Source organism: Mustelus asterias, chromosome 9 (genome assembly GCF_964213995.1).
Source record: "Mustelus asterias chromosome 9, sMusAst1.hap1.1, whole genome shotgun sequence".
NCBI lineage: Eukaryota > Metazoa > Chordata > Chondrichthyes > Carcharhiniformes > Triakidae > Mustelus > Mustelus asterias.
Window position 1 is genome coordinate 42,591,932 of NC_135809.1, and position 567,106 is coordinate 43,159,037.

At 44.1% G+C, this 567,106-nt stretch overlaps 5 protein-coding genes and 1 pseudogene across 13 annotated transcripts in view; 3 read left to right on the forward strand and 3 right to left on the reverse strand.

The window, feature by feature from the left end:
• LOC144499222 (serine/threonine-protein kinase WNK1-like) overlaps window positions 1–7,351 on the reverse strand; it is an 81,937-nt gene extending 74,586 nt beyond the window's left edge. The window contains exons 1-2 of the mRNA XM_078221341.1: window positions 6,797–7,351; window positions 5,703–6,119 (exon numbers count right to left, since the gene is read on the reverse strand). Coding sequence (XP_078077467.1) covers window positions 5,703–6,119; window positions 6,797–7,351 — 972 coding nt within the window. The remainder of the gene's footprint in view (window positions 1–5,702; window positions 6,120–6,796) is intronic.
• Window positions 7,352–95,011: 87,660 nt separating this feature from the next.
• Window positions 95,012–234,566, forward strand: LOC144498647 (protein FAM118A-like). 6 transcript variants are annotated; one of them, XM_078220091.1, is made up of 11 exons: window positions 95,031–95,494; window positions 100,124–100,229; window positions 101,793–101,849; window positions 113,055–113,104; window positions 115,322–115,574; window positions 123,148–123,369; window positions 130,694–130,822; window positions 145,793–146,078; window positions 153,686–153,721; window positions 157,604–157,684; window positions 178,103–178,724. In XM_078220091.1, exons 3-11 carry the CDS (start codon window positions 101,835–101,837, stop codon window positions 178,123–178,125), a joined length of 1,095 nt encoding a protein of 364 aa, XP_078076217.1. In that variant the 5' UTR covers window positions 95,031–95,494; window positions 100,124–100,229; window positions 101,793–101,834; the 3' UTR covers window positions 178,126–178,724. The 6 variants fall into 6 exon arrangements, with proteins under 6 accessions (XP_078076216.1, XP_078076214.1, XP_078076218.1 ...); XM_078220090.1 differs by lacking the exon at window positions 100,124–100,229 and having other exon boundaries at window positions 95,012–95,494; XM_078220086.1 differs by lacking the exons at window positions 100,124–100,229; window positions 178,103–178,724 and adding an exon at window positions 234,503–234,566.
• Window positions 184,820–323,876, reverse strand: LOC144498648 (structural maintenance of chromosomes protein 1B-like). Its single transcript, XM_078220093.1, has 25 exons — window positions 323,768–323,876; window positions 317,155–317,343; window positions 315,441–315,553; window positions 313,786–313,989; window positions 309,100–309,338; window positions 299,146–299,404; window positions 286,980–287,120; window positions 283,164–283,246; window positions 281,370–281,577; window positions 279,179–279,364; window positions 277,676–277,855; window positions 276,337–276,483; window positions 276,011–276,148; window positions 272,215–272,331; window positions 266,063–266,169; window positions 264,558–264,699; window positions 253,024–253,169; window positions 239,689–239,836; window positions 215,815–215,913; window positions 214,137–214,293; window positions 211,605–211,759; window positions 202,669–202,820; window positions 200,653–200,722; window positions 189,779–189,889; window positions 184,820–186,166 (listed from the first exon to the last, which is right to left on the reverse strand). Exons 1-25 carry the CDS (start codon window positions 323,874–323,876, stop codon window positions 186,065–186,067), a joined length of 3,702 nt encoding a protein of 1,233 aa, XP_078076219.1. The 3' UTR covers window positions 184,820–186,064.
• On the reverse strand, window positions 279,849–280,058 carry LOC144499328 (U2 spliceosomal RNA; annotated as a pseudogene).
• A 235-nt stretch (window positions 323,877–324,111) lies between the features above and the next one.
• On the forward strand, window positions 324,112–353,728 carry LOC144498646 (RIB43A-like with coiled-coils protein 2). The gene is made up of 7 exons (XM_078220085.1): window positions 324,112–324,411; window positions 325,438–325,519; window positions 329,481–329,825; window positions 331,711–331,829; window positions 333,188–333,415; window positions 351,928–352,094; window positions 352,711–353,728. Exons 1-7 carry the CDS (start codon window positions 324,295–324,297, stop codon window positions 352,790–352,792), a joined length of 1,140 nt encoding a protein of 379 aa, XP_078076211.1. The 5' UTR covers window positions 324,112–324,294; the 3' UTR covers window positions 352,793–353,728.
• Window positions 353,729–378,041: 24,313 nt separating this feature from the next.
• LOC144498644 (fibulin-1-like) overlaps window positions 378,042–567,106 on the forward strand; it is a 309,419-nt gene continuing 120,354 nt past the window's right edge. For 3 of the 4 annotated variants that reach the window (XR_013498738.1, XM_078220077.1, XM_078220076.1), the window contains exons 1-16: window positions 378,042–378,238; window positions 390,109–390,217; window positions 404,889–405,018; window positions 409,837–410,035; window positions 417,438–417,503; window positions 441,961–442,062; window positions 447,452–447,589; window positions 450,899–451,036; window positions 459,615–459,758; window positions 472,933–473,061; window positions 481,638–481,763; window positions 483,025–483,144; window positions 500,274–500,405; window positions 511,018–511,141; window positions 553,086–553,228; window positions 555,863–555,994. Coding sequence is in view for 3 of the 4 variants with exons in the window: in XM_078220077.1 (XP_078076203.1) it covers window positions 378,178–378,238; window positions 390,109–390,217; window positions 404,889–405,018; window positions 409,837–410,035; window positions 417,438–417,503; window positions 441,961–442,062; window positions 447,452–447,589; window positions 450,899–451,036; window positions 459,615–459,758; window positions 472,933–473,061; window positions 481,638–481,763; window positions 483,025–483,144; window positions 500,274–500,405; window positions 511,018–511,141; window positions 553,086–553,228; window positions 555,863–555,994 (1,993 nt within the window). In the remaining variant the exon portion in view is untranslated. Of the gene's footprint in view, window positions 378,239–390,108; window positions 390,218–404,888; window positions 405,019–409,836; window positions 410,036–417,437; window positions 417,504–441,960; window positions 442,063–447,451; window positions 447,590–450,898; window positions 451,037–459,614; window positions 459,759–472,932; window positions 473,062–481,637; window positions 481,764–483,024; window positions 483,145–500,273; window positions 500,406–511,017; window positions 511,142–542,365; window positions 544,096–553,085; window positions 553,229–555,862; window positions 555,995–567,106 lie in introns of those variants that run through there. The other variant, XM_078220078.1, reaches the window with a different exon arrangement.

Genomic DNA, 567,106 nt, shown 5'->3' on the forward strand with positions numbered 1-567,106 from the left:
AAATGTAATTACTGGGTTCTTGAGGCCAGATGCTCTGGCCTCCTGGTATACTCCCTCCCCCCCAGAGAGAGGTTCCAGCAAGGGGCCAATTTGCAATGGTCCTTATAAGCGGGACCAGGCACTGTCGGCACCGAGGGGATGTAAGGAGCTAAGTAATGTTTCCATCTGTGGCCATTGGCCCCTCTGCCACTGCCAGAGGGAAAGTCCTTCACGGGACCTGGGAGGTGGGCTCGGGCTGGAGCAAAACATTTGTCCTTGGGGCTGTCCCCCAGGATGGGGGTCCCCATGTCTGGACTTCTTCCTGCCTCAGAAACATGGAAATCACTCTTCAGCTGGTGATTTCAGGTAATATTTTGGTTAAAATCTTTATTATTGCTGGTGTTCTCTGAAATATTTGAAGTGGCCTGGTCACTTAAAACCCATGCTCCTGAATATCTGGAATCCTTCAAAATCAGATCTGCACTCCATTCTACAGTCCAGATTGTCCTTGGTGGTTTTCAGAAGCCACAGGTGTTACTAGAGTTCTTTGTTGTACTTTGATTGATAGGAGATGTCAGTTTCAATAAGCAGATACTTTTTGCTTTCTCTTGAAAGCTCCAGGTGTCCTGAAACCTTTTTGAAATACTCTATTGATAGGACATTTAAATATCACTCGGCGGATCCCCTCTCTAGTTTGAATGAGCCCCAGTTGCTCTGGAAGCTCTTAGAATTGGTTTGATTGACCGCTCCAGAGCAGATTAAAGAGGTGGTAAGCAGAGGTACATTTAGAACATAGAACATAGAACATAGAACATTACAGCGCAGAACAGGCCCTTCGGCCCACGATGTTGCACCGACCAGTTAAAAAAAAACTGTGACCCTCCAACCTAAACCAATTTCTTTTCGTCCATGAAACTGACAGTCCATGAGCTACTAAAAGCTTTTCTGATTGACAGCTCCAGGGCAGATCAAACAGTTCATTGTTGATACAATTAGTTCATGCTCCATTAAGCTTGAAGTGCATCCTCTTAGTTTTTTAGAAACAGGCTTTCTGTTTGATCTGAAGTGCCCACTCATGTGAGCAGCTGCTGGTTCTAACTGCAGTTTTTAAAACAGGCTTTCGCTTCGTTCTGAAGACCTTCCTAGAAAGACCAGGTCCACAGTCTCGCTGTTTCTTTTCATAGTGTGCTCTTTTCAACCTCTTATGCCGGGACAGCATGCTGGTACTGAAGGTTGTTTGCAGCCATAGAAGAAGCTGGCACAACTCAGCGATATCCTCCAAGGGGTCCTCAATGAGTATCTCCCAGCAGCCATTGTTTATTTCTCTGTACAGACATTATGACCATCATGGGCATTCGGAGGCTTTCGAAGTCCTCAGGTGGTCAGGTACATGGCTTGACAGTGCCCTTGCTCTACCCCTTGCCACCCTGGCACTGACAGTGTGTCACTGCCCAGGGTGCCAGGGACAATGCCAAGTTGTTACTGTCAAGGGGGAGTTGTAGGGGATGGGGCCTTTGCTGCCCCCATATTGGAGTGTCTCTCTTGTGGAGGGGGCCGGGGGTGAGGCCCCTGACTGGCGGGGGTGGGGAGGTAGGGGTGAGGGCTTTGAATGGTTGGGGAGGGTAAGAGTGAGGCCTCTGACTGGGGGAAGGGGGAGTGTGGTTGGGTTACCCTCCTGTCTGCATAGCCTGTGTAGGGGCGAAGGAGGGGTCGCGGTGACCTGAACATTTAGTGGTGGGTGGGGAGATTGCCCTCTGTGGTAAAGGGTTGGTTTGCAGAGGGCTGCAATATTCATGCGGAGGGGGACCCGTCACTGTACTCTGAGGTTGAGGCACCCTTTAAAAAGGGCACCCTGATCTCTGTGAAGCTGGGCTTGCTGGCGTGTTTCACGTTGGGGATATGTTTACAAACAAAGAGTGGTTGACTCCCACCTGGTTAGTGCTGTCCGTGTCAGTGGAAAATGCAACATTTTTCCCATTGGCGGCAGCACTTTGATTGTTTTTTGGGAGAATTGTGGCCTTCATTAAGACCAACCAAACAGTATCCCACATCTTACAACACTGAGGACATGAAAGGTGCTAAATTAATCCTTTCTCTCTCCCTTCCTTCTCCCTCAAAACCGGCCTCTGACCACAGTATCATTCATCTCCACTAAATCAGTGATTCTGGATGTCAGTTAATGCTTGTGTGGACTGAGTGACAAAAGAACAAGTTAACAGATGGATCTATGAAAAGTCTGTTACAATCCATGGATCTAGATATTGCTTCAGGGCAAGCACTTTAAAGAGTAAAATTGCCATATAATTACATGTGCGTGGGAATAGTACAGCATTTAGATTATAATACCTACAGGCAAAAAAAGGATGTACCAGGAAAGTGGGTCATGTATATTCTAAGAAAGATGCCATACCACTGTTTCCATGGCGATTCAACATTATAAAGCTTAACTTTAGTAAAAATAGATAGTGTAAGCTGTTCAGACACTTGGTTATCATAGTTATCATGGTGCTACAATGTGTTCTGGAGAACAAGCTAAAACACAAACAATTTTATAAAAATTATTGAGCAGAACCTAGGCAGAAAATCTCCAAGGTTTTTGGAGTTTATTTCCATTTGAGCATGGAATTACTTAGAATGCATCATTTGACAATAACAGGGGCCTGAGAAATGGTTTACCCCTTATTCTCAAAATATTTTATGAATAATGAATCTGTTAAACCTTTCCTCCATTGTGGTTAGTTACTAAAACAATCCACTCCTTGGCTGTCTCTTTGTTCTTGATATACCATTGAGGCATCAGCAAATCACCTACAGCTCCGATGTTGTGATTCTGTTCTCCAAACATCTATTTCTTCCTTATTGTAAAAGTTTTTTTCTGACAGTTAAGTTTGAGGCAGGAAAAAGCTTTAAAGAATCTGCACATCATACTGATGTACATTCCAAGCTATACAATAATATTGTTTTGTGACAAAATACAATTTTTATGATGTATTTTGAAAACCACAAATTAAAAATGTGATTGCCATCGTCTGGTGAGTGAGTAATGGTATGCCTTCAGGAACATTTATTTTTTGACCTTATTTCACTGACTATTCTATTAGACTGAAACAGGCCCCAACAGGTAAATCGAGCAATCCCATCCTTCAATAGATAATCTTCCATTGCATAAAAAGCCTCAGACTGGTTATATGCCCATTGCACCACAATGTAAATTTTGGGGCGAACCTGCTTCCACTTGGCTGGCTTGACCCGCTTTAATTTTCAACTAATGGCCTTTTAAATTAGTATGAGGCATGTAATAACTCCATGGAGGTGAAAGTCCCGTCACCAAGTTTTATTTACACCATACATCTGTACACAGCCAGCTCTCCAGTTGCTCCCTGCTGAAATGCAGGCTGGGAGTCTGACACACCTGCTTTAAATAGGGAGCATGAGGCTCCCTGATTTAACCATCAATTAGGACTCAGTCAGTTCATACTCTAGCAAGCCAATCTCATTAACCTGGCTGAAGTCATCACACTCCTCCCCTCTCTCCTCTTCTCCCCCCCTCTCCTTCCCCCCCTCCCCCTCCTTTCCCCCCCTCCTTTCCTCCTTCCCCCCCCCCTCCTTCCCCCCCCCCTCCTTCCCTCCTTCCCCCCCCCCCTCCTTCCCTCCTTCCCCCCCGCCGGCCAAAGTCCGAGGAAACCCCTCGGTTTGCTTCCCTCAGGGGTCTTTTCCTCCGCTTGAGCGCCTGGTCAGGATCCTCCAACTCGGCCTCTGATGTCGGCGATGTGTAACAGTTTGGCGCCCGTCTCTTCCACCACGAACGCCAGAGGTCTGGTTCCTCATCCACTTCAGGTGGTAGGGGAAATCGCTGCAGCTTTGTCCCGTGTCCATTTCGGACACTGAGGTCCCCATCAAGGGTGCAGGAGAGGCGGTACTGGCTTGTCGAGGGGAACTCTGCTCGTCCCTAGGGCTGCAGGGTAGACTCGGCTCCAGAACAGGTGGAGAACTTGAGGCCTGGACCTGGTCCAGGTGTTTCCTTACCACTGCCTCGCCTACACGTACTCGGTAGGATACCAGTCTGGTCCTGGACTCAACTGTTCCGTTTACCCATTTGCATAATTTCTGACCCAAACTCTCTCCCCCGCTTCAAAGTGCCTCGCTTGGCGAGTGTTGTCATGGCCCCTGCATTGGGCTTCCTGGCGTCTTTCCATCTTTCCTCCCAGGTTTGGCAACAACAGGCTCAGTCTGGTGCGGGGCCGTCTGCCCATCAGTAACTCTGCTGGTGCAGTTCCCGTGGTGACGTGTGGAGTGGTCCGATAATCAAATAACCACCTTGAGAGTTTTGTCTCTAATGAGGCCGCTGGCTGTTTTTACAACCCGACCTTTAACGTCTGGACTGCTCCTTCCACTAGCCCATTTGATGCTGGGTGATAAGGTGCCATCTTGATGTGCCGGATCCCATTTGATTTCATAAATTTTGTGAACTCTAGGCTGGTGAACGCTGAACCATTATCAGAAACTAATACCTCTGGGATCCCGTGTGTTGCGAACGAGGTGTGCAGTTTCTCAACGGTTGCCGTCGTGTTTGCTGAGTTTAGTTTATAGACGTCTAACCACTTGGAATGGGCATCTATTATCACCAGAAACATGGAGCCCATAAACGGGCCTGCAAAATCGACATGGAGTCGTGACTATGATCTGCCTGGCCATTCCCACGGGTGCAGCGGGGCTGCTGGTGGTGCCTTCTGCCCCTGTTGGCACTTCAGGCACAGTCCTACCAGATTCGCTATGTCTGCGTCCAGACCAGGCCACCAGACGTAGCTCCTGGCCAGCATCTTCATTTTTGATACTCCAGGGTGCCCATGGTGTAGTTCAGCCAGTATGTCCCGACGGCCCTGCCTTGGGACGATGATCCGTGCTCCCCACAGCAGTATCCCGTCTTCCACCATGATCTGCTCCAGTATGGGTGGAATGGTGGATGGACTGGTCTTTCTAGCTGCTCTGTTAGCACCAGGTGCTTTACCTTCACCAATACAGGGTCTTTCTGCGTATATTGTGTGCATCCACCGGGAGGGTATCCATAAAGTTTAACGTTATCACGGTCTCCTCCATTCTGGGTACCAATGGTGGGGTGTCCAGTAACGGTAGCCGGCTTAAGGCATCGGCATTTGCCACTCTAGTCTCTGGTCGGTGCTCCAATCGATACTGATATGCCGCCAGCAATAATGCCCAATGCTGGATCTGGGCTGACGCTATCGGCGGCACTGCTTTGTCTTCCTTCCATAGGCCCAGCAAAGGTTTACGATCTGTTACGATCGTAAATTTTCACCCATATAAATACTGGTGAAATTTTTTGACTGCGAAGATTACCGCCAGTCCTTCCTCTTCAATCTGGGCATATCTTCACTCTGCCATTGCCAGGGTCCTGGAGGCATACGCTATTGGCCGCTCTTGTCCGTTCTGCCACCCGTGTGCCAGGACTGCGCCCACTCCATATGGGGATGCGTCACAGGTGAATACCAATTCCTTCTTGGGGTCATAATGTACCAATACATTTTTGGATGAGAGTTGCTGTTTAATTATCTTGAAGGCTCATTCCCAAGTTTGTCCCTTTTTTTAGCAACTGATGGAGGGGATCCAGAATGGAGGCCCTATTCTGTATGAATATCCCGTAGTATGTTACCAGTCCTAAAAACGACCGTAGCTCCTGGATGGTTATGGTCTTTTATTGCTCACACCCGATCCTCCGGAGAATGTTGTCCCGACATATCCACCTTGTACCTGAGGTAGGTTACTTGTGGTGCTAAAAAGACGCATTTCTCCCTTTTCAGACGCACTCCCGCTGCTGCAAATCTCCTGAGAACTTCCTCCAGGTTCTGCAGATGTTCCGCCCTTGTTTTACTCGTAATGAGATAAATGGACCTGTAGGATGCTCTCCATGGTCCTTTGGAATGTGCACAAGCTGATGAAACACCGAAGGGCAATCTTTTATACTGGAAGAGGCCTTTCAGCGTATTTATTGTGGCGAATGTTTGCGAATCCTCGTCCAGCCATAGTTGCAGGTATGCGTGGCTCATGTCCAGTTTTGTGAATAGGAGTCCTCCTGCCAACTTTGTGTACAGGTCCTCAATCCTAAGAATTGGGTATTTGTCTAGCTGAGAGTAATGATTTATCATCTGTTTGAAATCACTGCAAAGACGCACCGAGCCATCTGGCTTTAAGATAGGAACCACGGGTGCTGCCCATTCAGTGAACTGGACCGGTTTTAGTATTCCTTTGAACATAGAACATAGAAAAAATACAGCACAAACAGGCCCTTCGGCCCACAAGTTGCGCCGGTCATATCCCTACCTACCTAGGCTTATATATAGGCTTACCTATAGCCCTCAATCCTATTAAGTCCCATGTACTCATCCAGAAGTCTCTTAAAAGACCCTATCGAGTTTGCCTCCACCACCACTGACGGCAGCCGATTCCACTCACGCACCATCCTCCGAGTGAAAAACTTACCCCTGACATCTCCTCTGTACCTACTCCCCAGCACCTTAAACCTGTGTCCTCTCGTAGCAGCCATTTCAGCCCTGGGAAAAAGCCTCCGAGAATCCACCCGATCTATACCTCTCAACATCTTGTACACCTCTATCAGGTCACCTCTCATCCTTCGTCTCTCCAAGGAGAAAAGACCGAGCTCCCTCAACTTATCCTCATAAGGCATGCCAACCAATCCAGGCAACATCCTTGTAAATCTTCTCTGCACCCTTTCAATCATTTCCACATCCCTCCTGTAATGAGGTGACCAGAACTGAGCACAGTACTCCAAGTGGGGTCTGACGAGGGTCTTATAAAGCTGCAGTCTTTTGTGCTGCAATCTTTTGATTTCTGCATCGACCTTTTCCCTTAACGCAAATGGTACCGGTCGGGCTTTGCAAAACTTTGGGACAGCCTCCGGGTCGACATGCAATTTTGCCTTGGCTCCTTTGATTGTCCTTCGGCGTTCCTGAAAAACCTTCAGATATTTGCTCAGGACCTCCCTTAGGTGACCATTTTCCAGCTGGAAGATATTTGTCCAATCTAGCTGGATCTCTTTTCGCCAATTTCGCCCTAATAGGCTCGGTCCCGAACCTTCCACTACCATTAATGGGAGCCTAACTAATTGTTTCCCATAAGCAACTGGCACATGGGTTGTACCCATCATTTTCAGTGGTTCCCCCGTATAGGTCCTCAGCCTTGCCGAAATTTTTGTCAGGGCTAAGGGTTGGGGTCCAGTGCGTATCTTGTTAAACACTGTCTCCCCTATGACCGATACGGCTGCGCCTGGGTCGACCTCCATTGAAATTGGATATCCATTCAGTCTCATTGACAATTTGATGGCTTCTGATTTTGTCATCGCTACGCACAATAGCTGTTCCTCGTCAGAGGTTGGGGGAACTTCCCGGTTGTGCATTCTCCTGTCCCTCGGCCTACGTGTTCTTTTCGGCCATGTTGGTTTAGGAGACTTGCTTTTCTTCTGTGCATCCTAACACTGGCAACCATAGCAATGTCATGTCAGGCGGGGCTGTGCGGGAACTGCTATCACTCTGGGCTTAACCTGACCTTGTCTAGGTGAGGTTCTATAGGTGGACTTGGGCTCCCTCATATCCAAATCCTTCCGGAGGGTCGCTATGTACTGGCCTGCCCGTAGTGGTAGTCCCTGGTGTTAGCCTCTACCTCCATCGGGATATCTTGGAGCTCATGCACTCCGCTTGCCTCTTTTTCTAATGACAAGGCCAGCTGTAATGCCTGTTTAGCTGGACCTCCGCCAACAGGCATTTCTGTATAGTCATATCATTAATTCTGCACACCAACAGGTCTCGGAGCATCTCATTTAGTGTCCCCCCCCGCCCGAATTTGCAAGCCTCCGCCAGACATCTTAGCCTTGTTAGGAAACCGGTGATTGACTCCCCTGCTTCTCTAAACATGGAGTGAAAACAGTAGCTCCACAGGATCAGGGGTGGCTTAGGGTCATAATATTCTTGAATTAAGTTTAACAACTCTTGGAAGGACATTGTGTCCGGTGCCTCCGGGAAAGTTAAACTGCGCATAATCGCAAAAGTTGCTGGTCAGCAGGATAACCCTTTGCTTCTTATCTGAGGTTATGTCATTTGTTCTGAAGAAATACTTCACCCTTTCCACATATTGGGCCCAGTCTTCCACTGCGGGGTCAAAAGAGTCCAATTTCCCAAACAGCGGCATGTTTTTTCAACAATGGCTTACCCTCAATATGTGCAGTGGTTCAGCAAGTTCCTTCAGGTCACTCCTTTTTCCTCATCGCCACTGTAATAACACTACGGAGGCGAAAGTCCCATCACCAAGTTACTTTATTTACACCATACACAGCCAGCTCTCCAGTTGCTCCCTGGTGAAATGCAGGGCGGGAGTCTGACACACCTGCTTTAAATAGGGAGCATGAGGCTCCCTGATTTAACCATCAATTAGGACTCATCAAGCAGTTCATACTCTGGCAAGTCAACCTCATTAGCCTGGCTGAAGTCATCACAAGGCGGGACTTCCATCTGTCTCCAGGGGGAAGTCCCACTTCATAGAGCTGCTAGCTAATCAGAGGCCAGCACTCTGCGCCACACTAGGTTTGGTAGTCACTGTTAGTATTGCAGGAGGTCCAGAGGAAGAGGAACCATGGATACTCCCAAAACCAGGTAAGTCCAAGATTTTAGCAGGCCCTGAGGTGGGGATGCATCCTGGATAAGAGAATCGAGGGAGGGTAGCTGTGGAGAGGCAAAACTGGTGGAGGCCACAAAGGGAGAGGAAGCAGGGATGGTATAGCCTACCTTTTCAGTGACCAACAGTCCGTAGAGTTATACCTACTGAAATACACATTAGGTGAAGGTCTCTCCTGCGTTAAAAACATAAGAACATAAGAACTAGGAGCAGGAGTAGGCCATTTGGCCCCTCGAGCCTGCTCCACCATTCAGTAAGATCATGGCTGATCTTTTTGTGGACTCAGCTCCACTTACCCTCCTGCTCACCATAACCCTTAATTGCTTTACTGTTCAAAAATCTACCTATCTTTGCCTTAAAAACATTCAACAAGGTAGTCTCAACTGCTTCACTGGGCAGGGAATTTCACAGATTCACAACCCTCTGGGTGAAGAAGTTCCTCGTCAACTCAGTCCTAAATCTGCTCCCCCTTATTTTGAGGCTATGCCCCCTAGTTCTAGTTTCAGCCACCAGTGGAAACAACCTCCCTGCTTCTATCTTATCTATTCCCTTCATAATCTTATATGTATCTATAAGACCTCTCCCCCCACCCCCCCATTCTTCTGAATTCCAATAGGTATAGCCCCAGTCTACTCCATCTCTCCTCATAAGCCAACCCTCTCAACTCCGGAATCAACCCAGTGAATCTTCTCTGCACTGTCTCCTGTGCCAGTATTTCCTTTCTCAAGTTACGAAACCAAAGCTGTACACAATACCCCAGGTGTGGCCTCACCAGCAACTTATACAGCTGCAGCATAACTTCCTGTTTTTAAACTCCATCCCTCTAGCAATGAAGAACAAAATTCCATTTGCCTTCTTAATTACCTGCTGCACTTGCAAACCAAGTTTTTGTGATTCATGCACAAGGACACCCAAGTCCCGCTGCACAGCAAGCTGCATTTTTTTTTACCATTTAAATAAAGTTTAAAGTTTATTTATTAGTCACAAGTAAGGCTTACGTTAACACTGTAATGAAGTTACTGTGAAATAATAATCCATTTTGCTGTTATTCCTACCAAAATAGATGACCTCACATTTACCAACATTGTACTCCATTTGCCAGACCCTTGCCCACTCACTTAAACTATCTATATCCCTCTGTAGACTTTGTGTCCTCTGCACACTTTTCTCTACCACTCATCTTAGTGTCATCTGCGAACTTTGACACACTACACTTAGTCCCCAACTCCAAATCATCTCTGTAAATTGTGAACAATTGTGGTCCCAACACTGATCCCTGAGGCACACCACTAGTCACTGATCGGCAATCAGAGAAACACCCCATTACCCCCACTCTTTGCTTTCTGTTAGTTAACCAATCCTCTATCCATGCTAATACCTTACCCATAATGTCATGCACCTTTATCTTATGCAGCAGCCTTTTGTGCAGCACCTTGTCGAATGCCTTTTGGAAATCCAGATACACCACATCCACCATCCCTGTTGTCCACTGTGCTCATAATGTCCTCAAAGAATTCCACTAAATTAGTTAAACATGACCTGCCTTTCATGAACCCATGCCATGTCTTCCCAATGGGACAATTTCTATCCAGATGTCTTGCTATTTCTTCCTTGATGATAGATTCAAGCATTTTCCCCACTACAGAAATTAAGCTAACCGGCCTATAGTTACCTGCCTTTTGTCTACCTCCTTTTTTAAACAGTGGCATCACATTTTGCTGTTTTCTGGTTTGCTGGAATCACCCCAGAGTTCAGTGAATTTTGGTAAATTGCCACGAGTGCATTTGCTATTTCTCCCGCCATCTCTTTTAGTACCCTGAGATGTATTCCATCAGGGCCAGGAGACTTGTCTACCTTTAGCTCCATTAGCTTATCTAACACTGCTTCTTTAGTGATAATGATCGTTTCTAGGTCCTCACCTGCCATATCCTTCTTGTCACCAATCTTTGGTATGTTATTTGTGTCTTCCACTGTGAAGACCGACACAAAATATTTGTTCAATGTCTCGGCCGTTTCCTCATTTCCTGTTATTAAATCCCCCTTCTCATCCTCTAAAGGACCAATGTTTACCTTAGCCACTCGTTTTTTTTGTTTTATATATATTTGTAGAAACTTTTGCTATCTGTTTTTATATTCTGAGCTAATTTACTCTCATAATCTATCTTACTTTTCTTTATAGCTTTTTTTGTGTCTTACTGTTGACTTTGAAAGATTTCTCAATCCTCTAGTTTCCCACTAATCTTTGCCACTTTGTTAAATCAGTGGCAGCCGGATGAGCTCCTTAATTGGTCTTTAATTGCCCATTTAAGGGCCTCAAATGGGTCATGGCCATGTGGCTCCCCATTGCCAGTAAAACTGTGAAGGGGTGGGCAGGCTGGCAGCAAGCACACTGCTGATGACACAGCACCCTAATTCTGGACCACTCGCCTGTTTTCCTGCTTGCTAGTGGGCTGTAAAATTCAACTGCATGCTTTATAAACTTACTTAAAAAAATAAACCCTGCTGCTGAAAATGCCACAAGTAAACATTCCAGCAATATTTTCACTTTAGGAGGGTCCTCAAGTCAAACCGCATTATGACACAAAGTTCCTTTGGTAATTTCATAGAGGCATATTTAAATATCAAGATACTGTACTGTTTTGGGAAAAATTGTAACTATTATCCTGCAGACTATAACTTTACGAAAAGATACACCCAACATAGAAACTTTGCTGAATATGGCCCTAATTAGCAGTCACTAGCCTTAGAGGACACATAAGCAAGTTGTTAGATATAGCTTTGCTGAGACAGTTAAATTCTAAGTGAGTTGTACAACCTGGTTTCTTCCAGGAAATTTGGTACCATTATTTTTCTAAGTATTTGATCCACGATGTATGGTTTAGCTGGTGCATTATGCCTTGAACCAGCACTTGGTCAAGATAAATAGTTATTAATATATGTTGAGTCAAAAGCTATTGTCAAATTTCAATATTTAGCTGGTTGGAACATATGTAAAAGAGAGGGAAACACAGGTTCAATGCACAAATTGGAAATAGGATTTTCGCAGAAATGTGTTTTGTCCAAAAGGCTGGAGAATAAGATTGGCTTGCTGTTCAATTCAGTTCCTGCAATTGTTCAAACTTTAAATAGTGACTTATTGCCTTTTATTTGTGCATCATGGAACTCTGATTTATACATTAAGAATACCCGATTGGCTGAAATGGACTGTCCAGCCACTTAGCAGTTGACCTCTTTCAAGATGGCAGCAGCCAGGGCACTGGCATCAACAGGGTGATATTTTAACTTTGTGACTGCCCCATTCATGTTGGCTTGACCAGGTTAAAATCTTCCCTGTTTGTGATAAACTATGATAGAATCCCAGTAACCAATGTTATCTCTATACATTGCATTTTATGTATGTACTATACACTTGATGATTTTGCTTAGGCCATATAGGATTTCTTTCATCATACTTCATTTCCTCTTACTTTTGCCATCTAACCATCTCCTACTTTCCAGTTAAGCACTTAAAGCTAATTCCATTCCTTTCTTGTTTGTTTTCTGTTCAATTGTTCTTTCTTCTTAAATACAGTTCATATCTAAAGGAAGGAAATGGTTGCTGCTTAGTTTCTGGCTATGATTTTCTGGGCCCCCTTGCTGTGGGTGCAAATGCCTTTATGGCCGCTTGCATGCTCTATAAGGCCTCGCCCCATCAGAATGACAATGCAAACATGCTTTTTGTTGACAAAGTGTAAGAAGATCTGGAATGAAGAAACTGGCTGTATTTCTGGGGAGAAACATGCTGGTTTTCAGTCAGAGCCTGATACTTCATCATTTTTTGGGGGTGATCTTACCAAAAAAATTATAAGTGCCAAACAGGCATGAAAATTGGAGAGAAGCACTCCCATTTTTTGGTTGAGCTCCCAGGCACATTTTATGGCACTTAGCAAAAATGAGGCAAAGTGTGATTCTTGCCAGTAGTGGGAGTGGGCGGAGCCTATTCATACCAGGAAACCGACTGCTGAGCTGAGGGGTGCCATTGTGTAAGTACCCCGATCTCCCAGTGCACTGTGTACAGTGTGTACACCTGATCACCCCCTCCCCCCCGCAAAGATGGCGGAGAACAGCGGCGGGGAGGGTGCTCTGCAGATGGTGGGATGATCAGGTTGGGGGGGATCTCTGCAGATAGGAGCTGATCGATAAAGGTGGGTATGCAAGGGCTGGTGATTGGCAGGGAGGTACTCTACAGACCGAGGGTTATAGGCACAGGGTGTGATCGCCAGGGGGTGTAGGGGGGACGGGCACATTTAAAATGAATAAATGAAATAATCACTTCCATTTCCAATGAGGATAGCAGATACTTTATCCAGAGACACCAAAGTGGCAAGAAAGTGCTTTGGTTCTCTCCATTTTCCATCAAATGGAGGGATTTAAAATTCTACCTAAAAATTCAGAAGATGCAAGCATCTTCGGGCAAAGCATAGGGTTTTCTAATTTGCATATGGCCATGAAATATATGAATTGTGAGTGCATAATTCTGAAAGTTTTTAGCATTGACATCCTCCACCATGAAAGAAGAGAAAAATATAAACATTATCATCTCACAAGTTTACCTGTTATCAGTTAGCTTCCCTGAAGTTGTGGAGCACATGGGGGGATTCAGTGATATGGGGATTTGTTGGAAGTTTGGGCTCAAAAGATCAATTCACCTTCTGTCATCTTTTGCAAACTTCTCCCTCACCATCCAAATTGCTCTTTGTCCAGGGAATGCATTCATTCTGTCTGTTATCCTCTCCGATGACTTGACTGAGAAAATATCTGTGCGAAAGTTGGTGTAACACAATTTGTGATTTTATAATTAAATGTCCCCTGTTGTTGTACAATTATTGCATCCATTAGACCTTTCTGCAGTAAAATAGACAAATTCAAATTTCGTAGTAAAATAACTGTTGTAAAATTTTGGATAATGTTGAATAGGTTTCTGTCAGGACATTTGTACAGATCTATCCAAATAAACGTTGATTTTTTAATGAAATGCATATGTGATATTGTTTTAAAATAACAGCTGTTTTGTAATTAGCTGAAAAAATATAATAGAACTAGTCCCAGAATCAAAGGGAACTTAACAATTACTTGCTTATACTTATTTTGGCACCAGGATTTATACAAACTTATAATAATGAGTCATGGGCCAACTGTCAGACAAAATCATTCTGCGTGTTGCAGGCACTCCAGGAGTGCTGACCATCCAGATGCAATGAAGCTGATGAGTTTGCACCTCGTAAGCATTTTATAAATCAGATTAAGCTGCTTAGGTAATGAATAGCTACATTACAGCCTGGAAAATATCCAACCTTGTAGAATCGGACTAATTGATCTGTAGCCTAGATTCAGTTCAAATTGTGGTGTTTCTGATTGCAATTAAAAAGGTCATATGCACCATTTTTTCCCCAATGTGCATGGTAAATTGTATCCTTTTGTGTTTTTATTCCTTAAACAACATGAGGAAGTTTACAATGCAGCATGTACATCTCCGGTCCCAACTGCCTCCCAGCACTGTCTCTATGACCATTAGTAATTCCACTTGGAGAGTACAGCTTTGGTTTAATTTTTCTAATTTCACTGAATGAGGTAAAATGTTTTGTCTCATTATATTTACATTTGTTGTACAATACCCATAAATTACTATTGATCTACAGTATGAAATTTCCTTTTACTTGCCACAAGTGAAAAATAATCAAAGTTCAAAACACAGAAATACATTTTTAGTGAGGTCTTGAATAAACTACTGTGACAAAATTGACTCTTAAAGTTTTGAGGGTCAATTAGGATTGTTTGTGTTTACAAGAGAGATGCCTTTAAATGATTTGCTTTAAATCTTCAAGATTATTGGAATTAATAAAAGCAACCGGGGAAAATTGTTACATATGTGATTCAAACACCAGAGGGCACAAGTTAAAAATTAAACAGTTAGGAGAAAAAAGGAAAGTTAGGCAGACCGTTTTCATCCAAAGGGATTAAAGTTACTTAGGAAGGCCATTCAATCAAGAAATATAAATGTATTGAAAACATAAATGGATGTTTCTGGAAAAAGTGGGGTCATAACTATGTAAATGCAGAAGACATAAAGTTTGAATTGATGTATGAAAAATGACATTTTACCCTTTTAAAGACTCCTATGTTCTTATATCTCTACAAAAAAATTATTCATTGCTCTCAAGGGCTGTTTCACAAAATGTTCCAGAATCTCCCTTAAACCTTATCCTAAACAGGATGTAACACTACTAAAATATGCTGTGCAGAGGTCTACTCAGCATTTGGACAAATATTCTAGATTGTTCTTTGTTTTTATTCTCTGAACCAGAATGAATAAAGCACTTACTGGACTTAGTGTCTCTCTCCAATGTCTAGTGACTAAATAGAACTGAAGTTCAGCCCACAAGCTGAATATTTGTAACTGCCAGAGACAGTGCCTGTGGAATACCAAAAATATTTTTGTATTCTAGATGAAACTCTTGCCCTCCTCACTCACACACTTACTCACTCACTCATCTTATCATAGACATAGCAGATGGGCAGTTCTGTCACCAATCTGGTGCAAACATCAAATGTCAATTGTAATTGTACAGTGGGAGGAAGGTGTACTTCTAAGTGCAGGAATTTTATTCATATCCCTGTGCTAGGGTACCAGATCAAAAACCTTGGAGCATATTATGAAGCCAGATTAGACCCCAACAATTTTCTATTTTGGCATTAGTGTGAGGATAAGATGTTTCAATCCAGGTGCAAATTTACTAACAAACTGGGATGCTTTTAACAAAGTAAACATTGTATACCTATAACAAATTGAACAATACTTAAACATGACAAGATACAAGTCTTAACTGCTAACCTACAGTTATGAGTTCCAATTCAAGCAATATAAAAAGTAAAGTAAAGTTTATTTATTAGTCACAAGTAAGGCTTACAATGAAATTACTGTGAAATTCTCCTAGTCGCCACAATCTGGCACCTGTTCGGGTCAACACACCTATCCAGCATGTCTTTCAGAATGTGGGAGGAAATCCACGTAGACATGGGGTGAATGTGCAAACTCCACACAGTCAGTAACCCAAGCCGGGAATCGAACCCGGGTCCCTGGCGCTGTGCTACCATGCCACCCTAGATTCCTCTTGTAGACTTAAACCCCCTTCTTTAAAATTAGTTAGCAAAACACAGGCATACTTGCTGTGACTTAGGTTACAAGCCCTGGAGCTCTCAGGGAGGCCTTTTCAGAGAGAGCGAGAGAACCACTACTTTCTTCTGACAGTCCAGGCAGCAACTGCTTGTATTTAAAATGAAACTGAAACTCTTTATTTCCTGCAAGCTTAGCTTCTCTCATTAATCATATGACCCTGTCTCTGTCAATCAAACTAATCAAGACTTTACTCTGAAACCCCTGGAGGAACCCAAGTAATCATAAATGTATTAGCTCTGCTTAAACAAACACTTTGGCCGGAACTCTACCACCTCGCCCGCCACGGAATCGGACCAGGTGAGGGTCCGACAACGGAAATCTCTGTTGACCTCAGGCGGGAATTTCCGGACTTGCCGAGCGGGTCTGTAAAATCCCACCCTTCATGTCTACAATGAGTACTTATCTTGTGCCCCCAGCTACTAATTTAAAGGATTTTCTAGACAGATTGTCACCCTGCAAAACAGATCTGAATTCTAAACATACCCCTTACAAGAATCATGATATAAATACATTTCTTAAAGGCACAGTGTCATCACACTTGCCTTATTGCTTCTTTTCTAATTCTGCTTCATTCCTGTCCACCTTTAAACATCAAGCAGTTGATACTCAGGGAACTTTTGTTAAATTTCCTCTCATGCCGACTCTTTATTTTAATTGATTTTTCTGCTTGTTTTTGATATTGAGGCTGATTCAGTTCATGTTCTTTAATATGTTGAACACCAGTTGTGGTTGTAGGCATAAAGTGATTTTGTTATATTTGATTTGATCAAGTATCTATTTGGCATTCCAATTTAATTGCCAATATTGTGATGACCCATGTACTTTTGGGGGAAGAATCTATGTTTTATGTTATGGCTATGGTTTCTTTAAGAGCTAGCTGTCTCTGAAAGAAGAGTTCTTATTTAAAAAAACAGCTTTCTTCCAGTAATTGATCATGTGACCAAGCTGCCTGGTAGATTAAAAGAGAGGAAACACCAAAAATTAATTATAGGGGTGAGTAGGTCCCTGGATGTGGGTCTGTGTTCAAGCAGTTTGGGTTGAGTTTAGATCAAGCTGCGAGAGGAAGCATGTCCTTCAAGCAGAGTTTGTTGAAATTTTGTGTGTTGGTTAAGAATTTCAACCTCTTGTGAACTAAAAGACTTCTTACAGTGAGTTGAACTTCTAGGGATAGCCAAGCTGAGAAGAGGGATAGAGAGAAGGAGAGAAAGTGAGTTCCGATGCAAGACAAAGAGTATTAGAACCAGGAGAGTTCTGACACAAAGTAGTTACACTTACAACATTTGTAATGCCTTGGTTGAATGAGGAGTCTGCAATCATGGAACGGTTGGAAGAAATTTGAATGGACAACCTTGCCAGAAATAAATTGAATACTCAAGAAATCTCAGCACTTATACAAATCTTTGAAACAGTGCTCAGAGCAAGTGGTCAATCTTCCAATTTCTGATAAGTATCCAACTTGAGTATGTTGGGGTGCAAATCAAATGCATGTAGAAGGAAAGTTGAGCTGAAAAATTAAGTTTAACGTATAAGTACCTGTGTTCATTGCACTTTTAATATTTTTTTAAAAGTCATTTACAGGATGTGGGCATGGCTGGCTAGGCTAGCATTTATTGCCCATCTTTAGTTGCCTGTCAGAAGGTGGTGGTGGGCTGCCTTCTTGAACCGCTGCAGTCCCTGAGATGTAAGTACACCCACAGTGCTGTTAGGGAGGAAATTCCAGGATTTTGACCCAGCAACAGTAAAGGAACAGTGATACATTTCCAAGGCAGGATGGTGAGTGACTTAGAGGAGTACCTCAAGGTGGTGGCATTCCCAGTTATCTGTTCCTCTGTTCCTTCTAAATGATAGTGTTTGTGGATTTGGAACCTTTGGAACCTTGCTGAGCTCCTGCAATGCACCTTGTAGATGGTACACTCGGTTGCCACTGTTTGTTGTTGGTGGTGAAGGGAGTGAATGTTTGTGGAAGGGGTGACAATCAAGCAGACCACTTCGTCCTGGATCATGTCAAACTTCTTGAGTGTTGTTGGAGCTACACTCATTCAGGCAAGTGGAGAATATTCCATCATATCCATAACTTGTGCCTGATAGATGGTGGATAGGCTTTGGGGAGTCAGGAGGTGAGTTACAGTCTGCAGGATTTCTCACCTATGGCCTGTTCTGGTAGCCACAGTATTTATATGGTTAGTGCAATTCAGTTTCTGGTCAATGGTAACCCCAGGATGTTGATTGTGAGGGATTCAGCAATGGTAATGCCATTGAATGACAAAGGACGATGGTTAGATCCTCTCCTGTTGGAGATGATCATTGCCTGGCACTTGTGCAGTGCAAATGTTACTTGCCACTTGTCAGCCCAAACCTTCTGCAATTAGACAAGGACTGCTTCAGTATGTGAGGAGTCACAAATGGCACTGAACATTGTGCAAGCATCAGCGAACATTCCCACTTCTGACTTTATGATGGAAGGAAAAACATTTATGAAGCTGCGGAAGGTGCTTGGTCCTCGGAACTACCTTGAGGGACTCTTGCAATGACGTCCTGAAGCTGAGATGACTGACCTCCAACCACCACAACCATCTTCCTTTGTGCCAGGTATGAATCCAACCGATGGAGGGTTTTCCCCTGATTCTCATTGACTCCAGTTATTCTAGGGATCCTTGATGTCATATTCAGTCAAATGCTGCCTTGATATCAAAGGCAGTCACTCTCATTTCACCATTGGTGTTCAGCACTTTTGTCCTTTTTCAACCAAGGCCATAATTAGGTCAGGAGCTCAGTGACCCTGGTCGAATACCAATTGAGTGTCTGTGAGCAGGTTATTGCTGGGTAAGTGCTGCTTGATAGTGCTGCTTGATGACCCCTTCCATCGCTTTATTGATAATTGAGAGTAATCTGATGGGGCAGTGATTAGCTGTTCTGTTTCTTACATACAGGACACACCTGGGCAATTTTCCACATTGCCGGATAGATGCCATTATTGTAGCTGTACTGGAACAGCTTGGCTCGGGATGCGGCAGGTTCTGGAGCACAGGTCTTCAGTATTATTGCTAGAATGTGCTGGGTTCCTCCATCATTGAGGATGGGGACATTTCTGGAGCCTCCTCCTCCAGTGAGTTGTCCACCACCATTCACAGTTTTAACATAACTGACTACTTAAGATAGAGTGTAGTTATAAATATTCGTGTTCTTTGACTTTTTGCAGTAAATTTCAAGTGATTTAAGTCATGAACTTTGTGACTTCATTCTTTTAGTAAATACCTGGGCTGTCAGATTCTAACAAAATAAACACTACTGGTCTATACCAAGATCATAACATTGTACAAAAATAACTTTTGGTATTCAAAAGAATTACCAGCTCCACAACCAATATTGTTGACTCTAATTCAAAGATATGGGGTTGACTTGGATAAACTCTGAAAATCTTTGGGAGATCTTGATGTATCTTGCCTGTTGCCATTGATTAAAATGCAGGTAGCATGCCAACTTTGTGATGTCTGTCGTTAGAATGATTGCTGTGTGCAGCCAAATTAATCATCATGTTCATTGATTGCATGCATCAGCAGGGGGTCCGAAGCGACAATTCTGGCATTTACCCATCAAGGTGGAAAATTGCCCATAAAAATCAGGCCAAATCCAATCCGATCAATTACTGCCCCATTGGTTGACTGTCAGACCTCAACAAGGTGATGGAAAGAGTAATCAACAGTGCCCTCAAGTTACATTTATTCCCCAATAATTTGCTCACCAATGTTCAGTTTGGGTTCTGCCAAGAAATTGGCTCCAGACCTTATTATAACCTTGGTTCAAACAAGCACAAAAAAAGCTGAATTTCAGAGGTGAGGTGAGAGTTAATGCCCTTCGCATCAAGGTAGCATTTGACTTTGTGTGGCATCAAGGAACCCTAGTAAAATTGAAGTCAGTGGATGGAAACTCTCCTCTGATTGGAGTCATACCTAGCACAAAGGAAGGTTCTCTTGATTTTTGGAGGTCAGTCATACCAGCCTCTATCCATCGCTGCAGAATTTCCTGAGGATAGTATCCTAGGCCCAACCATCTTCAGCTGCTTCATCAAAGACCTCCCTCCCTCCATCATTAGGTCAGAGGTGGGGATGTTCATCAAAATCCTGGAACTCTTTCCCTTGCAGCACTATGTGAATAGCAGTTAAGAAAGAAAAACCTCCTGAAATAAATCCTCAAGTTGAAAAGGATAAAGCCTTTTGCCTTGTTTTCAGTCTTATCTTTAGTTGTTTCCTTTTTTCAGGGGATGTTGAGAACAGCTTTCTCTGGCATCTACTAACAACTTATAAGTCCCATTTCTGAACTGTGAGGCAGTATGCAAGAATTGGAAAACTTAATTTTTATCCTGACAATTTTCTGCACTGAGCATGTTTCCCCCACTGTTCTGATGCCTGAAACCAAGAACTTGGCATGTTGGCAGTCACCACATGAGTAGCTTCAACAAGATTTATTCTCTTTGGAATGTTCATTGGGCTGAGTTGATACATTTAACAAGAACATTTTATTATAGGCGGGGAGGTGCTGGAGAGATGATGGAAATTTAATAGCCTGTAAAAGAGATGACGTTGATGTTCATGTGTTTTTTTTATGTGATCTTAAAATATGTGTGTGAAAAGGTAAAACACACTTTAAGTCTCAAATAAAGGCAAACTTTTGGTGACCCGACCCTCAAAGTTTTAAATTAAAAACAATGTTGGACTCACCTTTTTCGATCATTTAAGCTCCTGCTATCTGCCTTTTTGGCTGCATGAGACTTAATAGTTCACAAGCACTTCAATGGAACCAAAAAACATTTCACAAAAGTGAACACATCAGAGTCTGCTGGGAAAAACAATGAATAACATTGAATATTTCCTGCAAATAATTTGTAACTGGAAGTTGTCTATCTGCACCAGTGGTATTTGTTTCCTGTTAATTAATTGTTCTTGATTACAAATTCCTGGAGAGTGGAATATTTTCTCAGATCTTCCTGTCGCCTGATAGTCATATCCTGGAGGTACATTGGAAGACATGCTGTGGGACCCCTTGGAAGTTCCAATGCAAGGACTCCACAGGAATTGCCCTGGAAGTTTCAACTTCTGATGACAATTCCCCTGCATTAAGAGTTAGAGTCGGAGACTTTGGAGGTTCTGATTCACTTACCAGAATAGATATACAGGAAATGTTAGACAGGAAAACACCATATCCAATTCCTGCGTAACTATACAACTGACCTGCCTGACTCCCCATTGTCCTCCGTCACCCGTGACTCATCCACTGTCTTCCAACTCCTCCCCCCTCCCCCGATCTGATCTCACCATCTTATCACCCTGCACTCCTACCCATTTGACACCCTATCTATCTTGCCACCTTCCTCCCTGTCACCATAGCAACCTGCCAACTGCCATCCTACCCACCCTGCCACCCTACTCACCTGGCAGTTTTGCAGCCTTCCACCCTACCCACTTATCTCACTCACACCCATTTGCTAAGAAAGTGAAAAATTATTTAGACGTCCCAAAGCTTTTCAGTTAGTGAATGAAGACTTTCCAAAATATGGCTGCTATCTCTGTAAAAAGGCAGCATGGCTTGGCTTCTGCTGATAATCCTGCCCTGTGAAGGAATACTTGAAGAACAGGTATGCTCTGCATTTCTGAAGGGTTCAATTCCAAAGCCGGGGTGAGAAATACAGAGCTCTGGCGCTATGTTAAAAGAAAGGAATGGAGTGGCAATCCAATAGTGATTGCCACTCAGAAGATTTGGCCCATGGTTTTTAATGTATGCCTCCACTGAGATTTAACCATCAATGCATTGATGTTGAGACAAACACAGTCAAACTGCTGGAGTTGATACAATGCCCACTGAACCCTGACCATATTTTGCATCCTTTGCTTGCAATCTTTTTTGACTGCTGATTTTGATTAATTGTGTAAGAGATTTTTACATTTGGTTTGATATAGCAAAAAGACACACATAGTGCTGGGGGCACCTTCATGTTCTGCAATTTACCTAATTTGCTGTTCCAACAGGGTGTAAACTTTTTGAGGATTATTTTCATGTAAATTATTTCATTACTAACTGATAGTCAAGTTATTGAGAAAAAAAACAAGAAGTTGGTACATTTTATTGTTTTGAGACACATCTTGTAACGTTAAAGACAATTTTTTAAAGGTTAATCTGCTCCAATATTCTTGTTCATACATACTTAATAAAGCTCACTCATTGTTTATATCTTTCACTGACACAATGCTGTTTTCTAACAGTTTGGAAAGATAATAGGTATATATCCAATGATTCTTTGTTGTCCCGTGGCAACACTATCAAAATATTTCAGGCACAAAATCAAGTTCCAGCAGTCCAGACTTGTCAATTCAAGTTGACTTAAGTGTTGAGCATAAGTAAAAGAATTGCAAAGAATTCCCAGTTATAACATTTGTTTTCAGATTCCATTGACTGACTGAGGTTCATCAGAAATTCAGCCCTATTGTATTCCGTTCTATGCTATATGCTGCAGATCAGGATTTACTGAAACCCAGATGGATGGATTTGACCAGTATAGCCATAAGCCTTCTCTGATCTGACCATAACTGACTAGCTTCTGACTATCCACTCTGTCCATGCCCCTTATAATCTTGTAGACTTCTATCTGGTCTCCCTTCAACCTCTGTCGCTCCAGTGAGAACAAACCAAGTTTCTCCAACCTCTCCTCATAGCTAATGCCCTCTATTCCAGGCAATATCCTGGTAAATCTTTTCTGTACCCTCTCCACAGCCTCCACATCCTTCTGGCAGACATATTTAAAATGTCAGTATTCACGGGGGAGGTGCCGGATGATTGGAGGGTGGCTCATGTTGTTCCGTTGTTTAAAAAAGGTTCCAAAAGAAATCCAGGAAATTATAGGCCAGTAAGTTTGACGTCGGTGGTGGGCGAGTTATTGGAAGGTGTGATAAGGGATAGGATCTACAAATATTTGGATAGACAGGGACTTATTAGGGAGAGTCAACATGGCTTTGTGCGTGGTAGGTCATGTTTGACCAATCTATTAGAGTTTTTCGAGGAGGTTACCAGGAAAGTGGATGAAGGGAAGGCAGTGGATGTTGTCTACCTGGATTTCAGCAAGGCCTTTGACAAGGTCCCTCATGGGAGGTTAGTTAGGAAGGTTCAGTCGCTAGGTATACATGGGGAGGTAGTAAATTGGATTAGACACTGGCTCAATGGAAGAAGCCAGAGAGTGGTTGTGGAGGATTGCTTCTCTGAGTGGAGGCCTGTGACTAGTGGTGTGCCGCAGGGATCGGTGTCAGGTCCATTGTTGTTTGTCATCTATATCAATGATCTGGATGATAATGTGGTAAATTGGATCAGCAAGTTTGCTGATGATACAAAGATTGGAGGTGTAGTGGACAGTGAGGAAGGTTTTTCAAAGCTTGCAGAGGGATTTGGACCAACTCGAAAAATGGGCTGAAAAATGGCAAATGGAATTTAACGCAGACAAGTGTGCGATATTGCACTTTGGAAGGACAAACCAAAGAAGAACGTACAGGGTAAATGGTAGGACTCTGAAGAGTGCAGTTGAACAGAGGGATCTGGGAATACAGGTACAGAATTCCCTAAAAGTGACGTCACAGGTGGATAGGGTCGTAAAGAGTGCCTTTGGTACATTGGCCTTTATAAATCGGAGTATCGAGTATAAAAGTTGGAGTGTTATGGTAAGGTTATATAAGGCATTGGTGAGGCCGAATTTGGAGTATTGTGTACAGTTTTGGTCACCTAGTTACAGGAAGGATGTAAATAAGATTGAAAGAGTGCAGAGAAGGTTCACAAGGATGTTGCCGGGACTTGAGAAGCTGAGTTACAGAGAGAGATTGAATAGGTTGGGACTTTATTCCCTGGAGCGTAGAAGATTGAGGGGAGATTTGATAGAGGTGTATAAGATTTTGATGGGTATAGATAGAGTGAATGCAAGCAGGCTTTTTCCGCTGAGGCTAGGGGAGAAAAAAACCAGAGGGCATGGGTTAAGGGTGAAAGGAGAAAAGTTTAAAGGGAATATTAGGGGGGGCTTCTTCACGCAGAGAGTGGTGGGAGTGTGGAATGAGCTGCCGGATAAAGTGGTCAATGCAGGGTCACTTTTAACATTTAAGAAAAACTTGGACGGGTTCATGGATGAGAGGGGTGTGGAGGGATATGGTCCAAGTGCAGGTCAGTGGGACTCGGCAAAAAATGATTCGGCACAGACAAGAAGGGCCAAAAGGCCTGTTTCTGAGCTGTAATTTTCTATGGTTCTATGGTTCTATGGTAGTGTGGCGACCAGAATTGAACACTGTATTCCAAAGTGCGGCCTAACTAAGGTTCTATAAAGCTGCAACATGACTTGCCAATTTTTAAACTCAATACCCTGGCTGATGAAGGCAAGCATGCCGTATGCCTTCTTGACTACCACCTCCACCTGCATTGCCACTTTCAGTGACCTGTGTACCTGTACACCCAGATACCTTTGCCTATCAATACTCTTAAGGGTTCTGCCATTTACTGTATATTTCCTATCTGTATTAGACCTTCCAAAATGCATTACCTCACATTTGTCCGGATTAAACTCCATCTGCCATCTCTCCACCCAAGTCTCCAACTGATCTATATCCTGCTGTATCCTCTGATGGTCCTCATCTCTATCCGCAAATCCACCAACCTTTGTGTCGTCCGCAAACTTACTAATCAATCCAGTTACATTTTCCTCCAAATCATTTATATATATATATTACAAACACCAAAGGTCCCAGCACTGATCCCTGAGGAACACCACTTGTCACAGCCCTCCATTCAGAAACGCACCCTTCCACTGCTACCCTCTGTCTTCTTTGACCGAGCCAGTTTTGTAACCACCTTGGCAGCTCACCTCTGATCCCATGTGACTCCACCTTCTGCACCAGTCTGCCATGAGGGACCTTGTCAAAGGCCTTACTGAAGTCCATGTGGGCAACATCCACTGCCCTACCCTCATCAATCATCTTTGTCACTTCCTTGAAAAACTTGATCAAGTTCGTGAGACACTGGTCAATACTTAATCTTTAAATAGTATTAATATCTATCTTGTTTCAATAAACATGATTTCAATGTTATGTCCTATAACTGGGATAGATTGTGGATAAACTCTTCACACCTGTACTTCAAGATGAAATTAGTTGATATTTGGAGGTGCTTAATCAAGGACACCAAGCACAGATTTATGAAGACAAGTTGTGTCCGACTAATTTAATAGAGGCAGATTATGGCAGTTTGCCGCTAGACAGGAGTGTAATGTCAGATGGCAACAGCGCCACCAGGGACCAGAGGAATAGTTTGCCACATTCAATTAAGTCATGGGGAAGGGGCTTTTGGTTGATCCTCAAAATAGGAGTGGGAGGGTAATCCAGGGCAATGGAGACCTAAACCTTCCTTGTGGGACTGGTGGATCACTCCTGCTTCTTTGGGTTCCACAAGTAAAGTCAGAATATACTAAAAGGAACGGAAACGAATGGCCAATAAAAAAGGAGAAACATGGAGAGAAAGGAAGATTGAAGCTAAAGTGAACATTGGTCCCTTAGAGGATGAGACTGAAGAATTAATAGTAGGAAAGACCAACAGGCAAAGGCTTTGAACGAGTATATTGCATTTGTCTTTGTGATAGAAGACACGAAAATCATCCCAAGAGTAGGAGAAAATCCAGGGACAAAAAGAACGAGGGGGGGCGGGGTGGAGCAGTGGCAGAGCTGAAAACAATCAACATTAGAGAGAAAAGTACTTGGAAAAATAATGGGACAAAAGACTGACAAGTGCCCTGGACTTGATGGCCTGAATCCTTGAGTGTTAAAAGAAGTGGCTGTAGAGATGGAGGGATAGTGGTTGTATTGGTTGTAATCTTCCAAAATACCCTAGATTCTGGAAAGGTTCCGGTGGATTGGAAAACCGGAAATGTAACACTCTATTCAAGAATGGAGGGAGACAGAAAGCAGGAAACTAAAGGCCAATTAGTGTAACATTTGACATTCGGAAAATGCTGGAATCCATTGTTAAGAAAGTAACAACAGCAATTTTAGAAAATTAGAATGCAATCAAATGGAGTCAACATGATTTTATGAAAGGGAAATTGTGTAGACAAATTTATTAGAGCTGTTCGAGAGTGTAACAAATAGTGCATGAAGGGGAAAAGGTTGGGACTGTGTTTGGATTTCCAAAAATAATTCTATATGGTCACTTTTAAAAGGTTACTGTAGAAGGTTAAGAGCCTGTGGTGATGAGGGCAATATATTAGCATGGATAGAGAATTGGCCAACTGACAAAAGCTGCAAGGCAGGACAAGTGGGTAATTTTCAGTTAAATTTTATGGGAAAAGTACGGGGATGATGAGAGCCTATTTTATTTTAAAAGTTATACTGACATTTTTTTAAGATATAATGTTGCTGGAAGAGACTGAATTCTTATCTGACATATGATAGGTCATTAAAGATGACATCAGTATGATGGACAGGACTCGACCTGGATCAACTGCTTGGAAGGCAGATATGTGCATCACTATATCACCATCACGCCATACCTGTCAATTTGTGGTATATCAAAGCACACTTTATTCTGTAACTAATTTTCTGCCACGTGAGTGGACTTTATTCTTTATCTGTCAAACTCTGGTGGGTGAGTGTTGTTTTCTATTGCTGTATCTTTCAATGTCTGTATGCCACAGGGATCAGTGCTGGGCTCTCAACTATTTACAATCTATGTGCCTTAGATAAGAAACAGAGTGTATTGCAATCAGATTGGTTAGTGATACAAAGTATGTGGGAAAACAAATTGTGAGGAGAATACAGAGACTACAAAGGTGGAGAGATAGTTAAGTGAGTGGGCAAAAAAAATGGCAGATGGCACATGTGGAAAATATGAGGTTATTCACTTTGAAAGAAAGACGCAGCCTTCTGTGGCACTGAATCTCTGACATTTGCAGGTATGAGAACCAACATTGGAGTACTCTCAGCTGGTACCTAAGAGGCTCACGTGTCTGTGGTGCTGCTCCCGGAACAGCAACAGGCACAACCTCTCCCTTCTGACAAGGCGCTGGTCCTGGCCAGGTGCTGCAGTGTGTTAGTGTCTCTGCTGCTACTCTATGTCAATAAGTAGGATAGCCAACTAGACAGGCTCCATGGTTCTCTAAGCCATGCACTGTAAAGAAGAGAAAACCTTAGTGAGCTGCAAGGGTTCGTGAGAGTTCCGACTCTCACCCCCAATTCCTCTGGGACCACCAGCACATTCAGTAGCTGCTTCAACATTATCCTTCACACCCTCCTCTCTGACACTCTAGCCACATCTCTACATTGGCTCCTGTCAAATTGTGGTGAACCACTGTAGTTGTCTGTTTATGTGATAGTTTATGTGATATGCCTGGACACGCCCCTGCTGCCTCAATCCGGGGCTCCGCCCTTCTCGGGGTATAAAGGTGGCTGCTCAGTTTTGCCTCTTTTTTTTGCCCCTTTTGCCTCAGTTCGGATTAGTTATCAGTTCAGGAGTGCTCCAGTTCTTTGTTAATAAAAGCCTGTTATTTCGCAACAACGAGTCTTTGCGTAATCAATGGTGCATCACAACTCCCGCAGGATGCAGCGTATGGACCCATCAGGGTCTCAGTGGCACCAAGTCACCCCAGAGAAACCTGGCATCACATTAGAGGGCAGTCAAGTGGATGCATGTGGCCAGTGTTTGCATCCTGACGGGGGACCTTGCCAATGCACCCCCTCATGACCTCAATTATGGTACATGATGATAGATATCATCACCAAGCCTTGCATAGGGAGGCACATTAATGTTATCTGAATGATGTTACAGCCTTTCTAGAAATGTCAGTTCAATGCCTGGGACATACGCCTACAAAGGATTGAAAGGTGGCCTCCACTAAGTGGCTGTGCTGTTTGGCTGCACACCATAACCAGTAGTAAGGGGAGGCCGGTGTGGCTGTTCAGCCAAGTGTCTGCCTCTTGTGGCAGATGAGGCACAGCTATATCATGTGAGGCCAACAATTAGCATGTCCAGCGTATTCCTAGTGGACAACCTGTTGCTCCCAGGTCACGGGAGGTGCGGAGTTGAGCAGTCTTTCATGACCCATTTTGATCCCCCATTACACGCAATTGGTTTTGGACTGCCGGGCAGCTTCACCCCTTTGTCTTCACACTGCTGCCTGAGTATGGGTTACAATCACACTGCAGTCACTCTCCCCCTTCAGGCTGCATGAGGGGAGATGCAGCCCCTTCCTGAATCCCCACTTTGCCCTTACAACCCAGCCTCTCATGAGACTCCATCCAGTCGCCCACAGTCCTGAGCCTTGTTTTCAAGCTGTTCTACCCTCATGCCAGCTCCCACTAAGGAAGGGCATTCCTTCAGCTGAGATATGGACAGGAACCCAGGATGGAGGACATGAGAAGCACAGCCTGCATGCCAGTCTTCACAATCCCTTTAAAGCAAGGAGCGCCCTGACATGTGGGGAAGGTGAGGCCTGCAATTGATGCCTCCAGACCCCTCTCCCCGATATGACGATTCTGGGACCCCCACCCCAAACCCTGGGTTGAACTTATGTGTCCCCTGAGTCCTCTCCGGTGCCCTCTGTGGGTGGTGAACACCTTGGAGGGTGCTGTCTGCCTCAGCGCTCACTTCCAAAATCCCCCTTGGAGGTGAAGATGCCAGGTACACGTTTATGTAGAGCTGTTGTAAATTGCAGGTGGCGCCCGCTGAATATATGGTGAGTCATCATAGAATCATCATAGAAACCCTACAGTACAGAAAGAGGCCATTCGGCCCATCGAGTCTGCACCGACCACAATCCCACCCAGGCCCTACCCCCATATCCCTATATATTTACCCACTAATCCCTCTACCCTACACATCTCAGGACACTAAGGGCAATTTTTAGCATGACCAATCAACCTAACCCGCACACCTTTGGACTGTGGGAGGAAACCGGAGCACCCGGAGGAAACCCACGCAGATACGAGGAGAATGTGCAAACTCCACACAGACAGTGACCCAAGCCGGGAATCGAACCCAGGTCCCTGGAGCTGTGAAGCAGCAATGCTAACCATTGTGCTACCGTGCCGCCCATACCGTGTCCTGGAGAGAGTGCGCGCTAATGTATTAAAATGAGCTTCCTGGGGTCCCATGTTTCACACTACACTGCCAGCAAGGGGGCTGGAAGATCGGAACTCGGAAATTTGCGGGTGCAAGTCGCGTTTTCCATATTTTGAGGACGCGCCACCATTCCCGCGGACAGAGTGCGGGCTGAAAATCACCCCATAGTTTTCCCCATTCAGATCCATTCTTAAATTAACAGTCATACCCTCACAATATCATGGGATTGAGAGCAAATAGAGAAAGACTATTTCCTCTGGTTGGGGAGTTTGTGAAAAGGGGTCTGTGGTGAACCATTGTTGGTTCCCACTAGGTAGTGCTGAGCCATGGTCTGGCCAGTACTATGAGTCTATATATGTTACTGTTGGGGTTAGGGTTGGGCTGTTCTACCTGTTAATATAGTTGTTATGGTACACCCCAGTCGGCTCCGCCTCCTGGGAGAGGTATAAAGGTCACTGCTCTGCCTGGTGACCCTTTAGTCTGGGATCGTGTACTGTATATGGTAGCTCTGTTATTGTTGTCAATAAAAGCCTTTATTTCCCGAGTACATCACGCCTCTCGTGTGTTATATCGCGCATCAATTTTATTGACAACAAATAAATTCTTTTTTTTAAAAAAAACGACAAAGAAAACATGGAGCAAATGCTTAAACCCGAACGGCTTACGTTGGACCCACGTGGGGTGGGCGCATTGAACACTTTCGACCACTGGCTGAAGTGTTTCCAGGATTACCTCGACGCCTCCACAGCAGTCAACAACGACGCCGACAGACTTCGGGTCCTCCACGCGAGGGTAAGCGACGCTGTATACCTAGTGATCGGTGCGGCCACCGACTACAAAGGGGCCCTCGAGCTTCTCAAGAAGCGATACAACAAACCGCTGAATGAGATGCATGCTCGATACCTTCTCGCCACTCGACGGCGGCAGCCCGGCGAAACAACGGAACAGTACGCGTGCGAGCTTCAGCAGCTAGCCAGAGCCTGCAACTGCAAGGCAGTGTCGGCAGACCAGTACATGAACGACCTCACTCGAGATGCGTTCGTGGCGGGAATCGGCTCGTCGTACATCCGCCTTCGGCTGTTGGAGCAAGGTAACCTCGACCTCACTAAATCCATAGAGTTAGCTGACGCTCTAGAAACAGCCTCCAAAAGTCTGGCGATGTACCCCGACGACCACGTGGAGACAGTGTGGCAGGGACAGTCACAGACCCCACTTCATTCAGCGGGACCGAAAAACTGCGCGATTGCGTTCCCAGCCTCGGACCTGACGACGGCAGCAGCTCCAGGCGGCCTGCGGTGTTACTTCTGTGGGGGGGTGAAACACCCTCGGCAGCGATGTCCAGCTAAAGCAGTGTTGTGCTCCGCCTGCGGCAAGAAAGGGCACTATTCCAAGGTATGCCGGTCCAAACTTTCATCCAAGACCAGCAGTGCGGCGTGTGACTCCCCGGAGCCGGCCTCCTTGTCTTCTGCATCTTCAAGGTCTTCTGCCACGTGCGATTCCAGGACGTCGCCATTCCGAACGACGGAGTCGCAAGACACGTGCGACCTGCAAGGGCCGCAGGTTTTGGCGCCATCGGCCATGTGCGACCTATGGGGGCAGCCATGTTGGTCGGCACCGTCCGCGAATGACCAGCAGGGGTCCTCATCAACCATCTCAGCTGCCTGCAGTTGCGCCCATGAACCAACGGTGGCGTCGATCATCCTGGACCAGGCCAAGCCTCACAGACTCGACAAGTCCATGATGGACATACAGGTAAACAAACGCCCGATTTTTTGTCTGTTTGACAGCGGGAGCATGGAGAGCTTCATTCATCCAGACACCGTGAAGCGGTGTGGTCTCCAGATTCGGGCTGTCAAGCAGACAATTTCGATGGCGTCAAGGTCCCGGTCTGTCACCGTGCTAGCGAGTTGCGTGGTCAATCTGACGGTGCGGGGCACAGTCTACGAGAACTTCAAGCTCCTTGTGTTACCGCATCTTTGCGCGCCAATACTCCTAGGACTAGATTTTATGGTCCACTTGAAGAGTGTAACCCTGCAGTACGGTGGGCCACTCCCTCCGCTTTCAGTGGGAGACCCGCAGCCTCTAAATTGCCCAACGCGCTCCACATGTAGCCTCTCAACGCTTAGGATTACCACACCCTCTCTATTCCAGAATCTCGTGCCAGGCTGCAAGCCCATCGCAACAAAGAGCAGGCGTTACAGCGCTGAAGATCGGATCTTCATTTGATCTGAAGTTCAGCGGCTCCTCAAGGAAGGGATCATCCAACCTAGTGCTAGTCCCTGGAGAGCGCAAGTCGTGGTGGTTAAGAATGGGAACAAACCCCGGATGGTCATAGACTATAGTCAGACCATCAACAGATACACGCAGCTGGATGCGTATCCCCTCCCGCGCATATCTGACATGGTCAATCAGATTGCGCAGTACCGGGTGTTCTCCACCATCGACTTAAAATCTGCTTACCACCAACTCCCCATTCGCCCAGAGGACCGACAATACACGACCTTTGAGGTGGATGGTTGCCTGTACCATTTTTTAAGGGTTCCTTTTGGTGTCACGAATGGGGTCTCGGTCTTCCAGCGTGCTATGGACCGAATGGTGGACCAGAACGGGCTGCGGGCTACCTTCCCGTACCTGGATAACGTCACCATCTGCGGCCATGACCAGCAGGACCACGATGCCAACCTTTTTAGATTCTTACGCACTGCATCTCGCCTGAATCTGACCTACAACAGGGAGAAGTGTGTATTTCGCACGCGCCGCCTAGCTATCCTCGGATACGTGGTGGAAAACGGGGTCCTCGGCCCTGATCCAGACCGTATGCGTCCTCTCCTCGAACTTCCCCTGCCCACTAGCGTCAAAGCACTGAGAAGATGCTTAGGCTTCTTCTCATACTACGCACAGTGGGTTCCCAATTACGCGGACAAAGCCCGTCCGCTCATCAAGTCTACCTCTTTTCCCCTAGCAACAGAGGCTCGCTTAGCCTTTGCAAGAATAAAAGCCGACATCGCGAAAGCCACGATGCACGCTATCGACGAGTCCATCCCCTTCCAGGTGGAGAGTGATGCATCTGATTTCGCCCTGGCCGCCACACTTAACCAGGCGGGCAGGCCCGTCGCCTTTTTCTCTCGCACCCTCCAAGGCCCTGAAATTCGACATTCGGCGGTGGAAAAGGAGGCCCAGGCCATTGTGGAGGCCGTTCAGCATTGGCACCATTACTTGGCGGGCAAACGGTTCACTCTGCTCACGGACCAGCGGTCCGTGGCGTTCATGTTCAACAACACGTTACGGGGTAAGATCAAGAATGATAAGATCTTGAGGTGGAGAATCGAACTCTCCACCTACAATTATGATATCATGTATCGTCCAGGGAAGTTCAACGAGCCCTCGGATGCCCTGTCGCGTGGAACATGCGCTAGTATGCAGGAGAATCGATTGCAGGCTCTCCACAATGACCTCTGCCATCCGGGGGTCACTCGGCTCTACCACTTCATAAAAGCCCGGAATCTACCCTACTCGGTGGAGGATGTCAGGTCCATAACCAGAAGCTGCCGGGTATGCGCGGAATGCAAACCGCACTTTTACCGACCTGACAGGGCACAACGCGTTAAGGCCACTCGTCCCTTCGAAAGACTGAGTGTGGACTTTAAGGGCTCCCTTCCCTCGACAGATCGGAACGTGTACTTCCTCAATGTGGTTGATGAGTACTCACGATTCCCTTTTGTCATTCCCTGTTCTGATATGACCGCTGCCACGGTTATCAAGGCATTTTGTGATCTTTTCACCCTGTTCAGTTACCCCTGTTACATCCACAGCCATAGGGGCTCGTCGTTCATGAGCGATGACTTGAGGCAATACCTGCTCTCATACGGGATTGCCTCTAGTAGAACCACGAGCTACAACCCAAGGGGTAACGGACAGGTCGAACGAGAGAATGCTACAGTCTGGAAGGCTGTCTTACTGGCGTTGAAGTCTAAAGGTCTTCCAGTCTCCCGTTGACAAGAGGTACTCCCTGATGCGCTCCACTCCATACGCTCACTCCTGTGTACGGCAACCAACGCTACTCCTCATGAGAGAATGTTTTCATTCCCTAGGAAGTCTTCCTCTGGGACCTCATTACCGTCTTGGTTGACGTACTCAGGGAGGGAGCGAGATTTAGTTGCAGCCTGTGTGAGTTTCAGAATCTAAAAATACTTTCTTACTGCCGTAATGCAAACTACATTTGCTATTAATTTTCCCAGGAACTTAAAACAAAAACACTGTGGAAAGACTCTGACACTGCTATTAACTTCTGGGAAATAATGGTACTAACATAAATGTTTAATTTTTTAATGCAGTGATGTAGTGGTTTGCTTTTGTGCAACAGGAGCACTGAGTTGCTTATTGATCAACTTACTGGATGGGGCATCAAGATGAGTATTTGCCTACATATGAAATGCACATTCAGTTACCATTTGTTCCAGATTATAATCTGCAGTAAAGAAGTACTTTCCTGGACATTTCAATAACTCAGAGTACACTTCAGTGCTTGGATGCCAAATTTGTTGCCCAAATCTTTGTTCAAATGTTGACTTAAAAAAAAATTCTGATGACATTTCAGGCGTCTGAAATTGAACACTGTCATTTGTTTATTTAAAACATGTATACTTTATAATAGTTATTTTTTGCTCAGAACATGTCATTGTGCATTATGTTCACAGAATGCTATTTTCATACATTATAATCAAAATCTACAGGGGACAGTTTACATTGTACAGCTTGGCAGTGAGTGAACCTTGCATAATGATCTGCAACTGATCCTAGAGACTGTTTTCCTCTTTGGTTCCATATTTCCCAACCCCTCGGTTTTGGTGCAAACCAGTTTTCTATTACTAACCCCACAGCAAACTTGAGATTCGATGAACTCAAAAGGTTAGTTTACTTACACACACTCAAAACATGAGAAGAGAATTCACAATGTCTCCCTCACCTTCAGATAGTAAAGAGAGGGATAGAGAAGAGATTGATTTGCAGTAAAGAGACCACAGAAGAAAGAAACATTGACTATCTTCCGAAAGACATGGAGCCTACCAGCCCACTGACCAGCAGAGAGATTCCAAACAAATTGGAACCATATCTACCCACCTTAATGCAGAATCATGAGGCAACTGACAGGGTGGCTCATGGCACTTAAAATGATCTGTAATAACCCATCAGACTACAGCACTGTAGCCCTACCTCTTACTAAAGGCATCTGGGGCCAGAAAGACTGGCTCAAATGCAGGAACAGATTGCCCGCCTGTTGCCTTGCCAACCCATAGCACTTAGCAAGGGTCATTGGAAAACCCCAGTGATACTAGCTCTCGAGCTTGACACTAACCAGAACCCCTGAAAGAGGCCAACGTTCCATTCAAACACCCCAATCCTCTGACAAACTGCCTAACAGTTTGAACAGCTGAACCCACAGGTTACCAAGGTGGACAGACAGAAACTCACCTGGACCAGAGCTGCTCAGCCTGATGATCAAAGGGCCTGGCACACACAGAATGGGATATCTGGCATTCCCCTGCAGATCACCTAAAGCAGCTGGACCATTACTTGCCCCCTTGTTTGCTAACTACCCTGTAAACCTCCTGCCAAGACCCTTTAGAGGACATTTAATAAGGACAGACAGAGTTCTGAAGCCAATGGCTTTGCTAATGTCTGATCCCGAATAGAGGAACATTCAGAACTCCATCCCCAACAAGACTTCCCATAAACCCAGATTTGAAACTTCCCAGGACATTCCATATCCCAAGACAGGACAATGTCCTCGCTGGTGCAACAGCCCAGATTTAAACCTCAAAGCAAATGCAGCAGGTAACTGCCATTGCCTTTGTTAGTTGTATCTGAGATATATATCTTTACTTCATGTTCTGCCTTCATAAAACTGCATTAAAAATGAAATAGAATTTTTTTCTGTAAGGCCTTGAGAACTGTGAGGACTAAATCCTCACACCGCATATTTTTATAAAATATAGATAAACAATCTTATCGCTTTTTCTAAAATTTTCAAAACTGAACAAAGACCTTTAAAATGGCGGAAACCGTGTCTGTCTGTGGCCCCTGAACAAAAGAAGTCACTTTGCAGTTTTAGGTGTCATGGTCTAGACGTGAAAGATAAAATATATATATTATATATTTTAAAAATTCATTTGTGAGACATGGGCTGGCCAGCATTTATCGGCCACTGGGATGGGAGCCTGGTCCAGCAAAGGAAAACCTTTGCAAGTTTTAATCTCCCATATTGGTGCTAATGGCCAAAGCATTGGCAGTCCTAACACAACGGTTTCAACAAAGAGGGCAGCAGCTAGTTAACCTGAGACCAATGTCACCAAAATCAAAAGGAATCCCAACACGATTCCAGTCATATTGTCCAGCATTGAGGAGGTATGTCACATGACCTCCCCCAAACTGCATTGTGATATTGGGACTGAATTCCACTAGTTATTGTCTGGCATTAACTCAATAGTGGAGATGCAACAAAAGTAGGCGCAACATCAAGCAGAGATTTGGCAGTCACTCAGCAGACTAGAACGAACGATGGAGGGATCTGTCCACGTTCTGTCTGATGTCATGGCTCTGACATGCCAGAGCCTCAAGGTCACCATGGGAAGGCTGGTGATCACCACAAATACCTTGGTCCAGCAGGTTTTGCTGGATTTGCACTCGACTCCATGGCTACTATTGCATTGGCAGCTGCTCACAGAAGCTCATCATCTGACTTGGATTGAGCAGGTGGCTGGTCTCCAAGTACTGGGGATCTGGGCTGTGTCTGCCTCTGACTGTCAGTGAGGTGTTCTCTAATTGGTGAGCCCGAGTCTAATCAAGAGCTCTGCCCCACCGTGTGTCTCTGCAGTGGTGGAGAGTGCGGGTGAGCACTCTGATGGCTTTTCCCTAGCTTTCTCTCTGATGTGGTCTGGGGGTTTGGACTAATGGTGGGCACTCTTGTGGGTCTTGATCTGCTAAAATAGAGAATAGAGTTTCAGCTGATGAGCATGAGGAATATAAGACTGCATATCACTCACTGTGTCATGGTGTAATAGAGGTAATACTGGGTTGCAGGTATAATCCAATCTTCCCTTCCTCACAGGAGCGATTCAGGTCCTCCCTTGCGCTTTTGGCTGCAGCCTCCTCAATACTTGTGAGGGTAATTATGTCAGCCATGCCTCCCCTGGTCTGCACTCTATCCCTTTTGTTCTGGGTAAGCTTACCCTAGCTGAAGAGAAAAGAGTGGCATGTGCTGAGAAGGGTTGGAGCAGAGATTGGAAAACATGCATGCATCCTTTGCCTGGTGAGCCCTCTCCAGAAGAGGCTGGGTATGGAGTGTGAGCAGAATGATAGATAAGATAGTGATTATGTGAAAATTTGCATGTGACAATCAGTATTGATGTCCCCCCCCCCATTACTTGTTGTGTTAAGAGACTGGCACTTTGAGTACATGATTCTATCTGGAGAGGTGAAGCTAATGTTCTTTGTGAAGCTGTCCCTGGGATACAGGACATCCCTGTGTGCCCACACTCCTCTGATCAAGGCCTTGAGGACACTGTGAGTGAAGCAGGGTGCTGCCTTCTTCTGGCTAGCAGCCTACTTCTTCTGGTCACAGACCATCAAATAGAGACAGGTGGTCTGGTGAGAGTGTGAAATGTATATATTTGGCTTGCATTTAAATAAGGCACCTGGACCTTTGAACCCACCAGCTAGTGGCAGGCATGTGAAAGAATTAGCTACAAGACCGCCAGGTAATTCAGTGAGCTACTTGCCGGTGTATAATTAAGGACCTTCCAAGCACAGAGTCAGCCATGAGTTCCCACAATTGTGGGCGGCACGGTGGCACAGTGGTTAGCACTGCTGCCTCACAGCTCCAGAGGCCTGGGTCACCGTCTGTGTGGAGTTTGCACATTCTCCCCATGTCTGTGTGGGTTTCCTCTGGGTGCTCCAGTTTCCTCCCACAGTCCAAAGATGTGCAGGTTAGGTGCATTGGCCATGCTCAATTGTCCCTTAGTGTCCTGGGATGCATAGGTTAGAGGGATTAGTGGGGTAAGTATGTGCGACTACAGGGATAGGTCTGGGTGGGATTGTTGTTGGTGCAGACTCGATGGGCCGAATGGCTTCCTTCTGCACTGTAAAGTTTCTATGATTCCAAGCTGTGGGATATGCGCCATAACATCCACCCGCTACCATACTTAGCCTAAAAAAAGGAAAATTTGACCCAATATTTCTTTCCTTTGTGGTCTCTGTAACTCTGTCATTTCTCTGTCCCTCACTTTATTATCCGAAGGTAAGGGGCCGGAGGGAGGTGCAAATGCTGTTTTCACATTTTGCATTTGTGCATTTGAGTTCATCGTATCTCAAATTTGCTATGGAGTTAATAATAGAAAATTAGATTGCAGTAAAACCAAGGGGTTGGGCAATATTGGGCAAGAGGAAAGCAAATCAAAACATCTTTCTGTTTATGGATGGGTGATGAGAAGAATGTTGTTTAAATTAACCCCACCCCTCCTGTCTGTAACAATAGAGATATGGCAGAGATCACAGCAAAATCCATACATGTCTAAGGTTTCAATAATCCTAAGGTGGAAGGTCAGGAAATCATGGTTTCACAGATAGGTACTTGTCCAAAGTGAGAAAGATGAAAAGTTGTTATGTACAGGTTAGGATAATGCTGCTTTAATGCATGCTGGGAGATCTCATTCCCAACAGCAGCCCAGGTAAAGTTAGAGGGACAGCCAGTAAGCAGAATAATAAAAAACTGTTTGTAGTAATGATTGTTTTCACACATAGAATGTTTTAGCAGGCATAGTCATCAAAATTTGATGTTTTGCTTATTTTAATTCCAGCAAAAAGCTTATTTTAATAGATTCTAGAGAACGTTCACTGAGAAAGATGAGGGGGCTCATCTTACAAAATACTGGAAGAATGGGTTACATTGAGGATTCTTGAGTGTGTATGGTTTTACCACACATCCACAGAAAGTACATTATGCCAGAGATTTGTGAAACTGTGTGTTCTTTCAGATATTAGCATCGTCTCAGCATGCGAACAGACTTTCATTTCACTTCCAGCCAAGAGGCTGCAACTTAAAACTCAGAGGCACCAGACAGCTAAGAACACAAACATATTGTAACTCATGAATAACTTCGAAATCACTTAAAAATGTAGCAAGCAGTGGGATGAAGGTGGACAGAAAAGTGGAAAAGAGGTGTAAATCAGTAGTTTCTTATATTGACCTGTTCGGGGACTTGTTTTGCATAAATTGTGATTGTTAGTACTGCTTGAGTTGTTAATGTTTGCATCATAAAAGACTGCACTATATGCCTATCCACAAAGTGACCATTACTTCACGTCAGAGTTGGGCCTGTTGTTTAAGGACCTTGTTCATGCTTTTGTGTGACAAGTCATTGGTGAAGACTGTATTGCAGCTGTATGCGTTGGAAGCTGAGATTTCAAGGGGGAGTTATGTAGTCGTTTTCCTCCTACGGAAAGTCATCACTGATTTTGGACCCTTGCAGATCAGCGCTGCCTGGGGGGTGGGGGGGGGAGGCTGGCAGTGTGGGGCATGCACACCGCATGCGCCGATCTCGGCGCTGACAGATTGGCACATGTGCAATGGTCCGCTCAGCGCTATGCTGCCGGCCTCTCCAGTGGGAATAGGCGCCGCCCACAGCTTTTTCACATGATTCACGCTAGTGCACTCTGCAGTGCACAGAGTGTGGGAGATTCATTTTGAAAAGGTCAGCAGGATTTACTCGAATGTTTGCGCAAATTTGCATAAAAATGGATAGGGTGCAAATCAAGCAGGTTGCATTCTCTCACATAGTGTCTCCAACACAGAAGACACAGAATTTCTTTGGGAGAATCGCCCCCCCCCAATATGTCTCAACAATTGGCTAATTGAATTGAAGAGCATGTTCCTTTGATTGTTTGTAATAGGCAGTTAAAGACCATATTGAACCAGCCCATGATTGCAGGAATCGTAACCAAACGTCTACTGTTAGGTGTGATTCTGTGATTGGGCAGCATTTACTGAACAACCCTGAGTGCACCAATAGTAATGTAGGAAGCAGTGGGATGAAGGTAGACAGAAAAGTGGAAAATAAGTTTAAATCAGTAGTTTCTTATAGTGACCTGTTCAGGGATTTGTTTTGCATAAATTGTGATTGTTAGTACTGCTTGAGTTGTTAATGTTTGCATTTAACAACTAGTTTAAGGTAATCAGCTGAGCTCATATCATGGCTCATTTGCGATGGTTAAAAGCAGCATACATTTATTTTCGGGACCCCTTCTCTGCAAACAGATGTTCAAGCCTTGCATCTTTTTTGAATTACCCAGGAGTTTGAGGAGTACCCTGCGGCTTCCTCCATGACAACACCTCAGCCAATCAGAGTTGATTTGCCAACCAATCAGCACTCTTTACTCCTGTAGTATAAACTTTTGTTATCCTTTAGGATCCTTGTGTTTGTCCTGATGAGTTTAAGACAAAATCTTTGGCAACATTTTTCTTTTTTCAGCAGTATTGGAGTATAAGTTGATGTCGTTATTGTGCTGTTTTGTCAATGCATTATTTATATTTGACACTATTATGACAAATACAACATACATCTTTCACAAACAAAAATGGTTTGCTGAATACTGGGATATTTCTATAAAGGGTAGGAGCTGTGAAGTGTGTTATTTATGTTCAATAAGAATTGTTCCAATGTGACCATTTGTAGCATGATTGATAATTGTATTAGGGAGTATCACCTTGGGTCAGTGGTAGCACAGCTCTGGGACTAATGCCCGCACTGACTGGGCACCAGCAATCTAAATTGCTATTAAATTGCTATGCTTTGTGCCTATTTTATTCTCAAAATACTGGCCGAAAACCTGACATTTTCTGCAATGTCATCTTCAATGACTGAGAAATTTCTCAGCACTGCACTGCACTTCTCTGCACTCACTGTGCCTGGCACAGATCGCACTGATCCCGGAGACAAGCACGTGGGCCTAAAAATCGGCTTCAAGATTGGTGCCAAACAGTTTGCGATCCTCCCGGCCTCTTTCTAATGGCGTGAACCAGATCATGTTGCATAATCCATTTGATTCCCAGCACATGGGATACTCCAGCCTTTGGACACGGCGCAAGAACGGTGAGAATCACTAGACCTGGCACAATGGCCATGCTGAGGACATAGAGGCCATTGAAGCCTCCGAGTGGTCAGGGCATGGCCTAGTGATGCCCCTCAGGCAATGCCCACTGGAAACCCTGGTAGTGCCTACTGGACACCCTGGTAGTGACCACCAGTGTCATTTGGGCATTCTGGCAGTGCTGGTTGGATGCCACTAGTGTGCCAGGGGCAGTGCCAAGGGGGTGGGACCTAAATGGGGCCATGATGGGGGGGGGGGGTGCTATGCGCAGGTTGTCATGCAGGGGTGGACCATGTCGGGGTATGATGGGGGGGCATGCTGGGGTTATTTGGTGTCGGGCATTGGGAGGGCCCAGATGCTCCACTGCCGGCGACCCTTGTTGGGGAAGTGGTGAGGGAACATGCCGCCAAGGGGGGGTTGAGGTTCCAATATCTGTGGGGGGAGGGAGGGAGGGGATCTCCCAGAGCACTCTGAAGCCAGGCTTCAGAAAATGCAAACCATTTTACAAAAACCTAAAATAGAGATGCCAGAAAATAAGTTGATGATTTCTGAGAATCTGTTTTATTTTGTGTTTGACTCTGAATAACTCTCCTATTCTGGCTGTAACTATTTTATATGAATCTGTTACCTGAATAGAAAAAAATATTTTGCTTTCTTTGACCATTTCAGAAAATTTCCAAGGTTTCCAAATACAATGAGGAGTAGTATTGGAATGGAGATGAGTTTTACTCAATTAAAAACCCACCCTTGGATTCCCATCTTTAGAATTCTACTGTAATGTACCACTCTGACAGTGAATTATTTATTTTTGTTCTGTATGTTGATTAATTCACAACATGGTCACTAAATTTTACTCCTCACACCTGTTCCTGCAAACCACTTTATTTTTGAGTTTTAGTTTTTAATAAATTCATATGTAATATCATTTACTTTAAGTTTTAAATAAAGCCTCCTTGCACAGTCAAAGGGCAATACAAACTATAAATTACTGTTGCCAATAATAGCTGGGAATGCTTCATACATTCACAGGGCATTCCTCTGTCAGCTACTTTTATGGAGGCATTACCCCATTTTAAATAACTCATGTGTCTGTTAAAATAGCAGGCAGAGGAATGTCATATCAATGTATTAAGCATTAAAAAAATCAATTCACAAATTAACTTGATGTATCTAAAGTTAGATTGCTGGAACTGAGTCTTGTAAAGTTGTATTTATGTCTGAACAACTCAACTAATCGATTTACATATTTAAGCTGTCTACATTTCTATGTTAAATGACTTCTGACTGGAGTGGAAAAATTACAATAGACTTCAAGGTGTTGGTAAATTGACCGAAAAATGTCAAAATCAAATTTTCAGCCTGTTGGTGGTAGGTGGGGTTGGTGGGGGAGGGAAAGACATTTTACAAGTCCAATAGAATTTTTTTTTGCCTTTTCCCTCTGACCTGCGCTTGTACCTACAATATTTATATGGCTGGTCCAATTCGGTTACTGATCAATGGTAACCATCTCCCCCCATGCAATGTATTTAATATTTTATAATACAGTTATAGTAATCCTAACTGGAAGTCCAATAAATATATCCCTGCTGGAAATTGTGCTTCTGTGCACTTGAGGATATTCCCCTTCAGTTAAAGTGACTTAATATTCGGCTTAAGAAATGATAAGGTTTGTTCCATTACTGTGGGTTAATGCCTACCTTTTTGAAGCTGATGAGAACTTAGACTATTTCTCTAATTTATATATATACAATTTTGCCCCACAATTTAGCATTGTAACTCCTGTTATTGCACATATAACCATCCTGAATTATTAATGAAAGACACAGATCAATGATACCACAATCATTAACTGTGAATAGATGCCATCTCACATTACAAGTGGTAGTTGAACTGTGTTCAGTTGTTCACGATGTGGGTGATAACTGAGTGACCTCTGCAGTTCCATAGTGCTTTTGTTTGACTACTGCTGATGTCCCAAAGAGTGAACCCTCCCAGGCTGGCTGTGAGCCAAAACGTAAATCGGCCAATAGATGTATTTTTTATGAGTTTTGGTAAGGTCCAGCAGATTTACATCTAGCTTGAAGCCATCTGTGTAACACACATGCTTTGGACTCAAGTAGTACTTCCAAAAAAGCAGCAGGGATCTGTGGAAGATGTAATCATAATGCACACTGTCAGTGCAAACTCACCTGAAGAATAATGACAATCATTAAAATGCTACAATTTTTGATGTATTTTTCATATTCAGATTCAACTAATGCCCATAAACCACTCAAGTTCTTTCATTGATGTCATACGAACTCATGGGTTGGATTACAGCATTCTAATGCCTTCCAAGTGTTTATTATTCTATGTATAACCACCTAAGCCCCATGGTTAGTTCCCAGTCTCATAATTAATTGCTTTGGATACCCATTATTCTCTGTTTAATGTTGCTCTGCTTCCTATTCTGAGAGAAAAATAGTGCCAAGTATATTCCAAACACACTCCAGAATCTTCCCTGTGATGGTAAATAACAAGAGCCAAGTTACCTAAATTTGATGGTTAGTTGAAAGCATTGTGTATTAAAGGGCTTAAACTGGCTGAGAAAAGTGAGCAGCAAGAGGGTAAATACCTGAGATTACAATGCATTGTGCAGAGGTACCAGTCGAACTTCAGGAACATTAGTAAATTGAGATGCAAAGATCCACATAATTAAAAATACAATTAACAAAAAATTCACTGGTGGAAACCATAAAATGCATTTTATTGGATTAAGAATGAATTATAAATGTATTCTGGAGCCTCGTCCATTGAAGCTGTTTGGAACAAGCCCTGGTTCTGCATTCCCTTGCATTATACAAATTATGATTGACTGCAATTTAATTTAATTTGGTCATATTCTGTTGCCTTTCAAATATCTTTAAGAGGAGAGTGTGTTGCTGGAACTAATAAGATTCTATACCCCACTTATCAAATAGCATAGTCAACAGCTATTGTAGATATAAGCAGAAGTGCATTTATGATTCAGCGATTGTCCTATCATTAATAGAATTGATACAAAGCCATTTGGCTGAAGAGATTACACTTTGATTGAATGTATATGAATTTTCAGATGGATTGAAGTGCTGAAGATAAAGGACAATGTCCTAAATTACCCTTTTTTTGTATTTGCTGCATTGTACGTCCATATCTGATTTTTGGATTGGGGAGGTGGGAGGATGGGGAGAAGAGATGGCAGCAGGAGGACAGCACAACTCCAACAATGCTGCCCTGTCTCCAGGTCTGAGGAGCAAATGACTTTTGGGTGAATGTCCCCAAATACTTTGTGTACAAGTGTTCAGCCTCTGTTTACTCTCTCCTCACAGCAGCATGCTTGAGACCAGAAACAGGCAATGAGACAGAATAGCCACCCCTAATTGGACCCTAACAAGATTGCCTGGATTCTGCAGTGAGCAACAAAGGAATGGCCCTTGCTGCACACTCTGCTTGCAGCTACCCATAGACAGACTTATGGGGAGATGTTGGCATAGTGGTCATCTCACTGGACAATAATCCAGAAGCCCAGGCTGATTCTCCGGGAAATAGGATCAAATTGAATTTAAATGAATAAATCTCTAGTCTCAGTAATGGTTGACATGACAACCATCATCAATTGTTGGAAGAACCCATCTGGTTAATTAATGCCCTTTAGGGAAGGAAACCTGCTGTAGTCGATCTGGCCGACATGTTACTTCACACCCACAGCAATGTGGTTGACTCTTAAATGCTCCTTGGGTGTCTTAGCAACCACTTAGTTCAAGGGATGGATAACAAAATGCTGGCCATGTCTGCAATGCCCACATTTTAGGAAAGAATAAAAACAATACCCTGTTTGTAGGTTTTTGAGTGGCAACTTAATCATTAAGGGTGGAATTCTCCAACCCTTTCCGCTGGTGGGATCTTCCAGCCCTGCCGAAGTCAACCTTGCTGCGAGTTCCCCAGCAGATGCGCGGGTCATTGGGGGTGGAATTCTCCAGCCATTCCCGCTAGTGGGATCTTCCAGCCCGGCTGAAGTCGACCCCGCTGCGAGTTCCCCAACAGATGCGCGGGAGTGGAATGCTCCAGCCCTTCCCGTCGGTGGTATTCTCCAGGCCTGGTGAAGTCAGCGCCGCTGTGAATTCCCCACAGCGGCACAATAAGAACAAAGAACAAAGAACAGTACAGCACAGGAAACAGGCCCTTTGGCCCTCCAAGCCTGTGCCGCTCCTTGGTCCAACTAGACCAATCGTTTGTATCCCTCCATTCCTAGGCTGCTCATGTGACTATCCAGGTAAGTCTTAAATGATGTCAGCGTGTCTGCCTCCACCACCCTACTTGGCAGCGCATTCCAGGCCCCACCACCCTCTGTGTAAAAAACATCCCTCTAATAACTGAGTTATACTTCGCCCCTCTCACCTTGAGCCCGTGACCCCTCGTGATCGTCACTTCTGATCTGGGAAAAATCTTCCCACCGTTCATCCTATCTATCCCCTTCATAATCTTGTACACCTCTATCAGATCTCCCCTCATTCTCTGTCTTTCCAGAGAGAACAATCGCAGTTTACCCAATCTCTCCTCATAGCTAAGACCCTCCATACCAGGCAACATCCTGGTAAACCTTCTCTGCACTCTCTCTAACACCTCCACGTCCTTCTGGTAGTGCAGCGACCAGAACTGGATGCAGTACTCCAAATGTGGCCTAACCAGCGTTCTATACAGCTGCATCATCAGACTCCAGTTTTTATACTCTATACCCCGTCCTATAAAGGCAAGCATACCATATGTCTTCTTCACCACCTTCTCCACCTGTGTTGCCACCTCAAGGATTTGTGGACTTGCACACCTAGGTCCCTCTGAGTTTCTATACTCTTGATGACTCTGCCATTTATTGTATAACTCCTCCCTACATTATTTCTTCCAAAATGCATCACTTCGCATTTATCCGGATTAAATTCCATCTGCCACCTCTCCGCCCAATTTTCCAGCCTATCTATATCCTGCTGTATTGCCCGACAATGCTCATTGCTATCCGCAAGTCCAGCCATCTTCGTGTCATCTGCAAACTTGCTGATAACACCAGTTACACCTTCTTCCAAATCATTTATATATATCACAAATAGCAGAGGTCCCAGTACAGAGTCCTGTGGAACACCACTGGTCACAGACCTCCAGCCGGAAAAAGACCCTTCGACCGCTACCCTCTGTCTCCTATGGCCAAGCCAGTTCTCCACCCATCTAGCTACTTCTCCTTGTATCCCATGAGCCTTAACCTTCTTAACCAACCTGCCATGTGGGACTTTGTCAAATGCCTTACTGAAATCCATATAGACGACATCCACGGCCCTTCCTTCGTCAATAGTTTTTGTCACTTCCTCAAAAAACTCCACCAAATTTGTAAGGCACGACCTCCCTCTTACAAAACCATGCTGTCTGTCACTAATGAGATTGTTCCGTTCTAAATGCACATACATCCTGTCTCTCAGAATCCTCTCCAACAACTTCCCTACCACAGTCATCAAGCTCACCGGCCTATAATTTCCCGGGTTATCCCTGCTACCCTTCTTAAACAGCGGGACTGCATTCGCTATCCTCCAATCCTCAGGGACCTCACCTGTGTCCAAAGAAGCGACAAAGATTTCCGTCAGAGGCCCAGCAATTTCATCTCTCGTCTCCCTGAGCAGTTTAGGATAGATGCCATCAGGCCCTGGGGCTTTGTCAGTTTTAATATTCCCTAAAAAACCTAACACTTCCTCCAATGATGAACATAAATCACCATCAACTTCAGCAAGATCGGAAGATCCCACCAGCAGCCACCTCTGCCATGGGAAAACCCACTGCGGGGGCAGGGGTAGTTGGAGAATTCCACCCCGGGTGTCCTATCCAATATGATGCCCACTACAGGGGATCTGTGATGAGTGTGAGTTGGGCGAGCAACAGTCAGTGTATCAGTCAATCAGATTGAATCCTCACTGAGACACACAGGCCAAGATTTTTAATCTGGGGCTGGGAGTCTGGTTGACAGTTCAGTTCTAGTCAGGACCTTGCATGTTCCACACAGACAGCTGGATTTTTGAAGGCCAAACTTTTAATGGCTTAGAGTGGGCTCACTGTCCAACCAGGGTCAGTGGGCAGGCTCCTGATGCTGGAGAGCCAACAGGGGACCACCTAATGCTCAGCTGAGGTGGGAGTTGCCAATGTGAACATAGAGAGATAGAGAGGGAGAAGTGAAAGAAAGTTTATTTTTATTTTGTTTAAAAGACACAATTACTTTGCCATGTTCCTGGAGGGGCAGCTACTTCAGAGGACAGCAGGAGACTTCAGCTGTGGCCTGGCAGCCATTATGGATTTGAGGTAGCAGGAAGACCCTTCATTGTGCCCGTTCCCAACTCCCACCCTTAGCCCACCACATTGATCTGGGTTGCCCGAATCGCCGACTGGAAATGTGACTTGGTTTACAGGGGCTTAATAGACCCCATAATTAAAAATAATTAGCCTCAATTGGTTACCTTCTGCTTCCTGGTGGGCAGCCAATATGACCCCAAGCTATCTTCATTGAAAATAGCTTGTGGTCATCGCTCCTCAGCCTTTTGCAACCAACATCAGGTCAAGCCCAAGATCAGGTGCAATGTGTTTTCTTCTCAGCTGGGATCTGAATGTCTCTCCTGTGGGCATCATGAATTGATTCAGTTTAAATTTGAATTGGTTTTCGGAGCAAGCAAGGAAATGGATTCGGGTCTGCTCATTGGCTTTGTAACTTTAGGAATGGAGTAAAACATTTTTAAAAAGTAAATGGCTTGAGGTCAGGACTGTGGTAGACAATTGTCACAGAAATCAGCAGCAACAAATTGTGCACTCACCTGCCTCCAGTCTCAGCCCTGACCCATTTAAAAATTCCAGCTATAGAATCTAAAACAAGAAATATAAATGCAAATATTTAATTAATTGTAATATGATACATTTTTAAAAATCCCCAACATAATTACATTTTGAAGGAATGAAGCTTCGCACCTATAATATTTAATTTAGAGGACCAATGAAATAGGTGTTTAAAAATTGACTTACACTTGAATGTCCCAGCCCTAATTTTTTTTCTGGCATGTTTAATGGGTAATTAGTGAGTAAGTACAGCAGCTTTGCATGCTCTGATGGGTTTCAATATTGAATCTGTTTGCAAATTATTTTTATAGCTTATATTGTGAAGGAGCAGGGCAAACTGAGCAGCAATTTTTTGGTTTTTAATTGCATTTGTATTCCAGAAGTTGCTGCCCAATTTACTCCATAATAGTGATAAGCGCGATTAACATCACCATTCATCCAGGCCTATGTGCCACTGTAATGTTTTTGTGCAGTAGTCTGTTCCTCACTGACTCCAACAAGTTAAAATTTACAAAGCAGCCATGAAACAATAATCCTTTTAGAAAGTCTCTCTGAAATCACAGATGCTACATTGATCATAGAACAAAGAACAAAGAACAATACAGCACAGGAACAGGCTCTTCAGCCCTCCAAGCCCATGCCGCTCCCTGGTCCAAACTAGACCATTCTTTTGTATCCCTCCATTCCCACTCCGTTCATGTGGCTATCTAGATAAGTCTTAAACGTTCCCAGTGTGTCCGCCTCCACCACCTTGCCTGGCAGCGCATTCCAGGCCCCCACCACCCTCTGTGTAAAATATGTCCTTCTGATTTCTGTGTTAAACCTCCCCCCCTTCACCTTGAACCTATGACCCCTCGTGAACGTCACCACCGACCTGGGGAAAAGCTTCCCACTGTTCACCCTATCTATGCCTTTCATAATTTTATACACCTCTATTAAGTCTCCCCTCATCCTCCGTCTTTCCAGGGAGAACAACCCCAGTTTACCCAATCTCTCCTCATAACTAAGCCCCTCCATACCAGGCAACATCCTGGTAAACCTCTGTGGTGAACCATCGTTGGTTCACCACTGGGGTTTGTTACCATGTTACTGTTGGGCTAGGGTGTTATTACTGTGGGGGTTGTACTATGTTGTTGGGTTAGGGTGTTTACCTGTTATAAGTGTTACCATGGCACATTCCAGTGGGGTCCCGCCTCCGGTGGCAGGGTATAAGACCCCCTGCTCCGGCAGGACCCCTTCAGTCTGAACTGGTGTATTTGTGTTAGTAGTTTCATTGTTACTGTATTAAAGCCTTCAATACTAAAGCCTTGATTCCATGTGCTCATTGACGCGCATCAATTTAATACAGTAAACAGAGAGTATGGAACAGATTCTAAAACCGGATCGTCTGACACTGGACCCACGTGCGGTCGGTGCAGCTAACACATTCGACCATTGGTGGAAGTGCTTTGAGGACTACCTGGCAGCCTCGGTAGCTATCACTACGGACAGTGATAGACTCCAGGTCCTCCACGCGAGGGTAAGCGACACGATTTACCTAGCCATTCGTGCAGCTCCCACTTACCAGGGTGCCGTCGAGCTCCTAAAGAATAGGTACATTACGCCACCCAACGAGATACATGCTCGTTACCTCCTCGCTACACGACGTCGGCAGTCGGGCGAAACCATAGAGGATTATGCCAATGAGCTCCTGCAGCTTGCCAGGGGTTGCGACTGTAAGGACGTCTCCGCCGAGCAGTACATGTACGACCTCGCCCGAGACGCGTTCGTAGCAGGGGTAGGGTCCTCGTACATCAGGCTTAAATTACTAGAAAAGGGGAAACTCAACTTGACCCAGGCAATGGGGATGGCCGCGAGGTTGGAGGCGGCGTCGAAGAGCTTGGCGCTGTACCCCGAGGACCACGTGCAGTCAACGTGGTTGGAGCAAGCTCTGCTCCCTCCTCGCCCCGCGAACCCGCGCTCCCAGATCGATTCGACGACGGCGGCAGCTCCAGGTGGCCAGCGATGCTATTTTTGCGGTGGGGCCAAGCATCCACGGCAACAGTGTCCGGCAAGAACGGCAATCTGCAGCCAGTGCGGTAAAAAAGGCCACTACGGCAAAGTCTGTAGGTCCAGACCTAAAAACGGCAGTGCAGTTTGTAACCCTCCAGAACGGAGACCATCTCTTTCGGCGTTGCAGTACCCACGAGGTCCGACCACGTGCGATCTCAGGACGGCGCCATCGTGGCAAACAGAGGAGGAGGAAGACCACCAGGAGTCGCTGCGCTTGGCGCCCTCGCCCACGTGCGATTCATGGGGGCGGCCATCATGGTCCACGACGACTAGGAGCGACCAGCAGGGGTCCTCAGCATCCACATCGGCAGCATGCAGTGACGCCCAGGGGCCAACGGTGGCGTCGATCTCTCTGGATCAGACCAGGCATTACAGACTGGAACATTCTATGATGGAGGTAAAGGTTAGTGGCAGAACTGTGAATTGTCTGTTTGACAGTGGGAGCACCGAAAGTTTCATACACCCTGAAACTGCTAAAAGGTGTGGACTCCGAGTTCTCCCTGCCAAACAGACAATTTCCATGGCATCACAGTCCCGGTCTGTACCGATCCAAGGACGATGTATGGTAACTCTTGAGGTACAGGGCACAGTTTACGAGCAATTCAGGCTCCTTGTGCTACCTCACCTTTGCGCGCCAATTATCCTCGGACTAAACTTTATGGTCCACATGAAGAGTGTGATCCTACAGTACGATGGGCCACTCCCTTCACTGGCAGTAGGGAACCAGCCGCAGCCTCCAAATTGCCCAAAGCGCCCCGCGTGCAATCTATCCATCCTGAAGATCACGACACCATCCCTTTTTAAAAATCTGGTACCTGGCTGCAAGCCCATCGCTACTAAAAGTAGGCGTTACAGCGCTGAGGACCGGATCTTTATTAGATCTGAGGTTCAGCGGCTCCTCAAGGAAGGGATCATACAGGCCAGTGCTAGTCCGTGGAGAGCGCAGGTCGTGGTAGTCAAAAGCGGGAACAAACCTCGGATGGTCATCGACTATAGTCAGACCATTAATAGATACACGCAGCTGGATGCGTATCCTCTCCCGCGCATTTCTGATATGGTCAATCAGATTGCGCAGTACCGAGTGTTTTCTACCATAGACCTTAAGTCCGCCTACCATCAACTCCCCATCCGCCCAGAGGACCGACAATATACGGCCTTTGAGGCGGATGGTCGTCTATACCAATTCCTCAGGGTTCCATTTGGTGTCACCAATGGGGTCTCGGTCTTCCAGCGTGCTATGGACCGAATGGTGGACCAGAATGGGTTGCGGGCTACCTTCCCGTACCTGGATAACGTCACCATCTGCGGCCATGACCAGCAGGACCACGACACGAATCTCCAACACTTTCTGCGCACTGCATCTCGCCTGAATCTGACCTATAACAGGGAGAAGTGCGTATTCCGTACGCGTAAGTTAGCCATCCTCGGATACGTGGTGGAAAACGGGGTCATTGGCCCTGATCCAGACCGTATGCGCCCACTCACTGAACTTCCCTTGCCCGCTAGCACGAAAGCACTGAGGAGATGCCTCGGGTTCTTTTCGTATTATGCACAGTGGGTCCCCAACTACGCGGACAAAGCTCGTCCGCTCATTAAGTCCACGACCTTCCCACTTACGCCGGAGGCCCAATTGGCCTTCAAGGTTTTGAAAAGCGACATCTCGAAAGCCACGATGCACGCGGTGGATGAATCCATCCCTTTCCAGGTGGAGAGTGATGCATCTGACTTCGCCCTAGCCGCCACACTAAACCAGGCAGGCAGGCCCGTCGCGTTTTTTTCCCGCACCCTTCAAGGCCCAGAGATTCGGCACTCAGCGGTGGAAAAGGAGGCTCAGGCCATTGTGGAGGCAGTCAGACACTGGCGCCATTACCTGGCAGGTAAGCGGTTCACCCTGATCACGGATCAACGATCCGTGGCGTTTATGTTCAATAACACGCAGAGGGGCAAGATCAAGAACGATAAGATCTTGCGGTGGAGAATTGAGCTCTCCACCTATAATTACGATATTATGTATCGTCCAGGGAAGCTCAATGAGCCCTCGGATGCCCTCTCGCGCGGAACATGCGCCATCATGCAGGAGGACCGCTTGAAGGCTCTCCACAATGATCTGTGTCATCCTGGAGTCACCAGACTCTACCACTTCATCAAAGCCCGCAACCTGCCCTACTCGGTGGAGGAGGTCAGGTCAGTAACTAGAAGCTGTCGGATTTGCGCAGAATGCAAACCACACTTTTATCGACCAGACCGGGCACATTTGGTCAAGGCCACTCGCCCTTTTGAGAGGCTGAGTGTGGATTTTAAGGGCCCCCTTCCCTCAACGGACCGGAATGTCTATTTTCTCAATATAATAGACGAATATTCCCGGTTTCCGTTTGTTTTCCCCTGTGCGGACACGTCAACTGCCACCGTCATCAAGGTTTTCAGTGAACTTTTTACCCTGTTCGGGTACCCCTGCTATATTCATAGCGACAGGGGCTCGTCGTTCATGAGCAACGACTTGAGGCAATTCCTGCTCTCATTCGGGATTGCCTCTAGTAGAACCACGAGCTACAACCCTAGGGGTAACGGACAGGTGGAAAGGGAGAATGCTACAGTCTGGAAGGCTGTCCTACTGGCACTGAAATCCAGGGGCCTTCCAGTCTCCCGTTGGCAGGAGGTCCTTCCAAATGCGCTCCATTCTATCCGCTCCCTCCTGTGTACGGCAACCAATGCTACTCCCCACGAGAGGATGTTCTCATTCCCTCGGAAGTCGTCCTCGGGGACCTCATTGCCAGCCTGGTTGACGTACCCAGGACCCGTCCTTCTGCGGCGCCATGTGAGGGCTCGCAAGTCCGACCCCTTGGTCGAACCGGTCCAACTCCTCCACGCCAACCCTCAGTATGCCTATGTGGCATATCCTGACGGGCGAGAGGACACTGTCTCCATTAGAGACCTGGCGCCCGCAGGGGACGTAGCAACCCCTGTCGCTCCTATTCCCCCAGTCACAAATCCACTACTCCTCATTACTTCCCCAGACGTGGCGCGGTCAGCACCGGGACCAGTGCATAACACTTTTACTCCCATGTACAGCTTGCCTGAGACTCGGAGATCGGCGCCACCATCATCACCACCACCACCACTACCACCAAACGTTCCAGGATCCCCTGCACCATCGCCTCACCAGGGCCGGCCGGCCCGGGAGTCCTTGAAGGGACAGCCACACGTTACTTGGAGGGAACCACTACAAGCACCTGCTCCGGTTTCGCAACCGGTGTTGAGGAGATCGCAGCGTCGGTGCGGTCCTCCAGACCGTCTGGACTTGTGAATCCTGTGATTTTTTTTTTTGTTATTGTCTGTTTTCGTCCACCCTGCCACCTTTTGTCTTAAAGGAGGGGTGAATGTGGTGAACCATCGTTGGTTCACCACTGGGGTTTGTTACCATGTTACTGTTGGGCTAGGGTGTTATTACTGTGGGGGTTGTACTATGTTGTTGGGTTAGGGTGTTTACCTGTTATAAGTGTTACCATGGCACATTCCAGTGGGGTCCCGCCTCCGGTGGCAGGGTATAAGACCCCCTGCTCCGGCAGGACCCCTTCAGTCTGAACTGGTGTATTTGTGTTAGTAGTTTCATTGTTACTGTATTAAAGCCTTCAATACTAAAGCCTTGATTCCATGTGCTCATTGACGCGCATCAACCTCCTCTGCACTCTCTCTAAAGCCTCCACGTCCTTCTGGGAGTGTGGCGACCAGAACTGGACGCAGTATTCCAAATGCGGCCGAGCCAACGTTCTATACATCTGCAACATCAGACCCCAACTTTTATACTCTATGCCCCGTCCTATAAAGGCAAGCATGCCATATGCCTTCTTCACCACCTTCTCCACCTGTGACGTCACCTTCAAGGATCTGTGGACTTGCACACCCAGGTCCTTCTGCGTATCTACACCCTTTATGGTTCTGCCATTTATCGTATAGCTCCTCCCTACATTATTTCTACCAAAATGCATCACTTCGCATTTATCAGGATTGAACTCCATCTGCCATTTCTTTGCCCAAATTTCCAGCCTATCTATATCCTTCTGTAGCTTCTGACAATGCTCCTCACTATAGAACATAGAACATAGAACAGTACAGCACAGAACAGGCCCTTCGGCCCACGATGTTGTGCCGAGCTTTATCTGAAACCAAGATCAAGCTATCCCACTCCCTATCATCCTGGTGTGCTCCATGTGCCTATCCAATAACCGCTTAAATGTTTCTAAAGTGTCTGACTCCACTATCACTGCAGGCAGTCCATTCCACACCCCAACCACTCTCTGCGTAAAGAACCTACCTCTGATATCCGTCCTGTATCTCCCACCACGAACCCTATAGTTATGCCCCCTTGTAATAGCTCCATCCACCCGAGGAAATAGTCTTTGAACGTTCACTCTATCTATCCCCTTCTATCTATCCACTATCTGCAAGTCCTGCCAATTTTGTGTCGTCCGCAAACTTACTGATCACCCCAGTTACACCTTCTTCCAGATCGTTTATATAAATCACAAACAGCAGAGGTCCCAATACAGAGCCCTGCGGAACACCACTAGTCACAGGCCTCCAGCCGGAAAAAGACCCTTCCACTACCACCCTCTGCCTTCTGTGACCAAGCCAGTTCTCCACCCATCTAGCCACCTCCCCCTTTATCCCATGAGATCCAACCTTTTTCACCAGCCTACCATGAGGGACTTTGTCAAACGCTTTACTAAAGTCCATATAGACGACATCCACGGCCCTTCCCTCGTCAACCATTCTGGTCACTTCTTCAAAAAACTTCACCAGGTTACTGAGGCATGACCTCCCTCTCACAAAACCATGCTGACTATCGTTAATGAGTTTATTCCTTTCTAAATGCGCATATATCCTATCTCTAAGAATCTTCTCCAACAACTTCCCCACCACGGACGTCAAGCTCACCAGCCTATAATTACCCGGGTTATCCTTCCTACCCTTCTTAAATAATGGGACCACATTAGCTATCCTCCAATCCTCTGGGACCTCACCTGCGTCCAGTGACGAGACAAAGATTTGCGTCAGAGGTCCAGCGATTTCATCTCTCGTCTCCCTGAGCAGCCTTGGATAGATTCCATCAGGCCCTGGGGATTTGTCAGTCTTTATATTCTCTAACAAACCTAACACTTCCTCCCTTGTAATGGAGATTTTCTCCATCGGTTCAACACTCCCCTCCGAGACACTCCCAGTCAACACATCCCTCTCCTTTGTGAATACCGACGCAAAGTATTCATTTAGGATCTCCCCTACTTCTTTGGGCTCCAAGCATAATTCCCCACTTTTGTCCCTGAGAGATCCGATTTTTTCCCTGACAACCCTTTTGTTCCTAACGTATGAATAAAATGCCTTGGGATTCTCCTTAATCCTGTCTGCCAAGGACATTTCGTGACCCCTTTTTGCCCTTCTAATTCCCCGTTTGAGTTCTTTCCTACTTTCTTTGTACTCCTCCAGAGCTCCCTCCGTTTTTAGCTGCCTGGACCTAACATACGCCTCTCTTTTCTTTTTGACCAGTCCCTCAATTTCCCTGGTTATCCACGGTTCTCGAATCCTACCCTTCCTATCCTTTTTTACAGGCACATGCCTGTCCTGCAGCCCTAACAACTGCTCCTTAAAAGACTTCCACATGCCAGATGTAGGACATGGAGGACATGTGATTCTGCTATCGCCATTGATTTTTTTTTGTATGTCAACTAATGCTTACTATGATGGATACGGCATTGGCCTGTTCTAAGTTCCTTACTTTGCTCCTGACCATCCTCATGTTGTCAGTTGATGTTGGGATTTAAATGTATTTGTGGCTTTGGCCCTGATGAGCTAAAATCAAAACATTCAATGAAACTGGATTGTACAAAGTCTTAGCTTGTTTCATATCATTGGGACTGAAGGGACATTGTCAGCTTAGCAAACATTTGCGGAATTATGTTTAGAAATGCACACTTTTCTTTGTTTTTGATGTAGTGAGTGCCATCTGGTGGTCATTGTTGGGAGTTGCTTTGGCTTTTTTTAACACTGAGTTATTCTCTCCACTGAGACATCAGTACTGCTAGTTAGATTAGGTCTGAAATATATCTCAGAATTACTTACTGGCAACAGCCTCCCACCATCAAAAAGAAGTCTCATTCTTTCATAATTTAGGCTGGTTACAAACTGCATATTTCAGCTTTGGGAACCAGTGACCACCATGTACAGAGCCTCTGTTAAATCCCATGTTCACCTCTGACTTCTTTGGCACACAATTATCTAGTCTGTCACCCATTTTGTACATCCGCATGTTGCTTGATTTGTCTGGGAAAATGACAGAAAGGGTGAATAATGTCATCTGTGGAAGTGGAAGGCTGTACATCTCTTTCTCCTCATTCTTTTTAAAAAATGTATTCCTGTCCTATAAACTTCACTGGCAAGACCATAACTTATTGCCCATCCCTTGTTGCCCTTGAGAAAATGGTGAGGGGCTGCCTTCCTGAGCTGTTGCACTCCATGTGGTGAAGGTACACTCACAAAATTGTTCAAGGATTTCTAGGATTTTGTCCCAGTGAAGGAATGGCAAAATATTTCCAAGTCAGGATGGTGTGTGACTTGGAGAAGAACATTCAGGTGGTCATGTTCCCGTGTATCTGCTGTCTGGATCCCTGGAGAGTTGCTGCAGTACATCTTGCCACTGCGCACTAGTGGGGGAGGGAGTGAATGTTTAAGGTAATGGATAGGGTGCAATCAAGGAGGCTGCATTGTTTCACATAGTGTTGAGCTTCTTGAGTGTTGTTGGATTTGCATTCATCCAGGTAAGTGGCATTCCATCACACTCCTGACTTAATCCTGTTAATGGTGGACAGGCTTTGTGGGTCATTCATTGCAGAATTCCCAGCTTCTCACTTGCACAGTATTTGACTCGTCTAATTAAGATCTGGTAATCCCTAGGATGTTGATAAAAGCAAATTACTACGGATGCTGGAATCTGAAACCAAAAGAGAAAATGCTGGAAAATCTCAGCAGGTCTGGCAAGCATCTGCAAGGAGAGAAAAGCTGACGTTTCGAGTCCAGATGACCCCTGACAAAGCTCTTTTCTCTCCTTACAGAAACTGCCAGACCTGCTGAGATTTTCCAGCATTTTCTCTTTTGGTCCCAGGATGTTGATGGTGGATTCAGCTATGGTAATACTCTTAAATGTCAAGAGAGATAGTTATGTTCTCTCTTGTAGGACAGCATCATTGCCTGACAGTTGTGAGTTACATGCCAACTAGTAGTCCAAGCCTAAGGCTGTCCAGGTTGCTTCAGTATCTGAGGAGTTGTAAATGCCATTGAGCACTGTACAGTCATCATTGAACATTAAGATAAAAGCAAAATACTGCAGATGCTGGATGTGGGTATAACCCCATTCCCCCACCCTCATAGTATAAATCTCTGCTGATTCTCTTTGCTCTCAGCTCTGATGAAGGGTCATTTATACTCGAAATGTTAGCTCTATTCTCTCCCCACAGATGCTGTCAGACCTGCTGAGATTTTCCAGCATTTTCTGTTTTTGCTTCAGATTCCGGCATCCGCAGTCTTTTACATTTATGTTAGTGGATTGAGCTTTGTCTTTCCAAATGCTCAGTCATCCAACATTTCCATCATTTTCCATGATTGAACATCCCCATTTCTGAGCTTATGTTGGAAGGAAGACCACTGGTGTAGCAGTTGAAGATGGTTTGAGACAAGGAGATGACCCTTAGAAGCCATAGTGATGTTCTGGGACCAAGATGATTGGCTTTTAACAACCATAACAATTTTCCTTTGGGCTAGGTATGACTCCAATCAGTGGAGAGCAGTCTATCTGATTCCCATTTACTTCAATTTTTCTAGGGTCCCTGTATGCACACATAATCAAATGCTGCCTTTAAGTCAAGGCAGCCACCTTTGTCTCTCCTCTTGAGGTCAGCTCTTTTGTTCATGTTTGGACCAGGTCTGTAATGGGGTTTGGGGTTGAATTGTCCTTTTAGAAGGCTCCTTGCTGATTTTGCGAGTGGACTAATAGAGCAGTATTCAGCCTGATTGGATTTGTACTGTATCTTTGTGCACAGAAGGTACTTGGGCAATTTTCCATGTTGTCAGCCAGATGCCAGTGTCTCTGTACTATTTGATTTGGGTTCAGAATTACAGAATTGTAAGGAGCAGAAGGAGGCTATTCGGCCCATTGTGCCAGCACTGGTTCTCCAAATGAGCATTACGATTTGGTGTCATTTTGCTGCCTCTTCCTTGAACCTTTGCACATTGTTTCTATTCAAATAATTATCCAATGCCCTTTTGAATGCCTTGATTGAATCTGCCTCCACCACACTTCCAGGCAGTGCATTCCAGACTCGAACCACTTACTGTGTGAGGAAGCTTTTTTCTCACATTATATTTGCTTCTTTTGCAAATCACTTTAAATCCATGCCCTCCCATTCATGATTCTTTTACAAACAGGAAGTTTCTCCCTATCGACTCTATCCAACGTCCTCATGATTTTGTTGTCTATCAGGAAAAAAAATTGCAAATTCTTATCATGTTGTACAAATACTTTGTCTACTCCTCTGGGAAGACCAGGGAAGTCTTCAGATTTGATTCTTGGCCTAAACTGTGTTAACCTAGCTCAGCCAGGGAGAAATAAGCACCGCCATAACTAGTGCTTAGATCACACAATGGAAAGTAACCCGATGTTTCAATTCTTGGACTATCCAATAACTCCTCCTCAAAGGGCCAATGTATGAACATTATGTGAGGACAGGTTTGGCCTTGGTAGCGAGGTCTTTATGGAAAATTCGTTCAGAACAGTCAGTGCCCACATTCTTACATTATCACAGTATTGAAGGCCATTCATGCCTATTGTAGCGGGCTCTCTCTTTTTAACTCCACTCGTGGGCTTATTTTAGGTTTGGTTCTCCGTCACCCAAACCCCACCAATGCCCGAGTGATTCTCTCTCTTGCCGATGGAACAACGACCACCTTGTGCCTACTTCACTAGAGTAGCGCCCCCAAGAGAGAGAAAAGGAAACTGTTGCCTATCCACTACCTGGCAGCCTTTCCTGAGTGGGTGGGTTCGAATCGCCCAGAGTACCCTCGGTTCTTGACTCCGGAATTATGGTAAGGGATATTAAAATGTGACCTGACCAGAGATAGCTGATGAGAAAATGAAAGCAAGATGGGCTCCAATCGAGTTCAAATCATATATCTTTTATTAAACACCAAAATTAAACCTCATCAACACCAGGAAACAAACATATAGGTATCTTATACTCTATAACTATGAGAACAAAAACTAAACGGGCACAACGTAAAGTCTAACTTTAAACTGTGTTAGCAATATCTTATACTATGAAAAGGTTCATGCACCCACCATTCCCATAAAAGCCTCCACTGCTATGTTACCCTCGGGAACTTCACGAATTACTAGGAAATACTTAGTTGAGCCAGCCCAGAAGTTGACCCTCTGGGCTGGCTGTGTGCTGGAAAACTGCTGTCTGCAACACAGTTCAGGAGGGTGAGAGAGTTGCCATGCGGGTCTGAAGAGAAAAGAGAGAAAGAATGGCTGTGAAGCCACACTTTTTAAAGTTCAGATTTCAAAAGTCCCGTGAGCTCCGCTCCCACCGGCAATTGCAAGAACAATGGTCCCAGATCGCTATCAGCTGCAGTGATAGCACAGCCTATTGAAATCACAAATGGCTGAGACTGCCTTGTCCAGTATGAATGGCCCATCGATGTTCCTAATCACTTTACCAGGGCTTACAGATTGCTTTCCCATCATGGAGATGGGTTTCCCCTTACTGCTGGATAGCCTCTTTATCATATCTATTGTATCTTATCCAGGTACGTTGTGGCTGGTATTGATCTTCCAATCTCGATGCAGGTCTGGTCTGGTGACGTCATCTGCTCCCTTTGTGATTCAGTTAATCTAATCAGCAGCCCCTCTGGACCCTGACTGTTTGTGAATTTGACTGGAGGCAGGCAGGGCTGAGCCTGCTGGGAGAAAACAGTCAGTTTCTGCAGCCAAACGTGGCCACTTCTACCATCTAAATGGCCAATGTGCGTTTTACAGTCCTTATATGCGTTGGTGTTGCCCGAAAAACTTACACTATGAATTGTAGGCAAAGTTGGCTCATAGCTCTCACGATCAAGGTTCATGTCAGAAGAATTACTCTTGCACAAGGCATTGAAAGGTACCTAGCATTGTGGAAATGTGCCCAGAAAGGAGCCAAACACTTTCAGAAATGAAATGGAGAAATCTTTAGGAAAAGAAGCAAATAAAATCAAGAACAAGAATGTACTTAAATTCTAAATGTGAAAAACGCCATTTCTGCAGTGCAGACTGTGAGCCAATATTTCGAATTTGGACATAGTAGCTGACTTTACTTCAAAGTCTCCAGTTACTTGCCGACTTTCACTATCCCATAGCACCACATGGAACTATAATTGACATGATAAGATTATTAATTTGAATGTCATTTCAGCCGAAATGAAAACAATATGATTAGAATGCAACAGATTCCCTTTTCCTTATTTTTTTTTAATGTTTCCTTATATATTGCATTCTCAATAAATGAAAACAGTATTCACTGAAATAAAAGCAGTAAATACTGGAAATAGTGCAAAATTTACTATCTTAAAGAAAACCATGATGTGGCGATGCCGACATTGGACTGGGGTGGGCACAGCAAGAAGTCTCACAACACCAGGAGCAGCGCTCCAAAAGCTCATGGTTCTAAATAAACCTGTTGGACTTTAACCTGGTGTTGTGAAACTTCTTGAAGAAAACCAACATGTTCAAGTCTCAGATGAGAATCTCATGAAATGTTGGCCGGCATTTTCCAGCCTTTAACGCTGGTGGGGTTCTCCGATCCTGCCAGCAACACACTCCCATCCGTGGGTTTCTTGCTGACATGGAGTGACATCAATGGGAATTCCCATTGACAGCAGCGGGACCAGAGAATTTTGCCACTAGCAAACAATGTGCCAACTCTCGCCGGCGGGAAACACACAGCTGGGAGGCCGGAGAATCTTGCCCGTTGTATTCAATTCAAATAAATGCTGACTAAATGGAAAGGATGTTTTGATGCGCTATCAATAAGGCGAAAGACTACCGGTGTGCCAATACAAGTGTAGGCTTTTATTCACAACAGAATCAGGAGCAGATCCCAACAAGTAACCGACCTGGACTGAACAAGGGGGAGGAGACAGCCACCTTTATACTAGGTGCCGAGGGGAGGAACCAAACTGGAAGGGGGTGTGTCCAGGTATGACAAACACACACAACGGTGGTCCATATAGGACAAAGGCACAACTGAGGTCCACCACATTCACCCCTTCCTTTAAAAAACAACACGGGGTGAAGCAGAAACAATATTACAAGTCCAGACGAACCGGTGGCTTGATCCGCCGTCGCGATCGTCGTAGTGCAGGTCGCAGAGTCGTCCGAGCAGGGAGCGATGTCGGCCCAGGCTCCATACAGTCAGCGTCGAGAGAAGGCGCCAGAAGGTGTGAAGTGGACCAATCCGTCGTCCCGTCCAGTCGTCGGGTACTGCGTGGCGACGGCTCCGGCGACTCAAGCGAGCTGTACACAGGGGCAAGAGGAGCGAGCAGTGGCCCTGGTGGCGTATGGGGAACAGTGGGAACCGGAGCTAGGGGGTGAGGGTCCGCAACAGGCTCTGGGCGCACTACATTGGAGACAGGGACTGAGGGAGGAAGAGGCGCAGCAATCTCCGAGTGGACAACACCAGGGACCGTGGAGCGGAAAGACGTGGTGACCTCAGGGGCACCCGCGGGTGCCAAGTCACGGACAGAAACCGTGTCCTCCCGCCCATCAGGGTACGCTACATAAGCGTATTGAGGATTAGCGTGGAGCAATTGGACCTCCTCGACCAAGGGATCTGCCTTATGGGTCCGGACATGTTTCCGAAGCAGGACGGGCCCCGGGGACATCAGCCAATCCGGGAGCGAAGTACCCAAGGAGGACTTCCTGGGAAACGGAAACATCCACTCGTGAGGGGTCGTATTGGTCGCTGTGCACAAGAGTGACCTAATTGAATGTAATGCGTCCGGAAGGACGTCTTGCCAACGGCTGACTGGAAGGCCCCTAGACCGTCAGCGTCACCAAACAGCACCCGAGGACCTCCACTGAGTGGGAATTCGAGGCCATGGAGATGGTCTGGCTCCAGGGTCACACGGGAAGGGCATATTGATGCACTGTACGAGGGTGTATAAAACTTTCTGTGCTCCCACAGTCGAACAGGCAGTTTTCTGCATGACCATTTACCTTGATCTCCATTATTGACTTGGAGAGTTGATGAGGCTGCGACTGGTCCAGGCAAATCGATGCCACCGTCGAATCAAAGAAGAATCCGTCTTCGTCGCCGTCTGATGATGTCACGGATAAAGCTTCCTGCTCAGCGCGTCTTGATGCCAGTCTCAAAGATGGCGATTCCCGCGCTTCCGGTGACCGCATCAAAGATGGCAATTCGCGCGCAGCCGCCGCCTGCATTAAAGATGGCTGCGCCCGCGGAACACACGTGGCGCCACGAGGCTTCGGAAGCGGCTTTGCCCGGCAGACTTTAGCGAAGTGGCCTAGCTTACCGCATCCGGAGCAAATCGCGTCCTTCGCCGGGCAGCGACGCCGAGGGTGCTTGGGTAGGCCGCAAAAGTAACATTTGGGCCCCGCCGGAACAGCCGTCGCGGTGGAGCCATCGGTAGAACGGGATGCAAGGTAAGACTCGAGATTGTGAGAGGCCGCTTCTAACGTTTCAGCCATCGTGACTGTTCTTCGGAGATCTAGGTCATCTTGTTCCAGCAGGCGCTGCCGGATGTATGTAGACTCAATGCCCGCAACGTAGGCATCACGGATCAGGTCCTCCATGTTCTGAGCTGCTGTAACAGCCTTACAGTCACAAGCTCGAGCTAGGACCCGCAGGGCGCGCAGAAGTTGGGCGCACGATTCTCCTGGCTGCTGCTTGCGGGTAGTTAGGAGATGTCTGGCGTAAACCACGTTAGGGCTCTTTCGGAACTGCCCTTTTAGGCGTTCAATAGTGTCCGTGTATGTAGCAGCGTCCCGGAAGATTCCATAGACAGCTTCGCTTACCCGGGAGCGGAGCACGTGGAGTTTAGCGTCGTCGGTGTCGATGGCCGTAGCGGTGTCGATGAATGCTTCGAAGCAGTCCAGCCAATGATCGAATTTATCAGAGGCTCCAACCTCTTGAGGGTCTAATGCTAACTTGTCGGGTTTTAGAAACTGCTCCATGCTGGTCAACTGTTGTGAATAAAATTGATGCGCTATCAATAAGGCGAAAGGCTAGCAGTGTGCCAATACAAGTGTAGGCTTTTATTCACAACAGAATCAGGAGCAGATCCCAACAAGTAACCGACCTGGACTGAACAAGGGGGAGGAGACAGCCACCTTTCTACTAGGTGCCGAGGGGAGGACCCAAACTGGAAGTGGGTGTGTCCAGGTATGACAAACACACACAACGGTGGTCCATATAGGACAAAGGCACAACTGAGGTCCCCCACATGTTTCTCTCTCTCTGTGGCATGTTTCGTGGCAGCGGAAGGTGGCATGCCGCTCTTTGGCAACAGGATCTTATGGGGTTTCCCGTTGAGCACACCCCTGGCCACTGGGAACTCCACAGAAGGAGTGCGACGCCTAGACCATAAGATTCCACTAGCGTAAACTGCAGCAAGATTTCAGTGCAAGGGCAGGATCCGGTGCACCACTCGCTGGTGGAGGGATCTTATCGTCTGCCGTTGTAAAAGGGGTTTTCCGTTGAACACACCTCACCACTGGGAAACCCATGGTGGGAGTGTGTTGTTGGGACCATAAGATCCTGCTGATGTAAACTGTGTCAGGATTTCAGAGTAAGGGCAGGATCGGGTGCGCCGCTCACTGGCAACGTGATCTTATGGTCCTGCCGTTGTCAACAGGGTTTCCTGTTGAATGCACCCTTCGTCGCCGGGAAACCGGAGAATGCTGTCCGCGGGACTATAAGATCCCACTGGCATAAATGGCAGCAAGATTTTGGCGTAAAACTCTTCATAATCTTTTATTTTTGTGTTGTTACATGTTATTTTGTTACTGATACCAAAAAAGACATTTATCTAAGTCTGCTTCTGTAATGGGCAAGATTCATCAGCTTGCTTCCGGTGAAGTGCTACATCAGGAATGTAACAATCAGCTAATCTGAAAGAACTGAAGAATGCTACAGACAAATAAAAACTCAATGCTGAAAATCAAAAGTGCAAACATAAAATGCTGGAAACGCACAATCATTGGGAGGATTCTTTGGCCTCCCCGCGCTGTGTTTCTCACTGTGGGAGATAGTACGCTATTCATCTGTAGCAGGACCAGAATATCCCGCCAGTGTGAATAGCCAGAGAATTCTGGCCTTTAGGTTCGCTTTAGAATGTGGAAATCATTTAATGTGGTGAAATTGGAAGAACAAGGAGAGCCAACACAGACTAAGCTTTGAGCTTTGACAAAGGGTCATCTGGACTCGAAACGTCAGCTCTTTTCTCTCCTTACAGATGCCGCCAGACCTGCTGAGACTTTCCAGCATTTTCTCTTTTGGAGTCAATACAAACTATTGGATACAGTTCTAAAGGGCATGCACGGACAGAGAGGCCTGGGGATATACATACACAAATCATTAGGGATACAGGGTAGGTTGAGAAAGTGTTTAAAATTAAAATGTGATCCTGGGATTTTAAATCGGCACAGAGTTCAAAAACAAGTAATTTAGAATAAATTTTTATAAAACATTTGTTTGGTCTCAACCGGAGCATTGTGTTCAATTCCAAGCACCCGTAAGAAGAATCAGAAGGCTTTAGACAGGTTCAGACAGGATTTACGAGAATGGTTCCTGAGGCATGGGACGTCAGTTACAAGGATAAGTTGGAGAAGGTGGTATTATTCTCCACAGAGAAAAGAAAATTGAGAGAAGATTTAACAGAAGTGTTCAAAATCATAAGGGGCTCAGAGTCTCTTTGATGGATAGGCGAAGAAAAAAGGGACTCCAGATAAAGGTGCATAGCAAAAGAACCACAGAGAAGATGAGAAAATGGGTGAAATCTTACCAAGAAATTACCGTGTTGGTTCTGGCGCAAGAAATAGTGGGAGCGATTCTCCCAAAAGTGCTGAATTGGCGGGAAAACTGTTCTAAATCCCGACTGTTTTGTTAGTTCAGCTTTTCACCTAAATTGCCGCACTCTGTGCATTGCAGAGGTCCCAGTCGTGAAAACCCAGGGGGGTGGGGCATATTCGCGTCGGAGTCTGAAAGTTCTGGAACTCTGCACATGCGCAATGGTCCCGATCTGTCAGAATCCCCATTTGTTGGCCAGCTCAATTGCTGGCCAGCCCAGGACCCCTGCAGTGCTGCCCCTCCAGCCCCCCCACGGCCCGATCACGGCCTGCACAATTCCCGGGCCAGCCCTAACCCCACCCCTGCCCCGGAGTGCCCCGATGTACAGCCCAACCCTCCCCAAGCAGTGGCGATCCTCCACCCCTGGCAGACCTCCACCCCCGGCAGACCACCACTACCAGCCTGCCCCAATCATTGCCCTCCCTCCAGCACAGACCGATCGCCATGCAGAGTGGCAGTGGGACGCCCCACCCCCACTGATCATCCCGCCCACAATAGGCCCCACCCCCTTGCCACGTTGCCCCTTGGGCAGTGCGAGGGGGCACAGGCTGGCACTGCCAGGATGCCCATGCCCAGGGGGCACCACCACCCCCGCTGCCCGACCCCCCTGGGGGGGCTCTGATTGCCCCCCTTCATTCCAGCGGGGTTTCCCGCTAGTTCCTTGAACATGGGGAGCTAGTCTGAACCCTGCCGGAATGAAATCCTCCTAGCGGGGTGGGAGATTCAATCGAGACCTGAAAGGTCCCGATAACGAACTAATAAACATATTTCAAATAAATTCAAAAAAGATTTAAATTACTTACCTGCCTTCCCACCGGTTTCTAGCATGGTCTGACTGGCGACTGTTCGCCAGCTCTGGGAGATGCGCATGCATTCCCGGCGCATGTGCAAATCCTGTCAGAAAAGTTGCAGGTCACGATGGGAGAATCGCGACCAGTGTTGCCCGCCAACAGCGCTGGCATGTTTTTGGACCAAATCTTATGTCTTATTAGCAATACTTCTTATGTCCACGAGTTTAAACCTGCTCCAGCGGCATATTCCCTCTGATTCGCCCACCCCCCAATGATATAACTGCTGCAAGCACTGGGGAGTTCTATATAAATGGCCCCCTAGTGCTCCCCAATACTTGTTCCACAATGACTGCAGGAAATGGCAGGCAAAAAGGTAGCAATGCGCTTTTCAAAGGAGGCCCTCAAGGATGCTGGATGAAATGGAGCAGAGACAGGACACACTCTACTCCCGCTCGAGAAGATGGCCTTCCAGCAGGGTCACCACCCCTGCCTGGGATGCAGCGGCAACCCTAGTCAGTGCAAGCGCACTCCAGAAGAGGGCAGCAGTGTTGGGAGAAGATGAATGATCTTCGCTCAGCTAGGGTAGGTGAACAACCCCCAACGTCGCACTGGGCCCACTCACACACTCCTCACACCCACAACCATTTCTCTCATTCAGCCACCTTGACTCCTGAATGGCATCGTGTGGCACCATGGAGCACACAGGGCTACGTGGGTACAATCAGTCAAATCTTGCACCTGGGGCAAGCCTGGAAAGGTGTCGAAGCCCATGGCCCTTGCATCTTGGCTCTTCTGGTCCCGGTCCAAATTGATATACATGTGAGCCTTCGCAATAAGGACATCTTTAACTTCCCAGATGCATTTGTGTGTGGCCGACTGGAAGATGCCACACAGATCACCCGTGCTGCCCTGGAATGAACCACGTGCAAAGGAACTCTGCATCTGTGAGTTTAAGGGCCACAGGCAGTGGGTGTCCTCCCATTTGATGTCATGTCAGCTCTTGCAGGGTCTGGCAGATGTGGTCCACCTCCCCTCAGGACAGACACAGCTTTTTATGGCATTGCATCTTGGTCATCGTACATCTGCAAGTACGATGACCGATATTGGAATACCCTCAGCCGCTACCTGCACATCTGCGGTGCTGCTCCCGGAACAACAACAGGCCCAACCTCTCCCTCCTCTGGAGGGCACTGGTCCTGGCCAGGTGCCGCAGCACGCCGGTGTCTCTGCCGTTACTCTATGGCAATAAGCAGGATAGTCAATTCGACAGGCTCCAGGATCCTCCAAACCATGCATTGTAAAGAAGAGAAGACCACAGTGAGCTATAAATGTTTGCGAGAGAGTCCCAACCCTCCTCCCTCAATTCGTCTGGACTACCACCTAATGGCAGCACACTCAGTAGGTGCCTCAATGCCGTCCTTTACACCGTCCACTCTGACACTATAGCCACATCTCCACATTGGCCTCTGTCAACTCCAACAGGATGCAGCATCTGGACCCATCAGGGTCTCAGTGGCATCAAATGCCCGCATTCCCCCAACAGCCAAGCCCCCCAGAGAAACCTGGCATCATGTTAGAGGTCAGTTGAGTAGATGCTTGTTACCAGTGTTTGCATCCTGATGTGGTCCTCACCGATGTACCCCATTATGACCTTGATTGGGTTGCATGATGATAGACATTACCATCACACCTTGCATAGGGGGGCACATCAATGTTATCTGTGCGATGTTGCAACCTTACTGGGAATGTCGGCTCAATGCCTGGGGCATTGGTTTATGGAGGGTTAACAGTTGACCTCCACTAAATGGCAGTGTTTTTTAGCTGCATACCATTTATTGGCATAACCACTAGTAAGGAGAGGCTGGGGTGGCTGTTCAACCAAGTGTCTGCCTCTTGTGGCAGACGAGGCACAGCTGAATTGTGCAAGGCCAGCAATTAGCATGTCCAGCTCATTCTTAGAGGGCGCCCTGTTACACCAGGTCACAAAAGATGCAGAGTTGAGCATCCTTCCATGACCCATTGAGATCTACCATTGCACGCAAGCAGCCATGACAATTGTATTTGGACTGCCGGGCAGCCTCTCCTCTTTGTCCTCACACTGCTGCCTGAGTGGGCTCCAATAACACGGCACTCATCCTCCCTTGAGTGCGAGGCCCTTCAGGCCGCATGAGGGGAGATGCAGCCCATTCCAGATTCCCCTGACAGCCTGGCCTCTTATGGGACACCACCCAGGTAACTCATGGTTTCCACCCCCCCCCCCCCCCCCCCCCCCACCCAGTGCTGAGCCTCTTGTTTTCAAGCCCTCCTACCTTCTGGCCCTCACTAACGAAGGGCACTCCCTCAGATGTGATGTAGACAGGAACCCAGGAAGGAGGAAATGGGAAGCATTGGTTTCATACCAACCTTCACAACCCCTTTAAAACAAAGGGCCCCCCGAAATGAAGGGAAGATGAGAAATGCAAGTGACCCCTGTGGACCCCTCCCCCGACATGGCAATTGCAGGATCCCAGTCCCCTGCCTTGAGTTGCACTTATCTGTCTCCCCCACATCCTCTGTAGTGCCTCCTGACCAGTTAGCACCTTGATGGGTACTGGCTGCATGAGTGTTTATCTCTGAACTCCCCCTCAGAGGTGGAGGTGCCAGGTTCATACTTAAGTGATATCACACTGGTGCTCGCTGAATACCCAGTGAGGGGGAAGCCCTGGAGAGAGTACTCGGTAATGACATGCTAATGTATTAAAGTGAGCTTTCTGCAATGCCGCGGCTACTCCAGCGGCGAGGGACTGGGAAGATCGGAACTTGGAACTGCGCTTTCCAGATTTTGAGCATGTGCCACCATTCCCGCAGGCTCAAAATCAGCCTCAATATATTTTATGCAATGAATGGTTAGGATCCGGAAGGCAGTGCCTGAGAGAGTGGTGCATGTTTATGCAATTGTGGTTTTCAAAAAGGAATTGAATAAGAACCTGAGATTTTTTTTATATTTAAGGGGTACAGGGAAAGGGCAATGGAGTGGGACTAAACACTGAATTACTCTTACAGGGAGATGGCATGGACTTGATGAGACAAATGGCCCTCTTAGTAATGAGAAAAAATGAGAAATTAATAATAGAATATACACATATATAATTGCTTAATGAAACCTGGCTAGAGAAAAAATATCATTATTCTTAGATGATGCCAGCTAGTTTGAACAAAAAAGCCATTTGTAAAAGACAACAAGAGGTTTGAGACTATGTTTGACTTTTCAATTAAATTTGTTTAATTAAGATGCTTGCTGAAGGTCACTGGCATGTGAGAAAATGTGTGCCTCAATGAACAGCAGCCTAGCTCACAGACCTGATAAGGAATACAAACAGCTGCATTGAATGGCCATTGTGGATGCTTGTTAGCAGGCATCATGTACAGATCCAAGCATAAATAACTGATAGTGAAATTAATTACGTTGTTTGTGGTGTCTGTATGCCACCAGAGGTGGAATGTTTACGGGAATGTAGGAGTAGCCTCGGAAAGGACAGCTTGAAAGGTGATAAAGAAAAGAGGTAAGAATGACTGAGTCAGGCCTTATGATACATGCAGAAATCCAAAAGAGAAATAGCAGGTGGTTGACGTCAAAGGTGAGACATGTAACTCAAAGTTTGGACAAAGAACTTGATGTCCCTTTGGGTATTTTGAAACAAAATAAATCTTTAGAACACCCAAGGGCCTTTTCAATCATCCACCCAAGCATTCACTCCTAAAACGGGTTATAAAGGTTATAAATTCATTGCAGTAAGGTGGAAATTGATTCTGTCAACTCCTCTTGAGGGATTCCAGAAGTCACAAAGACTTGAGTATTGAGAAATTAACAAAGAGTTGTTTGTACATGTTTGTAATAGATAAATGATTTGGAGGAAAAGGTTTGACACAAAGGTTGGTGGATTTGCGGATAGCGATGAGGGCCATCAGAGGATACAGCAGGATATAGATCGGTTGGAGACTTGGACGGAGAGATGGCAGGTAGAATTTAATCCGAACAAATGTAAGATAATGCATTTTGGAAGGTCTAATACAGATAGGAAATATACAGTAAATGGCAGAACCCTTAAGAATATTGATAAGCAGAGGGATCTGGGTGTACAGGTACACAGGTTACTGAAAGTGGCAATGCAGGTGGAGAAGGTAGTCAGTCAAGAAGGCATACGGCATGCTTGCCTTCATCGGTCAGGGCATGGAGTTTAAAAATTGACAAGTCATGCTGCAGCTTTATAGAACCTTAGTTAGGCCGCACTTGGAATATAGTGTTCAATTCTGGTCGCCACACTACCAGAAGGATGTGGAGGCTTTGGAGGGGGTACAGAAAAGATTTACCAGGATGTTGCCTGGTATGGAGGGCATTAGCTATGAGGAGAGTTTGGAGAAACTTTGTTTGTTCTCACTGGAATGACGGAGGTTGAGGGGCAATCTGATTGAAGTCTACAAGATTATGAGGGGCATGGACAGAGTGGATAGTCAGAAGCTTTTTCCCAGGGTGAAAGAGTCAATTACTAGGGGGCACAGGTTTAAGGTGTGAGGGGCAAGGTTTAAAGGAGATGTACGAAGCAGATTTTTTACACAGAGGGTGGTGGGTGCCTGGAACACGTTGCTGGGGGAGGTAGTGGAAGCAGATATGGTAGTGACTTTTAAGGGGCGTCTTGACAAATACATGAATAGGTTGGGAATGGAGGGATATGGTCCCCAGAATGATAGGGGGTTTTAGTCGGGCAGCATGGTCGGTGCAGGCTTGGAGGGCCAAAGGGCCTGTTCCTGTGCTGTAATTTTCTTTGTTCTTTGTTCTATGTCAGATGTCCCGCCCAATCTGGGCTGGGACTCTCCATGTGACAGTCATATATTTTTATTGTATAACCAGTAATGTTAAACTCTTAACTTTTAAACTCTCATTAAAATTCAACATTCCATTATGTTGGTTGCACTCAAATCCTGACTGGATAATTGATTGGTTGAATGTTTGGATAGTGATAACTCTCAAATAACTTTCTAAGTTTAATTCAGTATCATTTGTGAAGAAGAAGATATTGGCTGGGATTCTCCCAAAACAAAACTAATTGCCCAACAGGCAGGAAAACAAGAGTATTTCCCACCCGTTTTTTGGGCGTACTTACCTGAATGAATCTCTGACACTCTGAGCAATGCAGAGTGTCATCATGTGATTCACTCTGAAAAGTGGTGGGTGGGGCCTATTCCTGCCTGAGCGGCCAGCAGCATAGTACTGAGTGGGCCACTGCGCATGCGCTGATCTGTCTGTGCGGAAATTGGTGTGCAAGCACTGGCCCCCCCTACCATCACTGGCCTCCCCCATCACTGGTCTCTGGATCGCTGGCCTTCCCCGGAACCTCCATGATTGCTGGCCTTTCCGACGCCCCCCCCCCCCCACACAAATTGCTGGCCTACCAGACCTCCCCGCTCCAGAGCACCTCCCCTTGCCCCTGACCATAACCGGTCTGTAACCGGTATCCTTTATTGTTACTGAGGCAGTATGAATGACATCATGTTTGTTTTTAATCTGGACTAATGCAGGGTCCTGGGGTTTTAATGGTCCTTTGGGGATTGCTGACTGGAGCTTGATTGAGGATGATTGACAGGTCAGGTATTATCCCTGGGGACAGCTTTTTTTTTAATAGAGCATTCCACCATTGGCGATGGCCTAGTGGTATTATCGCTAGACTATTAATCCAGAAACTCAGCTAATGTTCTGGGAACCTGAGTTTGAATCCCACAATGGCAGTTGGTGGAATTTGAATTCAATAAAAAGAATATCTGGAATTAAGAATCTAATGATGACCATGAAACCATTGTTGATTGTCATAAAAACCCATCTGGTTCACTAATGTCCTCTAGGGAAGGGAATCTGCCATCCTTACTTGGTCTGGCCTACATGTGACTCCAGAGCCACAGCAATGTGGATGACTCTCAACTGCCCTCCAAGGGCAACTAGGGATGGGCAATAAATGCTGTAAGAAGTTTATCAACACCAGGTTGTAAACTTCTTACTGTGTTTACCCCAGTCCAACGCCGGCATCTCCACACAATAAATGCTGGCCAGCCAGTGACACCCATGTCCCACAAATGAATGAAAAAAAGGTAACTTAGACTCACTAAAAGAGGTTCCAAGTTTTTGGTTTTGTTTCTCAGTTGCTGCTAGAAATTGGTGGAAGAAGGCAGTGTCTGCCTCTCTCTCCTGAGGTGTTCTGAAAGTTCCAGGACTGAGGAGTCTCAGGGAATTGATCCAACATTCAAAGGAACAATTCACAGCACGTGTTAAAAAGCTGCAAATCCAGCATCATGTGAGCATACTTGTTTCTGTGCCAAGTCTGAAGAAGGGTGTATGTTTATGGGATGATGTTTAACTTGAAACAGCAGAGAAAGTTAACTGTTAGGAGTTATACTGTGTCATGTTTAAGTTTTGTAATTGGTAAAAGTTATGCTAATTATTTTTGTTATATTAGCTGTGTTCTTAAATAAGCTTTGTTTGATAAAAACTTCCTAGTGGGTCATTTGAATCACACCTGGACTGAAACACCTTATGCTCACCCATGCGACAATCAAATGTAAAACCAAGGGTCTAGACTAACTTCATAAAACACCTTGGAGTTTCTGGCCTGGGTCTTAACAGGAGAGAGAGAATGAGAAGCCCTGTGACATGTGGTAAATTTACTTTAATTTTTATAGATGAAATATCTATAAGGACTGTTGTCCAAAAGGGGTGTTTATGAGCCTAACCCAGTAAAGATCTTTTGGGGAAATGTTCATCAGACTAATTTTAACTGTGTAAATGTAATCTTGTGTTTAGGTTTGCTTTTAGAGTCATAGAGGTTTACAGCATGGAAACAGGCCCTTCAGCCCAACTTGTCCATGCTGCCCTTTCTTTTTTAAAACCCCTAAGCTAATCCCAATTGCCCGCATTTGGCCCATATCCCTCTATACCCATCGTACCCATGTAACTATCTAAATGCTTTTTAAAAGACAAAATTGTACCCGCCTCTACTACTACCTCTGGCAGCTTGTTCCAGACACTCACCACCCACTGTGTGAAAAAATTGCCCCTCTGGACACTTTTGTATCTCTCCCCTCTCACCTTAAACCTATGCCCTCTAGTTTTAGACTCCCCTACTTTTGGGAAAATATATTGGCTATCTAGCTGATCTGTGCCCCTCATTATTTTATAGACCTCTATAAGATCACCACTCAGCCTCCTATGCTCCAGAGAAAAAAGTCCCAGTCTATCCAGCCTCTCCTTATAACTCAATCCATCAAGTCTCGGTAGCATCCTAGTAAATCTGAACTCTTTCTAGTTTAATAATATCCTTTCTATAATAGGGTGACCAGAATTGCACACAGTATTCCAAGTGTGGCCTTACCAATGTCTTGTACAACTTCAACAAGACATTGCAACTCCTGTATTCAATGTTCTGACCGATGAAACCAAGCATGCCGAATGCCTTCTTCACCACTCTGTCCACCTGTGACTCCAACCCAGATATTTCTTCTGTTAATAAATATTTTCTATAAATCCATAATAACTTACTGTGTCATTCTAGTTTTTCTTAATATATGCATGTAGTATTCTTGAGTTAATGTGGGTTGATATACATATACAGAGGAATGGGTTACTGAGCTATGACTTATTCTGAAGCTGGTTGTTGCTATGGTGCTTTACTGGTAGGTTGAGCCTGGCAGGTGATCCCCAGGCCCAGTTTTAGCTGGAGCCACCTGCCATCGAGAAAACTAATGTTGGAAAATATGTCTCCCTCTTTTCAGGCATGTGTAAACAGGTGTGTGTAAAAGTCTCATATTTTTGTCTCAGCCCCCAACCACTGATGACACTTCTCCCTGCCCTTGAAGAACAGTTGGTGTGTGCATGAATTTCTTGACTAGAGAATCACCCTGAGCTTTCTCATTGCTTAAAAATAGTTTGCATACCATAAACTTTCTTTTTATTTATGTTCTGTAGGGAGAAAATATTGCAACAAGCCAGATGGTTTCACTCGACTTCAACCGCTACGCCACAATAAAGAGTGTCACAGAAAGCATGCTGGACGTTGCCTTACTGATGTCTAATGTGTCACAGCTGGTTGGAGTTATCAATCAAGGGCCACAATTTAAGTACTACATTCTTCTTATTGTCCTGATTAGTCTCTCTCTCATACTTCAGGGTGCTATCTTTGTCCTGCTTATTTTTGCTGGTGAGTAAATCTATTTCTTTTATTTATTTCCATATATTTATTGCTGATTATCTCTTTGAAGAACTGGTTGAGATTACCAAGCCTGACTATGTGAGGATCCTGCAATATTATCAGCAGAGTTAGAGTTATCAACTTAATGGCAGTTCAGTAGTTATGTAATGTAGAATCATAGTCTTAGAATTTGTTTTAGGCCTGTTTTGGGGTGTCAGAGGTAACTGTCCATTCTGTGCCACAGATTAAAATTGCATCCTCACTTTTCACCATTTACTGGAATTAATTCTAAACCTTTAAAAGGATCAGTGAGAAGTCTCACAACACCAGGTTAAAGTCCAACAGGTTTATTTGGAATCACGAGCTTTCGGAGCACTGCTTCTTCATCAGGTATCTTTAAAAGGATAGAATAAAAAGTACATCATATCCAACAATTCTTTATTAATAAAGGATTATTAGCCCTCAGTCATCTCAAAGAACAAAGAACAATACAGCACAGGAACAGGCCCTTCAGCCCTCCAAGCCTGCGCCGCTCATGTGCCCACTAGACCATTCTTTTGCATCCCTCTATTCCCAGTCTGTTCATGTGGTTATCTAGATAAGTCTTAAACGATCCCAGCGTGTCCGCCTCAATCACCTTGCTTGGCACTGCATTCCAGGCCCCCACCACCCTCTACACAGTAAGTTATTATGGATTTATAGAAAATATTTATTAACTGTGTAAAATATGTCCCCCTGACATCTGTGTTGAACCTTGCCCCCTCACCTTGAACCCGTGACCCCTTGTGTTCGTCACCTCCGACCTGGGAAAAAGCTTCCCACTGTTCACTCTATCTATGCCCTTCATAATTTTATACACCTCTATTAGGTCGCCCCTCATCCTCCGTCTTTCCAGGGAGAACAACCCCAGTTTACCCAATCTCTCCTCATAGCTAAGACCCTCCATACCAGGCAACATCCTGGTAAATCTTCTCTGTACTCTCTCCAAAGCCTCCACGTCCTTCTGGTAGTGTGGCGACCAGAACTGGACACAGTATTCCAAATGTGGCCTAACCATCGTTCTATACAGCTGCAACATCATATGCCAACTTTTATATTCTATGCCCCGTCCAATAAAGGCAAGCATGCCATATGCCTTCTTCACCACCCTCTCCACCTGTGCTGCCACCTTTAAGGATCTGTGGACTTGTACACCCAGGTCCCTCTGTGTGTCTATACTCCTGATGGTTCTGCCATTTATTGTATAGCTCCCCTTTACATTAGATCTACCGAAATGCATCACTTTGCATTTATCTGGATTAAATTCCATCTGCCATTTCTCCACCCAATGTTCCAGCCTATCTATATGTGCTGTATTCTCTGACAATGTTCATCACTATCCGCAACTCCAGCAATCTTAGTGTCGTCCGCAAACTTACTGATCACACCAGTTACATCTTCCTCCAAATCATTTATATATATCACAAACAGCAGAGGTCCCAGTACAGAGCCCTGCGGAACACCACTAGTCACAGACCTTCAACCGGAAAAAGACCCCTCCACTGTTACCCTCTGTCTTCTATGGCTAAGCCAGTTCTTCGCCCATCTAGCTAGCTCACCTTTTATCCCGTGAGATTTAACCTTTTGCACCAGCCTGCCATGAGGGACCTTGTCAAACGCTTTACTAAAATCCATATAGACGACATCCACGGCCCTTCCCTCGTCAATTGTTTTTGTCACCTCCTCAAAAAACTCAATTTCTATTTCATAAGAGGAGTGTTAACAAGTTTTTATCTATATGCTGCCATGCACAGTGAACCTTCTTTGTGTTGGTGGGTGAATTTTCCGAAAAATTTTCTAATTGTCATAACAGCAAGAAAACAGGAGTTTTCCATGCTGGTTTCTCAGGTGTACTCGACTTCGCAATTGTTCAACACTTAATGCAATGGAAACGCCTCCATGTGAATCACACCATCATGGAGGCTGCAGACACGTGATTCACCCATTAATGGCAGTGCACCATCAAGCAGGGGAAGTTCCATTTTATTACTAACAATGCACTGACAGTCAATCACGGCAGGAAAATGGCACCTCAGTGCCACGATTTATGGAGGGAGAACTGGGACTGTTACTGGATGCTGTGGAGGAGAGGGGGGCTATCTTCTTCCCCCAGACAGTCGGCGGCCCTGGGGTCAGGCCGGCCTGGGAAGTGGTGGCAGCGGCTGTCAGTGGCCCATTGCTACCCAATTGCCTCCATCCCCGACACCCCACACCCTTCCAGCTAGTAAGCTTTCAACTCCCCCCTTTTGTCCCCACAGAAGGAGATGGCCCATAACTGGTGAGAGTAGGAGAAGACCAGAGGTGGGTCCCCATGCTGTTTCTCCTCACTCCGTTCGGGGAGCATGCCATGGGCGGGGGGGGGGGCTGTGGGGCGGGGGGGGGGGGGGGGGGGGGGGGAGTCTGAGGACAGAGCTGTGACTGTGAAGAAAACAGCTTGTTTCACTCCTCGTCTCCAATGTAGTAATCTCGCCGAGGCCAGTCTTCTGTCACCAACACCCATTATTTATATAGTGAATAAAGCACCGCTTCTGTGGCTACCGTACGCAGGTCAACAGCCAGGAGTTCCTTGGCTGCAGCCCGAACAGAGACAGTTGATTTTATAATTCTGCTGCTCCTTTCTCATTGGGCAAGCCTCCACTTACTCAATAAGTGAGCTTGTACTCCACAAGGCCCTCGAGGAGATCTATTGGTGACCCCCTATGGCTGTCATAATAGGATCCAACATGCCAGGTTCATGCAGGCCATGGCCAGCACCAAGGCCCGCCTGGTGCAGTTCCTGCTGGGAGGCGAATGAATGGTGGGAGGCCGCTGAATGGGCCATCCAGCCCGCTAATGATATGTGAATGAGGGGTTTTACATAATTATTGGGTTGCAGCCTACTTTGGACAGGAACCTATTCGGGGCAGGTGGGGTAGGGCGGGTGAAACTGGAAAGCTTTGCTGCCCGGCAGGAATCCCGCTTTAGGTCTGACGCCCAATTCATCGGGTGATCGGGATTCCCGCCAGCAGCTAACAGGGCCGGTGAATCTTTCCCAGTGTCAGGTTCAGACTGAAAACCAGTGTGTATCTCTCCAGATGCACAGCCAATTTTTCACTCCAGATTTTCTGGCACTCAGTGCACAGAGAACTGGGGGCGTGGTTTGTGCCATCACTGTGGCAGGGCTTGATAAAGTTGGTAAGGCCAGCTCCACAGAGATCGGGTGCCATCCTTAAAGAGGATATTCCAATCTGTGCTGATAAATGTCTCCCTACCCTCACTACCCCCCCCCTCCCCCCACCGCCCCATGCTTCCGGGACATGGATGACCCCCCCACAAGCTTTGGAGCAATCTTCCTACACCACACAAGCATTGGGACACCCACTCACACCCATGCAGGCATCGGGGCACCATCTCCCCACCCACAGGAATCAGGGCTTGCCCCCTCACAAGCATCGGCACCCCCATCCACAGGCATTGGAGTGCTGATCACGTGGCACTGCCAGGTTGGCACTGCCAGGTTGCTGCCTGGGCATGTCCCTCACCACCTGGGGGCGAAACTTACCTGTGCACTCCTGGCATGGTTATCATGACTGGTTTTCTGCATGAGATGATACAATGAGGTGGAAGTAGTGGCGATAAGCCCACTGATGATATTAAAATATGATAATACATGCTAATCAGGCTCATGCCCTTCCTGGGCGTGAACCTGATTGCATCATCGGAAGGGGGCTGGGAAGATCACATTCCGAAATCTCGCTGGCACAAATCCCGTTTTTGGCTGATTTAGTGGCCATTACAGGACTTGTGCATGCAGCTAGCAAGGCTGCTAAGTTGTGGCCATAATATGTTGAAGACAAGTGAATCATTTCACACAGTTTCAATGATAGAGCCACATATAGTTACTATAACATATACTGTTACTGAACCGATATATTGCAATAACGGTTTGTGTAATGACTTCAATGTGGACATTGAGGTTAGCCTCTTGGAATATGAACTCCCTGATTGAGCTCATTATTGCCTGCCCAATCGGGAGTCTTTTCTGTATTTGTAACTGGGAGTGTCAGGTCTCCTGGCATTCTGGATGCTGACACTGAACCTGTAGTATTCTATGAACTATAATAGAGCTTGTAAATGAAAGAGAATTTGGTGAAGGGACACCGGCCTCTAAAGGCTTACTTCAGTTTAGTAAATGAGAAATGGTGTTTTATATTATGATTCTCACTCAATTACATAGATATATGTAATATGTGCTGTATTATGTAATAGAGTGTTATGACAGGAGCTAGTTTTTTTTGCCAAATATTTGTTTAATGTCTTATTTTTTCTAATCATTGTACAGCAAAAACCAATGTGAATGAAGTTAACAACCAGGGAAAGTTGAACAGGTGCAACAAAATTACCATTTTTCTTGTCGGGGCTTGTCTTCTTATAAACGTCTTTATCACCTCATTTGACACGCAGAAGAAAAGCTATTAATGACCTCCGGAACCATACAGATGAAACTGAGGTGCCAAATTTTAAGATCTCCAAGATGACTGCAGCATCCCGACCGAAGTATTCCAGATTTTTTGTCTCAGTTTCTAATTCACTTTTCAATAATAATTTTGTATTTTAATTCCATATGTCAAATTTGGTACTGCCTTATTGAACTGGAGTCTATTGCTGCTATAAGTCATTGCCTTGTTAAGCAAATACTCATGATCTTAGGCTTCCTAGCTTATCAGCACATCATTGATATTCATGAATGCCAAAGTGTCCCTTGTATTAAACAGAGGGATACATGCGGCTCATCGTTTGAAATTAACAGTTGTTTTGTTCACACTCATCTTTTAACACCAGGATATATGTTATTTTTCCGTTAGGCATGCTTGCTATTAACAACTTTTGCTTATATTGGACATGATTCTCCCAGCCCACGACACTGCTCTAGCATCAGTGAAGTCAGCACAGAGCTGATTTAAATGTTAAAATCTGCATTTAAATGTCATTGGCAGGCCCGGGACTGAGGTTTCCAGGCCTGCTAGAGTCTCTCTCTCCTCTCACCAACCCCCCCCACCCACCCATGCCAGGAGTGGTTCACTCCAGTGGGGTTTACAACAGCTCCTTACTAACGAGAAACTGGCGGCCAACCCTCCTGGAGGGAACAGAGGCCATGGAGACCCCCCAGGAGGTCGGCGGTAAGGGGGTTGCTCCCTGGGCATAGTGAGCCTGGCATTGGGGTTGGGCCGGATAGGTCCGGGAGGCCAGCCGGAGGGGCAGCGACATGGGGTCGTGGAGCTGGCCAGCGATCGGGAGGTTAGCAGTGGGTGGCTACTGTGCCAATCTCTGCTATGACAGATCGGTGCATGCGCAGTGGCCTGCTCAGCACTATGCTGCTGGCCTCTCCAGTGGAAATAGACCCCGCCCACAGATTTTCAATGTGAATCTCACGAGGTAACTCTGTGGTGCTCAGAGTGTGGAAGATTCATTTTGAAAATCATGCTAAAAAACAGTGGGAGTTACTCCAGTTTTTACATGAATTCAGCACTTAGAATTTTTTGGCAGAATTGCCAAATTGTTTTTGAGCTCTAAATTAATTGGGCAAAACAGAAATGCACACCAGAGTTTGCAGAGCAATATAGATACGGGCGCATTGTTAAAGGGCAACAGATATTCCACTCACCCAGATGTGTTTAGAATTAATCTGGATGATTAAACTAATATGCTAATATTTATCCTCAGGTTTCGCTCCTGAGTTTGGTGCATATCTCAGTGTATTTATTTGTAGCTAAAATACTGCCTTTTGCCTATTTGTTTTAGACATGTCAATACATCCACTAGAATAATGGACAATGGGAATTTTATATGAAGATATTATAATCTGATTTTAACTTGGATGGCAGTCCTGCAGGTGGAGGATAAGGTGGACAACAAACTGTTCTGACCTTGTCAGTGCCCAGGGGATTGTAACTCTCAGGCCTCATCTGCCTAAAACCACTGGAAAAAAGCAGCTGTCTCGTGGATGGAAACCAAATGTTGCATGGCTGAGAATTAAAGAAATAGTCCCCGACATTCATGAGTTACCACTGAGGGATTTATTAGGTGGGGCATTAAGGCTGAGATTTGTTTTATGGAGCCAGGAGGAATATTTTTGCCCCTTTTATCCACAAGTAAAGGAAAAAAGTTACCCTCTTTCCTTTAACATAGGCCTCTGTATAAAATAGCTGATCAGCAATGATGATATCATTGAAGGGACACACGGTTTTGAGCAGATGTCGTTCTAAGCACTTTGATGTGAATAGCCCATGGTTGTGTTAGTTACTCACCTACCCAGTTTCACCAGGAAAATAGGGGCTGCGATTTTCTGGCTGCGTTGCGCCTGGAGCACAGCAAGGCTGAAGCATCGTGGATGAGTGGTTGAGTACGTTCTGCGCCGGTGTCAGACCTTAAGTATCTTCCCACCTACCGCTCCCAGACTTAAGTATTTAAATATTCTGAATCCGTTTGAGGCTGGATCTTCCCTGTTCCTGGGATTTTCCAACCCTCAGGCACAGCAAGAGCCCAGCAAGAATTACTACTGGTCTCCACAAATAGAGACCAGGTGTGATGGCCACACCAGGGGGGCTTGGAGGCCATTGAGGATCAGGGACATGGCTGGGCATTGCTCATTTGGCAGTGCCAACTGGCATGTGGGAATTGCCAGGGTGCCTGGGCATGAGAGGGTGGAGCCTGAGGGGGTTAGGGCATGAAGAAGGGGTCATTAAGGGAACTACGAAGAGGAGGGTCATGAAGGGGGACCCAGTGGGAGGGTCCCCGTGTCCTGTTGTTGACTATCTTTGTTGGGGAGGGGGGGTGGTGGGTAAACATTCCTTCAATTAACTAGATAAATTAACTAGAGTCTTCATACTGAATATCTAAGCATGTGAAAAACTGATCTCTAGTCTAAAAATAGTTTTCAGCTGATTTGGAGGAGGGTAAATATTCTCTGGCTCGTCTATATTCTATTTTGCTTTGCTTTAATGGCTGCTTAGCGAAGAATTACAATGGTACCTTCATTTATAGTGATTCGCTGAAACTGTGAGATAATGATAAGTATTAAGCAGAGAAAGTAGATGACTGAGCGAATATCGGTTATTTCACAACAATAACGCTCATTGCAGTATCCATAATTCATTTTCACTCATTCATTAAAATATGTTGAGATACATGGTGACTGCGACAGCTACCCAACTGAAAGATTAAAATGCAAAGCGCTATCTGAACACCAACCACAGGAAACAACCATACACTGCTCTCATTGACTACCAACTTATACCTTATTTGTATTTAGGCTGACTGCAAAGGATGAACTTCTGTAACATTGAAGTTGTTAATATTTATGAAGCTGAGTGGAGAATGTGGTCCAGACAATTAACACACACGTCTCTCGTGATTACCATCACCCTGTCACCCACCCACAAACACATGCACACACTGCCCCTTCACCCTGCCTCAGACACGCACACCAGATTTGGATGGAATGGATGGTCAGACGTCAAATGCCTCAACTTGTTGTATATGAGTGATATGGCACCTCTCACAATCAAAAGATAATATTTCCAAAGAGATAACATCATTGCCCCCTGCATAAAAATTGAAAAAGCCTTATTTGCAAAACACTCAGAAAAAAAGACTACCAGTATATAGATAAAACCAGATTTCTGACACAAAATAGGGAAAACCCTAAACAGAAAATTTTCGCACGCCTAATCACAAAAAAATAATTTCTCCCCCTCACTCTTGTCAAAGCTTGAAAATTGGAAATGTCGAAATTAGATCTTTATAACGGCAGGTGCAAAAAGGCTGTTTCCTTATTGATCTATATTCACCAATCAGGTAGCTGCCTTTTTCCATTCTCTGGACCAGGACTGCAGCAGTAATGTTCTCTTAGCCTCAATTCTTATGTTACAAAGAGCTGAAAGCTTATTTCAAGGCAGTTAGTTTCGGCTCCAATGAAACGTGACACACTTGAAATTTGCTTTGTGCACTGACAAAAGGTAGAAAATGCTCAAAATCTTGATTTGGCCTGCAGGCTACCCAATGAACACTTCTATCCTATATCACAAACCCGTCCACTCAGATTTCACTGACATTTACTCCACTTTGGGAAACTGAAATCTGGATGTCATTCAACATTTGAATTTGAGGCCTTGGTGATTTTGAGCCATACAAACAAGAAAAAATCTCTGGCTCCCAAGAATGGATACTTTGGGCTGAATTTTCAGTTTGGGAGTGTGAAACGCGAGCCAGTTCTGTTTCCTGGTCTCAGACCTGCCACGGGGAATAGTCACTTGTTCGAATTTTGACTGGGTGTCCTCCCCCAGATTGGCATGGAGACAGGTCCTTCGTTCAGTAAATAGGAGGGCCAATCATAGGCCAGTTGCTTCTCAGCCATTTTTCAAAAAAAATTAAACACGGAGAAAGGGGAGGCGATGGCCTAGTGGTATTATCGCTAGACTATTAATCCAGAAACTCAGCTAATGGGGCGGAATGGTGGCACAGTGGTTAGCGCTGCTGCCTCACAGCGCCAGAGACCCGGGTTCGATTCCCAGCTTGGGTCACTGTCTGTATGGAGTTTGCACATTCTCCCCGTGTCTGCGTGGATTTCCTCTGGGTGCTCTGGTTTCCTCCCACAGTCCAAAGATATGCGAGGTAGGTTGATTGGCCATGCTAAATTGCTCCTTAGTGTCAGGGGGACTGGTTAGGGTAAATGCATGGGGCTATGGGGATAGGGCCTGAGTGGATTGTGGTCAGTGCAGACTCGATGTGTCAAATGGCCTCCTTCTGCACTGTAGGAATTCTATGATTCTATTTCCAAATCAGTCAACTGTGGGTAGAGGGTGCGAGGGTAGCCTTTGGCTATACCCCCAAGCAGACAGGGAGAGCCTCTAGGCTGCCTGGAATGTTGGCACCTAGGTCTGCCGCTGGGTGCCTTCTTGCTGAGTGCCTGCTTGCAAGCAGTTAAACCGCACTCTATTGCATCAGGAAACTGGAGGCCAATTGGAAAATTCCACTTGGCCTCCAAAATCTCTCAAAGAGCTTGATTGCCTGCCCACCTCATGGGGGCCGGTGGCCTTGATGGGCCCTGACCCTGCAATGTCCAAAATAATCAACAGAAATAGACCCACAGTCCAAAGATGTGTAGGCTAGGTGGATTGCCCATGATAAATTGACCCTTAGTGTCAAGGGATTTGCAGGATAAATATGTGGGGTTATGGGAATAGAGTCTGGCTGGGATTGAGGTTGGTGTAGTCTCGATGGGTCGAATGGCCTCTTTCTGCACTGTAGGGATTCTATGATTCTATGAAATAGATTGGGAAACTGGCATCCAGGCCGGCCTTGTAATTTTCAGGCTTTGTCTGCCTCCATTCCTGACCTTAGCGGGGTCCAAACATCATGCCCTTTGAGTCGCAGTTCAGGCAGATTTTGTGGGTAGAGTAGAAGAAGGTTTATCCTTCACCTGACTTATGTTGTGTCCTGGAAGTTAAGTGTTAGATTCCTCAGTATCAGCATTCTTCATAAAAATCCATCCAGATGGTAAATCTTTTTTATAAAGTTAAACAGATACAAAACAAGGAGTAGTTTCATAAACAATGGGAAAACTATTATTTCTTGACAAGACAATTGGAGCATCAGTAAAGGATAAATTGGTTTTTGAAATTGGTATCAGTTGTTATAGCGGTGGAAAATTGATACATGCAAGTGACTGAATTGTTTTGGTGAAACAGGGGTATTTGTTTATTGAGAATCTCACATAATGTAACCTTCACATCTGACCTGCGGTGTTGATTGTACAATTACGTGATGCCATCACAGTGTTAAAAGACCATTTCGTCAAGAAGGAAAAATCTTGTAATATTTTATAACAGTTAAATTGTACAAAATGGTATTCCAGACAGTACATGATTTCTAAATTCATCATTTAGTATTAATATATTGTTTATATAACTGGAAGAGTATTCTAACAGTTTTTATATTCTCATTGCGGTGCAGATATATTTTATCCTAGTATTTTTACCTGGAGCTATTAAACAGGTTGTTTAAGTATACCTCTTTAACAGCATTTTGTTCTCGATATTTGGAGAATTTTAATGTAACATTTTACTAATAAAATGATTTGAGATTAATTGTTGTCGTGCATTTCTCCTTGGATGCTCACAAATCAGTCAAGATTTATGGTAACATACACCGGTGTCATCCCCTCATATACCTGGATGGACTTCAGAATGGGACTGAATACAGTATTGGCCAGTAATGTTCTCAGATCTGCTCCCACTCTGCCCACATAACTTTGCTGGAAATTGTCCCATAATTTCAAGAATCAATCCAGTATCTACCATTGTCCAGTGGTTGGGGATGGGGGTGGGGGGGGGCCTGGGTAAGATGTTCTTTTGGAGAGTTGGTGCAAACTTAATGGGCCGAATGGCCTCCTTCTGCACTGTAGGGATGATTTCTGTGATTCTAATATCATAGCAAATTGGTTACCGGCTTTTGCCCTTTTATTTTCTCTGCAGCCCACAATATTATGCATAAATATCATCCTACCTTAAACACAGCTGGTTACAGAAGCATTTTTCTCAACAAAACCTGTGCCCTAAACCTCTCTGTTTCACCATCTGTCTTTTCATTTTTCAAGTCCTCTGAATACCCAACCTTTTAACTAAGTTTTTACTCATGCTTCTTAATATTTACCTTCCTGGTTGAAGATATTTTCCCATAAACTGCTTGGGAAGCACTTTGGGGCATTGATGCTAAAGGTCCTATATAAAGGTAAGCTGATGTTGTTAAACATGTGCATAGTATCAGCTGACTGTGAAAAATTGTCTGTAGGTTTTGGGTGAACTATGGCTTCTTTGCCAACCATTCAGGAGTAAATTGCATGCTCACTGGAAAATGAACCCTCAAACCTTTGCACAGAAATTGAATATAAACCAACACTGAAGGTACTGTGCTCAGAACCAAAATGTAAATAGTTCCTCCAGAGTCAGACTCGTGCAGCACTGAGCGGCCACTGAGCTTGGTGAAAATGAAGGGATATTTAATTCAGCAGATTCAAAATTTTGATTCCTATTCTATCCCATGGCCTGAGAGATCCACAGCACAGATTGCACTATATTTGCTGTGTTTTCCTCTGACCTTACCAGTTCCTCTCACTCCCAACCTTATCTATTTTTGTAACAGAGATAAAAGATACAAACAGAATGGGAACAAAGAATTTCATTCTTCCAGTGAATTAAATTAGTTGCTGTCACTCAGAGCAACCAGTAACAAAGTATTGATGTCACTCTGTTATCACATCCCAAATTAAATATTGATAAGCATAGAAGCATATTGTTTCACACAGCTAAATCTCAACCTCCACCCGCCCGACTCCGGCAATCCAAATTTTCTCTGACCTTCAGACATCAGATTATATTGAAAAGTGTTTTTTTTTTCAGTTGGATGGGGCTCAACGATATTGGACACAATTTTACCACCTCGCCATGCCCGGTGAACAGCGCAGTGAGCCGGGAAACTAGCGTGTGATGCCAAAAATCTGATTCGCGCCCGGGGCCAAATGGTTTCTGATATTCTCGGCCGTTCCAAGTGGCACAACTGCTTCGCGCCCAGAAAGGGCACAAAGTACATTGGTATGAGATTGACTGGATTTAAATATCATACACGAGTGCAGCACGAATGCTTTCTTCCTCCGAGATGCTTCCCACTTCTCCAGTGAGATGACATGCTGGCATGAATCAGTACTGATCTATAAAAGTGTGGCTCAGGCACAGTGGTAGTGAAGGAGAGCGAGGAGTGAGTACCACCAAGCACTAACCTCTGGGGTGCAGTGGGGCGGGGTCTCAGCTGCTGCCATGATGCAGGATGGGGTGCATAGGTCTGGGGGTCCTCAGGTCAGGGTTGCCCCTGGCTTGGGGCTCGTGCTGCGCGCATTCCCCCAGCTGCTGAACAACCCCAAGAGGTTTCATATGCAGTCGAGTCCCAACCCCACTAATCTCGCTCTGGTTGCTCTGACATCCGTCTGCTGGATATTCCATCCCAGGTCCCACTAACAGTAACGAGAAGCAGGTTTGGCAGCTGTCACCCAATCAAGGGAGCTTGGAGGTGTTGACACGGTCCTCACACTGCATGAACTCTGCAGTGCTTCCTACGTTGGTCACCTGTCGCATGAAAGACACCTCCAAGCTCTGTATGAACTACAAACTGTTCCTGGAAGCCAGTGCACCAGACCTTCAGTGGGTGCACGGGGATCCATCCTTCAATGGTTTTCAATGAAGACCCCCTTCACAGCCACCCTTATGTTCCCCGTGCCCACCGTGGTGAGGATGTGACAACAGTCGGCGGCCCATTGAGGCGGCGCATGGCACCAGGGATTGTGTTGGGTTGCCAGTGTCCAGACTCAGTGGAACATGGGTTGTTGGGAGGGAGTGACGGGCCTGGGATGGATAACCCTATGGACTGTCCCTATCTCTCTCTTCCTCCTCCACTCCACGAAGCCCCCCCCCCCCCCCCCGCCCCACCACCACCACCCCAAGAGCAAAAATTGATTTTTCATTGGAGTCAGCAGAGCTGGCAGCTATACTCATGTCTGCTGTGACAGATGGGGGAGAGGGCACCCGCAGCAAGGACAACCTGAACTAGAGACTGCAGCAACAGGGGAGATGGAGACCCAGGTCTTCAGGAGCTGTCAGACACCATGTGCCGCTGCAGACTGTGTTTCAGCAGGGAGACAGTGTGGCACCTCGAGGGGCAGGAGGACACCCGTCCCCTTTCACAGTGAAGGTCATGGTGACCCTCAACTTCTGCAGTATCTCCCAGTCTTCTGCACACAAATGCATCCATGAGGTGACAGATGCCCTGTACTCCTGGACAGCCAACTACATCCACTTTGATGTGGGCTAGGCCCAACAGGAGACCTGGGCTGTAGGCTTTGCCACCATCACTAGGATGCCCCATGTGCAGGGGGCTATCAACGGAATGCCTGTCATCCTGGGGTGTGTATGATCAACTGGTGCCTTTTATTTTTCTAAAGGGGTTCCACTCCCTGAATGCCCAGATAGTGTGTGACCAGCAGCTTAACATCATGCAGGTATGCGCACAACACCCGAGGTGCATGCACAATAGCTACATCTTGTGAAGCACGGACATCCCTGGGGTCTCGTAGGGGACAAGGGCTACCTGCTGCAGTCATGGTTGATGAAACCAGTGTGGAGTCCATACCAAGACGGAGACCCATTCTGAGGCCCACGATCCCACCCGGTCTGTCGATGAGCGGTGCATCGGGCTCCTGAAGATGTGGTTCCAGTGCCTGGACTGCTTTGACAGTGCTCTACAGTACAGCCCCCTGAGGTTCTCCCACATCATGGTGGTCCTCCACAACCTAGCGCAGCACCAGGTGGGAGATGTCCTGGAGGAGGGGGACCAGGTGGACACCCCTGAGGAGGAGGAGGAGGAGGCCCAGGAGGATGCAGAGGATGAGGCTGATGAGGAGCTGGAGGATGGAGGAGGGCGGCAGCAAAAGTCCGGCAGGGCCTCACAATTTAGGGCAGAGGTGAAAATGGAACAAACAGGGCAGATGCCGAAACGGAGGCGGGTGGATGCTGAGGCGGGCAGGTTAGAAGACCGACCTCAGTTCCTTGGGAAATTGACCCAGTTCTGTGCAAATGTGTTAGGCACACTCACTGCCCCACTCCATCACCCCCCCCCCCCACCCCCACCCATCAACCATTTCCATTCTCCCTCCATACGCCCATACTCCCTCCATATCCTCCCATGCCCCCTCCATGGCACTTCCTCCCATAACCACCATGCTACCTCCCTACACATCCATGTGCCACCCCCCCCCCTTCCATCCCTCTCATGCCCATTCACCCAGCATCTACTATGGACAGAACCCATGAGCCCTATAACAATGCTGAGAAGTGTTTGCGAAGCTGATGCTGATTAAGTTGTGAAAATAAACACTCCACTTGAAAAAAAACCTATTAAGTGATCATAACTAAAAATCAAGAAACAGCCATTTATAAACCTCTTCAAAAACATAATTGTCTTAGGAGATTATAATATTGCCAATCAAAACTAAGCTCACCATCCCCTTTACAGCTATATCACCAACATCTGCTGAACTGAATCCATTAGTGGGGTATGGTTTTTAGCCATTGCTAATGAGATTTCATTTCACAACTATGTCAACAAAACCTCCAGAGTAGTAGACATGAAAACATTTTTCTCCTTCTGCATCAAGACTTAGCTGAGGAGATAGCAGCAGCATTCCAGGTGCACCTCAAGTTTGAAAACAATCAAACAGTAGCATCACAGGAAAGCCCTGAGTTGATTAGCTGGTGAGTATTGTTGATGTGTTTCCCTTTCTCCAAAGTTAGAGACTGGAAAGGTTACAGGAAGGATGTGGAGGCTTTGGAGAGGGTGCAGAGGAGGTTTACCAGGATGTTGCCTGGTATGGAGGGGAGATCCTATGAGGAGAGGCTGAGGGATTTGGGATTGTTTTCGCTGGAAAGGCGGCGGCTAAGAGGGGATCTTATTGAAACATATAAGATGATTAGAGGTTTAGATAGGGTGGATAGTGATAGCCTTTTTCCTCTGATGGAGAAATCCAGCACGAGGGGGCATGGCTTTAAATTGAGGGGGGGTAGTTATAGAACCGATGTCAGGGGTAGGTTCTTTACCCAGAGGGTGGTGAGGGATTGGAATGCCCTGCCAGCATCAGTAGTAAATGCGCCTAGTTTGGGGGCGTTTAAGAGATCCGTAGATAGGTTCATGGACGAAAAGAAATTGGTTTAGGTTGGAGGGTCACAGTTTTTTTTTTTTTTTTTTTAACTGGTCGGTGCAACATCGTGGGCCGAAGGGCCTGTTCTGCGCTGTAATGTTCTATGTTCTATGTTCTATGAGTCTAAGCAGCAGGCGGATTATAAACATTTAAGATTTTAACTATTCAATTCGCTTCCCTATATTTAAATGACATAATCAGAAGGAAAATAGCTCCCTCCTTTTCTTAATTAGTAACATTAATTATTAGTAGTAGTAAGATTTATTTCTAATTGATGGAGAAAACAGAACTGCTCTGACTTCTAGAATGGACATCCTGTGTTACGTGAGAACTCCAGGACAATTTCTGTGTGTCCTGGATCACCATATATGCTGGAAGTTTCATCAGTTGCAAGTTTTGGAGCTTGTGCAGCAGTTGGTATCCCTGTGGTGTAACCATGAAGCTGAGAGCTTTGTGGATAGCAAGTGTATAGACGTGGTCACTCTGTAGCTTAAGAATATGGAGGGAGAGAGAAACATAGAAATATAGCAACTTGAAGCAGGAGTAGGCCATTTGGCTCTTCGAGCCTGCTCTGCCATTCATTTTGATCATGGCTGATCATCAAAATCAAAATACTGATCCCACCTACCCCCATATCCCTTGGTCCCTTTAGTCCCAAGAGCTATATCTAATTTCTTCTTGAAATCAGACAATGTTTTGGCCTCAACTACTTTCTGTGGTAGTGAATTCCACAGATTCACCACTTTCTGGGTGAGGGATTGAGTGACCACCAGACAGTTAAGAAGAAACAGGTGGGTGGTGCAGGAGTCCCCTGAGTGCAGCTTACTCTCCAACCAGTATTTAGTTCTGAATACTGGTGAAAGTGATGATTCACCTGAGGAGTGCAGCCAGAACCAGGTCCGAGGCACCATGGTTGTACAGGAGGGCACAAATAGACTAGATGAACAAAAGTGATAGGTTTTTCAATAGGTGTGTGGACAGATGGGCATTTCTGTAGTCACAGACATTAATCCAGGTTGCCTCCCTGAGGCCAGGGGCAAGGATGTAACTGAATGACTGCAGAGCACCAAGTGGAGAGGTCAAATGAGCAGGCATCATGGTTCACATTGATATGAATGACGTAGGCAGAAAGATGGATGTGATCCTCAGTCTGAATTAGGGGGCTAGGTAAGAAATTAGCAAGTAAGACCTCAAAAAAGTAAGTTTTGAATTACTCCCATACACAAGCGAGTATAGAAATAGGAGGATAAAGCAGACAAATGCCTGGGTAAAAGATGATGCAAGGGGGAGGGTTTTGGATTCCTGGGACATTTGGACCAAATCTGGGGGAGATGAGAACAGTTGGGTTGGGTTGCATTTAAACGGAGCCAGGACCAATTTCCTTGCAGGGTGATTTGACAGTGCTATTGACGAGGGTTTAGAACTAACTTGGCAAGGCTGGGGTGGGGGCGGGGTGGGGGGGAGGAATGAGGAGGTAATATCAGAGAGTAATGCTAAGAGTAGGGAATAGCAAATTATTCAGAGTAAGTTCAGAGTAAGGGAGAAAGAAATTAAGTCTAAATTCGTGTTACTGTGCATTTATGTGAATGTGCCAAGTGTGGTAAAAAACCGGTGCATTGCAGGCTCAGATCGCCATGTGATTGTGGCTATAACAGAGACCTGGCTCAAACAAGGTCAGGACTGGGTACTAAATATTTCTGGATACAAGGTGTTCAGGAAAGGTAGGAAAGGAAAGAAGGGGGAAGGACTGGCACTATTAAGGAGAACAGTACATTGCTGAAGAGAGATCATGGACAGGATTTATTTAGCGAGAGCTATGGAACAAAGAAGGGACTGTTATTTTGCTTGATGTAGTCTATGGACCACTAGCTATTGGGAAAGATAGATTTGGGGGAGCAAATTTGCAAGGAAATTACAAAGAGGTGCAAGAATTATAGAGTGGTTATAATGGGGCTTTAATTATCTGAATATAGACTAGAGTGGTACCGTAGTGGTGTGAAGGGCAGAGAGGGGCAAGAGTTCCTCGAGTGTGTTCAGGAAAATTTTCTAAGCAGTGTGTTCCGGTCCAATGAGAAAGGAGTCACTGCTAATTCATGCGAATAAGGTGGGCCAAGTGTAGTGGACTGGGAAAATCAGGTAGGTAGTGGATCTCAAGAAAAGGAATTTGTAGAATGTCTAAGAGATGTTTTTTTGGAGCAGCTTGTGACAGAGCCTACGAGGGAACAGGCAATTCTGGATTTGTGATGTGTAATGAGGCAGACTTGATTAGGGAACTTAAGGTGAAGGAACCCTTGGGGAGCAGTGACCACAATATGATAGAATTTACCCTGTAGTTTGAGAGAGAGAAGCTAGAATCAGATGTAATGGTATTACAATTAAATAAAGGTAACTACAAAGACATGAGGGAGGAGCTGGCCAGAGTTGATTGGAAAGGGAGCCTAGCAGGAAAGACAGTGGAACAGCAATGGCAGGAGTTTTTGGGGGTTATTCGGGAGGCACAACAGAAATTCATCCCAAGGAGGAGGAAACATGCTAAGGGGAGGACGAGGCACCCATGGCTAACGAGGGAAGTCAAGGACAGCATAAAAGCAAAAGAAAAAGGATACAAAGTGGCAAGGATTAGTGGGAAGCCAGAGAATTAGGAAGCAAGCAGAGGACAACTAAAAAAGCAATAAGGTGGGAGAAGATGCAATATGAGTGTAAACTAGCTAGTAATATAAAAGAAGAAAGGAAGAGTTTTTTCAATATATAAAAGGTACGAGAGAGGCAAAAATAACTATTGGATCACTGGAAAATGAGGCTGGAGAAGTAATAATAGGAAACAAAGCAATGGCAGAGGAACTGAATAGTTACTTTGCATCAATCTTAATGGTGGAAGACACCAGTGGGATGCCAGAGCTCCAGGAGAGTCAGGGGGCACAGGTGAGTGTAATGGCCATCACTCAGGAGAAGGTTCTGGGGAAACTGAAAGGTCTGAAGATGGATAAATCACCTGGACCGGATGGACTACACCCCAGGGTTCTAAAAGAGATAGATGAAGAAATTGTGGAGGCATTGGTGGTGATTTTTCAGGAATCACTCGAGACAGGGAAGGTCCCAGAGGACTGGAAAGTAGCTAATATAACACCCCCGTTTAAGAAGGGAGGGAGGCAGCAGATGGGAAATTAGAGGCTGGTTAGCCTGACTTCAGTCATTGGCAAGATTTTAGAGTCCATTATTAAAGATGAGATCGCTGGGTACTTGGAAGTGCATGATAAAATAGGACTGAGTCAGCATGGCTTCGTCAAGGGGAGGTCATGGCTGACAAATCTATTAAAGTTCTTTGAGGAGGTAATGAGGAAGTTAGATAAAAGAGAACCAGTGGATGTGATTTATTTAGATTTCCAGAAGGCCTTTGACAAGGCGCCGCGTAGGAGACTGTTAAATAAGTTAAGAGCCCAAGGTGTTAAGGATAAAATCCTGGTATGATAAGAGGATTGGCTTACTGGTAGAACCGTAAGAAGTCTCACAACACCAGGTTAAAGTCCAACAGGTTTATTTGGTAGCAAATACCATAAGCTTTCGGAGCACTGCTCCTTCGTCAGATGGAGTGGATATCTGCTCTCAAACAGTGCACAGACACAGAAATCAAGTTACAGAATACTAATTAGAATGCGAATCTCTAAAGCCAGCCAGGTCTTAAAGGTACAGACAATGTGGGTGGAGGGAGCATTCAACACAGGTTAAAGAGATGTGTATTGTCTCCAGACAGAACAGCTAGTGAGATTCTACAAGCCCAGGAGGCAAGCTGTGGGGGTTACTGATAATGTGACATAAATCCAACATCCCGGTTAAGGCCGTCCTCATGTGTGCGAAACTTGGCTATCAGTTTCTGCTCAGCGACTCTGCGCTGTCGTGTGTCGTGAAGGCCGCCTTGGAGAACACTTACCTGAAGATCCAAGGCTGAATGCCCGTGACTGCTGAAGTGCTCCCCCACAGGAAGAGAAAGGTCTTGCCTGGTGATTGTCGAGCGGTGTTCATTCTTCCTCAATTCTTCCGGTGTTCACCCCAGTCCAACGCCGGCATCTCCACATCATTACTGGTAGAAGGCAGAGAGTGGGGATAAAGGGGTATTTTTCAGGATGGCAGCCGGTGACTAGTGCTGTGCCTCAGGGGTTGGTGCTGGGACCACAACTTTTCACAATTTACGTTAACGATTTGGAAGAAGGAACTGAAGGCACTGTTGCTAAGTTTGCAGATGACACAAAGATATGTAGAGGGACAGGTAGTATTGAGGAAGCAGAGTTGCTGCAGAAGGACTTGGACAGGTTAGGAGAGTGGGAAAAGAAGTGGCAGATGGAATACAATATGGAAAAGTGTGAGGTTATGCACTTTGGAAGGAGGAATGGAGGCATAGACTATTTTCTAAATGGGGAAATGCTTAGGAAATTGTAAACACAAAGGGACTTGGGAGTCCTTGTTCAAGATTCTCTTAAGGTTGACGTGCAGGTTCAGTCAGCAGTTAGGAAGGCAAATGCAATGTTAGCATTCATGTCGAGAGGGCTAGAATACAAGAACAGGGATGTATTTCTGAGGCTGTATAAGGCTCTGGTCAGACCCCATTTGGAATATTGTGAACAGTTTTGGGCCCCGTATCTAAGGAAGGATGTGCTGGCCATGGAAAGGGTCCAGAGGAGGTTCACAAGAATGATCCCTGGAATGAAGAGCTTGTCGTATGAGGAACGGTTGAGGACTTTGGATCTGTGCTCGGAGTTTAGAAGGATGAGGGGGGATCTTATTGAAACTTATAGGATACTGCGAGGCCTGGATAGAGTGGATGTGGAGAGGATGTTTCCACTAGTAGGAAAAACTAGAACCAGACGGCACAACCTCAGACTAAAGGGATGATCCTTTAAAACAGAGATGAGGAGGAATTTCTTCAGTCAGAGAGTGGTGAATTTGTGGAACTCTTTGCCGCAGAAGGCTGTGCAGGCCAGGTCATTGAGTGTCTTTCAGACAGAGATAGATAGGTTCCTGATTAACAAGGGGGTCAGGAGTCATGGGGAAAAGGCAGGAGAATGGGGATGATAAAAATATCAGCCATGATTGAATGGTGGAACAGACCCGATGGGCCAAGTGGCCTAATTCTGCTTCTATGTCTTATGGTCTTATGGTTAGTAGGGGACAGTGACCATTGTATCATAAGGTTTAGATTAGCAATGGAAAAGGACAAGGAATATTCAGAGTGAGAATCATCAACAGCTGGAAAGACAACTGGTTAAGAATGGATATGACCCAGATAAATTGAAATCAAAAGTTGGCAGGCAAAGCTATGCAATAAAGGTTTTACTGAGTCATACCTGGCAGACACTGGGAACACATTTTATGAAACTGCAGTTTTAGCATTGGATGAAGTCTAAGCTGACAAAGAAAAATAAATGTCTTACTGCCACCACCACTGCTGTTGGAGATACCTTGCCTCCCGTGTTTAAGTTGGGAAAGCAGAGCAACAAGTTGGTGGGATTTAATATCTCGTTTGTGATGGAACAAGAATTAACCAAAAAGTGTTTGTGAATGTTCAACTGACTTCATCTCTAATTGCTTATGGCGTTGACTGCTACCTGTCTGATACAGCTGTTTACAGAATTGCACAGATAATCAAACTAAAAGGAAAATACTCTGGATGCTGGAGATCTGAAATAAAAATAGGAAGTACTATAAATACTCAGCAGCATCAGTGGAGAGAGAATCAAAGTTAATGTTTCAAGTACAGTATGATTGTTCTTCAGATCTGGTCAAATTGTCCACTGCCACGCGATGGGCGTGAGGGGTTTTCAGATCACTTCATTTCTGATCAGGTCAGTAATTTATTTTTAAGGTTTACTGCAAATGTTCTCGCATTATTTCTATAAATGACTGTGACTGGAATTTAAATAGCAGCTGAACCTACAGCCTGTTCGTTGCTTGGTTTTGTTCACACCAGGGAGTTTCCGTTCCCAACGTGTGGGTGGCAGTCTACTGCTTGTTTAAATAATTTAAATGTTACGGAGGACCATTTCACGTGTAGACTTTTCCTTAGTGTTAAAAGTTGATATTTCTCCAGTACAGGGATGATCTGCACCGCGTTGTAACATTGCTTATTTATTTTACAGCCAATCTTCTTAGCAGCTGAAGCTTCACCGAGGACGGCAGATCTCCCTATGCCAGCCCTGGTGTCCTAGTAAATGCTTATTCAACGTCACAAGAACAGGTTTATCGGATCATTTTCACTGTTTTGATTGCGAGAACTTGTTGTGTGCAAATAGGTTGCTGCATTAGAAGTGACTGCACTTCAAATGTACTTCATTGGATATGAAGTGGTGTGAGGCATCCTGTGCTCTTGAGGCATTTGTTATTCAGAAAAGTTTGCATAGGGGCAATTTGAAGGTAGAAGAAACTTTGTGCAGGGAATTGATTGAAACAGAAGCAGTTTTAGTCTCAGAAATAGGAATAAGAGACATTGGAACACATTTAGTTCACTGATGGAGGGGGAGGTAAACATTAGCAGAACGACTTGGGCTGAATGGCAAGTTTTAATATCGTAATTTTACACATCCTTCCCTTCATTGAAGAGTGATGTGAATGCTCAAGTCATCAGATTTGGTTGCCAGGCACACTTAGATAAGGCCCTTTGAGTTTTAATATTTTACTGGTAGAATTTTGTAATCACTTCACCCAAAAATATTTTCTCACGATCGAGCCATACATGTGAATATGTAGATAAAGGCAGTGATGCCCATTTCATATTCGTGGTTAAAATAACCTGCGAATTTAACCAAAAAAAAATCTGCCCCTTGGGATACGCAGAGGAAAACAATCACGGTCGGAGGAGCATCCTTCCGCCGAAATCTTATCTGGAGGAGCAGCGGGCGGAACCTTTGTGTTGGTTCCATTTAGCATGGGGTATTGTGGAGGAGGGTTTTTAGGCGGACAGGCTGTGGGCGAGCATCCTGGGTCCGGGGTGGCTATCCAACTGACAAGAATCGGGGAAGATTTGAAAGCTGTGCCGCGCGCGAGGCCCGTCCCTCTCCTGTTCACGAGCTCGCCCTCGGGCGGGAGAAGCAACCGCTGGAGCTCGAGCGCGCCAGGAGGGCGGAGACGGGTCAACAGCTGGTGGTTCCCCCACCCCCCCTCCAAACACAAGGCGCCGAGCCGGCCCTGGACACTCCTCACACTGGCTTTAGAACAAAGACACGAACACACATTTATTTAATTTCCATCTGTAACCATTGTTTCCGTTGGCTTAGTACTTTATGTTGGGAGAAATCGGGAGAAGGGAAGGTTTGCAACTGCTTTCTCAACATCCTCACTCAGCTTCCGCCCTCCTCAATCCTTCCGTCTTGAGTTTACACTAATAATTCCTTCGGAGAGGGAGGAAACAAATGCAGGTAATTATATTTTTGACATGCGAAAAATTATAAGCTCTTGAAAATCGGAGATCGCTGATCGTTCGCTGATTAATAATTCACTTCTGAAATGTTCCTTCCTAATTGTAAACGATTTTGGCCCCAGTAACTTCAAAATGCGATTTTAAAAATGTTTTGAGCTGAATGGTATTTTCTTTCTTTTAAACTTTCAAGTTGAGTTCAATATTGAAAAACTTACCCCCTCCAGATTATTTCATCTTTTTTGCTTTTCTTTAGGTGAACATAAACAGTCTTCAAGAGTGCATGTTGCTCTTGGCAGCTGATGTTCCCATGAATTAGTGTCTTCTGACTGTATTCCTGTTCAGTACCTTTGGTGAATGAAATGCTCTTCAGTGTTGTAAGGGGGATTAATTTATGTATCTATACTTTCATGGACTGCTTTAAAATATATGCTGTGATGTACAAATATACTTCCAGTAAAGCCCATAAATAGATTTTAAAGTGAGTCACTATAGAAAAACTTACTCCAGATTACTTCTAATTGCCGGAAGAAGATGGTGTGCATTTTTTTTGGCAACTGAGAAACTTGCTTGGCCAGTTCAGAGAATAGTTAACAGTTAACCACATTGCTGGGCGTCTGGAGTTGAATGTAGACCAGATTGGTTCAGCGTAGAAGATTTCCTTCCCCGAAGCAGTGTTGCTCAGTAGGATTTTGATTCTTGTGAACCATGGGAACTAGGAGGAGGAGTAAGCCATTTGGCCCTTAGAATCAGCTCTATCATTCAATATGATTATAGCTAATCCTCTATCTCAATGTCATATCCCCGCTTTCTCCCCATACCCCTTGATGCCATTAAAATATAAATAAAGTGTCTCTTGAATACTTTCAGTAACTTGGCCTTCTGTGGTAGAGAATTCCACAGGTTCACTACCCTTTGAGTGAAGAAATCTTTCCTCATCTCAGTCCTAAATGGTCTACTCTGTATCTTGTGACTTTGCCCCCTGGTTCTGATTTTCCAACCAGGGAAAACATCCTGCATCTAGTCTGTCTGGACTGGTTAGAATTTCATACATTTCAATCAGATCTAGAATCATAGGATCCCTACAGTGCAGAAGGAAGCCATTGAGAACACATCAACTCTCTGACAGAGTATCTGCCCCAAACCCCACTGTATCCCTGTAACCCCATGCATTTACCATGGCTAATAAATTTAACCTACACATCTTGGGAAACCAAAGAGCAATTTACCATGGCCAATCCACCTAACCTGCACATCTTTGGACTGTGGGAGGAAACCCAAGCACCTGGAGTAAACACATGCAGACACTGGGAGAATGTGCAAACTCCACTCAGATAGTCACCCAAGGCTAGAATTGAACCCGGGTCACTGGTGCTGTGAGGCAGTAGTGCTAACCACTGTGCCACCCATATCATCCTTCTAAACTCTAGTGAATAGAGGCCAAGTCGGACCAATCTCAAGACACCAACCCTGGTATCAGCCTAGTAAACTTCTGTTGCACTCCCCCTATGGCAACTGAAACCCGTGACCATTGGGTCACCATGTTTGTCAAATGGTACAAAATGTATGCAACATTAATAAAGCAGAAATAGGTTTGGAGCTTTAAACAATCATCAATCAAAACTGACACTCGCTGCCAGAATCAGATGAACAGATTCAAAAAAATTTGTAAAGCTAACATACATGCAAACATAGAATTAGGAGCAGGAGTACGCTATTCGCCGCCTCGAATCTGTACCTTTCAACAAGGTGAGAGCTTATCTGATTGTAGCCTCAACTCCATGTACTGCCTACCCCAGATAATCCTTGACTCTCATATTAATCAAGAATTTATCTACCTCTGCCTTAAAAATATTCAATGACCCAGCCTCCACTGCTTTCTTTGGGAAGAACATTCCAAAGACATATAACCCTTGCAAGAACAGGATTCTTCAGAAATCCAGCTATTCTGCAAAACAAGCCTGCTGTATACACTCCCAAAGGATGGTGACAATATTATTAACGGACAGCGTATAACAGTTTCTAAAAAGAAATAGAGAGTAAACTGCCTCTATGGAATCAAAATTGATGTATCAGGAGACTAAAGAAGGGAGAAAAAAGCAACCAATCTCTACCCATTGGATTCTGCACTCTGACTCCTGCCTTGCTTACGTTTGTTACCTGCTATTGCTGTATCTGGACATTTAATAGATCTTCAGCTGATGGACCAACCTTTTTTTTTTTACATCATTAGTGGCTTATTCCTTTCAATCACTCATTTCAACAAATCTATTAAGATGAAGGCTGAACACATTTGCATGTTGCTGCACCATCCCAGCTTATCAAAATTGTATATTTGAATCCTCAATGGCCACCAGACACCTCAGCCATTTTATGAAAGCCTTTAACTACTAGCTAAACCAGTTCTTCAGTTAGCATTCCCTGTGCTACAAGACTCCCTAAGAAAATTTCAAGCAATCAGACTGTTGCCCTTCCGAAGACCGACCCTGCTTTCACAGAGCTGTCCTACAGATCTGAATGTCTCGGCAGTTAGAGGCAGCCAGAGGGAACAGGAACAGAGGAGTTAACAAATGGCAGATTACTTTTATTGTTTTTTTTGAACAAGAGTCCTTTAGCTTCTAGGTTATTTGAAACCCAACTGCTGAAACTCTACTCTGATAAACATAGAACAAAGAACAACAAAAAATACAGCACCAGAACAGGCTCTTTGGCCCTCCAAGCATAAGCCGATCATGATGCCACAACCAAAAAAAACCTTCTGCCCTTACTTGGTCCATATCCCTCTATGTCCTCTCTATTCATGTACCCATCCAGATGCCTCTTAAAATGTTGCTAATGTGCCTGCTTCCACCACATCCTCTGGCAGCATATTCCAGGCGCCACCACTCTCCACATGAAAAACTTCCCCCGCACAGCTCCCTTAAACTTTTCCCCCCTCTCACCTCGAACCTGTGTCCCCTTGGAAAAAGCCTCTGACTATCCACCCTGTCTATGCGCCTCATTTTTTTAGACCTCTATCAGGTTTAGCCTCAGCTTCCATCTTTCCAGTGAAAACAATCCTAGTTTATTCAACTTCTCCTCATAGCCAACACCCTCGAGACCAGGCAACATCCTGGTGAACCTTCTTTGCACTCTCTCCAAAGCTTCCACGTTCTTCTGATAATGTGGTGACCAGGACTGCACACAATACTCCAAATGCGGCCTACCCAATGTTTTATATAGCTTGTGTCTGACCAATATGTGATTCTTATTTAACAACATGGCTGATTCTTCCTTACTCAATTAGAGACAGATGACAAATAGCGGTCCAGCACATGACGCAAACTCACCACTGCAATTTTGGCATAGATCTATATTTTGTGGCTCTAAAAATGAACACTTCACCACACATTTGTGACCAATTCACTACATGTGGCAGGGGTTTTGGACAAGTCTGCCCTAAAGGGACATTAGTGGACAAGATGGTCTCTTATGACATTTGGTAGTCACATGGTCACAATTACACATACAGCTGGATTTTTATTCCAGATTAATTAACTGACTTGAAATTCTGCAGCTGCCATAGGGTGGGATGTGGGGAGGGGTTGGAGGTGAGGTGAATTTGGACTTGTTTCTGGATCGTGAATCCAAACTTTTGGATTACAGTTGGAATTGCGTAACTACCCTGCTAGTGTTCTTGTGTGATTATTTATGATCTGAGATTCGTATTAACCTTCCTCTAATGGTAACAATCCTATAATATTGCACTGTCTTTCCAGATACAATTCAAGTTTGTAAGCATATATAAATTTAGATACAATGATAACCGTTTCAGTGAGTATTGCATAGTAATCATATGCACAATATTTTTGATGGAATTTACAACCTAACCCCACCTTCATATTTCTATGTATAATAGTTTAAGACCGCTCAAAATTTTAGCACACATTGAAACAACAAACACTCAAATGATCTGGTAATAAATTGTCAAGCAAAGTTCGAAGGGTTTTTTAAAATTGCCATCTGAGCCCCAAAGTGTTGTGGGAGCTTTATAATAGTGGTTTGGTGGGAGCAGGGTGGGAAAATCTCAATTGTGCTGATTGAATTGATGTGGAATTTCACACTCAGCTTCCTTTTTTGTAAGATTCTGTTCCTTAGCGATGAGTGTCTGAGACAATGCCTAGTCATAGGACTGATATTTTGAACTTTTGGTGTTTGGTTTTAAACTTAAAAGTGTCATTGTGGGAGCGGCTTCAATGCCACTGCATGCAGCTGGAACTGAAATTGAAAAGAAGTGTTTTTTGTGCAAAATTAATTTTGTTGATGTTTTAACTGTTGTTCATTTTGGTATTAGCACAATGATAGTGAGGAAGGGGGATATAAATCAAACTTTTAACACACAACCCCATGCTCAAATCATGACATCATGGAATACCTACAGTGCAGAAGGAGGCCATTTGGCCCATCAAGTCTGCACCAACTCTCTAACAGAGCATTCCACCCATGCCCTATCCCCTTAACCGCTATGTACTTACCTCGCTAATCCCCCCCCCACCTCGCTAAACCCCCCCCCAACCTATACATCTCTGGACACTAAAGGACAATTTTTAGCGTAGCCAGTCCAAATAACCTGCATGTCTTTGGACTTCAGGACCTGGGAACTCTGGAACGAGACATTGAATCAATGATGGGAGTTTGGGCCAGCCTGATGACTATCCCAATGGCCAGCTTTGCCAGTACAGAGTACAGGAAATGAGGTACATGATAGAAATTGCCCTATAATCTTTCACTGGTGTGGTGAGTGGGTAATGACAGTGGAGCATAGTTTCCAAGTGACAACAGATGACAATGTCAGCATACAAAGGAAGGTGAGTGATATTGGGATAACTTGACAAGTCTCTTACTGTTTGAGGAAGAACTTTTAGCCTAGGGAGTATTTTTCATTCCTTTCTTTCCTTTATGAAGAGTTGATCAGATCCTACAAATAATGCTGCAGAGAGAGCCTAAAATCTCATTCCTCATGTTGTGTACTTCATAGTACAGGAGCATCTTGTACACTTGTAAATCTCAGATTTACCAAATTGCACTGGGGTCTGTAGATACAAAATATGCATTATTTTGCAGGCACTGAGTGTAACAGATGTGAATTGCTGGACGTGGGAATATGCTGAAGAATGTCAGTGACGCTGATAAGGGACTGTCAGCTGAACTGTTTTGGCTATGGTATATTAAGCTTTATGATGTGTACCTGTCCATTGCAGTATACTTTTCTTCATTGTTTTTCTTTTCTGTGGTGTCAAACAGCAGAGGCACCTCGTTCGCCCCCACCCCTATTTTTGCATCCACCAGATCATGCTCTGGGTTGTTTCCATTATTTGTTTTCAAGATGTTAGCGTGACTGCATTTATTGTCCATTCCCCTGAGGACTGCAGCAGACCTTGTGATGATGGTGCTGACAATGATGGTAGTGTGAAATAGTGAAGTTTAGGATTTTGCCTCAGTGATGATGAAGTAACAGCAAAACTATGTTCAAGTCATAATGATGTATGATTTGAAAGTGATAAAGTTGTATTTTCTCCTGATGGCACCATTTCTTGTGGCAGCCAGCAGGTGAGGACCATGAGGCATGGAAGCTATCCTATTAAGGAGGGGGAGGCTCATCCAATCCCTGGCCCAGGCTGAAATGCTGCTGGTGAGTTTAACATTAGCTCACACTGCATTAGTTTCTACCTGAATAAAGGACTCATTTCTGCCACTGCTGACTTACTTTTTCTACTCCTGCCCCATTCTCTGAATACCTGAATACTCAAACTAACCAAGAAGTTCACTGGAAGACCACAGCAGTATTGGCAGTAGGAACATTTGGGAACCTGGCCAATGAAGCATAACTGGATGGAGATTCTGTGATGTGTGGATTCATTAAATACCCTGTGAAAGGATAAAATACTAGTTCAAGAGTAGGTAAGAACACGTATTCATTAGAGAAGTTATATCAACATGCGGGACTTGGAGGGGTGAAATATGGAATGGAGCATTTGAGAACTAAACCATTATGGTTTCTAATTGAATGACCTAGATTCAGAAACTCAACAAATGGCTTAAAGAAACATACTTTTAATTTTAGGAAATTCTTCTTCACACAAAAAGTGATCAACATGGGTAATAAGTTACCTGATGGCGTAGGGAAATCCAATACTCAAATAATTTGACAAGCATTTGAGCCCTACGTTTGCATGATGTTGGTGTCTGTTTGGTTAGATGATTTGAGCTGAGATGAATGACCTTCTGCATCCATAGTTATTCTTCTGAATTTTACACAGGGTGGGTGAAGTGAATCGAGTCAAACGAAGAGCCACTGACAAATGTACAAGGACAAAGTGAGTTTTGTGTTAATTATGTCAAGAATGGTCTCTTTCTAACAAGTGAATAGCATGTGAAAGTGGGCTTACAAAATTTTTGACCAACCATTTTCTCCAGAATTTCAGGATTTCTCTACGTAGGTTCATCCCTGGATTAATAGCAATGTAGAGATGTGAGCATCAGCAGGTACATTGTGGAGTATTACGTGTTTCCAGCTGACTCAGTGCATCAAATTAGCTGACAAAGTTAAATTTGGGAGGGTGGGGTGGTGGTGGGGGGGCGCTATAGGAGGGTGGCTGGGGAAGTGTAGTGGTGACTACTTGGGGCAAAATGTAAACCTGAATTATTGCGAGAGGGTGGGAGGCAGAAGTTCTCCCACTTCTGGTTGGAACCATACAAAGGAAGATGGTTGTGGTTATTGGAGGTCAATCATCTTTGTTCCAGGGCATCACTGCTGGAGTTCCTCAGGGTAATGTCCTAGATCAAACCATCTTCAGCTACTTCCTCAGTGACCTTCCTTCCATCATAGGATCAGAAGTGGGTATGTTTGCACAATGTTGACCATTCATGACTCCTCAGATTCTGAAATAGTCCATGTCCAAATGCAGAAAGACCTCGACAAATCTGAGCTTGAGCTGATAAGTGGCAAGGACCATTAGCGCCACACAAATGCCAATGACCGTCTTCAAAAAAGAGAGAATCTAACCATTGTCCCTTGACATTCGATGACATTACCATCCCTGACTCCCTACTATCAACATCCTGGGGGGTTACCGATGACCAAAAACTGAACCGGACTAGCCATATAAATACTGTGGCTACAAGAGACTAGAAATCCTATGGTGACTAATTCACCTCCTGACTCCCCAAAGCCCATCCACCACCCATAGGGCACACGTCACGTGTGTTCAAATATTCTCCATTTTCCGGATGAGTGCAGCTCCAACAACACTCAGGAAGCTTGACGTCATTCAGGACAAAACAACCGTTTGATTGGCACCTCTTCCACAAATGTTCTCTTTTTCTCTACCACCGACGCACAATGACAGCAGTGTGTACCGTCTACGTGATGCACTGCAGGAATTCAGCAAGCCTTTTTAGAAAACACCTTCCAAACCAATGAGTGCTACCATCTACAATAGGATTTCTTAAACTTTTTGAGCCGCAAATCTCTCATGTCCACCCAAGAGAATCAAACTCTAGACATTCTCATAATGTCGATGCTGTTTTTTCTTTGCTACGAAATAGGTGTGAACACAGAAATCAAATGTAAACAAGTGATTTCAAACCATATCTATGCTGTATATTAGGAATTAGGAAAAGGCACAGAGTCACAAATAAATCCAAGAGCTACGTGGCTCCTTCAAATAAACTCTGGCCAAGTTACCCCCCCACAGCCCCTTAACATTAACCCCTGGAAGTAGTACCCAGTCACATCTCTCCCTCATGTACATCCCCGCTCTCTTGCACACACCCCCATTCCCAGCTCGTCCAATTAGAGGTTGGCTTGATTGGACAAGCAGCTCTGCAGCACTTTGCAGATTTTACAAATGAGTCTGTCCTGCCATGGAGCTCTGTTGGCTGCTACAATATAGTTTGGGAACACCTGATCTAGATGGACAAGGGCAGCAGATACATGGGAACACCACCTGGAAGTTCCCTTCCAACACATCCACCATCCAGACTTGGAAATATATTGCTGGCATTCCTTCACTGTTGCTGGGTCAAACTTCTCTCTACAGCACTGTGGGTATAGCTACACCACATGGACTGCAGCAGTTCATGAAGGCAGCTCACTACTGCCTTCTCAAGGGCAATTCGAGATGGGCAATAAGTGCAGTCTAGCCAGAGAAACCCTCATCCCAAGAATGAAGGGAAAAAACCCCAATGAAACAAAGACTATGATGTGCTTATGCCCTCATCGATATTATTTGTGCGGAAATAATGAATGTCTGTAATTGTGGGGAAAAAAAGGAAATGCAAGCTAAAGGTAAAGAAACTGGAGGAATGACTACCTAAAAAATGAAATGATTTCAGTAGGAATAACATGAAAGTAGAGCAAAATTGAATTTATTCAGTAGAATTACAAGAAATCAACTTTTGCTCTACCATGTTAAGTGCTCTGACATTCCACTGCCTGTGGTGAATGCTATAGAAATGTAGGGTTTTGTTGCGAGAAATTTACTATTTCTGTACATGTGCAGGAAGTTTTGGAATACTATAAAGAAAGTAGCACAAAGATGGCAGCTTGTCTGAGTTCAGTAAGACACACACTTAACTCTTGTGAATTTGGTAAGTGAGGGGATTTGGTGCAGACTGGGATGAGGTTGCTGTTCTTGTCTTGTACTAAAGATGTTTGATCCAGAAGAAGAAGCTAGTGACACATGGGTAAGAGAAAGGCCAGGCAATAGTGCAGGGTACTGATTTGGGTAATGCAACCAAAGTGTGACTGGGCCAGATGAGGTGGGTGAGGTCCTTAACGAGTACTTTACATCAGTATTTACAAAGGAGAAGGATGTAGTGGATGGTGAGTATGGAAAGGAGGATGTTAACATTCTAGGACATGTTGAGATAAAAAGGGAGGAGGTATTGGAGGTTTTGAAAAACATTTAAGGTGAACAAGACCCCAAGGCCGGGTAGGGTCAATCCCAGAATCTCAGAGGCGAGGGAAGAAATTGCTGCGGCCTTGGCCAAAATCTTTGTATCTTTAGTCAAGAGCGAGGTATCAGAGGATTGGAGAGTAGCTAGCATTGTTCCTCTGCTTAAGAAGAAATAAGGGCGGCATGGTGGCACAGTGGTTAGCACTGCTGCCTCACAGTGCCAGGGACCCAGGTTCGATTCCCAGCTGAGGTCACTGTGTGGCATTTGCACATTCTCCACGTGTCTGTGTGGGTTTCCTCCGGGTGCTCCGCTTTCCTCCCACAGTCCAAAGATGTGCTGGTTAGGTGGATTGGCCATGCTAAATTGCCCCTTAGTATCAGGGGGATTAGCTAGAATAAGTGCATGGGTTATGGGGTTAGGGCCTGGGTGGGATTGTGGTCGGTTCACACTTGATGGGCCGAATGGCCTCCTTCTGCATAGTAGGATTCTATGAAGAGACAATCTGGGAAATTGCAGGCCTGTGAGCCTTATATCAATGGTGGGGAAATTATCGGAGAAGATTCTTAGGGACAGGATGTACTCACATCTGGAAGAAAATAGGCTTATTAGCGATAGGCAGCATGGTTTTATTTGATTGCGTTCTTTGAGGAAATGACAAGAAAAATTGACCAGGGCAGGGCAGTGGATGTTATATACATGGACTTTAGTAAAGCCTTCGATAAGGTTCCTCATGGCAGGCTGATACAGAAGGTGAAGTCACATGGAATCCGAAGTCAGCTGGTAAAATGGATACAAAACTGGCTTGAGCATGGAAAGCAGAGAGTAGCAGTGGAAGGGTGCTTTTCTAACTGGAGGTCTGTGACAAGTGTTGTTCCACAAGGATCAGTGCTGCGATCTCTGTTGTTGGTCATATGTATCAATGATTTGGAGGAAAATGTAGGTGGTCTGATTAGTAAATTTGTAGAAAGTACAAAAATTGGGGAGTATCGGATAGTGAGGAGGATTGTCAGAGGATACAGCAGGATATAAATCAACTGATCAGCTGGGCCGAAAGATGGCAGATGCATTTAACCCGGACAAATGCAATTTGGAAGGTCTATTGCAGAAGGAAAGTATACTGTAAATGGTAGATCCCTTAGAAATATTAGCATACAGAGGGATCTAGATGTGCAGATCCACAGTTCCCTGAAGGTGGCAACTCAGGTGGACAAGGTAATCAAGAAGGCGTGTGGCATGCTGGCCTTCATCGGTCGGAGCGTTGAGTATAGGAATTGGAAAATCATGTTGCAGTTGTATAAGACTTTGGTTATGCCGCATTTGGAGTATTGTGTATGATTCTGTTCACCACACTACCAGAAGGATGTTGATGCATTGGAAAGGGTGCAGAAGAAATTTAACAGGATGTTACCTGGTTTGGAGGATATGAACTATGAAGAAAGGTTGAACAAACTTGGATTGTTTTCATTGGAGCATCGGAGGATGAGGGGGACCTGATAGAGGTTTAGAAGATTATGATAGGCCTGGATAGAATGGGTAGTCAGTCTTTTTTCCAGGGTCGAAGGGTCAATTACTCGGGGACATAGGTTGAAAGTGAGAGGGGTAAAGTCAAAGAGATGTGAGGGGTAAGTCTTTCACACAGAGGGTGGTGAATGCCTGCAACGTGCTGCCAGAGGAAGTGGTGGAAGCAGATTCTATAGCAATGTTCAAGAGGCATCTGGATAGATACATGAATAGGCAGGGAATAGAGGGATATGGTCCACGTGGAGGCAAGAAAATAATAGGTTAGAGAGGCAACTGTGTTGGCACAGACTTAGTGGGCCGAAGGGCCTGTTCCTGTGCTGTACTGTTCTTTCTTCTTGTTCTTTGGACGAGGCAGAGTGTAAAACAAAGAATGCATCAGCAAATATGTCCAAAGCAGGGAAAAATGGTAAGAAGAAAAGAATTCTAAGCTCTTTAATTGAATGCGTGCAGTATTCGTAGCAAAATGGATGAATTGATAGCATAAATGAGGGTGATCTGTTAGCCATTACAGAGACATGGTTGCAAAGTGACCATAGCTGGTACCTGGATATTCAAAGTTACCTGAGATTTTGTAGAACAGGACGAAAGGAAAAGAAGGTGGGTAGCTCTGCCAATAAAGGATGGGATCAGTTGAGTTGTGAGAAATTATTTTAGTTCAGTGGATCAGTTTGGAGATAAGAATTAGCAAAGGAAATAAATCACTGATGGAATTTGTAGTGTAAGGTCCTGGCACAAATAAGGTTAATGTGGGGCTGAGCACAGTACCCCCACACAGGGTCAGTCTGGTGTTGGACAGAGCCGTGTGCGCAAGCAAGCATGGAGCCAGCTCCGAGTTTGAAGCCTTTCCTGTATATATGTACATTGTTCTTGTAGTTAAACATAGTTAGTCTACTTCAGACAAAGGAGACTTACCAAACGGTATCCAATGATCAGTTCATAGGGCATATTTGGAACAGCTTCTTGAACAATACATTGGATTCAACCAAGCAGCAAGCAATTTTGCCCTGGTAATATGTAATGAGAATTAATTAATGATCTCCTATTAAAGGATCCCTCTCAGTAAGAGGTTTAGAAATGTGGGCATGAAACAAATGTCTTAAACTTATTGAGTTGACTGCAGTGCACTGGGAAAGTAGATTAAAAGGCAAAATGGTAGCGAAGTAGTGACAGACACTTAAGGAGATTTTTCCTAACTCTCAACAAATATATATTCCATTGAAGAAAGACGGTATCAGAAGGATGCACCATCCATGGTTAACTAAGGAAGCTAAGGATGGAATTGAATTGAAAGTAAAGACATATAATGCTGAGAAGATTATTTGTAGAAAGATGTTTGGAAACATTTTTGAAACCAGCCAAGGATGATCTAAAAAAAAGAGAAAATGTAATATGAGAGAAAACTAAAAAGAAATATTTTAAAAAGTCAGTAAAATCTTCAAGTATATAAAAGGGAAGAGAGCAGCTAAAGTGACTGTTGGTGTCTTAGAGGGTGAGATTGAAGTATGAATAATGGGAAATCAATAAATGCCAGAGACTGAACAAGTATTTTGTATGTCCCCACAGTAGAAGACATAAAATATATTCCAAGAATAGTAAAAAATCAAGAAGCAAAAAGGAGGGAGAAACTCAAAATTATCTCAATCACTGGAGAATAAATACTAGGAAACGAATGGAATGGAGCTAACAAATCCCATGAACCTGAGAGCCTGCCTCCTAGGGTCTTAAAAGTGATAGTGGATGCATTGGTCACAATCTTCCAGAATTCCATGGATTCTGGAAAGGCCCCTGTAGAATGAGGAACTGCAAGCATTCTATTCAAGAAAGGAGGGAGACAAAGCAGGAAATTACAGGTTAGTTAGTCTGTCATTGACAAAATGCTCGAATCCTTTATTAAGGAGTTGGTAGCTGTGCATTTAGTAAATCATATTATAATCAGAGTCAATATTTTTTGAAAGGGAAATCGTGTTTGACAAACTTATTAGCGTTCCTGTAACATGCAGGGTGATCAGGGACATTAATAGATGTGTTTTATTTGGATTTCCAAAAGATATTCCTTAAGGTGCCTTATTAAAGGTACTCCACAAGATAAAAGCTTTGGTGCTGGGGATAATATCTGAGCATGGCTAGAGGGTTAACTAACTAAAAGGAAACAACATGTCAGGATAAATGGATCATTTTCAGGTTGACAATTATAAACTAGTGGAGTGTCATGTGGATTAGTGCCTGGGCCTCTTTACAATCTATTAATGACTTGGATGAAGGGACCAAACTATATTTTGCCAAATTTGTTGTTGATACAAAGATAGATAGGAAGGCAAGTTTTGAGGAGGATATAAAGCACCTGCAAAGGATTATTGATAAGCTGAGTGAGTGGGCAAAAAATTGGCAGATGGAGTATAATGTGGGAAAATGTGAGTATGTCCACTTGGGCAGGAAGAGTAGAAAAACAGAATATTTAAATGGAGACTGCAGAATGTGGCAGTTACAGAGGAATATCTGCATCCTTGTGCATGAATCACAAAAAGTTAGCATATAGGTATAACGAATCATTCTGAAGACAAAGGGAATGTTAACATTTGTTCCAATGAGGTGGAGTATAAAAGTAGGGAAGTCTTGCTATAACTATAGGTGTGGTCTCACCAATGCCCTGTGGAGTTTGCTTTGGTCTACTTGTTTAAGGAGGTCGGCTGCATAGGTGCTATTCAGAGAAGGTTCACCAGACTGATTCCCGGGATGAAGGGATTGTCTGAGTGAGGAGGTTGGGTTAATACTCATTGGAGTTTAAAATAATGAGATCTTGTTGAAAAATATTAAATTCTGAGGGGGCTTAGCAGGGTAAATGCTGAGAGAATTCCTTTTGTCGGGGAATCCAGAACTGGGGGGTACAGTTTAAAATTAAGGGGTCTTCCATTTTAAGACACTGATGAGCAGGAATTTCTTCTCCCAGACTGTCTTTGGAATTATCTTTCCCAGAAAATAGTGGAGCTTGGGTCATTGAATGTATTCAAACAGAGCTGGACAAATATTTGATTGATATGGGAGTTTAGGGTTTTGGGGAACAGGCAGGAAAGTAGAGTTAAGGCTAGAATCAGATCAGGCATGGTTTTATTGAATGGCGAAGCTGGCTCGAAGGCCAAATGGTTTACTCCTTTTTTATATCTTAATATTGCAATATTATCTTTTTATATTTAACATAGCAAATTCGTCTTTCTGTACTGAACTGTCTTGCTGGATGAATAGACTAAGGAGTACGAAGTAGGACAATGTACCCAACATTAAGCTCTAAATTGTAATGGCAAAAACGCTGTACTTGTAGAAGAACAGAACTGGCTGCAATTTCTACCCTGCAATGTGTATTTGCTTTATTCTATTGAATTATTTAGAAACAACAAACAATTTGGGGCGATCTTACCGAAAAAATTCTAAGTGCCGAATGACTGTGAAAACGGGAGAGAATCATGTCCACTTTTTGGGCAAGCACCCAGTCGCCTTCACACAGCACTTAAAAAAAAAGAGCCAGAATGTGATTCTCATCAGTAGGAGGTGGGGCAGGAACCTCAGCTTGCTGGTGAATCCAGTTGCTTAGCTTTAGGGGCACCTTTGTGCTGGTGCCCCGATCTCCCAGTATACTGTGTACACAGTACATTGGAAGATATCCTGTCATAACAACACCCCCCCCCCCCCCCCCCCCCAAAGACATCGCTCTCCCCCCTCCTGTTGCTGTCCTGGACATCACCTCCTTGATTGCTGCCCCAGACATTCTCCGCCCCGAATGGCATGCTGGCGGGATCAACAAACCCCCCCCCCAAAAAGGTGTCCTGGTCTATCCCCACTACCTCAGCCCTTCCTACAGAGCTCCACCCCCCCCATGTCAAGGCCCTGCCCCCTTTAGGCCCACCCTCTTGTCACTGCCTAGTGCCATGCTAACAGTGCCCAAGGGGCACTGCCCCGGCCCTGCCCCAACCACCCAGGAGGCTTCAATGGCCTCCGATCCAATTGGCGAGGCCAACACATTAGGTCCTCATTGGTGGGGACCATACATGATCCTTGCCAGTGAGGACCTCAGTCAGTGAGCAGGTAAGGACCAGTATTATCTGGAACTCCTGATTATATTTAAATTAGGCCCTTTTATGGGCGTGAAGCAGATTTCATTGGCCAAATTGGCTGGTAACATCGGGAGAGACGAGCAACTGGGTGTAAACCTGATTTTTTGCCCCTCGCCCGAACTTACTGGCCCGCCACGCCGATCAACGGGCAGGGCAAGCAGGTAAGATTGCCCCCTTTGTGAATCCTTTGTATATGTACTTTTATATTTTTGTTGGCCTGTGTCCATGTGTTCCCAGTTTCTAACTTCTCCCAATTCTCATGAATGGTCATCTATCTCAAATGCTATCTTTCTGTCTCTTGCCACAGAGGCTGTTTGATTTGTTGAATATCGTAAGAAGTCTCACAACACCAGGTTAAAGTCCAACAGGTTTATTTGGTAGCACAAGCCACATGCTTTCAGAGCGCTGCTTCTTCATCCACAAACAGGGCATATAAAGACACAAACTCAATTTACAAAATAATGGTTGGAATGCGAGTCTTTACAGATAATCAAGTCTTAAAGGTACAGACAATGTGAGTGGAGAGAGGGTTAAGCACAAGTTAAAGAGATGTGTATTGTCTCCAGCCAGGACAGTTAGTGAGATTTTGCAAGCCCAGGCAAGTCGTGGGGGTTACAGATAGTGTGACATGAACCCAAGATCTCGTTGAGGCCGTCAGGAGGTGCGTCAATGCCAGATTCATCAGTCGAACTCACAAGACAGCCCCGAACGTAACCCAAGCACAGCACAACGCCATCCGCGCGCTCAAGACCAACCGCAACATTGTCCTCAAACCAGCAGAAAAAGGAGGGTCATACTGAACAGAACGGATGACTGCAAAGAAATGTACCGACAACTGAACAATGAGAAACACGACAGACAGTTACCCCCAGATCCGACCAAAGAACACACCCGTCAACTCAACAGACTGATCAAGACCTTTGATCCAGACCTTCAGAGCACCCTCCGTGCTCTCGTCCCACGTACCCACTACATTGGAGATCTCTACTGCATCCCGAAGATAGACAAGGTCAACACACCCGGCCGTCCCATCGTATCAGGCAATGGGACCCTATGTGAGAACTTCTCCGGCTACGTCAAGGGCATCCTGAAACCCATTTTACAAAGAACCCCCAGCTTTTGTCGCGACACTATAGACTTTCTACAGAAACTCAGCACACATGGAGCAGTTGAACCAGGAGCAGTCCTCGTCACAATGGATGTCTCGGCACTCTACACCAGCATCCCCCACAACGATGGCATTGCTGCAACTGCCATAGTACTCAATGCCGACAACTGTCAATCTCCAGGTGCAATTTTACACCTCATCCGCGTCATCCTGGACCACAATCTTCACCTTCAATAACCAGTTCTTCATCCAGACACAAAGAACAGCCATGGAGACCAAATTCGCACCTCAATATGCCAACACCTTCATGCACAGGTTCGAACAAGACCTCTTCACCGCACAGGACCTTCAACCGATGGTATACACTAGATACATCGATGGCATTTTCTTCCTTTAGACTCATGGTGAACAATCACTGAAACAACTATATGATGACAACATCAAGTTCCATCCCACCATCAGACTCACCATGGACTACCCTCCGGAATCGATTGCATTCTTGGACACACGCATCTCCATCAAGGATGGTCACCTCAGCACTTCACTGTACCGCAGGCCCACGGATAACCTCATGATGCTCTACTTCTCCAGCTTCCACCCTAAACACGTTAAAGAAGCCATCCCTACGTGTACACAGGATCTGCTCAGATGAGGAGGATCGCAGCAGACCCCTCCAGATGCTGAAAAATGCCCTCATAAGAACAGGATATGGCACTTGACTCATCGATCGACAGTTCCGATGCGCCACAGCGAAAAACCGCACCGACCTTCTCAGAAGACAAACACGGGACATGGCGGACAGAGTACCCTTCGTCGTCCAGTACTTCCCCAGAGCGGAGAAGTTGCGACATCTTCTCCGGAGCCTTCAATATGTCATTGATGAAGACTAACATCTTGCCAAGGCCGTCCCCATACCCCCACTTCTTGCCTTCAAACAACCGCACAACCTCAAACAGACCATTGTACGCAGCAAACTACCCAGCCTTCAGGAGAACAGTGACCACGACACCACACAACCCTGCCACAGCAACCTCTGCAAGACGTGCCGGATCATTGACACGGATGCCATCATCTCACGTGAGAACACCATCCACCAGGTACACGGTACATACTGTTGCAACTCGGCGGCCAACGTTGTCTACCTGGTACGCTGCAGGAAAGGATGTCCCGAGGCATGGTACATTGGGGAGACCATTCAGACGCTACGACAACGGATGAATGAACACCGCTCGACAGTCACCAGGCAGGAGTGTTCTCTTCCTGCTGGGGAACACTTCAGCCTCTGATCTTCGGGTCAGCATTCTCCAAGGCGGCCTTCACGATACATGACAACGCAGAATCGCTGAGCAGAAACTGATAGCCAAGTTCCGCACTCATGAGGACGGCCTCAACCGGGATCTCGGGTTCATGTCACACCATCTGTAACCCCCACGATTTGCCTGGGCTTGCGAACTCTCAATAACTGTCCTGGCTGGAGACAATACGCATCTCTTTAACTTGTGCTTAACCCTCTCTCCACTCACGTTGTCTGTACCTTTAAGACTTGATTACTTGTAAAGACTCGCATTCCAACCATTATTTTGTAAATTGAGTTTGTGTCTTTATATGCCCTGTTTGTGAACAGAACTCCCACTCACCTGATGAAGGAGCAGCGCTCTGAAAGCTTGTGGTTTGTGCTACCAAATAAACCTGTTGGACTTTAACCTGGTGTTGTGAGACTTCTTACTCTGCTTACCCCAGTCCAACGCCAGCATCTCCACATCATTGTTGAATATCTCCAGCATTTATATTTGATTTCCAACATCCACAGTATTTGGCTTTTGTAAGACTGAAAGTGGGCTAACCTGGCCTTGATTTGTGAACAAAAACATGTTTTTGTTTTTCAGGTACACATGGATTCAGATAGTCCTTCTCGAAACCTTGAGCAGAAGTCCAGGTAAATACCTGATAGTGGAAATAAGTATGATCTATGGTGCAAGGGCTGATATGACTGATCCAAAAGAGGATTTAAAAAATCTGATATGCTTAGATGAATGCATGGCATTACTAAAGTTTAAAGGACAAAGGGAAAAACAAGGAAGTAATATTTGGACAATACCAAATTTAGACTTTACATTTAGAGTTGCATTGATTTTAGGCGCAGAAAGTAATTGGGTAAATTAAGAAAACTCAAATCTTCATTTCAACGCATTAAGGGTGCAGGAGGATAACAGTACTCAGAATGAGCACACATTGGGCCCGATTTTACCATTTTGAGTAAGTGCCGAATCTGGACATAATGCAGATCTGAGCCTGGAATCCTCTTTCCAGCGTGCCCATATGCTTTTTGCCGGCTCCAGTTCAATCCGCGCAGTGGGCGGGGCTTAGCGCTGCCGGAATGATCGGAGCTCTGAACTGCGCATGCGCAGTTTGAAAAAGTCTGAAAAAGCGCGCCCGAGTCAGATCGCAGATCTGAGGAGTAGAAATGATGCCTTGACTTAAAATCATACTTGCGAGTAAATTTCTCACTCAGAATGACAATTATTTGTTAGTTTAAAAATATAACCTGTTCCTGTGCAAGCCACTCAGAAGCAATAAACACAGCTGCATGTATGTAACTACATTTGCAATTTGCATCATTCTTGCTGATCAGAAGTAACTTTTAATATTTCCATGATGCCACAAATCTGTGTTGTTAAACACAGTTACTGAGTGGGTGCCGAAAGATTTCCATGGACTAGTCTGTCAGTCAGTGCTCCCACTGATCCATCCTGTACCAATATCTCTGTCCAGCTGCCTGGAAATCGTCGAGTGTCATCTGGAACAACTGAATTTGGTCAATAAATTATCTTTTTTGCCTTTGATGCTGAGATGAAAATCTCACCATTCACCGGACTCTGAAATGTCTTGCTGCACTTTACACTGGAGGCTGTCAGCTCTCTTCCAACTTGTCCTTGTTGGCCACTCCTTTACACTGGAGGCTGTCAGCTCTCTTCCAACTTGTCCTCGTTGGCCACTCTCCCCCCCCCCCCCCGGAAAAAAAACCAGAGATCTATCTGAGTTCGGCCCCTCCTCTGGGGGACGCCAGCGGAACGGTCACTTTAGCCGAGGCTCCAAGTCTGTGGCCAGGAAGGTGCTGCAGGCTCTCGAAGGACTGATGATGGTCGAGAAGGATGGTGGAGGGAGACCAGCGATCGAGGCAGGTTGAGGGTGTGGTCTGCCGAGGGGGGTCTGATCCTGGGGTGGGAGGGTGGGTCAGCAGGGGGTGGGGTGCTCTGCCTCCCGTTGGGGGGATCTGCCTCCAGGGGAGGGGTGTTGGTCTGCTGGGGTGGTTAGCGGGGGGGGGTCTGCCAGGGTGAGGGGGGTGGAGGGATTGCCACTGCTGGGGGACGTGGGCTGGATATCGGGGCACTCTGAGAAGGATGGTGGCCGCAGACTGACTTCACAAGGGCAGAGAGAGCTTTGGAGGTTCCCCTGCAGAATAGAAATCCGCTTCGGATTTTTATTTGGCAGGTCGCTAAAAGCGCGGATCCGGATCGGGCCGCGCGTTGGTAAAGTGGGATTTGGTGGTAGAGTTGGGCGCGCGGTTCATTACATCGATTTAAATGTATGCTAATGCATTTAAATCGTCGGGCCGCCCGATTTGCTCGGATCTGGGTGCAGATTGCGTTAAAGGCCCGACGCCCGAATTTACCGTGATTTTGCGCCCGAAAACGGGCGCAAATTATTGGTAAAATCGGGCCCACTGTGTTTGCAGTTTGGGAAGAACGTGCAAAAAAGACATGTCAAATTAATTAATATTTAAATTCTTCAACAAGAAAAATGAATCCTTTTCCAAAAATAAACAGGATTATTCATTTTTTTTAAAAAAAGCTATTGATTTGAAAATGTATTGTCTACACTGTGATTTCCAGCAAGTCTAGAACAAATTTGGAGGCTTAATGATAGATAAACTGGGAGATTAATGCACTGAGGTTTCCATTTATTATTCATGCTAACAAAAAACTGACACAGTGAGATTGCGGTTATTTTAAGCAGATCAAATTTTTAAAAGGCTCGAATAGCTTCTTGCAGAGGGTGACAGAATATTTATTTCTGTATATTGAGCTTCAGAGAATGACGACCACAAAGAAAGTTGTTTTTAGTCTAACTTTCTTTTTTCCCAATGCTCTAGGAAATTTCTAAAAAGTCTGACCCGAAAAGAACCTTGTGAGTTGCTGTTGGTGATTGGAACAGGAGTGAGTGCTGCTGTTGCTCCAAATATACCTGCACTATGTTCATGGCGAAGTTGTATCGAAGCGGTAATCAATGCAGCTGAAGATCTGGAAGTGCTTCATCCTTCTGACATTATGGAGTTCCGTCATAAAGTAACGGAAGATCGTGACCTTCTTGTGCTTGCCCATGATCTAATCCGGAAAATGTCACCGGTAAAATTAAATATTGTTTTGAGTGGAAAATAAAATGTTCACTTGTTTCAGAGAAATGTCTGTAAGCTTAGATGCACAACTGATATTTACATATTTGATGTTTGAACAGAAGAATAAACCAAAGAGTTGCAATTTGCAGGTGTTTCAAACATTTCAAAAAAGCAGGTAAGCTTTTTGGGATTTCAGTAACTTTTGATTTTGTTTAAGAACTGCTAATCCAAAATTACTAGATGCACTTGAATTTCACTTTGTCCTCCCTTTTCTGTGAATTGTGTGTTGATCACGGGCAAATGGGGAACAAAATAGTTCAGCTAGTTTTGTTATCTGGTATCATGGTTATGCATTTTGGGGTAGCACAACTTCATGTTGTGTGCCTTTGCCCTAAACTCAGAACCATACCTCCTTAGCCACTCCTTTGATCATACAGCCTCTTTTTTGATGCTCAGTGCTGCTCACTATTGTAGAAATATCCTGGAATGCAAAAATTAACCTCGCACCAACACACACACACACACATCCCACTACAGACCCTATTCCTAAACTACCCTTTCCTGCCCCCCTCGCCTTCACCTCCTGCAACAAATGTGAGGTGCTCATAGATTACTTTGTCACTAAGATTCAGACCACCCATTCAGTAGTCTTTGCAACTTGCTTCCTTTCCCCAGCCTACCAAGCTAGACTTCCTTTAAGGCCCTATACTGTCCAAGCCCAGGACTGACATTCTTGCAAAGGCAGAATGCCAACTCTCCAATACTTCCTCCCATTTAACCTCACAACCAACCATCAAACTAATGCTGGGGACTGCCACTGATTTTGCCTCCTCTGTAGATCTCCTCTCCACAAATCTAGTCTCATATGATAAAAGCAAATTACAAATCTATACAAATCAAAGACAAATCTAGTCTCATAGTTCCCCAACCTTGAAGAGCCCCCCCCACCTCCTTCCTTAATCCACAAATAGTCTTTTTCCCCTTCTACTCAACTGATTGCTTTCTATCCCAATTTTATCTTATTTTGCCCCATATATGATTTCTTCCCACTTGCATCTGTGACTCTTCTGATGTCCTCTAGTTAGGAGTTTTCTGGCTCTAACCATCTCATCTTCACCCCAGACATCCAATCAGATACTGAAGCAGTCCATGTTCAAATGCAACAAGATCTGGACAATATCCAGGCTTGGGCTGACGAGTGGCAAGTAACATTCACGCCACACAAATGCCAGGCAATGACATCACCAATAAGAGACACTCTAAACACCGCCCCTTGACATTCAATGGTGTTACCGTCACTGAATCCCCCACTGTCAACATTCTTGGGGTTACCATTGACTAGAAACTCCACTGGACTCACATAAACACGGTGGCTACAAGAGCAGGTCAGATGCTAGCAATACTGCGGCGAGTAACCTAGCTCCTGACTCCCCAAAGCCGATCCACCATCTAGAAGGCACAAGTCAGGAGTGTGATGGAATATTCCCACTTGCCTCGCTGGGTGCAGCTCCAACAATACTCAAGAAGCTTGACACCATCCAGGACAAAGCAGCCCACTTGATTGGCACCACATCTACATGTATTCAATCCCTCCACCACCGACGCCCAATAGCAGCAGTGTGTACTATCTACGAGAAGCACTGCAGCAATTCACCAAAGATCCTTAGCACCTTCCAAACTCACGATCACTTCCATCAAGGAGGACAAGGGCAGCAGATACATGGGAACACCACCAAGTTCCCCTCCAAGCCACTAACTGTCCTTGCTTGGAAATATATCACCATTCCTTTGCAATCGCTGGGTCAAAATCCTGGAATTCTCTCCCTAACGGCATTGTGGATCAACCCACAGAACATGGACTAGAGCGATTCAAGAAGGCAGCTCAACACCACCTTCTCAAGGGCATCTAGGGATGGTCAATAAATGCTGGCCAGCCAGTGACACTCATGTCCCATGAATGAATAAAAAAACCTCTCCATTCCCTACCACAACGATCTGTGGACTCTTTCTCCGCCTCTTCCTTGAACTTAGGTCAAACCTGTTTCCATTCACAACTACCCTCCTTCGCTTGGCTAAGTTCGTTTTCTTATTGAATAACTTGCACTTTAACTATACCCAGTTCTTCCAAATGAAAGATGTTGCAATGGGTACCCACATGAGTCCTAATGTGCCTGCTTTTGGGAATGTGTGGAATATACCTTGTTCTGGTCCTATTCAGCACCTTTCCTTTTTTTGCCTGTACTTTTATCAGTGTCATTTCCTGCTCTCACCCTGAACTGGCAAACTTGCTGCCAATTTTCACCTTTCTCTCACCCTTAAATGGTCAATGTCTGATTCTTCCCCTCCTGGACGTTACCTGCCTCCATTTCTGGGCATTGGCTATCAACCAATATTTATTATAAAGCCTATTGACTCCCACAGCTATCTCAAATACGTTTCCCCATATTATGGTTCCCGTGAGGACTCTGTTCCATTCTCTCTGTTTCTCCATCTCTAACACATTTGTTCAGAAGGTGCAACTTTCCATGCCAATGCCTCTGATGTGTCTTCCTTTTCATCAACCGATGATTGCCATCGGAATTCTCCTACCTTGCCCATGGCTTGGATTCTCCAGTCTCGCTGCTGTGAATGGAGATTTGGCTGAGTGCGAAATTCTCTGGCCTCACTGGCAGCGGTGGCGGGTGTCCTTTGTACCCTGCTAGCCTCTAAACTCAAAGATCTTTCTCCACCATTTTTGTCACCTCCAGCTTGATTGCATCACCAAATACATCTTCCTTCCCCCTTTCAGCATTTCAAATGGATCCTGGTCCAGCCCTCATCACCCTAACACCCCTCTTCCCTTCCTAGTACTCGATACATGCAAGCATGGGAAAGGTACCATCTGTCCTTTTATCTCTTTCTCCTTGCTATCCACAGCTCCAGACATTCCTTCCAGGTGAAACACAATTATGTGCATTTCATTCAATTAGATATACTGTATTTCCTGCTCGCAATGCAGCTTGCTGTATAATGGGGAGACCAAACACAGATTGTGTTGCTGCTTTGTGGAATATCTCCTTTCAGTCCACGGCATGATCCCAAACTTCTAGTTGTCTGGCATTCTTAACTTTCCACTTTGAAGCTGACCTCTGTTCTTTGTCTCTTGCAGTGTTCCAGTGAAGCTCAACATAAGCTTGAGAAACAGCACCTCAACTTTCAGTTTGGCATTCTACAGCCTTTGGGACAGAGTTCAACAATTTTAGACTGTATTCTGCATCCCCATTTTGTTTCTCTTTGCAGGTTTCGGACTTGCTTTCGTTTTCACCTTGCTTTTGCTTTCAGACAGGAGTTGTTCATCATTCTATCATTTAAAAAGGTAAAGGTAAAGCTGCCATAGTTCCAGATGACCATAGGTTAAATCACCACAAGTCAGCCTGAGAGTCACCACACCTTGGGCAAGGTTGAGAAAGCATGAATGAACTCAGCTGGTACGGGAATTAAACCCATGCTGTTGGCATTGCTCTGCATCACAAACCAGCTGCCTAGCTAACTAAGCTAAACCAACCCCCAGGAAACAACAACAAAGGACTCATTTGAAATTACACCACCTCTGGAGACATCTTTTGTTTCTTTACTTGTCCTATTCTGATTTCCTTTGGTCCTGCACTAGCAGCTCACTTGTCATTTACTATCTCCTGTCTTTCGCCCTATCACAGATCTTCCCTTTTTGGTTTCTTTCCACCTTTCCCTCTTTCACTTGCTTAAGACCAATTACATTTTTGATTTTTCTCAGTTTTGATGGAAGATCACCAAATCAAAGCTTAAGCTGTTTCTCCAAAGATGCTACGTGATCTGGATGTACTTCCAGCATTTTTTGTTTTTATTTGCATCTTTGCCTAGTTTCTCCCCTATCCCTCCTCTGGGCTTATCCAGTGCACGACTCCTCCTGCCTGCTCCCTTTGACCCTCTTCCCACCATATTTCTGCCGAGTTCCCTTCCTGCCCCATGTTTGCTGACATTGTTGTTCATCATAGTTACTGTCTGTTTTGCTTCAATTTAATTTTATAGCTCTGTCCTTAAAAATTCACCTTGATACTTGATCACTGTTCTGGCATGCTCTCTTGGCTTCCCATACCCCCCAATCCTAAGGTGCACTGCTCTCTTGGCCCCCCCAGCTCTCCCACTCTGGTATGCGCTTTTGGCCTTTCTTGCCCTGCTCTGGTGTGCACTCTTGACCCTCCCCCCTACCCTCTCCTCTGCTCTGCTACACATAGTTGGCCCCAACTCTGCTGCTCTCTCTTGTCTCTTTACACCTTTGCCATGTGTTCTATATCTCCCATTGCAAGAGGAAAACATTTTTTCAAAGAAGCGTAGTAAAAAATGGTGGGAAGTAACAAAAATGCATTCTGATATAATATCTTGCATGAGTTACCAGTCAACTTCCCATGACATTGTGCTTAAATCAATTAGAAAATTATGCTATCAGGACACAATGGATTTTTGATCTATCATTATTCTTTATAGCAAACTGTTAAAACTTCTGGATATCATGTTGAATGATATTCTGAGCAATTAGATAAAATACAAGAGTCAAATGAAAACAAGTGATTGGCAGTTACTGTTTACCACTGAATAAGTGTGGCATGCACATGGGTGCTAAAAACTATTTATTGTTGATAAATGAATATTGCTGCACAGTGTGGATCAGTGGTGGTGACCCAAGCAGCATGCAGTAGTTAATCAAAAGTTACCTGTATCATCACTTTATATGGCACTGAAACCAATGGTGAGTATCTGGTTTTTAAAACAATGCAGTTAAGTAAAACAAGTTATCACAAAGTTTGGAAACACTTCATATCCCATGTTAATGTTTTGAAAACTAGTTCAGAACAGCTTTCATTAATGGAAAAGAAATGAAAAGTAAGTAGAGTCCTTGATCATGTTATTGCCTCTCAAATCTGTTCCTGTCTTTCCCAGAACTTCGTGTTTGAATCCCTCCCATCAGATTTCTCCTTCTACCATAGTACTGAAACAGGCCTCACCAAAGTCACAAATGACATCTTATGTAGCTAACATAGGTAAACTTTCCATCCTGGTTCTTCTCCACCTGCCTCTGACATAGTTGACGACACCAGCCTCCTCCAATGTCTCTTTAGTCTCATCCAGCTGGGTAGGACTTCTTTCACCTAGTTTCACTCTTAGCTATCTAATTGTAGTGAGAGAATCACTTCGAATGACTTTTCCTGCTTCTGTATTGTTACCTCTAATGTCCCTTGAGGATCTATCCTTGCCCTCAATGATGTGAATGTGAGAGGTATGATCAGTACGTTCGCGCCTGTGTTCTTGCCTCTTGTGATCCTACTGACCCTGGATTGCTGGCATGGACACGAGGCTGATTATAATAAAATTTGAATATGATTAGTGAGCCTGAGAATGCCAAGATCGAGGCCTGAAGGGGAAGGGTAGGGGGGGTGGGGTAGTGGTGGAGCTGTGCACACTACAACCGGGGATCAGTCGGGGGTGGGGTGGGTGGAAACGTGGGCGGCAATCGACTGGAGGTGGTGGGGAAAGGGGGAGGCGATCGTCAAGAGGAGTTGCGGTTATTGGGGCAGCGATCAGATGGTGGAGGGGGCTGACAGTGGAGGCCAGCAATCGGTGGGGTGGAGGTGTAATCCAGCGATCAGGGAGGAAGTGAATGTCTGGGGTGGGGGGTGCAGAGTGAGATCCCCCAGTGTGTACTGTCTGCACTTGCACAGCACACTGAGAGATCGATGCATGTACAGTGGCGCCTTCTGGTTTTGAGCATCAGGCTTTCCACTGAGAATAGACTCTGTCCACTCCCTCTACTGGTGTCAATCACACTTCGCCTCTCTTTTTCCACTAACTGCCATAAGATTCCGCCTGAGAGCTCACTGAAAAAATGGGTGCATTTCTCTTCCTTTTTCACACTCATTTGGCACTTAGAATTCCTTTGGTAAGATCCCTTCCTCTCCCATGACTCCGTGTCATCAATCAGAGAAACATTAGTTTTCACGGATATTCTGGTACTACCCAGCTTTACCTCATCACTGAAACTCTTCTGTTACCCAGGCCCCAGACTCTGGAATGCCTTCCTTTTAAGCACTCCTTAAAGCTCACCTCTGACCAATCTTGTGGCCATCTGACCTCATTCTCCTTATGTGGCTCGGTGTCATAACTTTGTTTATAATGCCCCTATGAAGAGTCGTGGGATGTTAATCAAGGCTTTGGAGAGGGTACAGAAAAGATTTACCAGGATGTTGCCTGGTATGGAGGGCATTAGCTATGAGGAGAGGTTGGAGAAACTTGGTTTGTTCTCACTGGAGCGACGGAGGTTGAGGGGAGACCTGATAGAAGTCTACAAGATTATGAGAGGCATGGACAGAGTGGATAGTCAGAAGCTTTTTCCCAGGGTGGAAGAGTCAATTGCTAGGGGGCATAGGTTTAAGGTGCGAGGGGCAAGTTTTAAAAGAGATGTAAGGGGCAGATTTTTTACACAGAGAGTGGTGGGTGCCTGGAACTCGTTGCTGGGGGAGGTAGTGGAAGCGGATACGGTAGTGACTTTTAAGGGGCATCTTGACAAGTACATGAATGAGATGGGAATAGAGGGATATGGTTCCTGGAAGCGTAGGGGGTTTTAGTTAAGACGGGCAGCATGGTCGGTGCAGGTTTGGAGGGCCGAAGGGCCTGTTCCTGTGCTGTAATTTTCTTTGTTCTTTGTTCTTTGTTTCATTACATAAAAGGTGCTATGTAAATATAAGCTGTTATAAAGGTTATTTTTGTTATTGAGCCGTTAAGGCAAAATTAAGTGTTCTAAATCTTATCTCACCTTTGGGATTGCATGAGGTGTTGGGGATGAAGGTGATTGGTTTACAAATATTTTTTAAAAATTAAAGAAAGTATTTTGATTTGTGCAAGCTGCAAGAAAAAATATAAGGATAAGTAAAGATCGCTATGAGGACTGCTGCTAATGGAATGCATGATAAATCAAAGACAGCAAGTAAGGATTTTAGAGTCAGTTCATGTTTGATAAGTTTCTTTTGAAGAGTTGGCTGAAGTAGAGAACACATTAAAAGTAATATATATGGATTTTGAGAAATTGTGAGAAATGGTACCACAAGGAAACATTTTAGTAAAATTCAAGCACTTAGTGGAAAAGGAAATGTAATAGGATGGAAAGTTGTTCACTGACAGAAAATACAATAGGGATTCAGATTGACAAAGGGTTGGAAGTGCTGCATCCCTTATCAGTGCTGGATTTGGTTTTGTTCTTTATATATGTGTAGACCATTTGAACTTGGGTATAGGGAATGCAATATTGAAATTTGGTGATGATGCTAAACAAAACAAGATGTTTAGCAATCAAACAAAATACATGTTTACGTTAATGTTAACTGACTTTCTGTATTTATTGGCTTTTCAGTTGCACAATAATTTGTTTCTGTATGTTATGTAAAATTAGATGGCCAAGTGTCTGTGAATTTTGCCTCAGACAAAATAAGCAACTACTTGTCATTTGTGAGCATTGATGTGATGTATTTTGACTCAGTCTCCTGCAGTGTTAATTTTTTCTATTTCCTTTATAGCGCACTGGAGATACAAAGCCAAATTTCTTCCAGGATTGTCTGATGGAAGTGTTTGATAATCTTAACTGTCACATTCAGAATCCCATGCTTTTGGATGCTATTCTCCAACTTATGGATCGGGGAACAATGGTTCTCACCACAAACTATGATAACCTCCTTGAGATCTTTGGTCAACAGCAAGGCAAACCGATGGAATCTGTAGATTTGAAATCCAAGGACAAGGTTTGTAAAATTAAATTGATGGGATTCTCTTTACTCGCCACAAAAATATCTCTTTAAATGTATCTAGCAGTGGGAGCTATAGGAAGTGACCTAAAATATGTTGCAAGATTCTGAAAGATTTTTTTCAAAACATAATGATATAACAGTGTGAAAAGTTTTGGAAAGAGAATCTCAGCATACATAACCATGATGTCTTCGGTACTCTGACTGTAATGTGGAAGATGGATGCTTCGTAGGCATGCACAATAAATTAACTACAAGGGATCCTTTGGTTTACTATGTGGCTGGTGAGATAGAAAAATAAAGAACTTGGGTGTGAGGGAGAGGAATGGATGTGGGGATTGTAATGTGAGGTTAATCTGCATCTGTTGATTGAAAAGCACGCAGCACATCAACTTTGTGCTGTCTGCTCATCAGGTTTTAGTGTGCAGCTAATGTGAACTGTGCTGTTCATTGGCTACATGCATTAGCTGGGGAGCCAAAATCATACTTACGGGAACCACTTACAGCTCATCTGCACCTCTTAAAAGGAAAATGCATTGCAGCTGCAGTGAGTGCTGAGAATTGCATAGGACATGAATTTATCCTGGTCAAAGCTGAGGAATGGCAGACGTGGGAGAGCAAGTTTTTGGACTTTGTATTGGTAGTCTTGTTGAAGAAGGTGGCAAGGAGGCGATATGCCCTGCATGATGAATGGGTGAGGAGATATTTTAATGTTGTTTTGTGCCGGAGCTCCTGTAGGGTTGCTTCATTTTGGAGTGGCTTCTCCTGCTTCTTGACCTCTGTTTCTCCAGCTTGTGGCTTACCTCTGCACTCAAAGCTGCTCTTCTTGCCTTTCACCATCATTTCGTGAGCCATTGCTCACAACAAGGATTTGGGAGAGGGAAGAGTCATTGGGCGGGTAGGGGAGCAGGAGAGGCAGCAAGCCAGAGGTAAGTAGAAAGTCATGATATTTCTTTCATATTTAAAACATATAATGTTTTGATTTTTTTCTCCTGATGAGAAAAGACCCACAAAACCTAACTACAGCTTTTACATTGGTTAAACTGGGAAAATCTGATATGCTTAACATTGATTCATTAAAAGTAGTTGTACTTTTCAGAAATGCCACTGTGACAAGTGAGAACTTACTGTAACAGGAGTCAACCCCAGGTCTTGGATGCAATTCAGTGACCCAAGAGCAATGAATGCATCCATCTTCAAATGCCATGTCTGACCAACTATACCACTAGCCTCAGACATAATTCACCACATCCCCAACACTCACCTACCAACAATCTCTATCAATCAGGTTTCACACCTAACATTCATAGCTTCGCTTTATGCTCTCACACAGAGAACGGCTACAAGCCTCACATCCACATCTTGTAGCTTGAGGACACTGACAGCTGTTCAACCATAATAGCTGCATCACTCAAATAGATTGCATGACAGTCACTGATATGCTCCCTTCTCTCTTGCAAGACAAGATGATGCATATCCAGAGGCAGCATGAGTTAACCAGGGGACAATCATGCCTCCATGTCCTAATTTCCATGTAGGAGATCATATTGGCTATTATTGGAATAGCCATTGCTGAAGTTGTGCCCCCAGTGGGGCTGGATTCATTTATTCTCGTACCTAATTATTTTCACAACCTCAACAATGGCCCATCAACGCCTCTACTTTCTCAGGAGGCTAAGGAAATTCGCCACGTCCACTACGCCTCTCCAATTTTTACAGATGCTCCCTAGAAAGCATCCTTTCCGTATGTAACACAGCTTGGTATGGCTCCTGCTCTGACCAAGACCACAAGAAACTACAAAGGGTTGTGAACATAGCCCAGTCCATCATGCAAATCAGCCTCCCACCCACTGCCTCGGGAAGCAGCCAGCATAATCAAGAACCCCACACACCCCCGACATACTCTCTCTTTGACCACCTTCTGCTGGGAAAAAGATGCAAAAGTCTGAGAACATGTACCAACCAACTCAAGAACAGCTTCTTTCCTGCTGCCATCAGACTTTTGAATTGACTTATCATTTTTAAGCTGATCTTTCTCTTCACCCTATCTGTAACTGCAACACTATATTCTGCACCCCCTCATTTCCTTCTCCCCTATGTACTCTATGAATGGTATGTTTTGTCTGTATAGCTCACAAGAAACAATACTTTTCACTATCCCAATACATGTGACAATAATAAATCAAATCAATTTAGATTCACAGCTGATCGATGTGTATTTGGTAGTGAGGACAGCTGCCTCATGATGGCAAGTTTGTGCAGTGTGCTGCAAGCCATCTATTTTCACATCCACCCTGTTGAGTAATGCAGGACTCCTTCCAAGCAATCCAGACTGTGAAATTGTTGTTTCAGCATCTCAATGGTCTGCTCCATCACATTATGTAAGGCAGGATGGTCTTCATTGTATGCGTGCTGTCCACATCTGTTTGCACAGCAGAGTTATAATTCATTTTGCCAGCAGATAGCCCTTGTCACCAAGTGGCACCCATTGGTTGCCATGGTGGTTCATCGGCATGTGGCACAATGGACTAACACAAAATGAAGTCATGACTGCAGTCTGGATACCAGCTATTGACTTGCATGAGTTGCTACTGATGGTCACACCAACTGGACATTGAGGGAGTGGAATCTCTTTCAGTTCTGATGTACAGTAGAGTGCATGCATAATGTGCATGGTATCAAGAACACCCTGCACATTGGCGAAGCCTGCGATCTTAGCATTGGCTTGTGCTTGTTCTGCCTGCTGGTCTGTGGTGAGAGACAATGAAATGTGATTCACTCTTTTTCAAAAGAGCATCTCCGTGACCTTCATTATGCAGCAGCAAAATATCTCCAGTTCCAGACTAGAAGGATCCAGACACAATAATTCATTGCCACAGTCAAATTTGCAGCCAACAGTTCTTGTTCTGTTCTGAGATTGAGGCTGTGTCTGCAGCAGGTGGCAGATTTCAGTTTGAGCAGATTATTTTCCATACTGTTCCTCGCTGAGGTTCTGGGTGGATAGTTGCCCCCTGAACATTTGGCAGCTATCGCTTCCTTCTGCTCCTCACATTCTTTATTCCTACTGTGGCTTGTGCTGTTCTGTGTAGTCTTTGCTTACACTGTATTCCAAGGGGAGTGGCAGCACTTGATGTGCAGAAACCTTGAAGTCAGGAAAAAGTCCTTCAGTGGCACAGTGCTATTGTTGCTTGACTAGTATCCCAGAGACCCAGGGTAATACTCTGGGCACCTGGGTTCGAACCCTATCACAGCAGATGGGGGAACTAAACTCAATAAAATATTGTGAATTAATCGTCTAACAATGAACATGAAATTGTCATAAAAATGCATCTGGTTTACTAAATGTCCTTTTAGGGAAGGCAACCTGCTGGTCTTATCTGGTCTAACCTACATGTGACTCCAGACTTTCAGCAATGTTGTTAACTCTTAAAATGCCTTTTTGAATGGCCTAGCAAGCTATTCAGTTATACTCAGCCACTACAACTGGAACAAAAAGGAATGAAATCAGATGGACCACCCAGCACTGACCTAGACACCAAACTGAGCCCTGTCCTCCTTACTAACATCTGGAGGCTTGTGCCAAAATTGGGAGAGTTGTCTCACAGACTAGTCAAGTAACAGCCTGACATAGTCATACTCACGGAATCATACCATACAGATAATGTCCCAGACACCACCATCACCATTTCTGAGCATGTCCTGTGTCACCAACAGTGCAGATCAGTAAAGGGGCGGCACAGTGCTATACAGTTGGGAGGGAGTTGCCCTGGGAGTCCTGAAGGTCGACTTTGGATTCCATGAAGTCTTATGGCGTCAGGTCAGAGATGAACAAAGAAATCTCCTGCTGATTACCATGTACCATCTCCCCTCAGCTGATGAGTCAGTACTCCTCCATGTTAAACACCACTTGGAGAAAGCAGTGGGGGTGGCAAGGGTGCAGAGTGTACTGTGGGTGGGTGACTTCAATGTTCATCACCAAGAGTGGCTCGGTAGTACCACCACAGAATGAGATGGCTGGGACCTGAAGGACATAGCTGCTAGAGTGGGACTGCGGTCGGTGTTGAGGGAACCAACAAGAGAGAAAAGCATACTTGACTTCATCCTCACCAACCTGTCTGCCGCAGATGCTTCTGCCCATGACGATATCGGTAGGAGTGACCACCTCACAGTCCTTATGAAGACAAGTCCTGTCTTCACAATGAAGATACCCTCATCGTGTTGCGTGGCCCTTACCATTGTACTAAATAGGATATACTTCAACATGTCTATTAGCTCAAGACTCGGCATCCATGCAAAGTGGCAGAGTGGTTAGCACTGCTGTCTCACAGCGTCAAGGACCTGGGTTCGATTCCCGGCTAGGGTCAGTGTCTGTGTGGAGTCTGCATGTTCTCCCCAGGTCTGCGTGGGTTTCCTCCGGGTGCTCCGGTTTCCCCTCTCAGTCTGAAAGTCGTGTTGGTTAGGTGCATTGGCCATGCTAAATCCTCCCTCCGTGTACCCGAACAGATGCCAGAGTGTGGCAACTAGGGGATTTTCAAAGTAACTTCATTGCAGTGTTGGTGTAAGCCAACTTGTGACATTAATAAATAAACTTGAGGCAGCTATCATCAACAGCAGAATTGTACTCAACTACAATCTGTAACCTAATGGCCCGGCATATCCCCCATTCTACTATTCCCACCAAGCCTGAGGATCAACCCTCGTTCAACATAGAGTGGAGAAGGGCATGCCAGGAATAACATCAGGCATACCTAAAAATTAGGTTCCAACCTGGTGACACTACTAAGCCAGAACTATTGTGTGTCAAACAGAATAAGCAGCAAGTAATAGAAAGCTAAGCAATCCCACAAGCAATGGATCAGATCTAGGCTCTGCAGTCCTGCCAGATCCAGCCTTGAATGATGGTGGATAATTAAACAACTCACTGGAGGACGAGGCTCCACAAATATCACCATCCTCAATGATGGAGGAGTCCAGCACACCAGTGCAAATGATAAGGCTGAAACATTCGCAACAATCTCCTGCCAAAAATACCAAGTAGATGATCCATCTTGGCCTCCATCAGAGGTACCCCGCCAATTCGATTCACTTCATGTGATATCAAGAAACGGCTGAAAGCATTAGATACTGCAAAGTCTATGGGCCCTGATAATATTCCAGCAACAGGACTGAAGACTTGTGCTTCAGAACTTGCCACGCTCCTAGCAAAGCTATTCCAGTACATCAACAACACAGGCAACTACCTGGCAATGTGGAAAATATATAAGAAAAGGGACAAATCCAATCTGACCAATTACTGCCCCATCAGTCTATTCTCGGTCGTCAGTAAAGTGATGGAAGTGGTCATCAACAGCGTTATCAAGTGGCACTTGCACAGCAATAACTTGCTCACGGACGCCCAGTTTGGGTTCCACCAGGGTTACTCCTGACCTTATTACAGTCTTGGTTCAAATATGGACTAAAGAGCTGAATGCTAGGGGTGAGGTGAGAGTATGGTATCAAGGAGTTCTAGTAAAACTGGAGTTAGTGGGAATCAAGTGGCAAAAGCTCTGCTGGTTGAAGTCATATCTGGCACAAAGGAAGATGATTGTGCTGATTGGAGGTTAGTCATCTCAGCTGCAGGAGTTCCTCAGGGTAGTATCCTAGGACCAACCATCTTCAGGTGCTTCATCAGTGAGCTTCCTTCCATCATAAGGTCAGAAATAGGGATTTTTGCTGAATACTGCATAATGCTCTGTATCATTCGGGACAACTCATACTGAAGCAGTCCATGTCCAAATGAGCCAAGATCTGGTCAATATTCAGGCTTGGGCTGACAAGTGGCAAGTAACATTGGCATCATACAAGTGCCAGGTAATGACCATCTCCAACAAGAGAGGATCTAACCATCACCTCTTGACATTGAATGGTATTACCATTACTGAATTCCCCCACAATCAACATCCTGCCAGTTACCATTGACCAGAAACTGAACTGGACTAGCCATATAAATATTGTGGCTACTAGAGTGGGTCAGAGGCTAGAAATCCTGTGGTGAATAACTCACCTCCTGACTCTCCAAAGTCTGTCCAACATCCACAAGGCACAAGTCAGGAGTGTAATGGAATATTTTGACAAAAGGTCGTCTGGACTCGAAACGTCAGTTCTTTTCTCTCCTTACAGATGCTGCCAGACCTGCTGAGATTTTCCAGCGTTTTCTCTTATGGAATATTTTATACTTGCTGGATGAGTGCAGCTCCTACATCACTCGAAGCATCACCATTCAGGACAAAGCTGCCCACTTGATGCTACCCCTTCCACAAACGTTCAATCACTCCACCATTGACGGACAGTGGCAACTGTGTGTACCATCCACAAGATGCACTTCAGGAACTCACCGAGGTTCCTTAGGCAGCATCTTTCAAAGCTACAACCACTACCATCTAGAAGGACAACAGCAGCAGATCTGGGAACACCACAAATGGAGGTATTCCTCCAAGGCACTCATCATGCTGACTTGGAAATATATCGCCATTCCTTCACTGTAGCTCGGTCAAAATCCTGGAACTCCTTCCTTAACAGCACTGTGGGTGTATCTACACATCAGGGACTGCAGCAGTTAAGAAGGCAGCTTGCCACCACCTTTTCAAGTGCAACAAGGGGTGGGCAGTAAATGCTGGTCCAGCCAGTGATGCGCACATTCCATAAATGAGTTTTAAAAATGGATTTAACAAAACGTTCTTAGCACCTGCCATATCACACTTTTTACTTTTACAACTTGAAGACTGTGGAAACAAAACATTTATAAAATTGTAGCAACAACCAAAAGCAATCATTCTTCCTTAAGTGATGCCTAAGGAAGAAACCAATAACTAACCTAAGTAGTCGATCCAGTATTGATGTGGAGTCCTTCTGCTGCTCAAGGTGTGTTCAGCTATGTGACTTTGAAAATACATTAGCTGGATCACTAAGCTTCAAAATGGCCCGTTTTGGGGTCACATCAATACCGCAAACTATTTGCATTCTTGATCTACTTGCTCTGCATACATCTGGTGGACATTAGCTGCACACGTTCTAATGTCTTTCCTAAACTGGCGCCTGTCATGCTTTGAGGCAGAAAAGTACGTTTCTAGCAGGCACCACTTTGGTCCTTCATACTTAGTGCTCAAACAGTGAGCATAACAAATCCCAGGTTTGCACCCTTGTGTTATACAGCATTTTATATCCTTGAGATTTTCTCAATTGCTTTACAACATTAAAATTGTCAGTTATGAAGGAAAATGTAGTCATAACTGTGCATAATTTTCTCATTGATTTAATTTGCAGATTCTTTGTGCTTTTGTAGGTGGTTCAATGGGCCAGAGGTCTACAAAAATACAGTGTCCTTCATATACATGGATTATTCACAGATCCCTGTGGTCTGGTGCTGGACCCATCAGGATACAAGGATGTCATGCATGATCAAGATTTAATGGTAGGCATTGATTTAACTTTTAAATTGACACTTTACTGAAAATGTTTTCAAAGAATTATAAATGAATAATGAAATAACATTTATAAACAAGTGTTAATATTGTCAAAATAAAAGCAAGCAATAGTCAGGCTTGCCTCCAGAAATGGGTACGTCATACTTGGCAACAATCTCAGTTTTATTACTTTGATAAATATGGATGGGAAGGGGATATATGTAATATGCCTTATTTGCAATTAGCTTAATAACTATTCAATTAACGATCCTTTTCAACATATTTTCTGTTGATAGTTTTCTTAATACCAATGCAACAGAAGCTAATTTAATTTTTAAAAATCCTTTGCCATATTTGGATTAGCAGAGTCCAGAACTAATAACCAACCTAATAACAGCAGTTTACTTTTAGGAATATATAGAATTCTCAATCCTCCACCTGTCAACCTGGATGATGGATAATTTCATTTCTTAGATCGCTTTTATTGGCTAAATTGATGCTTCAGGAATGATACACACAATTAAAAATGAGGACAAAATACATAATTTTTAATAGATTATTGCAATATCCCAACAGGTTAGACTGTTCTTCCTTGGTATCTAGTTTAGATTTAGCATTTTTTTAAAAATTTGCATGAGATGAATGTGACAGACAAAGCCAGCATTTTATTGTTCTGTCACTAATTGTCCTCGAGAAGGTGGTGGTGAGCCGTCGTCTTGAACTGCTGGGTTCATGTGGTATAGGTACACACGCAATACTATTTGGAAGGAATTTGAGGATTTTGATCCAGCATCTGAAGGAAATCGAAGCAGTTCCATGTCAGGGTGGTATGTGATTTGCTGGGGAACTCCCACTTGCCTGCTGACCTTCTTTGACATGGTAGAGGTCACAAGTTTTGACAGTGCTTTTGTGAGTTGCTATGTTGTATCGTATAGATGCCCACGCTATTGTTGCCACTGCTGACTGTTTTGTTAGCATCACTGTGGGTCACAAATGAGCTTGTCCATGGTTAGGATTTACATACATGACTGAAGGCAAGGTTGTAAACTCGAGCAAGTTTGTCAAGCATGACTTTCTCTTCATAAAACCATGCTGACAATGGTGGATTGAGCTTAAACAAAACCAGAAAATGCTGGAAAATCTCAGCAGGTCTCATCGCATCTGTGAGGAGGGAATAGAGCCAACATTGAGTCAAGATGACCCTTTGTCAGAGCCAAGAACAAAGAGAATCAACAGATATTTATACTAATGAGGGTTCGGGATGGTTGGGGGAGGGGTGGATGGCGGGTGGTGGAATGGGACAAAGGGAATGTAAGTGAGGATATAGAAGGTTGAAAAGGTGCTGAAAGTGCCCATTAAGTGATCAGAATGTGTAAATGGCAGACCAAAGGTAAAGGCGGTTAAGGGACTGCCTAAATATTATGATAGTTTCCCTGAAAGGGGAGGGGGCAGGAAGGAGAGCTCCATTCCAGTTCTCATTCTTGCCCCCGCCCCTTTTTTTCAGGGCAACTGCCATAATCCCCAGGGAACCCCTTAACCATCTGTATCTCTGTTCTGCCATTCATGCATTCTAACCATTTAATGGACACTTTTAGCACCTTCGCAGCCTTCTATATCCTCATTTGCATTCCCTTAGGCCCATTCCATCCCCCTCCTCCCCGCCCCCCCCCCCCCCCCCCCAACCCTCATAGTATAAATCTCTGCTGATTCTCTTTTTTTCTAAGCTCTGACGAAGGGTCATCTAGATTCAAAACATTGGCTCTATTCTCTCCTCACAGATGCTATCAGACCTGCTGAGATTTGCCAGTGTTTTCTGTTTTTGCTTCAGATTCCGGCATCAACAAAGTTTAAAGTTTATTTATTAGTCACAAGTAAGGCTTACATTAACACTGCAATGAAGTTACTGTGAAATTCCCCTAGTCGCCACTCTCCAGCGCCTGTTCGGGTCAATGCACTTAACCAGCACGTCTTTCGGACTGTGGGAGGAAATCGGAGCACCCAAAGGAAACCCATGCAGACACGGGGAGAATGTGCAAGCTCCACACAGTGACCTAAGCTGGGAATTGAACCCGGGTCCCTGGCACTGTAAGGCAGCAGTGCTAGCCACTGTGCCGCCAGTATTTTGCTTTTATGCTAGTGGATTGAGCTTTGTCTTTCCAAATGTTCAGTCTTCTTAATGATTGATTCCAATAACTTCCCCACCATAGAGGTCAAGCTAACTGGCTTTTGATTTGATTTGATTTATTATTGTCACATATATTAGTATACAGTGAAAAGTATTGTTTCTTGCACGCTATACAGACAAAGCACCCCATTCATACAGAAGGAAACAAGAGATTGCAGAATGTAGTATTACAGTCATAGCTAGGGTGTAGAGAAAGTTCAACTTAATGCGAGGTAGGTCTATTCAAAAGTCTGACGGCAGCAGGGAAGAAGCTGTTAATGAGTTGGTTGGTATGTGACCTCAGACTTTTGTATCTTTTTCCTGATGGAAGAAGGTGGAAGAGAGAATGTCTGGGGTGCGTGGCGTCCTTAATTATGCTGGCTGCTTTTCTGAGGCAGTGGGAACTGTAAACAGAGTCAATGGATGAGAGGCTGGTTTACGTGATGGATTGGGCTACATTCACGACCTTTTGTAGTTTCTTGCGGTCTTGGGCAGAGCAGGAGCTATACAATGCTGTGATACAACCAGAAAGAATGCTCTCTATGGTGCATCTGTAAAAGTTGGTGAGAGTTGTCGCTGACATGCCAAATTTCCTTAATCTTCTGAGAAAGTAGAAGCATTGGTGGGCTTTCTTAACTATAGTATCGGCATGGGGGGGGGACCAGGACAGGTTGTTGATGATCTGGACACCTAAAAACTTGAAGCTTTTGATCGTTTCTATTTCGTCCCCATTGATGTAGACAGGGGCATGTTTCCACTACCCTTCCTGAAGTCGATGACAATCTCCTTCATTTTGTTGACATTGAGGGAGAGATTATTGTCGTCACACCAGTTCACCAGATTCTCTATCTCATTCCTGTACTCTGTCTCATCATTGTTTGAGATCCAACCCACTATGGTGATGTCATCAGCAAACTTGAAAATCGAATTGGAGGGCAATTTGGCCACGCAGTCATAGGTGTATAAGGAGTATAGTAGGGGGCTGAGAACACAGTCTTGTGGAGCACCAGTGTTGAGGATGATCGTGGAGGGAGATGTTGTTGCCTATCCTTACTGATTGTGGTCTGTGAGTTAGGAAGTTCAAGATCCAGTCACAGAGGGAGGAGCTGAGGCCTAGGCCCCGGAGTATGGAGATGGGTTTCGTAGGAATAATGGTGTTGAAGTCTGAGCTGTAGTCAATAAAAGGAGCCTGACATAGGTGTCTTTGTTATCTAGGTTTGCAGGGTTGAGTGCAGGGCCAAGGAGATGGCATCTGCTGTGGACCTGTTGCGGCGGAAGGCAAACTGTAGCGGATCCAGGCAGTCCAAGAGGCTGGAATTGATTCATGCCATGACTAAACTTTCAAAGCATTTCGTAATGATGAATGTCAGAGCCACTATAGTTTCTCTCTCCACTTAGTACTTCAGTGCATTTGCAGCCACCATAAGCCAGATGTACCAGGCTCTATCATTGTTGAGGATGGGGATGTTTGTAGAACCGCCTCCTCGGTTTGTAGTTTAATTGTCCCTCAGCATTAAGGACTAGATTTGTCAAGACTGCAAAACTTTGCATTAATCCGTTGTTATGGAATCAGAGCAGTATTTATTAGCTATGCTGCCTAGACTCAATACAACTTTATCTTAACTGATTCTTGGTCCAAAAGAATAGCCTCTATTTTAAATGCCATTTCAAATACTTGAAAATATATCTCACTAAATGGGTGTTCTTGCAACTTGCTGTAACTCATCAAACTGCTTTCAGTTGTAGCAAGTACCATATTGCTTATACGTACCTGAGAGAAGATGAACTTGTAATACTTGCAGATTATCTTTATCTGGCTTGTTTGAGAACAGAGAAATAGTTCATTTTTCACATTAATGACCATTCATCAGAAAAATCTGCCAAAAAGTCTTAACGTTGTCTCATACATTCTCTACAGATGTTTTCTGACCTTTTGGATACTTCCAGCTTTTTCTGTTTGTATATCAAGTTCCAGTATCTGTAATATTTTGGGTTTTGTATCGACTGGGGGCAGTTACAATGTTAGTAGCTGTATAGCTACTTTGGGAACAAATTAATGATGTTTTTCACCTTGGAGATCTTGTGTGATCACTGAGTTGATTTAAACTATTCCATTCATTGATTTATTTAGCTCTGTAACCTGATCAGTGTTTGAAAACAGACTTTCATCCTAGCCACCTAGGTGAGAATCTGGCAGGGCAAATTGCACACCCTTTATAAAACTGATCTGATTTTCAAAAAAAGCAAACACCTGGGAGAAGAAACATACATTCATACATGGGGACTCGTTCTCTGCAAACATAAGGTGTATGTTCAAGTGTTTTCTTTTTTTAATTAGCCAGGAGCTTGGGGCTTCTCCATTGCTTTCTCTTTGGCAGCACCTCAGCCAATCATATTCAACTTGCCAACCATTCAGTACCCTTTTTTCTCTGCCATATAAATTGTTGTGATTGTTTGAAATTTGGAGTTCTTAACGTTGTCCTAATGAGTTGCCTGATTCAACAACATGTCTCGCTTTTCAGCAATATTCTATTTGTTTCTATTAAAACTGCCACTTGCCGTGTAGAGAAACTAGTCGGTGTGTAGAGAAACTAGTCGGCGTGCAGAGAAATTAGTCAGCAATGTGTTGGCACCTTGCATTGTTTAACATGTAGATAGGGCAGCCTTTGCACCTCATTCTTCATTTTATACCGATGATTCCGTTTCATTCCTGAACATTTGGGCTCAATACTTGGATTTCTCAAGGCAGACAGTGCACAAACTTAATGCTGTATTCTCATTTTCCATGATTGAAGCTTTGAGAGCTCAACAGAGGCACAACAACATGTATAGTTCAAATGTGTCTCATGCAGCCTGTTCCCTCTTAAAGGGAAACATTGTTCATTATACGGAAGCTGGTGTTGACTGTTTTGTTATCATCGTTGTGGGTCGCAGATGAGCTTGTCCATGGTTCGGATTTACACATATTACTGGAGGCAACGTTGTTGGTAAACTATCTCTTATTGAACATAATACCAACTATGTACAGAACTAGGTTTTTTGATTTGATATATTATTGCCACATGTATTCGTATACAGTGAAAAGTATTGTTTCTTGTGCACTTTTCAGTCAAAGCATTCCCTACATGGAGAAGGAAAGGAGAGGGTGCAGAATGTAGTGTTGCAGTCATTGCTAGGGTGTAGAGAAAGATCAACTTAATATGAGGTAGGTCCATTCAAAAGTCTGATGGCAGCTTTATGTGGAACTATCACATAGCATATTGTCATATGATCTTAGATCACTGATAATATAAACTATCAATTTACATATTTACCATTAACATTTCATACTGCATCTCACTCCCCTCCCCAAACCTACCCAAGTCTCTGACTCCATTAAAGACATTATATACATTATCCTATATCTTCCCCTGAAGTCTTTGTGTTGATCTTTGGCTCACAGATCAATTTCACTAATCTCCCTGACTTTGTTCTAAGCCCTCGCAGAGGCTGCATAGGATTCATGTTCCATGTTCTCTGTTGAACTCTATAGATTAGTCTGTGAATCAGTAGTGAATATTGGTTCTCAATTCAGGTTGTTTCCTGATCAGATGGGTGGTTAGTCCATTTCATTAATAGTGCTCTTTTTGTCGATATAAGTGGACATCTATTTCAGCTCACTATTCCGTTTCCATTTTCAGTCTCTCAGATAAGATTACAAGTTTAGTGAGTTTTTTGTCCCCCAGTACTTGGCCTTCTCAATTCTGGTCATGAATCCAAATTGATTCGCCTCGTGGCATTCTGGTGAATCATGCACTATATGGCATTGATTATAGTTCATGTCTTCATTTGCATGATATTTATCCTTCTTCTCCCTCATTTTCTTTATATCTGCTGCTTTGAGAAAAGCAGAAACTTGCGTCATAGCCACCTTCTCATCAGGATTCTGATAGAACAAAGCTGTTCTGAAGTGGCATGGAATGGTAGCTCAACAGTGATATTGTTGGTTTTCTTCAGTGAAGCATTTATCACTCTTGCTCCTCTTTTGACCTCTCCATTTGACTGTGGGTACCCGGATGAACTAGTCATGTGAACAAGTCCATCGTCCTTTGTGAACTTCTTAAAACATAAATATACAAACTGTGGACCATTGTCTGAAATAACTAGATCTGGATGACGTGTGGCAAAAATTTATTTTAGTAATTTAATGACTGCTTTTGGAGTCAGACCATGAAGACATTTGACCTCAATCCATCTGGAGTAATAGTCAACAACAATAAGGAACTATTTTCCCCTGAGCTTGAAAAGATCCATTCCTAAGCATTTCCATGGTCTGGGAAGAAATGAGGATACCATCAGTGCTTTGCTTTGTTCCTTGTGATAGATTTTACAGGTGATGCAGCTCAAAATCATTTTTTCTAATGATTTGAGATCCCATTCCATCAAACAGAACTTTGTACTCCTGCACAATACTTTGTAATGCCTAGGTGTCCATGGTGTATTCTCTGAAGGATCTGAGTCTGAGGACTCTTGGTATGACCAACCACTTATCATAAATCAGTAAGTCATTCATGATGCTGTGATTACTTTGTTGGTCGAAGTATTGTTTTAGGATGAGATTATTTGGAACACATTCTGGCCATCCATTTTTGCAGAATTCCCTCTGTTAGCCTATTTTTTATTTGATTTTTATGCTTTTCGGATTTCATTCGTTCTCACTGTTGCTGGTAGGGATTTTGATAGGAACTTTGTGGTCAATGAGAATGTGACTTGACAACCTCAATTAAATTTATCTTCTTATGTTCAGGCATTTCAACAGGAATGCATGACAATGCATGTAGTTGTGGCAATGAATCTCCTGATTCCCAACCAAAATCTCTGGACTCTTGGTGGAATCTTTGCTATTTCCTTGACATTTAATTAGGTAGCCAATGGTTTGTGGACTGTCTCAATGATGAACTATGGGCCTAAGAGCTTCCCACAGGCACATGTGGCACCTAATGCCTCTTTTGCAGTTATACAGTATCTTTATTCTGTTTCAGTCAATGACTGAGATGCATAATGTGCTGAGCTGCTTCTTCCATCTTTCTGGATTTGAAAGAGGACTGCTCCTAGTCCAATCGCTAATGCATGTGCAGCAATTATTGTGGGCAATTCAAGGTCATAATGTGCCCATGTATTTGGTGAAATTAATATATCTTTGTCGCCTCAAATAAATATCTGATTTAACTTTCTTACTTAAACCTGCCTTGTTAACTGCACTGAATTCAATAGGGTATAATCTCTCGACTGCAGAAAATCTGATAAAGTCCCTTCTAAGACTCCTACAATAATACAATCCTGATTAGTTTGTCTTTCAGGGCTTTGTACTGTAACTCTCAGTTAGTTGATACAAGTCAAGCTCTCCCTGTCTTTGGGTACCGCTATTGAACTCTGCCCTTTCTAAAATGGTATTCCTTCTAAGCCTAAAATAGGTGACAACCTCTTTGTATGTTGCTGGGTTTTTTTCGTCTATGCCCTGCCTGACCATTACTTCACCTTTATTGCTGCCTCTGGCATAGAGCAAGGTACTGACCTGTTCCTTGCTAGTGTTCTCTGCTAGCAAGGTACTGACCTGTTCCTTGCTAGTGTTCTCTGCTAGTCCCGAAGCTGCTCTGTATTTTGCAAACCTGCAATGTCAGTTCTGCCACTTTGAGGCTTGACCTGGGCTTCCACATGGTCAAAGCATTCTAGCATAGGGAAGATTCTCTCCATATTTTTCTTCACTGTGGCCTTTCTTTGGATTGTGTTGGTGATTTTCCTGTGCTGTCCTTTACCCACATTTGTTTGTCTTGCTGTTGCTTCCAGTTGCTGGGCTCTTTATTTTGTGCTTTTTCCATTGTATTTTCTGCTGTCATCCTTTGATATCATTATTGTGGGTCTTGGATAAAGTTGTCCGTGATTTAAGGTTTGCAGGTATTGCTGGAGGGAGGGCTGTTAATTTTATCTTTTATTGAACATTATAATGGCTATGTATAATATAAGACTTAGCACAGGGCTATACCATAGAACTATCTCTCAGCATATTCTGTTGTGTGATCTATTATCACAGAAGAGGAATTTTGTGCCACAGTGGAAGACACAAATGACATGCCAAAAATTGATGACAGGGAAGACTATGGCAAGTGAGGACCTAGAAACTATCATTATCATGAAAGAGTTAGTGTTAGGCAAGTAAATGGGGCTAAATGTAGACAAGTCTCCTGGTCCTGATGGAATGCATCCCATGGTACTAAAAGAGATGGCGGGAGAAATAGCAAATGCACTAGTGGTAATTTACCAAAATTTGCTGGTCTCTGGAGTGGTCCCAGCAGATTGGAAAACAGCAAATGTGACGCCACTGTTTAAAAAAGGAGGTAGACAAAAGGTGGGTAACTTTAGGCTTGTTAGCTTAACTTCTGTAGTAGAGAAAATGCTTGAATCTATCATCAAGGAAGAAATAGCGAGACATCTGGATATAAATTGTCCCATTGGTAAGACGCAACATGGGTTCATGAAGGGAAGGTCATGTTTGACTAACTTGGTGGAATTCTTTGAGAACATTACATGTGCAGTGGACAATGTGGATGTGGTGTATCTGGGTTTACAGAAGGCATTTGACAAGGTGCCACACCAAAGACTGCTGCATAAGGTAAAGGTGCACGGTGTTACAGGTAATGTATTAGTTTGGATAGAGGATTGGTTAACTAACAGAAAGCAAAGAGTGGGGGTAAACGGGTGTTTTTCTGGTTGGCGATCAGTGACTAGTGGTGTGCCTCAGGGATCAGTGTTGGGACTGCAATTGTTTACGATTTACGTAGATGATTTGGAGTTGGAGACCAAGTGTAGTGTGTCAAAATTCGCAGATGACACTAAGATGAGTGGCAGAGCAAAGTGTGCAGAGGACGCTGAAAGTCTGCAAAGAGATATAGATAGTCTGAGTGAGTGGGTGAGGGTCTGGCAAATGGAGTACAATGTTGGTAAATGTGAGGTCATCCACTTTGGTAGTAATAACAGCAAAATGGACTATTATTTAAATGGTAAAAAATTGCAGCATGCTGCTGTGCAGAGGGACCTGGATGTCCTTGTGCAGGAATCTCAAGGAGTTGGTTTGCAGGTGTAGCAGGTAATTAAGAAGGCAAATGGAATTTTGTCCTTCACTGCTAGAGTGATAGAGTTTAAAAACAGTGAGGTTATGTTGCAGCTGTATAAGGTGCTGGTGAGGCCACACCTGGAGTACTGTGTACAGTTTTGGTTTCCTTACTTGAGAAAGGATATACTGGCACTGGAGGGGGTGCAGAGGAGATTCACTAGGTTGATTCTAGAGTTGAGAGGGTTGGCTTATGAGGAGAGACTGAGTAGACTGGGACTATACTCATTGGAATTCAGAAGAATGAGGGGAGATCTTATGGAAACATATAAGATTATGAAGAGAATAGATAAGATAGAAGCAGAGAAGTTGTTTCCATTGGCAGGTGAAACTAGAACTAGGGGGCATGGCCTCAAAATAAGAGGGAGCAGATTTAGGACTGAGTTAAGGAGGAACTTCTTCACACAAAGGTCTGTGAACCTGTGGAATTCCCTGCCCAGTGAAGCAGTTGAGACTACCTGATTGAATGTTTTTAAGGCAAGGATAGATAAATTTTTGAACAGTAAAGGAATTAAAGGTTATGGTGAGTGGGCGGGTAAGTGGAGCTGAGTCCACAAAAAGATCAGCCATGATTTTTGTGAATGGTGGAGCAGGCTCGAGGGGCCAGATGGCCTATTCCTGCTCCTAGTTCTTATGCTCTTCTTATGTTCTTATCACTGATGATGCAGATGTTTAGCATTAACCCTTTATACTAGAACGGCCTGTATTTAAAGTGGTTGTAAGATGGAGGACACCAAATGGAGGCCTGATGATGGAACCTGAGATTTTCTAACATGGCACTGGAGGCTTTAGTTTTGAAAGTTGACAGGAGGAGAGAAGCCATGTTTCCAGGAGACCCTCAAGGAATGCTCCAAGCAGTGAATAGGTCCAGTTGCCTAGTGAGGTCAATTTCTGGAATTTGGCCTGAGGACCTAGCAGCAGTTCAGTGACCTCACTTCAATGGTCCAGATCTGTGAACTTTCCACTCTCATGCAGGATAAGGAGGCCTATGACCACAGGAATCAGAACCGGAGCAGAGTGTTTGCATCACTTCAGCCTGCTGGAGGAGACTGCTCTAAATTATGGAAAAGCTTTGGCACAGACTGTTAGATCACATCAACAATGACTATTTCGAAATAATGGATTGCTTCTGAATAAAGGCCCTTCTCAAACCCCACATTGCTCATACCTTGCGATCTGGCATGAAGTGCAAGCTACCGATGGTGTGACCATCTTGTTTTCCCTCAAACCCTTACTTCACCTCAACCCTCTCCTTCTGACTTATGATTTCAAACACATGAAAGCTGCTATCAGGCCAGCCACTGCAGCATTATGAGGAAGAGCGAGGGATGTACCAGACTTCTGATGAAAGCAGTCGCAACCACTAGTTCATTTAATGCATATTTCGGATGGTAGTATAGAATTGAGATCAACACATGGTAATTCACTGGGCAAAAGTGAGCTGCAGCCAGGCATGGGAAGGTAGGGCTGTATATTTGACACCTTCCTAAAGGTGAGGTCGCAGAATGTTACTGGCGATTTCAGTGAGGACTTTTGATGGAGCAGCCTACAAGGGAACCGTGATGCATTTTGGTAGAAATAATGTAGGGAGGAGCTATACGATAAATGGCAGAACCATAAAGGGTGTAGATACGCAGAGGGACCTGGGTGTGCAAGTCCACAGATCCTTGAAGGTGACATCACAGGTGGAGAAGGTGGTGAAGAAGGCATATGGCATGCTTGCCTTTATAGGACGGGGCATAGAGTATAAAAGTTGGGGTCTGATGTTGCAGATGTATAGAACGTTGGTTCGGCCGCATTTGGAATACTGCGTCCAGTTCTGGTCGCCACACTCCCAGAAGGAGGCTTTGGAGAGAGTACAGAGGAGGTTTACCAGGATGTTGCCTGGTATGGAGGGGCTTAGTTATGAGGAGAGATTGGGTAAACTGGGGTTGTTCTCCCTGGAAAGACGGAGGATGAGGGGAGACTTAATAGAGGTGTATAAAATTATGAAAGGCATAGATAGGGTGAACGGTGGGAAGCTTTTCCCCAGGTCGGTGGTGACGTTCACGAGGGGTCATAGGTTCAAGGTGAAGGGGGGGAGGTTTAACACAGATATCAGAAGGACATATTTTACACAGAGGGTGGTGGGGGCCTGGAATGCGCTGCCAGGCAAGGTGGTGGAGGCGGACACACTGGGAACGTTTAAGACTTATCTAGATAGCCATATGAAAGGAGTGGGAATGGAGGGATACAAAAGAATGATCTAGTTTGGACCAGGGAGCGGCACGGGCTTGGAGGGCCGAAGGGCCTGTTCCTGTGCTGTATTCTTTGAGCATGCATGCTGAAATACTGGGAGAGACTGCTGCAACAATTCCCATAAATGTAACAACCTTTCTGTGGATGAGTCACTAATCTTGTCAGAATGCAGCAACACCTCATTCCCAATCCACATGTTTCCAAAATTATTCTTTAAAGAAACACTACAATAATTCCACATTAAAGGAAGCCAAAAGCATGTCACCTACAGATTTGATGGTTGGCTGTTCAAATAATGCTTGTTGGGATTGGAGAAGGTGGAATGGGTGTTGAAGAAAGTTATGAGTGATTAGGAATGATCTTTAATTGAATCCGAGTGGTTCAGGATTGCAGAAAACTGATCAGATTGGCTGGAGAGGTTGTCTGGCTTGATGATCAGCCCACTCTATGCTTCTTTTGCCCTTTTTTTTTCATTTCTGACATGAGATGTTTATCATTAAAAGGCAGGATGCATATGAATAAGTATGGTGTGCTTTTCGTATCATGGCTCGACTTATCCTTTAAGGATTACTAGTAAGTATTGAGGCAACTCAAGGTAGTGAGCACATGGTCATGCTACAAAAGATTTTGAGGACTTAATTGATTTATGTCGTTGCCATTTCATAGAATCCCTGCAGTGCAGAACGTTCTATACAAGAATCCCTGCAGTTTCACTGGCTGTCTTGTCTGGAGACAATACACATCTTTTTAGCCTGTCTTGATGCTCTCTCCACTCCCATTGTTTTGTTTCTTAAAGACTGGATTAGTTGTAAGTATTCGCATTCCAACCATTATTCATGTAAATTGAGTCTGTGTCTTATAAGTTCTGTTTGTGAACAGAATTCCCACTCACCTGAAGAAGGGGCTCAGAGCCTCGAAAGCTTGTGTGGCTTTTGCTACCAAATAAACCTGTTGGACTTTAACCTGGTGTTGTTAAACTTCTTACTGTGTGCAGAAGGAGGCCATTCAGCCCATTGAGTCTGCACCGACCACAATCTCACCCAGGCCCTATCCCCGTAACCCCACATATTTACCCTGCTAATCCCCTGACACTCGGGTCAATTTAGCATGGCCAATCCGCCTAACCCGCACACCTTTGGACTGTGGGAGGAAACCGAATTACCTGGAGGAAACCCATGCAGACACGGGGAGAATATCTGAATGAAGTTTGCACAGTGACCTGAGGCCAGAATTGAACCCGGGTCCCTGGCACTGTGAGGCAGCAGTGCTAACCACTGTGCCACCGTGCCACCCCAAAGCTAATGTATCATTGGGCTGCTTTTGTAAAGCAGCCATCTGGACGTATTACTGTCTTGATTGAGCTGCTAGGGATGCAAATGTTCAAGGAGACCTGTGTGCCTTCAAAGGTCTACTTTAAATTTTATATGTTCTTCAGTATATTTTGTGGTTTGCTGCAGTGGAACAAATGAGGAAGAATGGTAGCTTTCTTAGCAATGGGGTGAGTCTTTTGATTGAAGTTCACTCTGACAACAGCCACCTTGCACTGATGTAGTGTGCCTTGGAGCTCTGTTCTATTTGTTCAAATTATTAAAATTCACTGATAATGCCAATTATTGTTTCTTCGATAATCTGTTAATCCCCAAATCTCACTTGCCTTCCATGGGCTGCTGGCCTTAAAATTAGACTAGAAAATCACAGGGTAAAATATAATGCATGTGATACCTCTTGTGATTAGGATTTTATGACGGGACAGCATCTTCAACCAGTCTTTTGTGAGATTTTCCTAGAGGGGCAAGATGGTTTCTAATTTGAATAGAGGTTTAACTTCATTTAAGAGAAGAACCACGACCAATGACCAGCCAATTCAAAATTTGCTCTGGAGTTTTTTTTGTTTTGAATGCTATGCAGTACAGCATGTGACTTTTTTTGGATTGGATTTTTGCTTATGAGACCGAAACTGAACTTTTAACTTAAAATAGTATTGCTCGGATCAGCATGTAAGGTATTAAATATCACTCAAAGTTTCATGGAGGGATGTCATGGCAGCATAACTGTGAGTATCCTGTTTTAATCAACGTCCGGGAAAAAAGTACTCACCAGCTGTAGTGATTGTCCTTGCATTGCATTGTGGCAAAATTGTTGGTACTTTAAAATTTTGTGAAGACTTGTCTTGGACAAATGGTGAGCATCCATTTAAAGAGGAAAATGTTGCATTCTTGTAAATTTCAGAACTAAGGAAGTGAATTCAATATATTCTTGCTATGGAGTGTTTCACTGTTAATTTTTTAAATGTAAATACATTAATTATTGGCCTGAAGCTGAATTCATATGGTTGCATTTGTGAAATTTTAATTGTCCATGAAATTCAGTAGTCTGTGTAAAGATAAGGAAAGGATTTTTGATCTGTTTTCAACTGGATTGTGATCCAGATCTCAGGGTGAAAGGTTAATTTGGGAATGACCAGTGACATTTGAGAGAATATCCAGTTTGAAAAGAAAATATAATTGTAGTGATGGTGGCTGATAAAGAGCCTACATTTATTTGTTCCTATAATTCCCCTTCTGGAAAATGATTAAGTTGGACTCTATTTATTATCCTGAACTTCTAATCTATACGGCCTGAGTTAGCTGCTTGTCCTTAAAAACGACTCACCTGAAGAAGGGGCTTGGAGCTCCGAAAGCTTGTGTGGCTTTTGCTACCACATAAACCTGTTGGACTTTAACCTGGTGTTGTTAAACTTCTTACTGTCCTTAAAAACGACAGACTCCTGAGAAGCAAATGTGTCAGGAGATTCCCAGGGCTCATGAATGGCTGTCAGGTAGGTCTGAAATAACTTCTCATTAGTGATGTCATCTGGATGATCTAGGAGAGACAAAGACTAGATTGCATGTTGGCAATCAAATGAAACATTTTGAGAATCTGTTTTTCTTTTTTTTAATAGAATGGAATAGTTTGAAAGCTACCTTCCAAAAACTTTTTTTCCTCACTAATTTTTTAGTTGTGCTAAAGCAGGACTTAATTACTTTAGTATTTTGGTATCCTGCCACATTCGGTTGGTTTGCCTTTTAAAATACATTTTTGAAGCAATTTTTTCTAATGTAAATGTCGTGTCAGCTCATCTCTGGTTGAAATTCAGGTATAGACGATGATGACTGATAATTTTGCTCCAGAATCAAGAAAGCAAAAGATGTATGATTGACAATGAACATGGCAATACTTCCAAAGTAGTTTAAAGGTCAGCATTTAGATGTTCAAAAATTGAGCTTTGCGACCATTTATAAATGCGCAATGTAAAATAACTGTTAATACAGTTTTATTGTGGTTCTGAACAACCTGATCATACATTGTTATCAAGGGTATTTATGCTTTACACACTTAAGGGGAATCATACTCTTTTAATATGTTTGGGATTTTTTCTTTTCCCGATAGGAAGAATTTCAGGACCTGTACCGTACCAAGTCATTTGTCTTTTTGGGCTGTGGAGAAACTCTGCGTGATCAGATCTTCCAGGCATTATTTTTGTATTCTGTTCAGGACAAAGTGGACTTGGAACACTTCATGCTGGTGCGAAAGGATAGCCATGATCAATTCTTTAAGTTGCAGGCAGAGATGCTGCTGCATGGGATTAAAATAGTGTCCTATGGAGACCGATTTGAATATATGCCTCAGTATTTCCATGATTTGGTAGCACAGATTTGCAGGCACAGAAGCCCAGGTAAGTCACCTGTTACTGGTATTGGATTTTTGTGTTGAATATTGCTTTAAGTTGTGTTAGGTTCAAGAATTCACTGACATCTTGTGATCTGGTACAAGCGCACAAGTTTATTAGGAGTTCCTTCTCTGTCTTACGTGATGTTTGCAGTAAGAAGTCTCACAACACCAGGTTAAAGTCCAACAGGTTTATTTGGTAGCAAATACCATAAGCTTTCGGAGCGCTGCTCCTTCGTCAGATGGAGTGGAAATGTGCTCTCAAACAGTGCACTGTTTGAGAGCACATTTCCACTCCATCTGACGAAGGAGCAGCGCTCCGAAAACTTATGGTATTTGCTACCAAATAAGCCTGTTGGACTTTAACCTGGTGTTGTGAGACTTCTTACTGTGTTCACCCCAGTCCAACGCCAGCATCTCCACATCATGGTTACGTAATGTTACCATTCTTCTGTTCTCACTTACACAGTAATTATTATACGTTACTCCAGAGAACGCCCATTTACGTTCATTGGTTAATTAAACACATTTGCAGAGGTAGCCGACACTAATTGGTTCTGATCTCTGATCATGTGCTATCCATGAGTAGTTGTTTCTGCCAAGGTTAGCTGATCACAGCGCTGTGTATGTATAAGCAGTACATCCCAGCATGTTGTAACATTGTGACGTGCCCCAGCGCAAGTAAAACCTGAAACCTCAGTATGATTTATCCTGAGAGAAAATGTTAGTACAAATACATTGTGGAAAATGTTATAAAAATTATAAAAAAATAAAACAGTTGGCTTCCTGCAGTTGCAAATCCCTTTTGAGGCTTTAAATTGGTGCTACAATTTTTATAGAACATGTTTTTTCAAGTCTGTTCCAATCAATGTTCGGATATGAGAAGACAGTAAAATCGATAGATATAACGGAACATTTGTTGATCAGTTCAAGTTTGGGCAGTGACACAAACACACGAGTGATAGGTTGTGAGAGATAATTCAACAGCAATTCTATCGCCCAAATATGAGATGAGCTGTTTCTTGTAAGTCCAAAAATTGGACCTTGTTGATTTACCAATGGCACATGTACTGTAAAATCATTTTTTCAAATCTTGTTATAAACTTTGAAGAGCAAAGATCTCTAAATTGTTTGTATTAATGCAAAATATCCCATGTCTGATTTTGTAGGTTATATAGGAGGTTAGGGAGGGATCTCTGATTGGGTTGCCAGGGGTTTGAGATCCGATTCCTTCAAGAGTTGCCACTCTCCATTCTGTAAAAGAATTTCATTCTTTGAAAGTGGAGACTGATTGAAGACTCAAAACGAAGTTGAACTATGATTTTTGGCACAGAAGGAGGAAACTACTTTTTTTGTATTCATTCATGAGACACGAGTGTTGCTGGTTGGCCAGCATTTATTGCCCACCCATTGTTGCCCTTGGAAGGCAGTTGAGAGTCAACCACAATGTTATGGCTCTGGAGTCACATGTAGGCCAAACCAGGTAAGGACGGCAGATTTCCTTCCCTAAAGGATATTAGTGAACCAGATGAGTTTTTCCGACAATCGACAATGGTTTCATGGTCATCAGTAGATTCTTAATTCCAAATATTTTTCATTGAATTCGAATTCCACCATCTGCCATGGTGGGATTCGAACCTGGGTCCCCAGAACATTAGCTGAGTTTCTGGATTAATAGTCTAGCGAAAATACCACCAGGCCATCGACTCCCCACTACTCTCCTAAGAAATGTGTCAAAGTTCCAAGAAAAACTCTTTAAAAACTTCTGTTGGGACTAAAGAGTGTCTTGAGAGTTCGCAACAGGCAATGGAAGCACAAACGGACAGCACAGCTAAGGCATGTAGTTTTGAACCACGGTATAATGTTATAATTCCAGTAGAAACAAGTAATTTTGTTTTGGAAAATCTGAAAGCCCAGGTATTCACTTAAAGAAAAGGTATTTACTTAAAGAAAGGTATTTATTAAAGGCTCATGATTTAAAACAAAAGAATTTGACAACACAAATTGAAGAGCATGAATACTGATAACTACATTCTATCTTTAAAAAGGTGGTTAGCACCGCTGCCTCAGAGTGCCAGGGACCCAGGTTCGATTCCCAGCTAGGGTCACTGTCTGTGCGGAGTCTGCACATTCTCCCCGTGTCTGTGTGGGTTTCATCCGGGTGCTCTGGTTTCCTCCCACAGTGTACCCAAACAGGTGCCAGAGTGTTAATGTAAGCCTACTTATGACACTAATAAATAAACTTTATACTTTAACCAGTTGCATTGTCTGCGTGGGTTTTCTCCGGGTGCTCCAGTTTCCTCCCACAGTCCGAAGATGTGCGGGTTAGGTTGATTGGCCATGCTAAAAAATTGCCCCTTAGTGTCCTGAGATGCGTAGGTTAGAGGGACTAGTGGGTAAAATATGTAGGGATATGGGGATAGGGCCTGGGTGGGATTGTGGTCGGTGCAGACTCGATGGGCCGAATGGCCTCTTTCTGTACTGTAGGGTTTCTATGATTAAGCATATCAAAAGTACAATGAGCACAGTTACTTGTAGTCTAAATTGAACTTCTTAAATGAACCTTCCTTCTACACCCATTTGACATAGATGCCCAATAAACTCAAGTCAGATAATTATCAGAAATTGGATGATTAGTTACTTGCTTTGAACACTGTTCCAAAGATTTGTGTTAGGGTTGAAATTTCTTGGGCCACCTGCTTACTTCCAGTAAGGTTATCCCTTCAAATTTCTTCCAACCATCCTACCATGGTTGTAGACATATAACTCCATGTAGTCTTGCAGTTAACACATGATTTGCTAGCCTTTTAGCCAGCACACAGAATTTCACCTGGAAATGTTTTCTGCAGCAAGTTGTTCTAAAACCTAAAACCCTGCTTCAGACTAGAGCCACACTCCCCACTAAAAGTTAACTTATTGGCCATTTTTCTATTGTTTATCTCTCGGGCAGTGTGGTCACATGATCATTAATTGCCCCAGCGAAACCTACTTCTTAAAGTATTCATCACACTAACATAAAATATAGGTTTTTCCACAAAAGCACATGTACCATGCTAATAAAGTGTTAGCCATGTTGCCTTTGCCTAGTGGTACATTGAAAGCTAAGCTTAATGGACCTTGTTATATTAAAAGGAAACTCGGTCAGATGGACTATGTGGTTAGTATCCCAGACAGCCAATAAATGTATGTCATGTGAACATGCTGAAGAGGTACTATAACCAAGGCATTGTCAACCAACAGGTGTAGCTCAGGTAATAGAGAATATAGATGGTGATTAAAAATTCACATGATGAACCAGAGGATGAGTCTGAGATTGAGGGTTTTCAGATTGAGGACCCTGTGGTGAAGGGGCGGCACGGTAGCACAGTGGTTAGCACTGCTGCTTCACAGCTCCAAGGTCCCGGGTTCGATTCCCGGCTCGGGTCACTGTCTGTGTGGAGTTTGCACATTCTCCTCGTGTCTGCGTGGGTTTCCTCCGGGTGCTCCGGTTTCCTCCCACACTCCAAAGATGTGCGGGTTAGGTTGATTGGCCAGGTTAAAAAAAAAAAATTGCCCCTTAGAGTCCTGGGATGCGTAGGTTAGAGGGATTAGCGGGTAAAATATGTGGGGGTAGGGCCTGGGTGGGATTGTGGTCGGTGCAGACTCGATGGGCCGAATGGCCTCCTTCTGCACTGTAGGGTTTCTATGATAATTCTAAGTTGTCAAATGCAGACGTGTCGGAGTAACTGTATGAAGCTTTGTACCATCTACCTGAGCAAGGGAAGTAAGGCATAGTTGGTCTGTTGGAGGATTATAAGGCTGTATGCATGGATAGGTCAGCTATTACCTCAGGGCTCTTCATGAGGTTGATGTAGGGGCAGTTAAAGAATGAAACAGAATCCCTATAGTCCTGGACAGCCTACAGCAGGTACATCCCAACAAATTGGCCAATGTCGCGGATGAAGTTCAATTAGTGTACGAAACTTATATTATTGAACCCAGTCAAAGTGATTGAAATTGTGTTCAGTCATGCTGGTACCAAAACTAGATGGTTCTCAAAGTGTCTACATTTATTACTGAAAGGTTAAAGTGGTAACTGAGACAAATTCTTATCTGATCCCAAAACTCGAGGATTGTGTTGAGAGGTTGGGGGAGCACTGCCTTTGTTAACCAGGCTGATTTGTTTAAAGGATATTGGCAAGTTCCCTTCACTGACCAAGCCAAATAAATTTCTGCTATTGTAACCCTAGATGGTCTGTTCCCATGTAAAGTCACGTCATTTGGTATGGAAAATGCACTGGCTATAATTCCAAGGTTGACTGATTGCCAGATTAAGTAATTGTATTGTCTCAGCTTTATGATCCTAGCCCTCAAATGCTGAGCTGGCACATTGGAGTCGATGATGAACTTCGTCACCAGTGTCTGTCTTTGTTCATGAGAGACTCCCAATGTAATAGTTCACATGAGAGCTGGTTGCAAGAGGATCTTAGTTTTCCAGATGTTTGGTGAAAGGCCCATTTTCTTGTACGGCTCAGGGATGGAATTGACAATGACTTGGAACTAAGTTTCCGAGTGGGGAACACTCGGGATGATGCACACGCAAGCATCATCTACATCTTGGAGCTCAATGACTGAAATTGGAGTGATTTTGGTTTTGCATTGAAGATATTGTAAGTTGAAGAGTTTCCTGTCTCTAAATTATTTCCACAGCTGTGGGTATTTTTCTGGAAATGAAGTGCAGTAATGCAATGGGGAAGATGGAGAAGGTGGTTAGTGTGATGACATAGCCTTGTTTGGTCTCACTCTTCATCAAGATTAGGTCTGTGGTGGGTGGTTGTCTTGGTAAAGATCGTGGCTTGCATGTTATTGTGTAGTAGGCAGAGTATGGTGAGAAAATTCAATGGGCAGTGAAGACTACTAGGCAGCAGTAATTCCTGTGCTCCTATATGCTTCAGAGTGTTGGATAGCCTACAGTAGGCACATCCAAAGCACTGGGGAAATACCACCAGCGGTGCCTTTGCAAGATCCTCTAAATCTAGTGACAGGAAAGGTAGTCCATCATTAGTGCCAACTTGCCCAACATTGAGCAAGGTGCTGAGCACTGAATACCAACTCTGGTGGGTAGGACATGTCATTCAGAAGTGACTGCTGTACTTGGAATTCTGTCATGCCAAGAGATTCCTAAGTGGACAGCAAAAATGCTTTAGGGATGTCCTCAAAAGAGGTCAAACATCTTCACCAGCTCAAGGAAGTCTTGGCTTCAAGTCCAAATACATCAATAAATTCTGTTGGAAACATGGAGAAGCAAAATCATGGTGTCAGAGTGAGCACACAATCCTTCCAACAACTTGTCTACCTGATCTTCTGTACATCATCTGATCCTCCATGCACCACCTGTCCTGTAGTTCAATAAGCATCAAGGAAAGAACTTGACCATCGTGAAAAGTTTTAAATCATGTAATGACTCATCAGCTCCCAGATTCTGTGACATTGACAATATTAGGCTTTTACTCACCTAGTCTGTGGGACACTTCGCTTAATTTTGGCACATGTTCTTAAATGTTAGTAGGGACTTTGCAGGATTGACTGTGTTGAGTATATCTTTGCTGATTCCGGTGCCTAGGTTGTTGCTGGATGGTCTGTCAGGTTTTACTCTTTTATCAGACTTTTTTTTAGTGCTTGCATACAACTGGATGGCTTGCTGGGTCATTGAACAGGTAAGAGTCATCTGCATTGTTTTGGGTCTGGAGTCACTTAGAGTAGATGAGGTAAGGATGGCAGATTTCCATCTCTAACAGATTATTAATAAACTGGATGGGTTTTTATGACAATTTAATGATTTCAGTGGCTGGATTTTATGTAATTGCCCAATAACGACTCTCCATTATAGAATTGTTAAATATAAGGGATGGGGGCATTGTTGGCACGGCTGGCATTGACTGCCTATCCTTAATTGCCCTCTAAGGAGACAGTGAGGTTCCCTTCTTGAATTCAACTAACAGGCTTGCCTGGCAATTTCAGAGGGCAATTTAGAGGAAAGCAGATTTTCTTCTCAAGTACATTGGTGAACTAGGTGGGTTTTTATAACAAGCTGCTTTTAATAATGGTGACCATGAAACTATTTTGACCCCAGATTCATTTAATTGATTGAATTTAAAGTTCCCATCTTTAATATGGGATCTTAACTCATGGCCTGAATTTTCAGGATGGTGAGTGCTCAGTGGCCGCCATCATGAGCGAGGACAGGCATATTGTTATTTCACGCTCAATTGAGTGTTGATTGGCAGTAGGCAGAACTACATATGCTATCTAGCCCCTCCAGGCACAGTGCTGTCATGACCAGAAGAGGTACTGCAGTGTCGTGAGCCTAAGTCCTGGGACTGCAACTCGGTTATGGATCTGGGGTCCCGTGAGTGAGGGGGAAGGGGATGCAATAGGAAGTTGGATGGGGGGGAAATGATCTTGGTGTTGAGTGGGGGTGGGGGTCCAGGTCCCTGAGGATATGGTGCCCAAAATTTGAAGGGGCCTTCGAATTGAGGCATCCACGATCCCGATTTAGATTGTTAACCTTTTGTATTTGGCATCTTGATCCAACTTGCGTCCCCCCAGCCTAAATATTGAAGCTGGCTGGGAAAAAGCCCTTAAGTGGTCTTTAATCGGGGCCTGGACTGGCTTCCCATCCAAGACTTTGTCCGCCCTACCATGAAATTGAATTTTGATATGAGCGGGTGGGATCCTGTCCATGCAATTTGATGCAGCACCCATCTGTCTTGGAACCTACCTGGGGGGTGGGTGTAAAATTCCTGCCCACATCTCTGGGGCATTAATCCAGGCCACTTTAGTAACAACCATTATCCTACTATACTCCTTAATGGGAATTCCAGGTGTTCACTGAGTATTCGGGTTGACCTCATGCAAAATTACTGGAATTATGCGGCAGCCTTCTCATACTATTTCTGTTATTTGAGATTCAGTAAAATGTACATATTGCATTCAACAAATCCTTTGCTCTCAATATCTGTCTGAAAGGATAGAACAAATTTGTAGTTTTGGTTCTGGTCAAACGCAAAAAGCCATGTATTGGTAGCTACATAGTTAAGGAAACTGAATCATTATGATTCGAGAAATATAGTTACCATTCAAGAAGAGCTATTTCTCAAAGGGCCCATTTCTCCACTGACTCATGTCATTCTAGGAATTTTCTATTTGTATTGTAGATTTCCAGCATTTACTTATCTATTTTGAAGTTGAATAATGTGATTACTGTGCATTTCATAAATAAATCAAGTATTCATGTTTTTTAAAAACTAAGTTATCTTCCAAAATGAACTTGGAAAGAATAAACTTAATATTTCCTTTTACATGTGATGTCATGTGACCTGACCATAGAAAAAGTTATGATATTTTGAATTCTCTTTACCAATATGGACTGATTGACTGATTCAGTATGCAAAATTTAGTAGCTTCCAACACATGGTAAATTTTCTAAGTGGATGATCTGATGCGCTGTTCCTGTAAAAAAAAAAAAATACAATATTTCCTCTGCCCTGCAGGTACTTGAATGTTCTATAAAATGCTTCATGTGTCTGTATCAAAAACTGGTTTATTTATTCATCAGCATTACTTTGTTTTTAGATGGTTCTTCTGCAGATAGTACAAGTCAATTACTAGGTAAGATAACATGCAATAGCACCACCCTGCATTTCATTGCTACCCTTGCAATCTTAAGAAGCTAACTGCTTTTAATGTACTGTGGTAATATCTTCATTAAACTCCAATGTGATTAAAATAAATTTACAGGCCAGCTATGCATTTAAAATGGAATTGAGGGAAGACAGTTCCTCTCAAATGTGGAATTTGGCATGGAGGGGGTTATAAATGGAAAATATTTAACTATTCCAAGTTCAATATAGTTTGAATTCCTTCTTGTTAATCACACTGCATGCATGTGGTTCTTCTCAAATGAAAGACTTTATCATAAATCGGTACACTTACTATTCCCACAATATAGGACCTCACCAAGGCTGAAATATAGATAGCGGAGTAATGATCAGGTTGTTTGTTTTATGGTTTGCGTTTTAAATGACTGGAAGATAGAATAAAGAAGGGAGGTGTGGGGCATTCACTGTTGAGGTTCTGGTAAATTATGAGCTTAATAGCAGATTATGTGAGATATTTTTCCAACGTTGTGGGTTTGTCGTAGTGCTGTAGGCTGACAGGATCTATGTCAAGAGGGCTAGAATACAAAAGCAGAGATGTACTTTTGAGGCTGTATAAGACTCTGGTTAGACCCCATTTGGAGTATTGTGAGCAGTTTTGGGCCCCATATCTAAGGAAGGATGTGCTGGCCTTGGAAAGGGTCCAGACGAGGTTCACAAGACTGATCTCTGGAATGAAGAGCTTGTCATATGAGGAATGGTTGAGGACTCTGGATCTGTACTCGTTGGAGTTTAGAAGGATGAGGGTGGGATCTTATTGAAATTTACAGAATACTGCGAGGCCTGGATAGAGTGGACGTGGAGAGGATGTTTCCATTAGTAGGAAAAACTAGAACCAGAGGGCACAACCTCAGGCTAAAGGGATGATCCTTTAAAACAGAGATGAGGAGGAATTTCTTCAGCCAGAGTGTGGAACTCTTTGCCACAGAAGGCTGTGGAGGCCAGTCATTGAGTGTCTTTAAGGCAGAGATAGATAGGTTCTTGATTAATAAGGGGATCAGGGTTATGGGGAAAAAGCAGGAGAATAGAGGTGAGAAAAATATCAGCCATGATTGAATGGCGGAGCAGACTCAATGGGCCGAGTGGCCTAATTCTGCTCCTTTGTCTTATGTAGAAATATATTTGCAGTTTGGAAGAAACGAGGGAAAAGTTCAGAGGAGCCATCTCTGTTGCAGTATTGATTAAATAAAGACAAAAAGATGTGTGTCATGTAAGACTTTGGATCAAAAGTGGGGAGCACAAAAGGTGATGGGATTGCTGAAAATGGATGGAAAATTGAGATGCAAGGTGTAGTTTGAAATGACTCATTTTCCATATGATCCAATTGATTATTTACATTCAGATATCCCATGTATATGTGACAAAATCAAGAATATCCATGTTTTCAGTCAAGAAACAGCCAGTTACATAGAACTAGAAGCAGGAGTAGGCCCTTCGGCCCTTCAAGCCTGATCTGCCATTCATTTTGATTATGGCTGATCATCAGATTCAATATCCTGATTTCCCCCCTTTTCCCCATATCCCTTGATCCCTTCAGCCCCAAGAGCTGTCTAATTTCTTCTTGAAATCAGACAATGTTTTGGCCTCGTATACATTCTGTGGTAGTGAATTCCACACATTCACCACCCTCTGGGTGAAGAAATTTCACCTCCCCTCAGTTCTAAAAGGTTACCCCTTATCCTCAAACTGGACTCCCCCCACCATTGGGAACATTCTTTATGAATCTATCCTGTCTACTTCTGTTAGAATTTTATAAGTTTCTATGTCTTTCCCTCGCACTCTTCTAAACTCCAATGAATATAATCCTAACCGACTTCGCCTCTCCTCATATGACAGACCTGCCATCCCAGGAATCAGCCTGGTAATTCTTTGCTGTACTCCCTTTGTAGCAAGGACATCCTTCCTCGGATAGACACCAAAACTGCACACAATACTCCAGATGTGGCCGTACCAACACCTATGCAATTGCAGCAAAACATCCCTATACTCAAATCCTCTCGCTATAAAGGCCAACATACTATTTACCTCCTTTACTGCCTGCTGTACCTGTGTGCTTACTTTCAGCGATTGATGCACAAGGAAACCAAGTTCTCACTGAGTATCCTCCTCTCTCAATTTACACTCATTCAAGTAATAATCTGTCTTTCTATTATTGCTATCAAAGTGGATAACCTCACATTTATCCACATTATACTGGCATCTGCCATGCAGATGCCCCCACACTCAGCCTGTCCAAATCATGCTGAAGCATCTCTGCATCCTCCTCACAGCTCACCCTGCCACCCAACTTTGTATCACCTGAAAATTTGGAGATAATACATTCAGTTCCATCTTCCACATCATTAACATATAATGTGAACAGTTGGGGTCCTAGCACAGATCCCTGCGGAACCCCACTAGTCACTGACTGACAATCATTTATGCTAACTCTTTGCTTCCTATCTGCTAAATAGCTTTCTATCCATCTCGAAACATTACCTGCAATCCCATGTGTTTTAACTTGTTTGTGCGACCTTGTCAAAAACCTTCTGAATGTCTAAATAAACTACATCCACTGGTTCTCCTCGGTCAACTCTACTAGTTACATCCTCAAAGAATTCCAACATATTCGTCGAGCCTGATTTTCCTTCTGTAAATCCATGCTGACTTTGTTCGATTATACCACTGCCTCCCAAATGCGGAGTTATGAAAGCCTTGATAATGGACTCCAGCAACTTCCCCAGTACTGACGTTGGGCTCATTGGTCTATAGTTCCCTGTTTTCTCTCTATCTTCCTTTTTGAACAACGGGCTTACATTAGCTTTCCTCCAATCTGTCGGAACCAGTCCTGAATCCAAAGAATTTTGGAAATTTTGGATCTACTATTTCCAAGGCAACTTCCTTAAGTACTCTGGGATAAAGATTATCAGGACCTGGAGATTTATCCCCCTTCAATCCCATCAATTTCCCCAAAATCATTTCTTTACTAATGCTGATTTCCTTCAGCTCCTCACTAAAACTTGCTTTTCTCATAACTTTTGGTACATTATTCATGTCTTCCTTTGTGAAGACTGAAGCAAAGTATGAATTTAATTCCTCGGCCATTTCTTTATTCCCCGTTATGAATTCTCTCGTTTCTGACTGTAAGGGGCCAAATTTGTTTTTGTCAATCATTTTCTCTTTCCATACCTATGGAAACTTTTAGTTGGTTAAAATTGAAGCTGGCCTCTTTTAAATTATTTAAAATGAAGAACCAGAAATAAGTTGCCTTTGGGACCAAATGCAGAGATATTTAATCTGGAAATTAGTTAGGATATGAAGCTATGTTTTAAATCTGTCAAAATAGATTTACATTCAGTGCATTGGTCTGTGGTATTTTCTATTTCCTGTGCAGGGTGGGTTGCAGAGAAAGTGAGAGCTAGGGAAGCGCTGTGGGTCTTCAATATAATTTCAAGTGGATGATATGCTACTGATAGGGAGATAATTATTATTTGCATTCTATAGTGGTTGCATGGTAAGATCCATGTTGAATCCCGCAGAGCAACCCTCGGTAGGAACTAAGGGTACTTATCTTGGATGTGAGAGGAAGAAAGAAATTGCCCTCATAAGCTTAGTGTTTTTCCATTTAAGTGCATGGTTTTTATTCAAGTCACTGTTTTTTTTCCCTTGATTTTTGCCAAAGCCTTTACATTGATTAAAGATGTGTGTGTAATGCATAGGATAATTGGAGAGAGAACAGAAGCTTTATTCTTGCATTTTTTAAATTTCAATGTTTTAGAACTTATTTGCATTGTAACTTTTCCTTGGGGATGATTGTACAGTAGTTCCTTACTGTTTACACCTTGATTTGTTGCAGGAACATCTTGCTCAGATTGTGCAAAGCGGAAACAAGAAGAAAATGGTGATGTAACTCAAAAAAGGATCCGAAAAGCAAATGGTACATTTAGAACAAAGATATTTTAGAACCTTTTGGTTATTTGAGCCCTGCTATCCTTTGGACCCAGTTTCTGCAGGCTATATATGAAACTAGATGCAGAGCAAGTGAGCAAAACCTGCTCTAAACAAGTATTCCAAGAAACATGGGAGAGCAGCTTGGGTATTTTTATTATTTTTTAAATTTATCCCTGCTTGCTTCCCCATTGCCAAACCCCTCCCTGCCTCCCACACCCACCTCCACCCCTCACTTCTGACCGGCTGACTGATGGAAAAGGATGGGTTGGAATTAATGTCAAAGATGCACTTGAAATGGAGAACTCAGCAATGCTGAGAATCATGGAAGTAAAATAAATACATTTCTCTTTCTATTTTTGTGGTGGAGATGCAGGTTAATGTTTCACTGATGATCTTTAAATTGATGCATTCTTCATCAGTGGGAGAAATTTTCACCTCCAGTATTGTATTTTATGCTTCTATGAATTGCATCAAATTTACAAAGTAATAATTCGTTCAATTGTGAACAAGTGTTTGGTTTACTTCTCCAACAGCCAACTTTAAAGAGGAAAATAGGATGTTATGATTAATGGGCACTTTGGAAACCTGTTTCGATGATTTGCTTACCTCTGTTAAATTTGATTATATTTTTAGTTTTCTTAATGTTTGAAATTTTTTTAACCCATGTCAATTAAATTTCAAACAAGAAAAAAGACTAGAGGCAAAGGCGAAGTTTTGATTTATTTGACCAAATGCACATGATGATTTGGGTTAAAATAATAAAGTCAGGGCCTGAAATAATGAGCAAAACAACTCTGAAACATACAACATCAAACTGATACTTTTTTTTATTTGTTTATCAAGTAAGTGTCACTGGCTAGGCCAGCATTTATTGCCCATCCTTAGTTGTCTTTGAGAAGGTGGTGGTGAGCTGTTGTCTTGAACCACTTGCAGTCCCTGCAACGACAGTGAAGGATTATAGTGATATATTTGTGGAAGGGGTAGCAATCAAGTGGGTTGCTTTGTCCTTGATTGTGTCAAGCTTCTTGAGTGTTGTTGGGGCTGCAAATAGAGAATATTCCATTACACTCCTGACTTGTGCCTCGTAGATAGATGGTGATCAGACTTTGAGAATCAGGAGGTAAGTTAATCGCTACAGGATTCCTAGCCTCTGACCTGCTCTTGTAGCCACAGTATTTATGTGGCTAGTCCAGTTTAGTTTCTGATCAATGGAGGAGCAGAGGGATCTAGGTGTATGTGTGCATAGATCCCTGAAAGTTGGGAATCAAGTAGATAAGGTTGTTAAGAAGGCATATGGTGTCTTGGCGTTTATTGGTAGGGGGATTGAATTTAGGAGTCGTAGCGTTATGTTGCAACTGTACACAACTCTGGTGCGGCCGCACTTGGAGTATTGTGTGCAGTTCTGGTCCCCACATTACAGGAAGGATGTGGAGGCTTTGGAGAGGGTGCAGAGGAGGTTTACCAGGATGTTGCCTGGTATGGAGGGGAGATCCTATGAGGAGAGGCTGAGGGATTTGGGATTGTTTTCGCTGGAAAGGCGGCGGCTAAGAGGGGATCTTATTGAAACATATAAGATGATTAGAGGTTTAGATAGGGTGGATAGTGATAGCCTTTTTCCTCTGATGGAGAAATCCAGCACGAGGGGGCATGGCTTTAAATTGAGGGGGGGTAGTTATAGAACCGATGTCAGGGGTAGGTTCTTTACCCAGAGGGTGGTGAGGGATTGGAATGCCCTGCCAGCATCAGTAGTAAATGCGCCTAGTTTGGGGGCGTTTAAGAGATCCGTAGATAGGTTCATGGACGAAAAGAAATTGGTTTAGGTTGGAGGGTCACAGTTTTTTTTTTTAACTGGTCGGTGCAACATCGTGGGCCGAAGGGCCTGTTCTGCGCTGTAATGTTCTATGTTCTATGTTCTATGTTCTATCAATGGTAAACCCAGGATGTTGATAGTGTGGGATTTAGTGATGGTAATGCCATTCAATGGCAAGAAGTGATGGTTAGATTCTCTTTTGTTGGAGATGATCATTGCCTGACACTTGCATGGCGTGAATGTTATTTGCCACTTGTTAGCCCAAGCCTGAATATTGTTCAGGTCTTGCTGCATTTTGACTTGGACTTCTTTAGTATCTGAGGAATGAATGATACTGAACATTGTGCAATCATCAGCAAACAAATCATCGGCGAACATCCCCACTTCTGACTTTATGATGGAAGGAAGGTCATTGGTGAAGCAGCTGAAGGCAGTTGGGCCTAGGACACTACCCTGAGGAATGCCTGCAGTGATGTCATGGAACTGAGATGATTGACCTCCAACCACAAAACAATCTTGACTCTAGCAGCGAAAGGTTTTGCCCCAATTCTCATTGACTCCAGTTTTGCTAGGGCTCCTTGCTGCCATGCTTGGTCAAATGCTGCCTTAATGTTAAGAACAGTTATTCTCACCTCACCTCTGGCATTCAGCTATTTTGTTCATGTTTGAACCAAGGCTGTAATTAGGTCAGGAGCTGAATGACCTGGTGGAACTCAAACTGAACATCAGTTAGCAGGTTATTGCTAAGAAAGTGTCAATTGATAGCGCTGTTGATGTCCCCTTCCATAACTTTGCTGATGGGATGGTAATTGATTTGAGTAGGATTTGTCCTGTTTTATGCGTACAGGTGTTAGGGCACCAGATCAGAAACCCGAAGGTATATTATGAAGCCAGACTAGACCCCAATAATTCTTCTGTTTTGGCATTAGTGTGAAGATAAGATGTTTTACTCCAAGCGCGATTCTACTGACAAACTAGGAAGCTTTTATCAAAATAAACTTTCTTTAATAACAGTTTAATTATAACAAATGAATTAACTTTTAACAATTGAACAGTACTTAAACATGACAAAATACAATTCTTAACTGCTAACCTATCACTGAGTTCCAATCAAGCAATATTTCCCTTACAACCTAAACCCCTCTTTAAAATTAGTTAGCAAAACACAGATGTACTTGCTTAGACTTGGGTTACCAGGCTTGGAGCTTTCAGAAAGTCTTATGAGAGAGAGGGAGAGAGACACTGCAGCAACTACTCTTGGTTTTAAAATGTAAGTGAAACTGTTTCGTTCCAGCAAGCTTTGCTCTTCCCATTAATCACATGACTTTATCCCTGTCAATCAACCTAATCAAAAACGCCCAACTGAGTGGCGGAGCAGGCTTGAATGGCTTACTCCTATTTTCTATGATTGTATGACTCTGCATACCTAGTCTAAAATCCCAGGAGAACCTAATAAACAAAAGGTTGATTACTCCAAAAAGTAACACATGTCTAGCTAAAATCAGTTATTAGCCTGCATTTTTACCATCTGCTGCATGTTTACTAGACAAATCGACTCTTAGACTTCTTCTTAAAGAAACCCAATCTTAAACATAAAATATATCAGGATAGCACAGTGTCATCACACGCAACATACTTGGGCAACTTTCCGTATTGCTGGGTAGAGACCAATGTTGTTAACTATACTGGAACAGCATGGCTAGGGACATGGTAAGTTCTGGAGCACAACCCTACAGTACTATTGCTGGAATGATGTCAGAGCTCATAGCCTTTGCAGTACCCAGTGCCTTCAACCATTTCTTGATATCAAATTAGCTGAAGACTGACATTTGTGATGCTGGGGACCTCCAGAGGTGGCTGAGATGGATCATCCAATAGACGTTTCTGGCTGAAGATTGTTGCAGATGCCTTATCTTTTGCACTGATGTGCTGGGTGCCTCCGTCATTGAAGATAAGGATATTTATGGAGTTTCCTCCTTGTTTAATTGTCCACCACTATTCACGACTGGATCTGGCAGGACTGCAGACTTTCGATCTGATCTATTGGTTGTGGTTAGCTCTGTCTAGTACTAGTTACTTTTGCCGTTTGGCATGCAAGTAGTCCTGTATTGTAGCTTCACCAGGCAAACGCCTTATTTTTAGGCATTGTTGCTCGTGGCATGCCTTCCTGCACTCCTCGTTGAACCAGGGTTGATCCCCTGGCTTGGTGGTAATAGTAGAGTGAGGGATTTGCTGAGCCATGAAGTTACAAATTGTAGTTGAATACAATGCTGCTGATGGCCTGAAGCACCTCATTGGTGTCCAGTCTTGAGTTTCTAGATCTGTCCAACGTCGATCCTATGTAGCACAGTGGTAATGCCACACAACACAATGTAAGTATATTAAAAGGTCTTGAGGCATTTCACAATGTTGTAAAACATTTAAAGTAAAGTTTATTTATTAGTCACAAGTAAGCTTACATTAACTCTGTGAAAATCCCCTAGTCACTACACTCCGGTGCCTGTTCAGGTACATTGAGGGAGAATTTAGCATGGCCAATGCACCTGACCAGCACATCTTTCGGACTGTGGGAGGAAACCAGAGCACCCGGAGGAAACCCAGGCAGACACGGGGAGAACGTGCAGATCCGCACAGACAATGACCCAAGCCGGGAATCAAACCCAGGTCCCTGGCACTATGAGGCAGCAGTATCAACCACTGTGACACCGTGCCGCTCCTTAGATATTTGGGTTGATGATCAACCATTTGATCAAAGCGGTAAGTTTTGAGAGCACCTGAAAGATGGATAGAGAGGTGAGGAGATTTAAGTAAGGATGTACAGAGCTTACAACCTAGGTAGTTGAAGGCGTGGCTACTAGTGGGGTGGAGTAATTGGAATTGGGGATACTAAAGAGACCAGAAGTAGAACAACATAAATATCTTTGAGGGTTGTGAGTCTGAAACAGACAACAGAGATAAGGAAGGCCATGGAAGGAGTTGCCAACAAGGATGTGAATTTTAAAATTAAGACATGGCACAACACAGAACTGATACAGATCATGAGCACAGGAGTTGATGGGTGAATGGTACTTGGCAGCAGATTTTGGATGACCTTGTTTATGGAGGATAGAATGTGGAAGGCCGGCAGGCTTGCATCGGATTAGTCAAGTTTAGGAATAACAGAAGCATGGATGATGGTTTCAGGAGCAGATGAGTTGAAGTAGGATGACATTTGGCAATGTTTTGTAGGTGGAAATGGACAGCTTTGCTGATGGTGTGGATATGAGGTCAGAAGTGTATCCTGGAGGCAAATAAGATACCAAGGTTGCGAACAGTCTGGTTCAGCCTTGGGCAGTTTTCAGGAAGATTGTCAATTGCTAAGGAATGGAATTTGCCATAGAGACTGAAGGTAATGACTTTAGTCTTAATATTTAATTGGAAGCAAATTCTGCTTATTAGGTACTATATGTCGTTCAAGCAGTTGACGGTTAGGAGAGAGTGGAGAGGTCGATAGAGATTGTGGTGAGTTAAAACTGGGTGCTGTCAGTCACTGTGTGTGGTGCTTTGGAGCATCAGGAGCAGAAGAATTGTATCTCTCCACAATCTGTAATCACATGGCCTGCCTATTTCTCAATTTACCTTTATTATCAAGTCAGGGGACCAACCCTGGTTCAATGAGAAGTGAGGAGCAACACCAAGTATACCTGAAAATGAGATGCTAACCTGGTAAAGCTGTTACACAAGACTGCATGCGCGCTAAACAGTTGAAGCAGCAAGTTATAGCCAAAGAAAAGCAATCCCATGATCAGTGGATCAGATCAAAACTCAGCAGTCCTGCATCATTTTAGTTGTGATATCAAAGAAATGGCTGACTACACAGGATACCACGAGGATTTTGAGTCCTGACAACATCCCAGCTTGTAGTGCTGAAGACTTGTTCAGTAGACTAGCCATATGCTTTAGTCAAGCTGTTCCGACACAGCTATCACATTGGCATCGATCTGATTAGGTGGAGAATTATCCAGGTTTGTCCTGTGCACAAAAGACAAAACAAGTCCATTCTGACCATATGTATTTTATCTGCCAATATTTTTTCATATCCTCTCTTTGCTTTTCTAATTTCCATTTTTATTTCACCCCTGTACTTTATATATTCCTCTGGGCTTTCTACAGTACTAAGTCTTTTGTGACTGTCATAAGCTTTCTTTTTCTGTTTTACCTTGGCCTGTATACATCTGGATAACTGGGTGTTTCAGATTTGGCAGTACCACCCTGATTTGAAAGACCTCTCAGGGACAAAAGTGGGGAATTATGCTTGGAGCCCAAAGAAGTTGGGGAGATCCTAAATGAATACTTTGCGTCGGTATTCACAAAGGAGAGGGATGTGTTGACTGGGAGTGTCTCGGAGGGGAGTGTTGAACTGTTGGAGAAAATCTCCATTACAAGGGAGGAAATGTTAGGTTTATTAGAGAATATAAAGACTGACAAATCCCCAGGGCCTGATGGAATCTATCCAAGGCTGCTCAGGGAGATGAGAGATGAAATCACTGGGCCTCTGACGCAAATCTTTGTCTCGTCACTGGACGCAGGTGAGGTCCCAGAGGATTGGAGCATAGCTAATGTGGTCCCGTTATTTAAGAAGGGTAGGAAGGCCGGTGAGCTTGACGTCCATGGTGGGGAAGTTGTTGGAGAAGATTCTTAGAGGTGGGATGTATGCGCATTTAGAAAGGAATAAACTCATTAACGATAGTCAGCATGGTTTTGTGAGAGGGAGGTCATGCCTCACTAACCTGGTGGAGATTTTTGAAGAAGTGACTAGAATGGTTGACGAGGGAAGGGCCGTGGATGTCGCCTATATGGACTTTAGTAAAGCGTTTGACAAAGCCCCTCATGGTAGGCTGGTGAAAAAGGTTGGATCTCATGGGATAAAGGGGGAGGTGGCTAGATGGGTGGAGAACTGGCTTGGTCACAGAAGACAGAGGGTGGTAGTGGAAGGGTCTTTTTCCGGCTGGAGGCCTGTGACTAGTGGTGTTCCGCAGGGCTCTGTATTGGGACCTCTGCTGTTTATGATTTATATAAACGATCTGGAAGAAGGTGTAACTGGGGTGATCAGTAAGTTTGCGGACGACGCAAAATTGGCAGGACTTGCAGGTAGTGAGGAGCATTGTCAGAGGCTACAGAAGGATATAGATAGACTGGAAATTTGGGCAAAGAAATGGCAGATGGAGTTCAATCCTGATAAATGCGAAGTGATGCATTTTGGTAGAAATAATGTAGGGAGGAGCTATACGATAAATGGCAGAACCATAAAGGGTGTAGATATGCAGAGGGACCTGGGTGTGCAAGTCCACAGATCCTTGAAGGTGACGTCACAGGTGGAGAAGGTGGTGAAGAAGGCATATGGCATGCTTGCCTTTATAGGACGGGGCATAGAGTATAAAAATTGGGGTCTGATGTTGCAGATGTATAGAACGTTGGTTCGGCCGCATTTGGAATACTGCGTCCAGTTCTGGTCGCCACACTCCCAGAAGGACGTGGAGGCTTTGGAGAGAGTACAGAGGAGGTTTACCAGGATGTTGCCTGGTATGGAGGGGCTTAGTTATGAGGAGAGATTGGGTAAACTGGGGTTGTTCTCCCTGGAAAGACGGAGGATGAGGGGAGACTTAATAGAGGTGTATAAAATTATGAAAGGCATAGATAGGGTGAACGGTGGAAAGCTTTTCCCCAGATCGGTGGTGACGTTCACGAGGGGTCATAGGTTCAAGGTGAAGGGGGGGAGGTTTAACACAGATATCAGAAGGACATATTTTACACAGAGGGTGGTGGGGGCCTGGAATGCGCTGCCAGGCAAGGTGGTGGAGGCGGACACACTGGGAACGCTTAAGACTTATCTAGATAGCCACATGAACGGAGTGGGAATGGAGGGATACAAAAGAATGATCTAGTTTGGACCAGGGAGCGGCACGGGCTTGGAGGGCCGAAGGGCCTGTTCCTGTGCTGTATTGTTCTTTGTTCTTTATAGGTGCAGTTTCTGAATAGAGAATCATAAACAATATCAGCGCGGGGGGGGGGGGGCGCACGCGCGCGTGGCGGGAGACAGTATAATTAAGGGGATGGATACCGTTCCCTGCAGTCTAGAGTACGAATCTTGAAGGCTGTTTTGCCTCCCTGGACCTAAGGGCTGGAGAAGAACTTGTTGAGTGATTGAACTGTCATTGTCCATGTGCGTACCAAAGACACGGGTAAAAAAGGGGTTCGGCGGGGGGTGAGTATGAGCACTTGGGCGCTAAGTTAATGGGGGAGGATTCGCATGTTGGATTGTTAAAGAGAAAAGGATAAGACAATAGTGTAGGGTAGCAATAAGGGTGATGATAACAGTGTATACAATCATAAGAGCACCCCAGCACCTGAGATAAGAGTAGGAAAAATGGTAAAAAGACAGATTTAAAGGCTCTTTATCTGAATGCATGTAATATTCATAACAAGATGGTTGGATTGATAGCACAAATTGAAATAAGTGTAATACGATAGCTATTACAAAGGTATGGTTGCAAGGTGACCATGGCTGTGCCTTGAATATTCAAGGATACCTGACATTTCTGAAGGACAGGACATGGGATCAGTATAGTAGTGAAAAATAGTCACCTTGCAACCACATCTCTAGTGTGACTTGAAGCTGAAATGTCCCCTGATGGCCTGCATCCTGGCGTCCTAAAAGAAGTGGCTACATAGGGGGGAGTTCACTGGCTCCATTTGCTACTGGTGGGCATCCCAACATCCCGCTGAATGGGATGTTGGGGCTAAATCGGGATTCCCGACGAGCGTCAAACCCATTGCCATTCATTTGGCTCACTCCACCTGTCCCAATCAGGTTCCCTCCCAGACCAGGTGGGAACCTGTTGATTATGTAAAACTGCTCATTGTAATATCATTAGCGGGCTGGAAGCACAATTCAGCGGACTCGCGCAATGCAACCCGTCTCCCCTGGTGGAAGTCATGCGGGCATGCTTTGATACGATTGAAAAGCAGGGCACTGGCACCATGGAATCAGAGGGGAACAAGGAGGTAAGTGCCCATTCTTTAGGTATTCTGCAGTATAGAGGGGAGTTGTACATCTTAACTGGGGGAAGTGGGGGGGGGGGGGGTTCATGCTGGAGGATAGGGGATGATCTTGGTGGGCCATCTGGAAACCTGTATGGTTGTATCAACAAACCACTCACTGTTCTAGCCCTTGGTTCATTTCACGACGGCATGCTGTTGGCAGCTCTCTCTGAACTCCTCAATGATGTGGCGATGCCAGCGTTGGACTGGGGTAAACACAGTAAGAGTTTTAACAACTGGTGTTGTTAAAACTCTTACTCCTCTCAATCACAGGGAATGTTTGTCTCAGTGGGGCTCTCTCTGACACTTTCAAGCCTGAATGAGCCCAAACTGTTGCCACACCTCTTGGAACTCCCTTCATTGACAGACCCTTGGTGGATGAGGGTGGGAATTGTTGAGGTTATTGTACACCACGATTAGATTCCCTCACAGCAATGGAAAGATGTGTTGGCGAATAGTCCATGTCATGTCAAAAACGTCATTGATGATACAATTGGTCAATGCTCCATGAAGGTTTATGCTCTTTCCTTCTGCCCTGCAGTTGGTTACTTTGGCCACATCCTTATCCCATTGGATAACATTGATAATCTCGGACCCTTCTTGGAGATCAAGAGTGCTTTTTCACAAGTCTCTTATTATAAATGTTGGCTCTATCACTCAGTCCTGCAAAGGCACACTTCGGCAACACAACAGATTCTTCAGAAAGAGCCACTTGCCTGCACAGAATTAACATCTGCACCATGCAAATAACTGCCACAGCTCAGACAAGAAGGCGCATTGAGGGAACCCTCCCACACACCCCTTCGGACTCCCAGGGAAACCTAGAAAGGCAACAGAGCCTATTGCAAACTCCCAATATTGCATCCACTAGCACCTCATGTGCGGGAGGGATTGTGAGGATTTCAGCCTTTCAGACCAAGGAGCAGCCGGCAACTCCCTGAATGGTACAGGGCTGTCGTGTCAAATTTACGGGTTTTGGTGAGGAAGTATAGTGACCTCCTATTCGATCCTTATGTGCCAGGTCATAGTGTGGCTGCCCAGTGCTTTGGAATCTGGCTACTTGCCTGAAAGAAGGTGGCGTGATGTTCACTTAGGAAGTTCCATCAGGCATCCTTCCTCACCTCAGAGAACAACTGTACTCCCTCACATTCATGCTAGCCCTGATCCTCCTATCAATTTTCCCATCATCCTTGATTCACAATCCACCCCAGGCAATAAACTTCATTAAGGCTCAGGGGAAGAGGCAGGGCCTGAGGCTCGCAGTCATGGGGACATAGAGGGATGTCCACCTTCAGTGAAACATGATGCATATTATAATTTATGATTGAAGAGAGGGAAGATCCGGGCAGAGGCCATGGACCAAGATGAGGGGCCACAGCTCAGTTTCTGTGACCATGCAAGCTATCTGGTGTGGACAGCCGCTCCTGAAGGCTGCGCTGAGCAGCGGGAATGGTGAGAGTTGGTCAGCCTTCAGACGTTGGACCACAATGGGATTAAGGAGGACTTGAGGATCAAAGGATGGATAACGTTGCTGGCTGTCTCTTTCTCTCTCCTTTCCATCTCCTGACAGATTCAAGATGATTTTTGGATTTGAGTCATGCCATCTTGCATTAATTCTGGCAACTGGCGCCAAGGCCGATTGGCAGTGGCACGAGCACCAGGACTAGCCCAGGCATAACCCAGCACTACAGGAGCCAGTATCAGAACACAATGGGGTTGCCACAGAGGCTCAAGTGCTGGCTGTCTATAAGGCCAAGGAGGCCATGGTTCTGCAGGAGGCGCTGGTCTTCTCATGAGCTGTCAGACAACATGTGCCGTCGACGATTCTGCCTTCACGTGGGCAGAGTGCAGCACCTGTGCCAGATTCTCACCCACCTGGCAACAAGAGGAAGAGGAAGACACCAGCTCCCAGTGGCTTTCTTGAGCTTTTTTGCCACTGGATCATTCCAAGGTTGGAGTGAGGACTACGAGATGCAGCTACGAGATGACGAATGCCCTCTATGCCTGGGCATCAGACTACATTATCTGCTACCTGGTCCAGGTCCACCTGGATGTCCGGGCTGCTTGATTCAGTGCTATCTCTAGGATGCCTCAGGCCCAGGGGACAATCAATGAAACCCATGTCACCCAAAGAGCATTGTCTTGACAGGGAGTGCCCTTCATCAACAGGAAGGGGTTTCGCTCCCTGGACATCCAACTAGCATGTGACCACCAGCTGAACATGATGCACGTCTGTGCACGCTTTCCAGGGAATGTGCATGATCCATTCATCTTGGCACGCTCAGAGGCACCTGATACCTTCAAAGGCAATACTTGGCTGAGAGGCTGGTTAGTGAGAGAGAAGGGTTACACTCTAAGGTCATGGCTAATAACCCCTGGGCAGAGGTCCAAGATGGAGACCCGCTACAATGAGGTCCGCTCTGCCACCAGGAACATTATTGAGTAGTTCAATGGCCTCCTAAAGATGCGGTTCTGCTGTCAGGACCTCTCTGGCGAGGCTCTTCAGTACAACCCCCAGAGGGTTGCTCAGATGGTGGTTATATGCCATGTCCTGCACAACTGGGCACAGCAGTGAGGTGTTGTGATGGTGGTGGAGGAGAAGGAGAAACAAGCGGCCTTGGAGGAGGAAGATGACTAGGACTGAGTGGAGGAGGAGCCTGGGGAGGACCTGGAGAAGCCTGCACAGGCCGCGGCCAGGGCTGTAAAGGGTCAGAGAACCATAGAGGCCCTCATAGTCTCCAGATTTTCTACCAAGGGGACCATTGACTCAATCCCCAATACCCTCTTATCGTCAGACCCTTCCTCAGTCCTTTTGCTCCATTCTTCCTCAGTCCCTGGTCTCCCCACCCTCTCTGTCCCTGGCCTCCCCCCACTCCTCTCTCAGCCCCATGGAACACCTTCCATTCAACCTTTTTCCCCCTGTCTCATGAACTGTGTGGCTCTCAAATGGTGTGGTGTCAAACTAGAATGTCTAAGACTGGTGCTCTCATGGCTTCCTACTTCTGGGTGAAGTTTTAGGGCCTGTTCCCTGGCCCAAACCGCCTCCACTTCACCATGGATCTCCAATCCCTCTGGACCTCCATTCCCCACCAGGATGGCCTCAAAGCTCTTCACTTCTTCCTTGAACAGAGGTCTGAACAATCCTCATCCACCACCACTCTCTGTCTAGCTGAACTGGTTCTCTCACTCAACAATTTCTCCTTTAACTCATCTCTCAAATAAAAGGTGTGGCCAAGAGTGTCTGTGTGGGTCACAGTTATGCTTGACTCTTTATGGGTTTTGTGGAGCATTCCCTGTTCTAGTCCTACTCTGACCTCCTCACACAACTCCTTTATTGGTACATCGACGACTATTTTGGTGCCACTTAATGCTCTTGTCTGGACCTGGAAAAATATATCAATTTTGCTTCAAATTTCCACCCCTTTATCACCTTCACATGGTCCATCTCTGACACTTCTCTTCCCTTCCCTTCCTTGACCACTCTGTCTCCATTTCTGGTGATAAACTGTCCACTAGTATCAATTACAACCCCACCGACTCCCACAATGACCTTGTCTACAGCTCTTCACACCCCACATGCTGTAAGGACTCCATCCCATTCTCTCAGTTCCTTCGCCTCCCCAGCCGCATCTGTTCTGATGATGCCACTTTCCAAAATGGCACAGCTGATGTGTCTTCCTTCTTTCTCAATCCTGGTTTTCTACCCATTGTGGTTGACAGGGTTCTCAACTACATTCAACCCATTCCCCGGGCCACTGCTCTCACCCCACCTCTCCTTCCCAGAACCAGAATAGAGTCCCCCTTGTCCCCACTTTTCACCCCACTAGTTTTCGCATTCAAAGGATCATTCTCTGCCATTTCTGCTAACTCCAACATGATGCCACTACTCAAACACATCTTCCCCACCACCCCCAGAGCATTCCGCAGGGACCGTTCTCTCCGGGACGCCCTGCTCCACTCCTCCATCACATCCAACACTTCACCCCCTGTCCACGCAAGAAGGTGTAACACCTACCTCTTTGCCTGCTCACCGTCCCAGGTCCTAAACACTCCTTTCACATGCACCTCCTTCAATCTGGTTTATTGCATTTGCTGCTCCCAATGCGGCCTTCTCTATGTCGGAGAGACCAAAAGTAGACTGGGTGGTCGCTTTGCTGAACACTTTTGGCCCGTTCGCAAGCAGGACCCTGACCTTCCTGTCGCTTGTCACTTCAGCACACCACCCTACTCTCCTGTCCATATGTCAATCCTTGGCCCTTTGCAATGTTCTAGCAAACCCCAACGCAAACTGGAGGAACAGCATCTCATCTTCCGATTAGGCACGTTACAGCCTTCTGGACTGAACATTGAGTTCAACAGCTTCAGAGCATGAACTCTCTTGTCCACCTTCACCTCATTTCAATTTATTTTATTGTTTGTTTTTATTTGTTTCATCCTATTCATCCATCTTATCATCCTTCTTTCTCCCCTCATTTTTCCACTTTCCATTCCAGCTTTCCTCCTCGCCCGCTCACCCTCCCTCCCTCCTTGAGGGCAACTACCTCAGGCAGTTCTTGAACAATTTGCACCTCTGTTCTATCATTCACGCATTCTGATCACTTAATGGACACTTTTTAGCACCTTCTCGGCCTCGTCATTTACATTCCCTTTGTCCCATTCCACCCCTTCCCAAGCCCCCCACCTTCATAGTATAAATCTGCTGATTCTCTTTGCTCTCAGCTCTGACGGAGGGTCATCGAGACTCGAAACGTTGGCTCTATTCTCTCCCCACAGATGCTGTCAGACCTGCTGAGATTTTCCAGCATTTTCTGTTTTTATTGTGTTAGCACAGAGTATGACAGCCATCTCGATCTGGATGTGAAAAGTTGTTTAATTGTGATACTTTACATTTTGTGCCCCCTTCTCCCTAACTAACGCTATGTGACTGCACCTATGTCAACTCTGGTCCTGCATCTTCCTAATTTTATATTGCCTCCTGCTCCTTCGAGGTGTTGCCCCAGATTTCACATCAGAAATGAAGACGGCTTTCTGCATTCTACATCCTGTGGCCTGTGATGCCCTTGGTCGGCGTCCTCTGGAGGGTCTGGACCAGGAGGGCCCCAGTCAACTTCCTGGTGACACTGTGTCTTCCTGTTCTGCCTGCTTCCCCGGAGATGCGCTGGTGTCAGGAGGGGTGAATCAGAAGGTTGCAGACACCAGAATCTTCCTGATGGAAGGCCCCATGATGGGCTCCATCGCCTCCTGCTCACTCAGGGTGTTTCTGGCCCGTGGATCATTCCATGTGAAGGAGGGGGAACTGGATTGAGCTCTAGATGCCTTAATGTTATCTGCCAATGCCAGTCCTGAAGGCCCACCATTATTTAAGCCATGTTGCTGATGCCCTCAGTTATGGTCCTCTGTGAGTAAGTCATGCCCTTCATTGAGTGCACATTCTCTCAGAGCCAGCAGCCATGGTCCTCTGCAGTTGGGACATGTACCTCATCGAGTGGGACATGCTATTGATGTCCTCAGCCATGGTCCTAAGTGACTGGGCCAAGCTCTGGAGTACTGCAGAAATGTTCACATGCATGTACCTGCGGCATGTCAGTGTGTGACTGGGCCCTAGTGTCATGGGCATCACAGAGTGAGCCAGGCCTTGTGTGTCATCAGACATGCTCGGATGTCTTTTCCTAAACTTTCCACTGCGGACACCACCCTTTTGATTTGCTTTGATTTACTATTGTCACATGTATTATCCTGCAGTGGAAAGTTTTGTTTCTCCTACGCGCTATACAGACAAAATATACCGTTCATAGAGAAGGAAATGAGAGAGTGCAGAATGTAGTGTTACAGTCATAGCTAGGGTGTAGAGAAAGATCAACTTAATGCAAGGTAAGTCCATTCAAGAGTCTGACAGTAGCAGGGAAGAAGCTGTTCTTGAGTCGGTTGGTACGTGACCTCAGACTTTTGTGTCTTTTTCCCGAAGGAAGAAGGTGGAAGAGAGAACGTCCAGGGTACGTGGGGTCCTTAATTATGCTGGCCACTTTGCCAAGGCAGTGGGAAGTGTAGACAGAGTCAGTGGATGGGAGGCTGGTTTGCGTGATAGATTGAGCTACATTCACGACCTTTTGTAGATTCTTGCGGTCTTGGGCAAAGCAGGAGTCATACCAAGCTGTGATACAACCAGAAAGAATGCTTTCTATGGTGCATCTGTAAAAGTTGTTGAGAGTCGTAGCTGACATGCCACATTTCCTCAGTCTTCTGAAAAAGTAGAGGCATTGAGCTTTCTTAACTATAGTGTCGGCATGGGGGGACCAGGATAGGTTGTTGGTGATCTGGACACCTAAAAACTTGAAGCTCTCGACTCTTTCTACTTCGTCCCCGTTGATGTAGACGGTATTAGCCAGGATACCATGCAATGCCTGCACCATCTCCTGCAAAAAAAGGGTTCTGTACTCATCCAGATGGCCTTGCAGCTGCTGGAATGTAGCTGACAACCTCTCCTATAAAACCTGGCAATGCTTTTGCATTTCGAGCAGTGATAGGATGACCTTTTCCAGAGGCCTGGTATCTGGCTTGGGGGCAGCTGTTTCCTGGAACAGAGCAAACCTCCGAATGGTCGCTTGTTCGGAAGTTTAAGCCTTCACCTGATGTACAATAGCAGCTGTGTGGTGTCCACCAGTGGATGCCCCAGAAACCTGTCTGCTAACATTTGATGATCAACCATGATCATAATGAATGGTGGAGCAGGCTCAAAGGAGTGAATGGCCTACTCCTGCTTCTTGTTTCCATGTAAAATGTCCCACTGAGGAGTGTCTCTGGGCTGGTGGATGGTGCTGGTGAAAGCTGTCCCAACAAACTAGTGTCCTTCCTGGAGTTGTGGTTTGGGATGCTCTGATAGATTGGTTGAGGGGGCTGCGACCTCAGATGGTCCAGCTTCATCTGATGGAGCTCCTGGAAGAGGACATGGGGCCAGCGATTGGGAATATCAAGGGCATGGGAAATGATAGATGAGCTAGGTCATGTGGATAAAGGTGCATTGGACTCTCACTTCATTGGGGCATTCCAATTTTGCATTCTTCCACTGCTTTCTCTGGGATCTCCCCCGCAATTTCCAGAGCCCTCTCCTCAAATGGGGTGAGGACATGTTATTTGAACATGTTCCTGCCTGACGTCTGCCGCTCCTTCCTATTGTGGCCTATCTTGTCCTACAGAGACAAAGAGGGCATTGTGAGACCGTGGCATGATGTGTATTGGGGGTTGTGAGCTGGTGGCATGTGTGGGCACTGTGCCTAGCCCATGAGGGTTTGTAATGGGGATTACTGGGGAGGGGTCTGAGGGAAGAGGAGGGTAGTTTGAGTGTTTGAAGTTTATAAGCATTTAAGGTGCGGTGCTACAGGTTAGGAATGGAGTGACGCCAAGGGCAGACAGGTGGGTACTCCTGCAGCTTGGAGGAGGTTGTTCATCTTCTTGCAGCATTGAAGTGTGGTCCGTCTGGTGATGCTGCTGAAGTTTACTGCCTCTGCCACAACATCCCAGTCTTCTGCTACGATGTGGGCTGATAGCCTTCTGCCACCCCTTGGAAAGAAGGTGGTCATCCTGTCCTTCACGGTGTCCAACATCCGATCCATGTCAGCATCCAAAAATCGAGTGGCAGCTCTTCTGGCAGTCACGTTGCTGGCTGAAATGAGGTTGGGTGCTGCAGGGAGCACTTAAATCCTGCTTCTGCTTGTTAGGTCTGAGTGCTGATTCCCGACTCCAGCGAATCAAGTGCTGCTGGAGCCAGAAAATCTGCAGAATTCCTATGGAGGATGGGCTGACCAATTAGTATAGACTTAATGGGGCCTGCTGAGCGTTGCTAAAGCCAGTGGGAAACTTCCTGGTTTTCCCATTTCGAGCCAGTTCGGGTGAATTGCAACCATAGATAGTAAATGCATTGGTTATAATCTTCCAAATCCCCAGTATATTGGAAAACTGCAAATGTAACATCCCTATTCAAGAAAGGAGGGAGAAAAAACAGGAAATTATTGGCCACTAAGCTGAATATCTGTCATTAAGAAATGTTAAAATACATCATGTTAAAATATATACATCACTCTAGGGTATGGTGTGTAGATATTCTGGATCATGTCGATATCAAAAGTAGGAGGTATTGGGCGTCTTAAAAGGCTTTAAAGTAGATAAGTCCCTAGGGCCGAGATGGGATCTACCCCAGAATACTGAGGGAGGCAAGGGCGGAAATTGCTGGGCCCTTGACAGAAATCTTTATATCCTCATTGGCTACAGGTGACGTTCCAGAGGACTGGAGGATAGCCAGTGTTGTTCCATTGTTTAAGAAGGGCAGCAGGGATAATCCAAGAAATTATAGGCTGGTGAGCTTTACGTCCGTGTTAGGGAAATAATTGGAAAAGATTCTGAAGGACAGGATTTACTTACATTTGGAAACAAATGGACTTATTAGTGATAGACAGCATGGTTTTGTGACGGGGAGGTCGTGTCTCACTAACTTGATCAAGTTTTTCGAGGAAGTGACGAAGATGATAGATAAGGGAAAGGCAGTGGATGTTGAATACATGGACTTCAGTAAAGCCTTTGAAAAGGTACGTCATGGTAGACTGGTATGAAAGGTGAAGTCACACGGGATCAGAGGAGAGCTGGCAAGATGGATACAGAACTGGCTTGGGCATAGAATACAGAGGGTAGCAGTTGACAAGTGCTTTTCTGAATGGAAGGTTGTTGCTAGCGGTGTTCCACAGGGATCAGTTCTGGGACCTTTGTTGTTCGTAGTATATATAAATGATTTGGAGGAAAATGTAGCTGGTCTGATTAGTAAGTTCGCAGATGACACAAAAATTGGTGGAGTAGTGGATAGTGAAGAGGATTGTCAGAGGATACAGCAAGATATAGATCAGTTGGAGACTTGTGCAGAGAAATGACAAATGGAGTTTAACCTAGCTAAATGTGAAATAATGCATTTTGAAAGGTCCAGAGCATGTAGGAATTATACAGTAAATGGTAGAACCCTTAAGAGTATTGACAGGCAGAGAGATCTGGGCGTACATGTCCACTGGTCACTGAAAGTAGCAACGCAGGTGGATAAGGTAGTCAAGAAGGCATATGGCATGCTTGCCTTCATCGGTTGGGGCATTGAGTATAAAAATTCGCAGGTCATATAGCTGTACAGAACCTTAGTTAGGCCTCATTTAGAATAATGTGTACAATTCTGGTCACCTCACTACCAGAAGGATGTGGATGGTTTGGAGAGGGTACAGAAGAGGCTTACCAGGATGTTGCCTGGTCTGGAGGGTATTAGCTATGAGGAGAGGTTGGATAAACTCGGTTTGTTCTCACTGGAACAATGGAGGTTGAAGGGTGACCTGATAGAGGTTTACAAGATTTTGAGTGGCATGGACAGTGGATAGTCAGATGCTCTTTCCTAGGGTAGAAAAGTCAAGTACTTGGGGACATAGGTTTAAGGTGCGTGGAGAAAAGTTTAGAGAAGATGCGCAAGGCAAGTTTTTTTACACACAAGGTGGTGAATATCTGAAATGCACTGCCAGGGGAGGTGATGGGAGCAGATACGATAGCAGCATTTAAGGGACAACTAAATGAATAGGATGGTAATGGAAGGATACGGACTCCATAAGTGCATACGTTTTAGTTTAGGCAGGCATCATGATCGGCACAGGCTTGGACGGCTGTAGGATCTGTTCTTTGTTTATCCTCAAGGAAGTAGTACCAAAACATTTAGAAAATTATAATGCAATCAGGCAGTGTCAGTTTGGTTTTGTGAAAGAAAAAAAATGTTTAACAAATTGATGAGAGTTCTTTGAACATGCAACGAGCAGTTTGGATAAAGTAGAACTAGCAGATGTAGTTTATTTGGATTTTCAAAAGGCATTTGATAAGGTGCTTCATAAAAGGTTACTGCACTAGATTAGAGCTCATGGCGTTGCAGTTTGTATGTTAGCATGGGTCTAACTGCTGGGTTATTTTCAACTTGATAAAGGGGAAATGCCACAGGGGCTGGGGTGTTGGGGCTTCAACTATTTATGATCTGACTTGGATGAAGAAACCACTGTAGTCAAATTTATTGATGATACAAAAATAGGTAGGAAAGCCAAGTTGTGAGGAGGATACAAGTCTGCAAACTTAGGGTTAAATGAGTGGGCAAAAAAAATTAGCAGTATATCATATGGAAAAATGTGAGGTTGTCCACTTTGGCAGAATAGAAAAGTTGAATATTATTTAAAAGGAGAAAGTTTGCAGAATACTACATTGCAGAGATCTGGATGTCCTTGTACATGAATCACAATAAGTATGCAGCTACAAATATGCAGCTGAAGGCAAATGAATGTTGGGTGGAATTTTGGTTCAGGCGAGAAAACTGGTATAAAGTTTGCAGACTTCACAGCTGGCTTTTCTCGCCATATTGATCTTCAGCTTCTAGATAATTGGAGACTGGATATACCCACCAAGAAATGCTATGGGATCCCCTGGGAGGTGGGAATTGTCTGGGCAACTTGAACTTTTAATGGGTTTACCTTGCTACCCAGGACCCTCCGAAAAAATCTCTAACACTGAATTTGATCAGAGATTTTGGATAGCTCTGACTTACCTATGTGGTTAGTTACACAGGAAACGTTAAATTAAAACCTAGGCTAATACCAAGATAACTAAAGGGCTGACCCCACCCCACTCCCCCCCCCCCCCCCCCTTGGCTCACACTGATCTCCTTGACTGCTATACTGACCCCTCCCCTCACCAACCCCAACTCCCTTTGACATGACTAGTCACCACCATCTGACATCATCCCCCCCCAACCTGATCTGACTAGCCCCCAACACCCGTTACTCCCTGATCAACCACACCACTGTTCCCATCCTACCCCTTACCCACCCTATACCTTGAAGCACTTAGCTCACCCACTCTGCACCCCCTTACTCACTTAGCTTGTCTCCGTAGCTTTTCAAAGAAACTTTGGGATATTTAAAATATGACAACAGAATATGGCAGCTAGTTCTGTAAAAAGGGACATAGCTTCCACGGGGATTCTTTCTATTGCTGTTACTGACGTTTCCTGCACTGGATGAGTTTTGCAAGATCTTCCATCAGAAAATTGCTCTAAAAAATCAGGGGAAGGCAAGTGTATTATATTTAGGTCTGATCAAGTTCAGAAATGGGCGCTCCACTCTGAACATCTGGGCCATGACTTCAGTAACACTTTGACACCATGGATTAAATCTGAACCTTATTGGTCGGTGCAGCTTATTAGCAAACCAGTTGATGAGCTTACCTACTGAGATGTTGAGGAAGCTTGAAAAAGTAACTAAAGAAATAAATAGTAAAATGGATGAGACAAATGAAAGCGAACCCAACTGCAGGAACAATAAAACGTAAAAATTAGAATCTTGAGTGAGATTCAGGAGGACTGAACAAAAGTTTGATTTGATTTATTATTTTCACATGTATTGGGATACAGTGACAAGTATTCAGATTGAAGGAATAAATGTTTTAAATTAAATTTCATTACAGATACAGATTTTGGAGGAACATAAATTGTTCAAATAAAGTACCTTCACCAAAGTGCCATATCCCACTCCATGATGTTGGATGCATCGAAAAGGGACTGAAAACCTTTATTCCTATCAGCACAAGTTGATTTCGTAACTTCATAGAATAAGAACAGTACTTTGTAACTGTTGAGCAGTTGTTACAACCATTAAATGCAAATCAGTGGCTCTCCTGCCTTCATGGACTTAACTATTTATTGTGGTGCCTCGGGAAACAAAGTCTGGACATTTGCTGCTCTTTTACCAAGTGGGGCTTGGTGAGAAAACATCCAGATTCAGCACATGTTTGTTGATTTTTATGTTTTTACTAAAATAACTATTTTAGATGTATAAATGTTGGATGCTTTGTTCTTCTCTGAAAATTATCTGTTCAATGTGATATGGAATAATTGAGGGAAACTTAGCATTCCCAGGCTAGAGCAATGGTTACAATCAGTAGGTGGGAAAGAGGCAGATTGCTCTATTTGAATTATGTTCTGATTGATTGCAGGATGGAGTGAATGTGAAGAAGAAATCTGGCATACAATTCTGTTCTGTTCGTCAGAGTATAAAATGTAAGCTTGTAAATTGTGCATAAAAGTTTGAAAAAAATACCAGGCCTTTAGTATGGTCTTGCTTATTCTATGAATGCAGAATTTTTTTAAAGTACACATAAATGTAATTCAAGTATGTATTTTCTGGAGGAACGAAATCACAGACTACTGTGATTTACTGTATGTTCCGAACTCAAGTTCCACTCCAGGGCTTGAGTACAAAAAATCAAAGCTGATGCTCTATATTCAAAACTGAGGGAGTGCTACATTGTTTGCAGTGCCGTCTCCTGGATCAGAAGTTAAACCAAGACCCCATCTGCTGTGGATGTAAAGGATCTGATGGCACTATTTTGAAGAAAAGCAGGGGAGTTATCCCTCTTGTCCTGGCTAATATTCATCCTCAATCAGATCACAAAACTAAATTTTCTGGTCACTGATACTTTCTGCACGTGTTGGCTGTTGTATTTCTTGCAGTATAACTGTAATTAACAGTAATTAGAATGGAATTGTAGTTCATGAATTGATAATGTGTAAAGAAATGCATTTTAATTAATTTCACGTATATTGCTTGGTATGGTGTACACGTCACTTTCAAAGCAAATGTTTGAAATGGTTTACACAAAACAAATCTCAAAATGCAAGGGCGGCACGGTAGCGCAGTGGTTAGCATTGCTGCTTCACAGCTCCAGGGTCCCGGGTTCGATCCCCGGCTCGGGTCACTGTCTGTGTGGAGTTTGCACATTCTCCTCGTGTCTGCGTGGGTTTCCTCCGGGTGCTCCGGTTTCCTCCCACAGTCCAAAGATGTGCGGGTTAGGTTGATTGGCCAGGTTAAAAATTGCCCCTTCGAATCCTAAGATGCGTAGGTTAAAGGGATTAGCAGGTAAATATGTGGGGGTAGGGTCTGGGTGGGATTGTGGTCGGTGCAGACTCGATGGGCCAAATGGCCTCCTTCTGCACTGTAGGGTTTCTATGATTCTATGATGTTTGCTAAATATTATTGTTTTCCATTAAGAGAAATTAGGTTGTGGCAGGTAAAACATGGTCACTGTTAAATGTTAGTCCTTGACAGCTGTTGTCAAATTCACCCACGGTTAAACCCAATGTTGAAGATCCGATATGGGACAAATAGTTGGGATGTACCTTTTACATACCTTGGAGCATCTGCTGTAATGTTCTTCAGTTAAGGAAAATTGAGTGGAAAAGAATATGAGGTCTTATGATGCTGTTGAATTTGAATTGCCTTTGCACATGGAGGGTCTGGTTCTTATTTGGTTCCATTATCTTGATAACAAAATATTGGGACAGAACTTGCTGTTCACCTGACATACAAATTGTTGCTTGTTGAATAGTGCTGCAAAGAGTCATGATGCCAAAGCTTTTTGTCTTGCACTCGTCACTGCAAGAACTTCTGATATCATTTTGAGTTGCTCCCCAAAGAGATTTTGCTCTTTAAAAGAAACATTTAAGCACTTCACTTATGGGTTATTGGTAAATCCTGAGCTAACTGATTAGATCTGGTGGAGCAAATGTTCAAGGATACTGATTATGGATTGTTGGAGTTCTGTGGCAATCTGCATAATAAAATTTTATATAGATGAATGTCGAAAGGGGATGTGAAAGTTGAATCTGGCACCTGTTTTCCACAGTGTCACACTTAAATTGACTTTTGGAAGCAAAAGACTTGGAATAATTTTTAAAACAGTTAATGTAATTTGTTATTTCTGCATGAAGGATATAATTACCTTTTTCACCCACATTTACCATGATCGTTTGAACATTACTGAAGAATCCATGTTTGGTGAAGTGAAGAGGACCAACCTCCATGGCCAAACAAATTTTCAATATTGATTTGTGCTCAAGATAAACTGATCTAAGGTCTCTTTCCTACCATTTAAGTTTTAGTTCCACAGTGTGTTGGGAGGGGAAAACTGGATTCTGGGAATTGGAGTTCATCCCATTGTGTTTTGATATATTTTGTCAAAGGAAATGTACTTTGGGGCATATCTGCATATCCTCCATTCTCCTGAAACTTAGAATCATGAAGTGTTGTAATACAGTATATTGGTGTTTATATGTAATTGCTTTGAGTAGGATGCTTTCAAGAGATCAGCAATACATGAAGGCCCAGATTTTGTGGTCAGCTGTGAAAGAACAGCGCTCTCCATTGACCTCAAAGGAGCTTCCCCAAATACTTAGCAATTTCTGTGGTGCAGATTTTAAATCTGACATCAACTTAACACAATGCTACATGCCTGAAATTCTTATCAGCAAACAGGGTATGTAATTTAAGCATTCTCACAGACAGTAAACCAGAAAAATTAAAAACACCTTTTCTTCCTTTTTAATTTAACTTTTTAAGATTACAAAATAAACTGTGATTGGATTTAGAAATAAACCAAAGTAGCACTGTAAACATTAGTTAAAAAGTCACATTTTCTTAAAAAGTGATTTTAAAAAAAATCATAATGGAGAGGTTTGATGCTCCTCAGATACAATATTAGCTTTTTGGAGCCACTGCGGATGTTCAGCAATAATTATGAAGCTAATACATTGTTAAAAGTGTAGTTCCACCTCAATCAGCAAGCTCAAGTTTTTCAATGTTTTTTACAGCAATACTTAAGTGTAAGAGTGGAGATTCTCATCAATTCATAGATGTCCCATTGATTGCTTTCAACTGAACACTCTCTGGAGAAGCATGGAATCACTGACAGTAACTTCTGTATTTCTACATTATTCTGGGTGTTGACTTCCAAAGTTGTTGGTTTCAGTGGAGCAATGACAGGAAACACTGACGGCTTTGCCTTTATTACCTCCATAAAATCTGGTCTTTAATAAACAGAAGATTGTGTTAGATGAAACAAAAACCGAAAATACTGGAAAATCTCTGTGGGTCTAACAGCATCTGTGGAGAGAGAATAGAGCTAATGTTTTGAGTCTGCATGACCCCTCGTCAGAGCTGAAGACAAGGAAAATAGGACAAGATTTATATTGTAAGGATGAGAGGGGGAGAGGTGTAATTGATAAATATGTCATAGACAAAAGAAACAAAGGACATGTAAATGGTGGTAGTAAAGGCTGAGAATGATGCTAATAGCCCATTGAGAAATCGGAATGTGTAAATGGCTGAACAAATGAGGTATATGGCAGATAGCTCTAATGGTGGTAACAAAATGGAAAGCAAGATTTTTAAAAAATGGATAAATGAAACGAAGAAATGAAAATTTAAAACAATAAAGCAATAAAAATGGATGAATAAGATAAAATAAAATAAATGGAAATTGGGTAGATGTGGAGGAGAAAGTTCATGCTCTGAAGTTGTTGAACTCAATGTTAAGTCTTGAAGGCTGTAAAGTGCCTAATCGGAAGATGGAAGTGCTGTTCCTCCAGTTTGTGTTGGGCTTCACTGGAACTTTGCAACAGGCCAAAGACGGACATGTGGACAAGAGAGCAGGATGGTATGTTGAAATGGCAAGCAACAGGAAGATCTGGGTCCTACTTGCAGTCGGACCAAAAGTGTTCAGCAAAGTGGTCACCCAGTCTGCATTTGCTGTCTCTGATGTAGACTGCACTTGGAACAGCAAATGCAATAGACCAAATGAAAGGAGGTGCAAGTGAAGCACTGCTTCACCTGAAAAGAGTGCTTGGAACCTAGGATGGTGAGAGGAGGTAAAGGGGTAGGTGTTGCATCTTCTGCGATTACATCGGTAGGTGCTGTGGGTGTTGGGTGTAATGGAGGAGTGGACCAGGATGTCCCAGAGGGAATGGTCCTGTGGAATGCTGATAGTTGGAGTGAGGGGAATATGTGATGGCGGCATCATACTGGAGTTGGCGGAAATAGTGGAGGATGATCCTTTGAACGTGGAGGCTAGTGTGGTGAAAAGTGAGGACAAGGGGACGGGACTTTAACTGGTTCTGGGAGGGAGGGATGGGGATGAGAGCAGTTGCACATTCAAAAGACACCCACCTTCCCTCAGGCCATCAGCCACATGCCTGTTTGTCTTTTGACACTCTGGACCTTTGTTCTGCCATTTACACATTCCGATCTCTTAATGGGCTGCCCTTAGCACCATTCTCAGCTTTTACTACCCATTACTATCACCATTTATATTTCCTTTGTCTATGACATCTTTGTCAATTACACCCCTCTGACCCTTATAGTATAAATCTCATCCTATTTTTCTTCAGCTCTGATTAAGTTATCCAGACTTGAAACATTGGCTCTATTCTCTTCCCACAGGTGCTGTCAGACCAGCTGAAATTTTCCAGCATTTTCTGTCTTAGTTTCAGATTCCAGCATCTGCAGTATTTTGTTTTTATCATTGTGTTACATGATCTGCCTTTCATTGGACCCCTAAGATCTACTCCTGCCATTCAATATCATGGCTGATATGATGGTTGGCTTAACTCCACATTCCTGCATAGCCTTGTCATAACTCGCTTTGTGAAATGGTTGGAAAATCCACTGAACATTGGTGTTGACGTTCTCAAAGAAAACGAGTACACAGTAATTTCGAAAATAAATGATTGGACAACGTCAACATGGATTTATGAAAGGGAAATCATGTTTGACAAACCTGTTAGGAGTTTTTTGAGGAAATTACTGTAGCATGGATAAAGGAGAACCAGTAGATGTGTATTTACATGTTCAGAAGGCTAAAATTAGAGCACATATGATTGGGGGTAATATGGATTGAGAATTGGTTAACAGACAGAAAACAGTAGGAAAAGATGTATCATCAGGGTGGCAGGTTGTTATTTGTGGGTTGCATTGAAGATCAGTGCTGAAGCTATAGCTGTTGACAATCTAAATGATTTGGATGTGGAGACTAAGTGTAATATTTCCAAATTTGCTACGGAGAGAAAATGGGAAGGCAAGTTGTGAGGAGAACTGAAAGAGGGTTCAAAGGGATTTGAACAGGCTACGTGAATTGCAAAAAATGGTACACTGAATATACTGCGAATACTCTGGTAGAAAAAATAATAAAGGCAGAGTATTTCTTCAATGGTGAGAGGTTGGGAAGTGTTGATGTCCAAAAGAATCCGGTGTCCTTATTCTTGAATCAACTAAAAACAGGCATATCGGTACAGCAAGCAATTAGGAGGGCAACTGGTATGGCAGGTTTCATTGCAAGGTGATGCAAGTGCAAGAGTAAAGATGTTTCACTGCAATTGTATAGTGCCTTAGTGAGACTGCATCTGGAGTCAGTTACTAAAGAAGGATGCAATTGCAATAGAGGGCGTGCAACAGAGGTTCACCAGACTAATCCCCAGGATGGTGGGATTGTCTACAACCCGACTAAATGAATGGCAGAGCAGGCTGAATGTCCTGCTCCTTTGTTCCTAAGTGGTTTAGCAGTAATAAATTAAATGTAAGCTGTGCAACAGTGAAGTAAAAATGTCATGTTCTGATGTACAAGGCACAGATCTTACTTTATTAACATTGTTTTTGCTTTTTCTAGTTTGTATAAATGAAACGATTAAAAGTATTTGGAGAAAAGTAAAGTATCAAGTACAAAATATTCAATATGCTCATAATTTTATGATCTCAGATAATGAAAAACCACCTCTAACAGCGACTAAATCACTATTTAAACTCCAATGTTAACATTTTTGGAAATTTATTTTGTAATTAATGTATCACACTTTACCTGCTACTCAGTTCTTCCATTATGAATGCTTTTTTTTTGTTTTAGTCTAGTGTTCCCAATTCACACTTCTGCCATCTCTCTAAACTTGCCCTTGCTGTGTTTTAAGTAGCTTTTCTTGTCCATTCTCTGCCTGTTACTGTTTTGCATGAACAACCCACTTCACTTGCTCTCCTCCATCAAACCTTTAGTATTCTGATAACTATTTTACCAATATTAATTTCTCTTTGCTAGTTTCTACAACCTCCACAACCCATTTATTTTTTAAGGCCTCTAGCAGTCTTTCCATTGTCCGTTTCTCTGCTGCTGATCTATCCACTCAAATACTTGCCGCCTTTTCACTCGTCTGGAAACTCTTCTGCTTCCTTCCCCATGCTTTTTTCTAACAACTTCAATCTGTTACATCCTGTACTGATTTCCACCCAGTCTCTGGTCCGTGCTTTATCTATATTCTTGGCTACTTTCTCCCTTGTGATAAACAAAATGAAGACCACATTTTTCAGTCAGTTTTATTTTACCATAAAAAAATTAACAAAAGCAACAAAAAAATCAATTAGCTTTAACAAGTAAATAGCCCGTAACAAAATGATCAACAGTTGGGCAAACAATTAACACTTTGCAAGTATTTAAAATGCAGACATTGAGTTAATTAATAAGGAAAAAACACTTGGGAAGACTCAAAAGGAAGACAACAGAAATGGCTTTCTTTAGTTCAACCTCATCTGCAAAAGTATGCAATGTCATAGATGATATACTTGTTCAAGATTTGTTGACCTGTCAATTTGTGCCCATTTTTGTACCATGGCATTGTTCTGATAACTCCAGTACCATGGGACTCCATCATGGGAGCTGGCTGTTCAGTGAGGGATGTCTAATATTGAAAAATATTGGTAGTTGGATTGTGATGTATGCTTGGCAGGTATTGCATCGGAATATTGATGTATACATTTGTAAGAGCTGGTACCATAGTAACTAAGCAGTTTCCTAGTGTATGGAGAATACACAAATGGAAATCCACAGCAAAACTAGGTAGGATTGTGTGTTTTTACACTTAAATAAATCAGTCCTTTTAAGCATCTTTTATCCTCATCCTTTTTTGTTGTTTTGATTAAGTTTATAGATCTTGATTTATGGTCCTAAGTATGGTTTTAATTCCGCCACATTCAATTAGACAACTTATATTTTCAAAGACAAATGTGATTGCTGAGCAACCAGTTAGGATGCATAATTTTATACCTATGCAAAGTCATAGTGTGACTGAATCAACCAGCAGTGTAAAAAAAAATTATTTGTTCTCAAAGCAATTGCAAATTATGCCATTTTGTGTAAATTACTCCTGACAAGGTGCATCTGATTCAGACTTGAATAAGAGTCAGTTCTGAAAGTGGCTGACCATTTGCAGTTTTCCTACAGTTTTATGCTTTTACATACTAAAAACAGTGGGGAAAAAGAGCCTTAAGCAGTTTTGAGGGCTTGATGACAAGGTGTGAATGATAAATGGCACCTTGTTTCTTGTATTCCTATTTAAAATTTGTTTAACCAATCAAAACATAATGTGACTTTATGAAGGAAAGTACAATTAATTTTCCATTCAACAAAATGGAAGCAACTCTAGAAACATGTTAACAGAATTGCTAACAAAGAGACAACTACAGTTCTAGGTAATAGGGAAAACATTACTGTTTAGCAATTCGGATAACATCATAACATCTGTGACCTGAAATGTTTACACTGAACCAAACTATTTCAGTCTTCCTGCTGAGGCTGCACTGTCTCTTCCCGTATGGTGTTTTCTGGGTAACTGGTAAGATCGAAGGTCAACAGTTGACTGGACATGCATTCTCCTTGCTGTAACAAAAACTAAAATAGTTAAGCAAATATGAAAGTTGAAAAATGTTGACATTTATTTTGTTTTATCTTCACTGCTTTGCAACATGAGAAAAGACTGCTACTGAGGAAAGTCTAACTTAAACTTCTAAACATTTACATTCAAGCTAAGAATACTATTATTTAAATCATTGATGTGGATAGTAGTCCCCATTGGATTATTTTCCATGAACCACTTCATGTTTTCTGTGATTTGACAACCTTAGTAGGAAATTTAAGCAGATGAAGGGGTATTTTGTTTCTTAATTTCTCTGCCAGAATGTTCATGGGACATAAATGCAAACATTATTTGTCCAATTGCAGATTAAACTTACTTTTCGCCAATTGTATGGCACAAATAACGATATGCACTTTCCTCTGAAATAAGGCAGGTAAATTTGGAACTATTCAATTTGGAGGCAAGAAATCTGATATTTAAGGAAATGTCTGTGAACATGACACAAGCTACGCAAGGACTCCTTTTCTATTAATTTAAATCAAGTCAGATGCAATTCTAGTAAGATATATTTTCAAAGCAATCCAGTCATTCTGACTTAAGTTCCGTCCCTCATCATACAAGCACTTTGGGCCAAGTAAAAGGAATCAAATTTCTTTAGGCCCAAATTGTCAGGCACCTTTCTAAATGAATATTTTGCGTCGGTATTCACAAAGGAGAGGAATGTATTGACTGGGAGTGTCTCGGAGGGGAGTGTTGAACCGTTAGAGAAAATCTCCATTACAAGGGAGGAAGTGTTAGGTTTTTAGAGAATATAAAGACTGACAAATCCCCAGGGCCTGATGGAATCTATCCAAGGCTGCTCAGGGAGACGAGAGATGAAATCGCTGGGCCTCTGACACAAATCTATGTCTCGTCACTGGACACAGGTGAGGTCCCAGAAGATTGGAGGATAGCTAATGTGGTCCCGTTATTTAAGAAGGGTAGGAAGGATAACCCGGGTAATTATAGGCCGGTGAGCTTGACGTCCGTGGTAGGGAGGTTGTTAGAGAGGATTCTTAGGATGTATGCGCATTTAGAAAGGAATAAACTCATTAACGATAGTCAGCATGGTTTTGTGAGAGGGAGGTCATGCCTCACTAACCTGGTGGAGTTTTTTGAAGAAGTGACTAGAATGGTTGACGAAGGAAGGGCCGTGGATGTCGTCTATATGGACTTAAAGCGTTTGACAAAGTACCTCATGGTAGGTTGGTGCAAAAGGTTGGATTTCATGGGATAAAGGGGGAGGTAGCTAGATGGGTGGAGAACTGGCTTGGTCACAGAAGACCGGGTGGTAGTGGAAGGGTCTTTTTCCGGCTGGAGGCCTGTGACTAGTGGTGTTACGCAGGGCTCTGTATTGGGACCTCTGATGTTTGTGATTTATATAAACGATCTGGAAGAAGGTGTAACTGGGGTGATCAGTAAGTTTGCGGACGACACAAAATTGGCTGGACTTGCAGATAGTGAGGAACATTGTCAGAGGCTACAGATGGATATAGATAGGCTGGAAATTTGGGCAAAGAAATGGCAGATGGAGTTCAATCCTGATAAATGCGAAATGATGCATTTTGGGAGAACTAATATAGGGGGGGAGCTATACGATAAATGGCAGAACCATAAAGGGTGTAGATATGCAGAGGGACCTGGGTGTGCAAGTCCACAGATCCTTGAAGGTGACGTCACAGGTGGAGAAGGTGGTGAAGAAGGCATATGGCATGCTTGCCTTTATAGGACGGGGCATAGAGTATAAAAGTTGGGGTCTGATGTTGCAGATGTATAGAACGTTGGTTCGGCCGCATTTGGAATACTGCGTCCAGTTCTGGTCGCCACACTACCAGAAGGACGTGGAGGCTTTAGAGAGAGTGCAGAGGAGGTTTACCAGGATGTTGCCTGATATGGAGGGGCTTAGTTATGAGGAGAGATTGGGTAAACTGGGGTTGTTCTCCCTGGAAAGACGGAGGATGAGGGGAGACTTAATAGAGGTGTATAAAATTATGAAAGGCATAGATAGGGTGAACGGTGGGAAGCTTTTTCCCAGGTCGGTGGTGACGTTCACGAGGGGTCATAGGTTCGAGGTGAGTGGGGGGGGCGGGGGGAGGTTTAACACGGATATCAGAAGGACGTATTTTACTCAGAGGGTGGTGGGGGCCTGGAATGTGCTGCCGGGCAAGGTGGTGGAGGCGGGCACACTGGGAATGTTTAAGACTTATCTAGATAGCCACATGAACGGAGTGGGAATGGAGGGATACAAAAGAATGATCTAGTTTGGACCAGGGAGCGGCACGGGCTTGGAGGGCCGAAGGGCCTGTTCCTGTGCTGTATTGTTCTTTGTTCTTTCATAAATAGAGGATGGGAATTTATCTCCAATTCATAATCTTGCAAATATGTGACTGATCCACAAAATACACGTCTCAATTTTAAAAAACGGAGACTGTCAGATCCCCATTCCTGAAACTTGGTTTGTTTGCTCTCCTTTTTCATTATTTTCACTGATACTGTTTTATTCTTTTGTTCTCTCTTTCCACTAAACCTCCCTATCTCATGTTTTTTTCAATGTCCTTTTGTTCTCTTGCTTTCTCTCCTTTTCTTGTGTCTCCTTCCTCTGCTTCTGTCCCTCTTTTGCTAGTGAAGATGTATTCTTGTCTAATGAGTAGCACATTGTCTTTCACTTTTGGCCCACTTTGCAGAATGGGAAATTCAAGTTAAACATTTGTGGGCTGATATGAAATCACATTCCTGTGGGCAGCCTATCATGTTAAGAATGGATTTTTGAGAAATTGACAAACAGACCTGCAGTTGTAAAATTAGCCATCAGGTTTTGAGTGAGATATGACTGCTATCATCCAAGCTTCTTCCATTAAGTAGATGCATGTGGATCTCTGATTCTTTGTTCCTGTGGTAATTTTTGCTTCAAGTTTGAATATATTCTCCCCAGCTTTGCCATGACTTAATGTTTTAATTTTTTTACCCATTGCGGGGTTTTCTACTGCACCTCTATCTTGCTATCTCTTGTCCAGGCAGTCTTAAAATTGCTCCCCCAATTTTAAAAACATTATTAACATTTAATGTCTGTTAAAATAATATAACTTTACAAATCCGTGCACGAGGTTGGGATTGTATAACACAAGTTGAAAAGAAGTCTTGCATAACCACGATCAAAAATCTTTCTTACCCAAACATGGTGAAGGTAGATTATGTTAGCAGTCTGTGGGTGCTAAATAGAAGCAATATATTGGACTGCATGGGTACATTGTTATCTTGGAGGGTCCTGTCCTCTGGCCAGATATGTCCTAAAATGGCAATAGGATCCTTATTTGTATACCAAAATGGCTTATCACCATCTGTAACAGGCCTTCCAGCAGCAGACCCACTTTAAAAATAGCATTGACTGGATTGTATAACTAAGTCTTTGCCCACATGATTTTTGTGGCACAGCTGCTCTAGATTTGCCCAGTGAAACTCATGAAAATCTGTGCAGTTCTACAAGTAGAAAAATCATTTAAGCTCAAAATTGGCAGCTTTAAATTAGAACACAAAAAATACAATGCAAACTTATACTTGGAAAGTCAAAACTGAAATGTAACTGGTTGGAACAATACCTCTGGATAAACTCCAATCAGTGCATCGGCTTTTGAATAGAATTCCTCTTTTAGTGAGATTACAATCACTTGGAAGTTTTTTCTGGATTGATCTCTGATGTAATTTGTAACCTGAGCAAAAGAATATATAAACTTTATTTTAGGAAAAGGCCAGATGAGTCCAAAAATTATCAACCTATGAGACTGCAATTTGCTGAAATCCCCTTCCAACTACAAGAAAGGCCAGTGAGCATTTGTGAGGGAACTTATTAGAAATTTTTGTGGACTCCACAAGAGAATCAAGCAAGCATCGATCGGGCAGCTATAATGTGCCCTTTTTCCTTAAGAACTTACCACATCCAAAGAAACCTGCTCTAGGGGTGACAACTCGATGAGAAAAGGTAACTTTCCATGTAATCTGTCACTGGTTGTGTATTTTATAGGCAAGCCTGTAGTCATAACCGAATCTGGTACATAGATTTATGGCTGAGGCCATTTATCCATGCTAGTCAGTTTTCTGATCTAATCACGTCCTCCAGCTCTTAGTCCATGGCTCTGACAGCATTTCAAGTTTATTTTAATGCAACGAGGGTTTCTGCCACTCTAAAAATTCACGTGAACCCAGAAACCATTAAAATATTGTATGCGCATTCTAGATCAACATATATATCACACATGAAAATCTGTTTTTAAAATTCATTGTAAAAATGTTATTCCATGTATCCATATTGGTTTCAGCCAAGCTCTCCACACTTGGTAACAGAAATCTCAAGAAGCCCCTTCCTGCATCCCCCCCACATATTGTAATCTGCTCCTTTCCCACATACACCCTCGCATTCCAACTCAACTCTCCCCCACATTCACTCCCTCAGCAGCCCCTCTTCCTGAACTCCCTCTCCCTCACTCTGCCCCTCCCTTCACATGCATCACATGACTCTTTCCCTCACTCTACCTTTCCCAGGGAAAGGGAGCTTGAGCCCTGAGAGTGTCAGACTCCATTAAGCTAGGAGCCACCAACTATTCCGTCACTGGATGCTTGTATTGTGCTAGAGTCCTAAGGAGGTCATTGATGTCATGGCCACTAGTTACTCCTTCGTAATTGGGGTCTCTAGGTGAGAAGATCCAGCCGTTCTGCACCTGCAGCAGAGACAGAAAGCAGGAAGATGGCCCAGCTCAGAAAGGCACTCTGCAGGTTGTACATAGGATCAGAAGCTATTACAGGTAAGCTCCCTGCATCTCCCAAACACACAAACTGAGCAAACGCCAGGTCAGATTTGCAGTGGATTAAAAAGAGTGGTTTGGTGATGGCTGTCCGAGGCCAGGTGGAATTTGGGGGAAATAAATTAAAAGGGAAATTCTGTGATCCAAAAGTTGGAATTAAGCCAAAAGATGGAAATCTTTCATTTTCTGCTCTTCTGATCTGGGATGTTATTCTTTGTAGTGAAGACCAAGCAAAATAGCTGTTCAATTCATGTTATCTCCTTTCCATTATTAATTCCCTACATTCACTTTCTATAGAATCAATTCTCCCTTTGTTGACTCTTATTTAAATATCTATAGAAACTCCTATTGCCTGTCTTTATATTGCTAGCTAGCTTTCCCTCATACTCTAATTTTCTGCGTTATTCATTTCCCCTGAATCAGTTTTGCGTGGTCCCCTTCATGACTATAAATTAACTGAAAGGATTGAGCCCTGTTGGCTCATTAGGGGTATACCTAATAGCAAACAACAAGAATGGAATTCCTCAATCCCAATCGTCTAGGCATCTTGACCGTATGTTCTAATCATAGTCTTAAATGTTTAATGCCACCTTTTTAACAAACCTGTGATTCAGGCTGCCAACCTAGATTGCTTTATTCCTAGGCTGTTCATTACTTTAAACAGCTGTGACATGAAATTTGAATTCTGATCCAACTGTTTCTTTTGGCAATCCATTTCTTGTAAAGAATTTGGTCAACTCTTTTAGAATCAGCTTTGCTGTAATTTTTCCTTAAAATATTGCTTCTGGAAACCTTGTGGACACATCATGATTGTCAGTAAATATTGATTTCCACTTTTAGTCATTGGGAAGAGTCCTACCCTGTTCAAGGTTCCTCAAATGTTAAAATTAGAATTGAAGGTGCAGGTTTTATTATAGCTGCAGGTTTTCTTATCACTTGACATGTGTAGCACGTTTGACAGAATTTAACTATACATGTAATCCAGACCAATAACAATGTTTTTATACCTTAGCTTAAGTTTTACTAATTGTCCAGTCATTGGGATTTCATGAGCCACTCAAAATTTTATTCTGGTACCCAGGTAGTATCATTACTTGTACACTACTGCCCACATTTCATCTGCCGGGACATAAGGCAATCTCATTGTTTTTAAGGTTCTGGCATACATTCTGGCAGTATGCTGCTTCTCTTTCAAAATAAGCTGTCTGGTGTAATTGCTTTAAGTCTGGATCCTGCTGCTATAACTCCATTAACTTCAAGGAACTAAATACCTCAACCTCATGCTCTCTATCTCCTTTTCCTGAGATAATCTTTTCATAGATCCAGCTACCTGAAGCTTAGCATCCACTCTGTCTTTTAGATTCCTCCTCTTCCTGTTTAAGCTTGTGTTTATGACCCCGTCACCACACAATCTGGAAACAATCCAGGATGCTCTTTCTGTAAAACCTCTGAGTATATCACAATCTGTTCCCCTACTACAGTAGACATAGTTAATACTTGTCATCAAGTATACCATCCTCTAGAACGTACTGAATCCCTCCAATAGGCAACTTCTCTTTTACCCCAACAATCAGCAATCATTTCGGATCACTTTTTAAACTTACTTTATATAATGAAATAGACCTAATAATGCCACTAACACTTTCTCCTGCAGTAACCCTTCTGGACAGCAGATAACACTATCCCATAACACTGACTGACCAGCAGCCCTTGCATTCCTTAATAGCTTTTCCAAATCATCTTGGTAAAAATGGATATACTTTTCCTTCACATATAAAATCTTTAAACATCTCTGTAACTTGCCCCTCACAACTTCCTTGGGTAGATTATGAACACGTTCTCACCTCTGTTTGCTACCATTTTTTTCTTCTCGACTTATACAAAAGCTTATTGGTCTGTCTTGCATTTGCATCTCGGAGCCCACTGCACTCTTACTTACAGAATCTTCTTGCCTCTCCTTCCTTTATTCTAAGTTTAACTTTAGACAGTTCATAGTATTTGTCGTCTTTCTTTCTCTGAAGCTCTCTTTCCCTCTCCCTTTCCTCAATTACTAATTTTTCTCTGAAGTTCAAGCTTACACATTTTTAATCCTTTCTCCTTTCCATGGTTGGTTCTTTCTCAGTAAGAAGTTTAACAACACCAGGTTAAAGTCCAACAGGTTTATTTGGTAGCAAAAGCCACACAAGCTTTCGGAGCTGCAAGCCCCTTCTTCAGGGGCTTGCAGCTCCGAAAGCTTGTGTGGCTTTTGCTACCAAATAAACCTGTTGGACTTTAACCTGGTGTTGTTAAATTTCTTACTGTGTTTACCCCAGTCCAACGCCGGCATCTCCACATCATGGTTCTTTCTCCCCATTGAAGCTTTTTTCCTATTTCTCTTCTATTCCAGTCTTTTCAGTTATATTCCTTTTCCAAGTTCAAACATCTGCCTTTATCTTTGTCCCTTTCTATATCATGCTGCTTTATGAAGTCTTGCTAAATCTTGCTGTGACATATTAATTTCAGGAGTCTGTTCCTTTAATTTTAAATGCTGAAAAAGTACTTTACCCATATCAGCCTTATGAAATTCTGCTTTTACTTCCACATGCACATTACCTGCTAACTCTCTCAATTGATTCTTAGTCAAAGATTTCAAATACTCCACAGACATATGTTCCAATCCCAGAAAAGTCCTAGCAATTACCAAAGTTATTTTGCAGTCCAACCATATTAATTTCCTCAAAACAATACTCCTGAGTTCAGTGTTCTCCATGTTCTCGTACCTTTTGGTTTCCTACACTCCAATTCAATCAAGAAATTCCAAATCCCGCAAAGAACCCCCAAATTCTGTTATGACCATATCCAATGTTATAATAACCGTTTCTGGTACTCTGAAAATGAGGAGAATACTTCTGGTCCCAGATGCATAGAATTCAAGTAACACTTGAGATTTTAAAAATTAAACGATAATACGAAGAAAAAAGCATAAGTACACAAGATTAAAATTACATAGTTAAAACCGTCTTACAAAGTCTCCCCAAAAGAACCCACTCGGTCAGAACACCAGACCTTGGCAACACACTTTTATAGATTTTTAACTCTAAAATCCAGTAATATTACCTACCTATCCAAGGCAAAACCGCTGTCACTTTAGTGAAGCATAGCACATGATTTCTCACTCCCTTACACTCTTGTGGAAATCTAAGAAAATTAAGAAACAATTCAAATGGCTGCTTCAGATTTCACACCTCTCAGCACAGTGCGGGGAGGCAATGGCCTAGTGGTATTATTGCTAGACTATTAATCCAAAAACTCAGCTAATGTTCTGGACACCTGGGTTCGAATCCCACCATGGCAGATGATGGAATTTGAATTCAATATGACCATGAAACCATTGTTGTCAGAAAAACTAATCTGGTTCACTAATGTCCTTTAGGGAAGGAAATCTGCCGTTCTTACCTGGTCTGGCCTACATGTGACTCCAGAGCCACACCAATATGGTTGACTCTCAACTGTCCTCTAAACAACAGCAACTCGGGATGGGCAATAAATGCTGGCCAGCCAGCAACTCAGCTTTGTATCTTTCCTTAAACATCCTTCTCATTTTAATCTCTAATTCCATTGTCCACAGCACTTTGAACTCAACTTTTTCAAAAAAACAAAAATTCTTTCATGTTTTCCTATTGTCTCTCTTTGAGTCACATAAAATTTAATAACCTTCCATTGTTTATAACTATATCATTGTAAATTGTAAAAGTCCCTTACTCCCCTTTGGAACTTAACAGCTGAACAGCCAAATCTCTATCTGTGATTTGTGTCTGAGTTTTATGCTTTTGTAAAAGAACATTTTAACTACATAAGTGCTGTATTAAAATCAGCCAGTTGGGGTGTGCTAAAATCAAAGTCCCAGATGTATCCTTTTCTGGAGGGAGAAGAATTAAAGAGACGTTGGGTTTTTCATGGAAGATCTGTTCTGAGTAGATGCATGTGTTTGCTTTATTAACAGTTTAGATGTGTTTAAGCACTTCAAATGGCAATAGAATGGGATCATCATTATTAGGGGCTTTTGATTCAGCTTCAAAGGACTTTGTAGATTATGTTGAGATTCTGGAACAGCTTTCATTGTCAATGAGACTGAAGAGGAACAATGGGTCTCTGCGTTTCTTATTCATTGAAATGAATGCACCGCAGTCCAAAAATATTACGCAGCTTTGTTCATTTTTGGGACTTGTGAATTAGAATAGCAAGTTCATTTCCACAGCATCACTGATTAATCTGCTGATGCAGAATGCAAAATAGGATTGGTCACAAGCCTGACAGGAAAGATTCAAGGAACTCAAGCTAGAGATCACTTCTGCTGAAGTTCCGGCACATTACAATGAAGTGCTGCCTGTCAGCCTGGCTTGTGATATATCTGGATAGGGAGTGGGATCTTACTGGCTCGTCAAGCCAGTCGATCGGCGTGGCACTCTTGCCTCTTGTGTCTTTCCGGCCCTATTCTGATGGTGCAATCAGCCTTGTGCCTGGGACGCAATAGTCCAGGCTCATTTACCTTAGTCTCCTTGCCGGTTGAGGTTCTCACTGGTGAGGATCACAGATAGTCCCCACCAACCGGGACCAGATGTAATGGCCTTGCTGCCGGAAGCAAAGGCCATTGAAGCCCCATGGGTAGTCGGGGGCAGTGCCCGGAAGGAGGATCGGTGATCTGCCGGGGCCAGGGGGTGCAATCAGAGGTGGTGACAGATCTCTCCTGGAGCTCAGCAGCTGACCTCACTGGTGTTCTGAGACTCCACCCCCGCTCCCCCCATTGGCAAGATTCACATTACAGTCTTGGTATTGCACAGAGTGCCATAAATTACAATCACCTACGTTGCTGGAAAAAAACGGGCAAGAAAACTTCCTTACACTTAGAAGTTTTTAGAGAAAATTCCACCCATGGTGATAATACTGTCACCTTCCTAACCTTTCCTGACCGCAGCGAAAGGCCCACTGGTTCCACCTCATGCACATTGTCCAAGACGGAACAAAATTCTGCCCAATTAAGGAGGAAGCTCTTGGACTAATCGATTGCGTTCTACCAGTATTTGTATGGGCATAAATTCATGTTAATTACAGACCACACACCTTTGACCTGGTTGCTTAGCCTGAAGTCACAAACCCCAACACTTGCTGCTGCACTCCTACAAAGATAGGCACTGATCTTATCTGCTTAGCATGATCCTAGACTTCTGTTACACCGTAACCTGAAGTGAAGTAAATATGTCATGTTAAAGCAGATCTAATTTGACTTGAAAAGCTGTGTTTCCAAAGTTTATCCCCAAGAAATGACTATGAAGCTTAGACTTTACTACAAGAGTAGGTTTGAACTGCCTCTGATTTCCCCGTAACAACCACCTTACAGAGCTGTTGATCCTCCAAAATTGTAAACACAGATGTTAGAAGAACCTCACCTCAGTTACATGTGAATTGTCAAAGTAAAAGCATAGGTCTGTCTGCATGTATGGTGACCACACCTGGATAGAGATATCAAAGGCATGATCAGTGACTACCTCCCATGCCAAGAAATGAAGTCCTCTCCTTCACTTGCTCCATTGCATCCATGGGCTTAGCCTGACCACCATGACTTCGTATGGATTTTGCCACACTTCTCAGACATATGTTCTTGATTGTGGTGGATGCTCACACAAAGTGGCCTTGTTATTCCCATTAAGTCAACCACTACTTTTGGATTGTTGGAGCAGATTGTGTCTGACAAGGGCACAGTCTTCACATCATGTGAATTTCAAATATTTGTGAAAAGCAATTGAATCAAGCAGATTCTCATCTTTCCTTACGCACCCCTCCCACCCCAAACCCCATCCTTTAATGGTGAAGCAGAGGGCTTTGTTCAGACATTCAAACAGTTATGTTAAAGGGAAGGATGCAAACAGATTGGAAGTTGAAGCTGAAGTACTTTTTGATGATGTATCAATACACTTCACATTCAACAATAGGCATATCTCCTGCTGGGTTGATGTTTAGAAGACGACTGCATACCAGATGGATTTGATGTGTCCAGTTTTGTAAGGAAAGATTGGTTTAAAATAACTTGATCGTTAAAACGGTCACTTATCAAGGAAACCATCTTGAGTTTAATCTGGATGCATATGTAATTAATTTGAACATATGCCCACAGAAATACTGGTGGAACCTCTTAATTACATAGATTGGTCCAAGAGCTTCATTCTCAATTTGGGCATAATTTTGTTATGCCCTGGACAGTGTTCATGAGGCAGATCCAATGGGCCTTTCACTGAATTTGCAAACCACCCGACTGATTTGTTCCTAGCTAAAGGGAGAGGAGATGTGATGTTTGTATCTAAAGTTTATGCTTTTGTAAAAGAACATCTTGGTAAAAGTGCACTCTAATAAAAACCCGTCAGTAGTGTGGTGATATAAACAGGGCCTAGTTTTAAGGCTGATAAAATTGGATATCCTAAATTAAAGAATTGGGCACATTTGAAATCAAACACAGTCAAACCTCAGGCAGGCCAATTGTACAATACACAAATGTGTCTGGGCCTGACCCATCAACCACCCATCAAAGGTCGTTACACTCTACTTGAGACTTAGCAGGAGATCATGGCACCTCATTGAAATGCATCGGTCTATTGTTAGAAGCCCAGATCGGGCCAGACTTTCTGTCACCAAGAGATCCTGTAGAAACCTTACCTGATAACAAGTTCAACAACATGGAGATGGACACCTGGGGGGCGGACCCTGGTGTCCTGTCAGGCAGACATCAAGAAACCTGGGGGGCGGACCCTGGTGTCCAGTCAGGCAGACATCAAGAAACCCACTGGTTATTGGAACCCCCTCCTGGGACCTCATTGGCCAGAAGCCAGAGAAGTTTCTGGAAAGGCAAGCAGGCTGGGGATAAAAGGACACACTCAGAGGCACACTGCAGCGAAGACTCGACAGGGGAGGCGGCCGTGACCATTCGGAAGACTGACCAGAGAAGGAAGGAAGGAAGAAGCGGCCATCGAGACTCACCTTCATGACGACAGACCAGAGGGACTCAGAGAATCGGGCCTGCAGTTTAATCAAACCATCTATTCGGGTAGTATACTTGAATCTGGGGTATCCTCTCGTTTTATGTGGGTAATTTAAGGGTTAATAGTGTTATTATTAATAAACTTGTTGAACCTTTACTTGTGTTTGTCCTTTGTCCACCTTGCAAATAAGGGCACCGGGGTAAAACCTTGGAGTAAGTAAACTGGTTGAAAGTATCTGAGAATTAACAGGTACAACAGTAGGGTGCGCAAACTAAGTTCTGGATCTATTCTTTTTGGAGGGAAATCAATAAGAGACTTAATTTTCATGTGTAACTCCATTCAAGAAGCAGATGCGTCTATGTTCTTAATTGTTTAGAAGTGATAAAACACCTCACCATCTCTTAATGCTAAACCCAACCTATTTACTTATATCCACATCAACATGGCTTCTTATGTATGCAGTTAGCATCTTTACCACTTTTACATCTCAACTCTCCCAAACAAGTTGTCTCTATTAACCTTTCCCACAAAGGTACAGAGTACTTTGCAGAACAACATAATATTCCCCCAAATATATATTTTTAAAATTCATCTTCACAGGTGAGCATGACGGTTTTCTTTGAGTTTATCCTTCCCCTTAGTGCATATTGCTTTATGTGCACTTCGTATCAATGCTGCCATGTACCAAAACTAGGTTTCAACTCTCTCCATGTGTAGCTTATAAGTGGTGCATCATCCAATGCTCATCATCTTGGCAAATTTGTTTGTTCTGCAGTTGTTTTCTCTGTAATAGCTGATCCAAATTCAAGGGCAGCTACTGGGGACAAATTATTAATGTTCATTCATTACTGCACACAGGCATACAATTAGCATTGATATTGTCAAGCAAAACCTTTACCATGTGAACCAGATTTGTGGTGGTGTGCTCCATTGACACAACCTTGCCAAATCAAGCCTGAGGTAAAGGGAGAGGAAAGGCTACAACACATAGTATCCTTTTCTCTGGGTTCTTCATGATCATACAATTCATGAGTGATACCAATATTATCTTGGGGATATGGCAGTATATACGTTCAAATCCCACCACAGCAGTCAAGAAATTTAAATTCCGTTATTTCATTAAACAAATTTGTAATAAGTTAGCATCAGCAATTATAAATCATGCAACTACCAGAATGTTGTTTAATATTCACTCCCAGTACTGTACCCCAATGTTATACAATGACAGTCCCCAGCGGTACTGTGCCATTCTCTAACTCTTTCTGCCTCACTTGCCACCTCACTTTGTTCCTCTATCTCTCTCTCTAATATATATATATCTTACCCACCCTGGTCTATATTTGACTCCAGACCCACCGGAATGTATGTGGTCTAGCAAGCCAGTCGTATACATTAAAACTTACAATAAACTATAACAATAAAGCTAGATGGACCACTTTGGCATTGACCTCCACATCAGATTTAGACACAACAAAGGCACACACTGACTGTTCGGCCCTGCAGAGTCCTGCTAGCAGGACAGACCCAACTACTTTTGGATGTGTACAACCTTCAGGCTTCTGCTTTGCTTGCCCCATTTAACTCCTCTACACTCCTGCGATCAAGATACCTGATTCATGCAGTCAGTGAACAATATGAGGAGCACCGGTTGCAGCCAGCAATCATTTCAGACAACAGGCAACGCAAATTTGATGTGTTTTCTACATTGGAGTCAATAGATGCAGGTTAACCATACACTGTCATCGCTGCAGCTATTTTGGCATCTTCAACTTGATACTGGATAGCTTTTGTTGGATTTGAAGATAAGTATAAAAAGTTTAAACATGCACTCCCCTACCAAATAGCTCATTGCAACTTACCACTGCTTCAACTGGTACAAAGACAACATTTTAAAATTAAAAAAAACAGAAAATGCTGGAAAATCTCAGCAGCTCTGACAGCATCTGTGGAGAGAGAATAGAGCCAATATGCTCTGACAAAGGATCGTCCATACTTGAAACGTTGGCTCTATTCTCTCTCCGCAGATGCTGTCAGATCTGCTGAGACTTTCCAGCATTTTCTGTTTTTGTTTCAGATTCCAGCATCCGCAGTATTTTGCTTTTATCTTAGTTTTTAAATAAGAACATACACCACATTAGCACTTCAGCTCAACCAGTCCAGTTTTGCTCCATTCAAGCCTCCTCTCATCCTTCCTCATCTAACCCTCTATTTCCTGTTCCCTTATGCTTATCTAGCCTCCACTTAAATGTCTCCATACAATTTGCCTCAGACATCCTCTGTGGTAGCGAGTTCCACATTCACACCACCCAGTGCAAAGAGGTTTCTTTCACATTTCCTGTGTGATTTCTTAGTGACTACTTTTATATTACTGGCCCCTAATTCTGCTCTTCTGTGGAAACACACACACTGTGAACTCCATTAAATCCTCTCATTGTTTTAAAAAACCTCTACTAAGCCACCCTTTATAACTTATTTTCAGGAGAAAAAGAGAATGAGACTCTTCACCTTTACCTGTTTGCACCCTTTCACACAAAGATTTGGAACAACTTTTCAAATCTATCTCTCTCAAAATAAACTTTGTCTAATTGGAAAGTTTGGGAATTCTTTGGCAAATTGATATCAGTAATTGATGGGGCATGTACACTGACAGCGCACAATGCTTACTTTTCCAATATTTGTGTTATCCAAAGCAGCATCAACTTCATCTAGCACAAAGAACGGGGCAGGCCGGTAGCTGAAACAAACATTTTTTCAAATTTTAAAAATTACTTCTTTGATAAACATGAAATATATTTCTATTGTCATATTAGAAACTAGTAAAGTAATTGAGAGGTTCACTATCAGAATGGAGTTGTGAAATGAAGTAAAATGCCTACACTAACTTTTCAGAATGGAGTGAGGGCAAGTACAAGGATGAAACTTCATTATAAAAGATTTGTTTCATGGAAATAATTGAGGTATAAACTGCAACGTTTTCTTCTATACAGTGATCTGCTTAAATGTATTAAAGTCAATCTGGCAAGACAGCAGTCATTTTTGATAGTTGAGGAAAGAATTGTGGATAGAGAAGTTGAACAGTGCATGTGAACGTGAATGTTGTTATTTAATGCAGTTTTTTCACATTTGGAAGTAAATGGCCTTATTAGTGAAAGGCGACATTGTTTTGTGTGAGGAAGGTCAGCCAGGATACTCCCAAAAAAATTCTAAGTGGCTAATTCACACAAGAACTGGAATTAACTCCCACTAGTTTTTTCAGCGGGATTTTCAAAATGAATCTCCGACACTCTGTACTGCAGAGTGCCTTAGGGAGATTCATGCTGAAGATCTGGGGACGGGACCTAGTCTGCCCCGAGAGGCCAGCAGCATTGTGCTGAACGAGCCACTGCGCATGTACTGTTCTGTCAGAGCAGCGCTCGGCACATGCACAATAGCCCCACACCGCCAGCCTCCCCTTCGCTGGCCAGTATAGCAACCCCTCCCCCCCCCCCACCCCCCCACCCCATTGCTGGCCTCACAGACGTCTCTGGGTCAGCCTCGATTCCCCGCCCCCGCCAACACCCCTCCTGCGCCACGATGACCAGCCCCTTCCCTCCCTCCCTCTGCCAACGATCCCAAGTGCAGAGTGGGTGTCCCAAGTGCACCCACACTGATCTCACCCACATAGGCCCTGCTTGATGCCCAGTGGGCAGTGTCAAGGAGTATCTCATGCTGGCTGTTAGGCCGGCATGAGGCCTGCACTGCCTCTTTGCAGAAGGCCTGCCAAACTTCAAATCAATTGAGCAGCGACAAGGCCAGTGGCAGCAGCTCCCCTGAAATTAAGACACTGGCAGCTCTTGTTTACCGGGAGCTGTTGGCCAATCAGAGGCCAGCAGTTCTTCTGCTCAGCAACATCGCAGGAAAGCCTTGGCTGCTGGAAAAACAGGTACTGGAGTTCCAGGATCTTGGAGTGACCCAGGCCATGGTTAAGTGATTGGGCAGGGGGAGGTTGGCTTTCAGCATGCCCCTTTGCAACATCCAATCCCTCAATTAAGCACAGTGGTGCCTTCGACTGAAGAATCCTCAGGTGACAAGCTGGCCACACGGTTCAAGCCATGCACATCAGCATGGTGACGGCAACTGTGTTAATACCAGTGGCAGCAGAATGAAGCCCTTTAGTTGTTATTAATTGGCCACATAAGGGCCTTGGTGTTTGGCAGAAGAGTCGACCACAGGCCTTTTTGCCAGGAATTTAATTCTGGCAGAGGTGGGAAGGGAGTGGTTTTCAGGTATGTCATTGCTCCACCTAATTAAATACTTGGTTCTAAGTTCACCACCAGAGCCCGCAGGAAATTCCGTCCCATATTTCTTCTTGGAGATGAGATCAGAACTCGGGGCCATAAATATCAATAAATCCAATTCCGGACAATCTCATTATTAGCAAGTTCCACGTTCTGAGTAAAGGAAATAATTGAATGAATAGCATTGATGCATTTAAAGTGAAGTTAGTTGAGAGATAGAGGAATAGAAGGTTATGTTCATGGGGCTAGACATGTAGCAAAACATCATTAGGGACCTTTGGTTCAAATAGTTTGCCCTGTGATGCAAATACTTTGTAAATTCATTGTCCTAACTACAAATCATACTTGAAAACTACTAGATCATACTTTAAATTACAAATACAGTAGAGAACTATCACTCCACCTGTGAATAGCAAAAAGCAATGCCAATGCTGCCACCGACTTCTCCCCTCCTGACAGGTTATCCATTGGCATAAAACGTTTCCCCGGAGCCACACAGTTGTAACCAATGCCATCCAAGTAAGGCTCTTCTGAATTCTCTGGACTGAGGAATGCCTAGTAAGTAAAATAATTTATTTTCAATTAAATGCTTAAAGGAAAATTCTGATTAAAAGTAAAAATAATGAACATCCAAAACTGTTGATAAATGGTTATGTTATTGAAGTGCCCTGTATGGTACTGAAAACAAACCCTGTGAATCACATGTAGGAACATAGCAGCAGGAACAGGCCATTCAGCCCCTTGAACCTGCTTCATCATTCAACTAGATCATGGCTGATTACCTGCCTTAATACCATTTTCCTTGCTATCCTCAAATCCCTTTATGTCATTCATATCTATCTCTGTCTTGAGCATACTTAATGACCAAGCTTCCACAGCCCTCTGGGCTAGAGAATTCCAAGGATTCACCAACCTGAGTGAAAAACTATAGAATCTCGGGCTTCATAGGCAGGCAAGTTATGTCGAACCTACACAAAGTTCGGGCTAGGCCCCAACTTGAGTACTACATCCAGTTCTGGTCACCACACTTTAGGAAAGATGTGAATGTCCTTGAGAGATTGTAGAGGAAATTTACCATAGTGGTTCCAGGGATGGGAGATTTTATATTGGAGAACTGGGGCTGTCCTCCCGGGAGCAAAGGAGATTGAGGAGAGATTTGGAGAGGCATACAAGATTATGACTTGGGTAGAGGAAGAAAAAACTGTTTCCTTCTGCAAAGTGACAAAGAACCTTTTTTATATAGCGAGTGGCAATGTCCTGCAACTTGCTACCCCACACAGCTGGTGAAAGCAGTGGTAATGGATGAATTTAAAAGAAAATTTTATGGGCACTAATATGAAGGAAATAAACTTGCAGGCCTACCAGGCACAGGATGGGAAAGGGGACTGACTGGAATATCTATGGAGAGCTAACAGATTCGATGGGCTCCTTCTGTTCTGTAAATTACTCTGACTTTAAATGCTTTTTCTTTTTATTCAAATAAAGCAATTGTTACATTTGTGATTCTTTTCTGAGAGACTGCAGAAAGCTAATATGAACAATGTAGTTTGAAGAATATTCTGGATTTTTTTCAATTACCATTTGGTTAGGGAAAGAAACTGCATTGTCTTCTATCTGGTGACTATGCCGAAGAATGGAGTTTACAAGAAACCTAGCTGAATGGGCTTGATAGGCTGAATGGCTTTTGCTTGTGTTCTCTAACCACTTGAATTGCAGAATTTCAGACTGTAATGTTCTCATTGAGAAATGGCTGGCATCAAGTGGCTGAGACCTCAGTATTTAGCAAAGCTTTCGATGAAGCTGAATTTCTTTCTAACATGAGCATGAACTATAATTCTTTGTGCAACTGAATACAACTGTCATTTGTGTGAGCTTAGTGCAAATGGATGCTAATACTCAAGTCAAACATATCTAGTCATTTCCCATCTGCTAATAATGATCAGTTGGTGTTTGATGTTTATAAGTATGTTCATCGTGACACCTTGGTCCCATCCCATTGATAAGTGCACAGAAATCAAACAACAGGTCACTGTTCAGATTGCAAATTCTTGTCTATGATTTCACAAACGTAATGTTGTACTCCCAAATGAATAGCTAGATAGTTCTTGAAAAGTGATAAGTAACTACATAAACAGGTCAGTTAGAATTCTCCTATATCTCAGTTCCACTAAAGTTATCAATTAAACCTCTTTGTTGTTCGGGTAAATTTATATCTGAAATAATTCTTGTTCACCAGTTAGGTTAAAAACAATTGCCACATTTATTTTGTGACAATACTGTGCCTTTAATAAAATGTATTTTAGTCATGCTTCTGTCTAAGATGTTTTTAAATCAGTCCCTTCCATTTTATTGGTGCCGCTGGGTTTCTTACTGACATTCTGTATGGTTACTGCAGCTGCATAATCACTCCTAATTGCTAGGATGTTTGTTTTATTCTAAACCAGGGGTCTCCAAACTTTTCAGTACGAGGGCCACATCGTATATTTACACATTTTCGGGGGCCAAAGAAAAAAATTAGTTTTATAAATGAATTAATAAAATTTAAATGAATGAATAAGTTTTAATTGGATCATCTTTGTAATCAGCATGATATGATTCAGAACAAAAGAGAAATGTGACAATTACAAAGAAACAATGCCGTGCTTACAACAAATCATGAAGTTTTGCACAAGATTAATGGGAATGATGGAATTGCTTTTTTAATTTCAAAATATTGCTGAACTGAGGTTTCAAGCTTGAGGAGCCAATTATTAGAATGGACTTCAAATGCTCATCAGATAAATTTGCTCGATATTTGGACTTGACATACTTCATTTTTGAAAATATTTGTTCACACAGGTACGTTGTACCAAAAACTGATACAAATCCACAAGCAAATCACTTCAAATTGGGAAACTGCTCAGGCTGCAAAGATTTATAAAATTGGATCAGATTTCCTTCTTTATACTTGTCTTTCAGCATGTCATCTGATTGGAGATCAATAATTTCCATTTGAAACTGACTTGGGAGTGTTTCAACATTGCAGCCAAATGGATTTTGAAACAGCTTTATTTCATCTGTGTTTCCATCAAGATCAGAAAATCGTTCCTGAAATTGTTTTTGCAAGTCTTTAATGATTTCTGTTGCAAATGAAGAAGGAAATTCTGCTTCACTTTTTCTTCATGAAATTTTTCACAACATGGAAAATGAATCAAGTTATGAACTTTCAGCTGTCCTTGAAATAGCATCAGTTTTGCCCTGAATGCCTTGACATGCGCAAATAGATCACAAATCAAATTTGTTTCACCTTGCAACTTCAGATTCAATTGATTCATATGGCCTGTCACATCTGCAAAAAATGCCAATTTCCAAAGCCAGTCAGTGTTTGATAAAAATGGTTCAGGTCGATTCTTCTATGTGAGAAAGGAATCAATTTCCTCTCTGAGCTGAAAGAACCGTGATAGAACCTTTCCACAACGAAGCCATCAAACTGCTGTATAATAAGGCAAGTCACTGAACTTAGAATCAGTTTCTTTCAGAAAATCACGAAACTGGCGATGATTAAGCCTGTGAGATCGAATGAAATTCACTGTTGAAACAACAGGTTTCAGAACGCAAGACATATCCACATATTTTCCACACAATGCTTGTTGATGGATAATGCAATGCAGAAACATGGGCTTTGAAAATCCACCAACCTCACAAGCTTGTGATTTGTCCAACCAAACCTTTCTTCACCCCCGACATGTTTTCTCCATCAATTGTCACGCATTGCAGTTTATTCCACTCCAGGTTATACTCTAACAGTTTTTTGCAATTCTTTGAAGATGTCTTCTCCAGTTACTGTGCTGTGCATGGTATGCACTGATGCTAATTCTTGTGTCACATTAAATTCACTGTCGACGCCACGGATGAATACTAGGAGTTGTGATGTGTCTCACACATCAGTCGATTCACCAAGTGCGAGAGAATACAACTGAAAATTTCTTGCTTTGTCTGCAATTTGATTAAATATATTGCTTCCTATATCCTCAATTCTACGAGCAACAGTATTTGGCGCAAGACTGATGATTTTGAACAGATTTGCTTTTTCTGGGCATAACTCTTCCACTGCTTCCATTATACACTCTTTGATGAGATCTCCATCGGTGAATGGCTTTCCTCTTTTAGCCAACACATAAGCTAGTTTGTAACTGGCTCTGGTTAAAGCTTCATTTTCAGTTATCTTCTGCGTTAAAAAAGCTTGTTGGGAAAGCAACCTGCGTTGCATTGATTCAAACTTTTCCAAACGCTGTGTTCCTGTGAATTGGGAATCACTTGGTTCATGTTTGGTCTCATAGTGCCGACGTACATTGTACTCCTTCAAAACTGCAACAGTTTCATTGCATATGACACACAAGGCTTAATCACCTGCTTGTACAAAGTACTTTTCATTAAACAAGCGGGACTCACTGTCCACTTTTTTTTTCCTTCCATAACTGAATTGGTCTGAATTGCCGCCATCATTGTCATTGTTCTCGCTCATTTCAGACAGATGGAGCGTACAGATTGGATAAAGCAGCTGTTACTCAGTCAATGCAGAGCGGCAATTGGATAACAGATGTCTCAATTGCTGATTCGTTTAATGAACTGTCAGTCACAGGACGGCAGCTCTGATTGGACAATAGGCCGGTAAAGAGGGCGGGGATTCCCATGGGTCCATCAGACACCGTGCAGAGCGGCAGCAAATGTCCGGCCTGTGGCTTCCGTCCCCGTGTCCAGATCCTGAGTCAACGGCGGGGTTCCGGACGCGGGAGTGTTTTCGGCAGCAGGAATCCCATCCCGCCTCACTGGCTGCGGGCCAGATGTAGCCCGCTGCGGGCCGGATGTGGCCCGCGGGCCACAGTTTGGAGACCCCTGTTCTATACTAATGCTGTTCGGCTGTTTTTAGTGATTTCCCCTTGGGCTTTGCAGAGTAAGACTTGATTGAGTTGATTGACAATAATATCAGGTGACTGGGTGGAGCTAGGCTTGCACAGAGAACTCGAGCTTAGTTGCTGTATGGAAACTGCAGAGAGAGATAGCGCCCCACCTGCTTTTCTGAAGTCTCGAGACTGGGATCTGCCAGAGACCAGGTTTATTTCTCTGAAGTTCTGCTGTTTGGGGATATATCTTTCTCTGAGAGTCTGCTGTTGGAGTGTCAGAAGACAGGTGTCAGTCTGGATCTCTGTCCAGAGGTATTAAAAGGCAGGGAATCGGATCTACATAAGCATATCTGCGTTTGGTGCTAACTGGTTCTGTTGAAGGGATTTATGTCTACGGGGAAACTTCTAAATTGGAACAACAGAGATGGATAGCTATTAAGAATTATACTTTGTCATGTTCAAGTGTTTTAATTGGTAAAAGTTATGCTAATTCTTTTGGCTATATTCTGTGTTCTTAAATAAAGTTTGAGAAAAGCTTCCTTGTGGGTCAATTGAACCATACCTAGAGCGAAATACCTTATGCTCACCCTAATGCCAAAATCAAAAGTAAATGTTAGGGTCTAGGCTAACTTCAGAATATACCTTGGGAGTTTCTAATCTGGTCCCTAACAATTTACATATAGCTCTATTACAAAGGCTTTCAGCCTCATGGCTACCAGTCAGCTTCCAGGATTGAACTGATGAAAACCCATGCTTGCACTTGTGAGCTTCTGTGAACCTAGAAGAGCGTGGCACTCATTGTTCTGATTTTGGATGTTGCATGATTTCAACACTAATTGCACCAAAAGAAAATTCGAAATAAGTTGCCCTGGCTTCTGATATGTAGCCTGATGGGGAAGCAAACTTCTACTTCTTGTACTGGTAGTCTCAGGTTGCCCTACTTTAAGATTTTTGCATTTTACTTTGTTTTGGTGAAAATCACAGAATCTTTTTTAGTGCAGAGGAGGTCATTTGGCCCATTGAGTCTGCAATAACTCATTGAAAGGGCATTCTACCTAATCCCCTGTTTATCCACGTAACCGTACACATTCAATACCTCAATCAATCGAACCTGCCTCCACCACCCTCTCAGGAAGTTCGATCCAGACTCCAACCACCCTCTGGGTGAAAACATTTTCCTCCATACCCCTTTTGCCAATTATTTTGAATCTGTGTCCTTTAGTGCTTGACGTACTCTTAAGGGATAACAGTTTTTCACTATTTACCCAGCCTATACCAGTTAGAATCTTGAATACCTCTTATCAGGTCTCCTCTCAGCTTCTTTTCTCTAAGGAAAACAAACCCAACCTCTCCAATATATCCTCACAGATACAGCTGTTTATCCCTGGAATCATTCTTGTGAATTTCCTCTATATATCCTTCCTCAAGTATGGTGCCCAGAACTGGAGTACTCCAGATGAGGCCTAATTAATATCTTACGTGAGTTCAACATGACCTCCTGACTCTTATACTCAATGCCTCTTATTAATAAAACCTAGGATACCATATGCTTTATTAACTGTTCTCTCAACATGCTCTGCCACATTCAATGACTTATGTACATATACACCTGCACCACCTTAAGATTTAAAAGCAGTTATAATAAATATTCTACTTTTGTCATATTAAATTTGTTTTCACAAAAAATGAAATTTCTAACATGGTCACTAACTAGACCTAGATCAGCTTGATCTAGTTGACTACAATTGACTTGAGCAGCTGAATCTATTAAACAACAGCTGATGGGTAGATCTGATACAATTTCTAGAACACCAAAGTGACAGGCATGATGCAAACTGCTCTAGCAGATCCTTCTACAGTTCAGAAGACAGATGCCTATCAGTAACTGACAGAACTCAGTTTTGGAAGTGTAACCTGATTGTCTGGTATTAGAATCACACATTCTTAGGGTTGGTCCAGCATGACATTATAGAAGAGTAAGCAATAATTTTGAAGATCCAACTAATGGGATATTGCTTAATAGGATATGGTTTGTGTATGTGCTCTAACAAGCAATGCTATCTGCCATGATGTTTCTAAGGAGCTCTTGCTGATTGCTGTCCGCACAGCAATAGATCAACTCCACATTTTCCAGTTGTATAATGATTATTCGTCAGCTGGGGAAATGGAAGAAGTGGATTCTCTTTGGGGTGGAGATGGCTCCAATTGTACCGAATATTGAGTACATAATTCATATTTTTGAATATAAATTTTAGTTTTAAGAATTGTAAATAAAGAGGGACATCTGATTGAGAAACTGATTAGCAACTCTGAAGTTAATGCAATTCAAACAGGTCTGGAGTTAATTACAGTTAAAAACTAACCTTAAGTTAATCTTAATAGGTCAGAGGTACATGTCTAAAGCACGAACAATGAGTGATTCATCTTAAAGCTTGTAACGGAGCCAGGAAGACTGGAGAGAGGGAAATTCATCCACTAGAAATTATTAATGAGTTACAGAATCAAAGAATTTTGTTAAAGCTAAAATAATTAATTTACATTTCTGTTTGAGGGCATCCAAAAGCATGTTGCATTGCCATATAGCGGCTCAGGGTGGAGTCTTGGTTAGAAGGTTTTTTTGTTTAATTTATCTGTGTGGTTGCTGACAGAAGCAACCAGTTCGGTTTGGGAACAAACACAGGCAGTTTTGTGTAGGTTGCAACTCTCAGTAGGGAGCACCAAAGGAAATGTATATTAGTAGGCCTGCATTTAAGAAGACAAAATATTGACTTTATTGCTCACCATGTGGACTGTAGGTAGGGGTTGGAGCTCAGATTGGAATTCTCTGGCTGTGGCAAGGGTCAGTCCCAGGTGAGTTAAATGAACCTTCAAGATTTTGTAAGATAAGCAAAGTCTTTGGAGGGGATTGGAAAGTAAAATGTTGAACTGAATTTATAGCAAAGGTTTTTATAAACTTGTGTTAAGTTAGTAGTGCTTGCTTCGTTTAATTTCTCTTTACATAAAGTTTGTGCTTGTTTAAAAACATATGGGCTGTGATTTTACCGGCTCACACCACCCATTGATGAATGTCCAGTGCGTTCAGCCTCCGGTGGGCCAATCAAACTGTGTTGAGGCTGGCTCCAACAGCAGTGGCCTGACAGCTCTCTCTGTCAGGCCTCTGTTGTTGGAATTGTGCATGTGCAGCCACAGAGGTCTGCACGTGTGCAATAGCTCCCTCTGCTGCCTGATCATGCTGGCTGGCGAATTAAGCCTCACACACTGCCTCTAGTAGCTAGAAACAATATAGCCCATTTTCTTCATGCACTAAGTGCATAAGATTGGGAGTAAAAGCTCATCCAAAAAAACGGATCTGCAACTCTCCCATTTTCATGCCAGCTGGACACAGAATGTTTCTTGTAAAATTTTGCCCGTAATCTTTTTGTGCAGTTCTTAGAAAGAAACCCTACAGCACAGAAAGAGGCCATTCGGCCCATCGAGTCTGCACCGACCACAATCCCATCCAGGCGTTACCCCCATATCCCTACATATTTACCCACTAATCCCTCTAACCTACGCATCCCGGGACACTAAGGGCAATTTTTAGCATGGCCAATCAACTTAACCCGCACATCTTTGGACTGTGGGAGGAAACCGGAGCAAACCCACACAGACACGAGGAGAATGTGCAAACTCCACACAGACAGTGACCCAAGCCGGGAATCGAACCCAGGTCCCTGGAGCTGTGAAGCAGCAGTGCTAACCACTGTGCTAAGTTCTATTAGTTAATTGCTGCATGCTTGGATTTCTTTACATTGATAGTCTCTAACAGCATCATAATACAATAAACATTCGGAACCAAATCAGGCCTTTATGGTAAATTCAGCAAATTCCAAATCTCACCCCCCCCAAAAATAAACATCTGATTCAGGCAGAACCACAGTACTCCCAGGTTACTGATTATTAATCAGCCAATTGGTTAATGGAAACTGCAAACATAAGCATATCAAACACGTGATAACTTAAAGTAATCCCAAAGCCAATGCCTAAAAAGGTGGGGCAATCCAAAGTATTAAAAAAGTAGCATGTTAACCAAGATGTCATTTTAGCTGGTTAAACTCCAAATGTACCTCTGATTAGACCACTGGATCTTCAAACCCTCCCTCAGTCTGCTTTAATCAAAGATTGGGTAAAAATGCAATGTTCATATAGGGAGATAATGTACATATTTTTGGCAAACCAATTTTATGAGAATGGATTTTTCAGTCACTCCAATGGGCAACTTAAACACAGTGGAATGTTTACAAATATTTTGGGAACCCAATTAACCCCTCACCCCAAGGAAAAATAAATCAGCATGAACAGTTTACACAAAAAAAAGGAACTGAAATGAAACAAAAGGTTAACATTTCTGGATGAGTTTGATTAATTTTGAAAAGGGATCAAGGTATTGAGATTCCCTTTAAAAAATATTGTTTACCTGAGCACTGGTATTTTGACACATCATCTTGTAGATCTGATCAATTTTCACTGAGACGTGTTCAAAGCACTGGTTAAACAAATCATATCTTCTTCTTTTGACATATTCAAAATCCTGTCTGCATATCCTAGCTTTCTTTCTGCTTGATTCAAATGCTAGGAAGAAAACAGATGTTCTAAATAGAAAAGAAAATCAGACTACAGTGTCTCATTTCTATTATGGTTATTCACAGCTATTTCAAGGCTCTAAAGTGCTATTTTGTCATACTGGCTTTAAGAACATAAGAACATAAGAAATAGGAGCAGGAGTAGGCCATCTAGCCCCTCGAGCCTGCCCCGCCATTCAACAAGATCATGGCTGATCTGAAGCGAATCAGTTCCACTTACCCGCCTGCTCCCCATATCCCTTAATTCCCTTATCGATCAGCAATCTATCTACCCGTGATTTAAACATATTCAACGAGGTAGCCTCCACCACTTCAGTGGGCAGAGAATTTCAGAGATTCATTACCCTCTGAGAGAAGTTGTTCCCCCTCAACTCTGTTCTGAACCGGCCCCCACTTATTTTGAGGCTGTGCCCTCTAGTTCTGGTTTCCCTTCTAAGTGGAAAGAATCTCTCTACCTCTACCCTATCCAGCCCCTTCATTATCTTACATGTCTCTATAAGATCACCCCTCAGCCTTCTAAACTCCAACGAGTACAGACTCAATCTGTTCAATCTCTCCTCATAAGCTACACCCCTCATCTCCAGTATCAACCTGGTGAACCTTCTCTGCATTCCCTCCAAGGCCAATATATCCTTTCGCAAATAAGGGGACCAAAACTGCACACAGTACTCCAGTTGCGGCCTCACCAGTGCCTTGTATAGTTGCAGCAAGACCTCCCTGCTTTGATATTCTATCCCCCTCACGATAAAGGCCAACAACATTCCATTCGCCTTCTTGACCACCTGCTGCACCTGCAGACTGAGTTTTTGCGATTCGTGCACAAGGACTCCCAGGTCCCTCTGCACAGTCGCATGATGTAATTTTTCTCCATTTAAATAATATTCCAATTTACTATTATTTCTTCCAAAGTGGATAACCTCACATTTGCCAACGTTATATTCCATCTGCCAGATCCTTGCCCACTCGCTCAGCCTATCCAAATCTCTCTGCAGACTTTCCACGTCCTCCACGCAATTCACTTTCCCACTCATCTTTGTGTCATCAGCAAACTTTGATACCCTACACTCAGTCCCCTCCTCCAGATCATCTATGTAAATGGTAAACAGTTGAGGCCCCAGCACCGATCCCTGCGGCACGCCACTGGTCACCAACTGCCAACCAGAAAAGCACCCATTTATTCCAACTCTCTTCTTCCTGTTAGATAGCCAATCCCCAATCCACGCCAACACCTTACCCCCAACTCCGTGTACCCCAAACTTCTGCAGCAACCTTTTGTGAGGCACCTTATCGAATGCCTTCTGGAAATCTAAAAACACCACATCCACCGGTTCCCCTCTGTCAACCGCACTAGTCACATCTTCATTAAAATCTAGTAAATTCGTCAAACACGACTTTCCCTTCATGAATCCATGCTGCGTCTGCTTGATCGAACCATTCTTATCCAGGTGCTCTGCTATTTCCTCTTTAATGATGGACTCCAGCATCTCCCAACTACGGACGTTAAGCTAACCGGCCTGTAGTTACCCGCCTTTTGTCTACTTCCTTTTTTAAACGGCGGCGTAACAGTAGCTGTTTTCCAATCAGCCGGCACTACCCCAGATTCCAGCAAATTTTGATAAATAACTACTAACGCATCTGCTATTACCTCAGCCATTTCTTTCAGTACCCTGGGATGCATTCCATCCGGGCCCGGGGACTTGTCTACCTTCAGTAACAGTAATTGTATTAAGGACCTCACCTCCCACCAACTCTCGATCTCTAATATTCGATAAACTATTTGTGTCTTCCACCGTGAAGACCGACACAAAGGACGTATTTAAAGTCTATGCTTTAAAAGTCTTTGCTTGTTGATAATGATTTTGCTGCAGATCAAATATTGCTAGCCCTATGAAATCTAGTGTTCAAGTTATCTTAAAGAAGGCTTGCTTGGGGGTCTGCAGTATGTTTCAGTTTGTGTCCTTCCCGCAAAACTCTCCAATGTTTTCAGACTTCAGAATTCCATCTCAACACTATTCATCATTACAATATTGCAGAATAAAAAAATCACACTGTTCTCCCACCCTAGCACCCTCATTCATTGGTTTGACATCCCAGGGCTAATATGCAATAATTTCCAGATCTGCTAGACCAAAGCATCACAATTAAACACCAGATACCGCCCTGTCATAGATTCAGAATACTAAAAAACGGGGAAAATCCCATGCTAGAATATGTAATAAAAATGTAATTTTATTTACTCAATCACTATAAATCAATGGCGCTGTTGTAAAATGTGCCTTTCAAGTTACCAATGACGAATTATGAATACACAAAATTCCATTCATGTTGAAAATAAGATTCAGCAATACACCAAGCTCTGAACTCACCATGCACTGACTCTTGGAACTTATCCCACACGTTCTGCAGTTTTTCAACAGCTCTCAAATTTGGTGCAGCAGTTCTATGTAAAATTGTCTCCTTTTCTTCCAATAACTTATTCAATCTATTTTCCTGTATCTCGATCTCCTTAAGGGTTGAGAGCTCCTGGGGGAAAAAATGCAAGTTATGTAGCATTGCTCAATAGTATAATTAATGCAACATGGCTGACATCAAAAACCATATAGCAATTAAAAGTGTTGGAATATCTTTGATTACTATGTTATTTATCATGAAATAAGTGTCAGTTCAAATGCTTAACAATGCCCTCAACATTGAGTGCCTTCATGTTTCTTAGAAAGGGTATACATGTAGTAATAGGAAAAGCTACTCAGCAGATCTGGCAGCATTCGTGGAGGAAGAACAGAGTTAAAATTAACTTGGTTTCTCTCCACAAATGCTGCCAGGCCTGATGAACTTTTTCTGTTTTTATTTTATGATTTCCAGCATTTGCAGTATTTAGCTTTTCTGCAGAAGTATAGATGTTGACTATGGCACAACATTTACATGGTTACTATTGAAACAATACAAATTAATACCAACCCGCAATAAATTGTCTAACTGGAGCAGGATATCCCATGGGAGTCCCAAAACGTGGTTTACGCTGGCGGGATTTTGCATTCTGACTATCCCTACCTCCTGCCAATGAATACATTTTAAATGTAACTGTCAGGCTCCTCCTCCCTGTTAGACTGTCCATTTACATCAGCATGTGAATCACGACAGGTTTCCCAGAGTGTGCCTCTGACAAACAGAACCGCCAGAGGTGTTCAGGTGAGAAAGGGACATGCACAGTATTGCCCCAGGCACTGCCTGGGTACTAAGTCCTGGCATATGTAGGGCAAGATTCTCTGGCCTCTCCGCGGCGTGTTTCACAGCAGAGGAATCTTCTGGTCCTGCCACTGTCAATGAGATTTCCTATTGAATCCACCCCATGCCACAAGGAAGCCCGCGGTGGGAATGTGCCATCAGTGGGACTGAAAGATCCCATCGGCATGAACAGCCAGAAGATCTTGCCTATAGTGTATACTTTTTGTCTCTTTACTTAAGGAGGGATACACTTGCATTGGAAACAGTTCAGAGACCCTAATAAATTGTCGCACAAGTGAGCCATTCAAACCCTTATGCCTGTTCCACCATTCAATAAGCTCATGGCTGATCTGATTGTGGCCTTACTCCAACTTCCAGCCTGCCCACAGAACCCTCGACTCCTGTGTCAATCAAAAGATCTGTCCAACTGAGTCTTAAATATACTCAATGACCCAGCCTTCACTGCTTTCTGTGGAACAGAATTCCAAACAATAAAGATCCAGTGAGAGAAGAAATTTCCCTTCAACTTTATCTTAAAAAGGAGACCTCTTATTTTGAAACATAAGCAGGATTCATCTATAATTAAATATAAAACGTAGCATAAATAAAGTACAATTATGCAGATCAGCTGTGATATAGGACGTCCTATCCACTCACGCTTGTGAAAGTTGGTCATAACTTTGGCTCCTGTAAGTTATCTCGTCAACTTCACTTGTGAATATATTTTTTGTCTTTCGCCTTATCAAAGTGAAAGTTCTACATTACTGGAGGATGCTTCCAAAATAAGAACCAAAACAGTTGAATATTGAAATGCCTTACTTTGAGATCTGTTGGTAAACTGCTGTAGTCTATTTCAAAAGCAGCTTCCAGTTCGAACACATCTGTTGTGGTTTGGGTACTTTCCTCTTCTGTTAAAACCTGTAATAGGACTCCATTTTACTTCCTTAATGTTAATGTCATTGAAAAGAAAAGTTCTCTATCTTTCCTGTCTTGTTGTAATTTTTACTAATTCCATGGCGGTACTCTTTGGTTTCAAATAAACCTAAAACAGCACATTTTGATCATGACCTCTAATACAAACTGCTTAACATATTCTACCAAACACCTATTAATATAACACTTTTTGTAAATTTCCCTTATTAGGCCAATGATGGGTGTGATGAACATCTTCCAGATAAAACCAACTATTGTAGAAGGTACAACTTAGAGAGGTTTTGATATCGGGCGATCATACCAAAAAAAATAGAAGTCCTGAACAAGCTTGAAAACGGGAGAGTTTCAGATTCGTTTCTTCGGCGAGGCCACAACTCCAATCTGATGTCATTCTGTTCAAAAAAAAACTAAATCTGTTTCCCACCATTTAGGGGGGAGGGTCTTGTAGGAAAACTGGTTGACAGTAGAGGGCACAATCGCACATGTGCGGAAATCTCTATTCTGATATGCCGGTGGCACCACAACCCCGCCCCCCCCCCCCCCCCAGGTCGAATGCCGTCTGCAAGGTGCACAGCACCCCCCCCTCCCCCCCAGCACTGCCCAGTGCCTGGTGGGCACTGCCAGTGTGCCAGGCAGTCAGTGCTAGGGTGCTTGGCTGGCACTGCCCAAGGGGCACTACCTTCCTTCCCCCCGCCCCACCCCCTCCAGTCCTGACATGCCAGGGGGCCTCAGTGGCCTTCGGTCCAACCAGCAAGGCCATCATGACAGGTCCTCCTCGCTGGTGAGGACCTTCACTGACAACGTTGCTGAGGCAAGTGAGCCCATATGTTGCATCCTGGACTCGCTAATAATATTTAAATTCTATTTAAGATAGCTTTAAATATTAAAATTAGCCTTGCGCTCTTTTCGGGCACAAGGCTGATCTCGCCAGATATCTGAGTCAGGTAAGATCGCAATAGGTGAGAAATTGGGTGTGAACCTGATTTGTTGCCTCTCTCGAAATTTTACCGGCTCGCCCCGCCTATCGACCAGCGGCACAAGAAGGTTGATTGCTCCCAACTTGTTTGTTCAGAGAAAGGATTTTGAGATGGATTCAAATGAAGCAAATTCACACAGACTTTTTTCTTTATTAAAACAGCCAGCAGACATTGTGCTTTGGGGTACCCAAAGGTTTCAAAATGTGATATTTACAAAGAACAAAGAACAGAACAGGAACAGGCCCTTCAACCCACCCTGCGCTGATCACATTGTCCTATCTAGGCCAACCGCTTGTATCCCTCTATTCCCCGCCTGTTCATGTGTCTATTCAGATAAGTCTTAAATGTCACTAATGTGTCTGCCTCAACCACTTCACTTGGCAGTGCATTCAAGGTCCCCACCACCCTCTGTGTAAAAGAATTTCCCCCTCACATCTCTACTGAACCTTTCTCCCCTTACCTTGAACTTGCGTCCCCTTGTAATTGTCATTTCCGCCCTGGGAAAAAGCTTCCAACTGTTCACCTTATCTATGCCCCTCATCATTTTATAAACTTCTATCAGGTCGCCCCTCAGCCTCCGTCTTTCCAGGGAGAACAATCCAGTTTATTCAATCTCTCCTCATAACTAATACCCTCCATACCAGGCAACATCCTGGTAAACCTTTTCTGTACTCCCTTCAAAGCCTCTACGTCCTACTGGTAATGTGGCGATCAGAATTGGACACAGTATTCCAAATGTGGCCTAACCAACATTTTATATAACTGTAACAATTTGCCAACTTTTATACTCGACGCCCCAGCCGATGAAGGCAAGCATGCCATATGCTTTCTTTACCACCTTTTCCTCCTGTGCTGCCACTTTCAAGGATCTGTGGACCTGTACTTCCAGATCTGTGTGCATCAATGCTCCTGATGGTTCTGCCATTTTCTTTATAGCTTCCACCTGAATTGGATCTACCAAAATGCATCACCTCGCATTTGTCCGGATTAAATTCCATCTGCCATTTCTCCATCCAATTTTCCAACCTATCTATATCCTGCTGTATCTCTGACAATCTTCATCACTATCCGCAACTCCAGCAATCTTAGTATCATCCACAAACTTGCTAATCAGACTAGCTACTTTTTCTTCCAAGTCATTTATAGATATTACAAACAGAGGTCCCAGCGCTGATCCTTGCGGAAGACCACTCGTACAGACCTCCATTCAGAAAAACACCCTTCCACCGCTATCCTGTTTTCTATGGCCAAGCCAGTTCTGAATCCATCTCGCTATTCACCCTTGATCCCTTGTGATTTAACCTTTTGCACCAGCCTGCCATGAGGGACCTTGTCAAATGCTTTACTCAAGTCCATGTAGACAACATGCACGGCCCTTCCCTCGTCAATCACTTCTGTCACCTTCTCAAAAAACTCAATCAAATTAGTGAGACATGACCTCCCTCGTACAAAACCATGCCGTCTATCGCTAATAAGACCATTGAGTTCCAAATGTGTATCCCTAAGAATCTTCTCCAACAATTTCACTATCACTAACGTCAAGCTTACTGGCCTATAATAACCCGGGTTATCCTTGCTACCCTTCTTAAATAACGGGACAACATTGACTATCCTCCAATCCTCTGCGACCTCACCTGTGGCCAATGAGGAAACAAAGATTTCTGTTAGAGGCCCAGCAATTTCTTCTCTCGTCTCCCTCAGTGATTTGGGATAGGTGCCATCTGGTCTTGGGGATTTGTGAACCTTAATGCTTTTTAATACACCTAACATTTCATGCCTCTTAATGAGGCTTGCTCTAGAGGGCTTCCATACCCCCCTAAACACCATCAATCAGCGTGTCCTTGTCCTTTGGGAATACTGCTGCAAACTACTCATTAAAGGATCTCACCCACTTCCTTTGGTTTTACGCATAATTTCCCTCCTTTGTCCTTGAGTGGACCAACTCTTTCTCTAGCAACCCTCTTGTTCCTAATATATGTATAAAATGCCTTGGGATTCTCCTTAATCCTGCCTGCCAAGGACATTTCGTGATCTCTTTTTGCCCTCCTAACTCCCTGCTTGAGTTCTTTTCTACTTTCCCTGTATTCTTCAAGTGCCTCATCTCTTTTTAGTCACCTTGACCTTATGTATGCGTCCTTTTTCTTTTTGACTGGACCCATAATTTCCTTGGTCATTCACGGTTCCTGAATCCTGCCTTTCCTGTCCTTCCTTTTCACAGGCACATATCTGTCCTGCACTCTGATCAAGTGCTCCTTAAAAGATGTGGATTAACCCTCAAACAGCCTCTTCCAAACAACAACCTTCAAATCCAGCCTAATCCGGTTATAGTTAGTCTTCCCCCAATTTAGCACCTTAACCCTAGGACAACACTTGTCCTTTTCCATGAGTATCCGAAAACTTACTGAATTGTAGTCATTGTTCACCACATGTCCCCCCCACTGCAACTTTGATGACCAGGCCGGGCTCATTCCCTAGTACCAAGTCCGGTATAGCCCCCCTCTCTAGTCAGACTATTTACATATTGTTCCAAAAACCTTCCTGGACATACTTAAATTCCTCACCATTCAGATTCCTATCCCTAAGGGATTTCCAGTCAATATGAGCAAAATTAAAGTCTCCCACTCCAACAACCCTATTATTTCTACATCTGTCCAGAATCTGCTTACATATCCATTCCTCAACTTCCCGTGAGCTGATGGGAGGCCTGTAGTACACCCCCATCACAGTGACTGCCCCATTCCTGTTTCTGAGCTCTACCCACAGTGTCTCGTTACATGATTCTTTCAAGGTGTCCTCCCTCTAAAGAGCTGTAATATGTTCCCTAACCAGTATTGCAACTCCCCCACCTCTTTTGCCTTCCCCTCTGTCTCGCCTAAAAAACCTATATCCCAAAACATTTAGCTGCCAGTCCTGTTCCTCTTTTAACGAAGTCTCCGTTACCGTAACCACCTTTCTGCAAGTGAATCAAGGTTCTAAGTTCATCCGTCTTACCTGTTATATTCCTTGCATTGAAGCAGATGCACTCCAGACCTCCAGGCCCACTGAGTTCTACCTCCGCCAGCCTGCTCTTCCTCTTAGCTAGCCTGGCCTTGGTCCCATGCTCATCCCCAGTCTCTACACTTGCTGACCTACTGTTCCGATTCCCACCCCCCTGCCACACTAATTTAAATCCACCCGAACCACACTAGCAAACCTCCCAGCCAGGATATTGGTGGCCCTCCAGTTCAAGTGTAAGCCATCCTTCTTGTACAGGCCCCACCTTCCATGGAAGACATCCGATGATCCACGAATCTGAAGCCCTCCCTCCTGCACCAGTTCTTTAGCCACATGTTCAGCTGCATTATCTGCCTGTTCTTAGCCTCACTAGCATTTGGCATGGGGAGTAATCCTGAGATTACTATCATAGAGGTCCTTCTTTACCTAACTCCCTAAATTGTCGATGCAGGACCTTACTATTCTTTCTACATATATAATTTGTGCCAATGTGGACAATGACATCTGTCAGATGTCCCTCCTATTTTAGGATGCTTTGTGCCTGCTCAGAGACATCCAGGACCTTGGCACCAGGCAGGCAAACTACCATCTTGGAATCCCTTATGCAGCCACAGACTTGTATTTAAATACAAGTTCTTTATCTTTATAAAAGGTGCACAGGCCAGCTTGTAAGATCTCACAGGCCGAAATGAACTGCGATAGGAGGGTCAATTGTCTTATTTCATCTAATTCAGAGTTTCCCAAACTTTTCCAGTCACTGAACCATTTTGACCTTCCAAGATTACTGAGGGAACCCCTGAGGAACATTCTTATTGTATTAAAAAATTAAACCACAAAAAATGATTATTGTGCAATAGATACAAACTCAAAAGATGTTTCTAGTCTTATATTTCATAGAATCCTTCAGTGCAGAAAGAGGCCATTCGGCCCATCGAGTCTGCACCAACCACAATCCCACCCAGGCCCTATCCAAATATCCCTACATATTTACCCACTAACACCTCTAACCTATGCATCCCGGGACACTAAGGGGCAATTTAGAATGGCCAATCAACCCAGCCCGCACATCTTTGGACTGTGGGAGGAAACCGGAGCACCCGGAGGAAACCCACGCAGACGTGAGGAGAATGTGCAAACTCCACACAGACAGCGACCCGAGCCGGGATTCGAACCCAGGTCCCTGCAGCTGTGAAGCAGCAGTGCGAACCACTGTGCTACCGTCCCGCCCATTCATTATAATGAAAAAGTTCTGTTATTCAACACATACTTCCAAGACTTACCTTGTACTTTTTAATGGGAGCACACATTCAGACAGACTCCTTCACCCACAGCCATCTTCATCCATCCCCTCACCCTCATTCTCACCAATACTCTCATGCACACCCTCACCCACCGTCCTCTTGGGCCACTGCAGCACCCCCCCCACCACCCAAGTCCTCCCAGGCCCCTACGGCACCAACCCTGCTCGCGGCTGAACCAACTGCGATACCCCTGGAGGGGTACTGGGATGACCTCATTAATTTTTAGAAGAAAAGGAGAAGTTTTCTTAAAGCCCACACCCAAGTTGGGAAAAGGATTTACTGAAGAGTCTATTGTGAAATCACTGCCTGATAAGACGCTAGTGACAGAACACACCCCATGGCTGGAACACAGAGAGGACAATGGACTTTAACCCAAGACTGTGATTTTAAACTTTGGTTCCAAGATTGCATGGTCAGGCACATCATCTTGGGGCCATGTTAACTGAAGAATTCCCAATTTCCTGTTTGACCTGTGAGGTCGCCAGGGGTTGGGCATTGCGATGGGTGGGGTGGAGTTCTCTCAGTTCAAGAACTTGCAGTTGTCCAGATACAATATAAAGGTGAATGATTATTTACAAGTCTCCAGACACTCACCAAAACAGAAACAAAAAGGAAATAAATACCAAGTTCTTCAATAAGCCTAACTTTGCACACGGTGGGTCCTTCCCTCTCTAGGGCAGCCTTCTCTCATTGACAATTCAGCTTCTCCCTTGTCAGGGCTCAGTACTCTGCTTACATAGTCTGATAAGGTTGCACAGCTGATCTTCGTAGCACCGATTGCTCGTCAGTGTGCTATGTGACTTCCTGTGACCATCTTAGTAGGGAAAGCTCTTTTCCAGAAACTAGAGGATATTATGAGAGAAATACCATCCTTCCAGCACACAGCCCCTGGTGTCATCACACACCCTTACAAGGAGGATTGTTACAAGTTTGTCATTAGATAATTAACATGAGTGTTTTACCAGCTGGCTATGTTAGAGGCCTTTCATTCAACTACCATCATGATAAGCTATGAAAATGAATTCACTGAATAACTGTAAAAGGTGGCCCACATGTGATACCATCCAACAACAACCTGTATTTATATAGCACCTTTAACGTAGTAAAACATTCCAAGGCGTTTCACAGGAACATTATCAAACATAATTTGACACAGCCCCATATCGGCCATAGGACCAAAAGCTTTTGGAGCATCTTAAAGCAGAAAAGCTGGTAGTGTAAAGTCTAGTTCATTAGAATCCCGCTTCAACAGTATATTTATGGAGTACTTGGTGAGTGAAGGAATTTGGTGCAGTGAAAGAAGAGGTGTGGTTCTGCTCTTTTATAAAACAAGAAATAGTCCAAAAGAGGGAGTATTGATGAATTTTAAGATTTTATTTTCTCTAAACTTGGACAATAGTTTAAACTAGGACCAGGAAAGTATAGCACTGTATTAAATCTATAGATTATCTGGTTAACCTACATGATATGACTACAAATAATCAGTGAATAAAGACTTTAATTGCAAAAATAAATAAGATAGTACAAGTCAAAGATTTGACAGAACATGCTTTGTATCTGGACTGTGGAATATGGGAATTTGTGTTTGGTGAAACTGTTCTGAGCAATCATGTCTGCAGATGTCTCCACGTTGAATCTCTCTGACATGCAGTCATTGAATTGGAGAGACTTTGACACATAAGGGAGGGGAAAGAATTTCTGCAAAGTTTTGTCCAGAATATAGTCACACTCGGAGGAAAGTTCGGTTTCAGGAAAGGAAGGGTGTGACTGATAGGGAGCTGGGTAATGCTGATTTAGTAGAGGTTGAGAAGGAGGTCCTACAGACACTGGTCCTGTCCAACAAGTACAATATACTCTCTGCCTATGAGGACAGAGAGAAAGAATGCAGGGAGAATAGTCACAATGCAGACCAAAGCACATTGGCTCAGAAGGATGTCCAAGGGTGGGGAGAGCTAGGGGTGGTGGAGAGAATAGAAATGTAGTAGTATTGAAGGACTCCATAATTAGGGTGATAGTTGGCATCTTCTGTAGCAAAGAACGAGAATGCCGAAGCCTGTATTGCCTAGCCAGTGCCAGAGTAAGGGATATCTCACAGCGGCTGTAGAGAAACTTGGAAATAAAGAGGATAAATCTAGTTTTTGTGGTTCATTTTGGAACAAAAGACGCAAGAGAGGAGGTCCTGCTGAAAGAGTAACAGCAGTTCGACTCTAAATTAAAAATTAATATCTTAAAGGTAATAATCTCTGGATTATTACCCAAACCATATGCAAATTAGCATAGGAACAGAAAGATCATAATAATTAATGTGGTTAAAAGGCTGGCCTGGAAGAAATGGGACATGGAACATGTCATGGGACGCTGGCATCTCTTCTGGGATAGGATGGGCCATACTGATGGGGATATTAAACATGGGGTGGGGCGATTCTCAAGGATTGCAAGCAGCCTAAATGGAAGCAAAACAGGAGCCTACATGAAATACAATAAGGGGGGAGATTTCTGGCAAGGAAATAAATAAAGTTATAGAATGGGAGTTTAAAGTGTTTGAAGCATACAGTGAGAGCAAATCCTATTAAAATGAATGAAAATGTCTGAACAGCAATGCACACAGTGCCTGTAATAAACCAAAGAATGTGCAGGCAATCATGTGTTGGGAGAAAGTAGACATGGATTACTGAGACCTTATTACAAAAAAAATCAGGGCTAGGAATTAACATTGCAGGATATAAAATATTTAGAAAATATAGAGAGAAAAATGGGGAGGTAAAATATTTTTCTGGGATAAGATAATGGTAGTAGAAAAAGATGCAGCTATCAGCAAGACAAAATTAAATCCACATGGATAGAGATAAAAAAAACCCAAAGGATCCATTACACTAAGGGTAAAGTTTACACATACAAAAGAGAGGGGCAGAAGGAATTATGCACATAAATTAATAAATTGAGAATAATAATCAAGGGGGATTCCAACTAGTCAGATATAATTGGACAGAACAGGTAGATAAAGGGAATTAAGGAATTGAGTTCCTACAATGTTCTCAGGGCTCCACTTTAACCCAATATATAAAACACCTAACAAGAGAAGAGTCGCTATGGATCTATAGGGAATCAACCAGAGCAGATAAGAGTGGTAGTAGGGCAACATCCAAGCACTAAGTGACCATAATATATGTCTTAAGATGATGATAGAAAATCACATAAATATGACAAAACCAAGTTAATAAATTGGAGAAAAGCAGATTTTGAGGTGAAAATAGAATGGAAAACTTTACTGGCAATAATGATGTGGAACAACAATGGGAAACATTTGATAAGGTGTTCAACAGAGTGCAGGAAAAATATATTCCACTCAAAGGAAAACTAAAGACGAGTGAATTCAGCAATGGATAAAGTCGTGAGAGAATTGTGATATATGTACGTTGGGGGTTTGGGGTACGTACTGCCATTTTAAGAGTTCAGGTCATGTGACCTGGGAGGTGATGTGGGGAACCTCCTCCCAGTGTGGAACCTGGTTAAGCAGTCTAGGATTTGACTGTGGCACAGGGCACACCGGTATTAAAGAGTTTCCCAGTGTTTAAGTTTACGAGGCCTACTTCGTGGTTCTTCTTACACAATACTTAGCTAAATACATTTCTAACTTACGGCGGGGTTGCTTGGTGACCTATGCATTCTGATGAAGGGGGTTGAACATTTCTCTGGACTTCGTCAGAAGGCGCTGGTAAGGACCCAAAGCGTGGCAACCCTGCGAAGCAGGAGTAGGAGTGTTCTGACCGCCGTTGCTTCGTGTGAACAGTCCATTCAGAGGGAAGGTAGTACTTGCCTTGTGAGCTGGCGGAAAACATTGCGGGAACCGACGCCAAAGTGACTCAGGCGGCAGTGACGCCTGGGAAAGAGTACTAACCACAGTTGCCGAGGGAACAGCTGTCACATGGTGTGGGGGAGGGTAATCTGAGGGGATTCAGACTGTGGGTGGCTGCCGGCAATGGTGGAAGAAGGAGCTCTCAGGAAAAGGGAGCGGAGGAGCCAGACTGGGAGAGAGGGTTTCAGGGCCTAGACTCATGTGGGGGGAAAATTACCTGTCAGTGGCAAATCAAAATGGCGGCCCAATTCCGTGTTATAGGCCCCTTCGATGAAGACGCAGAGAGCTGGATATTTTATATAGAGCACTTCAGTGCTTATCTGAAGACCAATAAGGTGGGCAATGACCTGATTGTATCGGTCTTCTTAAGTACCATGGGAGCAAGACCTTCACTGTTTTAAGAAGTTTGCTACAACCTGAAAACCAGCTGAGAAGACTTACCAAAAACTGTGTGATGTGTTAGAAGCTCACTTTGCCCCAAGCCATTGATGATTGTAGAAGGGTTCAGATTTTATTAGTGCGACCAACTCAAGGGAGTCCATTGCTCAATTCGTGGCAGTTCTGAAGAGACTGGCAGAGCACTGCGAGTTCGGAATTGTACTCCAGGATGCCTTACGGGACTGGCTGGTTTGTGGCCTCCGACATGAAACCATCCAGCAGAGGTTATTAGTTGAACAGAATTTAGAATTTAAATCCGCTTTGGAGATCGTAATTCCTGTGGAATTGGCCGCCAGAGAAGTAGCGCAGTTGGGCATCAGTGTCCGGGTGCATAAGGTAGCAGAAGCCTCGCGGAGTTTGGCGCTGCAAGTGGAATGCCACCGATGTGCCAGGGCAGGCCACAGGGAGTTGAATTACTGGACACGAGAGGCCCAATGTCGCAAGTGCAAACAAGTTGGTCACATTGCCCGTAATTGCCAAGTACAACTAAGCCGAGAGAGAGGGAAACAAAAGGAAGCGTTTTGAAGGATGGAACAAAAGGTCCAAGTTGCCAGCCATGGAGAGGATAGGGAGTCAGTTGGGTCTGCTGGTAAGCAGGCAGTCCAAAGAAACAAGAGTTCAGGCTGAACATTCTGTCGGTATGGGGTGAAGGCGATTGTTTTAGGGTTCTCTCTAAACTGGAAGGGAAAACCATGAAAATTAAGTTGTTAGGGGGACGGCGGTATCTTAGATACTCAAATCGGTCTCTATGGAGAAGTTAAAAGTCCTGCCATTGAAGCCTGCCAAGATCACATTGCGAATGTATACAGAGCAAGTGAATTCCCTCAAGGGTTATGTACTGGTGAAGTTACAGTTGAGGGACAATCTGATTATGAGTCAGGTAGTGGACCTAGTCCTGAGAGGGAGATCGAATAGTAGGAACCATCCAGAGTTACAGCCATATATGTCTCAAAGATGGGAGTTGACTGTGTTGGATGGATGTTTAGTATGGGGTAGGAGAGTCGTCATTCCCTCTCATTAAGAGCAAAGATACTCGAACAGGTGCACCTAGGGCACCTGGGGCTGGTGCGATGAAGTATTTTTTTGGTTAATTTTTGGTGACTGATTGTTGATGCACAAATCAAAGAGAAAGCAGGATTGTGGGAGTCTTGTGTCTCGGTACGGAAGGCGCCACCCGGTCACCTCTTCACCCATGGGAATGACCCCAATCGCCGTGGCAGTGAATTAATATGGACTGTGCTACTCCAGTGGAAGGACAGATGCTGTTAGTGGGAGTAGATACCCACTCCAAGTGGCAGAGGTAGTGGCTACAAAATCCATGTCGGCAGAGTCAACAAACTCGATTAAACATCTGCCCGGTTTGGCAATCCAGAACAAGTGGTCAATGATCATAGACCTCAGTTTGTGGCACAAGATTTTGCTAAGTACATGGAGCACCATGGAATCAGACATGTGAAGCTGGCACTGTATCACCCTGGTCTGACAGACCAATTTGTTCAGACCTTGAAAGTCTCCGAAGGCAATAGCAAGGGGAGGGGTTGCTAGAGTGGCAGATAAATAAATTTCTGAGCATGTACCACAACACGCGACAGCCTAGTGCTCGCTGGCTTCATTGATGTCCAACCAGAAATTGTGAATCTTGTTTAACCTGCTATTCTGGAGGAGACCTGAGAGGTGGTTGAGCATAACAAAGAGGAACAGAGGGCCAGAAGGGCAGTAAGTGCAAAGTTGAGGAATTTCCAGAAAAGGGAGTTGGTTTTGACCAGGAATTATACTTCTGGGTAGAAGTGCATGCCGGCTACAATTGTTTCCCAAACAGGATCTTTGTCCTACACAGTACAGACCTGGGATGAACTGGTTTGGAGGAGTCATGCTGACGAGTTGTTCGCAGCACCGCATCAAAGGTGGGAAGCCCAAAACGACAGAATCATCCAGGATGGCCCCATTGGTGTGGCCTGAACCTACGGTTCTAGAGTCAGGGTCGGTTACCCCAAGGGAGGAGGCAGCATCAATGGCACTAGCCATCTACAGCCTGTATGAGAGGGACCCCCACGCTGAGCAGCAGGATCTTCCAAATTCCATGGAGACTACTCAGGAAAAGATTCCTGAAATAAGGAAGCAGCCTATATGAAACCGCCATTCCCCTGATAGACTCATTATCATAGAAACCCTACAGTGCAGAAGGAGGCCATTCGGCCCATCGAGTCTGCACTGACCACAATCCCACCCAGGCCCTACTCCCACATATTTTACCCACTAATCCCTCTAACCTACGCATCTTAGGATTCTAAGGGGCAATTTTTAACCTGGCCAATCAACCTAACCCGCACATCTTTGGACTGTGGGAGGAAACCGGAGCACCCGGAGGAAACCCACGCAGACACGAGGAGAATGTGCAAACTCCACACAGACAGTGACCCGAGCCGGGAATCGAACCCGGGACCCTGGAGCTGTGAAGCAGCAGTGCTAACCACTGCGCTACCGTGCCGTCCATGGAAACTGTCTGAATGCACTTTGCGCAAGGGACGGTAATAGTTCGCAATGCCCTGTGTAGATATTCTCCATTGTATGTATATATATTTCCACTGTGGGAGTTTTGAATTAAAGAGTGAGGGGCCTGCTCTGCCATTCAATAAGATCATGGCTGATCTTTTTGTGGACTCAGCTCCACTTACCCGCCCGCTCACCATAACCCTTAATTCCTTTACTGTTCAAAAATTTATCTATCCTTGCCTTAAAAACATTCAATCAGGTAGCCTCAACTGCTTCACTGGGCAGCGAATTCCACAGATTCACAACCTTTTGTGTGAAAAAGTTCCTCCTCAACTCAGTCCTAAATCTGCTTCCCTTTATTTTGAGGCTATGCCCCCTAGTTCTAGTTTCACCCGCCAATGGAAACAACTTCCCTGCTTCTATCTTATCTATTCCCTTCATAATCTTATATGTTTCTATAAGATCTCCCTTCATTCTTCTGAATTCCAATGAGTATAGCCCCAGTCTTCTCGGTCTCTCCTCGTAAGCCAACCCTCTCAACTCTGGAATCAACCTAGTGAATCTCCTCTGCACCCCCTCCAGTGTCAGTATATCCTTTATCAAGTAAGGAGACCAAAACAGTACGCCAGGTGTGGCCTCACCAGGACCTTATACAGCGGCAACATAGCCTCGCTGTTTTTAAACTCCATCCCTCTCGCAATGAAGGACAAAATTCCATTTGCCTTCTTAATTACCTGCTGCACCAGCAAACCAACTCCTTGAGATTCCTGCACAAGGCCACCCAGGTCCCTCTGCACAGCAGCATGCTGCAATTTTTTACCATTTAAATAGTCCATTTTGCTGTTATTCCTACCAAAATGGATGACCTCACATTTACCAAAATTGTACTCCATCTGCCAGACCCTCGCCCACTCAGACTATATCCCTTTGCAGATTTTCAGCGTCCTCTGCACACTTTGCTCTTCCACCCATCTTAGTGTCATCTGCGAATTTTGACACACTACACTTGGTCCCCAACTCCAAATCATCTATGTAAATCATGAACAATTGTAGTTCCAACACTGATCCCTGAGGCACACCACTAGTCACTGATCGCCAACCAGAAAAACACCCATTTACCCCCACTTTTTGCTTTCTGTTAGTTAACCAATCCTCTATCCATGCTAATATATTACCCGTAACACCGTGCACCTTTATCTTATGTAGCAGTCTTTGGTGCGGCACCTTGTCAAATGCCTTCTGGAAATCCAGATACACCACATCCATAGGTTCTCCGTTGTCCACTGCACATGTAATGTTCTCAAAGAATTCCACCAAATTAGTCAAACATGACCTTCTCTTCATGAACCCATGCTGTGTCTTGCCAATGAGACAATTTATATCCAGATGTCTCGCTATTTCTTCCTTGATGATAGATTCAAGCATTTTTCCTAGTACAGAAGTTAAGCTAACCAGCCTCCTTTTTTAAACAGTGGCAACACATTTGTATAAGTATATATTAAGTATATAGATAGCAGATATGGTGCTTATTAACAGAAAAGATGAAAAGATTAGGCGAACAGATAAAAAAGGATGGTGAAGAGGAACTATGATATTAAATTATCAAGGAACATAAACAAAAGAGTAAGATACTTTATAGGCTACATAAAGAGATGGCTGAAACATTAAATAATTATCTTGCTTCAGTATTTCCTCGGGAAATAGAACAGGTAGAAATTACATTGAATGGCATGATCAGCAATACAATATGTGCACTTAAAATAAAAGAGATGTATTGAATAAACTAAAGAAATCCAAAGAGGAAAAAGCCCCTGATAAGGATGGATTGCACCATGTATTTTAAAACGATTCTCGGCTAGAGATAGCAGAGATATTACTACAGATATTTAGTGATTTGTTCTAAGATGTAGTGTCTGTGGACAGATGGACAGCTAATGCATTCCTACATTCAAGAATGGGGGACAGAACATGTCTAGGGAATTACAGACCAGTCAGCTTAACATCAGTCGTAAGAAAAATATTGGAATCCTTAGGAAGCAGAGAATAGAAGAGCATTTAGAAATGCAAAATATAATAACGAATAGTCAAAAGGGAAAATCTTGTTTCAGCAATCTTATTGTATCTTTTGGGGAGGTAACAGTGAAAGTGGACAATGATAATACAGAAGATATACTTTATCTGCATTTTCAAAAAGCTCTTGATAAGGTGCCCCATATTGGAATAATGAGTAAGGCTAGTGAATGTGGAGTTGGGGGACAAGGGGCAAAATGGTTTGCTAATTAGCTTCAAGACACAAAGCAGATAATGGGAATGTGTGATTAAGAGTAGAAGAAGTAGAAAGTGGTGTTCCAGAAGGATCAGTGCTCAAGGCCACCGCAGTTCACAATTTACATTCATGATTTGGACTCTGGAATCATTAATGCAATTTCTACATTTGTGGATGATACTAAATAGATTGGGGGAGGGAATGGTTAATACTGAGGAGGACTGCAACAAATTACAAGAGGACATTAATAAACTTGCAGAAAGGGTAAATAATTGGCAAATGAAGTTCAACATCAATAAATGTGAGGTGGTACATTTTGGTAGGAAGGATAGAGAGGTCACTAATTACATGGAAAGCACACGTCTAGGTGGGGTAAAGGAACAATGGGATCTTGAAATATAAATACATCAACCACTAAAAATTATGCCACATGGTGCATAAAAAAGCAAACCAAGTACTGGGTTTTATTTCTAGAGGGACAGAATTGAAAAATAGTGAAGTTATGCCAAATCTGTATCAAACTTTGGTTAGACCACATTTAAAAAGTACTGCATGTAATTCTCATTGCCATATTATAAAAATAATATAGAGGCACTGAAGAGGGTGCAAAGAAAAGTTACAAGGATGATACCCAAAGTATATGAGTGCACACTATGTCCTTGCTTGACATTCTTTCAATTAGCAATGTTTCACTTTAAATTGTCAATAAAGCACAGTCAATATATCTGTTTAACTTGCCAGTTTCACGTTAACATTGTTTGCTACAGACTTCCTCTTCTGTGGTCTGTCTGCTCACGACGTTCCCATAGTGTCTTATCCCTCAGTCCCTCTCCCTCCTGTTCCCCCTTGCTGACTCCTGGTCTTTCCAACTACTCTCCTTATCAACTTCTGGCCTTGCCAACTATCCCTTTGCCCCCTGGCCTTACGAACTTGCCCCCTTCCTGACTCCCCACCACCTTGCCTCCTGGGCACTCCATCTAATGGCAAAGGGTTATCAGTGCAGGTAACAGCTAATGGCACTGACCAACCTTCTGCCACTGGATGGAGTCAAGTCAATCTAAAAGTACTATGTCAAGCAGTGAGTGTTTCCCAACCTTTTGCATGTCATGGTACATAGAATAGAATCCCCACAGTGCAGAGTAAGGCCATTCGGCCCATTGAGTCTGCACCTACAACAATCCCACCCAGGCCCCTTCCCCGTCACCCCATATATTTACCCCTCTAACCTACGCATCTCGGGACGCTAACGGGCAATTTAGCATGGCCAATCAACCTAACCCGCACATCGCTGGAGTGTGGGAGGAAACCGGAGCACCCAGACAAAACCCACGCAGACACAGGGAGAATGTGCAAACTCCACACAGACAGTGACCCAAGCCGGGAATTGAACCCGGGTACCTGGCGCTGTGAGGCAACAGTGCTAGCCACTGTGCCACCATGCCACCCCTGTACATCTTTATACCATTAAAAAAATTTAGGCACATCTCCTAATTTCTGCTCTCTTACCAAAGCCTTTTCTCTCTAAAACTTCCTAAAATACGTCAAGCTATGAGCTACCACCTAATATAATTTTCATTGGTTAACGCAGTTTACAACAGAAGGCTTATCACCAGTTGCATGTCAAACACAGTGAGGGCGATCTTCAAAAAATTCTAAGTGTCAAACAAGCGTGAAAATGAGAGAGTTCTGACAGTCACTGCCTCCTCCAGTTACTGCAGGCCTTCACGGCAGAGTCCCACAACACCCGCCCCCCCAACCCCCACCCCCATATGGACTGATCGCAACCAAAACCCAGCGCATGGACTGTCTAATCCAACCCATGCCCCCGCACATGGACCAATCACGGCCAAACCGCCTCCCCCCACACCCCAGGTACGGACTGGCTGATCACTGTTGCAGAGTGGTAGTGTGTCCCCCCCCCCCCCCACCCCCCGATCATTGTTACAAAGTAACAGCAGCCCGCCCCCTTCCATATGTCCATACCCCCTTAGACCCCCCCGCCCACAATCTGGCCCTGTCCCCTTGGCACCGCCCAGCACCAGACTGGCAGTGGCAGTGTGCCCAGTACCAGGCTGGTACTGCCCAAGAGGCACTCCATCCTTTGCTCCTGACATCCTGGGGCCTCAACGGCCTCTGGTCCGACTGGCAAGGCCAACATCACAGGTTCCCATTCATGTGGACCATATGTGATCCTCACCAGAAAAATCTTCACCAGCGAGGCCACAGAGGCAAGTGAGGCCGAACAATTGTATCCCGGGCTCTCTTGTAATATTTAAATAGATTTAAATATTACAATCCGTCTCGTGCCCTTTTCAGGCGTGAGGCTGATCTCACTGGAAATCTGCTGTTGGTAAGATCACAAGAGGTGAGAAATCAGCTGTGAACCAGATTTCTCAGCTCTCTCGCAATCTTACAAAGAAAGCAAAGAACTGTACAGTACAGGAACAGGCCCTTCAGCCCACCAAGTCCACACAGATTTTCTTGCCTCTACGTGGTCCGTATCCCTCTATTCCCTGTCTATTCATGTCTCTGTCCAGATACCTCTTGAACGTTGCTATAGAATCTGCTTCCACCACCTCCTCCGACAGTGTGCTCCAGGCATTCATCACCCTCTGTGTGAAAAACTTACCCCTTACATCTCTTTTAAACTTTCCCCCTCTCACTTTCAACCTATGTCCCCAAGTAATTGACCCTTCGACTCTGGGGGAAAAAGATTCTTGACTATCTACTCTATCCAAGCCTGTCTTAATCTTTTAAACTTCTAACAGGTCCGCCCCTCATCCTCCAACGCTCCAATGAAAACAATCCAAGTTTGTTCAATCTTACTCCAAACCAGGCAACATCCTGGTAAATTTCTTCTGCACCCTTGCCAATGCATCACCATCCTTCCAGTAGTGTGGTGGCCAGAATTGTACACAATACTCCAAATGCAGCCTAACCAAAGTCTTATATAGCTGCAACATGATTTTCCAATTCCTATACTCAACGCTTTCCTTCTGAAGTGGACCTTCCAAATTGCATGATCTCACATTTGTCAGGTTTAAATTCCATCTGTCATCTTTGAGCCCAGGTCTCCAGCCAATTTATATCCTGCTGTATCCTCTGATAATCCTCCTCACTATCCGATACTCCCCCAATTTTTGTATCATCTGCAAATTTACTGATCAGACCAGCTATATTTTCCTCCAAATCATTTATATATATTATAAACAACAAAAGCCTCAGCACTGATCCTTGTAGAACATTGCTTGTCACAGACCTCCAGTTAGAAAAGTACCCATCCACTACTTCTCTCTGCTTTGTATGCCCAAACCAGTTCTGTATCCATCTTACCAGCTCACCTCGGATTCCATATGACTTCATCTTCTGTATCAGCCTGCCATGAGGAGCTTTATCAAAGGCTTTACTAAAGTCTATGTATACCAACATCCACTGCCTTGCCCTGGTCAATTTTTCTTGTCACTTCCTCAAAGAACGCAATCAAATTTGTGAGACACAACCTCCCCTTCACAAAAACAAGTTGCCTATCGTTAATAAGCCTATTTTATTCCTGATGTGAGTACATCCTGTTCCCTAAGAATCTTCTCCAATAATTTCCCCACCACTGATGTAAGGCTCACAGGTCTGTCGTTTCCTGGATTGTCTCTTCTTCCCTTTTTAAACAAAGGAACAAGGTTAGCTACTCTCCAATCCTCTGGTACCTCCCCTGTGGCTAAAGAGGGTACAAAGATTTTGGCATCAGCAATTTCTTCCCTCGCCTCTTTCAGTATTCTGAGATAGACCATATCTGGCCCTGGGGACCACTCCACCTTAGTGTTTTTCAAAACCTCCAATGCCTCCTCCCTTTTTATCTCAACATGCCCTAGGATGTCAACATCCTCCTTTCTACACTCCCCATCCACCACATCCTGCTCCTTTGTGAACACTGATGCAAAGTACTCATTACCTCACCGGCTCCAAACACAAATTCCCTCAACTGTCCTTGAGTGGACTCACCCTTTCCTCCTTATATATGCATCAAAAGCCTTGGGATTCTCCTTAATCCTGCCTGCCAAGGACATTTCATGGCCCCTTTTTCCCTCCTAAGTCCCTGTATAAGCTCTTTCCTACTCTCTTTGTATTCTTCAAGAACCTTATTTGTTTTTAATTTCCTGAAATTTATGTATGCCTCCTTCTTTTTCAATAAGCTTACAATCTCTCGTTATCCAGGGTTCCCGAATCTTGCCATCTTTCTCCTTCATTTTTACAGGGACTTACTTACCGGCTTGCCCCACCCATCAGCCGGCAGGGTGAAAAGGTAAAATCGCCCCCAGTATTTTTTATTGAAAATGTATAAATTTAGAAGTGTTTTGCATTAACAATTTCAATTGTTTTCAGTTGTTTTAACTGAACAACTGTCGTTCAAAAATATACATTTCTCAATGTGAAAGCTCATATTTGTAATACAATAAAAAAGTTGTTTTTTCTTATACATTAAAAAAAACTTATTGAAATTAAAAGTATATGAATCAAAGAAAAATACAGATGAAGATAATACTGTGAGTGGCATCTTAGCGACAATGTTAGCGTGATACTTGGGCCTACCAGCGCGAGCAGAATCTCTTGATCTGGGGAGGAACTGATGACAGGAAACTCACAGGTTTTGATTCACTGCCAGGCACTGTCTCCTATTTTTTTTTAAACTAAAACCAGTTTTGAGAACATGAACTCACACACGCAGGTTGTGGGAAATGGTAAGAGTACTCGATATTGCTGATCTGAAATAGGTGGTCATTTCTGTCTGCAAGCAACCAACATATGTCCAGAGGCATCTCTGCAAATTAAGTCTCACTGTGTAATCCATCCTGAGCTCCCTGGATCCCTCTTGTTCTTTTAATGACAACGTTTTTTGACAATTGGAAAGAAAGTGAATTAAACGAACTATGTATCCAATCATGGAGAGGAAGCAGCATTCAAACTTCTCCTGTAGAATTTTAAAGTGTGTGAAGATGAAGTTGAGTATAGATCTGCCAGTAGGATTCAAATGGCAACCTGAACATCTCAATCAACCCACTTGCCACATTTCCTTACAAAAGGGCCAGTTTTGACCTGAAGCCTTGAAGTTTATCTGAATGTTCTCATTTTTCCCTGCATTTTAACATCCAGCTCATTCAGATGGTTCACTCAATATATCTGAATGATATGCAAGCTTAGCACATGAGAATCATCATATTAAATCTTTGTGTGGCAATTCATGCAGAGCAGAAAACTCTTTGTGTGTTATAGAGTTCACAAACATGAGAGAGGACCTTTCCTTGAGACAGACATTGCACTTCTGTAGGCATGAGAAAACCCTGGTACTCAGCTCCCATCTCTTCACACAAAATAGTGAACAAGTGTGATGTTAAAGGGCATGGTTTTACATAATTCACAGTTTTCACTGTTTGGTCTAATACTGCAGTTGGATGGCATTTTTTTGGCAACAAGGCTTCATGGTGCAGGATACAGTGGCTAACCTTTATATAAGAATTCTGTTCTTTCACCTTAATCACGGATCCTTTGACCTTTCCTGTCATGGAATCTGCTCCGACAAGGCAAATGCTATTGCATTTAGTATAGTTAAAATTGTTTTCCTCCAGATAAGCAGTTGTGACATAAAAGATTTTCTCTCCAGTCGGGTGACTGGAAATTCTTTGCTAAAGAAGAAATTCTCTTTGATAGAATCCCCATCAACATACCTGACATTGGCAAACAGCTGGTAGTGTCGCTAATATCTGTGGAATCATCAACCAGCAAGACAAATTTTCCACTCACTTCTAATTTCTCTTGAAGCACCTATTCCATATCAACTGACGTTTTGTTAACATGCCTTTTGATTGTATCATCAGAAAAAGAGGAACTTTGCCAATTTCTTTGGTAGCATAAGCTCCCAATATTACGTTCAATATTTTTGTATGCCGGCAGTGTTAGAGTTTCAGCAATATTGAGTGGCTTCTTTGATTTCACTATAAGCTCTGCCACCAGGTAACTTGCCTCCTGTGCATTATCCATCTTATGCTGATTTTGCTTAACATTTTGGTTTCTCAGGCACTTTAAGTACTATATATCCTTGCTGTGGAGTGACTAGTGTCTTCTATTCAGATGGTTCCTCAACTTGTTTGGTACCATTGGAGCGTTTGAGAGCTTCCCCCTGCGATTTAGGCATTCTGGAACAGGGCAAGAGGCATCACCAGTCCATAAAAACCCACAGGCAAAGTAGCTGTCACTGTACAATCAGTGTATGAACATCACTTTTTTCCTCAAGATCCCGTAGTTTAGGTCACATTTGAATCAGAGATTCTTCACTTCTTTTCTTCACGGCTGTATAATATCACATTATATGCCAGTGGTCCAGTCAGGGTACTGCTCTAAAGGGGTACCCTTGCCCCACAGAACCCATGGCAGGGGTTCTCCATCAGCGGGGCTAAAAGATCTAGCCGGCGAGAAGGCCAGAAAATTCCAGCCAATGTTTATTCACACAGCACCCCTAAATTTAACCACAGTGAAACACACAAGATCCATTATGCACACAGATACATACAGAAGCAAAGATAGATTCTATTGAGAACAAAACATGCAGCTAGATTAGCAACAGAATACAAGAAGCAAATCATGTGGTGAAATGGTCCTTCAAGGTGCGCCCATTAGATGGGCTATCTATTCTGGATTTTTGGAAATGAATGCAAGTTGGAAATCTCTGGATTTCTAGATGAGATTATGTCCATGTTTCTGTACAGGTGAATATTTACAGATAAAGACGAATGTCCCTCACACTGCCTGAGCTAGCTGCTTGTTGGTTAAGGTCTGTTCTCATGGCTGGAGGAATGGTCCCTCTTGTCCTGATGGTTTTCAGACTGATCTAGTTTCACCCTTGTGCTTGGAATAAGTTAAGATTTATTACCTGAAGACAGCTTTTGTCATGTGACCCCCAAGATCAATATCTGCATTGTTCATATAACTGATTCGAAGTTACACAATGTGATTTTCATGATTGCTGTTCACACCTGCTTACGACAAACTGGTTTCCGGATAACTCTCTTTGTTAAGCTTTGAACTTTGGGATGTGAAGTCTGGACTTGAGTTGTCGGTAAATACCCAGTCAATAGGTGATGCAAATTCACAATTGGTTTTGCATTGTGTATCATGGGAGGACATTCCACCAACAGTAATTTTCTTTTTAAACTTTCCGTTGCTTCGGAAAAGCAGCCAACATAATCAAGGGTCCCATGCACCCCGGACACACTCTCTTTCACCTTCTTCCGTTAGGAAAAAGATACAAAGGTCTGAGGTCATGTACCAACCAATACAAGAACAGCTTCTTCCCTGCTGCCATCAGACTTTTGAATGGTCCTACCTCGTATTAAGTTGATTTTTCACTCTAGCCCTGACTGTAACACTACATTATGCACCCTCTCCTTTCCTTCTCTATGTCTGTAAAGCACACAAGAAACAATACTTTTCACTGTATACTAATAATGTGACAATAATAAATCAAATATTTTCAGATGCACGTTCAGACATGAGTTTATCTTTTGTCTGGAAATCACAAAAAGATCACCCGACCCTCGACAGCCACCTTGAGCAGCATTTGATCACTTTTTAAAGCCAATTTCGAAAAGTCCACACTGACTGAAGTTTACATCTTGAAAGTTAGAAACATGAGGCTGAATGGTAGACGGGTTCCGGTTCTGGGATTTTTGACTCCATTCCCAGACTGTCTGATTTTTAGAATATCTTTTAAAGGGTGCATGTTGGTTCCTATCAAAAGCTTCGATCCAACATTCCCGAATTAGTCGGCTCCATTGGAGGGATAAGCATGCCCTACTCCTTTTCAATCTTCATGGGGTCGGGCAAGGTTTTTAAAGAATTGTGGTTCACGGCCCCTCAAAGGAGCGGTGAAATATAGTTTATAAAAGGAGATCTTTTAAAAGGTGAGTTTAAAACATCCTCCACATGGCCTCTATGCCAAGGTAAGACGCCTCACCCCCATGAGCCCTCTTGCCTCCTATGCCCCTTCACCCACCATATAGCCCCCTATGCCATGCTATGGAACTTCCATGCCCATTCACCCACTATATACTATATAGACTAATGAATGCTATAGTGACAGTAGGATGGGTTTAAAAAAAAGCTTTAAAAATTATTCGTTCATTACTTTCCACTTTTCTTAAAAAGTCATTTCGTTGCACGGTAATAAAAATGTCAATCACCCAAACAATTTAGAAGAGGTAAAGCACCATTGAGCAGATAGGCAGCTGTAGAAATGTCATTGTGGATAAGGGCAAAAGGCTGGACAGCTGGAATTTTGTAAGTGAATAGGGAAAGGGTTTATTTCAGGGTGGACATGGTTGAAGTGACCTAGCAACTGAATCAATATTAAAATGCTTTAAAAAGTGGGCCTACCATCACCTTCCTAGGGCAAGAAAGAATGGAGAGTGGAGTGGGTCTAAGACTAGCTTTAAACCTAAACAATCATGAGGATATGAAAAGCTGGCTAAAGTAAACTGGGAAATTAAGTTCATAGGTCAGTGCAGGTGCAGTGGCAGACATTTAAGCAGATATTTCACAACACTCAGCAAAGATATATTCCAGTGAGAAAGGAAGACTCTGGGATAAAACATGGCGTCTGTGGCTAACTAAGGAAGTTAAAGAAAGTATCAAATTGAAAGAAAAAGGATACAATTTCATTAAGATTAGTGGTGGGTTCAGAAGATCAGACAGAATATAAAAAACAGCAAAAACTAAAAGGAGAGAGAAATTAGAAGAGGAGAGAAAGTTTGCTAGAAATATGAAAGCAGATGGTAAGAGTTTTAAATACAGGTATTTAAAAAGAAAAGTGTAAAATGAATGTTGATCCTCTAGAGAGTGAGTTGGGGAATTAATAATGGAAGATAAGGAAATTGATGTATTGAACAGATATTCTGTATCCATCTTCACTGTGCAGGATACAAATAACACCACAGAAATAATTGTAAATGTAGAGGTGAAAGGCAGAAAGGAACTTAAAACAATTACAATCACCAGGAAAGGATATTAAACCTAAAACTGAAAGCTGGCAAGTCCCCAGATCTTGATGGACTTCATCCTAGGGATTTAAAGGAAGTGGCTGCTGAAATAGTAGATGCAGTGGTTTTAATTTTCCTAAAGAGCTACGCATTACAACTTGTGACATATTTGCCACTATTATACAATAAAGCACATTTATACTGATTAACTGCTTAATAAAGTTCTGTACATGATAGGCTTTCACAAAAGACATGTCAGTTATGAGTTTTACTCTCCATGCAAGGTATTCAGTGAAAGGTACAGGCCAGCATTCTATCTCTCTGCTACTATTTGGTTCCCCAGCTAAAACACACAACTAAACATTCATTGAATATTCTGAAAGTAAACAGGAAAAAATCTTATAATGTTTACCTCACCAATTTCTTCCAGCTTGCCTTGGAGAAGTTGTATCTGTACATTTTGGACTTTGCAGGCGAGTAGAAGATTGTGTCGCTCCAACCTTTTCTGTTCTATTGAGGTTTCTACAGATACATATTCTTTCTGAAGCTTTGCTAGCTCCCTGGACACAAACAACACAATTATATTTTTTGTTTACATTTTGGCTTAGTGTTGATTTTACAATTGTGTCAAAACAAAAAAGGAAATTTACTACTCAAGAGTTACTGGCCAAACAAAGGTGTTCATGTTTATTTCAGAGACCATGTGCTGTATCTGTTCTTGTGTTGGACTTCTTGAAGAAAATAATGACAATAGGGTAATTGTATTGGGTGATTTCAACTTTTCCAATATTAACTAGGGTGGACAGAGTCTTAAAGGCTTGGATGGAGTGGATTTCTTGAAATGTATAAAGAAGAACCTTTCAGGCAAATATGTAGAGGGTCCAAAAAGGGAAGGAGCTGTGCTGGACAGCACGGTGGCACAGTGGTTAGCACTGCTGCCTCACAGCGCCAAAGACTCGGGTTCGATTCCCGGCTTGGTTCTCACTGTTTGTGTGGAGTTTGCATGTTCTCCCCATGTCTGCGCGGGTTTCCTCCAGGTGCTCCGGTTTCTCCCACAGTCTGAAAGATGTACTGGTTAGATGCATTGAACAGGCGCCGGAGTGCGGCGACTAGGGGAATTTCATAGTAACTTCATTGCAGTGTTAATGTAAGCCTTACTTGTGACTAATAAATAAACTTTAACTTGGACCTGATACTAGGAAATGAAGCTGGACAGGTGGTGGGGGAGCATTTTAGCGATAGTGATCACAGCATGATACAATTGAAGTTTGTTATGGACAAACAAATAGATAAATTGCAAAAAAACATTTTGGATTGGGGCAGAATGGATTGTAGTAAAATAAGGCAGGATCTGGCCAAGTGGCCAAAGTGGACTGGGAACAGCTACTCGTGGAGAAATCTACAGAAGAGCGGCGGGGGGGGGGGGGGGTGGTGTGTGTGTGTTCAGAAAGGAAATGGGGAGGGTGCAAGCCCAGCATGTTCCCTCTAGGGTTATTGGAAGGAGAAACAAGTCCAGAGAACCATTGATGACCAGAGATATTCAGGATACGATGAGAAGGAAAAGAAAGGCTTTTAGCAGGTACAAGGGGAGCAAATCAGCGGAGGCATTAGTGAAGAACAGAAAGTGCAGGTTGGAGCTTAAGAAAGCAAATAGGAAAGCAAAGAGAAGATATGAGAAAGCTGTGGTTGGTAAAAGGAGGGAAAATCCCAAGATATTCTATAAGCATTTCAATGGGAAGAAGATAACCAGGGAAAGAGTTGGGCCCTTAGGGATCAAGGGGGCAATTTATAGGTGGAGCCAGAGGACATTGGTAGAGTGTTGAACGAATACTTCACATCTGTCTTCACCCAAGAAATGAGGATGAAGGAATAGAAGTCAGGAAGAGAGACTGTGGGCCTGATTTTACCATCGCGTTGTGCCCATTTTCGGGCCCGAAAATGTGATAAAGTCGGGCGGGAGGCGAGTAGCACTATCCGCGTTCACCTCTGCGCTGGTTCCCCTTTTACCAAGGCCTGTAATGGCCATGATCGGGACTACATGCATTTAAAAACTGACCTAATGGGCTGCATACCCAACTTTACTGGCACTTCCCCCTTTACCACCACGTTCGCCCATTCAGAATCGGCGCAAAACAGACATGCTCCATATAAGTCCGATTTGGGCACTCCAGTTAGTGAGGAGGTAAGTGCTAAGCGTCTGCCGGGGGAGGGGGGGGGGGGGGTCTGCTGCCACTCTGCCTGAGATCAATGGGGGGAGATGGGGGAGAGTGGATTACTCTGCCTGAGATTGGTGGGGGGGAAGGGAAAGGGTGGATCACTCTGTCTGAAATCGGTGGGGGAAAGGGGATGAGGGGCCCACGATCGGTCTGGGTGGCGGGGAGTTGGGGATAAGGAGGTCAGTAAAGTTGTGGGGGTGGGGCAATGTCCGTAGGGGCCGGGGGAGGCATTATCCGCTCTGGGAGGGATGTTTGGAAGGGGGGCGGGGCTCCGACGGAGCATTTTAGCGGTCTGGGAGGGATGCGGCAGGGGAGCAGCATTCCATCATTTTTTTTCTGCGCATGCACAGTTGGAGGTGCCGATAGGAGCTGCAGGGTTTTGGGCGCGTTAAGCCCCGCCCACAGGCTTGTGCAGCGCGATTCGGACTGACTGATATTTTTGCAGGCAGAGTGCATATGGGAATGCCTCAGAACGGGTCTAAAAGCCGGATTTGAAACTCTCCCAGTTTCAAGTCCGCCCAGCATTTAGAATCAAAATGGTAAAATGGGGCCCTGTGAGTTTCTTGAGAAAACTGACGTAGGGAAGGACAAGGTATTGGAAGTGTTGGCAGGTTTAAAAGTGGACAAATCTCCAGGTTTGGATGAATTGTGTCCCAGGCTGTTGTGGGAGGCAAGGAAGGAGATTGCAGGGGCTTTGACGCAAATTTTTAATTCCTCCCTGGCTATGGGGGAGGTCATGATGTGGAGATGCTGGCGTTGGACTGGGGTAAACACAGTAAGAAGTCTCACAACACCAGGTTAAAGTCCAACAGGTTTATTTGGTAGCAAAAGCCACTAGTTAGACAGAACTCCCACTTACCTGATGGAGGAGCAGCACTCCGAAACTTCTTACCCTGAAAAGTGTGATACACTTTGGAAGAAGTAATTTGACAAGGAGGTACTCAATGAACAGCATGGCACTAGGAAATTCTGTGGGACAAAGGGACCTTGGTGTATTTGTTCATAGATTACTGAAGGTAGAAGGGCATGTTAGAAAGGTGTTGAAAAAGGTACATGGGACACTTGCCTTCATCAATTGAGGCATAGATTACAAAGTAAGAAGTCTCACAACACCAGGTTAAAGTCCAACAGGTTTATTTGGCAGCACTAGCTTTCGGAGCCCCAAAAAGCTAGCGTTGCCAAATAAACCTGTTGGACTTTAACCTGGTGTTGTGAAACTTCTTACTGTGCTTACCCCAGTCCAACGCCGGCATCTCCACATCATAGATTACAAAAGCAGGGAGGTCACGTTGGAATTGTATAGAACTTTGGTGGGGCCACAGCTACAGCACTGTGTGCAATTCTGTTCACCACATTATAGGAAGAATGTGATTACACTGGAGGGGATGCAGAGGAGATTCATCAAAATGCTCCCTGGGATGGAACATTTAACTTACGAAGAGAGGTTAGATCGGCTTGGGTTTTTGTTGGAGCAGGGAAGACTGAGGGACAACCTGTTGAACTGTAGGGTCAGTCACAAGGGGACATCCGTTCACGGTGAAGGGCAGGAGGTTTAGGGGAGATGTGAGGAAAAACCCAGAGGATGGTGATGGTCTGGAATACACTGCCTGGGAGGGTGGTAGAGGTAAGTTGACTCACATCCTTTAAGAAGTACCTGAAAGAGTACTTGGTATGTCATAACATTCAAGGCTATGGACCAAGTGCAGGTAAATGGGATTAGGTGGGAGGTCAGGTATTTCTCACGTGTCAGTGCAGACTTAATGGGCTGAAGGGCCTGTTTTGCACTGTATGATTCTAAGAGGCTAAATCTGAAGTGGGGAATACATTTTGTTCAAGTATATTTCAAAACAACACACTGCGATTTTAAAAAATTGAACCTAGGCTACTCTTATATCGTTGACAGAGAAGTAACTTGCAACTGCCCTGGTGAAAGGTAATTCAGAGCCTTCTGCTTTAGGGAAGATGCTACTAATTGGTAAACTAAACTTACTAAAATATAGGCTACATGAAATCCAAAAAGATAAGTTACTGAAAATTCAGTGATTAAAATAAACTTGCTGAAAATAATGCAAACTATTTGTTAACAAAAGCAAAACAAAAATGTACAGTTCAGAATATCAGAAAACACTTTCCATTTATAGAAGGGATAGAAGAAGAAAGTTACAAGATGGCTTTGTTAATGTTTCAAACATTTAACACCATCCCAAGCAATTTTCTGTAATTCAATGGAGTATTAACAAAATGACAGAACCAATGAGGAAGAAATCTCCATTATTAGTTGTTTCTGGGTAAAAGTATGAAAACTGTCTCGTTGGAAGTTACTGCATGCAAGTCTTCATTGTCAAAAGCAGGTTCTCTCACTATCATCTTCTCAATATTAATTAGGGACGGGCAACAAATGCTGCCTTTGCTCAGAACCATGAAATAATAAAGAAAAAAATAATTTTGGTGATGAAAGGTGTGCAGGCTCTTTCCAGTGCTTGTCTGGCCCCCATCCCAAAAACTAACAACAAAGCTTTCTGACCAAAAGATAGTGAGTTATAACATAAATGCTACATCCCAGAGATTCTGTTTGGTAGTGTTTACTGAAATCAATGCAAGCCTTCCTGAAATCAATGCAAACGATTGCAGTTTTTAAGTGCAGCACCAGTTCTTGCCAAATTTCACCCTAACTTTAAAAATATTATGTTAGAAGTGAGCTGCACCCACCAACCTAGCCACACACCTCAGGGTGAATTAATTTCTATTGGAAGTTTCTGCTAATTGTGTTCATTTGCTGCCTTTGAGAATCATCTAAAAAATTAACTGCTTCTTTTGGGTGCTAGGACACTAATAGGAACATTTTGAAAACTTTTGAATATATATTTTTACATTTGCTAAGAAATTGATTACCAAACCTCAACATAGCTAGGAGTAAAATTTTAAGTCTTTTTCAGTCATGTTTACACGAGTTATTCACAGGTGGTGGATTGAATCTCCGTAAAAATGATTTTTTCCTAAATAAACACATTTTCAACTGTATTAATCTAATTGCAGCTACCAATCTTAAATATATCAAGGAATTTTTTTTATAACTATCAATAAGACAAAAATAGAATCCATATGGATAGAGATAAAAGATAAGAAAGCATCCATCACAGTAATATAATTTATGGACCACTAATATGGAAGAGAGGTGCAGACAAATTAGGCCATTGAGTGAAAACCAGAATAATAATCATGGGGGATTTCAACTACTCTGCTATTAACTGGGTAGTACAGGTAGGTAAAGGATATAGAGAATGAAGTTCCTACAGTACCCAAGACTCCTTTCTAATGCATTATGTGAAAAGCCTAACAAGGGAAGGTTCGCTACTGGAACTAGTCATAGAAATCATAGAAACCCTACAGTGCAGAAGGAGGCCATTCGGCCCATCGAGTCTGCACCGACCACAATCCCACCCAGGCCCTACCCCCACATATTTTACCCACTAATCCCTCTAACCTACGCATCCCAGGACTCTAAGGGGCAATTTTTCTAACCTGGCCAATCAATCTAACCCGCACATCTTTGGACTGTGGGAGGAATCCGGAGCACCCGGAGGAAACCCACGCAGACACGAGGAAAATGTGCAAACTCCACACAGACAGTGACCCGAGCTGGGAATCGAACCCAGGACCTCTGGAGCTGTGAAGCAGCAGTGCTAGCCACTGTGCTACCGTGCCGCCCACTAGTAATAGAGAATCAACTAGGGCAGATAAGTGGTTAAAGAAAAGTGATCATAATATTAAACATTTTAAGATGATGAGAAAGGATATAAATATGATAAAAACAGTTAATAAATTGGAGAAACTAATTCTGAGGGGCTGAGATAGAAGTTGGTAAAATAAAATGAAAAACTATATTGACAAACAATGTAGAAGAATAATGGGAAACATTTAAAATGGTGTTCAACAAAAGTGTAGGAAAATGTATTCGCTGAAAGAAAGAAACAAACTAGACACCAGTGGAACTCCACAGATGAATACCAACATAAGGGAACATTTGAGAGTTAGGAAATAGGCTTCCATTTAAGTACCTAGACAGCAGAGCAGCGTAGAATAAGAGAGAAGGATGAACAAAGAACAATACAGCACAGGAACAGGCCCTTCGGCCCTCCAAGCCCGTGCCGCTCCCTGGTCCAAACTAGACCGTTTTTTTGTATCCCTCCATTCCCACTCCGTTCATATGGCTATCTAGATAAGTCTTAAACGTTCCCAGTGTGTCCGCCTCCACCACCTTGCCCGGCAGCGCATTCCAGGCCCCCACCACCCTTTGTGTAAAATATGTCCTTCTGATATCTGTGTTAAACCTCCCCCCCTTCACCTTGAACCTATTACCCCTCGTGAACGTCACCACCGACCTGGGGAAAAGCTTCCCACCATTCACCCTATCTATGCCTTTCAAAATTTTATACACCTCTATTAAGTCTCCCCTCATCCTCCGTCTTTCCAGGGAGAACAACCCCAGTTTACCCAATCTCTCCTCATAACTAAGCCCCTCCATACCAGGCAACATCCTGGTAAACCTCCTCTGTACTCTCTCCAAAGCCTCCACGTCCTTCTGGTAGTGTGGCGACCAGAACTGGACGCAGTATTCCAAATGCGGCCGAACCAACGTTCTATACATCTGCAACATCAGACCCCAACTTTTATACTCTATGTCCCGTCCTATAAAGGCAAGCATGCCATATGCCTTCATCACCACCTTCTCCACCTGTGGCGTCACCTTCAAGGATCTGTGGACTTGCACACCCAGGTCCCTCTGCGTATCTACACCCTTTATGGTTCTGCCATTTATCGTATAGCTCCTCCCTACATTATTTCTACCAAAATGCATCACTTCGCATTTATCAGGATTGAACTCCATCTGCCATTTCTTTGCCCAAATTTCCAGCCTATCTATATCCTTCTGTAGCCTCTGACAATGCTCCTCAGTATCTGCAAGTCCTGCCAATTTTGTGTCGTCCGCAAACTTACTGATCACCCCAGTTACACCTTCTTCCAGATCGTTTATATAAATCACAAACAGCAGAGGTCCCAATACAGAGCCCTGCGGAACACCACTAGTCACAGGCCTCCAGCCGGAAAAAGACCCTTCCACTACCACCCTCTGTCTTCTGTGACCAAGCCAGTTCTCCACCCATCTAGCCACCTTCCCCTTTATCCCATGAGATTCAACCTTTTTCACCAGCCTACCATGAGGGACTTTGTCAAACGCTTTACTAAAGTCCATATAGACGACACTGAAGAAATTAGGAAAGAAGTAGAAAAAAATTGGGAAGGTAAAGATGAACTATGACATTTAATTATCAACAAACATTAAACATAATAAAATATTTTACAGGCACTTCAATTAAAAAAAAGTCTGGGCTTGGAATCGAACCATTAAGAGATAATATCACAGGTAATGATAAAGAAATGGCAGAAATATAAAATAACTATTTTGCTACAGTATTGGGGTGGGGGTTGATAGACATGAAATTGAATGAATTGAGCAATAATAAGTGCATATAAAATAAGGTGGATGTATTAAATAAATTAAACAAACACGAAGAGGAAAAAGCCCCCTGGTCCAAATAGATTGCATCCATGTATTTTTAAAGAATCTGAGGAGAGGTATAATACAACACATTCCACTACACGGTCATGATTGAGCAAACCATTGACCTCCTGAAGGTGCACTTCTGATGTTTGGGCTGTTCAGGTTGGGCTCTCCAATACTCACCTCAGAGGGTTTTCCGCATCATCATTGTTTGCTGCATGCTGCACAATCTTGCACTACAAAGAGGGGATGATTTTCTTCAGGGAGACCTTGTGGGGTGAGATGTCTCCTCAAATGAGGAGATTGTGGAAGGGGGTGATTCTGAAGAGGGCGGAGATTCAGACGAGCCACAAGGATGCCATTGCACAGGAATGACATGGAAGTCGTGCCCATAACAATGTTCCAGAAGGGATAAGGACTTGACTAGTTTTCATAATCAACACACTCTTCAGTCTTTGATACAGGGAAGGCTACAACACCATTATTCTAAGCATGATCAGAAGGCAGAAATCTCACAGTGATCACAGAAACAGCTTTGGTCCCTTTCTGCCCTAACAATCGGGTTGTTCTTGGAATACACAGTAGCCTTGGCAACGTATGGCTACTATGGAATGTGGATTGCACTCAATCTGTGCACGTCCTAAAGCAGCTCCACATAGTTCAGTCATTTCAAGCATAGTATCACCAAGTTAATGGGCATGGCAGCTTTCCAGCAGTCGCAAAGCCAACCAAACATAGATGTGCTGATGTCAGTATGACACCAGCTTAGTTATGCAGCTCTATCAAAAAGACAATCTTAAGTGGTTTGCACTTCGACCTCTCAACAGGGAGCAGCATCCGGAGATCTCCATGTCTCCCACTGCCAGCTCTAATGGATGCATAAGGAGAGGCACTGCCCCAATACTGCCCTCACATACCTGGACATAATGACCTGCAATTCTACATCATGCACTCAAAGTTGCAAGGTGTGTCTGCATTGTCCTTACAAAGATTTCTTCACCATGACAATGGTTTGATTGTTTCCTTACACAGGAGCACACATTTGTTAGAAGCCCGCCAAGTCTCTGTCCTGCATGATCTTTGCATTATGTACAAGATAATGAGAAGCACTGCTAAGCAGCTGATCAGGAGCAAAGCAAGATTGTCACAGGTAATGAGGTGGCTTCATCAAGATGAACACACAGAGTCAAACCCCTCTTGCAAAGATTTGAAATTTTCCCAGATGACCCTTACTTCTCCCATTCAGCACCATGCATGGGAGAGTAAGGACTAACAAAGGAAGGGCTTCAGGTTTGATGCCACTTTTCCCAAACACTTATTCTCATAAAGTAAATGTCATTGCAAGCTATGCATTGAGAAAACAACAGTATTGTTAGTAGCAACAACTAATTTTGCCAGCCACAAAAAATAGAGATCAGTGCGACAGTAGCAGGATAAGTGATAATCATAGAATCCTTACAGTGCAGAAGGAGGTCATTTGGCCCATCGAGCCGAAGCCGACAACAATCCCATTCAGGCCCTAACCCCGCAACCCATGCATTTACCCTGCTAGTCCCCCTAACACTAAGGGGCAATTTAGCATGGCTAATCCTCCTAACCCACACATCTTTGGAGTGTGGGAGGAAACTGGAGCACCCGGAGGAAACCCACACAGACCAAGGGTGACCAGGGTCAGGGATGTACTGGGTAGTGGAGGGGTGGACTGGATGACACCAGCACGTGAGGGTGAACATCTGGCGCGTGACCAAAGCCATATAAGACCTTAGGGCGGTCGTGCTCAGACCCAAAGCCATACGTGGTCTCGAGGAGGCGCAACGGTGGAGTGGGATCCCATCTAAGCATAACTCTGCTTGAATGGAATTCCACATTGGCCCCAAGACTAGACCTTCCCACCCTCCAGGTCAGGTGCCCTACAGTTTGAGCCACCTCATGGAAATACCCTCCGTGCCCTTTGTCACTGCAGAGGGGTTTCCTGTACGGGCTCCTGCTGCACACCTTCCATCATCATGTCCTCACCCGTCGCCTGGATACACCTTGGCAGGCCCTGTTGCCATCTGGCGACGGAGGTCCCTCTACGGAGTGATCCTCCCCCACTATCTTGGGGACCTAGGGTGAAGGGTGGTGCATACAGCAGTTCCTTACAAGGGTAGGTTACACCAGTTCACAGGCTCCCAAGAAACATGCCCTTTTTGCAATCTTGGGGAGCCCGTGAATCACGTCTATGTTGAATGTTATAGGCTGGACCCCCTTTTTAGTTATCTTAAAAACCTCTTATTGATGTTCTGTTTGCACTTCAGCCGCATGCTCCTAATCTACAGACACGCGGTGAGGTGGCGGGGGGGCGCGGTGGTGGTGGTGACGGTGGACGGAGAACCTCCTCTTGAACCTGCTCCTGGGCCTGACTAAACTCGCCATAAAACAGGTCCAGGCAGCGGGCGACCGGCCCGACTGTCTGCCCCTCTACTGCGGCTACATTCGTGGCCGGGTGTCCCTGGAGAGGGAGCATGCGGTGCCCGAGGACACTGTTGAAGACTTCCGTGCTTGTTGGGCACCACAGGGATTGGAGTGTGTTATTGACCCTTTTAATTACATTTTGAGTTTTAAGTTTCCTTTCGACTTTGCTTTTTGTTTCGGGTAGTTCCCTTCCTTTTGGAGGCTGCCCCTTTTAATTTGTCCCTCAATTGATTTGATTTAGTTTAATTATAGAATCATAGATACCTACAGTGCAGGAAGCCATTCGGCCCATCGAGTCTGCAACGACCACAATCCCACCCAGGCTCTATCCCCATAACCCCATGCATTTACCTTAGCTAGTCCACCTGACACTAAGGGGCAATCCACCTAATCCGCACATCTTTGGACTGTGGGAGGAAACCGGAGCACCCGGAAGAAACCCACACAGACACAGGGAGAATGTGCGAACTCCACACAGACAGTAATCCAATCGGGAATCGAACCTGGGTCCCTGGCTTTGTGAGGCAGCAGTGCTAACCACTGTGCCACCGTGCTGCCCTGGTTAGCCAAAAAGTCCACTGGGATATATAAAGAGGTTACAAATGGCGCTGGGTGTCAGAGAGGTGTGTGTGGAGTTGAATCAGAAAATAAAGGGAGTTTACAAAGAAACAGGACTTGTGTTTCCTTTACTGAACTGCAACTGAGAGGCTCAAACATTGATAGCAGAGAATGGTTACTGGTTCCAAGTAAAGGGCTGCAAGTTACGACTTTTTCAAAAAAAGAGAAGACTTCACTCAGCATTTCCAATCAATGAAGGAGTGAATGGGAGACAGCAAAATGACTGAACCCAGAGTAAAAGTGTTAGGATGTGACTGTCCACCATTATTCTTAGACACCGAACCTTGTGACCAATGGAGAAGCGAAGTCATCATGTGGACTAAGGTAACTGGTTTGGGAAAAAGAAAACAAGGAATGGCCTTGGCTCGTTCTTTACCATATAGAAGTAAAATTAGACGCAAAGTATTTTCCGAATTGGAGTTGGAACATTTGGACCTGGAGGAAGGTCTGGATAATTTATTAATATTTATGGATAACATTTATCAAAAGGATGACTTATTAAGTGCGTATGAAACCTGCTCAGATTTCGATAGTTTTCAGAAATCAGAGGATATTTCCACTGAAGAATATGTGATGGAATTTAATAGACTATATATAAGGCTGCAAAAACACCATATGGAAATTCCACAGTCCATGTTGGCATTTAAGTTACTGGACTGTGCTAAAGGTACAAATACGGATAGGCTCCTGGTTTTGACAGGAGTTAAATTTGCAGACAAAGATACCTTATATGATCAAATGTTAGAGGCCTCTGAAACGATCTAATAGTGTGTTTGAAGCTACACATGACACGGAAGAATCGGAAGAGGAAGGATACAGTGATCACAAAGAAGGCATTGTCTTAATAACAAGAAATTTTACTTCTTTGGGGTCTTAGAATTTTTGGGGGAGAATCCTGGCAAAGGTATTTAATACCTTTAATGATATGAACATGGTACTTAATGAGTACATATTGGGGGATTCACTAACCTTGGTAGATGGTTGGCAGGAATCCCGATGCCCCGTTTGCCAAAAGCCAGGATTCCCGGCGGGTGTGAGGACTATCGGGATTCACCCGACCTGCCGGCACCAATCAGGTTCCTGCCCATAGCGGGTGACAATCCAATTATTATGCAAACCCACTAATTATAATACAGTTAGCAGGCTTGAAAGCACATTCACCACTCCCCCGACATTCACCAGCGGGAAATGCACCAGGCGGGCTTCGGTGCTGGTCATCACCAGAGTGAATATGGCATGCTGGTCCCCAAGGGGGTTCAAGGAACTTGATCCAGTGGCCATTTGCCCCTCTGTCGCTGCCAGGCTACAGAGCAAGGGTCCTCTAAGGATCCTGGGGGGTGGGTGGACTCAGGCTGAGGGCAACGGGCTGATCTCACCACTCTCCCCTACATTAGGGGTCTCGTGGCTGGACTGACCCTTCTAGCCCTACCTGAACTGATGATCACCTCTGCCATGGTGATTTCAGGCAGCTCTGTGACCAACATTTTCATTCCTGCCTATCAGCTGTGAAAATTTGAAGTGGTTTGTTTACTTTGATCTCCATGACCTTGGACAGCTATTTTTTTTAATTCATTCATGGGATATAGGCGTTCCTGGCTGGCCAGCATTTATTGCCCATCCCTAGTTGCCCGAGGGCAGTGAGAATCGACCATATTGCTATGGATCTGGAGTCACATATAGGCGAGATGAGGTAAGGATGGCAGATTGTCTTCCCTATAGGATATTAGTGAACCAGATAGGTTTTGCCGACAATCGACAATGGTTTCAGTCATTAGCAGATTCATAATTCCAGATAATATTTACTGAATTCAAATTCCATCGTCTGCCATGGCAGGCTATGAACCTGGGTCCCCAGAACATTAGCTGAGTTTCTGAATTAATAGTCTCGCTATAATACCACTAAGCCATCACCTCCCCAAGCTAGCAGGCTTTTAAATCCCAGCAGCACTCCATTCTGCAGCAGGCATTTCCCTTCTGACTGTCAGAAGCTGCAGGTGTGAGCAGACCCTTTCAAGTCCTCTGACAAGAAGTCAATTTTTGCAAACAAAATCTCACTAACTGTCCTGGCTGGAGACAATACACATCTCTTTAACCTGTGCTTAACTCTCTCTCCACTCACACTGTCTGTACCTTTAAGACTTGATTACCTGTAAAGACTCACATTCCTAACATTATTTTGTAAATTGAGTTTGTTTCTTTATATGCTCTGTTTGCGAATACATCTCCCACTCACCTGACGAAGGAGCAGCGCTCTGAAAACTTGTGGCTTGTGCTACCAAATAAACCTGTTGGACTTTAACCTGGTGTTGTGAGACTTCTTACTGTGCTTACCCTAGTCCAACGCCGTCATCTCCACATCGTAATTAATTGAACGCAGTGATTTTACAAAAAAATGTACAATCAAACTAATTAAAACAGAAAATGCTGGAAACACTCAGCAGGTCTGGCAGCATCTGAAGAGTTAACAAGTCATAGAATTACTATGGCGCAGAAGACCATTTAGCCCAACTTATCTACACCAGAATGAAGCATTCTCCAGGGCAATGCATCTGCCAATCAGCACTCCTTTCTCAAGCAGTTTCAATTGTTGTTCCATTTACAATTGGTAGTCTTGATTTTGTCCTGATGAGTGCAAGGCAAAAAGCTTCAACAATGTCTCCTTTTTTTTCAGCAGTATGCATTCTGTCAATGAATACATGCTATATTTATGGTTGTATCAAATGGTCTGTCAATGACTTTCAACATTTAAAAAATAAAGTTGAAGCATTATCAAAATGAGAAGAACAAGATGATTGGTTGTGCTTTAACTGTAAATTATTTGTCCAGCACTTTTGGAATAGTTTGATTATTCACAATAAAATGTTGGATACTTCTTTGATAACTCACACAAACATACCTGGTAATGTTTAACAATTTCTTCCTAACTTCATCAAGTTCCTTTTGTGCATCCTTGACTTGTGTCCTTTTGATTAACAGCTTGTTATTGAGATTGTGCTGTATCACCATGGCTTCATCTACAGTTCGCATTAACTGCATCTCCTCCTGTGATTTCCAATAGAAAACTGTAGTTTATATCAAATGAGAGAAGCTTTTATTCATCAATGGGGATATCAAGAGATAAATGTAAGTGGTGATATAGACTACAAAATGCATCATGAAAGCAAAAGTATTTAATGAAGCTAAACAACTACAAATTCTTGATTTCATTTAACCTGATGTGGGAAAAGATGTTACGTGAAAGCCAGGTACCTCTGGAGAGAGGAAGGTCTCACATAGACCTCTTACCAAGCCACTGTTATAAGCCTCCCTGTAATTAGCTTCAGAGTAGTCATTGTAGTTGGCAGCAGATATCTGTGAGCAAGAGCTGGAGAAGCAAAGTGCAGAAAGGATAAGAAAGCAAATTAGCTTCCTTTCTAAACTACTTGTTTAAATTTGAAAACATTACTGGATGACATTAACCATTTATTATATATTAAAAATAATAGGTGCATCACAATATTCCATTTCAAAAGGTTCTGAAACTCCAGTTCTGACGAAGGGTCATCTAGACTTGAAACATTGTCTCTATTCTCTCCCCATAGATGCTGTTAGACTTGCTGAGATTTTCCAGCATTTTCTGTTTTTGCTCCACTCAGTCATCTCCTCTTCCTTCTCTACCTGCCCAAACTGCAGATTCGCTGGATTGAAAAAGCAGTGATAATGATGATGAATGAAAGGATATATTGTATAAATTCGACTCAAAGCCTAAGCCTTTACAAAACACAGATTGAAGTGGGAGAATAGCAGCTGTCCAAACTCCAGTCCCCATCTTTGCTCCCCACCACTGTTAGGATTTCAGGCTTCAACCATGTTCCCCCCCCAACACTGGCGGAAATGCAGCTGCTCCAAAATCACCTTCCCCTGAACAGCACATCCTCCCAGCCACTGTTCTTTGTCATTGTTTTGATTTATTGTCATATGTATTGGGATACAGTGAAAAGTATTGTTTCTTGCGCGCTATACAGACAAAACATACCATTCATAGAGTACATAGGGGAGAAGGAAAGGAGAGGGTGCAGAATATAGTGTTAATCATAGCTAGGGTGTACTGAAAGATCAGATTAATATATGGTATATATGGGTTGTGAATAATATATTACCATGAATAGAGGATTGATTAACTGACAGAAATCAATAGAATGAGAATAAACAAGTCCTTTTCAGGTCCAAAGGCTGTAATTAGAAGGGTGCCACAAGGATCAGTGTTTGGGCATATGTGCAATTAATATTGATGACGTTGATGTGGGGATTAAGTGTAATGTATCCAAGTTTGGTGATAATACAAATGTTGGTGGGAAAGTAAGCAGTGAAGTGGATGGAAAGAGTTTAAAGGGGTATAGACAGGTTGAATGAATGGACAAGAACTTGGCAGTTGGAATATAACGTGAAGAAATCTGAAGTTGTCCAATTTGATAGGAAATATAGAGAAACAGAATACTTTTGAAATGCTGTGAAACTGGGAAATGTTGATATTCAAAGGGACCTAGGTGTCCTTTTGCCAGAAGCTCAGAATGTTAACATGCAGGTACTGCAGGAAATTAGGAAAGCAAATTGTATGTTAATCTTTATTACAAAGGCATTAGGGAATAAAGATAAAGATATACAACTTTATGGTGGTGCAACAACTGGAAAACTGCATACAATTTTGATCTCCTTCCCTAAGAAGAATAGTTGCCTTAGTCACGAGTGCAACATGCTGACTCCAGGAATGAGAAAATTATTCTATGAGGAAACGCGAAGTAGATTAGATCCATATTTCCTAGAATTTAGAAGGATGAGAGGTGATCTAATTTAAACATATTTAATTCTTAAAAGGTATGAATATTTAGTTACTGGTTTCCCTGGTTGAAAAGTCACAAGGAGTCACAATCTCAGAATAAGGAGTTGGCCATTTAGGACTGAGATGAAGAGAATATTTTTTACTGAAGTGTTCATTTTTGAGGCTTTGAATCTTAGAGGTTTGCTCTAACATTGAGTATATTCGAAACAGTGATCAATAGATTTTTGGGAACAGAGGGAATTAAGAGATATTGGGATGGTGTGGGAAGGTGAAATAGAGCTACATGATAAACCATGATCTTAGTTAATGACAGAGCGGGCGTGAAAGCCCGAATGACCTACTGAGGCTCCAATTTCTTTTGATTTGATTTATTGTCACATGTATTGGGATAATTTCTTGCACACTGTACAAAGCATACCGTTCATAGATTACACAGGGAGAAAGAAAGGAGAAGTTGCAGAATTAGTGTTACAGTCACAGCTAGGTTGTAGAGAAAGATCAGCTTAATATATAGTAGGTCGATTCAAACGTCTGATGGCAGCAAGGAAGAAGCTGTTTTTGAATTGGTAGGTACATGATCTCAGACTTTTGCATATTTTTCCTGCCAGAAGAAGGTGGAAGAGAGTATGTCTGGGGGGATACCTGCAGTTCCTCAGGTAGTACCACTTGGATCTGCACACCCAGGGAAGAAGAACTGATTCCAAAGGGACACGAACTCATGCCCTGGGCGGTGGGTAGCACTCAATCCTAAATAGCTTAACTAAAGTTGGTGCAAAGTGGAGACTGCTGCCAAGTGGTTGAGACTATGTCTGGCTAAAATCTCCCTCCCTTCCAAGGCCAGAGTCAGAACTTGAAGTTAAGTGGCGGCGGGCTGCGACTGGGTTGGCGCAGTGGCACCGCGTCAATAACAGGGCCTCAGACTGGGAGCTTGGATGTAACTCCTGTGTCAGTGGCAGCGACTTCTACAGCAGAGGCGACAGCAGGAAAATGGCACAGCCCATGAGAGTGTTCTGTAGGCTGCACATGGAAGCAACAGTTATTGGCAAAATGGGCTCAGAATCTTATACTCACAGAAAGTGAATCATATTGGTAGCGGATTAGACAAAGAGACTCTTGTTGGCTAGGCAGAGGGCAGAAAGAAAATACATAATCTGAAAGTTGGAATTCTGCCAAATGATTGAAATTTCTCATCCTTGTACACGGCCAACTGTTCACCCATGGCAGGCATGTCAAACACATTTTATTCACACACTTTCTTCAGGAAGAAATGGCCTATAACAGGCAGCAATAGTTAATCACCAGGGAGAAGGCACGGCTGCATGTTGGAGATGGTGCTAGGTCATCAGTGAAGCAGTTGTTGCTGAGGCTAGGAACGATATGTTCCTGTCTAATGCTCATTCTCAAGCCTCACTTCACCTTTATCCTGCAATCTGTTATCATTTACCTATTGCCTTCTCTCCTTTCCCTCACCCCAGCCTTGTGGCTTTAGGCTTTCAGATGGCCAAGAATAGCCATCTGGCCAGGGAGCGAGATGGGAGGCTGAAGGCTTAAATGAACAAGAGACCGAGGAAGAGGGCACATCGTCACTCAATCTGATAATCGAAGCTACAAGCTCAGATACTTGCATTGTGCAAACTTTAGAGGATAGTATAGAGGCAGGATCTGCAGGTGTTGGGACATCACCAGACACAAATGGGTTGCAATCAGGCCCTTGAGAAAGGACAATATGGGTGCCAGTTCTCTGAGATCTCAGATGATGAGGTGATGTTCAGAAAAAAGACTGATAGGCATGCACACAAAAATGTTTGGTGCAATGCAGACCTGCCAGAATGCCAAAGAGCATGATTAAAGATAGTGAAAGGGTTTGTTAACCTGGCATAGGGCTTTGAGTAGAGTTTTGAGTTCATCCTTTTCAGCCTTAAAGTGGTGACTAACTCCACCAGAACATGTGCATACCTAACCAACATGCAGCATTCAATAGTCAAAGTCTAAGTTTCAATGCAGTTCAAGCCATACAATTTATGAATGCTGCAATGGAAGCTCAGGATGAGGTCATCATGAAATTTCTGCTATTGTTCTGCAAGCTCAGTTGCTGCCATGTAGGCTTAGGCAGTTGCCATCATGTCTGAGGATAACAGTGTTCAAACAGATTTTCAAGGTCTTACAGGAGTCCAGCAATCCAATAGATTACTCAGGAAGCTCAGGAAATTCCATGAGGGACTGATCATGGTGTTGTGGTGCACAAACATCATTTTCTCTCAGAATGACAAGATCTGTGCTCCCACTGAATGTAAGAAGCTTTCCACCAGCCATGCTGCAACCAACTGACAAGGGCACATATAAATTAGGCACTCCAGGAATACAAATTTTGATTAGTTGAGTATTGTATGGAATTCTTGGTGTTTTGGATAAAGTTGGTATGGAATGTTTGTTTTGTGGAGGTTTTTAATTCAAGGTTGTAGCTAAGAGGATTTAACTGATGATACAGTGTGAAGTTATTGAACAATGGAGAACTGTGGTTAAGCAGTACTTTCAAGGACAGCCTGTCTGGGACATTGATATGCTCCTCCCTTCCACCTCCTCAGGAGGTCCTAACTCAACCCATGTGACAAAGACTGTGCCTACATAGTGGCCAGGTTATGGAGAATGCAACAGACCATTACAAGTTAAAACACCCAATCCAGTGAGTGCATCAGGGCTATTCCAGAGCAACTGAGGCAACAGATCTGATGCTTCAACACCCCAATAATCTGCTCAATAGGCCTCTCATTATATAAATGCTGGCCACGTGTAGTTAGGTTGTACAGTGGAGTTATCAGCCAGATGTGGAGCTGATAACCCTAATCATACAACAATCACTCTCTTGCAAGGCCATATGTACAGTCGATGGCACTTGGCACCATCAGGAGCCAACTAACCAAGCAAAGCCATGTGCATGCTCCCCCTGAAGGCCATTAATTCCCCTCTCTTGCATACTAAACTTCTGTCACCTTTCTGATGTAGCAAGGGATGGCAAAGTGGGAAATGTTAGCTATGTCATCAGTTCCAGCCTGGAAGGATCTAATCGTGAAGAAATTAAGGGCCATATCTCTTTCAAGGCCACCTGGCTGGGAGCAAGTCGTTTGCCCAGAGCCATTGCAATCACAGGCAACATTGCGCATGTCCAGTACTACTCCCTGCAAACTTTACCAATTGTCAAGATGGCATTTGAACAACCAGCCATATGGCAGCAAAAATATTCGATACAAAACTGGCACACACTGCACCAGAACTATAAGTCCTATAGAGTGAAATGTTATGGCCAAGGTCTTTTCCAGCTACAAACAAGCCTTTCTTTGTTCCATCTTCCTTTTCAGATTACTTTATAGTTTAATTCCTTTTTGAATGTTTCAATTGAACCTGCCCCCCACCACACTCTCAGGCAGTCCATTCCACTCACTTCATGTGAATAAACTTTTTCTCATATCATTTTTGCCAATTATTTTAAAACTATGCTCTCGCATTCTCAATATCTTCAAAATCCAAAATCATTCAATCCACCAGTCTCTCCACTGTGGTACAGCAAGTAAGACCAATAGAATGTTGGTGTCTATTGCTAGGAGAATCAAGTATGAAAGTAGGCAAGTGTTGCTGTGGCTGTATAGGATCTTAGTGAGAGCACATCTGGAGTATCATGTGCAGTTTTGGTCTCCTTACTTAAGAAAGGATATAATTGCACTGGAATTAGTTCAGAAAAGGTTCACAATTTCTGGAGAGAAGGGCTGGTTGAGCAGACTGAGCCTAAACCCACTGGAGTTTTAAAAATTGAGAAGTGATTTTATTGAAACATAAGATCCTGAAGGGACTTGATCAAGTGGATGCAGACAAAATGTTTCCCCTTTTGGGGACTCCAAAACTAGGGGATACAGTGTAAAAATGAAGGATCTCCCATTTAACACACGAGATTATTTTTCTCTCAGAGGGTCACTAGTCTGTGGAATTCTATTCCCCCGAGAGCAGTGGAGGCTGGGTCATTAAATAAATTGAAATTGAAGGCTGAAAGGAGTCAAGGGTTATGCGGAGGGGAATCAGCAATAATATTACTGAATGGCACAAGAACCTTGAGGCGCGGAATGGCCTACTCTTAATTTGTCTGTTCTTGTGGTGCCCATCTGCATATGGTAACTGTTTCAGTTTGCGCCAAATCTGAAAAGTGTGTTTGCATAAATTCCTGTCATCAGAACTCAGATGCAGTGTTCCCCAAGATGCCCAAATTATTCAAGATAAACTTCAGAGCAGTGAGGCCATACAAGATGGCACCAGAGGATGAATATGGACTCATCCACACACTAATCCATAGCGCTGAACCTCTTTGGCACACCTTCCAGCAACTTATACAGCTGTTTGTGTGAGGTGTCCTTCTCAATGCTAGGACCCCTCTGTGCTCATCTCTGTCATCAAAAGCAGAACTGGAAGAGGGCTGTTCATGGATTGACAGTGCATCAGTAACTTTTGCTGTCCACTGGTGCTGGATGTTTTATTGTGTCCTTTATTTCACTATAATGCCTAAAAGGAATGCCAGTGTTTGAGCTGTGCTTGGGAAGGGGTGGAGTGCTTAGCTGTGCATTCACAGAATTGTGCTCCACTGAGGTCTGTTCTTTTGCAGGAGTTTGTCGGTGTTGAGAAAGCCCTAGATTAAAAAGAAAGATACTAAGTTAAGTAGGAGAGAAAAATTGAAAGTGGCAGTCTTGAAAATCCAGACTGAAGTTGCTAAGCTTGCATTAGCTGTGTTAATTTGAAAGAAGGGATATCCTATTTTCACGACCATCGGACACTCTTCCCTTCCTAATGCTCGTGACCCTATTACCTAGATCAGTTAAAGGAAAGTAAAGTTAATTTATTAGTCACAAGTAAGGCTTACATTAACATTGCAATGAAGTTACTGTGAAATTCCCCTAGTCGCCACACTCCGGCACCTGTTCAGGTCAATGCACCTAACCAGCACGTCTTTCAGACTGTGAGAGGAAATCGGAGCACCCGGAGGAAACCCATGCAGACACGGGGAGAACATGCAAACTCCACACAGACAGTGACCCAAGCCAGGAATGGAACCCGGGTCCCTGGCGCTGTGAGGCAGCAGTGCTAACCACTGCGTCACTGTGCCGCCCCACTGCCACTGTGCCACAGCACTGTTTTAGACTTCCTTGCTTGGTATGTGTGAGGGCGATGGTGCTGAAGGCTCCACCTGTCTTTGTCCTTAGGGTTAGTGAGTGTGTGTTAAGAACCTAAGTGGAGAAGTTTGGGGCTTGTGCATATTGATGTGGATAGAGTGTATAAGAAACAAGATGGGATAAAGATGGGGAGGTGATGAATATAAAGGAAAGTGTGTGTGATGTGAAGTGAGTAAGGAGTGCAGGAAGTAGCAGAGGCTTGTGGCAGGGTGTGAGAAGAAAATGGAGATGGTGTGCAATGTGAAGACAGGAACATTAAGCAGTGAACATGTTTGGAATGAAAAATAAGTATTTTAGTGTGCCATTGAGATTGTATGTGGAAGGAAATAATGCAATGGAGGTAACATTTGAGAGGAGCTTGGAGGTGTGCGAGGAGTATGGTGAGACCTGGATAAGGAAAAGGGAAAAATGAAGAGATATACTCATCCTTGCTGCTCTTCTGAGGTCATTAATCCACTTTCCTCAACTGGCTGTTACCATCGATCCGATTGGCTGCCTCTGTCCAGACCTGCTCTAAAGTAAAGTGCTATAAAAGAACATGGGGCGATTCTCCCAAAAAAAATTCTAAGTGTCGAATTCGCAAGAAAACTGGAGTAAATCACACTGGCTTTTTCATTGGCAGCTTCAAAATGAATCTCCCACACTCCGTGCACGAGCGTGATTCACTCCAGAAACCAGTGGGCGGGGCCTATTCCCAATGGAGAGGCTGGCAGCATAGCGCTGAGCAGGGCACTGCACATGCACTGATCTAAACGCACAGAGACACACCCGGCCTACCAGCCTCCCGATTGCTGGCCAGCTCGATCACTGGCCAGCTCCACGGAGTTCTGCCCGCCACCTCCCCACCCCCCCCCACCGCCCCCCACCCCCCCACAGCCCAATTGCTGGCCCCCCCAAGCAGGTCTGGGCCCCAATTCTCCCCCCCCCCCCCCCCCCCCACTTGCAGTCCCGACCCCCTAGCAGGCTGCCCTCCGCACACCCTCACCATGATGTTTAGCCCCAATTGCTGCTGTCCTTCCCTCTGCTCTGTCCCAAAGTGCACAGTAGCAGCGAGACCTCCCATCCCCTCAGATTGCCCTCTATTAGGCCCCACCCCTTGGCACTGCCTGATGCCAAGGTGCCCCCTGGGCATTGGCACTTTGGCCCTTGGGCAGTGCCAGGCTGGCACTGCTAAAGTGCCAATACCCAGGGAGCACTAGCCCCCGCCTCCACACCCTCTGGGGGGCTCTGATCAGCCACTCCCCTCCCCTTCACTCCAGCGGGGTCCCACCAGCTCCTTGTTGGTGGGGAGCTATAGTAATCCCCGTTGGAGTGAACCACTCTGGCAGAGGGAGTGGGGGGGGGGGGGGGACCGCACGCTGGAGATGCTAACAAGTCCAGAGGCTTCAGTCCCGGGCCTGTTAATTGTATTTAAATAATTTATGCATCTCCCCGCCGATCTCTGGCGCAGAGCTGACACCGCCAGAAATCTGGCACTGGGAGATGCTATCGGGGCAGAACACCCAGCACGGATCCCGCGGATTGGGTGCCACTGGAATCTCCCAGCCCGCTGCGCTAATGGGAGAATTAACCCCCCATACCTTTTCCACTACTCGGATCTCCAGGAAGACCTCAAAAGTGGGGTAATCTGTATTGTCACAATATTTTCCAATGTTCTTCCAACAAAGATATAGAAAAGGGATGAATTCCCTGTTTAAGGTAGTTGTGTATCCCTGATTTCCCTGTCTACCGCTTTCCTCCCTCGAATTCCATTTCTTCTTGCTCTCTTTCCATTTTTTTTCTTGCTCTCTTGCCCTTTTCTATTCTCCACCCTCCATCTATATTTCCTGTCCTCTTTCCTGATACCATTCTGGTAACAGCAATATAGCAAACTTCTCTGCGCTTCAAATCTGCTCTGAAATTCTCTAAAGGTTTTAATGTGTGTTTCCCACCCCCCCCCCCCCCCAACCCCCAACCCCCCCAAAAACCCACAACCTCCTTCTTCCCACTGTAATGTCCTAATTATGTTCAGGGTTATGGGTTTTACATAAAAATAAAATACATAGTTTGCACATTTAGATTCAACAGATTTATTCTAGGAGGTCTGTACAAAGTACAAACTGAAACCAAAAGCAGCAGCCTGTGTAAAGACCTAATTACATCATCATCAAATCATGTGAAGAGCTCTTAAAGCAAATTGCAACCACTTAACTATATAACACCCACTTACTATTCACTACACATCTCTCCTAGAATCTTCTCTTATAATACCTTATCCTCAGCCTCACAAACCTTGAGACAACATGCCCCTCTCCCAGTTTCTAATCTAAGCTTCCCCTTGGTTTTAATTTCTATCTTCTCTCCCTCCACAATCTATGTTCTAACTTCCAAAACAGCCTCTAACATTTCCCTCTATCTCGCTTACTCTGCTTTTGCCCTCTTCTAACTTTCAGGAATTACTAAAGGATTTACCTACACAGAAAGTATAAGTGGGCAGTTACAGTAAATAAAATGTGATACAGATAAATATAAGGTGTTTGAATTGAAACAAAAATGGAACATAATGATATAGAATTTAAGATTAGGCAATGTGCGAACAGTGTGCACTTGAACAGTGAAGGCCAAAAGGCCATTCCAAAATCTGACCTCATCTACATGTTTGGATTGAGACCCTGACACCTGTCCACAGGTAGCTTGCCCAATGAGAAAAATCAATTTCAGGCCACTAGCAGCAGCAACCCACTGCTGAGTTCCAAGTAATGGGTTGGATTGCCAGTATTATGGAATTAAGGGACGCATTCCCGCTTCTCCCACCTCCGAAGAGTAATTTTTCTGTCAAAAGTTTTAAGAAATACTTCTGCTTTAGTTGGTAGCCATCAGAGAAGCTGAAAATTTTATACACGAGTCCTTCAACAATAGCTAGTTCGACAGTTCATTCACATATTTAAGGAGTCCAAATTCCCCTTTAGTAGTCATCTCTAAAAATAGTCCCCACAAATTTAGAAGTGGGACTAATGCCTGTGCATATTGGGTGCCAACAGTCCCACTTAGTTGCTTTGCATTCATTGGAGGGAATTTTACCATTTTGAGTCTAAGTGCCGAATCCGGGCGTCAAATAGATCCGCACCTGGAATCCTCTTTCCAGCGCGCCCATACGCGTTTTGCCGGCTCCGGCCCGATACGCGCTGTGGCGGGGTTTAGCACTGGCGGACCGATCGGAGCTCTGAACTGCGCATGCGCAGTTTGAAAAGTATCTGACACAGCGCGCCCGGGCGCGAAAGAAAGAAAAAGCAGAAAGCGGAGAGAGCGGCTCTCTGACGATCATCCTCTCGTCGGGGGGAGCGAGGGGGGGGGCGAAAGAGAGGGTACACTACCAGCCACAGATTACTCTTCCCTACAGGGGCAAGAGAGCGGGAGAGATGGCTGTGGCTGGTAGTGTATCAGTGATGGTGTATCCCTTTACAGGCCCAGTTTGGTCCTTCTCCAGTGTCTCCTCTTGGACTTGTACTGATCTTGTAGCCGGTTTTCATGCGGATCCACTGTGGAATCAGCCGGTTCTGCTTCATCTTCTTAGCGAGGAATCGCTTCATCCTGAAGGTTTAGTGGGACGGCATGGCCGCACGTCCACTCCGGCAGGAGGGATCGGCCGCAGACAGGCAGCGGAACCCCCCTCGACCAGAGGATGATACGTCACACCTCCTCCCCTCCCAGAGGATGAGGTGTCACACCCCCTCTCCTCCCACCTACGCACCCCCCCCCCCCCCCCCCCCCCCCGGGGATGAAACGTCACACCCCTTCTCCTCCGCCCCCCCCCCAGGGATGATCGGTCACACCCACCACCCCCCCCCCGCCCCCGGCCCCTCCCAGAGGATGATACGTCACACCCCTCTCCTCCTCCCACCCCCCCTTCCCCCCCGACCAGAGGAGGAGCTGGGTCAGAGAGCCGTTGCAGTCTCTGACCCCGCTCTTCAGAGGCTGCAGCGGTGACTTCGGACTTTTATTCGGCAGGTCGATTACAACGTGGACGCGGATCGGGCCAGAAGACGGTAAAATGGGATTTGGCGGTAGAGTTGGGCACGCGGTTCATTAAGTGCATGCATTTAAATCGTCAGGCCGTAAAGCCGCGATCTGCTCGGATTCGGGTGCAGATCACGTTAAAGGCCCGACGCCCAACTTTACCGCGATTTCACGCCCGAAAACGGGCACAAAGTTTGGTAAAATCAGGCCCATTGTGTGTTCAAAACAGGGCATTACATCAGTAACTGGAAAACAATCAAAATTTCAGCTTATATGTAGAAGATATTTTGAGAATATTACCTTTTTAACTGTGATAAATTCAATTTTTCTGCAATATTAATAAAATTCAAACATTAATACATTCACTAAACCCATCACTTTAAAGAAATGAATACACATTCATACCTTTTTTAACTTCACTATTTCTTCTTCATCTTTTTTAATTACTTCCTTCCACTTCTGGATTTTTTTGGCATCTTCTTCAATTTGGCTATATGAATATTCCAGCTGGATTGTCAACCTTGTTTTCTGATTCTCAAACTCCAATCTACAATGTAGAGAGAAAATGCTTTCAAAATGGTAAAACATCAATCCTCATAAGAATCTGTTTTACATAAGGCCATTGGCTTCTCGAAGTCTAGTGGCCATTCACTAGGACTGCAACACGTAGGCAAATGCTAACAGGAACATATTATATTGGGCAAACTGCTCTATTTACCAGCAGGTCAGTAATCTGGTGGAGTCTCTTCCAGATTGCAGCCTGAATATGGGGGACCAGGGTGAGAGCAGGGCCCACCAAAGTGAAAATATGTGGGAGAGAGTATGCCTGTGAACATGTGTGAGTGAGAGACAAAACTGTATGAGAGAGAGAAAGGGGAGAATGCATGTGAGGGAGAGAGGAGTGTGTATAGCACGGAGAGGAGAAGAGTGTGACGGACAGAATGTGTGAGAGGAGCATGTGTGCATCAGAGAGAGGAGAATGTGTGTGTGTATGTGAGAGGAGAGTGTGTGTGAGAAAGAGAGAGAGAGAGAATGTGAGAGTGCGTCACCCTCAGTACTACACACTATCATCTCCAGTGACACAGTGGTAAGCGCTGTTGCTGCATAGCACCAGGGACTCGGGTTCGATTCCCAGTTTGGGTCACTGTCTGTGTGGAGTTTGCACATTCTCCCCGTGTCTGCATGGGTTTCCTCCAGATGCTCCGGTTTCCTCCCACAGTCCAAAGATGTGCGGATTAGGTGGATTGGCCATGCTAAATTGCCCCTCAGCATCAGGGGGACTAGCTAGGGTAAATGCATGGGGTTATGGGGATAGGGCCTGGGTGGGATTGTGGTCAGTGCAGACTCGATGGGCCGAATGGCCTCCTTCTGCTCTGTAAGATTCTATGATTCTATGAGTGAATGAGCATTCTCAGACTGGCAATGAACTAGAAACACGCACATTAACCCTCTTGCAATTTACTGCTTTGACTTTTTTTTGCTCAATGAATTGTTTCTTTTCATACCTCAGCTTATTTTTTAAAATTCTTTTTTAATGTGCTAAACCCCTACCTTTCCAAAATTGACTCATCTGCCCCTTGAGCGAGAAAAAAATTAAAATGTGACCGCCCACATGAGAAGGTTGGAAAAGTCTGGTTTGAGGTACATTTATCTTAAGGTGTCATGGACAGGAACACAGCTAACATTATAGACGCTTCAGTGTAATTCTTCATTTTGTATCCTATAATCAGATTTAATTATTTGCAAAAATGTCTGCGATCTGCAGGATGCACAGTTCAGCAAATTAAATTTTAAAATACTTAAGGACATTGTAGAAATTTTCATATATAATTACATTAAATGCTTATAGTTCAGTTATCCCTTTCTAGATTAATCAATTATAGGTTCATATTACTCAGATAATGAATAACCTTTTCTTATCTATTTCTTCTAGCTGCTTCACATGCTCATCTTCGTATTCACGAATATTTGCGACACCAATCTTGGTACAAAAGTCTTCAAACACTCTATCTTCAACCTGTTTAGAACAGAATATTAACTAGTTATTCTGAAGATACTTTTCTCTTCCACCATCATTCTTTTAATCTATAAATCTTGTGCACGACAGTACGAATAACTCTCAGTGACAAAACCTTGATCCCTGGCTTTCTTATCTGCTCTAACTTTCATTGTTTGTTGAATGATTTTCAAATGCCTTTTGGCCAATGCTTTGGTTGCTCTCACCCAAATTGTGAGCCTAGTCAAAGAGAAAAAGGAAGCATTTGTCAAAGCTAGGAGGCTGGGAACACACGAAGCAAGTGTGGAATACAAGGAAAGTAGAAAGAAACTTAAGCAAGGAGTAAGAAGGGCTAAAAGGAGTCATGAAAAAGCATTGGCCAGCAGGATTAAGGAAAATCACAAGGCTTTTTATACATAAATAAAGAGCAAGAGGGTAGCCAGGGAGAGGGTTGGCCCGCTCAAGGACAAGGGAGGGAATCTATGTGTGGAGCCAGAGGAAATGGGCGAGGTATTAAACGAGTACTTTGCGTCAGTATTCACCAAAGAGAAAGACTTGATGGATAATGAGTCTGGGAAAGGATGTGTAGATAGTTTGAGTCATGTTGAGATCAAAAAGGAGGTATTGGGATTCTTGAGAAACATTAAGTTAGACAAGTCTCCAGGGCCTGATGGGATATACTCCAGAATACTGAGAGCGGCAAGGGAGAAATTGCTAGGGCCTTGAGAGAAATCTTTGCATCCTCACTGGCTACAGGGGAGGTCCCAGAGGATTGGAGAATAGCCAATGTTGTTCCTTTGTTTAAGAAGGGTAGCAAGAATAATCCAGGTAATTACAGGCCGGTGAGCCTTACATCAGTGGTAGGGAAATTATTGGAGAGGATTCATTCCCACTTGGAAATAAGTGAGAGGCAACCTGGTTTTGAGAAGGAGAGGTCGTGTCTCACAAACTTGATCGAGTTTTTCGAGGAAGTGACAAAGATGATTGATGAGGTTAGGGCAGTGGATGTTGTCTCCATGGACTTCAGTAAGGCCTTTGACAAGGTCCTCATGGCAGACTGGTGCAGAAGGTAAAGTCGCATGGGATCAGAGGTGAGTTGGCAAGGGGGATACGAAACTGGCTCGGTCAAAGAAGACAGAGGGTAGCAGTGGAAGGGTGCGTTTCTGAATGGAGGGCTGTGGTGTTCCTCAGGGGTCAGTGCTGGGACCTTTGCTGTTTGTAATACATATATATAAATGATTTGGAGGAAAATGTAACTGGATTGATTAGTAAGTTTGCAGATGACACAAAGGTTGGTGGATTTGCGGATAGCGATGAAGACCATCAGAGGATACAGCAGGATATAGATTGGTTGGAGACTTGGGCGGAGAGATGGCAGATGGAGTTTAATCTGGACAAATGCGAGGTAATGCATTTTGGAAGGTCTAATACAGATGGGAAATATACAGGAAATGGCAGAATCCTTAAGAGTATTGATAGGCAAAGGTATCTGGGTGTACAGGTACACAGGTCACTGAAAGTGGCAATGCAGGTGGAGAAGGTAGTCAAGAAGGCATACAGCATGCTTGCCTTCATCGGCCGGGGTATTGAGTTTAAAAATTGGCAAGACATGTTGCAGCTTTATAGAACCTTAGTTAGGCTGCACTTGGAATATAGGACCTGATTTTACCATTTTCATTCTAAGTGCCGAATCTTGGCGTAATGCAGATCCGACTTAGAAATTTGCTTTTAGGCGCCCCCATACGCTCTCAGCCATCTCCAGTCCCATTCGCGCTGTGGTCGGGGCTTAGCGCAGCTGAAACAATCGGAGCTCTGAACTGCGCATGCGCAGTTTGAAAAAAATTTGAAAAAGCGCGCCCGTGTCAGATCACTCCCGGGCCGCAGAAAGCGGAGAAAACACCCGGGAGCGAAAATCGGGAGCGAGGGTGTACACATACACATCACTGTCCCTCTTATCCACCCCCCCACTACCCACACACATCACTGTCCCGCTTATCCACCCCCCCACTACCCACACACATCATTGTCCCCCTTATCCACCCCCCCACTACCCACACACATCACTGTCCCCCTTATCCACCCCCCCCCCACTACCCACACACATCACTGTCCCCCTTATCCACCCCCCCCCACTACCCAGACCGATCGCCACCCCTGCCCCCCTCCCCACCGATCGCCTGCAGAGTGGCAGCGGACCCCCCTGTCCCCCCACCAGAGATCCATCTGCCCCCCCCCCCCCCCACCAGCGAGCAATCAGACCTCCCCCCCACCCCCAAGATACATCTTACCTGTCTCCCTCCTCCCCCCCCCGAGACAACCATCTGGCCTCACTCCCCCCTCCCCCACAGAATGGTCTGGCCTCACCCCCCCCCCCCCACCCACCATACAACGATCTGGCCTCACTCCCCCCCCCCTCGACAACAAACTGGCTTCACTCCCCCCGCCCCCCCAGAGAATGGTCCGGCCTCACTCTCCCTCTCCTCCAGAGGAACATCCGACCCGCCTCCTCCTCCTCCCTCCCCACCAGACAACGATCAGCCTTCCCCCCCACCACCAGACAACAGTCGGCCCTCTCATCCCCCTCCCCCCCCCCCCCCCCCCCCCCCAGAGATACATCTGATCCGTCTCCTCCTCCTCCGCCCCCACCCCAACCAGACAACGATCTGGCCTCAATCCCCTCCTCCCCCCCCCCCAACCAGAGAATGATCTGACCCACCTCCCTCCTCCTCCTCACCACTGATCTGAGTCAGAGAGCCGTTGGAAACACTGAACCACGCCCTTCAGAAGCTGGAGCGTCCGTTTCAGACTTTTATTTAGCAGGTCCATTACGGCGCGTTTCCGGATTGGCAAACGCGGTGGTAAAGGAGGAAATGCTGATAAAGTTGGGCGGGCAGTTCATTAATTCAATTTAAATGCATGCAAATGCATTTAAATCGTCGTTGCACCCGTTTAGGGCACGTATCGAATCGCCGCCATTCCCGGGTTTCGGTAAAGTGGCAACCTGCGCGGATGCGGGTGCAGATCACGATAATGGCCTCTCACCCGACTTTACCACGTTTTCGCGCCCATCAATGGTAAAATAGAGCCCATCATGTTCAATTCTGGTCGCCACACTACCAGAAGGATGTGGAGGCTTTGGAGAGGGTACAGAAAAGGTTTACCAGGATGTTGCCTGGTATGGAGGGCATTAGCTATGAGGAGAGGTTGGAGAAACTTGGTTTGTTCTCACTGGAGCGATAGACATTGAAGGGAGACTGATAGAAGTCTACAAGATTATGAGAGGCATGGACAGAGTGGATAGTCAGAAGCTTTTTCCCAGGGTGGAAGAGTCAATTACTAGGGGGCATAGGTTTAAGGTGCGAGGGGCAAGGTTTAAAAGAGATGTACGAGGCAGATTTTTTACACAGAGAGTGGTGGGTGCCTGGAACTCGTTGCCAGGGAAGGTAATGGGAACGAATACGGTAGTGACTTTTAAGGGGCGTCTTGACAAGTACATGAATGAAATGGGAATAGAGGGGTATGGTCCCCAGAAGGGTCGGGGGTTTTAGTTAAGTCGGGCAGCATGGTCGGTGCAGGCTTGGAGGGCCGAAGGGCCTGTTTCTATGCTGTAATTTTCTTTGTCCTTTGTTCACCCAGAAATTTGACGCATAGGTCAGAAGTCTAGACCAGAATTTTACTCGCATGCCCACCCTAGAATCGGGGTGGGTGAGGCTTGCAGAACGGAATTCTGTTAGCTTCGGGCAGGATTTTAGGAGCCTTGCCTGAGCGAGGTCATAAAATACTGGCCGTAGTCTTGGTGATTTGGTTTATAAACTTTTCTTTAATTCATTTAAATGGTCCTCTCACCTGATGTCCATGTATCAGCCCAAAAGGGCTGAATCTCGTTGATTTATTAAGGGCATTATTTAGTGATACAACTTACTTTTCTAGCAATTTTATTTATTTTAGATCACAGCTAGCCTAGCTATTGTAATGTAAGTTTATATGCAGTATCCAAAAATGAAAATAATCTGATATCCAAAATGCAATTGGTCTCAAGACTTTCTGTATCTAAATGACCTACCATTGGATTTTAATGAGACACTCATAAAATTTTGTTTTTCCATATGATTAGCGGGCCCTGGATGGTATTCTTCTCCCCCCTCCCCACTAAAGGGGAACAGGCGTACTCACCCTGTAACTGGGGACAGAGGCCACTGAGACCCTCTTGGGAGATCGGGGGCAGGAGGGGGTGGGGGGGCAAGTGGCAGGGCCAGCCTGGCACCCTGGCACTGTCCAAGGGGCACACAGAGAAATATCAGGGGTGTTAGCCAAACTGTGACACTTGATGCTCAGCTAAATACATCGTAATGGTTAATGGAATGCTCTTTCGGAATTCTTCCACAATCATAATTTCCTTCACATCAATGAAAGTCTGTTCCAATCTTAATGAGCAAAACCATTGATCCCACATTTCTTACTCTTTTGCAAATTCAACAAATATCTGATTAGGCTTTCTCCATATGTCCTAAAGTTAAATCAATAAGCTTCAGGAACATATTCATAAGCATTGATTATTGCCCTTTTAATCACTTCATAGTCTGCAGATTGCTCTTCTGATAGACTATTGCACAAATTCACAGCTGTACCTGTCAGGACACTTTGTACCATTAAGGTGCATGCATTCTTTGGCCAGTTCAACTTCATAACTACCTTTTCAAATGAGGTGAACTATCTTTCAACTCCATCCTCTTAAGTCTAGGCACTAAATACTTATAGTTAAATCAAAGTCCCCAGTGGAATCAGATTCATCCTCTGAGCTACTATCTCTTCTTGCTCTCTTTCACCTAAGTTTTTCCATATGATTCGTGACCCAGGACTGCCCCCCTTCCCCACCGGGAGTGGTATCCACCAGCGGGGTTTACAACTTCCTGCTCATCATATGGAAAAATTAGGTGAAAGAGAGCAAGCTATCTCATGTTATCTGAGTTCTTTCTCACTTTGAAGCTTGAGCTCAAGCTTTCTCATTTCTATTTTGTTTTATAATTCGATCCTTTTCATTTCCATTTCTTTTGCTCCCCCTTTTTCTTTTACCTTTTTTTCCAATACAAGTTTTCTCATTTTTTCCAAGTTCAACCTTCTGCTTTTCCCTATCTCTTTCTAGCTCAAGCTGCTTCACTTGCAAATGAATTTCAGCTTCAAATTCCTGTCTTTTCTCTTTGACACACACACAGCGAGATTCTCTCGCTTCCCTCAGCATTTTTCTCGGCGGCAGGCCGTTCCCAGAAGACGGGATCTTCTAGTCCCACTGCTGTCAATGGGAATTCCCACTGAAGCCACTGCATGCCGCTGAGAAACCGGCAGGGGGTGTGCCAACGGTGGGACCAGAGAATCCTGCCGGCATAAATGAATTCTAGCCATTGAATTCTCTCTCAACTCATCTTTCCTGTGTCTCTGTCACCAGTCAACAGTACAGCTTTTCTACTGTGTTTTGTTTCCACAAACACTGACCTCTCAACCCATTTTAATCCCCATCTCTTTAACTTCAGAGGTTATCAAACCTCATTAAAAACACGTATATAACCAACAATCCCAAAAGACCTAAAATGTTTCAGTGACAAGTCTATCCAAACACCTAGGCACCATTTTCATAAACAAAACCTAAATTAAACTGAAACAATTTAATTTTCTTAACAGACAGATAAATATAAATTCAACTCAAAATTATAAATTGTTCGTAACAATTGGTTTCAGGCTGCACATACGGCTTGTGATGCTGCGGTCACCATTGACAAGCCTAGGGCAAATTTATATTTCATGTTCCACACTATTTTTGCTAGGTTGGGTCAGAATGATCTTTGGGAAACCCACCAAGTAAGAGAGATTGAGAGCTTTGGGGAAATCTGCTGAGGAGTCCAGCACTTGGTTTCCTACAATTCCTTGAAAATAACGACTGATGCTTTTGTTAATATATTGCAGCACATATATTTACTTGGTTTGCATTTTTAAATTCCCTGTATTTGCCCCTTGCATGAAATGCATTCTAAAATAAATTGGATTATCTAATATGACAATTAATATACTTACTTCGTTCATTTGATTTTGAATCTCCTGCATTTTCACCTCCCTGTCCTCAATACGTAAACTCACCACAGCCATTTGGGACTGCAAATTGGCCAGTCCACTTTCCAGTTTTGACCTTTCCTAAAAATTGCATACATTAGGATATTTGTGATCATAGCAATGTAAACATTTTCATCATACTGCATTAAATGAAGAGGATATTTTGGCCCTTATATATGTGAAAAAGCCTACTCATATGGTGTACCCCACCCATTCTCAAAACGGATGTTATAGTCCATTGGCAGATAAGAAGATTAATACTTGTTTGAGGCCACCACTTCAATAATGGTTTGTGCCAGTGACAATGTCATTCATTAAAAATGGAATGCTGCATTAAATTAAATTGAGAGACTAATCCTCAGGGACAGGGACTCAAACTAGTAATAAACTTATTTTAGGTTCAATATCACAAAATGCTTCTTCAAAGGAAGAGTGATCAATGCATAGGATAGACCTAGATTCCTGAAGTCCTCTCTTAAAGTTGTTGCTACATTCCCGAAAAGTGAAACTCTAAGCCAAACAATTTTTAGGCGAATCAGTTTTCCTTATTACAACCAATGTAAAAGCTGTAGTTACAAATTGTAGGACCTTTCCTACAGAAATATAAATAAAACATTATACCCTGTAAGAAATGCTATACATTCCTAAATTCCTATGTTCAGAAATGAAATAAAATTTTAAAATATAATGAATATAAAAATATTGAAGAAAAATGCGAACTCTGTTTACAACCCCCTGGGCATGCCAAGTCCCTCCTGCCAGTTGACTTGTCTCTCTCTCTTTCTAATCAACTATCTTCTACTTGCAACTTCCCTTCCCAACTCTCCCACTTGCTGTTACCTTTCCCAACTCTCCTGCTCATCAATTCCATACCCGACTCTCCCACTCACTGCTGTATCTCCCAAGCGCTCACTGTGAGCAAAGGCTCAGGAGAAGGGCAACAAGAGGGATGAAGGGAGAGGGGGCGAACAGGAGAGTCGGATGGGGAGGCGGCGAGCGGGAGAGTCGGGCGGCGAGCGGGAGAGTCGGGCGGGGAGGGGGAGAGTCGGGCGGGGAGGGGGAGAGTCGGGCGGGGAGGGGGAGAGTCGGGCGGGGAGGGGGAGAGTCGGGCGGGGAGGGGGAGAACATAGAACATAGAAAGCCACAGCACAAACAGGCCCTTCGGCCCACAAGTTGCGCTGATCACATCCCCACCTCTAGGCCTATCTATAGCCCTCCATCCCATTAAATCCCCATGTACTCATCCAGAAGTCTCTTAAAAGACCCCAACGAGTTTGCCTCCACCACCACCGACGTCAGCCGATTCCACTCACCCACCACCCTCTGAGTGAAAAACTTACCCCTGACATCTCCTCTGTACCTACCCCCCAGCACCTTAAACCTGTGTCCTCTCGTAGCAACCATTTCAGCCCTTGGAAATAGCCTCTGAGAGTCTACCCTATCCAGACCTCTCAACATCTTGTAAACCTCTATCAGGTCACCTCTCATCCTTCGTCTCTCCAGGGAGAAGAGACCAAGCTCCCTCAACCTATCCTCATAAGGCATGCCCCCCAATCCAGGCAACATCCTTGTAAATCTCCTCTGCACCCTTTCAATGGCTTCAACATCTTTCCTGTAATGAGGTGACCAGAACTGCGCGCAGTACTCCAAGTGGGGTCTAACCAGGGTCCTATAAAGCTGCAGCATTATCTCCCGACTCCTAAACTCAATCCCTCGATTAATGAAGGCCAGTATGCCGTACGCCTTCTTGACCGCATCCTCCACCTGCGAGGCCGATTTAAGAGTCCTATGGACCCAGACCCCAAGGTCCTTCTGATCCTCTACACTGCTAAGAATGGTACCCTTCATATTATACTGCTGCTTCATCCCATTGGATCTGCCAAAATGGATCACCACACACTTATCCGGGTTGAAGTCCATCTGCCACTTCTCCGCCCAGTCTTGCATTCTATCTATGTCTCGCTGCAACTTCTGACATCCCTCCAAACTATCCACAACACCACCTACCTTGGTGTCATCAGCAAACTTACCAACCCATCCCTCCACTTCCTCATCCAGGTCATTTATGAAAATGACAAACAGCAAGGGTCCCAGAACAGATCCCTGGGGCACTCCACTGGTCACTGACCTCCATGCAGAGAAAGACCCCTCCACAGCCACTCTCTGCCTTCTGCAGGCAAGCCAGTTCTGGATCCACAAGGCAACAGCCCCTTGGATCCCATGCCCTCTCACTTTCTCAAGAAGTCTTGCATGGGGGACCTTATCGAACGCCTTGCTGAAGTCCATATAGACCACATCCACCGCTCTTCCTTCGTCAATGTGTTTGGTCACATTTTCAAAGAACTCAACCAGGCTCGTAAGGCACGACCTGCCCTTGACAAAGCCGTGCTGACTACTTTTGATCATACTAAACTTCTCTAGATGATCATAAATCCTGTCTCTCAGGATCCTCTCCATCAACTTACCAACCACTGAGGTTAGACTCACCGGTCGGTAATTTCCCGGGCTGTCCCTGTTCCCTTTCTTGAATATAGGGACCACATCTGCAATCCTCCAATCCTCCGGAACCTCTCCCGTCTCCATCGACGATGCAAAGATCATCGCCAAAGGCTCCGCAATCTCCTCCCTCGCCTCCCACAGTAACCTGGGGTACATCCCATCCGGTCCCGGCGACTTACCAACCTTGATGCCATTCAATAGTTCCAACACATCCTCTTTCTTTATGTCCACATGCTCGATCCTTTCTGTCCACCGCAAACCAGCAGTACAACCACCCAGATCCCTTTCCACCGTGAATACCGAGGTAAAGTATTCATTAAGCAGCTCCGCCATTTCTAACGGTTCCGCACAAACTTTTCCCCCTTCACCTTTTAAGGGTCCTATGCCTTCACATCTCATCCTTTTACTCTTGACATATTTGTAGAAAGCCTTGGGATTCTCCTTAATCTTACCCGCCAAGGCCTTCTCATGACCCCTTCTCGCTCTCCTAATTTCCTTCTTAAGCTCCTTCCTACATCCCGTATACTCCTCTAAATCCTTAACACCTCCTAGCTCTCTGAACCTTCTGTACGCCTCTCTTTTCTTATTCACCAGGTTCATCACAACCTTCGTGCACCACGGTTCCCGTACCCTACCAACACCCCCCTGTCTCATCGGAACGTTGTCATGCAGAGCTCCAGACAAACATTCCTTGAAAATCCTCCACTTTCCTTCGGTACTTTTCCCCAAGAATGCCTCCTTCCAATTTACCCGTCTAATTTCCTCCCTGATGACACTGTATTTCCCTTTACTCCAGAGAGTCGGGCGGGGAGGGGGACAGTCGAGCAGGGAGACGGCAAGCATCAGCAAGACAGAGAGTTGGTGGACGGGAGAGTCCTGGAGAATGAGTCTTGGTTCACGAGAGAATCTCAGGGAGTGGGAAATGACAGTTATATGGCCTCTGGGACAGAATCTCGGTGAACGAGAGAGGCCACTCCAAAATGCAGCCGATCGAATCATGCAAGGTCTGTCGGTCCTGTTTCAAAATGGTAAAGCAAGTCATAACGCTAAGTGCGTTTATTCTCCCTATTATATCGCAAAGTTCAAGTGAAACAGCGCTAAATGAGGCAACTGCATAGTGGAGAGAGAAAACTTGGAATCATTTTAAAGCTAACTGACAGCAGGAAGTGCTTTGGGATCTTTCAGGTTAGTTGGTTTAAAGTGGGATGAATAACCATCCTCATCCAGAAATATTCTTTTATATCTTTTAATCAATCCTCACCATATGGCAATTTGCTAGACGTTTTTTCCTAGTTTGCTCCAGATCACTCGAGGAATATCTCATTCTGGTCTCTGTGCCTTTGGCTTGAGCCTGCAACTGCCTCAATTCAGCTTCTTTCCTATTCACTTTAATTAATTCCTGTAAGTTAAGGTTACAATCATTACTTCATCAATTCACTGTAGCTCTGGCTGACTGCAAAAATGCATCAAAAAATCATAAATTTAAAAACAGCTTTAACATCAACATGCATCAAATATAAATACATTTACAGCAGGTTTAAGAACAATGTGCAGCACTCTGATAAAAAAAACGCCAGTTTATCTCACCCGGAGTTCATTCCTGAGTTTCTCCTTGACTTCTTTCAGCTGACTGATCTCTTTCTCATCCCAGCACCTGGCTTTAAACTTCAGATCACTGGAACCTCCGGAGATAACACCAGATTTTAAGAAGAGTGTTCCATCCAATGCCACGGTCTATATTGTACAAAAGTAATTACATATTTATCATGAAATGTCAGTTGAACCCATTTATGTCCAAATCTAATTAATTCCTGCCTGTGACTGACCATACCACACACTGAAACTGTGTAGCCGGCTCTACTTTATACCTTGGTACAATTTCTTCACATATTATAAAACCACTCTACATAAATCCATATTATACTTTTAAAAAAGGTTTTTAACATAAACATGTCGTATATTTTAAAAATTTCTTGAACATCTGCATAAATAGAAACATAGAAACAGAAAACTACAGCACAAAACAGGCCCTTCAGCCCCACAAGTTGTACCGAACATAGGCCTACCTATAACCCTCCATCCTATTAAATCCCATGTACTCATCCAGGAGTCTCTTAAAAGACCCTATTGAGTTTGCCTCCACCACCACTGACGGCAGCCGATTCCACTCGCCCACCACCCTCTGTGTGAAAAACTTCCCCCTAACATTTCCCCTGTACCTACCCCCCAGCACCTTAAACCTGTGTCCTCTCGTAGCAGCCATTTCCACCCTGGGAAAAAGCCTCTGAGAGTCCACCCGATCTATGCCTCTCAACATCTTATATACCTCTATTAGGTCTCCTCTCATCCTACGTCTCTCCAAGGAGAAAAGACCGAGCTCCCTCAGCCTATCCTCATAAGGCATGCCACTCAATCCAGGCAACATCCTTGTAAATCGCCTCTGCACCCTTTCAATCTTTTCCACATCCTTCCTGTAATGAGGCGACCAGAACTGAGCACAGTACTCCAAGTGGGGTCTGACGAGGGTCTTATATAGCTGCATCATTATCCCCGGACTCCTAAACTCAATCCCTCGATTGATAAAGACCAGCACACCATACGCCTTCTTAACCACCTCCTCCACCTGTGGGGCCGATTTTAGAGTCCAATGGACCCGGACCCCAAGGTCCTTCTGATCTTCCACAGTACTCAGAGTCTTTCCCTTTATATTGTACTCCTTAAATAATTCATTAATATTGACAGAAGAAAAGGTCTAATTTACTCAGCACTGCAAGAAACAAAAAATGTGTGGATCCAATTCACAATGTACTTAACAGTGCTCTTGCTATTTACTTGCCTGACCTCTTACAGGCCATGCACATAGCTAGTTATGTTCAGTATAACTGAATCACAGCATTTATAATTTAAAAAAAGACAATGTGCTTACTTTAAGCCTTTCTGGTCCTTCATAGGCAAGCTGTCTGGCTTCTTTCAGGTTCTCACATACCAATCCATTACCACAAACAAACTGGACTACTTTCTTCAGTTGAGGAGATACACATCGAACAACATCAATCATCATTTTGGCTCCTTTAACTTCTCGTAACTGTTCATTGATTGGTTTTATCTGAAATCATATTTTTTAAATGTTACATTGCATCATTAAATTCCTTTAAGCCTGTCTACATTGAAATTTATTTGCAACACTATCTAATTTTTCCAATCACAGCAAAATAATCATAGCATGAACTACAGAATGCAAGAGATTTCCATCCTCAGTGTACGTTGGACAGGTGATGGATAGAGTCCTTACAACTTCCACCTGATGGCGCCAGTGAGCCAGAAGTACTTTGATGATTTGGTTTCATGCTCTGAGTGCTGATCGGCAGTCTGCAGATTGTAGGGTGAGAACATATAGAATCATAGAATCCCTACAGTGCAGAAGGAGGCCATAGGGCATGATCTTACAGGCTCACCAAGTCAGTTAATTGGTGTGGCAAGCTAGTAAGATAGGGCAAGATGCAAAAAATGCCTGGTTTGTCGCTTCTTGCGATCTTGCTGGCCCTGTTTTGCTGACAAAATGGGCGCAAGGCTGATTTCTATATTAATGACATAATTAACATTGCATTAAAGAGCCCCGGATGCCATCGTCCGGACTCACCTTAGCCCCCTCGCCGGTCAAGGTCCTTACCGGCAAGGATCACAGATGGTCCCCTCCAATGGGGACCAGACATGATGGCCTCACCAGTGGGACCGGAGGGCACTGAAACCCCCTGGATGGTTGGAGGCAGGGCCAGGCAGTGTCCATGGGGCAGTACCAGTCTGGCAGCCTGGCAGTGGCAAGGGGGAGGGACCTGAGAGGTCAGGACTGGAGGGTGTCGTGCCTGCAAGTGGATGGAGCCTGATGGGGGTGGAGGGAAGGGGGAATTCTGCAGAAGGAGGGAGGGGGCAATCAATCGGAATGGATAGATTTAGCACATTGGTACAACGACACGGCATTGGTCCCAATAACATATTCGGGATTCTGCATTGAACACTGAGGCTCCTTCTCATTACCAGTGAGAATGATGACTAGCTAAATCAAGATGTGGAGATGCCGGCGTTGGACTGGGGTAAACACAGTAAGAAGTCTCACAACACCAGGTTAAAGTCCAACAGGTTTATTTGGTAGCACAAGCCTCTAGCTTTCGGAGCGCTGCCCCTTCATCAGGTGAGTGGGATTTCAGTTCACAAACAGGGCATATAAAGACACAAATTCAATTTACAAAATAATAGTTGGAATGTGAATCTAGCTAAATCAAAGCAGTGGCCAGGCCTCAGATTGTATAACTCTTTCAGTCTATTTCTGACATTTAGTTCTCAATACTGCCCCAAACCCACTGAAGAGCAACACTGCAGAGAATAAAATCAGGCACTATGCTATTGCAACACATGAAATTTTCAAACTTACATCAAGATAATCTAGAGCCAAGAAGGTCTCTGGCTCAGCTCGTTCTTCTTTCAGGTATCGAATACAATCACGAGCTGTTTTCTCAGTAGCAACCACAATGGCATTGATGTATCTGCCAAAGACTTTGGTGACTGCCAGCTGGTACTTCTTGTGGATAGGATGACAGAGATCCACAAGTCTTCCATACTATGGAACAAAGACAGAATCAAGGATAGGTCATTGCTAATTTCCCATGAACAATACACAAAATATAAAATGAAATCACAGGTAGAATTGATCTGTTGAGTTTATAAATGTACTAATTTCACACATTTAAATAATTCAATCAGAGAGGTTTTAGTTGGTCTTATGCCTAAAGCCTATTATTGATGTCTCTCCATCGGATTATATTTCAGAAAAAACTTTTGAAGTCCTGTCCTACTAGTTCGCTGAATCTTTTTGTATTTCAGAAATGTTTTACTTGCTTTCTGAAAATTGCTGGCTATCTTTAGTTTAACTTCCATGCTTCCAATGTTCCAAAGCTTCCCTCAATTAGTAAACAAGTATTTTTTTTAAATACTTTTCCAATTCAATCAAATCAAATCCAATTCAGAGTCTCAACAAGTTGAGACATTTCAGATCCAGGCTGACAAGACAGGGCGAGCGACCAAAATCACCCTGTCCTGGGCCTGATCTACATGAGCCAAGCTGATTGGAGAAGGGGGAGGTTCCTCCTCCAAGACTTGAGCTCATTTGCATCTTAGCCAAAAGGCCGAGATGCCGCTTTTAAAAATTGCTTCATATGAAACATATGAAGCTTTAGTGTAACCTAATGACCTCAACCAAGTGCAGCATCCCATCCATACTACACTTGATCTTAGCCAAAAGGCTGAGAAGCGATTAAATAACATGCAGCAAGCTTTCACAAGTGTAACTATAAAACAAGCAATAACAATCATTGGCAACAAAGATCTGAATGGAAACTGCCCAGATAAAGCCAAAGTCAGCTGACCCAAAATAGGACATGATTTTTGTTAAGTGAACATCAAATTTGTTTGAATCATCAAATCAATTTGCCCGTGTTTTTTAACAGGACTTTACCATTGCGGCAGATTTCCCCTTAATGGTGTCTTTTGTTTTTTTTGCAGATCGGTTGAAATCCATTGTAATAAGGTGGTTCCTGGGACAACTCAAATGTAGATTTTACAAACCTGTTGTCCTGGTGATAACTGGGAATGCACAGTAGTATTCTGGGCACAGAGGCAAGCATGTTGATGACCAAATCCTTTGATGTCCATTGCTCTCTCGAGCCCAAATTTGCAGCATGCGTTCCTGGCACACAAAGTTGCATGCACGGTTCAGATTTGAAAAAAAAACCCTTTCCAGTTATTTCCAGAAACCTTTTCAACTCAGTTAAAAGGACTGGATTGTGATTATTCAGGTGTCATTTTACAATCGTAGATACAGTGCTGAAAGGGCTGTTAAACATTTTTTTCTTTCCATTTTAGTTAGAAAGTTATTTTCAAATTCACTTAAAACCGTTTGAATAGTCAATGGGTTTCAAATGCCAAATTAGGCCAAGGCACAATTGGGATGAATCTCAAATCAAAAAACTAAAAGTTAAAACTGGGGTTGCATCTGCATTCCTGATTGCTATTCATATTTTTCTTTGGTCCAGGCATCTTTCATGGGACAACTGCAGATAGTTCTTCTGTTTTTCTCCATATACAAGTCAAGGCATCATTCCTGAACTACCATCGGAATTCTACTCTTGTAACTTTAATGACCTTATCGTGCAACTCATAGACCTGAAAAGATTCTAAACTTGCAAGGCCAAAACAATTCATTTCCGATGTTTTGACGCAAAATGTCTCAAGAGCCTAAAGGAGTATAAAACATACTGGATTAAATTAAAAGGGAAATTAGGAAGGTGGAGAGGGAATGAAAAAATAAAATCAAGGAAAATCCAAAGATATTTTATAAATACATAGACAATCTGAGCTTGAAACACAGAATGGTAATAACAGAATGTGAAATTCAAATTACGAACAGAAAAAGCATAATCACAAGCTTATCCAGAGATGAAACAAATTTGACCAATTTTGTTTTATTAGTTAAGGGAAAAACACAATGTTTATTTTAACACATGAAATCATCTAACTATTGCATATTAAAGTGTAATAACATTATCTATATCTAAATTTCTACTTACTACAGAATCTGGGTATAGGCGCTTAAGACTCTCAAGGACTTCAGCTTTCTTCTGCTGCCGATGCCCTTCACGGTGATCAATCCCTGCATTCTGCAACTCACCAGCCACCTCATTCAGCTTTTCACTGACTTCAACTATGCGTAGCTTAGCACTTCCTATTTCATTAGCTAGTTCTTCTTCACGTTGTTTCTGCTCAGTCAATGAAGCCCTAGTTTTGAAAACAGGTAGATAGTTGATCCCATAATGGAGCACAAACCTCACCTGCTGATTTTCTTCCTACTCTAATTCAAAAACAGAGAGATGACCAAAGCTCCTTACAAATTAGCATGCAAACACTCTTTGTTGGATGGACATGTTCAGAAGGTACATGCTTTAAGAAATTTCCCAAACTTTATTTATCCAACAGTGAGTGACACACTACTGCAATAAGAACTACAGCATAATCTTTAAAAGCAAGGCTCTAACTAAAGGGACCATTTGCCAAACATTTATATTAGAACTTTAAAGTACAGTTTAGCCACTCCACCTGCTTTTTAGGGGCACCTTTTCTTACCTTAATGAAAATCAGGTTTTTAATTTATTTAGTGCACAATCGTATGGAGGGTTTAAATGTCTGAACTGCTTCCTGATGGTATTCTCAAGTGGAATATGTTTCATGATCCCCAAGACCTCACTGGAAAGCCATCTTACAGCTTTGTCTTGGTGCTCAAAATTGTAATACTGGAACATCTTTGGATGTGCATTAGTGATCATGGTGCTTCATTAAAAAGAACAGCCCTGGTAGAGGACTAGAAAATGATCTTCAGTCCAACTACTCAAATGGGAAATTAAGTTATTCAGAGGGTTGCAAAGAGATAGTAAACATTACATTTTAAAATGAGGAACAAATAATTACAAAATAATACTGCAGGGCCAAAATTGATGAAAGTAAGTAATCAAGCTTCATGAAGACTTGTACTTTATTTGCACCATTAATTTGATTTATACTTCTCTACAGGCAGTAAAGGTTCAATCTGGTATGGAGGTCAACATAAATTATTTTTACCTCTCACTTAGATTATGTTATGAGATGCATTTGGAAGTATTATTTAAGCTGTATTGCTTTCATACACAATCCATTCCTTTTCATTCAAATTATTTGATAATTCAGGGTTTCCTTGTAATCAAACTGCTATTATGCCTTTATGTTACTTAATTTAATTGATTGGATACCTACATTTTTTACTGAAGTAAAATGATGCTGAGATATCTTCAAGTCTCCGGATTATCAGACACTGAATAAATGAATGACAGGCTCACTGGAACACCATGGAAGTCCTGCCACACTCATCAATATGGGAATTGCCATGAAAGTTTCAACTACCGATGGGCAATTCGCCTGCAACCTGGAATCCTACACTAATGTCTCTGACTCTTGAGGTGGAGACTTGGGACAGTTCCAATGTATTTACATAAATAGCTACCTATGAAATGTTAAGACAGATAAAACCTGGTGTAATTCTAGGTTAACTACAAAACTGATACCCCTGACCCAACTTCCACCTCACCTACCTGCCACATAACCCACTGCCACCCCAGCCACCTGCCACATACCTACCTTCCACCACCAACCTAACATGTTGGAGTGGCAATCTTATGATGATTTTCGCGTCTTGGGAGATTCAGGCAAACATAACTCAATCTGTTTTATAATTTACATAAGTCTTTGAGCTAACTTGATAAACGAAAATCTTTTGTAAAAGACCAACTGCTCAAGAAAAATAAGAGTTGTGTTCCTTCTGGCTGAAGACTTACTTGCAGGTATTAATATATTCTTCCAGCTTTTCTATTCTTTTCATACAGTCTTCTATTTCCATTTCTGTGTGCTTAATTCGAATCTGAAAAGTGACTATGCATTAATATTTTCATTGTTGATACTGCATTTATTTTGCTGAAAATGGTTAGGTAAAATGAAATTAATGATAGAAAATAAATTAAGTTTCAGAGACTGGTTCTGAATTTTATCATATTTCTCAATTCTACATTTTAATTTTCAGATTAAAATCTTAGGTCTCTCCAGCACTAGTCTCTAACAGGGCTGACACAATTGTGTAATAATCTTGTGTGTTTTGAAGACTGAATTCGCAACCGTTTATTTTCTGTGAAAACTATAAATTATGATTCTGATTAGTTTTGTACTTATAAATGAATGCATTATTAAGAAAGAACTTTCATTTTTACAGTGTTGTTTGCAAATTCAACTTTGCTTTACAGCCAATGAAGTATTATTGTTGTAATATAAGAAACATGATAACTAAATTGCACACAGCAAGGTCCCACAGGCAACAATGAAATATATTTTTGGATATCTGTTCCAGGTACTGGTTATCCAGAGCACTGGTACTGTTTTCCAGATCTTCCCTGAATAGAGTCATTAGTAATTTTATACTCACCTGAAAAATATGAGGCCTGGACTGAATTACTGCACCTTTGACAATACACTACTCCTTCAATTCTGCACTGAAGTGTGCTCAAGTCTGAGCTGGGCTTGAATCCATAATCTTCTGATAAGAGTACCACCACTGAATCATGTTTGATTCTTTAATGAAGAGCCCCAAGTAACTTTACAGGAGAGGAGGCTATTTGGCTGAACATGCCTGTGTTAGCTATTTGTTAGAGCAATAGTTCTACCTTGCCAAAGCTGCGTATTTTTCTTTGCTTCAGGCATTTATCCATTTTTTCATAAAAGTCTTTGCCTCAACCTTTCTCTTTGGCAAAAAATTCCATGCTCCCCACAATCAACATAAAAAAATTCTGTTCACCTTTTCATTCCCCTCCATTACTGATAACTTTAAATTTTGGTGTTGCGCATGGGAGTCAAGACTAGGTGCAATCTTCAGGTATATTTGTCAACTTTTATTGGAGGAAATCCTATAGGTTTACTCATGACATCTGACCATATGTTATTAGGTCACTTCATTTTGCAAATGTTAATGCTTTTACCTTATTGTGGTTGTATTGTAGTAGTATCTTTCCTCATGCTTTTGTGCTAGTGTTTATTTTGTGAGAATTTTCAACAACTGACAGATCATGAGCAGAAGGGGATCAGAACTGGGGAAGTGGGAGTGATTCATAAGGAGGAAAACAGATTTGGGAGGAACTCTGATTCCAATATTATATAATAGTAACTAACTGAAATTGCATAGATATGCAACAGTAATACTGGATACCCCTCAGCTAACAATAATTTTCTGATAGTCTATATATATATAAATAGTATTAATAGGTATAATGCCCCAAGATCCTACCTCCAAATATTAGTAATTGTAAAACCCACGGATAGTCAGTCAGAAACAACAGTCAAAATCTCCTTGCACTGCACAAATGTCCAGTAAAACTCGCTATTGATGCTACTTTTAATAAAACCCATCTCTCTCATATTTACATGAGCTTGAGTTTTAAGTGAAAGTGACAAGTTTGAGCCAAAGTCAGATTGGTCATTTCAACACAGGCCAGAACAGGCTGCCATGTTTGAAACAGAGAAATGGCACAAAAACAGTGGTCTCAGTCTTTGGAGCATTTCTCACAAGGCACATCGTCCTATACGCAGCTCAGCACCAAAGGTCTTCAACTACTCCCTGGATTCAGAATCAAAACCCTCATGGTTCAATAATGTCCTTTAGAGAAGGAAATCTGCTATCTTTGCCTGGTCTTGCAATGGTTGACTCTTAGAAATGGCCTAATAAGACAAGGCATTTAGGGATGGGCAATAAATAAATGCTGGCCCAGGCAGTGATTCCCATATCCAATGAATAAAGAAGAAAAAAGATTTTTTATAGTATGATACAAGTAACATTACAGGAGGCCAGTGATCAAAATGATACTGGCACTCTCTTGTGAAACTCCATTTCCCCAGATCCATTTATTTTTTCAACTTAAATATTTACCCTATTCCCTTTTAATTGAGTTTAATTTGTCTCAAGACACTAAAGCATCACATGGTCTGACAGTCCAAAGTACAAGGACCTTCCCTCTACCTTGCTTTTTCCAGTAGGGTGCTTCAGTCTCCACATCCCACTTATCCACAGCATGGTCCTCAGGTTTTACTCATCTCTTTACTGGCCGCTCCTATTTTGATAAGACTTTCAAATACCAAGTTGATATTGTTCTCACCTCTGAGAGAATATTGATCCCAACATCCAATCCATTCCCCACTTTCCCTCTCTACCTCCCACACGAGTTCCAATCTCCCATAGTCCCCAAATCTTTTCTTTCCCTGATTCCCATTCTGTAATATCCCTTTCTTCTGAGCTTGGCCCCAATTTCCAAGACTCCCCACCCCAAATGATTTGTGAGCTCGCCTTGATTCATACGTTTCCCAAGTTCTGACCCAGATTGCTCCTTATAGACTAGCCAGTTTCCATTCTCAGCAGTGACATCACAAAGTCAGAGACAGAAAGTTTAAATTGTGAAAATCTCCCAGTTTGCGAGCAGCAACACCTGGGAGATCAGTACCCTATTCTGGAAGACTTTTGGGCATTTTGAGAGATTTAGTAATTCAATCTTTGTGAAGCAAGTTCAGGGATTAACTGACAAAAAAGAAAAAGACAGATATGTAATTAAACTTACTGTACTGATTTCCATACAAATACTTGACTTTGTATTATTTACAACATTAAGGACACTTGGAAAGCAGACAAATTGAATTGGATAATGCTTTGGAGTTTCCCTGTGGTAGAAAACGAAAAAATTGGCTACGTCTCCCACCACTTGCAGGGAATTTTTACTTATGAAACCAAGTCGGGTGGCGTGGTGGCACTGTGGTTACCACTGCTGCCTCACAGCTCCAGGGACCCAGGTTCGATTCTCGGCTTGGGTCACTGCCTGTGTGGAGTCTGCACATTCTCCTTGTACATTAGTCTCATCTGGGAGCTCTGGTCTCCTCCCACAGTCCGAAGGACATGCTGGTTAGGTGCAATGGCCATGCTAAATTCTCCCTCAGTGTACCCAAAGAGGCACCGTAGCGAGTAGGGAATTTGCACAGTAACTTCAGTAACACAGCAACGTAAGCCTACTTGTGACTCAAATAAGTTTAAGCTTAACTTAAACTTATGTTTACATTTGCATACGGAAAGTAGGGTTGTTTACAGGCAAGTTTCAAGTCATGGGAAGGACCAAGATTCAGGTCAGTAGCAATTTTTGAATTGACAAATTTAAGTTTTTCAAATATTTCATGCAATTTGTAAGGTAAAAATAATATAGAGCCATTCAATGGCTGGAGCCTATCTTCCATTGAGCTTTTCCATTATTAAAGTGGTACAGGAATTGCTAAGTGTGGAAGTCACAAAATCACTACAAAAATTACAACAGAAGGTAAGATTTGTTTAAACAGTAAGTTTGAGTTGGTGTAATTCTTTCTTAAAACAAGCAGGAAGTTGAGACAATTTAGAAATAATAAACTGACTTAAAGATTTAGTCATAGAAGTTTTTAAAAGATAACAGAAAGTTTTTGACAAATTCGCACTAATACTATTATGTGCCTGAACTATTGTTTCGTGATTAGTTTGCAGCATTGATCACTTGCTGCATTCAAGTGGCAAAATAAGATGATGCATAAAATTTTATGATTACTTCCAAATCTTTAAAGTTTCTTTTATCCAGTTCCAGCTTATCCCAATCAGTTTTTTGTTCCCATCGCAGCTTCTCCAGCATATGAGCCACTGAGGACACTTGTTTTCTCACTAATTCCTTCAATTCTTTATATTGTTGAATCTGTAAAGCCAAAAAAAAATCCAATTTAATAAGTAAAACAAAATATATTTACAGTAATAGATGATCATAAATTACTGAGTAATCTGTTTGCTACCACTAAACATTTTCAGAAAGATTCTAAAAAGTATTCTGGATTCAATATGCTTACAAGATTCTTTCACATGAAATACAACCATGCTACAAGACAAGACAGTACAAGTAAAACCCAACAAACGATTGATGGCTATGACTTAGTTCATTGGGCTGAAAATAACATTTTCTATTCACTAGCAAAAAGTATATGCATTTATCAAGAAACACGAGGTTGAATTTTAAGTTTGTGACATCCTGGAAGCTCCGATTTCACAGGAAACCCAGAAGTCAGTGCAGTGCAGCATATTTGTGAAGGCGTGTTCAGCACATCAGTACAAATTATAAGGCTGAAGCACTTCCTATAATCTTCAGCCAGAAGTGCCAAGTGGATAATCCATCTCAGCCTCCTGCGGAGTTCCCAGCATCATAAATGCCAGTTTTCAGCCAATCCAATTCACTCCATATCAAGAAACAGGTAACGGCACTGGTTACTGCAAAGGCTATGAGTCCTGACAACAGCAAGCTGAAGAAATTGTGCTCCAGAACTTGCCACACCCCTAGTCAAGCTATTCTAGTACAGCTACAACATTAGCATCTGCCCAGCATTGTGGAACATTGCCCAAGTATGCCCTGTATACAAAAAGCAGGACAACCCAGTCAATTACCACCCCATCAGTCTATTCTCAATTGTCAGTAAAGTGAAGGAAGAGGTCATCAACAATATTCTCAATTGTCAGTAAAGTGAAGGAAGAGGTGATCAACAATGCTATCAAGTGGCAGTTGCTTAGCAATAACCTGTTGACACTCAATTTGGGTTCACCAGGGCCACTCAGCTCCTGACCTCATTACAGCCTTGATTCAAACATTGACAAAAAAGCTGAATTATAGAGGTGAGAGTGACTGCCCTTGAAATTGAGGCAACATTTGACCAAGTGTGGCATCAAGGAGTCCAAGCAAGACTAATTAATAGGAATCGGGGGAAAACTCTTAACGGGTTGGAGTTATACCGAACACAAAGGAAGATGGTTGTGGTTGTTGCAGGTCATCTCAGCTGCAGGACATCACTGCAGGAGTTCCTCATGGGTAGCGTCATAGGCCCAACCATCTGCAGCTGCTTCATCAATGACCTCCTTTTTATCATAAGGTCAGAAGTGGGAAAATTCACTGATGATTGCACAATGTTCAGCACCATTCATGACTCTTCAGATACTGATGCAGTCCATGTCCAAAAGCAAACCTGAACATATCCAGGCTTGGGCTGACAAGTGGCAAGTATAACCCATACTGTTCCCTAGTAACAGGATTAAGACACCAAGAAGGTATAGTTGGAGGTAGCACAAGTGGTCAGCTTACATTCTGATGTGAATATCATCCCAACCTCCTCACTCTCTGCCTTCTCAAACACTTTGTTCCTCACCCATGAGTCTCCAGTTAGGACATTCCAACGGTGTCCAGTTGCTCAGAAACCCCTCTGCATGTGACCACATCTGCTCTAGCTGCTCAGGCAGAGGGGGTGCATGTGTCCCTGAGCAGGAGACCTTATCAAGCCAGGGCTCTCCAGGCTCGGGCAACTAAATGACGTGCATCAAGATCATCACAGGCATCAGGACATAGCAGTCAACAGGCTGCCTCCGGCTGTGCTGCTGATGTTGGGTCTATACCCCGGCATCGAGGTAGAGTTAGGAAAATTAGCCAATACTGAAAGTACTTTTGATAACACATTTAACGTTTCTATGAATGACTTGGTGAAATAAAGGTATGATTATCTGCATATGAATTCTTTTTTTAAGGTTTAGCCATCAACCAAAATAATAGTCTCTCTTTGTGAGATTCACATTCATGTAATATCAACCTCACTAAAGATAGTTTCTGTATCTGTGGATGATGTCATGGCGCTGCGTTATAATTTTTATGGGTAGCATATGGTTTATGCGCTTGTAACCCTTTCACTGAATGACACATCACTGTGTGAGGGGAAATTAGCTACAGTTGTGTCTCTTCAGAGACAGTACCAAAGAACAAGGTCTGGATAGGTGATAAATATTCTCAACCACGCCCTCATCTCACTGACCCCTGTAATTTCTCATTAATGTGGTAACTCATGCATCAAGTAAGTAGTCTCAGAATTCTTGCTGTTGTTTTGGCTTTCATTCCCAGGTCATGCGTATACAGGTGAACTGCTGACCCTCTTAAAGACCATAGTTTGGTGAATCATGAGGCTGGAAGGCCTAGGTCTGAATGCTGAACTTGCTGCACATGTGACTAGTTGGGCATCCCTTTGAATGCAAATGAATGATATTAAGGGACAGGAGAATTATGGCCATCTCCCACAGCCTTCACTTTACTCCTCCTGGAATCTGGTAACCATTAAAATGGAATGAGCACACCTTCCACATCATCGTTCCTCAATGGCATTGTCCTGTGGAAGCTTACCCTCATCAGCATCTTCAGGTTCCTGGTCTTCATTCTCCGATGAGCTCTCACCCTCTTCCATTTCACCCTCTGTGGCAAAGGATCACCCCTTTGCAGCACCACGTTGTGAAGGGTGCACCCCTATCTGGGGTGTATGAAATACCCCACTGGCACAGTCCAAACAGTGGAAATGCATTTTCAGAACACCAATGGTCTGCTCGAATAGGAACCAAGTGAAGCTGTGAGCTATGTTGTAACTCTCCTCTGAAGCATTCTGAGATTGACGCACAAGTGTCATGAGCCGGGGTTTCAGCGGGCACCCCTTATCCCCAAGCAGCCGTCCATGTAGACATTCAGGCCCTTTGAATATCTAGGGCGCTTGAGAGGGATTCAGGATGTATGAGTCAACTCCCAGGGTACTTATCACAAATGTGCATTATGTGCTTCCATTGACAAAATGATAGCCTTTATGGTTGATAAATATTAGGGGCCGCTGCCATGGAGCCCTTAAAGCCACGTGGCTGCAATCTATTACACCCTGCACACTTGGGAAGCCTGAGATAGCTAAAAAGCCATTGAATCTCGCAGCCTGGCTATCTTCCTCGAGTGCAAACCTTACACACAGTGATGTGCCTTGCTGCAGAGGGTGTCTGTGACCTCTTTAATGCATCTATCTGTAGCAGACTGTGGAATGCTGCACAGGCATGGAGGCACTGCTGCCTCACAGTGCCAGGTACCCGGGTTCAATTCCCAGCTTGGGTCACTGTCTGTGTGGAGTTTGCACATTCTCCCCGTGTCTATGTGGGTTTTCTCCGGTTTCCTCCCACAGTCCAAAGGTGTGCAGGTCAGGTTTATTAGCAATACTAAATTGACCCTAGTTTTGGGGGAATTAGCAGGGTAAAGATGTGGGTTACGGGGATAGAGTGGATTTGTCATCAGTGCTGGCTTGATGGGCCGAATGGCCTTCTATACTGTAGGGATTCTAGGTCCCTGTGAATCACTGGAACAATCCACAGGCAAAGAAATTGAGCACAGCAATCACATTCAAGGCCATTGGCAGGGGCTAGCCTTTGACTCCAAAGAGTATTGTAGCCTCCTGAAGAACGTGGCAGATGTGATCGATCGGAGCTTGGAACTAGCGCAGATGTGCACTCATCTGCAAATTGAGTCTTCTTTTGTATACCCTTGGTCTAGTGAGCTGCCTTCTTGTTCTGGGCCTATCTGAGATGTAACATCCAAACTCCAGAGATTGGAGAGGTTTGAATGGCATTTACGACCTGACCTAGTTCAGTGCTCCAATCTTAGATTTTCCATAGTCATTAACAATAAGTTGCTTATGATTGATGGCTGGATGCCCTTTAGGCTGTTACGAGTGTCAATTCTGGAAATTACACAGAATGCTTTCATTGATGGGATACCATAAAAGCAGCACCTGTGCTTACTTAGCACTTCCCCACATTCCCAAATTTCACGTTCCTTTGTGTTAATGTTGAAATGCAGTATCTGTGGCGTTAAGTGCAGCAAACAGCATGGATTCCAACGGCTAACTTCTCAAGGAGGAACACCTCCTTGCTCTTAGCCTGGCCTCCATTTAAATGTTGTGGCAACAAGTTTCAGTGTGCCCCAAGAAAGGGTCCCTTACTGCAGCAGTACATTCCTCCCACACGGCCTCAGATCCCTCCAGTGCAGCTTCACTTGTACTTTCGGTCTGTAATTGCACCATTACTTTGAGAATGTAAGATAGTGGTTCTTCACGAGTACTTTGAGAGCAGTTTTGATCCTCCCTCTCTCACTGTCAAATTCCTACATATTTACCTGGAACCTCAAGCTGAAGGTAGAGCCCCCTCCTATTATTCTCCAGCCTCCCCAGAAATACTGGATCCCATGTTCTTGTAGTTAACATTCCCACCCTCCCCCCTGAGCCCATCAATGTTTTTTTTAATGACTGTTTTTATTCAAGGTTTTTTATTTTACCACAAGACACAAGAAATCCCCAAAATCTAGTACAGTACAGAGTGATCATTATTCCTATATATATATATATACACAGAAATACCAGCAAATACTTATACAAATGGTTCAAAAACTGAAACCCAAGAATTAGAATCTGATACATCAAAACCAAGATTGAATGCAAACAGTAATGCACATTAAATTAAGGCTTCCCTCATCCCAAAGTTGGGAGCACGTCAGTGGAGGAATATCAAACAAAAATATTTTTTGCACTATAACAGGCAACAAATGTCTCTGTGCTCATATATCATACACCCTTGTCAGGATAAAAACAAAATCACAAAATCAGGAATATAATGTCAAGGGAACAAAGTCCAGGATTAATGATGAATTTCAGGATAATATAACCATCCATGGAGCTTGAAGAGGACAAAGCCATGACAGATCATTGAGCAACATCCAGGATCCATCCAGAGTTTCACTGAAGTCTTTGCATCTCCACCATGTCATCATCCCAAAACCCTGGCAAAGCGAAACCTAGGCCCCAACGGGCAGTGAAGATCCGTCGCATCCGGCCGTCTCTAGCCCTTCTCAACAAACACCGAGGACAAGACAACGTAAGACCAGTAGTTAGAGTTTTTGACTGACCCCAGGCCTCAACAACCGGATACAATGTGCTCCACCCAACTCAAAACACCCAGCCTTCAAATGAGACTGTGAAAGCATGGCGGCCAATTATCAGATTCATCCAGAAATTCTTCCCCAGTTCCCCTCGATAGATTGGGCAAAAAGATACTCCTTCCCCGGCCCATCTCCCCGAATCGCCCAGGATATTCAACATATCATAAAGCACTATTTCCAAGGACTGAAGACGAGCCCCCACCAAGGAAACTGCCCTTTGTTCTCTTAAGGATACCTTGCAGTTCATCACTTTGAACACCAATAATCTATTCTGGGGAGCCGAAACGGTCATCCACAACTAAACTCACAATGGCAACCATCATCTCAATGCCTATGGCATTGCTGAAGTGTAGGCCGTCTCACCAGCGAAACTGCCACTGTGAATTTAGCCACAACCCGGCCGTCTCTGACCGCCTCAATCAAACAAGGATTTTCGTGACTTAACCTGGCACCCCATCACCAAAATTTAGCCAGGAACATTGTACAGATTATACACATCAGGATCAAATAATTATAGGTAGTGCATCAGGATAAAAAAATTTTTTAAAGATCACAGAGCTCTCAAAAATGCAGCTGCTTCCGTGCTTACATCATGTGACCCCTGAGCCCATCAACGTTGACTTGTTCATGCCCATGTGGCCCTTGACCCTCCCAATTGAGAGGTCATCTACAGAAGAGATTCCCCTAGCCTCCCCAAAACTATGTTTTCCCCATATGCAGGTTGCACATGCCTCCCATAACCATTAGCATCCCACTTGCGACCAGTACAGAACCAGATAAGCAAATGGACCTGGATCTGAATACCAAGCTGTGCATTAACCCATATGAGCGTAGTTCTCTTGCCCCTCCCTGGAATGGGAGTATAACGTGGGTACGTAGCCCTGCAGCATGGGCTGTTGCACCCCAAGACTGTCTTTAGTCTCATCCCTGACTGTGAGCCCAAGGAGGGTCTCAACCCTCTGACTTCGACCTGTTGGCTGCAAAATAAGGACATTGACTTTTAATCAGACAACCATTGCCCTCATGACTGAACAATACAATGGTTCATTTCCCATCCAACACCCCCTTTTTTTCATGAGTCTCAGTGTGACTCAATCCTCGTGTGCCATATTAACAACCTCCCCGACCCCTTTTCTAATCCAGAGTCTACATGTATTCCCTCCCATTCATACTTGTAGCATCACATCCACCTGCTATTTATCAGCGTCTCAATTTCCCTTGTCGGATTACAGCTTCCCACCTGTCATCTCCCTCTGCCTGCCATTATTCCCCCTCCTCTTCTAGCCCCTTGGGAAACCTTCCTGCCCTTCTGCCTTCCATCAATCCTCCTCCCCGTCAACCCCTTTCAATGCCTTCCTGCCTCTTTGTCCACCGCGTGCCTGTTAGCCTTCACCCAAGCCAAGCCGAAATGCTGGTCTCTGCCTGAACGTTCAGCCCTGCTTCAGCACCATTGCACAGTGCTGTCCTTCTGGACTATGGAGGGGCAGACCAACCCTACACCTCCAGCAGTGTGACATTCCACTGGCATCACAAAAGCTAGCACAGTGAATGTAGCACTCATCTCAAAGTCATAAGCGAAGTGAGGTCCAACCACCACACACCACTATTTTTTAAACATGAATCAGACTGGCATGATCTGCCACTGGCATGACAAGATTGGGAAGTGGCATGTGATTCTGGCGAGCAGCAGATTTGATGAGCATTCATGAGAAGGCGATGAATGCAAATGCCAGCCTTGTCAGTAGTCAGCAGGATATCCGACTCACCATTAACCCATCGGGAGAATTGCAAACTAGTTTCATACCAATGGGATTCCGATTTTTTGGCTCCTGCTGGATTCTCCAATCCCACCCACTGTGAAACTAGTTGTCATGGCCCACATTGGAACCAACAACATAGGTTGAACTAGGAAAAATATTTTACTGAGAGAATTTAAGGAGTTAGGTTCCAAATTAAAATGCAGCACTCTGGATTGTTACCTGAGCCTTAGGCTAACTGACAGAGTAAAGCAGATTAGAGAATTAAACAGGTGAGTCTAAGAATAGTGTGAAAAGAAAGGGTTTTATTCATAGGACACAGGCACCAGTGCTGGTAGAAGTGGGAGCTTTCCAGTGGGATGTGCTCCAGTTAAACCAGCCTGGGGCTGTGTCCTGGCAAATCGTATAACTAGGGCTGTGCTTAGACTAAAAGATAGTGGCAGTGTCCAGGAGAAAGGAACGGTAGCACAGTGGTTAGCACTTTTGCTTAGCTTGGTCACTTTCTGTGTGGACCCTGCGCATTTTCCCCGTGTCGGCATGCGTTTCCTCCAAGTGCTCCAGTTCCCTCCCACAGTCCAAAGATGTGCAGGTTAGGTTGGTTGGCCATGCTAAATTGCCCCTTAGTGTCAGGGAGACTAGCTAGGGGAAATGCATGGAATTGTGGTCGGTGCAGACTCGATGGGCCGAATGTCCTCCTTCTGCACTGTAGGATTCTATGATTCTATGAGATTTAGAAATCTAGAAAGAAAAAGTGAGGCAATAGAACAGCACAGCAAATAGGTCAGCAGAGTGGAACTGAACAGGCAGCGATTAACAGTATTTATTAATCAGATCCTTGCAAATAACAGTGGAAAGATAAAAGTAACTTCTTTATATAAATAGATGAAGCACTTCCAACAAGATAGATGAACTGGTGGCATAGATCTAATCCCCATTACAGTGACATTGTTACAAGGTGAAAAAAGTTGGGAATAAATATTCCAGGGGACATCATATTTTGAAAAGAAAGTCAGATTGGAAAAGGAGGTGTGGCACCAATAATAAACATAGAAAATAAGAGCAGGAGGAGGCCATTCAGCCCTTTGAGCCTGCTCCTCCATTCATTATCATTGCTGATCATCTAACTCAATAGCCTGATCCTGCCTTCCCAACACATCATTTGATCCCCTAAGCCTCACATGCTATATTTAACTGCTTCTTGAAAACATAAAATGCTTTGGCCTCAACTACTCAATAAGAACTAGGAGCAGGAGTAGGCCATCTAGCCCCTCAAGCCTGCTCCGCCATTCAATAAGATCATGGCTGATCTTTTCATGGACTCAGCTCCACTTATCCGCTTGCTCACCATAACCCTTAATTCCTTTACTGTTCAAAAATTTATCTATCCTTGCCTTAAAAACATTCGATGAGGTAGCCTCAACTGCTTCACTGGACAGGGAATTCCACAGACTCACATCCCTTTGTGTGAAGAAGTTCCTCCTCAAGTCAGTCTTAAATCTGCTTCCCCTTATTTTGAGGCCACGCCCCCTAGTTCTAGTTTCACCTGCCAGTGGAAACAACTTCCCTGCTTCTATCTTATCTATTCCTTCATAATCTTATATGTTTCTATAAGATCTCCCTCATTCTTCTGAATTCCAATGAGTATAGTCCCAGTCTACTCAGTCTCTCCTCATAAGCCAACGTTCTCAACTCCGGAATCATCCTAGTGAATCTCCTCTGCACCCCCTCCAGTGCCAGTATATCCTTTCTCAAGTAAGGAGACCAAAACTGTACACAGTACTCCAGGTGTTGCCTCACCAGCATCTTATACAGCTGGAACATAACCTCACTGTTTTTAAACACCATCCCGCTAGCAATGAAGGACAAAATTCCATTTGCCTTCTTAATTACCTGCTGCACCTGCAAACCAACTCCTTGAGATTCCTGCACAAGGACACCCAGGTCCCTCTGCACAGCAACATGCTGCAATTTTTACCATTTAAATAATAGTCCATTTTGCTGTTATTCCTACCAAAATGGATGACCTCACATTTACTAACATTGTACTCCATCTGCCAGACCCTCGCCCACTCACTTAGACTATCTATATCCCTTTGCAGACTTTCAGCATCCTCTGCACACTTTACTCTGCCACTCATCTTAGTGTCATCTGCGAATTTTGACACACTACACTTGGTCCCCAACTCCAAATCATCTATGTAAATCGTAGACAATTGCAGTCCCAACACTGATCCCTGAGGCACACCACTAGTCACTGATCGCCAACCAGAAAAATACTTTACTGTAGTAGCAAATTCCACAGGCTGACCACTCTTTTGGTGAAGAAATTTCTCCTCATCTCTGTCTCAGACTAAACAGTCTACCTTGTATCCTCAGACTGTGGCCCCTGTTCTGGACTCCCTCACAGTCAGAAACATCCTTCTTGCATCTACCCTGTCTGCTCCTGTTAGAATTTTATAGGTTTCAATGAGATTCCCCCTCACTCTTCTGAACTCCAACGATTACAATCCTAACCGACTCAATCTCTCCTCAAACATCAGTCCTGCCATCCCAGGAATCAGTCTGGTAAACCTCATCAGATAAGGAGACCAAAACTGCATGCAATAATCCAGGCATAGCCTCACCAAGGCCCTGTATAACTGCATCAAGAAATCCCTGCTCCTGTACTTAAATCCTCTCATTATGAAGGCCAGCATACCATTTGCCTTTTTTACTGCCTGCTGCACTGTACATAGAACAGTACAGCACAGTACAGGCCCTTCGGCCCTCGATGTTGTGCCGAGCTTTGTCCGAAACCAAGATCAAGCTATCCCACTCCCTATCATTCTGGTGTGCTCCATGTGCCTATCCAATAACCGTACTGGAATAATATAAGGTGAGGACAGAACTTGGTTCAGAAGATTGGGAAATAAAATCAGTACGAGTGAAAATTAGGAATAAGGGTCAGAAAATGCTGGTTGGAGTGGTTTCTGGATCCCTAAAAACTAGTTATGCCATTGGACAGAACATTAATCAAGATATAATTAGAGTGTAAACACAGGCAATATAATAATTGTGGAGGTCTTGAATTTTCAGTTAGACTGGACCAATCAATATTGGCAAAGTTGATCTGGAAGATGAGTTTGGCTGATCTCTTCCTGGTATAAAATCCACCTCCCCACCTGTTTCCCATATCGCCTTATCCCTTTTTATTAGAAATATATCTATCTCCTTCTTGAAACTATTCAACAAGACTATCTATCAACCTTCCTTCATTACATAATACTAAATCTAAAATAGCCTGCTCCCTGGTTGGTTCCATAACGTATTGCTCCATGATGCATTTTGGTAGATCCAATTCAGGTAGGAGCTATAAGATAAATGGCAGAACCATCAGGAGCATAGACACACAGAGAGATCTGAGAGTACAGGTCCACAGATCTTTAAAAGTGGTAGCACAGGTGGAAAAGGTGGTGAAGAAAGCATTTGCCATACTTGCCTCCATTGGCCGCGGCATTGAGTATAAAAGTTGGTAAATTGTTACAGTTATATAAAACATTGGTTAGGCCACATTTCTGGCCAATTGTGATTGCCACATTACTAGAAGGATGTGGAGGCTCTGGTGGGAGTACAGAAAAGGTTTACTAGGGTGTTGCCTGGTATGGAGGGTATTAGCTATGAGGAGAGATTGAATAAACTGGGATTATTCTCCCTGGAAAAACGGAGGTTGGGGGGCGACCTGATAAAAGTTTATAAATGTATGAGGGGCATAGATAAGGTGAACAGTTGGAAACTTTCTTCCAGGGCAGAAATGACAATTACAGGGTCACAAGTTCAAGGTAAAGGGGGAAAGGTTCAGTAGAGATGTGCGAAGGAAGTTTTTTTTTACACAGAGGGTGGTAGGAGCCAAGTGAGGTAGTTGAGGCAGACATGTTAGCGACACTTAAGACTTATCTGGATAGACACACAAACAGGTGGGGAATAGAGGAGTACAGGGGGTTGATCCAGATAGGACAACATGATCGGCGCAGGCTTGGTGGTTCAAAGGACCAGTTCCTGTGCTGTACTGTTCTTTGAAGTTCCAGGTTTTTGACCCATAGAAGTGGAGGAATGGTGAAATAGTTTTGAGGCAGAATGCCATGTGATTTGAACAGGAACCTGAAAGTGGTGTTCCCATGTGCCTGCTGTTCTTGGCCTTCTATGGCGTAGGGAACACAACTTTGGATGATGTTGTTGAAGGAGGATTGGCGAGTTGCTGCAGTGCATCTTATAGACGCTACGCATTTGTACTACTGTGCGACAGTAGTTGAGAGAGCAAATAATTAAGGGGTGGATGAAGTGCTGATCAAGCGAACTGCTTTGTCGTAGATGATACCTAGCTTCTTGAGTGTTGTTGGAGTTGTACTGTTTGAGGTAAGTAGAGAGTATTCCATCATACTTCTGATTTGTAGAATCCATTTCCCCTCACAAAGTCAGCAACATCAAAGCTAGAAACCTCCAATCTTCGGAGTTTCCACTTCCAAACTCTTATGTTGCAGCTACAGGGTTGGTGTGTCTGCTAAATACAACTTGTGTACAGTACCTGGGGATCCAGGAAAGGATTGTGACCTGAACATCTGGAAAATACTTTTTGTGTTAAGTACAATCCTTTCACAGAGTGCTATAAATATGTATCTATGTTTATTTCAGGCAACCCCCTAGGATACAGCAAAATACTGAGGATGCTGGAATCTGAAACTTAAACAGAAAATGCTGGAAAATCTCAGCAGGTCTGACAGCATCTGTGGGGAGAGAGTAGAGTTCTGACAAAGGGTCATCTAGACTCAAAACATTGGCTCTATTCTCTCCCCACAGATGCTGACAGGCCTGCTGAGATTTTCCAGCGTTTTCTGTTTTTGTTGCCCTAGGATACTGCAGTAGTCACTAGATTTTCCAACATGTTGGAGCATATAGGTGCCCAAGATGCATTTCTGTTGGAACTGCTCCTGCCTCCCTTATCAGATAGTTTGCCAGAGTCAACAGGGAGGTAACCCCGACAAAACTACCAGTACTGTAAGTCTCTAAAATGCCAGAGTCATTCTGTCTCATGGCAGAAGTTAAAATAATGGTACAGATAACATAAAATGTAAGTAAGAATAGAAAGTGTTAGACAAGTGACAATTTTTACTTACCTGGCCCTCCTCGAGTTCCATGCTATGACCTCTGCTGCTGAGTTCTGCTAGTGCCTTTTCCTCAAGGTCTTTCCACACTTTATTCACATCTTCAAGATCTAACTCCAGTTCCTTCACCGCCTGCTGGTGAATGTTGTATTGTTTCTCACTGCTCTTAAGAAATTTCCTAGCTGCCTCCACCTTCTTCATATGGTGCCTTGTGTTCTCCTTGACTTTGATGTAGCTGGGTCGCTTCTCATTCAGGTTAGAGTCATGAACTCTGGTAATGTGATAATAAAATTAAATAAAATTCATTAATTCCATGGCCAAAATAAGACCAATTTTAATTGGCCATATGTAATGGGAGGCTTGAAAACAAACCTAACTGATCTTGATAAAGTGGAATCCACACAGCAAATTAAACTTTAGCCAGACATAGAAGATTCCAAAAATTATGAATTCTCATTGAAAAATTTTCATATAATGCAATGTATGACATTAGGGCCAATTTCCCTCACTAATGAAAATTGATGCATGTGGCTTACTCAGACTGATCCTGCTGCCTCCTGAGGATCGCAGTCTTGCTTTTCTGAATAGGTGGGACAAACACCAAAACGCACCAGAATCCTTCTTCGAATATGGAGATCAAACCCAAGGGCATCATCAAGGTCCAACTACAATTTAACCAGAGCTCTGCAAGGAGAAAGCAATGTGACTTGCCCTTTTGGCCAATCTGTTGGCAAAGAGCAGTTGTTGCAGAAGAGACCCAAAAAAGGAAATTCATTTTTCTTTAAAAAATACTTTCTTTGTGGAACTGCATTTCTGGGCTCCATAAACCTTAGGTTTCCTATGCCCCATCTATCCCTCCCCTAACCTTAACCATTAAACCCTTCTCCTGAGTGATAGGAGAAGTTCCTTTGAGATCTCTTATGAAGGGCCCCTCATATCTGAAATTCCATTGCCATCCATCAGCAACAGCTACTGGCTGTGTTCAACAGAATGACTGGATCTATGCAGAAGCAGCCTAATAAATCTCTTGACCCAATGGCTGTCCTAAGTCTATTCCACAACTGCAAAGTTAAAAATCAGGATTGTCACATGCTATTTATAAACAATGGATTTTAATCATCACAGGATGGGAAAACAAAAATATAAGCCTCAAATGAGAATGTCAAATCGTGAAATAGTCAGAGTAATGGAGTGAAAAGCTGAAATACAAAAAATATAAATTAACATCTGGTCAGATAAGAGATGCAGTCCTACATTTTCTGCCATTCGCAGCCCATTTTAGCATTATAAATCTGGTGGTAGGAGTGGAAATAATGAGTTCCACTGTACATCGTACAGTATTCAGGGGTTGGCAGTGACGTATGACAGGCTTGTCTAAAACAGGTGGGCAATTCATTTTACTATTCATTTGGTAGTAGCAGTGTTCAATACATTGGGGGAGCGATTCTCTGACCTCGCTGCACCTGGTGCAGATCTGGGAGAATAACATGCGGGCCTAAAAATTGGAGTGACCAGAAGAATGCAAGTCCAGTGAAGAAAGAGATTCAATGACTTGATAAAGTCTTTGAAAGGTGAGTGGCATATGAAACCTAAATGACAAATCTTTAACTATGAACACACATGCACGCACTTGAGCTGAGCAGACCGAATGTCGATAGTTTTCCTTAAATTTGTCAGATCAAGAGACCAACTTCATGACTAAAGCATCAACAACCCTAACGTATGGGCACAATAAAGCAGGGGACATCACTGGGGAGCACAACCTATAAGAATATCATTCTGGAAGGGGTGAGGGAAGGCTCATTTACTCATAAATCTTCCTCCCCTTATTCAGTAGGAGAGAGCCCGTTATACCAGGGAAATGTCTCAGATATGTGGTGGTGCACTAAACTCCACATTCAGACCCCGATCAAGAAGACAAAGTAGGAAGTTGTGAGGGTACCGTTGCATCAGGTTGTGAATAACAGACATTTTGACAGTCTTGTCTTCAGGTGAAAGGCATGGAAGTCACTCCTGCTCAATGCAGGCTGTGACTAAACTCCCACTCTTATCAATGGGATTGATGTGCTGCGGCACCTGAGTGGGCCAAGTCCCCATCACCACTTCCTTGTGTTTTCCATAGGAACAGCTCTGGAGAAGAAGAATGTTCCAGTCCAGTCATCACCAGATTCCATGGTATCAGTTCTCCATTCCTTCCAACAGGGCATATACACCACTACTCTGGATCCAGAAACATTGTGCTGAGAAGGGCATAAAGAGTGGGCCTCTCAGTAGCAGTGAATGCTCAGAGTCACTGATGGCTCAGAGATACAAGGGTGCAAGTGCACCAGCCTCTGGAGGAATTGTGGGGAGGCAGGTTTGCTGTTGTATCATGATGGCCTTGTTGGTGGTGGAAACCCCGTTGTGTTTTTGGCTGGAAATGGTATTCGGATTTTGTGCTTGTTGGATTATTTCTCTCTTTGATGGTGAGTTAGAGTCATCTGTTATAAGAGCTGAGAGATGCTCAAGTGAAACACTACTGAATTAGCGTGGCTCTTGCTCTTGCAACCATGCCAGCCTGCCAATTGCCTTGAGCATGGCTTTAGCAATCTTCCTCTAATGCTCTGGGCACTGGTTCCTTCTGGAGCATCCCCTCCACTGTCCTCTCCCTACTCCTCCTAATCCTCCTCCAAGGTATAGTGATGTTCTAGGTCTTCCATTTCATCCATCGCCAATCCTTTTTGTATATGTTGTGAAATGCACAGCAGATGAACAAAATACGAGACACCTTGGTTGGCTCACACTGGAGTGCACAACTTGAGTGGTCAAGGCAACAGAAGTGCATCTTCAAGATGTCCATGGTTTCATCGATTCAAGTTTGTTAGCAGATGGTTTTGGTTGTCGCTACTTCCCAAGGGGATAACTCTTATCCCCAGCAGCCACCCAAGTTGGCTTGCGAAGTTGTGACATCTGTAATTCTCAAAATTGCAGACCGTATAAGATGTGCTTCCTGTGGTCACAGGCCAATTGAACAATCAGTGGGTCAAAATCTTTTCTGTTCAGGAATCTGGTTGGTTGGTCTGCTGCTGCTTTGATAGATAAACAGGTATCCCATGGACATGAGAGAATCCTGTGATAGTGGCAAACTCCAAAGGCCTCTGTGACTATACTAGCCCATTTGTTTTCAAATCAACACATTCCTCCACTGTCCAGAATAGTGCATCCATGACTTGCCAAATGGCATGAGCTGCTGACTGCAAGATGCCACTCAGGTCTCCAGTTGATCCTTAGAACCCACATGTAAAAATATTTAAGGCAACATTGAACTTAAATAAAAGTTTATTTATTAGTCACAAGTAGGCTTACATTATCACTGCAATGAAGTACTGTGAAAAGCCCTAGTCACCACGTTCCTGTGCCTGTTCGGGTGCACAGAGGAAGAATTTAGCACAGCCAATCCACCTAACCAGCACATCTTTAGACTGTGGGAGGAAACCGGAGCACTCAGAGGAAACCCACGCAGACACGGGGAGAATGTGCAAACTCCAAATACACATTGACCCAAGCCGGGAATCTAACCGGGTCCCTGGCGCTGTGAGGCAGCAGGGTTAATCACTGTTCCACTCAATAGGTGTCAGGGAGCCAGGTTCAATTCAGGGTTTGGGTGACTGCATTGATTTTGCACGTCCTCCACATGTCTGTGTGGGTTTCCTCTGGGTGCTCTGATTCCCTCCCACAGTACAAAGATGTGCAGGTTAGGTGGATTGGCCATGTTAAATTGCCCCTTCGTGTCCCAAGATGCGTGGGTTAGATAGATTAGCCATGGTAAATGTGTAGGGTTACAGGGATAGGGTGGGGAGAGGGCTCAGGTGACATAAGCTGTCAGAAAGTCAGTACAGGTTTGTTGGGCCAAATTGCCTCCTTTTGCACTGTAGGCATTCTATAATGACTGTTGCAGGTAGGGGAATGGTGTGGGGACCCTGAGAAATCAGGTCATTCTGGACCAGAGCACAAATGTCCAATCTGCCTGCATCAGCGCAGTCTCCGACTGGTACTCCGTCATTTGCAAGTAGCAAATGGACAGTACGCACCTTGACAAGTAGCACCTTCTTCCCCTTATAGTGCTTCTCTGGCCTCCTCTCAATTAGGAGAAAGCATCTTCCGAAGATCCTCCTTTCTATTTTCACTAATGCCAAAGTAGCCTTCTCTCATCTTATCTGGGATTTGTTTGTTCATCAGGGTTTCCTCTATCAACCTCTGCCATTAGAAATCAGCCTCACATCACTCGATGGCCCCCACCACTCACTGCCTACAAATGCAACCCCTCAGTATTCGTGATGCTAACTCTATGTCACTGGCTGAGCAGCTAAGCATAATTTTTTGCTTCTTAAAAATGTGACCAATGCATCCATTAGCACTCATGACTCCCTATTTCAGTGGTTCCAAAGCTTTTTTCACTGGGCCGCACTTTTGGAATAAAAATTTGCTCGCACCACACCGAATTTTTTATTGATAAGAAATACATTCAAAAACAAAAAAAACCAACTCCGAGCAGTGCTTGATTCATAACATAGAACACAAGTACTTTATAATATGATCATGGGACATCGTCCTCAGCATCACTTGATGCTCTTGTTCTCACTTTGGAAAAATATCTATCCATGTTTGATGCACCATCAATTACGAGGACTCCAGCGAGTGAGTGAAAATAACAGGCTTTTAATCGCAAAGAACTGGAACACACCCTTGTAGCTAACCTGGCCCAGACTGAGGCAAGGAGGAGGAACCATCACCTTTATACCTCGTTCAGGTGGAAAGGGAGGAGTCTCAGGTGGAAAGGGAGGAGTCTCGGGCCAGGTGCAGCAGTGGTGTGTCCAGGCATACAACATGTAATTACAGTGGGTCACCACATTCACCCCCTCTTTAAAAAAGGAATCTGGCGGGGGTGAGATGGGTGGAACAATATATACAGAGGCATGAAGATATATATATATACAAGAGTCACGAAACTGAAGTAAGGCATCGTCCCCTCACAGGTTCAGGCTGTCGGGCGGCTTGATCCGTCGCTGCGACCGCCGTAGTACCAGTTGAGGTGTTGTTTCAGATGCCAGGATGAAGCAGCTCGAGTCCGCCGTCGTCCCTTCTGGTTGGGTACTGTGTGGTGACTCCGGGGGCTCAGGTGAGCTGCATACAGGGGACAAAGAAGTAAGCGGACCTGGTGCTACCTGAACAATAGAGGGGTCTAGGGATGTGGGGTGGGGTGGGGGGGGGGGGGGGGGTCATAGTGGGCTCCGCGGCACCCGCAGGCACCAGGTCCCGGATAGAGACCGTGTCCTCCCGCCCATGGTGGTGCCACATAGGCATATTGGGGGTTGGCGTGGAGGAGCTGGACCTTTTTGACCAGGGGGTCCAACTTATGGGGCCGCACATGCCTCCGGACCAGAACCGGGCCTGGGTACGCCAGCCACAATGGTAGTGAGATTCCCGAGGAGGACTTCCTAGGGAAAGCAAACATTCGCTCATGGGGGGTGGCATTGGTAGCCGTACACAGGAGTGACCTAATTGACTGCAGTGCATCGGGGAGGACTTCTTGCCAGCGGGTGACTGGAAGGCCTTTAGACCGTAGTGCTAGTAAAACGGCCTTCCAGACTGTCGCATTCTCCCTCTCTACCTGCCCGTTTCCCCTGGGGTTATCGCTGGTAGTCCTACTCGAGGCTATGCCCTTAGAGAGCAGGTACTGACGCAGCTCATCACTCATGAAGGAGGATCCCCAGTCGCTATGGATGTAGCTAGGGTAACCGAACAGGGTGAAGAGGCCGTGCAGGGCCTTGACGACCGTGGCTGAAGTCATATCCAAGCAGGGAATGGCAAAAGGGAATCGGGAGTACTCATCTATAACGTTGAGGAAATAGATGTTGCGGTCAGAAGGAAGGAAGGGGCCCTTTGAAATCAATGCTGAGGCGTTCAAAGGGGCGGGTGGCTTTTATGAGGTGTGCCCTGTCCAGCCGATAGAAGTGCAGCTTACACTCCGCGCAGACCGGACAGTGTCTGGTTATAGACCGGACGTCCTCAACAGAATAGGGCAGGTTACGGGCCTTAATAAAATGGTAGAGCCTGGTGACTCCCGGGTGACAGAGGTCATTGTGGATAGCCTGTAGTTGATTCATTTGTGCGCTAGCACATGTTCCGCGAGACAGAGCGTCCGGAGGCTCATTGAGCTTCCCGGGCCGGTGTAAGATATCATAATTGTAGGTGGAGAGCTCAATCCTCCACCTCAGTATCTTATCATTCTTAATCTTGCCCCTCTGCGCGTTGTTGAACATAAAAGCCACCGAACGTTGGTCCGTGGGCAAAGTGAACCGTCGGCCAGCTAAGTAGTGGCGCCAGTGTTGCACTGCTTCGACGATGGCCTGAGCCTCCTTCTCGACAGAGGAGTGTCGAATTTCCGAGCCTTGGAGGGTTCGTGAGAAGAAGGCCACAGGTCTGCCCGCCTGGTTAAGGGCGAAGTCAGACGCATCACTCTCCACCTGGAAGGGGATTGACTCATCCACAGCGTGCATCGTGGCCTTCGCGATGTCTGCTTTGATGCGGTCGAAGGGCAAGCAGGTCTCTCCAGACAGGGGAAAAAGGGTGGATTTGATAAGCGACGGGCCTTATCCGCGTAATTAGGGACCCACTGGGCGTAGTATGAGAAGAAGCCCAGGCATCTCCTCAGCGCTTTAAGATTGGTGGGAAGGGGAAGTTCCATGAGGGGGCGCATGCGGTCAGGATCGGGGCCGATGATCCCGTTCTCCACTACATACCCCAGGATGGCAAGGCGGTGAGTGCGGAAGACACACTTCTCCTTATTGTAGGTCAGATTTAGGAGAGCGGCCGTGCGAAGGAATTTATTGAGGTTTGCGTCGTGGTCCTGCTGATCATGGCCGCAGATGGTGACGTTATCCAGGTACGGGAAGGTGGCCCGCAGCCCGTTCTGGTCTACCATTCGGTCCATTTCATGCTGGAAGACCGAGACCCCGTTGGTGATGCCGTAGGGAACCCGCCTCGAAAGCAGTATATTTGCGGTCCTCCGGGCGCATGGGGAGCTGGTGGTAAGCCGATTTGAGGTCAATCGTGGAGAACACCCGGTATTGCGCAATCCGATTGACCATGTCGGATATGCGTGGAAGGGGATACGCATCCAGCTGCATGTACCGATTGATGGTCTGACTGTAATCGATGACCATCCGGTGTTTCTCCCCAGTTTTGACCACCACCACCTGCGCTCTCCAGGGGCTGGTGCTAGCCTCAATGATCCCTTCCTTCAGGGGCCGCTGGACCTCGGACCTAATGAAGGTCCTGTTCCCCGCACTGTACCGTCTGCTCTTGGTGGCAATGGGCTTACACTCGGGGGTGAGGTGTTCGAATAGCGAGGGAGGGGTGACTTGAAGGGTCGAAAGGCTGCAAGTGGTGCGCGGTGGGCAGTCTAGGAACTGTGGGTTGTAGACGGAGATTGGGGGAAGAGGCCCGTTGTACTGCAACGTGACACTCCTAAGATGGGTCAGGAAATCGAGCCCTAGGAGTACGGGAGCGCAGAGGTGTGGCAGCACCAGGAGCTTAAAAATTTTCATACTCGGTCCCCCGAACCATAAGGGTCACCACACAGTACCCGAGGACATCCACCGAGCGGGACTTTGAGGCCAAGGAAATGGTTTGTTTGACTGGCCGCACAGAAAGGGCGTAGCGGCGCACTGTATCGGGGTGGATGAAACTCTCCGTACTCCCGCAGTCAAACAAACAATTTCCCACGTGGCCATTTACCTGGATGTCCATCATGGACCTCGTGAGTTGATGCGGACGGGATTGGTCTAGCTGGACCGCTGCCACCGTGGATCCTGGAGAATGATCGACCGGCGTCCAAAATGATGGCTCCCTTGTCTCACACGCGGCCGATGGCGTCCAAAATGGTGGCTCCCTTGACTCACACGCGGCCGATGGCGTCCAAAATGGCGGCTCCCTTGACTTACACGTGGCCGATGGCGTCCAAAATGGCAGCTCCCTTGACTCACACGCGGCCGATGGCGTCCGAAGTTGTGGCTCCCTCAGGTCGCATGCTGCACTGTTTGGCGTCGAGGACGATTTTGCCCTGCAGACTTTAGCGTAGTGGCCTTTCTTTCTGCACCCAGAGCAGAGCACCTCCCTTGCCGGGCAGCGTTGTTGGGGGTGCTTCCCCAGACTGCGAAAAATGGCACTTCGGACCTGCAACAGCCGCAGCAGTTGAGTTGTTGGTGGGGCGCTGTGTAGCGTAAGTCTGTGGCCCTCCTAGATACTGGGGTGGTAGCGACCGTGATGCCCACGATGTAACCGCGTGGTCAGGTGCGTACGCCTCGAGGTTACTGGAGGCCACCTCTAAGGATTCAGCGAGTGTCACAGTTTTTGGTAGGTCTAGCCCACCTTGCTCTAGCAGTCGCTGCCGAATGTAGTTGGATGAGATGCCCGTAATGTAGGCATCGCGGATTAAGTGCTCTGTGTACTGCGCGGCGGATACAGCCTTGCAATTACAGGCCCTGCCGAGTACCCGTAGTTCGCGGAGAAACTGTGCACTCGATTCTCCCGGCCGCTGTCTTCGAGTAGCCAGAAGGTGCCTGGCGTAGACTTCATTTGTCCGTTTACTGTACTGGCTCTTTAGGAGCTCTAGCGCGTCCCTGTACGTCTCAGCGTCACAGATGGTGGCATAAACCACGTCACTTACCCGGGCGTGGAGCACGTGCTGCTGGTCTGAATCGGACTGGACGGCAGCGGAGGTTTCGAGGAAGGCTTCAAAGCACTTCAGCCAGTGAGCGAAGCTGCTGGCAATTCCCACAGCTTGCGGATCCAGGTTTAATTTATCGGGCTTTAGAATTTGCTCCATTCTGTTTTTTTTTCTTTGCGATTAAAATTGATGCACCATCAATTACGAGGACTCCAGCGAGTGAGTGAAAATAACAGGCTTTTAATCGCAAAGAACTGGAACACACCCTTGTAGCTAACCTGGCCCAGACTGAGGCAAGGAGGAGGAACCATCACCTTTATACCTCGTTCAGGTGGAAAGGGAGGAGTCTGAGGTGGAAAGGAGGAGTCTCAGGCCAGGTGCAGCAGGGGTGTGTCCAGGCATACAACATGTAATTACAGTGGGTCACCACAATGTTTAAATGTTTCTTTGATTGTCCTTGAATCTTCCCGCCACACTTGCCATCCTCTCTCGCCGCACCAGTGTGGCGTGCCGCACCCTTTGGGAACCACTGCCCTATTTATTTCACTAGAGAGGTATCCTGATGTATTTCAAACACTCCATTTTCCCCACATCTCCCAATTAATTGCTGCCAATGTGAGGAATGACAAAAAAAGATTGGAAAAAAGAAAAAGGCTGGAAACTCATCACAAGCAGTGTTCTGTATCTAAGAATGCTAAAACTTTATTATCATGACAATGTAAATAATAACATTTCTGTTTTGAAACTTTTCTAGTTACCATACACTGCGAAGAACAACCTCCAATCAGTGCAGCATTGACATGGGGGCTACAGTGAAACCCGAAGAAACATACATCCCAAAAATGGACATTTATTGACAGTTCCAAATAACTTACACTGTATTAGATGCAAGCTGCAACCTAAAACCATGGACACATGCTAATTATAAACAGCTATCAGTGCACTAATGTATTGGCAATTTAAAACAAGGGACACACAGATATAAGCACATGGTGGCATTGGGTGAAAAAATTGGTTTTGGGATGGAGCTCTCTTTATCCATTAAGAATCTCACCTACAGGGGATCTAACACATACAAGATAAATCCAATAACCTTTGTAGACGTCACATGATCCAATAACACATGGTTAAATATACGAAAAACAGATCTGATAACTCAGAAGCATTTTCTCCGTTAAATCCAAGCAGCAACTATGATTAGCAACTCAATATTCAAAAGTATATTCTGATTGTATTCAGGTACAACAGCAACTTACTTTATCTCATTCTCTATTTGCTGTAGTTCCCGGTTAAGTTTACCCAACTCTTTTTTCTTCACTCTCACTTCTTCCTCTGCTGTGGCTTGTCTTGCTTTCCGACTATTTATAGTTTTATTGTTTGCTTGTAGTTCATTGCTAACATTTTCAATGAACTTCTCATTATAATATAAAAGGAAGAGATGTAATTGAGTCCTGCTTGCTTTCAGCTCTTCTATCAACATTTGGTAACGATCGGCCTAAGCATTCAAATCATAAGAAAAATACAACATTTAACGTGATGCTAAGAACTGATTGAAATATCAAAAATAAAATTGCAATGACCATCAGATTTATCACTCCACTCTAAACGTATTTTCAAAGTGGTGAAACATCTACAAATATCAAGAAAAATATTTTTATGTAATGAGGTATCATGTATTTACTTCGGGATCAAACATTAGAGAGGAAAGATTTTAACAATCTAGTGTCTGTCAGCCAGCCGCCCAATGGTGATAACAGAAAGCCATCTGAGAGCTGGGTCTCATTAACTTAGTAACAGTTTTAACAACACCAGGTTGAAGTCCAACAGGTTTATTTGGTAGCAAATACCATTAGCTTTCGGAGCGCTGCTCCTTCGTCAGATGGAGTGGAAATCTGCTCTCAAACAAGTCACAGAGACACAAAATCAAGTTATAGAATACTGATTAGAATGCAAATCTCAACAGCCAACCAGTTCTTAAAGATACAGACAATGTGAGTGGAGGAGGGAGCATTAAGCACAGGTTAAAGAGATGTGTATTGTCTCCAGACAGGATAGTCAGCAAGTCTGCAGCAGTGAGCACCAAACAAGCATCTCGTTCACCATTGTTGGGATGAACATCATCAGAGGCCTGACACCTAGCTCAGGGCCAGCAGTTTTCAGGAAGCCATCAGGCCTCTGACTGGATGCTCCACTGGATGATCCAGCCTCCACCCAATGTGCAATTGCAGACATTTCCCACCGAGGTGAGTGTCTCTGCGCTAGTGCCTGCAAATGCATTGATGAGATTTCAGTGCCTGAGATGCTCTGAGGGGTTGGGTGGCGGGATGCAGCTCTGGATGACCGGGTTTTCATCTGACTGAGATTCAACAAGACGCAGGACATGGGGGTCAACTGGTTGAAATATTGAGGGTGTGGGGGATGACAGACTCACTTCAGATAGATCATCTGGATCACAGTGTTTTGGGCTCTTACTTGATCAGGACCTGCCGAGCTCATTGGGTGACTTGCCTGGTCACCTTCAGAGAATTATGCACTTGAACCCCGAGACCCCTCTGCTCTGGTATTCCCCTCAAAGTTGTACCATTGAGCCTATATTGTCTCCCCATGTTTCTTCTACCAAAATGCATTACCTCACATTTCACTGCATTGAAATTCATCTGCCAGATGTCTGCCCATTTGGCCAACTGGTCAATGTCCCTCTGAAGTCGTTCAGTGTCATCCTCACAACTCACTATTCTCCCTAGCTTAGTATCATCCGCAAATTTAGAGATTTTGCCTTCAAAACTCATCTCGAAATCGTTTATACATCAGAAAAATCAAGGGTTCCAACACTGATCCATGGGGAACACCACTTTCAACTCATCTCGCGTCTGAGAAATGCCCATCTATATCTACCTTCTGTTTCTGATCTCTTAGCCAACCTCTAATCCATGCTGCCAAGGACCCATCCATCCCAATCATTTCTAATTGGCTAACTAACCTGCCATGTGGCACCATATCAAATGCTTTCTGAAAGTCCAAATATACCAAATCCATGGCACTACCCTGCCTGTGCCAACTCATCAAAGAACTTAATTAAATTTGTCAGACATGACCTGCCCTTGTCAAAGCCATGTTGACTGTCTAGTATTAACTTATTTTTCTCAAAGTGTATATTTATCTTATCCCGTATTATGACCTCCATCAGTTTTTCCACTATTGATGTCTAGCTGATAGGTCTGTAGTTTCCTGGGTGATCCTCTGCCTCTTTCTTAAACAACGATGTCATATTTGCAATCCTCCAGTCCCCTGGGACTAATCCTGTCTTCAGAGAGGCCTGGAAAATTTCTATCAATGGCTCTGCAATTTGCTCCCTTACCTCTCTCAACAACCTAGGATGCATCCCATTCGGGCCTAGCAACTTCTCAACATGGAGTGTTGCCAGCCTATTTAGCAGCTCTTCTTTATCTATTACTATGCTGCTCAATTGCTCAACACCCACATTTTCAACTGGGCCATTGTCACCATCTTCTAATTTAGTAAAGACAGAAGCAAAGTATTCATTTAGTAGCTCTTCCATACTGCTTCAGTGAGTGGTTTATCCTGTTTGTCCCTTATGGGCCCCCACTCTATCCTTCACTAATCTTTTACCATTAATATGTTTGAAGGACATTTTACTATTTGTTTTTGCGCAGTCTATCATCCTTTCCTTATCCTATTCACTTAGCCTTCCTTATTCCAGCCTCAGCCTCTCTCCTGCATTTGAGATACTCTTCCTGATTTCTATGGATTGTGACCTTTTGTTTGTTTAGAGAATTAGATGAAGAGTCATATGACTGCCAATTAACTTCCAACAAAATAATAGAACATTTTTTAAGACATGAAAAGATTGACTATAACACAATTTTTCATCCCATCTATATCTTCACAGATATACACAAACTTTAAAGATAACGTAAGTTACAAAACATATTGAATATGATAATATTCTCGGTAAGTATACAGTCCCTGTAAACCAACAAACCAAATGTGGTCAGACACACCCACATTGAAACCAAGTGGAAGATGTCACCCAAAACAACTTCTGTGGATTTTTCATCAAATCCCCCAGATGCTTATCACACTGAGCAAACTGATCTCACTGGAACTCCGTTTTCCACACGAATATTTCCAAACTCCCCTCTCGAAAAACACACCTTAGAATGTTCTCCCAAACAACGCTTTCTCTCAGATGCCTTTACCAAGGATTTCAATCTCTCCTTTACATATTCCTCTGCCTTGGATTGCTGCATGCATTCAAGCTTTCACACATGCTCTCAGGTACACAACCTTGCCAACAGAACACCATTGCTTCACTGGTTATATAAGATGCCACCAATTTTTAATTTACCTCTGACATCTGGTCTCCCACTTTAAATCTCTTTAATGAGGCTATCTCTTTAACTCGAAGCACTTTCTCTGCCTTTTTCTTGAATTCTGCTGAACAGGACCTTGTACAACTTCTTGTTCTTTGTTCCTTTAACTTCATTCTTCTTGAGACATTCTTTTTGTCCCAAGTCCCTGATTGTCTGGATTTTCTCTTTTTCTCCAGGAAAGTTGGCTTTTTCCAGCAGCTCCCTTCTCCTGTCCAACTTAAAAATAAATGTTCTTTCTAACCTAGCTGGCCGCTAGTTGCTGTGCAATAGTAGTCTTTCTTTAAACTGTGTTTTCATGTTGTAAACCCTTTAATTGTAATGCAAGCACAGTTGGAAATGAAACCAAAACCCACATACATGCAGATACCTTTGTTTAACATGAGCTAACTAAATTTTCTCTCTTTCTTATACAGAAAATTAAACTTCCTTAAACCCATACCTTGTTTATAACACCTACAAATACAAACATGTATGAGTTCAAAACTACCTCTATTTCCTGACAGAGGGAACAGTTTCTCACTATTTATCTGCCCATACCCCTCAGGATCTTGAATATTGCAATTGAGTCTCCTCTCAGCCTTCTTTTCTCCAGGGAAAGCAGACACAATCCCACTAATCTATCCTCATTGCTACAGTTACTTATCCCTGGAATCATTCTTGTGAATCTCTTCTGTACTCTCTTCAATGCCTTCAAGTCTTCCAGTATGGCACCCAGAACTGGACACAATACTCCAGATGAGGCCTAACTAGTGTCATATACAAGTTCAACATGGCCTCTTTACTCTTACACTCAATGCCTCTTTTAATAAAACCTAGGATACTATATGTATGTTATAACGGATAGGATATTTTATTTACCGCTCTCTCAACATGCCCGGTCACATTCATTGACATATAGACCAAGGTCCCTTTGTTCCTGCACCTCCTTTAGGTTCCCTTAATTTTATACTATCTCTCCACATTCTTCCTGTCAAAATAAATCACCTCATACTTCTCTGCATTGAATTTCATCTGCCATTTGTCTACCCAATCCACCAACATGTCTATGTCCTTTTGAAGTTCAAGTTCCTCATCAATAGACAACGCTTTCTTCGTATCATCAATGTTGAAATCATGCCCAGTCTAGGTCATTAATATATATCAGGAAGAGCAAGCCGCTCAACACAGAACTCTAGGAACTCCACTACAAATCTTCCTCCAACTCCATTGGAGTTTGCTTTCACTATATCTTCCTTGCCAATCACACCCTTCCAGAGATTTGGGTCCTTCTCGACTTTGGCAATGAAATCTCTGAGGAAGATCACTTTATCATCTATTAGATCTAGTGTACTTCCTAGCTAGTCTCCACTTCTCTTACATATGGGCCTCAGTCAACTGTACTGTCCTATCACCTTCACAAAAATCAGCTAAGTTGAATGAATTGAACATGGACCTTCCTGATTTGCAATTAACTTCTGAGCTATGTGAGGTTACTATTTCCATTTCTGACCGTTTCTACAGAAACTGTTCATTTTGGAACAGAAAAACAGTCAGGTAAATTTCAATTACCTCTTCTTTCTCATGCTTTGCATGTTTTCGCTCAACTGCCACATTTTTCTTTTTGTTGTAGTTGAATCGAGCTTCTTCTTCTGCATTCATCATTTCTTTCTTCTTCTTGTCATATTCATTAGATAATTCCCCTGAATTGCTAACTTCTTCAAACAGTTGTGTTCTCTCTTTTGGTTTTTTCATTGCTATGTTCTCCACAGCACCCTAAAATGTAAAAGTAGTGTTAAACTTGATTGTGGATAATTAGTGTTTAATATAATTATCCAACAAAATACCAGTAAAACAAATTCTTTCAATTGCTGTTTTTAATGGAATATTTTGCTGTTGTATACTTCCCCAACTTGGCTTTGTCTTTAGCTCCCTATTTCATTTATAGTACATTTTTCCCGTACGTTGGAGAGTATTGAGCTACAACTATAAAAAGGCTTTTACCCACAAGACAGTAGGAGGTTATCTGATCCAAATATATCCCTGCCAGGTCTTGGTTAGAGCAATCCAAAATTAATTACACTATGCTGCTTCCTGCCCTGCATCTTTATCTGCTTCAAATATTTATCCAAATTTATCTTAAAAGATACAATGGCTTCCTACTCAATCACTGGGCATAATCTGAGTAACAGGTCATTCATTTAAGAAAGCGATGAGGAGGAATTTTTTCTCTCAGAGGATAGCGAATCTATAGAATTCTTTCCTGCAAAGGGTTGTAGAGATTGGGTCATTAAGAGCAACTAGAGATATGCAATAAATGCAGGCCAGCCAGTGACGACCATGTCCCATAAAAGAAAAACTTATGAGTTATAACATTTATTTTGCTATCTGAAAATTTAAATAAATTAAGGATTAAATGTTCTTAATTTCCTACTTTGCAGTGTATGAATATTTCAACATGCATGTTGACATCACTGCTGCTGAATATCAAGATATTAACTGTTGCCAAGATAGGGGAAATTTCCACTGCATTCTTGCTTTGCCGCTCACGACAAAAACCAGGCTGACGTATTATTTTTCTTTTTGTCCCAGTTCGAAGATTTTCCACTGCTGCTCCATTGACCTGTTTGGTATTTTTTTAATCCAGTTAATTTGTGCTAGATCCCCTCTATGTCTTATTATTCTCTAAAATCATCCTTGATCACAAAAAAGCTCCAAACATCTCAAAACCTCTTCTTCACTATATTCTACAAACGCTCCACTCTTAACTCAGGCACTGTAGAGATTTTAACTCATCCAAGATCCATCTACTTAGCATTAGAATCAAGCCTAAACATGAGCAACTCGATACTTTTTTGTGTCTTTAAATGGAGGCTTTTTGTTTTGCAAGAATGGAACATCAGAAATTTTTTTTGAAATTATGACATTAAGCTAGCCACCACTTCTGTTTAAAATAAACAATGGTCCCAGCCTCCAGTGATTATTGATTATTCCTCTGGGTTAATTACCAAAATTCTTGATTGCTAATGAAGGAATTCGAGGTATTTGTATATCTTCCTCTGTAAGGCAGGCAGCCCAGAGTGGCTACCATGTCGTTGCAGATAAGATTAAATTCCAAACTTGACTGTCTCCTGTCTCCAGTAATCTAATCGATAAATGTTGACAGCTGCTTGGAATCCCACGAGCAAACATAATAATGAAAGAAAACAGACTTTTTCCCTTAGTACCTGAAACACTAGACAGTTTCTGCCTTTCAGTAGAATGCCAATTTTCTCAAGTTCATTTGTGTATTCCACACGACTGATAGTTCGATCATTTAATCGGAACTCTGAAGTATTCCCTGACAAAAACAATATTGGAAAAATTGAATCATCCAGTTACTTTTTATAAATACATTTTGCTTATCTGCCTGCCTTACAAAGATACCCGAAGAGTTTTTCCATCTGCTTTACTGAAATTGGCAACTATGACATTGACACACATTTCCAAACTGGTTGCAAGATACCACATTCTTCATGTACAAAGGAAATTGCATGTCAATAGATTATTTTACCATAGGAACATTGTATCTGAACTTGATCCTGTTTTCTACAAGCATTTCTAGTGCAGGTTTAATAACGAACTATAGTAACTGGAAGCAGGAACCAAGGACAACGTCTACACTCCACAGCATGGGGATGCTAATACATTTGGTTCCACTTTATCTGAGCTGAGAATGTATGTATTTTAATGAAAAATCAGCTAACAGAACTAATGAGATAATGCCCTGTTGTAAAAGGGTTAACTAGATTATCATGAAATCTCTTTGTATTGTATTTTAGCTTTACCTATGATATGCGTTCCAATGTTCAATTGAGTCTGTTGGAATTAAAAACTCTTATCAACCAAAGACCATCTTTAGATGATAAGGAACTTTGTAATGTCAAAACGGTTGGCCCAGATTTTCATTAGTAAGGCAGGAAGATCAAGCCAAGAAATTTCCTGACTTGGATGACCTGTCTCCATGTAAAGGGCCCCTGCATGCTTCAGGGGTCATGATGTGGAGATGCAGGGGTTACAGGTCCTCAACAGCACCTTGGCAATAAGCCATTCTGAGGGGTGATTAAGTGTCTTGGGTACACAACCCTCTCATGTTCAAGAAATAGCATGCAGCCTTGGGTTCCTCAGCTGCTGTATCTGCTGGAAAGGTACATGCCCAGAGACCTGTCCTGAGGGTTGGGGGTAGCATTCAGTTTTACAGAGCTTTTGAGGTCACTCCCCCTTTTGCAGCACTGAATCCAGAATCTTCCGAAGATACTTCTGCCACTGACAAGTGATTCTCATCTCAACCCAGGCCTGCTCTATCCGTATGGGTATCCTCCTCCTGCCACCTCCAGGAAGAGGACCTCACTCCCTTCTCTTATGACCTAGAAGTGATACCAGAAGCCAAGGTCTAAGAACTGAGAGACTGTCCCTCCCCCATGTGCCAGGCCTACAGCTTTCCAGTGCCACCATGGGATACTGCAATCCAGGCTGAGGCTCAATGACAATCTGCTGCTTGTTCTTTCAACACTCACATGGCAACCATAAAGATAACTGCGGGGGGTGTAATTCAGGCCCAAATTTCATTTGGTCAGCCTGTGTTCTTGCTCCCGCAGCTACTAATCGGCCGTCAAATCCAACCACAAAGCAAACAACATGTTATCCCCAGGTAAGGATCTGGAACCAGTTCTAACTTCAGTTCCCATCCCAAACACCAAAAAATTAAGTAACATAAATGAATAAGTAAGAAAACCCATCTTCTAATACAAGGTTAAAATATCAAAATTCATCTCAAATTTCAACAATTTAGCACAATGAAACTGAATCAGAAAGCCATAACAAGCAGTTTAGATAAAATAGTACAATATCAAATCGTCAAGACCCTCCCCACCTCCCCACCCTTTACAACACACACATTACCAATAATGGCTCTGGTAAATGATAGCTCCTCTCCATTTTCTGTTTCATACAGCATGGTGACCTTTGCAGTAGATGACATAGGGCGCCCTATATGAGCACCATGAATCAAATCCTTGATGTGCTTCACTCTCAGACTAGCAGTTCTCTCACCCATCACAAAACTTATAGCATCCATAACATTGGATTTCCCTGTATATGAAAGCAAAAAAACTATCTTGTAAATCATAGAAACATTCACACTATATCAGAAAAGCATGGTAATATTAAGCACATTTGTGAAAACACATAATTCAATACTCAATTACCTTTTCCCATTTAAAAGAAACATAAATATTACACATCTGATACAAATAATTGTACTGACATAGCCTTTCACAATCTCAAGATGTCCCAAATTGTCAGGAACAATAGGAGACATTTATTAAAGCTGCCTTTGCCAAACATTTCCAGCCACGGAACCCTTTTGACCTCTCAAGAGCGCTAATGGAACCCGAGAAACATTCTTCATATATTTTCAGGCTCCTCGGCCTCGGCTCTTGTCTCTATGGCTTTGGTTCTTCGCAGGTACCAAACCTTCTCTGGTGTGAGTCTTTCATGTTCCTGAAGTGGGGCAGAAATGTGATGAATTATATATTTGGGGGGCAGAAGGTAGAGAAGGTGAGGGAAGTTCAGAAGAGATTGAGAAAGATGTCATGGACACAAGACAAAGCAAGTGTTAATGGTAGTGTTAAAGACTAAAGAAGGTACTAATAATGGCATAAAGGTAAATTGGCAGAATGTGGGTGGGGGGGGAATCAAAATGGAGAAGAAAGTTTGTGGTCTAAGTTGTTGAATTCAACATTTAAGCCCAAAAGGCTGTAAATTGGCTAATCAAAAGATAAGGTATTTAGTGAGGGGGATAGATACCGTTCTGTGCAGCCACGGCTGTGTTGCCTATCAGGTTCTGGAATCTACTCAGGACTGGACAGGACCTTGGAGTGGGGGGATGAAGATTCAGTTGCCATGGCCCATGTCGGGACCAACATCTTAGGCAGGACTGGGAACAAGGTTCAGCTTAGACTGTTTGAGGAGTTAGGCACCAAATTAAAGAGCAGAACCCCAGGAGAACTAATATCTGCCATGGTCAGAAATTATATAAGATTTATGAAATGAACATGTGGTTCTAAGGCTTATGTGGGAGAAGTGGGTTTTGATTTGTGGGACACTGGCGTCAGGACTAGGTGAGGGGTGTATCATTGGGATGGTCTGCACCTGAACCTTGCTGGGACCAGTATTTTAGCAAACTGTATAACTAGGGAAATAGAGGGCTTTGAACAGTGAACAACTTGCAGTCTGGGGGCCAGATGTGGCACATCAGGATTCAGAGTGTGGATCACAAGACATTTTGTTGACCACTGCCCACTTGCACCGTTGCCACATTCCGCTGGCTTCCATCTGCTGAGCTTTTTTCCGACTGGTATGACTGAAGTGATAAGCATGTAAAGCAAGGGCAAGTGAAGTGAGGTGTGTGCTGATTGCACACAGCATTGACTGTAAGAGCCATGTGCTACCTCTGAATTGTCCAATCAAAGAATAAATATTTATTTTGCTTTTGCTATTTGAACTTAATGATAATTATATTCATATTTTTTATTCATTCATGGGACATGGCGTCACTGGCAGGCTAGCATTTATTACCCACCCCTAGTCCGAGAGCAGTTGAAAATCAATCACATTGCTGTGGCTCTGGAGTCACATGTAGGCCAGACCAGGTAAGTACAGAAGATTTCCTTCCCTAAAGAACATTAGTGAACCAGATGTGATTTTCCAACAATCCACAATGGTTTTGCAGTCATCAGTAGATTCTTAATTCCAGATCTTTTAAATTGAATTTAAATTCCACCATCTGTCGTGGTGGGATTCAAACCCAAGTCCCCAGAACATTAGCTGAGGTTCTGGATTAATAGTCTAGCGATAAAACCACTAGGCCATTGCCTCTCCCAATATATAAATGATAAAGCATTTTCTTTAACTAGTTATGAAATATTTGGCATATGTTAAATGCATTCAATCTTATTCAACGATCGTGGTTAGTGAACAAGCCTGATTTCAATCTTGTGGCCCAGGGAGATGAAGGAGGGCCACTCATGTGGCCCACTCACTAGTCGCAAATCATTGCTATTAACTAAGCAAAGGAGTGAGGGATTGAGCTTTGGTTGAAGTAGCAAATCAAGGGGTAGAAATCAATGCAGGAGAGCAAAATGGTAATATGGGAAATGAAAGTCAGAGAGTGGCAGAAGGTTTAATGATCATAGCTGATGTTACTACTGGACAAATCAGATCGCAGAGTGGAACCCAGCTTGACAGATCCTAACTTTTATTTTTTGTTTAGAAAAGTGGAAGGTAGCCACTGAATAGTCACAGAAGTCAGTTGATCAATGAAGTAAGTTGATCAACTTTTAACAAAATAAAAGCATTTATTAAACAGGAAAACATGAACTAAATTACACTACTCCTACATCCCAGCTGTACCTTTACAGATATATAGATTTCTAAAGATAATACAAGTTACAAAACCTATCATGTACTCTAATGTTCTCAGTCCATGTAATAGGCCAAACATGGTCAGAGACACACACACTCTGAAACCAAGTGACAGATGCCATCCAAAACAACTTCTGCAGATTTCTCATCAATTCTCCCCCAGATGCTTGTCACACTGTGAGCCAAATGATTTCACTGAAACTCTGTCTTCTACACAAAGATTTCCAATCTCCGCTCTCTGAGAATATGTCTTGGAATCTTCCCCAAAATAACATTTACTCTCAGATGTCTTCACCAAGGATCCACCTCCAGGATTTCAACCTCTCCTTCTGGTATTCCTGTGCCCTGGATCGCCTCGTGCATTCAAGCTTCACCTTCCACACACTGTTTTGGATGCACAACAATGCTAACAGAACAACACTGCTTTACAGGTCCATAGTAAGGAGTCACCAACCTTCTGGTCACCTTGGATCTCTGGCTTCTCGCAAGCCCACTTTGTATTCCATCTACTTTCTGCATCTTTACCTGTTTGTAGTCTCTCCCTGCTCCTCACTCTTAACTTCATGAAACAGAAACTTTATTCCATATTCCTGTCCTTTGACTGGAAACTCTTCTTGGAACCTGCTTCTGTCCCTCTCCCTGGTTTCAGGATGTTTTTTTTTAGTTTAGGGCCTGTTGCCTATAGTCTCCCTTCATGATTGCCTATTCCAGCAGTTTCTCTGGACTGGTGTTTCCTTTTAGGTCACCTTCCAACTGAACTGAAGCTGCTGTTGCTGTCGCATTGAGCCCCTGGTTCCTAGGCAAAAAGCCAGGTTTTTATACCATCTTTGCTTCAGAGTTGTAAAACACACATTAAAATGCAGGTATATTTTAAAGTGGAACTAAAACTGAGGTTCTTCCCGTTCTTAACATAAAGCAGAACACAAGTAAGCTATACCTTATACCCAACACACACAAATACAACTATAAATTGCTAAAATTTATATCTATTTCTTAACAGAAAGGGACAGAGGGATAAAAAAAACTAAGAGTACATCAGTAATCAAGACTAGATATTATAAAGATAACAAAATACAAAGCTAAAGGCTGTGTGTCTGAATGTGCATAGCATTCATAACAAAGTAAATAAATTGATAGCAAATATTAAGGTAAATAAAGATGATTGCCCTTATGGAGAAGTGGCTGCAGGACCTCAAGAACTGAGTCTTGAATATTTAGGGGGAGGGGTGTTGATTTTCCAAAAGAATAGGAAGCTAGGTAAAAGTGAAGGGGTAGCACTGTTAATCAAAGGTGGTATGGGTGAAATAGTTAGAGATGACACTTGAGATCAGGAGGTGGAATCAGTTTGGATGTAGATGAGTAACAGTAGGGGAAAGAAATTGAAAGTGGGTGTGGTTGACAGCCCTCCCTAACATTAACCATAATGTAGGACAAAGTATACAAGATGAAATATTGGATGCTTGGGATAAAGGGATGGCAATAACTATGGATGATTTTAATGTACTCAAACTGGAAAAATCAGATTAGCAATAGTAGCCTGGTTGGAATGCTTTTCAGATAGTTTCTCAGAACACGTTCTAGAACTAGACATTAGGTTATATTAGATTTGCTATTATGTAAAGTGACAGGATTAATTAATGACCTCAGAGTAAAGATACCCATAGGTAGCAGCGGCCACAATATGATTGAATTTTACATCCAGTTTGACAGGGAGCAGAGTGAGTCTAAGCTTAAATACAGACAACATGTGGGCATGAAAGCTGAGCTAGCTGAAGTGAACTGGTATGCTAGGAGAGAAATCAATAGAGAAGCAGTGGCAGAGATTAAAAGGATATTTCAGAACACTCAGAGTAAGTATATTGACAAAATTTTAAGGGGAGGACCCACTATCTATGGTTAACTAAAGAAGTTAAGTAAAGCAGAAAACTGGAGGAAAAAGCACATAACTGTGCAAATATGAATAGCAAATCAAATAATTGGTCAGAATATAAAGAACGGCAAAGAATGACTAAGATTAATCAGGAGAAAGAAATTAGAGTATGAAAGGAAGACTAGAAAAGTAAAAACAGATAACAAGAGTTTCTGCAGTTATTTAAAAGGGAAAAAAAGTAGGAAATGGCAAATGAAATGAACAAATATTCTACTGCTGTCTTCATTATAGAAGAAACAGAAAACTTTCCAGTAATAACTGTAAATCAGGAGATGGAAGGGAGAGGGGAACATGGTGAAATTACTATCACTAGGGAAGTAGTACAGAGCAAACTGATGGAGCTGGGAGATGACAAGTCTCCAGGTCAAGTTGGACTTCACCGTAAGCTCTTAAAAGCTAGTAGATATGTTGGTTTTAATTTTTGCAAAATTCCCTAGAATTGGAAAGGAGCAAATATAACCCTCTTTTTAAGATGAGAGGGAGCAAAAAACAGGAAATTATAGTCCTCTTAGCTCAACATTTGATGCATTTTGGTAGATCCAATTCAGCTGGGAGCTATAAAACAAATGGCAAAACCATCAGGAGCAGAGAGACACAGAGATTTGGGTGTGCAGGTTCACAGATCCTTAAAAGTGGCAGCACAGGTGGAAAAGGTGGTGAAGAAAGCATATGGCATGCTTGCCTTCATCGGACAGGGCATTGAATACAAAAGTTGGCAAATTATGTTAGTTATATAAAATGTTGGTTAGGCCACATTTGGAATACTGTGTCCAATTCTGGTTACCATACTACCAGAAAGATGTGGAGGCTTTGGAGAGAGTACAGAAAAGGTTTACTAGGATGTGCCTGGTATGGAGGGTATTAGCTATGAGGAGAAATTGAATAAACTGGGATTGCTCTTCCTGGAGAGACGGAGGCTGAGGGGTGACCTGATAGAAGTTTATAAAATTATGAGGGACATAGGTAGGGTGAACAGTTGAAAGCTTTTTCCTAGAGCAGAAATGACAATTACAAGGGGGCACAAGTTCAAGGTAAGGGGGAAAAATTCAGTAGAGATGTGCGGGGGAGGGTTTTTTTCCACAGAGGGTGGTGATGGCCTGGAATGCATTGCCAAGTGAGATGGTTGAGACAGACACATTAGAGACATTTAAGACTTATCTGGATAGACATATAAAAAGGTGGAGAACAGAGGGATAGAGGCGGTTGGTCTAGATAGGACAACGTGATCGGCGCAGGCTTGGAGGGCTGAAGGGCCTGTTCCTGTGCTTTACTATTCTTTGTTGTTCTTTGACATCGATTGTGTGGAAAAATTAATCATTAAGGAATTTATAGCTGAGTACTTCAAAATCTCAACGCAATCAGGCAGAGTCAATGTGATTTTGCTAAAGGCAAATAAATGTTTAACCAATTCGTTGGAGTTCTTTGAAAAGGTGGCATGTACTGTGGCTAAAGGGGAGCCAGTAAATGTACTGTACTTGGATTTCCAGAAGGCAGTTGTCAAGGTGCCACATCAAAGATCATGGCACAAAGTATGAGCTTCATCTTTGCATGGATTGACGATCGGCTTGCTAACAGAACAGAGAACAGCTTAATTGGGTCTTTTTCTGAATGCCAGGATATTACTTGTGGAGTCTCACAAGGATCTTTGCTGGGTCCTCAGTTTTTTACAATTTATATCAATGATTTAGATGAGGGTGGCAAAAGCAATGATAGCTAAATTTGTCATGAAAACAAGTAGGAAAGTATGCTGTGAAGTGGACATAAGGAGGTTGCAAACACATATAGATAGGCTGAGTGATTGGGCAAAAATTTGACAGGCGGCGTGAAGTTGCTTACTTTGGCAGGAAGAATAAAAAGGCAGAGTATTACATAAAGGAAGAACGACTGCAGAATTCCAAGGTGCAGAGGGATCTAGGTGTTCTAGCACCAGTCACAAAAACACTAGTGCACAGATACATTAAGGAGACTAATGGAATGGACCGAAACCTAGAAATTTGATCCCTCATTGCCTCGGGATTCTGGTGATGGAGGGGCTGACATTCTGTCAGGTGAGGGCAATAACAGATGGAGGGAAGAGGCAGCCTCACTGGTAAAGGGTGAATTAGTGAAATTGGGTATGCGGACGCTTCTCCCCCGACAGTCAGGGACGATTCCTCTGACCTGATCCATTCGGCCCAATGATGCAGTTAAACCGCATGAAGGGCCCGATCAACTGCCGACCTCGCCATGACTTGAAATTTTCCACTTCAATCAACTGCAGGGTTGCCATTTCCCAAAAGCCTAGTGCTTGGGGAAGTGGCTGCTGCTGCGATAAATGTCCGCAATTACAACTCTCTTGTCAAAAAATACTCGACTTTTCTCCAACGCGCGACTCCTCCAACCGACTCCCGCGCGACCCTTCCCGCCGGAGATGATATCGTGAGACCTGGAGACGCACCGCGTGAACCTACGGGATTTCGTGCCTGTTGCCTGGTCGCCTAGCGACCGTTTTATTTATATCTCTCACTCGCGGCTGGAAAATGCAGCGCAGGAGAGGAATGGACGAATGTTTCCTCGACCCACACTCTTAGAGACATTAAGTTAACCGTCACCGTTTTGTTTGCTTTTCAAAGTATTTTCTTCTCGTTTCACATCGAATTAAATCGCCGTTTGTTGACTGTGAGAAGGAACGAAACAGATTTGGAAAGATGCACAAACTGGACGGTCCGGTTGATTTGAAAGAGGCTGCTGTTATAGCGGGGCGAAGGGACTTGGAATTACAGAGGCAGAACAGGGTTTTTAATGCCAGACTCAGAACAATTGGGGTAGGTGTCTAAGGTGTGGCAGTTGCCCTTCGTGTCATATACTTTTATCATTTATATCCTATGTGTGACATCAGAAAATAAGGCAAAAATAATTTCCTTGTCGATGGTGACATGAAGATTGTTTTATTTTGATTTATAAGATTTATTTTGTCACGGGTAATTGCGGGGTGGGGGTGGGGGTAGAATTGAGACCTCACTCAGATAAGCTATGATTTATTGAATGGAGGGGCAGACAGGAAGGACCAAATGGCCTTCTCCTGCTCCTATGCACTATGTTCCAAGGTCAGTATCAATTAATATTTGAATGTAAAAGATGTGCTTTTGTTTCACACTATTTGAAACATTGTCTATCCTCAGCATGTTTGCACAAATTTGGTGCAAGTGCAATCATAGAATCCCGACAGTACAGAAGGAGGTCATTCCACCCATCAAGCCTGCAGGACAACAATCCCACCCAGGCCCCATCCCCATAACCCATGTACTTACCCTGGTGCAAGTGCAATGTAATCATTAAAACCAATTTTATAATTGTGCATCAAGCATTCTGAAAGTAGAAGGGACATTGTAAAATTGATCTGACTAATATCACGTTTTAGATTTGAAAGGCTAAAAAAAAAACTTGCATAAAAATTAATAAATTCTACTGAAAGAAATCACATAACAAACATCTCTCTTTGGATTATTTATATTGATTTTTTTTGTGTACTGCTGGTAAATTATGATGTTTTATTAGTTAATGGGATGGGCATCAGTTTAAGGCTAAGCCCTAATTGCCCTTGACACGGTGGTTGGTAGCCTCATCCTTGAAGTGCTCCAGTCCATGTATGTACATCCTCAGTGCTGTAAGAGAGGGAGTTCAAATTATAAATGGAGACAATGCATTTGATGACACATTATTAAGTATTACTTTACAATGAGCATTATTCCAGTTAGTGCAATGGATGCAATCTATAGCAGTAGACATGCAGACAGAAAGGAATTTATGCAACTAAGTATTTTTAAATGTATATTACTGTTTTTTCTAAGATTGATAAACAAGCATTGGATGGCCAAATCAATGATAGGAAAATTCAGGAAGAGACAAAAGCTAAAAAAGATTTAGCCTATGGTAAGTTCTGTTGACTTCTGATGTATGGGAAAATGATTTAAGGCAATGAGTAAATTGATGATTAGATCACAAAAATACTTTCTCTTCCTCCTCTTGTCAACTGTCCATTCAGGCACATGCAAGTGTCTGATCACTAGTGAAGATACAGAAATTGTATTCTCTTTGATGGCAGCCCCCAAAAAATCAACTTTAAAATACAATTCTCAAAGCAGATGAGTATAGCTACAATATCCAAAGTTTGATTGGCGTCGGTTTTTTAGACCAGAAAAAAAATATTCTTTTAATTTTAGCCTCCGATTTCTCTCCTCCATCCTACTTCTTTGCATTTCACAAACATTTTTGTTGTTGTCTCAGTTTATCAATACTACTATATTAGTATATTTTCTTCCTTGCTTCTTCTAAATGCCACATGTGCAATCCTACATGCTCAACCAACCATCCTGCACCTCCATTCTGTTGAAATCAATATTCTCCTCACTGTTTCCTATTCTAATACAATGTTTCACTGTACTCACTTTCGTTTGAAAACTATGGAATTCTTTGCTTCACTAGTTTCTCTTATTCATACATTGCATAGACATTAACACCTAAATTTGGCAACACCAAATTATTACTACTTGATTTAAGGGAGATGGTAACATTGCTGGATTAATAATCCAGGAGCCCAGGCTGGAGACAAGGGTTCAATTCCCACTAGTGGGATTTAGGGTCAGTGGGATTTAAATTCAATTAATAATCTGGAAATAAATGGTCTCAGTAATTGTGACCATGAATCGACTATCATAAAAAACGATCTGATTTGCCATCCTGTTCTGGCCTACATATAACACCAGACCCACAACAACGCATATGACTCTTAACTGCCTGCCCTCTAAAATGGTGTGGCAAGCCACACAGTTGAAGAGCAGTTAGGGATGGGCAATAAATGCTGGTCTTCCCAGCCATGCCAACATTCCATGAAAGAATAAAGAAATAAATCCTATACTTCAAACTATGTAGGCACCTGCATTTCCTGCTTACTCCTTCAATTTAAGAAAAATAATAAGAAAAGCCATCGAGGTCATAACAATTTTGTTTATTCAATCTCACATTCTTTATCCTCACATAGAATAAAATTATTTGGTGTATGCATCAATAACAAATGCATTATGGATTGACATCAGGGTTTTATTATATCTCACGGCAACTGAAGGTTTTCATACTTATACTTTTTTTAAGGATAAGCAGCCAATGAGATGAGGAAGGACTGCAACTGGTAACTGTCCCATAGCCCCTCAAAACTGTTACTCTGTGTGAGGAAGCTCACAGGATCCCTACAATGCAGAAGGAGGCCATTCGGCCTATTGAGTCTGCACCAACTCTCTGAAAGAGCATCTTACTTAGGCCCAAACCCCTGCTGTATCCCTATAACCCTGCTCATTTACCATGGCGTTCCAACCAAACCTTTGGACACAGGAACAATTTAGCATGGCTCATCTACCTAACCCACACATCTTTGGACTGTGGGAGGAAACCCACACAGACACGGAGAACATGCAAACTCCACACAGACAGAATATGCCATAGACAAGAAAGTAGAACTTCATGTGGTGGAATTTTCCTTTCCTGCCAGTGCTGGGCAGGATCAGAAAATTCGGAGAGAGACCAAAAGTCAGATTTTCGCTGGCGGGAAAGCAAGTTGAAATTTTCCTCTCAGCACTTTGACAGTGGGATGATAGTGGGTTGGATTTGCCACCGATCCATGTTGGGAACCCCACCTGCATGCATTAGCATGTCATGACTACTCATTGGCCAAAATTTTCCAGTCCTTCCTGCCAGCAGGAGACCCCTTGCAGTGTGCTCCGCAGCATCAGGCAGTACAGGGCTGGCAAAACCCTGTGAACATTGGCAGGACCAGATGATCCTATTGCTCGTCAGTGGCAAGCCACCTCTGCCACCAGGAAAATGTCATGGGGGGGGGAGGCGTTGAAAAATCATGCCCATTCGAAATGCAAGTTGCCACATCTCTCTTCCAATTACATGCCGTGAAGCAGGAAATTAGACCGGTCTTAATCATTACTGGATATATGTGGTTTGCTGCTCTCCATTCTCACTTCACTCATGACTTTGAAGTGGTTGCAACATTCAAAGCCTACCCTCAACAGTACTGCTCCAGGTCATCAGTGATGCCAAAGATGCAGTGTTATACCAGACTGGTAGGTATGTCTGTTGGGACTGTGGAGCACAGTTGAAGTGAGAGATTAAAGGCAGCCCTGGGACTTTGTTGGACATGCTACAGGGCTATTCATGACACACATGTCATGGTCTATTGAGGGGTAAGGCCTGTGTGCTCAATGGGGGTCAGCTTGGTGTGTAGGGTGTGCTCATTGTTTCACACTTAGGGTGATGAAAGCCTCAGTCTCAGTACCAGCCTGCAGATGGTCAGGGGAGGCATATGGAGCCTGTAAATGGAAAAAGGTAGTAAGGGGGTGGGTTACCTCTATATATCACCATGCACACAGCCCCAAGGTCTCCCTGCTCATCATGGGATTCCTTGATGATTGTGAGGATGGAAGTTGTAACAGAGGAGGGTCGAAGCTGATGTCGAAGTACAGCACCACCATCTTGAGATCCCAAAGGAATGACGCAGTTTAAAATCAAAATTGGAAAAATTCTCCAAGGGAGGGACCTAAGTAGGTGTGGGAGGATCCTACAGCTGGACTCGGAGGCCCTTGCACCCTCTTACTTTTCAGATTCTCAATATAGAGATGCAGTCTCACCTGAAAAAACTCATGAACAATTTATTGAGGATGTAGATTTGGAACCACTGACATATGGCATGTTTCAACATTAGATTGCATGAGTCTCACATTTAAGGTGATCGATATGACATTTAAGGAGAGGAATGTGAGAAGGGAAGATTCTGCCAAACATAAATAGAACAGAGCTGCTGAATATCCACAAGATGATTATTGAAACCCTTTAAAGTACGTTCTAAAGCTTGCATGTTAATAAGCCAAAATGCATCCACTCATTCTAATTTCTCCTGTCTCTGCTTCCAAGGGAACAACATTTATTTTGTGGGGGATTTTCCATATCCCCTGCAGCGTGTTTCTCGGTGGTGGGCAAAGACCCACCGTTGGCCAGTGGTGGGATCATCTGGGCATGTCGCTATCATTGGGGTTTCCCATTGGTTCCACCCCTCCGCTGCTGTGAAACAGGTGGCGGGGGTTCGCTGTCAGCAAGACCAAAATACCCTATTGGCAGGAAGAGCCAGAAAATCATCCCCTTTAGCTACTTTCTTCCTTTTTATGTATTTATAAAAGCTCTTGCAACCTATTTTTTATTTTCCTGGCCAATATATATTCATAATCTATGTTCCCTCTTTTTATCAACTTATAAGCAAGTCTTTCGTTTCTAAAGCACCCTCAATCCTCAAGACTGATTACTATTCTTGCAACATTATAAAACTTTTCTTTTAATCTGATACTGTCCTTACTAAGCCATGGATGGATCATTGTTACTGAGTTTTTCTTTTTTAAGGAATTGTATTTTTTGTTGAACATTTTGAATTGTAGCTCTCTACTGTATTTATCACCATACTATTTAGTCTATTTTCTTGCTAGCTCTCCTCGCAAACAAAACCATCTGCATAGGTAGAAGTTTAAGATTCTGGTTTGGACTGGAGTATGTTGCTTTCAAACTTAACATGGAATTCAATTTACATTATGATTACTTTTTCCCAGTGGATTGTTTACTATGAGATTACTAATTAACCTTGCCTCATTGGCTTAAAAACAAATGGATTGTTTAAATGGTATGATATCAAATCACAGAACTTTATTTTTTGTAACTGTAGAATAATGATTTTTTAAATATATCAGTAAAAGGTGCCTTATGCGCCTTCTCCTCTTCCCCCTGCCATAGACAACAAACAAAAGTATATGTGATGTCACATTACTTCTCTCATGTTTTGCTGCAGCTAATGATTTGATTCGCCATGATAAAACAATGTGCCTCCTCGATGAACGGCACAAATGTGACGTGAAGAACTTAAACAAGGCTATTGCTGAATTTCATCTATGCTACCAGAAATCTGATACACGTCGTGAGTTTGATCTGAATGATCCACAGGCCTTAAAAAAGGATGTACCTGCCCGGATTTCAGACACTGACCCTCGCTGCACTATATCTACTATGCAAAAGTTTTCTGGGGAAGATTTACAACACCAAGAACGGATTAAACGTCAGCAGGAACAAATCAGGGAATGGTCACTTGCGCAACAGAAAGACTTGAAGAATGCTTTGGAAGACCAGAAGTTTGCAAGTTAGTAGAAGTACAAAATAACACACAATTTCAGAATAGATATGACTAACATTATTGAATAACCAATTGTTCAAGAGGTTACTCAGACACTACCTGTGGAGAAACATCTCTTGCCTGTTCTCCCTCAGACATAATAATAGACTCAAAGTTATATCCCAGTGTATTGCAGCACAGCTGTATCACATTTTATTTAATTATGTACTTGCTACCCTTTTATTAAAACAAAATAATTTTCCTTCCTAAATACCGAGTTTATTAAGTCCCCATTCCCATACTGTACACAATTCCTCAGTTAAAAGCACAGAGAATAATTCCCAGATCATTGATTTCAGATGTTGATCAACTCTGCTTTTTCAGTCACCCTCCTGATGAGAGGTCACAGACCTGAAACATTAATTATGTTTCTTTCTCCATAGATGCTGCCTGACCTGCTGAGCAACTTGCTATTACTTGAATATTAGGTAGATTAGCACCAATTTTTGTACCATTCAGACCTGGTTTCAAATCCAGTCCAAACTGATGAAAAGAAAGTCTCTTCCTTCCACTTACTTGGAGGATCCCATAATGAATTGTAGATTTGGCACATATAATTATAATTCTGTTCTACAAAACCTCCCCATAACCTAATACATATTGACATTGATATGGTAGTCTCATTCAGAGATTACTGAGAGAATTGCTTTGAAATAAAGAATTTGTTTTTTGTAGCACACCCCAAATCCCCCAAGATGTCCCAAATAATTTCACAGAATGGATTATCTTGAATTGTAGTCACTGCTGTTAGATAATTTTACATAGTGTTCTACAAGAAGCAAGAGATGAATTACCCATTAACATGCTTTTGTTGATGGTTGAAGGACAGATGCTGACTAGAACATGGGTGGAACTTAAGAACATAAGAAACAGGAACTCATACAGCCTCTTGACCCTGCTCTGCCATTTAATATGATCATGCTTGATCTTCTGCTTCAACTCCATTTTAGTGCCCATTGCTCAAATCCCTTGATTCCCTGGGAGACCATCTATCTTAGACTTAAATATACTCAGCTCTGGAGAATTCACAATCCTCTGGATATAAAATTCCAACAATATTCACAACATTCTGATCGAATAATTTTCTCCTTATCTCAGTCCTAAATGATTGACTCCCTTATTCACGTCTCCAGGTTCTAGATTCCCCAGTCTGGGGAAACAACCTATCTAGCTACTGTGTAAAGCCCCTTCAGAATGTTTCAATTAGATCATCTCGCATTCTTCTAAACTCCGGAGAATATAGGCCCAATTTACTCAATCTTTCATCACAGGACAGACACCTCATTCCAGCAACCATTCTGGTCAACTTTCACTGTACCACCTCCAATACAAATATATCTTAGCTTTACAACTTTACTTTATAACTTCTAGCCCTCTTCACATAGAATTGATTTTCTGAATGCACACCTCTCTTTCTTGCTGGCTGTGCAAATTGGAGAATTATGGATGAGCATCATAGGATTTTATTTAATTTCTTTCAATGGGTTGAAACATCTGAGAAATGTGCTTATCATTTCCCAATGTCTGGATGGCCAGTAAGCATGGATTCCTGTTGACTGCGTGCATTCCAAAATTGACCCTGTTTGGACACCTGCCTGAGCAAGGAGAATTTACATATCAAAGAATGGAAATGGAATGGAATATAATAAGTAAAGCATTGTTACATCAAGGTATCAATACATATGTTTGTGATTTATATCAGTCTGTGGCCTGTAATGCACTTGATTTGCCAGCACTTTAGAAAAATGTGCCATTTATTATTTAGTAACCTGTCCACTGAAGAGAAAAAGAACAGTAAAACTTGAAGTAAAAAGGTAACTTTGTATGATTTTTGTGCTGTTCTGTTTTTCAGATAAATTGTATGATACATATAGAATAGCTCAGGATCAAAGAGCTTGTGCAGTGCAGCAAATGGAAGATGGCATGAGGAGGGCTGTTACTGTAGCAACAAAAGATTTTAACCGAGCACAGGTTTCACTTTTCCTATTACCCTATTTGATTTTGGTTAAAGACTAGATCAACACTAGGCATCTCATCTGCTTTGCATAATTCAGGTATCAATGCTCTTCCCTGTTCATAAAAAGGCCTCACTTGCATAAAATGCAGGCAGGGTGGGGTAAAGGTGGCTGCAACAGCATTTCAGTGCTTATAATTTTTATAAAGTCACCAGTTCAATTCTATTTTCTTTGAGAAACCAAGGTCATGGATATGAATCTAACTTTGGTTAGAAGTCATACAATTGTATTTTGTTGAGAAGTACATAGTACTACAATCTGTCAAAGGTTTTGAACATGATTCACAAACATTCAAAGCAGAGGTTTTTTTTGCATTTTAAAAAAAGTGTGATTTATTTCTTAGCATGTTTTGAGGTGATGACTTGAAGATCATGCTAGAGAAAATCTGCTTTACAGGAGAACATCTGAACAGAAATTGTGATTTGAACTTTGGTAAGGTATCATTATACAAGATATATAGTGAGATCAAATTGGCCACCTAATTTAGACTCGGTCTAATGTTCCCTCCCATTGATTTCAATAAAAGGTATGGGGTGTGATCTTTCCGCCCGCTGCACTGATCAAGTAGTGTAGTGGGGCAGGAAATTTTAGCGGGAGGCTAAAAATGAAAATTGAGCCCAGTGTCAGGCTGGTGGCGCTCCTCCCAGGCCATTTTTTGCTGATGTCATCAGCCTCGCACCCTTGCCGATTTAAATATTTATGTGCTGATTTAAATCTGTTTAGTGAGCCCAGGACGCAATAGTCCAGGCTCACATAGCTGTCCGACCTCACCATTGGAGATCCTCACCAGTGAGGATCACAGATGTCCCCACCAACAGGGGGGATCCTGATGTGATGGCTTTGCCAATGGGACCAGAGGCCATTGAGATTCCCCCCAAGTTGGTTGGAGGCAGGGGAGGTGCAATTCTCCTTGGATGATTGGGGAGGGTGTCCGTGGGGAGGGGATGGCAATGTGGTGGGGGGAGGTCCATGGATGGGGTGGGGAGTGGGTTGACAGTGGATGCATGCCAAGCAGCCTGCAGCTGACTTCCCCAGGGAGCCAAAACAATTGACAGAATGTAAAGGAAATTGCTTGGGGTAGTTCACTGAAAAAAGAGAGTTAAACATTACGGTTTTCAGACTTTTGTGACACTTGGGAAAATTCCATCCAGGGTGTATTATGGTTGATTAATTATGGCTCACATCATCAAAATTTAAAAGTACCTCCAGTATGTAGAATGGGGCAATAAATTAAAAGACACTTTTCTTGATTCTATCATGTAACACAAAGAGAATAATGTTGGAGTTTTTTTTAAAAACTTTGATGTGGTTTAGGCAATTGAATCAGCTACAAGACACAAGCTTGAAAAGCGGCAGGAGCAAGAAGATAATTTAATTGAAATTGAAAACCAGCGTCACAGTGACTTCCTAACAGAAAATCCAAATCAGGCACTGAGTGCTTTTGGGCCAAACAGAGTAATTGTACATCGCTGGAAAGGAATGACCCCAGATCAAGCAGATGAAACCACTCGCAAACTGAACCAACAAATCCAAGAGAGAAAGGTACTGTGTCAGCTGTCTCCAATTTTGTGCAACATGCCATATTTATATTTTGTACACTTCTGCTGACATTGAAACCTTCCATTGCCTTCATGTGTTGGAACCTTCATGTGCGTCAGTGAGTGGCAATAGACATTGATTATGAAGCCAATTTTGCCTGACTGAAATACAATCATACTTTTACAGCGATGGATGCTAGATGGTGATCAGGAGTGGGGAGTCGCACGATGGGAAAATTCCCCTCCCCCATGTTTATGCTTTTGCCCTGGCTGACATCAGCTAAGTTAAAACAGGTTGGGGATCACTATCGATTCTGACATGTATAGCTTACTGATGTACTACATGGTATTCACCCATTGAGCAATTAGAACCTTTGCGATGTAAAATACTCTGAGAAAATATTGTTATGATTTGAGCTCACTGTTCTTGCTCAAAAATTAAGTGTGCTTCAGTAAACAAGCCCTGACTCTAATACAAAATATGACATTATCCATAATCTTGTGGTGAAAAACAATCCTACTTATATGCATAGATAGATTGAAACATCACAATACATTTCTGATCTCTCTAAAACTGGCAAGAAATACGTTGTAAGAAGTCTCACAACACCAGCTTAAAGTCCAACAGGTTTATTTAGTAGCACAAACCACTAGCTTTCGGAGTGCTGCCCCTTCATCGGGTGAGTGGGAGTTCTGTTCACAAACAGGGCATATAAAGACACAAACTCAATTTACAAAATAATGATTGGAATGCGAGTCTTTACAGGTAATCAAGTCTTAAAGGTACAGACAGTGTGAGTGGAGAGAGGGTTAAGCACAGGTTAAAGAGATGTGTATTGTCTCTAGCCAGGACAGTTAGTGAGATTTTGCAAGCCCAGACAAGTCGTGAGGGTTACAAATAGTGTGACATGAACCCAAGATCCCGGTTGAGGCCGTCCTCATGTGTGCGGAACTTGGCTATCTGTCTCTGCTCAGCGACTCTGTTGTCATGAGGGCCGCATTGGAGAACACTTACCCGAAGATCAGAGACCAAATGCCCGTGACCGCTGAAGTGTTCCCCAACAGGAAGAGAACACAGCGGTGTTCATTCATCCATTGTCGTAGCGTCTGCATGGTCTCCCCAATGTACCATGCCTCGGGACATCCTTTCGTGCAGTGTATCAGGTAGACAACGTTGGCCGAGTTGCAAGTGTATGTACCTGGTGGACGGTGTTCTCATGTGAGATGATGGCATCCATGTCGATGATCCGGCACGTCTTGCAGAGGTTGCTGTGGCAGGGTTGTGTGGTGTTGTAGTCACTGTTCTCCTGAAGGCTGGGTAGATTGCTGCGGACAATGGTCTGTTTGAGGTTGTGCGGTTGTTTAAAGGCAAGAAGTGGGGGTGTGGGGATGGTCTTGGCAAGATGTTCGTCTTCATCAATGACATGTTGAAGGCTCCAGAGAAGATGTCGTAGCTTCTCTGCTCCGGAGAAGTACTGGACGACGAAGGGTACTCTGTCCGCCGTGTCCCGTGTTTGTCTTCTGACAATATCCTGTGTATACGGTTCGAACAAGACCTCTTCACCGCAAGGGACCTTCAACCGATGCTATACACTAGATACATCGATGACATTTTCTTCCTTTGGACTCATGGCGAACAATCACTGAAACAACTATATGATGACAACAAAGTTCCATCCCACCATCAGACTCACTATGGACTACTCTCCGGAATCGGTTGCATTCTTGGACACACACATCTCCATCAAGGACGGTCACCTTAGCATTTCACTGTACCGCAAGCCCACGGATAACCTCCCGATGCTCCACTTCTCCGGATTCCACCCTAAACACGTTAAAGAAGCCATCCCCTACGGACAAGCCCTCCGTATACACAGGATCTGCTCAGATGAGGAGGATCGCAACAGATACCTCCCAACGCTGAAAGATGCCCTCATAAGAACAGGATATGGCGCTCAACTTCTCGATCGACAGCGAAAAACCACACTGACCTCCTTAGAAGACAAACACGGGACACGGCGGACAGAGTACGCATCGTCGTCCAGTACTTCCCCGGAGCAGAGAAGCGACGACATCTTCTCCGGAGACTTCAACATGTCATTGGTGAAGAACAACATCTCGCCAAGACCATTCCCACACCTCCACTACTTGCCTTCAAACAACCGCACAACCTCAAACAGACCATTGTCCGCAGCAAACTACCCAGCCTTCAGGAGAACAATGACCACAACACCACACAACCCTGCCACAGCAACCTCTGCAAGACGTGCCGGATCATCGACATGGATGCCATCATCTCACGTGAGAACACCATCCACCAGGTACACGGTACATACACTTGCAACTTGGCCAACGTTGTCTACCTGATACACTGCAGGAAAGGATGTCCCGAGGCATGGTACATTGGGGAGACCATGCAGACGCTACGACAACGGATGAATGAACACCGCTCGACAATCACCAGGCAAGGGTGTTCTCTTCCTGTTGGGGAACACTTCAGCGGTCACGGGCATTCAGTCTCTGATCTTCGGGTAAACATTCTCCAAGGCGGCCTACACGACAACGCAGAGTCGCTGAGCAGAGACAGATAGCCAAGTTCCGCACACGAGGACGGCCTCAACCGGGATCTTGGGTTCATGTCACACTATCTGTAACCCCCACGACTTGCCTGGGCTTGCAAAATCTCACTAACTGTCCTGGCTGGAGACAATACGCATCTCTTTAACCTGTGCTTATTCCTCTCTCCACTCACATTGTCTGTACCTTTAAGACTTGATTGCCTGTAAAGACTCGCATTCCAACCATTATTTTGTAAATTGAGTTTGTGTCTTTATATGCCCTGTTTGTGAACAGAACTCCCACTCACCTGATGAAGGGGCAGCGCTCCGAAAGCTAGTAGCTTGTGCTACCAAATAAACCTGTTGGACTTTAATCTGGTGTTGTGAGACTTCTTACTGTGTTTACCCCTGTCCAATGCCAGCATCTCTACATCAAGAAATACATTGCCAACATGTAAGCCTATTTTATGAATCTTTGCTGTCACCAGGAGCCTTATCCATTTACCAAGTTGGAAAAAATAGTGGCCCTTTCAAAAAGGATCAAAACTCTAAATTTAGAAACCTTTCTTTGACTGCAACAGGTTTATTTGTTTGAGAAGGATATACTTGCTGATTAGTTGAGTACCTGTTTGCACTGTGTTCATTAAAAAAAATCAATTGGACAGGTTTTCTTGAGTTCAACAAAGGAAGAGGTTATTTTTTTTATTCTCAACCCAATCTAAGCTTCCATGATGAGAGCTTATACTCGACTGATATAGTGTCTTTCACAACCAAGACGTTCAATAGCCTTTTACAGCTAATGGAGTACATTTGAAGTACAGCTACTGTTAAGGTATGAAATGCAACAGCCAATTTGCACACAGTTTGTTCCCACTACTGACCAGATAATTTGTTTTGTGGTGTTGATTGAGGAATAAATGTTGGCTAAGCTACTCGATCGGCTTCAAAATAGTGTTGTGTGATGTTTTATATCCATCTGAAAGGAGACAGGGCCTTTTTCTGATAAGAGGTTAGACAAACTGAATCTCTAACAGTGTGCATTCCTTCAATAGTGTACTCAAGTATCAACCTTGATATTTCTGTGCTCAAGTCCTGGAGTAGGGTATGCACTTACAACCTTTTCACTAATGGGGAAGAGTCCTTATCAACTGAGCCACAACTGACACTTCAGGTGATCCTTTGTTAGCTTACAGTCATATATCAGGACAGGAAAGAGGGCAAGACAAGTTCAGAAAGAGAAGAACTAAAAAATAAGTTCTACCTTTCTGACCTATCGATTTGTTTCCTTTTGATGTTAAATGGATGCAAATGAAGATTAAAAGACCTTCCGTGCAATTATATTAGGCTGTCAATCAAAATAGGGTTAAAAATACCGGAGTCCTTAAAATTAGAGAAGCAACTGATACATCTTCAGTGCAGAACCAAACTGGATGAGTGTCTCAAGGAACAATGTCAAAGGCCATAAACTGGTATAAAAGCGATTGACAACACAGAAATAATTGATCAGTATCAGCTGCATGGATTTGCGTCTTGAAAGCATTTCCAGAAATCCACATAAACAGAAGAAAGACAAAGTATATTTGAAGTGATGGCTGGGTTAAACTAGTAAAACTATTTAATATGAAGAGTTGTTTTAATTTTTCTTTGACCTTTTACAAACATCGTTAAAGTTTAGTTATTAGTCACAAGTAAGGTTTACATTAATACTGCAATGAAGTTACTGTGAAATTCTCCCAGTCACCACAGTGTGGCGCTTGTTCGGGTCAATGCACCTAACCAGCACGTCTTTTAGAATTTGAGAGGAAACCTGAGCATCTGGAGGAAACTCACGCAGACACGGGGAGAGCGTGCAAACCCCACACAGACAGTGACCCAAGCCGGGAATCGAACCCGGGTCCCTGGTGCTGTGAAGCAGCAGTGCTAACCACTGTGCTACCGTGCCGCCCTCAGTTTGCATTTTAAAGCCTTTCACCAACATTGTGTCCACAAACATGATTTAGTTCTGTGCTTTCTGTCTGACCACAATAATTTGAATTAAATAGTATATGTATTTTTGATATGGGGAGAGGAAGAACGTAAAATAAAGAGGGAGGAAAAACTGAAGGGAGAAGTTTTGGGGAGAAAACAGTTGACATCTAACAAGAATCTCTTGCACACAGTGATTTGATTATCAACTTACTATAGTATGAGAAAGGAAACAAGAATTTTGAATTGAATGTGCTCTGATGTTAAATCTTCATAATCCAGTAAAATGATTACAATATATTTTGATTTATTATTGTCAAGTGCATTAGTATACAGTAAAAAGTATTGCTTCTTTCATGCTATAGAGAAAGCATACCGTTCATGGAGAAAGAAAGGAGAGAGTGCAGAATGTAGTGTTACAGTCATAGCTAGGATGTAGAGAAAGATCAACTTAGTACGAGGTAGGTCCATTCAAAAGTCTGATGGCAGCAGGAAAGAAGCTGTTCTTGAGTCGATTGGTACGTGACGTCAGACTTTTTGTAACTTTTTCCCGAATGAATAAAGTGGAAGAGAGTATGTCCAGGTGTGTGGGGTCCTTAATAATGCTAGCTGCTTTTCTGAAGTAGCGGGAAGTCAATGGGTGGGAGGCTGGTTTGCGTGATGGACTGGGTTACATTCACGACCCTTTGTAGTTTCTTACGGTCTTGGGCAGAGCAGGAGCCATACCAAGCTGTGAGACAACCAGAAAGAATGCTTTCTATAGTGCATCTGTAAAAGTTGGAGAGAGTTGTAGCTGACATGACAAATTTCCTTAGCCTTCTGAGAAAGTAGAGGCATTGGTGGGCTTTCTTCACTATAGTGTCAGCATGGGGGGACCAGGACAGGTTGTTGGTGATCAGGACACCTAAGCCTGAAGCTCTCGACCCTTTCTACTTCGTCCCCATTGATGTAGACAGGGGCATGTTGGTCTCTACACTTTATGAAGTCGATGTGTTGACATTGAGGGAGAGATTATTGTCGCTGCACCAGTTCACCAGATTCTCTATCTCATTCCTGTACTCTATCTTGTCATTGTTTGATATCCGATCCACTATGGTGGTGTCGTCAGCAAACTTGAAAATCGAATTGGTGGGGAATTTGGCCACACAGTCATGGGTGTATAAGGAGTATAGTAGGAGCCACTGGACGATAGTCATTAAGGCACATTGCTTGGCTTTTCTTTGGTACCGGGATGATGGTTGTCTTCTTGAAGCAAATAGGGACCTCAGATTGTTGTAATACCCCTGCCAGCTGATCCACGTAGGATCTGAATGTTCGTCCGGGTACCCCATCCGGGCCAGTTGCTTTCCGTGGGTTGATCTTCGCGAAAGCTGCTCTGACATCTGCGATGATGACCCCAGATGAAGGTTCATCCAAGGCTTCCTGGGTGGAGGGCATGCTCTCACTGACCTCTTGCTCAAAACAAGCATAGAGTGCATTGAGCTCATCACAGTAAGAAGTTTAACAACACCAGGTTAAAGTCCAACAGGTTTATTTGGTAGCAAAAGCCACACAAGCTTTCGAGGCTCTGAGCCCCTTCTTTGCTTTTGCTTTTGCTACCAAATAAACCTGTTGGACTTTAACCTGGTGTTGTTAAACTTCTTACTGTGTTTACCCCAGTCCAACGCCGGCATCTCCACATCTTGAGCTCATCAGGCAGGGGTGCGTTGGAGCCAGTGATGTAAAGGGATGAACTGGTGTGTGGTCTGCTTGGGAATAGTTGGATTGTCACCTGGCCGCATGGACATGCAGCTTAGAGGGAACATCACTGCCAAGTATTTCTGTTAGTTTCTGCTTTGATTACAAATTTCCAGCATCCACAGTATTTTGTTTTACAATAAGTATTAGGATAAAGAGCTAAGACAATCCAATAGAAAGTATTATAGTCATTATGCAACACTTTGGTTAGTGCAGAGTGTGCTGCAAGGGTGGCACAGTGCTTAGCATTGCTGTCTCACAGCATTAGGGACCTGCGTTCGATTCACGGCTTGGGTCAGTATCTGTGCGGAGTCTGCACGATTTCCCTGTGTCTGCGTGGGTTTCCTCCCGATACTCCGGTTTCCTCCCACAGTCTGAAAGACATGCTGGTTAAGTCCATTGGCCATGCTAAATTCTCCCCCAGTTTACCCGAACAGACGCCGGAGTGTCGTGACTAGGGGATTTTCACAGTAACTTCATTGCAATGTTAATGTGACACTAATAAATAAACTGGTAGTATCTTTGGAGAGAGCAGCAGAATTAACCAAATATTAATCCTCATTAATACATGCAAATTGGGATCCTATAGGAGCCTAACTAAAAATGGAAATCAACTTCATAGTTCTTCTCTCTGAGTTTCTCAGCTGCTTGTGTCATCTGCAGAAAAAGCATTTACTTAAAACACACAAATGGGATGGCTTGTCACCCCAATTGCCAGTAATTCAAATACGATTATTTACATTCCAATTGTAACTTGATTAGCTCATGTTTGGATGTTATTTTTTTAATTTTATGCTGCAAAGCAATCTTAAACCAGGGTCCATTGTTCAAGCAATTAGTCTTTAATGGTCCATCTCCAGCAGTTGAATGGTTGAGCTGATTTTCATAGATACCTTGTTAATGAGATGCAAAGCCTCTACATTCTCTGGGGGATCGCTGTCTTTGGTGAGTTCCTGCAGACATGCTGTCTCCATCTCAATTGCTGTTAGAATGAAGAATGTACAGTAATGCAAATTAGATGGCCACTATGGCCATGAGTTCAAGTCACCTGTTATAGTGGCCATGAAGGACACAGGGCACCACTAATGGATCTCCCCATGGGCTTCATGGAATGTAAGTTTCCCTATTCAGCAAGCACTATTATTGTCCGGAGGACTGGCCTCGGCAATATTATTACATTGATGACGAAGGTAAACCAGATTTTTTATTGCTCCTGGTAACCTATCATCGAGCAGAAAACTATTTCCTCCCTGATAAGGAAAAAACGTCTTTCCTCAATAAACACGAATCTTATGACGTGAATGGAGAAAGCTGGGCTCAATATATAGAGCGCATGCGCTACTTCTATTGAGCAAACAATATTGAGGGAGATGAAAGGCATAAAGTAATCTTATTCACAGCTTGTGGAGCCTCGACATTCAGCTTAATCAAAGGCCTGACTTATCCAGGTATCCCTGATTTGAAGACTTCTAATGAACTTTCAGATTTGGTTAAAAACCACCGGGAACCCAAGTCTTATGTCATATTCCAGAGATATCAGCCAGAATCCTCTGACCTCGCCCACGGCTAGGATTTTCCATCCTGCTGCAGTGAATGGAGTTTTGGCTGAGAACCAGGTTTTCTGTTCTCATCGGCAGCGGTTGTGAGGGGAATGAGATCGGAAGATCACTGCCATCATTTTAATACAGTAAGAAATTTAACAACACCAGGTTAAAGTCCAACAGGTTTATTTGGTAGCAAAAGCCACAAGCTTTCGGAGCCTTAAGCTCCTTCTTCAGGTGAGTGGGAATTCCAAATAAACCTGTTGGACTTTAACCTGGTGTTGTTAAACTTCTTACTGTGTTTACCCCAGTCCAACGCCGGCATCTCCACATCATCATTTTAATACAACAGGGATAACCCCTGGGGAGCCCATTACAGGATTTTTGGCCAGGTTGTGGAAACTAGTCAAACATTGTTAATTTGGATGATCTCTAAATGAAATGTTGAGAGACATTGGTGCCTGGAATGAACAACCCAATAATCCAAAAAGAATTATTGGCAGAATCTGATCTGGACTTAGAGAGCTGTTGAAATAGCCTTGTCACTACAAAGTGCAGAAAAAGGAGCTCAAGAGCTACAAAAGGTTGCCCAAAAGCGATGTTTTCCGGATAGGGAGAAGAACCATGAGTGATAATGACCATCCCTCCACTGAGAGTGCCTGCACAACTAAGATGTCAAGGTTCCCGCTACAAAATCAAGGCCCAGCTTGCGTCACTTGGCAGTTGAGGAAATGCAATGATACACCCTCACGTGGAGGAGGTCCTCTTTTGGAAGGTTGAAAGGACCAACGTCGGGCTGTTGTAGGCACAGCCAGGCAATTCAGCCAAAGCATGGTTGCAGGAGTAGACAAAATGCGTGTTGCTTTGGAAGGAGACCATGGCTAGTACCAGCCTATACCATGGAGGTACATACGCTGCCAGAACAAGAAGCCATGCAACTAAATCGCATTGTCATGACCAAGGTTGCCCAATTGGATAGAACTGCTGGTGAGTAGACATTCGTTGAAAATGGAGGTAGACACAGGAGCCACAGTTTCCATTATTGTGGAGTAGGCTTATAACTACCTTCAAACCGGTATTCAATTTTTAAAACCAGAGAACACTAGGGCCAGACTAGCCACCTATACTGGTGAACCATTAGGGATAAAGGGCACTACAATGACCCCATTGATCTACGGACAGCAATCAGCTCGACTTCCACTTGTCGATGTGATGGACAAGCACTGAGCCTAATGGGAAGAGATTGGCTCCAGCATATCCGGTTAAATTGGTTGGAGATCTTCCGGCTAAGCAAGGGAGGACTGTATGAAGTCATTAGCAGATATCCTGAAGTTTTTCAGGAAGGACTCAGGAAGAGGGGCTCAAGCTAAAATTTATGTTGACCCTAATGCCATTCCCAAATATTACAGAGCAAGACCCATCCCTTACTCTGAATTAGAGAAAGTGGAGGACAAACTCGAGAGTACATCCTCCAATGGATACCCAAGGTTGCAGTATACTTCGATGACGTCTTGGTCACGGGGTCTTCAGAACAGTAACACCCAGCCAACTTAGAAGAAGTCTTGGAGATATTTTCCCGAGCGGGAGTTCACTAAAGAGGGAGAAATACATTTTCTAAGCAGTGGTAATAACCTATTTAGGCTACCAAGTGAATGAAAAGGGGTTAAATCTAGTAGAGGATAAGGTAAAGGCCATCAAGGAAGCACCAACCCCTAGAAACACCATGGAGTTGAAATCCTTCTTGGGACTAATCACCTATTATGGAAAATTTATCCCAAAACTGGCTTCCATGCTGGTCCCCTTGCATGCCATACTACAAAAATACCAGAGATGGTCCTGGGGAGCTCTGCAAGCAAAGGCTTTTTCTAAAGTTAAACATCAGCTGCTGATGTTTAACTTGACCCCAAGAGGGAATTTATATTGACTTGTGTTGCTTCTCCATACTGGGTTTGGAGTGATGCTGTCACCTCGCTGGAAAGACAGGACAGAAAAACCAACGCATATGCCTCCAGGATCCCTTTGAACGCAGAGCGACGGTATTCGCAGATTGACTTGGAAGGGTTGGTAGTCATATTTGGTGTGAAAAAGTTCCATCAATGCATCTATGGTAGATGCTTTTTTTATAATTACCGACCATAAACCCTTATTAGGCATTTTTAAAGAGAATAAGGCAGTTAAGTCCCTCCCCCCCCCCTCCCCCGCCATTGCTTCCGCTCGGATCTAGCGTTAGGCCTTGTTATTGGCAGCCTATAAATATCTACTGGAACACTGCCCAGGAACCCGCATGGCTAATGCTGACGCACTCAGTTGCTTCCTGTTGCCCACAAGCCTGGCTCCTTTACCAGCATTGGAGGAGTTTGTGATGACCCTGAATTTTTTGGAGACTTTGCCAGTGTTAGCAAGGTAGTTTAAAGCAGGATCCAAAAAGATCCAACCACATCTAAAATTAGATGATCCTACACAGGGGATTCCAATGATAACCCTCAGAAGAAATGAAACCCCACCTCAGTAAGAAAGCTGTAAGCCACAGGAGTGGTCTCTTTTTTGGCACACAATAAAGGGTGCTTGGTGATGGGGAAACTGGTGTTCAGCTGAATTATTAAAACTTCCTACCATAATGTCAAGAAGGAAAGGTGTTCTGCCTTACAGATATGGTTAACCAACTAACAGGCTACAAGATGAAGGCAGGTAAAATCACTGGCTCCAATGCACTCCTCCCAATGAGCTCAATGCATTCTTTGCCCAGCTTGAGCAAGAGGTCAGCAAGAGCACGCCCTCCATTCCAGAAGCCTCAGACGAGCCTGTATTTGAGGTTACCATTGCTGACGTCTCAAAAGTCAACACAGAGACCAACTGGCCCGGATGGGGTACTCGGACGAGCACTCAGGTCCTGCGTGGACCAGCTGGCGGGGTACTCGTAGACATCATCAACCTCTCTTTACCCCAATCTGAGTTCCCTACCTGCTTCAAAAAGATGACCATCATCCCGGTACCAAAGAAAAGCCAGACAGCGTGCCTTAATGACTATCGTCTGGTGGCTCCAACGTCCATCATTATGAACTGCTTCAAAAGGTTAGTCATGGCACAAATCAATTCCTGCTTACCAGACTGCCTGGATCCACTACAGTATGCCTATCGCCGCAACAGGTCCACAGCAGACACCATCTCCCTGACCCTATACTCAACCCTGGAACACCTAAATAACAAAGACACTTATGTTGGACTCCTAATCATAGACTACAGCTCAGCCTTTAACACCACTATTCCTACGAGACTCATCTTCAAACTTCGAGACCTGGGGGTCAGCTCCTCCCACTGCAACTGGATCCTAGACTTCCTAACCCACAGACTGCAGTCAGCAAGGATAGACAACAACACCTCCTCCATGATCATCCTCAACACCGGTGCTCCACAAGGCTGTGTTCTCAGCCTCTTACTAGACTCCTTATACACCTTTGACTGTATGGCTAAATTCCCCTCCATCTCGATTTTCAGGTTTGCTGATGACACCACCATTATGGGTCAGATCTCAAACAATGATGAGAGACAGTACAGAAAAGAGATAGAGAATCTGGTGAACTGGTACGACAATAATCTCCCCCTCAATGTCAGCAAAATGAAGGAGATAGTCATCGACTTCAAGAAGCATAGTGGAGGGCATGCCCCTGTCTACATCAATGGGGATGAAGTAGAAATGGTTGAGAGCTTTAAGTTTTTAGGTGTCCAGGTCACCAACAACCTGTCCTGATCTCTCCATACGGATGCTATAGTTAAGAAAGCCCACCAACGCTTCTACTTTCTCAGGAGATAAGGAAATGTGGCATGTCCACTCCAACTCTCACTAACTTCTACAGATGCACCATAGGAAGCATTCTTTCTGGTTGTATCACAGCTTGGTATGGCTCCTGCTCTGTCCAAGACTGCAAGAAACTATAAAGGGTCATGAATGACCAGTCCATCACGCAAATCAGCCTCCCATCCATTGACAATGTCTACACTTCCTGCTGCTTCGGAAAAGCAGCCAGCATAGTCAGGGACCCCACGCAACCCTGACACACTCTCTTCCACCTTTTTCCATCAGGAAAAGGATACAAAAGTCTGACAATAATAAATCAAATCAAACTAAACCATCACCTGGTTTTGCTTGAAGATAAGGCATCATCCAAAGATTGGCTTAGTTTTGGCTATTTTGTTAAAGCTGACAAAAAGGTTCTTAATTGCACATAGTACAATAAAGACAACATACAACTGCTTGACCCAGACCTAAGGCACCTTTAAAGTCATAAAACCCATTAACACCAGTTCCTCACAAACACCTGCCATTCTGTTCCCAATTTTAATGTGTCTCACTATAAACTGAACTGTTTAAAAAGGTGATACGATAGAATCAGGGCAATGTAGAACCCTAAAAATTAGCAGTATTATCAAAATGTTATAGGGGTAGTCAATGGTTCTGGTGGGGAGTGGAGGAACCCTGTAGGGGTCAGGGTGTAAATAGTAGAGTCCCGTGAGGGGGGTGGGAAGTAGTTGGGAAGGTCCCATGAGGATGTCGGAGTGGGGGAGTCCTGTGGGAGGTGAGGGGGGCATTGGGAGGAATCCTTTTGGGGTTCAGGGAGGTTAGTTATATTCTTCTAAACTTTTCTGGGTGACTAATACTGAAAGACAGTTGGAATCATCCAAAGTTTGCAATTTATGTCTTTCAGGCAGCTACCATTGCAGGACAATTGCCCATTGGATGTTTAAACTGCCCGGGCAATTACCATATAATCCTTACCTGGGTACCTCAGGGGTCACCAGGACATCTTTGGGATACTCCCCAGCTTTGGGATACTCTCCAGTTACAATGACCTGGAGCTCGGAGGTTAGGGCCATGATATTCCAATTGTAACTTGATTGCTTCATGTCTGGAAAGTCATCTTAAACCAGAGTCCCAACGTCCAAGCAATTAGCTTTTAACAGTCTGTTTCCAAGAGTTGAATACCTCAGGTGATTGCCATATATGTCTTGTTAGTGAGACAGATGTTTCTGCAGACATCCTGTCTCCATCTCAGTGGGTGTTGGAATGTACAGTAATGCAAATTAAATGGTCATCTTGACTATGAGTTCATGTCACTTTTAATGTTTTTAAAAAGTCTGGTTTTCAAAAGGTTAAATTCAAGTTTTCAGTTGGTGGATTAAAAATCATTGTTTAGCATCAAGCACATTTTCAAGACAATGTGATGACTGTATATTTGGAAGGTTATTTGAATTTAGTAATCTAGGGAGAATGAGGGAACATGTGTACAAACTAGATGAGCATAGGACTTGGATATCCATCAGGATATTTTTCTATACCCCTGAGTTTGGGATGAGGTTGCCAATTTGTTTGCTAGCAACTATTTAAAAGAGACCTGCACAGGTTAATGTAAGAACTTGATATCATGGTGTATGGGACATGGTGGATCTTGAATAATGTACTTCAAGGTCCTTATTTTCCCCAGGGAATTATTTTGATTGTCTTTGGGGGGGTCATAGAATAATTTCTGATAATTCATTTTCCCCTGTATTGTCCTTTTTAAAATGTTTCTTTCCTCTCCCAAGAGAATGCATGCACGCCTGCAGGTGAGAAGAATTGACGGCATATTATCCGGTTGCAACTTTTAAAAAACGTATTCATTCATAGGATATGGGTGTTGTTGACTGTGCCAGCATTTATTGCTCATCGCTAATTGCATCATTTAAGGTGGCGGTGAGCTTTCTACTTGCATTACTGCAACCCATGTAGTGTAGGTACACACCCACAGTTCTGTTCGGAAGAGTGTTCCAGGATTTTGATCCAGCAGTGAAGGAATGCCAATATAGTTCCAAGTCAAGATGCCGTTTGACTTTGAGGAGAATTTATAGGCATTTCCACATGTCTGCTGTCCTTGTACAATCTCTGAACATCCCCACATCGGATCTTATGATGGAGGGAAAGTCATTGGTAAAGCAGTTGAAGATGGTTTGGCCGACGAACTACTACCCTGAGGAACTACTGCAGTGACATTTTGGGACTGCGAGATTGATTTCCAACAACCACAACCGTCTTCCTTTGTGCTATGTATGACTCCAATCAGTGGAGATATTTCCCCGATTCCCATTGACTTCAGTTTTGCTTAAGTTCCTTGATGCCACATTTGGTCAAATGTTGCCTTGATGTCAAGGGCAGTCACTCTCACATCACCTCTTACATTTGTTTAGCTCTTTAGTCCATGTTTGGACCAAGCCTGCAATAAGGTCATAAGCAGAATGGTCCTTGTTGAACCCAAATCAAATACTGTAGCCACCTTTGTGGACAGAACATAGCTGGACATGAATGGGACAGACTTGTTGAACCCGTTGTTACATTTATCTCATTTTCATGTGTTCGTATGTTAAATACTGTATGTTTTGAATGTTCAACATTTCAGAGGCATAGGCCAGATTGTTGGTGACAACAGTAACTGCAGTTTAAACAGTAAGAGAAAACCATCTCTTGATGAATGGCAAATGGAGTTTAATTTAGATAAATGGGAGGTGATGCATTTTGGTAGACTGAACCAGGGCAGGACTTACTCAGTTAATGGTAGGGCATTGGGGAGAGTTACAGAACAAAGAGATCTAGGGGTACAGGTTCATGAAGCTCCTTGAAAGTGGAGTCACAGGTGGACAGACTGGTGAAGAGGGCATTCAGCATGCTTGGTTTCATTGGTCATAGAAACAAAAGAAGATAGGAGCAGGAGACCATTTGGCCCTTTGAGCCTGCTCCGCCATTCATTAAGGTCATGGCTGATCATCCAACTCAAGAGCCTAATTTTGCTTTTCCCCATAACCTTTGGTCCCATTTGCCCCAAGTGCTATATCCAGCCGCCTCTTGAATGCATTCAATGTTTTGACACCAACTACTTCCTGTGGTAATGAATTCCACAGGCTCACCACTCTTTTGGTGAAGAAATGTCTCCTCATCTCCGTCCTAAATGGTCTACCCTGAATCCTCAGACTGTGACCCCTGGGTCAGAACACTGAATACAGGAGTTGGGACGTCTTGTTGAAATTGTACAAGACATTGGTAAGGCCACACTTGGAATACTGTGCACAGTTCTGGTCACCATATAGAAAGGATATTATTAAACTAGAAAGAGTGCAGAAAAGATTTATTAGGATGCCACCAGGACTTGATGGTTTGAGTTATAAGGAGAGGCTGGATAGACTGGGACTTTTTTACCCTGGAGTGTAGGAGACTTAGGGGTGATCTTACAGAGGTCTGTAAAATAATGAGGGGCACAAATCAGCAAGATAGTCAACATCTTTTCCCAAAAGTAGGGATGTCTAAAACTAGAGGGCATAGGTTTAAGGTTAGAGGGGAGAGATACAAAAGATTTCCAGAGGGGCACTTTTTTCACAGAGAGGGTGGTGAGTGTCTGGAACAAGCTGCAAGAGGTAGTAGTAGAGGTAGGTACAATTTTATCTTTTAAAAAGCATTTAGACAGTTATATATAAGACAGGTATAGAGGGATATGGGCCAAACACAGGCAATTGGGACCAACTTAGTGGTTTAAAAAAAAAAGCGTGGCATGGACAGTTGGGCCGAAGGGCCTGATTCCATGCTGTAAACCTCTATGACTCATCTAGAACTTTAGAACAGTAACTGTGAGACTCCATCTTGAAAAGGGCTCTTGTATATGTTTATCCATTTGAGTTCTAATCTTGTTTGATGTCTGCAGAATAATTTGCCACCTATTTTAGCTGAATTAAACGGAGTCTGCTTGCTGTTAAAATACAAGAAGAAGTCTCACAACACCAGGTTAAAGTCCAACAGGTTTATTTGGTAGCAAATACCATAAGCTTTCGGAGCAATGCTCCTTCGTCAGATGGAGTGGATATCTGTTCTCAAACAGGGCACAGACACAGAAATCAAATTACAGAATACTGATTAGAATGCAAATCTCTACAGCCAGCCAGGTCTTAAATGTACAGACAATGTGGGTGGAGGGAGCATTCAACACAGGTTAAAGAAATGTGTATTGTCTCCAGACAGAACAGCTTGTGAAATTCTGCAAGTCCAGGAGGCAAGCTGTGGGGGGTTACTGATAATGTGACATAAATCCAACAACCCAGTTTAGGCCGTCCTCATGTGTGCGTCCTCATGTTCAGTCATACTGAACGGAACGGATTACTGCAAAGAAGTGTACCGACAACTGAACAACGAGGAACACTACAGACAGTTACCCACAGATCCAACCAAACAACACACCCGTCAACTCAACACTCTGATCAAAACCTTTGATCCGGACCTTCAGAGCACCCTCCGTGCTCTCATCCCACGTACTCCACGCGTTGGAGATCTCTACTGCCTCCCAAAAATACACAAGGCAAACACACCCGGCCGTCCCATCGTTTCAGGAAACGGAACCCTGTGCGAGAACCTCTCCGGCTATGTCGAGGGCATCTTGAAACCCATTGTACAAAGAACCCCCAGCTTTTGTCGCGACACTACGGACTTCCTACAGAAACTCAGCACACATGGAGCAGTTGAACCAGCAGCACTCCTCGTCACAATGGATGTCTCGGCACTCTACACCAGCATCCCCCACGATGATGGCTTTGCTGCAACGGCCTCAGTACTCAATGCCGTCAACTGCCAGTTTCCAGATGCAATTTTACAACTCATCAACTTCATCCTGGATCACAATATTTTCACCTTCAACAACCAGTTCTTCATCCAGACACATGGAACAGCCATGGGGACAAAATTCGCACCTCAATATGCCAACATCTTCATGCACAGGTTTGAACAATAATTCTTCACTGCACAGGACCTTCAACCGATGCTATACACTAGATACATCGATGACATTTTCTTCCTTTGGACTCATGGTGAACAATCACTGAAACAACTCTATGATGACATCAACAAGTTCCATCCCACCATCAGACTCACCATGGACTACTCTCCGGAATCGGTTGCATTCTTGGACACACGCATCTCCATTAAGGACGGTCACCTCAGCACCTCACTGTACCGCAAGCCCACGGATAACCTCATGATGCTCCACTTCTCCAGCTTCCACCCTAAACACGTAAAAGAAGCCATCCCCTACGGACAAGCCCTCCGAATACACAGGATCTGCTCGGATGAGGAGGATCGCAACAGACACCTCCAGACGCTGAAAGATGCCCTCATAAGAACAGGATATGGCGCTCGACTCATCGATCAACAGTTCCGACACGCCACAGCGAAAAACCGCACCGACCTCCTCAGAAGACAAACACGGGACACGGTGGACAGAGTACCCTTCGTCGTCCAGTACTTCCCCGGAGCGGAGAAGCTACGGCATCTCCTCTGGAGCCTTCAACATGTCATTGATGAAGACGAACATCTCGCCAAGGCCATCCCCACACCCCCACTTCTTGCCTTCAAACAACCACGCAACCTCAAACAGACCATTGTCCGCAGCAAACTACCCAGCCTTCAGGAGAACAGTGACCACGACACCACACAACCCTGCCACAGCAACCTCTGCAAGACGTGCCGGATCATCGACACGGATGCCATCATCTCACATGAGAACACCATCTACCAGGTACACGGTACCTACTCTTGCAACTCGGCCAACGTTGTCTACCTGATACGCTGCAAGAAAGGATGTCCCGAGGCATGGTACATTGGGGAAACCATGCAGACGCTACGACAACGGATGAATGAAGACCGCTCGACAATCACCAGGCAAGACTGTTCTCTTCCTGTGGGGAAGCACTTCAGCAGTCACGGGCATTCAGCCTTGGATCTTCAGGTAAGCGTTCTCCAAGGCGGCCTTCACGACACACGACAGCGCAGAGTCGCTGAGCAGAAACTGATAGCCAAGTTCCGCACACATGAGGACGGCCTAAACCGGGTTGTTGGATTTATGTCACATTATCAGTAACCCCCACAGCTTGCCTCCTGGACTTGCAGAATTTCACAAGCTGTTCTGTCTGGAGACAATACACATCTCTTTAACCTGTGTTGAATGCTCCCTCCACCCACATTGTCTGTACATTTAAGACCTGGCTGGCTGTAGAGATTTGCATTCTAATCAGTATTCTGTAATTTGATTTCTGTGTCTGTGCCCTGTTTGAGAACAGATATCCACTCCATCTGACGAAGGAGCATTGCTCCGAAAGCTTATGGTATTTGCTACCAAATAAACCTGTTGGACTTTAACCTGGTGTTGTGAGACTTCTTACTGTGCTTACCCCAGTCCAACGCCGGCATCTCCACATCAAAAATACAAGATGCAGACCAACTGAGGGAATACCATGACATGGCACAATGGTTAGCATTGCTGCCTCACAGTGCCAGGGATCCAGGTTCAATTCCCGGCTTGGGTCACTGTCTGTGCAGAGTCTGCACGTTCTCCCCATGTCTGCATGGGTCCCCTCTGGGTGCTCCGGTTTCCTCCTGCAGTCCAAAAGACGTGCTGGTTAGGTGCATTGGCCATGCTAAATTCTCCCTCAGTGTACCCAAACAGGTGCCAGAGTGTGGCAACTAGGGGATTTTCACAGTAACTTCATTGCAGTGTTAATGTAAGCCTACTTGTGACATTAATAAACTAAAAACAATGACTGTCTTTCATTTTGATTAACTCTGTTGATGATCCATGCCAGAAACTGTGATGGTGTTCAAACAACTGTTTGAATTAGAGCAATGAAAAAAATGTTATCTTGTTTATATCCAGAGATTAGAGGAGGAAGAGCGTCAGCGTAATTCAGAATGGGAAAGGCTGAGAGCCAACGATGCTCGAGCAGCTGTGCTTCTTGAACGACAGCAGCGGCGAATAGCACGGCAGCTCAGGAAGGAAATGGACTGTGAGAACATGCTGTTATGTGGGGATCATAAAGCAGGGTGAGTACATTAGGTCTGCTCCAAATATTTTGATTTAATTTACATTTGACATTTACAGGGACATGAGTGGAGGCAACAATCCAGTAAACTACTTAAAGTTGTGAGAGTAAAGGGTTTACCAAAGTGATTTCTGTTATTAACATATACTGCCCTGAGCAAGTTCCATTTGGAGGCCAAGGGTTTTCCCACAAGGAGGAAAACATTTTATTGTTGAGTAACTGGGTGCATCTGCACACTTTTTTGAGTGTAGATTTCTGCTCTACTGGGGATATTTCGTTGCAAGGATGGGGAAAGAGGAAATTAAATAACTTTTAGAAGCTATTAGGAAGGTAAGTAAACAAGATAGAACCTGACATAAGTTTCCCCGTTGAAAAGCAATTGGCCCCTCCTCAAAACTGTGAACTAGTTGTGGCTGCCATATCTGGATATGGAGAGAAAAGAAAGAAATAACTGTCTGTTTTGCCACATTATAATCATCCCTGTTGCCAACCAATCACAGTGCATCTTTCATCCCAGACTTGGCCCAAATCATTAATTTTTCAGTCGAGGGGGTGTATGTGTAGTAGATAAGTGACTCACAAAGACAAAAAGAAATGATTACTGCATTTTTTTACAGTGAGAGATTTCTGGAAAAGGAAGTCTACGTGAATGTTCCAACTGACAAATATTTTGATCAGTTCAACACAACCAGCCGTTGAAATGGAGTGCAAGATCATCTTTTACTACTTCCCAATATGTTGAAAGAAAATATTTAGATTTTTTTCATCATTAAGAATTATGCATTTCTGTTGAAAGAACCATTGTAAGAAAATTCACTTGGTTTTCTACAATCATATGATGTGTTCAATTTATGATCACTTTAGATTTGTAATTATTTTACAATTATTTGGTCATTTGTCATTTTAAACCAAGGCAGCAACAGGTTTTTGAAAGGATACTGTATTATTTTTCTTTTACTTCCTTGTCCATGTCAAAATGTTTGAAAATAAATTCCTAATTGCAAAATAAAAATACATCTATTCGTTTACCTCTTTGATAATCAAACTTTCCATTATCTAAGTGTCGGCAGATTAAAACTCCTGAAAAAAGAATGCTGATCTGGTCTGTAAATTGGCAGTGATTTTACCATAGTGATTGGATGATGATAAACAGCTGTCTCAAACACACTGCCTCACAATAAGATCTGCAGTCGTCAGGTAAAGATCAAAATGCTTTAACTAGTTTCTGAGATTGCTGATGTACACTGAAGCATGAAACTATATCATGAATCCAGGAGAAACAATCATAACATCTTTTATTTTTCTTATCACACTATTTTTGTGATGAATTTTAAAAAAGGAATTTCTTAACAAATGTGATCAGTCTTGTAGAATAGCAATAAACCAAGGAATCTTGGAATAAACATAAGAGTAATAAAATCCTTGGCATGCAGCCGGTCTGCATGTTTTCCATTGAGGGCTTGGCATAAACTGAAATTCTTCTGTATTGGTGCACTGTGGAAAATCTTAGGAGTCCCACAAGTCAGGAACATAACAGGCATAAGTAACATACCTGCACTTCTGACTAATAGAGTGACCACCTGTAACGTACTCAGTTGTTGAATACTATATTAAAAATTCAGAAAGTTTTCCTTTAATTGTGCTTTTAAGATAACACACGGATGAACATTTGCCTACATTTCATTGCATAGCAATGCAATATTTATCCACCAAACTGCAAGAAAAATAGCTGATTCTTATGAAAGCAAACAAACACCTTCCGACACACAAAATTCAAATCTTCATTTTCCTCACCAGTATTTTTTCAAACACTTAACGATGTTACGAATAAAGCAGAGACCATCTTCCTCTCTGTTTCTACCCATGAGATTTGAATTACGAAGTACCTGCTAGTGGCGCTTTTGTCCTCATAGTGTAATATTTGTTGTTGGGAAATCACTAGAGTCTATAATTAAGGATCAGTAGGCTGAATATCTTGAACATTTTTAGCTGACCAGAGAGAGCCAGTTTAGATTTGTAAAGAGTAAGTCAGGTGAATCTGATTTAATTTAGAAGATTAAAGAGGGATTTTCAAGATATTGAGAGGAACAGGTAGGATAAATTGGGAGAAACAATTTGTACTAGTTGGGGAGTCTACGACTAAGGCGTAATCAAAAAATTAGAGCCGGACCTTTTAGGCATGAAATTAGGAAAGGTTTCTCCATTGAAAGGATGGTAGAAGTTTTGAACTTTTGCAGGTAGCAATTGATGCTTGAATCAATTGTTGATTTTAAAATTGCAATCGATTAACTTATGTTCACCTAAGGGATCAGGGACTAAGAAGAACACTTGAGTACGGTTGCAGATCAGCCATGATTTAATTGAATGGTGGGACAGAGATAAAGGGCTGAATGAACCTACAACTGTTCTTATAACCATTTTCACAGCGTTTGAACACTTTTTCAATCTTCCTACACACCTTCCTTAGTCGGGAGCATCACCATTTGCTTCATCTGCTCCTTCATCCTGTCTTGTGAGCAGCATCAGAAATAATGTAGGTGCAATTTTGTATAAGCCAGCAACATTCTGCTACTACAAAGAACTACACAACCTTGAAGTTGAAACTAAGAGCATTAGCAGATGCTCAGGGCAATAACTTTAAACTAAGAATGTTATGTCCAGCTGTTGTCTTTAAAGTGCACCTTCAGCTTGTTTTTTGTCTACTGTAGGATTGCATTTGCATTAGTCATATTCAGCTGCTTGTTTCCATTTCTTCATCCTGTGATTTATGGGAACCCTTAATCATGCTGGGATTTCACATTCTTTTGAGTTCTTTGCTTTTGCTCTGAGTGTCTTCTTGAGCTCAGCCCAAGCTCCTCTACAGTCTAGTCTTAAACTGATCTGCTTTGATCTAAACATTTTGTGACATTCCAAACATTGCTATGTCTTCCCTCCTCTTGCAGGATGGGATGGGGGATGGTGTCAGGTGTAGGCTAGCTGGGAAGGTAAAAGAAGGAGATGTGGGTATCTCTGTCAAGGCCAGATTGCTGGCGTATCTGTAACCTGATGAACTCACCAATTTCTGCATTAAACCAGTGCACCCCCATAACACAAGTGAGCCTGCAGTTTAAATATGCTGGAAGACAGTTCTATTTCTCTTGAGATTTAACCCTACATTTTAGCTTTAACTGCCAGCATATGGTTTCCCTGGATATCTGAAACTCACCAGGGTCAACAAGGCAAGAATACAGCTGTGAAATTGACAGGTTGGAATGCCTTTAGATTTCATAGAATCCCTACAGTGCAGAAGGAGGCCGTTTGGCCTATCAAGCCTGCACCAACAACATTCCCACCCAGGCCCTACCCTATGTATTTGACCTGCTAATCCCCATGACACCAAAGGACAATTTAGCATGGCCAATCCACCTAACCTGCACATCTTTGGACTGGAGCACCCGGAGGAAACCCACACAGACATGAGGACATGCAAACTCCACACAGTCACCCGAGGCCAGAATTGAACTTGGGTCCCTGGCGCTATGAGGCAACAGTGCTAACCACTGTGCCATCATGCTGCCCATTGCGGTATTCAAAATCAGAGGAGTCTGGACAGGGTAGATAGGAAGAAACTGTTTCCTTTGTTGGAAGGATGGAGAACCAGACAGCACTGATTTAAGGTAATTGGCAGAAAAATAGACTGCAACATGAGAAAAAGATTTTTTCATGCATTGGACATTAGAATGCACTGCCAGAGGGTGTGGTGGAGGCAGGGACAGTTGAGGCTGTCAAATGATCGTTATCTGAAAAGAAAAAAAAATTGCAGGATCATAGGGAAAAGACAAGGAATGACACTCTGTAAATTGCTTCTTCTGTGAGCCAGCACAGACATGACAGGCCAAATGGCCCCCTTTTGTGCTGCAGGCATTCAATAAATCTATGATTCCAAATACTGAAATAGGTCAACTGTTTCTTTGGCTATGCAAGGCTTGCAGACCCCTGAGCTAGCCAGAAGCTGTGCAGCCATGTGGCTCACTAAGGCCAATCCCACTACCTCCACTTCCCAACACAAAGCACTCCCACAGTCAATAATCATTCTATTTCACTAACGCCCACTATTCATCCTGTAAAGTTGTCATATCACAAGGCTGATGCCCAGGTGAGAGGCAACAATGGAGATGATTGGACAATAAAGACTTGAAATAAATTTGTGGTGCAATAACTTAACATGTTAGCAGACCTTTAAATGCCTAATTTATTTGCTTATAAAACCACACAATCTTTAACCTTTTTCTATTACTTTTATATGTGGTGGTACCTGTAGACCTGGTAGTCATGTGGATGCTGTGATGACACGGCTACAAAGAACAAAGAAAATTACAGCACAGGAACAGGCCCTTCGACCCTCCAAGCCTGCACCGACCATGCTGCCTGACTTAACTAAAACCCCCTACGCTTCCGGGGACTGTATCCCTCTATTCCCATCTCATTCATGTACTTGTCAAGACGCCCCTTAAAAGTCACTACCATATCCGCTTCCACTACCTCCCCCGGCAACGAGTTCCAGGCACCCACCACTCTCTGTGTAAAAAATCTGCCCCGTACATCTCTTTTAAAACTTGCCCCTCGCACCTTAAACCTATGCCCCCTAGTAATTGACTCTTCCACCCTGGGAAAAAGCTTCTGACTATCCACTCTGTCCATGCCACTCATAATCTTGTAGACTTCTATCAGGTCTCCCCTCCATCGCTCCAGTGAGAACAAATCAGTTTCTCCAACTTCTCCTCATAGCTAATGCCCTCCATACCAGGCAACATCCTGGTAAATCTTTTCTGTACCCTCTCCAAAGCTTCCACATCCTTCTGGTAGTGTGGCGACCAGAATTGAACACTATATTCCAAGTGCGGCCTCACTAAGGTTCTATAAAGCGTCAACATGACTTGCCAATTTTTAAACTCAATACCCCGGCCGATGAAGGCAAGCATGCCGTAGCCTTCTTGACTACCTTCTCCACCTGCATTGCCACTTTCAGTGACCTGTGTACCTGTACACCTGACATAAGGGGTAATAGAAAATAGGTGCAGGAGAAGGCCATTCGGCCCTTCGAGCCTGCACCAACATTCAATATGATCATGGCTGATCATGCACTTTCAGGATCCCACTCCTGCTTTCTCTCCATACTCCTTGATCCCTTTAGCCGCAAGGCCAATGTCCAGCTCCCTCTTGAACATATGTAACAAACTGACCCCAACAGCTTTCTCTGGAAGAGAATTCCACAGGTTCACAAATCTCTGAGTGAAGAAGTTCTTCCTCATCTCAGTCCTGAATGACTTACTCACTCTTAGGCTATGACTTCTAGTTCTGGACTTGCCCAAAATCGGGAACATGCTTCCCACATCTAGCCTGTCCAGTCCCATCAGAATTTTATATGTTTCTATGAGATCCCCTCTGATTCTTCTAAATTCCAGTGAGTACAAGCCCAGTCAATCTAGTCTTTCTTCCTATGTCAGTCCTGCCGTTTCGAGAATCAGTCTGGTGAACCTTTGCTGGACTCCCTCATGTGTTGGTTAATGGGGGATTTTTCCCTGGAGCGTGGGAAAACATGTAGCATTTAAGAGCTGCTCAGAGTACTTAATAATCTATTATTTCAGTGTGTCCTGTGTAGCATCATCTTCTCTGGAAAAGACAAATAAAAAATGTTTATTTAATACCTGAGCTGTGCCTTGAGCTTCCATTCGTAAATTCCTTTTTTGGTCCCTGATTCTCTCTACTCCTCCTTTTACCATCCTTTTATTATTTAATGCCTGTAGAAGACTTTGGCGATCCCTTTCATGTTAGCTGCCAATCTCTGTTTGCTCCTTCTTTGCTTCTCTTATTTGCTATTTCGCTTACCCCTGAATCTTCTATATTCAATCTGGTTCTCTATTGTATCGTCCACCTGACAGCTGTCATATGCATGCGTTTTCTCCTTCATCTTAATCCCTGTCCATTTGTCGTATAGAGAGCTCTGGATTTGTTTACCCTACTTTTCCCTTTTGAGGAAATACATCTCCACTTTACCTGAACCACCTCATCATTGAAGTTAGCACACTGTTTAGCTATTGCTATTCCTGCCAATCATTGATTCTAATTTATTTTGCCCAGATCCGTTCTTATGCTATTGAAGGTAGCTTTCCCCCAGTTAATTACTCTTACTCTAGGTTGTTCTTTATTCTTTTCTGTAGCCAACCTAAACCTTATGATACAATGGTCATTGTCTCCTTAATTTTCTCTTACTGATATTTGATCCACTTGGTCTGCCTCATTACCAAGAACTGAGTCTAACAGTGCTCCCTTTCTCATTGGACTGGGAACATATTGCTGTCGAACATTTTCCTGAACAGACTCTTAAGAACCCTTCCTCCCTGCTGCCCTTTATGCTATAATGACAATTCCATTAACATTAGGTTAATTAATATCCCCCATTGTAATTCTTGCACCTATCTGTAATTTCCTTCTCAAATGGTTTTACTACATCCTTTGCATTGTTTGGTGGCCTATAGACCACACCAAGCAATGTGATTACAGCTTTTTTGTTCCTCAGCTCTATCCAGACCACTCCAGGATATCCTCTGACTCCAGCACTCTAATTTTATCCTATTGAGAAAACTCAACATGTCCGGCAGCATCTGTGGAGAGAGAAACAGAGTTAACATTTTGAGTCCATATGACTTTGTCTCTTAAGTCACATGGACTTGAAACCTCAATATTTTCTCTCTCCACAGATGCAATCAGACCAGCTGCTCAGGCCTTGCAGCATTTTCTCTTTTTTATTTCAGACTTTCAGTATCTGCAGTATTTTGCTTTTATATATAAGAATTTTGAAATTCAGGTGTTGCTAGATCAGATTACCATGTATATCAGCAATTGCAGAGATTACGGGTGAACAGTAATTGGTGAGTTGTAATATGCCTTTAATTGATATCAACATGACATCGCCAAAAGTGAAATATGTCATGTGATCCTATTTTAGTTTCACTTTTGCTTTGAGAAGAACACAGATCTACGCCAGAAACCCCCAACCTCGTCTGTGGCTGGGATTCTCCAGTGCTGCTGCAGTGAGTTTTGGCTAAGCGCAAAATTCTCCATTTTCACTGGCAGCGGGGCAGGTACGGATGGACAAGATCGGAGAATTCCACCTCTAATGTCTCCCAGCTTTATACCTATGTACAAACGTTCTCATGTACCTGGACTTCATAAGTTAACCCACAATGTGTATACCAAATCTCTTGTGTGTGTTTGGCACCTTGGGTACTGTACAGTAAATAAACCCAAGCATTATATCATTGTAATAACATGACATGGTGATCAGTGGTGGTAAGACAAGTGGCAGCAAAATTAAGTACAAATAAAATGTGTTGAACAGCCTTAGAACATACTACATGGATTTGACCAGTGATCAAGGACATGAGGTTTTTGGGGTCAGACAGAGAGAGGACATGTCCCCTTTTCTTCTTGCTCTGCCACTTTTCATTCAGCTCACATCCAACCCTTGTGGTGCCTTGCCTTTATTTTTGGCTTGTTGTCTTCTTGTCCCCTGGAGCTTTCCCTTTTTTTATATTCACATTAGTCTTTTCTTGTGTGGGCGGGTGGGGGGGGAGAATTTGTGTTGGGGGGAGAAAGGAAAGGGTGTTTCTTTTGTTTGTCAGGTATGTAGGGGAGGTGGTTTGGTGTACATGTGGGAGAGATGGTGGGTCGGGAAGAAAAGAAAGAGGGGAAAGGGGGCCCATAGGGAAAGAGGGTAGTGGGTGGATGGGTTCTGCTGTATTTTAGGTGGTTGGGGTGGGATGGTTGTTGAGGGGAGGGGGCTGTTAAGTTGGGGACTTTTATGTGTTTCTAAGGGTTGGGGTGGATGTCAAGGTGCAATGTGTGCTGGGGAATGGTTTTGTGGAAAGGGTTCCTTTTTTGGAGTTTCCTGGTTGGAGAGGTTTTGTGTGCATGTTGCTGAGTAAGTCTCCAGATTGAGGGGCTTTTTCTGGGGGGGTAATAGGTGGATTGATGGGGTGAAGGCTAGGTGGGGGTGAGAATACCTGGGTGTTCCCTGACAGGAGTGTTGATGGGTGGGTAGGGGGTTGGAGGGTTTCTTTTTAATAGGGTGGGAGGCTTTTCTGTGGGTTTGGGGAGTTGTATCGGGTCGATGTGGTGTTCTTGGCGAGAAGAGGGTAGGGTGAGGTCCCTTCATCTGTAGAGTTTGGATGAGGGTTGCATTCCAGGTGTGGAGCCATTTGTTTTAATGAGTAGCGGGATATTCTCTTCATTGTTTTGCTTTGGCTTCTTGCCCTTCTTCCCTTTTCCCCCCTTTTTTTTGTTGGCTTTGGATCATTGAGGGTGGGTGTGGTGTGGCCCCAATATAGTGTTGAGTAGAGATGGGGTGTGTTCCGCTTTCCTTCTGCTCCTTTTCTTTTTGGCCCTTTTGTCCTTTATAGTGTCTTCCCTTCAATGTAGTGACTGTCGTATTTTCTATTGGTTTCATTTACTTCCCTCTGTTCCTTGTTTTTTGTAGAGTCTTCTTGGGAGCAGGTGGGGGAGATTGTCTTTGTGTTGCAATGTTAAAGTTTGGGCCCAATTTCATCATCAAGTTGCGCCCATTTTCGGCGCAAAAACTTGGTAAAGTTGGGCATGCGGTGAGTAGCGCAATCCACGCCCGCCTCCGCATTGGTTCCCCCTTTACCAATGGCCAAAAATTGCCGCTGTTGGGACTGTGCCCGAAATGGGCGCAACGTCAATTTAAATGCATTTGCATGTACTTAAATTGACTTAATGGACTGGACGCCCAAACTTACCGGCACTTCACCCTTTACCACCGTGTTCACCCGTTCAGATTCGGCGCGAAACAGACATGGTCCGCAAAGGTCTGATTCGGGCACTCCAGCTTCTGAGGAGGTAAATTCAGAGCTTCTGGCGGCTCTCTGACTCAGATTGGTGGTGGGGGGCAGGGGAGGCAGAGGGAGGTGGGTCAAATCATTCTCTGGTTGGCGGGGGAAGGGAGGCGGGTCAGATGGCTCTCTGGTGGGGGGGGCAGGGGCAGGGGGGATCCGCTGCCACTCTGTGCGATCGGTGGGGGGTAGAGGGGCAGGGGGCCGTGATTGGACTGAGTAACAAAGGGGTGGGAGGATAAGGGGGTCAGTAATGTTGTGGGGATGGCGCAATGTCTGTGGGGGCCAGGGGGAGGCATTATCTGGCCGGGGAGCGATGTGGCAGGGGAGCGTATCTCTTTTTTTTACTGCGCATGCGCAGTTGAAGGCATCGATCGGAGCTGCAGTGTTTCAGGTGCGAAAGGCCCCGCCCACAGGCTTCTGCAGCGCGATTCAGAATTGCTGCTATTTTTTCAGGCAGAATGCATATGGGGACGCCTGAGAACAGGTCTAAAAATCGGATCTGAAACGTTCCCAGTTTCAAGTCCGCCCAGCACTCAGAATTAAATTGGTAAAATAGGGCCCTTTGTGTGTGGGAGAGGGCAAGAGGAGGATGTGGGTTGGGGGTCGGGATGTGTGGGCTGGCAGAAAAACAACTTTAGGTAGGGGGATGGAGTGTGTCTATATTGGAAGGGGATTGTTAGGTTAGGGCAGGAGCTGGTGGCTTAGGAGTGGAGTTATGGTCGGTTTTTGCGGCAGACCAAGGGGGGAGAGGCCTGCCCCCATTCTTTTTGCATAGTACCCATTCCATCCTTTGAGTTTTTCTGTTGTTGAGCCCCTTAGGATGTGATTAGATTTTTATTCATGTCAGTCTTTTTCATAGGGGGTGAAGGGCAGGAGAATAATTGTGTGGGGGGAAATGGGGGTTCTTTTGTTCATCAGGTACATGGGGTTTTTTTTAGTGGACACGTGGGAGGGATGGTGGACCAGGGGATGAGAAAAAAAAGGGGGGAAGAAAGGGGTGTCGGTGGGGCACATCTGGGGGAAGAGGGTAGCAGGTGGGTTGGTTCTGCCATTTCTTTAGGTGGTTGGGGAGGGATGGTTGTTAAGGTGACGTATGTTAGACAGAGAAGGCTCTGAGGTTGGGGACTTTTGTTGTGTTCTAGGAGATTGGGGTGTTGGAGAGTGGTTCTGTGAAAAGGGCTCCCTTGTTTCTTAGGTTTTCTGGCTGGGGAGGTTTTGTGTGCCTGTTGCTGAGGAGGTTTCCAGATTGGGGTTTTTTTTCTGAGCGGTAGTAGGTGGTTATTGTGGGGAGGCTAGGTTGGGGGAAAACATTTTTTGGGGGGGTTCCCTGACAGGGGTTTTGAGGGATGGATAGGGGGTTGGTCGGTTTTTTTTATATATAGGGTGGGAGGATTACCTGTGGATTTGGGGAGTTGTTCTTTGGGGTTGCTGGAGGGGAGAAGTTTGTATCCCTGGGTTGGTTATGTTGGCGTCTGGGAGGAGGGGGGGCGGGGGGCGGGAGGGGAGGTCCTTCCCTCTGTAGAGGTTGGTTGGGGGTTAAATTCCAGGTGTGGATCCGATTGTTTTGGTGAGTAGCAGGATGTTTACTTTTGTGTTTTGTTTTTTTAAATTCAAAAACCCTGTGGAGTAACCTCTTGTGCAGCACTTTGTTGAATGCTTTTTGAAAATTAAAGTACACTGCACCCAGTGGCTTCCTTAACTTTTGCACCGAACTCCCATTTACACCAATTTTCCAACTGTTGCATACTGTTTGTGATGCACTCTGTTCTGCAACCATTCAAGCCCTCCTGACTTTAGAAATGGAAGTGATTGCAGTTGGATTTAGATTTGCCACAAATCGTTGTTCACTTCTCAGCCTTTTGGTTAAAATAAAGTTCACGATTCACGTGACTGCACTCTTAAATTCTCCTGCCAGCGGGAAAACCAGAGCGTTAGCCGCGCCTGTCAGGTGGGTTCTCCCACCTTTTAGTATTTAAAAATATTAATGTTGCAAAACATGCCGGCCAGCTTGGCTTTGCAGAGATCAGGCCGCCCCAATTTCAGCGCTGAAAAACAAACCACCCCCCCTACAATGAACATAGTGACCCCCACTGGGACCCCAAGGGGAGCAGCCCAACCCCTCAGCACAGAGTTGCATCCCCCTCCTCCCCAACCCCCTTATGGGGGGAATGGATCACTCCCTCAATACCATACGGGCATGAGGGTGACCTAACCCCCACCCCAGCCAGTAGCCTCAACCACCCCCCCTTACAAGAGAGACATCGAGATGGGGTCGTCTCAGATCCCACCCCCCCTCAGCACCGCCCCTCCCCTTTAGGCCCCACCCTTTGGCAGTATCAATCTTGCACTGACACCCTGACCTGGTGACTTGAACTCTGAGGGGAAAGGGAAGTGAGGCTGTGCCCATGTGCCCCTCTGTTGCTGCCAGGCTGCAGAGTGAGGGTCCCCAAGGGACCTGGGATTTGAGTGGGCTTGGGGTGGGGGGAAGGGATTGACCTTGAGATTCTCCCTTGGGATGGTGGTCTAGTGGCTGCACTTGTCCTTGTTGCCCTGGAAAGAGTGGTGTTCACTCACAGGATGGTGAATTCAGACACCATTCTGGTAAAGGTATTCATTATTGTTTCTGTCCTTTAGAATCTTTGAAATACCCTGGTCACTTTGATATCTATGCCCTATGGACACCTGGATGCCTTCAAAATGCCTGCAGCACTTCATTCCACATTAGGGATTGGCCCTGATTAATATCATGAGGTCCAGGTGTTAAATTACCTCCTTAAAGTGCTCTTATAGAAAGAACCAGTCAGTTTTACCAGGAAGATCCACTTGCTTTCTCTCATAAGGCTGAGCTCTTTGAAGTGCTTTAATTGGCAGAAGGGATTGAGTTTCAGTGGGGACTTCCCTTTTTAACATTGTAAGAGTCGCATCAGGGGGCTAGCTCCTTTGAAGTGCTTTGATTGACAGGTTGAGTGCGATTTTATGGCCTCGCTCATCCTGAAACTGTAAAATCCCACCCAAAGTCAACAGACCTTTCCATGGTCCGCCCCTCACCCACTCCGAGTTCTGTAGTGGGCGGGACTATAAAATTCCAGCTGTTGAATCTTACCCACCAGGAGCTTTGTTTTTCTTTACCTTCTCAGTTGAATGCATCTCAAGTGTTACCTTTATTCCTAACTGCGAAGTTTATAAACATTCTGCCTTTGATTGACAGGTTGGATCACTTACCCACTAGCCATGAGGTTTCAATTCCTTTTTCCTAACTGCAATGTTTACAAAGCACTTGTTAGGCTCTTTCAGAGGGTGTTTTAAGAGTCAACCACATTGCTGTGGGTCTGGAGTCACAGATGTAAAAAACCAGGTAAGGATGGCAGATTTCCTTCTCTAAAGGACATTAGTGAACCAGATGGTTTTTTTAGGACAAGTTTCATGGTCATCATTAGACTTCTAATTCCAGATTTTTGTTGAGTTCAAATTCCACTATCTGCCGTGGCAGGATTTGAAGCTGGGTCTCCAGATCTTGCTCTGTTTCTCTAGATAACAACTAGTCCAGCAATAATACAACTGTGGCACTGCCTCCCCTGCCATGTTGCTGTGAATGCTCTATTCAGTTGGAGCATATCATATTACCTGTCTCTTACAAAAAGCTTTGCGCAGAAAAGCCCCTTTGACCATAATTTGTTCAGACAATGGTCTGTATGTAACATCCTTGAGGCCCTGCAGAAAAAGAAGATAGCAAATCCTATCAGATGGTTCCCTGAACAAACAGTCGGAGTTTGTTCCGAAGAAAAACTGTATTGGATTCAAAAGGTTAACTTTATTTCTCTCTCTACAGATGCTGCCAGACCTGCTGGGTTTTTCCAGGACTTCCTATTTGTATTTCAGATCACCAGCACCTGCAGTATTTTGCTTTTATATTAGACTGTTGGTCACTTAGTAGAATGCCTCCGCATCAGAACTTTCAAACAAGTATCAAAATGCAGTGGTGCGAAGGGCCCTTCCCATCAGATCCTTCATGAATGCACAGTGCCTTAGCATATTGTACTTGAGGTTGCTGCAGTGGGAAAGATATATCTTTCTGTCACCCATCTTCTTGTAGCAGTGCAGTGGAAACTTTGGCCCTCCCCACCCCACTCACTGACTTCGGTCTGTCTTCTGCAGGGCGTTCCAGGGGGTGGGCTTGCAGAGGTCAGCTTCAGCACTTAGCCCCACAGTTGCTGTGGTGACTGTCAGCTGAGTCCAGTGCAGCGCAGCTGGCAGTGAAGGGCAAGGGCTTTTGTGCCTGGGGCTCTTTGACCATTTTTTTGATGGCTTTTGGTGGGCTCAGGAAGGTGGTGGAGCTTCATACCATGGGCATGGGAAGGATGGTAGGCCAGCTCTCAACAGTTTAGGTGGTTTTGTTATGCTGAGCTCTCAACTGTTTAATTTGTTTTTGAAGCTGAACTCTCAACTGTTCCAATTTCTCTTTTAAGTTGTCAAGCGACATTAAGCCTCTATAACAAATTCATCTCCTTAAGGTTACCATTTTTATGCATTTAATATGTTTGGCTCCAGTGGAATAAAAACTGTGTTTTTTCCTTCATTACTTCATCTGGAATATGTGTTTACAAAGGGTGACTTTAAAAAGCTGCAGTGATTCTGTCAAGGTTCATCTTGAGCAGCTCCATAACACAGAACATTTTTTTCTACAGATTGTTTCCGGGGTTACTCACCAAGACAAAGATTAATTACTAGAAGACCATCAATTCAGTGAAAGACAGTGTTTGGTCTAGCTGAAACTTGTTGGTATTCCACTGCTAAGAGCTGCACAGTGACAAGGTGTTGCACATTCCAAGTTCCAGAACTGAGGAATGCACTGAAGCTTAATGAAGTCCCAGCAAAGGCTCAAATTGGGAAAAAAAATCACAGTTTAGGATCCTTCTGTCAAAATACACTAAGGGGCTGAATGCATCAGAGAATGTTTAACTGCAATGAAAATGTAAATGTAATCTGCATTATGAGTGGAGTGAGGCAGCCTGATGTGTCATGTCCTGTATTTAACTAATTAATCTGTAATATACTCCCAAACTTGAATTGTATTGTAACATACCTTTGCAAATTTTATGAATAAAGTATATTTGTAATTCATTGCAGGTTAGGACAAAGTTATGCATATAGCTACATATGATAATGCCCGGGAATAAAAGGGTTAAATGGGTTATAGGTTGAAGGCAAGCGAGAGGGGAAAGGATTTAGGAATGATTACTGGCTACTTCCTCTAGGTTCATACAGTGTCAGTCTGCGACAGCCAAAGAAAACATGACTCCGTTTTGTATTATCCAAAGGATTTGTTACAAAAGCAGGACCATAGAGTCATAGAGGTTTACAGCATGGAAACCGGCCCTTCGGCCCAACTGTTTATGCTGCCCTTTTTTTTTAAACCCCAAAGCTAGTCCCAATTGCTCATATTTGGCCCATATCCCTCTATACCCATCTTGCCCATGTAACAGTCTAAATGCTTTTTAAAAGACAAAATTGTACCCTCCTCTACTCCTAGCTCTGGTAGCTTGTTCCAGACACTCACCACCCTCTGTGTGAAAAAATTGCCCCTCTGGACCCTTTTGTATTTCTCCCCTCTCACTTTAAACCTATGCCCTCTAGTTTTAGACTCCCCTTCCTTTGGGAAAAGATATTGACACTTTAGTTGTTCTATGCCCCTCATTATTTTCTAGACCTTTATAAGATCAACCCTCAGCTTTCTATCCTCCAAAGAAAAAGGTCCCAGTCTATCCAGCCTCTCCTTGATAGACTGATCAGTGTATTGTGGCCATGATAGGGTGATCAGTGTATTGTGTCCAGTTTTGGTTCTCCCTCATGAAGAAGAAGCATGACTCTGGAGAAAATGCAGAGAAGGGCAATGTAAATGATTCTTAATCTGAAACAGTTGAAATTTGAGGCTAGATTTGATGCATTGGTTTGAAATGGAAACTTAGAGGGAGGCCTTATCAATTACTTAAACTCATTAAAAGCACAAACATGATGCAAGTAGATAGCATGTTTAGTTTAATGAGGTCAAGTAGAAGTAGGATCCATCCACACAAACTGGAGACACAAAGTGTTATATTTGTTTGATGTTTGGAGATGTTTAACTTTCCCAGCAGATTTTTGACCTGTGGAATGGGACTCCAGAGGAGGTAGAACATAGAACATAGAAAAAATACAGCACAAACAGGCCCTTCGGCCCACATGTTGCGCCGGTCATGTCCCTACCTACCTAGGCTTATATATAGGCTTACCTATAACCCTCAATCCTATTAAGTCCCATGTACTCATCCAGAAGTCTCTTAAAAGACCCTGAGTTTGCCTCCACCACCACTGACGGCAGCCGATTCCACTTACCCACCACCCTCTGAGTGAAAAACATACCCCGACATCTCCTCTGTACCTACTCCCCAGCACCTTAAACCTGTGTCCTCTCGTAGCAGCCATTTTAGCCCTGGGAAAAAGCCTCCGTGAATCCACCCGATCTATACCTCTCAACATCTTGTACACCTTTATCAGGTCACCTCTCGTCCTTCGTCTCTCCAAGGAGAAAAGACCGAGCTCCCTCAGCCTATCCTCATAAGGCATGCCAACCAATCCAGGCAACATCCTTGTAAATCTTCTCTGCACCCTTTCAATCATTTCCACATCCCTCCTGTAATGAGGCGACCAGAACTGAGCACAGTACTCCAAGTGGGGTCTGACGAGGGTCTTATAAAGCTGCATCATTATCTCTCGACTCCGAAACTCAATCCCTCGATTGATGAAGGCCAGCACACCATACGCCTTCTTAACCACCTCCTCTACCTGCGAGGCCGATTTAAGAGTCCTATGGACCCGGACCCAAGGTCCTTCTGATCCTCTGCACTGCTAAGAGTCTTACCCTTGATATTATACTCCTTCATCCCATTTGACCTGCCAAAATGGACCACTACACATTTATCCGTGTTGAAGTCCATCTGCCACTTCTCCGCCCAGTCTTGCATCCTATCTATGTCACGCTGCAGCTTCTGACATCCCTCCAACCTATCCACAACACCACCAACCTTCGTGTCATCGGCAAACTTACCAACCCATCCTTCCACTTCCTCATCCAGGTCATTTATGAAAATGACAAACAGCAAGGGTCCCAGAACAGATCCCTGGGGCACTCCACTGGTGACCAACCTCCATTCAGAAAAAGACCCGTCTACAATCACTCTCTGCCTTCTGCAGGCAAGCCAGTTCTGAATCCACAAGGCAACAGCCCCTTGGATCCCATGCCCTCTCACTTTCTCGAGATGCCTTGCTGAAGTCCATGTAAACCACATCTACCGCTTTTCCTTTGTCAATGTGTTTAGTCACATTTTCAAAGAACTCCACCAGGCTCGTAAGGCACGATTTGACTTTGACAAAGCTGTGCTGACTACTTTTGAGCATACTAAACTTCTCTAAATGTTCATAAATCCTCTCCCTCAGGATCTTCTCCATCAACTTACCAACCACTGAGGTTAGACTCACCGGTCGGTAATTTCCTGGGCTATCCCTATTCCCTTTCTTGAATATAGGTACCACATCCGCAATCCTCCAATCCTCCGGAACCTCTCCCGTCTCCATCGACGACGCAAAGATCATCGCCAGAGGCTCTGCAATCTTTTCCCTCGCCTCCCACAGTAACCTGGGGTACATCCCATCCGGTCCCGGCGACTTATCTATCTTGATACTATTCAAAATTTCCAACACATCCTCTTTCTTAATGTCCACATACTCAATCTTTTCAGTCCGCCTCAATCCTGTAGTACAACCACCCAGGTCTTTTTCCACCGTGAATACCGAGGTAAAATATTCATTAAGCACCTCTGCTATTTCTTCCGGTTCTGTACAGACTTTCTCACCTTCACCTTTTATAGGTCCTATTCCTTCACATCTCATCCTTTTACTCTTCACATATTTATAGAACGCCTTAGGGTTCTCCTTAATCTTACCTGCCAAGGCCTTCTCGTGACCCCTTCTGGCTCTCCTAATTTCTTTCTTAAGTCCCTTCCTACAAGCCGTATACTCATCTAGATCCCTATCATTGCCTAACTCTCTGAACCTTTTGTACGCTTTCCTTTTCTTTTTGACTAGGTTCAGCACAGCTTTCATGCACCACGGTTCCCGTAACCTACCAACACCTCCCTGTCTCATTGGAACGTTGTCATGCAGAACTCCAGACAACCATTCCTTGAAAATCTGCCACCTTACTTCAGCACTTTTCCTCAAGAATATCTCCTTCCAATTTACGCCTCTAATCTCCTGCTTGATGGCTTCATATTTCCCCTTACTCCCCCAGATAAACACTTTCCTAGCTTGCCTGATCCTATCTCTTTCCAATGCTAGCGTAAAGGAGATAGAGTTATGATCACTATCCCCAAGATGCTCCCCCACTGAGAGATCCGACACCTGTCCAGGCACATTAGCCAGTACCAGATCGAGTACAGCCTCTCCTCTTGTAGGCTTATCCACATGCTGTGTCAGGAAACCCTCCTGAACACACCTAACAAACTACTCCCCATCCAAACCCCTTACCCTAGGGATATTCCAATCGATGTTTGGGAAGTTAAAGTCTCCCATCACGACAACCCTGTTATTCCTACATCTCTCCAGGATCTGTTTCCCTATCTGCTCCTCAGCATCCCTGTTACTGTTGGGCGGCCTGTAGAAAACACCCAGCAAAGTTATCGACCCCTTCCCGCTCCAAACTTCCACCCACAGAGACTCCGTAGACAATCCCTCCACGGCTTCCACCTCTCTACAGCTGTGACACTATCCCTGATCAGCCGTGCCACTCCCCCCCCCCCCCCCCGCCCCCCCTCTTTTGCCTCCCTCTCTGTCCTTTCTGAAACATCTGAAACCCGGCACCTGAAGTATCCAGTCCTGTCCCTGTCCCCAAGTCTCCGTAATGGCCACCACATCACACTTCCAAGCATCGATCCACACTCTAAGCTCATCCACTTTATTCACTACGCTCCTGGCGTTAAAATAGACACATCTCAAACCTTTGGTCCGAGCTCTCCCCTTCTCCATCACCCGTCTATTCTCGCTCTTACACTGTGTACAATCCTTCTCTATTTGCGGGCTAACCTCCTCGCTCTCAGTCACCTCATCACGATTCCCTCCCCCCAACCTTTCTAGGTAGTGAAAGTAATTTCTTTAAAGTCGTTTAAGAATGTGACTGATTAATTTCTGGAAAATCTTCAGAGCAGGAGGTAAGAATGAATCATTATGGAAAATAATTAATGAGTTTGGAGTCTTTGGGGGTTTGACTGATCACACACCAAGGTTGAAGAGAAACTTATATCAGTGGAAACTCTGAATACATGTATAGCGAATCTGCCATATGGAGTTATGGCGAATCTGCCAGATTATGGAGAATCTGTAAGGAAATTCGAATGAGTTATTCTAGAAATCAGGAGAGTGATCAGAGTTATAAATCTGTTTGTTGTCAGCTGTGAGCAAGATAGCTGCATAAAATCTGTACCACTGGCTACAAACTCTCAAGGTCTCAATATCCTCATACTGAGAAACCAGTTCATTTTCAGCATAGAGACTCTTTCCTTCAGCCAATAAAGTAAATGATTGCTTCAGGAGATAATGGGGAGAAATTCATTCCAGTATTACCCAGATTTATATTCATTCCCTGGGAGCAACAATGCTACAGGCCGGGGATGCCACCTGTGTGGCCCATGCAGTATTCTGCATTGATCCCATTGAAGAATGTCATGCAGGTCACACAAGTAGCTGCCCATGATTCACTGCTTCAGCGAATCAACATAAGCCTGAGTAGTGCTGCTTGGAGCACATTGAAGTGAATGGCCAGATATTAATCAATGACATGGCTGTACCATAGCACATAATAGAAAAACTGGTAGAATTTCTTGGCATTTAACCAAGGAACAATAGAGCCTGAAAATAGCTCACCTCTTCTTCATGATCATTAAATTTATTCACGACTTTTGGTCTATTAGAATTTTACTCCACAGAAGGAGGCCATTCAGCCCATTGTGTCTGTGCCAGCTCTTTGACAGCTCCAATTAGTCCCATTACTCCGCTCTTCTTCCATAGCCATGTAATCCTTTCTTTTCAAGGGTGGCAGAGGTTAACACTGCTGCCTCACAGCACCAGGTATCCGGGTTCAATTCCCACTTTGGGTGACTGTCTGTGTGGAGTTTGCACGTTCTCCCTGTGTCTGTGTGGGTTTCCTCCGGGTGCTCCGGTTTCCTCCCGCAATGTGCTGGTTAGGTGTATTGGCAATGCTAAATTCTCCAACAGTGTACCCGAACAGGTGCCGGAGTGTGGCAACTAGGGGATTTTCACAATAACCTCATTGCAGTAAGAATGTAAGCCTACTTGTGACACTAATAAATAAACTTTAAAAGCTTCTTTAAAAATTTAATATGCATTCAACTCCCTTTTGAGGGAATGATTGAATCTGCTTCCACCAGCCTTTCAGATGGTGCATTTCAGTTCCTAACTGCGTTAAAAAATCTCATCTCCCCTTTAGCCCTTCTGGAAATTATCTTGAATTTATTTATTCTGGTTACCAACTCTCCCGTCAGTTAAAGCATTTTTTCCTTACTTACTCTATCAAAATCTTTCATAATTTTGAAAACATGTATTAAATCTCCTTTGAACTTTCTCTGCCAAAAGAAGAACAACTTCAGCTTCTCTAATCTCTCTATACAACTGAAGTTCCTCTTCCCTGGTATCATTATAGTATATCTCCTTTGCAACATCTCCAAAACCTGCTGCATTATATAAAAGATTTTAAAAAAACTTTTCCCAAACTAATTTGAAGGTGGTAACTGATTTAAGGGTGTCACCTACTAAGAACCCTACAGTTGAAACATGACAAAGACCAAAAAATAAACAAACTTTGCAGCATTACCATTGCCCCAACTGTTTTTAAAATCCTGTATCCTACATATTCAAAATCTACTATGTGTTCCCTGATGAGTTATTTAGTCAAGGCTGTATATAATTGAGTCACGATGTGGAGATGCCAGTGTTGGACTGGGGTAAATACAGTAAGAAGTCTCACAACACCAGGTTAAAGTCCAACAGGTTTATTTGGTAGCACGAGCCACTAGTTTTTGGAGCGCTGCCCGAATTGAGTCATACAGCAGTAGTCCTAGGTTTGACTCCAACAGGGTGGTTTAAATCAAGCCCATCTGGCTAAACTGGAATGAGTGGGCAGGTAAAATTGTCAATGGGGCACATCCACAGATTCCGGCATTGATCCCATAGCCTACTGTTTTAACTTGCTCTTTTGATTAGGCAGGAAGATCTCCCACTGGGAACCAGCAGGGTTGTTCTTTAAATATGCAGATCTGATTCCAATGATGATAATTAGGGTGTGACTTCTATTTTAACTGTGGCCTTGGTGAGAAAATGGTTGTAGGAAGAGTTGAATGTAGAAGAAAGCTAAAAGGAAGCCTTTTTTTCTTACTTTCCTTCTGAAGCCAGGAATGTACAAGAAAGGAAAGTTTGAAGTATTGTTACAAGCGCAGATGGGGATCCATAAGCATAAATAGCCAATATTATTGAACTCCCAACTGAAGAAATTACTGGACAAAATTTCATTTTTTGTAACTTGACTGTGACTTGTGTTAAACATAAATTAACAGGCAAATCACAGTCAGTACAAACTATAAATTATACATGGCATAGCAGATACAACAAAGACTATCTCCCAGAGTTAGGGGCAGTCCACTCTACCTGTATGGTCTTATTTTTAGCCACACAGTTCTTCCAAGCAAAATTCCAGTCCCTTTCCTACGACTTAGTTGATTTTCTGCAGGGAGCAGCTTCCATGTTTTTTATTATTCATTTACATGATGTGAGTTGCTGGCTAGGTCAGCATTTATTGCCCATTCCTATTTGCCCTTCAGAAGGTGGTACTGTAGTGATGGTGGTGTCTGTCTCTTTAAGACAGCACAGCAGAAAAGGGTCACCTGGCTTGAGGGACTAATGGGAACTGAGAGTGAGTGATCACCACAGAGGGTGGAGTCCTCTCAGGCAGAATATGTCTTGAAGACTGGAGCAACCGGGGGCTGCTGCTCCAAGGTAGCCTAGCACTGCAAACCCCTGTCCATAGTTTCTCTTATTCAATAAATACCTTTTTTTCCTAATAAAGCTTTAAGTGTCTTGATGATGCCTTGAGTGCCACTACATAACATATGCTGAACTGCCTTCTTGAACCACTGCCATCCCTGAGATGCAGGTACACCCATAGTGCTGTTAAAGTGGGAATTCCAGGCTTTTGACCCAGTGACAGTGAAGGAACGGCAATATATTTCCAAGTCAGGATAGAGAGTGACTTGGAAGGGAACTTCCAGATGGTGGTGTTCTCCAGTATCTGCTGTTCTTGTCCTTTTAGATGGTAGGGGTTCTAGAGTTTGGAAACCCTTAGGTAGGGTTTTGAACTACCTAAGGAGTGTTGGTGAGTTCCTGCAGTGCATCTTCTAGATGGTACAAACGGCTACCACCGCTTGTCAATGGTGGAGGGATTGAATGTTTGTGGAAGGTGTGGCAATCAAGTGGGCAGCTTTGTCCTGGATGGTGTCAAGCTTCTTGTGTTGTTGGAGCTGCACTTATCCAGGCAAGTGAAAAGTATTCCATTATACTCCTGACTTTTGCCTTATCGTTGGTTGAAAGGCTTTGGGGGGTCAGGAGGTGAGTTACTGAAGGTAAACAAACTTCACCCATGCAACCTCCCCTTTCTGGTGCACTTCTTCTTTGAACCTTCTAAACTCTCAACTCCCATCAGTCACGGTACAGAATAGATGTACTGTAACACCTTTACTTTTGCACATTATGGGCATTCAATCAGATGGAAATGAAAGAAGCAGCAATTCTAAACATGTTTTGCTTCACTCTTCAGCTCCTCCTTTTCTTCTTGATTGGGTATTACACAGCTTCTGTGTTTTAACTTTCTTCCTGTAGGGGGTATTGCTTCCAGTTCAGGGGTCACCAGGCCACATGGACCAGTTTTTCATACTATCCAAAATTATAATTCATCCCTTTACAATATAAACCCTTAAACATCGTTTTCAAACATTTTTACAGATTTCCCAAATATTTTGAAGAAATTACAAATTTTCTTGCTGTTTCTGGATCAAAGGCCTCACACTATCTCTGCCACAATATCCTGATCTTAGGCCCTCATAAAACTTCATGATTTATTGGAATTTTCTGTCTCTTCCTTTACATGGGAAACTAATGAGGCCTTGGAGTTAAAATTCCCTAAGCTCATGCTGCTGAGTTCGGGAAGGTTTGCTACCTGCCATTGCTCTCACCCTGATTCCCATCTAGAGTTAATATTAGGCTGAAGTCTGTGCTGTCCCATGGCTGTTCTCATCCAGGTGAAAGTAGCTATGCTATAAGGAATGTCAGTTATCTTGGACTAGAGTGGAGAACATTAACCAGGATTGCTTCTGATTGCTAACTTGTGACCCCTGAAATAAAGGAGGGTTGAGGGGCAGTGTGAAGGTTGGCTGTAAAGCTCCAAGATTGAAAATCCAGGAAAAAGTCACTGTTTTGCTATGGAATTAGGTCCTGGATTTTCAATCTTGGAGCTTTACAGCCAACCTTCACACTGCCCCTCAACCCTCCTTTATTTCAGGGGTCACAAGTTAGCAATCAGAAGCAATCCTGGTTAATGTTCTCCACTCTAGTCCAAGATAACTGACATTCCTTATAGCATAGCTACTTTCACCTGGATGAGGGAGAAGTGTGTGTTTCGCAAGCGCCGCCTAGCTATCCTCGGATATGTGGTGGAAAACGGGGTCCTCGGCCCTGATCCAGACCATATGCGTCCCCTCCTCGAACTTCCCCTGCCCACTAGCATAAAAGCACTGAGAAGATGCTTAGGCTTCTTCTCATACTATGCACAGTGGGTTCCCAATTACGCGGACAAAGCCCGTCCGCTCATCAAGTCTACCTCCTTTCCCCTAACAACAGAGGCTCGCTTAGCCTTTGCAGGAATAAAAGCCGACATCGCGAAAGCCACGATGCACGCTATTGATGAGTCCATCCCCTTCCAGGTGGAGAGTGATGCATCTGATTTCGCCCTGGCCGCCACACTTAACCAGGCGGGCAGGCCCGTCGCCTTTTTTTCTCGCACCCTCCAAGGCCCTGAAATTCGGCATTCTGCGGTGGAAAAAGAGGCCCAGGCCATTGTGGAGGCCGTTTGGCATTGGCACCATTACTTGGCGGGAAAACGGTTCACTCTGCTCACGGACCAGCGGTCCGTGGCGTTCATGTTCAACAACACGTTACGGGGTAAGATCAAGAATGATAAAATCTTGAGGTGGAAAATCGAACACTCCACCTACAATTATGATATCATGTACCGTCCAGGGAAGCTCAACGAGCCCTCGGACGCCCTGTCGCGTGGAACATGCGCTAGTGTGCAGGAGAATCGATTACAGGCTCTCCACAATGACCTCTGCCATCTGGGGGTCACTCGGCTCTTCCATTTTATAAAGGCCCGGAATCTAGCCTACTCGGTGGAGGATGTCAGGTCCATAACTCGAAGCTGCCAGGTATGTGCTGAATGCAAATCGCACTTCTACCGACCTGACAGGGCACACCTCATTAAGGCCACTCGTCCTTTTGAAAGACTGAGTGTGGACTTCAAGGGCCCCCTTCCCTCGACAGATCGGAACGTGTACTTCCTCAATGTGATTGACGAGTACTCACGATTCCCTTTTGTCATTCCCTGTTCTGATATGACCGCTGCCACGGTTATCAAAGCATTACGGGATCTTTTCACTCTGTTCGGTTACCCCTGTTATATCCACAGTGATAGGGGCTCGTCGTTCATGAGCGACAACTTGAGGCAATACCTGCTCTTAAATGGGATTGCCTCTAGTCGAACCACGAGCTACAATCGTAGGGGTAATGGGCAGGTTGAACGAGAGAATGCTACAGTCTGGAAGGCTGTCTTACTGGCGTTGAGGTCTAAAGGTCTTCCAGTCTCCCGTTGGCAAGAGGTACTCCCTGATGCGCTCCATTCCATCTGCTCACTCCTGTGTACGGCAACCAACGCTACTCCTCATGAGAGAATGTTTTCATTCCCTAGGAAGTCTTCCTCTGGGACCTCATTACCATCTTGGTTGACGTACTCAGGACCTGTCCTCCTGCGGCGGCATGTTAGGACCCGCAAGTCCAACCCTTTGGTTGAACAGGTCCATCTCCTCCACGCCAACCCTCAATATGCCTATGTGGCATATCCTGACGGGCGAGAGGACATGGTCTCGATTCGAGATCTGGCGCCTGCAGGGGGCTTGGAAACCCCAGTCGCTCCCACACCCCCAGTTAGGGACCCCCCGACCATTATCTCTTCTCCTGACACGGCGCGGGCAGTATCAGGACCACCACTTAACCCTCTTACTCCCGTGTACAGCTTGCCTGAGTCCAGGAGATTGTCGCCACCTCGAGGCGTGCTCGAGTCCAGCGGATTGTCACCACCTCGTAGTCTACCGGCCCGTGAGGAACTGGAGGAGCTACTGGACACCGCCTTGGAGAGAAGGTCACCGCGATTGCCTGAACCGGCGTCATCGCCAGTGTTGAGGAGGTCGCAGAGACGGTGCGGTCCCCCAAAATGATTGAACTTATAGACAGATGAACAGTTGTTCTGTTTTTTTGTGCCCCGCCAGCCATTGTTTTTAAAGGAGGGGTGAATGTGGTGAACCATTGTTGGTTACCACCAGGAGTGCTGAGCCATGGTTTGGCCAGCACTATGAGTCTGTAGATATGTTACTGTTGGGGTTAGGGTTGGGCTGTTCTACCTGTTAATATAGTCCTATGGTACACTCCAGTTGGCTCCGCCTTCTGGGAGAGGTATAAAGGTCACTGCTCTGCCTGGTGACCCTTTAGTCTGGGATTGTATATTGTATATAGTAGCTCCGTTATTGTTGGTAATAAAAGCCTTTATTTCCCCTGTACATCCAGCCTCCCGTGTGATTTATCGCGCATCACTGGGGTAACCCCAGTTTTACCCCAGTCCAACGCCGGCATCTCCACATCATGACTACCATCGACACCGCAAACTGCCGGCTCCAAGTGGAGAGGATCTCCAAGAAGATCGCGCATATCGACACAGACATCAAGTTTCTACATACTGTACTAATTCTATGATCACACTCCAGTGAGAAGTTTAACAACACCAGGTTAAAGTCCAACAGGTTTATTTGGTAGCAAAAGCCACCAGGTGTGGCTTTTGCTACCAAATAAACCTGTTGGACTTTAACCTGGTGTTGTTAAACTTCTTACTGTGTTTACCCCAGTCCAACGCCGACACTCCAGTGGCCAGTCTTTGTTTGTGAAGATGGACAAGATTTACCATAGAGCTGACCTGGGTCTGAGATCTGTACATTTACTGGAGTCACTGGATAGCAGTGAGTAAAAGCACAGACTGACTTTATTTCTCCTTTGGCAGAAGTGATAAAATCAATTGTGTCAATTCTACTGCTTCCATGACCGAGCTCAGCTAACTCAGTGACTAAAGTTAGGACACTTTTGTGGCTCAGTGATACATTCGGGATGATTAATTTTGTTAGCCAAATTATCAGTAGAGTCGAAACAATAATCAGTAATAGCTCTTCATGACATCTGTAACTGCGCCTGCACATAATGTAGAATTTCATATCAGTTGTTTACCAACAGATCTTTAAATTATGCAGCTTTGCCTCTATAATTTGACAAAATTAAAGGAAAGCTTTTTTATTGTAGGTTTTCCTGGCTGATTATTTTGAAATTTGACATCCACATAAACTGTTACTCTCAGGGTTAAAGACGCGAGTTAACAAACTTGTTGGTGAATTAAGTACAGGAGGAGCAGTGCTGCAGTGAAGGCCTACAACTCCCACCTCCCTGGCAGAGATCCCCTCAGGGTGTTTGGCCAGAAATCTTAGTCGGGATAATTGCTAAGGAATCTCTTTTGGAAAGACCCAGACCTTCAAAGTAAACCCTGTGGTTTGTTTTATAAAAGAGTTGTGGTCAAAGTCAGCTTCAGTCAGGACTGCAGGAGAAAGCGAAGAAACGAAGGAACAGAGAAAACTGAGCAGGGAAAAGGCACTTGAGAGAAAGAACAGAATTCAGTGCTTTTGTTGAATACTGTAACAGGAAGCTTTTTTCTAGATTTCCTGGCTGATGGATCTCCCAGCACGAATCTCAATAATGTTGCTCAGTCTGTTGCTGTTCAGTCTACAAGGTAAGACAGAATGTATTACAACATGTACGATCATGACTCTGCTGTCTGGAACCATGCTTGCTGGCTACAAGCCGTTAAAAAAAAACAGAGCTCCTTTGTTACCTATTTAAAAAGGACATAATCAAATTCTTCTGGGGAAAATATCTTAAGGAGTGTTTTGATATTTTCTAAGCATTAATTAATTTAAAATTACACTTTTTTTCTGACTAAGCAATGAATTCAACCTATTTAAACTTCAGGATTTTCTATAGGCGATGATTTGTGACTATTTCTTCAGCTTTTAAGCTGATTTCAGGATACAAGTCAGGTTTATTGGAACCCCTATGTAAGTACACTCTGCGTGAACTTTTACACATCAGTTGGTTAATGCATCATTAAAGTTTGCTTATCTGGGTACTGCTTCTTAAAATTTTTGAAAACTCAATAAACTTCCCTCAGAACTTTGCCATGTGCCTTAGGTTGGGATCTAATTTAACAAAAAGTAAATATGCCTGTAAAATAACCTATACGTTTTGCAAACACCATGAGTATCTTTTTAAAGATGTAAAAACCATACTTTACAGAATATAAAAAATCTGTTGGTTGCCTTGACTTTTGTTGAAATGATAAGCTGTATTGTACAAGATTTGTCACGCTTTCCAGGAATTCTGCCTACTTGCAGAGCTCTACATGATAATGATGTAACCCATTTAACAATTGTAATACAAAGGTTGCAAGACCAGGCCTGTTGTAAATGTGTGTAAAGCTATTTACGAGCTGAACCAGTATTGCTTGTTTTGTTTATTTTCTCCCTGTGGCTGTATATATTGAGTTGTAAAGTGGTTTGCCCTTTCTGTATTGCCTGTAAAACTGTTTCCCCACCCCCACCCCCCTACCCTGTAGCTATATCGCCAGGAGAGCTGTTTGTCCCTGTATTTATATTGCCTGTAATCTGTTTGCCCCATAGCTGTATTGCCTGTAAAGCTGTTTTTGTCCCCTGTAGCTTTATTGCCCGGAAAGCTGTTTGAACCCCATAGTTATATTGTCGAGAAAACTGTTTGCCCCCTAAAGCCATAATGCCTACAAGCCATTTGCCTTTATACTTAAGATATTTGTAAAGCCTTTTGCCCCTCGTAACTATAATACCTGGAAAGCTGCATCACCTATAAAGCTCTTTGCCTCTACAGCTCTATCAAGCTTGTAAAGCAACACACTGTCAAAAATGTTAATGCTGTTAGTATGTAATGGAACTCTTAAGTTCTAATTCTGGAAAAGCTAATGTTTCCCTTGGATTACATGGCAAAGAATACAAAAATGAGCAAATCATGCTTCAACTGTACAAAGCCGTGATCAGACCCATGAGCACTGTGCTGACTTGTGGGGATCAAGAAAGATATGTCAGGGCAGAGGTGGGATGGTAAAATGCAATGAGCTGTTCAAAGGTCCATTGTCTTCAGCCCTTAGTTTTTATTTTCTAGATTGTTGAAAGTTGAAGGGCAATGTTACTGAGGTGTTTCAAATGATAAAATGAATCAATAGGCAAAATGCAGAGAAATTATTCCCTCTGATGGGAAATCCAATAAATGGGGATATGATTTTATATTTGGAGCTTGTCCAGTTGAAATCAAATTGGGAAACTTTTTTTCACAGGGGAAAGGAAGTCTAGAATTTCTTCAAAATGCTATGAATGTTCGATCTATTGACATTTTCAAGAGTAATCAGTTGATAGGTTATTATTAGATCAGGGAACTGATGAATATGGAATAATGGAGTTAAGATAGATGTCTGGCATAATGTCAATATGGAATGGGGAAAATGACAGTACGAGGGAGTGAATAGCCTACACAGTTCCTATAGTCATCTGTTAACCCCATGTGGCTTTAATAAAGTTTCTAACTTCATACACTGGGGGAATAGTGAGTTTCTGTAACCAGCCCCAGATGCAGTCAGATGCGCTGATTATTCTGTCACAACTTTTTCTGAACCTCGGGTTCCCTAACACTGGATGAATTCCTATCCTACCAGTAGGAAATGAGAGTGCAATTGCTTTGCAAACATTTTAAAAAGTGCTTATAAACTTCCATCAAATTAAGAAATACAAACCAAAAGACCTATAACTAAACAAAGTTAAACATTAGACAGAATTTTATGCTCCAGCTTGATGGGTTTGCAGGTGAGTGGGACCATAAAATGCGATGACTGTCTTTTTTGGATGGACATTAAATCTCTGTAGTGCCACAGGACTGGGTAAGAGTGGAAGAAATGCCTGCTTTTGCCTTCGCACATGGTGATATGTGCTGAGATGCATCTGATGGTGACTTGATCTTTGCTGAAGTTTGTGTGATTAGTGGAGGTCACCCTCCTAGCATAATTTGGATTGGCACCATCACCAAGATCTCACCTTGGGAGACTACCTACCAATCCTGTCTAAAATATTGTGGTTTAGTGCTCAATATCTGGTGGAGAGGCAGTTCCAGGGCTATAAATTATACCTTAGTAAGGAACTAGCAGAGCCCTTTGTATTGAAGGAGTGAAACATTTATACTCAACCTTTCCTATCTCCAAGGGGCCACACAATGACCCTCAGCTGTCTCCACTTTCACTATTCAGCAGCTGTTAAGTCTGCTCCACCCAGGGTGTTTTTTTTCTGTTGGGCCAGGGGTGAGGAAACTCTTGGCCTGAGACTCCCCTCTGATGGTGACACCCCTGTTGTGCTGGTGTCTTTGTTGGAGTTGAGCAAAGACTCTATACTCACAAGGCACCGTGGCAGAATGCAGAGAATGCCAGAGTACATCATTTCCAGATCCAGAAGTAATTGATGGCCCTTTAACTTGATTCATCAGACTTATGACAGGGATTTGCTGGAATGGTCACAGAGCTTTATTATCAATGTTGAAAAGAAATAGGAAATTAAAAAAAAGAAACTTCAGCAAGTTCATTGAAGTATTGATTTATATATTTCTTATAGAAGTAACTACTCCAGTTTTGTGACAATTAAATCCTTTTAAGTCTGTTTGCTAATAATTAAAGCCAGATGCGTATGATTGTGCAATGCAACTTTGGTTCAGACTGTCTTCTCCAGTTACAGTCCTTGTGTTGCCAATTGTACAGCATAATCTGATGATAATCATATGAACTGTAACAAGAGCTCTTCGTTGTAGCAATTTATTGCAGCAGTGCAACATCTTATGTATTTATGGTTCTTTTTCACGGTTTTACAATTATAACAGGAAGGGAGGAGAGAAGTTTTTCAGTGATTGTTTACGGGTTGAATTCCAAAGACAAAAGTTAACCCAAAAAAGACAGGGATTTTAGATTGTTTGATGATTAATCTTCTGTTTTGATGAATTGAGAAGTGCTCTAATCACAACACAGACATAAATCATAATCCTCCTTGATGACAATGCAGAGCTTGATTAAGGATCTGGAAATGATTGGCTATGGAGTGAGATGCCAAGCCACAGTTGGCTACGAATGGGGTAATCGTCATATTCGTGGCACTGCTCAGCAAGTCAGCCAGATGCAGAGAAATTTTAAAATATTTTATTTACAAAGTTAAATTGTAAAGTTCTCTGCTTGTTGTTCATTTCAATTCCCTTTGTACTTTGAAAGCTTGTTCAGTCTCTAGTGTATACTTCACAGTGCTGGTGAATGAAGTCATTGAATGTTCGTAACAACATAGATGTTAACTATCAGTTGAAGGAATGACAGTAATCAAGTGTATATATTTTCTTGTTTTATACTGCACTTATACAAGAGCGTACATTTGTTTCACAACACCATTTTATTTCTTTTCATTATTTTTAATCTTTTATCTGCCGCACAACCTGCTTATATTTGCACATGGTACTATCATTCAATTCTTTTTGAGCTTCAATTCTATTTGGTCATGTTAATTGTGATTAAACCATTTGTTGAATTAGCTGTGAAGGTACACTTGGGAACCATCTGACTTTGTACACTAACTTTAGAAAACAAATAAACTTATTGTTTCTTGTTTGAAAAGTTCAGGCTTTAAGTAAGAAAAATGTCATGCAATATTGTATATTAATTGTAGCGACAGACAATTAACTGACTATTCCAAGACCCTCGACTCACCTCCCACCTTGCACCCTCCATAAATTAAAATTCACTTAAAACTCTGGTGTTCATATCCTAACTTGCACAAAGTCCAGATCATTTATCACCCCTGCAACTCCCTGACCGATACTGGTATTGCAACACCTTGGGCAGAATTCTCTCATCCTGCCCATGGTGGGTTTGGTGGCGGGCAGAAACAGAGAATCCAGTGGGAGCCAAAAAGTTGGAAATCCACTGGCATAAAAACAGTTTGAACTTCTCCCAGTGGTAGGTTGGTTCTCTTGCTGCCTGATGGCGTGAATGGCATTTACATTCATTTGCATCTCACTGGAATCTTGCAGGTGATGCGCTCGGGGGGAAGGTGGGAATGTCCACCACAACAATGACTAGATCCTCAGACTCATGCTGAGGAGAGATACAACACTACTCACCATTCCACAGACTCAGTCATAGAACAGACCATAGAACTTCTGAAGATGCAATTCAGATGCCTGGACTGCTCAGGTGGCTCTCTGCAATATGCACCAGGGAGGGTTCTCTGCAAGGTCGCAATTTGCATGGGCCCTTCACAATTTGGCTATGAGAAAAGGTGAGCCCCAACCAGTAGGACCAGAGCTTGGAGTGTGAGCAACATGACAGTTGGGGTGGTGGCGATGTGCAAGTGTCTGTGAGAGAATGAGTGTTGATATGTGTTCCCCACTAAAGGATATGTACGATCTGTGAAGACCGTCACTGATGGTAATTAAGAAGGCAAATGGAATTTTGTCCCATATCCCCACATATTTACCTGCTAATCCCTCTAACCTACGCATTCCAGGACACTAAGGGGCAATTTAGCATGGCCAATTAACCTTTGGACTGTGGGAAGAAGCCAGAGCATCCGGAGGAAACCCACGCAGACACGAGGAGAACGTGCAAACTCCACACAGACAGTGACCCAAGCCGGGAATCGAACCCAGGTCCCTGGAGCTGTGAAGCAGCAGTGCTAACCACTGTGCTACCGTGCCACCCTGTTCTTCCACGTTTTCTAAAAAAAGTAAAGTTATGGTCTTTTGAGCCAGTGCTCCATTCTGGGACCTTCCAGTCCATTTGTAACACCAACTGGGATTGTAACAAACTCTGCCAGCAATGTACATGTGATATTTGTCCTTTGTATTTTCAGTGTTAAACTATTGAGGATGTCTGAAATCCAACACTCATCATCCATTTAGTTTTCTTGTCTGCTGAAGGCATTTTATCACAAAAACATTCTTGAAATTGCAAGGAATTACTCCTCAGTGTCTTGCATTTGCTAGTATTAAAATGTCAGAAGACACTGAAGAATGTTTTGACTATCTAGTGTGTATTTTCTGGCAGTCTCACACAAGTTTTGGCAGGTTTAGTATTTTGCAATCCATGTTGTCATCTAGTCATGTCCACATTTTGATTGAAGCACCCTTGACCTATTAATCCAGAGTGTTTCTAGACCTGCATGGCTTTTTGGAATGAATAGGAGTTTATTTGGCTTTGTTGATAGTAATTTAATTCAGTGAAAATGATTTATTTCATTTCACTGAAAATTTAAAAATATGTATTACTTTAGCAGGCCTATGTATCAGTTTTACAATAAGTATGAACGAGGAGTTAATCAGCGTGTATATTTCAACAACAAATTTGGTACCTTTAACCTAATGAAGCATTCCAAAGTGCTTCACATAGACATTATAAAACAGAGTATGACACTGAGCCACATAAGGTTATATATATTTGGTTCGATGACAAAAAGTTTGGCCAAAGAAGTTGGCTTTAAGGAATGTTGTAAAGGAGGAAAGTGACTTGGAGAGACAGAGATGTAGGGAGGGTATTTCAGAGCTTGGGAAGTCGCTTCCACCAAAGGTGGTGCAGGTAAAATTGGGGGTGCACGAGAGGCTAGAATTAGAGGAGCGCAGATATCCAATAGGGTTGTGGAGTTAGAGAGGGATTTAAAAACAAAGAGAGAATTTTAAGATCAAGACGTTGTTTGACTGATAGCCAATGTAAATCAGCAAGCACAGAGATGATAGGGGAACAGGGCTAAGTGTGAATTAAGACAGGGCAATAGAGTTTTGGCTGAGTTTACAGAGTAGAGTGTGGGAGAACAGCCTGGAGTGCATTGGAACAATAGAGTCTGGAGGTAACAAGACATTAAATGAGGGTTTCAGCAGCGTTTCATGACAGAGACAAAATCTGGCGGTGCCACAGAGGTGGAAAGTGAAAGTGAGCCATGAAATATGTGTGCAGCTTTCAACTTCAATGAGAGCATAACATCAGTGCGATCAAATTAGCCATGCTCATTGACCAAGTATAAACCCTTTGCAAAATTGAATGTGTTCTATGATGAACAGGTGATTGCAAATCATTCATTTTATAGCCTCGGCAAAGTAGAAAGCTTCACTTAAAGGCTGTAGGAATCTGGAAGTGTTCTGGTACGAGCCATTTTGGGCAGGAGAATGGCAGAAAGCTTGGGAACTAATCTGGATACACAGCATCCTGGTCCATGGTGTCAATTTCTGTGGCACCTCATTTGGGATGAAACATTCTGGAATTTCTGGACACTTTTATAATTGGTGAAACATCTGTTTTCCCCATTCTGGATCAATAATGTTACAGATCCCTATGTGGAGATGCCGGCGTTGGACTGGGGTAAACACAGTAAGAAGTTTAACAACACCAGGTTAAAGTCCAACAGGTTTATTTGGTAGCAAAAGCCACATAAGCTTTCGGAGCTCCAAGCCCCTTCTTCTTGGAGCTCCGAAAACTTGTGTGGCTTTTGCTACCAAATAAACCTGTTGGACTTTAACCTGGTGTTGTTAAACTTCTTACTACAGATTATGCCAGAGTTCCTTCTTTGTCAGCTCATTAGGCATAAAGTTGGAGGCCAGAATATTAAGCAACATTTCCAGACCGGCTTCCAGATGGGTAGTAGTGGGATTTGAGAGATCTCTGGAAAAATTTCATATAAAACGGGATCCTCCTTTGCACTGGGGCATCATGGAATCTGGGGCTTGGCACCAATTTTCCACCATACTTCCTCCAATGTGGTGGACTGGCACTCAATTTTCTATCCTCATGGGAAAAGTGGGTACCAGAGCTATGCCTGGAGTGGCAAAAGTTGCCCCCCCACCCCCAAACCCCATATGCCATGTGTAATTTCTCAGCAAGGTACAACATAAAAGTTAGGTTTCCTCCCTCTGATCTGCCAAACTCTAATGGAGTCAGTATTGAAGGGCACTGACAGGCCAGAAGACCCAATCCTGCCACAACTGATTTTTGAACTTTAGGGAGTCGAGAGTTAGAAAGGAAAGTGGAATTGAAGGCAAGATTCGATCAGCCATGATCTTATTGAATGATAGCAGACTCAAGGAGCTGCATGGTCTATCCAGTTCCTATTTCTTCTTTTCTTATCTTTTGAAACCTATATTGTCAATGCATTTCTGTAAAATATTTTGTTAGACTTCATTTTTGTCACAATAACTTGATTTTTATGCTTTGAAATGTTTTAAATAAATATGTTGTTGAGCCCATCCCTCCTTGTTCCTTTGTTGAGTTTTAAAATACTAACTTTCTTTTTCAATGCTTTTACAGTTTCTCCTGTTAATGAACCAGGGACTAATTGTTACCCCAAATGCAGTATCAGTGTACTGGACCTTATGGCAACTCATTCAATACTTTCAAATAGATCACAATGGCAAACTATCAAAACACAGACCATGTTTTAAAATAAATAAGAGTACTCAAAAATTAACAGAGCCTTAACTCTAGGGTTAAGCAATATTAACTGAGCGCAACAATCAAAAAGGCACTTTATTTTGTTCATAAGGGATTAATTGTCCTTTTGAACGTTCTGATGAATAAGTAAGATAAGTGGTTTGTTTTCCTGTGTAAAATTGCCAGATGAAGTGCTGATAGCAAAAGCTATCTTTTCTTCAATCTCCTGCAAAATGCTTTGTTGGTGACAACACCTCTCTGGTTAGTATTCAGAGATTAACTCAATTTACTTGTTGTGGCCAACAGGTCAATGTGACTTGTCTAGTTTGTGGCTGAAGGAGTTATCTTGCTTTCCATTTTTTATGTGTTAGTTTGTCCCTCAGTTTCAGCCCAATGCTAGCAACAATGTGAAAAAGAGAGTCAAATGTGTGAGTTTTTCCCTGGCAAGACACAGCCCCTCCATTGGCAAATCCTCGGCTGTGCCTCCTTGTGATGACACATGGAAACAGGGTCTCATGACCCCAGGCTAATACACTAGAGGAAACCCGAAGGAGGTTTGGCTTCAGATATGCAGTATGAAGCCATGAGGACCCATTCTGGCACTCATGAACCAAGCTCCCAGATGTGGGAAAATAGCTCCACTGCCTTGTGGACACATCAGGATGGCTGAGTGAGTAAATCCTGACAGAAAATCTGGAGTGGGGCCCAAACATTCATGTCTAAATATTTAATCTTCCTGGCAATTCCTGCATCCAAGTTGGTGCCAAGTATAGTGCTTTGTGTTCCTTTGAACCCCATCAGGGAAGTTGAAAACGGGACCCTGATATTTAAACAGTCCAGGATCTCCATAAATTTTCTCAAACTTGCACCCTGGAGAGGACACTGCAGTTTCACAGGAAACAGCAGCTATGTGTGATAAGCTCAACTTGATTGGCATATAGAATAACTGCTACAGGGTGTCTCCAATGCTGGGGGGCACCATCATATTCTATTGGTTAGGCACTGCCCACCTCGAGTTGGACAGCTCCCGACTGGTTAGATGCTGACCTGCCATGGTCCATCTACTTCAATGTGGACTTGGAATGTAGAATCTCTACTGAGCAAGTGGACAAAATCCATCACACCAGGCAAACAAACAAAAAACAAACAGAAGGAAAGAAGATGCCAACTCTTTAGTAGTAGGGAAAATGCTGGAATCCATTATTAAAGAGGAGATAGCAGGGCATCTGGATAGAAATGGTTCGATCAATCAGACACAGCATGGATTCATGAGGGGAAAGTCGTGCTTGACGAACATGTTGGATTTTTATGAAGATGTGACTAGGGCGGTTGATGGAGGAGAACCGGTGGATGCGGTGTTTTTGGATTTCCAAAAGGCGTTTGATAAGGTGCCCCATAAAAGGCTGCTGAAGAAGATTAGGGCACACGGAGTTGGGGGTAGTGTGTTAAAGTGGATTGGGAACTGGCTATCCGACAGGAAGCAAAGGGTCGGAATAAATGGGTGTTTTTCCGGTTGGAGGAAGGTAACTAGTGGCGTGCCGCAGGGATCGGTACTCGGGCCGCAACTGTTTACCATTTATATAGATGATCTGGAGGAGGGGACGGAGTGTAGGGTAACGAAGTTTGCAGACGACACAAAGATAAGTGGAAAAGTGAATCGTGTGGAGGACGGAGAAGATCTGCAGAGAGATTTGGACAGGCTGAGTGAGTGGGCGAGGATATGGCAAATGGAGTATAACGTTGAGAAATGCGAGGTTATACACTTTGGAGGAAATAATAACAAATGGGATTACTATCTCAATGGAAACAAATTAAAACATGCTACCGTGCAAAGGGACCTGGGGGTCCTTGTGCATGAGACGCAAAAGCCCAGTCTGCAGGTACAACAGGTGATCAAGAAGGCAAATGGGATGTTGGCCTATATTGCGAGGGGGATAGAATATAAAAGCAGGGATGTCTTGATGCACCTGTACAGGGCATTGGTGAGGCCGCAGCTGGAATACTGTGTGCAGTATTGGTCCCCTTATATGAGGAAGGATATATTGGCATTGGAGGGAGTGCAGAGAAGGTTCACCAGGTTGATACCAGAGATGAGGGGTTTGGATTATGAGGAGAGGCTGAGGAGATTGGGTTTGTACTCGTTGGAGTTTAGAAGGATGAGGGGGGATCTTATGGAGACTTATAAGATAATGCGGGGGTTGGATAGGGTGGAGGCGGAGAGATTCTTTCCACTTAGTAAGGAAGTTAAAACTAGAGGACACAGCCTCAAAATAAAGGAGGGTCGGTTTAAGACAGAGTTGAGGAGGAACTTCTTCTCCCAGAGGGTGGTGAATCTCTGGAATTCTCTGCCCACTGAGGTGGTGGAGGCTACCTCGCTGAATATGTTTAAAGCGCGGATGGATGGATTCCTGATCGGTAAGGGAATTAAGGGTTATGGGGATCAGGCGGGTAAGTGGTACTGATCCACGTCAGATCAGCCATGATCTTATTGAATGGCGGGGCAGGCTCGAGGGGCTAGATGGCCTACTCCTGCTCCTATTTCTTATGTTCTTATGTTCTTTAGGACCTTATGCATAGAACTGAAAGATAACTTGCAGCTGGAGTCAGAAATGAAAAAAAAATGAATTGGGAAAAAGAAAAAAGAGAAATTTTGAACTTGAATTCTAAAGAGAAAAAGATAAAGGGAAGTGGGAAAATTTGAACTGTACAGAGAAAAGGTTTGACTACATGAGCAGGAATGACATAAAAACCTGAAGAGTACAGGCCCAACCTATTCAACCTCCTCATAAAAAAAATCCTTCCATACCTGGAATAAACCTAGTAAACATTCTCTGGACTGCCTCAAATGCTAATTTATCTTTGCTTAGATAAGGGGACCAAAACTGTACACAGTACTCCAAGTGTGGTCTAACTTGTGCCTTGTATAATTTTAGCACAGCTTCCCTATTTCTATATTCCATCCCCTTTGAAATAAAGGCCAAAATTTAATTTTCCCTCCCTATTATCTGCTGAACTTGCATGCTAGTATTTTGTGATTTATGTATGAGGACCCCGTGTTGTAGCTTTCTGCAGTATTTCTCCATTTAAATAATACTCAGCTCATTTATTCTTCCTACCAAAGTGCACAACTTCACATTTGCCAACATTATATTCCATCTGCCAAATTTTTGCCCATTCATTTAATCTATCTATATCCCTCTGTAGACTCATTTGCCGGAATTTTACCACCTCACCCGCCTGAGGCTCATAAGATCCCGCCCAAGACCAATGGAGAATGCCATTCTGCGAGCCTCGCCCGCCCCTGGTAAAATTCAGCATTTGTGTCATACTCAACAATTGCCTTGCTACCTATTTTTGTGTCATCTGTAAACTTGGCAATAGAACATTCACATCCGTCATCTAAGTCATTAATATACATTGTAAATAATTGTGACCCCAGCACTGACCCCTGTGGCACTCCACTAGTTACATGTTGCCATCCTGAAAATTCCCCTCGTAGCCCAACTCTCTGCAGAGACCACACCTGGAATACTGCGAACAGTTTTGGTCCCCCCTTATCTAAGGAAAGATATATTAGCATTTGAGGCAATCCAGAGAAGGTTCACTCGGTTTATCCCAGGTATGGAAGGATTTTCTTATGACCTCTTACTCTGAGATTATGCCATCCAGTCCTAAACTCTCCCACAAAGGGAAATAACCTCTTCGCATCTACCCTGTCAAGTCCCAATAATTCTAATGTCACACCCTGCACAAGATCTGTGTCCATCTCCTCTTGCAATTTTGTTGTTCACCAGTGAGAGCACTGATGTGTTATTATATATGATGGATCACAACACACGTACAATTTCTGTTGTTTCTTAATCCTGGTGTCATGCCATGCATCGTCCAAAAGGTGACTGAGAGAGTGACAAACATTGTTTACGTTTTGTGCTTTCCTTGGAATGGTTGCAGCACTATCGAAATGTGGACACGAAAAACTGGTAATCAGATTTGTTTACATACATCTAACCAGGAAGAAAGTGACCACTGCTGCAGTTTCCAAGACAGAATGCCATCCTGATTGTCTGATTTTTCCTTTCTTGCAGTGACAGCGCAGAGTTTGATTGATGACTGCTGCTCCAAAGGATTGAAGTGGGCCACTGAGAAAGCAGAATGTGCTTCTTTGTCCTATACACCAGAAGAACAAACTTGCAGGTGTATTTTCAATCATACAGAAGTTTGTCTTTAAATGAATTATTTGTCATCTGTGCACCCTTTGCAACTGTTGTTTTAATTCAAGACTTAGAATAATATAAAATTACATAGAATTTACAGCACAGAAACAGGTCACTTGATTCAACTGGTCTGTGCAGTTATTTAAGCTCCACACAAGGCCTCTACCAGCCTAGCTGTGGTTCAGTCAGGAACTTTCTTGCCTCTGAATCAGAAGGTTGTGGACCAGAGAGTTGAATACAAAACTCAAGGCTGACAATCTACTGCAGCACTGAGGGAGTGCTGCACTTGTGGAGGTGCTGTCGTTCAGATAAGATATGAAGCTGTCTTCCCCCTTAGGTGGACATAACCCATAGCACTATTTTTGAAAAAGAGCAGGGAATAATCCTCTGTCTAATATTCCCTCAATGAACATTACTGAAACAGATTATCTGCTCATTTTCAGTTTGTAGGAGCTTTCTCTGTGCAAATTGTCTGCCATTTTCCGACATTGCAACTGCGCTTCAGAAGTATTTCATTTGCTGTGAAGTGATTTGGAACATCCAGTGGTTGTGAAAGGCATTATATAAATGCAAGTAGTTTTTTTCTTTTCTGTACTTCATCTAACCATATTAGCATATCCTTCTATTATGGGTGGCACAGTGGTTAGCACTACTGCCTCAAAGCGCCAGGGATCCAAGTTCGATTCTCAGCTTGGGTCATTGTGCGGAGTCTGCACGTTTTCCCCGTGTCTGTGTGGGTTTCCTCCGGATGCTCCGATTTCCTCCCACAGTCTGAAAGATGTGCTGGTTAAGTGCATTGGCCATGCTAAATTCTCCCTCAGTGTACTCAAACAGGCGCTGGAGTGTGGCAACTAGGGGATTTTTACAGTAACTTCATTACAGAGTTAATGTAAGCCTACTTGTGACACTAATAAATAAACTAAAAACTAATCTATTTGTTTCACCCTAATGTGCTTATTTGGCTACACCTCCAAGGCATCTATTCCATGTGGTACAAAGTCCAACATTTAAACGACTTTCTGGGTAAAGAAGTTTCTCTTGAAAATTGTTTGGATGTATCGGTGACTATCTTATATTTCTGATCCCTAATGTTAGACTCCCTAATGAAACTGAAGCATCTTTCCACATCTCTGTTAAATCCATTCATAATTTTAAGTGCCTCTAACAAGTCGCCACGCAGCCACATAGACAAAAAAGGTCCCAGGTCCAGTTTCTGAACCATAAGATGGCATTTCTCATTTTAGTATGTCGGAGCAGTCACTCCCAAGAGTAATAAATTACAGTGTGTCAATGTTACAAGGTTGAGATTTGCAGATTGATCAGGGGACAGATCAAAGAGATGACACCTGCAAAATACTTCCTTTAACCCTACTTAGTTCTTTTTTAAACATGTTGCTTGAGAACAAATGCAGGTGAGAGAGGAAAAAATACGCATTTGTGTAAAATTGCCCCTTTGCAGTTTTCCCTGACTGACAGGCTGTGAGAAGTTTCTGTGATGATGTAGTGCAGATGATTGCTATTCAAACAATCTGGAAAAAAATTGGCTGAACTACCAACCAGCCTGACTCTGGAGAAAGTGCCTGCAAAGGTGAGATTTTCATTGCTGGGAGGCAGATGAGGCTGGCAGTCAGGCCTGCCAACGTGGGAAAAAATTTGAAGATAGCCACAGGGATTGCCAGGTGCCAAGATGGGCACGTTAAAAGATCCACATTTGTGTTGTGGCACTTTGTCCTAGTTAAAATAAAAACACTAAGGCCCTCTTGCTCTCACCCCTCAAATCCCCTCACCCCCCCACACTTTGATGTGCCATCCATGCCAACTCATGTCCCTCACCCATCACTATGGCCACCCATTCCCCCAATGCCAAGCTATGCCCTTCCATCTAATCCCCTCCCACCCCCCCTGGTCCCTTATACCTCAAATGCCAAGCTATGGCACTTACATGCTTGGCTGAGAGCCCAGACATCCATTCGACTTATTGGTGCAGCTGTGCCCCAAGGAAAGCATTGCTTGACTCACAGCTCAGGATCTCTGATCTCTGCAGTCAATTTCACAATGTTTATTACAGAAAATGAAGTGGTTTCAAGGGTATTTGGTTTTTGCTGTTGATCCTTTAAAGGGCCTGGGTTATTGACATGTCTATTGTCTTCTAAGTGAAATTATATTTTTTTAACACAGTAGAAAGTTATGAATGAAATATTTTTTACCACATCCTACCTGCATTGAAGTGTTCATTGTTCTGTGGAGCTTATGGTGGGTCAATAGGCATGAAACTGCTATAGCTTGGCATAGAAGCATGTGAGGGCATGTGGAGGACCTTTTGAACTCACCTTGACAAGTCTCCTCATGAAGACCTGGGTGCATGACCCTTCTGAGGGGCCATGAACTATGGCTCTTTAAAAATCCAGCCCAATTCCAGCAAAATTGCGGAGAAGTAGGATATGTAATGGAGCCAGCCAGGCCAGGAGTTCCAGATGTGGACTTTTGATAGGTACCAACTGGCCTCCTGTAAGGGCACTTCCGAAAATCAGGCAGCCAGAAATCAGGTAGTGAATCCCAGGATTAGGATCCACTTGTCATTTTTAATGGGCTCCTGAGTCATCCCAACTCAGTGAAAATTTAGGTTGCAGTCACTTCATTTAGGCAAACATGGCAACCAAGTTGTACCCAATATCCATTGACAAACAGTGAATGAAGGAAGTGACCAGTTACTCTGAAATGAAAATAGAATTTAGCAGGCCAAGCAGCATGTGTGAAGGGGATAAATTAACTGATGTTTTGGGTATAGGTTTTGAAAAATAAGAATATTATCTGTTGCTTTTTCTGTTGTTGCTTTTATGTAGAAACAGACATAGAAAATAGAAGCAGGCCATTCGGCCCTTCGAGCCTGCTCCACCATTCATTATGATCATGGCTGATCATCAAATTCAATACCCTGATCCTGCCTTCCTCTATATTCCTTAATCCCTTTAGCCCCAGGAACTATATCTAATTCCTTCTTTAAATCACACAAGGTTTTGGCCTCAACTATTTTCTATGGTAGTGAGTTCGACACATTCACCATTCCCTGGGTGAAGAGATTTCTCCTCACTTCAGTCCTAAAAGGTTACCCCTTATCCTCAAATTATGACCCCTAGTTCTGGACTCCCCCACCATCAGGAACATTCTTTCTGAATCTACCCTGTCTAACTCCAGAGTCCAAAGGATTTTGGAAAATGACCACCAATGGATCTACTATTTCTAGAGCCACTTCTTTGAATACTCTGGGATGAAGATTATCAGGTACTGGAGATTTCATAGAATTATAGAATCTCTGCAGTGCAAAAGGAGGCCATTCAGCCCATTGAGCCTGCACCGACAACAATCCCCATCCAGGCCGTATCCCCATAACCCTATGTATTTATCCTGCCTATCCCCTGACACTAAAGGTCTACTTAGCATGGTCAATCCACCTAATCTGCACATCTTTGGAGTGTAGGAGGAAACTGGAGGACCCAAAGGAAACCTACGGAGACATGGGGAGAATGTGCAAACTTCACACAAGTCACCCGAGGCCGGAATTGAACACAGGTCCCTGGCGCTGTGAGGCAACGGTGCTAACTACTGTGCCTGCATGCCACCCAGATTTATCTGCCTTCAAACCCATTAATTTCCCCCAAACCATTTCTCTACTCATACTGATTTCCTTCAAGTCCTCACTTAAACTTGTGTTTCTCAGAACTTCCGGTACATTACTCATGTCGTCCTTTGTGAAGAGAAATTTAGTTCCTCAGCCATTTCTTTGTTTCTCGTTATGAACTCTCCCATTTCTGACTACAAGGGGTCTACATTCATTTTTGCCAATCTTTTTCTCTTTACATACATATAGAGATGTTCCCACTAACTTAATTTCATAATCTATTTTCTCCTTCTTAATCAATCCCTTGGTCCGCCTTTGCTGAATTTTAAACTGCTCCCAACCCTCATGCGATTGCTTTTTCTTACCAATTTGTTTGCTTCTTCTTTGAATCTAATACTATCTATAATTTCCCTTGTAAACCATTTGGCCAGAGTTTCTTTTCCACTCTTGTACCAAATAGGAATAAACAACTTTTGGAGTCACCTATTTGTTCCTTCAATTCCTGCCATTACCTGTCCGCTGTCCTTCCTTTCTGTAATGTTTCTCAGTCCATCATAGCCAACTCCTACCATGTACCATCATAGTTACCTTTATTGAGATTCGAGACACTGGTCTCAGAATCAACTGTCTCACTGTCCACCTTGGTAAAAATTTCTACCATGTTATGGCCATTCATCCCCAAGGATTCTCTTACAACTAGATTGCCAACTAACCCTTTCTCATTGCACAATACCCAGTCAAAAATGGCCTGTTCCCTTGTTGGTTCCTCAACGTATTGGTCCAGAAAACCATCCCATATACATTCCAGAAATTCCTCCCTTGTTGTGACTAATTTGACTCACCCAATTGACTTACCCAGATTAAAGTCACCCATAATCACAAATGTTACTTTATCTCTGATTTCCTGTCTATTGCTATTCCCAACATTACCACTACAGTTTGATGGTCTGTGTACCACCCCTACAAATGTTTTTTGCCCCATGATGTTTCTTAACTCGACTCATACAGGTTCCACATCGTGTGTGCTAATATTTTTCCTCGATATTGTATTAATATCTTCTTTGATCAACAATGCAACTTCACCACCTTTTCCTTTCTGTTTGTTCTTCCTAAACACTGAATAGCCCTCAATGTTTAGTTCCCATCCTTGGTCATCTTGGAGCCATGTCTCTGGAATCCCAACTATATCATACCCCTTTACATCTATCTGCGCCACTAATTCATCCATTTTATTTTGAATGCTCTGAGTGTTCAGGTACAAAACCTTAAGGCTAATCCTTTTACTGTTCCTTGTCCCATTCCTACTATTTTTTTTAATTGTGTCCTTATCTGATTCTGGCCCTTGATTTCTCTGCCTATTACTTTTCTTATTCGCCTTGCTGTCGTTTTCTCTTGTTCTTGATTCCCCTGCTCTGAATCCTTACATAGGTTCCCATTCCCCTACCGTATTAGTATAAACCCTCCCCAACCACTCTAACAAGTATCACCACCTCCCCCCCCGCCCCAAAAGGGCATCAGTCCCAGTCTTGCTCAGCTGTAACCTGTCCAGTTTGTACAGATCCCACCTCTCCCAATGTCCCAGGAACCCAGGATTCTGAAAACCTCTCCCTCACACCATTCGACCATCATCCCTGTACCAAAGAAAAGCCTGGCAGCGTGCCTTAATGACTATCGCCCAGTGGCCCTGACATCCATCATTATGAAGTGCTTCGAAAGGTTAATCATGGCATGGATCAACTTCAGCCTCCCAGATTGCCTGGATCCACCACAGTTCACCTATCACAGCAACAGGTCCACAGCAGATGCCATCTCCCTGGCCCTACACTCAACCCTGGAACACCTAGATAACAAAGACACCTATGTCAGACTCCTATTTATTGACTACAACTCAGTCTTCAACACTATTGTCCCTACAAAACTCAACTCCAAACTCTGTGGCCACAGGCTTGGCTACTCCCTCTGAGACTGGATCCAATACTTCCTAACCCACAGACGCAATCAGTAAAGATAGGCGGTGACATTTCCTCCATGATAATGCTCAACACCAGTGCCCCACAAGGCTGTGTCCTCAACCCTTACTCTGCTCCTTATGCACTTATGACTGCGTGGCCAAATTCCGCTCCAACTCCATTTTGAAGTTTGCTGATGTCACCCCTATAGTGGGTCGGATCTCAAGCAATGATGAGATAGAGTACAGGAAAGAGATAGAGAATCTGGTGAAATGGTGTGAAGACAATCTCTCCCTCAATGTCAGTGAAACCAAGGAGAAAGTCATCGACTTCAGGAAGCGTAGTGAAGGACATGCCCCTGTCTATATCAACGGGGATAAAGTGGAAATGGTCGAAGCTTCAAGTTTCTAGGTGTCCAGATCACCAACAACCTATCCTGGTCCCCCAGTGTCGACGCTATAGTTAAGAAAGCCCACCAATGCCTCTACTTTCTCAGGAGACCATGGAAATTTGGCATGCCTGCTACAATTCTCACCAACTTTTACAGATGCACCATAGAGGAAGGATGCTATCAGTTTGGTATGGCTCCTGCTCTGACCAAGACCGCAAGAAACTACAAAGGGTTGTGAACGTAGCCCAGTCCATCACGGAAACCAGCCTCCCATCCATTGATTTTGTCCAAAGTTCCCACTACCTTGGAAAAGCAGTCAGCATAATAAAGAAACCCACTTGCCCCGGACATGCTCTCTTCCACCTTCTTCCGTCGGGGAATAAGATACAGAAGTCTGAGATCACATACCAACCAACTCAAAAACAGCTTCTTCCCTGCTGCCATCAGACTTCGAATGGAACCTTCCTTGCATTTAATTTATCTTTCTCTACACCCTAGCTATGACTGTAACACTATATTCTCCACTCTCTCCTTTCCTTCTCTATGTACGGTATACTTTGTCTGTATAGTACAGAAGAAATAAGACTTTTCATTGTATATTAATACCTGTGACAATGATAAATCAAATCAAACAGGATATAGTTAGATTGGAGACTTGTACACAGAGATGGCAGATGGAGTTTAATCCGGACAAATGCAAGGTGATGCATTTTGGAGGTTCAAATCTAGGTGTGAATTATACTGTAAATGGCAGAACCCTTAAGAATGTCAACATACAGAGGGACCTGGGTGTACAGGTCCACAGTTACCTAAAGTGGCAACACAGATGGCCAAGATGATTAAGAAAGCATATGGCATGCTTGCCTTCATCAGCCGTGTCATTGAGTACAAGAGTTGGGAAATCATGTTGCAGCTATATAAAACCTTGGATAGGCCACATTTGGAATGTTACATGCAGTTCTGGTTGCCACACTACCAGAAGGATGGAGAAGCTTTGGAGAGAGTGCGAAGAAGGTTCACCAGGTTGTTTTTGATTTGATTTAATTTTTTATTGTCACATGTATTAGCATACAGTGAAAAGTATTGTTTCTTGCACGCTATACAGACAAAGCATACCGTTCATAGAGAAGGAAACAAGAGAGTGCAGAATGTAGTGTTACAGTTATAGCTAGGGTGTAGAGAAAGATCAACTTAATGCAGGGTGGGTCCATTCAAAAGTCTGATGGCAACAGGGAAAAAGCTGTTCTTGGTGCCTGACCTCAGACTTTTATATCTTTTCCCAACGGAAGAAGATGGAAGAGAGAATGTCTGGGGTGCGTGGGATCCTTAATTAAGCTGGCCGCTTTGCCGAGGCAGTGGGAAGTGTAGACAGAGTCAATGGATGGGAAGCTGGTTTGCATGATGGATTGGATTACATTCATGGCCTTTTGTAGTTTCTTGCGACATGCCAAATTTCCTTAGTCTTCTGAGAAAGTAGAGGTATTAGTGGGCTTTCTTAACTATAGTAGCAGCATGGGGGGACAGGACAGGTTGTTGGTGATCTGGACACCTAAAAACTTGAAGCTGCCTGGTCTCAAGGGTGTTGTCTATGAAGAGAGGTTTAATAAACCAGGATTGTTTTCATTGGAGAGAAGGAGGCTGAGGGGAGACCTGATAGAGGTCTACAAAATTATGAGAGGCATAGAGAGGGTGGATAGTCAGAGGCTTTTTCCTAGGGTGGAAATGTCAATTACAAGGGGGCACAGGTTCAAATGAGAGGGAGCGGTGCAGGGAAAGTTTTTCATGCAGAGAGTGGTGCATGCCTGGAATGCGCTGTCAGAGGTGGTGGAAACAGGCATATTAACAACATTTAAGAGGCATCTAGATGGTACGCGAATAGAGGGATACAGACCGAGTAAGGCCAAAGGATTTTTTTGTTCAGTTAGGGCATCATGATCGGCACAGACTTGAAGGGCCGAAGGGCCTGTTCCTGTGCTGTACTTTTATTTGTTCTTATATTAAGTTTGATCTTTGTCTACACCCTTTGTCTATCACTGTAACGCTACATTATGCACCCTCTCCTTTCTTCTCCCCGATGTACTTTATGAATAGTATACTTATATTTTTCACTGTATACCAATACATGTGCCAAAAAAACAAATCGTTTCAGCCATGTATTCATCCTATTTATCCTGCTGTTTCTACTCTGCTTTCCGCTTTCCTGTGATGTCATAGAATTCCATAGAATCCCTACAGTGCAGAAGGAAGCCATTCGGCCTATCGAGTCTGCACTGTCAACAATCCCACCGAAGTCCTAGCCCTATAACCCCACATATTTAGAACATAGAACATAGAACAGTACAGCACAGAACAGGCCCTTCGGCCCACGATGTTGTGCCGAGCTTTATCTGAAACCAAGATCAAGCTATCCCACTCCCTATCATCCTGGTGTGCTCCATGTGCCTATCCAATAACCGCTTAAATGTTCCTAAAGTGTCTGACTCCACTATCACTGCAGGCAGTCCATTCCACACCCCAACCACTCTCTGCGTAAAGAACCTACCTCTGATATCCTTCCTATATCTCCCACCATGAACCCTATAGTTATGCCCCCTTGTAATAGCTCCATCCACCCGAGGAAATAGTCTTTGAATGTTCACTCTATCTATCCCCTTCATCATTTTACAAACCTCTATTAAGTCTCCCCTCAGCCTCCTCCGCTCCAGAGAGAACAGCCCTAGCTCCCTCAACCTTTCCTCATAAGACCTACCCTCCAAACCAGGCAGCATCCTGGTAAATCTCCTCTGCACTCTTTCCAGCGCTTCCACATCCTTCTTATAGTGAGGTGACCAGAACTGCACACAATATTCCAAATGTGGTCTCACCAAGGTCCTGTACAGTTGCAGCATAACCCCACGGCTCTTAAACTCCAACCCCCTGTTAATAAAAGCTAACACACTATAGGCCTTCTTCACAGCTCTATCCACTTGAGTGGCAACCTTCAGAGATCTATGGATATGGACCCCAAGATCTCTCTGTTCCTCCACAGTCTTCAGAACCCTACCTTTGACCCTGTAATCCACATTTAAATTAGTCCTACCAAAATGAATCACCTCACATTTATCAGGGTTAAACTCCATTTGCCATTTTTCAGCCCAGCTTTGCATCCTATCTATGTCTCTTTGCAGCCTACAACAGCCCTCCACCTCATCCACTACTCCACCAATCTTGGTGTCATCAGCAAATTTACTGATCCACCCTTCAGCCCCCTCCTCTAAGTCATTAATAAAAATCACAAAGAGCAGAGGACCAAGCACTGATCCCTGTGGCTCTCCGCTAGCAACCTGCCTCCAGTCCGAAAATTTTCCATCCACCACCACCCTCTGTCTTCGATCAGACAGCCAGTTACCTATCCATATTTACCCCGCTAATCCCTCTAGCCTACGCATCCTGGGACACTAAGGGGCAATTTAGGATGGTAAGAAGTCTCACAACACCAGGTTAAAGTCCAATAGGTTTATTTGGCAGCACAAGCTTTCGGAGTCTGAGGCTCCTTCTTCAGGTGAGTGAGGAGTTGTGTTTACAAACAGGGCATATATAGACACAAACTCAATTTACAAGATAATGGTTGGAATGCAAGTCTTTACAGGTAATCAAGTCTTAAAGGTACAGACAATGTGAGTGGAGAGAGGGCCAAGCACAAGTTAAAGAGGTGTGTATTGTCTCCAGCCAGGACAGTTAGTGAGATTTTGCAAGCCCAGGCAAGTCGTGGGGGTTACAGATAGTGTGACATAAACCCAAGATCCCAGTTGAGGCCGTCCTCGTGTGTGGAACTTGGCTATCAATTTCTGCTCAGCGATTCTGCGTTGTTGTGTGTCGTGAAGGCCGCTTTGGAGAATGCTTACCTGAAGATCAGAGGCTGAATGTCCGTGACGGCTGAAGTGTTCCCCAACAGGAAGGGAACACTCCTGCCTGGTAATTGTCGAGCGGTGTTCATTCATCCGTTGTTGTAGAGTCTGCATGATCTCCCCAATGTACCATGCCTCGGGACATCCTTTCCTGCAGGTAGACAACGTTGGCCGAGTCACAAGAGTATGTACCGTGTACTTGGTGGATGGTGTTCTCACGCAAGATGATGGCATCCATGTCGATGGTCTGGCACATCTTGCAGAAGTTGCTGTGGCAGGGTTGTGTGGTGTCGTGGTCACTGTTCTCCTGAAGGCTGGGTAGTCTGCTGCGGACAATGGTCTGTTTGAAGTTGTGCGGTTGTTTGAAGGCAAGAAGTGGGGGTGTGGGGATGGCCTTGGCGAGATGTTTGTCTTCATCGATGACATGTTAAAGGCTCTGGAGAAGATGTCATAGCTTCTCCACTCTGGGGAAGTACTGGGTGACAAAGTGTACTCGGTTTGCCGTGTCCCATTTTTGTCTTCTGAGGAGGTTGGTGCGATTTTTCGCTGTGGCACGTCGGAAATGTTGATTGATGAGTCAAGCGCCATATCCTGTTCCTATGAGGGCGTCTTTCAGCATCTGTAGGTGTCTGTTGCGATCCTCCTCATCTGAGCAGATCCTGTGTACGGAGGGCTTGTCCATAGGGGATGGTTTCTTTAACATGTTTAGGGTGGAAGCTGGAGAAGTGGAGCATCGTGAGGTTATCCGTGGGCTTGCGGTACAGTGGAGTGCTGAGGTGACCGTCCTTGATGGAGATGTGTGTGTCCAAGAATGCAACCGATTCCGGAGAGTAGTCCATGGTGAGTCTGATGGTGGGATGGAACTTGTTGATGTCATCATATAGTTGTTTCAGTGATTGTTCGCCATGAGTCCAAAAGAAGAAAATGTCATCGATGTACCTAGTGTATAGCGTCGGTTGAAGGTCCTGTACAGGTGAAGAGGTCTTGTTCGAACGTGTGCATAAAGATGTTGGCATATTGAGGTGCGAATTTGGTCCCCATGGCTGTTCCGTGTGTCTCGATGAAGAACTGGTTGTTGAAGGTGGAGACGTTTTGGTCCAGGATGAAGTGGATGAGTTGTAGAATTGCATCTGGAGATTGGCAGTTGTCGGCATTGAATACTGAGGCAGTTGCAGCAATGCCGTCGTCGTGGGGGATGCTGGTGTAGAGTGCCAAGCCATCCATTGTGACGAGGAATGTTCCTGGTTCAACTGCTCCATGTGTGCTGAGTTTCTGTAGGAAGTCCGTAGTGTTGCGACAGAAGCTGGGGGTTCTTTGTACAATGGCCCTCGACGTAGCCGGAGAGGTTCTCACACAGGGTCCCATTGCCTGATACGATGGGACGGCCGGGTGTGTTGGCCTTGTGTATCTTTGGGAGACAGTAGAGATCTCCAACCCGGAGAGTACGTGGGATGAGAGCACGGAGGGTGCTCTGAAGATCCGAATCAAAGGTCTTGATCAGTCTGTTGAGTTGACAGGTGTGTTCTTTGATCGGATCTGTGGGTAACCGTCTGTAGTGTTCCTCATTGTTCAGTTGTCGGTACACTTCTTGGCAGTAATCCATTCTGTTCAGCATGACAGTGGCCCCTCCTTTGTCTGCTGGTTTGATGATAATGTTGCGGTTGGTCTTGAGACGTTCGGGGTTGTCTTGTGAGTGCGGCTGATGAATCTGGCATTGATGCACCTTTTGACAGCTTGGGCATACATGTCGAGTGGAGGGCAATGGCCTTCCAGAGGAGTCCAATTTGACTCTTTCCTCTTCGGTTGCTGCACCGGGGATCCCTCTGTCAGCTGTTCCGGTTCATTGGTTGTCTCATTATGTTCGCTGTTGGCCTCTTGGGTTTGTGGAAGAACTCCCGCAGCCTCATTCACCTGATGAATTCCTCTGTGTCCGCTGCGAGACTGACGGGGTCCATTTTGGTGGTGGGGCAGAAATTGAGCCCTCGGCTGAGAACTTCGATTTCGTCTGGTTGAAGTGTGAAGTCCGACAAGTTGACAATGGACTTCCCTGCGGTGGTACTGTTTTCTACTGTGGTACTGGGGAAGGCTTGGTTGCTGCTGGTGATGATGCCGAGTTTCTCAAGTTTCCTGTTCTTGGTGTGCATGTAGATGGTGTAGTTCCGTTTTCTCATCTGCTTGGCAGTGTTTCGCAGCTGGTCTGCGTCCTGAGCCCAAGTCGAGAATATGGACTTTATCTTGGTTTCCAGGTTGCGGCATTTGCTGTAGATGGCCAGTGCACCTAACCAGCATATATTTGAATCACTCTTGGATGTTTCAACCTGAGCGCGCTGTTTGACTGTCCTTCGCAGCTCTGGTGCTCTCTGCTCCCAGAAGATAAGTGTGGGCCCTGAGCCTTGTGCTCCCTTTAGCTTCCACTCTCATAAGAGTGTCCCTTGTAGGTCCGGTACACTCCGCTCCCTGAAGTTAGTCCCAGGCTCCCTGAAGTTAGTCCCAGGGTTTTTTTAAAGTGGCATTCATTGAAGGAAGGGATGTTAGCTTCTTGAGTTAAATAATGGCTTGAACCTTGTATATCCAAATGAACCGGCAGACAGGCCCTTGGATTAACATCTCATCTTAAATACAGTAACTCAATATAATGTACTAAATTGTCAGCCTACAATATGTGCTCAATTCCTTGTCTGGGGCTTGAATTCAAAACTTTTAGATTCAGAGGTGAGAGTGATGCCAGTTAATTTGAGCTAAAACATTTGGCCCATCTAGCTGTTTATCCTGCCATAGAAACGGCACAAATATAGTTTGATCTTTTCTTCCATCTCCATCAAAATAGCTGCTACCTGTTTTCCGTCTCTGTATTACACCCTGGACTCAACAGAATTGTTTTTTGTTTGTGAGGTGGGGAGTTTGGGAAAGTGGTGGTAATGGATAGGCTGTCTTTTCTGCACTTTCTGAATTTCTTTTGCGTTGCATCTGCTCTTTGGACCATAACGGATGAGCTCAAAGGGTGCCACAGTTTGATCTCCATCAATCGCGGTGCAAATAACCTTTCCTCATGCCACCTCTGAATCTTTTCCCAATCACTTTAAATCACTGTTCTTTGGTTCTTGACCCTTCCTGATCTCCTCTCAACCTTCTCTTCCCTGCTACACCAATCTATCTATCTAACTGATGCACCTCATCCATTCTCGTGATTTTTTTCTGCACTCTCTCCAGTGCCTTCACATCCTTCCTAAGGTGCGGTGCCTGGAATTGGACACATAAGCTGGAATTCTCTGGCTGTGCATGCCCTGCCGCCACTGCCAGAGAGGACAGAGAATTTGGTGCTCAGTCAATTCTCTATTCACTGCAGTGGGCTGGAGAATCCCGGCTGTGAACGAGGTCGCAGAATCTGGCCCAATACTCCAGTTGAGGATGAGCCAGTGTTTTGTAAAGATTCAATGTAACTTCCCTTCTTTTGTACTTTATGCCTCAATTTATATAGCCCATATGTCTAATGCTTTACTAACTGCCTTCTCAATCTGCCCTGCCACTTTCAACACTTTGTGCACATATATCCCTTTGTCCCTCTGTCCTCTTTTGGAATTGTATCCTTTATATACAGTATATAGAAGTCCCACTGATGTCTTTTTTGACACTGGTGGTGAAACCCATAGTCTGTCTGTATCTGTATGTGAGTGTGAATGATGCTGATGAAGTAGTGAGAGTTGTGGAAGGAGGGGATGGTACCATTGAGGAATACAGGAAATACCAAGGGTTACAATGAGGTACAAACAAAAAGACTGACAAAAACAGGAAATAAAATGCATTGAATGTGTTGTAGAGCTTGCGTTACACTTTTTAGGAAATGGTTGTCCTTACCCTCGGGCTTTAGTGGCACCCTGGAGTGATACTTCTGAGGTTTGACCTTTTGAAATTAATTTTATTGTTATCTTTAGTAATGCACAGTTTTACGTTAAATTGGATTGCATGTGTAAATGCTCTTATTCTAAAATACCAAATTGCTGCATTTCAGATGTACTGGATTAGATTTTGATTTTGTACAATAGTCTGAATTAGGTAGTAGTAAATCTGTAGCCCATTTTACATTGATTTAAATGAAAATTTTAAAAATGTGTTATAAAATAAGCTGCTGCTTTGCAATTAGTAGTTTTACACCAATGTACAATGTCAAATTTACCCCCACTTAGTCCACACATTAACTTTCACATTTTGTGTGTGTGTGGGGTTGGGTGTGTGTGTGTGGGGTTTGGGTATGTGTGTGTGGGTTGGCGGGGTGGGGAGGGGGGGCAGTGTTGGGGGGCGGAGATGGGGGTGTGTGTGTGTGCTTTCCCCACCATCAAATATAGTGGGAGAGAATATTGGAGCACTTATGACCTTGGGCTGCTTTGATTGATCTCCTAAGTGACTAGTCACATAATGGCATTGGCAGAGGGCTGGAATTGGGATGCTTGACACTCAGGGTGACTCAGGAAACTGGAAAAAGACAGAATCAGATGACAACTGTAGACATTTTTAATATTATTAGTTTGCTTCTTCCCCAATCAATATAGTTCAATTTCCTTCATTTTCTTAGCTTTTCTGTATTTTTTCCTTTCTGAAAGTTCACATTTAGTACAGTGCTTCTGTGGGTAAATTTCATTTTAGTTTAGTAGCCTTTCTCTTACACAGAGTAACATGTGGCATTGATCAATTGTTAACATGCCTCATTAATGTAATTGTAGCTGCAAAATAGTTCTAAGACTTGGCTGACTTTACCTCTGTTTCCTGTTTTGTAAGAAGATTAACATTTCTCACATTCCTCATTACAGAATAGCACAGGAACAATGTTGTTGGGTAAAGCTGGAGGAGACCCACTGCACAAATGGTATAAACATGGCCAGAGAAAACCAAACATGTGAGGTACATGGTATGGTCGTAGGCAAATGCAACGCTGTAAAGGTAATACATATTTTCTTTCCAACTTCCTTGATGTACAATGAAGCTTCTCAAACACAATGCTGTACAAAAGATATTGAACTTTATTCTGTCAAGTAAAACGACTGGCCTCAAAATTGGTTTGTGCCTCTCTGCGTGGAACAGATAGGTAGGATCAGTGATCTGCCGTGCCTAATGGGCAGATCATTTAAAGTTTTAAGTCTATTTATTAGTGGGCTTACATTAACAGTTACTATTGAAATCCCCTAGTCACCACACTCTGGTGTCTATTTGGGTACACTGAGGACGAATTTAGCATGGCCAGTGCACATAACCAGCACGTCTTTCGGACTGTGGGAGGAAACCGGAGCACCCGGAGGAAACCCACGCAGACACAGGGGGAACATGCAGAATCCACATAGACAGTGACCCAAGCTGGGAATCGAACCCGGGTCCCTGGCACTGTGAGGCAGCAGTGCTAACCACTGTGCCACCATGCCGCCCCTAGAGGATTGCAATTTTGGACCCTTGTATGATTAACAGCAACCCTCACGTAGGTCCTGGGGGAGGACAGACGGAATCAAAAATGATGAGGGCAATTGGGAGGAGGCTGAGCAGGGTCCAGCAACAGACTTCAACTCTGCACTGGACTCAGAAAGAGAATCCTGCTCTTCCTGGCACAAGATTCAGGTAAGTTTCTTTTAAAACTTGTTTTTTGGAATATGCCAATAGTCCCTTTAAAGAAGGACTACTTAGGTCACATGCATCTTTAAATTATTTGTTTTTGAGATATGAGCATCATTGATGTGATAAAACATGGCCCCTTTAAGAGAGATTTCCTTTGAGAGCCGTGTGATCAAGCCGAGCCCTATAGAGAGTTTGCACAGGAAGCTGTGCAAGAGCTTGCGTCCTGGGACAGGGAGGAACCTCAGTTGGTGCCAGAGAGGAGAAGACAGCAGATGTGTATAGCATTTCTGTCAGACCCTTACAAATCAATTGTTGCTTGAAGACACAATGAATCGCCTTTGAATTTACTACAACTGGCAATGCCAGCATTTATTGTCCATCCTTTATTGCCCTTGAGCAGATGGTGATACGCCTTCTTTTTGAACCTCTGCAGTCTATGTGAAAATGGTACTTCCACACAGCTGCTAGGTTGAGAGATCCAGGATTTCGATCCATCAATAATGAAGAAATAGAAATATATGTCTGAGTCAAAATGGTATGTGTATTGGAGAAGATCCTGAAGGGGATTGTGTTCTCATGAACCTGCTTCCCTGGTCAAGCTAGGCGTTAGAAATTGCAGGCTTGAGAGATGCCAAAGAAGAAACCTTAGAGATTTGTTGCAGTGCATTCTGTAGATAGTACACACTGCAGTCATAATATACCAACGAGGGGGGCGTTGAATACTTAATTTGGTGGATGGAGTGCGGATTAAATGGGGTTACTTTGTCCTCGATGGATTCTTGAGTATTGTTGCAGCTGCATCCATCCATGCAAATGAAGAGTATTCCACTTCTGTGTCATACTGATGCAGTAAGATTGTGGGGAATTATGGGGTGATTCAGAGTATCCAACGTCTGACCTTCTCTAGCAGCCACTTATCAGCCCAAGCCTGGACGTTGTCCAATGTTTTCCAACGTGTTGCATTCAGGGCAGCAGCATCGCACCCCCACCCCCCCCAAACTGGGCTCAAATAGGCATGAGGCCCAAATTTGTATGCAAAAGGATTAATGCATATTTCAAGCGAGAGCTATTGCAACCTCTTTTTCTGCCTTTGCCTATAGGTTGGTTGTTTAATGTTGTTTTTTTTATAATATAAAGATACCAATCACTCATAAGGGATTGTGTAAATATGTTGTGGGTTAATTTATTTAAATTAGACACATGAGAACAGTTTTACAAAGTTGAAAGCTTGAAGGCATAAACAGTAGAGCTGTGTGCCATATCCTCAGGCCAGAGTGAAACTGAGACTGGATCACATGACATACTTCCCCTCTAGTGATGGTACGATGGTATCCCTTGAAGGCATATTACAATAGTTAATGTGTAAAGAGTATGCCTGCCCTGCCACCATATTAGGTGCTGTGGTGCCTATTTGGAGCCTGAGAAATGGGAGGGCACCATCACATTTCTAGTCCGCTTACTCAAATGCTCAATTCTGCCTGCCAGATTTATACAGTTTTATCAGTTAAAATCTATTTTTAAAAATGGCCCATAATTTGGTCAGCTCAGTAATGATTACATCATAATTAAAACCAAAGCATTGTCCATATGTTAAAGATTATGTGAGGTATTTTGGCTGAAGGATGAAAAGAGGCACCATTTAGACATAATGTAATGTATTAGGCTGGCCTGTTTGAAAGTCTGGATTTAGCATACAATTTTGGTCCTAATTCCTAATTGGCATAATTTGGCTTTAGCTGGAAACGTTAAAACAGAAAGCTGAAAGTTTAGCACTCGAATGGAATAATATATTTGAGCTCCTTGCAAACTCTTTCACTGAAGATGTGGAGTGTTGTGGCTGACACACAGCAGGATGTTGCAGGATTGCTCAGGGACTGAGGGGGATGCACAATTTACATACGAACAAGGAGCAAGAGTATGCCATAGACCCCCTTGAGCTTGCTCCAACATTTAATATGATCATGACTGATCTGATGGTAACTTCAAATCTGCACTCTGTCTACCTCTGATACTCTATCACCCCCTTGCTTACCAAGAATCTATCCCCCTCTGCCTTAAAAATATTCAAAGTCTCTGCTTCCACATCCTTTGCAGAAAGAGACTTCTAAAAACTTACAACCCTCAGACTGAAAACATTTCACCTCATCGATGTTTTCATGGGCAACCCCTTATTTTTAAACAGTGACTCCCAGTTCTAGATTCTCTCACAAGAGGAAACACTGGGTGGAGTTCTCCTGTTTTCAGGCTAAGTGCTCACGCTGGTGGGAAAACAGCTGTGGTTTCTTCAAAAGGAATAAGTGGCCTGCAAAAGAGGAAGTTAAACCACTTAATCATTTTGAAGAAACCACAGTTGTCAACCAGGCTTAGAATCTTTGTAAACACTTGAGGTGAGAAACAGTGAAGGTATTTGAGATGCATTCAAGCGTGTAGGGAAATGTAAATAAACATAGCTGACTGGACCCTGAGTATAAGTTCATTAAACTGTCAATGGAAGCTGCTTTCAAAGTATTGCATGTTGAAATTGACAGAGATCAAAGATTTCCAATGGAATAGAGAGGGTTTCAAAAGTTTCAGCTTGCGAGGAAGCCTCAAAGACTTCAAATCAAAGCTGTGTGAATACATTGCGGCTAAGTGCACAGCTGTGCAGAATGGAATAACCCCGCCCCTGCTGGTGAAATTGACATCTCCTCTGACAGAGGACTTCACAGGGGTCTGCTCACACCTGCACCTTCTGACAGGGAGAAAGGGAAATCACTGCTGCAGAATGGAGTGGCTGCCAGGTGACCAGGGGGCATGGAGACTGAAGTGACCTGGCCACTTCAAAAGTTTCACAGCTGACAGGCAGGAATGCAGAAGTTGATCACAGGACTGCCTGAAGTGACCAAGCCAGGCTGACCTTCAGGTCTGCCAGGGCTAAAAGGGGCAGTTCAGCCATGAGACTCCCATCCCAAGGGTGAGTGGTGAGGTCAACCCCTTGGCCCCAGCCTGAGCCCACCCAACACCCATGAGGGATCCCTTTTCTGTAACCTGGCAGCGGCAGAGAGACAAATGGCCACTGGATCTAGCTCTTGACTTCCCTCAGGACGCAAGGCCAGGTATCAGGGGGCAGTGCACCATTGGCATTGCCAAGGCATGTGGCCTGAAACAGGGTCTGATTGGTGGGTCTGAGGAGGAAGGGGTCCTGAGTGGTGGGTCTGAGAGGTGATCAGGTTGGGTCACCATCATGTCTGCATGGTATGGGAGGGCGCCCTGGGATTTGAATACTGGGAGAAGGATGCTCCTATTTTCTGAGTGTTTGGTGGTTCTCCTTTGTGCCCTCAGGGTCCAGCACGCTATTTCCTTGCTGGTAATTACCAACATCAAAGCCTGCTCTTTTGGAGGGCTGGGTGCATGGCAAATCATGTCACTTTAACTGCCAAAGAAAAGATTGAGAATGGTTTGTGTTATCAGTCTGGTAAGGCGGGACTCTTAGAGCCGGGAACTGGCTCTCCACTGTGATCGGGAAGAGCATCCTTTTCAAGGGTTCACTGAAAAAAAATTAATCTCACTCCACCACAGAGGTATCTGAGGTCATCCATGCCCCTTGATCATCGCTGGCATTGGCCCCCTTCCCCCATCATCGCTGGCATTGGATCCCTTTCTCTCCCTCCCCCAACTAATAATCCCTGGCATCAGTTCCTTTCCCTCGCCAGCATTCTCATCATCTGCATGTCCACTCTCCCACCACCACAAATAAATGAGTCCCTGCACGTGAGGCTCCCCCCCTTGGCACTGTCCCTGGCACAGGTTGTCACTGTCAAGTTGGTACTGTCAGGTTGGCACTGCCAAGGGCTGGTGCTAGTGAGCATTGCCAGGGCACTGCCTGGCCATGTCCCCTCCCCCGGGGGCTATAGTGACCTTTATGACCCGGAGGGATTAATTGTATTTAAATGTATTGTAATCTATTAAAATCAAGTTCATGCTCTTATGGGTGTGAACCTGATTATGTCGCCACGAGGCACGGTGAAAATCTGAAATCACAATCTCACTAGCAAGATTCGCAATTTCCAGGTTTTGCCGTATCTTGAGCACTGTCAGCAATCTCATGGATGGCGAGGGTGGATTCATGATCCCACCAATTGTTTTTCTCATCCCTCCAATTCTTTTCTTTTACAGAAATGCTGTCAGTGCTGTCTTCTTGGTAAAGGAGCTAAAGTCAATGGACTCAGTTGTGAAGCAAATCAAGCACTAGGATACCAGTGTGGACAGGTCTACAGGGCATGCTGTGTAGGACAGCAAGAAGACGTTAGTCTTCCAGCCACAGGCAACAACATCAAAGAACATTCAATCCCAAATACGCACAACCAGAGTACAGGTAAATTGAGAGAAAAAGCTATGGTCTTGAAGGCCATAAATAAAGATGTATCAAGCCTTTCTTTTAGCTGAATGTCAGGATGTCTATTCTAGATAGAAAAATATTAACATGTTTTAAGATGAATGTTATGATAATAAGGGTGAAGGGTTACTGTCTACATGAGGCATTATTTGCCTTTTGGCTTTGAAGTTTTACTGACCACCTCATCTTAGCTCAGATGTTAGCATTCTTATTCGAAGATTGTGGCTTCAAACTCTGGTCTAGGAATTAAGTGTGTAATCCAGGCTGCCACTTAGTATGGTGCTGAGAGAGTACACATTGTAAAAGATGCAATCAGGCATTACATCAAGATTCAGTCTGCCTATCTGTGTTGTTAGTTAGCCACTAAGATTCCCAAGCACCAACTGAAGAGCAGTCGAGAGTTCTGTCCAAGGCAACATTTATCCTTCAAATTACACCATCTAAAGCTAATTTACTTCATCATCTTATTGCCATTTATACTAATTTGCTGCTGCATTTCTTTATGTAGCAACAATTGATGCTGAGAAACAACTTGAAATGTTTTGTGGAGGATGTTTAATTACATGAATTTAATCAAATGTTTTGCTGCTTCATTGCATTATGGTGATGAAATTATAATGTGGAGATGCCGGCGTTGGACTGGGGTGAACACAGTAAGAGTTTTAACAACACCAGGTTAAAGTCCAACAGGTTTATTTGGTAGCAAACACCATTAGCTTTCGGAGCGCTGCTCCTTCGTCAGATGGAGTGGAAATGTGCTCTCAAACAGGGCACAGAGACACAGAAATCAAGTTACAGAATACTGATTAGAATGCGAATCCCTACAACCAGCCAGATCTTAAAGATACAGACAATGTGGGTGGAGGGAGCATGAAGCACAGGTTAAAGAGATGTGTATTGTCTCTGATGCGCTATCAATAAGGCGAAAGACTATCGGTGTGCCAATACAAGTGTAGGCTTTTATTCACAACAGAATCAGGAGCAGATCCCAACAAATAACCAACCTGGACTGAACAAGGGGGAGGAGACAGCCACCTTTATACTAGGTGCCGAGGGGAGGAACCAAATTGGAAGGGGATGTGTCCAGGTATGACAAGCACACACAACGGTGGTCCATATAGGACAAAGGCACAACTGAGGTCCACCACAGTCTCCAGACAGGACAGCCTGCAAGTCCAGGAGGCAAGCTGTGGGGGTTACTGATAATGTGACATAAATCCAACATCCCGGTTGAGGCCGTCCTCATGTGTGCGGAACTTGGCTATCAGTTTCTGCTCAGCGACTCTGCGCTGTCGTGTGTCATGAAGGCCGCCTTGGAGAATGCTTACCTGAAGATCAGAGGCTGAATGTCACGGGCTGAATGTCACATGAGGACGGCCTAAACCGGGATGTTGGGTTTATGTCACACTATCAGTAACCCCCACAGCTTGCCTCCTGGACTTGCAGAATCTCACTGGCTGTCCTGTCTGGAGACAATACACATCTCTTTAACCTGTGTTTAATGCTCCCTCCACTCACATTGTCTGTATCTTTAAGACCTGGTTGGCTGTAGAGATTCGCATTCTAATCAGTATTCTGTAACTTGATCTTGTGTCTCTGTATGCCCTGTTTGAGAGCAGATATCCACTCCATCTGATGAAGGAGCAGTGCTCCGAAAGCTAATGGCATTTGCTACCAAATAAACCTGTTGGACTTTAACCTGGTGTTGTTAAAACTCTTACTGTGTTTATCCCAGTCCAACGCCGGCATCTCCACATCATGACTTATATTCTTTACTATTTCTCACCTCAGTGCAAACTGTTTTCACATCCTGGTTTCTGAACTTAGGTCACCTCTCTGTATTGTGCTAAAACCATCATTATCTAACAGCACCACCCCACCCACCTTTTCCTTGCTTCCTGTCCTTTCTAAATATCCTGTATACTTTGATATTCAGCTCCTGATCCATGTCCTCCCGCAGTTTTGTCTCTGGGATGGCTGTCAAATTGTTATTTATTTCTGTGTGTGTTCTGAGTTGATCTTTTAGAAATACTCTGTCAGAATCCATACAGTGCAGAAGGAGGCCGTTCGGCCCATCGAGCCTGCAACGGCAACAATCCCACCCAGGTCCTACCCCCGTAACCTCACATATTTACCCTGCTAATCTCCTTGACACAACGGGACAATTTTGCATGGCCAAACAACCTAACCCGTATATATTTGGACTGTTTGATGCCAGAACCAAAAAAGCAACATTCTATTTTCTTTTGGTCAGGGTAAACATTTATCTTCCTTTTCAATTTGCTCTCTTCACTCTTCTTCTATTTACGACTCCTTTTATCTTCTCAAGCCAAAGGGGCAGGCACACATCTTAATTCATCTTTTCAAATTAGTAGCAGTGGATATATGAGAATAGCCCAAGGCTAAATTTCACAGCCTCCCAACTGAAATTCCCAGACAGAAGGAGTCTTGCTGTCTGTGCACTCTCTTTAAGTGATGGTTACTTAATAAAAACATGTGCATATTAAAATAATTTCATTGTTGCCAGTGGGCTTTTCTTGACATTGGGAAGTCTGATGTACAATGATATACGACAAAATCTTTGGAAGTAGGCTTTTAAAGAGTTTGAAAAATAGACTACACACGTCTGTCAAATATACAGCCAGCAGCATAAATTCCAGAAGTCACTTTCCAAATCTTGCGCTATACTTAAGTGCAATCTATTTTGTTTGGCCTGGTTTTTAGGGGGAGGTGGTGGCAAAGTAGTCATGTTCCTGGATTAGTTATCCGAAGGCCCAGGTTAATGCATTGGGGACATGAGTTTAAAATCTCGCCAATTAATAAACCTTCAATTAATAGACCTGGAATATAAATCGAGTCTCAGCGATGGTGACCATGAAACTATCGTTGATTGTTGTAAAAACTGACCTGATTCACTGATGCCCTCTGGGGAAGGAAATCCTTACCCATTCTGGCCTGCAGCAATGTGATTGACTCTTAGCAGCCCTGTGAAATAGCCATTCAGTTCAATGGCAAATGGGGATGAACACAAATGCCATGCCAGCAATGCCCACATGCCATGAAAGAATTTCTTAAAATTGCAGTCAGCAATGAAGGAATGGTGCTCACTGTTCACTATGCTGACAGCTGCCAGCACAGGTTTTTGGGGCTTTTAAACGTAGACTTACTGTCAGCTGGGTCAAAAATCTGTAGCCCTATCTAATAGCACTAAGGGTATACCTACTGCAGCGGTTCAAGAAGGCGGCTCATCACCACTTCTCCAAGAGCTATTAAGGATGGGCAATAAATATTGGTCTTGACTGTGACTCCCACATCCAGTAAATGTTTTTAAAAAGGCTGTGATCTCGTGCAAAATCTTAATCGAAGATCTGTGACGTCAGTCAGCAGTCCAAGAAACAGTGAGGCTCCTCCAACAATCAGACTGAAGAGTCCTCACTGAGATTTGCTGATATAAACAAGGAATTATGAATTAGGTTTAAATCATGTACAGAAAACAAAATAAAGATTAGGAAAGAAACATAAAATTAAACGATAGAAACTTTTTCCAACACTTATTAAACACAGGAATTGAGACTGTGTTTGTAAAATTAAACTTTCAGGATGGAGAGGTTGTTTTACAGTAATTTGACCAATTACATTGTTAAAAACGAACCTGCGTATACCAAACCTAACTTTTTCTCATGTGCTCACCAGTGGGTAAGTACAGAAACTTCATGTCCTTTCATGGATTTCAATGTTGAGCCTATTGATGAGGTACTGGGTAGAACAACTTGTAGAGGAGCAGGGCAATTCAGACAGCAACTTCCAGATTTCTGTGTTTCATTGTGCATGTGCATACTCTGGAAATTGCTGCCCGATGTACTCCATTATAACAATGACTATTACTCTGAATCAAAATTTAGGCCAATGAGTCTGCTCCTTAAAACTACTTAAATAATGAATGTATGGAAAACAAGTAACAAGATTACAGTTAAAATGCAAAGCCAATTTTGCAACCTCACCGATTGTTTTAAATGAAGAATTATGGGAAGTATTGGCATATTATCGTATGTTGCTGTTTAAAGTTGCATTCTGAGGTATACAGAGTGGCTATGTTATTCCATGAGTAATTCAGAGGCATGGACTAATAATCTGGAGATATTGAGCTCAAATCCCACTGTAGCAACAGGGGACTTGCATTTAGTTAAATAACTATGGAATAATTAAACAAACTGGGCATTAAAAAAAAATGTTAATCTCAATAATGGTGATTATGAAGTTACCAGATTGTGGTAAAAGTCTGTCTGATTCACTGATGTCCTTTAGGGGAGGAAGTCTGCTGTCCTTGTCTTGTCTAAATGTGAGCCCAAAGCAACAGCAATATTGTTGAATTTTAATTGCCCTGTGAAATGGCCCAGCACGTCACTAAGCTGTATATTCCAGCCATGGTACAATGAGGAGTTGAAAACTGGGTGAAACCCCTGAATGCCTGACATGGAGGCTGGAATTCTCCAACCTTTCCTGCAGCTGGGATTCTTCAACTGCTCATCTCTACAGAGACTCCTATCCATTTGTCCTATTTGTACTGTAATTTCAAGACTACAACTGTGTGTTAATCAATTCTTGCAACTTGTTTGAAAAAAGATTTGTTTTATAATAAATCAATAATTCTGAGTTTATTAAAAGAAGCCTGCATAAACTCTCTTTTATTCTGGATCTAAGAGTAGCAAAGGCAAAGCCATTTTGGTGAGTGAATTAAATTTTTAAACTAATGATGCGACCTGTGGAGTAGTGGGGCTAATCAAACTCTGAAAAACTGTGGAAAAAATGGATAGCAAATGTCCACATCTTCAAATGAAAGAAATCATCATCTTGGCCCTTTGTTGTACCATTTTAATCAATTAGCTCACAATCTGTGCGGTGTATTTTTTAATGTTTTGGATTATTAATACGAGCCAGATACAACCTAAAGAGATCCATCAAAGTTGCCAAAAGACAGTACCGGATCATGCTAGAATCCCAGGCTAGCCACAATGACCCCCACTGACTATGGCAAGGTCTGCAAGACATAACAGGCTACAAGATGAAGGCATGTAAAATCGCCGGTTCCAATGCACCCCTCCCTGATGAGCTCAATGCATTCTATGCCCATTTTGAGCAAGAGATCAACGAGAGCGTGCCGTCCACCCTGGAAGCCCTGGATGAACCTGTATCTGGGGTCACCATTGCAGATGTCAGAGCAGCCTTCTCGAAGATCAACCCACGGAAAGCGACTGGCCCGGATGTGTTACCCGGATGAGCACTCAGATCCTATGTGGATCAGCTGGCGGAGGTATTCACAGACATCTTCAATCTCTGTTTACAACAATCTGAGGTCCCTATCTGCTTCAACAAGATGACCATCATCCCAGTACTTAAGAAAAACCAAGCAGCGTGCCTTAATGATGATCGGGCGGTGGCTCTGACATCCATCATTATGAAGTGCTTCGAAAGATTAGTCATGGCACGGATCAATTCCAGCCTCTCGGACTACCTGGATCCACTACAGTTTGCCTACCACCGCAACAGATCCACAGCAGACGCCATCTCCCTGGCCTTGCACTCAACCCTGAAACACCTAGATAACAAGGACACCAATGTCAGACTGCCATTTATTGACTACAGCTCAAGCTTCAACACCATTATTCCCATGAAACCGGATCTCCAAACTCCGTGGCCTGGGCCTCGGCACCTCCCTCTGCGACTGGATCCTGAACTTCCTAACTCACAGACCACAATCAGTAAGGATAGGCAACACCACCTCCTCCACGATCATCCTCAACACTGGTGCCCCGCAAGGCAGTGTTCTCAGCCCCCTACTATACTCCTTATACACCTATGACCGTGTGGCCAAATTCCCCTCCAATTTGATTTTCAAGTTTGCTGACGACACCACCGTAGTGGGTCGGATCTCAAATAATGACGGGATAGAGTACAGGAATGAGATAGAGAATCTGGTGAACTGGTGTGACAACAATAATCTCTCCCTTAATGTCAACAAAATGAAGGAGATTGTCATCGACTTCAGGAAGCGTAAAGGAGAACATGTCCCTGTCTGCATCAATGGGGACAAAGTAGAAAGGGTCGAGAGCTTCATGTTTTTAGGTGTCCAGATCACCAACAACCTGTCCTGGTCCCCCCATGCCGACACTATAGTTAAGAAAGCCCACCACACCTTTACTTTCTCAGAAGACTAAGGAAATTTGGCATGTCAGCTATGACTCTCACCAACCTTTACAGATGCACCATAGAAAGCATTCTTACTGGTTGTATCACAGCTTGGTATGGCTCCTGCTCTGCCCGAGACCGCAAGGAACTACAAGAGGTCGTGAATGTAGCCCAATCCATCACGTAAACCAGCCTCCCATCCATTGACTCTGTCTACACTTCCCGCTGCCTCGGCAAAGCAGCCAGCATAATTAAGGACCCCATGCACCCTGGACATTCTCTCTTCCACCATCTTCCGTGGGACAAAGATAGAAAAGTCCGAGGTCACGTACCATCCGACTCAAGAACAGCTTCTTTCCTGCTGCTGTCAGACTTTTGAATGGACCTATTCGCATTAAGTTGATTTTTCTCTACACCCTGGCTATGACTGTAACTGTCTCGTTTCCTTGTCTATGAATAGTATGCTTTGTCTGTATAGCGCGCAAGAAACAATACTTTTCACTGTATGTTAATACACGTGACAATAGTAAATCAAATTAAATCAAATATGCCTATAATTGAAAAAATGTAAACCTTGTTCATATATTTATTTTCTTCAATTAGACCATAAGACTATAAACATTGGAGCAGAAGTAGTCCATTAGATCCATCAAGTCTGCTACACCAATCAATGAGATCACGACTGATCTGATGTGATAATCCTCAATTCCATTTTTCCACCTTATCCCCATAACCATTAACTCCCTTACTGAATAAAAATCTGTCTATCTCAGCCTTGAACAAACTTAATGATCCAGCCACTATAGTCCTTTGTGGTAAAGAATCCCAGAGATTCATGACCCTTTGAAGGAAGAAATTCCTCCTCATGTTTGTCCTGTATCAGTTGTCAAAGTCACCCAATGACATGATTGGTTTTCATTAATTTCTAGAATTATATTATTTTTAGCCAAAAATGGATACTAAATATATTTCATGAACTAGTTTGTCTCTAATTTATATTGTTTATTAAATCACCTGTGGTTTCTGGAAACTGTTAATTTTTATTGCTGTATAGTATTGCTTTTTAATTCCTCAATATTTTATGCTACTAAGTTTACAAAATAGAGAAACATGACTAAAATTCTGCTTACAGTCTGAGTTTTATTGACGTGTGGAGTGCCCCCTAGTGAAAGTTGTCCATTTGAACCTTTTTCAGGTGGTACAGAAGCCAGAAAGCCACCATCAGAATTCGAAGATCCATTCCTGAATGATCAATGCAGAGGTATGGAGATTTGCTGTTAAACTAATTATATCTACCCAATGAGGCTTTGACTCTTTCACTAACCTTCAACACTTTTCTGTGTTGCGTAGTAAGCAATATATTTTATGAAAGGACAAAGCTACATTTTGTACATGTAAAGCCAGATGCCACCATTGATTTCCATTATGCTTTGTGAAATGGCAGTCTTTCTTTGACCTGTCGCATTCAGCACATGTAATTACATTGTCCCATAATTCCTAAGTGTTGTAAAGAAATCTGTGCACTTTCTGATGCTTCTCACTTTTCATTCGTATTTTGTTTTATGATTTAAAAATGTCAGTTGAGGCAGATTAACGGAAGGCTGCTTGTTATACAACCTCCCCAAAACTAAAAAGAAATAAAAGCTGTAACTACTAGAAATCTGGAAAAGGTATAAAACACTGGAAAGATACAGCAGGTTAAACAATGTCTAAGAAGGCCAGTCAGCAGAAAATGGCATACCTGATATGTATTTCCAGGATTTTCAACAATTCTACCCCCCACCCCCCAAGTCCATCATATGAAACTTCTCATGGGTCAACTCCAATGGCAGGAATTGATGTAGACTTTGGGCAGCACCCCTCAGAATTTGATAATAACATCAGGGGTAGCGCTGCATGTCTGAAAGCCCTGTGGAGGTGGATTATGATAGAATCCAGGGTGTCAGGAGAGCTTCAAAGGTGACAGACAGGAGAAAAATATTGATATTAGGTGGGTCTGTGGTGACTAGAGGAAGTTGGTAGATGACAGGGAGAGGGTAGAATATAGTGGAGCGAGTTTGAAAGGAGAAGCACATCATTTTTCCATAGTGACCTTGACCATCAGTGAGTTGGTCATTGAGATCCCTCGAAACTGGTGGAATTCAAGGTCAGCATAAGTGTCCAAATAATGGGATAATTATGAGGCAGCTGGATGGCAAAGATGCTCACTTGTGTTTTCCTCTCCATGGTCTCATAACATTGAGATCCCAGCAAGGTGTGGAATCATTCATGTGTGTTCATTCTGTGTATTCGACTGTAGATAGAGGCAGGGATGAAGGGAAGGAGGGAGGGGTATGCCCTCAAGGGGCATGGCTGATGGAGGGCAGCCAACTCGTTACTCCAAACCTTCATTCTCCCAGGTGAATGGTGCTGGCTGACAAAGGATCATGCAGTTCATTTTTCTATGCTGCCAAGGCAGTGGTCTCTCTATAAAGTTTCAAGGGTAGTGAAGACAAGTGGGAAAATATCTATCTGCAATTGGCTCTCATTCCCCTGGTCAAAGAACAATGTCTCTATATTCATGTATGAACAGTAGGAACACCCATCCCTGGTCCTCCAGGATGTCCTTTATCTGGAAGAGGTGAGGTGGGGGTGGTGCCATGTCTAGATGGAGGCCAGGTGAAAGGTTTAACACTTGCCCTTTGGCTTGAGATTAAGGAAAATCTCTAGGCGACATGCTCATTTCACTCTCATTCACATAATCACTGAGGTGTCAATGATGCTGGTTGCAGGCAACTTTGCCTTGGTAATGGCTCTCATCCATATGAGGAGAAGGAGGGTCCATCACAAATTGACACAGGGCCAGGAGGAGCAAGGCCCTGAACATGAAGTCCAAGATGCTGGCGAACAGGATATAGGCAACAGCGAGCATTGGGCTAATTATGAATGTATCGCAGGCTTATCTAGTGTTGAACAAAAGGCAATGCTGGAGATGCCTTTTTATGTTCTAGGATGTAGTTGCTCACATCTGCCAGGTTCTCCAGTGAGAGCTGTGGCCACAAGATGCTTTACATCTCTCTGGAGATGTAAAGTGGAGCTGCTGGCCTGCAATGAATGGTTGCCTGGGTTCCACCTAAATATGGTGCCAAGACCTTTAATCCAATGAGGTAAAGGCAGGGTAGTCAACTTCCTGCCCACCCTGCTATGAGACTCGCGAGCTCTTGATGCATAATTAATTAGCTGAACAGCCGAAGTTTGCATGTGTTTCATCCATCGCCCAAGATTCCATTAATTGAATTCCCGAGTATGCACCCAAACAACAAAATACAGGCAAAACCTCAGAATTTCAGCCATGCTGAACAGAACACTATCGCTCAAAAGAGATTCCTTTGTCCCAACTGCCTTCTTCAATTACCAGGGCTTCTCCTGAGCCCTCTCTGCCTACTCTCTGCAGCCTTTTCTCTAACTTGAAACCTGTTTCCTGGTGCTTATATTTCTTAACTGAGACCTGTTTCAGTCCCCTGTCTTTGTTTCTAACCTGGCCCTTTTGGCCCTTTCCCTGTCCCCTCTCCCCTGTTTGGGACCTCTCCCTATCCTTGTGCCCTGCCTCGGACACTTGTTGACTATGGCGATAAACACCCGTTCATCTGATTTGGGTTTGCTGTGCATTTTTTTATGCACAGGCATACTGTTTTGGCCTTGGGTTCAAAGAATGTAAAGATACAGATCTGTGTATGTGCATTTCGCTCCCAGCCTACACGTGTGTGGTAGTCCGAAGACTGTTGGAACTTGGAGTTCCTGACCTTTTCAATCAATACTAAGTTTGGGGTGTTTTTACAATCCTAACCGCAGTGAAGTCAACAGGACCTCGTATATCTCTAAACTAATTTCCCTCAACTTCAGCCAGAGGGAGTTAAACTCCAGGACATGTAATTCGAGCCCACAGAGTTCAATTAGGCCCCCGCCACCCAAAGGAACAAAGTCAGTTAAGACTGTTACCTTCCTTCAGGTAGTCTAAAATTCAATTGATTTTTAGCTAGATTGTAATTTCCCAGATATCGTTCGGGTCCGGGTGAGAATGCCTCAGAACTTATTCCGGCACCAAAAGGAATAGGAGTTGGATTCATGGAGTGTTTGGTACAGAAGATTAGAAGAGACAATTTAAGTTTTAAGTAAACACATAAATTTAATGTTATAAAAAAGCATGAATTGGTGGTTATTCAGTGTATAAATCATGACACTTACATAATACTCCAAAAAGAAAACTAATTCTTATTTCTATGAGAGAACCCTAAAGGTAAACTTTTACTTAGCACAAATATTAGACTTTAAAGAGAACTCAGATATCCATCAATCGCCAAAGTAATTTTACTTTGATCCCCAAGAGTATGAGACTTGTTAGATGGATCTCACGTGGCAGTGATTGTTACCACATTCTCCTGGAATGAAGCCTGATAATACAACTTACGTGGAAATATTTATAATTAATTTTTTGATCTATAATTAAAAGGTGGTGTGGGAGACGGCCATTTGTAACCAATGTTTTTCTCAATTTATTCTGGAAAAAGTAGCATTGGGTAATGGCCATGTTGGTCAAACTGCTTGGTCAACATATGGTGTCCAGTAAGATAATAAGACTTGGGACCTAGTGTTCCTTTATCAGATTGCGGTTTTACTTATCCAAACTAGTATCGTACTTTAGTCATTGTAAGGACCCTTAGGATACTATGTAATCTTTATCAGGAATGTCATATTAATGTGAACAGAGTTGACCATGTATATGATTGAACAACTTTGCCCTTAAACTACAGCAAGTTGCATTTTCTAAGAGAAAAATAATTTTAAAATTAATTTCTTGCATTTACCCCACATGTTGTAGCCCTTATTTCTTTACAAGGAAAGATTGGGCTTATAATACATGATCCAATTGGACTAACCCAAAGTAAGTCGAATTTATGTTTGTATATAAAAAAATTAAAGAGCCTCACCTCCCTCAGTCTGCTTCTGTCTTTTTCACAGTTCAAGTTCAAGGCGGCACGGTAGCACAGTGGTTAGCACTGCTGCTTCACAGCTCCAGGGACCTGGGTTCGATTCCTGGCTCGGGTCACCGTCTGTGTGGAGTTTGCACATTCTCCTCGTGTCTGCGTGGGTTTCCTCCGGGTGCTCCGGTTTCCTCCCACAGTCCAAAGATGTGCGGGTTAGGTTGATTGGCCAGGTTAAAAATTGCCCCTTAGAGTCCTGAGATGCGTAGGTTAGAGGGATTAGCGGGTAAATATGTGGGGGTAGGGCCTGGGTGGGATTGTGGTCGGTGCAGACTCGATGGGCCGAATGGCCTCCTTCTGTACTGTAGGGTTTCTATGATTTCTATGAAGTAGTTTTTGCTGACTGACCTGGAATGAAGCTCTTTGTTATATTCATGAAAACTCTTATCTTGCATAACATTATTACAGATACATATCATATGCTAGTACATGCAAAATTTAACCTTGATGAATTTATAACATTCATTTTTCTGTAATTTCATGAGAATTGCAGCCAGTATTCCCATTGCTAGTACGAAAAGAGCTGCAGTACTTCACTATTGATAAAACACACATCATATTATACACACACACACACAAAACACACGTATATACTTATTGAGTAATAATACTAAACACACAAATCTTTGTGCTTTTTACTCAACACTTCATTTTTATTTAGTGACATCTAGTGGCAGAAAAGCTCAATACTTTTACAATTGTCGGAATGGTCTTGCTCTGTAGCTAGATATAATTCCACTTCTTACAAATCTAATCGAGATTCAACTGCTTACCTTTGGCCTTTATCATCCATTAATATTTTAAACCGAATTTGACCTGATTTTAACTCACTAAAAACGCATTCACTTAGAGTTAAAATCTCCTACAAATACTACTTTTAATCCCATATTCTCCATTGCTTAAGTTGTCTCCAAAAAACTTGGTTCCTTATTTTATGTCAACATTTATATTTTCCTTCTCCACTGATAATTCTTTATAAAGTTTACGTTTGTCCAAGATTTGAATCATCTTCCCATATGTTGGGAGCTTCTTCAAGTATTTCCCACATGATGTGGAAAGAATGCAAGAAAAGCTGGTTGTCTGGCAGGGTCCCAAGCTTTCAACCTCTTTCCCATTTCTTCGTCATAGATTTTATTGTCTTTTTCTTTTGTCAATATAACTGTTACCAATACTTTTTGAATATGCCATCCTGTATACCATCTTGTGCAGTGTTGTCAGCTAACTCCCAATTTAGTGCTTCCAGCAAAATGTGCGCTGGAAATGGCTAGCTGCCGGTACCAACTAGCTCTGACCACACTGTGAGGTGTTAATTAAGGTGAGGTCCATTGTATAACAATTTGGACCAGTAAATTTAGATCCTAAGACATGTATGATTTGCAGATTATATGTGAGGCATAGTCACAGCTGCCTTTTTTGTCCCTTTAAGAACTACCATTGCTTTTCCAACTTTAGAAGCATCATTGGAATCCACCTGCGCTCATCCCCAAAGAAATTCTCACACTGTCAACTCCTGTTGCTTTGAGTGAAAGTATAGCTGAAATGAAATCTGTTACAAGAAATTGAATCTTCAACAAATAATCAGAACATTACTTATCCAAAATTGTCTTCAACAAACACTTTCCCCACTACCTAGAACACCATCCCACAACACAAACCTCTTTTGTTCACAGAAACACTGTGTCAGAGATCCTGGGTACCAGCAACTTTAGGCATTTTTAGTCGACTTGAGTACAAACAGCGGTAGACACCAAGCATCCAACGCGAGGCCTTTAATGACTTGTGCACAAGGAAAACCCCCCTTGCAGCTGTCCTGCAAGTGGTTCTGACATAACAAAAAACAACTTAGCAGTTATAGTCAATTACAGCAAATCAGAAACAAGCAATTTTTTCTAATCCTTCATTTGCATACATATTTTCCAATTAAATCCTGGCTTTTCTCCCTTTCTCGTTCGATGAAAAATTGACTTCTGCTAATCCTTCATTTGCATGGCATATCCCCATATCTTGCCTTTGGTATTTGTTATGGAAAAATCTGGTCTTGCTCACTCTCTGGTGAAGGTCAAAAAGCAGAATGTTGTGGGGCCTATGCAGGTGAAGATTAGCCTGTTCATGCTGAAATAGCAGACACTGACTCCTTTGAAGGTCTGCAAGCCGATAGACATTTTCACAAGCTGTTACACAGCTGTTACAGAGAAGGCATGAAACTTTAATTTGGACAGCTTAGCTTCTGCACAATTTAGCTCCCAAGCTATGAAACTTCAATCTGAACATTTTAACTTCCACAACTGTACTCTTTCAAACTAAATTTCCTTAATGGATTTCTCCGTTCCTGGCAGCAAGGGAATTTTCACAGTAACTTCATTGCAGTGTTGATGTAAGCCTACTTGTCACACTAATAAATAAACTTTAATCACAACATTTGGAGAGATGGCAAAAGTCAGTTTCCCTTTGGTGGGAAAGTAGTTTGAAACGTTGTTCTCCTGACTTTCATAGCTAGCTAAAGGCGGGGTCAGCTTTCTCCCTCTGAATTTAAATGCCCTGTTTTACGACTATATATAAGTGGTGTGCACCTGGCAACCTTCACTTCATAGTGATTTCGAGGTATGTTACACTTCTTTCACCTATCTTTAACTGCTGTGCTTCTCTGAAGTTGCACTAAGGCTGATGCACAGGAGGCAACACCAGCAGGGAGGGCCAAGGCTGAAGGATGACTGGGGAGGCGGGCATGAGTGGAACACTGAAGGGAGGTGGGGGAAGACAGATGCATGACTGGAGTGGTGGTGGGGGGGGGGGTTTGTCAAAGGTAAAGCGGTTATTAGTGTGAGGTAGACTTTGGATATGAGGCCACATCATAGCTCTGGAGATGTATGCCATGCTTGAGAGCTCTGCATGTCGCACATGTCTTAGCCCTTGTCCTGTGAGGGGGAATGCTTCTCTGTGTATTTATGGTTGGGTAGAATATGGTGTGCAGGGTGTGGTCAGTCTGTAACAGACGTTGGTCCTGGGGTTTGGAGGTTTCATACTGAGCAGTAGATGGCACTGCCTTGATTAGGGAAGGCATCTGCATCCAGTAAAGTGGGGGTTGGTAAGTTGTGGGGAGGAGGTTATCCCTGAAAGTCTCTCAGTGCATGAGCCTCAAGAATGGGAGGAGCCAGGTCAACAATAGGGATGGGGACACCTACGTTGATGGTTCATTGAGAGGACAGGAATATCAACATAAATGAAGATTGGCTCCAGGATGATGGGGAGGCAGGAGAGTAATTGAAGGAAGGGGAATTTGGATGCAGTGAGGGTGGGAGGGACTTGGAGGGTAAGAAGGGGAAGGTTATAAGTTGCCCACTCAAAAAGTAGCACCACTATAGAAATCATAGAAATCATAGAAACCCTACAGTGCAGAAGGAGGCCATTCGGCCCATCGAGTCTGCACCGACCACAATCCCACCCAGGCCCTACCCCCACATATTTTACCCGCTAATCCCTCTAACCTATGCATCTCAGGACTCTAAGGGGCAATTTTTAACCTGGCCAATCAACCTAACCCGCACATCTTTGGACTGTGGGAGGAAACCGGAGCACCCGGAGGAAACCCACGCAGACACGAGGAGAATGTGCAAACTCCACACAGACAGTGACCCGAGCCAGGAATCGAACCCGGGACCCTGGAGCTGTGAAGCAGCAGTGCTAACCACTGTGCTACCGTGCCGCCCCATTACTATGGTAATCAACAGCTATGAATGGTGCAGTTGAAAAATAACACTTGAAAAGAAATGCCTGGACATGGTGTCTGAGGATGTGTGGGGAAAGTCAACAACAGCAATTTTGGGTTGATTGAAGGGAAACCCCAATAATTGTTAGTTCAAGTCTTGTAGATCATGTCTCAGCTGTGATCTGTTAACATGTGTCTATTGCCCATTGTAGCAATTTGGCACCTTAACTCATGGAGCATATTTATGTGAGAATCCATTAAGGCTTGGGGAAATATCTGATTGCCCACATGTCTGTATTTGAGGCATGTGAAGAGTGAAGGAGAATCAAACAATTACGGGACCATGCTGTTGCACACAAGCAGCAAGCTCCGCTTTATCATTTGAATGGTCATGGCTTACAGGCCACAATGATTTCAGTTATGAAATTGGTGTGCGGTTGAGCTAGCATCTAGGCTGAAGGGCACAGGCTGATAGTAGCTTGACTGAGGGTAAGAGCACATGACTGCATTCAGCCTGATCAAAGCCTCTTTGTGAATGTCACTGGGGAATGCTCAGGCACCTGCGAACCTCTAGGATGTGCTTCAACTGTAAGGGGTAGTCTGGGAATGCCATGTCAGGAATGACGGCAGACCTAAGGCTCCACACTGGCTTCATGGCTTGGTAATGGAATGAGAGCACTCCAGGGTAAGGTGCAATTATGCCTCTGTTCTACTCACCCACAGAGACAATGCAGCCCATGGTTAATACTGCCTTCTTGATAGGTTTGATGCAAGGGAGAAGAAGGGCCTATCACCATATGCTGATAAGGAGGGACCACAACAATAGAGGTTTTGGCACAAACAAGGGTCTACTGAAGTTGCCGCTCATACATGGAGCTGAGTGAGAGACAATGCCGCAGATGTCTTTGTTTCTCAAGGGATGTGGTGGACCATATCTGCCACATTCCCCATGGGGATTGCAAAATGTATGGACAGAGTGGGGAAGCTTCCAATACCAGTCACGCTGAAGGTAACTCCTGCAGTCAACTTTTTTGCCAGCAGATCGTTTCAGGGCTCCAATGGGTCCTCTGCAGTATATTGCAATAGTCAACTCATAAAGTATGAAAGGTGACTGATGCTAATCAATAAAGCACACAGTTATGCTCAGTTCACCATGGCTGAAGCAAGTTAGGCTGCCAGAGCTGTGTCATTTTAAGCAATCCTAAGCTTTCCACCAGTGCAGGACACCATCAACTGCACACATGTAGCTTTGTGATCTCCCTGGCAGCAGCCAGTAAGATTAATCAATTGAAAAGGTTTCCACCCTCCAAGTATGCAGCTGATCTGTGATTATCAAAAGCAGATAATACATGTTTGTGCAAGATACCCTGGGAGCTTGAGTCATACTCCGATACCATGAAACTTTGATATCTATCCACACATTCAAGGTTGGCTCTTCAGTGACGGGTTAATGTATTCAAGAGGTGGCTAGATATTGCGCTTGGGACGAATGGGATCAAAGATTATGGGGAGAAAGCAGGATTAGGCTGAGTTGGACGATCAGCCATGATCGTAATGAATGGTGGAGCAGACTTGAAGGGCCAAATGGCCTCCTCCTGCTCCTATCTTCTATGTTTCTATGTTACCTCCAAAAGACATGGTGAATGATACCCATTCATCATCCACAAAGTGCATCTTGAGGAGGGATACAATGTGGCACATTCTGCAACAATATCTTTGATAGAGCTGATGATTGGCATGTTGAAGATGCATTTCAGATGTTTAGACTGATCAGGCAAGACTCTCCAGTACTCTCCCTGGAGGGGGTCCTGCATCATTGTGGTTTGCTATGCCCTGCTTAACCCAGTGCTGCAAAGGAAGGATGAGTTACAAATGGAGACATGGAGGGAGGTACGCATCTCCTCAGATGAGGAAAATATGCAACAGGATGAACTTGAAGAGGGTGAGGATTCCGCTGTGCCATAGGAAGAAGCCATTGTATGGGCATGATGCTGAAGATATGCTGCTGGACTCTTAGAGTGACAAGGTTCCAGGGCAAATAAAGTTAAGGCTAGCTGGTATGAGCACATTTCTCCTGTCCCTTAGATGCAGGCTAGATATTATACCTTCTTTGTCATCCTCAGCATTTCCATGAAGGTCATCCATCTCAGAAGGAATAATCATTCATGCTCCCTCTGGTTCTCATCCTTGGAAGCCTGAGCACCAGAGGGAGCATGTAGCATGCTGTAATGGGATAAGTTTAAAGTTTATTTATTAGTGTCACAAATAGGCTTACATTAACACTGCAATGAAGTTACCGTGAAAATCCTCTAGTCCCCACACTCCGGCGCCTGTTCAGATACACTGAGGGAGAATTTAGCACAGCCGATGCACCTAACCAACATGTCTTTTGGACTGTGGGAGGAAATCCATGCAGACACGGGGAGGATGTGCAAACTCCACACAGACAGTTACCCACGCTGGGAATCAAACCTGTGTCCCTGGCACTGTGAGACAGCAGTACTAACCACTGTGGCACCCTGCTGCCCCTATTCCACCAGCACTCAATCTGAAGCAATTAGACATGGTGCTGTCTTTTCCACTGGCTATGGCAGCCTTCAAGAAGCAGAAATGCTACTGCAAATATCAAAGCATTCATGGCAGAATTAAAGGAGGTTGACAAAGCAGCTCAAGGAGGAAAATTATTGACTAATGGTTACTGCCTGATCATCGTAAGACGGATCTAAATCTGGATTGCAGCATCTCTCCAAAAGCCATCTCTGATGCATAATTAATAGTGATGCAATTTCTTGATATTGAGCCCGAGGATGACATTACTCTTCAAGGCACTTTGATCTATTACTCTATAGCATGGAAGTGAGTTTATGAATCCAGTTACCTTTGTGTGCACAGAGAGTGCTTCAGCAGGACCATCCAGGCACTCATTACACTGCCTTCATCAGATCAAAGTCCAGCATTGCCTTGGCATCTAGGAGAGACGTGGCCTAGTCAGTATTGACACAGCATTTAATAACTTAGTACCCTTGTAAATACTAAAGAACACTCAAGAGATGTGCAGGAGCATTGTTCTCATCCTAGTTCAGCCCTCCACATTCTCAATCTACCACAGTGCACATACTGATTGCACTGTAACATTGAAGGATTTGTGTTGATTCTCCTGAGACCTAACACAGATTTTCAGTCAAGATCTTCACGTGCTATAAGCTGGCATAATGAGCTTAGGGACTCACCTATATCTCAGACACATCACCATCTACCAAACATTTCAAAAGTCGACAAGTAGAAAAACTTCCATTGCTCAGCATCCTGCATATAGAGAGTGGGATCTAATAAGAGTAACGTTCAGCAGTAATTGCGGTAACGCTTTAGGCAGGCACAAAAGACTATGGTCCTTCACAATTAATTAAATTGTAACAAAAATCTGACAGTTATTACATGGAGGCTATTGAAAAATGCAGTTAGTTGGAATGACTCCAATGTGGATCATAATAAATACCTATAACATACCTGGAGAACAGACTTCAGTGCAGCTGCATCAGGATGATCAATAACCTTTCGAGAACTACACTCATCAGGCCATATTATATGATACTCTGATGCAGGGCTTATATGTGTGGTCCAACCATTACATTAATGTAGGAATTAGATTTTTTCATGTCGCTTATAGAGTCATAAAGGTTTACAGCATGAAAACAGGCCCTTCGGCCCAACTTGTCCATGCCGCCCCTTTTTTAAATCTCTAAGCTAGTCACAATTTCCCGCGTTTGGCCCATATCCCTCTATAGCCATCTTACCCACATAAGTGTCTAAACACTTTTTAAAAGACAGAATTGTACTCGCCTCCACTACTACCTCTGGCAGCTTGTTCCAGACACTCACCACCCTCTGTGTGAAAAAATTGCCCCTCTGGGGGGGCATATCTCTCCCCTCTCACCTTAAACCTATGCCCTCTAGTTTTAGACTCCCCTACCTTTGGGAAAAGGTATTGACTATCTAGCTGATCTATGCTCCTCATTATTTTATAGATCTCTATAAGATCATCCCTCAGCCTTCTACGCTCCAGAGAAAAAAGTCCCAGTCTGTCCAGCCTCTCCTTATAACTCAAACCATCAAGTCCCGGTAGCATCCTAGTAAATCTCTTCTGGGCACTCTTTCTAGTTTAATAATATCCTTTCTATAATAGGGTGACCAGAACTGTACACAGTGTTCCAAGTGTGGCCTTACCAATGTCTTGTACAACTTCAACAAGACATCCCAACTCCTGTATTCAATGTTCTGACCAATGAAACCAAGCATGCCGAATGCCTTCTTCACCACTCTGTCCACCTGTGACTCCACTTTCAAGGAGCTATGAAACTGTACCCCTAGATCTCTCATTAACTGAGTAAGTCCTGCCCTGGTTCAATCGACCAGAATGCATCACCTCGCATTTATCTAAATTAAACTCCAGTTGCCATTCGTCAGCCCATTGGCCCAATTGATCAAGATCCCATTGCAATCCGAGATAACCTTCTTCACTGTCCACTGTGTGACCAATCTTGGTGTCATCTGCAAACTTACAAACCATGCCTACTAAATTCTCATCCAAATCATTAATATAAATGACAAATAACAGTAGACCCATCACTGATCCCTGAGACACACTATTGGTCACAGGCCTCCAGTTTGAAAAACAACCCCCTACAACCACCCTGTCTTCTGTCATCAAGCTAATTTTGTATCCATTTAGCTACCTCACCCTGGATCCCATGAGATTTAACCTTGTGCAACAGCATACCATGTGGTACCTTGTCAAAGGCCTAGCTAAAGTCCATGTAGGCAACATCAACTGTACTGCCCTCATCTACCTTCTTGGTTACCCCTTCAAAAAACTCAAATCAAATTTGTGAGACATGATTTTCCACTCATAAAGCCATGCTGTCTATCTCTAGTCAGTCCTTGCATCTCTAAATGCCTGTAGATCTTGTCTCTTAAAAGACCTTCTAACAACTTACCCAGTACGGATGTGAAGCTCACCGGCTTGTGGTTCTCACGTTTTTCCCTGCAGCCCTTTTTAAATAAAGGCACAACATTTGCCATCCTCCAATTTTCAGACACCTGTAACTATTGATGATTCAAATATCTCTGCTAGTGGACCCACAATTTCCTCCCTAGCCTCCTACAGTGTCCTAGGATACACTTCATCAGGTCCCAGGGATTTATCTACCTTGATGCGCTTTAAGACTTCCAGCACCACCTCCTCTGTAATATGAACACTCCTCAAGACATCACTATTTATTTCCCCAAGTTCCCTAACATCCATGCTTTTCTCAACAGTGAACACTGATGAGAAATATTCATTTAGGATCTCACCCATCTTTTGTGGATCCGCACATAGATGACCTTGTTGATCCTCCTGATTCCTCTCTTAACTCTACTCCTACACCCTCTGTACTTTTCAAGGGATCCACTTGATCCCAGCTGCCTATGCATGTCATGTGCCTCCTTCTTCTACTTGACCAGGGCCTCAATATCCTGAGTCATCCAGGCTTCCCTACTTCTACCAGCCTTGCCCTTCACTCTAAGAGAAATGTGCTTACCCTGAACCCTGGTTAACACACTTTTGAAAGCCTCCCACTTACCAGATGTCCCTTTGCCTTCTCACAGACTCCCCAATTAACTGTTGAAAGTTCCTGCCTGATACCATTAAAATTGACCTTGCCCCAATTTAGAATTTTAACTTTTGGGCTAGACCTATCATTCTCCATAGCTATCTTAAAACTAATGGAATTATTGTCACTGGTCCCAAAGTGATCCCTCACTAACACTTCAGTCACCTGCCCTTCCTTATTTCCCAAGAGGAGGTCAAGATTTTCCATCTCTCTAGTCGGGCCATCCACATACTGAATGAGAAATTTCTCCTGAATACAGTCAACAAATTTCTCTTCATCCAAGCCTCTAATACGATGGCTGTCCCAGTCAATGTTGGGCAAGTTAAAACTCCCTTATATTACCACCCTATTTTTCTTGCAGTTTTCTGTAATCTCCTTACATATTTGCTGACTATATGGATCTAAATGTGACTGATAGAGACGAGATTGAGTGAGTCAACATAGAGGCAGCTTGCTGTGCCCTGTTGTCTGAGATGATTTTGCCAGGCATCCTCTGATCCTAGGAGGCCCGAGCCTGAAGAGCCTTGGCCTTTTTCAGGTTTCCTGTTCAGGGGCAGGAGTACTGTCCTCAGTCTGACCAGTTGGAGTTGATGCTTTCACAGGCAGAGGGATTTTGAGTGTCCAGACACCTTTGGAGACTGATGGCCCCAGGGTGTCTGGCTAATGTTCCTCCTTCTTGTGGATACCTGAGGACACTTTCCTGATTTCTTGAAAAGGGGGGAATCTGGGAGGAGGTCAAAGTGCATTGCCCCCCTCTTGCCTAGCCACTGCTGGAACCCATCCATGGCTAGAGCGATGATGTGCAGGTCTGAGCACAATTCCAGCAGAAACTGCTGAACCTGAGTCTCCAGGGCAGCTGCCACCCTTATAATGGAGACTTAGATGGGCTTGCATGCCGGACTGATAACATTAGACAGAATGTGGATGGACACTGCCATCCTTTGTTCCAATCTGCTGACAGCCTCTGACAACCACGCCTGATGTTCCCCTGCTTATCTTTGAAGCTCCAGTATTTCTCCAAGGGCTGATTCCAAAGACCTGTCATCAGCACGGGCCTGCTCTTCTGCAGTTCTTTTGAGTGTCAGAGACCTCAGCTGCCATTGCCTCTGGCTTCTGTGGACATGTATCTGTTAGGTGTTCATGAGATAGTGACTCTGCGACTACCCTGGAACTAGGACCCACCGAGATGTGTATCTGCGTTGGTGTTGGGTGCAGGTGAACTAAGTGAAGGGTCTCAGATGGATCCTCATTCTCATCTGAGATGTTCTGGGGGCTTTGGCTAATGTACTGGCTGGCATTCTCCCTCCACCTTTTCTTGCTGGTGGGTGGAATAAAGAAAAGAGATAATTAGTGATTAGATTATAGGTAATGCACAATCAATGCCCATGTGTGGCCAATTTATAATGGATAGCCCCTCACTGATTTGTTGGGAGACGCCAATCTTGTTTTCCATGCAGGAACAATCTCTTTCCTTGCCAGCTAGCTCTGCTGCCTGTTCCCCATAGGGAGTGTGACCTGAACTCCAGTATCCCCTCTCTGGTCTGGGATCTTTCCCTGTTGTTGCAAAGCTGATGCACTATCAATTACGACACGAAGACTCCTGTGAGTGAGGGAAACTAATAGGCTTTTATTCACAGAGAACAGGAGCACACCTTTGTAGCAGACCTGGTCTAGACTGAGGCGAGGAGGAGGGACCATCACCTTTATACCCCACTCTGGGTGGAAAGAGAGGGGTCTCAGGTGGAAAGGGAGGAGTCTCGGGCCAGGTGCAGCATGGGTGTGTCCAGGCACATACATGTAGTAACAGTGGTTCACCACATTCACCCCTCCTTTAAAAAAGAGTCCGGCGGGGTGGGTGGAACCATATGTACAGGGGTATGAGGGTATATATATACACATAAGAGTCACAATCTGAGGTAAGGCATCGTCCCTTCACAGGTTCAGCCTGTCGGGCGGCTTGACCAGTCGTTGTGACCGCCGCAGTACCGGTTGGGGTGTTGCTTCCGATGGCAGGGTAGAGCCGCTTGAATCCGCCCCGTCCCTTCTGGTCTGGTCCTGCGTGGTGACTCCGGGGGCTCAGGCGAGCTGCGTATAATGGGCAAAGATGTAAGCGGACCTGGTGCTACCTGAACATAGGCATATTGGGGGTTGGCGTGGAGGAGCTGGACTTTTTCAACTAGGGGGTCTGACTTATAGGGTCGTACATGCCTCCGGAGCAGAACGGGGCCTGGGTACGCCAACCACGACAGTAGTGCGATTCCCGAGGAGGACTTCCTCAGGAAAGCAAACATCCGCTCATTGGGGGTGGCGTTGGTGGCCGTACACAGGAGGGACCGAATTGAATGTAGTGCATCGGGGAGGACTTCTTGCCAGCGGGAGACTGGAAGGCCTTTAGACCGTAGCGCTAGTAAAACGGCCTTCCAGACTGTCGCGTTCTCCCTCTCTACCTGTCCATTACCCCTGGGGTTGTAGCTGGTAGTCCTAACAGAGGAAGTGTTAGGTTTTTTAGGGAACATTAAAACTGACAAAGCCCCAGGGCCTGATGGCATCTATCCTCGACTGCTCAGGGAGACGAGAGATGAAATTGCTGGGCCTCTGACGGAAATCTTTGTCGCTTCTTTGGACACGGGTGAGGTCCCTGAGGATTGGAGGATAGCGAATATGGTCCCGTTGTTTAAGAAGGGTAGCAGGGATAACCCAGGAAATTATAGGCCGGTGAGCTTGACGTCCGTGGTAGGGAAGTTGTTGGAGAGGATTCTTAGAGACAGGATGTATGTGCATTTAGAACGGAACAATCTCATTAGTGACAGACAGCATGGTTTTGTAAGAGGGAGGTCGTGCCTTACAAATTTGGTGGAGTATTTTGAGGAAGTGACAAAAACGGTTGATGAAGGAAGGGCCGTGGATGTCGTCTATATGGATTTCAGTAAGGCATTTGACAAAGTCCCACATGGCAGGTTGGTTAAGAAGGTTAAGGCTCATGGGATACAAGGAGAAGTGGCTAGATGGGTGGAGAACTGGCTTGGCCATAGGAGACAGAGGGTAGTGGTCGAAGGGTCTTTTTCCGGCTGGAGGTCTGTGACCAGTGGTGTTCCGCAGGGCTCTGTACTGGGACCTCTGCTATTTGTGATATATATAAATGATTTGGAAGAAGGCGTATCTGGTGTAATCAGCAAGTTTGCGGATGACACGAAGATGGCTGGACTTGCGGATAGCGAAGAGTATTGTCGGGCAATACAGCAGGATATAGATAGGCTGGAAAATTGGGCGGAGAGGTGGCAGATGGAGTTTAATCCGGATAAATGCGAAGTGATGCATTTTGGAAGAAATAATGTAGGGAGGAGTTATACAATAAATGGCAGAGTCATCAGGAGTATAGAAACACAGAGGGACCTAGGTGGGCAAGTCCACAAATCCTTGAAGGTGGCAACACAGGTGGAGAAGGTGGTGAAGAAGGCATATGGTATGCTTGCCTTTATAGGACGGGGCATAGAGTATAAAAGCTGGAGTCTGATGATGCAGCTGTATAGAACGCTGGTTAGGCCACATTTGGAGTACTGCGTCCAGTTCTGGTCGCCGCACTACCAGAAGGACGTGGAGGCGTTAGAGAGAGTGCAGAGAAGGTTTACCAGGATGTTGCCTGGTATGGAGGGTCTTAGCTATGAGGAGAGATTGGGTAGACTGGGGTTGTTCTCCCTGGAAAGACAGAGAATGAGGGGGGATCTAATAGAGGTGTACAAGATTATGAAGGGTATAGATAGGGTGAACAGTGGGAAGCTTTTTCCCAGGTCGGAGGTGACGATCACGATGGGTCACGGGCTCAAGGTGAGAGGGGCGAAGTATAACTCAGATATCAGAGGGACGTTTTTTACACAGAGGGTGGTGGGGGCCTGGAATGCGCTGCCAAGTAGGGTGGTGGAGGCAGTCACGCTGACATCGTTTAAGACTTACCTGGATAGTCACATGAGCAGCCTGGGAATGGAGGGATACAAACGATTGGTCTAGTTGGACCAAGGAGCGGCACAGGCTTGGAGGGCCGAAGGGCCTGTTTCCTGTGCTGTACTGTTCTTTGTTCTTTGTTCCTACCCAAGGCTATGCCCTTGGAGAGCAGGTACTGACGCAGCTCATCGCTCATGAATGAGGATCCCCGGTCGCTGTGGATGTAGTTAGGGTAACCGAACAGGGTGAAGAGGCCGTGCAGGGCCTTGACGACCATGGTTGAGGTCATGTCCGAGCAGGGGATGGCAAAGGGGAATCGGGAGTACTCAGCTATCACGTTGAGGAAATAGATGTTGCGGTCAGAAGAAGGAAGGAGCCCTTTGAAATCGACGCTGAGGCGTTCAAAGGGGCGGGTGGCTTTTATGAGGTGTGCCCGGTCCGGCCGATAGAAGTGCAGCTTACATTCTGCGCAGACCGGACAGTGTCTGGTTATAGACCGGACGTCCTCAACAGAATAGGGCAGATTACGGGCCTTAATAAAATGGTAGAGCCTGGTGCCCCCGGGTGACAGAGGTCATTGTGGAGAGTCTGTAGTTGGTTCACCTGCGCGCTAGCACATGTTCCGCGAGACAGGGCGTCCGGGGGCTCATTGAGCTTCCCGGGCCGGTATAAGATATCGTAATTGTAGGTGGAGAGCTCAATCCTCCACCTCAGTATCTTATCATTCTTAATCTTGCCCCTCTGCGCGTTGTTGAACATGAAAGCCACCGAACGTTGGTCCGTGAGCAAGGTGAACCGTCGGCCAGCTAGGTAGTGGCGCCAGTGTCGCACTGCTTCGACGATGGCCTGAGCCTCCTTCTCGACCGAGGAGTGTCGGATTTCTGAGCCCTGAAGGGTTCGTGAGAAGAAGGCTACGGGTCTGCCCGCCTGGTTGAGGGTGGCGGCCAGGGCGAAGTCAGACGCATCACTCTCCACCTGAAAGGGGATTGACTCATCCACAGCGTGCATCGTGGCCTTTGCGACGTCCGCTTTGATGCGGTTGAAGGCCGAGCGGGCCTCTCCCAACAGGGGCAAAAGGGTGAATTTGATAAGCAGACAGGCTTTATCCACGTAATTAGGGACCCACTGGGCGTAGTATGAGAAGAAGCCCAGGCATCTCCTCAGTGCTTTAAGAGTGGTGGGGAGGGGAAGTTCTATGAGGGGGCGCATGCGGTCAGGATCGGGGCCGATGACCCCGTTTTCCACCACATATCCCAGGATGGCGAGGCGGTGAGTGTGGAAAACACACTTCTCCTTATTATAGGTCAGATTCAGGAGAGCGGCCATACGGAGGAATTTATTAAGGTTGGCGTCGTGGTCCTGCTGATCATGGCCGCAGATGGTGACGTTATCCAGGTACGGGAAGGTGGCCTGCAGCCCCGTTCTGGTCCACCATTCAGTCCATTTCGCGCTGCAAGACCGAGACCCCATTGGTGACACCGAAGGGAACCCTAAGAAAGTGGTAGAGGCGGCCATCCGCCTCGGAAGCCGTATATTTGCGGTCCTCCAGGTGGATGGGGAGCTGGTGGTAAGCCGATTTGAGGTCGATCGTGGAGAACACCCGGTATTGCGCAATCCGATTGACCATGTCGGATATGCGCGGAAGGGGATACAATCCAGCTACGTGTACCGGTTGATGGTCTGACTATAATCGATGACCATCCGGTGTTTCTCCCCAGTTTTGACCACTACCACCTGTGCTGTCCAGGGGCTGGTGCTCGCCTCAATGATCCCTTCCTTCAGGAGCCGCTGGACCTCGGACCTAATGAAGGGCCTGTCCCCCGCACTGTACCGTCTGCTCTTAGTGGCAATGGGCTTACACTCGGGGGTGAGGTGTTCGAATAGCGGTGGAGGGGTGACTTGGAGGGTTGAAAGGCCGCAGGTGGTGCGCAGTGGGTAATCTAGGAACTGTGGGTTGCAGACAGAGATCGGGGAAAGAGGCCCGTTGTACTGTAGCGTGACACTCTTAAGATGGGTCATGAAATCGAGCCCTAAGAGTACGGGAGCGCAGAGGCGTGGAAGCACCAGGAGCTTAAATTTGCGTAATCAGTCCCCCCGAACCGTATGAGTCACCACACAGTACCCGAGGACATCCACGGAGCGGGACTTTGAGGCCAAGGAGATGGTTTGTTTGACTGGCCGTACCGAAAGGGCATAGCGGCGCACAGTATCGGGGTGGATAAAGCTCTCCGTACTCCCGCTGTCAAACAAACAATTTCCCGTGCGGCCGTTTACCTGTATGTCCATCATGGACCTGGCGAGCTGATGTGGACGAGACTGGTCCAGCTGGATCGCTGCCACCGTGGGTCCCGGAGAATCATCGGCCGGCGTCCAAAATGGCGGCTCCCTTGTCTCGCATGTGGCCGACGGCATCCAAGATGGCAGCCCCCTTGACTCCCACGTGGCCGATGGCGTCCAAAATGGCGGCTCCCCGGGCTCACAAGTGGTCGCTGGTGTCCAATATGGTGGATCCCTTGAGTCACACGCGGCTGATGGCGTTCGGGTTTTCTGTTCCCTCGGGTCGCATGCTGTGCTATTTGGTTTTGAGGCCGACTTCACCCTGCAGACTTTCGCGTAGTGGCCTTATTTTCCACACCCTGAGCAGAACACCTCCCTTGCCGGGCAGCGTTGTCGGGGGTGCTTCGCTAGGCCACAAAAATAACACTTTGGAGCTGCCACGGCCGCAGCCGTCGAGTCGTTGGTGGGGCGCTGTGTGGCATAAGTCTGAGACCCTCCTAGGTACTGGGATGATAGTGGCCGTGAGGCCCACGATGTCGCGTGATCGGGCGCGTACGCCTCGAGGTTACGGGATGCCACTTCTAGGGATTCCGCGAGTGTTACAGCTTTTGGAAGATCTAGCCCACCTTGTTCTAGCAGGCGCTGTTGAATATAGTTGGATGCGATGCCCGTAACATAGGCATCGTGGATGAAGTCCTCTGTATACTGCGCAGCGGATACAGCCTTGCAGTTACAGGCCCTGCCGAGCGCACGTAGTTCACGGAGGAACTGTGCGTTTGATTCTCCCAGCCGCTGTTTACGGGTAGCTAGCAGATGCCTGGCGTAGACTTCGTTCGTCTGTTGGCTGTATTGGCTCTTTAGGAATGCTAGCGCATCTGTGTACGTTTCTGCGTCACAGATGGTGGCGAAAACTGCGTCGCTTACCCGGGCGTTGAGCACGTGCAGCTTGTCTGCATCGGACCGGACGGCCGTGGAGGCTCCGAGGAAGGCTTCGAAGCACTTCAGCCAGTGATTAAAGCTGTTGGCGGCCCCCGGCGCTTGCGGATCCAGGTTTAGGGTATCGGGCTTTAAAAGTTGCTCCATTCCGTTTTTTTTTCTCTGTGAATAAAATTGATGCACTATCAATTACGACACAAAGACTCCTGGGAGTGAGGGAAACTAATAGGCTTTTATTCACAGAGAACAGGAGCACACCCTTGTAGCTGACCTGATCTAGACTGAGGCGAGGAGGAGGGACCATCACCTTTATACCCCACTCTGGGTGGAAAAGGAGAGGTCTCAGGTGGAAAGGGAAGAGTCTCGGGCCAGGTGCAGCATGGGTGTGTCCAGGCACATACATTTAGTAACAGTGGTTCACCACACAAGCTTTTCAGAAGTATGCATGCCTGCTGAGTGTGCTGAGCCCTCCCCATTAATGGATGAAGGCACTTTGTTGTAGGATCATATGTGCAATGGTCAAGTTAGTGTCTGTCAGAGAACCGGTGCCGATGTCCCATCTGCTGGTAGTGTTTGCCATCCCTGCAGACTCCTAACACTTTGACTGCCTGATGGTCTTATGAGAATCAGAGTTTGGAGTGAGGAGAAAGTTCACTTACTCTTATGAAGTGGATAAGATCATTCATTCTCTTCGTGCACTGCAAAGCCTTTGTGGGCCACAGGTTCTGACCTCCCTAACGATCTCCTCCCAGGCTGTGTGGTGATGTTAGCTGACTTCCTACTCCCATCTCTTAGTTAAGGGACCTCCCGCCAGTCCTCGTTGACCTAGAGGAGTCTCTCCAGGGAAGTGTCACTAAAACGTGGTGCAGATAGTTTTGTGCATTTGGACAGCATGCTAACTGAGACATTCAGCCCACTTCTGACATGTATGAATATGTGTGGATGCCATTTAAATATGGCATCAGAACATTCGATCCCATGAGATAATGGCAGGGTTGATGAATCCCTGTCTGCTCTGCCACCTATTTTATTGAGCTTCTTGCTGATGCATAAATAATGATCTGAAAAGTAGCCGATCTTGCGCAAGGACCCAACTCACTGTCCAAAGGGAATCACGACAAGTTTCCCGCCTACCACTGCACATAGTTTCTGGGAACAGAAAATCCACTCCCTGTCCCCAGAGATATTCTTTCCCCCTTCAATACTCCTAGTTCTTGTTGGTGCTCTCCTGCCCATTGTATGAAGTACAGGAAATCTGGAGGGCTGGCGATGAAATAAAAATACATTTTGGCATTTTTTTTTAGAGCAGATTTCTTGCCATCATAACTAATTACCTATATATTAAACTGTCACACTGGCCTCGGTTTAAATAGGAAGAAACCTGGCAATTTGTGAGATCTTGCTGTGTACAAATTGGCCGTCAGGAGATAGGAGTCATGCATTGGGGAAAAAAGTCGGGTTTAAACAACAAAATGATTGCACCAATACAAAATGCAGGCAAAGCAATACAATAAAAAAAAGCTCATTTTCAAAACCAAAGTTAGCACTCATGTTTATGAAACCAGGATAAAGTTGTACGCACACTGCTGTGTACATTTCAGAAGAAATAATAAATTTTATTTATTTTGCAAGCTTTGTGGCGTCAGGATTTTCCAATGAATTACATGTGTTGCTGCACAATCAGTAGTATTATGCAGGAAATGTGATGGCAAATTTGTACACAACAGGATCCCACAAATCATTGGGTTTCCTTGTAATCAAATGTCAAGAAGCATAAGTTGAGCTAATAGATAATTAGTGCCGGCAGCAAGAAAGCTGCAAGATGCAGCGAGAACCAAATTTAAATCGAATTTGCATGTTTAATGAGACTTTTGTGGTCTTGTGTCTCAAAAATGCCAAGATTTATCTTTTACAATTCCATTTTTCCAGAGCTCCTGTTTTTTTTATTTCAAAAATATACTTTATTCATAAAAAAACTCTCAAATAAGACATTGCAAACGACAGATCCAAAAGTTACAAACAGTGCAAAAAATGAATCATTTTTACCCTACAATACAGTGCTTATTTACAAAACATTACATTCATTGCATTTCATTACTTCAAAATATGTACATCATCAGAGTTTACTGTGTGCCGTTATTTTTCAGATTGGCACACAGTTACGCAGGCCGAGGGTATTCTGCAGTTACCGGGCCCTCGGTCTGCCTCGGTTGAGACGTTTTACACTGTGGCCTTTCCCCATTGTGCCTTTGCGGCGGCTGCCCCAAAGCTTGAGCGCGTCCCTGAGCACGTAGTCCTGGACCTTGGAATGTGCCAGTCTGCAACACTCGGTCGAGGACAATTCTTTCAGCTGGAAGATCAGCAAGTTTCGGGTGGACCAAAGCGCGTCCTTCACCGAGTTGATGACCCTCCAGCAGCAGTTGATATTTGTCTCGGTGTGCGTCCCCGGAAACAGCCCGTAGAGCACAGAGTCCTGCGTCACCGAGCTGCTCGGGACGAACCGCGACAAATACCACTGCATCTCGCTCCAGACCTTCTTTGCAAAGGCACATTCCACAAGGAGGTGTGCGACCATCTCATCAGCTCCGCAGCCGCTTCGAGGGCAGCGTGCGGTGAGGTTGCGACCTCGGGCGTGCATGAAGGATCTGACGGGGAGTGCCCTTCTCACCACCAGCCAAGCCAGGTCTTGGTGCTTGTTTGTGAGTTCTGGTGATGAGGCATTCTGCCAAATGACATTGACAGTCCGCTCAGGGATTTCCAGAGCTCCTGTTGCTGCATCCTATGTGTCGGAGAGAATCAATGTGAACCAGGAGGGCAAAAGGGAGGAGTATCTCCGTTAACAGGAGCATTTTCTGGTGGGGGTGGTGTTCTATGTGGTGACTGCTGAGGAATATTTTAGGAAAGTGTTGATCTGTTTATCTGTCAATAATTCAAATGTCACCTTGTTTTCAACCAATTTTCAGAGAACAAAGACAAAATCTGAGGTCTTCTAATCTGTATAGCTAAGTTATACCTGTGAGTCCTCTGGGAATTGTGTAAGTAGAGTACATTGCAACTGTATAATTACAGATGGGTAAACATAGTTTGAAAAATTTTTTTTATATTGCATGAACAATATGGGCCATTACATATGGTCTTTATTTAAAGGCTGCAAAGGCCATGGACCCAGACAACATTCCGGCAACAGTATTGAAGATTTGTGCTCCAGAATAAGCCACACCTCTCGGAAAGGTATTCCAGTTCAACTGCAACACTGGCATCTACCCAACAATATGGAAAATTGCCCAGATATGTCCTGTCCACAAAAAAAAACAAATCCAACCTACTTAATTACCATCCCATCACTCTACTCTTAACCTTTGGCCAATAGAAATCAATTAGCAACTAACCTGAAAGTAATTGATGATGCCTTCAGGTGGGTCCTTACCACTGCTGACCACATTCAGCTGTGAAGGTTAAGAGAAAGCATTATCTGGAATGTTGAGCTCAGAAATAACAACAATACTGATACACACACTGATTGACATTATGATCTGTCCACTCCATATACTTCTGGTGCATGCTCCTATGCTGCTGCTTACACCTAAATAGTTAGCACTGGATTTGTGCGATAACGTCATTTTGGAGGCAATCCTGCTTAAGTTTTAAGTTTATTTATTAGTGTCACAAGTAGGCTTATATTAACACTGCAATGAAGTTACTGTGAAAATCTCCTAGTCACCACACTCCGGCGCATACACACTGAGGGAAAATTTAGCATGGCCATTGCACCTAACCAGCACCTCTTTCAGACTATGGGAGGAAACCGGAGCACCCGGAGGAAACCTACAAAGACACGGGTAGATCGTGCAGACTCCGCAGTGATCCAAGCCGGGAATTGAACCCGGGTTCCTGGTGCTGTGAGGCAGCAGTGGTAACCACTGTGCCACCAGTCCTAGTGCTGGAAAACTGATTGATACAGAACTGAATTTCGTGGCCTGTACCACTTAGTTTCATGGACAACTTTAGTCTCAAAATATCTTCATCACAAATTTCTAACTTGATGTTGTCATACTGCCAAAATGTGGAGAGGGAAGCAGAATCTGATGCTTTGACTTACTGTATGAATATAATAAAAGCATTTGTGGTATCAGAGGGGAGATCATTAAATTTTTAATAACCTCTTTGCTTCCAATATCTTCCTCACAGGAGGTGGACCCTGCCAACACCAGTGCACTGACACAGGTACCAGTGTTCGCTGTTCTTGCTATCCTGGCCACAAGCTGAAGAATGACAACATCACATGTGAAGGTATTGGCATTAGATTTTTCCTGGTCTGGAATGCTCCACCTGCAAAGGTGATGGAAACTGATTCCATAAATAATTTATATGGGATTAAGGATGATTGCTCTTTCAAAGAGCCAGTACAGACATGATGAACCAAATGACCACCTCTATACTCTAAGTTTCTATAATTCTATAGTCATTGGTTTGTACTGAGTTATTGTCTCAGGTATTTCTACTTTTTATTTTTTTCAATTATATAAATCTGTTTTTAGTTACAAATGAATTAAGATAAAATAATGTGAGACCATCTCCATCTCTGACCAAGCCAAATCCAAGTTCTAAAACTTTTTAACAGCAATTTTATTCAGAGGAAACTAAGTTCTGAATTATCCCCTGGGGCAAGATTGCTGCTGACTGCTGCCTACAATGATTCCTTCATGACTGCAACTCATTTGAGGTTAGTTATATATGTAAGATGTGCTCCCAGCACTATTACCATTCTATAGGGAGAGCCAGCACTGCAAATAAGCAATATCCAGTGGGTGCTGCAGTGGGAAAAGTGAGAAGAAACCCTTAGATAGGGGAAGAATCCCTCTGAAGATATTGAAAACATCTCAACAAAGGACCCTGAATGAACCTTGAGCATATCTATAATCATAGAATCTCTGCAGTGCAGAAGGAAGTCATCAGCCCATCAAGCCTGCACTGACAACAGTCCCACCCAGGCCCTCTCCCCATAACCCCACATATTTACCCTGCTAATTCCCCTGACACTAACGGACAATTTTAGCATGGCCAATGAACTTAACCCGCACATCATTGGAGTGTGGGAAGAAACTGGAGCACCCGAGGAAACCCATGCAGACATGAGGAGAACATGCAAATTCCACACAGACAGTCACCCAAGGCCAGAATTGAACTCGGGTCCCTGGTGCTGTGAGACAGCAGTGCTAACCGCTGCGCCACCATGCCATTCTACCTGAGAAAGAGGTGGTTAAGCTATAATAACAAGAACATAAGCAGAAGTAGGTCATACCGCACCTTGAGCCTCCTGTACAATTACAGCAAGATTTCCTTATTCTTGTGCTCCAAATCCCTTGCAATAAAGGCCAATATGCAATTTGCCTTACTAATTGCTTTCTGTACCTTTATGCTAACTTTCTTTCCCTAGATAGGTCCATGGGGTAAGATGAGAAGGGGATATATTGGCCCTATATTGTTTGCAGTTTAGAAGAATGAAAAGTGATTGCACTGAAACATACAAGATCCTGAGGGGGCTTGACAGGGTAGACACTGAGAAGTTGTTTCTGCTGGCTGGGGAATCTAGAACAGGGGCACAGTTTCAATTTAAATGGTAGATCATTTAGGACTGAGATGAGGAGAAATTGCTGTACTCAAAGGATTGTGAATTCTTGGAATTCTCTACCCCAGAGGGTTGTGGATGCTGCATTGTTGATTATATTTGAGGCTGGGATAAACAGATTTTTGTCTGTCAGGGAATCAAAGAATATGGGAAGTGGATGGGAAAGTGGAGTTGAAGCCTAAGATTAGCCATGATCTTATTGAATGGCAGAGCAGGCACTGGTCAACTCTTGCTCCTCTCCTATATGTTCTTGTGTTTTGTGTACAGGGACAACCAAATCCCCCCAGTATCAACATTTATTTGTTTCTTAGTATTAAAAAAAATTCTCTATCTATTCTTTCTACAAACATCACTAGCCCCACATTTCTCCACATTATATTCCATTTGCCATTTTCTTGCTCACTCAATGAGTCTGTCTGTATCCCTTTGCAGGCTCTTTACTGGCCCAATGAAATAGCCAAATCCCCAATAGTGAGCCTTGCAACATTCCATCAGCAACAACTTACAAACTGGAGATGACCCATTGAAACTAACTGTCTGTTTTCAGTCTATTATGCTAATATTTTTCCACCCCTGCAATCCCAAGAACACCAAGCTTCACAAATCTCCAATGGTTCCCCATTATCTACTCTGCTGGTTACATCCTCAAAAAGCTCTATAGATTTGTCAAACATGATTTCCCTTATATTAGAACTGTTGAATTTGTCTAATCATATTATGATTCTTGGAGTACTTCCTTAGTAATGGATTCCAGCATTTCCCATCAGTCGTTGTCTGGCTAGATAGCCTGCAGCTGCCCGTTTTCTCTCCCTTTTTTTTGAACAATGCTGTTACATTTGCCACCTTCCAATCCATTGGGAATATTCCAAATCTAGGGAATTTTGGAAGACCCCAACCAGTGCATCCATTATCCCTGGAGCCATTTTTTTTTAGAACACTTGGTCTTCTCCTGCTCAATCTCTGGGTGGCAAGTAATTCACAGTGAGCAAGTTAGTTCACTGCCAATCCCGTACTGGATTATGGGTCAATAGAAATGATATTGAAAGGCTTGGGAATTAACTTGTTTCCAAAGCCCTGCCCCATTACTTTGTTTAATTGCTGTGGGATGGTCAAAAAGTAGGTGGTTGAGATTGTTGCTGGTGAAAGGGATTGGGAAATTACTTCAGGTGATAAGTTCCTGCCCTATCTTTCCTGCCACACCACTCTGGTCCCACCTAAAACTGGTGGTTTTCTGGTGGAAGCTCTAGTCCTCAATCTCTGAGAAAATTAACATGTCTTAAGCTTCTCTGGCCTAGATTGTCATGCTTGAGACAGGTAGTGGGAGTTAGGAAAATTCTCGACTTGGCCTGCTCACCTTGGGGGGGTTGGGGGAAGTGCCCACAAAAATGGGATCTTCATTGCCAGGGGGTGAGTGTGGCCTGGGGTCAGGCCAGCTGACCCAGGAAGAGGTTTTGCAGCAGCCGCAGGAGCTGCTGGGTGCAAAGGTGAGCTGTTTAAAAGGTCTGCTTCGGTGTTGTGGGACTTCGTCCCAGTTAAAATAAAAGCACACAGGCCCTCTAGCCTTCATCCCTCACATCCTCCAAACATTCCCAATGCTCCATCCATGCCATCTCATGCCCCCATGCCAATCCCTGCTCTTTCACCCACCCTCATGGTCTCTTATACCCTCTGTGGCAAGCTAAGATACTTCCATACCCATTGTCCCACTATACCTAGTCTGGAACCAATTAATCCTATAGTGTATGGTGGGTTGAATAAAAAGAAAATTCATTCATAATTTTCTCCTATGTTGAAAAAAGCTAATAGTGTCGATCATCCAGATCTTTTAAAGTATCAATATCAAAAACCACAAGCCTTTGAAACCCCATGCCTTGTGTAAACAGATACTGTTAAATTGACAGCAAAGATCAGCAAGCCTGATCTGTCAATCAATGTTTTCTCTTGGATGCAGTTGTTTCAACAAGTATAATGGATGTCCGTGCTCTTAGCTTAGTCTCATTGTGTATGCTTGGCTGAGAGCCCAGACACTCATTGGAGTATTAAAATACATAGGGAAGTTAGGAATAGAGTGAGTAGAAGAGTAGAGCTTGGCATTGGAGGCACAAGGGACTATAGAGGGTCAGTGGAAGGGCAGAGCTTAGCATGTGGGCATGAGGAAGACCTTTTGAGCTCTGGGTTCATGCAGACTGGATTCATGACTCCTTTGATGTGGCATGGACCACAGCTCTTTAAAAATGTGGCCTGACTCTATGAAAACTGTGGAGGTGTAGGTGTTGCCTATCTTCACAATGGAATCGGCCAAGTTGGGAGTGCCAGGTAAAGGCATTTGACAGAAATTTGTCTGCACCCTTTGAAGACATGCTTGAAAACCAGACAACACCCGGGAATGGGATCAGGATTGCCACAATTGGGACACACCTGCCATTTTTAAAGGGGTCCCGAGTCACCCTGACTCAGTAAAAATCCAGGCCTATGTGAACATGTGGCCTTCAGACTTGTAAAAATGTTTTTGCAGTTTCTCAGCAAAAATGTAGAAAATGTCAAATCTTCATAAAGATTTTTTATCTTTAGTTATTGAATAAACAATGCACAACTAGGATATCATTTTATTGAATATGAGGGATGCATTCTTATAACTCATTCTCAATTCTTTATGCATGATAATGTCACTTTCATGAGCATCATGACATACATAGAGAGCTGACATGATCCTTGAATATTCTTGAATTTGAGGTAAATGTTGCATGCAAGAAATTGTGAAAATTCACAACTTATTCAATGTATATCACAGGAACAAACCATAAAGTTAATTGCAACCTTTTGAATGTATTAGCTAAAATCTAAGACTATTGAAAGTGACTAATTATCAGCTTGGCACAGCTTGTAATCTTTTTAGCTCTGAGTCAGAAGATCTCAGTACAAAATCTAGGCCAACACTTCACTGTTGGAGTGCTGCATTGTCAGAGGTTCCATCTTTCAGATGAGAGTCCACCTGCTCAGGTGATTATGAAAGTTCCCATGGCACGTTTCAATGATGAGGAGGGAATGTTCTCACGTATTAGCCAACATTTCATTTGATGGACCCTAAAGTTCCTGGGGCTGTAGATGTTGTCAGTAACAGTTAAGCCCTGAGGGGACATAATTTGTACTATAAAGGGTTAACAGATGGGATATGCTGATATATGATATAGATGATGATATACTATTGACATCAGTCATGTGTATGACTTGAAAGAGAGGATGGAATCATGCCTAGGTGCAACATGTCCACTCTGTAACCTGTTAAGATGTAGTGCTAATAAACAAGTGTTAAGCAGATATCAGATTATATCTACAGTCTGTCTAGGAACCAAGTATCACGCCTGGAATCCAAGGTAGAAGTACCCATCTCAGAACAGAATTTGGGTGAAGTTGCTGCTCTACTGAGATTCTGGCCTATTTGGGCAAAATATTAAATTCCAGTTAGGATGGGCAGTAATTAGGGCCTGAATTCTCCAGTCTCGCACACCCCACCAACGTTGCTAGCTAGAACTGAGAATTTGGTGCTTAGCCAAATTTCCATTCACAGCAGTGGGACTGGATAATTCCAGCTGTATGCAATGTCAGAGATTTCTGGCCCAGATTTTTCAACCGCTCCTTTAGTCAAGAGGCATGCCAGGATTGGGGGAGTTCCTAGGCCTAACAAAACATTCACAAAAGTATTATAATCAATCCTAGAGAGATTGATTACCATCATTATTTACAGTGTTTCCAATAGAAGCTAAAAAGTATAATGTATTTTTTCAGCCTAAACGAACCTTTGGAGGACACCACTCTTCCCAATAAGGTCAGATCAAGGTGTTAAAAAGTGTGTTTTTGTGGAAGACGAGTGAAAACAGAGTTAGGCTTGTCTGTGGTCCCTTCATAATTCATAGACATTAAAAGCTCAAGACTAAATAAAACAACTTGCACAAAGTAAAGGGACAGCTACTGGTACGCATGCTCAATATGTGCTAACACTAAGAGAGGAGCAGGAGAGAAAAGCTGACTTTTTTTTATTGCTGAATACAGATATCAATGAGTGTCTGTCAATGCCACACAAGTGCTTAATAGGACAACGTTGCATCAACACTGTTGGGTCCTACCGATGTCAGCGTGAGATAAGCTGTGGCACAGGCTATGAACTGACTGAAAATAACCAGTGCAAAGGTAGGTAATGAACAGAGGTGCATTAAACATCTAGGGGTGTGTGTGTCTGTGTGTGTACTAACATATGAATATTAAGAAATAGGGAAAAACAATCAAATAAATAGAGTTGCACTTAAATACAACAATGGTTTCTCACAGTATCAATACTTTAAAAAAGTTCCAAACAATCTACCTTCGAAGCTAACCTTCCACATCTGTTCAGCAACACCTCATAGATGTTATGATCTATAAAGGTCCAGTAACTTTTACTACACAGTGCCTTTAATTCTCTCTTGGGTTGCCCTCTGATGTTAATAGCATTTTGTTTTTCAGATCTGACTTCATTCTCACTACTTCCTGAGAGTTTGGCCAATTATTCATGTTGTCCAGAGATCTAAAACAGCTCTTTTCATAGGTTTCAGTATCTCCTTAAATACATTACTTCCCTTTGATCTCTCCATTGTCTTACCCAATCTCTTTAGAATGGCTTTCTCCAAAACTTGACTTACTTTATTTCTTCACTTGAACTTTTATAACTTAAAGAAAAGTAAACTCACTTTATCCATACTTTACCAATAAAACCTTTCTTTCACATCTTCAATATCTTTTGCTTTGAATCACAACAATCCATTTAAATATATTCCTACTCTGTAATCACTTTTACTAAATTTCCTTCTGTAAACATCCATTTCAAATATTGCCAGGCTCATTATCATATCAAACCCACAGTTTAGATTCACACAGTCACTCTGTCCCTTGCTTTATTTATCACTCACATACCCCAACAGTTTAAAAATATGACCGGAATATTACCAACAGAAAAATATTACAACTTCTTGTTTTTTCTCACAAATTTTCTTGATAAATATTATTACACAGCTATTAATCACCCTCCAACATTCAGCAAAGTGGTCAATCTTCATATATAAATCAAGATTAAGAATTAGTCAACTATTTGTTCACAAAGTTTTCATATTTGAGGCTAGTCCTATTTGCACCCGAAGGCATTATTTTTATGATTACCAGTGGAGATAAGAATTTTCCTCTCAGAAATTCCCACCTTTCCCCCCTCCACTTGGCCAGATTTAATGCAGCCATATGTAATAACCTAAGCTGACTTTTTTGTGCCTGAACCAGATTCACGCTAAGCAATATATTCAGCAGCAGAAACATTTGGGAAATGATATTGTTATTTCTAGTTATTTTCACCTAAATTATAAAGGAATAATGTGACGAAAAGAGTAGTAAATGAGTAAATTTGTATTCTGCAGACAATTTTATTTTGTAGCCAATAATATTCACCTCCAAAAAAGGTTGCACTGAATACTGTATGATCGATTACTACTGGAATCTAATTTTCATAGTCATTGACAGTTGTCCCTTGATGTAATGTTCCAAAGATGTATTAAACAACTGTTCCAAAATGGACAGGTAGAAAAGATACTGGAAAACATTGATGCAATATTGTCCTTTTCTCTCAAGGAAGCTGGAATACAAAGTGGAGGAAGTTAAGTTACACCTGTACAAAGGCTTGGTCAGACACTGGGTGGTATTTAATGCAAGTGACAGGGGTCTCACTGAGCTGCTTGTCATCTCTTTTAGGGAAAGCTTGCTGAATTAAGTGCCACTCGGGCACGTGACAGGTCAGCAGTAGGCCTTTCTTAGAATAAAGGATTCCAGGTGTGGAAATCCTGATGGTCAAGAGCTGCTGGCCAGTTAGAGCCCGGCAGCTCTATTGAATGGCAGCACTATCGGGGACGTACTGGCTGGTACTGCATCTGCCTTAGGCCCAGGATCACGGATGGACCCAGGCCACAGGTGAGTGAAGGATTGTGGTCAATCTTTCCCAAATGTTTCTGCTGCTGAATATGTTGCTTAGCGTGAAACTGGTTCAGGCACAAAAAAGTCAGCTTAGGTTATTACATATGGCTGCATTAAATCTGGCCAAGTGAAGGGGGGAAAGATGGGAATTTCTGAGAGGAAAATTCTTATCTCCACTGGTAATCATAAAAATAATGCCTTCGGGTGCAAATAGGACTAGCCTCAAATATGAAAACGGAAGGATTTTTGTGGTGTGGAGATCAGGGGGAAATGGCAACTAAGGGGGGGTGGGGAGGTTACACTGAGTTGTTCTTGAGGCTGGGTCCCTTGTTCAGGCACTGAGAGTCTTACAATAAGGGATGCTTTCTGGAAGCAAGCAAGCAAGCAACCACACACAGGTTTGTTTGTCATGCTTCTTGCATGGCGAGACCCCACACGCTGCCTATTTATTAATGGTGGTTAAGTGGAAAGGAGATCCACAGGCCTCCCTGCCATGTAGGGAATTTTGCAGGGCCCCCACCTGCCACCCTCCTACCTGCCACCCTCCTACCTGATTAAATGCCCTCCCTCCACCAAACTCTCCACAGGAGGGGGCATTAAATTCTGCCCCCCAAACCGGAGTGAAGTTATTTGAGGATGAGGAGGCAAGGCAGATTCACCACAATGATACTGTCACTAAACGAGTTAAATTATGAGGGTCCATTGCAGAAACTTTGTCTGTATTCCCTTGACTATAGCAGGGTGATCTCATTGAGGTATTTAAAATGAATGAGAAATCCAATAAGGTAGATAAAGAGAAATTATGTCTTCTAGTAGGGGAATCCAAAACAAGGAGCAATCTTAAAAGTATTCAATGTTGAAATTCAGAAACAATTATTCACAAATAGGGTATCAGAAATCTGTAACTGTCTTTCCAGAGAGCCTGTAGATGATGGGTCAATTGAAACTTTCCAGACTGAAATCCATAGATTATTGTTAAGCAAGAGTATCAATAGAGACGCATCCAAGAAAGGTAAAAAGGATTGAGGTATAGTTCATTGAATGGTAGAACAGACTCGAGTGGCTGAATGGCCTTCTCCTGATTCTATTATTCCTGTAGCAAATGGTGGTAACTTTGCTATTGAGATTTTTCTGTAATATAGATGTTTTTATTTTTGATGTAACAAAATGCTGGTATTTTGATGCACTGCATACAGTGCATTTGTAACATCCACAATTATCTCCCTGAGTGGTCTGATGTAACAATAAGTAAACGCTACACTCAAACCGAGCAACTTGCTATACTATTTTATTAACCCTTCCTGGGCTATTTCTAATCAGATGGAAATTTCTCAGTGGAGCTCTGCTGTTGAGCTCTTGAAACATTTACATTAAACATTATTTCTGTCCTTGGTCTTCCACCAACATTAAGCCAGCTGCACCACTGATTCTATCAACTTTTTGGGTTCTTTGTTTTACTGTTTTTTTTCAGCAGGAGAATAATTTTGATTTTTTTTTTGGATCTAATAGATATCGATGAATGTAAGATTGAAACACACAACTGTGGACCCGACTTTATCTGTCAGAACACACAAGGGTCATTCCGTTGCAAGCCAAAAATGCAATGTGGGAACGGATTCTTGCAGGATGCTCTGGGCAACTGCATTGGTAGGAATTCCATGTTATTATACATTTTAGGAGATGTTACTTGACAAGTGTTTTTTTTCCCTCAGCTGAATCATCAATATTATGAAATGTTGTTCCCATAAATAATAAGCACACTGCTAATTAATTAATTTGTACAAATGCTTGATCGATTCAATGTGAATGAGGATGAGTGGATGACCAAATACTCAATGCAATGCTAATGAAGGAATTTTACAAAATCATGCTCCTGAAGTGGCACATTGCCCACCCATAATCCTTACTGGGAAGTCAGACATGCTGGGGGTGATCTTATAAAAAACATTCTAAGTCCAGAACGAATGTGAAAACAGGAGAGCTTCAGATCTGTTTTTCGGCGAGCCCAGATCTGATATCTAATGCACTTACAGCATAAAGAAATTCTGAAATTGGATTTTTGACTGTAGGGGTAATGGGCGGAGCTTAAATTGCCAGAAAGCAACTGATAGCAGCAGAGGACACCATTGCACATGTGCAGGTTTCTCTGCTCTGAACAGCAGAGAGACCTGTCATACAACCTCTGCTGCAAATAATCAGTTTCTCTAGCCTAAACTCAGCACGCCCCTTACAGGCGAGATCCCCCCACCCCGGCTGGACCGGTTGACCTCTGCACCCCCTTGGCCCTTGGCACTGCCTGGTGTCTGGTGGGCAGTGCCAACCTGGCACTGTGGCATCAACACCCCCCCCCCCCCCCACCTTGACTTCCCGGAGGACCAGCTGTGATTCTTACTGGAGAGAACCTTTCTCCGATTGAGTCCCAGGCTTGCTAATTTCATTGAAATTATATTTAAATTATATTTACATAATTTATTCAGCCTTGTGCCGGAAATGGGCACGAGGCTGATCGCACCAGATATCCGGAGCCGGTAAAATCGCGAGAGGCAAGAAATCAGGCGCGAACCTGATTTTTCGGTTCTCTTACGATCTTACCAGCTTGCCCCGCCCATCGGCTGGCAGGACGTGATGGTAAGATCGCCCCCGTAACCCATGATATTCTGTTCATTTTAATGATTGGAAAATTTGAAGACTATTCTCCCAAATGCCCAACATACAATTCCAGCAGGTGAGCCTTCATGCATTTTCATAATATTTCCCTTATTAGATCCAGTGACATTGTTGCCATGAAATGTAGTTGTGGAAAATACCTGCTCAGGGTTGGATAATGCAGGATTTATATGCTGAAGTACTGTAACTTACCATATGGGTACGAGATAGACAGCAGACCAGAGCTTTGTTTTATTGGGAATTTTAATTGTGGTTAAAGATTAAAGCCATGATTTTGTAAGAATCCACTGGTGATGCAAATCTCTGCCCAATACAATCCACACTGCATTTTCTGGCAAGGACAACACTGGAGCCCAGTGCGAACTTCATTTCAATTGCTAAGTTCATTAAAATTGTTCCCATAGTAGATTTCCCATTCTTCTCATCTTCCTTATTGTTGACACACACTTCTATCTAAAATGGCCTGGAGAAGTAGGTTTCTCAAAATTAAACTGCTAGCATGTAAAATTGGTTGAAATTTTGAAATTTGAGTAACCTTTTATATTTTGCTGCCCATCTCACTCCATTGATTGCTATTGTTCCACAAAGTTGCATTTTTTCATTAAAGGACTTTTATTTATCAATAGTTTTCATTCAGTTCTGATGCTAACAACTGAAATATAACTTGCCATCACGGATTGAGGATGGAAAGAGATTCCACTACATTTCTAGTATTAGTGGAAGAGCAGTCGTATAAGAGTGGATGGGAAAATATATACATATAATAGATATATAATATATATATACATTGGTTCAGTTAACATTTCAGCATGTCTGGAGGAAACCTGAAACGATTTCACAAAGGAGTCTATCACATTCCAATGCTTTCCTCTAGAGGATAATATGGGGACAATTTGTACCAGAAGAATGATTATTAATTTTATTCCATTCTTGGTTATTATTCATCACCCCATCACACCTTCTTACAATACCTAACAAATAGCTGAAAGGGCTGAAACAATGTTTGGCCCCAAGCTTCATGTTAAATTCTGCTTCCTATTTAAATTTTAGCTAGTGCGGCCAGATATTTCACATCTCCAGTGGAGTAGTTGTCAGGGCAAGAGTAAAGTGGTGCAGGGAATTCATGGTAATTATTCAAATGAACTGACCCCAGAAAACTCAGTGCAGTCATCACTGCACACTTCTCTGTAGTTTTACATCAGCAGCTAAGTCTGCCTAGAATAGATTTTGCCTCGGTTACAAAATCAGAGCTCAAGCACATTGATGAAGAATCCTAACTCGGAATAATACATGGCCCTGTTTTTTGATAGCTCCAGAGGCCTATTCTGATTCTATATTTTCTCCTGTTCCTGGGTGAGGTGTTCATTGTTGAGGAACTCAACTTACTGAATATGAAGTCATCTAGGCTGCAGGCAGTTATCAAGTTAACTATTTACAACAATGATTACACTTCAAAAGTATTTAATTGCCTGTAAAGTGTTTTGGGTAATCCTGTTGTCATGAAAATTGTTATATAAATGCAAATCTTTCTTTTTTTTAATAATCCTTGATTATTGGATCACTTAAATGAAGACAAGATGACAAAGTTTTTAAAATTTCCCTTCCTGTATCCACATTTAAAACTCCCTGTAAGATCAAGGTACATATCTTGCTACCTGATCAAAGTCAAATGTCAGTTCCTTCTGTGCGGGTGAGCTGGAGTGACAAGTAACTCAGAATTTTTCAGGAGAAAAAGTTGCTCTTAGGCCTGTGCTGCAAGGCTGTGTTGTGGTTCTGCACTTTATTCTCGTGTTTTGCAATCTGGTATTTATGATTAGCGCAGTGAGCTGCTTTTGATGTAGTTGTTCGGGCGGAGGAAAATCATCAAAGGAAGACTGGTAATCTGTCAAACTCTTGAGTTTGATTTTAAAAGAAGAAACCAGATAAAATCCAAGAACCTTCTGTGTTGTAAACTTGATTTTTTAAAAAATGTAATGCACATCCACAAAGACTGCAGAAGTTCAAGTAGAAAGCGCTCTCAAGGCAAAGAGAGTCAGTGTAGACTCAATGGGCTGAATGGCCTCTTTCTGCACTGTAGGGATTCTTTGGTTCTAACTAGGGGTATTAGTAATAACATCTTCATACTCTCACCTTCATTGGTGTGGTGTAATGACCTCAACGTGGCCCATGAGGTTGGTCTCTTGGAGTATGAGCTCCCTGAGTGAGATCATGATTGCCTACCCAATCGAGGAGTCTCACCTGTATATAAAGAACAAAGAACAAATAAAATTACAGCACAGGAACAGGCCCTTCGGCCCTCAAAGCCTGCACCGGCCACGCTGCCCGACTTAACTAAAACCTCCTACCCATCCGGGGACCATATCCCTCCATTCCCATCCTATTCATGTATTTGCAAAAGACACTCCTTAAGTCACTATCGTATCTGCTTCTACTATCTCCCCCCGCAGCGAGTTCCAGGCACCCACCACACTCTGTGTAAAAAACCTGCCTCGTACATCTCCTTTAAACCTTGCCTCTCGCACCTTAAACCTATGTCCCCTAGTAATTGGCTCTTCCACCCTGGGAGAAAGCTTCTGACTATCCAATATATATATATTGAGGTGAGTCAGGTCTATTGACACTCTGGATTCTGACTTTGTACCTGAAGCAGTTATAGGAGTGGAGGTAAGTTTGTAAAAAAGGGAATCTGATGAAAGGATACTGGCCTCTGAGGAGTTATTTCATGTGTTGAAGGGATTAATGTGATTTTCTCCAAACTGATGTAGAGGCTGCACAACACGCTAAGTGGTGAAGGAGGTCATGGTGTTTTACAAAAAATATTGCAAATAATTCTGACACATGTATGAGAAGTCTTGGGTGATTTTGCACCAAAGAGGAATCAAACCAATCATATAAAACCTATATGACTAGAAAAGCTGCACTTATTTTTTGCAGTGGGGTCATTAGTACAGTAGTAGTGTTACAAAGAACAAAGAACAGTACAGCACAGGAAACAGGCCCTTCGGCCCTCCAAGCCTGTGCCGCTCCTTGGTCCAACTAGACCAATCATTTGTATCCCTCCATTCCCAGGCTGCTCATGTGACTATCCAGGTAAGTCTTAAACGATGTCAGCGTGCCTGCCTCCACCCTACTTGGCAGCGCATTCCAGGCCCCCACCACCCTCTGTGTAAAAAACATCCCTCTAATATCTGAGTTATACTTCGCCCCTCTCACCTTGAGCCCGTGACCCCTCGTGAACGTCACTTCTGATCTGGGAAAAAGCTTCCCACCGTTCACCCTATCTATCCCCTTCATAATCTTGTACACCTCTATTAGATCTCCCCTCATTCTCCGTCTTTCCAGGGAGAACAACCCCAGTTTACCCAATCTCTCCTCATAGCTAAGACCCTCCATACCAGGCAACATCCTGGTAAACCTTCTCTGCACTCTCTCTAACGCCTCCATGTCCTTCTGGTAGTGCGGCGACCAGAACTGGACGCAGTACTCCAAACGTGGCCTAACCAGCATTCTATACAGCTGCATCATCAGACTCCAGCTTTTATACTCTATACCCCGTCCTATAAAGGCAAGCATACCATATGCCTTCTTCACCACCTTCTCCACCTGTGTTGCCACCTTCAAGGATTTGTGGACTTGCCCACCTAGGTCCCTCTGTGTTTCTATACTCCTGATGACTCTGCCATTTATTGTATAACTCCTCCCTACATTATTTCTTCCAAAATGCATCACTTCGCATTTATCCGGATTAAACTCCATCTGCCACCTCTCCGCCCAATTTTCCAGCCTATCTATATCCTGCTGTATTGCCCGACAATGCTCTTCGCTATCCGCAAGTCCAGCCATCTTCGTGTCATCCGCAAACTTGCTGATTACACCAGTTACACCTTCTTCCAAATCATTTATATATATCACAAATAGCAGAGGTCCCAGTACAGAGCCCTGCGGAACACCACTGGTCACAGACCTCCAGCCGGAAAAAGACCCTTCGACCACTACCCTCTGTCTCCTATGGCCAAGCCAGTTCTCCACCCATCTAGCCACTTCTCCTTGTATCCCATGAGCCTTAACCTTCTTAACCAACCTGCCATGTGGGACTTTGTCAAATGCCTTACTGAAATCCATATAGACGACATCCACGGCCCTTCCTTCATCAACCGTTTTTGTCACTTCCTCAAAAAACTCCACCAAATTTGTAAGGCACGACCTCCCTCTTACAAAACCATGCTGTCTGTCACTAATGAGATTGTTCCTTTCTAAATGCACATACATCCTGTCTCTAAGAATCCTCTCCAACAACTTCCCTACCACGGACGTCAAGCTCACCGGCCTATAATTTCCTGGGTTATCCCTGCTATCCTTCTTAAACGACTGGACCACATTCGCTATCCTCCAATCCTCAGGGACCTCACCCGTGTCCAAAGAAGCGACAAAGATTTCCGTCAGAGGCCCAGCAATTTCATCTCTCGTCTCCCTGAGCAGTCAAGGATAGATGCCATCAGGCCCTGGGGCTTTGTCAGTTTTAATGTTCCCTAAAAAACCTAACACTTCCTCTCTTGTAATGGAGATTTTCTCTAACGGGTCAACACCTCCCTCCGAGACACTCCCGGTTAACACGCCCCTCTCCTTCGTGAATACCGATGCAAAGTATTCATTTAGGATCTCCCCTATTCCCTTGGGTTCTAAGCATAATTCCCCTCCTTTGTTACTGAACCACTATCCTAGACATCCACACTAAAGCCCCAGAAACATGAATTCAAATTCCATCATGGCAGGTAGGGATCTTTAATTCAATTAATTAATAAATCTTGATTAAAATTTTAACATCATGAGTAACAATCACAAAACGACTGGATTATCATAAAAGCCCATATAATTCACTGATGTCATTCAGGGGGAAAGAAATCTGCTTTTCTTACCCAGTTTGACCCACATGTGACCACAAGTCCATAGCAATGTGGTTAACTCTGAACTGCTCTTTGAAATAGTCTAGCCTAAAGAGGGAAAATGACCAATTTCCTTCCTTGCCTAAGATAACAGACACTGAAGGACTCGAGCAAGACCCTGAATTTTTTTAATTCATTCATAGGACATGGGCGTTGTTGGCCGGCCAGCCACTTGCCCATCCCTAGTTGTCTGAGGGTAGTTGAGAGTCAACTACATTGCTGTGGCTCTGGAGTTGCATGTGGGCCAGACCAGGTAAGGGCGGCAGATTTCCTTCCCGAGAATGAACCAGATGGGTTTTTCCGACAATCAACAATGGTGATCAGTAGATTCCTAATTCCAGATATTTTCTTTTTTATAGAATTCAAATTCCACCAACTGCCGTGGCAGGATTTGAACTCAGGTACCCAGAACATTAGCGGAGCTTCTGGATTAATAGTCTAGTGATAATACCACTAGGCCATCACCTCCCCATGATATATGCTTGATGTAGGTGGAAAACTCAACCTGTTGGAAATCCAAACATTTGGAATACAACATACACAGAAGTATAGTTCTAAAGAGATCTTGCCCCAAACAACCTAGCAGAGGATGCTAGAAGCGAAAATAACATGTGCAAGTAGTACATGTTACAACCGTATAGGGAATTATTCACACAAAAGTGGACAAATGTACCTTGCTGGCCAGGATGCAGATAAAAAATCCTCTTCATGTGATGTCTTTTTGAAGCAGAAGATGGCACTGCAGGACAGGATGCAAGAAAATTCTCCAAGGGTTGTAGGCAAGATACTGCTGATTAACCAGCTGCACAGATCAAATTCATCCTGCACAGATGATTAATATGTTTGTGATGTTGTACAACTTACTGTGGACAGCTGGTGAACAAAATTGGCACGTGGTCCACTCCCTGGAATGAAAGGAATGATTGACGTAGGGGGAAGGAAACTGCTTATCCAGTAAATGAATGTAACAAACTGAAGTAAAATGCTTTTAGCATCTCTCTATGTGAACCAGATATAGAACAATTCAGGGCCACTGCTGAGTCAACAACAGAAGGGAAGTGTGCTGCATACTGAAAGGGTCTCACTGCTAATCTATCAGACAGCATCTGAGCCAGTGTTGATTCAAGTCATTAATTCAGTGCCAATAGCCAAACAGATGCCACACATTTCAGTAACAGAAAAATGTGTTGAAAATCAGATGGGTACCTGCATCCTTTGCCAAGCTTCACTTTCTGACAATAGGCATCAGCTACTGCAGATGTCAGAATTGCCTGAAGAACTGTGTGAAAGGGGGCATTAGCATGGAGCTTTTCTTCCTGGAATGATCTATCAGTTGTAATTGATGAATCCCCTCGATCCCCCGCAGCACAGACTGTTAAATTGGCACCAGCTAGCACAGGTAGTGCACAGTTGGACACAAGGCACACATCTTTCATTTGACTTGAAGATGCGAAAATCATTGATTACGTGTTTCAGGAACAATTAACTGCAAACGAGGATGGAGAATTTGGCACTCAGCCAAATCTCTGTTCACTGCAGCGGGACTAGAGAATCTCGCTGGTGTGAAAGGCTGGAAAATTTTCTCCCATTTTCTTTTCTGTTGCACCACACTTTGATTTTCTTTAAAATGCAGATGGTCTGCGCTGAACCCACAGACTCACCTGCAGCTCTTTAAACTCTTTCCACTGTCTCATTGCTTCCTCTCAGACTCGTTCTATAAACTCTCTCCACTGTCTCACTGTTCACGCTCAGATTGCTCTATTAAACTGTTGCTGCTCTTTAACTGCTCCCACCCAGGCTCACTCTCAAAATCTTTCTGCTGCTTCAAACTCGCTCTTTAAACTCTCACTGCTGTCTCAACTGCTCATTCTCAGACTCACTCTATAAACTCTCACTATTCCTCCTTTAGACTCGCTCTTTAAATGTTCGCCACCACAAAGGTGAGATGGGAAATTACCCAGAGTATTCCATCTGATATTGTTTGGAGTGATTAGCGTCAAAAAACTGGTCACTGCTCAGGGTGGGGGGAGGAAAGATAAAGGAAATTTAGATGCTATGGAATAATCTACAAGTAGAACAAAATAATTACAGATTGCGGTGAGTTTGACCTCCAATCAATACATATCTTGGTGGCATTTGCAAAAATGTCAACTCAACCAATGGACAATCTCAGCCACATACTCAGGTACTGCCATTGCTGCTTCATAGCTTGTTGGCACATTGTTGGTCTTAAAAAACCATTTTGACATAATACTGTCTGATATGGCTTTGAATATCACCGATGGCTGCAAGTGACCTAATTGACATTTGAGCTTTTAATACTAATATCCTTTTTCAAACTAAATGTAGATCATATCTTCCTAAAGATAGACGTTTACTCTCTTCATCATTAATTTCTCTTTGCTGGAAAAAAAAATCTCACTTACAAGCAAGAAATTATTTCAACCTCTGGTCTGAAAATCTGTAAGTGAAACAATCTGTCAAGTTTTAATGTTTTAATTGGAGAGGATGTTTCAAAATTACACCAGTCCTCTGTGTGTTACCAAGGTGAATGCCAGTGAATGTGGGATGTTGCTGTCTGCATTGCTGTTAAACTGTTTCATTTGCATTTCCAGACATCAATGAGTGCACCAATGCTGTTCTGCCCTGCCAGCCAGGCTACACTTGTATCAACAATATTGGCTCATTCAGCTGTAATCGCAATGTTATTAACTGTGGCCGAGGTTATCATCTTGCTATGGATGGATCACGTTGTGTGGGTGAGTTGCACAATTTCTAACTTAAACATTCACTGATGTGTTGCTAGAATCCACATCTTAAAAAAAACTTTGTCAAGAATACTGAGGAATAAGGAAAGGCTAGAGATGAGTAGGTTTTACACCTTTGAAAGGAAGAGATGATCTTGTAAAGATATAGGATAATTGGCAGTACACAAAGTAAGTTTCAGAATATTACTTACTCCAAGTTACACTTTGAGAATGTGGCAAGGGAGCAGGGGACGAAGCTAGTAGAAGGGAAATTTATGATTGGTCTTGTAAAACTTCTCTTCACACCAAATGCGATCATTGTTCCTGGATGTACCTAACTTCTCTTTTCAGATACGTTGTACCCTGAAATTCTCTTACTAAATCTTTCTGTTTCCCACTTGTATCATCTCCTTTTTAAGCTTTCTGAAAATCCTCTATCTAATACAATAATTTCCATCAACTCCTCCACTCTCTCAATAAGATCATTAGAAATAGGAGCAGGAGTAGGCCGTTTTGCCCATCTGGCCTGCTCTGCCATTCAATAAGATCAAAGCTGACCCGACTGTGGCCTTAAGTCCACTTTCTTGTCCGCCCCCATAATCCTTGACTCACTTGATGATAAAGGATCTGTCTAACTCTGTCTTGTATATATTCAATGACCCACACTCCACTGCTCTCTGTGGAAGGAAATTCCAAACACCAACAGTCCCGTAGAGAAGAAATTCTTCATCTTTCCATCTTAAATGGGAGGCCCTTTATTTTAAACTGTGTCCCCTAGTTTTAGATTCCCCCACAAGAGGAAACATCTTTCCCTAACATCTACATGATCAAGCCCCCTCAGAATCCTATATGTTTCCATAGCATTGCCTCTCATTCTTCTGAACTCCAATGAGCTTAGGCCCAGTCTGCTCAAACTTTCCTCATAAAACAACCACTCCATCCCAGGGATTAGGGACAGTGAACCTTCTGTTAATTGCGTCAAATACATCTTTAAAGTGAGGAGGGCAAAACTGCATGAAGGGCTATACTGCATGCCTCCTCTGATCTTACCCTTCCTCCTCCAGACTGTGCTGAGATGGATGGCCATTAGATTACCCATTTGGCATGTGTGGGCAAAATTCACTTTAGTTAATATCCACACGTTATGCCGGCCATGGGGGATCATCAATCGATCTCCCCTTGTGCCCTGTAGAGTACAAGCTCCCCTATTAAGCGAGCAGAGACTTGCCCAATAGGAAAGGAGCAGCAGGAGTTTAAAATTAGTTGTCTCTACTTGGGCCCAGCTGTCGAAGGACTCCTGGGCTCGACCTGTGTACTGTAGTCACAGTAGTGGTGCTTTATTCACTGTATAAATAAAGGGTGTTGGTGATGGAAGACTGGTCTTGGCGAGATAATTACATTGCCAACAAGGAGTAAGACGAGTTTTTTTCCTTCCCGTCGGACAACCTCTATTATCAAAACAAGTAATCCTCTGGTACAAGAAATGCCTTTTTTTGATAAACTTGAAGCCTACAATGCCAGCATAGATACTGGGCCCAATCTGCAGACCACATGCGTTATTTTTTCCGGGCTAACAGTATTGAGGGTGACGAGAAGCAAAACATAATCCTGTTGACAGCATGCGGGCTCCCAACATTCAGTGTAATAAAAAGCCTGACCTACTCGGGTGCTCCTGACTAGAAAACCTTTAATGAATTGGTAGAGTTGGCTAAAGGCTACTATGACCTGAAGCTTTTTATAATACTCTGGTGATACTGTTTTAACATGGCAAGGTAAACCCCTGAGGTATCTGTCACTGAATTTCTGACCAGCTTATGAAAATTGGCAGAGCACTGTGCATTCAGGCCACCCCTGAATGACATGTGACGAGATAGACTGGTCTGTGGAATTAACAACGTGACAGACCAAAATAAATTATTGGTAGAACCCAATTTGGATCTAAAGAAGGCCATTGAGATAGCTCTATCATTGAGAATGCAGAAAAAGGAGTTCAGGAACCACAGGGGTCATCTGACAGCAGTGCCCTCCAATTAGGGAGAAGAATCTCGTGCAACATTCGTCCTTCAACTGAGAGAGACGGTGTCAGTAAAATATCAGAGAATCCCGTACAATGGTGGAGCCGAAGCCACACCACCAGGCAGTGAAGGCAACGACAGTCTTCAGACTCCGAGGGAACATATTCCAGAAGGTTGTAGATGCCAGATGATGGACTATTGCAAATGACCACAACCAAGGAAAAAATATAGGGAAAGTTGAAATGCCTGTTCTCCCTGTCCTCAAGCCGGATAAGTGGGTCCAACTTTGTGGAAACTATAAGATCATTGTCAATCAAGTTTCTAAACTTGATAGATACCCCATGTGCCAAATTGAAGATCTGTACGCCAGGTTAACAGGTGCCCAAACATTCTCTAAGTTGGACGTGAACCATGCGTACCTCCAACTTGAATTAGACGAGCCTTCCCGGAAGCTTCTCAGAAGGCTTTCGACAAGGTCTCACATAGCACACTACAATATAAAGTTAAAGTGCATGGGATTGCAGGTAATGTCTTAGAACTTAGTACAGCACAGAACAGGCCCTTCGGCCCACGATGTTGTGCCGAGCTTTATCTGAAACCAAGATCAAGCTATCCCACTCCCTATCATCCTGGTGTGCTCCATGTGCCTATCCAATAACCGCTTAAATATTCCTAAAGTGTCTGACTCCACTATCACTGCAGGCAGTCCATTCCACACCCCAACCACTCTCTGCGTAAAGAACCTACCTCTGATATCCTTCCTATATCTCCCACCATGAACCCTATAGTTATGCCCCCTTGTAATAGCTCCATCCACCCGAGGAAATAGTCTTTGAACGTTCACTCTATCTATCCCCTTCATCATTTTATAAACCTCTATTAAGTCTCCCCTCAGCCTCCTCCGCTCCAGAGAGAACAGCCCTAGCTCCCGCAACCTTTCCTCATAAGACCTACCCTCCAAACCAGGCAGCATCCTGGTAAATCTCCTCTGCACTCTTTCCAGCGCTTCCACATCCTTCTTATAGTGAGGTGACCAGAACTGCACACAATATTCCAAATGTGGTCTCACCAAGGTCCTGTACAGTTGCAGCATAACCCCACGGCTCTTAAACTCCAACCCCCTGTTAATAAAAGCTAACACACTATAGGCCTTCTTCACAGCTCTATCCACTTGAGTGGCAACCTTTAGAGATCTGTGGATATGGACCCCAAGATCTCTCTGTTCCTCCACAGTCTTCAGAACCCTACCTTTGACCCTGTAATCCACATTTAAATTAGTCCTACCAAAATGAATCACCTCACATTTATCAGGGTTAAACTCCATTTGCCATTTTTCAGCCCAGCTTTGCATCCTATCTATGTCTCTTTGCAGCCTACAACAGCCCTCCACCTCATCCACTACTCCACCAATCTTGGTGTCATCAGCAAATTTACTGATCCACCCTTCAGCCCCCTCCTCGAAGTCATTACTAAAAATCACAAAGAGCAGAGGACCAAGCACTGATCCCTGTGGCACTCCGCTAGCAACCTGCCTCCAGTCCGAAATATTCCTGCCACCCTCTGTCTTCGATCAGATAGGCGGTTACCTATCCAATCAGCCAACTTTCCCTCTATCCCACACCTCCTTACTTTCATCATAAGCCGACCATGGGGGACCTTATCAAACGCCTTACTAAAATCCATGTATATGACATCAACTGCCCTACCTTCATCAACACACTTAGTTACTGCCTCAAAAAATTCAATCAAATTTGTGAGGCACGACTTGCCCTTCACAAATCCGTGCTGACTATCCCGGATTAATCCGCATCTTTCTAAATAGTCATAAATCCCATCCCTAATGACCTTTTCCATCAATTTACCAACCACCGAAGTAAGACTAACCAGTCTATAATTACCAGGGTCATTTCTATTCCCTTTCTTAAACAGAGGAACAACATTCGCCACTCTCCAGTCCTCTGGCACCATCCCCGTGGACAGTGAGGACCCAAAGATCAAAGCCAAAGGCTCTGCAATCTCATCCCTTGCCTCCCAAAGAATCCTAGGATACATTTCATCAGGCCCAGGGGACTTATCGACCTTCAGTTTATTCAAAACTGCCAGTACATCCTCCCTCCGAACATCTATTTCCTCCAGCCTATTAACCTGTAACACCTTCTCTTCCTCAAAAACATGGCTCCTCTCCTTGGTGAACACTGAAGAAAAGTATTCATTCATCACCTCGCCTATCTCTACTTACTCCATACACAAGTTCCCACTACTGTCCTTGACCGGCCCTAACCTCACCCTGGTCATTCTTTTATTCCTCATATAATAGTAAAAAGCCTTGGGGTTTTCCTTGATCCGACCCGCCAAGGACTTCTCATGTCCCCTTCTAGCTCTCCTAAGCCCCTTTTTCAGCTCATTCCTTGCTAACTTGTAACCCTCAATCGAGCCATCTGAACCTTGTTTCCTCATCCCTACATAAGCTTCCCTCTTCCTTTTTACAAGACATTCCACCTCTTTCGTGAACCATGGTTCCCTCACTCGGCCATTTCCTCCCTGCCTGACAGGGACATACCTATCAAGGACACCCAGTATTTGTTCCTTGAAAAAGTTCCACTTTTCATTAGTGCCTTTCCCTGACAGTTTCTGTTCCCATCTTATGCCCCCTAATTCTTGCCTAATCCCATCATAATTACCTCTCCCCCAATTGTAAACCTTGCCCTGCCGTACGGCCCTATCCCTCTCCATTGCAATAACAAAAGACACCGAATTGTGGTCACTATCTCTAAAGTGCTCTCCCACAACCAAATCTAACACTTGGCCCGGTTCATTTCCCAGTACCAAATCCAATGTGGCCTCACCTCTTGTCGGCCTATCCACATATTGTGTCAGGAAACCCTCCTGCACACACTACACAAAAACTGCCCCATCCGAACTATTTGACCTACAAAGGTTCCAATCAATATTTGGAAAGTTAAAGTCCCCCATGCCAACTACCCTGTGACCTCCACACATATCCATAATCTGCTTAGCAATTTCTTCCTCCACAATAGGGAAGGTATTCTTCCTCCACAATAATGTTAAACAGCAGCTCTTGTCCTCTAATTTATTGGCTCAGTTTGACCCCAAAAAGGACCACGTCCTGACATGTAATGCCTCCCTTTACAGGGTTGGGGCAGTACTGACACACTGCTGGAAAGTTGGAACAGAGAAGCCTATCGCATAGGCATCTAGGACCCTTTTGGGTGCTGAATGGAAGTATTCCCAAATCGAGAAAGAGGGGTTTGCAGCTGCCTTTGACATAAAAATTTCCATCAATATATTTATGGTAGACACTTCATCGTAGTAACTGATGATAAATGTTTATTGGGACCTTTTGAAGAAGACAAGGTAATACCTCCATTGCCTCTGCCCAAATACGGCATTGGACCTTGTTACTGGTGGCTTATGAATACTTCCTAGAACATCGCCCTGGGACTCAGATAACTAATTCTGGTGCACTGAGCTGTCTGCTGTTGCCCACAAGCCAGGCTGATGTTACCAACTGTGGAAAAGGTCATTATGACCCTAAATTCTTTGGATACCCTACCAGTGTCTGCAAGGCAAATCGAGGTCTGAACACAAAAGGATCCAGTCCTATCTAAATTACAAGCTCAGTGTTGAGGATAGTACCGTGTAGTCATCCCTCACCGAGGGCAACGTCTGATAGTTATGGAATTACATGATGGCCATCCTGGGATTTCAAAAATGAAAATGCTGGCCAGGAGATATGTATGGTGATCTTGATGTCGACATTACAGACTTAATCAGACTCCTGCCAGGAGAATCAAAAACTTCCTCCCTCAGCCTCCCTACATCCAAGGGAATGGCCTGGTAGGCCCTCGGTCTGCGTGCATGTGGATTTTTCCGGGCCTTTTATGGATTCTATGCTTTTGATTATGGTAGATCCCACCATCTCCTATGCCATGATTGAGAAACTACAACAAAGTTTCTGCACACACAGGATACCAGAAGTCCAGGTTTTAAGCTCAGCATGAAGAAACAAGCTGCAGCATCCATAGGGACCAAACTAGCATGGTTTTTATTCAAGTATAGGACTTCCCCTCATACAATGACAGGAACTGTCCCAGCAGACATTTTAATGGGACGGAGGTTTTGGACAAGACAAGCCTATGGTTCTCAAACCTGGCAGGGAGGGTAGAGTCCCAGCAAGAGAACTAGAATAAAAATTATGATTCTTCAAGGAAAGAGAGAATGTTCAAAACCAGTGAAGAACTGCGGAGATGGTCTCAGTTGGGTCCCTAGGATCACAACGGAAAAAACAGGGGCCCGTGTCTTAAAAAGTAATAACGCAGGGCAAAGTTATGAGGAAGCACCTGAACCATCTCAGGATTAGGGAGTCCACGCCAGTGCAGGCCTTGTTACTAGCCATGGAGTTGACTGCTGCCAGAGTGGAGCCACGACTAGAAGCCAACATTATGCCTGTCCCTGAGGGCAATGAGGACATAGATTCTGAGTTGGAAGTGGAAGAGACTGGTGTCCCAACTGAAGCAGGCCCCAAGAAGAAGCTGCATCATTGTTTTTATGGCGTTCCCTTCTAAAGCGAAGATCTCCAATTCGGTTCACACCACCGGATCTGTCCCGCCTTCAATCGACCCCAGGCTGAACGCCAAGTGGTGGAAAAGGCTTCCAGCATGGGGATGCTGGGGAAGAAATGAAGTGGGAGGGATGTTATGCTGGCCATGGGGATCGTCAATAGATCCCCCGTGGGCCTTAATGTACAAGCTCCCCTATTAAGCGAGCAGAGGCTCACCCAGTAGGAAAGAAGCAGCAAGAGTTTAAAATTAGCTGTATCTACTCAGGGCAGCAGTCAAAGGAAGCATGGGCTTTGATCTGTGTACTGTAGCCGCAGAAGCGGGGCTTTATTCACTGTGTCAATAAAGGGTGATGGAAGTTTGGCTTCGACAAGATTACTACACCGCAGTTGACAGATTTCAGAAAGAGTGAAAAGCAGCAGTTGTAAAATTCAAAGACTCTGCAAATTAAGCATTTTAATCTGAGGAAGAACATTAATTATATGAGGAACTTTTCAATAAACAGGACTGAAAATGGCCATGTGACTTGTTCATGCTTTTTATTGCATTGAGCTTCAGCAGTGCTGTATATGCATTAAGACCACATTACGGAGCAAGATTCTCATTAGCTAACAACTTTCTTTTGTTAACAACCCCTGAGCTGAACTGGTATCTCTCAGGATAACAATCTTTTTGGAGCATTCCTTAGACAAAAATGCAGTGAGTTCCTCTTCAAACAGAAAACCTCCATAATCCCTCACATCTCTATTTACAACCACAGTAAATATATTAGAAAGCATCAGCTTCTCACAAGCTTCACTCCTGAGTGCAGAATTCTCTGGAGAAACACTAGCTATACTCATTAAAGCTATTGATTTTGGTTTAACATCCAGCAATCTGCTTTCAAATGTATGAATCCATGACACTGAAAACATTTTGGTCTTCCATTCCTATTCTCTACACTAGCCTTTTTACTACCTTTGGGGGTATCTACTTTCCCATTTCCGCAGTCCACTTCTCAGAAACCTGTTTAATATCTCTTTGCCGATCTCTCCAGCTCCTGTTTGGGTTTACAAATTGCATTTAGCTGCCCCCTAGCTGTTTGTGTGATAAAGCATAGCCATCAGCTTAAAAACAGCTTTCCCTATTTTAGAAACTTTATGGTCTTCTAGGGGTGTTTTAATTCCTGCTGGAATACAGATTTTGAATTCCTCCGTTCACAAACCTTCTCAAATTTTCAAACTTTTGTTCCAGTTTCATTGAACAAGGCCAATGGTCAAAAAACACCTATTTTCCCTCACAAATTCTACAAATGTTTGATTCTCTCTTTTCCTCAGATTTCAAAGCTTCAATCCATAAATTTTTGGAATCAGCTCATGTACATTAGGCACTAGTCTTAACCATTTCATAGTTTGCAGGCTGTTCATTAAAAGGCTTGAATAGGCATCCAATGTCTTTCCTACCAAAACACTTTGTAAAAGAATGTTTCATGTCTCCTGTAGCCAAGCTAGCTGTGTAGTAATTTTCTCAAATGAGACAGAATGGCCAGGATTCTCCCCCCAAAAATTCAAAGTGTTGAATTTGCAAGAAAATTGGAGTAAATCACGCTGTTTATTTTCCAATGGCAGTCTCAAAAAGAAACTCCCATGCTCTGTGCACTGCAGAGTGCCTCAGCGTGCATCATACTGATATTTAGTGGGCCAGGGCCTATTCCCGCTGGAGAGGCTGGCAGTGTAGTGCTGAGCAGGCCACTGCGCATGCGACGATTGTTGGCCTCCCTCCATCCCCCACCGATCCCAAATACAGAGTGGAAGTGGGATGCCCTGCCCCCATTAGGCCCCGCCTCCTTGGCACAGCCCCATGCCTGATGGGCAATGCCAAGGTGTCTCTGGGCATTGGCACTTTGCCCCTTGGGCAGTGCCAGGGCACAGGCTGGCACTGCCAGGGTGCCAATGCCCAGGAGGCACCCCTCCAGCACCCAACCCTCTGGAGGGGCCCCGGAGTACCAATTCCTTCTTGGGGTCATAATGTACCAGTACATTTTCGGATGAGAGTTACTGTTTAATTTTCTTGAAGGCCCTGTCCTGGTGGGCCGTTTTTAGCAACTGGTGGGGGGGATCCAGAATGGAGGCCCTATTCTGTATGAATTTCCCATAGCATGTTACCAGTCCTAAAAACGACCATAGCTCCTGGATAGTTGTGAGAACCGGGGCGTCTTTTATTGCTCGCATCCGATCCTCCAGAGGATGTAGGCCCGACTTATCCACTTTGTACCCGAGGTAGGTTACTTGTGGTGCTAAAAAGACGCATTTCTCCCTTTTCAAACGCACTCCCACTGCTGCAAATCTCATGAGAACTTCCTTCAGGTTCTGCAGATGTTCCACCCTTGTTTTACCCGTAATGAGGACATCGTCTAGGTAAATGGCAACCTGTAGTAACCCCTGTAGGATGCTCTCCATGGTCCTTTGGGATATGGCACAAGCTGATGAAACACCGAAGGGCAATCTTTTATACTGGAAGAGGCCTTTCAGCGTATTTATTGTGGCGAATTTTTACGAATCCTCGTCCAGCCGTAGTTGCAGGTATGCGTGGCTCATGTCCAGTTTTGTGAATAGGAGTCCTCCTGCCAACTTTGCGTACAGGTCTCAATCCTAGGAATTGGGTATTTATCTAGCTGAGAGTAATGATTTATCATCTGTTTGAAATTGCTGCAAAAGCGCACCGAGCCATCCAACTTTAAGATAGGAGCTACGGGTGCCACCCATTCCGCGAACTGGACCGACCGGCTTTATTATTCCTTCGTGTAATCTTTTGATTTCCGCATCGACCTTTTCCCTTAACGCAAATGGTACTGGTTAGGCTTTGCAAAGCTTTTGGACAGCCTCCGGGTCGATGTGCAATTTTGCTTTGACTCGTTTGATTGTCCCTAGGCTTTCCCGAAAAACCTCCGGATATTTGCTCAGGGCCTCACTCAGGTGACCATTTTGCAGCTGGAAGATATTTGTCCAATCTAGCTGGATTTCTTTTAACCAATTTCGCCCTAATAGGCTTGGTCCCGAGCCTTCCACTACCATTAATAGGAGCCTAACTAATTGTTTCCCGTAAGCAACTGGCACATGGGTTGCACCCATCATTTTCAGTGGTTCCCCCGTATAGGTCCTCAACCTTGCCGAGGTTTTGGTCAGGGCTAAGGGTTGGAGTCCAGTGCGCATCTTGTTAAACACTGTCTCCCCTATGACCGATACGGCTGTGCCTGTGTTGACCTCCATTAAAATTGGACATCCAGTCAGTCTCACTGACAATTTGATGGGTTCTGAATTTGTCATCGCTACGCACAGTCGCTGTTCCTCATCAGAGGTAGGGGGAGCTTGCAGATTGTGCATTCTCCTGTCCCTCGGCCTATGTGTTCTTTTCGGCCATGTTGGTTTAGGAGACTTGCTTTTCCTCTGTGCATCCTGACACTGGCAACCATAGCAATGTTGTGTTGGGTGAGGCTCTACAGGAACTGCTGTCACTCTGGGCTTAACCTGACCTTGTCTAGGGGCGGTTTTATAGACGGACTTGGGCTCCCTCGTATCCGAATCCTAAGGCCGCTATGTAGTGGCCTGCCCCGTAGTGGTAGTGCCCGAACCCAGTCTCCCTGGTGTTGGTCTCTACCTCCATCGGGATACCTTGGAGCTCATGCGCTCCATTTGCCACTTTTTCTAACAAAAAGGCCAGCTGTAATGCCTGTTTACAGTCCAGCTGGGCCACTGCCTACAGGCATTTCTGTATAGTCATAATTGTTAATTCCACACACCAACCGGTCTTGGAGCATCTCATTTAGTGTCCCCCCGAATTCGCAAGCCTTTGCCAGACATCTTAGCCTTGTTAGGAAACTGGTGATTGACTCCCTCGCCTCTCTCAATGTGGAGTAAAAACGATACCTCCGTAGGATCAGGGGTGGCTTTGGGTCATAATATTCTTGAACTAAGTTTGACAACTCTTGAAAGGACTTTGTGTCCAGTGCCTCCGGGAAAGTTAAATTGCGCATAATCACAAAAGCTGCTGGTCCACACATGCAATCAGCAGGATAATCCTTTGCTTCTCATCTGAGGTTATGTCGTTTGCCCTGAAGAAATACTTTCATCCTTTCCACATGTTGGGCCCAGTCCTCCACTGCGGGGTCAAAAGAATCCAATTTCCCAAACAGCAACATGTTTTCTCAACAATGGCTTACTCCCAATATGTGTGATGTTTCAGCAAGTTCCATCAGGTCACTCCTTTTTCCTCGTCGCCACTGTAATAATTCCACGGAGGCGAAAGTCCCATCACCAAGTTACTTTATTTACACCATACATCTGTACACAGCCAGCTCCCCATTGCTTCCTGCTGAATGCAGGCTGGGAGTCTGACATACCTGCTTTAAATAGGGAGCATGAGGCTCTCTGATTTAACCATCAATTAGGACTCATCAGGCAGTTCATACTCTAGCAAGCCAACCTCATTAGTCTGGCTGAAGTCATCACATCAGTCCAATGCCGGCATCTCTACATCATAGTTTCCTGAGTGTTCTTTCAATTCTCCTATACCAAACACAATGTGTATCAAAGCTCCCAGGAATTCACTCCAATTCTCCTTCATTTCACTATCTTCTGAGATGAGAGATTGTTTTGGGGATTCACCCAGTAGCATCTGGCTAGGTGAACCCTCTAGACCTACCTCATGAATTTGGATTTCCCCAGTATAAGCATGGGTCTCACTTGCATAGTGACTACAAATCAGAAACACCCCTGATAATCCTCTCTTCCTTCTCCTGGCTGCTTTGGACCCAGACTAATTAATACAGTTGAGCTACAGTAAACAAAAGAATCTTCCTAAACTACTCTCTATCCCTCATCTCTGTAGCTTACCTCCATGACAACATGACACATATTACCTGTTTCCAGATAGAAATGCGAATTAATTATCTTTAACCTTAAATCTGCCCTTTGATCTGAAAAGCATATCAGCACTCCAAAACTTTCCTGCGTTTACAAGGAACCTTCAAATCTTCTCTGATCTGAGAAAATCACATGAATAACTTAACTTCCCTCCCCCATCATTTACACCTTATTGTCAAACCTTCTCCTAAAATGCCAGTGGACAGCCTATTACCACAACAGATATTCAGAAAGGCCACCTAATCCTAGTTGTGAATGCCTCTCACCACCATCCCAGCACTACAATATGACTTCCCCTTTGATCTGCAATTCCAGGCCTATCGGATAGGCTATCCAGACCAAGCTTTCTTTCGTCTATTTGGACCGAGCTCTCTTACATCTATCCTACATGTGGGCGGCACAGTGGTGGCACAGCACCGGGGACCCAGGTTTGATTCCTGGCTTGGGTCACTGTTGGTGCAAAGTATGCACGTTCTCCCTGTGACTGCGTGGGTTTCTTCCGAGTTCTCCGGTTTCCCCTCTCAGTCCAAAGGTCGTGCTGGTTAGGTGCATTCACCATGTTAAATTCTCGCTCAGTGTACCCAAACAGGCACTGGAGTGTGGCAACTCGGGGATTTTCACAGTAGCTTCATTGCAGTGTTAATGTAAGCCTATTAGTCACACTAATAAATAAACTTTTAAACTTAAGCTACATTTAAAATTACAATACCCAAACTAAAATATTCTTATTATCTACTGCATTTGTAACAGCTGCACCATCACATTATGCACAACAGACTTAAAAAACTCTGCTCATCAGTGTCAAAAGCACCAAGTATTGCATTCTTAACCTAATATATTTTGTCTGTTGTGTAGATTAGGATTCGACAGTAACTGGTAAAACTGTGACTTGTGTAAAAAGAAAAGCCACGTGTAATTGGCAGGAATATTATTAGACCTGTATTAGATATGTCATTAATGTTCTGATGCAGAGTTTCTTGTGGTAAGAGAACTTGTGGATGCAAAAATATTGAACAATTAGCAAATCATGGAGCTGGTGACTAAACACTTCAAGCATGCTCCCAGCATCCAGAGAAAGACAAAAGATTAGGCCAAAATGTGCATGTTTTTGCTACTATGTGTAGCTTGTCAAAAAAGTTTCACAAATGGCAACTTTTTATTTGCCTTGTTTAGTTTCTAGATTTTCCTATTTTTTGATTTGATTTGACTTATTATTGTCACATGTATTTACATTCAGTGAAAAGTATTGTTTCTTGCGCGCTATACAAACAAAACACACCGTTCATAGAGAAGGAAACGAGAGAGTGCAGAATGTAGTCTTACAGTCATAGCTAGGGTGTAGAGAAAGATCAACTTAATGCAAGGTAAGCTCATTCAAAAGTCTGACAGCAGCAGGGAAGAAGCTGCTCTTGAGTCGGTTGGTATGTGACCTCAGACTTTTGTATTTTTTTCCCGACGGAAGAAGGTGGAAGAGAGAATGTCCGTGGTGCATAGGGTCCTTAATTATGCTGGCTGCTTTGCCGAGGCAACGGGAAGTGTAGACAGAGTCAATGGATGGGAGGCTGGTTTGCATGATGGATTGGGCTACATTCACGACCTTTTGTAGTTCCTTGCGGTCTTGGGCAGAGCTGGAACCATACCAAGCTGTGATACAACCAGAAAGAATGCTTTCTATTTTGTTTTCCTGCAGACACCGATGAATGTGTAGATTCTCAAAATCCTTGTGGCGAAGGACATTTCTGCATGAATTTTCCAGGCAGTTTTAGCTGTAAGTGCAAGACTGGATACTACTTCGACAGCATTTCCAGGACATGCGTTGGTAAGTGAGGTACACTGCATAGCCAGCAAAGACTTTACAAATGAAACACTACTTGCCTGGTAGTTCAACTTCTATTTTGAGGCATGGATGAGAACCACAAATTGAGATTTAAAACATGGATAAATTTCAGTGTTACTTGGTCTAATTGTCAGACATTCTATATTTAGGCTTACTGTTTTGTTGCATGATAGGATTTCAGAAGATGAAGAAAGAGACCATTCCTGTGATCTAACTAGTGAATGAATCTGTAACCCTGACTGAAGGGCAAGATAGAAACAGAAGGGGAAATAATAGCACCTGAAGGGATGGCCACATGGACATGTTGGAATGTGTTGAAGGGCAATCATGTTCGGGAATATGTCTATTTTTTTTCAGAATTATCACACATAAGACAAAATGTTTGCATAAATCAGGTGCTATTTTCAAGCATGCTTGAAATTAAATTAAAAACCTTGCTATCCTTGGCACATTATGACATCATAGAAAGAAAACCTAACCTTTAGGTAGCACCTTTCATGAACTGAGGACATCCATCCCGAAGTGCTTAGTTTAAGGTCAAATATGTATTTTTTGCAGTGTAGATAATGTAGAAAATGTGCACAGCAAGGTCCCATGAACAGGAACATGAGAATGGATAGTCTGTTTCTTTTGAGGTTCAGTTAAGGGATAAATATTGGCTAGTCTGTAGAGGAAAATTTCCGCTGGTCTTTTTTGAATAGTGCCATGAGATATCTTATGTCCACCTGCGAGATCAGCTGGGGCCTTAGTTTAACATTTCACCCAAAAGGCAGCACCTCTGGTAGATAGTACACCCCTGCTTCAGTACTGCACTGGAATGTTGGCCTGGATTATGTGCTCAAGTTCCTGGAGAAGAACTTGAACCCACAACCTTCTGACTCAGAGATGAGAATGCTACCAATGTGTAACATGTCCAAAAATGTGTAAGTTAGGTGGATTGGCCATGCTAGATTGCTCCCTGGAGTCCATCCAAAGATGTATAGGTTAGGTAGATTAGCTATGGTAAATGCGTGGTGTTATGGGAATAGGGCGGAGGGGAGGGCCTGGGTGGGTTGCTCTTTCAAAGAGTCGGTGCAGACTTAATGGGCCGAATGGCCTCTTTCTGCACTGTAAGGATTCAATGGTTCTATGGTCTTGATTTGCGAATAGAAAAATCTTATGAAGTACTATCTCTTTAAAATCTTTCTTCACCCTGTTTTATTTTTAATTTAAACTTCAGTGAAATGTAAGAAAATATTAATAGATTGCAGCATAAAATTAAAAGAATGGCAAGCTTTGCATTACAGCTATAGGCTATAACATACATCCTGTGAGTGGACCTTTATTAATGGTAGACTTAACTAGGGTGAAGTTCTTCATAGAGGAAAGGGCAGAAAGCACAAACGGGATTGTTGCAAGAATCAGCATCCTTTTGTAACTATGGATATCATGTGACAAAAATCACATAGGACATCCAAAGGAGTTTTCTCTGTGTTCAGACAGCTTTTTCTTGATATGAGAGGAGAGCCAAAATGTGACTGAAGTGTTTGCATCGAATACATTCATTGAATATTCAGGGGGAAAGTTTTTCAACAATCTTTTTCAGGTAGATTTGCACAGCAGTTTCTTCTTGGCTCCCTTGTGGTGCTGGGGCACAGGTTTCAATGTAACCCTGAAGGCTGGGAAGGGAAAGGAACCCAGGGGGACAGGCTTCAATGCAGGGGTGAAGGGAGGGAAGGGAAGCCTGGGACATGGGCTTCAGTGCAGAGGTGAAGGGAGGAGAGGGAACTCTGGGGCATGGGCTTCAGTGTGGTTGAGAGGGGTGGGGGGGAGTGCGAAATCAGCACAACTAATATTGCAGTGGCGAGACCGTCAGGAACGTAGAACCTGGTGATTTTGACGTCATCCTTCTCACTCATAAGCAGGGAGAAGAAGAAGAAGAAGATGTCAACAGCAGCAGCTGGCTCGCCAAAACCAGAAGCAGAAACGTGAAGAGGAAGAAATAGCAGGGCCTGCAATGCACACACATAATGAACTCCAGAGAGCTGTCGCTCATAGGTGCCTCACTAGACCCAGGGTCTACAGGCAGTGCTTGACATACCTGCAGATGTCCAAGAACCAATGTTGCTGAAGACTGTGCATGCCCAGAGGGCTGGTTAGTCATATCTGCCACCTGCTGCAAGATTTGATGCCACAGAGATTGGAAAGTATCCACTGCCAATGTCACTTGAAAGTGACTGTGGCGTTCAATTTTTCTGCCAGTGGCTCCTTCCACAGTTACCTCTGGGATTTCACAAGCATCTGCAGACAAATGCATCCAGGTGGTCATGGACATAATCTTCACAAGGACACACAACTTTGCCCATTTCAACCGGAATCAGGCAAGCCAAGGTGCAAGAGCAATGTGATTTGTGCACATCTCTGGTTTTTCACAGGTGCAGAGTGCCTTGACTATATTGAGGTGGCACTCAGAGCTCTGTGGCAACAAGCTGTGAACTATGTGAACCTCAGGGACTTCCACTTGCTGTATGTTCAGCTGGTCTGTGACACAGTAAATGCATCCTATAGGTGTGTGCTCGATTCCCAGAGAGTATGCATGACTCCGACATTCTCAGCCACTCTCTGAGCTCCTTGGGGATAAAAGTCACACTTCGCATCAAAATGCTGCTGCGTTTTGGTGCATCCCCAACATTCACAGCGGAAGTGGAGGCAGCCTGCTAACTTCTATGCCCTATTGTCTGTGATGACCTTGGTGAACATCCTCTGGAGGGCTGAGACCCGGAGGATCAGAGCCTGCTTTTGGGGTCCTGCTGTGTGGCAGTTCCACCTCCACAGTCTGTGGAGTTGGACATGATGTTTTGTCTATATATGCTGTGTTTTTGAAACCTACCTCTCCACTCACCTGATGAAGGAGCAGTGCTCCGAAAGCTCGTGATTCCAAACAAACCTGTTGGATTTTAACCTGATGTTGTGAGACTTCCTACTGTGCCCAGCCCAGTCCAACGCCGGCATCTCCACATCATGGAGATGATGGAGTCACAGAAAGAGAGAATTTGGATGGGTAGGACACTCCCTAAGACACATGGGTGGATGGCACCAAAGTCCGCATCAGTTGATCCCTCTCCCTGTGGGTGGCTGAGCACTCCTGGCTGCCTCCGTGAGAGAGAGAGGCAGCTAGAGTGAGCTCAATAAGCTCCGTCCCCCAAGGATATAGTAGATGCCAGCAAGTGCTTCTGAATGGAGTACAGCTGCTGCAGCAGTGCAGGACAGAAGTCTGGGTCCAAGGTCTCTCCTTACCCAACCCAAAGATGTTGTTGACCTTGGTGCATTGGCCTCTCAGCTCATTCACCTTAGGCAGAAAGTGGATGGACTCTTAATGGAGCCTTGTAATTTGAGGAATGTAGGAGACACCCCTTCCTAATTTTCCCTACTTTGCCATTGGAGCTCCAGCAACTAAGGCATGATTGAGTCTAGAGGCTCATCATCTGAATTGGACTCAGTAGATTCCTGTCCTCCAGCAATCCTTCAAGTGCCAGCACCTTTGGATACACTTGCCTCCACCTGCTGTGGATCAGATGTTGTGAAGTGCTCACCAGATTGTGTCCAGAGGCTGCTCTAGAAATAGGTCCCACCAAGGTGTGTGTCTTTGCGATGGTGGAGGGTGTAGGTGAGCACTATCATGGATATTCAATGTCAGGTTTCTTCTGTACTACTGTTACAGCTGGACTTGAGGATCTGGCTCATTGGTCCCCTTGACAGAGTTGGGGGTGCGGCATGGTGGCACAGTAGTTAGCATTGCTGCGTCACAGTGCTAGTGACCTGGGAAACTGTTTGTGTGGAGTTTGCACCTTCTCTCTGTGTTTGCATCGGTTTTCTCTGGGTGCTCCAGTTTCTTCCCACCGTCCAAACATATGCAGGTTAGGGTGATTTGCAATGCTGGATTGTCCCTTTGTGTCCCAAGATGTATAGGTTAGGGGAATTAGCGGGGTAAATATGTGGGGTTATGGGGATAGGGCCTGGGTAAGATGATCTGTTTAAGAGTCGGTACAGACTCGATGGGCTGAATGGCTTCCTTCTGCAATGTAGGGATTTTATGAGGATTCTATGACTGCTTCACAGATATGCTTGCAAAAGAAAGTGAAGGTCATTAGTGGATAGCAGGGGCCTGAGAAACAGGAGACATAACTCAAAGCATGGTAATCTGATGGATGCTGCAGTGCTGGATCCTTACTAAGTTGAGCATCACAGATCTCACCATCAGCACAGGAACAATTCGCAACCTCTCCGGCCAGCTGGAGCACTCTGTCTTCAAAGTCTGTCAGGACCTTATGTTCAGCCATTCCTTCACCAGTCTGGGAACTCTCCCTTTTGTTGTGTGCTAACTTGCCTTGCATGAAGACAGATGGAGAGAGTACAAGCAGCACACCTGCCAAGCCAGATGATAAGGATGCCTCGCACGTGTGGTTAATGAGTGGGGCTATGGACAGCATGAAGACACAACCCGCAGCAGAGATGATGTGTGTGGGAGAGTTAGTGATGGTGTCCCTTGAACTGGCATTGAGTGATATCCCTGTAGATATGTGATGGGCTTGAGTGTGTGAGTTGAGAGTGATGTGAAGAGTGACTTTCCCTGGCAGAATGAAAGAGATCATTCATCCTCTTTCATCCCTGGTTGGCTGTCCTCTTCTGCAGGGTGCTAGCACTGACCAATGCTGCCACTGGCTCTCATGCTGCATTGATCACCTTGGGTACAGGTTTTTGCCCAGAGCATGGGTACAGTACATCACAGGTGGGACTCCATTGCATTCAGCAGGTGCTCGTGAGAGGTATTGATGAATTTTGGATCAGTATGTTTCTTGGTTTTGGCAGCTATGACTTCCCAGCAGCCTCCTTAAACTTGAAGTGCGCTGAGGTGGTAGTAGAGTGGGCAAATCAGAGGCTGCCGCCAGCAATACGGTGTGGAGCCTGTGCCTGCAAATATTTTTGAATAAGTGCTGCACAATACAGTGGAAAAAGCCACCATTGCCATCAGCATCTTAAACACTGCTTCCTGTCTGAAATCAGACTTTGCTGATTCCAGTGCAGCTGAGACTTAGGCCTTGTTTAGACGTCCCATGTTGTCCAAGGTGATCAATGTTTTAAAATAATTTTTGAAATCTTTTTCAGTTTTCCCCCTATTCTTGTTCCATAAAATGCTTAACTCTGGTAAAAGATCCTTCCCCTAACTGTGAGCCTGTCTCTCCTGGCACTGTCCAATGTCATTTCTGTTTGCTACTGTTACTGAGACTGATGGAGTTGCATGTGCAATGGCAGGCAGTTGGTACTTCCTCTGTGTTTATTCTAGGGCTTTCTCAACACCAAGAGACTCCTGCAAAAAACAGAGCTCAGAGGAGGACAATCCTGAGAAAAGTTAAGCATTCCACCATTTCTCAGGCACAGCTCAAAATTAGGCACTCCTTCAGGAAAATAAAAGGACATGGAGAAACACCCAGTACAGTGGACAGCAATAGCTACGGAGGCAATACCAGTCTAGGCAGTGCTGCTTTCCAGTTCTGCTGTTGATGACAGGGATAAACACATCGAGGTCCCAGCCATGAGAAGGAAACATCATACAAACAGCTGAATGAGTTGTTGGAAGGTATACCATAGAAGTTCGGTGCTGTGGGTTAGTGTGTAGAGGAGTCCAAATTCATCCTCTGTTGCCATCTTGTATGGCATCACTGCCCAGTGATCAAGCTAGCCAGCGATCGGGAGGCTGGCAGTGCGGGGCCACTGAGCATGCGCTGATCTCAGCGCTGACAGATTGGCGCAAGCGCAGTGGCCTGCTGAGCACTATGCTGCCAGTTTCTCCAGCAGGAATAGGCCCCACCCCTGGATTTTCAGCGTGATTTTCAAGTTTGTTGATGATACCTCCATTGTGCGTCGGATCTCAAACAATGACAAGACAAAGTACAGGAAAGAGATAAAGAATCTGATGAGCTGGTGCGACGACATTAATCTCTCCTTCAATATCAACAAAATGAAAGAGATACTCATCGACTTCAGGAAGCATAGTGGAGGGCATGGCCCTGTCTATATCAATGAGGGCGAAGTAGAAATGGTCGAGACCTTCAAGTTTTTAGGTGTCCAGATCATCAACAACCTGTCCTGGAAATAGAAAGCCCACCAACGCCTCTACTTTTTCAGGAGACTAAGGAAATTTGGCATGTCTGCTAGAACTCTCACCAACTTCGACAGATGCACCATAGAAAGCATTCTTTCTGATTGGATCATAGCTTGGTATGGCTCCTGCTCTGTCCAAGACCGCAAGAAACTACAAAGCGTCGTGAATGAAGCCCAGCTCATCACAAACCAGCTCCCCATCCATTGACTATGTCTGCACTTCCTGATGCCTCAGAAAAGCAGCAGCATGATCAAAGACCCTGTGCACCCCAGACATTTTCTCTTCCACCTTCTTCCGTCGGGAAAAAGATGCAAAAGTCTGAGATCACATACCAATTGACTCAAAAACAGCTTCTTCCCTGCTGTCCTCAGACTTTTGAATGGACCTACCTCGCTTTAAGTTGATCTTTCTCTCCACCCTAGCTATGACTGTAACACGACATTCTGCACCCTCTCCTTTCCTTCTCTATGTATGGTATGCTTTGTCTGTATGGCACGCAAGAAACAATACTTTTACTGTATACTAATACATGTGACAATAATAAATCAAATCAAATCAAATTCACGCTAGTGCACTCTGCAGTGCAGAGTGTGGAAGATTCATTCTGAAATTCTGAGGAAAAAAACCAGCGGGATTTACTCGTTTTTCTGCAAATTCAACACCTGGAAGTTTTTTAGGAGAATCGCCCCCTTGGTCTGCTTACTTAAGAAAGGATGTAATTGCATTGGAAGCAGTTCAGAGAAGGTTCATCCAGCTGATTCCTGGAGTTAAGGGTTAACTTTTGAGGAAAGGTTGAGCAGATTGGATCTATATCCAATGGAGTTTAGAAATATGAGAGGTGATTCTATTGAAACATTACTACCCTGTAGGGAATTGACAGGGTGGATGCTTAGAAGATGTTTCCTTTTGTGGGGGAGTGGAGAACTAGGGGATGCAGTTTAAAAATTAAACATCTACTATTGATGGTGGAACAGCCTCAAGGCCAAATGGTCTATTCCTGCTCCTAACTTGTGTGTTCTTGTAGTGCCCAGCCTTTGCATGGTAACTATTTCAGTTTGCACGAACTCTAAAAAGTGTACTCGCATGAATTCCTATCATGAGAACTCAGATGCCGCGTCCCTGGAGATGCCCAAATTATCCAAGATAAGCTCATGGCTGGCTGTGCGATCCCCCCATGGCCTGATCGCTGGCCCCTCAAACATGTCTGGACCCACCCTCAGCCTGCCTCGATTCACCTCCCCCCCCCCCCCCCCCCCCCCCCCCCACCCCCCGATGGCCAGCTCCAATCACTGGCCTCCCTCCCTCTGTCACCCAGTCCAATTGCAGCGCGGCAGCGGGGCCTGCCCCCATCAGGCCCCACCTCCTCGACACTGCCTGATGCTTGGGTGGGCAGTGCCAAGATGCCCCTTGGGCATTACCACTTTGCCCCTTAGGCAGTGCCAGGGGTCGAGGCTGGCACTGCCAAGATGGTAATGCCCAGGGGACACACACCCCTGGCGCCCGACCCTCTGGGGGGCCTCGATGGCCCCTCTTCATTCCAGTGGGGTTCGGCTGCCAGCTCTCCACAAGCGGGGAGCTATACTAAACCCTGGTGGAGTGAAACACTCCTGGCGGGGTGGGAGAGAGTGTCTATTAATGATATTTAAACTGTAGGGAAATGAAGATTTAAATAAATTATGCAGATCCGTGCCGATGCCTGGCGCGGAGATGACGTCACCGGAAATCCAGCTGCCAGACACTTGCAGAGGCTGTGACGCCCAGCGGGGAGCCTGCGAAACGGCTTCCGCTCAAGTATCCCGGCCCGCTTTACTACAAAAGCAGCACAGCGGGATGGGCTAATTGCCCCCCAAAATGACGCTGTTCCCAGGTGTGCTCTCACTAAGATCCTTTACAGCCGTAGCAACACTTGCTTACTTTTATATTTGATTCTTCTTGCAATATTCCATTTGCCTTATTATTCACTTGCTGTATCACAATGGAGAGATTGGTGGATTGAAGATATTGACGGTCGAGAACAAGAAGGCACAGATTTGAAATGACTTACAAAAGTTTTTTTATTCATTGAGTGTTTAAGGTTTTGAATTCACTGTTTGAGAGTATGGTGGGGCAGGTTCAATTGAAATATTCAAAAGGGAATTAAACTGTTATCTGGGAAGGAAGAATGTGCAGGGTTATGGGGAAAATGGCACTCGGAAAATTGTTCATTTGGAGAGCTGATGCAGACACATTGTGTTGAATGGCCTCCTGCATTGTAACAGTTCTGCATTTGTTGCTCTAACAATTTCAGTATAGATGTCTTTTGCTTTGCCTCCATGGATTATAAAAAGTGCTGATACAAAGAAGAAACTGTTTATTGCAGTTTCTTGAATTTACTATTCCTTTTTTCCCTAAGTTTTTGTTTTTGTTTCTACTTCAGATGAAAATGAGTGCAGGCGTTACCCTGGACGCCTCTGTGCCCATAATTGTGAGAACACTCCAGGTTCCTATTATTGCAGCTGCAGCAAAGGATTTAAACTCTCAGTTGATGGGAGAAGCTGTGAAGGTACTCTATCGTTTAACACATTGCTAACTGATTATACAAGATATCTTTTCTTACTCAACAGAACAACCTATGATCCCAAAACACCCTTTATCATTAGCAGCACAAACTGAGATTTCAGATACTTCAAAATCACTTCATCGTAGTAACAAGTGAGGATCTCTTCCCTTATTATAACTTTAATCTAGAATCCCAAATGCCACTTTTCAATCACAAGAATGTTTTCTTTCATTCATTCATGGGATGTGAGCTTCATTGGCAAGGTCAGCATTTAATGCCCAAGCCTAATTGCCCTTGAGAAGGTGGTGGTGAGGTACCTTCTAGAATTGCTGCAGTCTATGTGACGTAGGTACACTCACAGTGCTTTTTTCTGTGACACCTTGATATAGCTGAGTGGCTTGCTTGGTCATTTCAGAGGGCAGTTAAGTCAACCACGATGCTTTGGATCTGGAATCACATGACTGGGTGTGACCAACCCTTGGGGAAAAATATTAAGGGACACTTTGGCATGGGGGATCGTATGGGGGAAGGGTGTTTTACTGCTGAACTATGAGAGCCGGGGTTAGGTGTTGAGTGCGTGCAGAGCGGGGCGTTGGTGATACTTAAGGTGTCACTGGTACAAACTGCACATGCGCAAAACCCAAACATGAAAAATACGGGACAAACAGCGTTCTGGCAACAATCAACCTATGCCACAGGACCACTGCCCCAAATATTGGACAGTCCCGTAAAATCCAGGATGACTGGTCATCCTGCTGGGTAAAGGCAGCAGAGTTCCTTTACTGAAGCACATTAGTGAACCAGATTGTTTGCTATGACAATTGGTAGTTCCTTGATCATTATTGCTTTTTTTATTCCAGATTAATTTAATGAATTTAAATTCCAGCAGTTGCTATGTTGGGATTTGAACTAATGTCTCCAGAGCATCACTCTGTATATCAGGATTATTAGTTCAATAACATTGCCATTATGCTACAGTTTTCCATGTAATTCCTAAATGCTATCTCCTTATTACCAGTCCAACTTGACATTTCCATTTCATAAAAAGGGGCTGCCTTACTCTTACTCTCAGCCTTTCCCTTTAGTGGTAGACAGGCAAACATAATCACAGATGAGATTAAGGCATTTAGGTGTTGCCACTCGCACTTGACATGGACACACAGAAAGAGTAATTTATTACTGCTTAACATTTCTGACGAGCAATGAATTAAAACTAATGCCTATCATTAGCTTTATCCTTTCAGCTTTTGCTTTGTGCTTTTAGATGTGAATGAGTGTGAGGGCAATCCCTGCAGTCAAGAATGTGCTAACGTCTATGGCTCATACCAGTGTTACTGCCGCCGTGGTTACCAGCTCAGTGATGTCGATGGGATAACATGTGAAGGTAAGACAGATGACGACAATACTATCTGAACCTTAGTGGCAGCCTGCTGCACCACAAAAAAGGATTCATGATGGTGCATAGCTATTAGCATTTAAAACATTTATCATCAGTAGAAAGAGAGTCTAAGCTGGATTCCGCCTTAAGTCTCAGGAACAATGTACTAAACTGGTACAGTTATGCTGATTCTTTTTGTTTTCTCAGTTTCTATCTATATTTTCAAAATTCATTTCTGGGATGTGGCATCGCTGGCTAGGCCAGCATTTATTGCCCATCCCTAATTGCCCTTGAAAAAGGTGATGGTGCGCTGACTTCTTCAACTGCTGCAGTTCTTGTCATGTAGATTCACCCAGTGCTGTTAGGAAGGGAGTTCCAGGATTTTGACCCAGCAACAGTGAAGGAATGGTGATATTTTTCCCAAGTCAGGATGGTGAGTACTTGGGGAACTTCCATGTGGTGGTGTTCCCATGTATCTGCTGCCCTTGTCTTTCTAGATGGTAGTGGTTGTGTGTTTGGGTTTGGGCTGCCTAAAGAGCCTTGGCAAGTTCCTGCAGTGCATCGTTTTGATGGTATGTATACATTGTTCTCACTGTTCATTGGTTTTAGAGTGATTGAATGTTCACTCTAATGTGTAGTAATCAAGTGGGCTGCTTTGTCCTGGATGGTGTCAAGCTTCTTGAACGTTATTGGAGCTGCACTCATCCAGCCAAGTGGAGAGTATTCCATCACACTCCTGATTTGTGCCTTGTAGATAGTGGACAGGCTGTGGGGAGTCATGTGGTAGCCTCTGACTGTAGCCACTGTATTTATATGGCTGGTCCAGTTCAGTTTCTGGCCAATGGTAGCCCTGAGGATATTGATAGTGCGGGGTTCAGTGATGGTAATGCCGTTGAATGTAATGAAGCAGCACAGATAATGTCCTGGGTATATGTTATACCTCCACTCCTTAGGTCACTTTGTTCCATTTTCAAGCCTTTAAATTGGTTGCTAGAGGTTAATGATGGCAACAAATTTATTATCAGAGCTTGGAAAAGCTAGAAACACTACCTCTCCACATTCAGATGGGAGAATGACCAATGGGCAGGGAAATACCAGGATTGGAAAAAAATTGAGAATGGGAAACAAACACTGCTCTTTGTTTTGGTCTTTACTTCTAACAAAGAAGACCCGATTCTCCCGTTTTGGGATGATGTGCCCGCGCCAGCGGGAAAACGGTAGCATTTCTCATTGGTATTGGCAGCATCTTTCAGGTGGGATTCACTCACCTGAAAGATGCTAATAAAATTATTTGAGCAATCTGCTGGCCAGCCCTGCTGTTCTGAGGCTGGGCTGCCATTTTTAAAGGGCAACCTGATCTCTGTGCTCAGAGACAGGCCAGGCTCCCCTCCACACAAAAAATTAAATGGTGCTCCCCAACACTGACCAAGGGAGCAGCATCAACCCCTCACCAAAGAGGGGCATTCTCCTTGCCACCCACAAATAATAGGTAACGCCATCCCCCACACCAGGCAGGCATTAGGGTGACTCGATCCCCCAACTCAGCCCCCTTCCCTCCTCAGAACCCCACGCAGCTACCTTCCGCCTAATAACCCCAGAAGCCCCCACTCAGACCCCCTTCCCCCTCAGACCCCCTTCCCCCTCAGACCTTCCACTCAGGACCCCCCTTCAGGAACCCTTCCCCTTCAGATTCCCCCACTCAGCCCCTCTCACCTCAGAGCCCCTACTGAGCTCCCCTTCAGGCCACACACCTTGGCAGTGCCCATGCTGCACTGTCCCTTGGCATCTTGGCATTGACACCCTGGCCTGGTATCCTGGGCCTCCAGGGGGCTCAAGGAGCAACGTCTTGTGGCCATTTGTCCCTCTGCTGCTGCCCGACTGTAGAGGAAGGGTCCCTAAGGGGTTCTAGGGATTGGGTGGGCTCGTGCTAGGTGTTGAACTTGCCACTGTCCCTCATGGCTGGACTGCCCTGCTAGCCCTGGCAGACCTGAAGATCAGCCCTAGCAATGTGATATCAGGCAGCCCAGTGATCAACATCTGCTTTCCTGCCTGTCAGCTGTGAAAATTCTGAAATGGCTAGGTCATTTTAATATCCATGCCCCCTGGTCAACTGGCAGGCTTTTAAATCATTGCTGCACTCTATTCTGTGATTTCTTCAAAATGATTTTGATTTGCAAAAGAGGAAATTAAACCACAGGCTGTCAATAAAACTTAGACTCTTCCAACTTCACAGTAAGGATCAATGGGGCACTTGAGATGCATTTGACTGTGAAGCAAAATAAAAATAAGCACAGGTGGTTGGAGGATGATAGAAATCCATTGAGCTGTCAATGTATTCTCTTTCAAGGCACTGCATGTTGAATTTGTTAGAAATCAAAGGGTTCCATTGGAATAGAGAAGGTTTCAATGATTTCAGCTTGCTAAGAAGCCTCAGCAACCTCAAATTAAAGCTTTGTACATACACTGGGGATGAGTGCACAGCTGTGCAGAATGGAACCGCCCCCCCCCCCCCCCCCCCCCCCCCACACCCAACCCCGCATCCCCCACTGTGAAATTGACATCTCATCTTTGTCAGAGGACTTCAGTGGAGTCTGCTCACACCTTCAGCTTCTGACAGGGAGACAGGGAAGTCTCTGCTGCCGAATGAAGTACTGCAATTATTTAAAATCCTGCCACGTGACTGGGGGACATGGAGATTAAAGTGACCTGGCCACTTCAGAATTTTCACAGCTAACTGGCAGGAATGCAGAAATTGATCACAGGGCTGCCTGAAATCACCATGTCAGGACTGATCTTCAGGCCTGCCAGGGCTAGAAGGGGCAGTCCAGCCACAACACCCCCATCCCAGCACATAGTGGCAAGGTCAACCCCTTGCCTCCAGTCCGAGCCCATCCAACCCCCAGCACACTAGAGGGACCCGTGTTCTGCAGCCTGGCAGCAACAGAGGGGAAGATGGCCAATGGGCCTACCTCCTCGAGCCCCCTCGGGGCCAAGGCACTAGGCCAAGGTATCAGTGCCAGGGGGCAGGAGGTTGGTTCTCCTTCCGACAAATTTCAAGTGATAAATAACATAGAAATATAGAAAAAAATAGTATGGTAGGGCAGAATGGTAGCTTGGTCTTTGGATTTCACACACTTTTGATGTAAAATTGCCAGTGGGATAGACTGCAAGACATTTTTCAGTGATTTTCATGGGCGGCACGGTGGCACAATGGTTAGCGCTGCTGCCTCACAGCACCAGGAACCTGGGTTCAGTTCTGGCCTCGGGTTACTGTCTGTGTGAAGTTTGCACGTTCTCTCTGTGTCTGCGTGGGTTTTCTCTGGGTGCTCTGGTTTCCTCCCACACTCCAAAGATGTGCAGGTTAGGTGGGCTGTCCATGCTGTATTGCCCCTTACTGTCAGGAGGACTAGAAGGGTAAATCCATGGGTTATGGGGATAGGGCCTGGATTGTTGTTGTTACAGGCTCGATGGGCCGAATGGCCACTAGAAAAAGATATAATGCAGCACAGATATATGTAATTCAGCCTATTAAGTCTATGCTGGCTCTTTTGAAGAGCAATTCAGTTAGTTCCATTATCCCACAGTTTTCTCATACCCTTGTGACATTTTCTCCTTTAAGTATGTTGACTGGAAGTCGTGATTGCACAAAAACAATGGCCTTCTCCTCTTTTATGCTGTGCTAGAAATTATCTACAAACATTATCAAATTGGTTTTAGTTTAATTTTGGTACTGGAAAGCTCCAGTGGTCCTTAAAGAGATAGTATGCAGCTGAACTTGCTGCTGGACAATCAAATAGGGTTAAGGTTTTATTTTACATTGTTTCATGTGGTTATCAGACTGAATCCTATATTAATATACCCGAAGGACAGAGCTATCTATTTCTGTGCAGGTTTCAGTGCATTGTTCATGCTGGTATTTTGAGTTCAGAGTTGCCTGGTCAGTAATAAATTCTTAGGCATACAATTTATTCTTTATTCATTCTCAGGATTGGGCACTGTTGGCAAGGCCAGCATTTATTACCGATCCATAATCACATTAGAAGGTGATGGGCCTTTTTGAAGTGGTTTGATGTAACTGAATGGCTTGTTCGGCCACTTCAAATGCAGTTAAGGGTGAACCACATTGCTATGGTACTGGATTCACACACAGGCCAGTCTGGGTAGGGATAGCAGACTCTCCTCTCTAAAAGATGGATAAACAATGTTGGCTTTTGATGGCAATCCAGTAGTTTCATGGCCACATTTACTGATACTGGGACGGATTTTCCTCCCTCGTTTTCAGCAGGCGGGGATGGCAGAGGGGACAGAGAATCAAGTAATTAGGCAACTTTTATGCCGGTGGCATTGTCCCCCCAACGATGTAACGAGGATCCTGAATTTAAAAGTCGGGATCCTCGTTTACATTGAATTACCAATGCAGATCAGGCATTTATGCCTGATAGTCTCCTCATGTTGGACTGTCCATTCATGTCGGTATGAGGGCATGCCAACATGAAGCATGACAGGTCCCCCACGATGTGCACCTGGCGAACAGAGCCCACTGGAGGCACACAGGTGAGTACCAGCCCCGAGAGGGGGGTTGGGGGGGGGGGGTGGGGGGGAGATCATACCCGGGCTATATCCTGGCATTGCCATGCACTTTTATGGCATTGCCCCGGCACTGCTCTCAAGCACTGTCCTAGAATTTGTTAATTCCATTCTGCTGAGAGGGGATTTTTTAGCTTCAGTTTTCTTCTTTCACTCCCATTATTAATTCAAGCCATTGTATTAGCCTGGGCCATGGTTCCTGTGCTCCTAGCAATCTTCCAGTACCATATTACAAGAGTATAGCAGGATATTTAACTGTGGAAAATGTCACAGATAAGTCTCATCTAACAGTTATCTGACATCTCTCACTGTTTTCTCTTCCTCCCCCTTCTCTTAGGTCAATCATAGAAGCCAAGCTGAGGTTCAGTTCCTCTGCATTGGTTGCAGATCAAACTCAGTAGTATGGCTTAGTACCACATTGTTTTATTTGCATCAGAGGTACCCTCTGAACGCAAAGCCTGTCAGTATTTAGAAGGCTGAGGGGGGATCTTATAGAGACCTATAAGATAATGAAGGGGTTGGATAGGGTAGAGGTGGAGAGATTCTTTCCACTTAGAAAGGAAGCTAGAACTAGAGGGCACAGCCTCAAAATAAAGGGGGGTCAGTTTAGGACAGAGTTGAGGAGGAACTTCTTCTCTCAGAGGGTGGTGAATCTCTGGAATTCTCTGCCCACTGAAGTGGTGGAGGCTACCTCGTTGAATATGTTTAAATCACGGATAGATGGATTTCTGATCGGTAAGGGAATTAGGGGTTATAGGGATCAGGCGGGTAAGTGGAACTGATCCACTTCAGATCAGCCATGATCTTATTGAATGGCGGGGCAGGCTCGAGGGGCTAGATGGCCTACTCCTGCTCCTATTTCTTATGTTCTTATTTGCTGGAGCATGTATTAGGATGTTGTTGACTTTCCTTCAGGGGAAACTTGAAAAACATCAGCTCTTGTTACATTTGCATCTGGCTGCACACTATTATTGCTGCCACCTTAAACAAAAATCGTCACCTTGTTTTATTTACACTGTCTTTTTAAAAGCCAACTTGGGAACAAATCAGAATTATTCCTCCGCCTGTGCTGAAGAGAGTCCATTATTTGCTGTCTGCATAGAAATGCACAGCTTGTGTCATCCATTTTGTACTCGAGCTCTCAAACACTTGACTATGAACCTGTATAAGCACAACTTTCTTTTTGCACTACAGTACAGGCGCTAAGGTTACCAATTATGATTAAATGTATTCCTGGAGGACTCATTACATGACTTGTCAACACATCCATCCTTGTGAGGTACTGAATTTGTACATCTATTGAAAAGCAGGAAGACTCATTACCCAATTGCATGATGCTTCACAGTCAGCCAAACAGCAGTTTTTCCTCACTTTTTCAAAATTTTTAGATCTGCTAAAGAGAAATGATTCATTTTTTAAACTCATTTATCAGATGTGGACACCGTTGACTACACCAGCATTAATTGTTCATCCTTAATTGTATTTGAGAAGGTGTTGGTGAGCTGCCTTCTTGAACCTCTGCAGTCCATGTGGTGTTAATACATCAACGGTGCTGTTGAGGGAGGGAGTTCCAGGGTACTGACCCAGCAACAGTGAAGGAACAGTGATATAGTGGGTGAACAGTGGGCGGCACGGTGGCACAGTGGTTAGCAGTACTGCCTCACAGCGTCAGGGACCTGGGTTCAATTCTGGCCTCAGGTAACTGTGTCCAATTTGCACGTTTTCCTCATGTCTGCGTGGGTTTGCTTCAGGTGCTCTGGTTTCCTCTCACAGTTCAATGATGTGTGGGTTAGGTTGATTGGCCATGCTAAATTGACCCTAGTGTCAGGGGATTAGCAGGGTAAATATGTGGGGTTACAGGAATAGGGCCAGGGTGGGATTGTGGTCGGTGCAGACTTGATGGGCCAAATGGCTTCCTTTTGCACTGTAGGGATTCTATGATTCTAGTTAAAGGATGGTCATGGCACAGGACACCTCGTGAACATCCATGGTCAAAAATCGTCACTTTCAAAAATATACATCAATCATCAAGGTGACAGAACGAACAGTTTAGCTGCAGTAAGATTTTTATTCTCTCTAATTTTCCCCCAGCACAGCACTGTTAACCACGGTGCTAAATGGACAGTGCTTTCAGTCCTCACTTCGAAGAGAGAGTTCAGCTTTATGTTAGTCCAAAGATGTGTGGGTTAGGTTGATTGGCCATGCTCAATTGCCCCTTAGTGTCAGAGAGATTTGTAGGATAAATATGTGGGGTTACAGGGATAGGGCCTGGGTGGGATTGTTATCAGTGCAGGCTTAATGGGCCTCTTTCTGTACTGTAGGAATTCTATGATTCTAATATATAGCTCCAGTCAGATGGTGAGTGACTTGAAGGGGAACTTGCAGATGGTGGTGTTCCCAGGTTTCCTCTGCCCTTGTCCTTCTAGATGGTAGAATTCACAGGTTTGGAAAGTGCTGCCAAAGGAGCCTTGGTGAGTTAATGGAGCGCATCTTGTAGATGGTATACACTGTTGCCACTGTTCATCAGGGGTGGATAGAGTGAATGTTTATGGAAGGGATGCCAATCAAACAAGTTCCTTTGTCTTGGATGGTGCTGAGTTTCTTGAGTGTTGTTGGAGTTCCAGTCATCCATGCAAGTGGGGAGTATTTAATCAAACTCCTGACTTATGCCTCGTAGATGGTGGACAGGCTTTGAGGAGTCAGGAGGTGAGTTACAGGATTCCTAGTCTGATCTGTGTTTGCAGCCACAGTATCTATATGGCTGGTCCAGTTCAGTTTCTGGTCAATGGTTAATTGTTAATTGTGAGCGACTCTATGATGGTTATGCCATTGAATGTCAAGGGAAGATGGTTAGATTCTCTCTTTTTGGAGATGGCCATTGCCAGGCACTTTTGTGGCAGGAATGTTACTTGCCACTTATCAACCCAAGCCTGAATATTGTCCAGGTCAGACTGCATTTGGACGTGGACTGCTTCCGTATCTGAAGAGTCGCAAATGGTGCTGAACATTGTGCAATCACCAGCAAACATCCTCACCTCTGACTTGTATAGTAAGGAAGATAATTGATGAAGCAGCTGAAGATGTTGGGCCTGGGGAGCTATCCTGAAGAACTCTTGCAATGATGTCCTGGAACTGGGCGGAGAAGTGGCAGATGGACTTCAACCCAGATAAATGCGTAGTGGTCCATTTTGGCAGGTCAAATGGGATGAAGGAGTACAATATTAAGGGAAAGACTCTTAGTACGGTAGAGGATCAGAAGGACCTTGGGGTCCAGGTCCATAGGACTCTAAAATCGGCCCCGCAGGTGGAGGAGGTGGTTAAGAAGGCGTATGGTGTGCTGGCCTTTATCAATCGAGGGATTGAGTTTAGGAGTCCGGGGATAATGATGCAGCTATATAAGACCCTCGTCAGAGACCCCACTTGGAGTACTGTGCTCAGTTCTGGTCGCCTCATTACAGGAAGGATGTGGAAAAGATTGAAAGGGTGCAGAGGAGATTTACAAGGATGTTGCCTGGATTGAGTGGCATGCCTTATGAGGATAGGCTGAGGGAGTTCGGTCTTTTCTCCTTGGAGAGACATAGGATGAGAGGAGACCTAATAGAGGTATATAAGATGTTGAGAGGCATAGATCGGGTGGACTCTCAGAGGCTTTTTCCCAGGGTGGAAATGGCTGCTACGAGAGGACACAGGTTTAAGGTAGTGGGGGGTAGGTACAGGGGAAATGTTAGGGGGAAGTTTTTCACACAGAGGGTGGTGGGCGAGTGGAATCGGCTGCCGTCAGTGGTGGTGGAGGCAAACTCAATAGGGTCTTTTAAGAGACTCCTGGATGAGTACATGGGACTTAATAGGATGGAGGGTTATAGGTAGGCCTAAAAGGTAGGGATATGTTCGGCACAACTTGTGGGGCCGAAGGGCCTGTTTTGTGCTGTAGTTTTCTATGTTCTATGTTCTAACTGAGATGATTGACTTCCAATAACCACAACCATCTTCCTTTGTGCCACACATGACTCTAAGTAGTGGAATGTTTTCCCCCTGACTCCTATTCACTCCAATTTTGTTAGGGCTCCTTGATGCCATACTCAATCAAATGCTGCCTTGATGTTAAGGGCAGTCACATTCACCTCACCTTTGGCATTCAGCTCTTTTGTCCATGTTTGAATCAAGTTGTTAATGATGTCAGGAGCTGAGTGGCCCTGGCGGAAACCCAAACTGGGCATCAATAAGCTGGTTATCGTTAAGCAGGTGCTGCCTGATCGCACTGTTGATGACTTGCTCCATCACTTGACTGATCATTGAGAGTAGACTGATGGAGCAGTAATTGGCTGCGTTGGATTTGCCCTACCCTTTGTGTACAGGACATACCTAGAAAATGTTCCACATTGCTGGGTATGTGCCAGTGTTGTAGCTGTATTGGAACAGCTTGGCTCGGGTGCACAAGTTCTGGAGCATAAGTCTTCAGTACTGTTGCTGAAATACTGTCAGGTCCCATAGTCTTTGTAGTATCCAGTGCCTTCAGCTGTTTCATGATATCACGTTGAGTGAATCAGATTGACTGAAGATTGGCGTCTGTGATGCTGGGAACCTCTGGAGGAGACCTAGATGGATCATCCACTCGGCACTTCTGGCTGAAGAATGCTTTAGCCTTACTTTTTGTATTGAAGTGCTGGGCTCCTCCATCATTGAGGATGGGAATATCTATGGAGCCTCCTCCTCCAGTGAGTTGTTTGATTATTCACCACCATTCATGACTGCATGTGGCAGCACTGCAGAGCCTAGATCTGATCCACTGGTTGCTTAGCGCTGTCTATTATTTGCTGCTTATGCTGCTTGGCACACAAATTGCCCTGTGTTGTAACACGTTGACACCTCATTTTTAGGTATATATGGTTGTTCCTGGCATGCCCTCCTACACTCTACATTGAACCATGGTTGATCCCCTGACTTGGTGGTAATGGTAGAGTGGTGAATATGCCGGGCCATGAGTTTACAGATTTTGGTTGAGTACAATTCTGCTGCTGCTCATGGCCCAGAGTGCCTTATGGATGCCCAGTCTTGAGTTACTAGATCTGTTCAAAATCTATCCAATTTAGCATGATTGTAGTGCGACACAGTACAATGGAAGGTATCCTCAATGGGAAGACAGGGCTTTGTTTCCACAAGGACTGTTTGGTGGTAACCCTTACAGATATTGTCATGGACAGGCAGGTTGGTGAGGATGAGGTCAAGTATATTTTTCCCTTTTGTTGGCTCCCTCACCACCTGTTGCAGACCCAGTCGAGCACTATATCGCTTAGGATTTAGTCTGTGGTGGTGCTATTGACTTCCAATAACCACAACCATCTTCCTTTGTGCCAGTATTGGTGATGGATATTGAACTACTCCACCTAGTACATTCTGCACTCTTGCCAACCTCAGTGCTTCCTCCAAATGATATTCAACATGGAGAAGTACTGATTCATCAGCTCAGGGAACACAGTATGTAGTAATCAGCAGAGCAACTCCCTCCTGACTGTATACCACTGTGCAACCTGTGCACTGTCAATACAGATCAAATCTCAGTTGCAGATAGATGTGAATAGCTATTATCACCATTTCATTGTATCGTGATGGCTTTCCCCATCCAAACTAGATAGGATGAACCTCAGAGATGTTAACCCACAACACAGGATGTGAATTCAACATAAACACTACCCCCTTACTTGGAAAATGATTTGAAGTTGTGAAAGGACACATGGGAGAAGCCATGTTTTTGTCTGCCTTTAAAAGGCAGCTAAGAGCTGTTTGCAATTAGTCATTATCAGGGGCATAGGTTGAAAGTGAGAGGAGTGAAGTTTAAAAGGGATGTAAGGGGCAAGTTTTTCACAGAGGGTGGTGAATGCCTGGAACGCGCTGCTGGAGGAGGTGGTGGAAGCGAATACTATAACAACGTTCAAGAGGCATCTGAATAGACACATGAATAGGTAGGAGATAGAGGGATATGAAACGCATAGAGGCAAGAAAATATTAGATTAGAGAGGCATTTGTGTTAGCACAAACTTGGGCCAAACGGCCTGTTCCTGTGCTGTATTGTTCTTTGTTCTTTCAGTCGTCAGTGGTCAGAAGTCAAGAACACATATTAGCTGCAAGTTATCCAACAGCCAAGATATTTAACAACAATAACTTGAAAGTGGGAAATCCCCACAGAGAGAAGGACTCTACCCCCCTCCTCCTCTGTTGTCAGACTTCAGGTCCAACATCTAGTCCCAGATAAGCCAAAATTTCCTCCAGTTAAAACATAAGTCTAAAGCTGGTGTCTTCACTCTCAGACACAAATTATACTCCTTAACCAATTAATTCACTTCTCTGGTCACTGCCTCAGGCTGAACTAGTCTGTTCACAATCTTGGTGGCCGATATGATCCTGAGTAACACGATGCCTTGTTAGCTGCACTTAATCTTAGCAACACTTTGAACTTCCTTACTCATATCCTCTCCATAAGCATCACTGCCTCTTTCCAACTCTGTAATATCACCTGTTTCTGCCCCTGCCAAAACCCATATTCATGCTTTTGTTAACTCCAACTCTGCTATTTCAATGCTGTCTTGGATGGCCTCCCATCACTCACCCTCCATAAACTCTGCTGTTCACATCCTGACCCACACTAAGTCCCATGAGTCCACCTTGCTGACATTTATTGACTGCCAACCACCAAGATATTTAAAATTCTTAGCTTATTCAAGTATCTCCCTGGCCTCACCCCTTATGATCTCTGTAATCTCCTTCAGCCCTACAACTCTGAGAGAACACTGCATTTTCCCGGCTCTTACCTTGTTTGTATCTTTTACCACAATAGAGGTGCATGTGCCTTAAAATATATTCTGTATCTAGACAGATGTGTGAAAATATCCTCCCCCCCCCCGCCCCCCCCGCCCCCCCCCCCCCCACACTTGTTCCAGTTTAATGTTTGCCTGAGAGCCAACCTCCTGGTCATTTGGCTACAAGGCATCTCACAACTTGCAGTGAACTCTTCACTTTACACTGTGTGTGCGTGCGTGGATATTAATTTGGGGTAAGCGTATAAGAATAAATAACCTTTAGTTGAACTCATGCAAACTTGCTGCTGACATTATTTAATTGGAACACAGACTCAAAAAGGTAAGAAAATATACAACCCTTTTCATATAAAACACACTGAAAATGGGCAGTATGACAACACATTTTGTCTGTGGCAAACCAATCATGAAGATATATCTTTACTTGAAAAATTATGATTAAAGTTTGAATCGGCTGATGACTAATTGCAAGCAGCTCTTAGCTGAATTTTAAACATGATGTGGAGATGCCGGCATTGGACTGGGGTAAGCACAGTAAAAAGTCTCACAACACCAGGCACCAGGTTAAAGTCCAACAGGTTTATTTGGTAGCACAAGCCACAAGCATTCGGAGCATTGCCCCTTCATCAGGTGAGTGGGAGTTGTGTTCACAAACAGGGCATATATAGACACAAACTCAATTTACAAGATAATGGTTGGAATGTGAGTCTTTACAGGTAATCGAGTCTTAAAGGTACAGACAATGTGAGTGGAGAGAGGGTTAAGCACAGGTTAAAGAGGTGGTGTATTGTCTCCAGCCAGGACAGTTAGTGAGATTTTGCAACCCCAGGCAAGTCGTGAGGGTTACAGATAGTGTGACATGAACCCAAGATCCCGGTTGAGGCCGTCCTCATGTGTGCGGAACTTGGCTATCAATTTCTGCTCAGCGATTCCGCATTGTTGTGTGTCGTGATGGCCGCCTTGGAGAACGCTTACCCGAAGATCAGAGGTTGAATGCCCGTGACTGCTGAAGTATCCCTCAACAGGAAGAGAATACCCCTGCCTGGTGATTGTCGAACAGTGTTCATTCATCCATTGTCATAGTGTCTGCATGGTCTCCCCAGTGTACCATGCCTCGGGACATCCTTTCCTGTAGTGTATCAGGTAGACAACGTTGGCCAAGTTGCAAGAGTATGTACAGTGTACCAGGTGGATGGTGTTCTCATGTGAGATGATGACATCCGTGTCGATGATCTGGCATGTCTTGCAGAGGTTGCTGTGGCAAGGCTGTGTGGTGTCGTGTTCACTGTTCTCCTGAAGGCTGGGTAGTTTGCTGCGGACAATGGTCTGTTTGAGGTTGTACGGTTGTTGAAGGCAAGAAGTGGGGGTGTGGGGATGGCCTTGGCGAGATGTTCGTCTTCATCGATGACATGTTGAAGGCTCCGGAGAAGATGTGGTAGCTTCTCCGCTCCGGGGAAGTGCTGGACGACGAAGGGTACTCTGTCCGTCGTGTCCCATGTTTGTCTTCTGAGGAAGTCGGTGCGGTTTTTCGCTGTGGCGCGTCGGAACTGTCAATCGATGAGTCGAGCGCCATATCCTGTTCTTATGAGGGCATCTATCAGTGACTCGAGGTGTCTGTTGCGATCCTTCTCATCTGAGCAGATCCTGTGTATACAGAGGGCTTGTCCGTAGGGGATGGCTTCTTTTAATGTGTTTAGGGTGGAAGCTGGAGAAGTGGAGCATCGTGAGGCTATCCGTGGGCTTGCAGTACAGTGAAGTGCTGAGGTGACTGTCCCTGATGGAGATGCGTGTGTCCAAGAATGCAACCGATTCCGGAGAGTAGTCCATGGTGAGTCTGATGGTGGGATGGAACTTGTTGATGTCATCATATAGTTGTTTCGTCATGAGTCCAAAGGAAGAAAATGTCATCGATGTATCTAGTGTATAGCATCGGTTGAAGGTCCTGTGCGGTGAAGAGGTCTTGTTCGAACCTGTGCATGAAGATATTGGCATATTGAGGTGCGGATTTGGTCCCCATGGCTGTTTCGTGTGTCTGGATGAAGAACTGGTAGTTGAAGGTGAAGACTTTGTGGTCCAGGATGAAGCGGATGAGTTGTAAAATTGCATCTGGAGATTGGCAGTTGTCGGCGTTGAGTACTGAGGCAGTTGACGCAATGTCATCGTCATGGGGGATGCTGGTGTAGAGTGCCGAGACATCCATTGTGACGAGGAGTGCTCCTGGTTCAACTGCTCCATGTGTGCTGAATTTCTGTAGGAAGTCCGTAGTGTCGCGACAAAAGCTGGGAGTTCTTTGTACAATGGAGTTCAGGGTGCCCTCGACGTAGCCGGAGAGGTTCTCGCACAGGGTCCCATTGCCTGATACGATGGGACGGCTGGGTGTGTTGGCCTTGTGTATCTTCGGGAGGCAGTAGAGATCTCCAACGCGGGGACTACATGGGACGAGAGCACGGAGGGTGCTCTGAAGGTCCGGATCAAAGGTCTTGATCAGTCTGTTGAATTGATGGGTGTGTTCTTTGGTCGGATCTGCGGGTAACTGTCTGTAGTGTTCCTCATTGTTCAGTTGTCGGTACACTTCTTTGCAGTAATCCGTTCTGTTCAGTATGACGGTGACCCCTCCTTTGTCTGCTGGTTTGATGACAATGTTGCGGTTGGTCTTGAGAGCGCGAATGGCGTTGCGTTGTGCTTGGGTGACGTTCAGGGCTGTCTTGTGAGTGCGGCTGATGAATCTGGCATTGACGCACCTCCTGATGGCTTGGGCATACATGTCGAGTCGAGGGCAGCGGCCTTCCGGAGGAGTCCAATTCGACTCTTTCCTCTTCGGTTGCTGCACCGCGGATCCCTCTGTCGGCTGTTCTGGTTCATTGGCTGTCTCATTGTGTTTGCTGTTGGCCTCTTGGGGTTTGTGGAAGAACTCCCGCAGCCTCATTCGCCTGATGAATTCCTCTGTGTCCGCTGCGAGACTGATGGGGTCTATTTTGGTGGTGGGGCAGAAATTGAGCCCTCGGCTGAGAACTTGGATTTCATCTGATTGAAGTGTGTAGTCGAACACGTTGACAATGGACTTCCCTGCAGTGGTACTGTTTTCTACTGTGGTACTGGGAGAGGCTTGGTTGCTGCTGGTGGTGATGCCGAGTTTCTCAAGTTTCCTGTTTGTGGTGTGCATGTAGATGGTGTAGTTCCGTTGTCTCATCTGCTTGGCAGTGTTTTGCAGCTGGTCTGCGTCCTGAGCACAGGTTGAGAATATGGACTCTATCTTGGTTTCCAGGATGCGGCATTCAGGTCACTGAAACAACTATATGATGACATCAACAAGTTCCATCCCACCATCAGACTCACCGTGGACTACTCTCCAGAATCGGTTGCATTCTTGGACACGCATCTCCATCAAGGAGGGTCACCTCAACACTTCACTGTACTGCAAGCCCACGGATAACCTCACGATGCTCCACTTCTCCAGCTTCCATCCTAAACACGTTAAAGAAGCCATCCCCTACGGACAAGCCCTCCGTATACACAGGATCTGCTCGGATGAGGAGGATCGCAACAGACACCTCCAGACGCTGAAAGATGCCCTCATAAGAACAGGATATGGCGCTCGACTCATTGATCAACAGTTCCAACGCACCACAGCGAAAAACCACACCGACCTCCTCAGAAGACAAACACAGGACACGACGGACAGAGTATCCTTCGTCGTCCAGTACTTCCCCGGAGCGGAGAAGCTACCACATCTTCTCCGGAGCCTTCAACATGTCATCGATGAAGACGAACATCTCGCCAAGGCCATCCCCACACCCCCACTTCTTGCCTTCAAACAACCACACAACCTCAAACAGACCATTGTCCGCAGCAAACTACCCAGCTTCAGGAGAACATGACCACAACACCACACAACCCTGCCACAGCAACCTCTGCAAGACGTGCCAGATCATCGACATGGATGCCATCATCTCACATGAGAACACCATCTACCAGGTGCACTGTACATACTCTTGCAACTTGGCCAATGTTGTCTACCTGATACATGGCAGGAAAGGATGTCCCGAGGCATGGTACATTGGAGAGACCATGCAGATGCTACGACAACAGATGTATGAAAACCGCTCAACAATCACCAGGCAGGAGTGTTCTCTTCCTGTTGGGGAACATTTCAGCAGTCACGGGCATTCAACCTCTAATCTTCAGGTCAGCGTTCTCCAAGGTGGCCTTCACGACACCCCGACAACGCAGAATTGCTGAGCAGAGACTGATAGCCAAGTTCCGCACACATGAGGATGGCCTCAACCGGGATCTTGGGTTCATGTCACACTATCTGCAACCCCCACGACTTGCCTGGGCTTGCAAAATCTCACTAACTGTCCTGGCTGGAGACAATACACCACCTCTTTAACCTGTGCTTAACCCTCTCTCCACTCACATTGTCTGTACCTTTAAGACTTGATTACCTGTAAAGACTCGTATTCCAACCATTATCTTGTAAATTGAGTTTGTGTCTATATATGCCCTGTTTGTGAACACAACTCCCACTCACCTGATGAAGGGGCAGCGTTTCAAAAGCTTGTGGCTTGTGCTACCAAATAAACCTGTTGGATTTTAACCTGGTGTTGTGAGACTTCTTGCTGAATTTTAAAGGCAGACAAAAACATGGTTTCTCCCATGTGTCCTTTCACAACTTCAAATCATTTTCCAAGTAAGGGGGTAATGTTTATGTTGATTTCACATCCTGTGAAACTTTAATCTATCAAATGTGGTATAATAAAAGATTCTGGAGAGTTCAAGATGTCATTGGATGCTGGACTGGGGAGTAAAAATGTTGGGCAAGATCTTCAGGCTGTTCACGGTGGTGGGGTCTTCCGGTTCAGCCGATGATGCACCCCCACCTTGGGTTTCCCAGCAATGGGGGAATCCCATTGACAGCAGCGGGACCAGAATAGCCCACTACCAGCCATGGTGGGCCATCTTCTGCCGCGAAGAAACAAGCTGTGGAGAGGAGAGGCAGAAAATCCTGCCCATTAAGAGAGATACCAAATCAATGAGCCAAATGGGTTTTGTTGTCTTTGACATTTTTTTACGTTGATAACCAGGTTGTATTGCTATCGTTGTTCTGTCACCTTCCAATACTAAAAGCCTAGATTACTCAGCAATCGGCACGGTAGCACAGTGGTTAGCACTGCTGCTTCACAGCTCCAGGGACCTGGGTTCAAATCCCGGCTCGGGTCGCTGTCTGTGTGGAGATTGCACATTCTCCATGTGTCTGCGTGGGTTTCCTCCGGGTGCTCCGCTTTCCTCCCTCAGTCCAAAGATGTGCGGGCTAGGTTGATTGGCCATTCTAAATTGCCCCTTAGTGTCCCGGGATGCATAGGTTAGAGGGTAAATATGTAGGGATATGTGGATGTGGATAGGGCCTGGGTGGGATTGTGGTTGGTGCAGACTCGATGGGCCGAATGGCCTCTTTCTGCACTGTAGGATTCTATGATCTATGATCTAAATACTGGAGAATGATGTCCAAACAATCACATTTTAGTAATGTATAAGTCAATGTGTGCAGAAGAGGGGAGAAAATTGTAAAGAATAAAAAGAAAACAAACTAAGTTCTGTCCATATATGAAATGTTTCTAGACTGATGGTTATGTCTCTCCAATTTAGCTAAATAGATAAAACAATCATGTGCAGCAGATGTGATCTCTTATGACAATTGGCTTATCTAACTATGTATTACTTTTCATCTGCTTATAGACATTGATGAATGTGCTTTACCTGCTGGAGGCAACATTTGCTCATATCGCTGTGTCAATGTTCCTGGCAGCTTCCGGTGTGCTTGTCCAGTAGCTGGCTACACTCTTGCATCCAATGGACGTAACTGCCAAGGTAGGAGAACATTTTAGCAGGGTCTCTTATAATGTTGAATTCACCATTGAGCTGGTGTCTGAATTTTCATCTTCGACCCTGAGTGGTAATCTGGCCAAGTGGATCAATGGAATGAAAATCATGTGGATTCTGTTAGGACAGGCAGTCCACTACATCAAATTACTGTGCAGCAAGTGAAGATGAAAATTTATCTCACAAATTGTGGTGACTTGCAAGGTGAAGTCAATGAGGTTTTGCTGCCTGGTGATCACTTTGGCCAATTAAAGCACGCCATCCTGTAATTTGGGGCACGTCTGAAGAACCACTGAGCATTACAATTAATCAGATCTGTGGCACTGGGCCTGCTGTCACACATATCAAGAGTTGAAATCAGCCTGTGCACTAATTGTGTGCTAAAGCAAGATCTGATCCCCTCTGTCTGCAGGTGTTGGTGTACAGGTACTAACATGAATTCAGAGTATTTCCTGTGTAATTCAAGCTGACTGGCATCCATTTCGGTGCACTCTTTCCAGTACCTGGAGAGATGTAGGAATAACAGAGTTGTCGTGATGGGAGATTTTAATTTCCCAAACATAGATTGGAATATCCCTAGGGCTAGGGGTTTGGATGGAGAGGAGTTTGTTAGGTGTGTCCAGGAGAGTTTCCTGACACAGTATGTGGATAAGCCTACTAGAGGAGAGGCTGTACTTGATCTGGTGCTGGCTAATGAACCTGGACAGGTGGAGGATCTCTCGGTGGGTGAGCATCTTGGGGATAGCGATCATAATTCTATCTCCTTCACGATAGCATTGGAAAGAGATAGGATCAGGCAGGCTAGGAAAGTGTTTCTCTGGAGTAAAGGGAAATACAGTGTCATCAGGGAGGAAATTAGACGGGTAAATTGGAAGGAGGCATTCTTGGGGAAAAGTACCGAAGGAAAGTGGAGGATTTTCAAGGAATGTTTGTCTGGAGCTCTGCATGACAACGTTCCGATGAGACAGGGGGGTGTTGGTAGGGTACGGGAACCGTGGTGCACGAAGGTTGTGATGAACCTGGTGAATAAGAAAAGAGAGGTGTACAGAAGGTTCAGAGAGCTAGGAGGTGTTAAGGATTTAGAGGAGTATACGGGATGTAGGAAGGAGCTTAAGAAGGAAATTAGGAGAGCGAGAAGGGGTCATGAGAAGACCTTGGCGGGTAAGATTAAGGAGAATCCCAAGGCTTTCTACAAATATGTCAAGAGTAAAAGGATGAGATGTGAAGGCATAGGACCCTTAAAAGGTGAAGGGGGAAAAGTTTGTGCGGAACCGTTAGAAATGGCGGAGGTGCTTAATGAATACTTTACCTCGGTATTCACGGTGGAAAGGGATCTGGGTGGTTGTACTGCTGGTTTGCGGTGGACAGAAAGGATCGAGCATGTGGACATAAAGAAAGAGGATGTGTTGGAACTATTGAATGGCATCAAGGTTGGTAAGTCGCCGGGACCGGATGGGATGTACCCCAGGTTACTGTGGGAGGCGAGGGAGGAGATTGCGGAGCCTTTGGCGATGATCTTTGCATCGTCGATGGAGACGGGAGAGGTTCCGGAGGATTGGAGGATTGCAGATGTGGTCCCTATATTCAAGAAAGGGAACAGGGACAGCCCGGGAAATTACCGACCGGTGAGTCTAACCTCAGTGGTTGGTAAGTTGATGGAGAGGATCCTGAGAGACAGGATTTATGATCATCTAGAGAAGTTTAGTATGATCAAAAGTAGTCAGCACGGCTTTGTCAAGGGCAGGTCGTGCCTTACGAGCCTGGTTGAGTTCTTTGAAAATGTGACCAAACACATTGACGAAGGAAGAGCGGTGGATGTGGTCTATATGGACTTCAGCAAGGCGTTCGATAAGGTCCCCCATGCAAGACTTCTTGAGAAAGTGAGAGGGCATGGGATCCAAGGGGCTGTTGCCTTGTGGATCCAGAACTGGCTTGCCTGCAGAAGGCAGAGAGTGGCTGTGGAGGGGTCTTTCTCTGCATGGAGGTCAGTGACCAGTGGAGTGCCCCAGGGATCTGTTCTGGGACCCTTGCTGTTTGTCATTTTCATAAATGACCTGGATGAGGAAGTGGAGGGATGGGTTGGTAAGTTTGCTGACGACACCAAGGTAGGTGGTGTTGTGGATAGTTTGGAGGGATGTCAGAAGTTGCAGCGAGACATAGATAGAATGCAAGACTGGGCGGAGAAGTGGCAGATGGACTTCAACCCGGATAAGTGTGTAGTGATCCATTTTGGCAGATCCAATGGGATGAAGCAGCAGTATAATATGAAGGGTACCATTCTTAGCAGTGTAGAGGATCAGAAGGACCTTGGGGTCCGGGTCCATAGGACTCTTAAATCGGCCTCGCAGGTGGAGGATGCGGTCAAGAAGGCGTACGGCGTACTAGCCTTCATTAATCGAGGGATTGAGTTTAGGAGTCGGGAGATAATGCCGCAGCTTTATAGGACCCTGGTTAGACCCCACTTGGAGTACTGCGCGCAGTTCTGGTCACCTCATTACAGGAAAGATGTTGAAGCCATTGAAAGGGTGCAGAGGAGATTTACAAGGATGTTGCCTGGATTGGGGGGCATGCCTTATGAGGATAGGTTGAGGGAGCTTGGTCTCTTCTCCCTGGAGAGACGAAGGATGAGAGGTGACCTGATAGAGGTTTACAAGATGTTGAGAGGTCTGGATAGGGTAGACTCTCAGAGGCTATTTCCAAGGGCTGAAATGGTTGCTACGAGAGGACACCGGTTTAAGGTGCTGGGGGGTAGGTACAGAGGAGATGTCAGGGGTAAGTTTTTCACTCAGAGGGTGGTGGGTGAGTGGAATCGGCTGACGTCGGTGGTGGTGGAGGCAAACTCGTTGGGGTCTTTTAAGAGACTTCTGGATGAGTACATGGGATTTAATGGGATTGAGGGCTATAGATAGGCCTAGAGGTAGGGATATGATCAGCGCAACTTGTGGGCCGAAGGGCCTGTTTGTGCTGTGACTTTCTATGTTCTATGTTCTATGTACCTAAAATGGCATTTTCTTCCATTAAATCTGTTAATGGCTGCAATGGTCATACAGATTTAATAAAATTAAAACAATTGACACAAAGGTTTATGAAGTGTCAAAAGACAAAAAAAGAGAAACAATCCAGAATTATCTGTAAACTGATAGAAGAAGCTTCTTTATGGCTACTGGCTTGTAATATCCGTGCCAATCAATTCTGAAATCCAATTACAATTGACATTAATTTCACTTGGTGTTAAACCAGCATTAGTCAGAAGCATCAGAATGGCAACCACATCATTAAATATAATGAAGAGTGTGGCTGCTTTAAGTGGGAGCTTCCTTTGCCCATCCCATGACCTGCCAGAAAATGAACATCATACATAAATGGGCAGAAGCCTTTTTGCCCTTGGCTTAAGGAAGTGGTGCATAAGGGTGTTAGTTAAAACAAAATAGTTCCATATTGTTGCTATATGTTGCTGAGATGATCTGCAGCTGACAAGATATTGTGTGACATGGATTGTTGGACCAATTTAATTCAACAAGAATATTTTTATTGTTTATGATGGGAAATATCACCATCAGGGGCTAAAGAAAAATGTACCAGCTGTGGCTTCACGATAAATGCTAAATGTGTGCATTATTCCTTTTGTAGTCATTTTTTTCAAGTCTATGTGACAGATTTTTTTAAAGTTACAAGTTCTAAAGAAAAATTTGTGGAAGGAAAACAAAACTGTTCGATTTGAAGTAGCTGGAAACCTTCTTTCAGCAACGTCCTTTTCTTTTTCTGTCTGAGATCTGAGCATTCTGTCACTTCTTTAAGGTGTTCCTGTCTCTATTAGTTCATCACCAAACATCAGAATACTGGAGTAGAGGGCTTCTCACCTGTCAGCATGGAAAGAAACCCAAGCTTTCCTATGAAGCTGCCAGATGATGTTTCTTGACAGATGTGAGGATCTCTCTCCCTGGTCACCTAAAAGGAATACATTACATCCTGTTAAATACTTTGAAGTTGGTCACTATTGTAATGTATGAAATGAGAAAGCCAATTCATGCACAGCAAGGTCCCACAAACACACACAATAGAGCAGATAATCAATTTTAATGATATTTGTTGAGGAATAAATATTACTCCGTATACTCAGGAGAGCACCCCTTTTGCAAAATTACATAGAACGTTCAATGCAAAAATAGTCTATTCAGCTATATTAGTGTATGCTTGTGATTATTTGTCTGAATCTCCTTCCACTTCTCTTTATATAATCCCATCAGCATAATCTCCTATTCCTTTTCTTCCCTCTGTGTTTATCTAGCTTTACTTTAACTTGATCGAGGCTGATGGTTTCAGCTACTCATATTCCACATTCTAACCACATTATGGGTAAAACATTTTCTTCTGAATTCCCTATTAGCTTTATTGGTAACTGTCTTGTATTTATGGCCACCAATTTTGGTCTCCTCTACAAGTAGAAACAATTTCAATCAGCCTTGATAATTTTAACTTCTCATTCTAGTGACACAGGATCATTTATGTCCTTTTGAAAGGGCAAATGGATCCTGGTTTTAATGCCTCATCCAAAGGTTGGCACCTCCGAGAGTGCAGCAGTGCACTGGAGTGACTGGCCTTTGCAGGAACATTTGTGTAGTATTTTTGGCAATGAGTGAGGTACTATTTAAATGATTGTCTACAGTTGAGGTTACTACTTATTGATAAGGGTACAGACAAGACAAAGGAGGGGGTTGTGCAGGAGTGGGAGGCGGAGAGGTTGTGATAGGGGGAGGGGGCATGTCGGGTGTCCAGCAGGGGGCACATTGGAAGGGTCCTCATGTCCTGATGCCAGTGACCCGTGTTGGTTGGGGGGGGGTTGGAGGGTGGTGGCAATGCCACCGATGATGGGGAGGCAGGCGGTGGGAGGTCTCCCGGTGCAGTAGCAGATTGTGCTGCCCGAGTGCTCTGCAGCCAGCTTCCCAGCATACTTAGGCTTCAGCCCCCACCCCCTGCACCTGTGCAAAGCAACCAGCTGCCAGAAAAACTAACAGAATGTGGAAAGTTGCAGTGCTGAACTCACCCAAAAAGCCGGTGTGGATCACACGGTTTTCACACTTTAATGACACTTTGAATTTTTGGGGAAGATTCTGCCCCATATCTCTTCCCTCCAATGCCCTCTCCTGCTCATAGTCCACTTCAGCTTCAGCTGGTAAATCTGCACAGTGTAAAGCATGATAGCTCCATGACTATTTGTGTTGTGCTGGTGTGATCAGCTGGAAGATGCTTTATGCCTTCCGGATTTGCTGCCATCACAGCCAAAAATTGTAACTGTTAATCTTGGATCCTTGAATAAGTCTGGAGTCCAACACGCCAATGCCACGACCACCAGATCTCCCTGCTGCCATACTAGCTCTCTTACTTTGCTCATTGTAGTTTTACATCAGAGCTGGTTATAACAGTAAAGAAAGTTTTTTTAAAAGTATGTAATTAAGATAATCAGGACTGGGCCACAAGTTGGATGTTCACCAAATTGCATCAACCTGAAACTCGACTGGTCCAGAAAGTTCCATGTCATAGCATTTTTAAGTATTTCAATATATTTCAAACCTTTAAATCTCCTGTTTCTGAAATCAGGAGGTGTCCTATGTACTGAATGGCTTGCATTTACTGTTATCAGTACAGTGCAGTAATAAACAAAGTTGTACCCTAAATGTATTTTACACATGTAAAATTTAATATCTTTGTCACAAACCAGGTATAAGTCTTTTTTGAGCTGTTTGAGGATTGAAACACATTGAAACACAGTGCAGGTATCATCACTTCAGCACCATGAGATCATGCAGATGACAGCCTAGATTCACCCCGATAAGCTGTGTGCTTGATGTCATGGTCTGTGTCCTACATCGGTGACCCATGTTTTCCAGATCAGTGCACTTAGCCTTTTGAAGTCTTGAATTCTGGGCCCACACAGAAATATCCTGGTGAAAGGATGGAGAACTGCATGTCAGATGTATAGGTGCCTTTCATTTCTTGTAAAAACTTAGCAGTCTGTTGACAAACAAGAGTATGTTCTGCATATAGAAGGTCAAGCTCTGAAGTAAACCTGCTAGATTTGCTTCAGTTGCACGGCACATTCATTTTCAGTGGTTAGTTCAGTTATGGGAACAAGTGGAATAATCGATTCCATTGCATTTGCATATTTTTAGAAGATCTGTAACCTTGATTTTCTGTTTCGGACACAACTTCTGCCTGCCATGGAAATGCTACCTCTTCTCCAGCCAAAATTCTGGCACTTGGTCGATAATATATTAGAGACAGGCTCTTTAGTGTCCACTAGGAATCCTGCCACAACTAAGGTGGTCGATGGTTGCCCCTGACTTCCCAAAAGTTTGTATGGTACAGAGGTGTCCGCAGTCTGGGAACTGCCAGTAAGATAGGAAAAAATTTCACCCTCCCCCCCTCCATTTTTTGTATCTCATCTAGGACCTGTGCATGGCCATACTTAGACAGCTGGAGCACAGACATTCACTGCTGCAACCAGTAATATATGCCCTCTGCTAAATTCTAAATGGTGGTTGCCTGGAAATAACAGAAATATGAGGAATACATCAATTTGCATATTATTTACATAAGGGTGGACAATTTTACATTGCCAGGCCCACATTAAAAATTGTGGAGGTGGAACAGAGGTGGGCATTGCCAACATCAATCTGTTTTCTTCTTTCTCCTTTGATCTTTGAAGAAACGTAGCAGGAAATGTCTGGAAAATTCAGGCAAGAATATTAAAAATGCTCATGTGAAAAAGGCTACTGATTAATTGCACTTGCTTTGAGATTAAAACAAAAACAATCAATATGTACGTTCTGAGAAAAGCTTTGTGTTTGAAGATGGGGAATTATTGGTGCTATACCTTCTGCTACAAACAACTTTCCTACCAGCCAAAAGAGTTACCAGAATTACCTATTGTTGACCCTGCCTTGAGTGTATGAAGACAACCCCTTCAATTTGAAACTTCATTTGTTTTAATGAAAAAGTGTCAAAATTTGAGAAGTATTTCGTGGATTCTCAGACAATAAAAACGCAAAATGACAGTGGAAACTGTGAAAGTAAATAATTTTAAGGATACTAGCCCTATTGGGAAGATCCTCATCAAACCTCACCTTTGTACAACTCTGTGGTAGATGATGCAATCTGCATTGTTAAAAGGTAATTTTGATCAAAATGTCATGGGTCTGTGGTGATTCCCACCCTCCACCTGGCTGTCATTTCTTTATGCACAGTGCAGTCCCAGAGATTATGGGTCAGATTTTCTGGTCTCCGGATAGTTGGAAACCAAACGTACCCCAGAAGATGTGCTGTGGTACATAGAAATTCTAGAATCTATGGCACGGAGACAGACCCTTCGGCCCAAACTGCTCCATGCCGACCAAAAAGCCCATCTAAGCTAACCCCATTTGTCTGCATTTGGCATAATATCTTGGAAGTCTGAATGCAAGGACTCTGTGGGAATTGCCTGGGAAGTTTGAATTTCCAATTGGCAATTCTCCAGCTCCATGGGACCCTCCGAGAAAGTCTCCAACTCTGAGTTAGAGTCAGATATTTTGGAAGTATCCGACTTACTTACCAGGAAATGTTACTCAAGAAATATTGGACAGAAAAATACCTGGTCTAACACCTGGGTAACTTCATAACTGCCCCCCAATCATTCACACTGACCCCCCGACTGCCCCTTGGCTCCCTGACTACCCCCTGATCCCCCCAATACTCCCTGACCCAACCTGACGAATCCCATCATCTGATTCTCCCCTGATATGACTTGACTAGCCCCCACCATGTGACTTTTCACCCCCCACCCTCCACCCCGACTCCTCCCTAACCTGACCTGACTAGCTCCCAACCCAACCTGATGGACCCCTGTCACCTGAGGGCGGCACGGTAGCACAGTGGTTAGCACTGCTGCTTCACAGCTCCAGGGTCGCGGGTTCGATTCCCGGCTCGGGTCACTGTCTGTGTGGAGTTTGCACATTCTCCTCGTGTCTGCGTGGGTTTCCTCCGGGTGCTCCGGTTTCCTCCCACAGTCCAAAGATATGCGGGTTAGGTTGATTGGCCAGGTTAAAAATTGCCCCTTAGAGTCCTGGGATGTGTAGGTTAGAGGGATTAGCGGGTAAATATGTGGGGGTAGGGCCTGGGTGGGATTGTGGTCGGTGCAGACTTGATGGGCCGAATGGCCTCCTTCTGCACTGTAGGGTTTCTATGATTTCTATGATTTCTACCCCTGACCCAACTGTTTAGCCCCACTGCACAACTCTCCCCAGGTTTTAGACCAGATTTTTTTTTCCAGTCTAACATTTCCTTGGTAACTATTCTGGTAAGTCGGAACCATCTGCAGGAGGGTCCTGGGATGCAAAGGAATTGTCCATCAGAAGTTCAAACTTCCAGGCAATTCCCATGGAGTCCTTGAGTGAGATTTCCGAGGGCCCCATAGCCCATCCTCCGGGATACATCCTGTCTCTGACTATCTGAGGATCAGAGGATGTGGGCCAAGGTTTTCGATCCTGATCGGATGATTTGGGCCTATGTCTGCTGCAATGCAGAAAAGACATGAAATAAAGTAATTAAGGATTTATAAATAAAGTTTTTTTAAAAATTTCTTTATTAGTCACAAATAATGCTTACATTAACACTGCAATGAAGTTACTGTGAAATTCCCCTAGTCGCCACATTCTGGCGCCTGTTCCGGTCAATGCATCTAACCAGCACATTTTCAGTCTGTGGGAGGAAACTGGAGCACCCGGAGGAAACCCACACAGACACAGGGAGAACGTGCAAACTCCACACAGACAGTGACCCAAGCTGGGAATTGAACCTGGGTCCCTGGCACTGTGAGGCAGCAGTGCTAACCACTGTGCTACCGTGCCGCCAATAATAACAACTCTGAGTATTTAATGAGAAACTTTGGAGATTTGGATTCTGATCTTGATTAACATACTGTTCACCTTCAGTGACCATTGTTTGGTGTTAAAAAGGTCATTCTAGGAAGATTGAAAAATCTAATGGTAAACAGACGGGCTTTCTTTATTTATCCAAACTCGCATTGGAATTTGACTCTGCTGTGATCTTTACAATAACTCTCAAATTTCTGAAGTGTAATTTTCAACTGGAAACGCTTAAGAACCCTTTGAAACTTCAGCTTCTATCATATAACATCAGACAAACTGAAATCCGAGTACATAAGAGATCTTGGCCGTGAATTTCCCTCAACAAAATAAGGGCTGGATCTTCCCATAAAAATTCGAAGTGCCGAACAAGACTTTCAAACCCGTTTTTTGGGCGAGTTTAAAAATGTAATCTTATGACACTCAGTCACTTTTTTTAGAAGTACATTTCTCACCAGTAGGGGGTGCAGTTTAATCTCGCTGGTGAAGCCACTTGCAGACTGCTTGGGGCGCCGTAGCACAAGCGCCCCGATCTCCCACCTTCCCCATGGACATCGCCCCCACCACACCCTTGGCGATTGCTCCTTTGCCGGTCCCTCGCCGCATCCCCCCACCGATCAACACCCCATCTGCAGAGTCCCCTCCTCCCGCCGATCAATCCCCTGCTTTTGCAGAGGTGGCCCTTGACTCCACCCCTTGCAGAGCTCCCAACTCACAGAGCTCTCCCCCTGCTTCCCCGCATCATTGGCAAACCCTCACTCAGGCTGCAGTCCCTTGGCACTGCTCAGGCACAGTTATGGTGTCTGGTGGGCATTGCCAGGGTGCCCAATGGGCACTGCCAGGATGGCACTGTCCCATGGGCACTGTCTGGGCATGCCCGCAACCACCTGAAGTCTTTGTTGACCTCCAGTCCCCCTGACATGGCCATCATGTCTGGGCCCCGTTGTTGGGGATCACGAGTCATTCTCGTCGCTGAGACATCTCGCCGATGATGGGTAATACGTCTGGGAGGCTGGAAACGACTATGCCAGTCTCGTTAATGACATGCAAATCATGTTATTTATATTTAAATCGGCTTTGCACCCTTTTCAGGCAGGAAGCAGATTACATTGGCAAAACATGGTTGGGAAGATGGCTTTTGACGCAAGACCAGTTCGCGTCAGGCGAGAAAGCCTCGTGTCCTATTTTCCTGGCCCAGTCGGAAAGATCGTGCCCTAAGTGTCATAACAGTGAGAAAAACCGATGCAGATCGCTCCAGTTATCAGTCATGTTCTGGTCCCACACTCAGCCATTTTTTAAGAGAGTGGTGAGTTGTGAGCCGGCTTTGGGGGGCATGGCCTAAAATGCTGGTGGGCTTGGCTGCAAAGTGCTTGAGTGCTGTTTTGGAAGGGTGCCCCGATCTCAGTGCAAAATTCAGCACATTTAGCACAAATATATTGCTCCTCAACAGAATACCTTCAGCAGAATTAGGAAAAACCTTGTACCTTTTTATTTGTTTAGTATCAGCAAATTAACTTTTATTAATATTTATTGGATTTTTGGTGTGTGGAAGATTTTACGAGAAAACAGAGAGTCCCTCAGTATATTGAGATTCAGCATTGACTTTTCCTAAGGACATCCAAGCTCAATTGAATACAGCAATAATCTAGAATCCTGTAAAATTACATTCCCTAACCTAAAACCTGCTGCCTTTCCCACAGATATCGATGAATGTATCACAGGGAGGCATAACTGCTCTGGCACTGAGACCTGCTTCAATGTTCAGGGCAGCTTCCGTTGCCTGATCTTTGAGTGCCCAGAAAACTATCGAAAGTCTGGAGATGCGTAAGTAAAGGATCTTTTGGAAAATTTTCAGCTCAGTATCATTGGAATTTTCAAAATACTTTCTTATAGAGGCACCATGACTTGTCCTGCTAGGTTCTACTAGTTGGCTGAAATTAATAATGATTGTATTTAAAATAAATTATAATCTACAGTCCTAGTAACAATTAAAGAGACCAAAACCAGAATTTTCTGTTCCGGAGACTAAGTGCAGTGGTGGACAGGAAAGGTGGTACGGAACCTGCCAGTCATCGTGGCATGCTTCCACACCAGATTGTCCACTCTTCAGCTCATAATATACACATGAACATGAAGCACATCGTATGTCATTGCAGGGCAGGCTGGGATTCGTCCACCCTGCCAAAACCTTCAGGTGCCATGTTTACACCACATGCATACATCGCTCTCTGCAGCCAAGGACTTGTTGTGCCAGCCAGTTGAATCGTCCCTAAGAGAACTAAGCATGCTGCTCTGAAGTTTAGCAACACTAAACGGAGGTACTCCTCTAGGCAATGGATTTTGATTTGATTTATTATTGTCACATGTATTAGTATACAGTGAAAAGTATTGTTTCTTGTGCCTGATACAAAGTATGCTGTACACAGAGAAGGAAAGGAGAGGGTGCAGAATGTAGTGTTATAGTTATAGCTAGGATGTAACGGAAGATCAACTTAATATAAGGTAGGTCCATTCAAAAGTCTGATGGCAGCAGGGAAGAAGCTGTTCCTGAGTTGGTTGGTACGTGACCTCAGTCTTTTGTATCTTTTTCCCAAAGGAAGAAGATGGAAGAGAGTCTGTCCAAGGTGCGTGGGGTCCTTGACTGGCTGCTTTTCCGAGGCAGCAGGAAGTGCAGTCAGAGTCAATGGATGGGGGCTGGTTTGCGTGATGGACTGGGCTTCATTCACGACCCTTTGTAGTTTCTTGCGGTCTTGGACAGAACAGGGGCCATGCCAAGCTATAATACAACCAGAAAAGATGCGTTCTATGGTGCATTGGTAAAAGGTGGTGAAAGTTGTAGCAGACATGCCAAATCTCCTTAGCATCCTGAGAAAGTAGAGGCATTGGTGGGCTTTCTTAACTATAGCATTGATGTGGAGGGACTAGGACAGGTTGTTGGCGATATGGACACCTAGAAACTTGAAACTCTCGACTATTTTCACTTCATACCTGTTGATGTAGACAGGGGTATGTCCTCCACTACATTTCCTGAAGTCGATGACTATCTCCTTTGTTGTACTGACATTGAGGGAGAGATTATTGTCATCGCACCAGTTCACCAGATTCTCTATCTCTTTCCTGACTGTCGGGACATATTTTTCCCCAATGATGGGAGCCAGAGGTCCACCAATCTCATCACCAAGGCTTGAGAGCTGGTCACCAGTAGAGTCAATGCAAATACACCCTAGAGGAGAATCACCATCCACTGCAGGAAGAGGACAAATTTTTTCATCCACTCTGCCAGGGTAAGTTCATCTTCTCTCACTCTCAACTCACAATTTCATAAGCCTAGTTGAAGGGTCAAATACCTTCTAGTCCACTGGGATCTCATACACGATGTAGAGATGCCGGCGTTGGACTGGGGTAAACACAGTAAGCGTTTTAACAACATCAGGTTAAAATCCAACACGTTTATTTGGTAGCAAATGCCATTAGCTTTCGGAGCGCTGATCCTTCATCAGATGGAGTGGAAATCTGCTCTCAAACAGGGCACAGAGACACAAAATCAAGTTACAGAATACTGATTAGAATGTGAATCTCTACAGCCAACCAGGTCTTAAAGATACAGACAATGTGAGTGGAGGGAGCGTTAAGCACAGGTGAAAGAGATGTGTATTGTCTCCAGACAAGACAGCCAGTGAGATTCTGCAAGTCCAGGAGGCAAGCTGTGGGGGTTACTGGTAGTGTGACATAAACCCAACATCCCGGTTGAGGCCGTTCTCATGTGTGCGGAACTTGGCTATCAGTTTCTGTTCAGCGAATCTGCGCTGTCGTGTGTCATGAAGGCCGCCTTGGAGAACGCTTACCCGAAGATCAGAGGCTGAATGCCCATGACCGCTGAAGTGCTCCCCCACAGGAAGAGAACAGTCTTGCCTGGTGATTGTCGAGTGGTGTTCATTCATCCGTTGTCGTAGCGTCTGCATGGTCTCCCCAATGTACCATGCCTCGGGACATCCTTTCCTGCAGCGTATCAGGTAGACAACGTTGGCCGAGTTGCAAGAGTAGGTACCATGTACCTGGTAGATGGTGTTCTCATGTGAGATGATGGCATCCGTGTCGATGATCCGGCACGTCTTGCAGAGGTTGCTGTGGCAGGGTTGTGTGGTGTCGTGGTCACTGTTCTCCTGAAGGCTGGGTAGTTTGCTGTGGACAATGGTCTGTTTGAGGTTGTGCGGTTGTTTGAAGGCAAGAAGTGGGGGTGTGGGGATGGCCTTGGCGAGATATTCGTCTTCATCAATGACATGTTGAAGGCTCTGGAGGAGATGCCATAGCTTCTCCGCTCCGGGGAAGTACTGGATGACGAAGGGTACTCTGTCCACCGTGTCCCGTGTTTGTCCTCTGAGGAGGTCGGTGCGGTTTTTCGCTGTGGCGCGTCAGAACTGTCGATCGATGAGTCGAGCGCCATATCCTGTTCTTATGAGGGCATCTTTCAGCGTCTGGAGGTGTCTGTTGCAATCCTCCTCATCCGAGTAGATCCTGTGTATATGGAGGGCTTGTCCGTAGGGGATGGCTTCTTTAACGTGTTTAGGGTGGAAGCTGGAGAAGTGGAGCATCGTGAGGTTATCCGTGGGCTTGCGGTACAGTGAGGTGCTGAGGTGACCGTCCTTAATGGAGATGCGTGTGTCCAAGAATGCAACCGATTCCGGAGAGTAGTCCATGGTGAGTCTGATGGTGGGATGGAACTTGTTGATGTCATCATATAGTTGTTTCAGTGATTGTTCACCATGACTCCAAAGGAAGAAAATGTCATTGATGTATCTAGTGTATAGCATCGGTTGAAGGTCCTGTGTGGTGAAGAAGTCTTGTTCGAACCTGTGCATGAAGATGTTGGCATATTGAGGTGCGAATTTGGTCCCCATGGCTGTTCTGTGTGTCTGGATGAAGAACTGGTAGTTGAAGGTGAAGACTTTGTGGTCCAGGATGAAGCGGATGAGTTGTAAAATTGCATCTGGAAACTGGCAGTTGTCGGCGCTGAGCACTGAGGCCGTTGCAGCAATGCCATCATCGTGGGGGATGCTGGTGTAGAGTGCCGAGACATCCATTGTGACGAGGAGTGTTCCTGGTTCAACTGCTCCACGTGTGCTGAGTTTCTGTAGAAAGTCCATCGTGTCGCGACAAAAGCTGGGAGTTCTTTGTACAATGGGTTTCAGGATGCCCTCGACATCGCCGGAGAGGTTCTTGCACAGGGTCCCATTGCCCGATATGATGGGACAGCCGGGTGTGTTTGCCTTGTGTATCTTCGGGAGGCAGTAGAGATCTCCAACGCGGGGAGTACGTGGGATGAGAGCACGGAGGGTGCTCTGAAAGTCCGGATTAAAGGTCTTGATCAGAGTGTTGAGTTGGCGGGTGTGTTCTTTGGTTGGATCTGTGGGTAACTGTCTGTAGTGTTCCTTGTTGTTCAGTTGTCGGTACACCTCTTTGCAGTAATCCGTGCTGTTCAGTATGACGATGGCCCCTCATTTGTCTGCTGGTTTGATGACAATGTTGCGGTTGGTCTTGAGAGCGTGGATGGCGCTGCGTTGTGCTTGGGTGATGTTCCGTGCTGTCTTGTGAGTGTGGCTGATGAATTTGGTGTTGGTGTCTCACACACTGCCAGCGCAAGGAACATCACTACTGATTCTCTCACACACAACATCTTCATCTCTTATCGCATCCTGTACAGTTCTCATCCTCAGCTCTTAAAGAGGTTCACTCAATACCCCAAGAAGGCAGGCATGCTAATCATCTGCTGTGGCATCTGTCCTGCTCACAATCTGTCCATATGACTGTGCAGGAAAAGAGCACTCGCAACAAAAGGGAGCGATCCCAGACAGGAGCTAGGATGTCTGAGCTCAGGCCACTCTCAACATTTGAAGAGCAGGCGTCAGAACCAGCTGGCAAAGAACGGAACCTGCCGAGGGTAAGATCAACTTCTCAAGCCAGTGAGGATCCATCAACAGCTCCTTGGAAGCGGAGAATGCTTTGTAATGTTGATCACCATACAGCCAATGACTCATTATCTCTGCTCTCTTTAAGAGGCACCAGCAGGAACAAGAAGAGGGTTACTTGCAGTCACCCCTCAGTCCCAGCCCCAGGCCACCTCTGATGAGGATCCTGAGGATCCACTGGACGTGGATCCATCACAGCCTTCACTTGCACCCTCTACCAGTGCAGAAAAAAACGGTCAACGGGACCAATTTTCAGACTCAGGGTCACCATCTGGTGAGTGCAGGTTCTAGATCACAGCAGGCAGAGGCAGGGACATCTGAGGTCACTGACACTCAGACGATTTAGAGGCCAGGTTTCTGCTGATAACAAGCCTGTGGACATGGCCCCTGCAGAGTTGTCAGTGCTGGAAACACAGGCACAGGCATATCAGGCAAGGTTGTCAGAGGCTGACACCAGATTAGAACAAATAATGGACAAATCTGTCTGCATTCAGTTTGATTTCATTGTGCCGACATGCCAGTGCATTAAGGTCAACATTGGTAAGATGGCAACCGCAATGGAGACCTTGGTCTAGGACTTTGTGCCTGATCTGTGTGAGGACTTGTTCTCTATTGCTCTAGCCATAGGTGGGATGCATCAGCGGCTAGGCGAGAGGGTGTCGAGGCACCTCGAGCTCACTCCAGGTACCCCTTCCCCTCAAAGAGTCAGGCAGGAGACCATGGCACCCAAAGGGACGAGGAGCATCAGCCAGACCTCCTCCCCCCTCCGGTAGTCACCATGAATGTCCAGCTGCTCCCAATCCCCTCCGCCTGTGACCCAATCAGCTCCAGCTCCACAGACTGAGGAGGGTGCACCTGCCATACAGCAAGAAGCCCAAAACAAGCCAGGGCCCACCAGAGGATGCCTACCAAGGTTGTCACAGACAACAAGCTGTAGCAGTCAGCAGGCTGCCTCCACTTCTCCTGTAGATGTCGGGGATGCACCAAGACGTAGCAGTAAGTTAAAAAAAGTTAAGAAATACGAAGAGCACAAAAGTGGCATGGGTGTTCACAACCTGCACATTGGTAAACAGAATTTGTTACTGTCAACTTCTCATCTTGTGTATGTATCTTCTGTCTGATAATATGCTCTGTGATGAATCAAATTTAACAAATGTCCCATTGTGTGCCTCAGTCATGCTGTCTCGCACCATCTCCTTACAGTGTCTTTGCATTGCTCAACCACCAAGTTCTTTGAGCCAGAGCCTTTACTCATGTTGCTACAATTCTTTGCATTGTAGCAACATGTAAAAGGCTCTGGCTCAAAGAACTTGGTGGTTGAGCAATGCATAGCCGAGACCTGCTTCAGAAGTTGAAATGAAGTTGGCTCATAAGTTTAGAAGCTGCAGGCTGGTTTAGCTTCCTGATGGTTCTGCACTGAAGAGTGTTTAGCATGGATCTTAGAGGATTGAATAGTGATGTGCTGTGCAGTCAGTGCATATTTCATTGGCCTCCATGTAATGTCTGTCTGCCTTGATTGTGGTGCACATAACACCAAACTTGAGACTGGCATGCATTCCTGGCGGCCTGCAGCATTATCTTGTGTCCGCGTGTACATCTAAACATCACCCCAATAATAGTACCCACTTTTCCACCTGCATGATGCAGAATTATGGACCTTACTGACATATGTTGTGCCTTTCAATTTCTGCTACAGGACTGAAACTATAAGAGATTGGAGGTGTATGTAAATGCCAGACTTTGACATGGGAGAATGTGCAGTCTCTTGACATCAACCCAATGCTAGCTCTCAGATAGTCAGTCGACATGGTTATGTGCACGCTACAGTGGCACTATTAGAACTAAGAACAAAGAAAATTACAGCACAGGAACAGGCCCTTTGGCCCTCCAAGCCTGCACCGACCATGCTGCCTGACTTAACTAAAACCCCTTACGCTTCCAGGGACCATATCCCTCTATTCCCATCTCATTCATGTACTTGTCAAGACGCCCCCTAAAAGTCACTACCGTATCCACTTCCACTACCTCCCCCGGCAACGAGTTCCAGGCACCCACCACTCTCTGTGTAAAAAATCTGCCTCGTACATCTCTTTTAAAACTTGCACCTTAAACCTATGCCCCCTAGTAATTGACTCTTCCACCCTGGGAAAAAGCTTCTGACTATCCACTCTGTCCATGCCTCTCATAATCTTGTAGACTTCTATCAGGTCTCCCCTCAACCTCCGTCGCTCCAGTGAGAACAAACTAAGTTTCTCCAACCTCTCCTCATAGCTAATGCCCTCCATACCAGGCAACATCCTGGTAAATCTTTTCTGTACCCTCTCCAAAGCCTCCACATCCTTCTGGTAGTGTGGCGACCAGAATTGAACACTATATTCCAAGTGCGGCCTCACTAAGGTTCTATAAAGCGTCAACACGACTTGCCAATTTTTAAACTCAATACCCCGGCCGATGAAGGCAAGCATGCCGTATGCCTTCTTGACTACCTTCTCCACCTGCATTGCCACTTTCAGTGACCTGTGTACCTGTACACCCAGATCCCTTTGCCTATCAGTACTCCTAAGGGTTCTGCCATTTACTGTATATTTCCTATCTGTATCAGACCTTCCAAAATACATTACCTCACATTTGTCCGGATTAAACTCCATCTGCCCTCTCTCCGCCCAAGTCTCCAACTGATCTACATCCTGCTGTATCCTCTGATGGTCCTCATCGCTATCCGCAAATCCACCAACCTTTGTGTCGTCCGCAAACTTACTAATCAATCCAGTTACATTTTCCTCCACATCATTTATATATATTACAAACAACAAACGTCCCAGCACTGATCCTTGAGGAACACCACTTGTCACAGCCCTCCATTCAGGAACGCAGCCTTCCACTGCTACCTTCTCTCTTTTTTGACCGAGCCAGTTTTGTATCCACCTTGCCAGCTTACCTCTGATCCCATGCGACTTCACCTTCTGCACCAGTCTGCCATGAGGGACCTTGTCAAAGGCCTTACTGAAGTCCATGTAGACAACATCCACTGCCCTACCCTCATCAATCATCTTTGTCACTTCCTCGAAAAACTCGATCAAGTTCGTGAGACACGACCTCCCCTTCACAAAACCATGTTGCCTCTCATTAATACGTCCACTTATTTCCAAGTGGGAATAAATCCTGTCTCGAAGAATCCTCTCCAATAATTTCCCTACCACTGATGTAAGGCTCACTGGCCTATAATTACCTGGATTATTCTTGCTACCCTTCTTAAACAAAGGAACAACATTGGCTATTCTCCAATCCTCTGGGACCTCCCCTGTAGCCAGTGAGGATATAAAGATTTCTCTCAAGGCCCCAGCAATTTCCTCTCTTGCCTCTCTCAGTATTCTGGGGTATATCCCATCAGGCCCTGGAGACTTGTCTACCTTGATGTTTCTCAAGAACCCCAATACCTCCTCCTTTTTGATCTCAACATAAGAACATAAGAATATAATAGGAGCAGGAGTCGGCCATCTAGCCCCTCGAGCCTGCCCCGCCATTCAATAAGATCATGGCTGATCTGAAGTGGATCAGTTCCACTTACCCGCCTGATCTCTATAACCCCTAATTCCCTTACCGATCAGGAATCCATCTATCTGTGATTTAAACATATTCAACGAGGTAGCCTCCACCACTTCAGTGGGCAGAGAATTCCAGAGATTCACCACCCTCTGAGAGAAGAAGTTCCTCCTCAACTCTGTCCTAAACTGACCCCCCTTTATTTTGAGGCTGTGCCCTCTAGTTCTAGTTTCCTTTCTAAGTGGAAAGAATCTCTCCACCTCTACCCTATCCAGCCCCTTCATTATCTTATAGGTCTCTATAAGATCCCCCCTCAGCCTTCTAAATTCCAATGAGTACAAACCCAATCTGCTCAGTCTCTCCTCATATTCAACATCCCTCATCTCTGGTATCAACCTGGGGAACCTTCTCTGCACTCCCTCCAAGGCCAATATATCCTTCCGCAAATAAGGGGACCAATACTGCACACAGTATTCCAGCTGCGGCCTCACCAATGCCCTGTACAGATGCAGCAAGGCATCTCTGCTTTTATATTCTATCCCCCTTGCGATATAGGCCAACATCCCATTTGCCTTCTTGATCACCTGTTGCACCTGCAGACTGGATTTTTGCGTCTCATGCACAAAGATCCCCAGGTCCCTTTGCACAGTAGCATGTTGTAATTTTTTTCCATTTAGATAATAATCCAATTTGCTATTATTTCCTCCAAAGTGAATAACCTCGCATTTGCCAACGTTATACTCCATCTGCCAGATCCTCGCCCACTCACTCAGCCTGTCCAAATCTCTCTGCAGACCTTCTATGCCCTCCACACGATTCACTTTTCCACTTATCTTTGTGTCGTCTGCAAACTTTGTTACCCTACACTCAGTCCCCTCCTCCAGATCGTCTATATAAATGGTAAATAGTTGAGGCCCCAGTACCGATCCCTGCGGCACGCCACTAGTTACCATCTGCCAACCAGAAAAGCACCCATTTATTCCGACCCTCTGCTTACTGTCGGATAGCCAATCCCCAATCCACACTAACACCCTACCCCCAACTCCGTGTGACCCAATCTTCTTCAGCAACCTTTTGTGAGGCATCTTATCAAACACCTTTTGGAAATCCAAAAACACCACATCCACCGGTTCCCCTCCATCAACCGCACTAGTCACATCTTCATAAAAATCCAACAAGTTCGTCAAGCACGACTTTCCCCTCATGAATCCATGCTGCGTCTGCTTAATCGAACCATTCTTATCCAGATGGCCTGCTATTTCTTCTTTAATGATGGATTCCAGCATTTTCCCAACTACAGACGTTAAGCTAACCGGCCTGTAGTTACCCGCCTTTTGTCTATTTCCTTTTTTAAACAGTGGCGTAACATTAGCCGTTTTCCAATCCACCGGCACTACCCCAGAATCCAACGAATTTTGATAAATAACCACTAACGCATCCGCTATTACCTCTGACATTTCTTTCAGTACCCTGGGATGCATTCCATCCGGGGCCGGGGACTTGTCCACCTTCAGTCCCGTTAGTTTACCAAGCACTGCCTCCCTGGTAACATTAATTGTATTGAGCACCTCTCCTCCTACCAACCCTCTATCGTTAATATTCGGTAAACTATTTGTGTCTTCCACCGTGAAGACCAACACAAAAAACTTATTTAAAGTTTCAGCAATTTCCTCATTTCCCACTATTAAATCCCCCCTCTCGTCCTCCAAGGGTCCAACATTCACTCTTGCCACTCTATTCCTTTTTATATATTTGTAAAAACTTTTACTATCATTTTTTATATTTAGAGCTAGCCTAGCTTCATAACCTATCTTTCCTTTCTTTATCGCTTTCTTCGTCATAGAATCATAGAATCATAGAAACCCTACAGTACAGAGAGAGGCCATTTGGCCCATCGAGTCTGCACCGACCACAATCCCACCCAGGCCTACCCCCATATCCCTACATATTTTACCCGCTAATCCCTCGAACCTACGCATCCCAGGGCACTAAGGGGCAATTTTAGCATGACCAATCAACCTAACCCGCACATCTTTGGACTGTGGGAGGAAACCGGAGCACCCGGAGGAAACCCACGCAGACACGAGGAGAATGTGCAAACTCCACACAGACAGTGACCCAAGCCGGGAATTGAACCCATGTCCCTGGAGCTGTGAAGCAGCAGTGCTAACCACTGTGCTACCGTGCCACCCCAGAGCTCTGTTGCTCCATCGCTCTGTAGCTCCATCGCTCTGTTGCTTCGTCGCTCTGTAGCTCCATCGCTCTGTTTCTCCGTCGCTCTTTTGCTCTGTTGCTCTGTTGCTCCGTCGCTCTGTTGCTCGGTCGCTCTGTTGCTCAGTCGTTCTGTTTCTCCGTCGCTCTGTTGCTCTGTCGCTCTGTTGCTCTGTCGCTCTGTTGCTCCGTCGCTCTGTTGCTCCGTCGTTCTGTTGCTCCGTCGCTCTGTTGCTCCTTCGCTCTGTTGCTCTGTCGCTCTGTTGCTCTGTCGCTCTGTTGCTCTGTCGCTCTGTTGCTCCGTCGTTCTGTTGCTCCGTCGCTCTGTTGCTCCTTCGCTCTGTTGCTCTGTCGCTCTGTTGCTCCGTCGCTCTGTTGCTCCGTCGCTCTGTTGCTCCGTCGCTCTGTTGCTCCGTCGCTCTGTTGCTCCTTCGCTCTGTTGCTCTGTTGCTCTGTTGCTCCGTCGCTCTGTTGCTCCTTCGCTCTGTTGCTCCGTCGCTCTGTTGCTCCTTCGCTCTGTTGCTCTGTTGCTCTGTTGCTCCGTCGCTCTGTTGCTCCTTCGCTCTGTTGCACCGTCGCTCTGTTGCACCGTCGCTCTGTTGCTCCTTCGCTCTGTTGCTCCGTCGCTCTGTTGCTCTGTCGCTCTGTTGCTCCGTCGCTCTGTTGCTCCGTCGCTCTGTTGCTCCATCGCTCTGTTGCTCCGTCGCTCTGTTGCTCCGTCGCTCTGTTGCTCCGTCGCTCTGTTGCTCCGTCGCTCTGTTGCACCGTCGCTCTGTTGCACCGTCGCTCTGTTGCTCCTTCGCTCTGTTGCTCCGTCGCTCTGTTGCTCTGTCGCTCTGTTGCTCCGTCGCTCTGTTGCTCCGTTGCTCTGTTGCTCTGTCGCTCTGTTGCTCTGTCGCTCTGTTGCTCCTTCGCTCTGTTGCTCTGTCGCTCTGTTGCTCCGTCGCTCTGTTTCTCCGTCGCTCTGTTGCTCCGTCGCTCTGTTGCTCCGTCGCTCTGTTGCACCGTCGCTCTGTTGCTCCGTCGCTCTGTTGCTCCGTCGCTCTGTTTCTCCGTCGCTCTGTTTCTCTGTCGCTCTGTTGCTCCGTCGCTCTGTTGCACCGTCGCTCTGTTGCTCCGTCGCTCTGTTGCTCCTTCGCTCTGTTGCTCCGTCGCTCTGTTGCTCTGTCGCTCTGTTGCTCCGTCGCTCTGTTGCTCCTTCGCTCTGTTGCTCCTTCGCTCTGTTGCACCGTCGCTCTGTTGCTCCGTCGCTCTGTTGCTCCTTCGCTCTGTTGCTCCGTCGCTCTGTTGCTCCGTCGCTCTGTTGCTCCGTCGCTCTGTTGCTCAGTCGCTCTGTTGCTCCGTCGCTCTGTTGCTCCGTCGCTCTGTTGCTCCGTCGCTCTGTTGCTCCGTCGCTCTGTTGCACCGTCGCTCTGTTGCTCCGTCGCTCTGTTGCTCCTTCGCTCTGTTGCTCCGTCGCTCTGTTGCTCCGTCGCTCTGTTGCTCCTTCGCTCTGTTGCTCCGTCGCTCTGTTGCTCCGTCGCTCTGTTGCTCTGTCGCTCTGTTGCTCCGTCGCTCTGTTGCTCCGTCGCTCTGTTGCTCCGTCGCTCTGTTGCTCCGTCGCTCTGTTGCTCCGTCGCTCTGTTGCTCCGTCGCTCTGTTGCTCTGTCGCTCTGTTGCTCCGTCGCTCTGTTGCTCCGTCGCTCTGTTGCTCCTTCGCTCTGTTGCTCCGTCGCTCTGTTGCTCCGTCGCTCTGTTGCTCCTTCGCTCTGTTGCTCTGTCGCTCTGTTGCTCCGTCGCTCTGTTGCTCCGTCGCTCTGTTGCTCCTTCGCTCTGTTGCTCCGCCACTCTGTTGCTCCGTCGCTCTGTTGCTCTGTCGCTCTGTTGCTCTGTCGCTCTGTTGCTCCGTCGCTCTGTTGCTCTGTCGCTCTGTTGCTCCGTCGCTCTGTTGCTCCGTCGCTCTGTTGCTCCTTCGCTCTGTTGCTCCGTCGCTCTGTTGCTCTGTCGCTCTGTTGCTCCGTCGCTCTGTTGCTCCGTCGCTCTGTTGCTCTGTCGCTCTGTTGCTCCGTCGCTCTGTTGCTCTGTCGCTCTGTTGCTCCGTCGCTCTGTTGCTCCGTCGCTCTGTTGCTCCTTCGCTCTGTTGCTCCGTCGCTCTGTTGCTCCGTCGCTCTGTTGCTCCGTCGCTCTGTTGCTCCATCGCTCTGTTGCACCGTCGCTCTGTTGCTCCGTCGCTCTGTTGCTCCGTCGCTCTGTTGCTCCGTCGCTCTGTTGCTCCATCGCTCTGTTGCTCCGTCGCTCTGTTGCTCCGTCGCTCTGTTGTTCCGTCTCGCTGTTGCTCCGTCTCACTGTTGGTCCGTCTCGCTGTTGCTCCGTCTCGCTATTGCTCCGTCCCACTCTTGCTGCGTCTCGCTGTTGGTCCGTCTCACTGTTGGTCCGTCTCGCTGTTGCTCCATCTCGCTGTTTCTCCGTCTCACTGTTGCTCCGTCTCGCTGTTGCTGTCTCGCTGTTGCTCCGTCTCGTTGTAGCTCCGTCTCGTTGTTGCTACCGTCTCGCTGTTTCTCCGTCTCACTGTTTCTCCATCTCGCTGTCACTCCGTCACTCTGCTGTTCTCTCGCTTTTCCGCTCCCTCGCTCTGTCGCTCCCTCGCTCTGTCGCTCCCTCGCTCTGTTGCTCCATCACTCTGTTGCTCCATCACTCTGTTTATCCATCACTCTTTTGCTCCATCGCTCTGTTGCACCATTGCTCTGTTGCTCCTTCGCTCTGTTGCTCCTTCACTCTGTTGCTCCATCGCTCTGTTTCTCCGTCTCGTTGTTGCTCCGTCCTGCTGTTGCTCCGTCTCGCTGTTTCTTAAAGTTTTCCCAATCTTCCGATTCTCCACTATTTTTGGCCACTCTGTACGCATCGGTCTTTAATTAATAGTCCCCTTAATTTCCTTCGTTATTCACGGCTGGTTATCCCTTTTCTTGTTAAGGAGAATCCCAAGGCATTTTATTCATACGTTAGGAACAAAAGGGTTGTCAGGGAAAAAATCGGACCTCTCAGGGACAAAAGTGGGGACTTATGTTTGGAGCCCAAAGAAGTAGGGGAGATCCTAAATGAATACTTTGCGTCGGTATTCACAAAGGAGAGGGATGTGTTGACTGGGAGTGTCTCAGAGGGGAGTGTTGAACCGTTGGAGAAAATCTCCATTACAAAGGAGGAAGTGTTAGGTTTGTTAGAGAATATAAAGACGGACAAATCCCCAGGGCCTGATGGAATCTATCCAAGGCTGCTCAGGGAGACGAGAGGTGAAATCGTTGGGCCTCTGACGCAAATCTTTGTCTCGTCACTGGACGCAGGTGAGGTCCCAGAGGATTGGAGGATAGCTAATGTGGTCCCGTTATTTAAGAAGGGTAGGAAGGATAACCCGGGTAATTATAGGCCGGTGAGCTTGACGTCCGTGGTGGGGAAGTTGTTGGAGAAGATTCTTAGAGATAGGATGTATGCGCATTTAGAAAGGAATAAACTCATTAACGATAGTCAGCATGGTTTTGTGAGAGGGAGGTCATGCCTCACTAAACCCTGGTGGTGTTTTTTGAAGAAGTGACCAGAATGGTTGACGAAGGAAGGGCCGTGGATGTTGTCCATATGGACTTTAGTAAAGCGTTTGACAAAGTCCCTCATGGTAGGCTAGTGAAAAAGGTTGGATCTCATGGGATAAAGGGGGAGGTGGCTAGATGGGTGGAGAACTGGCTTGGTCATAGAAGACAGAGGGTGGTAGTGGAAGGGTCTTTTTCCGGCTGGAGGCCTGTGACTAGTGGTGTTCCGCAGGGCTCTGTATTGGGACCTCTGCTGTTTGTGATTTATATAAATGATCTGGAAGAAGGAGTAACTGGGGTGATCAGTAAGTTTGCGGACGACACAAAACTGGCAGGACTTGCAGATAGTGAGGAACATTGTCAGAGGCTACAGAAGGATATAGATAGGCTGGAAATTTGGGCAAAGAAATGGCAGATGGAGTTCAATCCTGATAAATGCGAAGTGATGCATTTTGGTGGGAATAATGTAGGGAGGAGCTACACGATAAATGGAAGAACCATAAAGGGTGTAGAGACGCAGAGGGACCTGGGTGTGCAAGTCCACAGATCTTTGAAGGTGACGTCACAGGTGGAGAAGGTGGTGAAGAAGGCATATGGCATGCTTGCCTTTATAGGACGGGGCATAGAGTATAAAAGTTGGGGTCTGATGTTGCAGATGTATAGAACGTTGGTTCGGCCACATTTGGAATACTGCGTCCAGTTCTGGTCGCCACACTCCCAGAAGGACGTGGAGGCTTTGGAGAGAGTACAGAGGAGGTTTACCAGGATGTTGCCTGGTATGGAGGGGCTTGGTTATGAGGAGAGATTGGGGAAACTGGGGTTGTTCTCCTTGGAAAGACGGAGGATGAGGGGAGACTTAATAGAGGGGTATAAAATTATGAAAGGCATAGATAGGGTGAACGGTGGGAAGCTTTTCCCCGGGTCGGTGGTGACGTTCATGAGGGGTCATAGGTTCAAGGTGAAGGGGGGGAGGTTTAACACAGATATCAGAAGGACATATTTTACACAGAGGGTCGTGGGGGCCTGGAATGTGTTGCCGGGCAAGGTGGTGGAGGCGGATACACTGGGAACGTTTAAGACTTATCTAGACAGCTATATGAACGGAGTGGGAATGGAGGGATACAAAAGAGTGGTCTAGTTGGACCAGGGAGCGGCGCGGGCTAATTGATCTTTGTTTCTCGTTTCAAGGCTTCATTCTATGATCATCTTGCTGGTGCCAGTACAGAGCGAGACTGCGGATAGTTGGGAACCTGTCTCGGGGGCAGGGAATTCAGATGGTGTTCGTAAAGCAGAAGTGGAAATGAATAGGGTTGGGAAGCATTTTCTGATCAGGGCCAGTGTGATCTCCTGGACTCGTTTCGATCGCCACAGGGGGTCGGAGAGGAATTTCCCAGATTTTTTTTTCCCCATATTGGCCCTGGGGTTTTCACTCTGGGTTTTCGCCTCTCCCTGGAGATCACATGGTCTGGAATGGGGGGGTGGGGGTGAGTTAATAGGTTGTGATGAACAAAGCATCGTAGCTGTGAGGGACAGCTCGGTGGATAGGATATTAGGATGTAGATAGGCTGGAAAATTGGGCGGGGATCCTGGATTCAGGATTCAATCCTTGACCGGGGAGCGGCGCGGGCTTGGAGGGCCGAAGGGCCTGTTCCTGTGCTGTATTGTTCTTTGTTCTTTGTTCTTGTTCTTACAGTCCTTCTTTATCACCGGAATATATTGTTGCTGAGTACTGAAAAGGATCTCCTTAAAAATCCTCCACTGTTCCTCAGCTGTCCTACCTACCAGTCTGCTCTCCCAGTCCACCTTAGCCAATTCAGCCCTCATCCTACTTCCCTCTGTTCAAACAGAGGACACTGGTATGGGACCCTACTTTCTCCTCTTCCATTTGTACCAGAAATCCGACCATTTTGTGATCACTTGACCCAAGAGGGTCCTTCACAAGAACATCCTTAATTCTACCTACCTCGTTACACATTACCAGATCTAAGATAACTCGTTCCCTCATCAGTTCTGTAACATACTGTTCAAGGTAACTATCCCGACAGCATTCTAAGAACTCTTCCGCCATCCCACCCCTTCCAACTTGAGTCAGCCAATCAATATGCAGGTTGAAGTCCCCCATGATTATTGCCGTTCCGTTTTTGCACGCATCCATTATTTGCTTGTTTATAGCCCTCCCCACCTCAACATTATTATTTGGGGGCCTATAGACCACGCCTACTAGTGTCTTTCTCCCCCTACTATTCCTTATCTCTACCCATAACGATTCCACATTTTGTTCCTTAGAGCCTATGTCATCCCTCACTACTACCCTGATATTATCTTTCATCATTTATCTATTATCATGACTCAAACTATCTACACATCCTTTCCCAGACTTTCCCATGACCCCTTTTAGCTCTTCTTACTCCTTGCTCAAGTTTCTTTCTACTATCCTTGTATTCCACACTTGCTTTGTGTGTTCCCAGCCTCCTAGCTTTGACAAATGCTTCCTTTTTCTCTTTGACTAGGCTCACAATATCTCTCGTTATCCAAGGTTCCCAAAACTTGCCATACTTATCCTTCATCCTTACAGGAAAGTGCCGGTCCTGAATCCCTATCAACTTACACTTGAAAGCCTCCCACATGCCAGATGTTGATTTGCCCTCAAACATCTGCCCCCAATCTACATTCTTCAGCTCCTGCCTAATATTGTCATTAGCCTTCCCCCAATTTAGCACCTTAACTTGAGGACTACACTTATCTTTATCCATCAGTACCTTAAAGCTTACTGAATTGTGGTCACTGTTTCCGAACTGCTCCCCTACTGAAACATCGACCACCTGGCCAGGCTCATTCCCCAATACCAGGTCCAGTATGGCCCCTTCCCTAGTTGGACTATCTACATACTGTTTCAGGAAGCCCTCCTGGATGCTTCTCACAAACTCTGCCCCATCCACACCCCTAGCACTAAGTGAGTCCCAGTCAATATAGGGGAAATTAAAATCTACCACCACAACAACCCTGTTACTTTTACACCTTGCCAAAATCTGCCTGCACATCTGTTCCTCAGTCTCCCGCTGGCAGTTGGGTGGCCTATAGTAAACCCCCAACATTGTGACTACACCTTTCTTATTCCTGAGCTCTACCCATATTGCCTCGCAGTATGAGCCCTCCGAGGTGTCCTCCCGGAGTACAGCTGTGATATGCTTCTTAACCAGTAGTGCAACTCCCCCACCCCTTTTACATCCCCCTCTATCACGCCTGAAACAGCTATATCCTGGAATGTTAAGCTGCCAATCCTGTCCTTCCCAAGTCTCTGTAATGGCAACTACATCATAGTTTCTAGTACTAATCCAAGCTCTAAATTCATCTGCCTTACCTGTTACACTTCTCGCATTGAAACAAATGCACTTCAGTCCACCAGACCCTCTCTGATTTGCAATCCCACCCTGCCTGCTGTTTCTCTGAGTCTTACTGGCCCTACTCTCTCGTTCCCCTTCAGCGAATTCACCTTTGCTTTGGGTCCCACCCCCCTGCCAAACTCGTTTAAATCCTCCCGTGTGACACTAGCAAGCCTCCCGGCCAGAATATTTGTGCCCCTCCAGTTTAGATGCAACCCATCCTTCTTGTACAGGTCCCATCTGCCCTGGAAGAGACCCCAATGGTCCAGATATCTGAAACCCTCCCTCCTACACCAGCTGTTTAGCCACGTGTTGAGCTGCACTATCTTCCTATCCCTAGTGTCACTAGCACGTGGCGCAGGGAGTAATCCTGAGATTACAACCCTAGAAGTCCTGCTTTTTAACTTTCTACCTAACTCCCTAAACTGCTGCTGCAGAACCTCATCACTCTTCCTGCCTATGTCATTAGTACCAATATGTACCACAACCTCTGGCTGTTCACCCTCTCCCTTCAGAATGCTTTCCGTCCATTCAGAGATATCCTGGACCCTGGCACCAGGGAGGCAACATACCATCTTGGAGTCTCTTTTACGTCCACAGAAATGCCTATCTGCACCCCTAATATAGAGTCCCCTATAACTATTGCTCTAGTCCTCTTTGTCCCTCCCTGCTTAACAACAGAGCCAGCCATGGTATCACTGCTTTGACTGCTGCTGCTGGTATCCCCTGATAGCCCATTATTGAGCCTAGTTTCCATGTGGATATGTCATATGGTGGAATGAAAATGTGGAGGCCTTAGATGGGATCAGAGCAAAGCTCCAAGACAACAATGTGTGATTTCTGTTGTCAAAGTGTTCAATGCCTAAATGGAGTGTCAGCATTTCCGGACCCACAGATAAAAACATAAGAACTAGGAGCAGGAGTAGGCCATTTGACCCCTTGAGCCTGCGCTGCCATTCAATAAGATCATGGCTGATCTTTTTGTGGGCTCAGCTCCACTTACCTGCCTGCTCACCAGAACCCTTAATTCCTTTCTTCTCCCTGCTTTTATCTTATCTATTCTCTTCATAATTTTATATATGTTTCTATAAGATCCCCCTCATCTAAATTCCAATGAATATAGTCCCAGTCTACTCAGTCTCTTCTCATAAGCCAACCGTCTCAACTCCATAATCAACCTAGTGAATCTCCTCTGCACTCCCTCCAGTGCCAGTATATCCTTTCTCAAGTAAGGAGACCAAAACTGTACACAGTACTCCAGGTGTGGCCTCACCAGCATCTTATACAGCTGCAACATAACCTCACTGTTTTTAAACTCCATCCCTCCAGCAATGAAGGACAAAATTCCATTTGCCTTCTTAATTATCTGCTGCACCTGCAAACCAACTTTTTGTGATTCACGCACAAGGAAACCCAGGTCCCTCTGCACAGCAACATGCTGCAATTTTTCACCATTTAAATAATAAGCCCATTTTGCTGTTATTCCTACCAAAATGGATGACCTCACATTTACCAACATCGTACTCCATCTGCCAGACCCTTGCCAGCTCACTTAAACTATCTGTATCCCTTTGTAGACATTCAGTGTCCTCTGCACACTTTGCTCTGCCACTCATCTTAGTGTCATCTGTGAACTTTGACACACTACATTTGGTCCCCAACACCAAATCATCTGTGTAAACTGTAAACAATTGTGGTCCCAACACTGAACCCTGAGGTACATCATTAGTCACTGATTGCCAACCAGAAAAAAACCCATTTAGCCCCACTCTTTGCTTTCTGTTAGTTAACCAATCCTCTATCCATGCTAATACATTATCTGTAACGCCGTGCACCTTTATCTTATGCAGCAGCCTTCGTGCGGCATTTTGTCAAATGCCTTCTGGAAATCCAGCTACAGCACATCCACTGGTTCCCCGTTGTCCATTGTGCTCATAATGTCCTCAAAGAATTCCACTAAATTAATTAAACATGACTTGCCTTTCATGAGCCCATGCTGCGTCTTCCCAATGGGACAGTTTTGTTTGTTTATTTATTGGTGTCACAAGTAGGCTTACATTAACTCTGCAATGAAGTTACTGTGCAAATCCCCTAGTCGTCACACTCCGGCACCTGTTCGGGTACGCTAAGATAGAATTTAGCATGGCCAATGCACCTAACCAGCATGTCCTTTGGACTGTGGGAGGAAATTGGAACATCCGGAGGAAACCCACACAGACACGGGGAGAATGTGCAGACTCCGCACAGACAGTGACCCAAGTTGGGAATCGAACCTAGGTCCCTGGCGCTTTGGGGCAGCAGTGCTAATCACTGTGCCACCGTGCCACCTGTTACCTCTCCTCTGAAGGGATGTTGAACACTTGTCTTGCATGACCTCATTGTTCCGCAGGAACAGGCTGAGGGTAAGGGAGTGTGTTTCTGCATTTGATTTATTTATTTATTTTTCAGTTAAATTTGTGTTAAAAATCGGAGGGTTTTTTTTCCAAAACAGGAAGTAGACCCAGGAGAAGCCTGGGAAGGTTTTTGGAGGGTTTAAAAGCAGGCCGCACTTTTGAGCGGGCAGCGTCGGGAGCGGGCAGTGGAGTGAGTGGGAAGCAGAGTGAGAGCTGACGGGCTTTGGCTCATCGGGCTTCGGCGTAAACAGGCAGAGGTGGGTAGGTTTAGATAGGAAGAAAGGGGGAATTATGATTGTGAGGCCACTTTGTTGTTCTCAGTGTCGGATGTGGGAGGTCCTGGAGTCAGCGAGCCTCCCGGACGTCCATATCTGCGCCAGGTGCGTCGAGCTGCAGCTCCTAAGGGACCGCGTTGGGGAACTAGAACTGCAGCTCAATGACCTTCGTCTGGTTAGGGAGAATGAGGAGGTGATAGATAGGAGTTTACAGGCAGGTGGTCACACTGGGGCTACGGGAGACAGACAAGTGGGTCACGGTTAGGAAGGGGAAGGGGAAAGGTCAGGTACTAGAGAGTACCCCAGTGGCTGTGCCCCTTAAAAATAAGTACTCCTGTTTAAGTACTGTTGGGGGGAGCAGCCTACCTGGGGGAAGCAACAGTGGCCGTGCCTCCGGCGCAGAGTCCGGCCCGGCAGCTCAGAAGGGTAGGGAAAGGGAGGATGAGCAAACTGACCACAGCACCAAGGTACAGGGAGCCATCCAGGTGGGGGGAGAAACAGGAAATGTAGTAGAAATTGGGGATAGTACACATTTGGATGCTGTTGGGGGGGACGACTTAGCAGGGGTAAACCATGGTGTACAGGTCACTGGCTCAGAGTCTGTCTTTGTGGCACAGAAGGGAAGGGGGGAGAGGAGTAGAGGATTAGTCATTGGGGACTCCATAGTTAAAGGGACGGATAGGAGATTCTGCGGGAACGAGAGAGACCCGCGGTTGGTGTATTACCTCCCAGGAGCCAGAGTCCACGATGTCTCAGATCGTGTTTTCGAAATCCTTAAGGGGGAGGGGGACCAGCCCCAAGTTGTGGTTCACATAGGCACTCAAGACATAGGTAGGAAAAGGGATGGGGATGTAAGGCAGAAATTCAGGGAGTTAGGGTGGAAGCTTAGGGCTAGAACAAACAAAGTTGTTTCTCTGGTTTGTTACCCGTGCCACGTGATAGTGAGGAGAGGAATAGGGAGAGAGAGCAGTTGAACACGTGGTTACAGGGATGGTGCAGGAGGGAGGGATTCAGATACCTGGACAATTGGGGCTCTTTCTGGGGTAGGTGGGACCTCTACAAACAGGATGGTCTGCACTTGAACCAGAGGGGTACCAATATCTTGGGGGGGAAATTTGCAAATGCTCTTCGGGAGGGTTTAAACTAATTCAGCAGGGGGGTGGGTACCTGAATTGTAGCTCCGGTGTACAGGAGGTTGAGAGTAGTGAGGTCATGGATGAGGTTTCAGAGTCGCAGGAGTGTACTGGCAGGCAGGAAGACGGTTTGAAGTGTGTATACTTCAACGCCAGGAACATCCGGAATAAGGTGAGTGAGCTTGCAGCATGGGTTAGTACCTGGGATTTCGATGTTGTGGCCATCTCGGAGACATGGATAGAGCAGGGACAGGAATGGTTGTTGCAGGTTCCGGGGTTTAGATGTTTCAGTAAGTGCAGGGAAGGTAGTAAAAGAGCGGGAGGTGTGGCATTGTTAGTCAAGGACAGTATTACGGTGGCAGAAAGGACATTTGATGAGGACTCGTCTACTGAGGTAGTTTGGGCTGAGGTTAGAAACAGGAAAGGAGAGGTCACCCTGTTGGGAGTTTTTTTAGACCTCCGAAAAGTTCCAGAGATGTAGAGGAAAAGATTGCAAAGATGATTCTGGATAGGAGCGAAAGTAACAGGGTAGTTGTACTGGGGGACTTTAACTTTACAAATATTGACTGGAAAAGCTATAGTTCGAGTACTTTAGAGTGGTCGGTTTTTGTCCAATGTGTGCAGGAAGGCTTCCTCATGCAGTATGTAGATAGACCAACAAGAGGCGAGGCCACACTGGATTTGATACTGGGTAATGAACCAGGCCAGGTGTTAGATTTGGAGGTAAGTGAGCACTTTGGTGACAGTGACCACAATTGGATTATGTTTACCTTAGCAATGGAAAAGGATAGGTATATACCAAAGGGCAAGAGTTATAGCTGGGGGAAAGGAAATTATGATGCGATTAGGCGAGATTTAGCTGGCATAGGTTGGGGAAGGAAACTGCAGGGGATGGACACAATTGTAATGTGGAACTTGTTCAAGGAACAGCTACTACGCGTCCTTGGTAAATATGTACCTGTCAGGCATGGAGGAAGCAGACGTGTGAGGGAACCGTGCTTTACTAAGGAGGTTGAATCTGTTGTGAAGAGGAAGAAGGAGACTTATGTTAAGATGAGACGTAAAGGCTCAGTTAGGGCACTTGAGAGTTGCAAGTTAGCCAGAAAGGACCTAAAGAAAGAGTTAAGAAGAGCCAGGAGGGGACATGAGAAGTCTTTGGCAGGTAGGATCAAGAAAAACCCTAAAGCTTTCTATAGGTATGTCAGGAGTAAAAGAATGACTAGGGTAAGATTAGGGCCAGTCAAGGACAGTAGTGGGAAGTTGTGTGTGGAGTCTGAAGAGATAGGAGAGGCACTAAATGAATATTTTTCGTCGGTATTCACACTGGAGAGGGACAGTGTTGTCGAGGGGAGTACTGGGATGCAGGCTGTTGGACTGGATGGGATTGATGTTCATAAGGAGGAGGTGTTAGCAATTCTGGAAAGGGTAAAAATAGATAAGTCCCCTGGGCCAGATGGGATTTGTCCTAGGATTCTCTGGGAGGCTAGAGAGGAGATTGCAGAGCCTTTGGCTTTGATCTTTGTGTCATCATTGTCTACAGGAACAGTGCCAGAAGACTGGAGGATAGCAAATGTTGTCCCCTTGTTTAAGAAGGGGAGTAGGGACAACCCTAGTAATTATAGACCGGTGAGCCTTACTTCTGTTGTGGGCAAAGTATTGGAAAGGATTATAAGAGATAGGATTTATAATCACCTAGAAAGGAATAATTTGATTAGGGATAGTCAGCACGGTTTTGTGAAGGGTAGGTCGTGCCTCACAAACCTGATTGAGTTCTTTGAGAAGGTGACCAAAGAGGTGGATGAGGGTAAAGCGGTTGATGTGTTGTATATAGATTTCAGCAAAGTGTTTGATAAGGTTCCCCATGGTAAGCTTTTGCAAAAAATACGGACACATGGGATTGAGGGTGATTTAGTGGTTTGGATCAGGAATTGGCTAGCTGTAAGAAAACAGAGGGTGGTGGTTGATGGGAAATATTCACCCTGGAGTTCAGTTACTAGTGGTGTACCGCAAGGATCTGTTTTGGGGCCACTGTTGTTTGTCATTTTTATTAATGACCTGGATGAGGGCGTGGAAGGATGGATTAGTAAATTTGCGGATGACACTAAAGTCGGTGGAGTTGTAGACCGTGCGGAGGGAAGTGGCAGGTTACAGAGGGACATAGATAAGCTGCAGAGCTGGGCTGAGAGGTGGCAAATGGAGTTTAATGCGGAAAAGTGTGAGGTGATTCACTTTGGCAGGGGTAACAGGAATACAGAGTACTGGGCTAATGGTAAGATACTTGGTAGTGTGGATGAACAGAGGGATCTAGGTGCCCATGTGCATAGATCCCTGAAAGTTGGCACCCAGGTTGATAGGGTTGTTAAGAAGGCGCATGGTGTGTTAGCTTTTATTGGTAGAGGGATTGAGTTTCGGAGCCAGGAGGTCATGCTGCAACTGTACAAAACTCTGGTGCGGCTGCATTTGGAGTATTGCGTACAGTTCTGGTCGCCGTCTTGTAGGAAAAATGTGGAAGTGTTGGAAAGGGTGCAGAGGAGATTTACCAGGATGTTGCCTGGTATGGTGGGAAAATCATATGAGGAAAGGCTGAGGGGCTTGAGGTTGTTTTCGTTAGAGAGAAGAAGGTTAAGAGGTGATTTAATAGAGGCATACAAGATGATCAGAGGATTAGATAGGGTGGATAGTGAGAGCCTTTTTCCTTGGATGGTGATGGCTAGCACGAGGGAACATAGCTTTAAATTGAGGGGTGAGGGATATAGGACAGATGTTAGAGGTAGGTTCTTTACTCAGAGTAGTAAGGGCGTGGAATGCCCTGCCTGCAGCAGTAGTGGACTTGTCAACATTAAGAGCATTCAAATGGTTATTGGATAAACATATGGATGATATTGGAATAGTGTAGATTAGAGGGGCTTTAGATTGGTTCCACTGGTCGGCGCAACATCGAGGGCTGAAGGGCCTGTACTGCGCTGTAATGATCTATGTTCTATGACCTGGGCAGAGATGCTGCAGTACAGATTCAGATTAGACATCAGACATCAAGGCGAGAACCACTGTTTTTCTATTCTAAGCCAGTATACTCTCATTATCCATCTAACTTTTCTTTATAGCTTTTTTCGCGGCTTCTGTTAAAGCAGGTGTGTCAGTCTCTCAGCCTGCATTCAGCAGGGAGCAACTGGAGAGGTGGCTATGTACAGATGTTATTGTGTAAATAAAGTAGCTTGGTGACGGGACATTTGCCTCCGTGGAGTTATTACATGAGCATTGTGAAAAATCACTTTGAAAGTCCTCCACTGTTCCTCAATTGTCCCACCATAAAGTTTTTGTGCCCAGTCTACCTGAGCCAACTCCTCCCTCATCCCATTGTATTCTCCTTTGTGAAGACACTGGTATTGGATTTTACCTTCTCATGCTCTATCTGTATTTTGAATTCAACCATACTGTGATCGCTCCTTCTGAGAGGATTCCTTACTGTGAGATCATTAATTATTTCTATCTCATTACACAGGACCAGATCTAGGATAGCTTGCTCCCTCGAAGGTTCCATTACATACTGTTTGAGGAAACTATCGCAGATACATTCTATGAACTCCCCCTCAAGGCTGCCTTGACCGACCTGGTTTCACCAATCGACACGTAGATTAAAGTCCCCCGTGATAATTGCCATACCATTTGTACATGCATCAGTTATTTCCTTATTTATTGCTCACTCCACAGTGATGTTATTATTTGGTGGCCTAGAGACTACGCCTATCAGTGACTCTTTCTCCTTACTATTTCTAATTTCCACCCAAATGGATTCAGCACTTTTCTCCATAGAACCTATATCATCTCTCACTACCGCCCTGATGTCATCCTTAAATATCAGAGCTACACCACCTCCCTTACCTTTCTGTCTGTCCTTCCAAATAGTCTGATACCCCTGGATATTTAACTCCCAGTCGTGACCATCCTGTAACCATGTCTCTGTAATGGCCACTAAATCATACTCATTTGCAATGCCATCAACTCATTCTCTTGTTTTGAATGCTGCGAGCATTTAGGTAAAGTGCCCTTATGCTAGTTTTTATGCCTAACACCTCCATTAATAACATCTCCTGAGTTCTTCTCCCTTTTAACTTTTTTTTGTAATTTTCCATGCAGTTGAAACCTTCTCCCCAGATGCTAACTTGCTGCTTTGCTTCCTATTAACCATTATACTTCCTGTAATTGACCACTTCCCTTCCCCCCACTTGCTAGTTTAAAGTCCTTGATGCCAAGGCTAAGCTGAACAGGAACTTGGTAGACTCAAATGAAGGCATGCTCATGAGTGCTTGATAGAGATCAGATGCTACTGAAGCTTTCACAGTCCACTGAAAGGTGAGCTGAAGTGCAGACTCGTACCCAAGACTGAGAATTACAGACGACTGCATCCTGCAGATTGACCTCACCGCTGTGGACTGAGTATGATGTTCATAGAATCATAGAATCCTACAGTGCAGAAGGAGACCATTCGGCCAATCGAGTCTGCACCGACCACAAACCCACCCAGGCCCTGTTCCCATAACCCCATGTATTTACCCTAGCTAGTTCCCCTAACATTAAGGGTCAATTTAGCAAGGCCAATCCACCTAACCCACACACCTTTGGACTGTGGGAGGAAACCCACGCAGACACAGGGAGAACATGCAGACTCTGCAGAGACAGTGACCCAAGCCGGGAATTGAATCCAGGTCCCTGGCGCTGTGAGGCAGCAGTGCTAACCACCGTGCCACCCGTTACCTCTCCTCTGAAGGGATGTTGAGGCCTGAATACTTGCCTTGCATGACCTGTGCAGAGACGCTACAGTACGGATTCAGATTAGACATCAGACATCAAGGCGAAAACCACTGAGTGCTGATTGTTATCCTTGAGGTGCTTTGCAGTAGGATTGCAGCCCACTGCTCCTGTCTCATGGTTGCTATAGGCATTTGAATGTTAGCAAGATGCTTGAAGAGGCTGCACCATGTCTACTCTGCTCACAAAACACGCTTTTGGAATTGTTATCCCATGATAGAAAGACAACATGCTCAAAAGGCTGTCTCGCCTTCCAAGGATGAGGACATGGCGATGCAGAATGTAAAACCTCATTCAGATATTGATGGGCTTTCATTGAGACAATGACGATTGCAATAAGGGTATTACGGTGGACCCAGCATAAGAGCACTGGTGAAAGAGGCTCGTATGAGTAGTGGTCATCATTGAATTTGGTGGCTATAAACATCTCTCGTGCATGTCCGTCTCGTCTGGCCCTTGCTATGGCCTCTTCCTCTGGAGCCTTATTGAGCTCGGCCCTCTCAACGCCTTCCTTATCAGAGGAGACATGCAACTCCATCTCTCATCCTGGGTACGAGTCTGCACTTCAGCTCACCTTTCAGTGGACTGTGAAAGCTTCAGTAGCATCTGATCTCTATCAAGCACTCATGAGCATGCCTTCATTTGAGTCTACCAAGTTCCTGTTCAGCTTAGCCTTGGCATCAAGGACTTTAAACTAGGTTGTGTAGAGTGCAACAAGCTACGATTATGCAGGAAATCCTCTCGGGAAAGTACTGGAGTGCCACTTGACCTGCCCAGACACCTAAAAAGCATCTTCAAATCTTCAATATACTAATGATCTGCTCAATCAGTGAGCAAGCTGCAGAATAGGCAGCTTTGTACCTCTCCTCTGAAGGGATTTGTGGCTTTAAAACTGGCATCATTAGCCATGTCTTTTGTAAGTAGTCTGTCATCGAGGAGCCAACTCTAGATGGGCTTAGGGCTTTCAAAGGTCTGTGACCCTGTGAATGACTAACAACATAGGAGTTCTGGGGGCTTCCAGGGTATCTTGAACATATCTGCTTAATCTGCTTCTGGTGGTTTCAGACTAACAGCACATTGAAAGACTGAAACATGTTCGTGTTGATGATTTTTTAAAAATTCATTCAAGATGGGAGGCGAGAGTAACTCTCTTGACATCAAGTCAGCATTTGACCGAGTTTTCCTCCGAGTGCTCCGGTTTCCTCCCACAGTCCGAAAGGTGTGCTGGTTATGCTAAATTCTCCCTCAGTGTGCCACAACAGGCGCCAGAGTGTGGCGACTAGGGGATTTTCACAGTAATTTCATTGCAGTGTTAATGTAAACCTAAAAGTTTAATAAAAACTTTCAACAGAATTTTGATCCAATGACAGTCAAGAAAAGGTGATTCATTTCCAAGTCAGAATGGTGAGTGGCTTGGAGGGGAACTTGTAGGTGGTGGTGTTTCCATGTATCTGCTGCCTTTATTCTTCTAGATTGCAGCGTTTGTGGGTTTGGAAGGTTCCAATCACGTTGGCTGCTTTGCTCTGGATGGTGTCAAGTTTGTTATCAAGGCAAGTGGAGAGTATTCCATCACATTCCTAACTTGTGCCTTGTAGGTGGTAGGCAGATTTTGGGGAGTTAGGATTCCTACCCTCTGACGTGCTTATTATGATGTGGAGATGCCGGCGTTGGACTGGGGTAAACACAGTAAGAGTTTTAACAACACCAGGTTAAAACCCAACAGGTTTATTTGGTAGCAAATCCCATTAGCTTTCGGAGCGCTGCTCCGTTGTCAGATTTCCACTCCATCTGATGAAGGAGCAGCGCTCCGAAAGCTAATGGTATTTGCTACCAAATAAACCTGTTGGACTTTAACCTGGTGTTGTTAAAACTCTTACTCTGCTTATTATGGCCAGTCCAGTTTAGTTTCTGATAAATGGTAACCCCCAGGATGTTGATAGTGGGGATTCAGTGATGTTAATGATATTGAATGTCAAGATACGTTACTTAGATTCTCTCTTCTTGGAGATATCATTGCCTGTTACTTGTGTGACACAAATGTTACTTGCCACTTGTCAGCCCAAGCCTGGATATTGTCCATGGACTGCTTCAATATCTGAGGAGTTGTGGATGATGCTGAACACTGCAATCATCAGCGAGCATCCCCACTTCTGGAAGGAAGGTCATTGATGAAGCAGCTGAAGATGCTTGGGCCCAGGACATTATCCTGAGAAACCCCTGCAGTGATGTCCTGCAACTAAGATAATTAACCTCCAACAACCACAAACATCATCTTTTGTGCTAGGTATGACTCCATCCAGTGGAGAGATTTCCCGATTCCCACTGACTTCAGTTTTGCTAGGGTTTCTTGATGCCACACTTGGTCAAATGCTCCCTTGATGTCATGGGCAGTCACTCTCACCCCACCTCTTGAGTTCAGCGTATTTGGCCATGTTTGAACCAAGGCTGAAGTCAGGAGCTGCGTGACCCTGGTGGAACCCAAAGTGAGCGTCAGTGAGCAGGTTATTGCCAAGTGCTGCTTGATAACAGTGACAGCTGATGATTATTGCCAATACAAATAGTTCAATGTTGTAGACTTATCAATTAAAAAAGCCTAACTATAATTGCTTTAATTTTATTTATTAGTGTCACAAGTCGGCTTACATTAACACTGCAATGAAGTTACTGTTACTGTGGTGGGTCTTAAACAAAATCTTGACCTATTTTCACTTTGTTACTGATTAGCTCTTTAACTGTATTCTTTCTCACGCTTTCTGTTCCCGCACCACCCACCACCGCCACCCTCCCACCCCGCCCCCAATTCAAACTGACTACAATGGATATAACCATGTCTGTTTCATTCATAAAGTAACTTTATGCTTGGCTGGGGAAAGCTTGAAACATTTTTTTTCAAATTGGATTTTGAATTTGTTGTCCCTTAACTGCTGATGCTCACTTTCGAGCTGCCGGAGTAGTTGTGGTCTTCTTCATCTGTTATCAGTATTATTTCAAGTAGTTGAAGTGCATAAAAAGCACCAAGTTTCACGTGATAAACCTAGAATACTTAATTCTCTTTCTGTTACATTTTTAACTATGCATCTTTCACTCTTTAGTTCAAGTCGGATGTGTGCCTGAAGTTTAGTGCTAATTATCTGGGAATGAGTTAATACTCATTGGACTGATCACAAAACAAACATCTTTTGAGGGGTGAAAAACAGACAACTGAATGAGGTCAGGACAACCTGTCACTATCAACTCTACAACAACCACTCTAGTGGTCAGTTAACAGGAGTGGGTGAACTGCCAGTCTCTTCTTTAGTTAGGTATCTTATTTTATGATAGAGTTCAGGGCCAGTAAATTGAATGACCGTGCAACACTGAGATTTGACTCCGGAGCATCTAACTGGAAGACAGATTCTCCTGATTTATTTAGTTGTAACAAATATTTGTGTTTTTGTGTTACCACATTTAAAAATGGATAAATATCTAGTCTACCTTTAACACATGATAACGTCAGAATTTAGATTCGGGTGATTTGATCTCACATTTCCTGAAAACTAATCCTTCAATTTTGCCATTGCAGTAAATATTTAACTGAGTTCTACCATGACCTCAGCCAATCTTCCAGGCAACCTGTTTCAATACTTAATCACCCTCTGTCTAAAATTGTATTAGTGGTAGCCATGATGTGGAGTTGCCAGCGTTGGACTGGGGTAGGCACAGAAAGTAGTCTCACAACACCAGGTTAAAGTCCAACAGATTTATTTGGTAGCATGAGCTTTTAGAGCGCCACTCACCTGATGAAGGAGCGGCGCTCCAAAAGCTTGTGCTATCAAATAAACCTGTTGGACTTTAACCTGGTGTTGTGAGACTACTTAAAATGGTATTAGAAGACATTCATCCTCGTCTTTCCCTTCACAACTCCAAACTCAAATCCTTTTGTCCCTCTGCACAGACATTTACTTTATCTGTTATGTATTGTGTGCTTCTACAATGTTCCCTCTGACCCATCTCATTACGAGGCTTAAGAACCTTAGCTTACCTTGGATGTCATCCCATTGACATTGAGAATTAGCCCTGTGGTCTCTATTGCATTGCCTCCAGATTGTTTCATTTTGTCTCATGCTATTGTTAAGTGTGCTCAGCTTCTTCCTGTACCAGTCATGTGCAAGATTCTGAATGGATTTGATTGGCAACGTCCCCTACTTGCACTTCTCCGATCATATTTCTGGGGTTTGTGTCTTTTCTGCCAAAGATATGGTGATGAGCAGAAAATTCAATGTCATAAGCATCCAAACATGTGTTAACTAAATGGCTACCCGTAATGTCTGTTGCTACACTATTATTAAGACAAATTTATAAAGGAAATTAAGGGTTTTCAGAAAGACCACCTTCAATATATGAGGTAGAATGAGGATGGATGAATATCTCTGAAGGTTTTCCTACTCGTTTGCTGCAATTTTAGTAGAAGATCCACAGATATCCTGCAAAAACAATGGCCTGAATTTTCAGGATGGCAGGTGCTTGCTTCCAAAGAGTGAATCCCCATCTATTACAGTGGCTCTGATGCCATTTCATGCTCTAATAAGAGTTGCTTGGCATAAGGTGGGGCTTTTACTCTCACTTGGTAGGAAGTCCTGCCTTAGAGAGCTGCAGGCCAATCAGATTGACTGACAGCTCTCCAGTCCGTCCAGGCTTAGCGTTGCAGTGGCCGGCAAAGGCACCTCAGGGAGTTGCCTGGAACTAAGTGCTAGAAACTGGAGGACATGTAAGGCGTGGGGGTCCCAAGGCAGGGAAGATAGGGAGCGCCTGGGATGTTGCAAGGGGGCTATCGTGGTCTCGGGGAATAGATCTGGGGAGGTCCGGAGATCACTAGGCCTTAAGGGGAGGGCACCCCCGGTCAAAAAAGGGCTTCAGATGTATGTGCCCCTTCCTTCCCACCTGAGATCTAACTCTGTTCAATTGTGGCTTTCCTCCCACTGATCTATCATCCACCCAGCAGTCTAAAGATTGAGGCTGGGTGATAAAATAATCTGAAGTGGCCATTAAGGCCATCAGAGACACTGCCACGGCCCTGTTGTAAAATTTCCATCAGAGGCACTGCCGTGGCCCCATTTTAAAATTGCTACTTGGTCAGGCTGGGCGGGATCCCAGAGGGAATTCCCACTATGCAATTTCACAGCCACCTCACCCCTCCCGAGCCCACCTCAGGAGACAGCTTAAATTCTGGCCAATGCTTTTACACTTTTTTTCTTGACCTTCTGTCCCCCTACTCTTCCACCAGTTCAGGTAAACAAGGAGACACCCCATTGAAAATGTATCCTGTGATATCATCACTTTCTGTATATTCTGTAAAAGAAGAAAATAGGTTAGGTGGATTGGCCATGCTAAATTGCCCCTTAGTATCAGGGGGACTAGCTGGGGTAAATGCATGAGGTTATGGGCATAGGGCCTGGGTGGGATTGTGGTTGGTGCAGACTCGATGGCCCAAATGGCCTCCTCCTGCACTGTAGGATTCTAAAATTCTAAAAACTTGGAGAATTTTCATTGGTCAAAGAGCAAAATCTATAATTCTGAGTGGAAACATTGGGAGTAAATTTTCTTGGGGGTTTTCTTGCTAGTCTGCCATTTTTCTGAGATTTTCACAGCTCCTCAACTGAAGTTAGGACAGATGAGTATAAGAAACATTCTGGAAATTAACTTCCATTGTATAGGTAATTCTTTTATTTTCTGCTGCACTGACTTGCTGGCTTTGCTTATGTTCATTAACACCCCCTTTCCTCTCTCACTTTCTTCCAGTCGCTGTGAGCGCTTGCCTTGCAATGAGAATAAGGAGTGCCAAAGTCTGCCTTTAAGAATAACCTACTATTACCTCACTTTCCCCACCAACATCCAAGTGCCCACCAATGTCTTCCGTTTCGGGCCCTCTCATGCTGTTCCTGGAGATAACATTCTCCTTTCCATCACCCATGGCAATGAGGACGACTACTTTAACACACAAGAACTGAATAATCACGGAGGAGTTGTGTTTGTGCAGCGGCAAATCACAGAACCCAGGGATTTCCTTCTTACCGTTGAAATGAAGCTCTTGCGTCATGGAATCACCAACATATTTATAGCAAAGATCTACATTGTTGTCACTGCTATGGTTTGATGCCTGTTACTTTGTGAATAGTCAAAGCAATAATTACTATTATGACCCCAATTGACTCTATCATATGCTGACTGACAGAAAATGAAATCTGGTCCTACTTATATTTTCTGCGCATATCCAAGTCACTCAGTGCACAGGTTTCTACTTTTTTTTGTTTTCCAATTGTTTTGAAGGTCTCAAAGTTTAACTTTCATGATGCATTGCCCTCTTCCCTTTTATTGTGCATGCTCAGTGGCTTAATGATAGATCGCTGCATGAATTCTATCTCTTTGTACACAAAAGGAAGGTGTGTAATTAAGAAAAGTGTGATACATGAACATTACTCTGTGATAACCAACTAGTGGCATTGTCACTTATAAATTAGGAAGTCTTCATTCAAAGAGTAAACTGTCCCATCAATTATTGGCTTTAGGGTTTTTATTAAATCATCATTACACAAGTGGAAATGTAAATACCAAATCCAATTCTGCTTTTTTCCTTGATTAAAACAAAGTATTTTTATCTCTTTGAGGAAGTTAATGGGGATACTTAGATCTTTGGGAAGAGGTGATACCATCAGAGAAGTTATTTTGACATTGTAGAGAAGTTTTTTTTTGTTTTTCTAATGTGTCCATGCTGTGTCAAAGTGCTCAATTTATGAATCCTATTCAATATGCTTGGAGCAATGAATTGCTCCCATGTATCAATTAAAAACTTTGAGGGTGACTCTTAATGAGGGATTCCCCTGAACTTCTGCAAGGAAGAGCCTTTGAAACTTCTGGAAAATGGTATTAATGCAATAATGCTACTTTATCAGGTCTTCTGCAGTTATTCTGTTGAAGGGATGATGGACAAGCAAAATTTCCACATAAATTTACTCCCCTTAGTTTGTGCAAGAATGGATTAATGTCAATTGTATTTGTACTCTCAACTTATTTGCCGTATATTAAATTTTAAAGGAGACACATGAGTTTTTTTATTATTTTGCATTTTCACATGCCTTCGTACTTGCTCTCCACTTATATTAACACTGCAGTTGCAAAACCAATCACAACCTAGCCTAAATTATGCTGACAAGCAGAATGCTCCAAACAATGTCACAATGCTGTGAATTATTGAAGAATTGCTGTTAAATTCAGTAATTTTATGCCAGTCTTTTTAAGTGTTTTGGTATACTTACTCTTACTTCAGTATTGTCATTTTGAAAATTCTAATGAGTTGGTACTGTTACTGGAATTTATGTACTGAATCATCTGTCATTTTTCTAAATAAACACTTCCAGATTGATTTGGTTAATAACATTTATATTATTCTGTTTTGAAAGGTGGGATGTGTTTAGTAAAACAGATTCCTACACAAAATTATGCCAGATTAACAATAAATGTTTGTTTTTCTTAACCGTTCTCAGTTTTTAATTGTCCAAGGCACTGAATATATGGATGCCATCTTGCAGTACTTTTTAAGAGCAGCTGGTTGATATTGTCTGATAAGATGTCAATATATGAGGCTGGGCACAGTTAACCAAAATGGTCAATCTATTGACAGTAGTCAACAAGCATTCTCCTTTTTGCAGTTTACGGATGTCAGCAATTTTGTGAATCGTTTGATGACACTCTGCTAGGACTGAGATCATATCTTTCTACCAAGCCTGTTGATGTGCCATTTAACTCTAAGATTTGGTGGCACAGTGGTTAGCACCGCTGCCTCACAGCACCAGGGGTCCAGGTTCAATTCTCGGCTTGGGTGAGTGTCTGTGTGGAGTTTGCACATTCTCCCTGTGTTTGCGTGGGTTTCTCCGGGTGCTCCGGTTTCCTCCCACAGTCCAAAGATGTGTGGGTTAGGTTGATTGGCCATGCTAAATTGTCCCTTAGTGTCAGAGGGTTAGCATGATAAATAAGTGGGGATATGGGGATAGGGCCTGGGAGGGATTGTGATCGATGCAGATTCGATGGGCCAAATGGCCTCTTTCTGCACTGTAGGAATTCTATGATTCTGTGACTGATCCCATGGAAACTCTTTTCACAGGCTAATTCCAGTGCCAAGTTAATTACTAATTAATTCTGATTAACCAAATACAGTTGACACTATTCATATGAAATTTAGTAATGGAGGTTTTTTTTTAAAAACTGTATAACTCATATACTTCCCTTTTATTGCAGTTAATTAAAATGTATTTCATTTCTTCAGGACATAGGGATTTTTCATCTTTACTTGTGTCCATCCAAATAGATTAATTTAAAAAAAAATCAACTTTCTCACAGGACCCTTATACAATGTTGTTTGTTCTAGTACACACCGTTGCTCTCTGTATCCTAATGTTCTCAACACTGGCAAAATAGTCTGCCTTGTTTCTTGTTTTATCATCCAGACACAATCATATCGGCCTAAGGCAACATATGCCAGCATGTTGGGTGGCGAGTGGGATGGGTACTGAATGAAGCATCCCAGAGATTGATGTTGGCATCATTAATGTTTCAAATTTACATTAATAACTTGCGCTGGAATCTTGTGCTCTCACTGGAGACGAGCTTCGAGATGGGAAGGGCATTTACTTACATGGGATGGTGGTGCACTGGAACCCCGTTGTCTTCCTGCCTCTGTCCAAATAAAGTTCTGGGGGAGAAGGCCCATGGTCGACTTCCCTTCCCACTGTCTACTGAGGTCCATAACTCACCAATTAATGATCACCAAGGCCTGTTGCTATGCAGTATGACAGCTAAAACTGTGCAGCCAACTTATCACCTGTTGATGCCTCAATCAAAGGCACTGAGTGCCTGATCAAGGAACTAGCTATCAGTGGGTTCCGCTGAGGGTCAGCCCCTGCCCTTGCTCTGGTCCCCATATATCTCACTCCCCCTCACTCTGTGAAACCTCTCCCTCCCCCACACATTAATTACTTGTGGCCTGGGCTGATCAGCAATCCTGGGGCTCCAATAAGTGTTTTCTCTGAAGCAGCAATGGCCTCCCCAGCCTCTAATTGGCTGGCAGCTCTTGCTAAGCGCGACATCCACTCCTGGGGTCTTGATTCCAGGGGAAGGCCCGCTGCTGACCTTACCACCGCCTAATTGGCACGTGGTTCAGCGAACTTTCCAAAAAGAGTCAGTACATGCTTCTTCAATAACAAGAACTGAAAATGTTGGGAAATCTCAACAAGTCTGACATCATCTGTGGGGAGAGAATAGAGCCAACGTTTTGAGTCTAGATGACCCTACGAAGGGTCATCTAGACACTCAACATTGGCTCTATTCTCTCCCCACAGACGCTGTCAGATCTGCTGAGATTTTCCAGCATTTTCTGTTTTTGTTTCAGATTCCAGCATCCACCATACTTTGCTTTTCTCTCAGCGCATGCCTCTTGCTGGCTCTTCAATAGGTGTACCCTCAATGCCTCAACAAGATTCCACCCTTGAATTCAGAAGCTCAATGCAATTTTTATTTCTTTATTCTTTCAAGGGATGTAGGCAGATGATTGTGAAGTATTGCACAAATGGAAACAAAGAAATGACAGAGTAGGGCTGAGATAGCTAAGGATGAAGTTGAATCAGAGTCATGGAGCGAATTTTCCCATTCTGCCCATCATGGGAATCGCAACGGGCAAGAGGTGGACCATGCAAAGATCCGTTGACGTCGGGCGGGATTTTCCGGTTTTGGGGCAAGTGCGGCTGAAAAATCCCACCCATAGAATTTTGCACAAAAATAGGTTGTTTGTCCCATCCAGTCTGCGTCGCCATCAAGCACCTATCTATTTGAATCCAGTTTTCCAGCACTTGGTCCATAGCCTTGTATGCTATGACGTTTCAAGCGCTTGTCTAAATGGTCCTTAAATGTGAGAGTTCCCACCTCAGTCACCCTTTCAGGCAGTGAGTTCTAGATTCCCACCGCCCTCTGAGTGAAAAAGTTTTTTCTCAAATCCCCTCCAAATCTCCTGCCCTTTATCTTAAATCTATGTCCCCTCGTTATTGACCCTTCTACTAAGGGGAAAAAATTCTTCCTCCCAACCCTAAATATGTCCCTCATACTTTTGTACACCTCGATCAGGTCCCCCCTCAGCCTTCTTTGCTCTAAGGAAAATAACCCCAGCCTAACTAACTTCTCCTCATAGTTGAAATACTCCAGCCCAGGTAACATCCTAGTGAATCACCTCTGCAACCCTCTATAGTGCAATCACTTCCTATAGTATGGCGACCAGAACTGTACACAGCACTCTAGCTGTGGCCTAACGATATGCCTTCTCAACCACCTTATCTACCTGTCTTTTGCCTTCAGGGATCTCTGGACATGTACCCCAAGGTCCCTCAGGTCCTCTGTACTCACAGCTTCCTACCATTCATTGTGTATTCTCTTGCCTTCTTAGTCCCCCACAAATGCATCACCGCACACTTTTCAGGATTAAATTCAATTTGCCACTGTTCTGCCCATCTGACCAACCCGTCTATATAATCCGGCACTCTAAGACTTTACTCCTCTTCTATTTACCAATTTTCATGTCATTTGCGAACTTACTGATTTACTTACTAATTTCACATCTAGATCATTAATGCACACCATAAACAGCAACTATCTAGCATCGATCCCTGTGGTACACCATTGAACACAGACTTCTAGTTACAAAAACAACCTTTGACCATCACCTTCTGCGTCCTGCTGCTAGATTAATTTTGGATCCAATTTGCCAAATTGCCCTGGACCCCATGAACACTTACCTTCTTGACCAGTCTCCCATGTGGGACCTTGTCAAAAGCCTTACTGTAGTCCATGTAGATTACATCATCTGCACTGCCCTCATCTATACACCTAGTCACCTCCTTGAAAAATTCAATCAAATTTGTTAGACCTATGTCTGAGTTGATTGTCTAGTGTGGAAGAGCAATCAACAAATAGAGCATTGAATTACCAAGACAAAATTATGAAGTTCAAGTCTTAGAAAGTCATTATCAAATTGCACAATGTTTTAGTCAGGTCACACATTGAGTACTGCGTCCATTTCCAAATGCTCAGAATGAATGAAAGCATTCAGATACTGCAGGCATTGCAGAGAAGAGCTAAGTGGTTGATCTCTAGAGTCATTATTAATTTATGGGAAAAGCTTCTGAGTTTTTTTAGTGCTGGAAGGATGCATCTGAGAGAAGTGTAAAAGAATGTTAAGGGAATGAAACAAGTAATTCCAAAATTTGACTTGAAATTATATTGTGGGAGAAGAAAGAGGGGGGCTTTCTGGATGAATTAATTATCTTGTAACTTTGTGAACATAGAAGTGTTCAGCTCTATTGATGATTTTTTTCATGTCAAAAATTGACCTAGCAACTTGTTGGCATTTTAAATGCTGAAAATATTGTGTATTGGAGGTAGACTAACTTGAGTGAATATGTACACCAGAAGAGCTTTGGCAAACCTGGCAAAAAACTATTCTCCTGGGTATAACAAAGGAAATGGTGGGATTTGTGCAGCCCGAGAGACAGAAAGGATGGGTATCTGATGAGAATTTTCCCCTCGATTGAAGCCAACAGGGAGGCGAAGAGTAAAAATTATGTGGATTGTTAGAAAGGTTTAAAGATCGAAATTCAAAGAAATCTGAAGTGGATAAAGAGAAGCGGTGAAATGACATGTGTGATGAATTAGAAATAGATAATTAGAAAGGCAATAAACAGAAACCTTTCCAAACAGTTTGATCAATTACACAAATGTTTAAACCTCACCTGCATTGCATTCAGTCAGCTTCTGGCAAAAATAAAACAGAAGCAAAAAAAATTGATGCAAAAATTGCAGGCCTCGAATACTGTGAGTACCTTTACAAGGAAGATGGGTGAATTGGAATTTAAAGGCCAAATTGAAAATGAACCTTCTCCACTAGAACTGAGTACAGCAAACCATACATCAAACAGCCAGCCAGAAGGGCAGGGACCTAGACAATATATCAGCCGATTTACTTAAGATGGGAGGAAAATTGGGAGTGGATAGAATGTATTGAACATATGTCGTACGGTGGGAGACCAGCAATTGGCCGGAGGATTGGACTAATTCTGCCTAAAGGTGACCTAAATAATGGAGTTCACCTTGACCAGGTTGATACCTCTTGCTATCTTGCGACACTAATCATTTAAATGCAGAAACTACCGAAGAAATTCAGGCTGGACTTAACAAGGGTCATGGTGCTTACTTAAACGAGTATGGAGGAACCACAGCATCTCGATTTCAATGAAAATTCACCTGCTGAAAGCCCTTGTGTGGCCAGTGATAATGTGTGGCTCTGAAAGCTGGACATCATTAAGAAGAATGATGAGGCTCGAATAAGAGCATTTGAAATGAAAAGATTCAGACGGATATTATTTGTGTCATGGACGGCCAAGCTGACAAATGAGAAAGCTGGTGTTAAGAGGAGCTTGTTAGAGACAGTGACATCAAGGAAATTCACGGCGGCGATTTTTCAAAACAAAAATTAAGTCCCCAAAGAGTGGGAAAACGGGAGATTTTCCTGCCTGTTTTTTGGGCGAACTTAGTCAGTAGAATTTCTGGCACTCTGTGCTTCACAGAGTTCGCCAGGGGATTCACACTGGTAAGGGGGGGGGAGGGTGGGGCCTAATCCTTCCTGAGAGGCCAACATCAGCACACTAAGTGGGCCACTGTGCATGTGCCAATCTCCCAGTAGAGAGATCAGCGCATGCACACTGGCCCCTCCCAGCGCCAGCCTCGTGATCGCCTGCCTCCTGATGGCTTCCTCAACCTCCACAATTGCCGGCCTCCCAACACGCCCACTGATCGTTGGCCCTGACTTGGAGGGCAACAGGAGCAGGTCGTGACTTTCCCAGACCATTTTTTATGGCGTAATCAGTCTTGCGCCAGGAAACAGCGTGAGGCTGATTAAAATACGGAAATTAACATTTACATCTTACTTGCGAGCCCGGTACTGCTCGAGCAGCTCAGCGGGCTGGGAAAATCGAGCCCCACCATGTTTTGAACACATGGGGTGGGATTTTACAGCCTCGCTCGTCCCAAAAGTGTAAAATCTCATCTAAGGTCGACAGACATTTCCATTGTCAGCCCCTTGCCTGCTCCAATTCCGTGGCGGGCGGGCCGGTAAAATTCTGGCCAAGGGGAGAGTGTTTGGAAAAAGAGGTTTGGAAAGTAAACAAGGAAAACCCAAAGTGGCATGGATGGCCTCTCTTTGGGACAGGCAGTGAGGGCAGCAGAGAATAGGAATCAGTGAAGAGAGATTGTTTATAATGTGGCCAATCGTCAGAACAAGGACCAATGAAAGAAAAGATTATTTTGAAAAGGGAAAAAAAGACTAGAATTGGAAGAACTAATCCAAGGTATAAAACAAGTCAAGTGAAAAGAATACAAGTAGGAGAATAAAGAAGAAAGGAAACAAATATATTTAAGTCTATGAGTTAGATATTTGTTTTGTGTCTTCAAGCTAATATAAGAAAATGACATTTGCTTATCTTTTTACTGCAGTTTTAATACTTAGCTTGACATCAAGTGCCAAAGACTAGACAGCCAATTAATGTTAATATTGACTGTCCTCCATAAATCAAGCATATAGTGCATTGTAATCAAAGGTGCTGTTGAAAAACAATCATTACTTATTGATTAATTGTATTGCAGTAGATGGAGGCTCTAGTTGTCTGAATTACAACAGATTCTTGAGTTCCGCTAGGGCTTCTCAACTCTTGACCTCATAACAGCCTTAGTCCAAACATGGACAGAAAAGCTGAACTCAAAGAGATAAGGTGAGAGTGACGGCCTTGATAGCAAGGCAGCATTTGACCAAGTGTGGCATCAGGGAACCCGAGCAAAACTGGAATCAATGGGGATCAGGGCAGAAACTCTCAACTGGTTGCAGTCATACCTCGCACAAAGGAAGATGATTGTGATTGTTGGAGGTCAATCATCTGACTTCCAGGAGTTCCTCAGCCTAATGTCTTAGACCCAACCATCTTCAGCTGCTTCATCAATGACCTTCCTTCCAACATAAGTGGGGATGTTCACTGATGATTGTTCGCTGATGATTGCACAACGTTCAGCATCGTTCATGACTCCTCAGATACAGAGGCAGTCCATGCTCATATGGAGCAAGACCTGGACAACATTAAGATTTGGGCTGATAACTGGCAAGTAGCAATGTGCACACAAGTGCCAGTCAGTGACCATCTCCAACAAGAGAGAATTTAACCCTCTTCCTTGACATTCAGTGGCATTATAATCTCTGAATCCTCAACTATCAACGTCCAGGGGTTATCAATAAACAAAAGATGAACTGAACCAGCTACATAAATAAAAAGCAGGTCAGAAGCTGGGAATTCTGCAGAGTGTAACTCACTTCCTGATTCCCCAAAGCCTGTCTACCATCTATAAGGAATAAGTCAGGAATGTGATGGAATACTCCCCACTTGCCTGGATGAGTGCAACAATAACAATACTCAAGAAACTCGGCACCATCTCTGACAAATCAGCTAGCTCCATTGGCACCCCATCCCTGCCTTCAACATCCACTCCCTCTATCACCGATGCTCAGTGGCCATTTACAAGAATTGTTACAACAACTTGCCAAAGCTCCTTTGACAACACCTATCAAACCCACCCCTCTACCACCTAGAAACACAAGGGCAGCAGATGCATGGGAAAACCATTGGCTGCAAGTTCCACTGCAAACCACACACCATCCTGACTTGAAACTATATCGTTGTTCCTTCACCGTCGCTGGGTCCAAGTCCTGGAAATCCCCCTCTAACAGTACTGTGGGTTTACCTACATCACATGGACTGCAGCGATTTAAGAAGGCAACTCACCTCCACTTCCTCGAGGGCATTTAGGGATGGGCAATAAATGCAAGCCTAGCCAGTGATGCCCACGTCCTGTGAAAGAATTAAAAAAATGAAATTCACCTGTAGACAAGAGACATTATAATGTATTAGTTCCCTTGATAATAAAAAATTAATTTATATTATACTAGTACCAAGGACCATGTAGGTAAAAAATGGAAATTATTCATTATGGTGGTAGCTGATCAATAGAGAACAATTGCTATCAGCGACCAGAAATTACCTTTGGGTTGTTCCTGTTCCGTCAGTGCACCTTTGTCTTGTTGGTTTACCACTTTCCATGTGATTACGGCAATGGAACTGACCAGCTTACAGCCCAGAAACCAGGATCAGAGAATAAACCTGTGTGTTTATAAAGTTATAGGGTGAGATTTCAACTCGCTCAAAACCCATTCGTTTGTACAGATTTAAAATCAGTTCCATAGATTTGGAAACATATACAATGTAAACTGCATTTTCATGTTAACAACATTGTTTGGTTTACCTTCTATTAAGATAACTGTGGTTCTAACACCAAAACCATATTATGATAGAGTTAATAGGCTTCACGTAAACGTGTAGGTTGTTCAGTCTTAGGCAGCATCTGGAGAATTCTTGATTAATCTGAAATTACTGATGACACATCATAAATCTGCTCTTCCAGTTATGTATTTCTTGAGTTTTAATGGTGAGATAAGATCTAGAAATCTCAGACAGCTATTTGCTGCACGTGTTACATATGAACTTATGAATTAGGAGCAGTGTTAGGCCATTCGGCCCCTCAAGGCTGTTCTGTCATTTAATAAGATCATGGCTAATCTGATTGTGGCCTCAACTCTACTTTCTGGTCTGACCCTTTACCCTTTTAATCCCTTGTTAATCGCAATCTGTCCAACTCAGCCTTAAAAATATTCAATGGCCCAGCCTCCACTGTTCTCTGGGGAAGAGAATTCCACAGACTGATAAGACTCTGAAAGAAAAAAATACTCATCTCAGGTTTAAGAGGGATACCGGTTATTTTTAAACCGTGTCCTCTAGTTTTAGTCTCCCCTACAAGAGAAAACATCCTTCTGGTATCCACAATGTTAGGACCCTTCAGGATCTTCTATGTTTCAGTAAGATCACTCCTCATGTTCCTCAACTCCAGTGGGTATAGGCCCAACCAATTCATCCTTTCTTCATAAGATATGCCCTTCATCCCAAGAATCAGTCCAGTGAATGTTCTCTGAACTGTTTCTAATGCAATGATATCGTTCTTCAAATAAGGAGACCAAAATTGTACACATTACTCCAGATACTATTTTTCTATTCTTCCTGCCTAAGTGGAGAAGTTCACATTTTCCCACTGATACTCCTCTGCCAAATCACAAATAGAAAACAATAAGTTGATGCCATAAGGGTTTCTGTTACAATCTGTATCAATATTTTTAAACTCTTCATATATTTCATGAAGAAATCTTAGCAGCTACTGACAGTGAACCAGCTTCTGCAGAATTAAATTAATAATTAGGTTTAATGAAAGCCTTTTCATATGAATTCTGGTTAGCTGTTATCATTCTCCATTAACTGTTTCTCTTTCTTTATAGGTTCAGAGCAGATAGAACAGAGACTGTTCGATGCATAAAGTCCTGCCGCCCAGCTGATACAAGCTGCATATTGGACCCTGTTAATACAGTGTCCTACACTGTAATTTCTCTGCCGACCTACAGGGAATTCCTTGAACCAATTGGTGAGAGCATTTAATGATAATAAAGTTACCTTTGAATAGATCAAGCCCTGTTATTAAGGCAGCTAAGGTATAGGGAACATGAAATTAATTGTGTGGCATTATGGAGGCCAAGTGAAACGTTGCTGGGGTGTGATGCTCCATTGGTCACTTCCTATTTGACTCAGACAGTGATAAAGGACATATGTCTGTGTGTGCACTGGAAGGTTGTGAATCGACACAACCCCAATGTTATACATCCCACTCTGCTGCTAGGATACCAAATTTGAAGCATTAGGTCTAGGAAATGCATTTGTACATTATTCTGCAAACAAGTATTGAGCTGCAAGACAGGCTCTGTTCCTTAAAGGGTCACATTGTAGTTAAGATAACTTTAAATAACTTCTGCTGTTGAAAAGTGTTTGGAAGTACTCTGAAATGTTTTCGGAGGTGATATCGTGTATTCATGTATTTGGCAGGGAATGGTGCTGCATCCTCAGGAAGGGCAAAATGTCAGGTGACCTGTGCTCATAAAGGTTGCAACAGGTATGGGAACAGCTGTGGCAGTACCTCAATGTGTGCAGCATCTCAGGGAGGTGCATTAGAGGCTGTGGAGAGAGCAAGCTCTGAACAATGTTCTCTGCCTACTTAGAACCAGATTCCTCCATGCTGCTTGACAAAAACAAGAAGCTTTCTGGCAGGCCTGCAATGCACTGAGTGGGCGGAATTTTGCGAGAAAAATTCCAAGTGTCCAGCTAATGTGAAAATGGGAAAGTTGCAGATCTGTTTCTTGGGCGAGTTTTTACTCCCAAATAGTGCATGAAAAAATGGGCTCGATGTTTCTAGCAATGAGAGGCAGTGGGCGAGGCTTAGCTCACCAGCCAGCAGCAGAGGGAGCTATTGCACACGTGCAGACCTCTGTGTCTGCACATGCGCGATTCCAACAGAAGAGGACTAACAGACAGAGAGAGCTGTCAGGCCTCTGCTGTTGCAACCGACCTGAACCAACCCCCTCAGCAATCGCGGGCACCCGGGCTGATTGCGAGCCCCACTCCCCCCATCGCTGCTGCAGGCAGCAGCAGGGCCCCCTTCCCTCCCCACACCGATCGCAGCAGCTAAGTGCACAGTGGCCCCCTCCCACTGCTTGACCGAGCTGCCCCAGCCAAACACCACCTCCTCCAGGCTCCCATTGGCTCCGCACACCCATAGGCCCAGTACCTGCCCAGTGGGCATTGTCAAGGTGCCAGGCTGGCAGTGCCAAAGGGCACCCCCTTTGCCCTCCCCGGGGGGGCCTCAATGGCTTCCAGTTCGACCGGCCAGGCCAACACGCTAATCCCCGTGCATGGGGAGCAGGTGCTTTCCTTGCTGGAGAGAAGCTCTCCCAGCGAGGCTATAAAGACAAGTGAGCCGAGATGATTGTGTGCCAGGATCACTAAACACATGCAAATGAACATTTAAATATATTTGAATAAATTATTCAGTCTCTTGCCAGAAATAGGCGCGTGGCTGACTGCACCGGAAATCCAGTGCTGGTAAGATCGTGAGAGCTGAGAAATCGGGCACAATCCTGAATTCTCGGCTCTCCCGCAATTTTACCAGCTTGCTCCGCCCATTGATGGGTGAGGCATGCCAGTAAAATCACAGCCAGCACCTCCGTTTGCATGCCTGTCAATTGTTATGATGTAACCAATGATAACCAATAATGTTTTAATGTGTAACCAATGGCAAAGTGATGTGGTGAGTCCAGCTTCAGAGAGCATGGGTGCCATTCTGCAGTGGAGCCCCGATCTCACAGTGCACTGGGAGACCCCCCTCCCCCTCTTCATCGGCGACATGTTCCCCCATCAGACATGGGTCACCTGCATCTTGGTTATCAGGGCCCTCCTGATGGGTCCCCCTGCCTGACCTCCGATATGTCCCCCCATCATGACCCGTGACATGCTCCATCCCTGCACGACTGCCTCTGTGTAGCCTTCATTCAAGCTCCACCCCCTTGACACTGCCTCTGGCACACTGCTGGTGCCCAACTGGCACTGCCAGGGTGTCCGGTGGGCATTGTTTGGCCGTGCCCCTGACCACCCAGGTGCTTCAATGGCCTCTGGCCCCTGCCATGGCCGTTGCTCCAGGTCTCCACAAGTGGAGACCAGTAGTGAATCTCGCCGTTCTCACACTTTGCTCGAAGGCTGGAAGATTTTATGCGCTGGGAGTCGAATGTGCTATGCAGCTATGCATATTTAAATGCTATTTTAAATATGCTAATTGGCCTCACACCCTCTCTGGCCATGATCTGGTTCGCACCATTGGAAAGTGACTGAGACAATTGAAAACTATTTGGCGCTGGGTGTGAAGCCGATTTTTAGGCCTGGACCCCATTTCCTGGGATCGGTCTGATTTGCGCCAGGCATGGTGAGGAAGGACAATCACAATCCTTGTCTCAATTTGCTTACAGTGGAATGAAGTATACTTTCAGGTATTCGGATATTATGACTGTTCAATCTTTATACACTTTCAGACTTTGCCTGTCTTTATTTCATTCTTTTTATGTCAATCAGGTGGCATGGCAACAGGGTATAGGCAGAAAACATGTGACTGTATCTCATGAAACTAACCCTGATATTTGCAGGGGAGAGTAATTGATCTGATCTTCTCGTTTTGCAGAGATCATATTCCTTCGAGCATCACCTCCAAATTTTCCCAGTGTCCATCCAGAGATTGTGTTCCGCATCACTGAAGGAAACATACGTAACTCCTTCGATATTATCAAACGAAATGAAAATGCCATTACAATCGGTAAGCAATGTTACAATTTTTTTCCTTTTAGTTTGCATTGTAATCAGCAAGAGTAATGTTGCAATCAGAGACAAAAGAAGCAATCTTAATGCAAGCCAGCTGGCAAGAATGTTGTGTGCAGTCCTACAACCCCCCTCCAACATCTTAACTGAGCCTTTTTCTACAGTTTCTGATGCTATAGCCTGACTTGAGTGGAAACCTTATTAATGTATGCTAATCAGAATCCTACAACATCCAGAGCACCAAATGATATTTTAATGGTGTGCTGAGCCAGCTGCCTATGGAGAGTACACTGCCTAGTAAAGCACGATGGAAGAGAATAGGAGGCCTTCCTATTTTTTTAGGAGTCTAAAAAAATTCTTCATGAGGTCAGGAGGAGCTGGAGTGTTCTAGAACAAAGAACAAAGAACAATACAGCACACGAACAGGCCCTTCGGCCCTCCAAGCCCGCGCCGCTCCCTGGTCCAAACTAGACCATTCTTTTGTATCCCTCCATTCCCACTCCGTTCATTTGGCTATCTAGATAAGTCTTAAACGTTCCCAGTGTGTCCGCCTCCACCACCTTGCCCGGCAGCGCATTCCAGGCCCCCACCACCCTCTGTGTACCCTCTGATATCCATGTTAAACCTCCCTCCCTCACCTTGAACCTATGGCCCCTCGTGAACGTCACCACCGATCTGGTAAAATGCTTCCCACCGTTCACCCTATCTATGCCTTTCATAATTTTATACACCTCTATTAGGTCACCCCTCATCCTCCGTCTTTCCAGTGAGAACAACCCCAGTTTACCCAATCTCTCCTCATAACTAAGCCCTTCCATACCAGGCAACATCCTGGTAAACATCCTCTGCACTCTCTCTAAAGCCTCCACGTCCTTCTGGTAGTGTGGCGACCAGAACTGGGCGCAGTATTCCAAATGCGGCCGAACCAACGTTCTATACAACTGCAACATCAGACCCCAACTTTTATACTCTATGCCCCGTCCTATAAAGGCAAGCATGCCATATGCCTTATTCACTACCTTCTCCACCTGTGACGTCACCTTCAAGGATCTGTGGACTTGCACACCCAGGTCCCTCTGCGTATCTACAACCTTTATGGTTCTGCCATTTATCGTATAGCTCCCCCCTACGTTAGTTCTACCAAAATGCATCACTTTGCATTCATCTGGATTGAACTCCATCTGCTATTTCTTTGCCCAAATTTCCAGCCTATCTATATCCTTCTGTAGCCTCTGACAATGTTCCTCACTATCTGCAAGTCCAGCCATTTTTGTGTCATCCACAAACTTACTGATCACCCCAGTTACACCTTCTTCCAGGTCGTTTATATAAATCACAAACAGCAGAGGTCCCAATACAGAGCCCTGTGGAACACTAGTCACAGGCATCCAGCCGGAAAAAGACCCTTCCACTACCACCCTCTGTCTTCTGTGACCAAGCCAGTCCTCCACCCATCTAGCCACCTCCCCCTTTATCCATGAGATCCAACCTTTTGCACCAACCTACCATGAGGGACTTTGTCAAACGCTTTACTAAAGTCCATATAGACGACATCCACAGCCCTTCCCTCGTCAACCATTCTAGTCACTTCTTCAAAAAACTCCACCAGGTTAGTGAGGCAGGACCTCCCTCTCACAAAACCATGCTGACTATCGTTAATGAGTTTATTCCTTTCTAAATGCGCATACATCCTATCTCTAAGAATCCTCTCCAACAGCTTCCCTACCACGGACGTCAAGCTCACCGGCCTATAATTTCCCGGGTTATCCTTCCTACCCTTCTTAAATAACGGGACCACATTAGCTATCCTCCAATCCTCTGGGACCTCACTTGTGTCCAGTGACGAGACAAAGATTTGTGTCAGAGGCCCAGCGATTTCATCTCTCGTCTCCCTGAGCAGCCTGGGATAGATTCCATCAGGCCCTGGGGATTTGTCAGTCTTTATATTCCCTAAAAAACCTAACACTTCCTTCCTTGTAATGGAGATTTTCGCTAACGGGTCAACACTACCCTCCGAGACACTCCCAGTCAACACATCCCTCTCCTTTGTGAATACCGACGCAAAGTATTCATTTAGGATCTCCCTTACCTCTTTGGGCTCTGAGCATAATTCCCCACTTTTGTCCCTGACAGGTCCGATTTTTTCCCTGACAACCCTTTTGTTCCTAACGTATGAATAAAATGCCTTGGGATTCTCCTTAATCCTGTCTGCCAAGGACATTTCGTGACCCCTTTTTGCCCTTCTAATTCCTTGTTTGAGTTCTTTCCTACATTCTTTGTATTCCTCCAGAGCTCCCTCCGTTTTTAGCTGCCTGGACCTAACGTACGCCAGTCTTTTCTTTTTGACCAATCCCTCAATTTCCCTGGTTATCCACGGTTCTCGAATCCTACCCTTCCTATCCTTCTTCTATTGCTATTGCTCTGGATTGCAGCTGCTTCTCGCCTACAAAATAGCCCAGATTTCCCCTTTAGTTTGGTGCTGATAGTTGATGCCCCCAAGCCCCACAACTTTGACCTGTCAGATGTGGTCAGCTGCCTCCTTCTATCTCTGTTGGGAATTAAGGCAAATGGCTGTGGGAAAGGGAATGAGATGCTTCCTTTAATATCAACTGAGCTTTCCGTGAAGGCTCCAGGGTGGATAAGGATATTGGCTTCCCACCTGCAAACTAAATTCTACATTAAAGTACTTTCTGCAGCAATAAGATGACACTCAAGTTGCATTGTCAATTCAGCCTGATTCACTGTGGCCATGGAGGGAGATTTGGAAAAAGTGATTTACTGCCAGCAGCTCATGAACAATTAGTAATTTGTTAATTAAGTTGCAGATCTCCTAAATTTAAATTGTTTTCTGTATAAATAATTATTTATTTCAAGCTACCCATTTGAATATTAACCCTAGCATTCAAATAGTTGTGCAGACGAAGCTCCTAAATCAAATCCTTTGGCACTGTTGTTCTTACAGCTGCCAAAAGATCTGCAGTAGTAAAGGTAGCAGTGCTGAACAATGGTGAGAACAAACAAGTGAATGGATGTGAATTCCCAGTTTGGGCAACATGCCTGATGTAAATTATAATGTATATTGTGAACATTGTAAGCAGGCTGGGTGAATTGTAATTAGAATATTGTCTGCAGTTTAAATAGAACATCATTCCCTGGAATTTCCTACATGAATTTGTTTGATCTCTTATGGTAACTTGACAGAAGGTAGGTGAAAGCCCTGGTGAAATGATTAAAATGTTCCTTTATGATGTTTCTTTGATAGTCCGACAATCTTCTTCCAGTTACAGAAGGCAATCAAGAGAACCACATCAAAAGTATCATCCCACAAGCAGTTAACTTGGCAGTGAGCATTGTAAATAAAGTTAGTGGTGCTAGAAATAGAACTTGATATGTCATCTAAACAGAATATTGTGTGATAGAGAACATCACATACATAATAAATAGGATGCAATGTTAAGTAAATAGAACACATGCATTCTAAATAGAGTATATTGCATGGTCAAAGTAGAAAAGTAATATTATAAAAAGGAGATTGTATACATTGTCGAAGAATGCGTGAGAGGAACGTGTTTCTGTGGGGTTTCTCCTGCTGTGGGGTTTCTCTTGTTATTTAGAGAGGAAAGAACTGATTAGGGACAGTAGCATGGCTTTGTGAGTGGAAAATCATGTCTCATGAATTTGATTGAGTTTTTTGAAGGGGGAATTATTATGAAAATCTTGGGGGAATTATTATGAAAATCCGGGCCCAGAAGCCCCAAAAAATATGCCATTTTTTGGGGCTTCTGCCAAATTTGCAACAGAACAACACCACCTAATGTTTTGCATGGGACAATATTGTGTTTCATTGAACCTTTTACTTTGTTTCGTTGCTGGAAAGATAGGTGTTTGTACAATGTTCACTGCAGCTGTGCAAATGAAGGGACTAGAATGGGACAACAAACAGGGATTCTCTCTTTTGCTCAGAATAAGAAAGATCATGGGCTGGATTCTCCGACCTTGATGTGGAGATGCCGGCGTTGGACTGGGGTAAACACAGTAAGAAGTTTAACAACACCAGGTTAAAGTCCAACAGGTTTATTTGGTAGCAAAAGCCACACAAGCTTTCGGAGCTCTTAGCCCCTTCTTCAGGTGAGTGGGAATTCTGTTCACAAACTGTTTGTGAACAGAATTCCCACTCACCTGAAGAAGGGGCTAAGAGCTCCGAAAGCTTGTGTGGCTTTTGCTACCAAATAAACCTGTTGGACTTTAACCTGGTGTTGTTAAACTTCTTTCTCCGACCTTGTCATAGCTGGTGGCACAGTGGTTAACATTGCTGCCTCACAGCGCCAGGGACCCAGGTTCAATTTCTGGCTTGGATCACTGTCTGTGCAGAGTCTGCTTGTTCTCCCCATGTCTGCTTGGGTTTTCTCTGGGTGCTCCAGTTTCCTCCCGCAGTCTGGAAGACATGCTGTTAGGTGAATTGGCCATGCTAAATTCTCCCTCAGTGTATCCGAACAGATGCTAGCATTTGAGCTGAGGGGATTTTCACAGTAGCTTCATTGCAGTGTTAATATAAGCCTACTTGTGACACTAGAGTCATAGAGGTTTACAGCATGGAAACAGGCCCTTTGGCCCAACCTATCCATGCCAACTTTTTTTTAACTTGTCAAGTAAAGCCTACTTAACATCTTACCCATGTAACTGTATAAATGCTTCGTAAAAGACAAAATTGTACCCGCCCCTACTACTACCTCTGGCAACTTGTTCCAGACACTCACCACCCTCTGTGTGAAACAATTGCCCCTCTGGACCCTTTTGTATCTCTCCCCTCTCACCTTAAACCGATGCCCTCTAGTTTTAGACTCCCCTACTTTTGGGAAAAGATATTGACTATCTACCTTATCTATACCCTTCATTATTTTATAGACCTCTGTAAGATCACCCCTAAGCCTCCTACCCTCCAGGGAAAAAAGTCCCAGTCTATCCAGCCTCTCCTTATAACTCAAACCATCAAGTCCCGGTTGCATCCTAGTCAACCTTTTCTGCACTCTTTCAAGTTTAATAACATCCTTTCTATAATAGAGTGACAAGAATTGTACACAGTATTCCAATGGTGGCCTTACTAATGTATTGTACAACTTCAACAAGATGTCCCAACTCCTGTATTCAATGTTCTGACCAATGAAACCAAGCATGCCGAATGCCTTCTTCACCACTCTGTCCACCTGTGACTCCACTTTCAAGAAGCTATGAATCTGTACACCTAGATCTCTTTGTTCTATAACTCTCCTCAATGTCCTACCATTAACTGAATAAGTCCTGCCCTGGTTCGATCTGCCAAAATGCATCACTTCGCATTCATCTAAATTAAATTTCATCTGCCATTCATGAGCCCACTGGCCCAATTGATCACGATCCCGTTGCAATTCTACATAACCTTCTTCACTGTCCAATATGTCACCAATCTTGGTGTCATCTGCAAACTTACAAACCATACCTCCTAAATTCTCATCCGAATCATTAATATAAATGACAAATAACAGTGGACCTAGCACCGATCCCTGAGGCACACTGCTGGTGACAGGCCTCTAGTTTGAAAAACAACCTTCTATAATCACTCTCTGTCTTCTGTGATCAAGCCAATTTTGTATCCAATTGGCTACCTCACCCTGGATCCTGTGAGATTTAACCTTATGTAACAACCTACCACGCGGTACCTTGTCAAAGGCCTTGCTAGAGTCCATGTAGACAACATCAATTGCACTGCCCTCATCTACCTTTTTGGTTACCCCTTCAAAAAACACAATCAAATTCATGAGACATGATTTTCCACTCAAAGCCATGCTGACTGTCCCTAATCAGTCCTTGCCTCTCTGAATGCCTGTAGATCCTGTAGAATCATAATAAAATAAACTTTAAACTTTAGTTGATATTCCCTATTCCCCCTGCAGTGAATGAAGATTTGGCTGAGACCAAATTCTCCATTCTTGCTTGCAACAGCAGTGGGGCATGAATGGCCGGAGAATTCCAGCCCATGATCCAACTGAGATTTACTATCAAATTTTTTGTGATGTACAAACTTCACAGTCTTTGCCATAAAGAACACAGTAGCTTCTCATCTAATCTTTCGAACAAGTTCATCTCAAAAGAATTGACCAAATTCCATAGCCTCAGGAGAATAAAAGTTTTCTTTCCTAAGCTGTCTCGTTCCTGTGCAGTACATAGTTATCCTGAAAATTCTTGCAGAATGGGCTATTTAATGTTTTCCTTCAAATTTGCTTCGAGCATCATATATTTGGGTTGTTTTCAGTTCCAACACTGAAGAATTTCTTAGCTGCTCCTCAGACCTTTGGGAGGGGGGGGATGCGTGATATCAATGGAGTGGGGTCAAAATCCCATGAGTTTCGAGAAGCATAGTTCACTCTGGCATGACCTTGCTTTCCAACTTTAATTGGCCCTCGCCAATGATGTAACCAGGTTCAAGCCCATAATGAGTGAGAACCTGATTTTAATACTTTGTAATAAATTTCCATATGATGAACTAGTCCCCTCGCCAAATTATCCTCCCTCGCTAAATATTCATGTCGTGTTGGCAAAGTTCTTGACAGGCTTTTAAAAATGTAACCTTGTTGAGGGGATCCCACCGGAGGTGCAAAATGTAGCCTCTGGGGGAGAGAGACATGGCCAGGCATTGCCCTGGCAATGCCCTTGGCACAGTGTGGGTGCCAACCTGTGCCTAAGGGTACTGCTGGGGGCCTGTAGTGGGATCCCATGAGGGGGACGGTTCATTTTTATGTGTGGTGGTGGGGAGCCCGGGCACTGAGGGGGTATGGGGATGTCGGTGATGATTATCTTTTGTGTGTGTGTGTTTGGGGGGGGGGGGGGGGGGGGGGGGGTAGTGGCGGGGGTCAATGCCAGCAATGATCACCCCCCACCCCTCAGAGTGACATGGCAAACCCCAGCCACTCTTTTTTTAGCGATCAAATATTCTGGGAGAATAAAGACAAGTGGAACTGGAGAGCTGTACTCCACACCAGTTTTCTCGCCGGAACTGAAACTTTGACAAATTCTGTTAATATTTCCCCCCTTATTTGCAAGTCCTTCTTGTAGCCTACCAAGGCTCCACTTAGTTATGCTCCCACATACTTCCTCTCTCCAAACAACTGGAACAACAAGCAAAGAAAATTACACATTTTGATCAAGGTAAAGTTTTATCTTTTTTACCATATAATCCGGGCATAAATCCTTTGTTTTAGTCTTAAACACAAGTATTAAATGCCCACATTGAAAAGTTGAAAATCATCAGCTGAATGTGAGAAATTGAATACACACTTGAAATTTGACTGTGCCCTCCAACAGGATTCATTAAAAGTATGTTAATTCATTAAACACTTCAAATGTTGTTTTAAGCAGCTCAGGTCACTGTGACAGTTCTTCAAGGTATTTCAAATTATACAAATGAGAATACAAAGTATTACACTCGTGAATAGTAACAGATAACAGACACAATTCTTACTCACATTGTAGGTCATTAACAAGGAAACAGGTCATTTGGCCCAACTGGTCTCTGACAATATTTATTTAAATCTACCTATCAAACCCCTTCATAAATTAACCCCTTCCATTAGATCACCCTCAGACTTCCCTTTTCTAGAGAAAAGAGCCTCGCCTTATTTAGTCTTTCCTGATTTATCAAGATTAAAACTGTACACAATACTGTAAATATGGCCAACCAAGAGTATATAAAAGTTTAGCATAACTTTGGATAACTGGATTCAACTTGTCTAGAAATTATACCAAATGATTTATTGGCATTTTTATGGCCTCGCTACTTTTAATGATTTGTGAATGTTTGTCACTTGCTCCCTTATCTCCACTGCTCTATTTAGACTCTTATTTTCCAAAGAGTGCAGCATTCTACAAAAATGCACCACCTTACACTTATCTACATTAAAATTAATTTGCCATTTGCACACTCATCCGACAAGTTTATTCATTTTTTCTTGCATTTGCCACAGTCTTCCTATTATGTATAACCCTAATCTGATGTCAAATAATTCTTCTAATTTAAATAAAGTTGGAGTTGTAGGCTTTGGATTAGATGAAATTCTATTCGTCATGATTCCAGAGGAGGATATCTTTTTTTTCAGCATCACATTGTTGCATATCCATTAAATGTCCAGGTGAAAGCTATTCCTCCCTGTTATGAGCTGCAGGCTCAGACACAATGGAGGGATGGGATGACCAAATTTTACAACAATCTTTAAAGCCTCAGCTTGAAGGGTTATATTTACTTGCATTTCAGTGAGGCTATGAGCCTTTTGAGCCTATTGTAACATAAGAAATAGGAGCAGGAGTAGGCCATCTAGCCCCCCGAGCCTGCCCCGCCATTCAATAAGATCATGGCTGATCTGAAGTGGATCAGTTCCACTTACCCGCCTGATCCCCATAACCCCTAATTCCCTTACCGATCAGGAATCCATCTATCCGTGATTTAAACATATTCAACGAGGTAGCCTCCACCACTTCAGTGGGCAGAGAATTCCAGAGATTCACCACCCTCTGAAAGAAGTTCCTCTTCAACTCTGTCCTAAACTGACCCCCCTTTATTTTGAGGCTGTGACCTCTAGTTCTAGCTTCCTTTCTAAGTGGAAAGAATCTCTCCACCTCTACCCTATCCAGCCCCTTCATTATCTTATAGGTCTCTATAAGATCCCCCCTCAGCCTTCTAAGTTCCAATGAGTACAAACCCAATCTGCTCAGTCTCTCCTCATAATCAACACCCCTCATCTCCGGTATCAACCTGGTGAACCTTCTCTGCACTCCCTCCAAGGCCAATATATCCTTCCGCAAATAAGGAGCAGGAGCAGCCAGCCACCAATCATGATACTGGCGGCAAATTGAATCCAGGAGAAGCATTAGAAAGGAATAAGAAAGGTGTAATAATCTTACCGAGGTCAGTCTTCCGTCACCACTTGATTTACAGTGATATCTGGGCACCGTTCAACGGTTACAGAGTGCAGATCAGTCCCTAGTCTATCAACTGCTGGCCTGAGTGGAGCCAGTTGGTTTCAAACTCCCCGCTCCTCCTTCTCTATTGGGCGAGCCTCCATTCGCCTAATAGGGGAGCTCATATTCAACGGGACCCACAGGGAAATCTATTGATGATCCCCCATAACATCCCTCTACCCTTATGTCCTTTCCCCACCCAGGTGGAGAGTGGGGTGGGGGGGGGTGTTCTCTGCTGCTTAGTGATCAGCCTTGGGTCAGCTGGAGGCAGGATCAGGGAGCATGACGCAGATGGGAAACCTTTGCTTCTGAAGAGAACACCGCAAAGCTACCCTTTCTGGCTCTTAGAACCAGAAAACAGTTACAGCACAGGAGGCCATTCGGCCCATCTTGTCCATGCCAGACGAGGAACATTCAGGTGCCCTTTCTAATCCCAGCACTCTGCACCCGGCCCATAGCCCTGTAGTTTTCAGCACTTAAGATGCAGATCCAGGTACGTCTTAAAAAAGTTTAGGGTCTATGCCTCCACCACCAACTCGGGCAGCGAATTCCAGACAGTTACCACCTTTTGTGTCAAGAAGTTCTTCCTCATGTTCCCTCTACAATTACTGCCACTTAACTTGAATCTATGTCCCCTGGTTCTAGAATTCTCCCCCAAGGGAAACAATTTTATCATCTCCACATTACTTCTTCCCCTCATAATTTTGTACACCTCTATCAAATGATCCCTCAGCTTTCTTTGTTCCAAGGAAAATAACCACAACCTATCCAATCTCTCCTCATAGCTACACTTTTCTAGTCCTGAACATTATTGTAAACCTCCTCTGCACTCTCTCCAGAGCAATTATGTCCTTCCTATAATATGATGACCAGAACTGCACACAATACTCCAGTTGTGGCCTCACCAGTGTTTTATATAATTCCAACATTATATCCTTACTTTTATATTCTGTACCTCTGCCAATGAAGGAGAGCATTCCATATGTTTTCTTTACAATCTTGTCTTCTCGAACTGCTGCCTTTAGGGACCTGTGTATTTGTACGCCAAGATTTCTCACTCCATTTCCCCTTCTTAGTATATTCCCATTTATTGTGTATTCCCTACAACTGTTTGACCTCCCTAAATGCATGACCTCACACTTGATTTGATTTGATTTATTATTGTCACATGTATTAACATACAGTGAAAAGTATTGTTTCTTGCCTGCTATACAGACAAAGCATACCGTTCATAGGGAAGGAAACGTGAGAGTGCAGAATGTAGTGTTACAGTCATAGCTAGGGTGTAGAGAAAGATCAACTTAATGCAAGGCAAGTCCATTCAAAAGTTTGACTGCAGCAGGGAAGAAGCTGTTCTTGAGTCGGTTGGTACGTGACCTCAGACTTTCGTATCTTTTTCCCAACGGAAGAAGGTGGAAAAGAAATGTCCGGGGTGTGTAGGGTCCATAATTATGCTGGTTGCTTTGCCGAGGCAGCGGGATGTATTGGCAGAGTCAACGTGATGGATTGGGCTACATTCACGACCTTTTGTAGTTCCTTGCGGTCTTGGGCCAAGCAGAAGCCATACCAAGCTGTGATACAACCAGAAAGAATGCTTTCTATGGTGCATCTGTAAAAGTTGGTGAGAGTTGTAGCTGACATGCCAAATTTTCTTAGTCTTCTGAGAAAGTAAAGGCGTTGATGAGCTTTCTTATCTATAGTGTCGGCATGGGGGGGACCAGGACAGGTTGTTGGTGATCTGGACACCTAAAAGTGTGAAGCTCTTGACCCTTCCTACTTCGTCCCCATTGATGTAGACAGGGACATGTTCTCCTTTACGCTTTCTGAAGTCGTTGAAAATCTCATTAGTTTTGTTGACATTGAGGGAGAGATTATTGTTGCCGCACCAGTTCACCAGATTCTCTATCTCATTCCTGTACTCTGTCTCGTCATTGTTTGAGATCTGACCCACTACATTGGTGTCGTCAGCAAACTTGAAAATCAAATTGGAGGGGAATTTGGCCACACAGTCATAGGTGTATAAGGAGTATAGTAGGGGGCTGAGAACACAGCCTTGTGGGGAACTGGTGTTGAGGATGATCGCTGAGGAGGTGTTGTTGCCTATCCTTACTGACTGTGGTCG

Coding starts and splice junctions, on each gene's coding strand:
- LOC144498647 (XM_078220086.1), top strand. Junction 113,105..115,321: donor AACCTTGAGCAGAAGTCCAG/GTAAATACCTGA, acceptor CCAATGCTCTAG/GAAATTTCTAAAAAGTCTGA. Junction 123,370..130,693: donor ATTTGAAATCCAAGGACAAG/GTTTGTAAAATT, acceptor GTGCTTTTGTAG/GTGGTTCAATGGGCCAGAGG.
- LOC144498648 (XM_078220093.1), bottom strand. CDS start 323,876: ATGGCAACCCTGCAGTTGATTGAAGTGGAAAATTTCAAGTCATGGCGA. Junction 272,332..276,010: donor GTCTAGCAAATTGCCATATG/GTGAGGATTGAT, acceptor TGCAATTTTTAG/GAAAGGTCAAAACTGGAAAG. Junction 215,914..239,688: donor AGCTGGAAGAAATTGGTGAG/GTAAACATTATA, acceptor GTCCTATTACAG/GTTTTAACAGAAGAGGAAAG.
- LOC144498646 (XM_078220085.1), top strand. CDS start 324,295: ATGCACAAACTGGACGGTCCGGTTGATTTGAAAGAGGCTGCTGTTATA. Junction 329,826..331,710: donor GGAAGACCAGAAGTTTGCAA/GTTAGTAGAAGT, acceptor TCTGTTTTTCAG/ATAAATTGTATGATACATAT. Junction 352,095..352,710: donor TGTGGGGATCATAAAGCAGG/GTGAGTACATTA, acceptor ATTTTTTTACAG/TGAGAGATTTCTGGAAAAGG.